Genomic DNA, 576,716 nt, shown 5'->3' with positions numbered 1-576,716 from the left:
CACTTCCTTCAGTTGGAGCGCATGCTAACCAGTAACCTGGAACACAGTCCCAGCTTCTTGGGTAGCGGCAGCGCGCGGTGTCACATGTTGGTTGCCAAGCAACCGATAACACTAGCTCGTATTCGAGCGTCTTAACAAATAGTGAGGCATTCATATAAGTTGGTTGTTAGGCAACACCAATAGTGACAACCGCCCAGTAGATCAATTATTGATGTGTCATCTCACATAAGACCATAAGAAAATTATATTATAAATGGTAACGGGGTGTAGAGGGGGAAAAAGGACTGGATACATCATATCAAACATCGTCATGCTACAGTGTAAAGCACATTATTATATCAAGATAGAGAAAAAACACATACAATAAACATGCATAGCAATACATTACTCAAAAGACATGTGTTCTATGTTACAAAGACTTTATAGTGTCGCCAAACTGACAAAAAAAAACTAAAAAAATGTAAACAATTAAAAATAATGAAATAGAAAATATGTTTGATGGTGCACCCCTAAGGTCAGTCCATATCAATCTAAGAACATTCCTAGATGTATCGCCTCATTCAGGCCATGAGGGTAAATAGTGTCCAGCTTATGTGTCCAAAGTGCCTTTTTCCGCAAAAGTAACTAGGCACGGTCACCCCCTCATTTGGGGGGGGGGGGGCAGCAATCAATGATCATACATTTCAGTGAGGATAAAGCATGATGTGCCTCATGAAAGTAATGGGCAACCGGTTTATCAGATGATCCAGTAGCTAGTGCAGTCCTGATCAAGTATCTGTGATTCGCCATCCTCTCACGGAATGGGCTTGCCCACATAATAAAACGAGCATGGGCACACCAAAATATAAATCACATGGTCAGATGTCCATGTACCCCGATGTTGTATAGGGATCTTGCGTCCTGTATGGGGATGATGGAAGAACTGTTCAACCATCATGATTTTTAAAGCTGAGTGAAGTGCGTGCGAAGTTTAATGTGCAAATAAAGAAAGAACAGTTTCAATCAGAACGGATAGGGCGAGATGTACCAAGCTATGGAAAGTGATAATTAGAGAGTGATAAACTACCAACTACTCAGCTCCTAAATATCATGTTACACGCTGTGTTTGAAAAATTATAATTAGGAGCTGATTAGTTGGCAGTTTATCTCTCTCCAATTTATAACTTTCCGGAGCTTAGTACATCTCCTACTGCGTGGTTGTGGCACACACTGGGACACTTAATTGCGTTGTCGAAGCCGGATAATTGGCTGAGACAGGATTGGTTTAAAATTAAATCTGCGTGACGCCATATTGCGAATGGCAATGAGACGCCATTTTGCAACTGCCCGTCCAGCGCCATTTTAGTGAATCTCGCCCACTATAAGTACATACAGCGATGCTATTATTTAGCGTTGTGCGATTCCCACGCAATAGAAAGAAGTTAATAGTCCTCACCACATAAATACAGACAGTCACTAAAACATATAAAATGATTAACCCTGCAAAACACGTACCATGGTGTACTCCACAAACACGTAGTCGCACAGCGCTAACTAGCGTCTTTTCCCAAAATCACAATACTTACACACTGCACACTTACACAAAAGGTTCCCTAGCATTAAAGTGTAATATTCAAGGTTTATTCAGTATTATTAATGTTGTGAAATAAATGTCATTTGATATCTAAGGTTTAGTACATGGTAAGCAGACCGTGTTTGGTGTTGTACTGATCCACTGTGCCTTTGCAGATTTCCGGTACCATCGGTGAGAAGATCGCAACATGTGTCTGCAAATGATGGACTATAGAGAGTTAAACATTAAAATGTACTCTGTAATGTTATCAGCTTAGATTTAGTATGCAACGGGAAAAATGACACAAAGGGCTGTTGGAGGCTGGTTTGTGTCCATTTGAATTGACCTATGAACTATACTGTAACACAAGAACCAGGAAGAACAACCAATGGAATCATGCCAAACTGTCCTATTATATTGCCTATCCCTGTAAGAGTATATATGTGGGCTCTCTATACTTGGATGCCAGTCTTCTTGCCTTGCTGATGACGGAGGTTTCTATATTGATGCCTGTATCTGGGTCTAGAGCGCATGCGTATGTAACAACTGTACCTTGGGTCTGTATGATTTATTTGCGCTAATTGTATTTAGATCACATCGTGTAACCATCTGTTTTTATATTGAATAATAACTTTTTGTGCTTTGGAACCACACTCAAAGTCTGAAAGCATTTATTTCTTGTGTGACTCATTATGCTAAATAGCGACAATTTTAGAAGGTATAGGTAGGTAGGAATCGATAGGTAGGAATCCATAGCGTCGCCAACTAAAAGTTGTCCGCCAGTTACCAGCAGTGAACATGGAGGTCAGGAGGTAGGAGTACTACCACACTCGCTGTTATTCATCTATCAAAACTAAAATATTTAGACAGAACTGTTCCTATTTATTGCAACCTTTGCTGCTACTTACAATATTCCTAGGCCCTTTAGCACAGGAGCAGAGTATTTTATCTTGCAGATAAACTCAGGCACGCCATTTTAATGTCGTGTTGAAACTTCCACTCAGGCTAAACTTCTCAAGAGAGAGATAAATAAAGTAGGCCTGGGGGACACACAGGATTGTCCAGCTGCGGAGAGTTTATTCCAGCTGGGGAACCACTTGGAACAAACACTATTTTATTTTTCACAAATGATTTATTTCTGTTATGGCAAAATATCAGGCAGGACAGTGGGGGGTAAAGTGCTGAACTGCAACAGTCTAACCATGGAAGTACTAACTGCTAATACCGCTGTGTCCCTTTAAAAATGTTAAAATTGTACTTATTAATGGGTCAATGTCTGGGCAGCTAAGTACGCAATGCAACGGAGAAGATGGAATAAAAGTCACTGATTAGGGACCATGTGTTTTATGTTAACCTTTTCTTCTAAAGTGCATTCTCTGTTCAGTTTGTATACTTATTATATTTAATAAAACCACAGTCGTGCTGTATTTAATTACTAATACGTAATACTTAAATCTAAAGAATCACCATCTTTTAACTGTTTCCCTTCCAGAATAGTTTAGTTCAACAATGTCTGGAAAGGTTCTGTGGCCTGGGAGTTGCAGTTTCCAAACAGCTGGCGAGCTCTGATCTACCAAGTCTAAAAAGTACTTCTGAAAATAAATGTTGATGTTATAGCTAAACCACCACTTAATAAGAACAAACTGATATTACCTTAAAGTAAGTTGAAAGAAGAGTTTAAAAAAATGCAAGACACATCTTACGATGAATATAAAAGCTATGGGCCTGATGCAGAACTGAAAATAAAGCGGGCGTACATTGCTCAAAATAAACATACACAGATGTGATTGCAACTGCATGTGTAGCATAGGATATAAAACAGTGGCTGCTCAGATAAACCTAATGGCCTTCAAAGGTGCTTGAGAAGGGAGGGGTTAAATCTAGACTAGAAAAAAAGAAAATCATTCTCCCCAGTACACTGCAAATTACCAGCAATAAGATTTGAATTCTACATGATAATAGAAATTCAGCGATCTTTATCTTTGCAAATATATGCAACAATGTTCTTTGTGCTGGGGGGAAATTTTTTTTTATTTTTTCTTGTGTAGCATATGAGCCTGTTTTTCTACTAATCACCATTATCAGTGAGTATTTGTACTTACCCTGTACTAAGTGCAAAAGTTAAGCCTCCAAAATGGCATATTGTACTGGATAGCGACAGTTCTGGGAAAACTGAACTTTGCCTACATGAGAAAGCTGCATCACACCCAAGGTCTGCCTCTTTGGTTATTAGTGTAGCTGCGATCAACATGTGTGACTCTGCACAGGTCATACTTTTGTGACCAATTCACCCCAGATATAGACTGCAAATGGGTTCATCTCTGCTCCTACATGTTTCTGCATGCTTTTTGATATGACAGACACGATTATTAAATAAACATTTGCTGAAGTAAAACAACCCAAAACCATCTGCACTGGCACTAACCTGTTTTCAAGATACTAACCGTTGTCCATAACTTTGTCAAGATCAGCACTCACTTGAGCCTCCAGGATGTGGGTCTGATTCAGAGTTAATAAAAAACAAATACCTGGTCTGATTACAGAAATTATTACACTCCCCAGTATCTCGCTCACTCACTAAAAATGTGTCTGCCACCATTCAAAGAGGATTCAGGAGCTACTCCGAATAGGAAGCCTTTAGTCCTGCCTACAACTACAATTAAGTCCCAGTTATTATTACTCAAATAATAAACATATAGTAAAGATATGTTGCATGGACTAGCCAAGTCTACAGGCAAAACAGATCACAGAGACCAAGCTTATCAAATAAAGTTTAATATGAGATACTCACAATGCTTAATGTGTATAAAAAAAATAATAAAATAGTCTTATGAAAATACTTTTCTCTAAACAAAAAGGAAAAATGTATGTAGTCTCACTTACATGAATCTGTTCACAAGGAGACGCAAGACGATGGAGCAATTCCCAATGCCATATTGGCTCCCAAGAATTATACAAAGTTTCAGATCTCTGCACCTCTGTCATAGGGCCCCCCTTCTAAAATATCTAAAACCTCATATTTTACCATTATCTGTCTCTTGGATTATTTGCAGGTAGTCCTGATGGGTTATACATAAATCTGCCAACCTTCCCCCTCACATGGCATCTTCACAGACAAATAATTGCCATTGCAGCTGGACATTACATCGCCGGTCACAATGCTGGTAATGAAAAGAAATACACTTAATAAACACAAAGGTTGCATAATATCTTGTGACAGGGCTGTCTTGACAGCAGTGTGGGCCCTGGGCAAAGCAATGCACTGGGGCCCCTACTCACCCATTCACGGGACAAAAAAATGTAAATGGTCAATAAAATTAAACATTTAGATTTAGTAATCCTTTCAACAAAATCAGTCAAGACATTTGATAGGCTGCAGCTTCCCAAATATGAAAAGTTGTGCAATCTTTCCAAAATGAATTATATATAAAACATAGGCACATGGAGCACTGGTGGTTGCTCCTGGTAACCAGAGGAGTGGAGTTGGAACTGAGAACTTGCAGTCAAATCAAGTACCTGCAACTTTTTTGTCCCCACAAGTAAATAAATATCCCACAGCAGCACTGGAGACTGGCTGCTGTGTATGAGCAGCTGTGTCTCTCACATAAGCCCCGAGGCTTATTGCTCAGCCACAGCACAGGCCTTACCTTTGCGGTGCGGGTGTGTGTGTGTGTGTGTGCACACCTGTGGCCTGGTCGGGAGTCTGAGTCGGGACAGAGGCAGTGGCAGAGGAGTCTCCTCTGAGGAGACAGAGACTGGGATGGGTCTCCGGGTCCAGAAGTCTACGCGGCAGAGGCTGGGCGGCCGCGGGTCATTCATTGTCTCATCAGATCTTTCCTGCTGCAGGAAAGATCTATCGGTATCGTCCACAATCTGGTGGCATATCATTCAGTGTGTATGCCTGAATTATATGTAGTTTGGATCTGCATGCACAGATCAGGGATATCTGTGATAGATGCATCAATACACAGATGTCCACACGGACCAGTGAGATCCATGCAGCAAGCACCTGTGATAAAAGACACAGATGAGGGACAAATTAGTGAGATTCGTCCATGCATCTGTGTTAAAAAATGTAAACAAAGTGAAAAAAAAATGGCTTGCCCCCCTTCCCCAAAGCATAACCAGCCCCGGGCTTTTCACAGCCGGTCCTGGTTGTGCTAAATACAAGGGACAAATGATGTAAGGGTCCCCTGTATTTTGCAGAACCAGCACCAGGTTTTTCCAAGCCAGTCCTGGTTGTCAAAATACAGAGGATAAAAGACGTAGCGGTCCCTTGTATTTAGCACAACCAGCACTGAGCTCAGCCGAGCCGGTCCTGGTTCTAGAAATACAGGGGACAAAAAGCGTAGGGGTCCCCTGTATTATCCATAACCAGCATCGGACCCTTTCTAACGGGGAAGTAATGCCAGTCAGGGGGACCCTTTCACTGGGTTCCCCGGCCAAAGTATTAGCTCTGACCGCTAGTCAGCCCAGGCCAGGAATCCCTGGGGAGTTGGGGACCCCCCCAATAAAGGAGTCCCACTCTCCAGGGCATCCCAGACCTGGGGTGATAGCCGGGACTATCCCCGGCACCCCTGGAGCGGTGGGTGCCGGGTTGATTATGTAAAAATGTGGTGCATTTGAAAGAAAAATATTGTCTTTTGCAGTAGAACTACAGGTCCGAGAAAGCCTCCCCCGCATGTTGGTACTTGCAGAACCACAAGTACCAGCATGCAGGGCATTACGGGCCTGCTGGTACCTGTAGTTCACCTGCAAAAAAATATTTAAAAAATGACAAGACACACCGTGAAAGTAAAAGTTCATTAAAACATACATGCACACACACATGCACACTCACTATCTCACATACTCACCTATGTATCCCTGAAGCCAATCACGTCCCCTTCTCCAAGTAGATAATCCACGAGTACTTGTAAAAAAAATTCCATACTCACCTCACCTCACCTCCTATGCGTGGATAAGTGCGGCAGAGTGCAGACAGACTGTTGGAGGCGGGAGGCGGAGCCAAATACAGGCCAGCTGACGCTTTAGAGTTGAGTGACAAGCAGACTGCAGGAGGCGGGGCTAAACATTGGCCAATTGGAGCCTGCAGACAGAGTGAGTGACAGAAGCAGGGGGCGGAGCCACACGCAAGCCAGACGGAGCCTGGAGAAAGTGACAGACTATCTGGTGGGGGCGGATCCAAACGCCGCTCTCATGGACAGAGGTGAGTACTCGTCACGGGGGGGTGGAGGAGCAGAACAGAGCAGAGCAGAGGACTACAGTGCGCCGACAGCCAGCTTTTAAAGATATCACTAATTTACTAACTGGCCGCGGCTGCAGAGGAGTGGGTTGGCGGGCCCCTAGAAGCTTCGGGCCCTTGGGCATCTGCCCAACAAGCCCAATGAAAGAGATGGCCCTGTCTTGTGACCTTTAACATAATCACGACAAGCACCATGTAATAAAATCTATCTTTTTTATTCCAAAGTAATAATATTCTTGTAATCCAAAGAAAAAATTCACTTCATGTAATCCAAAGAAAAATATGCCATAAATGTAATCCCAAATCCAAAGAGAAATGTTTTTATAATTTTTATTCCAAAGGATTTTTTATTTTTTAAAGTCAAATGTTCCATATTTGTAATCCAAAAGGAACATTTCCTTCTTTTTATCCAAAGGGATATACTCTATTTGCAATTTAGCGAGAAACATGTCCTCTTGAAATCCAAAGTTTAATATTTGTAATCCAAATGGGAAATATTTTAATCCACCGGTAAATCTTCTTCTGTTTATCAACTAGAAATAAAAATAATAAAATCATAATAACTTCTACACTTGGAGCCCTACTGCAGAATGAGATAAGAATTGAATGGGAGCATCAATAGCCAATCTCAGGCACTATCATACTTTAGCTACAATGTGATTGACTGGAGGTATGGGTGATTCCCAAAAACTCCCTGCTTTGGTTACACATCCAAGTCTGTATTGAAGTGGGGACAACACAAAAATAATGATATGTAGAGTAACTGATGTCAATGGACAATTAGTTTCAATGGGATATCTACATTGAACACACCACCCCATTGGAGCAGTAACATCACATGATCCTTTTTCTGGTGCAAGGCTCCAGCTCTTCCAAAGTCTCCTACTGTCAATGTGAGAGAGGCAGCTTGAATTGAATCAGACAGTACCTCTTTGAACCACTGGGAGTTACTGTATGTTCTAGTTAAGTGAAAATGGGGGATGAAAAGGGATTTGGAGCAGCTTTTATAATGACTTGTTGGGAGGATGAATGATAGGTGTGTAAGTATAAAGATTGTTTATGCAGTATTTTATAACTCCTAGTACAACAGCATTTACTGTAATACATGCAACTCTGTGCCACTCACAATTTATATTATTAAGTGTTTCAGGCTTCCTGATGAATGATCTTCTATTATTCTTGTTTTGGCCATAGGTCTTACTCAATATTTTATTAATAAAATGCTTCTTTTATGGTTTAATTTTAGTAGCAGATTGCACTAATTGTTATTAGGTGAAGCTATGCTAAGCACTTTGGGTTAGCTGTATATGAAATAGCCCATGGCTATTAGATTAATAAGGGGACACTTTATTAAATGTGGAGTTATTAATGTAATTTGGGGCTATTAATATATTGTAGAGGCTAATAATGCAATGCTTTTCTCTCTGTCTTAAACATGGGCACTAAGAATTTAATGGTGTGGACTGGAGGCCTATTCTTATAACTTTGGTGCTATTGACTAAATGTGGGGGTTGGTTGGAGAAACGGCCTAGGGTTTTCCCTTGTTACTTATTTTCCAGGAATATTATTTATACATTTTCCAAACAGACTACAACATTCCAGGATTTGGTCAAACAGCCACACAACATGATCTTTAGTACATTTATCCCCATTACTTTTAAAACAACAACACAAAAACTGAAATTATTGAGTTGTTTACACTAAGAAACTCAGAAATATAGATACAGAAAACAGTGAATATTATGCTCTAATAGTGTCTGGAATCTAAAATATTGAGATCTACTGATGTTATTCATAAACAAATTTGAACATTGACCTAAGTTTGCTTTGTTCACAAAATGGATTTTGTCAAAAACAAAGTATCTCGTCAAGAAAAACGCTCACTTTTTATTACAAACATAGTTTTACAACTGTGAAGTTGCAATTGCTTTGAACAGTTCCAAACACAGTTGAATCTGTCAGACCAGGCACAACTGAATTATAGCAAAACATAATCAGTGAGACATTTTAGCATGGTAAGTTTTAGAAGTGGTTTATATTAACAATTTTTTACACATAAATCAAAGCATGGATATTTTTCTTTCATGAACCTTTCAGTAGGAATGTATACTATCACTTTATAAATGTTTTATCTGGCAAGTATCCTTATCCTAGTTATCCCTAAGTCTCATTTAAATTCCAAAACATTGAGGAACGTTCTATAAATGTGGTGTAGTGGATAAATCAATTCTGTTTACAAAGGTGTTAAAGTTTTTATTTTTTAATATAAAGCGCAAGGTAAAGGAAGTTTTACTTGCCTTTGACAGAAGTCTTCTTTCAGCTGCCTTCAGCAGGGCTCTTTTGGTTGCCATAGAGGTGTGTACTGTATATAGCAAGTCAACACAAACTGCAGATGGGGCACCCTCAGTATCTTCATAATAATATGTTGTAGAGGTCCTGTACTACAGAGCCTTAAGGGGTCTATTTACTAAGCAGTGTTAGCAGACAGAGTGAAAAGTGATAAGAAAGTGATAAGGTGCCAGCCAATCAGCTCCCAACTGTCATTTTTCAAACACAGCCTGTGAGATGACAGTTGGGAGCTGATTGGCTGGCACCTTATCACTTCCTTATCACTTTTCACTCAGTCTCCTAACACTGCTTAGTAAATAGACCCCTAAGGCTCTTGTTGCACAATCAACTTTAAGAAGTTAAGGTTGAAAACATCTCTCTAATGTACTTTTTCTTTTTAACATTTGTAATACCTTTTAGAATAAGTACTGAGGACTGGAGGTAGTGAGTACAAATAATTAATAAATAATTTAAGACTACTTCAATGCTGTAACTGATGATATTTTAATGATCTTCCAGTTAAGACTCAAGTAAGCTGCAGATGGTGGTCTTGGCCATTTGTCTGTTGTTCAACTAGACAATTCTTCCTTGTTGTCTTCTCATTCCAATGATCAATGATTCATCAAACACCAACATTCTCTGTAACAATGAACTATTTATAAAACAATCACAGATATTACATACTTAAAAGAATGCATATAAGCGGGTCATAACACCTTACAATCAAAATGGAAAACAGAATAAATGTGACATAAGGTGTGGGCTGAGTGGTCACAAGCTGTTGTGAATATAACGCCATAATATAGGATAGTAGACTACTCTGAGAAACCAGTGTGGTTTATTTTGTCATCATTCATCATGTTGACATGACAGTACTGTTGAAATGCAGCATGTTGACATGCTCAGTATGACGACGTTGACCATATTGACATTCATCATGTTGACACTGATGACATGTCGACATGATTATAATGTTGACAACACGTCCCTGGTGGTACAAAGGTGACTTACCTGGTACGGTGGGTCCGGCAGCTCCAACGGTGTCTTCTGGGTCCGGTGGGGAAGTCAGGATAACATCCAGCGTAGCTTGCACTGCTTCTGGCAGTAAGTATGACTAACTCTAATCCCTAACCCTTAGCCCTAACTCTCCCCCTAGTGCCTAACCCTAACCCTCCTGTAGCCTAACCCTAACCCTCTGCTGCCTGTCCATGCAGCATGTCAACATTTCAGATATAAACTTTATGAACATGTTGACATTCTGTACATGTCAACATATTCAATGTCGACATTTCAACAATGTCAACATTATAACTGTTGAAATTGTGATGTCGACATTACAAATGTGGACATTGTAAATATTGACATTATGACTCCATCCCCTGAGAAACTAGGGAGAGACTAATAGAGCAAATTAAAGTTACAGATTATTCGAGGCCACCAGATAAATCCATGTAAACATGAGACGGTAACAGTGTAACAGCTCTTGGGACAATTGTAGTCGGTGATTGGGAGATTTCTCTGATCTTAGGTTGCATATGTATTGTTTTTGTGCAGTTATTAATTCTTAGGTTATATTGTAGTAATATTTTTATTATCAATTGTATCCATGTTTGTTGAAGTATGTAAGAGTATTGTACTAAAGTATCTTGAAGAAATATTTATAGAATCTGTAATGGGTGGGAAGCAAGACAACCGTAAATAGCTAATCCCACTGTCTAGCAGAAGTTGAAAAGTTAGAGGCTCATGTAAAGTTGGATGGAATTTGGTACTAAATTACACTTGTAAAATATGTTCCACCCCCCAAAAATGAACATTGTGAACAGCAACTCTGGGTTACTCCAGGACACAATAGTAGAATAGGAGCCCATTTAACTACAGGAGATGTTGCTTGTCACTGTTGGCATTGATTTAGATATATGTTAAAATTACACTACACCAGGGGCGTATCTATAATGGGTGCAGGGTGTGCGGGGCACACAGGCTCCTGGGTCCAGTGGGGCCCCGCACAGCACACCCTGCACCCATAGTATTACTTACCTCTCCGCATGGTCTGTGCGGGCGTCCGGCGCTGTAAAAACTACTGGAAAATGGCCGCTGCGACCGTTTTCCCATCATTTGCGCATTCGCAATACAGGGAAAATGGCCACCGTGGCCATTTTCCCGGTGACCTGCGCATACTTTATAGACTCTGGGCACACTCTAGTGCCCAGAGTCTATAACTCCGGCGCTGGCTGCGCACAGCTCAGTGCACTGCCGGCCACTGGACAGAGAGGAGGGGGCCCGTGTCGGAGACTGCACACGGGCCTCCTCCTCTTTAAAAACGCCTCTGCACTACACAATTCATACACAGTATAATCTGTCTATCTGGACAGTGTTATTAACAATTAATACATATATTTTCATGTGAATTGCAAATAACACGCACATTCAAAATGAAAATACTAGTTAAGTTCAAATTAATACAAAACATGCATTGCCTTCCCCTTTAAAAGGTCAATTTGTTGGAAATGATGTGTGTGCAGGTGTTGATATTATAGAGTTATGTCGGCACACACCAGCGGATGATTCAAACTACGAACAGTCCAGTGGTGTTGGTTTATTGATAGATAGGTACAGCAGTACTCACAGTTACATACACACTGGTAATGGAGCGAAGTTGAGCTCTATATAGCTCACCAGGCAGTGTATGCTGCAAAATAGTAGTGCAGGATGCTATAACAGGGTTAAATGCAGGTATTAACCAGGTTTCTCATAGAAGCTAAGTAGAAGAATACTGTATCCCACCATATCACTCTACACAGTACTCATTAAAGAGGGCTGTAGTCACATGTGCAGTAGCACATCAGGTTGGAGGTCAGACCTTTCTGCAGACTCTAGGTCCTAGTGCCCAGCATGTATGCACAGTGAGGAGGCTTTCTAACACAAATGGGTAGCTGTTTTCATGCTGCATAATGATTGCAAATATCATATCATATAATATTGCGAATAAATCGCTATGGATTACATATATTTTGCACCAGGCACATAAGTGTCTTTATTACAGTACCATGCTTGCATGCTGCCTTCATCCTCCATCCCACCTCTCCACTCCTAAGTATAAAGAGTTGTAATGGCAAAATGCTTCTTACTTGCCATAGGTAGGATGCGCATAAATCCAGAAAAGGAAAGCCAATTCAAGATGATGCACTAGTGCAATTATTTCTCAGTATAAAAAGTAACCTTTAATACATACAGTATGTACTATATAATGTTTATATGTCATCTACTGTTAATTAATTTCTTTGAAGGCTAGTTTGATTCAGTACTGTACTTTTTTGTTATAGGGACAAATGAGTAAGAATTTTTGGTGCACAATAGAAAAACACACAATTTGCAAATAAACAAGCACAAATTGCGCAATAATACATGAGCTAAAATTATGTAACTTGAATATATTTTTGTTCCTTTAGTATTAATAACATCAATAACATTAATTTCCAGTCAATTTAGACCACCTCACAGCACTTGAAATCACGAGGGAGGGACTTAAATGCAATCCAAAATATGTGAGATGGTTTTTAAATTCGAGTTCCGAATTACGAGAAGACCCGAGTAAGGACTCGGTTCTACTCGGAACCCTAGAGTATTTTCGAACTGGGACTCAATTCGACTCGATTTTCTCAGAAACCGAATTGCTCATCTCTACTAGTAATGGCCATAAATGAATGATAATAAAAAAATGAACCACAGTGGTGCTTTCCGCTTTAATTATCCATAAGTCCAAAAACAAATAGTCCTTAGTTTTTAAACAGATAGGAGGGATATAGGTGTATATGAGCCTCCTCACTTTTCCTTAAGAGTTCTGTACACCTTTCTAAGTCTATTCACTCCTTGGAAACTTTGTTTGTGGTTTCCTCAAAACAGAAGAAAATGACAGCACATAGTATAATATTGTCTAATGACAGAAAGGGGTGAACCAATGTATCTCACTCACATGTGAACAAACAAATTCAAGCACATCACAACCAAGGGGGAGAGATGTTGAATTTTCACCTCCCAGAATTATTTCTTTTTATGGATAGAAGTGTCCACTCCTATTTCTTGGCCCTTAACGTCATATGGGGATGGACTGTATTTTCCCTCATGAAAAAAAGACCAGGAAAATACATAGTGCAATATTGTCAAGTAAATAATCACAAAGATTTTATTACAGTATCTCACTCACATGTAAAACAGAAATATACCCCTTTTTGTCATTAGACAATATTATACTATGTGCTGTCATTTTCTTCTGTTTTGAGGAAACCACAAACAAAGTTTCCAAGGAGTGAATAGACTTAGAAAGGTGTACAGAACTCTTAAGGAAAAGTGAGGAGGCTCATATACACCTATATCCCTCCAGGGGCGTTTCTAGAGAGGAGGGGGCCCATGTGCAGTCTCCAACATGGGCCCCCTCCTCTCTGCCCAGCAGCCGGCAGCGCACTGAGCTGTGCACGGCCAGCGCCGGAGTTATAGACTCTTGGCACTAGAGTGCACCCAGTGCCTATAGACTATGCGCAGGTCACCGGGAAAATGGCCGCGATGGCCATTTTCCCTGTACTGCGCATGCGTAAATGCTGGGAAAATGGCCTCCGCGGCCATTTTCCAGTCGTTTTTTCAGCGCCGGACCCCCGCGCCGACATGGGACTCCAGAGAGGTAAGTAACCTTATGGGTGCAGGGTGTGCGGCCCCCTGGACCCAGGGGCCCGTGTGCCCCGCACACCTTGCACCCATTATAGATACGCCCCTGTATCCCTCCTATCTGTAGTAAGTAATAAGTAAGGACTATTTGTTTTTGGACTTATGGATATTTCAAGTTTAAAGCGCCACTGTGGTTCATTTTTTTTATTATTTGTATGTGTATTGGGAGGGGTTTTGAAGACTCCTCAATTGTTTCCACAGGCTGCTATCCACTGATTGCGCAAATTTCTAAATTATTACATCGTTACTTCATGAATGAATGATATAGACATCATAACTTTACCAAAAATTAACACATTTCAGCAAATTAATGAAAAAAAAATCAGCATTTCTGAATTTGTATTTTATGGCTGAAAGCAATCTATCATTCTGGAATAGCAAATTGCGTCTGTCTACATTGAAAGTTTTGCCTCGCCCCCACATACAAGTGTGCAAGAAAAATCCCAATGGTGTGGCAATGCCCAGCAGCACACCATGCTGAATTTAATTCCAACTCTGTGTGAAATACATATATATTTATTTCATTAATCTTTTATGTACAAAACAACATATGTATTTAGTTTTCCTTTGTGTTGCGTTACTGTGTTTTTATACTGGAAGTGAGTAGTTGTGTTCTGCTAGGGAGTATCATTCGATTATTTACCATCTTAATGAGGACCCCCTACCGTGATCTCCAGTATTTAACATTCTGTCCATTTCCATGTGTGCTCTAAGTGGGGATGACATCATGCTTTCCGGAGCCATTGTTCCGTCATCTCATCCAAGCTGTATTGGAGCCAAGCACGAAGGAAGAATGAAAGAAAAATACATTGAGTACAGACATAAAACATACTGTTTCATCATACCTTACACATGTATGGTTAAATAAAAAAATATTCTTGTTGAAGCATTAATGTGTTTATTCCTGTAATGGAACAATTTATAAATGCAGCCTGAGTGCATTGACAATATTTTTCTTTTATACTTTTAAATAAATAATATCATTGAATTTTTTTCTCTAACTTTAAACTCTTAGAGAATTTTAATGGATCCATTTAGACAGGATTAATTATGACTGCTGGGAATATCTTAACTTTACAAATTGTACTTATGATTAATTTCATTTAAAGATGATTATGTCACTTCTGAATAGCCCTCCTCCCTGCCCTTGGACATCTGCCTTTTACCTTATCGATGCAGATCACTGATGCATACACAATGCACTAGAGTCAATTGTCCCTAATATCCAGCAACTATCTCAGGAATTGAAATAATGTCCCTTTTTTATGTTGACGAGCTGCACATCTATTATGTGCGCTAAATACAATCCTAATTTTTTGTTCTTCCTCTGTTTGATGTATAAATAGTCGACAGACATCATTAAAATGCAATACATTTACATTGCTACCATAAGACCCTGTATGCATGTCATGTTATTGCAGTGCTTTGTATGCCCGACATAATGTATGCCTGAGGTTTAATGATATACCCGTCTCAAGGGTCTTTTCAGGATTATCAGTTTACTGGAAAATTCAAGATCAGGTGCTTGGAAGACTCAAGCTACAGAAAAATATTGATGCTGAGGATTGCAACATGTAGTGTCCATTGCTTCCAACTGAGCATGTTGTGCAGAAATAAAAAATGTAGACAGACATGAGAGATCTCATATTACAAGCAGGATCTACTTCTTGGGACTGTATTCTTGTATTCCAATCCACTGCGCATTCGCAAAGGAAATGGGGAAGTGACAAGTTGGGAGGAGATGGGGAAGCGACAGGTTGAAAGAAGGAGGAGGAAGTGATAGGTCAGGAGGAGGAGGAGATGTAAAGTGACAGGTCAGGAGGAGGAAATGGGGACGCTATAGGCGAGAAGGAAGAGAGATGGGGAAATGACTAGTTGAGAGGAGAAGGAGATGGGGAAGAGTCAGGTAGGGAGTAGGGGAAGCAACAGGTCAGGAGGAATTAGAGATGGGGAAGCAACAGTTCTCGAGAAGGAGGAGATGGAAGAGACAGGTTGGAAGAGATGGGGAAGGGACAGGACGAAAGGAGGGGGATATGAGGAAACAACTGGTCGGAAGGAGGAGATGGGGAAGTGAAAGGTTGAGAGGTGGAGATGGGAATGTGATAGTTCAGAAGGAGGAGGAGATGGAGAAGCCAATAGTCGGTAGGAGGAGATGGGAAAGCGATAGGTTGGGAGGAGGAGGAGGAGACAGACGACGATGGCTATCAATGGTAATACCCAGCAATTACTATCGCCAGCATGGGAGATTCATAGCTATGAAGAAGCCATATCTCCAAATACAGTACATATTGTTGTGGGATTTAGGGCTTCTCTGTATACACTTAAGGGTCTAGTCATGTAGCAGTGAAAGCCCTTTATCAGTGATAACAGAGCATTTCACTGCTTCACCATATTCATAGAAGGGTTTACTGTAGAAAAATCTCAGATTTGTCCACAGGTTCCTCTGATTAGTCTACACATCGCTTCCCCATACACTAGTATGGGGAGAGCGATTCATAGAAACATGAAAGGCTCTTCAGGAGCCTCATGATGAAAGAAGAGTAGGAAAGACAGCTGTCTTCCTGTCTTCTCCCTGTTTCCCGTCCCCAAACTGACTCCAGTCAATCAGCCTTACCCCTGAAGTGATGCGTCTTCTCCATACCCCCCTTTTGTCTATTATATATGTATGTGTGTATATATATATATTTATATATATATATATATATATATATATAGATCCACAGTATAGGCAGCACTCATGGAGATTCTTTGACCAGAGCAAGGACACGGGCACAATTCAATGTGTTTGAACACATTGAATTGCCTCCGTGTCTTTTCTCCGGTCAAAGAATCTCCATGAGTGCCGCCTATATTGTAGATCTATTGCTCAATTGTTGGGAAAGGCACCAGGAGTAGTTGTTCTGATAGAGGAGTGCCAGCCACCTCACTGGATATATATATATATATATTTATATATATATGGGTTGTGTATGTGATCGGGATGCCACTGGTCAGAATACCGAAAGTGGCATCCCGACAGTCAGAATCCCGACACCCATAAGCAAAGAAGGTAAGACTAACCCTTACACCTCCCTCTCCTAACCCTAACCTCCCCCCTTAGTGCCTAAACCCAACCTCTCCCTCCCCGCACCCTAAACCTAACACTCTCTCCCCGGTGCCTAAACCTAACCTCCCCCTAGTGCCTAAACCTAACCTCCCCCTCCCCCACCCTAAACCTAACGTTCTCCCCTAATGCCTAACCCTGAACCCACACCCTAACCCTCTGCCTAATGCCCAATACTTACCATCGGGATGCTGGCGGTTGGGATTCTGGTGCCTGGATCCTGACGCTGATGGGATTTCAGCACCGGCATTTCGTCCGTCGGTATCCCGCATGCCAGGATGCTAACTACATCCCTATATATCATTGGTAACGCTGGCGTCTGCTGCAGGATGGGGAATTAGTAGCAGTCAGGTAATGGTATACTGGTATAATGGTGTCCATCTCTACTTCTCCTACCCCAGCTGCTGCATTCACTTAGGGCTTTCTCCTTGGAAGTCGTTTCTCTACACCGGTGGCACTGGCTGGCGTATACACAGAGGCATTCAGTTTGCAGAGCCCACGATATGACAGAGTATCGTACATGACCATAGAATCGCGGAGGGGCCAGCTTTTCGGATCACTTCTCCGGACAGGTAACGATATGTGAATAACTACTATATATCGTATCAATATAATGCAATATATAGTCATAGTAAACGCTCGGCATACTGAAATCTACATGAATAAACCCCTTAAAAGACTTCTTAGTTGGTGCACTTGCAAGCATATACATACACCAACCAGCCATAGCAAGGTACCTGTAATAGATTGGTACCTAACTCTAACCGTAAGAGGAGAGAGAGAGTAAGATGTTCCCCAAGAGATACACACTGGAAACCAGGGCTGGACTGGGAGTAATAATAGGCCCTGCCGGTCTGCGAGTTCCTATTGGCTCGCGACTGGCGCATGATTAAAAATTACATCGGCGCTGTTCCTCAAGAGCTGCCGGGGCTGCATGCAAGGGAATCTGGCCCTCCTCGGTGACACTGGCCAGACCAGCCCATCTGGCTATTGGCCCTTCTAGCATTTGCCAGAACTGCTAGACGGGCAGTCCGGCCCTGCTGGAAACCAATATATTTATTTTAACTAACAATATTTTGTTGAAACTTTAGTTTGGCAGAATTTCACTTTGCTTCTATATTATTTACATAACAAAAAGTTTCATCAGCAAATAGCATTTATTTATGTTTGTCCTCCTAAATGAACGTCCCTTAAATGATTGTTCTTACTTTTTGCAGAGAACCTCTGTTCCCAGCAGAGCAAGAGTTGGCAGCTATCTTACCTTACTCATCAGAGGTAGAACATATTTATAGGCATCAAAAGTGCCACACGGCGATACCTTGGGAATTTTTGTTATGTTGCCATACCATTTAAATTAGATATCTATTAACAATGAGACAACCTTAGTTTCTTTCTGAAAGAATATAAACCCACTTCTCATTTCAGATGATGCACTGTGAAAGTATAACTTCTCACCTGTTCTCATATTCTGCCGCAGCTAATACTTAAAATCCCATTGCTATTGCCTCTTTTCCCCCCGAGTGCCATTACAGCCCCTCTGAGCATTACTGGCGTGAATTGTCTGGTTTTCATCTGTGACTGCTCTGTGCTGTAATGCATTTTGCGAAAGCTGTTTTATTGTGAGTCATCATCCTTGGAGTGCCTAAGAAGACCTGTTAGTTACCAGACCAGTCTCCCTAGCTAGGGAATAGCTGGAACTGAACAGAATTTATCCCTAGCATAGTCCTATAACTGTGATCCATATTTTGGACATTTAAAAGTCGTGTATACAACTTGGCATCACTCCATGATGTTTCCCATTAACACCTGTTTTTCCTGCTAACCACAAGTCAATGTTGCTGCCCATTTGGGTATTTAACAGTCCAGAGAGGATGGCTGTGTTTCTTTCTTCATTTTCATTCTGTTTTACAACTTTTAGTACAAGAACAGCTGTTGTCAGATGGTCCCACTGCAAAATATCCACATAAAATGTGGCAAATGATCACTGTAAACACTAGCAATAAAAACTTCACTACTGTAAGTAAAAATTAATTTTTGTTTATCAGAATGTTTTACCTATGATATCTAGTTTATGTTATCTGCATACAATAAATGTATCTTTCTTGCTCAGTTTTTTCTTCCTGGTATTTCATAATGTATTTATCATTTAGGATGTATAACTAATGCAGCTGAGGTCGAGGAGTGAGGTAAGCAGGAGCCTGTGAATGTGAACTGGGGGCACTGTGTGACATAATGTGAAAGTGGAGCATTACAGTGTGACATAATATGAACTAGGGCACTACAATGTGGCACAATATGAACCGTGGACAATGTGTGACATTGTCCCTTTCTGCTCCTCTGGATCAAATTACCTTGCTCATGTGGCATCCTGGCATGTCCTACTGTCCTCATGCCATGTCTCCTGGATATCCCTGTGGCTGTCATTCCCTGCATTGCCTCTCGTTCCAGTTAGACTGTGTAACTAGGCCCAACAGTATGGGTGCAGCCATCTTGACTCTGGTCATATGATCATTCATACACCAATCTGGTTGAAGCAATTCTCCACATTATCTGCAGCCTATCCTCTCCCAGGATATCCTATTTAAACCCTTCCAGTTCACCTGCACATTGCCAGATCAACAAGTCAAATTCCTGATATCCTTGTGATTTAGTACCTAGGTGTCAGCTCTGCTGTTACCTTCATCTCTCCAAGCTGTAATTATTCCTAGTTACGCCTGTGTTCCTACTAGCTAGGATTACATTCCACAGATCTGCTCTGGTGTCTGAATTATAGAGCTTCAGTGAGTCTACTAATTGTGCTGTCCATCTGAGGAGCTAGCTAATCACTCAGCCTGCTGCCTTCTAAATCTGCAGAAGCCTCCTAGCCTGGTTAATTCTGATGCCAGTTCTGAACTACTCTGCAGCATTACTGCTCCCAGCATTACCAGTCCCAGCCTGGTTAATCCTGCTCCCTGTGTTAATGTAAATTACAGCACTCCAGCTTCCAACTGTACTTGGCTCATCCTTCCAGCTCCATCTTCATCTGTCTGACACTGCTTCAGTGTAATCTGCATTCACCATCTGATTCTTATTTTAGTGATCCTGTGGTGCACAGCTCTCATATACCATTGTGCCTCATCTGCATACTATTTGAAGAAAGCCTGTTACTTTGTCTGCGTGTATTCCATCAGTCCGGAGCTCTCTGCACCAATCCACCTGCGGAATTTGGTTCCTGTACACAGATTACATTTTATATTCCTGCTAACTACCATCGCCTGTTATGTTCCAAGATCCATTTGCAGTGTGCTTCTACACTATTACACCTGTCCCCTACACTGCACACAGACTCTAGTTCTCTCCACCGCCTACAGAGAGCACATGCTATAGTGTGTGTCAGCCTGTCCCAGCCCGGTATCCACTGTGTCTACCAGTCCCAGTCCAGTCCAGTGTGCGTTAACCAGTCCCAGCCTAGCATAAATTGAGCCTACCAGTTCCAGAATGGTCTAGTGTGCATTAGCTGGTCCCAGCCTGGCATCCATTGTGTCTACCAGTCCCAGTCTGATCCAGTGTGTGTTAGCCGGTCCCAGCCTGGCTTCCGTTATGTCTACCACTCCCAGTCCAGTCCAGTGTGCATTATCCGGTCCCAGCCCAGGGTCCATTGAGCCTACCGGTCCCAGTCTGGTCCAGTGTGTTAGTTGGTCCCAGCCCAGCATCCATTATGTCTATTGGTACCAGTCCAGTCCAGTGAGTGTTAGCCAGTCCCAGCCCAGCATCCATTGAGCCTACCAGTCCCAATCTGGTCCAGTGTGCGTTAGCTGGTCCCAGGCCGGCATCCGAGCCTAGCCAGTCCCAGCCCGGCATCCATTACACCAGTGACTGGGAGCATTACAATGTGGCATAATGTGAATTGGGGCAAAGCCCTGTGGCAGAATATGAACTGGGAGCACTTTGTGGCAAAATGTAAACTGAGGGCACCTTATAGCATAATGTGAACTAGGGACAATGTTGCATAAAGTGAACTTGGAAAATGTGGCATAATGTGGATGGGGGCTCTGTATAACATAATGTGAACTGTAGGCACAACAATGTGGCATAATGTGAACTGGATACAATACAATGTGACATTATATGACCTGAAGGCACTGGGGAGTACTACTGCGTGGCATAAAATTAACAACTGCTGCAGAGAGGTGTCTTTCTAGAAGCATTGGGGGCCCCTTCAAAGTGTTGCTATAGGGCCCACAGTTATATGGTTATAACCGTAGTAATTCACTTGAATTTAAATAATGGATTTTATTTCAGTGATAAATCCTAACCAGCAGATTTAGCTGCTATGTTGTCTTTGGTAAATAATCATGTACAAAGTGTGAGGAATGCAACAGCTGTGATATTGAATCTTGGGAAAGACCTATAACAGCCAAGATATGTTTGGGGCTTTTTATTACTCATCTGATAGATACAAATTTTTATAAACAGTTAATAAAAAACCCAATCAATTAGTCCACTAATGGTCTCAAATTATTGAGGGTCACATCCTCGACAATAATACAAGTTAAACTGGAAATACTGTATGTTTACTGTGCTCTCCCTTCTGCAATTAAGACAGGGCAAAGCTGCGCTAAGTAGAACTGACTGACAGCTTTATTATCATATACATAAGTTACTAGAGTTGAGGTCTGTGCTTTTTTCCTTGGCTCATTTTAAGCCAGAAAACAACACATTACATTGCATTTGGGAAGTCCTGTGTTTACCTGGCTGCGAGTGAAGAACTGCTCTTAACAATTTAATGTATGACTAGGTTTTTGTACCAGTCTGTTCAGCCTTTATATAATATTCACCACATTTGTGACACCCCTGAAAGATTCCCCCATGGAATGCAGGGGTTAACACACACAGCAGGGGTTAACTCCTTGACAACCTTTCACATGACTAGCACAGGACTGCAGTGTACTTGAGGAAGGAGGAGGACTTTAGGACCCAGAGCTGGATGTAGGGAAACAGCACATGTATGCAGCCCGTGCCCTGACTGAAAAAGAGATCCCAGGAAGTCTGATGAGCAGTGGCGCAACTAGGGTACTTGGAGCCCAGGGCAAGTTAAAAATGCCCCCCCCCCCTATGTGCATCCGTACCAAAAAAAGGGGCGTGGTCACATGTCACAAGGGACGTGGTCACTGAAAAATGGGGCATGTCAACATGACACACACCCCTTTCTCATCACTCTGGGAACATTCCTTTCCATATACACATTAATGCAGTGTCCCATAAACAGTGCCCTCATTAGTGGTCCCCCTTTATGCAGGCCCTTTATACAGTACCCCCAGTAGTGGGCCCCCTTATGTAGGCCCCCATTAGTGCCCCTTATACAGTGCTCCCAGTAGTGGTCCCCCTTATGCAGGCCCCCAGTAGTGCCCCTTATACAGTGCCCCTAGTAGTGGTCCCCCTTATGAAGGCCCCCAGTAGTGATCCCCCCTATGCAGTACCCCTTATACAGTGCCCCCTGTAGTGGTCTTCCCTATTCAGTGCCCCCAGTAGTGATATAGTGCTATTAATGCCTATTACATAACACACACAGACACACACACACAAAACAGAAAATACTGACTTACCTGAATCCCCGCTCCTGCTGTGCCCGCTGCTGTCTGCTTAAGCTACTGTAGTTACAGTATTTAACTTGTGATTCTGTGAGGAAACCTGGAAAACCTGCACTGTTTGGGGTCCTAAGCACTGAGTTTGAGAACCTACAGCAGGAGTCTTCAACCTTTAAGGCAGTGTGGGCCACATTAAATATTCGATGAAGCTGAGGGCCACTAAGCTATACTGCGGTATTTAGACTCTGCCCCCTCCTCACACAATTATGACCCATAATGCCCCCTTCTACAATTTTAATTATGTCCCATAACTACCCCCCTCTGCAGTGCCCTAAGTAGTGCCCCTTATACAGTGCCCCCAGTAGTGGTCCCCCTTATGCAGGCCCCCTTATACAGTGCCCCCTGTAGTGGTCCCCCCTATGCAGTGCACCCAGTAGTAGTCTCCCCTATGCAGTGCCCCCAGTAGTAGTCCCCCCCTATGCAATGCCCCCAGTAGTGGTCTTCCCCTATGCAGTGCCCCCAGTAGTGGTCCCCCTATGCAGTGCCCCCAGTAGTGCCCCTTATATAGTGCCCCCAGTAGTCCCCCCCTATGCAGTGCCCCAGTAGTAGTCCCCCCTATGCAGTGCCCTTTATATAGTGCCTCCAGTAGTAGTCCCCACGTATGCAATGCCACAGTGGTAGTCCCCCCTATGCAGTGCCCTTTATATAGTGCCCCCAGTAGTAGGCCCCCCCTATGCAGTGCCCCCAGCAGTGGTCCCCCCTATGCAATGCCCCCAGTAGTGCCCTTTATACAGTGCCCCCCTATGCAGTGCCCCCAGTAGTGCCCCCAGTAGTAGTCCCCCCCTATGCAGTGCCCCCAATAGTGGTCCCCCCCGATGCAGAGCCCCCCCGTAGCAGTCCTCCCCCTCAGTAGTGGTTCCCACTGATGCAGTGCCCCCAGTAGTGATTCCCCCCCAGTAGTGCCCCAAGTAGTATCCCCCCCGATGCAGTGCCCCCAACAGTGCAGACAAAGACACATACGTAAAATAAAAATAAATAAAACACTTACCTGAATCCCCACTCCGGCTCCTGCTCCCACCGGTGTCCACTCCTCCGTCCTCCCGGGTCGGCCCAATTTGCATTATGGGAGATACGTCATGATGTCTCTCCCATCACCCACTGCGGGAGTCAGAAGATGGAGCTTGTGAGTGAGCTCCAGCCCGGCTCCTGCAGTGGGCGCAGCAGCCAGTGAGAGTCTGTCTGTCTCACATTGGCTGGCTGCTACAGCAAACACACTGCCGGCGGCAGCAATGTGCTTGTTTCTGTGTGTAGTGCAGACTGCACTCACTGCGGTACAGTAACCATCGGCAGTCCATGGGAAACGGCTCCGCGGGCCACGGGTTGAAGACCCCTGATGTACAGTATACTGTAGTCTTGTCACAGAGTGCCAAAAGCTGTAACAAAACTAATAATAAAGTATCACACCTTTATCGGAATACACAGTATGGTTTTTCAAAGGTTGCGTGCATGGCGGAAAAAAGGCACAGTATGTTGTTACAACTACAGTACAGTACACTACTGTTCACAACATTTCCTCTGCTGACAACATACTGTACGAACAGTATTGTATGTCAGTCTTTCATACTGTACTCGGGCCTCAGGACCCCTAGCATGAAATTAAATGTTACGTATTCTGAGGACAGAATACTGTATAAAATACTGTCATACAGTACTGTACACATTAATACTGTAGCTAACTTGCATTATAAATATTATAAATTGAATAACAGTAATGTAAACATACTGTACAGTATTACTGTACATCCAGTGTTTAATAACAGTAAAGCAAACTTTAATTGATGACAGATGTTATACTGTAGATTTAATACTTTAACAGTAATGTAAATATTACAGTACTGTGATGATTTTGAGAAACACTTTTCTATGCATTTTAACATTACTGTTATTCAATCTGTAAGACTTATTGTACAATATAAGTTTTTACACAGTAAGCACATTATACAGTATTACTCACCACAGTACGATACTCTACCTTTTGTCATGATTACTGAAGAGAGAAATTTTGATCCTTCTTCACATCACCACACCCTCAAGTCTCAAGTCGTGTTTGTTGCTTGATGATCTGTACTTGGTGGGTGTGTGACTATCCTCCATGCATGTTCCTTGGCATGCGCAGCACCCCATTCAATGTGTCCTTTATCCGGTTCAGTTCCTCTTTTCCAATCCTGTATCTTGCTCGACATCATGAGAGGATTTTTTCTTTTAAATTGTTAGGGATTGGTACTTTCTTTCGACTGCCATCAAAGTTCACACGCTTGGTCCAATTGCAGTAAAGGTCATAGGGCACATGTTCTTGAAAGTTTAATTGGGCATAACGATGCATCTCACCATTGCATGCTTTGTAAAAGTCATTGTCCATGTCAGTGCTGATTGCAGCCAATGGTATATCTGGCAAGGGTGTTCCAAATATAGTCTGTGGTGCTGGGGCGCTTAACATGACAGGTCTTCCTGGTGAAAGTACAGGTAAGCTTGCATTGTTGTTTCTCGTTGCTTCAGCTGACAGTTCGGGCAGGCGATACGATGCAATAGGTGTACTCTCCAAATGAGGCAGCTGGATGATGGAACTGGTGTAATGTCCAAGTGGTGTGATGCCACTTTAGTGTCCAAGTCTAGCAAATGGAATGATGGTGCAGTCTCCAAGTTGTAATCCTCAGGGTCATATTCATCAGGCGTGACCATTTCCAGATCATACTGTACTGCCTGGTCATGTTTGTTCCTGGTAGGCTGGGCAGCGGCCTCTTGCCAATAATTTGCCAGATGGCTTCTTTCATTGCTTCTGCAAGTGTGTCCTTCAGCCCTTCTTTTAAAGCAGGGGTGGGGAAGCTTTTTTCTGCCGAGGGCCATTTTAATATATATAACATTATTTGCGGGCCCGATGCAGGCCACGCGCCCTCCGCAAGACGTCACATGGGTGCAGGGCCACAATCGCCGACAGTGGTGTAACTAGGGCAGGCCGAGCAGGGTGCGTGCCCTGGGCGCCGTGGGACCGGCGGCACAGGGGGGCACCGCCGGCCACGGTCCACCCTAGTTAGCCACCGGTGTAGCGTCGACCGCAGTGAGTGCGGTCAGCGCTACACATTTACACAGGACTGGCGCTAGGCTTCCAGCGCCGGTCCTGTGCTGCACACCTGAGCCCGTTCCCTCCCCCTGAGTGCTTGCCCAATAGCGCCAGGAAGCGGGCTCAGGCTGTGCATAACACACGCATCGCCGCCAGCGCTGTCGGCGATGCGTGTGTTAAACAGCAGCCAATGAGAGTCAGATAGACTCTCATTGACTGCTGCAACACCTACTGCAAGAGCAAGACTTCCGTCCGGCTCCTGCAGTGGGTACTGGGACAGACGTCATGACATCATGACGTCTCTCCCATTATGCTGAGCGCGCCAGCCGGGAGGACTGGCGGGCGGCGGCGGCGGGAGAGGTGTCGCGGTCCGGAGCAGCAGCGTGGATTCAGGTAAGTATGTTCTTATATATTTAAAAAAAAAAAACTGTCAGCACTACTGGGGGCACAACGGGGGAGGGGGGTGGCTACTACTGGGGGGACCATTATTGGGAGGACCTCTACTGGGGGGGGCTATTACTGGGGGCACCATTATTGGGAGGACCTCTACTGGGGGGGCTATCACAGGGGACACTTAATCGGGAGGGGGAACCTCAACTGGGGACCACTACTTGGGAGGGGGAACTACTACTGAGGGCATTATAAAAGGGGCCTACTACTAGGGGCACTGCACTGGGGGGACCACAACTGGGGGCAATAACAGGAAGGACCATTACAGGGACCACTGGATAGGGGGCGTCACTACTGGGGGCCTGCATCAGGGGGACCACTACTGGGGGCACTGCATGGGAGGGGGGGACTACTGCTGGGGGCACTATATAAGGGGCTTACTGCTAGGGGCACTGCGGGGACCACTACAGGGGGCACTAGATCGGGGGGAATCACTACTGGGTGCCTGCATAAGGGGGACCACTACTGGGAAAACTGCATGGGGGGACTACTGCTGGGGGCACTATATAAAGGGCACTGCATAAGGGGATACCACTACTGAGTGCACTGCATTGTGGGGACTGCTACTGGGGGCACTGCATAAGGGGGAACACTACATAGGGCACTGCATTTGGGGGGACCACTACTGGGGGCACTGAGTAAGGGGAACTAATTGGGGACTGTATAAGAGGGACGACTACTGGGGATACTGTATAAGGGGCACTACTATGGGCCTGCATAAGAGGGACCACAACTGCATACTGGGGGTACTGTATAAGGGGTACTACCGGGGTTAAGGTGCATATGGATAGGAATGTTCAGAGTGAAAATAAAGGGGTGTGTCATGTTGACATATATCGGGCTGCTGGGGGGGGCTCCCTTTTCAAATTTGCCCTGGGCTCCAAATACCCTAGTTACGCCACTGATCGCCGGTGATTACAGCAATGCCCGGGAGCTGTAAGGGCAGCGGTGTGACCATCTGAAGCGTCCTAAGGATTCCCAGGGTGGCACTGCTGCATATATTCTGGCTGCAGTGTGCCATTCTAGGCACCCTACTAGCCAGATGAGGCTAGCAGAAAAAAGCTCAGAGGGCCAGACCAAATGATTCCGTGGGCCTTATACAGCCCCCGGGCCTGAGGTTCCCCCTCCCTGTTTTATAGTGTCTAGCACATTCAACTAGCAGGACACTACATGGCGTATGGAGCGGCTCCACTGGGCATGCACCGGAGATCCCATGTGCAACTCCTGGAGCTGGCAGCCACCACAGTGCCGACAGTGTCGCAAGTGTGCAGCTTAAAATGCACAGTCAGTTTGTAATACAGCAACCCCTTTTTCAAACAGAGCCCACTACTAGTTTCTAAGTCATGAATTTACTATAGTATCTAAGTGTGGGATGCACTGTGTGTGACTCTGACCGGCTCCACTGGGCATGCGCAGTACTATGAGACTCCATATGTCACAGCATAGTGCAACTGGCAGGGCACTACATGGTGTATGCAGTGCTGCACACCACTTTCTTGAGCACACAGTGCATGAGCAGTACAGTGGCATAAAGTAGCATAGAAATGCCAGGTGGTGGGAAGCTGTGGACAATGTATTGAGTTCAGTAGGGTTGGATAAGAATACTAAACTTCAATTGCCCGGTCTTTATGCAATGCTGGGAGTACGTCTTTTTGGTCAACACAGATACCTGTATATAAGATAGAACTCACACACCACCAAGTGATTTCTTTTTAATCCTGTAGTATTGTAGAACATTAAACACTAAGGGACAAGCACTGTGCAAGGCGCTCATCCAAACCTCTAGCCCACACACGCCATCCGTATCAACGGCCGCACTTGTTGTGTATGAGATGTGATGTCTGCGAATTACAGCAGGCAATGTGTACTATGTCAATAGCAGGCTCATCCATGCACACTCCACCCACCCGTTGCTGTTTTTAATAATAAAAAAATGTCTTCCTTTCAAAATATTATACTAGTACAAGTAAACACAGTACCCCACCATTAGAGAATAATTCATCCCGTCTCATTGAAAGCTGTGTGTGCGTCTCATTAATGTACAGTATCGCTTATACCGTCATAAGAACACGGCAATTACACTACTGTACAGTTATGTATGTGTACTGATTTGCGTCCCGTTCTAAGAGCTTATGTGATATTATTAAAAAGATTGGTTGTGCGAACATGCAATATGCAAATACACTGCTTGAATGTGATTGGCCAGGTCGTCAGTGATATCTATCCAATTTAACAGTATGGCATTCAGTAGTACAAATTTAATCAGTGGAGCACTTGCCACCCAGCGGTTAAGCGGTGTATTACATGCCGTGGCTTATCTTTCATTGTAGAATACCACGGTATGCCAAAGTACAGCCATCACGTAACGTTCCATGGAGCGACACAGAGGCCTGAATGGTGCGTTATGAGCAACAAACTAGCTGGGCCCATCTGTATGTTCTGCGTGCTGCAGAACAGCTGTATTTTCTGAACCCATTACATGTTCCATGAAAACGACTTATTTGATAATACTGAAATTTACATTATTTTTCAGTTTTTGCTGAACTAAACTTTATAAGTTTAACCTCTAGCAGGTTACCTATATATATTTGTACCATTTCAGGTTATTCACTGTTCTTGAATTGCTTACATTTCAATAAAACTGGAAAAATTAAGGTGTTCTAAAACATTTGACCAATAGTGTAAATGTTCCAGGAAAAGGTAATTTGACTTTTTGGTTACTTTGTGCATCTGTACAATATGGGTGTATCGTACTAAAAATATAATTGAGCCGTGCTTCACAAGCAAAAATCTTTCCAATGCATTCATTCTTAATTGAATCAGTATCTTTGTTCTGTCATCCACACCCCAATCTCTGTTTCTAATCTCTATCTAAAGGAAAATCACTCAACTGGGACCAAAAAAGTATATAATAAAATTAGGTTCATTGTGTGGTATAAGTGAGAGATCAGCTCTCTGGTGACTGAAGCAACAGCCCTGTCTCCTCAGCACATCAGGGTCTTATTATGTTTGTAAAACTTTTCTCAACTTAAGTTTCCATAGGGAAAATCTACCTCAGCTGTAGGCAAAATGAGGCTGCTATGTCAAAGTGCACTTAAATCTAGATGATCAGAATTAATTTAATTATTTTCTTAGCGTTTCTTACAGCATTTTTGTTGGAGATTATCATAGATCAAAATGTAAGCACTTTGCATAACATAGGGCCTGATTCAGCAGTTCACACAAGCGCACTGCTAATCGCAAATTCCCGATTATCGGAAATCTATGCATGCACAGGACCCATTCTGCAAGTGTGCAGAATGGGTCCTGCGTAGTCGCACACACAGACCCATCTATGCCTCTGTCTGATTGACAGGCAGAGGCATTTAAGGGGTGGTTCAGGGACGGCCGACCAGCCTGAGTAACCATCGCGTGCATCGATGGTGATCCTAGCCTGCAACCTCTGCTGGGATCGCAAATGCAGCAGGGGGTGTCATACACCTCCTGCTGCATTTGCATAATAGCAAGGACATAATTGCAAAGCTGCCTGCATGCATCTTTGCAATTGCGATCCTCACTGAATCACCCATATATTTAATTTAGTCCGTGCTTCATCATTCATTGCCATGTGTGATATATGTTCCCAATGGTGCACTCCACACAATGTTATGGTCATCCTTGCCTACTTTTGAAAAAGCATTTAGGGAGATTGTGAAAGCGACACCTATGAATGCGGCGGGAAGGGGGCGTGTATTGCTACATCTGAGGGACGTGTCATAAAATTGCCTTACAGCCAAATATAAATGAGCCCCAAAGCAATTAGTAAGATCTACTTGTTGATGTAAACTTTTCAGAGCTTGCTCATGTATTGTGTTATACAAGTAATTCCATATAATTGGCCACAAGAAAACTTACAGTACATGAAAATGCATGTAGCCATAGGGATCATTGTGCCTTATAATTAGAGATGTGCGCTGACCCTCGTGTTTTGGTTTTTTATCTGGATTCCCCCTGGTTTTGGATCTGGATTGGTTTTGCCAAAACCTCACCTCCGTGTTTTGTTTTCATGTTATGGATCTGGATTTTTTCTTAAACAATTATAAAAACAGCTAAAATCACATAAAATGGGCCTGTTTTTGTTCCTACAGTATAATCAACCTCAATAACATTTATTTCCAGTAATTTGCTTCATCTAGTTAAGTCCAAAAGGTTGCATCCAGCTAGCTGGCTGACTAAGCTAAGTGACACAGTTGGCGGCACTAACCTGTGGCAGTTCAGCTTCTAATTTCCAACACGTTATACAGTGTGGGTTGTATACACCAGTAATGCACTTACTGTGACAGCAGTGTCGGCAAAGCGGGGTTGCTGACGGTGTCCTCAGTACATGGAATGGCAATGCTGCGGTGCTGGCAGTGTCCTCAGTGAAGGGTACCGGTGAGGTCGGCAGAGTGGGGGTGCCAGCGGTGTCTTTAGTGCAGGTTTGCTGGCTGTGTCGGCAGTGCGGGGGTGCCAGCGGTGTCTTTAGTGCAGGTTTGCTGGCTGTGTCAGCAGTGCAGGGGTTGCTGGCGGTGTCCTCAGTACATGGAATGGCAGTGCTGCGGTGCTGGCAGTGTTCTCAGTGAAGGGTACCAGCGGGGGTGCCAGCGGTGTCCTCAGTGCAGGTTTGCTGACTGTGTTGGCAGTGCAGGGGTGTTCTCAATGTAGGGTGCCAGCGGTGTTGGCAGACTGGGGGTGCCAATGGTGTCCTCGGTGTGGCAGTGTGGGAGTCGCTGACGCTGTCCTCAGTACATGGGGCAGCAGTGCAGAGGTGCTGGCAGAGGTGGTGTCGGCAGCGGGAGATGCTGCCAGTGGGGGTGCCGGCGGTGTCAGGTGGCGGGGGATGGTGGGCGCCATCTTCTTTTTCTTCTGCATTTTCAATGGGCTTAACACTTATTGGCTGAGTCAGAAAGTGTGCTGACATAGCTATGTAATACAACAGGTGTATGGCTCTCTCAGACAATCAGCGTTAAGCCCGCTCAATACAAAACCTCGCGACCCGACAGTGGGGTCGAGAGGTTTTGCCTCAGGTGAGGGATCCAGGGCAGGCAGGGAGATCCGGATCGCCCCGGATCCCCGAAATTCGGGTGGGTTCGGATCTCTGAGATCCGAACCCGCTAATCTCTACTTATAATCAATGCACGTAAATGGCAGTGATGATACCATTTGAATGTATATAGCTCCTATTTTTCCTAAGTATATAACAGCTACATAATGAGGGTAGGGTGCAATCAGGGAGATTTATAGACTCTTTTGGGAGTCAGGGAGATTGTTACTATTTCAGGGCGTCTCCCTGACAACCGGGGAGAGTTGGCAAGTATGGTTATGGTTCTGTATGCTTCTTTATAAGCAGATACATCAACCTGTTCCAGAGTTCTGGGTGCAGAATAATTTAGAATTTTTTTTTCCATTTATCTTGGGCCTAATTAATTAAATTGTGTAAAACAAACCTTTTTCCATCAATATATTAATTGATCAGGTAAATTCTAAAAAATAGAGCCTACTTCAGGCCCAGACAAATATAATTCAGATGAAATGGGTCAGGTTTACTTCATTGTAAAATAATATCTATGGCCACACTTCTCAGACAGTTATTTATATAAAATATGGGGGGAAATGTATCAAACCTTGGAGAGAGATAAAGTACCAACCAAGCAGCTCCTAACTAATTTTTTAACACAGCCTGTAAAGTGACAGGAGCTGATCAGTTGGTTCTTTAACTCCATCCACTTTATCTCTCACTATGGCTTGATACATCTCCACCGTGATCTTTAAAAGAAGAGACGCAGTTGACATTTTGTTATACAGTTGCAATATATGTACATCAGTTTAATCTTCTTTACTGTTTAAGAGAAGTTGTACTGTGCAGTTGGAACGGGTATGATATACCGCCAGCCGCATGGCCGGCAGTTCGATTCCCGTCAGCGGCAGCCTGACATGAGCAGAGTTAGAAGCAGCGGAAGCCCGACAGCGCTGGAAATCCCGATCGTGGATAGGTAAGTATACACTAACCTAACCCCCTTAACCCTAACCCTCCTTAGGGGTGCCTAACCAAAACTTCCCCCCCAAGTGCCTAACCCTAATCCCCCCTCTAAGTGCCTAACCCTAACCACCCCCTTCCCCGCTGCCTAAACCCCCAGGGGGGTGCCTAACCCTAAGTCCCCCCCGGGGGTGCCTATCCCTAACCCTCCCTCCCCCTAGCCTAACCCTAACCCTCCCGGGGGGGTGCCTAACCCTAAGTCCCCCCCGGGAGCCCTAAACCTAACCCTCCCCCCCGCGGCTGTCCGCTCGCGGCGCCCGGCATCACTACGATCGTGATGCCGGGCGCCGGTCTCCCGGCGTCGGGGAAATGCGGGCGTCTACATCTAGACGCCCGGCATTTCACCCATGCCGGGATAAGACAGTCGGGAAGCCGGCTGCCGGTATTTAGGCTTCCCGATTGCTTCCCGTGCAGTTGTATGGACATCCAGAAAAGGAACACATATTGAGAATTACATCCAACATACAGAAGAAGAAACGCTGTACTGTGCAGTAGAGATTGTCATTTCACTAAATACTGTATGTGCCTCATCCTGCATTTTTGAGAAAAGTCGTGCATGTTTCACTGGCAGAATTTGGCTTTGTTTCCAGTCCATCCGCAACCACATGAAAGAAATGTTACTGTGTTAAACTCTTTCCCAGAAAACATGAATATGGTTTGTTGAACAGATGGACATGAGCATGTGGGGTACATATTTACTAATTTATGAAACATTTAATCCCAGTGTCTAGTAGAGAAGCCACCCTAAATAAAGTCTGGTCAGAAAGTGTGCTGACATAGCTACGTAATACAATAGGTGTATGGATAAGTGATTTTTATACTTATGGTTTTGTAGCACTCGGTGACATTGCTATGTTTAAGCCATACCTCAGGGTGACATTGGCTGACAGTTATCATGAGGACTAGAGTTAGGAGGCAGGAGGCGGAGACATGGACTGGCTACGTCATTGTTAGATTGGAGCTAGCTGGTGCTGTGCCAGCGCCCAACTAGTGGGAGTCCACATGTGTCTCTACTTTATAATGACTTGGGTAACCCTCATGTAGTGAGTGATGGCCATTTTGAGCATGGAAAGGAAGAGTGCAGTCCCAGGTTTTCCCAGTGCTGCCAGGCCACTAGGTATATTTGTAGAGGGGAGGGTTGCCCCATTATGATAAAGAAGAGGGGAATCCCATACCGGCAAGGGGTCCTCTGGAGAAGCCCCTTGTTGCTCAGAGGGGGAGTTGTCCTCATTTGTTGAGAGGGCAGAAAGCTTCTCAGTGCTGCAGACACTACATCAGAAGTGATTCAGTGGAGAAGAGTCCCCATACTGTAGAGTGAGAGAGAGGCCACTGTAGAGAGTATGAGGGGGAGTGCTGCAGTGCTACCACAGAGTGAGTGCCTGCTTGTAATGGGTAGGAGCCTCATAAAAAATGTAAATAGGATCCCGTTTTGATAGCCCCCTTAGAAGTGCTGTCACAGTGAGGGGCGTTGTTGCAAGATGACAGCATTGCTAGAGGGGATTCCTGGTGAAGTGTGGTATGAGTACTGCTATGTACTTATGAAAAAGCCCATCAGTAATAGAATCCCTTAGAGAATGTCAATGTAAACATAATGGAAGGGGTGTGGTATGAAAAGTCAACACTCAGAAGGTCAATACCAGAATGTTGATAGGTTCTAGATGTCAACGTTCAGATTGTCCACATGGACTTTAGGTCGACAAACAATTTGCCAAGATTCAAAAATGTTGAGATGTTTAAAATGTCGACATGTTCATAATGTAGTAATTTGACATGTTGACACCAGAATGTCGATATGCCATTTTTTGATTATTTTAGCCTAAACTTAACCCTATCCCTACCGTAAACATAAGCAAAAAACTGCATGTCGACATGTTAAATGTTGGCATTAAGAATATGTCGACATTTTAACCATATTGACATATTTGAATGTCAACATATTGGTTGTTGACCTAAAGTCCATGTTGCCATTCTGATCATCAACATTCAGAACCTGTCGACATTCTGACCTGATATTAAAACTGTGCTGGAGGTGTGATAAAATTCTCATTTGCAACCGTGAAGAGTATTGTGCAGGTGATGAAGGAGATTGTGTGACCTATTGCATTTAGCATATGCTGGAAGAAAGGAGTGAGGAGGCAAAATTGTATTTCCAACTGGTAGTATTGAGCAGAAGATGACTGAAAATTTGTTATGCTTATTGTGCTGCACAGTGTGTTACTGTTCTGCAACACAAAATGGCCTGGCACCTAATATTACACTGCGCAACAATGAAAATGTTAATGATGTGAAAATAGTTACTTCTAATTGATTTCCGCATGCAAAGAATGATTTAAAACTCTCAGTTAGCTCTGAGTTCCGAGATATAGCCCATTTATGACGATGTAGGGGTATTCTTAGTGAAGTGGGCAGAATGGAGAGAATCTTACCAGCAATCTGCGTTCCGCGCAGAGGGGGCGGGGCCTAATGACCCAATTAAATGACTCCGTTATTTGTCCCCTCCCCTATTGAAATATATGCGATTCACGGGATTACCCACACAAGATAACTGTGGTGCACTGAGTAACAAGCATAGTGAGCGATTCCACCAAGACATTTCAGCAATAGAACAAAGATATCAGGGTAGGTGACTCACTACTGTTGGACAGTGACAAGAGATGCCCCAGAAGAGGAGTACAAGCGACAAGCAAAGAGAAAGCACCCACATGAATAGGCCACTATATTACATAGTACTTTCCTATGCTGTATGTTTGTTTCGTATGCTGTATGTTTGTTTCGTTTTGTGTTCTTATTTGTGATTGATTGAATTAAAACAACTGTTATATATTTTCTATCAAGAAAATATCAGATTATTTTAAAATGGCTTTTCACTATGACTATATTACTAATGTACATACAGTATAGTGCAAATAGTGTAGCTCAAAAAATAGAGCTAGTAAAAACATTCTGAAATCATTTTAGGTTTTCTTGACCTCAAATTAGTAATGTATGACTATTTTTAGAAAGGAAACAAATTAAAAGTATGAATTTGTTGTACAGTGTTATTAACCCTGCAGGGCACCTGCTCTCCACATGTATCCACCTACCAGGTACTATGTGCTAAGCACCCAAGTATTTGGGGCACTTCTTGTCTTGGAAGCCATTATCCACAACATTTCCGGACCAGAGGAAGGTCATGGTAAGGGGGTGTGCCAAACTAAATCTGCCAAAAGTAAGTGTATCACACAGCACCAGACAGGGCTTACATTTGTAAAAACTTGTAGTAAAATAAAGGATGCAAAAAACGAGACATAATAAAGAATGAGCTCACTTTGCAACTTTAATTTACATATTAAATTGCTAGTTTATTCTTAAGATGGGCACACACTTGCCGATGTGTGTACCCAGTGATGCGACGCCCGACCGCACAATATATCGGGTGGGCGGTACACACTGCACAATGCGGTGACCACCCGCCCGATATGTCGGACAATGGCTCCATCCAATATGCCGGTGTCTGGGTTGTTCCACTGGCGCTACATGCAGGCCGATGGAATGACCCTGATGGAGATCCGAAGGAGTGCGCATGGTCGTGCATAGTGGGTACATGTACGATGTGGACTATATGTTGACCCGATCTATGGGATCAGGCAACATATTATCTAGTGTGTACCCGGCTTGTCTGTGTGGTTTGCCTGCTACAGTTTACAGTGTTCACATCACTAGCTTATATTTCGACTAGCGTTTGCTCGCAGCTTCACTCGCATGGATGTCTGTTATTGCTCAGCAGAACTAATTTTACAAAGACATTAGTGGCATCTAATATTGTGATGTATATTTTATATTGTAGACATTGATCACAAAATGTCTTTGTAAACAATATTTGCAGTTTTTCCTTGAGGGACTAACACAAAAAGATACTTGGGACTACTTACTCATGAGCAAGCCACATGAAGCTGCCCATGGGAGAAGCAGCTGGTCCCAAGATCTACACCTGCAGCCCTGAGCGTTTGTCACTGTGACTTGTTGATCACCATAGCAAAGCAGACGCTTACAGGACACTGCAGACGCTTGAATTGAAAAGGAAAATTGTTGGGAATAAGGGGAATACGTGGTATAAACACAGTCTCAGCTGTGCCAGATCCCGTTAGAATCTGTGCCTCAATTAGGTTTCTCTGTAGAGCAGTGACTTTAAGTCTGGTTCCATTGCATAATTTAGGTGGAGTCAAGTTCTGCAGAAGCATGATCGGAAAACAACAACTTTCAGTGCAATACTGTGCACTGGAAGTCCAGATACACTATCTTGTAGATCTCAAATCTGTTGCAACTTAACCTACAGTAACACTTAAAGGTTGCAAGTAACATGAGCAGCGACTCTATGATATGTAGTATTTGTCTTTGTGCGCCATCTACTGGTTTGACATGAATACTGGATCTTCATGAGTCAAGATAAGCTGCCTAATTAGTGCTTAATATATAGTTGGATTTTACTGTGAAATAGATCTTGAGATCTATATATATCTATGTATTTATATATGCATACAAATTTATATATGCATAGATATATAACTGTGTTCAGGGTGTGCAATATATGTATATATTGTATATATATATATATATATATATATATATATAGTCATTTTGGATTCGAGTAGCCTGTGCAAATTCCGATAAAAATCTTTGTGTCTCCATAGTTCATATACAGTGCTTTATTTTATATATTTATATACATCTAGCCATTTTTGGCTTGAGGAGTCTGCACACTGCTCACGCTGAGTGTCAAGCTCCTGGTTTTCCTTTAATGCTCCTCTCCCTGATGTCACATTAAGATAATGATCCATACCTCAGCTATTTTCTAGTGACTAAGCTATACAATACTGAAAACGCAATCCAAATTCAACCCCTATTTTTTGCGTGATGCCGGAACGAACAGACAGATAAACAAAAATTCTGAAATAATTTTTTTCGTGTCCATAGTTCATACACAGTCCCAAGGAGTAAATTTCTCCAAAAAAGAAGGTTAGGTACCCCCGGGAGTGGGTTAGGCACCACTGGGAGGGGTGTTAGGCACTAAGGGGGGAGAGTTATTTTTAGGCACCAATTGGGAAGGGTTAGGATTAGGCACTAATGAGGAGGGTTAGGGTGGTGGAGGGCTGGTTAGTGTTAGGATGCAGAAACAGAGTGTTATTGTTAGGGGGAGAAGGGAGGATAGTTGCCATACTTACCGCACCCTTGTCAGCATCCTGAGCATCGGGATGTCATTGTTGGTATATTGACAGCAGGCATCCTAACTGCTGGGATTTCATACCGATTCCTGTGTATATATGTGTGTGCTTGCAAAGTGTCATGTGCTCATAACCTGTGGAAGTGCCAATTGCCTATAGTACTCGCTGACCATCCAATCCTCACTGAGGTGTATTGAAGCCTATATAAGACCTGCGCTGTACAGGAGTGGCTGAGAATGAAAAGCCGATAAAGTTTCATCTAGACAGAACTTTTTTTACTACGCATGTGCAGATCGCCAGGAAAAGAGCCGCCACGCCATTGTTCCAGTGATTCGCACAGCACTGCTACTGCCGCCATGGGACTACAGAGAGGTAATTATTTACAGGACATGGGTGCAGGGTGTGCGGTATATGCCCTCCTTGACCCAGGGGCCCATGTGTACCACACACCCTGTACCAACTATAGATATACACTGGTACTACTTACCCTGAGGAATATTAATGGGTTGTGCATTGTAAGCTATACGCTTTGCTGGGACACTGGTATTTGTATTATTCCATCTACTGTCAGTGTCTTGATTATTAAAGAGATAGCCTTGGAGCAGATTTATTTCTGTATCACCACTTGGTGCAGCAATCATTGATTTCTAACAGGCCAGAGGGGTCCTGAACAAACTGGACTCTAGGACGATGTTTATTTCCCCTCTTTTCAGATCTATGCTTGCTCAGTAAAAGCGCTTCTGTAATTTGCCAACCATAAGGCAGCAGATAGAAGAGTGGCGGTTGCAGCCTGAATGGATATGGAAGAAAAGACTCTCTATATTTTTGGGAAGTATGATGGTGTTGTTTTAAAGACAAACTATAAAAAGTTAACCTTTTTGCTGCTTGATAAATTGGCACAGTTCTTTGGATAGAGATCTATGGGGATGTCTGTAAGATCTGTGATTTCTCCTGTGTTTAGCACGTATTAAATACTGAGAAGTGGTGAGTAAGCCAAAGCTGTTTTCTCTGGAATTTTTGCTTATCACGGCTTATTAAATAGACTCCTTAGACCTCATCTTTTTAGAGGTACTGATTAGAACTTTGCTACACTGGACTACTTTTCTGTAATATCAATTGTGCAATTGTTCCTTTAAGAAACTTGTATCACTACATGGAGGGGAGTTACATTAAAACTAAATAAACAAGACATAAACAGTGGACAAAACACTTTAATTCTTTTTCCATAGAAGAGTAGTTTCATCTGTTTTTGAGATATAGAAGGATGAGAGCAGACTACATTTCAGGCCTTTGTGGAAGTAAACACATCTGTATTTCAAAGTGAAAGAGTCTATTTAGTAGTGTCTTGGGAGACTATTATAGTGCCTACGTTCTCCAAAACTGTATTTGTCATCAGATGGGTATTTCACTTTATACATTATGTCAACTTTTACTACCTTACTTACTACTGCTTACATTTCCAGAAGGCTTTGAGGCTATGAAATGATATATGGTTGTTACATAATCATGTTTGTTACTGCAGCTTTGTTTTTTTTTTATATAAATACTCACGAAGTATATGAGAATGAGCTCTCTCCCATATCTGTTGAGATATCCTGGCAGATGGTAGATACTAAGTGGCTAGTATCTACCCTCAAACGGATCAAATGCATATGCACGTATGTAGACTTGCTGGAACCGGACACTGGCGCCTTCTTGCGACTGGAGAGGCGGGACCGGGGAGGGGAAGTGGCTCTCTACATAGTTTGAGTACAGAAAGGGCAAATACTGCAGTATCATTGTGCTGAACACATAGTGGTTCCATTTAACAATGAGCCATAACCCGTTTAGCACTAGTTACAAACACTAAAAGGGGTTATGACCGCAATCTGCAGTATTCTAAATTTATCGCTGTTTGTAAAGATATCAGTACTCCATCTACAGATGACATTAGCGATAAATGCATTATTGTCAGCAATGAGGACCCAGCAAATCCTTTCCGGCTTTAGCACATGCACAGAGGGCTGTCAAGCATGTGCATTTGTCAGTAACCCATTGTTGACAGTTAGGCCACTGGCAGCACAGCAGAGTGCACCGCAGAGGTAAGTTATAATAAACACTGGTGGCATATTCGTAAGTATCGCAGTGATACTAAACTAAATATATCGCCATCACATGTACTAGACATCAGTCTCTTTGGAGACCAGCGCTGAAGGCAGTATATTGAAGCAGCTGCACCTTTTCTGGTGACCTGGCCTAAATAAAGACTAAAAGGGCAGTAAATCAGAGACTTTCTCATCTTCTCACATCAGTTGATAGAATCTGCTTACTCCTAGCAAGTCTCCTGCTACTATTTGTATTGACCAATTGAAAGATATAATAGATGAGACCACACAAGCCCTCCTTTCCTACCTAGGAAGCTTATATTCTTTCTAAGACTCATACAGCTGAGATAATTTCACTCAAACTCTGAAACTAAAATCTGTTTGAATTGGGATGCTGTTATTCACTGTCACTTCATTATCACTTCCCACATCTCAATGCGATGAGCTGTTACAATTACTAATTTTACTAAGGCTCTTTTACATGTATCTCTAGTTGAAGCATTTCTTCTGTTTATCCACCCAGCAAGACAGCAAACACCTACAGTTCACAATTTCAAGTTAGAAGTGACCTTGCTGGGAAATAGGATTGACACCTTGAAATCCAAAGTGCATAACTTATAGTATGTCATTTGCATCCCAGGACCTTCTTTCTATAGGAAGGAGCGAGGCTCTGGGAAACGACGCCATCTGAAGGTGTCACTGGTTCCCACAAACTCCAAAAACTTTCAGTTTTTGGATTTTGTTGAATACTAGGTGGCCCATAATAATGAATGAGCCTGTTGCTAAAAACATGCGGAAACCGGTGTTTCCGCACGTGTAACAGACCCATAGCGGATAATGAATAGGCCCCTAAAAGATGGGTTGAGTAAGGAGAATTAAACCTGTGACTGTAACCCAACACTGGCATTGTGAGGTCAACATACTCTCTGTTCACATAGTGAGTATCGACCTTATAATCCAGATCTTGAAGAAATTATAGTAGAGTGAAGAACTTGAATAAAAAGCCATCTGTCACACTCCGGACCCTAAAAACCACCTTCTTACCTCTCCAGTGTCTGTCCAGGCTAGCGCTGAGGTCCATTCACGCTGTGCATCACTCCTGGCTGGTACTGAAGTCTGTCTGTGCTGCTCCTGCCCAGTGGAGTTGATGGTTAGGGCCTGTGCACGCGCAGCGCCCGCACTGCGCGTGCGCAAGCCCCAGAGTGAGTGACAAATGCACTTGCTCCGGGGCTTGCTACAAAAGGGGCAGCTGACAATGGTGATCGACAGCTCGCCCCGTTTGTAGGCGGGGTGGGGTGGTGGCCGGACAAACGGAGGCGTTCCTGAAGGAATGCCTGCCGTTTGTAGGCGGCCCTAGTGACATCACCAGTGATGTCAGTAGGAAGCTTCCTGCTCTGTTAGAGCAGGAAGCTACCTGCGGCTTGCGGTAGATGAGACTCTACCGCAAGGGTCTCGTCGCAAGCCCCGATGGTTGCGATGGTCTCGACCATCGTGACCATCACCTAGTCACTCGCTAAAGCTGTGGGTGGCAACCCACAGCTTAGCGAGCGGCCAAGAGGCCGCCTTTCAAAAGAAAAGAGGCCGCCCTCATTCAGAGCGAGCACTCGCTTTTTGCGAGTGGCTCTGAATGAGGTCCAGTGTCCTGTAAATGAGCATGGAGATGGCTCTCCGCAGCCGCTTGCTCACAGTGTGTCTCCCCAGCATGATAGTACACAAGCTACATGCCAAAGTTCCCTCTTAAACCACAGTATGGGCGTAGCCATGTTGGACTCCCAGGTGATCTGTATCTGAAAGGTCCCAGTCCACTGCCTTCCAGTTCCAAGTCTAATAATGTAGGGGTAAATTATCTAAGATTTGAGTTTGGTCGAGATTGCAATCTCGGGTGAGTTTAGACATTTTTTTCAACTTGCAAATTCACTAAAGATAAACTCGGGTGAGTTTGGGAGAGATTTCTGTCATTTCACTGGTAAAACTTGGGTGAGATCGCAAACTCGAATCAACTCACCACCGGCCAAACTCGGTAGTACTTATCATGAAAAAGATGCAACTTGGGAATTTACCAAGAATCGAGATTACAATCTCGGGTGACATTGTAGCAAACTGGCAGATAAATTGAAGTTTCAAACACTCCACCTCCTGAGCTGCGAGTTTGGCAGAAACATACACAGATCAGTGTGATTTGTGTATGTTTCTACCTCTATACCTAATCTAAAGTGTTTATTTATAAAAAAAATTATGTAGGGTCCCCCCCCAAAAAGCATGACCAGCGTCGGTCTGCTCAGCCAGTCCTGGTTCCTCAAATTATGGAGATAAAACCGTGTAGGGATCCCTCGCAATTTAGAAACCAACACCTGGCTGCAGGGCCAGTCCTGGTTTTAAAATAGGGGGAAAAAAATGCATAGGAGTCCCTATATATTTAAAACCAGCACCAGACCCAAACCTAGTGGGGTGTAATGCCACAGCCAGGGGACTCTATCATCAGGTCTCCCCAGCAAAAGCATTCACATCCCAAGCCAGACAGGCCAAGCCGGGGATCTCAGGGGGGTATGCAGTTGGGAAGCCGGCTGTCGGGATTAGGTCCGCCGGTCATATCCTGGCAAGGGTCTAAAGATAGGCGTCGATATGCTGACACCTGTCATTAGACATATGGCGGGAGCCTGACACCCGGCATCCTGATCGAAGGGACGCCGGGCGTGCATAGCCGCCGGGGGGGAGGGTTAGGGTTCCCAGGGGGGGGCACTTAGGTTTAGGTTAGGTTTAGGCTAGGGGAAGGGATGGTTAGCGTTAGGCACCCCCAGGGGGGACTTAGGGTTAGGCAACCCCCTGGAGGACTTAGGTTTAGGTGGCTGGGAAGGGGGGGTTAGGTTTAGGCACTTAGAGGGGGGATTAGGTTTAGGCACTGGGGGGAAGGTTAGGGTTAGGCTCCCCAAAGGGAGGGGTAGGGGGTAGAAATAGGTTAGTATATACTTACCTTTGACGATCAGGATTTCCTCCTCTGCTGGGATGCCGCTGCGGGATTCCAACCACCGGGCATGGGTCCGGCGGTAAATCATACCGATTCCCTCAGGGGAGGTGGGGACCCCCCAAGAGGGGGTCCCCCCTCTCCCAACCCCCCAGGTTTAGTCTGTAGCCCGGAGCTCTTGCCCGCACCCCTGGGCTGTGGGTACGGGGGTAATAATGGTGGAAATAGTTCAAAACTATTGTATTTTATAGTGGAACTACAAGTGCCAGCATGCCTGCCCTTTGGCACTTGTGGAACTACAAGTGCCAGCAGGCAGCCGGCACCTGTACCCCCACTGTAAAATAAATAGTTAAATAACCACAGTACACACACACTGTATGCAGTATAACTTTAATACACACACCATCATCCTGGCGCCGCTCTCCGTAGCATCCCCGTACTTGGCAAAATAACAAAACGATCCACGCCGGATAGGTTTAAGTATATGTTGTCACATATACTTACACTACGCGAAATGACAGATGATCACTATCATCAGTATTTCCCACGAACCGCTAGCCAATCAGCGGTGCTTTACATTGGCAGCGCCAGGATGATGGTGAGTATGGGATCTTTATTCCAAGTACTCCCAATGGATTCTACATGGAGAAGTGAACAGCTGGCAGCAGGTAAGTATGTGTGAGTGGGATATGTGTATGTATTAGTTATACTGTATACGGTGTGTGTGTACTGTGGTTATTTAACTATTTATTTGACAGTGGGGGTATGGGTGCCAGCCACCTGCTGGCACTTGTAGTTCCACAGGTGCCAAAGGGCAGGCATGCTGACACCTGTAGTTCCACTGTGAAATACAATAGTTTTGAAAACTATTTCCACCGTTATTACCCCCTTACCCACAGCCCAGGGAAGAGCCCCGGCCTTCAGGTTGAGTCTGGGGTGTCAGGAGCCATTTATTACAGGTACAACACAATCAGCCTTCACATATCTCACTGATATGTGCTGAATGCTTGTTTGGGAGAGTTAGGCAGAGAGAAAACACTGCAATCTCGGGTGAGTAATCTCATCTAAACTTGCAACTCGGGGCAGAAATCACGATCTGCTTTACCATCGGCCAACTCACTCTTAGCTAAACTCACTTCTTAGTAAACGTGACAACAGTAAACTCACCCGAGTTTCGGCGATGCAAATCGAGTTTAAAAACAAACAAACTTGACCAAGCTCGAGTCTTAGTAAATTTACCCCCAAGTCTACTATTCCATCTCACACTCCAGTCTGGTTTTACTACAGAGAGTGAGACTTGTTCAAATCTGCCTCCATCGGTTCCAACCGATACCTTCAATCATCAGTCCCAGCCGATACCTGCAATCATCAGACCCATCCAATATCTACAATCATCGATCCCATCCGATCTATCTCATCATTGGTCCCATCCGATATCTCCAACATTAGTCCCAAACTGATCCAGTTCTTCAATTATCATCATCGGTCTCAAACCGATCCAGTACTTTAATTCATCATCATTGGTCTCAAACCGAACCAATTCTTCAATTCATCAACATCGGTCTCAAACCGACCCAGTACTTCAATTCATCAACATCTGTCTCAAAAAGATCCAGCTCTTCAATTCAGCATCACCGGTCTCATACCGGCTCTAGTCAATAATCCAGCATCATTGGTCCCAATCCGATTCTACTCATCTCTCCAGTATCATCATCTGCAGTTCTCATTCCAACCTGCTTTTTAATAAAGACATTTACATTACTATCCTCGCCTTTGGGCCCATCATCCTCTACAGTTCATCTACCTCCTCACAGTAACACATGAGGAAGTCCTGGCTCAAGCCACCCAGCTTCATCCACGCATCCCAAGTCTACTCTTTAGCCTCCCACACCTGTTCTGGCAAATTCCATACCTCAGGCATGACAGTTTGAACTGGACCTATGGATCAGGCCAAGAATCAGGCACAAGCTTCTGGGTTTATACCTGATCTTGTTGTTCGCCTAGAACACCAAGAGGTATCACAGGGCCAGGTGGTTCAGTTCCTCCAAGAACTGACTAACTGGCTGGATAACATCCAATCCACTCTTAGAGGCTCAGGAGCTGCCACTTCATCCATTTCGATTTCTCCGGTTTCAGTTTCCTTAGTGGCACCTTGTCTACACATTCCTACTCCTGCAAAATTGGATGGGAACCCCAAGAATTGCAGGGGTTTCCTGAATCAATGCGAAATACAGTTTGTGCTCCAACCCAGCAATTTCCCTACAGACCATACCCGTGGGGCATATATCAGCTCCCTATTATCTGGATCTACCTTAGACAGGGCTTCCCCCTTATGGGAAAGATCGGATCCCATCCTAACATCTTACAAGGAATTTGTCACGGCATTCCGCCAAATCTTTCACAAGCCTGGGAGAGTGTGATCTGCATCTGCAGGCTTTCTACATCTGCGTCAGGGTTCAAATTCTGTAAGCCAGTATCTGGTGCAGTTTCAAATATTGGCATCAGAGCTCTCTCGGAATGACAGAGCATTCTATGCAGCCTTTTGTAATGGCTAATCAGACAAAATTAAAAATGTTCTGGTTACCCGTGTTTTTTGGGACAAGTTAAAGGACTTGATCTCTCTGTGCACCAAGGTGGACTTACGCTTTAAAGAATGAGCCATTGAGAGAGGGAGATTAGTTCATCCTAAACCCTGGGCGACAGTCTTGCCTCAGTCAGTTTCTCCTTTGAAAGAGAAACCAACGCAAAACAACAGTTCTCGCCTATCACAGGAAGAACGCCGAAGATGACAGTCCAATTGCATTCTCTCAGTTTCTCTTCAAGTGGTCAAGTGCTTTAAGCAAGTCTCTGCTGTTGGATTTAGGTGCAGCTGGCAACTTTGTCACATCTGAATTAGTCCAGCAATGGGTATTACCAACCAAGAGTCTGGTTCATCCGATCTACCTCACAACGGTTAATGGAAGCCCCATCCTAGGGGGTACAATTACCCTTCAGAATAAACCTCTGCGAGTCAAGATTGGTGTTCTGCACGCTGAACTTTTAAGTTTTCTCATCATACCCAGGGCCTTGTATTCCATAGTTCTGGGCTTGCCCTTACTCCACCTGCATAATCCTCAATTTGACTGGAGAACATCACAAATTATCGCCTGGGGATCTTCCTGCTTCTTACCTTCAAAATGTTCTTCCAGTATGCTCTGCAGTTCCGAATACTCCTCCTCCTTATCAAGAATTCACTGATGTCTTCAGTAAAGCTGGTGCTGATGTACTTCCTCCTCACCATGAATGGGATTATCCAATTGATTTAATCCCAGGGAAATCTCCTCCCGGAGGGAAAATATATCTGCTATCGCTCCCAGAAACAAAGGCTATGACTAATTATATCCAAGAGAATTTGGAAAAAAGGGTTGATCCACCCTCCCGCCTCTCACGCTGGTGCAGGCTTCTTTTTTGTAAAGAAAAAAAAAAAGGAGGTTTGCATCCCTGCATCGACTACAGGGGTCTGAATGACATCACCATTAAAAACCACTATCCTCTCCCTCTGATCACAGAACTTTTTAATTTAGTCAGTGGAGCCACCATCTTCACCAAATTGGACTTGCGAGGATCATATAATCTCATATAAATTCATGAAGGAGATGAGTGGAAGACCACATATAACAAATGTGATGGTTACTATGAGTACCTCGTTATGCCGATCGGTCTCAGCAATGCTCCCACAGTTTTACAGCACTATGTCAATGAGATCTTCCGCAATCTGTTGCACAAACATATTGTTGTCTATCTTGACAATATTATCATATTCACCAATGATCTGTAGGAACATCTGCCGTCAAGTAAAAGAGGTTCTGACATGTCTCCGTTCCAATCATTTTTACTGCAAATTGTGGAAGTGTGCCTTCGTAATCAAGTCTATCCCCTTTCTGGGATATATCATTTCAGGTACAGGTCTCAGAATGGTTCCAGAAAAGCTCCAAGCAAATCAGGAATGGCTGCTTCCTAATACTCTCAAGACTGTTCAGCGCTTCCATGGGTTTGCAAACTACCATCATAAATTCATAAAGAACTTTTCCACCATCATTGCACTTATTACCGCTCTCACCCTGAAAGGTGCCAATCCGTTCCGATGGTCAGAGGAAGCAAAGGAAGCCTTCCAAAAAATAATACAGAAGTTCAATTCAGCTCCTGTTCTTCATCAACCTGATGTCACACAGCTATTCATCTTGGAAGTAAATGCTTATTCTGTAGGAGTCGGAGCTGTGCTCTCTCAACATGCTCCAGATGGTGTTTTCCACCCCTGTGGATTTTTTTTCTAGGAAATTCACTCCAGCTGAGAGCAACTACTCCTTTGGGGATCTCTTTTGGGGATCTAGAACTTCTTGCGATTAAGTTAGCCTTGAAGGAGTGGCACTATCTTCTGAAAGGAGCTGTACATCCCATTTCCATTCTCACAGACCACAAAAACCTTTTTACCTTAGGACAACCCATTGTCTGAATCCGAGGCAAGCCAGATGGGCTCTCTTCTTCTCACGATTCAACTTCAAATTGTCTTTTTGTCCAGGAGTCCAGAACCAAAAGGCTGATGTCCTCTCTTGCTCCATGGACCAAGAAAATGTGACTACATCTGCTGAGAAGCATCTCATCAATCCAGTGGCTTTCTCTGCAGTCTGATTATAATACTCACCACCTGTTGGGAAAACTCTTGTCAAGCCAGCATTATGCAAGAAACTGCTACATTGGGCTCATGCTTCCCACTTCAGGTATACAAAAGACCTTCAGGTTCATTCCCAGGTCCTACTAGTGGCACTCTCTCAGTAAAGATGTCCAAGACTTCATTGCCTCTTGTACAAGTGTGCCCAGCATAAAGTGCCTCGACAGTCTCCAGATGGGCAGTTACTTCCTCTCTCTGTTCCACATCTGTCGATGCACTTCACTACCAACCTTATGGTTTCAAACAAGTCAATGCCATCTGGGTGGTAGTTGACTGATTCATCAAGATGGCTCACTTCATACCCCTCACTGGTCTTCCATCAGCTCCCAAGTTGGCTCAATTATTCATACAAGAAAACTTCAGACTTCATGGACTACCTCTGGAAATAATCTCTTACCAGGGAGTGCAGTTTGTCGACAAGATTTTGTGTTCCTTGCATTTCTCAAGCCCAATTTCTCCACTGCTTACCTCCGCCAGTCCAATGGCCAGACGGAAAGAGTCAACCAAGATCTGGAGTCATTTCTTCGTCTATACGTATCCTCCTCTCAGAACAACTGGGCTGAACTGCTTCCTTGGGTGGAATTTTGTAACTATAATCAGCCTCACAGGTTCCAGCTGCTGACTGCATCTTGCAGCACTTTCCAAGATTTGGAAAGTGATCCGCTCCTCCCTTGTGAAGGCTACTGAGTGGTACAAGAAGTTCACTGACAGGAAGAGGAGAGCAGTCCCCAGTCTCAAGCAAGGAGATCGAATTTGGCTATCTACACAAAATCTGCAATTAAGAGCTCCATCCTTTGCGTGTTTTCAACCCGGTTTCGTTCAAACTCAAGCTTTACCAAATTAATTCCATATTTCTTTATTCAAACCACTCATACTCAACCGGTTCCAAAGGCACCCAAAGTCCAGACTCATCGTAGAGTTGAATACAAAGTGGCAAAGATTCTACCCTAAGAATCCACTATGGACATCTTCAATACTTGATCGACTGGAGGCAACATCTCCACTTTATCTCTTTCCAAGGCTTGATACATCTCCCTCTCAGTCGGACGCAAAGTGGATGTTTTTGCATGAATGTAGAAGTGACTGATGTAATATGTTTATTATACTGCTTTTATACCTAAATTCCGGGTCGGACCTGGAGGTTGGAACAGGGTCCCAAACCGGATCAGACCCGGAATTTAGCCGGCATCAACCAGGATATTCCCAAGTCGGCGCCATTCACACCGGAGCCGGGTCTGCAGTGACCCGGCTCTTCTGGCGTGGAAGTGGACGCTTGGAGATGACATCATCTTCAAGCGCCACTGGCATGCAGCGCGCTCCAGGTCATCGTGACCCGGATCGCGCCGTTTACATTGCAGGGTTTCACGGGTCATTCCAGTGTTAAACCTTGCAAATTACCTGGGTTGGATTGTCAGGTCACTCGACCCGGGAATCCAACCCTGTCCCCTTTTACACCAAGGAGCTACCCGAGTTAACCCTACAATAACCCGGGTTTTAGCTCTGGTGAAAAAGGGGTATCACTCTTTAAATCTAAAAAAAATGTTGTGAAATATCTGAATATAGAGACCTACAGTAGCTCACTAGGGGAAGATATGTATTCAATATTCTGGATTCTCTACGGCAGGGGTGGGGAACCTTTTTTCGTCCGAGGACCATTTTGATATAAATAACATTATTTGCAGGCCCGCTGCAGGCCACGCCCCATCAGGGTGACATCATATGATGCAGGGCCACATTCACCGGTGATTACTGCAATGCCCGGTGCATCCTAAGGATGCTCCGGGGAGCTTTGAGGACAGCGGTGTGACTGTCTGAAGCGTCCTAAAGACACTCCAGGTGGCACTGCTGCATAGATTCTGGCTGCAAGGTGCCAATCTGGGCACCATGCAAGCCAGATGAGGCTAGCAGAAAAAAGCTCCGAGGGCCGAACCAAATGATTCTGCGGGCCTTATACGGCCCTCGGTTCCCCATCCCTGCTCTACGGATTTCTGGAGGTTTGGGTCAGAGACTTTTTCGCTGTACTAGAGTTTCCTCCCACCCTCCAAAAATATACTGGTAGGTTAATTGGCTCACCACAAAATTGTCCATACTCTGTGTGTGTGGTAGGGAATATAGATTGTAAGCTCCACTGGGGCAGGGACTGATGTGAATGGTGCTGCAGAATATGTGTGTGCTATATAAATAACTGGTAATAAATAAATAAATATATCCAAAAGGATTCTCTTTAATAATAATTCTGTTTCTCAGCAACCTTATCTATTTTTTATTGAGGGATGTTCGATCTCTTAATTAATTAAAAAGAGCCTAAATATTTTTATGAACCATATAAATATGCCTGGAAAGCCTATGATTTGTTAAACTATAATTAATATTTTAAATGTGCTCCTGAGTGTCTGGAGTTTTAGTATATATATATATATATATATATATATATATATATATATATATATATATTAGGGGTGTGCACCGGCCACTTTTCGTGTTTTGTGTTTTGGTTTTGGATCTGGATCTTTCTTCGTGTTTTGGATCTGGATTGGTTTTGCCAAAACCACCCTTCCGTGTTTTGGGTTCTGGGTTTTGGATCTGTATTTTTTTGAAAAAAAGCATAAAAACAGCTAAAATCACAGAATTTGTAGGTTTTTCTGCTCCTATGCTATTATTAACCTCAATAACCTTAATTTCCACTCATTTCCAGTCTATTCTGAACACCTCACACCTCACAATAGTGTTTTTATGTCCAAAAGGTTGCACCGAAGTAGCTGGATGACTATGCTAAGCGACACGAGTGGGCGGCACAAACACGTGACCCATCTAGGCGTGAAACTGCAGTGGCAGACAGGATGGCAGTTTGAAAAACTAGGCCCCAAACTGTACATAATGCAAAGAAAAAAAAGAGGTGCAAGATGGAATTGTCCTTGGGCCCTCCCACCCACCCTTATGTTGTATAAACAGGACATGCACACTTTAACAAACCAATCATTTCAGCGCCAGGGTCTGCCACACAACTGTGGCTGAAATGATTGGTTCGTTTGGGCCCCCACAAAACAAGCTGGCAATTAATCTGTCCCTGCACAAACTGGCTCTACGGAGGCAAGATGTCATCCTCATCCTCCTCATCCACCGATTCCTCACCCTCTTCAGTGTGTACATCCTCATCCTCACAGAGTATTAATTCGTCCCTGCTGGAACCACAGGTCCCTCTGTACGTTCTGGAGGCTGGTCTCCCTGGAAGAGTTGATAATTAATTTTATGAACATCATCTTCTCCACATTTTGTGGAAGCAACCTCCTACGCCTTTCGCTGACAAGGTTCCCGGCTGCACTAAACACTCTTTCGGAGTACACACTGGAGGGGGGGCAACTCAGGTAAAATAGAGCCAGTTTGTACAGGGACCTCCAAATTGCTTCTTTTTCCTGCCAGTACAGGTACGGACTGTCTGACATGCCTACTTGGATGCTGTCACCGATGTAATCCTTTAACAGACAGACGCACGCTTGTCGCTGCTGCTTTAAGGATGCAGGTGCGGCTACAGCCCACACATTTCACAAAGACCGAAAAAAAAAGAACAATATTTTAATTATTTGTGTAGCACACTTTGAGGGTGTCACCACCCTTTAACAGACAGACGCACGCTTGTCGTTGCTGCTTTAAGGATGCAGGTGCGGCTACAGCCCACACAATTCACAAAGACAGAAAAAAGAAGAAGAATATTTTTATTGTTTGTGTAGCACACTTTGAGGGTGGCACCACCCTTTAACAGACAGACGCACGCTTGTCGCTGCTGCTTTGAGGATGCAAGTGCGGCTACATCGCACACAAGTCACAAACACATTAAAAAAATTTTTTTATTTTTTGGAGCACTTTGAGAGTTACAACACCCTTTAACAGACAGACGCACGCTTGTCGCTGCTGCTTTGAGGATGCAAGTGCGGCTACAGCCCACACAATTCACAAAGACAGAAAAAAAACAACAATATTTTTATTGTTTGTGTAGCACACTTTGAGGGTGTCACCACCCTTTAACAGACAGACGCACGCTTGTCGCTGCTGCTTTAAGGATGCAGGTGCGACTACAGCCCACACATTTCACAAAGACAGAAAAAAAAAGAACAATATTTTAATTGTTTGTGTAGCACACTTTGAGGGTGTCACCACCCTTTAACAGACAGACGCACGCTTGTCGCTGCTGCTTTGAGGATGCTGGTGGAATCTAGACGGGATTTGGAACCGAGGACACACTACCTCCATCAATTGTCTAAATCCCACTGCACTAATGGCGGATACCGGACGCACGTCTAACACCAACATAGCAGTCAAGGCCTCAGTTATACGTTTTGCTTCAGGATGACTGCTGTCGTACTTCATCCTCATCGCTAGGGACTGTTGGAGGGTCAATTGTTTAGTAAAAGTAGTGATGTTCCTACTTCCTCTCTGGGATGATGAACAACTCCCAGCAGCAGCAACAGCACTAGGAGGAAGTGGTTCTTGATCTTTCCCTATTTTATTTTTATCGGAGAAAGTTTGGTCCTCCATTTATGTTATATTGATATATACGTGCGGCTAAAGCGCACACAAACACAGAAAATATTTTTTTATTTTTGCTGGAGAGTAGTGCACTTTGTGGGTTGCACCACCCTTTAAGAAATGAGCCAGCCGGCTCTTTACTTATGGGACACAGGCGCACGCTTGGCGCTGCTCCTTTGTTGATGCACGTGCACCCACAGTGCACACAAGTCACAAACACAGAAAATATATATTTTTTTGTTTTGGAGTGTACTTTGGGGGTTACAGAACCCTTTAACGGTCAAGCCAGCCGGCCCTTTACTTATGACACAGGCGCACGCTTGGCACTACTTTGTTGATGCACGTGCGGCTACTGCGCACACAATTCACAAACACAGAAAATAAATTTTTTTTTGGTTTGGACTGGAGTGTACTTTCGGGGGTTACAGCACCCTTAACGGTCAAGCCAGCCGGCCCTTTACTTATGACACAGGCGCACGCTTGGCACTACTTTGTTGATGCACGTGCGGCTACTGCGCACACAATTCACAAACACAGAAAATAATTTTTTTTTGGTTTGGACTGGAGTGTACTTTCGGGGGTTACAGCACCCTTTAACGGTCAAGCCAGCCGGCCCTTTACTTATGACACAGGCGCACGCTTGGCACTACTTTGTTGATGCACGTGCGGCTACTGCGCACACAATTCACAAACACAGAAAATAATTTTTTTTTTGGTTTGGACTGGAGTGTACTTTGGGGGTTACAGCACCCTTTAACGGTCAAGCCAGCCGGCCCTTTACTTATGACACAGGCGCACGCTTGGCACTACTTTGTTGATGCACGTGCGGCTACTGCGCACACAATTCACAAACACAGAAAATATATTATTTTTTTAGCACTTGGGGGGAGCACCCCTGATGGACAGAGCACCCCCTGGACAACACTACAGCACCCCTTTAGGACTGGGACACTGCACAGGACTTTGGAGTGGACACAGCCCCTATGGAGAACTGACTGCACAACACAGTCCAGCCAGCCCCTATGGACTTTGAAGTAGTGGACACAGCCCCTATTAACAACAGCAGCACAGCACAACACAGCCAGCCCCTATGGACTTTGAAGTAGTGGACAACAGCAGCACTACACTACACTACACTACACAGCCCTAACTCCCACCATCCCTCTTCACTGTCCACAGCCGAGTGAGAAAATGGCGCCGACGCGGGTACCTTATATAGGATCCAAAACCCGCGAGACTCGGAAGGCGGGATGATGACGTTTTGCCTCGATTTCAGATCCGAGTCAGGCGGGAAAAGTCGAGCCTGACTCGGATCGGACTCGGATCGGGGGGGCTCAGGGGGGGTTCGGATTTCAGAAATCCGAACCCGCTCACCCCTAATATATATATATATATATATATATATATATATATATTTGCAGCTGCATCTCATAAAATACATTTTCATTATTATCACTATGGGTGTGTGTAAATGAATGAATGAGAAAAAAGGATCTTTAGGGGCATAATAGTAATATGAAAAGCCGTATTACTTATTAATCCACTTATGTCATCCACAGTATATGATAAGCTTTAGCTGCACCTATTCCATAGGAGTTACTGCATTCAATTAAAGTAGTAATAAAATGTACTTTGGAGTATATTGTAAGACATGTACAAGAGTGGTTCAATAAGTAAGGTAACAAGACCTCTCACGTGTGTAATGTACTCTATTTCATTCTAATTTCCTGCCAGGCCAGAGCAGGTAGACCACTGCTTCCCCTCACGGCTATTAGACTGCGCCTCACATCAGTCATAATGTACCAACATCAGTTGTAAGATGGCGGAAACATGGTCAAACATTGAGGTGCGTAGTGTGATCAGTTTTCTGCATCTAAAGGGCACATCAGCAGCTGAAATTCATCACCAATTTGACAAGGTGTATGGTGATAACGTCATGTCATGGAAACAGGTTTGGTGCCTTTGATAATGGCAGGACAGAAGTTCAAGATGAGCAGCGATCTGGTTGGCCAGGCATGTCCACCACAGATGACAATTTTTGCCTCATTGAAGGTCTGATTCAGTAGAAGAGATGTATTCGAGTTAGTGATATTGCTGATGAACTGAACATTTCAGTGGGTACTGTGCACAACATTGTTCATGAGCAATTGGGGTACAGGAAAAAGTTTTCACGCTGGGTACTGAAGCAATTCACAGAAGATCAGCAATCCAATAGGATGGGATTGTATCTCGTGCTCTTGAAGTGGTACCATGAGGAGGTAGTCCAGTTTCTGCAGCGTATTTTTACAGGCGATGACATGTGGTGCATCATGTGACACCGGGGACGAAGCAAGAATTCATGACAGGGAAACACGCATTGACCACACCTTCAAAGAAATTCAAAACAACTCCATCAGCAAAGAAGGTCATGGAGACCATATTTTGGGACCACAATTGTGTGCTTCTTGCTGATTTCCTCACCAAGGGAGAAACTGTGAATGCTTTCTGCTACTGTGACACATTGAACTGGTTGCAAGGTCAATTAATTGAAAATGACGTGAGTTGCTGCGAGCAAGCGTCATATTGCAGCACAATAACGCCAGGCCACACTCAGTCAACCGCACGAGTGAGTTGTTGCAGCGTTACCATTGGGAGCTACTAGACCATTCTCCCTACTGCCCTGACCTGGCACCAAATGATTTCTATCTCTTTGGACCATTGTAGAAGCACCTGGGTGGAAGGAGATTCGCAAACCAATGGGGAAGTTCAGCAAGCCGTCATGTCCTGGCTTCAAGCGCTCGACACTGATTTCTTCTATGTTGGAATAAATGCCTAGGTGTACCGTTGGAACAAATCCTTAGACATGTATGTAGAGAAATTATCTGTACCAAGGACATACTGTACTATCGAATATATGTACGAGTTGAAAAAATTTACGCAATACGAGGTCTTGATACCTTATTTATTGAACCAATCTCATAATAGAATTATATATACTTGTAAATATACTTGTACCCTTGTATTCCTTTTGTTAATAAAGTTAAGATGAAATGTCTGTTCATCCTCAGAACAGCCCTGAGAACTGCTTCATCCAATAGCCCAAAAGCAAGTGAGAGATCTATTTCAGAGTCTAAACCATCTATGTGTGCAAGCACAGACGGAACAAAACATTGTGGGCACCATAGCAACATTTTGAAGGGCCTCTTTCCTGCTGAATTGGGAAGTCATTGCTGCTATATATTTTATTTAAGTGAACAAATAGATTTCACTATTTGTTTAACAAGTACATTCTAAACATGTTGAATTAAATAAACATAGCCCTTGCCTAGCTGAGGACTATAATCATCTTCTAATCTAATGACTAATAATACTGTATATCCTATAGATTCCTACCTATCTATACACTCTAAAATTGTTGCTATTTAGCATTATGAGTCACACAAGAAATAATTGCTTTCAGACTTTGGCCCTCATTCAGAGCCGTACGCTCTGAGCAGAGCGCACGCTCTGAATGAGGGCCGGGCTCCATTTTCATGGAGCGTCCTCCTGGACGCTCGTATAGCTGTGGGTCACCACCCACAGGCTATACGAGCGTGCTTTGTGATGGCCGCGATGGTCGAGACCATCGCGACCATCGAATTTGCGAGCCGGAGCCTGCGGTTGAGGTTTTCAACCGCAAGCTCCGGAGTGATTTTGGCTCTATCAGAGCCAAAATCACTCCCACTAACATCACTAGTGATGTCAGTGGGCCGGCTTCTGACGGGAGGCGTTCCCGTGGGAACGCCCCCGGCAGGGAGGCACGCCCCCGGCACGCCCACCAAAGGGGGCGTGCTGTCAATCAACATTGACAGCACGCCCCCTTTGATCGGACACAACGAGCGAAGGACTTTCCTTCGCTCGTCACGTCTGGCGCATGCGCACGACGGAGCTCCCTCCATCGTGCGCATGCTCAGTGCATAACATCGACCCACTCGCCAGCCGCTCGCGAGTGGGTCTGAATCAGGCCCTTTGATTGTGGTTCCAAAGCACAAAAAGTTATTATTCAGTATAAAAGCAGATGGTTACATGCTGTGATCTAAATACAATTAGCGCAAATAAATCATACAGTCACAAGGTACAGTCGTTACATATGTACGCGCTCTGGATCCAGATCCTGGCATCAAAGATGAAACCTCCGTCAACAGCAAAGCAAGAAGACTAGCATCTAGTTTCAGAGAGCCTGCATATATACTCTAGCAGAGATAGGCAATACAATAGAACAGGTTGGCATGATTCCATTGGTTCTTCTTTCTGGTTCTTCTGTTACAGTATAGTTCATAGGTCAATTCGTATGGTCACATTCCAGCCTCCAACAGCTCTTTGTGTCCATTTTCCCGCTGCATAACAAATAAGACTGGCTGCATTACAGGAAACATTTCAATCCCTAACTCTCTATGATCCATAACTTGCAGACACATGTTGCGATTTCTTCCCCGATGGAACCGGAAATCTGCAAAGACACAGTGGTTTAGAATGACACCAAACACAGTCTGCTTATTATGCACTAAACCTTAGATATCAAATAACATGTATTTCACAACATTACTGATAATGAATTAAACCTTAAATATTAACCTTAATGCTAGGGAACCTTTCTATGTAAGTGTGTAGAGTGTAAATATTGGGGTATTGGGAAAAGATGCTAGTTAGCGTTGTGCGACTACGTGTTTTGTGGAGTACACCGTCGTACGATCATATATGTTTTAGTAACTGTCTGTATTTATATAATGAGGACTTTTAATATCTTTCTATTGTGTGGGAATCGCACAACACTAAATAATAGCATCGCCGTATGTACTTATGTGTGAGATTCGCTAAAATGGCGCTGGATGCCAAGTCGCAAAATGGCGTCTTGTTGCCATTCGCATAATGGTGTCGTGCAGATTTAATTTTAAACAGATTCTGTCTCAGCCATTATCCGGCTTCGACAGTCCTTACAGATGGCCATTGCCATCACCGCACCAAGAATCTGCTCGATCTGGTATTATTTAGTGCTGTGAAGCTGCCACAACATGAACGAGTCATCATGTTTGCTTGGGGTCTGTGTCCTCATACAAACTCTTTATTTGTTAGTGTCTTGTTTCTGGCTATGAAATAATGAAAAAATAACTCAATTGAAGTTTTATAGTGTAAGTATATTGTTAAAAGATTATTTAATTTTTCCTACATTCAGTCCGCTGTTCGGCTTTTTGATGGGAACAGTCTGGTGAGGAAAGCAAATTTAGCAGGAAGCAGAATCTGTAATATGTATTGGATTATAGTATATTATATGGCTCTTTTAAAAGTGTTAAAGAACTACTGTATACATTAAAAGTAGTGATGTGCGCAGACTACCGTATTTTGGTTTTTGGATTTAAATTCATCAATGTGTTTTGGTTTTGGCAAAACCATCCTCAAATGTTTTGGTTCGGATTCGGTTTTGGTTCGGTTTTGGATTCCTTTAAAATCAATAAAAACAGCTAAAATCATGTAATTTGGACCTGTTTACATGCATTCCAAAATCCAGGTTAGTTTTTTAAATCTGAGTTCCGAACTTACAGCAGACCTGAGCCGGGACTCAAACCTCAAAGTGACTCTGAACTGGGACTTGATTCAACTTGGAACCCCTAATTTCGGGTGTGTTTGTTTTTTAGGAGAACTGAACTGCAAATCTCTAATTAAAAGAACATATTTAATGCCAAGAGTGTACATATTGCCCCCTTAATTATATAATGTGTTGCCCTCTGTTGGTCGGTGTGGTGGTATAGGCAGGGCCATTGAGACATAGGCCCTGATTCAGAGCCGGACGCTCTGAAAGAGCGCTCACTCTGACTCAAGGCGTTTTTTCTTGGAGCGGCCTCCTGAGACCCACCCACAGCTATAGCGAGCGGCCAGGTTGATGGTCGCGATGGTCAAGACCATCGGGCTTGCGATGAGACCCTTGTGGTAGGGTCTCGTTCATCGCAAGCCCCAGAGAGCTTTCGGCTCTGACAGAGCCGGAAGCTCTCCACTGACATCACTCGTGATGTCAGTTGGGCTGCCCCCAAACGGCAAGCGTTCCCTTGGGAACGCCTCCGTTTGAGCAGCCACCCCCCCGGCCCGCCTACCAAACGGGGCGAGCTGTCACTCAACATCGACAGCTCGCCCCCTTTGGTGCGAGACCCGGAGCGACGGATTGCCCGTCGCTAGCCGGGTCTCGCGCATGCGCACGACGGAGCAGTCGCTAGCCGGGTCTTGCGCATGTGCTGTAGGCCACTATCGACCCGGTTGCGAGCGCTTAGCACTTGCGACCAGGTCTGAATCAGGCCCATAATTCTTGCCCCAATGCTGATGTGGAAGCCTGGCAAATCTGCTGACCTCTTAGTGGAGAGGTACCTTTTGTGGACTGTAGCCTATAGGCTACAACGGCTAACGCCATCTAGCGGCTTGGTAAATGCGGCAATTAAGCAGCCCTCAAGGTTTCTTTGAAGGGGATCACAGCAGATATCACCATATATACATCCAGGGGAAACTTAATATTTACTTTCCAAAACTGGGTGTTTTCGGGGGATACCGACACCTGTCGGTAGGTATCCTAACCTTTCTCCTTTCCCTACCCCTCCCTCCCCAGTGCCTAAACCTAACCTCCCCCCCTGGTGCCTAAACCTAACCTCCCCAAACCCTAAACTTAATCCTCCCCGGAGTGCCTAACCCTCCCACTAACCCCACTACTTTCCTTCGGGATGCCAGCGCTGGGATTCTAAGCTTCGGCATCCCACTTGCCAGGATTATGACTGCATCCCGGTACACCTCAAGTACTAAGAGCACTTCACAGTATTTGTATGTCTACTTCCTTACAATTTGCTGCTTGACTAGAGGAAGTTCCTCCCAGACCATATCCCCAACGAGTCCTATGCCTCTTGGCCCTCATGCCCTGCCTTGTGTATTTCTCAAATATTTAGCTATTTGGTACTTTATATTATTATTAGCATTATTCTTTAAATAACCCCTATAATCATTTCCAAGTCCCTTTGCTTCTCATACTCACACTTTACCCAGAAGAGAAGTATCATTTAGTGTCCTTTACTATAGTGTAAATATTACACATTTTGCATATTGGAATTTGTTATTGTTTTCAATTGTTTACTTTTTGAAACTAAAATTAGAAGGGCTCATGATACATTGTGTTTTAATTATTTCAATGATGTGTGATGAATGGTACTGCTAATTAAAAAAAACAAGAGACTATATGGAAATAAGTGGAAGACACGTGAAGGGGACCTACCACTGTGCAAAACCAAAACAACCCCCCAAAAAATGTTTATATTAAAATGTGGACTCTTCCCAGAAGGTGAACTGAAGGACAAGCACAGAGCAAATAAAATATTAACTGCTATCTGAAAAAAACAGACTAATAAAAATGTGCATAATAAAAAATATTAGAATTATTACAAATTGTAGAGTATTTGTAAACCAAAACATTCACATCAGTTATGTAATTAGGAATGGACCAGAAGACTTCAATAATTAATTCAAAATGTCCAATATGTTTCAGAATAGCAATAATATGGTTAGGCAAGGATTAGTCCTAATTTAGACAGAATCCCCTGTTCGGTAGTGGCAGACGGGGGTAAATATGTTAATTACAGTATTTACACATACTCAAAGATAAAGGTAGCTTTCTTGTTTAAGCAACTGACAGCTTGCTGTATAACATGAGAGATCACACTGCACATGACCAGAATAGCGTGCACGTGTATATCTGCCCATACAAAAATTGCTAGATTCTGCCATTGGGGCTATTCCTGAACCTCTAGAAAAATCAATATGCAATAACTAATCCAAAATTGATAGTAAAAACACTTTACTATCATTAGCACACTTTATACAATAGGCATTTCAGGGGTACACATGTACTGGTATTGTTTTCACATTTTAAGGAAACCTGAGTACACTCAGTAGAGTAATTGTTTGTAATGGTCTTTACTTTAAAGACTCCATTCAACAATCTTGTATTGCTGTTTATATGCACAGTGCAAATGTTGTCTGAATCGGTTTATGATCTGTGATGTTATTGATGAAGGGTATTTGCAACAGATTGACAAGCAAAAAGTTGCTTTTGCCTCAGTCCTGTTTCTGTCTGGGGTGACCCTTGCCTCTCTGTAATGGTGATACTCTGCAAAAACCTGCACACAGCCAAATAATAAAGTATTTAAAGAAGAAGCATGCAATGAGGTTAGTGCCAAAGTCTGCAGAGCCACACCACTAGGATGGGCCCGCCTGTTCCAGGGCTATTATATCATTGTACTGTATTCTGAATCCGACACCAAATTCCTGAGTACCTCAGGTGTTCTAGTTGAAAACTGAAACCAGCACTAGTGACTGATAGATTGAAGTGAGTAGGTAGTTGAAGAGAGAAGTGAAAATGTAGCTGGGGTTAAGAGAGCAGTCACTACATTGTCTGTCTCTCTGCATGTGCATGTGCATAATGGCAGGCAATATATGGCAGTGGTTCCCAAACTTCCTTGAATCATGGCACCCTAGAGTATTGGCATTTATATTCATGGTACCCATAGGCCAAAAGTTTCTTATTGAGAAATTTATCAAATTATTAAATTCAGTAAATTGTGCTTACATTGCATACTTAGGTACAGGTATGGGGTGGTGGACAGGGTTGCGGTTCTGTTTGTCTGTATTTTTCTGTATTTTATGAATGGCAGCCACAAGCTCTAGTTTAGCCTTTCACATGGACCATGACTAATTCGATGTGGTTCTGGATCACCAACCCGTGGCACCCATGCAGATGCCCCGCAGCTCTGCAAGGTGCCAAGGCACCCAGTTTTGGAACCACTGATATATGGGAATCCTAGTGCAGAACCTTGTGAAGGGCAGAAGAATGCAGTTGTGAGCAGTAGAATAAAGTCAGAATTGCTGAGTTTGAGTTACATATACACCAAAGACTCTGGGGGAGAATTATTAAACCATCTAAAGAGTGGAGAAGTGGACAAATGGAGAAGTTGCCTATAGCAACCAATCAGCCTCTAGCTAATATTTATCAAATCCATACTTTAAAATGATAGGTCCAATTCTACACTCTTTAGAAGGTTTGATAAATTAGTATGGGATTCCAGTTATATAGGTCAACACCAAAGGGTACAAAATGTCGACAAAAGTTTTGGTACACAAGGCCAACATGGGAATGGTTGACACAAAAATGGTAGACAAATTGTTGTTTTGTTTTTAGGTTTACTGTTAGGGTTAGGCACTTACAAGAGGGTTTGGGTTAGGCACTAGGAGGGATGGTTTGGGTTTAGGACTTAACCTATGGTTAGGTTTAGGCACTAGAAGGGACCGTTAAGTTATGTTAACTATATTTTGACCCTGTCGACCTACATCCATGTCGACCTTTTGTACATGTCGACATTTTGTCCTGTGGAACTACTGGCTCGACTAGTTGGTGTCAACCAATACAGTGTCGATCTGTTTAGTGTCGATCTTTTTAACCACACGCATTAGTATTTTATTGAGTCCATTTTGTTTAGTATGTTTGGTGTGGTATACGTGGAATAACACTGGAAATGGTTTATAAGGACTGTGTATTGGGAAGTGGCGGATTTTACCCCCCAGTACAATCCGCCAACAGCAGTGACTGCCTAGCAGTGGTAATGGCTTCCTATTGGAGGCACTTCTTGTTAATCACATGCCGGGCAGGCAGTACAAGGGGAAGGTGTTTTATCCCCCAGGGCCTGCCAGTCCAGACTGTGATAGCATTGAGCACTTCCCATGGCAAGGATTCTCCTGCTATTGCACCAGCCCTGCCGGGCTTCTAAGTTCTGCAGCTGATGCAGTCTGTAGAAGCCGGCTGGCTTGTTCATTTGCGATTTACACACATTTATGCTGGTATTCAGCGGCAGAAGCAAAAGAGAAATTGGCAGTAAACAGGTCTGGACATCCCCACACAATACATTGTATACTCTGGAGAAAAACTATCCAGAGGTTTTAAACTATTTGGTAAATATAAAACCTTCCATAAATATTACTGTACAGCTTAGATATGTTTTTCACATCATGCATAACCTTCTGTCCTTTTTCCATGCAATTTACATCTTGCATGTTGACGTACGTAGATGGAAATCAATGATAAAATCTGTAATTTGGATCAGTCTGGAATTCTTGTCAAATCTGTTTTCGATCAACGTATATGCGAGTGATGTCACATCATGTTACAAGGGCTAAGGAGATAAATAAAAGAGCACTGTAGAGAGACACCTGGAGGATATTTACATCTTGTGATACTGGAAATGCCCACTGGAAAATACTCCAAAATAATCATTCATATTGCACAGCTCAATTTGAAGGGAAAAAGCCACAAATAAAGCCATGGGTTATCCATAGCTAATTTTCTGGTCATCTTTTGTAAAGTACTGTATGTGTATTTAGTCTATCCCATGAAAAGGATAATGGTTTTCTGAACATTTGCATTAATCAACTAATGGAAAACTAAAAAAAACCCAGTAGTGATAACATTTCTTTGTTAATAATAAATGAAATAACATCAACACCATAAAAAAAAAGAAAATGGTATTTGCTGCAGAGTGCTCCAGAGGGGGGGTGCTGTGTGCCTCTCAGCCAGGGGCAAATCTAGGGGTGGAGAGGACGTAATCACTGTGATCGCTCCTCCCTACACACACACACAGCCAGTGGAGACTGCTGCTCTTGATCAATGGCAGCAGCCTGCCTGGTCCCATTGCATCCCACAAAGCAGCGTGTCATGGGCTGGGGAGACACAGGGCCTGATTCAGTAAGGAACGCATGCTAACATATGCATGCACCCATCTGCTGCGAAAATATGCTGCAGACACCCAGCCCCATACTAAGCCGCCCATCTCCTTTACTCACAGCCTGATCAGCCTGCAAGATAGCATAGACATCGGTAACATCGAGAACCATCGGACCCATTATCATAATAGTGGTTGACCTGACCTGCCGCAGGATTTTGACGCTCCCTGTGTACAGCTTATGGTATGGCTGAGTATGCCGCTGCACTGCCTTAATTATGCACACCCCTATAACGACGATATAATGCCTGCGTTTGCCAGACCACCCTCCCGTCACCACCCACAATTGGCACTTCCTGCGTGTAGTCTGCGTACCATAATCCCATTGCACTGGCAAGCTCGCTCACACGCAGAGCGATGAATATGCAGAGCAAAAACATCGGCCAAGTGAGTGCGTTCCTTGCTGAATCAAGCCCACAGGCTGCTGCCGCTGACAGGTAAGGAAGAGAGGGCGCGCAGCGGACCCGCTGGGTCTCTTCATCAAACCCGAGCCTGAGTAATTAGTACCCACTTCCCCCCCTTTCTGCACCCCTGGCTATGGCGGTGGTGCGTGGTGAGGGGCTCCAAAGGAAATTCTTGCCTCGAGCTCCACCGGTCTATAAAAGGCCCTGCCTCTTCATTACTTCAATGCTACAATTTTTCTCATAAAATACAGCTCATTCTAGCCTCATTTATTTCTCAAATTTACCATGAGAATGAGCTTGGAAGCCTTTATTACATACACCACTATCGTAATGTATATTGGAATGTTTTAATACGTTGGTGCAATGGATCTAAAACACACTTTCCTATAGCAAATTGCCTGCCTGAAGTTGACCCATTAAAAGCCTTAGACTATGGGTGGGTACACATTAGACAGTATTTCGCACAATCCGACGGATCGGGACAACATATTGTCAAAATCGCCTAATGTGTACGCATTATGTCGGGCCATGCACGCTCCCGTTTGGTCATCAGTCGCATCGTCATGTCGGCTCTACATGCAACCCAATCTGACAATGTAACCGATGACCCCATGCAGCGGGAAGCAGATGTTGCCAACATCAGGGCCGTAACTAGGGTACTGCGACCAGTGCCATGGCACAGAGCACTGCAGGGGGCGCTGTTTGGACCTGTCAATTTTCCTGTTTATTATCATTCTCTGTTGTAGCTTCCTCTTCTTTTATTTTATTAACAGGTATTTATATAACGTCAGCATATTCTGTTTAGAGATGAGCGAACACAACCAAAACAATCAAAATTGGCTGGAAATAAATGTTATTGAAGTTAATAAAACTATAGGTACAATAGCAGGTCCAAGTTACATGATTTTAGTTGTTTTTACAAATTTTTTTAAATTAATCCAAAACCAAAACTGAACCAAAATACTTGAGGGTGGTTGTGCCAAAACCAATACACAATGATCATTTAAAACCAAAACACGGGGTCTGCGCACATCTCTAATGCTGTTGCACTTTACAATTGGAAGAACATGGCAATCTCTCTCATCTCCTCTTATTCCTCCTCCTCTCACTCTCTCTTCCATCTCCCTCGATTTCCTTTCTCTCTCCCTCCTGTTTTTGCCTATTTCTTCTCTCTCTCTATCACCCGTTTACCCCTATTCCTCTTGTCTCTTTTGTCTGCCCATATTCCTTAACTCTCTCTCCTGGCTCCCCCTATTCCTATACGCTCTCTCCTGGCTCCCCCATTTCTCCTACTTCTATCTCAGCTCACTATTTCCTCCTCCATCTCTGGGCTCCCATTACTCCTTCTCTCTCTCTCCCGGCTCCCCCTATTTCTCCTATACCTCTTCCGGCTCCCCCTAATTCTTCGCTCTCTCTCCCGACTCCCTCTAATTCTCCAATGTCTCTCCCGACTTACCCTATTCCTTTACTCTCTCTCCCGGCTCCCCCTATTCCTTTTCTCTCTCTCTTTCCTGGCTCCCCTATCCTTCTCTCTCTCTCTCTCCTGGTTTCCCCTATTTATCCTATGTCTCTACCGTGTTCCCCTTTCCTCCTCTCTCTCTCTCTCCCAGCTGCCCCTTTACCTCATCTCTCTCTCCCAGGTCCCACTATTCTCATATATCTCTCCTGGCTCCCCCCTTTCTCTCCCTCCCTCCCATCTCCAATTCCTTTCAGTATGTGCCTATTTCAATCCACCATCTCTACTTGTCCTCCTCAATAGATTATAAACACTATACAGTGCTCAATCACCCAAATACAGTATAACATACAAATATTATAAATAATATATATATTTATTAAATGAATATATTATATTTCTTATTTGTTTTATTTTTAGTGGTAACTTTATTTTTGGTGATCTACACAAAAATAAATTTACCATTAAAAGAGCTATAAACATGTTGCTTTAAATTTATGTATTGAATACTCTGTGTTCCAGACACTGTAGGTATATATTCAGTTTATTACTTTACTTTACATATATAGATTTATATACGTATTCAAACTAAATTTTATTTATTTACAAGCACTTTCAAATATTTCTAAAATAAAATTTATTCAACTAGGGGGGCAAAAAAATCTCTTCCCTGGCCCTTCCCCATGAGGTCATGGCCCTTTTTCGGGTGTGCATCTTATGTCACTATTTGAAAAATAAGGAGGGGGGGCGCCAATGCTCTTTCTGGCACAGGGCACCAAAAAGTCTAGTTACGGATCTGCTGCAAACATATGTATTACTGATCCATCTGGTCTAAACCAGATAGAATCCATAGATAGAAGATTATGTGCAGTACAGTATGAGATTGGTCGTCCTCCTGTTCTAGGATGCCATACTGAAGCAATAGTTTAAATAAATCAGCGTTCCTTGATTGAGATCTCCGTCCAGTAGTTTGCATTATAAAGTGCTGAGAAGGGTCTAAAATTAAAAATACACGCTCAAATGAATACTTGTGCAGCAACAAGTGCTATGCTTACTCATTCATATGTTCATTACCAAATATATATATATATATATATATATATATATATATATATAAAATATATAATAACACTAGACAGTGTGCACCACTTATACTAAAACTGTGAGCAATGAATAGTCCCAGACCACACTCAAAAGACCATAGGAACCTTCTATGAAAGGTGAGCTAGTATCTCCTGAATTTGAGCCACTACACTCATCTTCAAAGAATAAAGATATCCCACAGGTGAATCTCTGTTGAAAATGAATAGAAAAGGAGGTACACCATAGCGCATAAAAGTTGTATTCATAAAACATAAAATATCCAAACTCAGTAAGACAATGCTCGTACCAATTTTACGGGCTGACAGCGTGAAATGAGTGTCTAAGGAATGTGCAGTGGAGGTGGTTCACCTTACTGGTGCAGTATACATAAAACCATGTGGTAATCAGCCTACTGTTAAATGTACCGCTGTGGCTCTCCGCCTAATTGGCTCTCAGTGGTTATCCTAGCTACCTGGACTCTGGTGCTATGTGCAGTTACTCACCTGTTGGTAGTCTCGTTACCTGAACTCAGCCTGAGTGACCAATCACATAAGACCTCTCCCTTCATTAAGGATTCTAGTCTGTTCCTTCCTGCCGGTGATATTACTACTTCCTGCACCTAGTGGAGGATCAAATGGTCGCTGCATGTGGTGCATTTCCTTGCGCCTTCTCCTTTGTTCCTGTGTCCAGTATCCTGCTATTGAGCACCCTTGCTCATAGACTCTGTCCTCGGTGTCCTGTCCCTGCCAGTCCTACTCCTGTGTCCTGCTGGATTCTGCTTGTTCCCGTGTCCATTCCTGCTACGTGTTTGTGCATTACCAAGACTCTCCAGCTTACATTTTGTGTCCCCTCCGGTTTGTGTCTAGTCCAGTGTGTACCTGTGGCTTCATCCTGCCTGCTCAACTACATCAAGTACTGGTTCTGCTACAACCTCCAACCTGCATCTGCCTGCCAGTTCCACCATTTCAAGTACAGATTCTGCTACAAACTCCAACTTGCATTCAGTTTATCCATATCAAGAACTGGTTCTGTTACAAAATCCCACCTGCATCCTGAGTAGCTGGTCTGCCACAATCTAGTCCATTTCCAGTGTTGCAGGTTCCACACTATTCCCACCTGCATCCTGAGTAGCTGGCCTGCCACAGTCAAGGCCATATCCAACATTGTAAGTACAGCAATATTCCCACCTGCATCCCGAGTAGCTGGCCTGCCACAACCAAGTTCATATACAGCATTACAGGTACAACATTATTCCTACCTGCAACCTGAGTAGCTGGCCTGCCACAACCAAGCCCAGATGCAGCATTGCTGCTTTGACATTGTTCCAGCCTGCATCCTGTAAAGTTGGCCTGCTACAAGTCCAGATCCTAACTGATTTTGTGCATATCCACCTGTGCAAGTTGATTACTTCCAGTCCAGTCTAGTCCAGTCTCCAGCACACTCTTGCATCAGCTTTTAACCCCTACCTTGCTTGCTGCTTCACTCCAGGTAAATTATTTTCTGTGGATCCCTGCCTATTGCATGAGCCCCATCTGCGAGCTCTAGGGGTCTCATGCAAATAGTGCAGGTACATTCATAACACCTACACAATTTTAAAATTGGTATGAGCATTGTTTTACCGAGTTTGGATATTTTATAAATAAAACTTTTATGCGCGATATATATATATATATATAAACAGTCAGGTCCTTAAATATTGGGACATTGACAGAATTTTCATATTTTGTCCTCTATTCACCACCACAATGGCTTTGAAATGAAACAAACAAAATGTGATTTAACTGCAGACTTTCAGATTTAATTTGAGGGTAATTAAATCCAAATCAGGTGAACGGTGTAGGAATTACAACGGCTTCTATATGTGCCTCCCACTTTTTAAGGGGCCAAATGTAATGGGACAAACTAAACAATCCTAAATCTAACTTTCACTTTTTAATACTTTGTTGCTAATCCTTTGCAGACAATTACAGCCTGAAGTCTGGAACGCATAGACATCACCAGACGCTGGGTTACATCCCTGGTGATTCTCTGCCAGGCCTCTACTGCAAATGTCTTCAGTTCCTGCTTGTTCTTGGGCATTTTCCCTTCAGTTTTGTCTTCATCAAGTGAAATGCATGCTCAATCGGATTCAGGTCAGGGGATTGACTTGGCCATTGCATAACATTCCACTTTTTAGCCTTAAAAAACTCTTTGGTTGCTTTTGCAGTATGCTTTGGGTCATTGTCCATCTGCACTGTGAAGCGCTGTCCAATGAGTTCTGAAGCATTTGACTGAATATGAGCATATAATAGTGCCCGAAACACTTCAGAATTCATTCTGCTGCTTTTGTCAGCAGTCACATCATCAATAAATACAAGGGAACCAGTTCCATTGGCAGCCATACATGCCCACGCCATGACACTACCACCACCATGCTTCACTGATGAGGTGGTATGTTTTGGATCATGAGCAGTTCCTTTCCTTCTCTTCTCTTCCCATCACTCTGGTACAAGTTGATCTTTGTCTCATCTGTCAATAGGATGTTGTTCCAGAACTGTAATGTCTTTTTTAGATGTTGTTTGGCAAACTCTAATCTAGTCTTCTTGTTTTTGTAGCTCACCAATGGTTTGCATCTTGTGGTGAACCCTCTATATTCACTCTTGTGAAGTCTTCTCTTGATTGTTGACTTTGACACATATACATCTACCTCCTGGAGAGTGTTCTTGATTTGGCCAACTGTTGTGAAGGGGTTTTTCTTCACCAGGGAAATAATTCTTTTGTCATCCACCACAGTTGTTTTCCGTGGTCTTCCGGGTCTTTTGGTGTTGCTGAGCTCTCCGGTGCGTTCGTTCTTTTTAAGAATGTTCCAAACAGTTGATTTGGCCACACCTAATGTTTTTGCTATCTCTCTGATGGGTTTGTTTTGATTTTTCAGCCTAATGATGGCTTGCTTCACTGATAGTGACAGCTCTTTGGATCTCATATTGAGAGTTGACAGCAACTGATTCCAAATGCAAATGTCACACCTAGAATCAACGCCAGACCTTTTACCTGCTTAATTGATAATGAAATAACGAGGGAATAGCCCACACCTGTCCATGAAATAGCTTTTGAGTTGATAGTCCCATTACTTTTGGCCCCTTAAAAAGTGGGAGGCACATATTGAAACTGTTTTAATTCCTACACCGTTCACCTGATTTGGATGTAATTACCCTCAAATTAAATCTGAAAGTCTGCAGTTAAAGCACATCTTGTTTGTTTCATTTCAAAACCATTGTGGTGGTGAATAGAGGCCAAAATCTGAAAATTCTGTCAATGTCCCAATATTTATGGACCTGACTGTATATATATATTTATATGAGGCAGCGAGGACCTCTGTTACCTGATGCTTTCACTATCTCAGATAAGCCCATAATGAACTTTTTAAATGTAATTATGCAACTTTTTGTGTGTGTTAACTGTATGTCCTATTAAATTGTTAGTGATAATACACTATGAGAGTGTGTTTTTGCTTCCATATATAAATCAATGACTGTGGTATAAGAACCGGACTATCTATAATCCAAGAGGGTGACATAGAGATCCAGAGGATTATTTATCACACGTCTACATTCTTATAATTTACGGCACGCTTAATATTAATGGTGCGTGCCCAATTGATAAAAAGTATTTCACTATGAGGCGCTTGTTTTTCACCTTTTTGTTTTGCATATATATATATATATATATATATATATATATATATAGGTATGTTGTAATATCTGAAATCCCACCAACATGATGGGACACACTAGATCACATGACTGTGCAGTATTTTCCCAATGACCACTCACTTCCCAATGTAAAAGCACGCCTGAGCTACTTCCCACTGTCATCAAAACCTCATCACAAAACCACAGCTATATCACTCAACAAAAAATAGCCTCATTTACCACTGCTTCTGATCAGTTCAAAACCAACTGGGATAGGATTATAAATGAGTGTTCTTTTTCCCTAATGAAATTGATAATAGAGGAAAAAAAAAATAAAGACATCTAATAGAGACAAAAAAGAAGCAGCCAACCTAATACAATTCTCAGTTAATGACCAGAACATTCACCAAGAAGGCTTTCGGGGTTCAGAGAGGGAAAACATAAACACAAACGGAGGCTATGTCCCATCCTTCCGCGATGCAAGGATGGATAGAAATAGAACCTTCAATGTGGAAACCTAGTCCTTCAGAAAATCTAAATACTATCCTACTAAATCGAGGGAAGACACAATTAATACGTATACAGAAAGGAGAGACAATTGGGGAAGAAAGAAAGAATATGGAGAAGATTTTAACTCCTATATACCCCAAAGGAATATAGGTAGGACATTTGGGGTGACCTCGAGTGGAGGAAAGAAGGGGACTATACACGGAGAAGGGATCCCAATGCTTCACCATTTGGTGCATTGAATATGAGAAATCACCATGATTCTAAACCTTTTTTAGGAAAGGGCAAACATCCATACATACTGAGATAATTGGCTACGGTCCCAGGGTAAGAGGGGAGGGAAGCATAGACGGAATAAACAGATTAAGCGGACCAAAAAAAATTGAAAAAAAGATTTAATGAAAAATATTAGTGCAGTTCAGGATACAGAAGACAAAGATGGGGATTTGAAAAAGGTTAAAATGTTTAACATCAGTTCCCATTCTTTAACCCCATATGAAACATCAGTTCTAGAAAAAGGATTAAAATATGCCCCTTCGACAGGAGTAAATAAATTCTCCACATTAGTTGATGTCCACAAATTTATGAGAAAATTATCTTTAAAAAAAAATATTTCTAGAAAAGAAAAAGATGGAGAATCTTCCATGGCCAATATGTCCCCCACCCCTTTTAGACCAAGATCGGTATTTTCTCCTTCTCATGTGAAAGGAAATTTCTTGGACACTTTCAGTGCTTTAGTTCAAGAAGACATAAGGAAATTGAAAAATAGAAATACTAGATGCAATTTAACTTTTAAGGAAAGATTGGCTCTTAAAAACTTACAAGAGAATATGGAGTTAGTGATTAAACCCGCCGACAAAGGCAGTGGAGTGGTAGTAATAGACAAGGAATGGTATGAAAATGAAGTGTTGGAGTTATATGTAGAACAACTTATCATAAGCTGAGATCTGATCCCACTAAAAACATTTTAGAGAAGCTTATATGTTTTAGTGGATAAGTATAGCAATTTGGGAGTGATTGAGGATAAGGAACAGAAATTTCTGATTAATCCAGAACCTATGATACCTGTCATATATACACTCCCGAAAGTCCACAAAAACCCACTCCATCCACCAGGATGGCCAATTGTGTCGGGGCTGGAATCTGTTACGGCCAATTTGTCAGAACTTATCGATTTTTATTTGTAACCCTTGGTAAGCACTAATAAATCCCATCTTACGTATACTAGGGATTTATTGATTTTTTTACCAAAAGAAGGTTGGGATGATACTATCCTAATTGTCACAGTGGACTTAAAATCGCTTTACACTATAATTGACCATCAAGCAGGTATTAGGGCCATCACTAATTTTCTATCTTCCAGCACTTTAGAAGTTTCACTTCAGGAATTTGTAATTGCAGGGGTCAATTTCATTTTAAACAATAAGTATTTTAAGTTTAAAGATTGTCTTTATCTCCAGAAGGTTGGCACCGCTATGGGCACTAGGTTCGCTCCGAGTTACGCAAACATTTTCATGGGCCAATGGGAAGTGGATTGCGTTTGGACTAACAATCCCGTCGGAGGGAACCTGGTGTCCTGGTGGAGATATATAGATGACATTCTGTTTCTATGTACAGGACCTAGATCTGTTTTAGATGAATTTTGTCTTTTGTGTCTTTTTTAAATAATAATTTATTCAACATCTCAACATCTCAAAAACCAACTGATTCAGGAACTTCTATTCAGAATGACAGTTGCCACCATAGAAATTGGCTGAAGTCAATACCAAACAGCCAATTTAAGCAATTAAAATGCAACTGCATGGAAGAGGCCATATATCAGGTACAGGCCAAAGAGATGAAGGATAATTTTATTGCAAGTGGGTATGATGAAAGTACAATAGAAAAAGCATCATTAGAAGCTGATTAGATAAAGAGGTCGGACCTTCTTACTAATCACCCAAAACGTAGAAATGATGGTAATGATATTTACCAATGGGCCTTTGTAACGAGTTACCATAGTCAATACAAAGATATTGAGAATATTCTCATAAAACATTGGCCTTTATTTCAAAAGGATCCCATTATAGGGGCTTTATTGCCGGATCGCCCCAAATGTATATATAAAAAAGCTCCTAATTGGCAAATAAATTAAATTAAGAGTGCTTTGTCTTTAGAAAAACCAGTGTGTAATGTGACATTTAAGGGTTTTTATAGGTGTGGGAGTTGCATGATGTGAAAAATGTAAAAAATGTAGGTGTACAGTATACATAAAGGTCACAAAAAATTATTATTAGCAGTATCATCAGCAGCGCGTAAGAGTGTGTTACAAATGTGGATAAATAATCAACCTCCAAAGATGCCGTTATTTAGGGCAAAATTGTACTATATATTCCGGATGGAATAGGTGGAGGCATCAATACAAAAAGAAAAACAAGTAAAACAACTGTTTGATACATGGGAAAGTTTTATTGAAATAACATCTATGAATATAAAAATACAGATTAGAAAATGCTTCATGCCAACACAGTGGTATGAAAATCAGATGATAATAAGGGAAGACCCGATAGAGTTAGTTGAATAGACTCAAATTTGGGTAAAATGGAAAAGGCTCCCGTACATGCATATCTCTTAATAAGATTTAGGAAAAACTGTTTAATAATTGATATAATACTGTTAAAATACAATTGTTGCAAAAGATTGAACATTTTTTTAAAAACTTGAAAATTAATTGTATAAGTTTAATATGAATACATGTTTCTAATAAAGTATATATAAAATAAAAATATAGGTGAAACATCAAAAATAGAAGAACTCGAAATTAATGGGTATAAACATACCATTAATGAGTTCATCAATGCAACGTATGGTGTGATATATATGATAGAATGTACGTGCAATTTGGTGTATATAGGCAGAACATCTAGGCCTTTAAAAATATGCCTAAGTGAGCATATTAGAAATATGAAAAAAAGGCTTAGATTCACATGCTTTATCCCAACACTTTAAATTAATACATAACTGTTCTATTACTAATATCAAACGTTTTGCTGGTATTAAACTTGTTAAAGAAAACTGGAGAAGAAATGACCTAGCAAAAATATGAGACATGGTAAGAACTTACCCTTGTTATCTCTATTTCTACGAAGTCCATAGGGTTCCACAGGATACCTTGGGGTATAGGTGATGATGTCAGTCTTCAGGCACCACAGAGTTAAAGTTTTCAGCCTCCCAGGATGCATCTGGGTCCCTCTCCTATACCCCGCCCCCGGGCCAAGGCATCTCAGTTACGTCACAAGCCATAGGCCGGAGGAGGAGAAGAAAGAGAGAGAAGAAAAAAATCTGGACACTCACAAGAATCACATTCTCACCATAGGGAGACGGAAAAACCGGTGACCAGAATAAAGCCCATCTGCAGTACAGGTGCACCAGGGCGGGAGTCCTGTGGAACCCTATGGACTTCGTAGAAATAGAGATAACAAGGGTAAGTTCTTACCATATCTCATATTTTCTACTTCAGGGTCCATAGGGTATCCACAGGATACCTTGGGGATGTCCCAAAGCAGTATCCTTTAAGGGTGGGGACGCTCCTGTGCTGAGAGGAGAATCCGCCGCCCGAAGGAAGCATCCTGAGAGGCAAATATGTGAAAAGCGTAATACCTCACAAAGGTATTGACAGAAGACTACGTAGCAGCCTTGCTGATCTGAACTGCAGAGGCACCACGTCTAGCTGCAAACGAAGGACCCACAGACCTAGTGGAATGAGCTCTCACCAAGGAGGGAACTGGAAGACCTTCATGAAGATAAGCTTCTGAAATTGCCATACGAATCCAGCCTGCCAAAGTCTACTTTGAAGCAGGCCAACCCTTTTTACGGAAGCCATAGAGGACAAACAAGGCGTCCGACTTCCTAAAAGAAGAAGTGCGGTCAACATAAATTCTCAATGCCCGCACAACATCCCAAGTGGCGTCACCCACTGAAAGTCCAGGTGAATTGAAAGCCGGCACGACAATTTCTTCATTGATGTGAAAACTGGATACCACTTCGGGAAGGAATCCCGGACGAGTGCGAAGCACCGCCCTATTCCTATGAAAAATCAGAAAAGGGGGTCTACAAGAGAGAACCCCTAAATCCGAAATCCGTCTGGCCGAGGCAATGGCCAGAAGGAATATGGTTTCAGCTGTAAGCCATTTAAAGTCCACTGAGTCCAGTGGTTCAAACGGCGGTCCCTAGAGAACTCTCAGGACCACAGCCCAATTCCAAGGCGCCACTGGTGGAACAAAAGGTGGCTGAATGCGAAGAACACCTCGCATAAAGGTGTGCACATCAGAGAGCGCAGCAATCCTACGATGAAACCAGACTGACAGGGCAGACACCTGCACTTTCAGAGAAGCCAGGCGAAGCCCATGATCCAGTCCAGCCTGTAGGAAAGCCAACACCCTAGACAGGCGGAACTCCCTAAGGGAATACCCTCTAGGTCTACACCACCGGAAGAAAGTATGCCACACACGATGGTAGATTCTTGCCGAGGAAGGTTTACGAGCTCTTAGTATGGTTTGCACCACAGAGCTAGAAAAACCCTCTGGACCTTAGCATGACCGTTTCAACAGCCACACCGAGTCAGGTCCGGGTGAAGACAAGGACCCTATGACAGCAGATTCGGTCGTAATGGTAACCTCAGAGGAACGTCTACTGACAGACTCTGGAGGTCGGAGAACCAGTGCCGTCTGGGCCACTCGGAAGCTATCAACAGTAGCGTACCTCCTTCTTGATTTGAATTTCCGTAATACCCGCGGAAGAAGGGAAAACGGAGGGAAAAGGTAGGCAAACTGGAACGTCTACTAGACGGACAGGGCATACACCAGAGACGCCTTTTCATCTCCTGTTCGAGACCCGTACACTGGCAACTTGTTGTTGTGCCGGGACGCCATGAGGTCTATCTCTGGAAGACCCCACTTGTCCACCAGACTCCGAAAGACTTCCTGGTATAAAGACCACTCTCCCGGTTCCTCCTTGCTGGTTTAAATAGGCCACCGTGGTGGCGTTGTCCGACGGGACCTGCACAGGGTGACCCTGGAGAACCGGCTGTGCCCGCTGGAGAGCTCTTGACACCGCATGGAGCTCCAAAATGTTTATTGGAGGCTCCGCTACCGCCCGAGTCCACCTGCCCTGAAACAAGTGTGGACCCGTGACAGCTCCCCAGCACCGGAGACTGGCGTCCGTTGTTAACAGGACCCAGTTCGCCACCCAGAACGGGCGACCCTTGTTGAGGTGGGTCGTCTGCAAACACCAGGTTAGAAACAGGCGAACATCCGGAGTGAGCCCCATCGCCTGGGACTTGAGACACTGAGGCAATCCATTCCATCTGGACCGGATCAATAGCAGCAGCTGTTTGGAGTGAAATTGGGCGTACTCCACCATGTCGAATACCGACACCATTGAGCCCAATAACCTCTTTGCCAAGTGTATCGACACTCGACGATACTGCAGACAACTGCGCACCCTCAACTACAAAGCAAGGATCTTTTCCTCCATCACAAAGATCCACTGCTGCCTGGAGTCCAATAAGGCCCCGAGGTGCAGGATCCTCTGAGACGGGGTGAGAGTGGACCTCTACCAGTTTGTCAACCAGCCGTGACGTTGCAGTACCGCAATCATCAGATCCAGATGGTGTAAAAGAAGCTCTGGAGACCCCGCTATCAACAGGAGGTCATCCAGATAAGGCAACAGTCGGACTCCCTGCGTCCACAGGAGAGCCGCCATGACCTTGGTGAATACCCGTGGAGCAGTCACCAGGCCAAAAGGCAGTGCCCGGAACTGGAAATGTTCGTTGCAGATTGCCAATCTGAGGAACTGCTGATGGCGCAAAAGAATAGGGACATGCAGGTAAGCGTTCTGGATGTCCAATGACACCATGTAGTCCCCAGGTTCCAGTGCCAGAATAATGGACCGCAGGGTCTCCATCCGAAACAGAGGCACCCTCAAGGACTTGCTGAGGGCCTTTAGGTTTAGTATTGAACGGTAAGACCCATTGGGTTTCTGCACCAAAAATAGAATGGAATAGAAACCCATGCCCCTCTGGGAAATTGGAACATGCACTGCGACCAGCACCGGGCGAACTGAAGCAGGCGCCCCCCACTTTGGGGTCCCCCAAAAGGAGGCCTGGACCGTCAGGCCGCAGGTTTGTTATCTGACCTAGGAGCCGGACGTCTGGTACTCCAGACCTGTTTCTTGGGCTTGGACAATTTCTTGGCCCCAGCCTGCCGTGGAAAGGACTGTACTTTAGGCCTACGTTGGGCCCTGTGAGGCCAAAAGGACGACCCACCAGCACTAGAAGGAATCGTAGCAGACAGAAGACATGCAGATTTTGCTGCTGCCAACGTAACCTGTGACAAACAGAGGAGAGGTATGCTGGGGGACCCAGACCGCAATGCCACCACTCACAGGCTTCCAGCAGTGTTCACCATGCTTTAAAGATGGCCACCGAGGAGCAGAAGATGAAGGAGGCCGGCCTGGGGAGGACAGCTGACACACTGTGGCCAATCAGGCAGAGCAGAGAGGCTGTGTGCAGCAGGGGAGGCGCCGGCTGTGAGACAGGGAAAGCGCGCTCCCCTGGCATGCATTTAACCCCTGGGACGCCGCAGCGCATGCCGCTCAGCAGCGGCCCGCTGTCCCAGGGGGTAGTGGAAGCGCAGGTTGGTCGCCTGGCTCCACGCTGCAGCCAGTCCCCAGGGAGCCCCCTGCCTGGGGACTCAGGACCATGTGACCAGCGGGGACCCACCACGGGACCCCGCTGCTTACCTGCATCCCCTTGGATCCGGCCATGGTCTAAAACATCTGGGGACACCGCTAGCCGTGACCCCAGATGTCTACCAGCATCCCCGGATCAGTACCGGCGGGGTGTAGGGGAGACAGCATGGACGTCAGTACTGACTGTCCATGCTGTACTCCCAGATGTGCAGCCAGCGCTGCCTTTAAAAGAAACTTCAGGGGCTCTTCATAGCCCCCCTCTGCACAGTGCCTCCGACTCCGGCCAGGCACCGACGAAACTGAGATGCCTTGGCCCGGGGGCGGGGTATAGGAGAGGGACCCAGATGCATCCTGGGAGGCTGAAAACTTTAACTCTGTGGTGCCTGAAGACTGACGTCACCACCTATACCCCAAGGTATCCTGTGGATACCCTATGAACCCTGAAGTAGAAACAACTTGCAAAGAGATGAAATTAATTTATGATTTTAATACGTTGCAACCAGGAGGCATAAATTCTGATTTCGAGCTTAAATGGTTTATATAAATCTTATATATTGTATGTAACTTTAGTCTCTCTGTTTTGGTATATGATATCTTCTTGTTTTATAATGTTGTATTTTGTGATTCTGACACGTTTTTTATTATATTTATATAGCACATGCACTTTTGTGCTTTCATGATGAAAGGGGACTGATTCAGAAACTAAACAGAACCCATTCACCGATGTGTTCCCTGAGGTGCTTCATGAACGGAGAAGTGTCCGGACGATATACACGGAGTGACTTCCTTGTTGACATATCTCCATGGCACCGACAGACCATTCAGCAGATTATCAGGTCAGGTCACGTGAGTAGAGTCTTTCGGAGGACGCTCAGGACTTTGTTCACATGCCGCATGAAGAGACACTTCCGTACACACTGTTGTCATGGCACCAGCTGATCACATGATGCTACGTGATCGGACAGCCGGAGCTTCTTTGAGAGTTGCTTATAGGGATACAGCACTTGATTGGCTTATCTCTAACCAGGATGGGAGGGGACTTAACATTAGGTAACAGATTTCTGTGTATAGTTAGGTTGCATTTCTTTATGTGCTGATTGGCTGATAGCCGTATTTAAGGAGGGGAGGGATCTTTGAACATTAAACTAGCCTTGAAAAAGACCCTTGATAAGGGTTGAAACGTGTCGGCACAACTGTGGCTGTTCCCCCTGGTGGTCCAAAGGATTGGAGGATTATTTCCAGCAGACAGACGGTACTCATCTGGAGGAGCTTTTCCAGGACTCCCAAAGACTTGCACTTCATGCTTTCACAGAACTGTCAACATCCAGTTCTGAAAGCCCTGCTGGTAATTAGCCCTTTTATATCCATATGAATCCGGGGGAGAATTTGCCACTTTTTACTTTCTGGATATTGATTTTATGTTGTTGTCCTGTTGTGTTTTTTACTGATTAAAACAGTATTACACTATATGTATTTTTTCTTCCATGTGCTTTATTCATGATATCACCTATGGTGAGAACATCTGGAGGTGATTTGGCACAGTGAGAAGGAGAATATTCAAGGAACCTTCATCTTATATTGTCATTGGAGGAAAAGATGGACTATGACTTATTCATGATTGTTACTAGAGGAATGTAATTTTACCCATTATTTGAGTGACACGAGTTTTTGTTAGCGCTGGTGGTATTCACACCCACTTTCTTTTCATTGCCACTCCACAAGTGTAAACAATAACATCTCTAACAGACACTGCCTACAGAAAAGCAGCACATCACTGCCTTAAAGACAGAAATACAAATATCTGACAGAAAAATAATCAACTAAGGATACTGGATTTCAACCTCTATATGCACCTACCTATACCTTCTAAACCCTGCCTATAAACCTCTAAAATTGACGCTATTTGCGTACGCAGTCATACAGTAAAATAAAAACTTTAGACCTTGAACATGTGTTTCCAAAGCACAAAGTATTATTCAACTAAAGTACAGTTAGTTACACGCTGTGATCTAAGTACAATTTAGCGCAAAGAATTATACAGACCCAAGATACAGTTATACATTACGCACGCGCTCTGGACCAGATACCGGCATCAGCAAGAAACCTCCGTCAATCAGCAAGAAGACTCCAGACTGGGGTCACAACACACACATTTATACCCTCACAGAAACAGACAACACAATGGAGAAGTTTGTTGCTGATCCCATTGGTTCCCAGTGTGGGTGCATCTGTTACAGGGCATTTAACAGGTTGATTCAAATGGACACAGAACAGCCTCTAACAGCTTGTTGCCTCCTCTATTCTCCCTGCATGCAAATCTAGGCTGTTGGTTTCACAAAATACATTTTGGTGCTTTAAGTCTCTACGGTCCATAAGTTGCGAATGCATATTGCGATCTTCTCACCGATGGTACCGGAAAGCTGTTGCAGATCAGTACAATACCAAACACGGCTTACTTATCACATATTAAACCTTAGATACCAAAATAGTCTTTATTTCACAGCATTTGTAATAAATGTATAAAACTTGGATCTTAGGCCCTGATTCAGACCCACTCGCAATTGGGCGTACGTACGTTCGGCGTACGTAAAAAAATATTTTAATTCAAGCACTCGCTCGTATTTTCGTACGCAGCTAAAAATCCGCCCCAAACTCAGCCGACCCCTCCTCTAACTAACGAGCGTGCCACATAGCGAGCGTACATCCCCGAAATGGCTTGAAGGGAACGCACGCACAAGTACAAACCGGAAGTGGGCCTGTCAGATTCCGATTACCTGCTCGTTTTTTTCTGCCTACCTCCCTCAATCGTATCATGCCAATCAATGTATAAATTAGCTTAATTGTTTTTTTTTTTTTCAACACAATACAATAAACTTTAATCTTGTCCGTGTTTGTGTTTACTCGCAGAATACGTACGGCTGAAACCTTCGCTTTTATTGTTCCAAAGACATGTTAGCCCCAATTAAACAATTGTTCTATTTGTTTGTATCCCCACAAATTTTCTGTGGTTCATTTCTTTATTTAAATTTGCTTACGCATGTCACTGCATCAAGCCTATCATAACTCTCAAGAGATTTGTGGCCCTGTCGAACACATGACTCATACACTTACCAATATTTTTCTAAAAAAACACCATTGCCATCATGAGATCCGCCGCATTCACCAGGCGCGAACTGCTGGTGCTGGCGGAGGTGATGGACAGGCGGATCACCAGTCAGTCTCCACCCATCTCAAATAGCCGAAAGCGTTCCGCATATGCGGAGGTACGTCGCCGCCTGCGCTCCTTCGGCTCACGCCGACATATTGGCCAGCTGGAGCGCAGGTGGTCGGACCTGCACCGGCGTACGCCCCGCTTGCTGGCATGCTTTCGCATGCAGATCGTGGAAAGTAAGTTTTATGGACTGTGGTTTTCAAGTTTATCTTGTGGGCCCTAACTGCATGTGCATGTTTTCATGTCTGTCCTATTTAGTCATATCTGCATGTGCATGTTTTCCTGTCTGTCCTATTTAGTCATTGTAGTCATATCTGCATGTTTTCATGTCTGTCCTATTTAGTCATTGTACTCATATCTGCATGTGCATGTTTTCATGTCTGTCCTATTTAGTCATTGTAGTCATATCTGCATGTGCATGTTTTCCTGTCTGTCCTATTTAGACATTGTAGTCATATCTGCATGTGCATGTTTTCATGTCTGTCCTATTTAGTCATTGTAGTCATATCTGCATGTGCATGTTTTCCTGTCTGTCCTATTTAGTCATTGTAGTCATATCTGCATGTTTTCATGTCTGTCCTATTTAGTCATTGTACTCATATCTGCATGTGCATGTTTTCATGTCTGTCCTATTTAGTCATTGTACTCATATCTGCATGTGCATGTTTTCATGTCTGTCCTATTTAGTCATTGTAGTCATATCTGCATGTGCATGTTTTCCTGTCTGTCCTATTTAGACATTGTAGTCATATCTGCATGTGCATGTTTTCATGTCTGTCCTATTTAGTCATTGTAGTCATATCTGCATGTGCATGTTTTCCTGTCTGTCCTATTTAGTCATTGTAGTCATATCTGCATGTTTTCATGTCTGTCCTATTTAGTCATTGTAGTCATATCTGCATGTGCATGTTTTCATGTCTGTCCTATTTAGTCATTGTACATTTTTTATTTTTTTTTATTTTGGATTCCTGTTGAAACTAACCACAATATTTTTTTCATTTTTTAGGGGCACAGCAAAGACTACGGCGTCATCGCCAGACAAGACGCCGGTCCCGGCCCCTCTCTCCAACTCCCAATTCCTCAATTACCCCCTCCTCCCCAGACCCTGTGGCCGAGATTTCAGGTCTACTTCCCCTCCAGCCCAATTCCCCCTCTCCTCCATCCGTCCCTCCTCCAAATACCCCCTCCCAGGATTTTTCCAACACCCTGCCCCTAGGTTTGGGGAATGTAGCCACCTCCGAGGTGGTCCAGGGAGTGGCTTCTGGCTCTGGCGTTTTGCCGAACGGTATGTTTTTTAATTTTATTTTGGGCACCACAAACTGTTTGTATGTAATCATGTGTCGTCCATATTTTTGTTGGCTTTCTGTTGCCTTAGGGTATTTTTGGGGGTTGTCTTTACCTGTTCCTGCTGATTTCACCATACACATATCACACCTGTGTGCATTTTTTTAGGGCCCTTGTATTTTTGGCCTAGGACATTTTGGGTTGCTGGGTTTTATCCATGTAATGTTTTTTTTGCCCACAAGCTTTTAAGTTTTGGTTTGCTTGTTTTGTGTTTTTTTAGAATGTTGCTTCATTATAGATTTATTAATCCCCAAACTTTTGTCACCCACAGAGGAACAGAGGCGTCGGGCAGAAATCTGTCACTGTGTGGCCCGTATGCGGGAGCAGGTCACTGGACCATCTGTTGGTCCTCCTTAGGAATTAGTTTTTTTGTTTTTTTTTATAATTGTTTCCTAATAAATCAGTTTTAAGTCAAGCTCTGTCTCATGCGTTTTTAGTAAATCCAACATTCTTTACACTGACATAAGTAGACTCTTCAAGCAAGGATTGCCACAGAATCTCACTACAGATTGTGTGTTGTATTTTGAATGCAAACAGGCACAAGAAACCCCTCCCAGTACCAATGTCATTTTCCTTTTTTGGGGTGGACAACATGATAGTTTACAACATTTTTCAGGTTCCTATTTGGTGGCAAAACTGCTTAGGACAATCTTACGAAGGCAACTGATTGTACAGGATTCCTTGGTGTGTTGGTTAGTACCCCGAAAACATATTACATTTTAGCTCCACTTGCTTCATTACTGGGTTACCCCTTAGGTAAAATTAACGTTTGGGAGTTTGTTTACACTTGCTTCTAACATGCCCAAAAAGGAAACAAATTACACTCTCCAAATATTTATTCACAACAGAAATCAAAATACAAAGTGGTCACTCACAAACAAAACACACAGTGATAATCAGAAATACACCACATACCAAAAACAGGAAACAAACACACAACAAATCAAGAACTGGTTGACGAAGGTCCATGCCCACATGATTTCAAAAATATGGCGTTGCAATATGGGTGTCATAATATATTCCAGAAGTTTCCACATAAAGGTTTTTGAAGGGTAGCAGGAAGTAGTCATCGTGGGAGTGCCAAAGATTATGCAAACAAACAGAAGATGGTGCAACAATTAATATCAAAAAAGATGAACGCCAAAAAAACGTAACACATTGGGTATACACACTGTTGTTTGGTCAATAATTACCTAAAATATCGGGCCACCACATCATCGCGTATGGCCCCCCCACATACTGACCTCCGACCAACCTCGGGGGGGCCATTCTCAGGTAAGGCATCCTCTGGCTGCATTGGAACACCACTCCTTATGGCGATGTTGTGAAAGATCCCACACAGGACCACAATTTTCGAAACCATATCCGGCAAATACATGAGCTCGCCACCAGAGCGGTGGAGGCATCTGAATCGGCCTTTTAAAAGGCCGATACAGCGCTCCACCACTTGCCTGGTGGCTGTAAGTGCGGTATTAAACTCACTTTGTGGACCTGGTGTGGGAGCCACATAAGGAGTGAGCAGCCAGGGCATGCAAGGGTATCCACTGTCTCCTGTGAAAAAAGAATAGACAACATCAGGATCACTGTGTATCAAGCTTAACATTGTTATGTACTAAAGGTCTCCACTTACCCAGAAGCCACGCATCACCAGCTTGTAGGTTGTTTAATTTGTGCCATATCCCTGATTGCCGGATGACGAAGGAGTCATGTGCACTTCCTGGTAATTTTGCATTCAGGGACAGGATCTGGAGGGAGGCATCACATACCACCATTACATTCAGGGAGTGATAGTGTTTACGGTTGCGAAATATGGCTTCCAGCCGTGCTGGAGGCTGAAGTGGTATGTGAGTACCATCCACAACCCCTATGATGTGTGGGAAGCCAGCTATTTGGTAAAAATTGGCCTTGGCCACACTAAGGGCACCCATATCCAAAGGCATTTTAATAAAATGATGGAGGTGCTTGAAAAGTGCCTCCATCACTGCCCTCAGGATCCTTGAAAAGGAGGATTGGGAGATGCCCGCCACTATTCCCACCGTTGTTTGAAATGATCCTGAGGCACAGAAATGTAACACCGCCATAAATTGCGTAAGTGGTGGTATTGCTGTTGGACTGTCAATTTGCCGCTCAAGATCACTCTCAATTAATGAGAGAGTGTCTATGATGATTTTGGGAGGAAGATGGTAGCATCTTAAAACCTCATCATCGGGCATTCCAAAAAGGGTGACACGTGTTCGAAATATCTGGGGCCTTGCACGCCTACGATGCCTACGCCTGGGACGAGATTGAGGTTGGTCGGCTTCCGGGAGCATGGCCAGAACAATCCGCCCAAGATCAACCTGAAATGGCAAGATTTGAATGTAAGGCTTTGGACCCACCCCAAAAGAAAATTAAGAACAACTTAGCTTGATGATAGCATCCATTGCTGCTTACATGCCGGGGTATTGTCATGATACGTCCAAACTGAAAATAATCCCAATATTAATTTATAAAAGTTTAGTCTGTGCATTTATGTTTCTAAATTTTGTGCTAGACAAAACATAAAATAGGCGAAACACACATTTGGCCAAAGAGCAAAACGACATTGCACACAGTACATCAAAATGGGTTGAAATGTAAGCCAAAAATGCGAAAGGGCAACCACAAACAATTTACAGGATTAATAAGCATTTAAAAATGCGCTAATTATTTTGCCAATACAAGTCACTATACAAACTGAGAAAAATGCGCTAATTAGTTCGCAAATCCAAGTCAAAAAACAAACATAGAAAAATGCGCTAATTATTTCGCCAATACAAGTCACTATACAAACAGAGAAAAATGCGCTAATTAGTTCGCAAATACAAGATAAAAAATGGACTTACCAAGGGCAAATATATAAGATTCCAAATCAAAAGGTCTTTGGGTCCGAAATAAAAAAAAAGCTAAAAGAGATGAAATTATGGATCCAAAAATTAAAAACAAGAAGAAACACAATGAGACACCAATTGAACCAAAGTTAGACTTCACAAAACTTACCAAATGAAGAAACGAGGCCAAAAAAAAAAAAAAAAAAAGCGAACGGAAAATATAAACGCAAATCTAGCAAACAAAATAAACTCCAAACGCCAACTCCTTTATCCGCAAACAAGAAACTCCAACCAAGGTAACCTCCAACAATCCAAAAACGCCACCTCGACTCGAGACACGCCAAGCCATAAATAGTGTTTCGTTTCCAGCACAAATTAAGGAGGGATCATAGGAACGCACAATCAATGATGCGGCCGCAAAATAAGGACGCATGTATAAATACGTCACGAAAACACATTTAAATTCTGGTGTCTTTCTTGTTTGGACCTCAGACATGGCTACAGACCAGGGAAAGAATGGACAAGAGTCAGGCGGTAAGTCTTTCATGCATTTTGTCTCAATGATTAATTTGAAACATAAGATTGGGCAAGTTGTGATTTTGAGAAATCTGAATATTTACACAAATAGGTGAGGAGGATGACATGGAAGAGGCTGCTGGGCCCAGTATTCCGGCCAAAGCTGCCCAAAAAAAAAGGCAGCCACATTTCACAAGAAAGGAGATGGAGGTTTTGATTCAGAAGTGTGTGGACATCCTGCCACAGGCAGACAGGAATATGAGTACAAGCCAGAAGTGGAGAATGTGGGAAGAGGTAGCCGTTGCTGTCAATAGGGTGGGTGATTATGTCCGTCTAGCCCGGGATGTCAAACGGCGGTAAGTAAACACTTGCCCCCCCTAAAAACAAACCCCATTTTAAACAAAAGGAAAATGGTTTCCATTTTATCCCACAGATGGGGCGACTTCAAATATCGCCTAAAGCAAAAACTCGCGGACAGGGCTAGGCATGCAAGGGGGACAGGTGGGGGTCCCACCCCTATGTCATTGGAGTTGACGGATTTAGAAGAGCTGGCACAGGGGTGTGTGCAGCCTGTGGAGGTGTTTGGCGTGTCCAACATGGATACGGACATGCCTGACTTTGCGGCTCCTCATGTTGTCCCAGGTAAATCTTGTGATGTCACCACCTCTGAAATGTTATTGTGCCAATATGTAGATTCTAATGTGAGTCTTTTCTCATTTTTCCTAACAGAGACACAGGCGGATGAGTGCTCCAGAGGGGAGCCTTGGCCGCCGAATTTCTGCTGGCTCTGCAGGGGAGGAACCAGTACATCCGGCTGAGGACCCTGCAGAAGCCAGTCCAGGGCAATCCCTCTCGCAGGCAGTGGCCCTCCTCACAGAACTCAATTTCAAATCGGATTTCCATACGGAGATTCTGCAGAGGATGGACGCCAGTCTGCTACGGGTGGCTGAGGCCCTGGAGCAAAATGCTGCGGCCAATGTGACCATTGGTCAGGCCCTGGCGGAAAATACCAGGGCCAACATCCGCATCGCCAATGCCCTGGAGCAGCTCGTTCGCCAGCACATGGTGGAGCCGACCTCCCTTCCTGCCGGAACATCAGGATCCTCCACCTCTGGCACAACATCAGCCAATCCTCCAAATGTGCCTAGCCCTGTGCCTAGTCCAGAGGCCACAACATCTGCCTCTGGACAGGCAAGCCCAATGACATCCCGGACCCGGTCTGGCGCCCTCCCTCCCCCAGCCAAACAGGTGAAAAAATGATGAAAGCAATGGCGACTTTTCCCACACTCCTTCTGTGCTTGGCTCATATTCCTTTCTGGTCAAAACTTCCCTCTCCTTTCTTGTGAATTGTTTTTAATTTTGTGTTCTACATTTCCTAAATTTTTTATGTTGGCCCAATTATTGTAACTTTGGAAATGAACCCTGCAAAAAAACTTTGCCAAAAATTTTTATTTTTGTGATTTTTTGTTTGAGCAATAAAAAAATAATAAAAAACTGACATTGTATTCTCACATTATTGTCACAATGGATTACATTTAATCCTGGGCCAAAAGGCACAAACTGGCAAGAACCACATTTTACATGCCCCCCCAAAAAAGGGCTCTTTAAGGAACGTTTCAAATTTAACATAACAAGGCAAATTCAACAGGCCAAAAGAAAAAGGGACAAACCAAAAAAACATGATGACATTATTGTTACAATAGGCCCTAACCAACAAATTGAGCCCAAAAGAAACTACTACAAATGTACGTAAATTGATTGTGTAATCATCACATTAGCAGCTATGATTTCCACCTGCGTACGCTTTTGTGCTAACACAAAAAACTACTTTCAAAACACATACCAAGCCGGTTTTCAATCCACCACTAATTGCTGTTCAGACCACCCGCGATTAATCACAGCAACATCAAGGAGTGCCGGGATGGAGGAGAAGGCCATCGCCAATGTGGTCGAGTAATCCAGACCCTAAGCTGTGCGAGCATTTTGAAGGGAAAGAGGATCATCCAGTGACGTATGAGTCGGTCCGTACACATTTTACGCTCGCATCTGCTAATGTATGTACGCCCCAAAAACGCCTCGCCACGCCTGCTTTTTTCCATCTCCACCCCCGTCAACACCCAAAAACGCCCTGTTCTGTCAATCACATTTGACATGTCACTTCCTGTACGCTATTTGACGAACGAGACAAAAAAACCTCGCAATCTGCCGTACGCACATGCGCAGTGTTACACTGACGCATGCGCGCTTTCTCAACATCGGAACGCAACGAGCGTACTGCTGTTAACGAACGGCTCTGAATCAGGCCCTATGATCGTTGGTGGTGCTCCCAAAGCCCAATATGTACACACTAAGCAGTATAGAAGAAAAAAGTAGGGCTATGGTCTGGGGCACTCTTACTAACAAAAAAACTCGCAATCTGCCGTACGCACATGCGCAGTGTTACACCGACGCAGGCGCAGTTAGTCAACATCGGAACGCAACGAGCGTACTGCTGTTTGCGAGTGGCTCTGAATGAGGGCCTTATACTTTAAAGCTATGGAACCTTTTATGTGAGTGTGCATTATGTAAGTATTAGGGGTTTTGGAAAAGACGCTAGTTAGGTTTATCTGATTTGGGGCAGATGTGCACGCATGCAGCTAATAAACAGCGTTCGCATGCAGGATATTGTGCATTCGCTAATGTGCATCATGTTAGCAGCGCAACTGTGCGTAATGTGCGGTGTTTATGCATGAGATTCTATTTATGATGGATTTAATATATATTATCTAATTTCTTACTAACATTTTCAAACTGCATTGCAAATGTGTTATGGGCAGTGAGCTTCAAACAGGGTGGAGACCCCCAACCGTGTTGGTGCCAGCCTGTCTAAAAAAGAGCAGATTTAATTCAAGTGTCTGGGCCATATTACAATTGCCACAGCTACACCTGTCTATATACAGGGATTCCCAATTTATATGTAAAACACTCACAGTATTCTGGTGTATTGTTAGTTGTTTTCCTAGTATACTGTGCTTGTTATGGTATCAAGGTTGTCCCCAGAATGGGCTTTGTGTACATCATGGCATGATTTCTGGAAGGATTACTAAAAAGTGTTCTAATGCTAATAAGTAATTTTTTAAGCATGTTAAACACTGTCGGTATGTGTCTGGGGAAGATTGTTACTCTGTGGTTTTGACAAAATGGCGTTGTGTGATCTATTTCTAAGATGGAGTCTTGTCGCCATTCGTGAGATGGCGTCGCGCAGATTCCGATTGTAAACAGATTCTGTCTCAGCTGATTATACAGCTTTGACACAACTGTTTTATTTACTTACACTGTTTTCCAGTTAAATGTTTAATCATTAAGAATAATTTAAATGAAACAGCCTATTCTGAACTATTTTTCTTCCTATTCTGTATCTCAAGGTTTCGTAGTATGCATGTAGTGGAAGGCAGGTAAAGGAAGAAATGAATGATTAGTTAATTTTTTTTGATTGACTAACAAAATGCATGAGGGAGGAGGGGGGGGGACAGTATGGCCAGCAGGTCAGCCGCCTAATATTTGTGATGTGTCCTCTAACCCTTGTCAGGAATCCTTGTCTATTAACATTGCATTATTATTATTTTCTTTTTAAAAATGTGCAGTAATGTATTAGAGCAATAACCAATAAAAATGATTGTCTATGCAAAAATGACCGTCCCCAATCCCCCCCAAAAATACAGCCCAATATGAAAAGAAAAGTGGTATAAGATGGAATTGTCCTTGGGCCCTCCCACACACCCTTATGTTGTATATTTCAAAGGACATTCACAGTTTCAAAAAAACAAACACTTCAGTGACAGGGACTGCTACTTTTGTCGCAGAAGTGCTTGGTTTGTTTGGGCCCCCACAAAACAATTTTTTGGAAGGACTACCTCTGATCATTAATGAGCTGATACTGGACTGCTTATTATTTTACAAATTACTATAATTGTGTTAAATAAGTTTCATGTATTTGCTGCAAATTATGTAATAGGGAAGAAGTGACGTTCCTACCTGTACTAACTTTGGCCTCACAAATTTTATAGATGCCTAATTCCACACCCAAGAGGTGGCTTTTCTGGTCTTATGCCCAGGCATGACAATGGTTTTCTTTTTATCATGAGCCAGAACTGCTGCCACTGGTGACTGATTACACAAACAACATCCTCATTAGCGTTAGATAGTACACAAATATTCCCTTCATCCTCCTGTTGCACCTTCACACTAGCAACCTCAATTTCTATTATATCACCATCTTTACTTGTACTGCTCATCCCTAAAGAGGGCGCATAAATGGTGGAAGGAGGCTTTTCTATGAGTATAATGTCAGAAATGTCAGACTCAGTTTATTCTGCCTTAGTATTCTTCTTTTTTTTGGGCGCTGATTTGTTTGTTTTAAAGGTGACGCCTCTACTAGACTCAAAGTGAGATGGTGTTGCATCATCATCATATGAGGTTACAGAAAAAGATGCCTGACTGCGTTTGGCTGCAGCTTCCGCAATATGCATTCTTCTAGTGCAGGGGTGGGGAACATTTTTTCTGCCGAGGGTCATTTTGATATATATAACATTATTCGCGGGCCTGGTGCAGGCCACGTCCCCTCTGTGTGTGACGGCACACTAGGGCGGGGCCACAATCGGCGGTGATCACAGCAATGCCCGAAGCATCCTCAGGATGCTCAGAAGAGCTGCAAGGGCAGTGGTGTGACCATCTGAAGCATACTAAGGACAAGCCCTCGGGTGAACAAGCCCTCAGCCGGGCGAAATGCGTGTCCTCTCAGATATATACACTCTGCAGATATCCAGCCAGCATATGGGTTGGATCTCTCTGGACCTTGGATGCGGGAGTGGTATTGTATTTGCACTACTACACAGCAGGATCTCTGTTTCACAACATTTGATTTACTGCACAATGCTTGGTTTATGTGTGATCTTATAGCGCTGTCTGCTCACCATACTCCTATTTCAGCATGTGGACACATATAATAGAGATCCATTGTCTACTTTGATTATCATCTATATTATATATTTTTTTATACATATGCACCCTGTCTCTGTTATTGTCACACTGGCGATTTTGCCGATTAGGTGTGACTTACTTACTAAATACTGTTTTCCCAGTGAGCTATAGCAGCACTGGTTTTTCATGGTCTCTCTCACTTTTTAAGTGTAGAGATACTTATGTACCATTTGTTTTTAACTTTTTCACCTGAAACAATTATCTTGATTTATAAATTATTTTTTATCAGTGGATTTCATTTTACCATCCAGTTGATTGATTCACGCTTTATATAGGACTTTTGTGTCCAGTTCTGGATATAGATATTTCATTTTACCATCCAGTTGATTGATTCACGCTATATATAGGACTTTTGTGTCCAGATATGTGTGTGTGTGTGTGTATATATATATATATGCAGTGATTTTTACAGTGATTTCTGCTGACTAGCTATTAGTATTTAATTGGATTTTTTTGCCAACCTTACTTTATTCAGTGACAGGAAGTGCTTCAATTTTGATGGTGTTAGATTGCTGTGTCATGTGTGCTAGGTATACCAATCATTATTGTCAGATGTTGACTTATATTCTTACTTTGGTATATACAATAGTGCTCCTAGCTTGATAGATAATGTTAATACAATTTACTTTATGCTAATCTGTATAACCAATCTAATATGCCTTTTTTGTGTGGCTTTCAATGAATGTATAATACATATGCTCTGCCTCCTTATTGATTAAGGGGGCTTAAATAGCATAATTATTGTGTATTTAACTTTGCTAACACTTTTTGACATATTATGTAGACATGTGATACAAATAGTCTGCTTGTGCATTCTTTCTTTGATTTTGGTTATTTTGCAAACAAATGGACTATTGATACTAGTCCTACATATATATTGTTCTGACCTGGAATTGTGCAATTTTCCCAATATTACCTACAGCCATACATTACTTGATTGCCCAATCTCGTCTGATCTTGGAAGCTAAACTGTAATTGGCTTGATTAGTACTTGGAAGGTGACCTCCAGGGAATACCAGGTGTGTAGTAAAACATACATCTGGGACTGTTTTTTGCACAAGGCCAGACAATATTAATATTTACAGCTTAGTAAATTTGTATTACCAGTCCAATACATCCAGTTTTTGATTGTGTACATATTTACAATTCGCCTTCAGAATTTATTATGATTGTGAATTTTGACTTTGATGATGGAATTATACCATCTGATTTTGAATGAACTATATGGTACTTTATTTTATTGTTGCTAATAAAAGTTATGTCTTAAATCAATTTAATTATTTGTTAGTAAGAGTGCCCCAGACCATAGCCCTACTTTTTTCTTCTATACTGCTTAGTGTGTACATATTGGGCTTTGGGAGCACCACCAACGATCATAGGGCCTGATTCAGAGCCGTTCGTTAACAGCAGTACGCTCGTTGCGTTCCGATGTTGAGAAAGCGCGCATGCGTCAGTGTAACACTGCGCATGTGCGTACGGCAGATTGCGAGGTTTTTTTGTCTCGTTCGTCAAATAGCGTACAGGAAGTGACATGTCAAATGTGATTGACAGAACAGGGCGTTTTTGGGCGTTGACGGGGTGGAGATGGAAAAACGCAGGCGTGGCGAGGCGTTTTTGGGGCGTACATACATTATCAGATGCGAACGTCAAATGTGTTCGTACCAACTCATACGTCACTGGATGATCCTCTTTCCGTTCAAAATGCTCGCACAGCTTAGGGTCTGGATTACTCGACCACATTGGCGATGGCCTTCTCCTCCGTCCCGGCACTCCACGATGTTGCATCGATTAATCACGGCTTGTCAGAAAATCAATTAGTGTTGTATTGAAAACCGGCTTGGAATGTGTTTTGAAATCAGTTTTTAGGGTTAGCACAAAACCGTACGCAGGTGGAAATCATAGCTGCTAATGTCAGGATTACACAATCAATTAGCGTACATTTGTGGGGGGGTTTTTTTGGGTTGATATTTGGTTTTTGGCCTATTGTCATCATGTTTGTGTGTTTTTGGCCATTTTGCTTTTGGCTGGTGAATTTGCATCCTTATGTTAATTTAAAAACGTTCCTTAAAGAGCCCTTTTTTTTTCTCTGGTAAAATGTTGGTGGTGCGCGTTTTTGCCTTGTGGGCCAGGATTAAATGTAAACCATTTCTACAATAATGTCAGAATACAATGTCGTACATTTTTTTCAAATTTATTGGAAAATAAAAACAATTTCATGCACATTTTTTCCCCAAACATTTTTTGCAGTGTTCATTCCAAAAAATTTAATAATTGTGCAAACATAAAAGTTATGGAAACGTAAAGCTAAAAATTAAAAACAATTCACAAGAAAGGAGAGGGAAGTTTTGGCCAGAAAGGAATATGGGGCAAGCACAGAAGGAGTGTGGGAAAAGTAGCCAGTGCTGTCAACGTTTTTTCCCTCGTTTGGCAGGGGGAGGGAGGGCGCCAGACCGGGTCCGGGATGTCATCGGGCTGGCCTGTCCAGAGGCAGATGTTGTGGCCTCTGGACTAGGCACAGGGCTAGGCACATTTGGAGGATTGGCTGATGTTGTGCCAGAGGTGGAGGATCCTGATGTTCCGGCAGGAAGGGAGGTCGGCTCCACCATGTGCTGGCGAACGAGCTGCTCCAGGGCATTGGCGATGCGGATGTTGGCCCTGGTATTTTCCGCCAGGGCCTGACCAATGTTCACGTTGGCCGCAGCATTTTACTCCAGGGCCTCAGCCACCCGTACCAGACTGGCGTCCATCCTCTGCAGAATCTCCGTATGGAAATCCAATTTAAAATTGAGTTCTGTGAGGAGGGACACTGCCTGCGAGGGGGATTGCCCTGGACTGGCTTCTGCAGGGTCCTTAGCCGGATGTACTGGTTCCTCCCCTGCAGAGCCAGCAGAAATTCGGCGGCCAAGGCTCCCCTCTGGAGCAGACTCATCCGCCTGTGTCTCTGTTGGAAAAATGAGAAAAGAGTCACATTAGAATCTACATATTGGCACAATAACATTTCAGAGTTGGTGACATCACAATATTTACCTTGGACAACATGAGGAGCCGCAAAGTCTGGCATGTCCGTATCCATGTTGGACACGCCAAACACCTCCACAGCCTGCACACACCCCTGTGCCAGCTCTTCTAAATCATTCAACTCCAATGACACAGAGGTGGGACCCCCACCTGTCCCCCTTGCATGCCTAGCCCTGTCCGCCAGTTTTTGCTTCAGGCGATATTTGAAGTCGGCCCATCTGTGGGTGAAATTGGAACCATTATCCTTTTGTTTTAAATGGGTTTTGGTTTTAGGGGGGGTCAAGTTTTTACTTACCGCCGTTTGACATCCCGGGCTAGACGGACATAATCACCCACCCTATTGACAGCAACGGCTACCTCCTCCCACATTCTCCACTTCTGGCTTGCACTCATATTCCTGTCTGCCTGTGGCAGGATGTCCACACACTTCTGAACCAAAACCTCCATCTCCTTTCTTGTGTTTGTGGCTGCCTTTTCTTTTTGCCAGCTTTGCCGGAATACTGGGCCCAGCAGCCTCTTCCATGTCATCCTCTTCACCTATTTGTTTAAATGTTGAGAATTGTAAGCTTCACAACTTGCACTATATTATGTTTCAAATTAATCATTGTTTACAAATGCCTGAAATACTTACCGCCAGACTGTTGCCCATTGTTTCCCTGGTCTGTAGCCATGTCTTATCTCCAAACAAGAAATACACCAGAACTTTTTTGTTGCTCGTGACGTATTTATACATGCGTCCTTATTTTTCGGCCACATCATTGATTGTGCGTTACTATGATCCCTCCTTAATTTGTGCGGGAAACTAAACACTATTTATGGCTTGGGGCGTCTCGAGTCGAGGTGGCGTTTGTTGATTGTTGGAGGTTACGTTGGTCGGAGTTGATTGTTGGCGGGTTTTGGATTTGGCGTTGGTGGGAGTTGTTTTTGTTTGGTCTTTTTCATTATTTTTTTTCCGTTCGCTTTTTTTCTGGTGGTTTTTTTTTTGGCGTGTATTTATTTGGTAAGTTTTTGGCCGTTTAACTTTTGATCAATTTGTGTCTCCTTCTTTTCCTGAATTTTGGCTCGTTAATTTTTGCAAATTTCCCCTTTGTTAGGTTTTTTTTGGCTCTGCCCCAACGACCTTTTGATCCGGAGACTTATATATTATATATTGGTAAGTTTATTTTTTCACTTGGTTATTAAATGTTCATGTTTGTATTTACGCAACTTTGTTTGACCTTACACTTTTAACCTTTGGTTTTATTAGTCAGAAATGTTTCAAATAATTCGTGTTTTTCTATCTGCGTATTTTTGTACTTGTATTTGCGAACTAATTAGCGCATTTTTAACTGTTTCTATTGTGACTGGTATTTACGAACTAATTAGCGCATTTTTAACTATTTCTATTGTGACTGGTATTTGCGAACTAATTAGCGCATTTTTAACTGTTTCTATTGTGACTGGTATTTGCAAACTAATTAGCGCATTTTTAACTGTTTCTATAGTGACTGGTATTTGCGAACTAATTAGCGCATTTTTAACTGTTTCTATTGTGACTGGTATTTGCGAACTAATTAGCGCATTTTTAACTGTTTCTATTGTGACTGGTATTTGCAAACTAATTAGCGCATTTTTAACTGTTTCTATTGTGACTGGTATTTGCAAACTAATTAGCGCATTTTTAAATGCTTATTTAGACCCGTTAAATTGGTTGTGTTTTCCCTTTAGCATTTGTTGATTACATTTTGGCCCAATTTGAGGTAGTCTGCGCACTGTCGTTTTGCTATTTGGCCAAATGTGTGTTTCTCCCCTTTTATGTTTTGTCTTGCACCCAATTTAGATTCCTAAATGCCCACCCTAAATTGTTGCATCTTTATATTGTGATTATTTAGAGTTTGGCCCAATCATGACAATACCCCGGCATGTAAGCATCAATGGATTGTATCATCAAGCTAAGTAAAAATCTTTTTTTTGGGGGGGAAAAAAGCCTTACATTCAAATCTTACCATTTCAGGTTGATCTTGGTCGGATTGTTCTGGCCATGCTCCCGGAAGCCGACCAACCTCAATCTCGTCCCAGGCGTAGGCATCGTAGGCGGGCAAGTCCCCAGATATATCGAACACGTGTCGCCCTTTTTGGAATGCCCGATGATGAGGTGTTAAGACGCTACCGTCTTCCTCCCAAAATCATCATAGACACTCTCTCATTAATAGAGAGTGATCTTGAGCGGCAAATTGACAGTCCTACAGCAATACCACCACTTACGCAATTTATGGCGGTTACATTTCTGTGCCTCAGGATCGTTTCAAACAACGGTGGGAATAATGGCGGGCATCTCCCAATCCTCCTTTTGCCGGATCCTGAGGGCAGTGATGGAGGCACTTTTCAAGCACCTCCATAAAATGCCTTTGGATATGGGTGCCCTTAGTGTGGCCAAGGCCAATTTTTACCAAATAGCTGGCTTCCCACACATCATAGGGGTTGTGGATGGTACTCACATACCACTTCAGCCTCCAGCACGGCTGGAAGCCATATTTCGCAACCGTAAACACTATCACTCCCTGAATGTAATGGTGGTATGTGATGCCTCCCTCCAGATCCTGTCCCTGAATGCAAAATTACCCGGAAGTGCACATGACTCATTCGTCATCCGGCAATCAGGGATATGGCAAAAATTAAACAACCTACAAGCTGGTGATGCGTGGCTTCTGGGTAAGTGGAGACCTTTAGTACATAACAATGTTAAGCTTGATACACAGTGATCCTGATGTTGTCACTTATTTTTCACAGGAGACAGTGGCTACCCTTGCACGCCCTGGCTGCTCACTCCTTATTTGGCTCCCACACCAGGGCCACAAAGTAATTTTAATGCCACACTTACAGCCACCAGGCAAGTGGTGGAGCGCTGAATCGGCCTTTTAAAAGGCCGATTCAGATGCCTCCACCGCTCTGGTGGCGAGCTCATGTATTTGCCGGATATGGTTTCTAAAATTGTGGACCTGTGTGGGATATTTCACAACATCGCCATAAGGAGTGGTGTCCCAATGCAGCCAGAGGATGCCTTACCTGAGGATGGCCCCCCCGAGGTTGGTCGGAGGTCAGTATGTGGGGGGGCCATACGCGATGATGTGGTGGCCAGATATTTTAGGTAATTATTGGCAACACAACAGTGTTTAGACACATTGTGGTAAGGATTGTTTGAGAACATCTAATTATTTTGTGTTTTTTTCTCCATCTTGTTTGTTTTCATAATCTTTGGGATTCCAACGATGACTACTTCCTGCTACCCTAAAAAAACCTTCATGGGGACACTTTGGAAATATATTATGGAACCCATATTGCAACGCCACATTTGTGGAATCATGTTGGCATGGTCCTTCGTCAACCAGTTCTTGATTTTTTTATTTTATTTTAAAAGGTTGTTGTATGGGTTGTATTTATGATTATCACTGTGTGTATTGTTTGTGAGTGAACACTTTGTTATTTTAGTCATGTTGTGAATAAATGTTTTGAGAGTGTAATTTTGTACCTTTTTTTGACCATTACAAGCAAGTGTAACCAGGTTCACCCACGTTAAATTTGCCTAAGGGGTAAGCCTGTAATGACGCAAGTTGAGCTAAAATGTAAGATGTTTTCTGGGTCCAAACCAACACCCAAAGGAATCCTGTACAATCAGTTGGCTTCGTAATATCGGCCTAAGCAGGTTGCCCCCCAAATAGGAACCTGTAAAATGTAGTAATATATAATTTGTACAACACCAAAAAAGGCCAATCAGATTGTTACTGTTAGGTGTTTCTTGTGCCTGTTTTCCTACAAAATACAACACACAATCTTAGTGACAATAATTGCAAATCCTTGCTGGAAGAGTCTACTTATGTCAGTGTAAACAATCTCTGATTTGGAAACAAGGAATGAGACAGAGAGGGGTATTCAATTAGGTGCGAATGAGTGTCGAATGTGTTATTTTCGAAATTTTCGCCAGCGAATACACTTTCGCCAAATTCAATTTAACTTGCGAATATTGTGAAAATCTACAGTTCACCTAAAATACTAATCTATCCACTTTTGAATTGTGAAAGTCGAACGTTGCTATTCAATTACAAATATGCGTATATCATTCGCCAAAATAAAAGCGAATTTTGCCATGAATTCGCAAAAAACTGTCCGCACCTCTTGGGTGTGAGAGTTTTAAATCAAATGGTTTAAAATTACATATTTTTCAGGTAAAATAAGTGTGTAACAGCAAATATGCTTTCCCAAGCATTATTTGTTTTAAATGGTGTTGATTATATATTTTTAAAATGATCTATTGGCTTGTTACAATAATGGTTCAGTCCATTACAGTTGGTTCATTCCAAAGTTAGAAATTGACCAGGTATTTTTTAATCACTCTTTCCAGCATCAGCAGCAGCAGCAGCAGGTGGAGGAGCTGGAGAGAGAATATTATTACCTGTCAAGGAACTACGCACCTGAATCTGGAGAAGAAGGAAGACACCTGACACAGATAATAGTATCCTTATAATTTGATTGATTATTATCATATAGAAATTAACTTTTTTTAAAATGGAGCGCTTTCCGGCTCAAGTGTGGGAATTCATGTTTGCAGCATGTGTTCAAGCAAGTAGGCTGCAGTTTAGGGCGCAGATGAGTATTGCAGCCACTCCTGATGAATCAGCTGTGAATGTGGGTATTTCTGCAGGTGCATCTGAAAGTACTCCATCTTCCTCGGGTGTTGCGAGAATCCCAAGGCCACGTCTATATAGACAAAGACGGTTGTTGGATGGGATTCGAGAGGATGAGGTGATAAAATGTTATCGCCTCTCCTCTGCTGCCATTTACCAGCTGTATGATCTGCTGGAGAAGGATCTTGAACCGCGTGTTCCTATGAACAGAGCAGTTCCAGGCTTGGCAAAACTGCTAGCCACACTCCATTTTTTGGCATCGGGAACATTCCAACCGACTCTGGCGATAATTGCTGGCTTTTCACAAGCCACTTTTTCTCGCTGTTTGTCACAGGTCCTTCTGGCAATGCGGAAACATGTTTCTGAGTTTGTACATTTACCTCAGACCGAACATGAATGGAATGCTGTGAAGGCGGGTTTTTTTGCCGTGGGACGAATCCCCAATGTTTTGGGTGCAATAGATTGCACCCATATTGCTCTCATGGCCCCCCGCCAAATGGAAGAGATTTTTCGGAATCGAAAATCTTTCCATTCTCTAAATGTACAAATGATTTGTGATTCAAAAATGCGTTTCATGCAGGTGTTTGCTGGCATGCCAGGGGCTTCTCATGATTCCTTTATTTTGCAGCAATCTAGCCTATTTGAGATGTTTCAACAACAACAGATGCCTCATGGATGGCTGATTGGTAAGTAAATAATTTATTAAACTTTTAATATTTTTTATTATTCTTTTCAAAGTTAAAAATATATATATTTTTTATTTTAGGCGATCAAGGATATGGAAGTTTTCCCTGGCTGCTAACTCCACTGGCTAATCCTGACACCCCTGCAGAATACAGGTTTCAGGCAGCTCACATTAGGACTAGGGGAGTGATAGAACGCTCCTTTGGTCTGCTTAAAACCCGCTTTCGCTGTCTTGACAGGTCAGGGGGTGTGTTGCTGTATTCGCCAACAAAGGTTTGCAATATAATTATTGCTTGTACAATTTTACATAATATTTGTATTGCAAACCGTTTGGAGGCCGAGATTGATCCATTGATCAGTCTCGATTCTGACCTGTCTCCTACAGTGGTTGATGATGCTGGCCTTGGGCAAAGCACTCGCCGTGATCTGATAGCATCATTTTTTCAATGTAAGTTTTTAGAACAATTAATCGATGTTAAACCCATTTCCCAGATTTGTTTTTCATGTTTTTTTTATTTTCCTTTCAATAGAACATCAACCTTGAATCACCAATAGTTGAAGTTTTGGCCTCTACTGGAACAGTTTAAGTATTCCTATAGTGTAAACACCATTTTAGATAAGTGTTACATGTGTTACAAGTGTTTTGGTCAAGTTGGATCAGTTTTTCATTGTTATATGTTTGGTTTTTATAGTATTAGTTGTCTAGTTTTTATTTTTCAGTGTAAACATTAGTAATTGTTCCTGCATAAGCAAATCCCTTAACCTCCGGGATCTCCAATGGACAGCTGAGCAGCGGGGCGATGTGCTAGCCATCCCCAGAAAAGCATGTAAGTATCAACAAACCTCATTGCTGGTGTCATGTAAACTGTGTCTTTCCCTCCCCTCCTGAGTATAAACTTTTCCCTGGAGCAGAGCTGACTGCTTGAAAACCTGCTCATGCTAATCACCTTTCTTCTTCTCTCCCTCTTAGGGAAGTTGACCGGACCTTTTTTGGACACCCAGGATGCAGATCAGCCCCATCCTCCGGGATCTCCAATGGACAGCTGAGCAGCGGGGCGATGTGCTAGCCATCCCCAAAAAAGCATGTAAGTATCAACAAACCTCATTGCTGGTGTCATGTAAACTGTGTCTTTCCCTCCCCTCCTGAGTATAAACTTTTCCCTGGAGCAGAGCTGACTGCTTGAAAACCTGCTCATGCTAATCACCTTTCTTCTTCTCTCCCTCTTAGGGAAGTTGACCGGACCTTTTTTGGACACCCAGGATGCAGATCAGCCCCATCCTCTGGGATCTCCAATGGACAGCTGAGCAGCGGGGCCATGTGCTAGCCATCCCCATAAAAGTATTTAAGAATATTTTAAAAAATAAATTTTGAAATGTTTTAAAATAAAACCAATGTCAGAACATTTTCAATTTTTAATTTTTTCAAAAATCTGATTTAAACAGAAATCTTTTAATACCGGTAATGTTTTGTTACCAATAATTTGTTACATATTTATATAATCATTTTTTATTGGTTTAATTTTTTATTTTTAAACATGTAAAACTTTTTACGTTGTGTTTTCTTGCATTCAAAAAAAACAACTTTCCCATCTTCTTTTTAACTGGAACATTTGAAACCTATAAGACAATGGAAAAATTTATAATTTAAAAACAATTCATTTTGCCAAACTCACAAACACTAATTTTACTCCTATTAACATTATTTCACTGTTGAAGTAGTAAATGATTAGAATTAACTTGCATAAATGTTAAGAAAATTTCATATATACATGTTTGGCAAACAGCTGAACGAAAGTGGCGGAGTGGTCCTTAGCAATTATGCGTGAGCCAATAACAAATCCAGCCTCATAGGTCTCAGGCTGATACCCCACTAGGCTGTCATGTAAAAAAACTCCATTAGGCTGTGCCCCCTGGCTGAATTACTGTCCCTATGTAGTGGCCCCAGCCTGTCCCCTTATGCAGTGCCCCCAGGCTTTAATAGTGCTCATTAGACAGTGCCCCCAGCCCAACACTTACCTTTACTTGCTCGACACTCGCGATCCTACTGCCACTGCCTTGCTCTGACTGGATCTAACTAGGTCCAGCAAGCGTGCGTGGCAGGCTCCTGATGTCACGGTGACTTCCCTCGTGCAGTGCCTCACTGGGAACGCTTGCCTCTGCAATGATCAGAGGCTTCTTTAGCCTCTGGTCACTTCAGAGGCCAAGCTTCTACAGCGGTGGTCGGCGGGGGAAAGTGGCAGGTGGTAGGCTGTTTCTGCCGGGCGAGGCATCCGCAGAAAACAACCCGAGGAGAACACTGCCTCGCCAGGATTAGACGGTTGGGAAGGCGGCGTTTGGGATTCCCTCTGTCGGCTACCCTACTGCATCCCCATATGTTCTATGTCTCATATGTCCAATAATTAAGATAATCTGTTATTTAAATAAATATAAATGAAAACAGTAATTTCTTTTCTAAACATGGATTTTTAACTGTATAATTAACGCTAATAAATAGTTTTTTAATATATACCTTACATCCAAATTAGGCAAAAGGCATCGTAGCAGGTATTACTTCGGATTCAACAATCGATTCATTTTCCGGGAGAAGACGTCTCCGTGTTATGGAAGTTGACTCATCCAGCCCAGGAGTTTTCAACAATGAACCTGTTTGGATTTGATTTGGAAGATTGGTTAGGATTTGACCTGGGTTGAGAATATTCGGTGGACCAACAACATGGTCAAATCTGTTGGATGGAAATAATTCAGATAGATTTTGCGAAAAATAATCCTGCCTCATGACTGGTGTTCTCAATAATGAGCTTGAAAAATCCGGAACATAACTACTTATTGGTGTGTTTCGACGGACAATCTGCTCCTCCATTAAGAATTTAATTCCAGATGACATAACTAATAAAGCAGAAGACAGAACCTCTTGTTGTTCTGAAATTTTCTCAAAGGTCTTTGACATTTTTGAAAGTTCACTATTAATTGCACTTGCTACTTGTAGGGATTCTCTATGATGCTGATCTATTTGTGTATGTGAAGTATGGATTTCTTCATAATGTACTCGACTAATGCTTTTCAAAGCATCTTTAACCTGGATTAATGCTTCAGTTATAACTTGTAAATCACCCTCAACTCGGAGACGATGATCTTCTTGTTGATCATTCATAGACTTGGCAAAATCTGTGATTGCATCAAATGGAGTCTCAACCTGTGTTTTTTCACCCGATGCTTGTGGTCTATCTGCAGGGGTAGACCTTACCATTAGATTTCTAAAAGCTTTTGCCAGAATTTTAAAAGCAAGAATAGACCCTAGAAAAAGTAAACTATATTGAATGAAATATTATCTACATTTTCAAAATTTGCCTAACAAACAAAAATAACTAACTACCTGGAGTAACAGAAGCTGGTGAAAATGTCAAGGATCCCACTTCAATATCCGAATCTTTATAGAAATATAAATAAATTTTTTTATTGTAAAACACATTTATTAGCATAGTGCATTATTCAACATTCAACCTTCACATACCAGGTGAAATATCTCCAACATCTCCAACGTCAGGAATAATTGGAGTTATAGGTCTTTGTTCATCCCTCTGCATAATCATATTTTTTGAACCTGTTGAAATTAAAAAGTTTTTACATTAACAACATTTCAATGAACTAAAATTTTACCCAAAAACAAATTAGCAGAAAAAAAACATACTTTCTTGTGCTCTATTATTGGCTTCGCATATCTCCGTTTCAGTATTCTCCAGATCTATAATGTTTAAATTTTATTATGACAAATCTTATAATAGTATCAAATATATATTTAAAAAAAAAAAAAATTAATACACTTACATGGTGAAGAAATTGTAAAACGGTCAAAAAGATTTTCAGGGGAGTCAACTTCAATTTGCAATTCCTGACCTATGAAAATTTATATATTTGGTTCAAAATAACGTATACCTGACCTAAGCAAACCCATAAAAATTTTATACATACGTTGTCTTTTTGAATTATTTGATTCAGTGGAGGAATTTATATTTTCTCCAGATTGTATGACTTCAGGCGTTGAAATGGGTAAAGATGAAATAGCCGTTTGGGGCAAAGATCCATTTGTTAATGTCACTACAGGATTATCGTTTAAAACCCTTTTCAATCCTTTGTCAGATGAAATTTTTCCACCTGGAGTTCTTTCTTTTCGGGAGGCTTGAGAATTTGGTTTTTTACCTTTTTACAAATGAAAATAAAAAATATAATCTGTTTTTTGACAATACACATTTTAATTATACTGTCCAAAATACATACCTGCTATCACTCTTTTAGTACCTCCAGAAACAATCCCTGTAGATGTGGTGGCTGGTTGTGCATCATCTTGCATCTGGATCTGTGTTTGTTTACGTAATGTTTGGACAACTGGCCCACCAAAAAATAAATAAAACAACATTTACATACATATCTTTAAAAAATAAAGTGATATAAATATATATACACAAGCTTCAATACCTTCCAATGGAATGGATGATTGGTTTGTCGTATCAATACTTCCAAGTACTCCCTCAACCAGGACCGGAGAAAGATGTTTCCTTAATTTCTCTTCCCAAACATTAAAGATTAAATTTAATGGTGGCCCACCACCGGTTCCACGTTGGTGATTTGAAAGTTTGGCCATTTTTTTCTTTGCACTACGTTTGCAGTCATGAAATCGCTTTTTACAATGCTTTATCGTGCGTGGTTGCACAGCAATAGAACTAATTTGGTCTGCTATATTTTGCCATATTGCAGTTTTACGTCTTCCTGGGGTACTTTGTGCTCTTTTACCAAAGAGACTGTGGTATGATTCTAGTACCATCGTAACAAGTAAATCACTCTCTTTAAAACTGAACTGGATATTCCTAGGAAGAGACCCATCTTCTCCATCCGAACAATTGCCATCATCATCTTTGTCTTCTTGTATTTTGGTTTTCTTTTGTCTGGAACCTTTAAAAATAAATTTGAAATTAATACATTTTTATTTATTTAATTATATAAGAATATACATGTATATATATATATATATATATATATATATATATATATATATATATGTGTATAAATATATATCTATTTCGATCTATATATATATATATATATATTATATATATATATATATATATTTATCCAATGTTCAACACACACATCTGATACTTTGCTGCCACATCATTGGGGTGCACACCAGCTGTGTCTCCTGGGTCCAGGGTTCAAAAGCGAAGATACGTGTTTAGAAAAGATGGCACTTACCAGTAGAATTGCAGCTTATTTTATTACATTAGACAGACAGTAGGCTAATGTAGAGGCGGCGGCGTTTTGGTCCCCTAACAGACCTTTTTCAAGCAGTCAAGCCTTAAGTTTCAAAGTGATAACCAGAAACAGTTCCCCATGGAATGAACTGTATCTGGTTCTCACTCTGAAACTTGAGGCTTGCCTGCTTGAAAAAGGTCCATTAGGGGACCAAAACGTCAATGCCTGTACGTTAGCCTACTGTCTGTCTAATGGAATAAAATAACCTGCAATTCTACTGGTGAGTGCCATCTTTTGTATACACGTATAGATATATATATTAATATATTCCTCTTACAAAGTGCTATATTCAATGATGCCACAGGGCGACGTTTCGAGGTGTAACCCACTTTTTCAAGCTACCAGCATAGCCACAAAGACAGATCTGTCTTTGTGGCAATGCTGGTGGCTTGAAAAAGAGGGTTATATTGTACATAGCACAGTAGTGTGACTGAATTTAACTTATATGGCCGATGGGGGAAACTCCCCCAATCCTTAGTGGAGACCTAAACCATCATCCACCAATGACGGCTCCGCCACCAGCCCCTTGCCAGGCCGCATGATGCTACACCAGCCTGGCAGCTGCATATGTATATGGATATATATTTTTTATATGGATATATATTTATATGCCCATGATATATATATATATATATATATATATATATATATATTCAAAGAAAAATTTTATTTTTAATCCACATTTCAAAAACAGAAAGCAACACTATTTTTGGAATATTAGTTTAAAAAAAAAATCCATTGACAAAATCATTCATGTAGCTACATTTTTTGTTAACATACAATGGGAATAATATATATTTACCCAGCCCCAAAGGCACCTCGACCTCGTGCTAAATTTGAACCGTAAAAAATTCCCACACAAACTTATAAATCATTCTAGACAGTTCAATATTGCGTGAGGAAACTTCCTTTCAAAATCCTTTAGCATTCTTTAAGCTGTTTATATCGTTCCCCCATATGCAGTGCCCACAATAGTAGTCTGCATATGCATTGCCCCCAGTAGTAGTCCCCAGTAGTGGTCCCCACTATGCAGTGCCCACAGTAGGAGTCCCTCCTATGCATTGCCTCCTGCAGTAGTCCCCACAGTAGTGCACCCGTTTAGGTCTGGAGGCACTGCATAAGGGGCAAGACTTATAATGGGGCCAGTCTAGGGACACTGCATAATCGGGCCAGTGTGGGCGGACTGCATAGGGTCAAAACAAAACTACAGGAGGAAATGCAAAAAAGGGAAAACTACTGGGAGCACTGCATATGGGCATAACTACAGGGGACACTGCATAATCATGTCAGGTTTTAAAAAATTTTTTAATTTTGAAGGCCCCACCTGGCTACTTCTTCATACCACACGGCTGCCAAAATTTTCGGGGGAGAACACTGGTAATGAAGCACTAGGATCAACCGTCTGACCATATGTGGCCTTTCCAACGAGGCAGTTTCTGCCTGCTGCCACGCCCTGCCCTATTTTGAAAGGGCAGAAAGCACATTCCCATAGTGTGGCACCCCACTCCTTCATCCACAATGTCATACACACCATACAGCACGAGGATCAGCCATTTGACTTTATAAACAGTGCTACATTAGAATACAATAATAGGAAAAACCATTTCCTGTGCAGCATAATACAGGACTAGGATCAGCCCTATTACACCACTGAATATATCTATCTAGCTGCCACGCCCTGCCCTATTTTGAAAGGGCAGAAAGCACATTTCCATAGTGTGGCACCCCACTCCTTCATCCACAATGTCATACACACCATACAGCACGAGGATCAGCCATTTGACTTTATAAACAGTGCTACATTAGAATACAATAATAGGAAAAAACATTTCCTGTGCAGCATAATACAGGACTAGGATCAGCCCTATTACACCACTGAATATATCTATCTAGCTGCCACGCCCTGCCCTATTCTGAAAGGGCAGAAAGCACATTTCCATAGTGTGGCACCCCACTCCTTCATCCACACAATGTCATACACACCATACAGCACGAGGATCAGCCATTTGACTTTATAAACAGTGCTACATTAGAATACAATAATAGGAAAAAACATTTCCTGTGCAGCATAATACAGGACTAGGATCAGCCCTATTACACCACTGGTATATCTATCTAAGTAACTAACACACATCACACATGTGGCTCCCAGCAAAACAGACAGACAAGATAACCTAAAACAAAACAAAAATACACTTTTGGATTCCCATTGCAAAAATAAACAAACAAAATAAAGCAGGATGAACACAACCTTAAACATGCTAGAAACACAAGTAAGTCATATATTGCATTACACCAGCAATTAAAACCAGTAACAATCCACTCACCTGTACCTAGAAACTGCTGTTTCTTCCTCTTCTCTTGGTCCGGAGGAGGAGGATGGTAATCCTCATCTTCATCGGATGCCGGAGAGCTGGATTGCTGCTGAGTTGTCATCTCCTACTGCAGAGACTGACGCACCTCGAATTCGCTTAAATACTGGCGAAGAGAGCGCCAAATTCTCCCTGTGGAGAGAAATGATACAATTCCCGCCCTCGCCAAACGCTGTTGATTTCGCATTCGACATAGGCGAATTTATGGGAAATTGAATTAGGCGAATAAAAAAAAAAAATGTCGCATTTTTAGGAGGCGAACATGGCGAGTACAATAATTTGTCGAAGCGTACTTGCAATTCGCACCTAATTGAATACCCTCCAGAACGTTAAGTTTACATTTTTAATTTATAAAACTTTTTTACAAAAAAATCCTAAAACTAGTTCCGAAGGAGGACCGACATATGGTCAAGGACCACCAGCAGCCCGATGACGTGGGCACGCATCCGTCCAACACATGCGGCTAATTCCGCCATACGCCTCTGTTCCTCTGTGGGTTAGAAAAGTGTGGGGATTAATACATCAATAATGAAACCACATTAAAAAACAAGCCAAACCAAGCTAACCAAAAATGTCAATATTGTGACCCAAAGCAGAATTACACCGAAAATACCCAGCACCCAAAAATGGTCCCCCCAAAGATGAAAAGTCAAAAAATCAGATTCAGACAGGTGTGATATGTGTATGGTGAAATCAGCAGTAACAGGTAAAGACAAACCGAAAACTCCAACAAATTCTCCGAAACAACACAAAAAAAGGCACAGACACATGATTACATACAAACACTTTTTTCAAAAAACTAAACTAAAAAAAACCCATACCGTTCAAACTAACGGCCGCTCCAGAAGCCACTCCCTCGTCCTCCTCGGAGGTGCCTCCATTCCCCAACGAGGTTGGCGGGGAGATTTTGGATTCAGGGGAGGGGGTAGTTACAAGAGGGGTGGTTGGAGGAGAGGGGGAATTGGGATGGAGGGGGAGGAGCCCCGAAACATCCTCCACAGGGTCTGTGCAGGCTGGGGAGGAGGGGGAAATACGGGAATTTGGGGGTGTGGAGGTTTGGCTTGGGGTTGGGGAGAGTGGGCGAGAGCATGTCTTTGACGCCGATGACGCCGTAGTCTTCGCTCTGCCCCTAAAATATGTGAAACAAATTGTGCTTAGTTTCAACCAAAACCTAGTTAAACACTAATTTATGACAACACAAATATGTAAACATGGCCATGCAGATATGAGTACAATGACTAAATAGGACATACATGAAAACATGGCCATGCAGATATGAGTACAATGAATAAATAGGACATACATGAAAACATGGCCATGCAGATATGAGTACAATGAATAAATAGGACATACATGAAAACATGACCATGCAGATATGAGTACAATGACTAAATAGGACATACATGAAAACATGGCCATGCAGATATGAGTACAATGAATAAATAGGACATACATGAAAACATGGCCATGCAGATATGAGTACAATGAATAAATAGGACATACATGAAAACATGCACACGCAGTTAGGGCCACAAAGATAAACATGAAAACCACAGTCCCAAAAACTTACTTTCCGCGATCTGCATGCGAAAGCATGCCAGCAAGCGGGGCGTCCGCCGTTGCAGGTCGGACCACCTGCGCTCCAGCTGGCCGATCTGGCGGCGTGAGCCGAAGGAACGCAGGCGGCCACGTACCTCCGCATATGCGGAACGCTTTTCTCTATTTGTGATGGGTGTAGGCTGGCTGGTGATCCGCCCATCCATCACCTCGGTTAACACCAGCAGCTCGCGCCTGGTGAATGCCGAGGCTCTCATGATGGCAATGGTGTATTTGTTAAAAATCATTTTTAATAAAGACACGAAAATAAATTTGATTGGCTAATGTATTTGGGTAATTAACAGGACCAATTCTATTGGTTAGTGTATGAGTCATGTGTTCGACAGGGCCACAAATCTCTTGAGAGTTATGATAGGCTTGATGCAGTGACATGCGTAAGCAAATTTAAATAAAGAAATGAACCCAGGAAAATATGCGTGTTTAAAAACAAATAAAACAAATGTTTAATTGGCTCTAACATGTATTTTGACAAAGAAAAGCGAATGTTTAAGCCGTACGTATTCTGCGGGTAAACACAAACACGGACAAGACTAAAGTTTATTGCATTGTCCAAAAAAAAAAAAAGCCAATTAAGCTAATTGATATATTGATTGGCATGATACGATTGAGGGAGGTAGGCAGAATAAAGGAGCAGGTAATCGGAATCTGACAGTCCCACTTCCGGTTTGTACTTGTGCGTGCGTTCCCTTCAAGCCACTTTGGGGATGTACGCTCACTATTTGGCACGCTCGTTAGTTAGAGGAGGGCTCGGTAGAGTTTGGGGAGGATGTTTAGCTGCGTTCGAAAATACGAGCGAGTGCTTGAATTTACATATGTTTGTACGTACGCCGAACGTACGAACGGCCACTTGCGTCCGGGTCTGAATGAGGGCCATAGATCATAGATAATAATCTGTAATTGTGGGATGGTTGGTTCATAATTCAATTTATTATTCTTTAGTTCTGTGCAGAATCTTTCCCTTCCTTTGTGACACTACAGGCAGCACAACTGCATAGATTCTGGCTGCAGGGTGCCATTCTAGGCACCCTGCTAGCCAGATAAGGCTAGCAGAAAAAAGCTCAGAGGGCCAGACCAAACAATTCCGCAGGCCTTATACGGCACCCGGGCCTGAGGTTCCCCATCCCTGTTCTAGTGCATGAAACAGCAGTAGCACTAGTAGGACCACCACTCACAAAAAAGGCAGAGGCCTGAGACATTCCTTGCCACTGTGTGTGGTGTATTGTATGTTGATAATTTAACTTTTTTTGGGCAGTAAACATTGTTTTTATTATTAGAGGTGATGTTTTTTTAACTTCGTGAAATATTTAATTTCATGTGCCCTTTCCTAAACTTTGTGGGACCCTAGACCACCTTTAGTAGATGTTGAAGTACGATCATGACTGGCAGCAGCTGCAACACTAGTACTGGGTTGCTGCTCCTGTTCTTCTATTGACTGATCCATATTGACTCACAGAGCTATTAGTAACGGTGGCACCTACTGAACATAATTTTTTTTAAAAAGTGCCTGAACAACACACATTTTTATTTTTTTAAACACTGCAATGCACAGCGCTTTTAGTAATGGTGGCACCTAGTGAATGTTTTTTTTAAGTATAGTGTCTAAACCTGTTCTGAACACAATTTTTTTTATAATGATGGTTTGCTTAATACTGACCCAGTCACAGTGCTACAGCCCTTCACTGATGATGATGACACTGAGTGTGACACACAGTACCCCACAGCCCTTAATCACAGTCACACTGCAGCCCACAGCCCTTTGCTTATGACAGTGTAGTACAGACTGCAGAGTCTGAGACACACTGCATTGTATTTACTTGGCTGGGTCACGCAGTAACTGTGAACATAGGGCCTGATTCAGACCCGCTCACGAGCGCATAGCGCTTGCAAGCAGGTCGATGGCCTGGCAATGCTCACGCACGGCGTGCGTGAACCCGGTAGCGAGTGAAATTTCACTCGCTGCGGGACTCACTACAAGATGGGGCAGCTGTCGATTGTGATTGACAGCTCGCCCCGTTTTGTAGGCGTGCAGGGGGGGGTGGCTGGACAAACGGAGGCGTTCCTGAAGGAATGCCTGCCGTTTGTGGGTGGCCCTACTGACATCACCAGTGATGTCAGTAGGGAACTTCCTGCTCTATTAGAGCGGGAAGTTCACTGGGGCTTGCGGTGGACGAGACCCTACCACAAAGGTCTTGTCGCAAGCCCGATGGGCGCGATAATCACGACCATCGCCAGGCCGCCCACTAAAGCTGTGGGTGGTCACCCACAGCTTAGCGAGCGGCCTGGAGGCTGGAAATAAAATAAAAAGGCCCGCCCTGATTCGGAGCGAGCGCTCGCAAATTGCAAATTGTGAGCGCCTCTGAATCAGGGCCATAGTACATCTCTAATACCCTAGCACTAATACCCAAACAACCCTAACTCCCGTCCCTAAATCATCCCTAAACCCTAATAAGCTACCCCTAAGTATGCAGACTAGATGGGTCAAGTGGTTCTCATCTGCTGTCAAATTCTATGTTTCTGTGGGACAAACACTGAAATCAGACAGTGCTGCAGCCCACAGCCCTTTAATCACAGTTGCACTGCAGCCCACAGCTCTTCACTGATGAGACACTGACAGTGCAGTAGCCCACAGCTCTTAATCAAAGTCACAGTCGAACTGCAGCCCACAGCCCTTCACTAATGACAGACACATACATACAGCACTGCAGAACACACTCCGTCAGTGTAAATCAGGCATGTCAAGCTCAAAATACCAACCGGGCCGAATATTCAAGGTCTTAAAAGTGTGTGGGCCGCAACACATAAAAGTCTTATATGCAATTTTGAAAGATTTATTATTAATAAAAACCAATGCAGTGCCCCCTGTAGTAGTGCCCCTTATACAATGCCCTCTGAATTTGTGCCTATTATGCAATGCCCATAATGCAGTGCCCCTAGTAGTGCCCCTTATGCAGAGCCCCCAGTAATGTCCCTAATGAAGAACCCCAGTAATGCCCCTTATACAGAGTCCCCAGTGATGTCCCTAGTAGTGCCCCTTATCCAGAGCCCCCAGTAATGTCCCTAGTAGTGCCCCTGATGCAGAGCCCCAGTAATGCCCCTAATGCAAAGTCCTCAGTAATCCCCTTATGCAGAGCCCCCAGTAATGCCCCTTATGCAGAGCCCTTAGTAATATCCTTACCAGTGCTCCTTATGCAGAGCCCACAGTAATGTTCTTAGTAGTGCCCCTTATGCAGAACCCCCAGTAATGCCCCTTATGTTGTGCCCCCTTTAATGTCCCTTATGCTGTGCCTCCTCCCAGTATAGAACAGGCCCCACTCACCTGGGCAGTACTTACCTTTCTTCACGATGGCCGCTGGGCCCCGCTCCAGTCCGCGCCGTCTTCACTCCCACCATCCCACGTACATGCTGCCGTTGACTGAATCTAATTAGATTCAGAGCGGCAGGCACAGGCTCTTCTCGTCGCAGGAGACGTCATGAAGTCACCCGTGCGCTGCACCTCTGAAGCGATCAGACGCTTCTGACACCAGCGTTGCCAGCTTTAACTAAAGTAAACACTGCCCGATCGGTGCTGAGCTCCGATCGTAGCAGGGGTGTTGGCCACATATTATATATATGTGGGCCCACACTGTCGGGCCTCATAAAATGTTTATTTGGGCTGCATGTCTGGTGTAGATATTTACACAGTAGCCCACAGCCCTTAATCACAGAGTAACAGTCGATCTGCAGCCCCACTCACACACCCTAACCCTCCAGCGTCCTGTGTGAATTGCGCCCACGATCACGAGGGAGGGACTTTTATTGAATCCAAAACAAGCAAGATCCGATGCCGGGAGAGTGACATTTTGCCTCATTTTGGGATCCGAAGTTGGCGGCAAGACCCGAGCTGGGGCTTGGTTCGACTCGTAACACCTAAATTCGGGTGTGTTTGGACTCCAGGAATCCTAACCTGCACTCTAATAATGGTCATGTTTGGGTCCCTAGGACTTACATTTACATATGGGGCCTGATTCAGACCCACTCGCGAGCGGCTGTCCGCTCGCAAGTGGGTCGATGTTATGGACTGAGCATGCGCACGACGGAGGGAGCTCCGTCGTGCGCATGCGCCAGACGCGACGAGCGAAGGAAAGTCCTTCGCTCGTTGTGTCCGATCAAAGGGGGCGTGCTGTCAATGTTGATTGACAGCACGCCCCCTTTGGTGGGCGTGCCGGGGGCGTGACTCCCTGACGGGGGCGTTCCCACGGGAACGCCTCCCATCAAAAGCCGGCCCACTGACATCACTAGTGATGTCAGTGGGAGTGATTTTGGCTCTGATAGAGCCAAAATCACTCCGGAGCTTGCGGTTGAAAACCTCAACCGCAGGCTCCGGCTCGCAAATTCGATGGTCGCGATGGTCTCGACCATCGCGACCATCACAATGCACGCTCGTATAGCCTGTGGGTGGTGACCCACGCTATACGAGCGTCCAGGAGGACGCTCCATGAAAATGGAGCCCGGCCCTCATTCAGAGCGTGCGCTCTGCTCAGAGCGTACAGCTCTGAATGAGGGCCATTGTCCATTATGAGTATGCAGCATAACAAACATTATTTTTTAATGTAGGTGGTATATAATTTATAATCATAAACTGTTGAGTTTTATCAAGTGAGTTTTTTAATCGCGTGTTTATGCTTCAGCTCCACTTTGACACGCATATCTATGACATGTAGCTTGTATATTATTCTAAGGCAGAATTCAAGTATACTGTGTTACATGTATTTACATTCATACATATGTATATATTATTTTACAATTTAAGGACAATTTATCACAGTGTTTGAGACTTCTCAGCAATTACATAAACGTGGAAGATGTCACCACTGAATCGGAGCATCTATAGTTCTGTCTTTCATCTATTTCTAATCCTATCCCCTGCCCGCAGCAGGCTAACTTCACCTGTGGAATAACACAGATCATGTTTCAGCACTCTGGGGCCGTGCCCAGTACTCTCCGAGTTGCTGGGCTGCCCCCAGAGACTCTGCTTCCACTGTATAGTGGCACATGGCATCTACTCACCCGCTGCTCTGCGGTGTGTGCTCTCCCCAACTCCCCCCCCCCCCACACCACGGGACACGGCAGCCCGCGGGTAGGACTACAGGACAGTCCCACAAAGACGTGACTGTCCCGCCCAAAGCGGGACAGCTGGGAGGTCCTTCATTTGTCCTGTTATGTTGCCACATTAAATGTACTTATGTTACAAAATCTTTTACAGTTGGAATCTCCCTCACAAAACCCTGCTTCTGACCCTGTGTCTGTCTGTATGAACACAATAAACAGGCCCCTCCCAGCTGTGTTGCATTACTCTAGATGCCCAGAAGTTCATACACACCTGTAAGCAAAGGCCAGAGATTCGCTCTTGTCCTTCAGATGGTGTCTGGTCTTTGTCAGCAGGAGCTCCACAAACAAAAGGTCATTTTCCTTGGTTAAAATCCAATAAGAAATGTCATTTGTACAGATGTTTATAAAGTCCCTCCTGAGCCGCTGGCAAACGCCCGGCCTCTGAAATCGATCAGATACGTGAGGAGAACTTCAAACTCCTCTAGCTGTATGTTACGCAGCTTCTTTTCCAGTATTTTGTGAATCCTTCGCTCATACTCCTGCCTTACAAAAGGATGGACAAAAACTCTCTCCATCATACGCATGAGATTTGTTTTTGTGAATTAATGAAACCTACACCTCAGCCAAATAAAATGAGACATAGCTGCAAATAACATTATGCTAAATGGTCAGTACTGCTAGTGCTCATCTTAGAGACAGAGTCAGGGCAGGCCATTATGCATCTTTCATCTACAGGATGCTGGTGGTTGCCGTGGGACTTATCAACTGCAGACACCACTCTCGAGTGTGGCCCCCAGAGACAGCACTGACATGTCAGGTGATGTCACTGTGCAGAAAGCCCAGCTCCTGTGCCCTGCTGCCGGATTCCCTTCCTTCCCTCCCAGACATAGAAAAGCTCCACCTCCCAGATAAGATGAGGAGATGCAAGATGAAAACAAGAGATATGGTAAGAACTTACCTTTGTTATCTCTGTTTCTACGAAGTCCATAGGGTCCACAGGGTTGACCTTGAGGGTATAGCTGGATCTGGATCCACGGGCACCACGCAGTTAAAGCTTTGCTGCTCCCAGGATGCACTTGGGTCCGTCCTCCTCTATACCCCGCCCCCGAGCCACAGCACCTCAGGTGGTAAACAACCAAGGCCGGAGGAAGAGACTAAACAGAGAGAAGGAAGACTGGAACACACAAGAAACCATACTCACAGAAATGGGAGACGGAAAACCGGTGACCAGCCACACAGCCCATATGAAGCCAGGTGCGTCAGGGCGGGCGCCCTGTGGACCCTATGGACTTCGTAGAAACAGAGATAACAAAGGTAAGTTCTTACCCTATCTCTTGTTTTCTACTTCAGGGTCCATAGGGGGTCCACAGGGTTGACCTTGGGGATGTCCCAAAGCAGTTCAACTAAGGGCGGGGACGCTCCTGTGCTGAAAGGAGTACCCGGCGCCCGAAGGATGCATCCTGAGAGGCGAAGGTGTCAAACGCATAGAACCTCAAAAACGTTTGAATGGAAGACCAAGTGGCCGCCTTACACAGCTGAACAGCGGAGGCGCCACGTCTAGCAGCCCAAGAGTGACCCACAGAACGAGTGGAATGAGCCTTAACAGAGGCTGGCACAGGTAAACCCTCCTGTGCATAAGCCTCACAAATAACTGAACGAAGCCAACGGGCTAACGTCTGCTTGTTGGCAGGCCAACCCCTCTTGTGAAAACCGAAGAGGACAAACAAAGAATCCGACTTCCTAACCGAAGCAGTCCGGTCCACGTAGATTCTAAGTGCCCGGACTACATCTAAGGAAGCCTCACCAGCGGAAAGATCAGGTGACTGAAAAGCTGGCACGACAAGCTCCTGATTAATGTGGAACTTGGAAACCACTTTGGGCAAAAACTCAGGACGAGTGCGGAGCACCGCTCTGTCCTGGTGAAAAATCAGAAAAGGGGGGCGACAGGAAAGTGCCCCCAACTCTGACACCCTCCTGGCAGAAGCAACTGCCAGGAGAAAAACGGTCTTGAACGTCAGCCACTTGAGCTCCACCGACTCAAGAGGCTCAAACGGAGGACCCTGCAGGACCCGCAGAACCACCGCCAAGTCCCAAGGAGCCACAGGAGGCACAAAGGGAGGCTGGATCCTGAGAACACCTTGGAAAAAGGTGTGAACATCCGGCAGTATTGCAATCCGCCGTTGAAACCGCACGGACAAGGCGGACACATGAACCTTCAGAGAGGCCAGGCGTTAGCCGAGGTCCAATCCTGACTGAAGAAATTCCAAGATCCTAGAAACTCGGAACACCTGAGGATCATAATGTCTGGACTCACACCACTGAAAGTAAGTGTGCCACACCCTGTGATAAATCCATGCTGAAGCAGGCTTGCGTGCCCTGAGCATGGTACCAATAACCGAACTGGAGAAGCCCGAGACCTCAAGACGGCTGTCTCAAGAGCCACGCCGTCAAAGACAGTCGACCCAGATCCGGGTAAAGGCAGGGCCCTTGAGACAACAGGTCCCGACGCTGAGGAAGAAGGTACGGAGCGTCGATGGAGAGACACCTCAGATCGGAGTACCAAGGACGTCTGGGCCACGCCGGAGCCACCAGCACGAGCATGCCGCCCTCCTGCTTGAATTTCCGCAGAACCCGAGGAAGTAAGGATATCGGAGGAAACAGATATGCCAGGTGAAACGTCCATTTCACCGACAGCGCGTCTACCAGACTGGCGCCTGCGTCTATTGTCCTTGACCGTAAACGGGCAACTTGTGATTGTGACGGGAGGCCATCAAGTCCAGCTCCGGCAGCCCCCACCTGTCCACGAGTAGCTGAAACACCTCTGGGTGAAGCGACCATTCCCCGGGATGCACGTCGTGACGGCTGAGGAAGTCCGCCTCCCAATTGAGGACTCCGGGAATGAAGACTGCCGAGATCGCTGGAATGTGACACTCCGCCCAAGCAAGGATGTGAGACACCTCCGACATCGCTGCCCGACTGCGAGTTCCTCCTTGGTGGTTGATATACGCCACCGTGGTGGCGTTGTCGGACTGCACCTGAACCGCCCTTCTGTGAAGAGCGGGACCGGATGACTGCAGGGCCCGGTATACTGCCCGCAGTTCCAGAATGTTGATGGGAAGAAGAGCTTCTTCCGCAGACCAACGACCCTGAAGTGACAACGAGCCGGTCACTGCCCCCCAACCCCGAAGACTGGCATCCGTCGTGAGCAGGACCCAGTCCGGGATCCAAAAGGGGCGCCCCTCGACCAGATGAGCTGTTTGAAGCCACCAAGCCAAAGACTGCCGAACCTCCGGGGACAACACCAGCAACTGAGAGCGGATCCGGTGAGGTAACCCGTTCCATTCCGATAGAATCAGCCCCTGCAGGGGCCGGGAATGGAACTGGGCAAATTCCACCATGTCGAATGTTGACACCATGGAGCCCAGAACTCTCATAGCCGAATGGACCGACAGGCGGCAACTGCTCAGGCAACTGTGTATCCTCAGCTGCAGGGAGGAGACCTTCTCCGGGGTCAGGAAGATCCTTTGCTGACGAGAATCCAGCAGGGCTCCCAAATGAACCATCCGCTGAGATGGAATCAGGGAGGACTTTTTCCAATTTATCAGCCACCCGTGCGCTTGCAGGCAAGCGATCGCCAGGTGGAGATGTTGAAGCAGTACCTCCGGGGAGCTCGCCAGCAACAGGAGGTCGTCCAGATACGGCAGCAGCCGTACATTCTGGTTCCGAAGATGTGTGGCCATGACCGCCATAATTTTCGTGAACACCCTCGGTGCCGTGGAGAGACCAAAGGGTAGCGCCCGGAACTGATAATGGTGTTGAAGGATAGCGAACCTCAGATACCGCTGGTGCGAAGGTGCTATCGGAACATGGAGGTAGGCGTCCTGGATATCCAGAGACACCATGTAATCCCCCGGTTCCATCGCCAGAATGATGGAACGTAACGTTTCCATCCTGAACTTGGGAACTCTGAGGAATTTGTTCAGAGACTTCAAGTTGAGGATAGGGCGATGAGAACCATTGTGTTTCCGCACCAGAAACAGAGAAGAATAGTACCGTCCCTCGTTGTAATTGAGGAACGGGAACAATGACCCCTGCTGTCAGCAAGGACTCTATAGCTTCCTGAATCTGTAAGGACTTGGTCGTATACTGAGAAGGACTCGTGCAGAAAAACTGGTGGGGCGGTCTGTGCCGAAAAGACAAGGTGTACCCCTGGGAGACCACTTTTCGAACCCAGGCATCCGTGGTGGTATTGTGCCAGCACTGGGCAAATAGAAGAAGTCGGCCTCCCACTCTGGGGTCCCCCAGAGGGAGGCCCATCCCATCAGGCAGAAGGTTTATCTTCCTGCTTGGAAGAAGGGCGCCTGGCACTCCAGGCCTGTTTCTTGGGCTTAGAAGCGGTCTTGGTCGTCGACTGCCTCGGGAAGAACTGACCTTTGGCCTTGCCCTGAACCCGAAAGGACCGAAAAGCAGAGCTCGAACCTTGGTAGGTGCAGAAGCCGAAGGGAGGAAGGCTGATTTAGATTTAGCCAGAGTGTCCACAATTTTGTCCAAGTCTGGACCAAAAAGCAACTCCCCATTAAAAGGTAAGGCCTCCAGCCCCTTTTTGGAGTCAGCGTCAGCTCTCCAAGACCTCAGCCACAAGGACCGAAGCGCCGACACAGCTGCAGCCGACACCCAAGAGGTCAGCAGGCTTGCATCTAACGATACTTCCCCAATGTAGGAAGCCGCATCCCTCATTTGACCTATCAACGCTCTCTGGATCTCTGGAGCATCTTCCGGAAAGGTATCCTCCAAAGCATTGGCCCAGCTCTCGATGGCCTTAGCCATCCAAGAGATGGCCATGGACGGACGGGCCACCGCCCCCGAGAGAGAGTAGATAGACTTCAAGCAAGTCTCCACCTTCCTGTCCATGGGATCTTTCAGGGAGGAGATTGACGGCAAAGGCAGCGTAGCGCTTTTAATTAAGCGGGTAACGTGGAAATCCACCGCGGGAGGAGTTTCCCACTTCCTGCAATGAGCCTCCGGAAACGGATAGTTCGAAGCCAACCGCCAGGCCCCTGCCATATGATCCGTCAACTGATCGGACAGGGGAAAAACCGTCGAAGCTACTTTGGCCTTTTTAAAATTTGGGTACTTTGACCTGGGGGCCGTCACATCCTCCTCAATGTGAAGGATGGCCCGCACCGCCCTAACCAATGCCGGCACATTAATGGAAGACTTAGCCTCCACCTCCTGGGCCCCGGCATCCGAGTCAGAGTCTTCATGGATCTCCCCGTCATCCGAAGACACGTCCGTGTGCGTGAACGGAGCCGCCAGTGAAGCCGGAACGGAACGCTTGGACGCTCGAGGGGGCAAATCACTGTGCAACATAGATTGAAAAGCCGATGACGAAGCCGCCAGGCTCTGAACAGAGCTGGAGAGGACGTCCACCCAAGGCGGGGGTACTGCCTGAGGATAGCCCTGAAAAGGTACCATCGACTGCTGCGGCACCGTGGGGGATTGCACGTAGACCGGCAAACCCGCATAAGGACCCACAGTCTGAGACCCGGGAGGAGACTGTACCAGACGCGTCACACCCGGGGAACGGGGGATGGTAGGCTGGGGCAACGCCCTAGAAGGGGCCGCAGTCGGGACCGCAAGTCGGTCCGCGATCGACGCCAGCACTTGCGTAAACATCGCCCACGGAGGATCCTGCGCCACCGGGGGTTTAGACGGTCCAGGTACCAACTGGCACCGCCCACACAGACCGTCCTGAGACAAATCCGCCCCGTCAACTCCTGCCGAACAGCGTCGGCAGGAAACCAACACAGGAGCCACGGAGCGCTCATTCTCCTCATCAGACATGACACAAACTTTTTTTTTTTTTGCAATAAAAGTGTCTCACCGAAACGAGGTAAGGCGTGTAACACCCACGCACTCCCAAGTATGCAACACAAACAGCCCACAATCTGGTACTGAGTAGCACACCGCTGTATGTGACGGACCTCACAAATACGTAGATCTATATAAGTGAGGTACACAGAAAGAACACCCCTCCCCCACGCACCTGCGGGCCATAGGAGAAGGAAAGGGATAGGTAAAACACTGACAGTAAGTAGAAAAAGCACAGACAGCAGCACTAGCAATAGTCACATACCATGCAGGAAGATATACTCACTGCACCTTCAGCTACAATCAACCTCCCAGATTCAGTGTCTGGGAGGGCTATAGCGCTGCGAACACTGCCCTGATCAGGGGAGAGGTACGCAGGGGGACCGGTCCACTGGAAGCCTGCCTGGGAGCTCTGCGTTGCTGCCTGGGAAGATGGCCGCCGGAGAGCTCTGAGGAGGAGTGGCCGAGAGAGCACAGCCCAGCGACGCCAGCACGCTTGAGAGAAGGCGCGCTGGGCTGAGGGGAGGAGCCGCTCAAGCAGGGAAGGCTGCCTCCCCTGGTAGTATGGAACCCCAGGGACGCCGTTCCCTGCCGGCCTTACACCCTGGTGGTCCAGCGGACACGCGGGGTAATCCACAGAGGGGGGAGCCCGCCACCGCTACTAGCGCCACCGGTCTGTCCCCAGAGACTGGCGGCATAAAGACCGCATAACTTCCCTGCGCGCAGTGCTGACAGCGCTGCACGCGGCTTACCTGGCCCCTTGAGTCCGGCAGCAGTCTGTGGGAGTTCCCGGAGCCACGCTAGCACTGACTCCGGGGTCCCGCTGCGATCCCCGGATCAGTACCGGCGTCGCAGCGCCAGCGGGGCTTGTTGGAGCGGCAGCATGGACGTCCAGATGGACAGTCTTATGCTGCCACTCTGAAGATAGTAAAAAAATAAAATAATAAAATCTTCTTTAAAAAAATTTAAAATAAAGCTTAGGGGCTGCTTATGCAGCCCCACTGCTCCAGGGTGACCCGACTCCGGCCGGGCACCAGCTAAAACTGAGGTTCTGTGGCTCGGGGGCGGGGTATAGAGGACGGACCCAAGTGCATCCTGGGAGCAGCAAAGCTTTAACTGCGTGGTGCCCGTGGATCCAGATCCAGCTATACCCCCAAGGTCAACCCTGTGGACCCCCTATGGACCCTGAAGTAGAAAGGATCTATTTTCTGGTGGCAGTGTCATATTAATGGGGGTCATTGGCAGCCAGGGCTCAGATTTGGGGCAGCCATGACACTTTCTGGCACAAGCAGCCCACTCCATGCTCCTCCTCCTGATCTGCTCCTCCCCATGTAGCTACAGTGCTGCTCCTGGGGATCATCTTCCAGAGGTGAGCAGGTTAGGGGTCTACATGTCTGGGGGTGTCCTGCATAACTAAGAATCTACCTGTGTCTGTCCAGCACTAGTGAAACTACAAGTCCCAGCATTCCTTGTCAGTTGGATGTGCTGAGACTTCTAGTGCCACGGCATCAGTACTTATAATTGATTCCTCTTGTATCAGTAATACTGTAACTTCTCTTACAGTAGGACTATAATTACTTCTCAACATCCCAGCTTACTGTATATACCTTCTGACTGCTCTCTGTGTGTAATTGTCATAGTACCACTGTTATGGATGCCTAATATGATTATAGGACACCAATTATATTAGTTCTCTTAAGTGCCACATTTATGTTTTATTTTTGTCTTGGTAGTTTTGATTGGTATTTGTTATTTTTTGTTTCATTGTGATATCATTAATTGATAATTTAATGCCAATTGTAGTTCCACATACTGTATCTGATTCTGAAACGCACACAAACCGCACGCAATCTTATGTTCATATAGTTGAGTGTTTTTTTTTGCAACTGCGCATGCGTGAGCATTTCTGAAATCTACGGTGCATGCGTTACACAGGGTGTGAGCACATCGGTGCTGATGCAGTGGGATCAGACAGTATCAGAAATGGGGCAGAAAACAGATGGTCGTTCCTGGGCGGTGACTAGAAGTGCACACAAAAATTGTTTGTCTCATGTACGTGTAATTGGCGTGTTGACGACGTAACAGTGAAAGCAGTTGCGTTCACATACGTACAGCGAATCTATAGGAGGCCAGTCAGATGGATAACCTGTGCCTGCCATAGGGCTGGTGCAAGTATCAATGGTGGCGTCTAAAGAGACACAAGTGGTATTACTCGTGCAGAGATGCTAAATGCCGGCGTCTCAGTCCTCGCACATTCAGACGCACGCTTGTACACCAGGGAAGGGCTAACACGGGCATTTGCATATACTCACAACAGCGACTCTAGCAACAGACACAAGAGCGTTCGAAGCTGTGTCCATCTCTGAATCAGGCCCACATTTTCTGACCTCTCAACCTTTTACGATTATATTATATATTATATTATATACATTGGTTTTGCAACAAAATGTGGACTTGAGAATATTTTCCAGCAGAATTGCCTGCTTGTCCTATTTAATTTTCACACATTCTTATATGGTCCAATCCTGCATCTCTCAGTCCATTGTCTATTTTGGGCTCTATTCAATATCACTTAATTTCTCCAAAAGCAGGTGACTATGAACATTTTCATCTGCAATTGTAGAAATGAAGTTTTCGGGCCATTCATAACAGATATCTCCTGCTTACCTTAATGGTCCACTGTCCCCATACACTGGTATGGGGACAGAGGCCCTGATTCAGAGCCGGACGCTCTGACAGAGCGCTTGCTCTGAATCAGGGCCGTCCCTCCTCCTTTTTGGTGCGGCCTCCTGGCCGCTCGCATAGCTGTGGGTGACCACCCACAGCTATAGCGAGCGGCCAAAATGATGGTCGCGATGGTCAAGACACGAGGAGAGGCCATTTGTGGGTGGTAACAGGGGCAGGACACTAATAACGGGGGAGTGGAGGTGCGAAAGCATGCGTGCTTGAGTGTAGCAGTGTTTCAGAGGCGTGCATAATTATCAGCCAGCGTCATAGTACACGTCACATGCCTGTTTTTTACACTGAAGTCATCGCAGTGCTTGCGGTAAGGTAAGGCAACCACAAGCGCTGCGAGCCTTCAGATGGTCCTCGATGTACCAATGTTATAATACACTTCCAGGAGATGACGTGCGCTAGTCGGCATCTCTACATACGCTAATGGGTGTCTATAGACACAAAGTGATTGCTTGCCAACACAAAGTGGGCGTGCTTATGCCTTTCCGAGCGAGCTCCTGCCATGCCGTCACTTAGCCGAATTTGCATACACTGGGTGCGTGCAATCGCATCTAGCGAGCGGCTCTGAATGAGCTCCACAATCCACAAACAGGTTATCGTTCAACTTAATGTAGAATCAGACACAAAATAACTGAGAGTATAACAATTATGATGCTATGACTATGAATATTACTGTAAATATTTGCACTGGCAATGTGACACGTCTTACACACTGTTCAGATATAGTGTCATGTCTGGCCATCCAATGCTTAGAAAATAATTACACAGCGCACTATATAGCACTGTGGTAAAGCTCTCCTCACAGATGCTTTGAGAGGGAGGGTTGTTGGCTCTTTGACATTTTCATCATCTGAAATTAGCAGATCTTCTTCAGCATCGTTAGCGAGTCTGGCTGTCAATATTACTTTATATTCATTTATCTTTGAATAAGTACCTAACTAGTAATGATGGGGTTAATTGAGAGTTGTACACTGATTACATCTTCGGATGCACCAACCATATGAAAATATTGTAGTGCCCCAGGAGGCGTCTGTAGAAAAAAAAAGACTCTTCATGCCGGCTTCGCAGATTTTAGTGCCTCGTCCAAAAACGCAGCATCAGATCACCATCACGACCATCAGTCCAAGCTATGGTTTAGGGGGCACTGTGTCGAACGACACAGGACCCGTTCTGCACAACTATGAACTATGTCTAGGTCCAATTATCAATGTTTTATCTAATGGCACACATCCACTAGCAGATATTAATGGACGACTGAACGATAACGACATGGTTATCGTTCAGGTGTCCACTAATCGTGCATGAATCGGGCACTAAGATGTTGGAAACGACCAGCGACGCATGCTCCCGACATCAATCATCGCCGGAACATCCCGGTCAATCTGCCGATAACGACAAATTGACCATGTTCAGGGATGACGGATGGTGCCTACACTGAATGACATATCATTCAGTGTAGGCACTGCAGGGGATGGGGAACGACAGTACGATTACGATGTCGTAATCGTACTGTCTTCCCTGTGTCGCGTAGTTGATATGCACCTTAAAACTACTGGGATGCTGGCTATCTATAACTACAACAAAGAGCAACTATCAGTACTTACAGTGGTGCTTGAAAGTTTGTGAACCCTTCTATATTTCTGCTGAAATTAGGCTTAAAACTACCTCAGCTATTCACACCTAACAGTAACAGTCCTAACAGTAGATAAAGAGTACCAAATCAAACTATTGAGACAAAAAAATTAGACGTGCTCATTTTTTTTATTAAGGAAAATGATCCAATATTACATATATGTGAGTGTCAAAAGTATGTTTACAGGGCCGGATAAAGACTTGTGGAGGCCCCGGGCAACTGAGTTGTGGGGGCCCCATCAATAAAATTACCAGGGGGATTAGGGGAAGGGAGAGAGAGAGAGACAGGGAGGGAGAGAGAAAGAGAGGGAGGGACAGGGAGATAGAGAGAGAGTGAGATATATAGGGGTCTATTCAACATCATTTTTACAAAAGCAGAGGAAAATTTTAATTTTCACATGGAATTGTAGAAATTAAGTTATCGGGCCATCCATCAAGAAGGTAAAACAGGAGATATCACAGATATCTCCTGCTTACCTTCCTCTCGTGGAATGACCCTCTGTCCCCATACACTAGTATCACAGATATCTCCTGCTTACCTTCCTCTCGCGGAATGACCCTCTGTCCCCATACACTAGTATCACAGATATCTCCTGCTTACCTTCCTCTCGCGGAATGGCCCGCTGTCCCCATACGCTTCAGATGGCGATTGCTCCCGCTTGGGGCTCACAACACGCTCCTTCCCTATGAGAGGAGTCCGGGTTGTGAAGAGGACTCTGGGCCTGATTCAGAACCGCTCGCTCTAAATCAGGGCGTTTTTTTTTTTCTTCAGGCCGCTGGCTAAGCTGTGGGAGACCACCTACAGCTTTAGCGAGTGGCCTGGAGCCCGTTACGATTATCGTGGCCATCGGGCTTGAGAGGAGACCATGGTAGGGTATCGGCTCTTGCAAGCCTGAGTGGACTCCCTGCTCTAATAGAGCAGGAAGTCCACTACTGACCTCACGAGTGATGTCAGTAGGGCCGCCCACGAACGCCAGGCGTTCCTAAGGGAACGCCTGCATTTGTGCAGCTACCCCCGCCTCCCCGCGTACAAAACGGGGCGAGCTGTCACTCTCCATCGACAGCCGCCCCGTCTTGTAGCGAGACCAGCAGCAACTGAAGTTCAGTCGCTCGGTGGGTCTCGCGCATTCGCGCACACCGGAGGCAGCACATGCACGTTGGGGTACCATCGACCCGCTTGCGAGCGCTGTGCACTTGCGAGCGGGACTGAATCAGGCCCCCTGTCCATCTCCTTCCACCGGACTTTGGGGCTCTAGTGTGCATGCGTGACCCGTATGAATTGCTCTGGCGCTCGCGTAGAGTTAGAATGCTAATTATCGGGGTCCATTCGGACCCTGATAATTAACATCGTGAATAGACCCCTAAGAGAGGGATAAAGAGGGAAAGAGGGAGGGAGGAAGGGACAGGGAGGGAGAAGGGGGTAGAATAGGAGAGAGAGAGATCGAGATAGACAGAGAGTGAGATAAAGGAAGAGAGGTGGACAGGATTAGGGGACAGAGAGCAGTGGAGGTAGTGAGGAAGAGAGAGAGATTGAGAAGGAGTAAAGGAGTGTGTGTACGCTCTCTCAGTACCAAACTCTTACCTGTTGTAGTACCAGCAGTCCCCACTACTAGCTTTTCTAAAAGGGGCGGGCACTTCACGGAATTAGGCCCCGCCCCCTTCCCACCCGTGAATCGTGGCATTAGTTAAAAGGGGGCGGGGCTTTTACAGTCAGCCACGGTCATCAAGGGTGCTGCTGCACTGACTGTGGCTGCTATGTGCTGCCGGGAGGCGGGACGCGAGAGCCAGCCAGTGAACTTTTAGAGTGGCCAGGTTCCGCCCAAAGTGTGTGGCACTGTGGGGGCCCCTGGACGACCGCCCCGTTCGCCCCGCCTATAATCCGGCCCTGTATGTGTACCTTTGCCTTCAGTATCTGGTATGACCCCCTTGTGCAGCAATAACTGCTTCTAAACGTTTCCGGTAATTGTTGATTAGTCCTGAACATCAGCTTGGAGGAATTTTACCCCATTCCTCTGTACAAAACCACTTCAACTCTGTTATGTCGGTGGGTTTCCTCCCATGAACTGCTTGCTTCAGGTCCTTCCACAACATTTCAATTGGATTAAGGTCAGGACTTTGACTTGGCCATTCCAAAATGTTAAATTTATTCTTCTTTAACCATTCTTTGGTCGAATGAATTGTGTGCTTTGGGTCGTTGTCTTGCTGCATGACCCACGTTCTCTTGAGATGCAGCTCATGGACAGATGTCCTGACATTTTCATTTAGAATATTCTGGTATAATTCATTGTCCCATCAATGATGGAAAGTTGTCCTGGGCCAGATACAGCAAAACAGGCCCAAACTATGTTACCACCACCTCCGTGTGTCACAGATGGTATGAGTTTTTTATGCTGGAATGCAGTGTTCTCGTTTCTCCAAACATAACTCTTCTCAAAAAGTTCTATTTTGTCCACAAAACATTGTTCCAATACTCTCCTGGCTTGTCCAGGTGATCTTTAAAAAACTGCAGATGGAAAACAATGGTCTTATGGAGAGCAGCAGCTTTCTCCTTGCAATCCTGCCATGCACACCATTATTGTTTAGTGTAATCATCATGGTGGATGCATGAACATTAACATTAGCTAATGTGAGAAAGACAGTCAGTTGCTTACAGGTTACCTTGGGTTCCTTTGTGACCTTGGGAACTATTAGCTGCCTTGCTCTTGTCGTCATCTTTGTTGGTCGACCACTCCTGGGGAGGGTAATAATGGCCTGGAATTTCCTCCATTTGTACACAATCTGCCTGACTTGATTGGTGGAGTCCAAACTCTTTAGAGATGGTTTTGTAACCTTTTCCAGCCTGATGAGCATCAACAATTCTTCTTCTGAGGTCCTCAGAAATCTCCTTTGTTCGTGGCATGATACACTTCCACAAACATGTGTTGTGAACATCAGACTTTGATAGATCACTGTCCTTGTAAAAAGACAGGTGGTTGTCCACTCACACCTGATTGTCATCTCATAGATTGAAAATACCTGACTCTAATGTCACCTTCAAAATATCTGCTAAGCCTTAAGGTTCACATACTTTTTCCACTCACAGATATGGGATATTGGATCATTTTCCTCAAAAAAATAGCATGTCTAATTTTTTTTGTCTCATTTGTTTGATTTGGCTCTCTTTATCTACTTTTAGGACTTGTGTGAAAAGGTAGCTTTATGCCAAATTTCAGCAGAAATATAGAAATTTCTGAAGGGTTCACTTTCAAGCACCACTGTATATAATTAAGGATTTTGTATATTTCAATATTTTTATGACGTGGGTATATTTTTAAAGTTGAATACAGAAAATAAAATTAACCAAGACGGGTTAATAGAAAGTCAGTCTGATAAAAGTAATGGGTTAGAGCCGATTATTGACACCTTTTGAGCACCCATAAAATGAAGCCCTTTTGCAGGTAACAGGAAGCCACTCACAAACTAGGGATTACAGTACCCTTGAAATTAACGTACCCAGCCTATATTTACAACCTCATCCACCCACCTGCTCCTATTAGAAGATGCTACATTTATCACCCCTTAAGATGGTGCTATCTTGATGTGTCTTATGTACAGTATATCCATTGTGCAAATCTATGTGCATGACCTCACCAAGGGGCCTATTCATCAATACATAATTATCACTTGTGATAATTATGGTTTGAACTCGCAACGAGTTCAAACACAGTTTAGTAGGCATTCATCATGCCTCCTGCCCTAAATTATCACTTTCGAAAAACTGCTATTTCTACGAAGCAGTTTTTCGGAAGTGAGTGACTTTTCTCTTGTCCCTCTTCAGTTTTCATTGCCTATCTTCAAGCTGCGCATGCGAAGAGAGACTGAGACCCCCTCCCTCTGTCACCCCCCCATTCTTGTAAAGCTGCCGCCAGAGCCTCCCTGTGCCATGGGTTACGGCGATTCATCAAAGCCCCATGTCATGACTTTACGTATTTTGTGTGCTCTGGATAAAGGGTGTGTGTTATTATAATTCTATATTTCGAGAATGGCTGTTTGTGAGGAATGGGTACAGTATGTCAAAGATGGATTGCATAAGCTAATCAGGACTAAAGGGTCAAGTGACACCTGGCCTTTGAAGACAAAGCTTCCTGAATGTAACGTTTGCTCCCACACTTCAAGTCCAGTACAGTCACACTGGCTGCTAGAAGGGTCATTTGTAACACCTTATGCTAGCAGTCTTCCTATCATAAAATACCTTAAAGGTCCAGGGAGGTATATTAGTGTCAGGTCTTGTAGTTGTGCTAATTTGCATCTACACAGACCCTGGGAGAACAAAGGATAGTATTTTTGAGCCTGAAAAACTGGGGGCTGCTGGGGGAGAGCAGATCATGGAACTATAAGGCTCAGCAGCCCACACTGCTAGTTGTTCATTCTTCCAGGGAGTAGCTGAGAGCTAAGGAGTGCTCCCCATGTCGGTCTGTGGTGGTCTCCCTCCACACAGTATGGGGACTGTAGAAATTATCGATGCACAATTGTAACCAGGAGATACAGTATCTGTGATTACATGAATGATGAATAACCCTGACACTTAAACTATGCAAAATTAGGTGAAAATTGTATTTTTCACCTGCTTTTGTATAAATTAAGTGATGATGAATAGGGCCCCAGAGGAGATATGTTATGTATGAGTGCACTTTTAATGTTCAGAAATGTCCTTTAATGCAGTTTTAATTTTGACTTTAGTTTTGCTGTACCACATATGGATATATAATGACAAATGAAGTGTTTGTAAATCTACAGTAATATCCATTAAAATGTTCATAAGTCATATAAAATATTGGTATGACTTGGCCAGCCACAAGTCTCATGGAGTCAATGTGCTGTGCAGGGGGCAAATTAATTGTAGTTTGCTCAGTTTACAAACTTGTACCATCCAGAGCCTCATAGCTTTTATTTTCATTGATTCATTACAGATTTTGTTCTAATACGCTGCATATTGTTTATTCAATGATCTAGGGAATTGCAGAACATTTTATTGTTGCAGCTAACACATTGCAATTACATATGGTTACATTTTGTAGAGCTTCTTATATTTAGCAATCAAGAACAGTTTCCAAACTGAATTAATTTGTATGACATTTTTCTGAACATCTGCAGTGCAGTGTTCCAGGAATATGGCCGATTCTAGACAAACTAACTTAATTCACTAAAATTGGAACTCCCCTTCCCCCCACCTACTGTATATCACTTGAAAAGGAAACTCTGCGTTGGTCTACATATTTTTATATTTTAAAAAATGTATGGATATTCAAAATAGTGGCAACTTACACTAGACTGCCCTGTTCTTTGGCCACTTAGCGCTTTTTTTTTTAATATACAGACCCTTTTGTCCAACATATAACACAGAATCATAGAGCATCCAGTTGTCCAGATTCCCAAATGTCCAATATTTTATAAAGGGCTTGTAATAATTCCCACTAGATATTGCTTTTAACCTCATTAGGGAATTAACTAGCAGCTTTAAGCACAGTGACATGTACTAGCCTCATACACTCAGTATTGTGTTAAAATGTGTTTTGACTGCGGTTTTGCTATCTGCAGAGTTACTAAGGCCAAAACTGCTGCAAAACTGCAGTCAAAACACATTTTATAATACAATAGAACAGGGCTGTCATTTAAACTGCCTCAAAACCGCCACCAAACCCCCGGGGTTTAGAACAGAATAGAACCCGCCGTCAAACCGCCACCAAACCGCGGGGTTAAGAACCCGCCGCTTAGTAAATTTTGCACTTAGTGTCAGTGGGCCTGATTCGGAATTGTTTGTATAACACAGCCGCTGCGTCTTTGTTCGCAGAAGCTGTGTGATTATATGCTAATGCCTGCCGGCATCTGTGATCTGCTGCTGCGTTCATCAAGGATGCAGCCTTCGGAACACTTGAATGAACGTCGGCTATCTGAGTTACCCTTATGCTGGCCATACACTAGTGCAATTTAGGGCCGAGTAAACGATTTTTGACGTGTCGTATGATGAATTGTCTGACAATCGTGTAGTATTTAGGTAGGAATATGATCCGATGCGCGCTCCCACCGCTGTTCTATCGTATGTTATGATCAGACGTGCAGCTCATATACATCGTGATCGTATGCAGATCGTGCCGTGTTTTTGCGCATGCGATGCATCTTAGCCCGCCTTTCCCTCTATACCTTTATTCCTTCATGTCTACTGTGTTTTTATTGCTGAATGTGTGCTTGAGTGGACCATCACTGAGACCAGTCACAGGGCCTGATTCAGAGCCGCTCGTAAGCGGCCACTCGTTCGTTCTGACCGATGTTCGCACATCTGCGCATGCGTACGGTTTGTAATACGCATGCGCGAACCAGTCAGTGCGGCCGAAAATTGTTTGTTCGCTAAATAGCGAATGCCAGCTATTTTGAGTGACAGGAGGAGGCGTATGTGGGTGGTAACAGGAGAAGGTGCTTGAAAACGGGGAGTGGAATTCAGAACGCAGGCGTGCTTAAAGGTCAAAACGGGCGTTTTAAGGGAGTGCATAATTAATAAAGCAGCGTCATCGACCACGTCACTTGGTTGTTTTATAGTCAGAACTGCTCGCAATATAGTGGTAGGAAAAACCAACCACAAGAATAGCGAGCAGTTCATACACTGTTCTTTGTACTCGATTAATCTAATAAATAGCGAACATGACGTATGGTGTGAGCGGCCAGGGGGCGTCTTTTTCAAAATTACGACCGCAAGTTTTGCTCGCTTGTTCAGACTTATAGGCGTGAACAGACCGCAAAGAGCGAACGGTTCATTTGAATAGCCACCCCTTTTTCCAGAACGAACGACCGCAAATAGCGACCGGCTCTGAATCAGGCCCACAGACCACACATACATTGCAAAGTCTAAGTGCTATCAGATCTTCTCATTATATTGAGCAGGAGGACTGACTTTGGAGTCTGGAGCCAAACACAACACTATTGCTAGCAGTATGGATTTTATTTTGATCCCTTAAGCTGCATACACACACAACGATTTTTTGAACGATTATCGTTAGACGATATCGTTTAACGATAATCGTTTGAAAAAATTTAAGTTAATATGCAAAAATCATTTGTAGTTCAAAAAAAATCGTTCATTACACTTTAAAAAATCTGACAGATAATCTGACAGAAAATCGTTCCTAAAATCATTGGTAATAAAATCGTTGTGTGTGTATGCAGCTTGAGAAACAAAATCTAGAAACAGACCTTTAGTGCACAATTGCTCCATGTGCCATAAACTACTCCTATGTTAATCGCGGGTCGTTATAGGTTAATGCATGGTTTGGATATTCGATAACGATCAACGCATGCAGAACAATCAGATAACGATCGTTATCTGATCGTAATGCAGTCGACCCGTGTGTACGCACCTTTACTTTCATTTTATTAGTACATTAATGCCTGATGGATATCAGATTGCTTGTGCCAAATTATGAAAAAGTTACTTATTAACTGACATAGCCAGGCAGAAAGATATTTCTTTTACATGTCCTAAAAATGAAAATGGCATTGCTTTTAATAATGCATTTGGGTATTGTTATAGGGAACATTTATAAGTGGACACATCTGTGCTCCAAATGTACGCAAAAATAAAGAGTATCGGTACACATATGATCAGTCAGACACATCTCAGGATTCATCTAGCTCAAAAGCAGCAGCATTTGGCCAGATGCACCTCAGGTGTATACACTCAGGGCCTGATTCAGAGTTGTACTCCAATTCTGCCGTAGCTGTGCATGTGCGGAGTTGTTCTAATTCCACAGCCATAGAAACTTGTACTGAGACTCCCACTGGAGCCTTCGTAGCTGTCCGCAGACGCAGGTCAGGCAAACATCAACTCCTTGAGTGGGTCTATGGTCGTGTAGCATTGCCGCCGTACCTGAGACGGTGGAGCCATGTTCTCTGTGTAAAGGATTGCAGGCACTGAAGGAAACATGCCCCGAAAACGTCCAGAACATACCTTCATTTTAGCCGTCACTCCCCGTTACCTCCCACAAAACGTTCCTTTCCTGTCAATCACTTGCGATTAACATCCTCACTGCAACCGTAATCGCGGCTGGGATGCATATGCAGACCAACGATAATTTCTCATCTGTGTGAACATCGAAATAGCGTACAACTCTGAATTAGGCCCTCATATCCGTAACCCCAAGCCAGTAACCCTCATACAAAACACTGAACATCTGAAAGACTGGCAGAAAAATCATGAACTTCTAGTTAGTGTATCAGAAGCGGTTTGGTAGTGCTGCTGATTGTCATCATCATCATCATCATTGTATGTGCAGCACAAAATGCCATGTTTTCCACCACTGTGCCTAAATGGTCCACTGTACAACCATCAAAGTGCATGCCTGCTTCTCCTCCCTCTGGAAAATCCTACAGAGTACAGTCATGGCCAAAAGTATTGAGAATGACACAAGTATTGGTTTTCACAAAGTTTGCTGCTTCAGTGGTTTTAGACCTTTTTGTCAGATGTTACTATGGTATACAGAAGTAAAATGACAAGCATTTCATATGTGTCAAAGGCTTTTATTGACAATTACATTAAGTTATGCAACGAGTCAATATTTGCAGTGTTGACCCTTCTTTTTCAAGACCTCTGCAATTCGTCCTGGCATGCGGTCATCAAATTCTGGGCCACATACTGACTGATGGCCGCCCATTCTTGCCTAATCAATGCTTGGAGTTTGTCAGAATTTGTGGGTTATTGTTTGTCCACCCGCCTCTTGAGGATTGATCACAAGTTCTCAATGGGTCTGGGGAGTTTTCTGGCCATGGACCCAAAATTTTGATGTTTTGTTCCCCAAGCCACTTAGTTATCACTTTTGCCTTATGGCAAGGTGCTCCATCATGCTGGAAAAGGCATTGTTTGTCACTAAACTGTTCTTGCATGGTTGGGAGAAGTTGCTCTTGGAGGATGTTTTGGTACCATTCTTTATTCATGGCTGTGTTCTTAGGCAAAATTGTGAGTGGGCCCACTCCCTTGGCTGAGAAGCAACCCCATACATGAATGGTCTCAGGATGCTTTACTGTTGGCATGACACAACCCAAAATACAGCCCTATGTATCCAAAAATGTAAACTTCCATAGTTTAAATATAAATTTCTCAAGCTTAGCATAAAAAACTATTCTCCAAATACAAAATCTAAATTTCTAGGAAGTTTTGTGTAGTTGTTTTATTGTCCCTGGTTTAGAAAGTTTCCTATAACAAACCATGCTGGTTCACTTACCTGCTCTCCCAGAGGATGCTGGAGACTCCCAATTTTTCGGATAGTCCCCCGCATTCCCGGAAGAGTGGATGGAACCCCCACATCCTGCCTAATTCCTAGTGAAGTGGGCAGGATGGGGAGATAATACTGGGAATCATGTCTCTATAGGGAGAGGACAGGACTAAAATAACATAAATCACATAATTTGAGCTCCATCACCTCCCCACGGAGCCACAATTCACGGCATTTGACCGTGATGGGCCTAATGACGTAGCCCCCAAAGTAGTCATTTGCTTCTTCTCTCCAGGCTTCTCCTGGACAGAATTAAAAAGTAGGCAAATATGTGCTGATTCCAAGATTACAAATAGGTGTCTAAATTTGTATATGGTTCACAGCTTGGTCTGCAGGACCCCTGGTCCCGGTTATGGTAACTTATATACACCTACTGTAAATGCCCTCCTCTTTATATCTACTACATTTCTGTTGTACCTGTTCCTTCAGGAATAATATAGTTGCCAACTGTCTTTAAAATCCAGGGAAACACAGCTTTAGTATTTTAAATCCTGAAAATGTCCTTTTATTTTGGTCAAGCCCAAGCTATAGAAAATGTTATAGGAAAATTAGGTAATTATTATATGATGGCAATTGTCATGCATCTAGATGCTATTGCGTTCTTAGGTGCACTGAAAGCAGGAAAGTTTTCTAGTACAACCATGTTGGCAAATATCAAATAAATTGGAGGGTTTGCAAATTGTACTGATTCAAAAGACATTACCGCAAACAGTTTATAGTGAGACTGATAAATCCAGCTCAGCTAGACATTCTGACAAATTAAGTACATAATAATGAAAACTTTTCATGATCTTAGTATGTGTACTGACCAGGTAAATGGTTTCCAAGATCCAAGTTTGTCCTTTGACAAGATGCTGGATATCATTTTCTAATTTATAAATATATCTCGGTCGTTCTCATCCTACAAAAGGTTATGGAGAGAATAATATGTTATTTATTGAGGCAAGGAAAATGATGCAATCGAATGAACAGTACAGTACAGCCTGCTCTAAGGTAACAGAAGAGTTATGGACAAATGATGGGGTGATAGTAGACACTCTGCAAACTTCGATGTCCAAATGATGAATGCAGTGAGTGGGATAAGCAGGAATGATGCAGTTGGCTAAGCAACAGCCGTGTTTGTTGTTGGGGGTTAGCTGGGTTCAGGGGGAGGGATGATTCTATGTTTTAAATGCTCTATTTTATGGAAAGAGACAATCGTGCAGAACCTCACCTAAGCCCAGAGAGTCTGTTTTCACAGCAGCTAAGTATAGGAGAGGGAGAGAAAAACAACAAGGGATGCATAAATGGTGCATTGCATGAGATAAATATAAATACATCTTTTTTAGGTAAAAAATGCAAATGTGTGTACAGGGCAAAATAAATTGTGCTCTTCTTTTATATATATTATATATATCTTGCCTCTCTTATATATCTTCTTGTGGTGCTGGGCCCATAACCTGTTGATATGTCCTATTGGTATAAAACTTTGAAGGTTAACAATAGGCACCAGGAGAATTGTGAAATTGAGTTTAGGCCACAGAGTGATCCTTAACCAAGCTTACAGGTTCATTGAGAGACAGCGGTAACCACGGTAACATACACAGCAGTGTTGTGACTATGCGCGGTGATGATATCAGCAGTAATAGGTACTCACCCCCTTAGGGAGCTAAGTGGTGCACTGCGGAAGACAACACAGCGGCCATCTTGGGAAAGGTGCCTAGGCGGCTTCACTATAAAGAAATAGGAGACAGCACGGGAGCGCATTGTTCTCTAGCAATTCAGAGGTGCACGTAATGTCGATGCACGGAGCCAAAGTTTTCATTCTGCACACGTGTCTGAGTTACACTGCGCATGCATCCCGTTGATTACTGCTCTAAGACAGATTGAAATTGCACACAGAGAGATACAATTTTAGTGGACGTTTCAGGGAGGTAATGGGGTTCAATAGCCAGATGCGGGCGTGTCACGGTTAGCTACTGCATCCAAAGACGCATTTGCCTGACACATCCGGCCATGTTCAGACAATAAAATTGCACCTGCCATAAGGTAGTTGCGATCTTTGATGTTGCAGCTGATGGTGCAACAATGGTGCATCTTAATACATACAGCAACGGAATACCACTGCTGCCAATGAGCATCTCAGTAGGCTGCGAATCGCTCGCATCATTTGCTTAAAGACGTGGAGTTCATATAACTTGTTTGTTAAACAGCCCCTTTTGAGTGTGTGCTTACACAATGCAGTAGATAATTCACATATGTCAAGGTTTCTTTAAAATGGTTTTTCACTTCACCTGTCAGTGGTTTTAATGTTTTATAGCTGATCGGTGTATGTATCCTTAGGTAATTCAAACTTGCTTTTCTACTCAGTCATGTTCCCAGTTAGTGCTTTTTAAATGGGCACTGTTGTAGAACAGGTCTACAAATCCTATGTGTCACAATCCTCACAAGGATAATATGGATTCTAATAGTACTAGTAGGCTTGACGTGGACCCAGAGCAGAGGCATGGAGTCTAATGTATCGGTGGCCTTCACCAGGTACCCCGCAAGGGGGTTAGTGCTTTGCTGGACACGATATGCAGGTCACGGCCCTCTGATTGGGTTCTTAATAATACAGGGCTGGTGGACTCTGAAAGAGCGTGGCAGGCAGGCAGTCAACTGGTTTCAGTTGGGCGTACTGCAGAGTGGTCGTCCAGCATGGGTCAGAACCAAGTGAGCAATGCGATACCAGGGAACGGGCAGAAGAAAGTCAGGAGAAAGCCGAAGTCAGAACAAGATTGTCACAGAAGCAGTACCAAGGCAAGAAGTCATCAAATGGGCTAGATCACGATGCAGGTAAGTTACAGGAAGCACAGGCAGAATGGACGCTGGAGTACATGAGTGAGCCTAATACTTTGGCAGTGATACACGCTACCAGAGCTGTTTAAATATGCTGGGCCGTTTGAATTTGGTGGCAGCATGACGTTAGTGGTCATATGACCACAACTACAAACAGCGTGAACCGTCTGCCCGCACCTAAGCGCTGCAGGAACAGAGAGGCTGGCCCCAGCAGCACCAAGGGCCAGGATAGCAAAAGGAAGCGGACTACTGAGGCGGGTGCTAGACATCAGAAGACCAGCACACGTATATGTGTCAGAGCTACAGTTGTATGTGGGAGACCAGCGCTGCTGAACCCAGTAAGGAGAAGCCGGGCTCCAGCCCGCTGTGACACTATGCATAACACTGTACAAACAAAGGAAGTATATAACTCACATATATAGCAATCGTCTATTCATAAATCTTAAAATATCGGATGCGTTTTTTTATTGTTTTGGCAATTTCCTCAGACGTACAGTCTATTGCTACTGCCTTGTTCAGGAGTAAATGCAGGATTTCCAAAGGAGGGTTTCCAAATACTTGAATTGAACTTGTACCACCACAATAACGGTTTCATTATTGCCATCTGCAGATGGTAGTAACAGAATAATATATTTTAAAATATGCTTTAGTCTTATAAAGGGAGATATATTTAAATATATATTTTTTCAATAAATGTAATTTACATCTATCAGAAAGGTATAATTGGAGCATAGAGATGGGATTCTGGACAACTGAAAGCTCCAACAAGTAAGTACCTCGGGTACAAATGGGATGAGAGGGCATTAGACATACAATGGGGAATAAGAGAAACACATAAACATAAGGGGGAATATGAACAGAGAAGAGGAAACAGTGAGAATTGGAAAAAGATGTGTACATAAAACGTACATACACATATACAAATTGGAGAGTGGGAGTCACACATGGGGAAACAGAAGGAAAGAAATACGCATTGTGATGACTTGGGGTATTTAGCTCGGTAGATGGGTGTCAGTGGTGCAGTGTTTAGTGCTCGAATGAGGGCCCATGCAGTTTTCCAGGTAAAATAAATGAAAATGGTACTTAAATGTCAGCATAATCAGGAAACAAAAATAACAATGCATAGCCCAATCAGGGCAGCTAATTTACTTCTAGAACCCTTACTACGAGAACACAACTAATCTGTACATGCAAAGTCTTTCTCACATGAAATGTACAAATCTTGGTAGTTCCCCTCTGCCACATGCAGATCTGCACTGGCTTTCTGGCCCACTCACAATTTCAGTCTCAGCCCTGCTTCCTGCAGGGTGACACAGGTTCTGGCCTGGCTTAGCTGGCTGCCACAGCTCCACAAGGTTCATGTCAGAGGTTTTATGGATCTCCCTGCATCCTTCAGGTCTGACCCTGGCCACCCGGCCTGTTTCACTCTGACTGCAGTCCCCCTGGACTGTCTGACTGCTCCAGCCCCACACTGACTCAGCTGCTCACCAACACCCTCTCTGGTGATACTGCCACAACATATAAACCCAAGCCTACCTCCATTGAAAACAGGCAAAGAAAAATCATCTCTAGGCAGATGACACTCTCCTCTTCTGCTCAGAGCTCATTTTGGCTTAGCTAAAAGCAGACTCCTGCTGCTCACTGTTGCATTGCAACAGTGAGTGTGATCAAGAATCAGATTTATGCAGCAGGTGCTTAATTAATATCCTTTCTCCTTTTTGTTTTCAATGCTGCATGCAAAGGCGACCAGGAAACTGTTCACTACAGTAAAAATAAATGCGTTGCTCACATTGGCAGGGTTGGGGGTGGAATCTTAAGCTGGGTACACACTATATTATCCGTCGTATGATATATCGTTCCGCCGTAAATTGAAACATTGTATCCGTACAGTGTGCATGCCCGATCCGTCATTCGCGATGGTCGTTTTTTGCATAGTCTCTTGCTGTTCTGCACAGCAGATGATACGATGCAATGAACGACGCCCACCATGCTGCTACATGCAGCATGGAACGTTACATTGCAACGTCATAAACTGGATTGTGTAGTTGCTGGGTACACAATAATTGGCCACACATTGCCATCTCTCTGAAGTAGGTAGGGAGCATGGACCATAGTACTGATGGCCACAGGTGACATGTCAAGCACGGGATGTAGGGTATGAGGAAGGGTTTGCAGTTCCTGAAAGTTCCCCTGATGTTCCATAAATCAAATTCATCCTGAATTTGAAATATGCCCTTGTCCATGATGAAACTCCCATTTCAGTCCAAAATGATGTTAGATGTGATCATGTTGTGGTAGGCCCATGTGTGATTTAGCCCCAGATTCACAACATCGATGTTGATCGATTTAGATAAATTTGAATAAAATCAATTAAAATCGACCATTACTAAATGTATCCTTTGCCTCAGGTGGCACCATACTATGAGACAAGGTGGGAGATGTACTAAGCCTTGGAAAGTGATAAAGTGGAGAGAGATAAAGTACCAGCCAACCAGTTCCTAACAGCCATGTTACAGGCTGTGTTTGAAAAATGACAGTTAGGAGCTGATTGGTTGGCAGTTTTCACTCTCCACTTTATCACTCTCCAAGACTTAGTACACCTACCCCAAGATTCTCCTTTCGCCTCTTGACCACTAATATACAACCCTTCATCCTTGTTCCCTGGAACTCAATGGCAACATCTGAACCCAGGGACACTGGAAAATGAAAACTAAGGGCCTGATTCAGAGATGGACGCTAATTCGATCGCAGCTGCAATTTCACATGGGCACAGTTGCAAAATAATGGCAATAGTTCCAAAGCTTAACCAAGCATAGGGACGCCCACTGCTGCCTTCTCATTTGCGTCCTACGTCGCGGACCAGTATAAAAATCAGTAATATCGATGCACATCGACCAGCCATGCAGCCCTTGAGGCAAGTCTGACCTGTCTCAAATACAGCGGCTCTCCTGACACGGAGAGAGCTCTCATGCTAGGTAGGAGATCGGAATGGATAATTTATGCACGCCCATATAAAAGGAGTTTATACAGTAAGACACACCTGCATTTTTCTAACCACCCCACTGTTACCTCACCGAAACAGTGACTTCCTGTTACTCACTTTGCGAATGGACGCTCTGTGCGGGCGTAATCACGAAACACTGACACGCATGTGTAATGGCAAACAATCGATCTGCGTAAAAATCAGCATTGTGTACATCTCTGAATCAGGCCCTAAGACCTCTATTGTTAAGCAGAACAACAAGGGGGAAAGAAGCAGGGCTGCCATCAGGGGGGTACATATGTTTAAGGGGCTTATATAGTTTTGGGGGCCCACTAGTATTGGAATGTCTTTTTATTTAATCATTATACTGTTGTCATGCCAACAGTAAAGCATCCTGAGACCATACATGTGTGGGGTTGCTTCTCAGCCAAGGGAGTGGGCTCACTCACAATTTTTCCTAAGAACACAACCATGAATAAAGAATGGTACCAAAACATCCTCCAAGAGCAACTTATCCCAACTATCCAAGAACAGTTTGGTGACGAACAATGCCTTTTCCAGCATGATGGAGCACCTTGCCATAAGGCAAAAGTGATAACTGGCTCGGGGAACAAAACATCGACATTTTGGGTCCATGGCCAGGAAATCCCCAGACCTTAATCCCATTGAGAACTTGTGGTCAATCCTCAAGAGGCGGGTGGACAAACAAAAACCCACAAATTCTGACAAACTCCAAGCATTAATTAGGCAAGAATGGGCCGCCATCAGTCAGTATGTGGCCCAGAAGTTGATTCACAGAATGTCAGGGCGAATTGCAGAGGTCTTGAAAAAGAAGGGTCAACACTGCAAATATTGACTCTTTGCATAATCTTAATATAATTGTCAATAAAAGCATTTGACTCTTATGAAATGCTTGTAATTTTACTTTAGTATACCATAGTAACATCTGACAAAAAGGTCTAAAAACACTGACGCAGCAAACTTTGTCAATACCAATACTTGTATCATTCTCAAAACTTTTGGCCATGGCTGTAGAGTGATAGCAGATAGTAATAGCAGAGTGTACTGCCACAAATACGCGTAGCAGATTGTGCTTGGTGCAGTAGTTCTCCAGGTATGGGGGATTATGTAAAAGGTTGCACTTTGAAGCCATTGCGGGAACTCCTGTGAGTTATCCCATATTTTCAAAATGGCAATCATTGTAAAGGCAAAACCAGCTTGGTTTTGCCTTTAAATTGATTGCCGCTTTAAAAATATGGGAAGACTCGCAGGAGATCCCGCAGCGGCTGCAAGTCGCAACCTATAACATAATCCCCATGGAGTTAAAGCCAGGTACACTTGTATTGGCCAATATGCTGATGGTATAGTTTGTGTAACGCAGGTGTTGGTGCTGGTGGCGGTTAGTCCACACGTGATATGCTTAACTAGGCCTTGGATTTATTGTAATCTGGCAGAAGAGTAAGTAACATAAGCCACAGGGATATCACAAGTGTAACAGCGGTAGGCAATCTGTGTGGAGTATAGCAACCTGGAGTTTAGGGTAATGATGAGCGTAGGCCAGGCGAATGCACTGGAGGATAATAGCCCAAACTTCCTATGTGTATCAGTGGTGGGTTAGGGTACTTGCGGTTATTGTTACTGGCTGCACTGGCGTGTATTCTGTTGGGAGATTCTGGAGTCCGTCCTGTCTTTATGGACGCTGCGGAGTAAAGATGCATGGAGATGTTGTGTATGCACCATAGTGCATGTCAGAGGTTGGACTCCGTCTGACTGAGCTCAACTCCACCTACGGGATGCTGGAACGAGGCAGCACAGGTGCACACTCCTTCCAACAGATACACGCAGGGCACAGTTGCTATCCTTGCAGCACCTGTCTCCAGTTTGTGGGGTGCCTAGTGGGCAGCTGTTTGCAAAAGGGGCACCGGGTCTGACCCTCTTGCATCCAGGCTGATGATTTCACATGCACTAAGGGTGGGGACAATAGCATAAACGTATTCTGGTATGACATTGATATCCTGTCTAATTTGGCACAGTTAGGAGACACAGTATGTGTTAATATACAGTACTTATAAAAGAGGGATTGGTATTGCTTAGTTAAAACATTTCACCAGTAATTAAGCTCACACATCAATATACTCTATGTAGCAGTATATATCCTTATATGGTAAGCAGTTTAAGAATAAACTATGTTTACAGAAAAACAGAAGTCTGTGATTAGTTAAACACTGAGGCTTAGAATGAACCCTGGTCAGGTTCACAGAGACCCTTTAGCTGTGGCATTTTAGTGGTTTTCAAATCTTTATTTCAAAACCAAAGACCTAAGTATCTGGTTTCCCAATGCACTAATTGTAAGCACAATCTGTCATTAGTATGAGTTATGGAGGGCTGGGAAACACTGTTCTTTTGGATCATGGTTCTGCTAGAAAAAAAATATAGTATTTGTATATATGTATATTTGACCTCAGAATTTGTAGGGCTGGGAGTCAGTGAACTTCACTCAGGATATGACCATCAGAGGAAATCTACACACAATATATACATAATATATACTATTCCCTGACAGCTTTCTGTATCATGAAATTCCTTTTGAATTTGGACATCTCTGCAAGCTGCTACTGGTGTTTTCCAACATGATTCTTCACAATGGTACCATTTAAACCTACATATATTGTATGATATTTGAACATTATGTAAACTATATATAATTCTATGTTTGGGAAGCTCGGATTTGGTTAATTGTTCCATTGTGTATCTCATGATGTTTTCATATTCTGACACGGTATTCTTCAACTTTCTAACGATGTTCTATTACTAGGCCTGAGGTCACACAAAAATCTCCCCACTGTTACCTACCATCGCTCCTGACAGAAAGAAGTGGATGGCAAATAGCCAGATTCAGTTTTACTTCGTCCTGTTAATGTACTGTAGGTTCACTTATCTGTAACTGACAGGAGGAAGGACAACCTTGAGCTGCCCCAGGGGATTTTGTAACCTGCAATACCCCTGATGCCAGATGCACACCTGTTTATAATGATACTTTGCAGGTATATTCAATCCTAACTAGCTCTCTTAGAACAAACTACATAAAGGGGCTAATGTAATAGGAGAGAGCTTGTGCCGCTGCAGGATTTCTTGTGAGTGTTCCCATATTTTTAAAGCAGCAATCATTTTAAAGCCAAAACCAAGCACTTACCCTGACAGTTAGGTTTAGGCACTAGGAGGAGTTGTTAGGGTGAAGATTAGGGTTAGGAAAAAAAAAAAGTGTCAGCCATTGTTGTCGACCATTTCAATGTCGACCTTTTGTACCTGTCTATCTTCATCCATGTCGACCTTTTGTCCCTGTCTACTATTTGGGGTCTATTCTAGACATTGTCTATCTTTTGGAAAAAAAAAAACACAACTAACTGTGCTAGTGTGCCTATGTTGGGACAATGAGTAATCTTAATAATAGTTAATATATTTATTAAAATTAGTAGATGTATAAGAATAAAACACAATGAAAACAGCAAGAGTGCATTAATACATATAGTCGCACAGAGGGCCTGATTCAGAGCCGGACGCTCTGACCAGAGCGCTCGCTCTGAATCAGGGCCCTCCTACATGAAAATGGAGCGGCCTCTTGGACACTCGCATAGCTGTGGGTGATCACCCACAGCTATAGCGAGCGTCCATGATGATGGTCGCGATGGTCAAGACCATCGGGCTTGCGACGAGACCCTTGTGGTAGGGTCTCGTTGCCGCAAGCCCTGGAGTGATTTTGGCTCTATCAGAGCCAAAATCACTCCCACTGACATCACTACTGATGTCAGTGGGGCCGGCTTCAGACGGTAGGCATTCCCATGGGAACGCCTCAGTCTGGCAGCCACGCCCCCGGCATGCCCACCAAAGGGGGCGTGCTGTCAATCAACATTGACAGCACGCCCCCTTTGGTGTGAGACCCGGAGTGACGGCTACCCCGTCGCTAGCCGGGTCTCGCGAATGCGCACGATGGAGCTCCCTCTGTCGTGCGCATGCGCAGTAGGGCACCATCGACCCGCTTGCGAGCATCCTGCGCTTGCGAGCGGGTCTGAATCAGGCCCAGTGTCACAGCAGTTTCACACATATATAAATAGATCTCTCAGCGTCTGATACTAGGGTAGATTTATAAAGAATCACAGTCTCATAAGTTCAAATCATAAGGTACCATAACGTACATATGGAGCTGATCACTCTTAAATTGTTACCTACAGGTTTAATGCTGAGTATACACCCGTAGTAGACCAAAAAGACAGTCCTCTCTTAAATAAGTAAAGTGCCATTAGTGACTCTTTAGGGAAAAGCTGCCAGGTAGCTCCGTGTTCTAAATTCCAGAAGATTAGTAATAATCCACCCAATTTGGTGACTAACTGACTGCCGCTAAGAGCGCGGTCCTCCTCTGTCAACCCGGGCTTCGGGATATACCAGCAGCCGGGCGCTGAAGGCAGCAATCTGTCAGATTTGATCCACATGAGACTAGGAGCTTGATAGAGGGCAGTGTGTTACCGCAGTGTGTTTTCACTGCTGCGGCCACTCTATTACAGCCCTGCTAAGCTGGAATGTAGATACAGTTGTCACCTGCATAAACACGGGATAGCAGCAGAAGAGGTCGGCACAATAATTAGCACAAAGTGGCAGCAGATTCCCCTTGACTGGTTGCAGCAACGCGTTTTGGCTACCTCTGTGGCCTTTCAAGCTGTTGTCTATCTTTTTACTGTAGCTCTTTTATACCAAACCTGACACAAGCTCGCACCCTATTACATAAGCCCAAATAGAGTACGTGGTTAATAAAAGCTATTCCTTTGATGTAATCATTTTCATTGTTGGTCAAAGGTCTTATTTTTAGCTTGTGAGGATCAGAGCAAATCCATATATATATATATATATATATATATATATATATATATATATATATATATATATATTCTATGTAATATTACAGCACAACATTAAGTTTCATTTAAATAATTGGGAAGAAACGACATAGTTTGTGTTTTATTCTCTTTCTTTATTTTGTCTTTCTTTTATGGGAATATTAAAGTAAAGTTCATAAAAATGTAAATAAAAAATGCATTTTACCTCCAAATCTTTTTTCCTACCATATTCAGTACACCCTTAAGCCCTCTGCATGCGCAGTTCATTTTTCATCATCAGAATCATAAAACTACATCGCATTTCAGGACGATTTTATTGCTCTTATTCCCGCTGAAAATATACTTCATACATGATGAAAATTTTTATAAAAATTAGTCGAAATTTACTCGACGGAAAGCCTCAGGGATTGACTGCAGTTTTTGATACCTACCCCCCTGAAACTAGAACTATCCTCAAAATTGGATTTATGTTGACGTCCTGGATATACTGCATATATATCTTACTGTATATGTTCCCACAAATAATTCCATGCTTAAATTGCCAAACGTTCCCGATAGCAATTTTTTTCCCCACCCTACGCAGACTTTCATTCCAGTGGTAAGTGCCAAATTATGAAATGAGAATTCCAACTTCCACCAAAATATTTAGATGCTATGTATATTCATACTCTACAAATACTGAATACAGTATACCGTATAGCAGTGTTTCCTAAACTCTGCCCTCATGGCCCCTAACAGTCCAGGTTTTAAGGATATACATGCTTGTGCACAGATGATATAATCAATCTGACTGAGGCACTAATTAAGTCACCTGTACTTAAGCATGGAAATCCTTAAAACCTTGACTGTTAAGCCACATATCCACTAGCCGATAACGATATCGTCATCATTCATTATATTGGCCAGTGGATATGCCGTCACCGACCTGTGATGCGCGCTCCCGCTGGTCGCTGACAACGACGTACACCGCCCAAACCTGTCCAACCTGACGATATCTACAGGTTGTGCAGATTCACGGATGAGGGAGGGTGCCGGCACTGAACGATATCATGCATGATATCGTTCAGTGTGTGTGCTCAATATCGTTAAGGACATTGAGCACACCACTGCCGGGGACACACTACACGATATCGCTTATGGAGCGATATCGTGTAGTGGATATATGCTGAGGACAGAGTTTGGGAATCACTGGAATATAGCATTCTGTGTTTATCCTCCTCTGTAAAAGCCTACAAATCGCACTGCCTTGTAAACAGGAATTAGTGCATGTGCTTGTATAGATCTTAGTTACTAAATCTGGCCTTCAGGGAGATTCTAGGCACCTGCAATATGCATCTGCACTTGTCTATGATCATATTGATGCCATTGGAATAAACCTAATATACCTATGTACATAAAGCTTTATGTATCGGTCAGTGTGTGTGCTCAATATCGTTAAGGACACTGAGCACACCACTGCCCGGGACACACTACACGATATCGCTTATGGAGCGATATCGTGTAGTGGATATATGCTGAGGACAGAGTTTGGGAATCACTGGAATATAGCATTCTGTGTTTATCCTCCTCTGTAAAATCCTACAAATCGCACTGCCTTGTAAACAGGAATTAGTGCATGTGCTTGTATAGATCTTAGTTACTAAATCTGGCCTTCAGGGAGATTCTAGGCACCTGCAATATGCATCTGCACTTGTCTATGATCATATTGATGCCATTGGAATAAACCTAATATACCTATGTACATAAAGCTTTATGTAGTGAATCACATCTATGACACAAACCTTGAACAAATGCACTGTGTTAATGCCAATGTACTTGGACCCGTTTGTTTTTGTTTTTCTTGCTGTGGTGACAAATGTTATCATTTCTGGCTAAAAGCTTCCAACTAACTGGCCATTTACATTAGAAATAAGGCAGGTTCTCACGGTTCCTACAAATTCTTGGAAGTGTAGGCTCTAGAGAGATTGTTTCACAGAGCACATATGTCCTGGCACTGTTATTAATGAGATGTTTGATTGGGGAGTCTGCGAATCACACCAGAAACAATACATTCCCTTCTGTGTCCATAGGGAAAAATCCCGACAGAAAACAATTTTACTTTTTTCCCTTTAAGTGTATAATTTTCTGCTTATCAGAAAACAGCGCAATACAACATCTGTTGACAACTTACATTTTGTTTTTTAAAGTGAGATAGAATGCGTAGAAATATTATAATTTGAAGTGGAAAGAACCTCCTTGGCTAATTGTAGAATCGGTACATTTCTCTGATGGCCTGTAGACCACTACTCCTGGACATGGCTCCAAACCTGGATGCCTAGATAGAAGTTTGTGAGGCTCTGTAGAATAGCAGGCATATTGTGGAATTGTATATTATATATTACTTTTGGTTAGGGGTACATGACCGTGAAAGAAGGGAGGAAACCTTCTAGTCATGTTTTTCCCCTAGGTTTCCCGGAAGCCAGATGGCTGGGTAACAGCTTCACCTGTTATGGTGTCTACAAACTAGAACGATGTGTAGCCAGCAGATCCGACGGGGGATGGGACCCTGCATCAGCAAGTGAATACACACTGGCACGATGCAGGGGGGTAGGTTGCCATGCTGCATTCAGCAGCAAAACATTGTACAGGATATCTTCTGATTGACCGTGCAGCACAGCCAACCAGAAGATATCGCATGCAACTATGGGAGCGTACAAATTGGACATACACACTTAACGAGTTGCCCGATTTGTCGATCCGATTTGCCCGGAAACGACAAATCAGGTCGATATCGCTCTAGTGTGTACCTATCTTAAGAAACCGAATGCAATCAATGGATGAGCCATGTTTTTCTTGATAAAATGGAACCGCTACAGCCTAATGAAGTACAGCAACAGGTGTCTCTCTCCTGCATAAGCGCTTTGTCATCACTATCAGCCACAATTTGCAGATATGCTTTAATTTGGCTACTTTGCCCAGATTGACATATAAAAGGTTCTATTTGCAGAGATTGACCTACACTAGGCATACAGCAGTTGAACTATGTACAGCATAGTAACTGAATTGAAGATTTTAATTGCTAACCCAGACCATTTCTTAGGAGTGCTGCCTTCTGGAACAAGGCCTATGAAGAGGCTATATTAATCCAGACTATTTCCTTATGAGTAGGGGGCTTCTGGAAGGAACACCCCCCCATATAAGCTTATATGATGTTATTAATATATTTTTGCTTGTTGTGTGAGAACAGAATATCCTGTCAATGTCCCATATTATAACCACTGATCTCACCACAGTATTAATGCTTCTTTATTATCAGCTATTTATATAGCATATCATTTATTTATTAGCAACTATTTGTATAGCACACTCATTCTGCAGCATTTGGCAATTCACATCAGTCCCTGTCCCAGTGGAGCTTACAATCTATATTTCCTACCACATGCACACGAAGGTTCAATTGGGAGCCAATTAACCTACCAGTATAGTTTTGGATTGTGGGAGGATACGTGCACAAGCCCGACAAGAACATAAAAACGCCACACTGTTAGGGCCGTGGGGGGAAACAAACCCAAGACCTCAGTACAGTGAGGCAGTAACACTAACCATTACACCATGTGAGATGTGCACAGAACCCCATGTTTTGGTTTTGGCAAAACCGCCCTCAAATGATTTCAAATTGAATTTCTTAAAAAATTTACCAAAACAGCTAAAATCATGTAATTTTAGCCTGTTTTTCATCCTACAGTAGTATTAACATCAATAACAATTATTTCCAGTTGAAACAATAAGTTACCAGTGACGGGGAGGTGTGATATGTATAGTTGTAACTGTAGAAGTGGTTGTGTTGGTTGCATATGTTTAAAAGGCATGTGTTAAGAGAAGTGTACAACTGAACCTGTATCCACAAGTTAAGCTTGCAATACACGAGACGATTTTTAACACTATTTTGGCAGTTTCTACAGGTTGGCCAAACCAATCGTTTGAAATAGTTGTATTTTGAGTCTCCTGTGACCCCGATGCGCGTCCTCGCCGTCGTCTAGTTGGATCGCAAATCAGATGGTTTTGCAGAGAGATCTCAACTGATTTTGTACGATGTGATACACTTCTATGCATCTTATGATCTTAATGATCAATCATACACCATTTGACCACATCTTATGAAGAATTTCAAGGGAAGAATTTCAAGGGAAATCGTACAACTGATCTTACCAACTTTGAATTTCACCGTGTATGGGGGCCAATAGCATTTATGTTAACTGTTGCATTTTCATTAGAATTCTGATGTGAAAAGGAGCATTGGTACTGCATTCTAGAATGACAAAATTTAGCATTGGTTAGTGCAGAGGTTCCCAAACTCGGTCCACAAGGCACCATAAAAGTCCAGGTTTTAAGGATACCCATGTTAACCATGGTGACTTAATTAGTACCTCAGTCAATTTGCTTTAACCAACTGTGCTCAATCATGTATATCTCTAAAACCTGAACTGTTTGGGAACCTCTGTCAGTGCCAACAGCACCTAATCCATATAGCAGACTGGGATCCAAAGAGACACTTTCAAATGCAACTGTTACAACCTTCATTGCTACATCTGAATGTACACTGCTCAAAAAATTAAATGGAAGGCTAAAATAACACATCCTAGATCTGAATTAATGAAATATTCGTATTAAATAGTTTGTTCTTTACATAGTTGAATGTGCTGACACCAAAATCACACAAAAATTATGATTGGAAAACAAATTTATTAACCCATGGAGGTCTGGTTTTGGAGCCACACTCAAAATTAAAGTGTAAAAACACACTACAGGCTGCTCCAACTTTGATGTAATGTCCTTAAAACAAGTCAAACTGAGGCTCAGTAGAGTGTGTGGCCTCCACGTGCCTGTATGACCTCCCTACAACGCCTGGGAATGCTCCTGATGAGGTGGCGGATGGACTCCTGAGGGATCTCCTCCCAGACCTGGACTAAAGCATCTGCCAACTCCTGGACAGTCTGTGGTGCAATGTGGCGTTGGTGGATGGAGCGAGACATGACGTCCCAGATGTGCTCAATTGGATTCAGGTCTGGGGAACAGGCGGGCCAGTCCATAGCATCAATGCCTTCGTCTTGCAGGAACTGCTCACACACTCGAGCCACATGAGGTCTAGCATTGTCTTGCATTAGGAGGAACCCAGGGCCAACCGCACCAGCATATGGTCTCAAGGAGTCTGAGGATCTCATCTCAGTACCTAATGGCAGTCAGGCTACCTCTAGCAAGCACATGGAGGGCTGTGCGGCCCCCCCAAAGAAATGCCACCCCACACCATTACTGACCCACTGCCAAACCGGTCATGCTGGAGGATGTTGCAGGCAGCAGAACGTTCTCCTTGACGTCTCCAGACTGTCAGGTCTGTCACAGGTGCTCAGTGTGAACCTGCTTTCATCTGTGAAGAGCACAGGGCGCCAGTGGCGAATTTGCCAATCTTGGCGTTCTCTGGCAAATGCCAAACATCCTGCACGGTGTTGGGCTGTAAGCACAACCCCCACCTGTGGATGTCGGGCCCTCATACCACCCTCATGGAGTCTGTTTCTGACTGATTGAGCAGACACATGCACATTTGTGGCCTGCTGGAGGTCATTTTGCAGGGCTCTGGCAGAGCCCCTCCTGTTCCTCCTTTCACAAAGGCAGAGGTAGCGGTCCTGCTGCTGGGTTGTTGCCCTCCTACGGCCTCCTCCACGTCTCCTGATGTACTGGCCTGTCTCTTGGTAGCGCCTCCATGCTCTGAACACTACACTGACAGACACAGCAAACCTTCTTGCCACAGCTCCCATTGATGTGCCATCCTGGATGAGTTGCACTACCTGAGCCACTTGTGTGGGTTGTAGACTCAGTCTCATGCTACCACTAGAGTGAAAGCACTGCCAGCATTCAAAAAAAGTGACCAAAACATCAGCCAAAAAGCATAGGAACAGAGAAGTGGGGTCTGTGGTCACCACCTGCAGAACCACTCCTTTATTGGGGGTATCTTGCTAATTGCCTATAATTTCCACCTGTTGTCTATTCCATTTGCACAACAGCATGTGAAATTGATTGTCAATCAATGTTGCTTCCTAAGTGGACAGTTTGATTTCACAGAAGTGTGAATGACTTGGAGTTAAACAACACAATGTAAGTGTTCCCTGTATTTTTTTGAGCAGTGTATATTAATATAGGGGAGATTTATCTAACCTTCTAAAGAGGACAAGTGGAGATGCTACCCATAGCAACCAATCAAATTCAATCAATCATTTATCTAAGACACAGGTTCTCAAACTCAGTCCTCAGGACCCCAAACAGTGCATGTTTTCCAGGTCTCCTCACAGAATCCTAAGTGAAATAGCTCCATGTGGATCTTTTAAAATGTGTCAGGTAGTAATGGATATATATATGCACCTGCTGGGTGACCTGGAAAATGTGAACTGTGTGGGTCCTGAGGACAGTGTTTGAGATCTACTATATCCTACAAAATTATACTGAGAATCCAAACGCTGACTGGTGTTTTTTCTCACCTTCCAAACTCTGCTACCATCCCCCAGGAGCTGACAGCACTGGCTTTGGGAGAAGTGAGGCTGTGGTAGTGATGGCCATCATCAGGGTCTGATGACTCATGAACATGCGCAACACTCAGCCATCAGTGGTCTTCTGCCGATGGGAAGAAAAACATTGACCATTGATAGTCATCACTAAGCTAAGGCAAACAAGCAGCATCTTTTTTTTTTTTCCACTGTTTACTAGGAAAGATCTGCACTTCAACTCTAAGGACTCCTCTATACATCATACTTGCCTACTTTAAATCTGCTCTCCAGGAGAAACCTGGAAAGGAGATTCAGCTGACCACTTTGAGGACGGGTGCTCATTTAAGAGCCATCCCCTCCCTATGGACAGACTATTCCTGTTATTATCTCCCCCAACCTACCCACTTCATTAGGAAGTGGGCAGGATGCAGGAGATCCACCCATTCTTCTGGTGGACCAGCCGAAAAACCAGGATTCTCCTGCACCTTCCAGAGTAGGCAAGTATGCTTTACATTTCAGATGTGTACCCCAGAATAAAGACTATAGAATGCATAAAAAGACAATGCACTTGATGAAGCGATTCACAGCACCACACCCCCTGCAACTCCCACCTGGGTCTCCCTCCCTATGATCTCGCAGAAGGGACAATTGTATTCATTTGAGTGCAGGTTTGAATCAAATGCATCTGTGCTTTCCATATCTCCCAATTCTTGCAGGTCTGTTCCGATTAACAGGCCGCCAAGGGTGAAGAGTTTAAACCAAAAGTGTGCATTTCTGGGCAGGGCTTGGGATAAGGCACCTATTTTGTCCCATTTGGCATGTGTAAATATTGGGAGGTATGGTCTGTGTAATTTGTAAATAATGATGAAGCGCTACACGTAGGAGGGTGTATCATGGAGTGTGATACATTTCTTAGGTTTGTATCATACAGCACATCATCACACTTCACAATACACACTCCTAGGTGTAGCATTACAACATTATTTACAAATGACAGATCCTAATCAGGAGAGGGTCAGAAGCAGTTTCAACTGGGAGGAGTCCACCGTATACTACTTCTAAGTGCAGAACCCAAAACTCTTAGTAACTTACTAATGGTGTGTATATGTGGCAAATGTACCGTAACCACGTCTGAATGTGAACACAAACCCTTCATTTAATTATTCACCATTATTCCCAACTTAACTTCTACAAGGGTATGCAATAAGTTTCCAGATGCACAAAAAGTATTACAGTTACAAAGTGAACATTAATGATTTTAAAGTATTCACCAAAGGAGGCTATGCAAAGTTGCATGCGCTCAAGTCACTTGGTGAAGAAGCTGGACCAGTCCAAAGCAGCTATGTCTCCTTCCTGGGTGAAGGTCTCCACTGCAGCTTCCAGTGACTCAAAACAATTCCCATGCAACTTGTACTTGATTTGAGAAAATACAAAGAAGTCGCAGAGGGCCAGGTCTGCACTGTTTGGCGGATGACCAAGGTCCTGGATGCGTTCATGGGTCAGAAAATCCATCACGTTCCTGGGCTTGTGGGCAGGTGCATTGACGTGATTGAGAAGGGCACCATGAGCACAAGTTTTATTATGTCGCCTGGAAAGGCTTCCAGCACTTGCAGTAGACATTAGTTGACGGACCAGTGACGCTGCACTGCTGCACGAGTGGTACGGTAGCTACATGACCAGTCTTGGCTACAAACACAGCCACTATCTGTTGGCCATGCAATGTTCATGTCAGAACTTCTGTGGTGGCGCACCTCCAACTGGGGTCCACTGGGCCAACTGCTTAGTCTCAGGGTCGAAACTGTAGATTCAGGATTCACCATCACTGATCATCTCCCAGACAAAGTTTGAGCGACCGACATCAAACCTATCGAGTCAGCTGGGAGGGCACCAAGCATGCAGAAACTTTGCTCAGGCCAAACTTTTCGTGGATTATCGAGTGGATGGGTCCCGTGCAGATGCCTATCTCATTCTCTAACTGGGCCATGCTTACCCTGGTGCCCACCTCAACTATGGCCCGCACGGCAGCAATGTTGTCCTAGGTGATCCTTGGAGAGCTACCATTCTCACTCATGAAGAACTGCGTTAACTACTACAGACCCAGCCACCTGCTTGTTTGCCTGTTTCATATTGGAGTTAGCCGTGGGCAGCCGCCGGGAGCAGAGACTGCCGCTGCACGGTTTATACAGGCTGCCAACTGAAATTACAGCCGAGGACCTGACACTGCTGCTGGTAACCAGACGCCCGGCATAGTCAGCTTCAAGCCTATTGGAGCCCAGGCTACTTCCACACACTAGGATCCCAGCAGTGGATCAGGTGATATAGTCCACTGTTCGGGAGAGGGGGATCTAGTGTGATTTATGCTCCTAAATTCAATAAACTCCATATGCCTAAAGAGAACTGAAAAATATAAAATAAGAAATAAAGGGCAAAAGTACCCAAGACATTACTCTGGTAATTGACTTTTTCACAGGATACCCCCATTAATTCATAAGATTTCTTTGGACAACTACTTATGTGTTAGCCTTTGCACGCAGGATAAAGCTGCAACCTGCCAATTAGGCTGATAACTTAATATCAAATCTCCAACTGAGATAAGCAGCTAGATTTTTTTTCTGTGGAATATTTCATTATATTTAATTGATACTTTTTATATTTGCAACACTGCTGTTAAGATCCTGATCAGCTCAATTTTTAACAATGTGTCATCTAATTTAACCACCAGTAGAAAGCTCATTTGTACATTCATTTGTATGTTTATATAAATTGAAACCACTATTTCTATAATGTTAAAAATGATGCAACTACCAATATGTTCTATTCAGAATATTCTTATAGAACCTATATGTTAAAAATAAAAAATATATTATATATACACACGTTGTGGATACCTGACAGATATTTTCAGCACAGTAAAATAAGGCGCTTTTTTTCTTGTTGATAGCACACTCAGTAAGCCGCAGCACTCCTAGTCTTCCAGGGACAGTCTCCAGTGACAAAATTCTGCAAATCACTCAAATACAGGCGTTTGGAATGGTGCTTCCTCCCTGAAAGCAGCTCACAGTTGGTCAAAACTCTCCTGCTGCCACAGACCATTCTTGTAGTCGTAGAAGATCATGGCTCTCCAGTGGCCTCTGTTGAGTTGTGTAACGAGTTTCTTGAAAAGTTGTGAACAAGCTTTCTGTGTTGTGCAGTGCTACTTATATATGGTCCTGTGCCCTGAAATTTCACAATATCCTTAATCAGAGATACAGTTCACAACCAGACAGTCAGATTGGTGTTACTCTACCTATGCACCCCACATCCAGAAACTTGCAAACTAATAAGCTTAGATTTGTTTTTCAAACATCTAATATAATCTGGAACAAGGGTTATATCACATTTACTGACTTTTTGTTCCTCTCCTCTGGGAGAGTTTGTGGAGGGGTGATGCAGGAGGTTACTGTAGGGAACCCAACAATTTGCTTTATTAGGCCACACCCCCAACGGTATAATGCAGTCACAGGATCATGCAGAGAGGCCATGACAACAGGAATAGCAAAGAATCACGTCTTTGTGTCCCCTCCTCCTAATTTCACTAGGAAGTGGGCAGACTGTGGGCTATGACCTGCTCTGCCAGGAATCCATGAGGACACCCTGACATTTGGGAGTCTCCTGGGTAGTCTATGAGAGCAGGAAAGTATGGGATATATACAGATATGTCCTCCTACATCTATCCTCTATTCACCACATAGCATGACATGTCTGGCGTGAGAGAGCCGCCAGTTCCCATGTAACCTTGCTAGCGTCAGGCATCCTTTTTGGGGGCGGGACACGAAATGCATCTTCGGCCCGACTTCAATTAGCCGCAATAATTCCTCCTTTATCAGCGAAATGTACTTTTCGCCTACATCATGGTGTTTTTGGCGAATTCACTTTCCGTGGGCGCCCCCGCTTGTCACCCAAAGGACACGTAAACATGATCCGGTGAAACACAAACAGGCGAAAAGTGCTGTCATATGGGGAAATCAGCTTACGCGAAAGGTCTTTGCAATTGAACAGGGTGAAAAGTTTCTGACTGGCGAAATGACGTCACCCGCGATACTTTTCTGCGGATTCAGACTTATCGTGGCTAATTGAATACGGCCCTTAGTCGCAATACGACAGACGATTAATTTGATATGCGATACTTTTATACCTGTGTGCAACAGTCTGTAAACGAAACTTGGCATGGGAAAAAAAAAAAAGCTGTGGACAATCTATCGTTGCACTTTCGATATGTCTTTTTGTCTCTGAATCAGCATACAATTAGGGGCAAATTATTAGGAATACCACACAGCGCAGGGTTTTTCCTATACAACTGAAGAGAAAACGAGCTGCAGTGATTTCTATATAAATTACTGCGTCTTTTCTCTCGCAGGCCCAGAGCAAGTCTGATATTTTCCTTAAACTGTTCTTTTTGGGGCATTATTTTTTTTTTACCCCAAAATTCAAGTTATTTTTTTTGACGTGTCCAGATTTGTATTTTTTTGTAAACTTTTTTTTGACACCCATTCATTTTAGGGACCATTCTCAGGTGTGCAGGCTATTTTTTTGTAAGCCTGCACCCCTAAACCCCAATTCTGCACTTTTTTCGCCATGTATAACATGGTGAAAAGTTATCCCCGTTTTTTAACAGAGACTTTTCGCACCGGCGAAAAGTCTTTGAAATTGAATACGGGAATAATTTCAAATAGGCGAAAATGACATCATTGGCGACAAATTAATGCCGATAACTGCTTTTCGCAGTCAAATTGAATACTGCTCCTATATATAATTTTAAATTATCTTACACACCACAATATCACATTTACATACTATTAAAACCCCTACAGTTGCACAATAATATTTAACTTGCTCATTAAGCGCTTCCCACATAATATAAAAAGGTGGACCGTGTCTACATAGACCCCAGATGCTCCGAAACTCCTAAACCCCCCTGCCCCCCCCCAATGACTAATTAAGCAAAGACAATATTATATTAGTATAGATAATGAAACGAGGCACAAACTACTTGACACCAAGTACAAACATGTCACCAGATGCCTATTTTACTCAAGTAGGAGAGAAGTGACTTGCAGGAATCAGACCATATGTTTGAAATAATCAGAACATAAAATGTAGTGTCTGTAGTCCGATATTGTTACATGTGAAATCTAAAATGTATTCACCATTCAGTACCCATCTACACAAAATGTAAAAAAGACAGTTACTCTGTGTAATGAGCATAGTGCCAAACAATTGTGTTTCCCAAACTCCTCATTGCACAATAGTCATCTAGGTTTTAAGCTTATCCATATTTGGGCACAGGTGACTTAGATTATGAAATCAAAATGCAGCATTAATTATGTTTAAAGATTGATATCCTTAAACCTGGCTGTTAGGTTGCCTTGAGGACGGAATTTGGAACAGTGGTATAGGTTATATAAAGAATAGATTTATCCACTTGAAAACTGCTCATACACTTGAATAGATATTTTATATTAAAAAGAGCAAGACATGTAATATCCATTTGGGATAGACATTCTGTAACATGGGAGTGAAGATTACTCATTATTCAGTAGCAATTCGCATTGACCATGACTTCCAAGTTAATGACTATGGGCCTGATTCAGCAGTGCACGCAAGAGCACTGCTAATCGCAGAATCCAGATTATCAGGAATCTGCAAGCACGCAGCAATGAGCAAGTTAAAAATTATTGTGCAACTGCAGGGGTTTTAATAGTATGTGAATGTGATATTGTGTGTAAGATAGTTTAAAATTATATATAAGGGCAGTATTCAATTTGGCTGCGAAAAGCAGTTGTCGGCGTTAATTTATCGCCGATTACGTCATTTTCGCCTATTTTAAATTATCCCCGTATTCAATTTCAAAGACTTTTCGCCGGTGCGAAAAGTCTTTGTTAAAAAACGGGGATAACTTTTCACCATGTTATACATGGCGAAAAGAGTGCAGACTTAAAAAAAAAATAGCCTGCACCCCTGGGAATGGTCCCTAAAATGAATGGGTGTCAAAAAAAAGTTTAAAAAAAAAATACAAAATCGGGACACTCCAAAAAAACTTGAATTTTGGGGTAAAAAAAAAATATGGGGGACAAAATCCTAAAGTAGCTAAATAGATTAAACAGGGGTCCCCATGTATGCGGCAGGTGGTTTCTTCATTGTGGGTAGTAGCGGCAGTTGCATTTTTGAAGAATTTTTAAAAATAACTTTAGGGACTTAAAAATATGCTTGCACCCAGACTTCCGGTTCGATGGAGTGAGGAAGCATCCGATTCGGGCTCAGTCTCCGACCACCGGGATATACCTAATAACGGCAATTATTTGCCTCCATCAGCCACCCGCATCACTCCCTACCTCCCGCTGCACAGAATGGACCGCTATATCCTCACTGCCTCCCAGACGCCGCAGCAGCAGCAGAACCTCCAGCAGAAAAGACGCGCATCTGGCAACATGGCGCCGACCGCGGGTCCCGATCCTGCCTCTCCCAGCTCCAAAAAAACAATAGTGGAATCTGACATCTCAACAGCGCCCCAGGTAAGCCGCCCACTAGACTCCCCTGTCACATATGGGGATGTTGTGGAGGCTATACAATCGGCTATGGCCCCGCTGCTAACACAAGCTGTGCAGTATGCAGCTGCAGCGCTTAACAGAGTCACACAGGCAGAAAATCAGATGGGAGCAACAGTTCATGAGGTTGAGATATTGAAACAATCTGTACAGAAGCTCACCTCAGAAAATCACCAAATCCATAATAAATTAGATGACATGGAAAACCGTGCCCGTAGAAACAATATACGCCTTGTGGGGTTACCTGAATCCGTGAAAGGAGCCTCCCTGGCACACTTTGTGCGTAACATATTACCATCCTTATTGGGGATCACTCAAGAATGTAGTGACTTAGGGCCTGATTCAGACCCACTCGCGAGCGGCTGTACGCTCGCAAGTGGGTCGATGGTCTGCACTGAGCATGCGCACGACGGAGGGAGCTCCGTCGTGCGCATGCGCCAGACACGACGAGCGAAGGACTTTCCTTCGCTCGTTGTGTCCGATCAAAGGGGCGTGCTGTCAATGTTGATTGACAGCACGCCCCCTTTGGTGGGCGTGCCAGGGGCGTGCCTCCCTGACGGGGGCGTTCCCACGGGAACGCCTCCCGTCAGAAGCCGGCCCACTGACATCACCAGTGATGTCAGTGGGAGTGATTTTGGCTCTGATAGAGCCAAAATCACTCCGGAGCTTGCGGTTGAAAACCTCAACCGCAGGCTCCGGCTCGCAATTTCGATGGTCACGACCATCGCGGCCATCAAAATGCACGCTCGTATAGCCTGTGGGTGGTGACCCACAGCTATACGAGCGTCCAGGAGAACGCTCCATGAAAATGGAGCCCGGCCCTCATTCAGAGCGTGCGCTCTGCTCAGAGCGTACGGCTCTGAATGAGGGCCTTAGTCATTGAAAGAGTCCACATAGGGTGGGACCCCCTCCTTCTCCAAGCAAACCACGCCCTAGAGTCACCCTCTTCAAGTGCCTTAACTACTTGCATAAGGCAGCATTCTGGTCAGCTTCTCGCGTATCAAAACCTGACATGGGAAGGCCACAAATTATATGTCTTTCAAGACTATTCTGTGGAACTAACTAAGGCCAGGAAAGAGTTTGCCTACTTGCTCAAAGCTAATCTCAGAAGGCCGCAAATTCAGCTTATTGTAACCTGCTCGCCTTCGGATATATGATGGAGCTTCACATGTCGATTTTAATACCCCAGCTGAAACATCAGGGTATTTAGAGGAGTTATCCCAAGCTGCAGATGCCGATATTGGTGACTCTCCCTCAGGCTAAGGCTCATTATACCATTTAACGCACAAGGTTCTTATATAATACTGTCTATATTCTTAATACCAATCGCGGTATTGTGATATGTCTATCTTCCTCCTTAAACTACCTACTGTACGAATTTTTGCATTTTAGGTCTTCTAAGAGCAGATGTCTCAAAATTCTGTCTCTAATCATTTATAATATGTTGTGGCTAATTCATTTGTAAGATGACGTCTAAAGTTATAATTATGATTCCATAATTCCTGGTTAAGCACGGGTAGGTGCTATATGTTAAATATTATCCGTTAAAATCCTGGTGGTTGTGATGGAACCGAACCTTACACACACACACCCCGGCAATTTGTATCGCAGTTATTGCCTGTTAATTATTTCTATAAAGTCTTATCTTCCGGAAGTAAGGGGTACAACCCGTAAATCATTAATACCATATTCATTTTTATATAATGTTTTTGCTCCTTTTGTCTTGTCTCCCCTTCGACCTCCCTCTCTACCCTCCCCTCTTACCTTTCCCCTCTTCCCCTTATTGGCATATTATCTTTTTCTTGAAGGTTGATTGGCCTATGACATTACTAATTTCACTACTATACTATGACTGACCTAAAGATTGGTTCCTTAAATGTAGGGGACTTCAATTCTCCGGCAAAGCAAAAGGAAAATACTCCTTTATTTGAATAAACAAAATGTGGATATGGTCTGCCTACAGGAAACGCATTTAGTCCAAGAGGAAATCGCTAAGCTGAACATACTTAATTGGAAGGTTATAGGGTCCAGCTCTTTTAATTCCAAAGCCAGAGGAGTGGCTATTTTAATAAAACGCCACATCCCTGTAGAAATTATACAAACCCACACAGATCCACATGGTAGATTTGTGACTATACATATTCTAGGATACTCTATCTAGGATAGACTACATTTTCATGTCACAGGTACTGTTTCCTAATATCACAGACTCCCAAATAGAAGCTCTCTCGGTCTCTGACCATGCTTTGATAACGGCCACCCTGCATATCCCTGAGTCATCTGGGTCCTCAAAATCCTGGAAATTTCTATCCTACTTAGCAAAATCTATTAGATTCAGACAAAGGCTGGAAACCGTGTGGAATACAAAAATGACAATATCCTACACCTTGAGACCGACCCGCTTTTGTTCTGGATGACGGCAAAAGCTGTCATAAGAGGTGCAATAATCTCATATGTCGCAGATATAAAAGAATATGCCACGCAATATTTGAAATACCAGTCAGACCTCACAACATTCCAACAATATAAATCCAACCCCTCCCCTCAAACTAAACAATTTTATGTCTTGGCCAAAACTCACTTTGACGAATTCTTGGGGGGCATGGGGGAAAAAATATCTTTTTTCTGTAAATTACCGATACCATAAATTTGGTAACAAGACGGGGAAACTCCTCACTAACCTACTCAAAGGATCCCGTCTTCCCGCAGTGGTACAACCACTCAAATTATAAAGGCTCTCTCACAACATCTAACAAAGAAATAGTAGAAATACTACACTCCTTTTATACTAACCTCTACTCTTCCACCACCTCCAGTAATCAAACAACTTCCTCCGATGCTCCTATCCTTCCTGCTTTCTGGGACTCCCTGCCTTGTCCTCAAAGCACTACAGACATGTCACAAACCCTTATGGCTCCAATAACATTAGAGGAAATACAACACACTGTCCAACACCTCAAAAGCGACAGGCCCTGATGGGTACAGCGGAGATTTTTATAAAATATTGTTACCCCACATAGGCGATTCACTAACACTGGTACTAAACTCCTTGCTCAAAGCTGACACCTTACCTCCACATTTCAACTCTGCCACCCTAAAAGTTCTTCCAAAACCTGGAAAAGATCTCTCTCCCGGGCTCTTACCGCCCGATATCCCTTCTAAATCTGGATTATAAATTAACGAAAATTCTTGCGGAACGGGTTAAAGTTATTCTCCCACACATAATTCATGCAGACCAAACTGGCTTTATATGGGGAAGGCACTCGGAAATTAACTTCAGAAGAGTAATCTCAGCTATATACGCATCCACCTCGAATCAACATACACAATCGAATGCAATCCTTTCCCTAGATGCCGAAAAGGTGTTCGATCTAATCGAATGGGATCATGTGTTCAAGACACTTTCCATATTTGGATTCCCCGAACCTTTCATAAACATACTAAAAGTTCTATATTATAAACCCCAAACACAAATTATTTGTAATGGTTTTACATCCCCTTCTATTTTCATTCAGAAAGGGACAAGGCAGGGGTGTCCTCTCTCACCACTTTTATTCGCTGTAGCATTGGAGCCATTGGCGATAGCTCTTAGGGCTTCACCTTCCGTTACAGGTATCAATATCTCAAAATGTCACTCTGAAAGTATCCCTATTTTTAGACGACATGCTTCTCTTCGTCTAAAACCCTCTATCATCTATTCCAGAAATCCTAAAACTGATAGACTCCTTTAGTAAAATCGCAGGATACCATATTAATATTTCTAAATCTGAATTATTATACCTTAACCAACCTAACGACACGAATAGCCTTTGCCCCCCTCTATCCATATTCAAAATGGCTCCTAATAAACTCACTTACCTGGGGATCCAGATTACAGCCTCTCTCTCTAAGCTTTATGAAGAAAATTTCTCTCCCATGATTTCTAGGGTACTGGGGATGTTAAATAATTGGAAATTACTCCCTCTTTCACTCCTAGGCAGGGTGGCGGTACTCAAAAGCATTATCTTTCCAAAATTTTTTTACCAAATGAGGATGTTACCAATTTCCCTGAAAAAACCTGACGTTTTACGTCTACGCTCGGTCATAACTCCCAGAGGAAGGGGGGGATTGGGAGTCCCAGATTTTGCGTCCTATTCCATCTCCGTGCTAGCTAGATATGCGATAGACTGGATCTTAGGAAAGAATACATTCACTGATGTTCAATTAGATGAGGCTCTTTTTTATCCTCTGCCCCCAGGAGCCTTACTCCACTCAAAACCCTCGCAAATTCCCTCTAACATCCTTCAAAATATACTATTTCGTGACATTATACATGGATCTCTCTAAACAAGAAATGTAAACGAGACCCACTCTACTCCGCATATATTCCTCTATGGGGCAACCCTGCCTTCCCTCCCTCCCTGTCCAATAGTTACTTCTCACTCTGGAGAGAGAAAGGCCTAAGAAACTCATCTCAAGTATTTGACCCGGGAGGACAAATATATAAATTTTCAGACATTAGAGAGAAATACAACATACCTCAGTCACACTTCTATATGTATTTACAAGTGAGACATTACCTTTCATCGGTACAATATATTAAACGCAGATATTCCACAAATACTGACTTATTACAATCCACCATAAGCCTATGCGAAAAACTCACATGTCGCATTAAATTTATATACCTCTTTCTAGTTAACAGCTTCTCGAGTTCTGGTGGGGACAGAACGATCAAACAATGGCAGAAAGACCTTCCAATTCTATTGTCTTCAGACCAACTGTTTGATCACTATGACTCGACGATGAAAATCCTTAACTCCTTGTACCTACAAGAAGTACATTTGCGTACTATACAAAGAGCATATACCTCTCTGGCACAACGCTCCCATTTCTCTCCACACCTTACAGGAGAATGCCCTAAAATGTCAATGTACACTCGCATCTTTCTTTCACTGTTTCTGGACATGCCGGAAAATTAAACGTTTCTGGAACAAAGTGATAGCCTTTATTAATGAGTTATTATCCACTCGGTTTTCACCTGACCCTCTGGCCTGTCTATGTGTCGACCTCACCAATTGGAACATAACCCCCTCCACTACCCCCCATATTCCTATTATTACTATGATAGTGACGATATCGAAAAAGATCATATTGACACATTGGATTTCCAGATCTTCTCCCTCTCTCGCTGAAGTTAAGGTAAAACTTCTCCAAATTATGTATTTCGATAGGAAATCCACACAACCACATATAGAAAGAGGGCTGTGACATTTTATAAAAAATGGGGTCTCTATATTGATAAATTGGAACAATCTACTCAAACACATATATAAAAATTGAGACAACAGAGTGGTTTCTCCAACGACAGCTTTTGATAGCCCCCTAACATCCTCAACTATATCAACAATCCCTAGAGCATTTTATATGTGAATATTCTTCATTGTAAGATCACAATTATGGAAATTCTCAGGCCTCACGTCAAGCCATCTTTATTAATATAATGTTCATTCCCCTATCTTCTTTCCTACCCCTTTCTGTATTTGTCTATATGTTGCTTTACTAACCAGGATATCTTAATCAATGACTTCAGAATATTGTTACTCCTTTAACAATTTACTCCTTTTTCTTCATACATCGGAATGTAAGACGATACATGCCAACGAGGAGTCCAAATATTATCTGTCTTAGCTGACACCTTTTATCCCTCTGGGACACTATGTTTATTCGAAACAGACGCTTAGCAACAATAGGATATTATACAATGTTATTATTGTTGTGGCTTTTAAACAATATCTCAAGCAACTATGTAAACCCTATAGTAACTGTAACTTGCTATATGTTTCTCTTATTTGCTGTATGTCTTATATCTTTGAAAAACTTGAATTAAAAAAAAAAAAAAAAAGATTTAAAAAAAATATATATATATATATATGCTTGCACCCATTTACATGTACCCCAAATTTGATGAATAGTTTAAAAGAAAAAAAAATCAGAATCTTAGTGCTATTCCTCACTCCTTAAGCCGCATTTACGCACCTGCCGCGGCTATTACAAACCCAGACTTCCTTCAGCAGGCAAAAATGGGGGTACCCATAGTGATCTCAGGAACAATTTATAAAAATTCCCGCTTTTTTGCGATACTTACCTTTCCACCGCCTCCGGTTTCGCTGATTTCTAATTGAATACGGGGATAAAGTGGGCACGCACAGGATACTTTATCCCCGTCAAACCTCCGACGTGGAGTGAAAAGTCCAACACGGATCTTTCGCTCCAAATTGAATACCCCCCATAGTGATGCAACAACTAACAATAGAATCAAATGATAAAAATAAAATAAAAATTAAAACAATGTGCAAATGAAAATAAACAAAGGGTATTGAAAAAAATTATCCAAATGGGAAAAAAAATTATACATATTTTTTTGTGTTTACTTTTTTTTTTCCCATATATCAGCAAGGAAATAGTGCAGTATGTAATGTTTAAGCTTTTTCGGGTGAACTGGGTGACCGCTGCTGAGGTGCAATGCTGCGGGTTACTCTCCCCATCTTACCCAGATTCTTGTCAGACGTGGAGTAGCTTGCCTGGACCTCCCTCTGGACCTGTAGTTTTTGTATTCACTTGCCGGCGCTTTGCAGTTGATGGACGCTATTACTGTGGACGCTACTTCTGTGCAGAGGTTGCAGCTTGCTCCGGTCAGTTTTAATTAAGTCTCCGGCGGTCTCTCTGGCTTGTAGCTCTAAGAAAAAGCCTTCGGCAGGTGTGTGTTTGTGGAGCCACCTGTCTCTTTGAACCTTACAGGGGAGAGAGGGCAGTAGCTATGCAGATTGACAGGATTGCCAAAATGTGTGGTTTGCAAAAAGTGAGACATTTGACAACACCTGAGCTGCACGTGTTTAAAGTTACTGGTGGAGGTATGTAACATTTACTGCCATACAGTATGTAAAGAATATATTGTTAACATTGTGCTGTATTTTTTGAAATGTCAGTGTTGTGATTTTTCTTGTAATTTGGAATGTATTTTTTTTTTCCCCCTCTCACATGCCTGTGTGGGCATGTAGGAGTAGAGTTATGCTGGGTACACACTAGACAATAGGTTGTTCGATTCGGCGGATTAGACAACATATCGGGCACGTCGGCCAGTGTGTGTAGCCGCTATGTCACTGACTATGCGTGCTCCCGCGCATCATCAGCGACATAGCCAGTCAGACCAGCATGCAGGTCCAATGGGCAATACTGCCAGCAGGGGCTATTCTGCTGCATGAATCATGGATCCCTGCCTTTATTGGCAAGCGTGTATGCACTTGCAGATGCCGGCACCCATCGCTTGCGATATTGTGCTGCATACACATCGTTGTGTGTACCCAGCTGTAGTGTGTGGGTGAGATTAGCTGGGAAATCTGAAATATTTGTTGGTACTCTGCTAAACGGTGGAGAATGTAGCACCCCCGTGACAGTTGGCGGAGTGATACAGTACTGTATGTGATCAGTTGGTGAAGAGAGCGGCGGAGATACATCTCTGTGATTTGCCCTGTCAGAGAAAGAGGGGCAGAGTGAGACGCAGAGCTGTGGTGACTTCTACCAGAGGTGAACATCTCAGTCAGAGCCCCAGGAAGGGGGGAACTGTTCCTGTGTCCCCTGGCATCCTAAATTATTGTAGGCAGGAGGAGTAACACCCCATTATTTTGTGAGGGGGAAGTACCACACAAAGCCTGGCAAAGAGCCCATATACGAAGATGGGAGTCATTAATGAATCTAGGCATGAACACAGTTATAGATGAGCAAGGCTGTGCATACATACCAATCGGCCAGTAGGAACCTGTCGTGGACGGGTTCCTGTGGCCAGCATATGGGTCTGACAGTCGCCTGTGCACACAGGCAGATGTGCCTGCGCAATAAACGATCAGTGAATGACATGGTTCATACATGTACACACCGGTCGATGGTCAGGAAGATATACAATTCATCGTCTGTACAAACGATATATCGGGCAGTGTGTACCCAGCATAAAAGCTCCATTTTATGACTAAAGAGCTCGCATTACAAACCCCCCAGCAGCCATTAAAGAAAGGAGGTCACTGCAAAGGCAACAGGGCTAAAACAAATAGTAAGCTGGCAGCCCAGTGATAGAGGAAAGGAGGGGACGTAGCCCAAAGTGAGGGAGTGCTGAGGCTGCCCAATGTCTGAAGGGAAGTTCTGCGCAGCTGTTATGAAGGGAAGCAGAGGAGATAAAAAAAAAAAAAAAAAAGCCTGATGAGAATAGCTGCAGAGTGAGCAGCACATCAGGAGTCTAGGCCTAGCGCCTGTAATTGTGAAGATCATAGAGTTTGATAAATGAAGGTGTAGAATGTTAAACAGGCACTCACACAAGGAGATGTATACTTCTTCATTATCACAACCCAAGTACTGTGCAGGAAAGGAGATGACCCTTTTTTATTTTGCAACCAAGTAATATGCTGCAAGAATTGTTTAATAAAGAGAACATATTTTGTAATAGAGATAGTCTGACAGCCAAATATTGCATTTGCACTGCACAACGACCACATAACATTGCCTGTGGCCACACAGGGAAACAAAATGCTGCTGTACAGCCTGCATGAGCAGGGGAGCCCTTATGTCCCGTACACACAGAGCGATCAGACAACGATCAGATATCGTTGTCTGATCGTCCTGCATGTGCTGGATATTTGATATCAAACATCCAGCACATGCACCAACCACCAAACTACTCCTATAGTAAACAGGCTAACCTGGTCGATATCGACCAGCTTAGCCTGCATGCACTGGCAATGGTCAATATCGACCATCCATACCCACGCATCGATGGTCGTTGGAAGGGGCTAATAATAATAATAAAAATAAAAGACGATGTAAAAGATATCCTTTTTATCTGACAGTGTGCTCACACCTATAAGCTAGCCTGGGTAAGAAAAAGATCAGCAATATCTGGAGTAGTCGTGACAATAGTACCATCAGGTCGGACAAGCTCAGCAGCAGCCGCAGATGGACGGTCAGCGTCTACTAACTACCCATCCTACCTGCGTATATGTGTGATTAAAATAGATTACACATGTTCCTATCACATAAATGAACTGTCCACACAGATTGAGCTGCCATCCACTGAATCCTAGACATATCTAACTTCTCAGAATATGCTGAAGGAAGGAGGTACACGTGCGCTCCTAGGTGTAGTATGTGTGTGGATGGGGAATATGGAGTGGGGGGGTTGGGGGGTGACGTGTGTCAGTCTGTGACTACAGTGTAGGTTGGTAAAAGGTGTGCAAATGATGAGCCAGACACTGTAAATTGAATCCAACCTGTTTATTGGTGAGGCACAATGCTCCCCAGGTGGTTCCGTGAGTGAGGTTTGGGATGGATAGGTGGTTCCGTTTGATCCTGGTCAGGGAATTGGTGGACCCTTTTAGGGGGCTTCTTGCCGTGCGGCCCTTACTTCTGCACGTCCCCTTTGCTGGACCTATGGTCTCAGTCTTAGTGGACCAGGATGTGTGTGTGTTGCCAAGGAAGTCCCATACAGTGACGGCGTCCCGCACTGGTCGTGATGTTACCTACCGGTAGGTGTGCTGTCCCTGGTTGGTGCACAGTTGGTATGTTCTCCGGTGTAGGTCCGGTGGTTGATGGCACCCTGCGAGCCCGCAGGGTGTTGTACGGACGGGTGCCCGTCACTACTCCGAGGGTTGGGATAATGCGGCGGTCTGCGTTATAGTTCTGTCTCACCTGACCATGGGGTTGGTGATGATCACCAATGGTGTGGTGATGCAGCAATGGTGTGCGGGGGGTGTGTATTATCCAACGCGTTTCGGCCTGAAGCCTTCATCAAGGAGTTACTGATTTATGGACTGAGGAGTATTATATAGGAGGAGGGTGGGTGTGTGGGCGTTCCCAATTAGATGCGTAGCCTCTTGGAGGCTGAGGTGCTAATCCGGATGGGATGCAGGTGGGTAGGAGGGGGCAGTGTGAGTGATTGACACGTGTAGTGGCTAACCAGCGAGTTTATGTGACACATCTGCGGGCGGGGGGGGGGGTGTGTGGGCGCGGGGTTACCGCCACGTGGTAATGGCCAGGCTGCATGGAAGTGAGCGTTGCCGTCGGAGTGTCGGGTCTCCATCTGACGTCACTTGCCCACGTGAGTGCTGTGTCCTATTGTGTATGGGCCTGGTAGGTCATGTGGTCCGGGGGTGTGACGCGCCGCGTGACACGTGTGTACAGGTATCCCCCTACGTCGTAGCGTCACGTGGAGTGAAGAAGACATCTACAACCACACCGATCCCTCCAACCCCACTACCAGACCCCTTTTCACCTATAAGCTCAGTCACAAGCTCTAACATCTCATTTAGCATACATGAGATTGAGGAGGACACAGACAGCTCACAGTATGCCAACCTAGCCAGACTTTCACTAGAGCAAGGGTGGATCAACCCCATAAGAGGGAATTACACAAGCAACAACACGCAATCAGTAACACACCCAGTACCGACTCCTTCAACCACAGCAATACGACACAACATATCCAATTCCCCCCAACACTCCACCCCATGGGCAACACATTTTTTTAGACTTTAGAGACAGGCCACCTGACTTGCCAGAAAACCCAACTCCTACGAGGCAAAAAAGAAAACTCAACCAACGAGACGAGGATGTAGGGGAGGAGACAAACTGAAAACATACAAGTCCAAGCCAGAGGACACAGCACCAACCTCTACAGGCATTTTCAATCTCAGCAAACACAACCTATCCAAAGATGACACATCACTACTCACGAAAGGTCTCAAATATGCACCTCATACACAGTTGAAAAGATTCGAGGTATACCTGGATCTACAACGGTTTTGTTAGGAGACTCACCCTCAAAAAATACTATATCTCAACCGGCCATCAAGCAATGCAGAGAATCAGACAAATATAAACATTCCACACTCAAACCATCCTCCCAATTTTACCCCACCTCAAGGGACACCTGGTCCACACCTTTGAGACATTAGTCATGGAAGACAATAAAATAGCTACACCAAATAGGAAAACCATCAAAAACCTCACTCTGAATGAACAAAAGGCATTAAAACAACTACAAGAAAATAACAGTCTTGTCATTAAACCAGCAGATAAGGGAGGGGGGTTAGTCACCCTAAACAAAGCAGACTATACCACAGAGGCACAACGACTACTGTCAGACACACAAACATACGAGATGCTTACACAAGACCCAACCAAAACCTACAAAAACTACTCACCATCTTGCAATCAGGACTTTCAACAGGGATCTTAACCATAAAAGAATTTGACTTCATATACAACCCACACACCGTGATCCCAGTATTTTACTACCTCCCCAAAATACACAAAACCACCACCAACCCCCCTGACAGACCAATAGTGTCGGGCATCAACTCCATGACCGCAAACCTCTCCCGATACCTAGACCACTTCCTACAACCGTAAGTCAAAAAACAACAGTCATACATACAGGACACAACACAGATACTCCAAATTCTCGACAAGTTAGAGTGGAAGGACGATTACTGGCTCCTGACCAGCGACGTCACATCATTGTACACCGTCATCAACCACACACAAGGCCTGGACAGCATTCAATACTTCCTTAACCAAGACCCGACACTAGACCCATCACAAACCCAATTCATACTTCACGGAATAGACTTCATTTTACAACACAACTACTTCTGGTTTGACAACAACTTCTTCCGACAAGTGACAGGGACCGCCATGGGAACCAGATTCGCCCCCAGTTATGCCAATCTTTTCATGAGCAGATGGGAGGACTCTCCCATCTGGTCAGGGCACAACTGGGGGAAGAATCTGGTCCTATGGACGAGGTATATAGACGACGTATTTTGCATATGGCAAGGACCGCTCAACACCCTCACAGACTTCCTAGCCCACATAAACGACAATGACAGACATCTAAACTTCACAATACAGTAAAACAGACGTCAACTTTCTGGACCTGCATAGCTTCATCGACGAACACAAAATACACACCAAGACCTTTCATAAACCGGTAGAAGTTAATAGTTTCATTCTGTCAGAAAGTGGACATCACCCAAACTGGCTCCAAAACATACCCAACAGCCAATTCAAACGCATCAGACGAAACTGCACCAAACAGACTACTACAAACAAGGGAACCAAATGAAGGAGCAGTTCATAGCCAAAAATTACGATAGCAAAACACTCCAAGATACTCTACACAAAATAGGCAACGAGGGACGCTCACCCCTACTACAATATAAGTCTGACAAAACACAACACACGGACGACATACCTTTCATAACGCAACACAACACTAGTGCTACACAGAGAAAACAGGTAATTAGCAAACACTGGAATATACTACTTAAGGATGAAACACTGGCCACGGTACTCCCCACGCACTCGAAGGTACTTTATCGCAAAGTCCCAAGCATCAAAGACAAACTAGTTCGCAACCACATACCTCCAACCTCGATGACACAAATCACCATAGATCACGAACCCCTGAAGAAAGGCTTCTACCATTGCGGGACATGCACCAACTGCCGGAAACTAGGACACAGGAGCACTAAACCAACCACATTTTCTTCATCAAACACAGGAAACACCTATAATATCCGAGAACACATAACATGCAACACCAGTCACGTGATATACATGCTACAATGTCCATGCAACCGTCAACACATAGGGCGCACAATAAGACCCCTTAAAACAAGAATCAAAGAGCACATCAGAGGCATAAAAAACAAGACAGATACCCACAACGTCCCTCTACACTTCCAAGATAAACACGCCAGTAACACAAAAGGCATGACATTTGTAGGCATCAAAGCACTGAACAAGAATTGGAGTGGAGGTGACTTACTGAAGAGACTCAACAAAGAAGAACGCAAATGGATTTTCACCATGCAAACGTTCGCACCACATGGCCTGAACATTGATAATGAAATCAAATTTAGACTCATACCCGTAAGGACAGGCCCCATAGCCAGCAACACACCCATATCCTACCACTGACCTAAGACCACCCAATCACTCCACCCCACAAGAGATCCACTACTGTGACCCCCATCCCACATCTTTATACCTAATGCACTTAACACCACGACACTCCATTAGTGATGCGCCCCACATCCCACCATACCCATTTTATGTTCACCCAACACAACTACACCACTCCTCCACACAGATCAACTAGTCCGTTATGCTACACCTTAATATGTGACACAGGCACCCACATGACGACAGACCCCACCATGTAACAATCCCCACACCAACACACATAGGACACTACCAGCACTTAGCCCCCCCCACTACCTCCATCACAACAATATCACCCACCCCTCACAACCAACATTTACATTAAGTTAACACCGAACATCAGCACTAACACCTCCCCAACATCAGACCCCACCGCACACGCACCCATCATATCTGCACTTCAAATCGGGCTGCCAATCACACATGAGTACAGGATCGCCATCCCCCTATACCCACTGTAATCACGCAACCTACCTCACGGTCCTTATAAAGACGCACATAACCATTCAATCCCTAGTAAAGTTTATTCCCTTCAATGCTATTGTATCACACACAGGAAGTTCCCCCTTACATAGGTGCATATCGCGCATCACACCCCGCACCCAACGCCCGCTTCATTCCCATTCCCGATGTAGAGGGCATCCCCATGGTGACCAGTGTCGTCACCGGGAATCCCCTCCCTGATAGGTAGCACCACACCACGTGATGCTACGACGTAGGGGGATACCTGTACACACGCGACACGTCACACCCCCGGACCACATGACCTACCAGGCCCATACACAATAGGACACAGCACTCACTTGGGCAAGTGACGTCAGATGGAGACCCGACGCTCCCACGGCAACGCTCACTTCCATGCAGCCTGGCCATCACCACATGGCGGTAACCCCGCGCCCACACACACCCCCCGCCCGCAGATGAGTCACAAACTCACTGGTTAGCCACTAAATGTGTCAATCACTCACACTGCCCCCACCTACCCACCTGCATCCCATCCAGATTAGCACCTCCGGCTCCAAGAGGCTACGCTACTAATTGGGAACTCCCACACACCAACTCTCCTCCTATATAATACTCCTCAGTCCATAAATCAGTAACTCCTTGATGAAGGCTTTAGGCCGAAACGCGTTGGAGAATACACACCCCCCGCACACCATTGCTGCATCACCACACCATTGGTGATCATTACCAACCCCACGGTCATGTGGGACAGAACTATAACGCGGACTGCTGAATCATCCCAACCCTCGGAGCAGTGACGGGCGTCCGTCCAGACAACACCCTGCGGGCTCGCAGGGTGCCATCAACCACCGGACCTACACCGGAGAACATACCAACTGTGCACCAACCAGGGACAGCACACCTACCGGTAGGTAACATCACGACCAGTGCGGGACGCCGCCACTGTCACTGTATGGGACTTCCTTGGCAACACACACATCCTGGTCCACTAAGACTGAGACCATAGGTCCAGCAAAGGGGACGTGCAGAAGTAAGGGCCGTACGGCAAGAAGCCCCCTAAAAAGGTCCACCAATTCCCTGACCAGGATCAAACGGAACCACCTATCCATCCCCAACCCCACTCACGGAACCACCTGGGGAGCATTGTGCCTCACCAATAAACAGGTTGGATTCAATTTACAGTGTCTGGCTCATCATTTGCACACCTTTTACCAACCTACACTGCAGTCACAGACTGACACACGTGACCCCCCATAACCCCCCCTCCCCCAGTCGCTCCCCCTTTCCCCCCCCCCCACTCCATATTCTCCGTCCACACACATACTACACCTAGGAGCGCATGTGTACCTCCTTCCTTCAGCATATTCCAACAAGATCCGGTACTCCTGTTCCACGTGCAGCACCACTGTATCCCTAATTTTTTGCCCCTGGCCAACCCCCCCCCCTCCCCCGCACATCCATTATACTCACCCACTAGAAGCTGGAGCGCGGACCACTCTGTTTATTATATCTAACTTCTCCTTCAAGTAGATCAGTTCCAGCCTATGGGACTGACTCCAGTTCAGCCTCTTTCTATAAAATAGCTTCAGTTCAGTGACACTTAAGAGTACCCAACATGTATTACATAAAGGAATCCCACACAACTGCTGCAGAGGCAGAGCGATATTGTCCGCAAAATAAACATCCCACATAACCTCCGAGTCTGCTTTCATTTGACTAAGCCAGACAGAATGTAGCTTCCAGAATACTTGGCTCCTAGGGCTACCCATCTCAAAGGACAACATAAGGGGAGAATGGTCAGATTCCCTTAGGGCTTTATACATATTTTAGGAAGCAACCTGAGTGAGACTAAGGCCACAAAAATGATAAGTTGCAGAAAAACATGTGAACTGCTGTAAGCCCACCCTAGACTTCCTATAAAATTAGCAAAACCAGATGTTCCTCCACCCAACTGTGTAAGAGAGATTTTGTGTCATTTATCGAGAGAAGGGTCTACAAAACAAAATTATCGAAGTACTTGGGAGATACAGCCACAAATTCTACTGAACGCTTCAACACTTAATATGAAAAAGGGAGGGGGTATAAAGACAGCTAAAATATAAATAAAGGCGCATGGCGTGTATTTTACAGTCAAGAAACACAACTACTGAATTTAAAACAAATGAGAAACTAAGTAAAATTTAGACTCCCCTAGACTCTAGGGCCTAGAGCGACGATGGGTAGGAGGGCCTGATATGCCCAGCCCGCCAAAAAGAAAGGAGTCTACTACCTACTAAATGGGCCTCCATTAAGCAAATAATAGCTGCTTCAGTACCAAGGAACATTTAACTCCACGGACATTACCTTAGTCATATAAAACCATAACAAATGTGAATATCATCGCTTTCTCCGTTGAAGCCAGCACAAGAAAACGAGAAACCACCAAGTGTGGCAATAAGAATGAAAATAAAAAAGACAATAATAACTCCCAGACACCCCCCCCCCCCTTTACATCGGCATACCTATATCCAAAACACTAGAAACAGTATTGTAGGCTAAAATTACTAAACTGGTACCAAAAAGAGAGCAATAGATTTTAGCAATTACCATTGCAAAGGAGCCTCCCGGCAATAAGAAACATGCACAATAGACACATAATATAAGTAATGTTTAAAGTTCTCGTATCAAAACACAGGAAATAAACAATTATTTCTTCATATATTACTTAGTCGATATAAAATCCGTATCTCCAAAGGGCACAGAAGTGTAACGGCATTATACAAAGAGAAGTGCGCCCTTTCCACAGCAAATTGTAAGGAGAAAGAGTCCCTGCCATAAGGTTCATATAGCCACGTTTCCAAAAATGATTTATTAGAGGAACCCTCCTTGTCCTTTTGTAGAACAAAACGAACATTGTTCCGGCATATGCGCCCCTCCATGTACTGCAATTTATTTACAATATTGGGAATTTGTTGACTCAGAAGATGCATTCTCTTTCAGGAGACTATGCGAGTCCTCTAGGGTGGAAATGAGATTTTCCATCTAACCCACCGGCTCCCTGACCGACTGCACATGTTGCCGTTGCAGGGATGTCACATTATAACTTTTCAATTTTATCCGAAAGGAGTTTCTCACTACCCGCTATTGCCATTCATACTTGCGACAAAGTAACCAAAAGGTGGGACCCCTGTACTCGATCCCTGTGGGTTACCCGCAGCTTCTGGGTTGGGGGATTCCACTCTGATGGAGCCTGAAATGTAGACTGACGTGCAAACTTTTCAAGCTTGGCTGCTGTAGCAACATGCCCAGATTTCTCCATATTGGTAGCATTCAGTCCCACAAGGTGCCAGACAGCAGCTATGTTGTTATATTGTATGCAGGCAGGAACGGAGGAGGAAGGGAAAATGGCTGCTGGGTCCAACAGGCCATGCCCACTAGTCACCGGTCAGAGAAGATTTGTAGGGCGCTGTAAAGACGAAGGGCAGGATACCCCTGTATAGGCAGACCTGGATCCCACCACCACTAACCTGGTCTCAGTGTCTGGACGAGAAGACTGAGGCTGCACCCAGGACAGCGCACCAACACAGGTGCGCAGATCAGCAGGAGAGCAGGCCTCAGAACTAAGCGCGGTGGCGACCAGGGACCGAATCACCCCCGCAGGTGCAACCATTATGCTTAGAGGTCTGATGTGATCAATATACAGCAGATCTGCTGGGTCAGGATCTGTAAAAAGGATCTTGAGCCGGGGATCTCTCTGGAACCATGTCTCACTCCTTTGCCGCCGTAGCCACACCCCAAGCTAGCCAGGGTAGAAGACTGCGTCAGCAAGGAGATAAGCTGTCTAATCATGAACTGCATACTAGCTATACAGTGACAAGGGGTTACATGGTGATGCATCAGCCCCGATCATCTTCTGCCCACTGATCAGTAGTTCACTGCACACTGAAATTATAAACCTCTATCTCTAGGAATAGTGAGACGCTCGTGCAGTGCAAAAAGATTAAGATGTCCTGCTCTGTAGACTTCTTGTCAGAATGTTTATCAATAATTAAACTGGCTACTCACAGCGGTTTGAAATTTTAAGTTTTGACTTGCACTAGAAAAAGAATGCACATATCACAAAACCCAGGGGTATGTGCGTTAGCCCACTGTTACTATTTCCTGATGATGTTTTACCCTCAGAGTTCAGCCACCTTAGACACGGTTTCTGTGAACATTAGCAAGCTGAGCTTTTTTGGTCACTAAAGCACCAGCCAAAACGAGCCCGTATCCTTTTGCAGACACAATTATAGGAAATCAAGCCAATGCAGTGTTAGTACATGACCTTGACCATGTTGGGATCAAATTTGCTTAATTAATGTATGAGTCACCTATATGGAGCTCTTTTATTGCAGTAAATGTTTGTTCCTTGCATTGCCCAGACACTCATATTTAATCTACTTCTGGTTTAATAAGCTGTAAGTTTTTTAAAGCAGCCCTATTACACAAAGTTGCTACAATACACAGTGCTGGAGGCTCTCTGGTATATTAAATAAACGCAGCTCCCAAATTTTATATTTTGGTATGCAAAGCTGTGGTCATTCAGACAGCCAGTACGCAAGACAGAGCCCTTACAGATGGCTACTGTCAAAAAGACTCTCTGTAGCATACAACACAGAATATGTAGAAAACAGACTATATTTTGCCAAACATACAATGCTGAGTTACATTTGATACCAGATAACACAAGATACCAAGAAACATGTATGCAGTATGTAGAATTGTATAACATTATACTAAGTCCCACAGCCACTATAGGCTTTTTGATTTCAGTGTAGGGCAAGAAACACTGGTTCTCTTTCCTACACTGATTTGACTACCAGCTGGCAATAGAACAGGCTGAGAACTGATTAGGAAAGTAGTGGGAGGGATCTGTGTAACCACAAGGGGCCATCTTTTCGACTGCCATGCTAGCTGGGTGACTCAGTTTTGTCAAGCTTTGCTGCTTGGAGGGTGCAGTTAATAAAGCATCAATTTAAAAGTGTACATGCAAAAGTTTATTGGTAAGCTGTGGGTAAAATAATTTCTAGAAAAGTTCTCAAATGAATAGAATTAATTACATACTGCAGAAATACAAATAATCCAGTGGTAAAGCATAACGGAATAAGCTAGCGCTATAAGTAAATGTTAATAAATAACAACAGGAAGAAAAAGGAGGAAAGCGAGAGGGAAGAGGCTATTAAAGTTTTGCAAACCCCACAGGCTGCACGAGCAAGTGACCAAAGAAACAATACATCTGTAGGCACTGGCTGATGCTAATGCCTGCCAAATTTGGCCTCCGTTCCTTTAGATAAATAACATGTCAGTGCTGTGCTGAAATTACATAAACAGCAGAAATAACAAAGATTTGGGCCCCAGGGTTTTGCGGGTTTCGACATCTTATGCAATCAATACTTCAACATCTGCAAGCATTTTTCCTCCTGCAGCCTTTGCCAGAAAAAGTACATTACTTAGTAAATCTTGAAATAGATGAACAAGTTGAATAAGTTTGATTATACTGCAATAATCATTCTTTATCCACTGATAAAAAAAAAGCCATTTTCCACATTGTAACTTGTAGGTTTCCATATAAGGTGACAGCGTACGAAAAATATTTTGTTTTGTGGATTTTAATTTAAGTGTTTATACTCACAAATGCATAAAATGTTGACTGGCTGAGAAATTGTAAAGTCCATCTCACTGGCAAGACGGTGCAAAATATTTCTTACAGAGATCATCAAGTTTGCAACGTTCTCTTCATAGATCACTTTTCTGTCTGACACTTCGCTTTGTTTGTTAATGTCAAACAAAAGCACTAGACAAAACAGTGTTTTTACGGTTGATTAAAATTTACTATAAAAGGATGTTAAAAATAAAAACGGCCCTAAAAACTGGCTTTTAAATAATCGTCCAGGAGCTCAGGGTACACTATTGAAATCTCTAAAGAGGGGATGTAACAAAGCTTCCTCTGCGGTGATCCGTGTAGCTGGATCCATACCCAGCAGTCTGTCTAAGAGATGGTAAGCCTCATCTGGCACATTGTCCCAACCACCCATATCAGACTGTCCTGGGATGCACAATGCAGACTTCTTTTTATTTAGATCAGCAGGTGGAATAACACAAGTCTGTTTATTAAACCATCCGTCTTCATTTTCCAGGACTTTCATTTGTAATGCTGATCGTTGCTTTTGAGTTTCTGCATCACTACTGGATGTGGGGACTGTACACAGCCGCCTCAATCCTTCACATAAAGTCCTTAAATCCTTTGCAGGAAGATTTTTGCTACAAAGCACAGTTTTACCTATGGAAAGGACATTGCATGAAAAGTAAAGTGCTGAGCACACGATAATAGGGCATTCACAGCCAATCAAATGACAACCTCTAAAATCTAGAGACACTGCAACAGCTGGATAGATTGCACTATTCCTGTGCTAGTTACAAGGTGGGAAGACGGTGATGATATCACAAGAATAATTATCAATTGCGAGAATATATCTACATCAAGTTTTGTCACTTCTGTCCACAACCCATATTTGATAGCAAGACAAACAAGACAGGGTGTATAAAATAAATGGTCAGTAAAAATTCACATTATAAACATTACATTTCAGATCATGCTGCTTTACTAGTGAATGCAGGAAAATAAAACCCAAGGCCCAAATATAATTGCCTTCCAGTAACATCAAAGTTTCAGCTATATAGTCACTAGGTCTAAAAGCACCAGTTATTAAAATGGCAAAACCAACTTGGTTTTGCCTTTTAAAAAAATCTCTAGTCTGCCTACAAATCACAGGCAATTACATTTGGACCATAGGGGGGATGATCAAATCTTGAAGAAAGGTGGAGAAGTTGCTCATAGCAACCAATCGGCTTCTGTCATTTTTCTAGCACGGCCTGTAAAATGATAGGTAGAACCTGATGGGCTGGTACTTTATTGCCCTTCAAGATTTTATAAATCTCCCCCATAGTGTGGTAAATTAATCATCATTAAACTGTTAAACTGGAGCATCTGCATGACAAACATTCAAGGCTTGAATAAGTCTAAAACAAATAATTTTTTTTAAAAAAAGGACTATTGTTGATTTATCTTCTAATACAAATGATAATGCAGTCTGCAAATTAATGAAGGGCTACATAATACATTTATAATAAATCTGCAGACTGATCTATATAAAAAAAAAGTGTATACCAGAGGTTCCCAAACTCGGTCCTCAAGGCACCCCAGTCCAGGTTTTAAGTATATCCATGGTTGAGCACACATGGTTAAATCAAATTGACTGAGGTACTAATATTTAGGTCACCTGTGGTCAAGAATGGGTATCCTTAAAACCTGGACTGTTAGGGTGCCTTGAGGACAGCGTTTGGAAACCTCTGGTATATACTACGCTAGTTTATTTTAGCTTCGTCCAAAATTGCTTATTTAGTTCCTCCTGTTGACCGTATTTCACATTTGAAAGAGCTCGATTGCATAATTAAATTTTTTTTAATCAAATGTAAAGTAACAAAAACACATGCATACAAACATTTCTCGCCAGAAATTTTTTTCCAGCCGGGTGGCATCAAGAAGTAGCCGGGTGGGGGCCTTTGCAATTATGCGTGTCTGGAAAAGGGGTATCTCCCTTACTATTCCAGCCCAACAGGTCTCAGGCTGCTCCCCCACTGGCTCTCAGTCAAAAGTGCCCATTATGCAGTGCCCCCTGTATTTGTGCCCTTTTTGCAGTGCCCCCTGTATTTGTGCCCTTTTTGCAGTGCCCCCTGTATTTGTGCCCTTTTTGCAGTGCCCCCTGTATTTGTGCCCTTTTTACAGTGCCCCCTGTATTTGTGCCCTTTTTACAGTGCCCCCTGTATTTGTGCCCTTTTTACAGTGCCCCCTGTGGTTTTCCCCTTTATACAGTGCCCCCTGTAGTTTTGCTTTGCCCTTATGCAGTGCCCCCAGGCTGAAGTAGAGCCCCTATGCAATGCCTCCAGGCTGAAGTAGTGCCCCTATGCAATGCCTCCAGGCTGAAGTAGTGCCCCTATGCAATGCCTCCAGGCTGAAGTAGTGCCCCTATGCAATGCCTCCAGGCTGAAGTAGTGCCCCTATGCAATGCCTCCAGGCTGAAGTAGTGCCCCTATGCAATGCCTCCAGGCTGAAGTAGTGCCCCTATGCAATGCCTCCAGGCTGAAGTAGTGCCCCTATGCAATGCCTCCAGGCTGAAGTAGTGCCCCTATGCAATGCCTCCAGGCTGAAGTAGTGCCCCTATGCAATGTCTCCAGGCTGAAGTAGTGCCCCTATGCAATGTCTCCAGGCTGAAGTAGTGCCCCTATGCAATGCCTACAAGGTTGGCCCCTATTGCAGTGCCCCCAGGCTGGCCCATTATGCAGTGACCCCAGGCTTAATTAGTGCCCCTTATGCAGTGCCCCCAGGCTTAAATAGTGCCCTCTATGCAGTGCCCCCAGACTGGTCCCACCCCCAGCCCAGAACTTACCTTAACATACTCGGCGCTCGTGCTCCCACTCCCTCGCTCTGACTGGATCCAATAGATCCAGCAGGCATGCAGGGGAGGCTCCTCACGTTGCGGGTGACGTCATGTCACCCGCGCAGTGAGTCACTGGGAACGCTGCACTCTTAAGCGATCGGATGCTTCTTTAGCCTCCGGTCGCTTCAGAGGCCGGCGAGGGTGACCGGGAACGTGGCGGGGGAAAGTGTCGGGCGGTAGGCTGTTTCTGCACAGGCTTGGACTACAGGTTAAAGTCAGTCACTAGGGAGCCATCTCCAGATTAAAGAACCACTGGGGAACCATCTATCGTGGCCAAGCTAGGTATCTATGTGAATTTGAGATGTAGTACAAACAAGTATGTAGGTTAGACATCCACAACATCTTAACCAAATATTTCTAAAATGTTAACAATGGTTTGGAAGTTTATACTGTATAATAAATCAATAATACAAGCTCAGTTTGTTGGCAATGAGAACCAGAATTGTACACCTCTGCACCCTTTCTTAGCCGAAATACTGAAATGGGTAATTTTTCTTTAAAACAGGTCATCTCTAGTTACAGTGTTGTGTTTGCCGAATCCACATCTATATGCCTTCTGCTGCTCAGTAAAAAACTAGACCCAAACTGAATACAAAAGTTGCTAACATTTCTCACAAAACTCCTCCAGAACAGACTGTTTTACTTTAACTTGGAGATAGGCTTTGCAATCTAAAAACTATAAAAAATTTAAACAGGACAAATTCTGCGTCTTAATTTCATATTTTAATTGTGAAGCTCATCAGGTTTCGTGTCTGAGAATGCTCTATTTATGTATTACATTTCTACAATAGCCATGGCAAGGCAACTTTAAAGTATAAAGCGTTTTAATTATTTTGTAAATGACTACTTAATGAGACAAAACTTGTTTCATGTGTCCAATAAACTTTACATAAACCCTTGTACAAAATTTTAATTCTTTCCACATAGTAGAAGTACACTTTTTATATGAATATTTTGTACACAAGTATGTTCTTTAATGCTTCACTGATTAGGTCTATTTATAAGTTTTCCTAACGTGCCATTGATTATACATTGCAAATAGGTAACAATAGTATAACCATTACAAAAAACACCCTATACTAAAACAAAACAATTACATTTCGTTTAAAAGGCTAAGGGGGGAATTCAATTAGCTGCGATAACCCATTTTTGCGTGAAAAAGTTAATTATTTTTTTGTCCTATTTCAATTAGCCGCCCCGTTAACGTGCGCTAATTCTGCATTGGAGTTGAACCCCCCTGAGCTGGTGAAAACCTCTATTTTAAAAAGGTAAAAAGGTCCGGACTTGGTTCAGAACCATTGGGACAACCTCCCTAATTAGGCACTTAGAAGTTTTTAATTAGATTAAGTCAGTAAAGACATGTCATTTTTGGGGTGAATTTCTGCAAAGTGCAGAATAATGGGTTTCAAAGATGAGGAACAGGTATATGGGGGTGCTGTATGGATGGGGCAGGAGTTTTAAGCATAGGTGGCAGTTACAGGTGTTTAATACTTTAATAGCAGCTTAAAATGACCTAAAAATAAATTGACAGGCATTTTTACGCACCCCTTATTCTACTACAACATTTAATTTGCTGAAAAACACTTGCTTTCCGATTGTTATAAGCATTTTTCAACAACAGTGAAAACAGACATTTGACACTTTAAGAACCCCAAATAGTTTGCTTTGGGCCAATAACAGACTTCTAAACTGTCATCGTATATTAAAGGCCGATTTCCCCACTTTCACCTATACCTAACGTGTGTGGCACTAGCAAGAATTATTGCCCAAATGCCGAAAAACGACTTATCGGATTAAATTGGGTGTAAAACATGATCACGCATAAAGGCGGTAAGTGACATTAATGATAGATAGGTGCATTAGGTTAACACAAGTTAACTTGAGATTTTATTGCAGCTAATTGAATTCCCCCCATTCAATTTTTAACAAAATGTGGGTATATTGCACTCCGTTTCAGGTGTACTTACTGACATGTGTAAGAACATCTATAGTGACTGTTATAATATCCAGGGCCTTATTTCTCAACAAGTTTATCATTCACAACGAGTGATATGAGAATGGTGCTCCAGCCAATCAGCTCCCAACTGTCATGTGTTTGAAATGGACATTTGGGAACAGATTGGCTGGAGCACCTTTAAGTCACTTAACTGTATGCTTACCAAACTGTTTAGCTGCTTGAACAGTCTCTCCTGAACCACGAATAGTCATGATCTGAGCCAGAGCATTCATGTCTTCCGTAGCATTGAAAAAGTGGTATCTTCCGCTGAGAAGAGACAGGAACATAACACCTGCAGACCATATGTCAATAGCTGCAATTTAAAAAATAATTACAAAATCTTAAAATCAGTTTTTCATGATGGCATCCTAAAGGGCAGCAAAAATTGTTATGTATTAGCTCTTAGACCATTTGGATTTAAATTTCACCAAGCAGTGTAGTGTTCCTGCTAGGCTGTTTCACGCCCTGCCCGATTTGAAGTTGCCGAAATGCACCCTGCCCTTACGGCGATGCCCCGCTGAAACAGCCATCCTCAATAGCTGAAATCATCTCCACATTCAATGCAGGAGGTAGCACACATATCCATGTCAGTGCAGTGTTCTTTAGCTTCCATGGTATATGGGAGCAGAAGACCCACTAGAATTCTCATTAACACTACAACACCAGACACATCTTACCAGGGCTTGTGACATCACTAATTGGACCCTGGAGAACTGGCAACATGCGGTGTGGTCATATGAGTCAAGGTTCCAGTTGTTTCAGGCTGACGGTGGGGTTCGGGTGTGGCGCAGGCCCGCATGGACCCCAGTTGTCAACAATGCACAGTGCAGGCTGGTGGTGGTTCCACAATTGTGTGAGGTGTGTTCACGTGGCATGGGTTGGATCCGCTGGTCCACCTTAACACGTCATTGAGCAGTAATAGCTTGCATCCATTCATGGACTTCATTTACCCCTATAATGATGGAACATTCCCATAGAATAATGCACAGTGTCATCGGTCCCATGTTGTCCAGAATTGGTGCAAGGAAAGTTTCGATGAATGGTGTGGCCACCACATTCGCCCAACATGAACCCAATTGAGCATTTATGGGATGTGGTGGAGCTGTGGGAAGCCATCCAGACGGCATGTGTCAACATCTCTCCAGAGATCTTCCTTCCAATGCCACATCGAGTTGCTTCACTTTGTTGGGTTAAAAGGGGGTCCTACATGATACTAGGCATCTATCCTGTAACCTTTGGCACTTCATTGTATATAGAAACATTTACACAAAACACATTATTTAGAATAAAGCTATATGACCCTAACAGAGAGCAAGCAGTGTACAGAAGTTTGTTGGGAAATGTAGACTGTATATATATTATGTTCCACATTATTATAAGGCTGTGTACAATACAATGCAAACCTGGTTTGCTTTTCAGTGACTTGAGTTTATTTTGTAAACAAAAACTACATGGAATAAGAGTTTCACATTTACATTAAGTTTCCCAAATGGCAAATTCATTAATTTTAGACTTTGAAATTAAAAATATATAGGTTTCCCTTTTTCTTTGTAGATATGGCTGATATTACACATTTAAGTGATTATGCATTTTTCTGGTCTGCCTCACTGTGATAAATGCCAAAGGAATTCACATACCAGGCTGAACTAAGCCGGATGGCACAACAGCCAAGGTGAAATGGTTTCCTTTTTATTTAAAACAAGGTTAAAAATCAATCAGGTAATAAACAGGTACCAGTTGTTTGATGTGTGCTCTTCATTAACACCTCTGGGGCACGGTATCCAGGTGTGCCAGCTCTTGGTGCAATTTGTCTGTTCCTTCACATGTATAATGGAGAGAAGTGTTAAAATAAGGCATGGTATAAAGAGTCTGCATGTTTTGTAAAGACTTCTTAAATAAACCTAAAAATTGGGTAATATTGGCTGTCAACATTTAGAACATGTTGACATTCTCAAAGTTTACCTTAAAATTAAGTAGATTAATTCCTGCTGTGGTTTTCAGCCACTACAAATATTGGGCAAGGTGTATGAAGAGGTGATAAGTGTCCAATGTGCTATAACTAGCGCTATTTGACACAGAGTGAACAGCGGTATGAAAGCAGATAATGTAGAGGATATCACTGGTCTACATTATTTGCAAACATCTAAATGATTTTAACCGTTGCCATATTATAGGGTGGCGGAAAATCATTCAGATGTCTTTTAAAAATGACCACTTTTGTGGCTTATTCTTTCACATATCGGCAGGATTACCTGCCAATGTGTGTTCTAACCTGTGGCGGCATCCCTGGTGGGACCAGCTATGTGCACATGCACAGTAGGGCCAGCCGGGAGGTAAGATAGCGCTATGCATTTTGCACAGAACCACAAATGGGGGGGGGGGGTTGGAGTTCTCTTCCCCTCCCCCCTGGTATCAGTGTTATTGCTTCCTGTTCCATTACGGCTTCCTGCTTATCTGAACTTGTAGCCTGCTTGCACTATATTGTGTAATGAAACCCACTGAAACTGAAGTAAGGTTGTACTATGTTATCAAAATACATTACTTTGAAAGGCAGCTAAAGCAGACTTGATCTCTGGCATAGCAGTCACAGGTCGAGCTGCCAGCTTTCCTCACCATCCCATCAGTAGTGTTTTTTGTAGGAACAGTCTTTGCCAATTTTCTTATTGCATCCAGTGTCTTGGATGCCTTTATGTTCTGCAATGTAGTAGTTAGTTTTTAAAAACAAATGTGCATGTTATTCACTGACAATTGATAGATTTCAATAGACAATTTGAAAGCGTTATTCTTAAGTAGTATTAGATAAATGCTATAAAGCACATTTATGTTAGTAAATATGTATTCGTTCCAGTATGCCTGCAGTCACCACAGAAAAAAATACAAAAAGCAGACAGGCTGCGGTAGCAGGCCGAAAAAAAATGCCCAGCTACAATTGGAAACTTAAAAAAAAAAAAAAAAAAAGTCAGGTCAAGTATAGAGGGGAAGGAGCACAGTCTAATTCAAGAAGACTTAAAGTGCCAGGCTCCACTCACCACCATCTATACCCCAGTGTCGCTCAGTGGAAATAGGAGAAAAAATGTGGGGTGCCCACTTCCCACAGAGTACTAGTTTTAGTTAACCTGAGTAATATGACATAGCTATGTAAAAAGCTGTGTATTACAGAGCTGAATAACATATGCAATTACTGGAGTATTTACACTTACAAATGGTCAAAAGGCACCTACAAAATTCTGCAGAAGTGAGACTAGAAAGTGCGAAACAGGTTACATTAAAGCTATGAGAAAGACATGACCTCCAGCACCTCAGAGCTGCCAAAGAATCAAAGACCCTTTGTGAGATTAAAAGACAACTCATCTACCTGTGAAGATAACACTCATAAACGCACCCTATCCACCACTCTGTCTTCCCTGGGGAATCACACTTACCAAGGAACACACTAAATCCACCCCACTTACCTCAGCCCAACATAAGTTGCATTGTGCATTTTACTCCGCTGTGTTCCATTTATATGGGATGTCTTTTCTTGACAGAGCAACTAATAAATCCTACATTTATTGCAACTCTGCAGGTATCGTAATTGTATTTAGGAAAAAGTGAGGACATAAAATATATATCTTCTTACTTTTGTGGTGTTTACTTCCTGGGCGACAGGACTTTGAACATTAAAATTCTTCTCCCCAAACACAGTCCTTTGTAGGGAACTGCCAAGCCTTCCTTCCTAGAAAACCCATCCAAATAGAGCATAAATAAGAATTGTATCTGTTACAATTTACAAAAAGTGATAACAGCAAATCTAGAGAGTGAAATAAAAGCAGAACAGCTGCATGATCCTGGCTTATAGGCCCATTCCTTCCATGTGTAAGATCACAGTCTAGACAGAGCAATAACCATAAGCATCATAAACACACATTAGTACACAGTACTCTTATATCCAACATACTAAAGAATGCTTAACGGATACCAAAATTACGTAAATGCAAACTAGAATACCTAAGGACTTATTGACCTCTATCCAACAAAAAAATCCTATGATAAATCTAGGACAAAAATACTACCTACAACAAACACTTTCTCCACATATTCAATTTCTCCTTATCCCTATGCCCCCTCGTTTTCATTTCATCAGTCTGATCTCCCTCATGTACACATACTTCTCCATAGAACCCCAGAGAAGGTGCAAAATACGAATGGGAAAGGCTTAAATTCCCTCTGTGAAAAGCATAATTGGGATAAAGTGTGAACTCCCTATACTACTGGCAAATAAACTATTATAGATGGTACTTTACAGCATATTAAAGTTATCAGATAACCACAGCTCAGGATGCTGGAGGAACTATGGTCACATAGGAACCCATTATCAAATCTAGTGGTCCTGACAAAATAGTTTAATTGTACGAAATAGGGTATAACCTTCTTAACTCTATGTCAAAGTCACCAATCCACATAGATATCTAGATTTTCATACTCTGCTACTCAAACTTTAGAACCTGAATAAACATTAATTCAATAAACGGATATCCCAGCCTGCCAGTCAGTGTAAAATAATTCCTCCTGAAAAAAACATTCTGAAAGATTTGAAGCATCCTGTCCTACACCTAAAGAAATAAAAGGGGGAGTTTCTTTTCTTTAACGTTTTTAAACTAACCCCCCAAAAAAGTAAAGTATCAGCACAAGGCAATTTGCCGTAGGTAAATCACTAATGCTTTGGTATTCAGCATTAATGAAAGTACTGTAGTTAGAGACTGACAACCTTTTGATTTATCTGAAAATGTGGCCCCCGCTACCTAACAGACTGCTTTGAAGAGGACAGCAATAATACTTCTCTAGTAACTGGTGGTTTGTTTCCGGAAACTGTGTGAAGATTACTTTGTGAGCAACTCCCCTGTTTTTTAGCCTGAAGGACTTTAAGAAGCTCTATTTGTGTATCAGATGTTCCTTCTGCCAATCCAAAGTCTACTAAAGCATACCTACAAGAAAACACAAGGATGTAAGTGGCAAACAGATATTTTACATTCAACAGTATGATGGAAAATTAAATATGATCTCTATTGTTTATAGTACACTATAATTAAAGAGCAAACGTAATCCATAGGTATTTTTTTTTTTAACCAATCCAAAAAGGTATTAAAAGATCTATAATTTGCTTTTGCTATAATTTTTTTTGTGAATGTTGCCAGCCTGATATTTCTATCTATCTGGTCACCTACAGACTGCACAAGACTTTTTGATTGACACAAGTTGTTGATTATTATACAGGTTGAGTCTCCCATATCAAAATATTCTGAAATACGGAATATTCCGAAATACGGAATAATTTTGGCATAACTGAGATAATGAAACCTTTGATTTTTGATGGATCAAAGTACACAAACTTTGTCTAAGGCACAAAATTATTAAAAATATTGTATAAACTTACCTGCAGGCTGTGTGTATAAGTTGTATATGAAACAAATGAATTTCATGTATGTACACAAACTTTGCTTGAGCCACAAAAATATTGAAAATATAGTATAAAATTACCTGCAGGGTGTGTGTATAAGGTGTATATAACACATAAATGCATTCTGTGTGCATATTGGGGTCCCATTCCCAAGATATTTCAATATAATATGCAATTATTCCAAATTACGGAATATTCCATTATCCAAAATACCCCTGGTCCCAAGCATTTTGGATATAGGAGACTCAACCTGTAATCATATGCTCATAGAAAACATGGAATATGTGAAGGTTATTCCTCCCTAAAGACTGGGCACATGGGTTAGCTGAGACAGTTAATCATGGAATATGACATTTAATCACAACTAAAAGCTACAGTTCTTCACCTAATCAGATAACTAAAAGCAATGGAGGAGTTTGATACATGTAGACCAAGAAAACACAATGGGCTCTATTTACTACAATCCGCATATTGAATGCGGATTGTAGTGTGATATTACCGAGTGAATTCGCATTGCGAATTCAGGCAATATCATAGGGATTTACTATAAATCCCTTGCAGGGACAGAGCTTGCGATAAAGCTCTGTCCCTGCGGATCCCATCCGCACTCTAGTCGCGGTATTTTCGGAAAAAATACCGCGACTAAGAGCCCGCGCATGCGCCGACCGACCACCACTACTACCCCCCCACTGGCGCTAAGCCCCGCCCCCCGATCGCGGACCCCCCCTCCCTTCATTGCACTTACCTGCTTCCTCCTGGCCTCCGGTGATCTTCTCCGGGCTTCCCGATCAGGTGATCTCCCATACTGCACTGGGGCCTGATCACCTGATGACTGGGCCCCAGTGCACTGTGGGAGACCAGCTGACCGGAGAGGAGCCATCACCGGAGGCCTGATCACCGGTCCCTGGAGTCAGGTAAGTAAAAAAAAAAAAAAAAAAAAAAAAGTTTAATTTTTTTTTTTCTTTTTTTTACAGCAATCAGCTTGCGGTCTGCTTAGACCACATAGCTGATTACTGGTACCGGCTCCCGCCTCTGCTCTCCCCGTTAGAGCAGAGTGGGAGCCCGGTAACCGGGGGAGACCCTGGATAACGCCACCACCAGGTGGCGTTATTATCACAGGGCTTCCCCCGATATTTTTTTACAATTTATTTTTAGTAACTCTGGTCGGATCACATTTCCCATTACAATTATGGGAAATGCGATCTGCTTTACTAAAAATAAGTGATACTGGGGGTTGGAGTAGAATTTTACTAATTCTACTCCAATTGCCCTATAGTAACTACAGGTGAAACTAAAATAATGTGAAAAGGGTGTGAACACACCCTTTTTCACTTTATTTTAGTAAAAATAATGTTAATAAATAGAGCCCAATATACGCATTAACTTACTGATTCAGCCTCCTGTTGTACAAGAAGTTATTTGGTTTAACATCTCTGTGAATAATACCAAATTGGTGTATCCGTTTAAGAGATTTCAGAAGATTAAATAAATATTTCTTCACTTCTTGAAAGCTGAGTGTAGGTAAAATATTCTGCATAGAAAAAAAAAAAAAAGATAATTGAATGCTATAAATAATCTCAAAATGAGACTGTAGCTATACTAACAAATCTTAAATAAGGCAAAGGGCACACAGACAGACACACAAAAAGTTACAGATCAGCTCAATTGGTAACAATCAATTTTAAAAAGGACTTGAAAACCTTAATCTACTTCTGCTGTAACCATAACATCCTGTGTCCAGGCTATGACATTTCCATATGTAGTGCAAATGTAACAGCAATGTTACTGCATGCTTATGTCAATACTTTAACTCTTGCTCCAAAAAAAAAGGGATTTACACCACAGACCAGAGGTTCCCAAACTACCCATTACAGTCCAGGTTTTAAAGGATAACCATGCTTGAGCTTCATACCAGTCAATATGATTCACTAATTTGGACTCAAGCAGGGATATCCTTAAAAACTGGGATGTAAAGGTGGAGTAGGAGAAACTATGTCATACATTTCTAAAATGTACCATATATTGTGAGCTAGTTACGGGATTGAAGGGATTTTCTGACCATGAATGGAATGTCTTTTTTAGGTCTCACACTGACTGGTGTTAATTATAATCTAATGAAAAATGTACAAAAAAAAATAAGCAAAAACATTGACACTAGAAACAATTGTTTTTGTATTACACTCACAACCGGTTACTAGCATTACTGTAAAATTTCAGTTTATGTATGGAGCTACTGTAAGGAAGAGGCATTGTCAATCATCAATATTAAAGCTTCCATTGGAGATATCTCTGTGCAATTACCAGTGTCATGGTTAGAATTGAGAGTTGAAGCTGTAAACATTAAAGATGAACCAGCCATTGCAGAAGTATTAAGATAGGCAGCAACAAATATGACATTAAAGCAGATAGGAATTGGCCCTGCAAGTGAAGGCTCAGAGGTCCTATGTTATACATGTTGCTTTCACGGCTTTATAATATCACCTTAATCCATTTACAGTAATACTACCAACACTGATTGCTGTACCTGCTACTAACTATTAATTATTGTATTCAGGTACAAAAGCTTGGTGTATTCATTTCTCAAACTAGTTTTAGAATACAAAATTAGCAGTTTGCTAAATATAAATTAACTCTAAAGCAGGGTAAACACTATGGGGTATATTTACTAAAGTGCGGGTTTATAGAAGTGGTCGCCCATAGCAACCAATAAGATTGTAGCTATTATCTTCTAGAAGGTACTAGCTAAATAAGTAGAATCTGATTTGTTGCGATGGGCAACATCTCCACTTCTATAAACCCACACTTTATTAAATATACCCCTATGAGATCCGTTATACGATATATTGTTCCGATCCTATAATGCGTATTGCTCGCCGGTCATTCATCGCATTGTCCCATCTCCTGTGCTGCACAGCAGATGGGACAATGAGCGACACCATGCAGCATGGAGAGATACATTGCATGGTCTTATTTACCGGATCGTACGTGTATGGCCAGCGAGATGTATCGTTACATTGCGTTGTTTCGTCTGTGTACACACATCATATAGTGTCCCCAGCTTAAGTCTCAGATTAACACAGTGTACACACAGAATTGGAACAATGCAGCAGCTTTTAAAAGAGCAGGAGGTCTTCTTTACTACACTGCAACACTTCTTACCACAAGCGGGTTAGTTTGGGCAGCACGCCCACTTTGAAATTATGTGATTGGATTTCTGAGTACTAGGAAATTACTGAATTTTCACTCTAGCAGCTCAAACTATTATTTTGTTGTCAGGGGCGTATCTATAATGGGTACAGGGTCTGCGGCACACACGGGCCTCTGGGCCCAGGGGGGGCCCGCAGCCATATTAACTAATACCTACCTCTCAGAGGTCCCGCGTCGGGTGTCTCAGCCTTGCACAAAACGCTGGAATATAGCTGCCACTGCTATTTTTCCGGCATTTTGCGTACACGCAGTGAGGAAATCGCTGGGAAAATGGCGGCCGCACATTTTCCTAGCAACCTGCGCCCAGAGTCTACTGATGCTGAGGTCGCCGGTCAGCCATGTCAGTCTGCTGCTGGCCGCCAGGAAGAGAGGCGGCGACCCCGGACGGGGAATGCACACAGGCCCCCTCCCCTCTTAATACACCAGTTTGTTGTATTCAAATTTACTTTTAGCCTTTATGCAGCTATGTCCATTAAATGCACTTGTTCAAAATCAAGCTTAGTCAGTGCTTCTACCTTTGCGTTTCAGATACACAACACGACCTAGTCATTACTAGTCTAAATTTGCACTGCCATCAAATTTTTGACCTTTATATTACAAGGGAGGTAAGGCATCGGAATATGTTCCCTATTTAGATTAACATACACCTGTTAAAGGTCTATGATTAAAAGATTTGGTTGGTACAGTATGCTGATACGTTAAGTAGGAACAAAATTATGATTTAAAGATTTCAGTATACTGCTAATGCAGTGTTGGGAACGTTAATAGGCTTTTTACCCTGGAAGCAGAAACGGAATACAAAGATCAATGCAGTATTGATAGTAGGTAAACCAATTTGCATGCTTGAGTATCAAGTATTCAAACCATTCCAATTTCGGAAGAAACATCCTGCGATCGGGACCTCCATCACGATTTGCGATAGTCTATACAGACTATGAAAGGCTTCTTACCTGGATCTTAATCTGAGCCCTGCTTGGATTACAGGGTGCGGACTTTAAGCCAATTCAGTGTCTGATAAATGGTGCCATTTGAGCTATATTTTTATAGCCGTATAATTTGCTTCTATTGCAGTATTCTGTTTGTTACTGTGATGAGCATGGTGTCTGTCAAACTGATGAATGAAGATGGTTTCATATAAAAAGGTATGTTTTATATCACATATCAAGCATGTCCTGCAGTCCTTTACACAACTTGAACTAGGATGTTTAAGTCCTTTGCACATCATCTTTTCATACTCAACAGCAAGCTATAAAATATATATATGTAGAAAAAAAAGGGGGGGGGGGGGGTAGCACTCACCAGTCTTCTTAAAAACATCTCTTTATTATATCTCAGTAAAAATGTTACAACATTTCATAATCCTACGTTTCGGTCCTGTGCATGGACCTTTGTCAATATTATATATATATATATACATACACACTGATATCTTACCACAAAGCAGTCATGTTCCAAATAAGGCATAACAATAACCACATGGTCATTTTTCCTAAAGCAGTATTTTACTCCCATGACATTGTCTTCACCCCTGATGGGAAAACAACCATTTATAAATTAGTCAGAAGAACAAATACACATTTATAATTACAAAACACTAACAAATGCTTATTATTTCACACACTGCAGTTTTCTGGAACACACAAAGAGAACTAATATCATTGATGTCCAAGGCTGCCCATCCACTAGGCGATGCGGGGGACGATGGCACAATTACGATGCAGTCGTCTCCCGCAGGGTGAACTGCATACACTGAACGTTCAGTGTATGCAGATCAATCATCCCCGAACATAGGAAGGCGGTCGTCAGGTTGACAGTCATGTTCGGGCGATGATTGAGGTTAAAAACGACCAGCGGGCGCGCGCATCGCTGGTCGTTTTTACCCTTTTCTCTCCCGATTTGCGGACTATTACCAAACGATTGAGCGATAACGACCTTAGTTACCGCTCCATCGCTAGGTTTAACCGCCTAGTAGATGGGCAGAATAAGAGATGGGTACGGGAAGCAGACGCCGGCATCCCGACGGGGTTAGAATACAGACACTTGTCGGTCAGTATTCTAACTCTCCCCCTCTCCCTGCCCTAACCATCCCTGGTGCCCGACGCTAACCTCCCCCCCTAATGCCTAAACATAACCTCCCTGTACCATAAAAACCTCCCCACCCAGTGCCTAACTCCGCTACTTACCATTGGGATTCCGGCGGCCGGGATGCAGACGCCGGGATTCTGACAAGTGTCAGGGTTCCGGCACCGGCATTGTGAGAGCTGGAATCCGCGGTCAGGGTATTGACCGCATCCCATCTAAGGTGCTCTTTAGAACTGCACACTGGGCAAAATAGCACAGTAAATTAAATTCACAAAAGTGCATACATTTTTGAATGCTCGTGGCATTAAAGATGTGTGGTGTAGTTGGAGCATTAGGAATGAGCACTTACTTAAATGAATTATGTTCAGCATATATGCCTCTCTACAACAACCCATCACCATTTATGAGTTTAAAGCCTCACAAGGATGGGCTATAGTGAGAGAGAATATAACAGACTCAGAGAAAATAAACAGTGAGTACCAAAAATCCTGTTTTCTCCTCCTCTATCTGGGGGACACTGCTCACCATAGGGATGATTCAATGTCATTGTCAGGAGAGTGTCTGTTCAGCCAATACTGAACTGAAAATATGTATTCCAAAGTCAGCATCTTCTAATGCACAAGTGATAACATTAAGTGTCTACCCGAAACACCTGCTTGGCTAGCTGCCTATGAAGCACCAAGTGATATGGTGGAATGAGCAGATATCTAGGAATGAGTAGGCTGCCCAACAGTATAAGCCCGCTGAATAGTGACCTAATCCATCTGGTTTATTTATAGTTTCTTATATAGTGCAGCATATTCCGTTGCGCTTTACAATTGTAAACATTAATTGAACAAAACTGGGTAATAACAGACAGATATATAAGTAGGAAGGCCCTGCTCGCAAGCTTACAATCTATAGGGAAATAGGCATTGATACACAAGGATAGGTGCTATATATTGCGTTTTGGACCAGCCAGAATGCACAGTTTCTTGGTGGGCTGCGTGATCCAGTAACACCGGAATGTCGGCCAAATGTCATGAGGATGTGAGAGAATGTGTGAGGTTGTATGTGGACTGTGAAAGGGGATGTAATTAGATATGGAAGCTATGAAGGTTATGTGGGCGGTTCTGGAATCTGATAAGCTTGCCTGAAGAGGTGAGTTTTCAGGGAACGCTTGAAGGATTGGAGACTAGAGGAAAGTCTTATTGTGCATGGTAAGGCATTCCATAGAGTGGGTGCAGCCCGTAGAAAGTCCTGTAACCGTGAATGGGAGCAAGTAATGCGTGGGGATGAGACCCAGATCTTGTGCTGAGCGGAGAGGTCGGGTTGGGAGATAATTTGAGATGAGTGAAGGTTGGTGTGGTTTTGTTAATAGCTTTATGGGTAAGTAAAAGTATTTTGTATTGAATACGGTAGAAAACCGGTAACCAATGGAGGGACTGAGAGCGGGGCAGCAGACGAACGTTTAGCAAGGAAGATAAGCCTCGCAGCTGCATTCATAATGGATTGTAATGGCAATAGCCTGTTTTTAGGAAGACCAGTAAGGAGGCTATTGCAATAGTCAATGCGGGAAATAATAAGTGCATGGATTAGAGTTTTTGCAGTGTCTTGTGTGAGATAGTCAAATTTTGGATATGTTTTTTAGATGTATGTAACATGATTTTGAGACAGATTGAATGTGGGGAACAAAGGACAGTTCAGAGTCAAGGATGACACCAAGGCAGCGAGCTTGTGGGGCAGGGTGGATTGTCTAGTTATCAACAGTGAGAGAGATCAGGTTGGTAACTTATTGGCCGGTGGAAACATAATTAATTCTGTTTTAGAAATACAGGTTGAGTATCCCATATCCAAATATTCCGAAATACGGAATATTCCAAAATACGGAATATTTTTAGCATGACTGAGATAGTGAAAACTTTGAAATTTGAAGGTTCAATGCACACAAACTTTGTTTAAGGCACAAACTTATTAAAAATAAAGTATAAATTGACCTATAGGCTGTGTGTATAAGGTGTATATGACACAAATAAATTTCATGTATGTACACAAACATTGTTTAAGCCACAAAATTATTGAAAATATTGTATAAAATTACCTTCAGGCTGTGTGTATAAGGTGTATATAAATCATAAATGCATTCAGGCCCTCATTCAGAGCCGTACGCTCTGAGCAGAGCGCACGCTCTGAATGAGGGCCGGCCTCCATGAAAATGGAGCGTCCTCCTGGACGCTCGTATAGCTGTGGGTCACCACCCACAGGCTATACGAGCGTGCATTTTGATGGCCGCGATGGTCTTGACCATCGCGACCATCGAAACTGCGAGCCGGAGCCTGCGGTTGAGGTTTTCAACCGCAAGCTCCGGAGTGATTTTGGCTCTATCAGAGCCAAAATCACTCCCACTGACATCACTAGTGATGTCAGTGGGCCGGCTTCTGACGGGAGGCGTTCCCGTGGGAACGCCCCGTCAAGGAGGCACGCCCCCGGCACGCCTACCAAAGGGGGCGTGCTGTCAATCAACATCGACAGCACGCCCCCTTTGATCAGACACAACGAGCAAAGGACTTTCCTTCGCTCGTCGCGTCTGGCGCATGCGCACGACGGAGCTCCCTCCGTCGTGCGCATGCTCAGTCCAGAACATCGACCCACTTGCGAGCGGATAGCCGCTTGCGAGTGGGTCTGAATCAGGCCCTCTGTGTTTAGATTTGGGCCCTATACCTAAAACATTTTAATATGGTATGCAATTATTCCAAAATACGGAATATTCCGATATCCAAAATACCCCTGGTCCCAAGCATTTTGGATATGGGAGACTCAACCTGTATTAAGTTTCAGGTGGCGAGATGACATCCAAGATGAAATGGCAGAAAGACATTCAGTGACACGGACCAATACAGATGGTGATAAATCTGGGGAAGATAGGTAGATTTGAGAATCATCCGTATACAGATGGTACTGAAATCCAAAAGAACGGATTAGTTTGCTGTCAAAGTCAAATAATTGGATACGATCGCTTTACAATTATTGTCTGACGATATAGTAGTCTATAGTCGGATGACTTATTACTAGGACGCTACTTTGCGCCGGTGCAATCCAATGCGCACAAACGCAAATTCACAACACATACACTGACGCACACACACACACATATATATGTATATGACACACACACACACAGTGGGGCAAAAAAGTATTTGGACAGCCACCGATTGTGCAAGTTGTTGCACTTTAAAAGATGAGAGGTGGTCTGTAATTTCCATCATAGGTACACTTCAACTAGCGTTCCCGCTAGGCTGTTTTAGCGGGGCGCGGCGCCCTGCCCTCTTTCTGGAGGGCAAAAAGCACCCTGCCCTCCAGGAGGAGGGCAAAAAGCACCCTGCCCTCACAGCCTGCGGGAGCCGTTCTCACCCGCGGGACGCAGTGTCCCGCGGGTGGAGAAACATGCGGTGACCCGGTCACCGCCGGAGAATAGATGCCGGGCGTATGCGCCCGGCATCTATTCTCCCTGTCTGCAGGGCTTGGGGGCTGCCCGGCGTGTCCGTAAGTGCCGGGCACGCCCCCAAGAGTGACGAAAAGGGGACGCGTCTTATAGACACGCCCCCTTTTCCGATGACCACGCCCCCTTCTCGGTCGCACGCGCGCCCACAGGCATGCCCTCTCTAGCTCCGGCGCCCTGCCTCCCGCCGGAGCTAGAGGGAACACTATTCAACTGTGAGGGACAGAATCAGAACAAAAAAAATCCAGAAATCACATTGTATGATTTTTAAACAATTTGTATATTCTTTCTGAAAAAAAATATTTGGACAATCAAAAAGTTTAACTCAATACTTTGTAAAGTAACCTCAGGTGGCAATTACAGAGGTCAAACGTTTCCTGTAGTTCTTGACCAGGTTTGCACACACTGCAGCAGGTATTTTGGCCCACTCTTCAATGCAGATCTTCTCTAGATGTGTCATGTTTTGGGGCTATCGCCAGGCAACACAGACTTTCAACTCCCTCCACAGATTTTCTATTGGGTTGAGGTCTGGAGACTGGCTAGGCCAATCCAGGACATTGAAATGCTTCTTACGGAGCCACTCTTTAGTTGCCTGGGCGGTGTGTTTGAGGTCTTTGTCATGCTGGAAGACCCAGCCACGTTGCATCTTCAATGCTCTTACTGAGGGAAGGAGGTTTTTCCCCAAAATGTCACGATACATGTCCCCATTCATCCTCCCCGTAATACGGATCAGTCGTCCTGTCCCCTTTGCTGAAAAGCATCCCCAAAGCATGATGTTTCCACCCCTGTGCTTCACAGTGGGTATGGTGTTTTTGGTATGCCACTCATCATTCTTCTCCCTCCAAACACGGCGTGTGGAGTTTATACCAAAATGTTCTATTTTGATCTCATCTGACCACATGACATTCTCCCAATCCTCCTCTGGATCATCCAGATGGTCACGGGCAAACTTTAGATGGGCCTGGACATGTGCTGGCTTAAGCAGGTGAACCTTTCGGGCGCTGTAGGATTTGAATCCATGACGACGTAGTGTGTTACTAATAGTAACCTTTGTGACTGTGGTCCCAGCTCTCTTGAGGTCATTGACCAGGTCCCCCGTGTAGTTCTGGGCTGATCCCTCACAGTTCTCAAGATCATTGATACTCCACAAGGTGAGGTCTTGCATGGAGCCCCTGGTCGAGGGAGATTGTCAGTGATCTTTTATTTCTTTAATTTTTTTAATAATTGCTCCAACAGTTGAGCTGCTTGCCTACTGTCGAGTAGCTCATCCCAGCCTTGTGCAGGTCTACAATTTTGGCCCTGGGGTCCTTAGACAGCTCTGTGGTCTTGGCCACGGTGGAGAGGTTGCAGTCTGACTGTTTGAGGGTGTGGACAGGTATCTTTTATACAGTTAACCAGCTCAAACAGGTGCCATTAATACAGGTAACGAGTGGAGGATAGATGGGCTTCCTAAAGAAGTAGTAACAGGTCTGTAAAAGCCAGAATTCTTGCTGGTTGGTAGGTGTCCAAATATTTATTTTCCGCAAGAATATACAAATAGTTTAAAAATCATACAATGTGATTTCCGGAATTTTTTGTTCTGATCCTGTCTCTCACAGTTAAAGTGTACCTATGATGGAAATTATAGACCTCTCATCTTTTAAAGTGCAACAACTTGCACAATCGCTGGCTGTCCAAATACTTTTTTGCCCCACTGTGTGTGTGTGTCATATACATATATATGTGTGTGTGTGTGTGTGTGTGCGTCAGTGTATGTGTTGTGAATTTACGTTTGTCCGCATTGGATTGCACCGGCACAAAGTAGCGTCCTAGTAATAAGTCATCCGACTATAGACTACTATATCGTCAGACAATAATTGTAAAGCGATCGTATCCAATTATTTGACTTTGACAGCAAACTAATCCGTTCTTTTGGATTTCAGTACCATCTGTATACGGATGATTCTCAAATCTACCTATCTTCCCCAGATTTATCACCATCTGTATTGGTCCGTGTCACTGAATGTCTTTCTGCCATTTCATCTTGGATGTCATCTCGCCACCTGAAACTTAGTACAGGTTGAGTCTCCCATATCCAAAATGCTTGGGACCAGGGGTATTTTGGATATCGGAATATTGCGTATTTTGGAATAATTGCATACCATATTAAAATGTTTTAGGTATAGGGCCCAAATCTAAACACAGAGGGCCTGATTCAGACCCACTCGCGAGCGGCTATCCGCTCGCAAGTGGGTCGATGTTCTGGACTGAGCATGCGCACGACGGAGGGAGCTCCGTCGTGCGCATGCGCCAGACGCGACGAGCGAAGGAAAGTCCTTTGCTCGTTGTGTCTGATCAAAGGGGGCGTGCTGTCGATGTTGATTGACAGCACGCCCCCTTTGGTAGGCGTGCCTCCCTGACGGGGCGTTCCCAAGAGATATGGAAAGAACTTACCTTTATTATCTCTGTTTCTACGAAGTCCATAGGGTCCACAGGGTTGACCTTGGGGTATAGCTGGATCTGGATCCACGGGCACCACACAGTTAAAGCTTTGCTGCTCCCAGGATGCACTTGGGTCCGTCCTCCTCTATACCCCGCCCCCGGCCACAGGCACCTCAGTTGGTAAGCAGCTAAGGCCGGAGGAGGAGACTAAACAGAGAGAAGGAAGACTGGAACACACAAGAAACCATACTCACAGAAATGGGAGATGGAAAACCGGTGACCAGCCACACAGCCCATTTGAAGCCAGGTGCGTCAGGGCGGGCGCCATGTGGACCCTATGGACTTCGTAGAAACAGAGATAACAAAGGTAAGTTCTTACCATATCTCTTGTTTTCTACTTCAGGGTCCATAGGGGGTCCACAGGGTTGACCTTGGGGATGTCCCAAAGCAGTTCAACTAAGGGCGGGGACGCTCCTGTGCTGAAAGGAGTACCCGGCGCCCAAAGGATGCATCCTGAGAGGCGAAGGTGTCAAACGCATAAAACCTCAAAAACGTCTGAACTGAAGACCAAGTGGCCGCCTTACACAGCTGAACAGCGGAGGCGCCACGTCTAGCAGCCCAAGAGGGACCCACAGAACGAGTGGAATGAGCCTTAACAGAGGCTGGCACAGGTAAACCCTCCTGTGCATAAGCCTCACAAATAACTGAACGAAGCCAACGGGCTAACGTTTGCTTGTTGGCAGGCCAACCCCTCTTGTGAAAACCGAAGAGGACAAACAAAGAATCCGACTTCCTAACCGAAGCAGTCCGGTCCACATAGATTCTAAGTGCCCGGACCACATCCAAGGAAGCCTCACCAGCAGAAAGATCAGGTGACTGAAAAGCTGGCACAACAAGTTCCTGATTAATGTGGAACTTTGAAACCACTTTGGGCAAAAACTCAGGACGCGTGCGGAGCACTGCCCTGTCCTGGTGAAAAATCAGAAAAAGGAGGGTGACAGGAAAGCACCCCCAATTCTGAAACCCTCCTGGCAGAAGCAATTGCCAGGAGAAAAATGGTCTTAAACGTCAGCCACTTGAGCTCCACCGACTCAAGCGGCTCAAAAGGAGGACCCTGCAAGACCCGCAGTACCACCGCCAAGTCCCACGGAGCCACGAAGGGAGGCTGGATCCTGAGAACACCTTGGAAAAAGGTGTGAACATCTGGCAGTGTAGCAATCCGTCGCTGAAACCACACGGACAAAGCAGACACATGAACCTTCAGAGAGGCCAGGCGTTAGCCGAGGTCCAAACCTGACTGAAGAAACTCCAAGATTCTGGACACCCGGAACACCTGCGGATCATAGTTTCTGGATTCACACCACTGAAAATAAGTGCGCCACACCCTGTGGTAAATCCGCGCGGAAGCAGGCTTGCGTGCCCTAAGCATGGTACCAATGACCGAACTGGAGAAACCCCTAGACCTCAAGACGGCTGTCTCAAGAGCCACGCCGTCAAAGACAGCCGACCCAGATCCGGGTAAAGGCAGGGCCCTTGAGACAACAGGTCCCGACGCTGAGGAAGAAGGTACGGAGCGTCGATGGAGAGGCACCTCAGATCGGAGTACCAAGGACGTCTGGGCCACGCCGGAGCCGCCAGCACGAGCGTGCCGCCCTCCAGCTTGAATTTCCGCAGAACCAGAGGAAGCAGGGATATCGGAGGAAACAGATACGCCAGGTGAAACGTCCATTTCACCGACAGAGCGTCTACCAGACAGGCGCCTGCGTCTCTTGTCCTTGACCCGTAAACGGGCAACTTGTGATTGTGACGGGAGGCCATCAAGTCCAGCTCCGGCAGCCCCCACCTGTCCACGAGTAGCTGAAACACCTCTGGGTGAAGCGACCATTCCCCGGGATGCACGTCGTGACGGCTGAGGAAGTCCGCCTCCCAATTGAGGACTCTGGGAATGAAGACTGCCGAGATCGCTGGAACGTGACACTCCGCCCAAGCAAGAATGCGAGACACCTCCGACATTGCTGCCCGACTGCGAGTTCCCCCTTGATGGTTGATGTACGCCACCGTGGTGGCGTTGTCGGACTGCACCTGAACCGCCCTTCCGTGAAGAGCGGGGCCGGACGACTGCAGGGCCCTGTACACAGCCCGCAGTTCCAGGATGTTGATGGGGAGAAGTGCTTCTTCCGCGGACCAACGACCCTGAAGCGATAATGAGCCGGTCACTGCCCCCCAACCCCGAAGACTGGCATCCGTCGTGAGCAGGACCCAGTCCGGGATCCAAAAGGGGCGCCCCTCGACCAGATGCGCTGTCTGAAGCCACCAAGCCAAAGACTGCCGAACCTCCGGGGACAACACCAGCATCTGAGAGCGGATCCGGTGAGGTAACCCGTTCCATTCCGATAGAATCAGCCCCTGCAGGGGCCGGGAATGTAACTGGGCAAATTCCACCATGTCGAATGTCGACACCATGGACCCCAGAACTCTCATAGCTGAATGGACCGACAGGCGGCAACTGCTCAGGCAACTGTATCCGCAGCTGCAGGGAGGAGACCTTCTCCGGAGTCAGGAAAATCCGTTGCTGACGAGAATCCAGCAGGGCTCCCAAATGAACCATCCGCTGAGATGGAATCAGGGAGGACTTCTTCCAATTTATCAACCACCCGTGTGCTTGAAGACAAGCAATGGTCAGGTGGAGATGTCGAAGAAGCACCTCCGGAGTAGCTCGCCAGCAGCAGAAGATCGTCCAGGTACGGCAACAGACGTAGACCCTGACCCCGAAGGTGGGCAGCCATAACTGCCATCACCTTGGTGAACACCCTCGGAGCAGTGGAAAGGCAACGCCCGAAATTGGTAGTGATGGTTCAGGATAGCAAACCTCAGATACCGCTGATGTGCCGGTGCTATGGGCACATGGAGATAGGCGTCCTGGATATCGAGGGAGACCATATAATCCCCGAGTTCCATCGCCAGAACGATGGAACGTAACGTTTCCATCCTGAACCTGGGAACTCTGAGGTATCTGTTCAGAGACTTCAAATTCAGGATAGGGCGATGAGAACCATTGGGTTTCTGTACCAGAAACAGAGTAGAATAGTACCCCGTCCGGCGCTGAGACTGCGGAACGGGAACAATGACCCCTGCTTGTAGCAAGGATTCTATAGCTACCTGAATCTGACCAGCTTTGGTCTTGTCCAGAGAAGGACTCATACAGAAAAACTGGTGGGGCGGCCTGAACCGAAAAGACAGGGCGTACCCCTGAGAGACTACTTCTCGAACCCAGGCATCCGTGGTGGTATTGTGCCAACACTGGGCGAATTGGAGAAGTCGGCCTCCCACTCTGGGGTCCCCCAGAGAGAGGCCCGTCCCATCAGGCAGCAGGCTTATCCTCCTGCTTGGAAGAAGGGCGCCGAGCACTCCATGCTTGCTTCTTGGGCTTGGGTGCGGCCTTGGTCGCCGAATGTCTCGGGAAGGACTGGCCCTTGGCCTTACCCTGAACCCGAAAGGACCGAAAGGCAGAGCTCCTCACTTTAGCCGGCGCAGAGGCCGAAGGGAGGAAAGCCCACTATTGTCCAAATCCGGACCAAATAGTAAATCACCATTAAAAGGCAAGGCCTCCAGACCCTTTTTTGAATCTGCATCAGCCCTCCAGAACCTCAGCCACAGGGAGCGCCGAGCAGACACCGCTGCAGCCGACACCCTAGAAGTGAGCAGGCTGGCATCCAAAGACGCTTCCCCAATATAGGAAGCTGCATCCCGCATCTGTCCCACTAACGCTCTCTGGATATCCGGAGCCTCATCAGGAAAGGTATCCTCCAAGGCATTGGCCCATGCCTCAATGGCTTTAGCCACCCAGGAGATAGCCATGGACGGGCGAGCCACCGCCCCGGAAAGAGAATAAATGGATTTTAAACAAGTCTCCACCTTCCTGTCCGTGAGATCCTTCAAAGAGGAGATAGACGGCAATGGCAGCGTCGCGCTTTTGATCAAGCGCCGGCGGAGTCTCCCATTTCCTGCAATGAGCTTCAGGAAAAGGATAGTTCGCCGCCAACCTCTTCTGTGGATGGAACCTCTTACTGGGTAATTGCCAGGCCGCCGCCATATGATCCGATAATTGATCAGACAGGGGGAACACAGTTGAAGTCACCTTGGTCTTTTTAAAATTAGGAAACTTCGACCTAGGAGCCGGCGCATCATCCTCAACATGTAGGATAGCCCGCACCGCCCTAAGGCTGGAACATTAATGGAGGACTTAGCTTCCACCTCCTGCCCCATGGCATCAGAGTCCTCATGGATTTCTCCATCATCTGAGGACACTTCCGAGTCTGACAACTGCACAGCTAGTGAACTCACAACCGGATGTTTAGACGCCCTTGGTGGCACATCACCCTGCAACATGGACTGAAACGCCGAGGACGAAGCCGCCAGACTCTGTACGTAGCTGGAGAACATCCACCCAAGGCGGAGCCGTCGGAGCAAAACTCTGCAAAGGCACTACAGACTGACGCGTCACTGGGGAGGACTGCACATACACAGGCAGTCCCGAGTAAGGACCCACAGTCTGGGCCCCGGGGGGAGACCGCAACATTTGTGGAACACCCGGGGAATGGGGGATGGTGGGCTGCGGCAACGCCCTAGAAGGGACCGCTGATGGGACCGATAACCGGTCCGCAATAGACGCCAGCACCTGTGAAAACATCGCCCAAGGAGGGTCCTGTGATACAGGGGGGTTGGAGGGGCCCGGTACCAGCTGGCACCGCCCGCACAGACCATCCTGAGATAAGTCCTCCCCATCAACTCCAGCAGCACAGCGTCTGCAGGAAAATAGCACAGGAGCCACAGAGCGCTCAGTCTCCTCATCCGACATGATACCGTAAATCACAAGAAATACGTATCACCAGAGGAATTACGGTATTAAACACCCGCGCACTCACCAGTATGCAACACAACAGCCCAGATATGGTACTGTGTAGCACACAACAGTATGTGACTGACCCCACAAATACGTGTTTTATATAAGTGAGGGTCTCAGAAAAAAGCCCTTCCCCCACACACCTGCCGGGCCGTAGGAGAAGGAAAGGGATAGTTATAAGCTGACAGAAAGGAGATTAAGTCACAGACAGGCAGCACTAGCAATAGTCACATACAATGCAGAAAAGTTAGTACTCACTGCACCTTCCGCTACAATCAACCGCCCACATTCAGTGTCTGGGAGGGCTATAGCGCTGTGTACACTGTCCTTTAGCAGGGGAGAGGTACACAGGTGGACCGGTCCACTTGATACCGCCTGGGAGTCTGCGATGCCTGTTAGTAAAGATGGCCGCCGAAGACCACAGAGGAGTGGCCGTAAGATAAGAGCAGCTCAGCGAAGCCAGACTGCTAGTTGAAAGGCGCGCTGAGCTGAGGGGAGGAGCCGCTAGACAGGGAAGGCTGCCTCCCCTGGCTAGCAATTAACCCCCGGGTTGCCGGTCCCGCTACCAGCCTGTTACCCTGGTGGTCTAGCGGACACGCGGGGTATTCCTCAATAGAGGGGGAGCCCGCCGCCGCCGCTAGCGCCTCCGGTCTGTCCCCAGAGACCGGAGGCTCCTGACTGCATTGAAGTATCCGCGGGCCGCCGCGCTTACCTGATCCCCGTCGCATCCGGCAGCAGTCAAGGGAGTCCCCAGAGCCCGGCTAGTACAGGCTCTGGGGTCCCGCCGCGATCCCCAGAGCTGTACTGGCGTCGCGGCGCCAGCGGGGAGAAGGAGCGGCAGAGTGGACGTCCTAAAGGACAGTCTGATGCTGCCGCTCTAAAAGTGTAAAAAAAAAGTAGAAAAAAATTAAAAATTTCTCTTTTAAAATAAAGCTTAGGGGCTGCTCCTGCAGCCCCACTGCGACCGGGTGACCCGACTCCGGCCGGGCACCAACTAAAACTGAGGTGCCTGTGGCCGGGGGCGGGGTATAGAGGAGGACGGACCCAAGTGCATCCTGGGAGCAGCAAAGCTTTAACTGCGTGGTGCCCGTGGATCCAGATCCAGCTATACCCCAAGGTCAACCCTGTGGACCCCCTATGGACCCTGAAGTAGAAACTTTTTTGCCCCACTGTACATATATACACACAGACGCTCATATGCATATTCACATACTTACACATGGACACTCATCTGTATATATCCACGTACATAAACAGACGCACATTTGCTATTTTAATACAGACACACATATGAGAACGCATACATATAAAAGGGTTCCCACACATAGATAATAATCAGTTATTAAAAGGTATTTGTTAATTAATAATTATGATGTAATATGTACTTAAGAGATCTAAGGTTCAGAATACAGTGGACATGTCATGTTTGGTATCATACTAAATCCCTTTTTATTTGCAGACATCCGTTTCTATCGGCAAAGAGGTCGCATCATGCGTCCTCTAGGTATGGATGATAGGGAGTTATTGAATAGAATGTTATTACTTGCATTCAGTGTTGTAGCCAGTATTAACCAGTTCTTCGGCGGGAAGCTACACAATGTGACTGTTGGAAGACTGAACCATACCCCTGATGACACCGTATGAACTGACCAATGACCAGAAGCAAGAACCAATGAGAACCTGTCAATTTGTCCCTGTTAACTCTGAAACCTGTAAGGTATATAGGCTGTGTCCTGACCTCAGTGTACACACATCTTCTTGCGACCGCAGACTTCTGGATTGATGACTGTATACTGGGACTAGTGCGCACGCGTATGTATCGGACTGTACTATTTTCATTGCTTTTTATTCTAATTGTTAAAACTTACATCGTGTTATCCCTGTTACATAAATAACTTTTTGTGCTTTGGAACCACACGATTGGACTGGAAAGCAATTCTTTCTTAAGCGACTTGCAGAGCTAAATAGTGACTAAACGGCATTCATATTGCCAAGAGAGGTGGTATAGATTGAGAATAGCAGAGGACCTAAGACCAAGCCTTGTGTTACTCCAACTGATAGAGGTAGCGAAGAGGAGGCAGAATCAGAAAAACAAACAGTAAAAGAGCGAGCAGATAGGTAGGAAGAAAACCAAGAAAGAGCTGTGTCCTTAAGACCTAGGGACTGTAGTGTTTGTAAGAGAAGAGAGTGGTCAACAGTGTCAAAAGCAGCAGAGAGATCTAGAAGAATTAGGAGTGAGTAATGGCCTTTAGTCTTGGCCAGATCATTTACTACCTTAGTCGGTGCGGTCTCTGTGGAGTGTTGGGAACGAAAGTCAGACTGAAGTGGGTCCAATAAGTTGTGTGAGTTAAGAAGTGTGTGAGGTGGGCGTAGACAATTCTCTCAAGTAGCTTGGAGGGGCATGGGAGCTGGGAGATAGGACGGTAATTTGAGAGGTGGTTAGGGTCAGAATATGTTTTTTTTCAGAATGGGAGTAATCACTGCATGCTTGAACAGTGATGGAAAGTTGCCAATAGAGAGAGAGATTACAGATTTTAGTTAGGGTTGGGATGAGCACAGGAGACAGAGCTTTACTGATTTGTAAGGGTATAGGAGAGGTAATAGAGTAGGAGGATGAGCAGAGTGTAGATACTTCATCTTCATTTGTGAGATCAAATGGAGAATGTGCCAGAGGATTCAGGTAGGGAATTGAGCAGGTCACTAGCTAAGGAAGAGCATACCATTTCATATCTCATCAATCTTGTCCATAAATAGGAAGCAAGATCTTGCACACAGATAGTAGCAGGTGGTTTGGGTGAGGGAGGGTTAAGAAGCAGTTTAAATGTATTAAAAAGTCGCTTGGGGTTAGAGGCTTGAGCAGAGATTAGAGTTGGAAATATGTTTGTTTAGCAGCGTCCAGAGCAGTACGATAAGAGTTGTAGACAGTCTTATATGGGAGGAAGTCACATGTAGTATGAGACTTTTGCCACTGACGTTCAACTTTACGTGAGAGTTTTTGTAGATGCCTTGTTAAGTTAGAATGCCACGGTTGACATCTAACTCTAGGTGTGTGATGGGTAGCTGGGGCTACTTTATTGAGGGCTTTTTCTAGAATCTGGTTTAGGTGTGATGCAGCAGTCTCAGAAGAAGTGAATGTAGAAATTGGTGAGAGTCGTTGTAGAGAGGTAGATAGTTGTTGAAAGTTAATAGCATTAGTATTTCTTTGGGTTTTAGGTTAAAGTTTGGTTAATATCAATGACGTTGATGTAATGGAGGAGAGTGTGCAGGTGATAAAGTTGTGATCTGAGAGAGGGAAAAGAACATTAGTGAAATCAGAAACTGAGCATAGTCTGGTGAATACAAGATCAAGGCAGTGGGCCCTCCTGATGAGTAACGGAGTCAGTCCATTGGGAGAGGCCAAGAGAGGAGGTTAGAGAGCGTAGTTTGGAGGAATGAGGAGATTGTGGACTGTCAATGGGGATATTGAAATCACCCATAATGATGGTGGAGATGTCTAAGGATAGGAAGTGAGGGAGCCAGGCAGAAACATTTTCCAGAAATTGTTGAGGTGGCCCAGGTGGGCGATAGATAACAACAACTTGCAGAGAGAAAGGGGTGAAAGTCCTGATAGAATGTACTTCAAATGATGTAAATGTGAATGAAGGTACCTGTGGGAGAACTGTGTATGTAAAAGATTGGAGTATATGGGAAAGAATCCTGGACTGCACACCCTGAAAAAAATAAAAATAAATTGTGTATATATATATATATATATATATATATATATATATATATATATATATATATATATATAAAATGGGAGGTGCTACCTAATGAGACTAATTGCAGGCACAAAAACAGAAAATCTCAGGTGCACAACTCCAAATCATTGATAATATATACATGCAATAAAATTTTGCAATAAATAGAGGTTTTTAGCATAATCTTGGCCAAGGTTATGGGCCTACCCACCATATCCAGGTAACCTCTTTAGGGTAGGTCCCTAACATACTAGGATTCAAATCCAGAGCGCAGGACACCCCCAAACTGGCCCAGCTAAGCCGCCCCAGGGCACCGCCATAGTAAGAAAAGTGCAGTGTAAAAGAGATAGTTAAGAGCAGCCACAGCTGCATATAAAGAATGAAAATAAAAAAGTACATGTATAATAAACAAACAGTGAAGGGTTAAAATGTGTTATAAAAGAAAAATTTTATAATGCGGTGCCCTGAAACAGATCAACCAAAGCAATCAAGGGGGACCCACGCCCCAAAAATGAACCGAAGTTACACTACAGTATATAGCTTGTAGGACTTACCTAGAAGTGTGCCTAATACCAGTGAGCATATTCATTACCAGACTCACTACTCATCACCGCTACTCACATATTGTGAATAAACAATATAAAAGAACTGCTGTCATATTTAAATAAATAATACCTGGGCACGCTATAGTATTGAATCTATGGACATTATATAAAGGGGGGGGGGGGGGGTACCTAAAGTGTTAAATGATATCTCTATGTCAGAACATAACTATTGCCGAATGATTTTTTTAGCTGTGGCTAAACAGATATAGTTAAGCATTTGTGAAAGTTTACTAATATTTATGGAAAGATTGATTCACATACAGCGGCAATATACATATGTGAAGGCATACTGGACAGCATTATCAGCACTAGTGAGAAGGGTGCAATATGTGGCAAACTGACATTTAGCAAATGCAATCTGCGCATCAACGATATTTGTGAAATATCAGCTCTGCAGTGATTATTATACACTGGAGTTATTGTAGGTAATTGTAATAGCAACACTGTCAGGAATAATAAGTTACAAGAAAGTAGCCTCAATAAAGAGGGATCAAAATTGTATCATCTTATGAAATAACAAGAGATATGGTAAGAACTTACCTTTGTTATCTCTGTTCTACGAAGTCCATAGGGTCCACAGGGTGACCTTGGGGTATAGCTGGATCCTGGATCCTTGGGCACCACGGAGTTAAAGCTTTTAGCTGCTCCCAGGATGCACTTGGGTCCATCCTCCTCTATACCCCACCCCCGAGCCACAGGCACCTCAGCTGGTAAGCAGCCCAGGCCGGAGGAGGAGACGAAAGAGAAGGAAGACTGGAACACACAAGAACCATACTCACAGAAATGGGAGACGGAAAACCGGTGACCAGTCACAGAGCCCATATGAAGCCAGGTGCGTCAGGGCGGGTGCCCTGTGGACCCTATGGACTTCGTAGAAAGAGATAACAAAGGTAAGTTCTTACCATATCTCTTGTTTTCTACTTCAGGGTCCACAGGGTGACCTTGGGGATGTCCCAAAGCAGTCCAACTAAGGGCGGGGACGCTCCTGTGCTGATAGGAGAACCCGGGGCCCAAAGGATGCATCCTGAGAGGCAAAGGTGTCAAACGCATAGAACCTCAAAAAGGTCTGAATGGAAGACCAGGTGGCCGCCTTACACAGCTGAACAGCAGAGGCGTCACGGCTAGCTGCCCAAGAAGGCCCACAGACCCTTAAGGCTGGAATGAGCCTTAACAGAGGCTGGAACAGGTAAACCCTCCTGCATATAAGCCTCAATAATAACAGAACGAAGCCAACGGGCTAGAGTCTGTTTGTTGGCAGGCCAACCCCTCTTGTGAAAACCGAAGAGGACAAACAATGAATCAGACTTCCTCACAGAACTAGTCCTGTCCACATAAACCTGGATTGCACGGACAATGTCTAAAGAAGCCTCCCCAGCCGAAAGATCAGGCGACTGAAAGGCTGGTACAACAATTTCCTGATTAATGTGGAACCTGGAAACCACCTTAGGCAGGAAATCAGGAAGAGTGCGAAGCACCGCTCTGTCCTGATGAAAAACCAGAAAAGGGGAACGACAGGAAAGCGCCCCCAAATCCGAAACCCTCCTGGCAGAAGCAATTGCCAAGAGGAAAACGGTCTTAAAAGTTAGCCACTTGAGCTCCACCGACTGCAAGGGCTCAAAAGGAGGACCCTGTAAGGCCCGAAGAACCACCGCCAAATCCCACGGGGCCACAGGTGGCACAAAGGGAGGCTGGATTCTTAAAACACCCTGGAAAAAGGTGTGTACGTCCGGCATAGCAGCAATCCTGCGCTGGAACCACTCCGACAGAGCAGACACGTGCACCTTCAGTGAGGAAAGACATAATCCAAAGTCCAAACCCGACTGAAGGAAAGCCAGAATACGCGAAACCCGGAACACCTGGGGATCATATCTTCTGGCCTCGCACCACTGAAAGTAAGTGTGCCACACTCTGTGATAGATCCTCGTGGAAGCAGGCTTGCGCGCCCTCAGCATGGTGGTAATAACGGAGCTAGAAAAGCCCCGAGACCTCAGGACGGCTGTCTCAAGAGCCACGCTGTCAAAGATAGTCGACACAGATCCGGGTGAAGACAGGGCCCCTGAGACAACAGGTCCCGTCGTTGAGGTAGGAGATATGGAGCGTTGATGGACAGGCTCCGCAGATTGGAGTACCACGGCCTTCTGGGCCACCAGGATCAGTGTGCCTCCGTCCTGCTTGAACTTGCGCAGGACCCGAGGCAGCAGAGATATCGAAGGTAACAAGCCAGGCGAAACAGCCATTTCACCGACAGCGCATCTATCAGACTTGCGCCTGCGTCCCTTGCCCTTGACCCGTACACGGGCAGCTTGTGATTGTGACGGGACGCCATCAGGTCCAGCTCTGGCAGCCCCCACTTGTCCACGAGTAGTTGGAATACCTCTGGATGAAGCGACCATTCCCCGGCATGCACGTCGTAACGGCTGAGGAAGTCCGCCTCCCAATTGAGGACTACCGGGATAAAGACTGCCGAGAGAGCTGGAAGATAGCGCTCCGCCCAAGCCAGGACGCGGGACACCTCCGACATCGCAGCTCGACTGCGAGTCCCTCCCTGGTGATTGATGTACGCCACCGTGGTGGCGTTGTCCGACTGCACCTGAATGGCCCTTCCGTGAAGAGCGGTGCCGGACGACTGCAGGGCTCTGTACACTGCCCGCAGTTCCAGGATGTTGATGGGAAGAATTGCTTCCTCTGCCGACCAACAACCCTGAAGTGACAAAGAGCCTGTCACCGCCCCCCAACCCCGGAGACTGGCATCTGTCGTGAGAAGAACCCATTCCGGGATCCAAAAGGGGCGCCCCTCGAGGAGATGAGCAGTCTGTAGCCACCAGGCCAGGGACAGACGCACCTCCTAGGACAACACCAGCATCTGAGAGCGGATCCTGTGTGGCAATCCGTTCCATTCCGAAAGAATCAGCCTCTGCAGGGGCCTGGAATGGAACTGGGCAAACTCCACCATGTCGAAGGCCGACACCATGGACCCCAAAACTCTCATCGCTGAGTGCACCGACACTCTGCCACTGCTCAGACAACTGTGAATCCGCAGCTGTAAGGAGGAGACCTTCTCTGGAGTCAGAAAAATCTGTTGCTGACGAGAGTCCATCAGGGCCCCCAAATGAACCATCCGCTGTGATGGGATGAGGGAGGACTTCTTCCAGTTGATCAACCACCCGTGTGCCTGTAGACAAGCGACCGTCAGGTGGAGATGCTGGATCAGTACCTCCGAGGAGCTTGCCAGCAAGAGGAGGTCGTCTAGATACGGTAGCAACCGTATCCCCTGGCTCCGAAGGTGAGCCGCCATGACCGCCATCACCTTGGTAAATACCCTTGGTGCCGTGGAGAGGCCAAAGGGTAGAGCCCTGAATTGGTAGTGGTTGTGGAGAATAGCAAACCGCAGAAACCGTTGGTGCGATGTTGCTATAGGCACATAGAGGTAGGCATCCTGGATATCCAGGGAGACCATATAATCCCCCGGTTCCATCGCCAGAATGATGGAACGCAAAGTTTCCATCCTGAATTTGGGAACCCTGAGAAATCTGTTCAGGGACTTCAAATTGAGGATGGGGCGATGAGAGCCATTGGGTTTCTGCACCAGAAACAGCGTAGAGTAATACCCCAACCCACGTTGAGATTGTGGTACGGGTATAATGACCCCCGCCGTCAGCAAGGCCTCTATGGCTTCCTGAACCTGCAAGGCCTTGGTTTTGTCCTGAGAAGTACTCGTGCAAAAAAACTGGCGAGGCGGCCTGTGCCGAAAAGACAGGGCGTACCCCTGGAAGACCACTTCTCGCACCCAGGCATCCGTGGTGGTATTGTGCCAGCACTGGGCGAATTGAAGAAGTCAGCCTCCCACTCTGGGGTCCCCCAGAGAGAGGCCGATCCCATCATGCAGAAGGCTTATCTTCTTGCTTGGAAGAAGGGCACCTAGCACTCCAGGCTTGCTTCTTTGGCTTTGAGGCGGTCTTGGTTGCGGACTGCCTCGGGAAGGACTGACCCTTTGCCTTGCCCTGAACCCGAAAGGAGCGAAAGGCCGAGCTCCGGACCTTAGCAGGTGTCGTAGCTGAAGGGAGGAAGGCTGACTTGGACTTTGCCAGGGTATCTACTATTTTGTCCAGGTCCGGACCAAATAGTAACTCTCCATTAAAAGGTAAGGCCTCCAAGCCTTTCTTTGAATCAGCGTCTGCCCTCCAAGACCTCAACCACAAGGATCTGCGAGCAGACACTGCTGCCGCCGAAACCCTAGAGGTCAGCAGGCTAGCATCCAAAGATGCTTCTCCAATGTATTAAGCGGCATCTCTCATCTATCCTAACAACGCCCTCTGGACATCAGGAGCTTCATCCGGAAACGTATCCTCCAAGGCGTTGGCCCAACCCTCAATGGCCTTGGCCACCCAGGAGATGGCCATGGACGGCCGGGCTACAGCCCCTGAGAGAGAATAAATAGACTTTAGACAAGTCTCCACCTTCCTGTCCGTAGGATGCTTCAGCGAGGATATAGACTGCAACGGCAAAGTAGCACTCCTGATGAGACGTGTTACATGGGAATCAACCGTAGGCGGAGTTTCCCATTTCTTACAATGCACCTCCGGAAACGGATAATTGAACGCCAACCGCTTCTGTGGCAGGAATCGCTTACTGGGCATCTGCCAGGCCACCGCCATGTGATCCGTTAACTGATCAGACAAGGGGAACGCTGCAGAGGTAACCTTAGCTTTTTTAAAACTAGGATACCTCGACTTGGGAGCGGGTGCCTCATCCTCAATCAGAAGAATGGCCCGCAACGCCCTAACTAGAGCCCGCACATTATTGGAAGACTTCGTGTCTACCTCCTGGACTGAGGCATCTGAGGCTGAGTCATCCTGCACCTCACCATCATCTGAGGACCCCTCAGAGTCCGAAAAATGTGCAGCCTGCGCCATAACTGTGCGTTTAGATGCCCTGGAGGGCACGTCACTGCGCAACATCGACTGAAAAGCCGAAGATGCTGCCGCCAAATCTTGGACAGTGTGGGAAAGCGCATCCACCCAGGGTGGAGGAGCTGCCACAGGAGCCTGAAACGGCACCACAGCCTGTTGTGCCACAGGGGTGGACTGTATATGCATTGGCAACCCCGCATAGGGACCAACAGGCTGAGACCCCGGAGGAGTCTGCAATAATTGTGGGACACCAGGGGAATGGGGGATGGTAGGCTGGGGCAACGCCCTAGTAGGGACGGCAGTCGGGACCGACAGACGGTCCACGATGGACACCAGCACCAGGGAAAACATCGCCCATGGTGGCTCCTGCGACATAGGAGGTTTAGACGCACCAAGGATCGCCTGGCACCGTCGCACAGGCCGTCCTGCGACAAATCCTCCCTATCCACTCCTGCAGAACAGCGCCTGCAGGAGAACAATACCGGAGCCACGGAGTGCTCAATCTCCTCCTCAGACATGACAGACTATATAGTTAAATATACAGTTATGACATAGGAAGAAAAACTTGCGCACTCACCAGTGTGCTGGACAACAGCCCACAATATGGTACTGTGTAGCACACCACTGTATGTGACGGACCTCACAAATACGTGATTTATATAGGCGAGGTCTGTAGAAACGCCCCTCCCCTGCACAGCTGTAGGGCTTGTAGGAGAAGGAATGGGATAGGTATAGGCTTACAGTAAGTAGAAATTAGCACAGACAGGCAGCACTAGCAAAAGTCACATACCATGCAGGAAGATATACTCACTGCACCTTTCCACTACAATCAACCTGCCCAGATTCAGTGTCTGGGAGGGCTATAGTGCTGTGTACACTGTCCTTGTTGGGGGAGAGGTACACAGGGGGACCGGTCCGCGTGCTCCCTGAAGATCTGCGCTGCCACAGAGAAAATGGCTGGAGACCTCAGAGGAGGAGTGGCCGAGTATCTGCAGCTCAGCGACGCCAGATTACGTGCTGAAAGGCGCGCTGAGCTGAGGGGAGGAGCCGCTAGACAGGGAAGGCTTCCTCCCCTGGCTAGCATATTAACCCCCAAGGTTGCCGGCATCCCGCTTGCCGCATTATTCACCCTGGTGGTCTAGTGGTATGGCGGGGTATGCCTCCACTGGAGGGGGAGCCCGCCGCCACCGCTAGCGCCCCCGGTCTGTCCCCTAGAACCGGGGGCATGGGACTGCATTTAAGAGGAAGCGGTGCGCGGCTTACCTTGCTCTCCCCGGCGTTTCCGGCAGCAGTCCCGGGGGAAACCAGAGTCCGGCTAGTACAGACTCTGGCTTCCCCCGCCGCGATCCCCAGTTCAGTGCTGGCATCGCGGCGCCAGCAGGGAGAAGGAGCGGCAGCGTGGCGTCTGTACAGACAGCCCATCGCTGCCGCCCTCATCCCACCGCAGGGTGACCCGACTCCGGCCGGGCACCATCTTAAACTGAGGTGCCTGTGGCTCGGGGGCGGGGAATAGAGGTGGATGGACCCAAGTGCATCGTGGGAGCAGCTAAAAGCTTTAACTCCGTGGTGCCCGAGGATCCAGCTATACCCCAAGGTCACCCTGTGGACCCTGAAGTAGAAATGTATCCCTTTGGAAACGGATGTGGCTAACTAGAGAGTAACTTGTGAGGCTAAACGTATGACAGAATCAACTGGACACATGAATTATAAAAATTCTCTCTCCTTGTCAAAGTGAATTGGTACTTCCTAAATAAAATAATGGAACATTATAAATGTTGTATGTGGCACAAAATAATTGACAATTATAAGTAATCAGACACCGGCTAATAGTTTTTAAAACACATCTTCATATTTCTTGCACTTTTTATTTTTACGTTGATTTCGCTTGCTTCTCATGTGCATTGTATTAAGATTGGAAACAATTTCTTATATAATAACTTATTAAAGGTTACGTTTTATAATATATTTGCTACATTACCTGAGTGCACCCGTAAGACTTATTTTCCCTCTTCCCCATTTCCATTTGTTAGATCTTTATTTTATTAAAGACAGATGCATGGATCTCCCGTGCGTGCATCAGTTTTGTTTTTTTACAATTGACGCCGGTCAGATGCACGAAGCATCGCATGCACAAATACATGGCATGATCGGCATACAATCACGATAGATAATATGGGCTGCACATTTGATCATTCGATACGTTTTAAGAGCTGCGGGAGCGCGCATCGGATCGTATTCCAACCTAAATACTACACAATTTTGACACAATTCATCGCATGACACGTCGCAAACCGGACAATCGTCCCAGAAACCGCACTAGTGTAGGGCCAGCATTAGTCTCAATGTCAGCTAACCAGGACCTAAACCAAATTGTACATCTAGCTACTAAGGCTAAAATGCATGAATCAATGGAGGCTGCATCTAAAGAAACTTTTCCAAAATACTCCGAAGGTACGTCTATCTGCTCAGTTATCGCCAACAATTCTGCTTGTGGGCGACCTTTGTCAATGGTTTCTGCCAAACATTGTCCATTTTTCTATGGCTTTGACACCCATGCAACTGCCAAAATAAAGCTCAGTGCTGTATCTGAGGCTGCAAAACTAGACTTTAGAGTACCATCGCATGTCTTATCTGATGCATTCTTTAAAGCCATATTTTCCAGCACCAGAAGGTTTCTTAAATGTGCTACCGGAATACCCACTCTAGGAGAATACACCACCATTTGCCACGTCAACAGGCAAAATGGGGTAAAGAACAGAGACTAATGTCAGGTTTAAGACAGAGTTCATTCACCAATTCTGGCAAATGCGAATAGTTAAAGTGGCACTAACATTAAGTATAAACTCGGATGTGCTTCACACTTCTTGACTTTAAATTTTCATCTGTAACCAGGCAAGAAACTGCGGCTTATAAAAGCCGGTGCTTCGTAAATATAGCCCATTGACTCATTAGTCATGATGGAGACATTCATATGGACATCTCAATAGCCAATGACTTGTTAGCCAGAATGGAGCGTCATACTTTTATTTACCTCTCAACAGCCATGACTCGTACTAGCCAAGATGGAAAGCCATGAAATGATTATTGACTTCTCAATAGCCAGAGACTTATTTAACTTGGATGGAGTGTGATTTCTGTAGTCCTCTACTTCCCTGTCCTATAGGGGAGAAATGGATTTAATATGAAAGACATGCCTCTGGTCTGTAACAATGAACATGTGTTTTAGTCATTCTCCCTCTAGCAACCATCCTCTGGACTTCCAATCATTTGTCAGACCCACTACTGGCAGGGACTGGCCATACAGAAGCCAATCCTGGCTCCGCCTCCTGACCACTCAGCCATGCTCCCTCTCTGCTGGGCTATCTCACTTCATTGTAGCTGGCCAGCAAGACCTCCCCCCCCCCCCATGTGCTGCGTCCCACCAGCTAGGCTGTTCTGAGACAGCCAATTCTTCAGGGAGCATTGCTTATGTGGTCACGAATAACTGAGCTGCTTATGAAAACGGTTGGCTACTTCTGTGGTGGCTGGCTCCCCTTGCACACTCAGTAATGCGTATCGGAGGTGCAATGAATTCATTGAACCAGCGAGAAATCCGGAACTAGGTCACAAAGAACACCAGCTTGTTTCTAGGGGTGAATAGGAGTAAACTAACTTTTAACCCTTTACAGTTGACTTTCTGGCAGTTCCTTAAAGAAAAAAAAAAAAAAAAGGTATATTGTAACCTATTCTTAGCTGTTACTATGCTATTATACTTTTAGCACTTAATTAAAAACTAGTGAGTGGTTGTAGGGAGGGGCATATATTTAGAGCATCATTAACCTAAGACCTCATTCTTATCGTCCTTTCTACATCCCATGTTAAGGAGTGACCCCCAGATGAGGCGGAGAAATACTGTATTTACACCAACATGCAGGAGATGCACGAATCAGAAGATGCGTCCAGATCTGTGCCTGTATCATATGTGTCAGGCATTCATAAACCACCAGTTCATAAGCACCTTTTATATTTTCTTTCATATCAAACATCTATAAATGCTTCAGATAATACATTCACTCATACATGAGAAGAAATATTTGCTGAATCAAAAAAGTTATTTTTATTTTAACTACACACAAAATACATACTATAATATACGGATGATCATAAAAAAAAAAAAAAAAAAAACAGTTATCAGCTTCAGAGGTAAATTTACAATCAAGTCCAATTAGATGCATGTAGCTAGTATGGGGCGACTCATCTTACTGTACAGCTTTGACAGGTGTATCTGCTTTTCAGTACGTGTCTGTACGCTTGCAGTTATGCAACACACACACTTACTGTACTGGGCCTATGACAGACTGCACTTCCCCCCTGGTCCGCCTCCCCAGAAGCAAGCGTGTACATGCATCCAACTCTGCACATAGGCATACACGAATGAAATGGTGTTGAAAAATTCTGGGACACAGAACTAACGCAGTTCCTGCCCTCTTCTGCATCATGATAGCTATGTGGTCACATTATACTTACCCAGCTACAGCCAGACACTGAAGTTCTGCTGCAGTTCGGTTGGGGTGACTTGTAGGGATTACATGTTTCAAAGCAAATCTTCTGTCTTCCCCTGACTTTAACCTTGCAACCGCCAAATACACAGAACTAAAAGTGCCTGAATAAACAAAATGCATGATATGTGGCACATTCATATTACTTGCATAAGCAACAGCTTGTCAGTTGATACAAAAAAAAGGTTAGAAATTGGTATTTTGCAGATAAAATGAGAACAAAATTAGAATAGTTATGAAACAGGTAAGGAATAGTTATGAAAACAGGCAAGTGCAGTAAGTTGGGAGAGAGAGGAAACATTTTACAACCAAAAAGATAATTTAACAAGATGATGTGCTTACACAATTAAAGCTAAATTACCACATAGGGAAATAATATCCTAGGTGGCCCCTCCCCCCATATGTAGCCCAGGGGTTCTCATCGTACAGCAGTTTCTCACAGGGCTCTTCTGTTTCTCTAACTGCACCGGACGAAAGCCATTAATCACATTGCTCCCCAATTATTTATAGATGTGATCTTTATTTAATGGTTCTGTATAAGGGGAAAGGGCCACCTAAGCAAAAATATTTCCTACCGTAGGTGGTATCAGGGCTGTGGAGTTAGAGACAATTTTAGGTGTAGTCTGAGTTTGTACAAATGTATCATCTCCAGCTTCAAAAGAGAACTATAATATAAATACTAGTAAAGTGACCCGGTAAATTCCTCAGTGCCGTTGTCTCCATACTTAATGTTCCCAGTGCACAATACCCCTTTCCTCCTGATAGACTATGGCTTGTTCCATCCCACTAGCAGTGGGAGCAGCAAGGGCAGTGGTGTATCTATAATGGGTGTGCAGTGCACCATTACATATAAATTATGGATACATTTATTTAATGTGTCAGTATTAGGGATGTTAGGGACCCATCTGCTGAGGGTCACCTCGACGTGGTAGATGGACAAGCATTTTTGGCCAAACGTGCCAAGAACCTTATTTATACCCCATGTTACATGTAGAGTTTATTACAATTGCTTTGATTAAAAGTAGTCTTACTGCTTAGTGTGCGCCTGCATTTTCTTTTTTTTCTTCATTTAATAACCCAATCTAAAAACTTGAGAAAACAGGATTTTGGTACTTACCGATAAATCCCTTTCTCCGATTCCACAGGGGACACTGGAGTTCAAGACAGTGGGGTATAGACGGTGGTAGAGCAGAGCCTGGCACTTTAAATAATTTAGAAGTGTGACTGGCTCCTCCCCCTCTATGCCCCATCAGCCCCAGTTTAAGAACTGAGCCCGAGAGGAGACGGAGGACAACAGGAAAACGAGGAGAAGGAGAAGACCACAGAACGGAACAAGACCGACTGAAGGAGAACAAAGGAACCCACTGCAGGGAAAACATGCAGTCACACAACTATAGAAGGTACCAAACAAAACGGCAGGTACGCAGCGCAGGGCGGACGTCCAGTGTCCCCTGTGGAATCGGAGAAAGGGATTTATCGGTAAGTACCAAAATCCTGTTTTCTCCTTCATCCACTAGGGGACACTGGAGTTCAAGACAGTGGGGACGTTCCAAAGCCAACCGCCCGGGTGGGAAGCACGGAGAACTTGCCGACCCTTCAGCCAAACCGAAACAGGGACCGCACAGAACCGGAGGCCCAACGGAAAGGCAAGAGCTGATGATCAAGTGTCGTAGAGCCAGGAGACAATCAGAACTCCTTGCTGAACAGTCACAGAAATTGCACAACGTACAGCATAAATCGAATGGAATAAAGCGGCTAGCGAGAAAGCACCCTCAGGTGAGAAGCATCAGAACACTGTAAGCTCAGCTGAAAACAGACCAAGCCGGACTGTTGGGAGCAGAGAACCCCAGGTCGAAGCCATAGGAGAAGGGCAGTAACCAAAGAACAAAACTCAAGAAAACCGTACCAGATCCAGAAACAGGAAGCTGCCACAGTCGCAGACAGCAGAATCCCAGCACGCTGAACATAACTCATATAGATATAAGTATAACGATACCATTCTACAAATACAGAACTGATCCTGTCCACAGACTCCTAATAAAGAGTATACTGGGAGGCAAAAGTCAAGACCGAAGCAGCCCTAAACCAGTCTGGAGGTCCAACTACTACAAGGTTGTTAACCAGCGGAAGGGTTAGACCATAGAGATCTCCGACAATTGGCAGAGGCGGAGGCGGCTTCGAGAGGATTGAGACTACAATCCCTTTCAGAGGGTCAGACAGCAGAACAACCCATTCTTCAAACAGAGTGATAAAACAGCGACTGAAACCCTGCAGCTGAAAAGAAACCACAGCAACAAAACCCCAGACAGACAACTTCCAACATGATGGTAGTGCGTAGTCAGTACCAACTGCTGGTCCGAACATAGTATGAAAACAACCAGGATACCCTGGCAGTTAAACAGCACAGATGCAACAGCCACCCAGGGAGAGCTACCAATATAGGGAAGCATCCCATACAGTAAGGCTAGAGCACTAGGACAGCCATGAAGGCACCCGTCAATGTGATGAAATAGCAACAGATACTGAACCGGAAAAACCCACCAGGCCCCCTGTCACCCTTTAATGTAAAGATGTGCACTAGCCCATAGATGCTCTTCAGTCCAGAACCCCAACGGATTCTAGTAGAATAGTGTCACTAATCTCAATATTGGAACTGTGCACCCACACACCAGGAACGCTCTAAAAACTAGAGCCAACTGATTAAAAGAGCGGATGGCTGCTAGGACAGCAGCTAGGGTGCGGAATAGAGAACAACACTATGTAATGTCAGGTTGCCTGAAATAGGAGTCTCTTCCGAGGCATTAGTGGGGTAAGCCCGCTTACCTGTGGGCGACCAGAAACCCTCTGGACGCTATGTAGAATGTCACTGACCTTTTCCAACTCACAGCAACCTGCCCTGTCAGGGATAGAGAGTAGCTTCAGCGTTCTAAGACAAATGCTCTACAGCACGGACTTCAATCTGGAGATGTTGCAGTAGAAAATACTGTAGAAAACTAGCAAAACGTTAGTGGAGACAAGAAGGTTATACAACAGGACTCTATACCTGAGCTTGTTCCATTAGGGATGTTTATCCATATAAAGATTATACATCTACCCTAGCCTTACATTAACCCTTATAATGGTGAAGTGCGTATTACGGCCACCAATCTAATACAATCCAGGCCTGACCCTGCCTATATCAGCGGGTGGCCCTAGGCCTTCAAGCAATTTAACTAATTAAGCCCTGAGGATGGTAGAGAACCTGGATTCCTTATGTACTGATAGGAAATGTACCTAGGGTCCCTCTAGAGACCCATTTTATTGAGATATGCGACAAGACAATAACATGGAGTACCAGAATCGATACAGAGAAGGGTACCTGTACATAGAATGCATTAGTTATCCCAAGTAAAGAAGGAATATATCTGTAGTGATAACCCCAGTTAGGGCTAAAAAACAGTATTTCCCAATTATTAGGAAATATTCAAGGAATGGGAATATATCAGTATTTATACACACGTACCCACAGACATAACAGTTGCATGAGAAGGCAATCTCTTTGAAATGAAGAGTTAATGCCAACATAGTAAGTTTACTTGTCAGACTCCTGCACCAGGAGATCATCATGCTATAAATATAAAATAAATAAATATATATATCCTGCACTCTTAGAGTCATATCAGTTTGCTACCAAGTGCGCCACTGGAGTGTAGTTGTAGATCATAGGTCCCCCGAAAAGGAGCGCCATAGATATAGACTGATGGGAACAGAACTATAGCCTCAGGAGGATGCAAGTACATATCTGTATATACATGTATGGACATACAAGATGTATAGGGTCCATACTGGAAGCAATGCCATAGGGAATTGTAACTATCACTATGCAAGCCACAGAACATGACTTCAGTCCATAGCCACCATCTAATATATATATGGATATAGCTTACAGCAGTGGCTCCCAAACTCTGTCCCCATGACCCCACACACGTCACATCACCCAGCAGGACCACAGGTGTATCCATTACTCACTGACACATTTTTAAAGTGGAGCTAATCAATTTTCACCTGCGATTCCACGAGGAGCCCCGAAACCATGCACTGCCCGGGGTCCCGAGGACCGAGCCCAAGCACCAGCATCTGGTAATCCCAGGCGGCTTCCCATCCGTGGAAATATAGGTAACCTAATGATTGTGGAAGTATAGGCATACCATATATATATATATATATATATATATATATATATATATATATATATATATATATATATATATACACACACATAGATATATATATGCAATCACACGTACTGATACAGATATACACACACACATAAATCCTTAGGGAGAGTAGTGTAAAGCGGAGTTATTGCACCAACTACATTAGGAGAGCCCAGCCTCCAATTGCATCATCTTTCTTTTAAAATGTGCTAGGTATCAGACATAAAACGGATAACAGCAGATCCTACCCCTGCTTTTATGGTAAGGATAAGAAGCGATATATATATCCACCTATGCATACGCATACCTAAATACACGATTAGCAGGTGATGATATTGTAAAATGAGAACATGAGCAATAGTTAGAGCCCTGGAAGGAACTGAGACCCAGGACAAACTTCACTCCAGACATATGTTCTAAAGCAGGGCTTAGTATAAATACAAATATACACATACATGTGGCTTACCTCCACGCAGGGAGACTGCTCATGTGCCACGTGTGGCCGTCAGTCTGCTACGGCATAAGGGGCAGGATATTTTAGCAGCGTGCTGTCCCAGACTGGTATCGATTCTGGGACCCTTATGTTACTGGTGTACTCGCCTTATCAGGTGAGCTATTGCAGAAGAGTAACAATCCACATACTTATGGGAGTACTGCCCCAGAAAAGTGAGCTGTGCTATGCTTCAGTGAAAATTATGTGCATGTGGAGCGCACTGCACCACACGCTGATTACATGTAACATTTCACAAAATTGCGTGCTTCTCTAAACTGACAGAGCTCTCCCAACATATTAAAAGGGAGACCTGTCCCTTGGGGAATCTACAGCGCAAGACCCTCACCCTCAATCTAAGCAGGAGATAAGGACAGCAGCCGCTATTAACATAGTGCTAGAGAAGTGGGCGTCCCAGCCTCTAATGCTGGACCACAGGGATGGTCAGCACGATATGGGACTCCCGTTCCTGAGTAGGGATGATACGGGAGCATCGACCCAAGGCCCCGTCCCTTCAGCCAACAGTGGTTTTAAAACCAACCCAATAGGGAGTTCTCCTCACCCACGATACACTATTATTCTCGCGGCATTTGGATTAAGGCTTGGTTCTATATTGTCCGTAGACTACCTTCGAAAAAAGGTATAATATATATTAATATATATTTATATATATATATATATATAACTATAAACATAGCTTACACTGCGCTGGGGTAGAGGAAAATACTGCGCTTAATGTCCACGCTAGCCAGGAAGAGTCCCGGCTAAAGCAGCTGCCCCCTCAACAGATCTGCATAAAGCGGAGTTATAGTGCACCCGCTCAGCGCGAGGGTGGGGGAGGAGCAGCAATAGGCTAGACTCACCATCAGTGCAGCCGGTGTTAGGGCACTGAAGCAGGTAGTAGACACTGCCCTTAATAGGGAAGTGGGGCTCTCTTGCAGGTGGCTGGTACGCGCTGCATACATCTATCGGGAACAGAGGGGGGGGGGGGGGGGGGGGAGCGATCACGAGTGAAAACTCGGATCCTCACACCACCCGAGTACACCTCCTTCTAGGCAGGAGGAGAGCATTGGCTGATGTCCTGTTGTGGAGGGCACCGACGCATTTAAACAAGTTTCACGAGGTACTAGCGCCAGTTATCAAAGCACCTTTCAGCCACGCTGTTTACCGGCTAATATATAAGCAGGCCGTCTTAGTCCGACTGGCGCTGTACATACGGAGACAGCGCCAGTGCTTCCTATAAGTGACAGCGCAGCAAGCCGTCTGTCACTTTGTCCTATTCGTGGGCTGCAGAACACACATCTCCCCACTGTGGGGGGAGGGGCGGGAGACCCGGACTCAGCCGTCTCAGCTGCGGCGGGCCCAGTCCTTCAGTTCTCTCCCGATCGGGGGTGAGTCAGCGCTTGCAGCGCGACCCCTCTTAATAAAAGAGGGAGCAGAGACCACCTATATTGGAACTGACTGCCAACTATGCTCCGGCAGGATGTTCCAGTTTTTATTAATGGCGGGCTGCCTTGAATGCGCTTAGCGGCTGTATGTACTGGGTGCGCAACAGTGAGCCACTTACTTAGGGCTCAGGGATGCTGCTGCAGTGCAGAGCACCAAGAGGGAGAGCCCGTACCAATGGCGCCGCTGTCAGAACGCACCATTATTAGCTCCACCCCCGCTAGCTCCGGTGTTTTAGCAGCGCCGCTAACAGTGACAGCTAGTGGCATGTCACTGAGCCCAGCTCTAACGTCCACTGCTCCTGCTAATCAGGAGCAGTGGTTATACTTACAACTGCTGCGGCCGGGATGCTGGGCTGAGGGGGCGGCGAGGAACCCGGACACATGCCGGTGTCAGCAGTGGCGGGTCCTCGCTGGATCCGATGACTCCAAGTTGTGTGCCCCCTCCTCAGGGTCACCGGACACAGGCTGCAGTAGCCGTGTGGTGCCCTTCCCGGCGGCTCCCACGTAGCAGGCAGACTGCCACAGTAAGCAGCCTGTCTGTCCTCAGTGCTTGTTTAATATCTAAAAATAAAAATTATATAAGAAAGGCTGGAGACAGCCTGATGTGCTACCGGCTCTCTCGGGCACATTCTAAAAACTGGGGCTGATGGGGCATAGAGGGGGAAGAGCCAGTCACACTTCTAAATTATTTAAAGTGCCAGGCTCTGCTCTACCACCGTCTTGAACTCCAGTGTCCCCTAGTGGATGAAGGAGAAAACTACTTTAACATACTAGTAGCTGGTATATCTAGGGGGAATTTTACCAAAGTGCAGTTTATTAGTTATTTCATCAGCTCGGGTACAGTTTCACTGATTATTAAGTATTCATTAGAACATTATTTACTATTTCCCTGGAACCCACCAGGCAGGAGTAACAAGAAGGGGCCAGTTTATCTGGTAAACAAAGTAGTGATTTTGATTCGAAAACAGTTTCCCAAACTTCGCCATGACAGTCCAGGTTTCAAGGATATCCATACTGGAGTGCAAATGGTTAAAATAAATTGACTGAGGTACTAGTTAAGTCACCTGTGCTCAAGCATGGATATACTTAAAAGCTGGACTGTAATGGTGGAGTTTGGGAAACTATTAGACAATAGTCCCCCCCACCCCCCATAAAAGGATGAATTTCTCAGCTCAATTAATAAAGGTAGCAGCACAGCATAAAATATAACATTTCAAGTTATTATCAGGCGATGTGCCTGTTATATTAAAAACCCTTTTTGTATCGTGGCTAATTGAATACGGACCTTTATAGTGGCCCAAACTTTTAATGTACTTTTGGGCCCACACCATGTACATTTTTCCTCTTGTTATATTTACCTTCTCCAATCTTTCCCATGACGTGGAAGATATTAGAGATTTGGGGCACAGCTGCATAAAGTCTTCCAATTTCTCCTGTAAATAGAAGCAAATGCTGTTACTATTAGGAAATAAGATCAAAGGCATGAACACAGGTTATGTATTTAGTGGAAGCCTTCAGTGTAATTGTATCCAGGAGAGTTGAAAACATGCTTTATGTTTGTTTTTGAGAAGGAGGGGGATGGAAATCAACCCCTTCCTCAGGTGCATCCTTTATCACGCTGCTCAAATGATGGTTGATCCAGGAGGGGATCATATATCAGCCCTGCCCCAGATATACAATAGATATAGGAGTACTTTCCTATAGTGTGGGGTGGGAAAAAGGATTTGAACTTTATATACAAAAAAACACCATAGACAGGGCTCGACAAATCCCGGGGGCCAGGTCGCCATGGCTACCAGATTTTGCTGCCTGGCTACCAGATTTTGCAGTGAGGGAGAAAGCAGACCCTCATCAGCTCTGGCAGAGTTATAGTATTGTGGTGTTCATATCATGCACAGGAGTGCATGTGCTGAGTGTCGCCTGCGGTGACTGCTGTGCCTGTGTCCATGCTGGCCTGCTCTGATCCCTGTTGTCTGTCCCAGTCTACGCTGATCCTCCTGTACGTCCTGGCTGTCTACTGTCTCCTATCTCTGGCTGCATAGAGCTCTCCAGTAATAGGGTCTATGCGTGGCCAGGGACTGTGGAGCAGCTTCAGAGGGATAGTGGTGTGACCACGAGGGGAGGGTGTTTTTGTTGTACTTTTTGGCACCATTATTTTATGTGAAATGTGGTCAGTTATTACTGGCGGGTGGGGGTGGAGCAGGGGAGCTGTGCAGAGCAGTGAGGGGGCCATCATTTTACTGTATCTATTCAACTGCTACCATTTTGTGGACTAGTATACTGTGTATAACAGTTGCATAACACAGAGCTGTGCTCCTTACTCCTGTAATTTTTCTGGGGGGGCGGTGGTCTGGCTCCTACACTTCCATCCTGGCTCCTAGATTTTAGAAAAATTTGTCAAGCCCTGCCATTATTACTATTAATTTGGGTGATGACACAATTACACAAAGTAAACACACTAAAAGGCCATTAATAGGGCAACATCCGCCTGGATCTTCACCACCAGAAGGATGTGCTGGAGATTATTTATGCCCCATTACGAGGGATATTAATCATTGGGTTTTAGACCTGATAATTATAATTTATTTTCGAAACAATAAGAAATTATGTATGCCCTGAAAGTATTAAAACACACATTCAGGGACAAGGAATCAATAAGTAGCTGCAGGAACAGGACCCCGTGTGCGGATGACAGAGTTGCTCCTGGCTGCTATTTGCAGGATAGAAACAGTTTCTCCTGCACTGATCACTACATACTGTCTTACCCATGTAACAGTCAGAGCCCTCACACCAATAGAGGCCTAATTATCAATATATATTTGCGGGATATTACCAGAAAACATCCATTTTCAGGGGGCTAACCGCAAATATTGAGGATCCCCTGGATATCTGCAGCAGCCCCTCCATTTTCAAGTACAAGGAAGTCTCCATAGCTTTCTATGGAGACTACGGTGCTATAAGAGCCTGCCCCCAATAGCCAACACCATCTCTCCAGGATCAATTTCATGGGCGCTCTACCTGACATTTTTTACATGCCACCGAGCGCTATCCTGCTACTTGAGTCTGACGCCCAAGCCGCACTGAATTTAAGTTATTCTGTATGTAAAGTAAAGGTGCGTAGAAACGGTACAATATCTATGAACGATTATATATCATTAAAATCGTTAATTTTTATGCAGTGAACGACCAACGAGGCGCATTCCCGCATGACCGATATCTATGATCGTCCGTACATGCAGGCCAACTTGCACGATATTGTCAACTTTGCCTGTTTTGCGATGTGGCCAATGACTTCACTAAAAGATATCTTTCAAGTCGGTGGTACAGATCCTACCGTGTGTATGCACCTTAACAGAGATCCCGATCTCATATTTACGAGACATGTTTAGGCAGCGGGAACACTTGAGATTGCAAATGTACACTGTCTCTTAGTGTGCATTGCTAGACACAATTATACTGTATCTGTGTTCAGCATGCAAGTGGGCCAAATATGCAAGAGTCTTTAAAAATATCTGTGCCCAGCCATATTGCACTGCCCCCGCCCGGTTACTTCTTAATGCCACCAGGCTGGCAAAACTTTCTTGGGAGAACACTAGTAGCCTATGGGCTACTGTAATAGGGATTTTTTCGAAGGATCTTCCGGATCCATCTGTCTCTACCCAACTGATTCATGCGCTATCACGCTGCTTCCACATCTGCAGCAGGACAGGCTCTTATTGGCAAGAGATTATTGCTAAATTCTAGTGAAAATTGACATGTTAAAAATATATCACATCCGCATTAAAAATGCAGATTGCGTTAAATATACCCCTTAGGGTCCCATTTGTCATTACATTTTTGCAGCATGTTCCCCAAAAATACCAGGCTGATACCCGCAAATATTAAGTATCAATCCAATGTAAGAAGGGGCCACAGTAGACTATCCGATCTGGCAGGTGCTGGGACCAGCACATGCTCATAACGCCAGCTTATAGGAACTTCATCAGCTGCAGCCCCTTGAAGCCGTGTAGGGCTGCCTGAAAGGCAGAGCTCACTGCTAATGGCAGCCTGGACAGGCGGTCCCAAGGTAGAAAACACAGTTCCCTGGGGATGCCTGTTGTGTGTGACTGGCAGCTGCCGCTGCAAGTCCGCTTATAACAAACAGTATTGGGCTTGTTTTTTTACCAAGTTGCGTGTTGCTTATTTTTGGGCTTATTTTTTTAAGGTACAATATTTTTAATTATTTTGTGCCTTAAATAAAGATTCACTTTGAACTATCAAAAAGCAAAGGTGTCTATCTCAGTCATGCTTAAAAAATGCTGTATTTCGGAATTTTCCGTATTTCTGAATATTTGGATTTAGGAGATTCAACCTGTACCACTAATAAGGTAAGCACGTTACAAATTAATCTATGGGTGAAGCAGATATGTATCTGCGTCTCTATCTCTCCATATATGTAGTTATATAGTTTTGGCTAACTAGAAAATGACTTGTTTAAACAATCAATAGAAAATTATTTTCCCATGTGCCTTTTTATTCCCCCTTCTACCAGACAGTCCTAATGCCAATCTTATGAATAATAAGTGGCAATAACAGTGGTCCTGTCTGCAAGTGTAATCACATAGAAATTACAAATATACCGATTCTACAGTAGTTATTTTGTTTTGAGGTGTTTCTTAAACAGTTTTGTCCTGCACTTTACCACGCACAGAGGGCCTGATTCAGCAGTGCACTGTTAATAGCAGATTCCGGTTGTTTAGGACCCGTTCTGCACATGTGCAGGTTCTGTGATATCGCACTGAGTGAGGTGAGTGGGGGGAGGGAGTTTTGTCTGGGGAATAGAGGGCAGTAGCCAGCGGACAGGGTGACGTTGAAGGGGACAGGCAAGAGGGAGAAGTAAAATAGAGGACAGAAATGAGGAAGGTACATGGGGGCAAGTTAAAAATACTGAGGCTGTTAAAGAGGGGATAATGGAATTAGACAGTAACAGGAATGAAGGAGATAAAGAAGAGGGGTGAGAGGAATGGGGAGAAATAGAATCAGGTAAAAGAAAAGGTGTGTAACACACTAGACGATATTTTGCCCAATCATCCACATCAGCCAGTGTGTACCCACTATGTGCACTCCCGCGGATCGTCCATTGGGGTCGTTCAGTTTGTCTGCATGTAGAGCCGACGGAACAACCCAGATGCCGACGCAGGCATAGTGGATGGAGCCGGTGCCCGACATATTGGGTGTTCGATCATCCCACCACGCAGTACATATCAACTGCCAGATATATATCACGCGGGTGGGCGTCACATCGCTGGGTGTACACACATCGGCAAGTGTGTGCCCAGCTGAAGACTAGCAAGGAAATGATGTATGAAAAGAAGGAGGTAAAACTATTGAGGGTGGTGTAGAGGGAGAAAAGCAATATAGGCACACACTAAAATATTCAGGTTAGTGAAGAGGGGTGAATAAAGCAAGAATAAAATGAAGTTAGGCAGGTAGAGAGGGACAAAGACACCCCCATAAATTTTGAGCTTTTTAGGATTGGCTTGGGCTTGTTTTTTACTTATTTGTTGCTTGTTTTTCATTTCAGAGTTGGCAACACTGTGCAACCACTGAAGTTCCATATTTTATTGGGGGAGCTGCAGCCCTACAGCCCATAAGTATAATCCGCCACTGCTTCCTAGACCTGTGCTCGGTGCTACCTACAACACAATATTCTCCCGGTTATAGTACTGCCGGAATGAGGGAAAAGCTCCCTGCTGCTGTACTATACTCCCCAACAATATACATCCTAGCCCTGCAGGGCGCCGCCACCCCACGGGCACATCCTACTCACCTGCTGCGTCGGCGCCAACCATGGTCACCGACACCCGGTAACAGCACAGCGGCCAGTGAACGGCGCTTACAGCAGTCAGTCAGCCTGAGGCTACGGCAGAGCCGGTTCATACAGTCTGTAATAGAAACTCCCGCCATGAACAGAGGGGCGGGGAGCTTCGGGCAGACATGATGCTGATTGGACGACTCTTCGTAATCGAGTTCCTGTGGTCCAATAGCCGCGTCCCGATGGACAACTGACGACGTTGGGCGGGGTCACGGTTGCGAGTCATGTCAGAGACGGAGACAGACACAAAAAGTGGTGTTAGCGGGCGGCTCAGTGAGGGCAGGAAGCTGCTGCTGGTAATAATATAAGGTTGCTGGTGTGTGGGGATGAGAGTCATGAGGTAACACCGGCCGGTTGCCTCCCCACTCCCAGGCGCACACCGCTAGTTATGACTGGCATATGAAAAAATACATACACAATGCAGCTTCTGTTCTTTACCACGGGTATGGAAGTCTCTGTCTACTGATCACCGAGAGTTCTTCATGCTGAGTTGGGGTACAGTGGTACACCTGTTTGCATAGCATAAAATATACAAATTTGTAATGTGCATACTCCCCTTTGTAGGGGTGGCCAATCGGCGGTCCCCAATCGATCTTCTGGATTGATACAGGGGGGTAAATTTGATAGCAGCACTTAACGTGCCGCTATAACGCTTCCCTCTTCGCCTCTTTACCAAGGAGAAGCAGGAAGCACTACCGATGAGATGTAAGAACATCTCAGCGGCCGGAGAGGGGGAGCGTTAACTCCCCCCTCCGGCGCTACCCGCTAGAGACAGCAGCGGCTGATGCGCTGTGTCTCTGTCCCGGCTGGCTCCACTGATCATGCTGCAGTCCTGGAGCCGGCAGCCACCACAGCAGGGACAGCACTGTCCCTGCTGTGGGGATAGGCTGGCGCCAGGCTGTATCTGTCGTCGACAGCTACAGCCGGCCGAACAGTCATGCGGTATGACCGTTGTAGATAGCAGCGCCGACAGTGACTGGCGCATAGCGCCCCTGTCATTTACCGCCCAGACCCCCAATCATACATCGGGGAGAAGCAGTATCAGCGCACATAACGTGCGCTGATACCGTTTCTGGGCTTCGTACATCTACCCCATTATCTTCTAGAACAGTGTTGGCTAACCTTGACACTCCAGCTGTTATGGAACTACATAACCCAGCATGCACTGCTACAGTTTTGCTATTAGGGCATGCTAAAACTGGCAGGGCATGCTGGGATATATAGTTCCACAACAGCTGGAGTGTCAAGGTTAGCCAACACTGTTCTAGAAGGTACTAGATAAATGAGAAGTAGAATCTGGTTGGTTGCTATGGGCAACATCACTTCTTAAATAGAACTCCCATCTTAGTAAATTTACCCCAGGATCTCCGTGCCTGTATTTATAATAAATGAAAATAATATTGATTTTTCTCGCTATTGATATTTTGCGCATTCGCAGTCAGAGCAGCCATTAAAATCATGCGCAGTGGAGTGGTAAGTTTTTCGCTGCAACAGTATCGTGATTTTTGGATCAATTCTTTCAATACATTGGGCCTTGAGAATTGATACAAAATCGAGATTTATTTGGAGATAAACATCAATCTTTCAGTGGAAGTCAAACAACAACAAAAAAACGGAGATCAATCACATCTCTACCCCTTTGTCTGGTATGCAGATATTTGCACCTCATTGCGCTTGTGTGAGGCTGAGCAGGGGAGCGAAGGGGGATGCAAACTAGGGATGGCCATCATATACTCTTTTCACACTGCCAGCAATAACCCAGGATAATTTACATGAATGCGCAGCAACCCGTGATATTGCTAAGTGTGAAAGGGCCCAGTTGAAATAACCTGGGTCTAGCGACCCGGCATTTCAACCCGGGTAATGAGCAGGGTTGAACACAGGTTAATCCCGGCTGTGAGACCCGTTCACAGCATAGGATGAGCCGGCGCTTGTGGATGATCTCATCTCCAAGCACCGGCTCGGCAAGTGACAGCATCTACTCGGGAGTAAGGCCCTGATTCAGAGCCGGACGCTCTGACAGAGCGCTCGCTCTGAATCAGGGCTGTCCTTCCTAATTTTAGAGCGGCCTCCTGGCCGCTCGTGTAGCTGTGGGTGACCACCCACAGCTATAGCGAGCGGCCAAAAAGATGGTCGCGATGGTCAAGACCATCGCGACCATCGGGCTTGTGACGAGACCCTTGTGGTAGGGTCTCGTCTGCTGCAAGCCCTGGAGTGCTTTCGGCTCTATCAGAGCCAAGGGCACTCCCACTGACATCACTTGTGATGTCAGTGGGGCCGGCCCCAGATGGTAGGCATTCCCATGGGAACGCCTCCATCTGGCCAGCCACGCCCCCGGCACGCCCACCAAAGGGGGCGTGCTGTCACTCACCATCGACAGCACGCCCCCTTTGAAGTGAGACCCGGAGCTACGGCTTGGCCGGCTCCCTCATGCGCACTGGGCCAACATCGACCCGCTTGTGAGCGCTCAGAGCTCGTGAGCGGGTCTGAATTAGGCCCTAAGTCAGGTCGGGCTGCCAGTCTGAAAGGCGTCTCAGCCTGGTGGCACCCGGGATGGACACGTGTACAAAATCCCGGATGCGACCCGCCAAAGAGGTGGGAAAGGGGTAATGGGCTTAAACACCAATGGTGCCATCGCTGCTTAGCATTGATGGCATGAAACCATCAACAGGAATCCATCAATGGTTTTACCCATCTATGGATATCCCTGCTCTGTGGCATGCCAAGCAGCGGCCAACCGGGAGGTAGCTGTGCTTCATGGATCAGTGGGGGTCATTCAGACCCGCTCGTGAGAGCGGCAGTACGCTCGCAAGCGGGTCGATGTTCCCCACTGCGCATGCGCACAACGGAGGGAGCTCACCATCGCTCCGGGTCTCACACCAAAGGGGGCGTGCTGTCGATGTTGATTGACAGCACGCCCCCTTTGGTGGGCATGCCTGCCAGACGGAGGCGTTCCCATGGGAACGCCTACCGTCTGAGGCCGGCCCCATTGACATCACTAGTGATGTCAGTGGGAGTGATTTTGGCTCTGATAGAGCCAAAATCACTCCAGGGCTTGCGGCAGGTAGACCCTACCGCAGGGTCTCCATCGCAAGTCCGATGGTCGCGATGGTCAAGACCATCGCGACCATCTTTTTGGCCGCTCGCATATGCTGTGGGTGGTCACCCACAGCTATGCGAGCGGCCAGGAGGCCGCTCCATTTTCAGGGAGGAGGGCCCTGATTCAGAGCGAGCGCTCTGGTCAGAGCGTTCAGCTCTGAATCAGGCCCAGTGTACGCTGGACAGTGGACCAATCATGGGAGGGAGCTGGGATTTACTTTTTGCATCAGGTTGTGGAGCTAAGCTCTGGGGGCGATTCAAATGTTGCGTGGGTGGCGATAATGAGCGCCCAATTTTGAAATACAATTCTGGGTGCTCATTTATTGCCCTCTTCACACCCTATAAGACCGGGTTTAGACGTTTAAAATGGCTAAACTTGTATAAATTTCTGGTTAAGACGCCATAACTGCAGTTACCGTGCCCTAGCCACAGGCTTTTCACACATTTCTTCTCGCACCCTCCTGAGGGTGCAAGCAGAAATGTTGGTGCTGGCGGCTATCGTGCTTGGGCAGAGCAACAATTGAGTTCTGTTGGGCGCCTTAAAAAAATAGCTGCCGGCAAAACAATTGAATCACACCCTCTGAGTCCCGGCTTTAGGGGAGAAGAAAAAAACATAAAATTTCAGTGGCAAACTAGCAATGGTTGTTAACCATCGTTGGTCAATGACCATCTCTAATGAACACACAGTCTGAGCCCACGAAGGGGTATATTTATTTAATTGCGGGTTTTTAGAAGGAGTTGTTGCCCATAGCAACCAATCATATTCTAGCTATTATCTTCTAGATGGCGCTAGATAAATGACAAGTAGAGGTGGAAACAGTGCCAATGCCACACCAAGCAGCTGTTTTTAGTATGTGCTTTGCGTCCAACTCCGCATCAGCCTCCAAGGGGTAAGTATAATAACCTGTGACTTACAGGCATCGGCGAGTCTGCCCGAAGTTTTAAAGTGAAAATCATGTAAAAGACAAAACCAACCTGGTTTTGCCTTTTAAATGATTGATAATTTAAAACATTGTGCAGACTCGCCAATGCCTGCAAGTCACAGGCTATTACATTTACCTCCAAGAGTTAATTCCTAAATTCAAGATGCTCCAGTTTAGGAGAGAATGGGCTAGATAAATTTGATAAAGTTTATCAATGAGGTTCTTTGGGGCTGATTCAGCCTCAGATGCAGTCCTGATTCGGTTGCTATTGACCAATGTTTTTGGGACTGCGGATGCAACACAGCCACTACAGTGTTTGTTGCAGCCGCTACTTCTTTTTGTGCTGTAATGCTTTGGCCGATGGGCGTCCTATTGAGATGCCACCAGCAGCGGCTTAAAGGCAAATCATCGATCAGACAACGGCTGCACCATCGGACATTTGAGCAACCCTATGCTTGATCGGATTGTTCGTTGGTACATGGCCACGGGTGCCAGTGAAACTGCGTCTTCTGATGCAGTCCTTGACAATGGCACGCCTGCTGAAATGCCCGCCACAGAAAGCCACCCCCAGTCACTGCCCAGGAATACTTATCAGAATTGCATTTATTTTTCTGCAATTCCAATCTGCATTCCCTGGGGTAACTATTGGGATGCATGCGCAGCAGATTTAAAACATCAAGCACTTGCATCCAATGTTTTAAATGCGCGTATCAATCAGCCCCACTGATACTTGTCTTTAATATTCTCTAGTATGAACTAATGCTGAATTATAGAGTACAGTTATCCTAAGAAAGATCCCTTCTGTATTAACAAGAATGGGCCTAATTCTGAATTACATGCAAAAGCGAACACAGCAGTTTCTATTGGCACTCTCCCATGTGAGAGTTTATGCAATTGAATTACAAGCTAATTTCCTTGTGTACATTCATGTAGCTGAATGTGCAGGGACTGAGATGCCCACTTTAAGCACTCTGTAATACAGTCCTTATACGCCACCATCGGTCACACCATCAAAACTTGCACCAGCCCTATGGCAGGTGCAGTTTCTCTGTCTGACCATGACCTCCTATGCTTGCGTCTGTGAATACAGCCATTTGAATTGACACGCCTGCAACACTCCCATAGTACGCCCACTGAACGGCTCATTTATGCATGTACTAGTAGCCACATCCTGGGAACATCCATCAATTTTCTGCCTCATTTCTGATACCGTGTGTCCCAATGGCAACAGCACCTTTGTGCATACACTCTATGTAGCGCATGTGTCGTAAGGGTCTTCAGAAATGTTTGCGCAGTGGCAAAAATTGCTCAACTACATGAACATCGGCATGGCGTGCAGATTATGTGCGTCTCAGAATCATGTCCTAAAAACACAACGTCGATGTTGATCAATTTAGATCGAATTTTAATTGATTGACCGATTACATTTGACCTTTAGTAAATGTACCCTCCTAGAGTATCTGGAGAGCAAATTGCTTTTGCCCCTGTGAGGTACATAATTGTTGAGCCTTTGAAGAATGCTGTAAATCGGTCAGTATGGCACTTTCATCTTTAGCCTGTAAACATAATGGGGCTGAAACAGAATTGTTGGTAAAAAGGGCCTAAATTACTTTAAAATAAAAGAATGGAAAAATAGCGTATTTCCTCACATATGCAGAGCCAGACATGGGGTCAATCATATCGGCTGTATATGCGTTATTCGATTGCAACATACTTGCCTACCCTCCTGCAGGAGACCCCCAATTTTTCGGGTAAACACTCGCACCCCCGGAAGTGTAGGCACTTCCTAGTAAAGTGGGCAAAATGGGAATATTCCCGGTGATCAGGGGGTCTGGAGGTAGGGGGCAGGCTCTAATGACGCGATTCTATAAGAATCACGTCATTTGGCCCCACCCCTATAAAAATGCGAGGTTCGCAGAAAATTACCGCGATGGGGCAGGACTTAATGACGCGAACCGTCTGGCTCTGCCCCCAACACCTCCCACTTGCTTCTCCCCGGGAAAATAGAAAAGTCGGCAAGTATGAATTGTAGCCTGCGTAAGCCCGCAAGCTGCACTTAACACGGATTTCTGTTCACTTTCTCCTGAGACTAAAACAGAAATCCTCGTTAAATAAGGCTTTCTGCCCTTATCGCGGCTGCCTCGAACGTGTTAACCTTTAGCACCGGGTACTTATCCTGGAATCTATGGGTTAACGCGTGTAGGCCACAGATTTACCACTCGGGGAAAAGGGTTTCTAATTGCATAGCTCCAGGCGTAAAAGTCAGAAGCTATAACCTTTTCCTTGTGAGGTAAGATTATGAGGCTAATTGAATTTGTCCCACGCGGTATCATATCGAAGATAATTGAATTTGGCCCTTAGTATGATAATTAGTTACCATTATTTTCCATATATTTTAAGTGATTTTACATATAGGAAATTAAAGAGGCAGTAGACCATTTTTTTATTTTTTTTATTTTAACGAGCACAGTCAAGTGCGAGACAGAATTTAAGCAGGTTTTCATTTTGTCTTTTTTCTGTCGGCGCTTGTAGAAATTGCCTACTCCAAATCGACTTGCCTTTGGCAATCTTACTTTGTCTAGAACATCTGTTTTAAAATAAACAGGCTTTTAAATTTAAGGTGACACTGCTAATAGAAATATTTTTTCAGGCAATTGCGCCTTTGCTTTTTCTGGCCTCCTCTGACTTGCACACCAAAAACACATTAAATATACAACAACACATTAAATATACAGTACACAGACCCTTAACAGCTCCAAGACAGTTTAATTTTTGATTTCCCCCAAGTCCAACACCTGATCTACCATATGCTTTGAATCTTTGTGGCTTCAAAAGATTACATGCCGGTCCCCAAGCATGAATAGTTAAGAGCAGAGTGACAGATCATTTACACCAGAAGGTCTTGGTTTAGAATTTTGTTTTAAGGGCAAGCATAGAATGTACAGTGACTTTTTGAAGCTTCTGAATCCAACTTCATAGCAATAAGTGATGTAATAAAGTCCACAAAATAATTGTAAATCACAGTTATAATGTACTAATAATATGCAGTATTTATAATATATTATCCGTTTAATCTCAAAAAGTATTAGACGCTACAAATAAAAGCAAAACATGTTAAAATGTCTGTTTTACTATTTTCTATTAGCTTGATAAAAAAAATTAATGCTAAATTATTTTAATTGTTTTTACAGTAGTCACTTGAAATCACTTGCCAAACACAACTGAAGATAAATCTGTAGGGACCACATTCTGACCAGCAAAATACAATTTTCTGGCAAAGTACAGCAAATAACTTGCAATGTTTCACATTTAAAGGTAAGTTTTGTTTTAAATAAAGGCCTATTTTATTATAGTGCTTTTGGTAATCATCAGTCACACTAGGCTTATTTTTGACATCCCCTAGCTGTTAATTTCTATTTCCATACCAATTATATGGGGTTCTGAATTAATAGTTTACTATTAACTCAATGTACAGTATTCTAAACAAACTAGACCTTATAAAGTTCCTAAAAAATATCTGGATGCCCAATATAAAGTAGAGTGGGCCTGATTCAGAGATTGACGCATTGACGATATTTACGCAGTTAATAGATGCTACTGGGCATGCGCGAAAAGCCTCAAAAACACTTAGGCCCTGATTCAGACCCGCTTGCTGCCGGAAGCAGCTCGCAGGGTTTGATGGGCATGTTTTTTTTTTGTTTCTCTGGCCGCTCGCTAAGCTGTGGGAGACCTCCCACAGCTTGTGCGAGCGGCTAGGAGGCCGTCGCGATTATCGCAACCATCGGCCTTGCGACGAGACCCTGTGGTATGGTCTCGGCTAATAGAGTAGGAAGTCCACTACTGACATCAGTAATTTGTGCAGCCACCCCCCTCCCCGCCTACAGAATCGGGTGAGCTATCACTCACCATCGACAGCCGCCCTGTCTTGTAGCGAGCCCCGCAGCGACTGAAGTTCAGTCGCTCAGCGGGGCTCGCGCATGCGCAGTGGGCAAACATCGAGCCGCTTGCGAGCGCTATGTGCTCGCGAGCGGCTCTGAATCAGGCCCATAGTGCGCACGCGTGAACCACTGTGAGCGATGCCCTTTGCAACTGCTTATGGATCGATAACAATTTAGAAGTGGTTTGCGGTTGCTGGGCATTTCAGGGTGGAGACTGGGAGGTGACCTAAAGTGATCACAAAGGACCGTTCCATGGGCTTGTTATGGAGGTGTCACGGGCATGTTTGTGAATGCTGCTGTGTTCCCAGTTGCAAATCCAATGCTTCAGAGGCCATGTTTAGTTGAATTAGAGGAGAGTAGCTAGAGTAGACCCTAAGCTATCGCAAATGTCGATGGTGCGACTGATTTTGCGCCAATGTTGGTGTGTTTGCAGTCTCCATGCACAGACCATGCAGCCTGAAAATGGGCGTCTCACTACTTGTACACTCAATCGTGTTGTCCCACGCTAAAGGAAAACAGAGATCAGCAATTGAATATTCCAACAGCCGCTCTAAGGCTCCTTCTAAGGCACATTTTAAGTGTAACCAAGTGCTAAATCACTTACAACTGGAAAACAACAGCCCCATTCTGCTAACATTCACTAGTACTAGTATTTGGTCAATTTATCACATGGAATTCATCACAGCTACTTTGCATAACACCCCCATTAGCTTTACGAGAACCTGGACATCTTGGACTGACTATTTAGATGGAAAAAGGAATGAGCGCAAATGGATGATTTACATTAAATATAAATATTTTATGGTGCACAGTATATCTGAATGTTTTAAAAACAAGTAGCCTAAAACATCAAATAACAGTAACAATACATGAGGGACATATGCACCTGTGTATGTAGAAAAGTATAAAATTAATGTGACCACCCACAAAAAAACAATGTCAATTAAAGTGTGATGCCACCTTCGATGATAGACCTCTTATCGATATTCCACACACTGATGTGCAATTGATTTCTGATATATTATCCGGAACATCAAATGTAAATATTGAAACAATGTACCTTAGAGTGCAGGGTCTCACAATACAAATGGTAGAAACCTGGCTACTGAATTGTTGATCCGCAACAAAAAAACAACATGTGTCTGTGGTAACCTCAAAATCAGTGAACCGCCGAAAGCTGTACCGATGCCTTCAGATGACTGTCCCGGAAGTGTAAATGTTCCTATGCTCCTATGCTACATAGTTCCAAAGCCACACGCTGATATGTGCTGCTGGTGAAGTATCATCTAGAAGCTAACCACCTTAATACTATTTGCTTTATTCCTTACTACATTGTTACTCTAGCGCATGGTGAATCCCCATCCCTCCACTCGAAGAGAAAGTTAAATAGGCTATGTCAGGTTACGGCCTATGATCGGCCGTTACTCACCCCAGCGCCGACTTCACCTGACTTCTGACGAGTGACGCGATGAGGATTATGCCTTAGGTTCACTTGGACTCCCATGTGCGGCTCTGTGACTTGGTTACTGAGGTTGCCGTCATGGGCGCAGCTATGATAGTCTTCATCACCTGACTGACCCTTCGTCCAATAGCAGCAGGGATGCTATCAGCTGACGCTGTCCTCCAATGGACTGCTACCATAGGGTATATAACTGGCTCTGGACAGCAGGAACTTGTCAGTACAACGTTGTCACTACTGGTGTTTGCTTGCCGTCACTTCGTTCCAGGTTCATTGCTTCTTCCGCTCTCGAGTCATTTCCAGTCTCCTGTGCTAGCAGTGCATCTAGGTTCTCAGCCCGTGGACAGTGTCACTCTCCTGTACCAGCGGTGCATCTGAGTTCTTAGCCCGTGTACCATCACGGTGTACCTGTGCCAGCGGTGCGCCTAGTTCCAAGCCTGTGTACTCAGTACAACATCCGAGTGCAACTACAGCTGTGCGTCTGAGTTCCCAGCCCGTGTATTCAGTACAACATCCGAGTACAACTACAGTGTCACTCTCCTGTGCCAGCAGTGCGTCTGGGTCCTCTGCCCGCGTATTCAGTATAACATCCGAGTACAACTACAGTGTCACTCTCCTGTGCCAGCAGTGCATCTGGGTCCTTTGCCCGCGTATTCAGTACAACATCGGAGTACAACTACAGTGTCACTCTCCTGTGCCAGCGGTACGTCTGGGTCCTCTGCCCGCGTACTCAGGCCCTGATTCAGAGCCGCTCGCTCTGAATCAGGGCGTCTTTTATTTTTTTATGGAGCGGCCTCCTGGCCGCTCGCATTGCCGTGTTTTGCCACCCACAGCTAATGCGAGCAGCCAGGATGATGGTCGTGATGGTCAAGACCATCGCAACCATTGGGCTTGCGATGAGACCCTTGTGGTAAGGTCTCGTGGCCGCAAGCCCCAGACAGCTTTCGGCTCAAACAGAGCTGAAAACTCTCCCACTGACATCACTAATGATGTCAGTGGGGCCGCCCCCAAACGGTAGGCGTTCTCATGGGAACGCCTCCGTCTGGGCAGCCACCCCCCCGGCCCGCCCACCAAAGGGGGCCGTTGCACGCCCCTCTTGGTGCGACACTCGGAGTGACGGATTGCCCGTCGTAATCCGGGTCTTGCGCATGCGCACGACGGAGCCGGCTCCCTTGTGCGCATGCGCTCTGGGCCACCATCGACCCGGTTGCGAGCGCTCAGCGCTTGTGACCGGGTCTGAATCAGGCCCTCAGTACAAACATCCAAATACTGCCTAAGTGCCACCCTCCTGCGCTAGTGGTGCGTATGAATTCCTACCTATCTATACACCCTAAATGTCACTATTTAGCGTTATAAGTCGCACAAGAAATAATTGCTTTCCAGACTTTGATTGTGGTTCCAAAGCACAAAAGATATTATTCACCAAAAAGCAGATAATTAAACGCTGTGATCTAAATACAATTAGCGCAGATTTTACAATGACTAGGTACAGTCGAATACATACACATGCGCTCTGAATCCAGGTTTCCGGCATCAACTATGAAACCTCTGTCAACAGCAAAGAAAAGATGACTGACTAGCAGATTCAGGGTTCTTGCATATAAACCCATGCAGAGATAGGCAATACAATAGAACAAGTTGGCATAATCTCATTGGTTCTTCTTCCTGGTTCTCCTGTTATGATGCAGTTCATAGGTCAGTTTGTATTGTAATAGTTCAGCCTCCAACAGCTTCTTTGTGTCCATTTTCCCGCTGAAGAACAAGTCTAAACTGGCTAATTACATTACATGAACAGAGTACATTTCAATGCATATCTCTTTATGATCCATAATTCCCAGACGCATGTTGCGATTTCCTTGCCGATGGAACCGGAAATCTGCAAATAAACAGTGGTTCAGAATGGCACCAAACACGGTCTGTTTATCATGTACTAAACCTGAGATCATAAATACAGTCGCTTTATTACATAATTAATAATGAATATAACCTTGGAGATTAACCTTAATGCTGGGGAACCTTTCTATGTAAGGGCCTGATTCAGAGCTGAACGCTCTGACCAGAGCGCTCGCTCTGAATCAGGGCCCTCCTACCTTTTTTTGGAGCGTCCTCATGGACGCTTGCATAGCTATGGGTGACCACACACAGCATATGCGAGCGTCCATGATGATGGTCGCGATGGTCTTGACCATCGCGACCATCGTTTGCGACGGAGACCCTGTGGTAGGGTCTCGCTGCCGCAAGCCCTGGAGTGATTTTGGCTCTATCAGAGCCAAAATCATTCCCACTGACATCACTAGTGATGTCAGTGGGGCCGGCTTCAGACGGTAGGCTTTCCCATGGGAACGCCTCCGTCTGGCAGGCACGCCCACCAAAGGGGGCGTGCTGTCGATGTTGATTGACAGCACATCCTTTTGTGCGAGACCCTTTGGTGCGAGACGCGGAGCGACAGCTTGGCTTTCGCAGTCCGGGTCTCGCGCATGCGCACGACGGAGCTCCCTCCGTCGTGCGCATGCGCAGTGGGGCAACATCGACCCGTTTGTGAGCGTCCTTTGCTCGCGAATGGGTCTGAATGACCCCCTAAGTGTGCAATGTGTAAGTATAAGGATATTAAGAAAAGACGCTAGTTAGCGTTGTGCAACTACGTATTTGTGGAGTACACCGTGGTACGTGTTTTGAAGGGTTGTTCATATTATATGTTTTAGTAGATGTATGTATTTATATAATGAGGACTTTTAACATTGTTCTATTGCGTGGGAATCGCACAACGCTAAATAATAGCATCGCCGTATGTACTGATATTGTGGGATTCGCTAAAATGTCGTTGTGCGGCCATTCGCAAAATGGCGTCTTGTTGCCATTCGCAAAATGACGTCGTGCAGATTTTAATTTTAACAGATTCTGTCTCAGCCAATTATCCGGCTTCGACATGCGTCTAGGTCCTCAGAGGGCCTTATCCATTGCCTTTCAGTGTACTACTCCTGGAAGTTATTCTACGGTGCCAATACAGTACCAAAGAGGTACAGAATCCTTGCTAGTGCTTCTCCCAGAAGTACATCCTCCTGGGCCTCATCTTTACTTGACCAAAGGGTCGCGAACTGCTTGCTGGGTGCAGCTAAACCCATATCCTGCTTGGAGGGGTCACTGGTGAGCACCTCTCAGCAAGTTAGACTCCGCGCCTTTGGTCAGGTCTCGTCAAATCCTATACTTGTGGATGAGGAGGACATACATCCAGGCCCCTCGCGTCCGATTCCTTCCTCAACCCGTGACCTCAGCTTTCAGCTCCTCAGTAGGAGATTCTTGTGAGCCTAACGTGACAGGTTAATGAGACTATTAAGTTACTCTCTTCTAAATTTCAGTACTTGTCATTTCTGAGAATACATTTGTATGGTAACTACTGAATTCAGTACTTCAATCCGTGAGTATTCTGAGCAGGACATAGGCAAGTTCTGATGGAGAAGAAATGGAGATTCAGTGCAAAGTACTTCAGTTATCATAAAGTTGTCTTTGTCAGTATAAACTGCATAATACTACTGAATTTGTCAACAATCAGCATGGTTACTCTCATTCAGCAAAGATTCATTTGACCAAATACATAGCTATCGTTTACTTGCTTTTATCAGGTGTTCATGACTGCACAGTATCTCAGAGTGTAATAAAAGACAATTAGTTGTGCATCTATAGTCTTCAAATAGGACTTGGCTCTCTAATGGAATGTATAGCTGTCATCACATCACATAGATAGAAGTCCCTTAATGTAACATCGTGCGCATGCGCGAGACCCGGCTAGCGACGGACAATCCGTCGCTCCGGGTCTCGCACCAAAGGGGGCGAGCTGTCGATGTTGAGTGACAGCTCGCCCTCTTTGGTCGTCGGGCCGGTGGGGTGGCTGCCCAAACTGAGGCGCTCCCATGAGAACGCCTGCCGTTTGGGGGTGGCCCCACTGACATCACGAGTGATGTCAGTGGAGAGATTCCGGCTCTGTTAAAGCCAAAATCTCTCTGGGGCTTGCAGCCACGAGACCCTACCACAACGGTCTTGTCGCAAGCCCGATGGTCGCGATGATCTTGACCATCGCGACCATCATCATGGCCGCTCGCAATAGCTGTGGGTGGTCACCCACAGCTATGCCAGCGGCCAAGAGTCCGATCCAAAAAAAAAAAAAGCCCAGCCCTGATTCAGAGCGAGCGCTCTGTCAGAGCGAACGGCTCTGAATCAGGCCCTGAGTACACACACTGTTGATCCAAACACAGAGCTGGTACAGGAGAATGGCACTAGGAAATAGTACTCGAATGATTTACAGAGTAGACACACTCTGGATCCAGACGCAGAACTGGCACAGGAGAATGACACTTTAGGACAGTGGTGTCAAACTCGGGCCCTCCAGCTGCAGTGGAACTACACATCCCAGCATGCAGTGCCATGTTTTGCTATTAGGGCATGCTAAAACTGGGGACAGGGCATGCTGGGATATGTAGTCCCACAAAAGCTGAAGGGACCAAGTTTGACACCACTGCTTTAGGAGATTGTACTCGGATGACGTACTGAGTAGTAGTAGTAGAGTACACTAGAAATAAATCACTAGAAGGATGGAGCATGGGACCTGGAACGCTGCAACAGCAAGTATACTCTGGAAGAGAGACGTTGTACAGGCAACTTCTTGTTGTCTAGAGCCCAGCTAAATACCCTAAGGTAGCAGTCCATTGGAGGACAGTGTCAGCTGACAGCAACCAATGTTACCATTGGGTGAAGGGCTAATCAAGGTGGTGTAGACTGTCATGGCTGCGTCCATGACGGTAACCGCAGGAACCAAATCACGGAGCAACACATAGATATCCTAGTGGACCCCAGGTATAATCCTCAGCGCGTCACTCGCCTCTGCACCTAGCGTCTGACCACTCGAGAGGTCAGGGGAAGCTGGCACTGAGGTGAGTGACAAGAAATTTATAAATTTCACTGCGCTCTAATATTTATGCTGGGACACAGGCAATAGTATGTATTATATAAATAAGTGTTTTATTTCACCTTAAACATACATGTAATTCCAGTCCTGTAGATGAAAAATAAGTGGGCAAAGTACCTTTACATAGATTCAGGGGAACCGGAGAATGTTGAACTCACAATGAGATGTTGCAAATAAACGGGACTTCTGTCTCCGTTCTAGCCGTTGAATGTATAGCAGCGGTCAAGCTTGTCAGACCGCAAATGAGGCGGCTCCACATGTGGGCTGAACTTCGTATTGGTGTGTCAGACGAAGTAGCTGGAAAACTCACCGACGAGTGCCTCCCGTCTCCGGCTTGTTGAGACCTGGATCGGGGCGCAGTCACGACGGTTAGCCAATGGAGTGAGGAAATCCCTGTGTGCCGGCTCTACAGCAGAGCACGTCTCTGTCACCACAGCAGCCTCTTCAAGTGGAATCTCACGCCAAGAATAATTGCGGTCAGCCGGTGCATATGTAGGCAATTATGAAGATGGTAAAGGATGGTAAAAAATGTCCAGAAATTGATCCAAGAGAACAGCAACGCGTTTCGGCTACACTGTAGCCTTTTTCAAGCTAAAATGTTCTCCCATTATAAATTTGCTGTATAAATAACAGTAGGTTTTTAATCATTGGATAATTGCTTAATTAGTTTTAGCCAGTTTTTTAACTCCTTATGAACTGATCCCATATATAGCAAAGGGATCATATGGTAATTATAAATGCAATCGTACCATAAAAACAAAAAGAGCAAAACATCAAATGACACTAATAGCTAAATATTAATACTCATTAATACAACATTAGTATATGGGAATTACTTAATATATACACATAAACATAGCCTTATGTCCCAGCAAAAAAACATGACAAATATATCGGATAAAAGTTAAAATTAAATTTAATAAAAATATAATTATTATATAAATTAATAATAATATCAATACCAATAATAATAATAATAATAATAATAATCGTGAATAAAAATAATCAATATAGAAACATTAATAAATCCATATAAAATTAAATTATTAATCCCATAACGATAACTAAATCTTAGACCTTTTTAAGTCCATATATGGTTCATTAAATACAAGTAAATTAGATATAATATATTAATCTAACACATAAAGAGCCCGAATGAGCCATAATCAGTCTATCTGCGCATAAACATGCAAACATACACATATATATGCGAATGTATATATACACACAGATATACATACACATATACACATATATATACACATACATATATACATATATATATATATATATATATATATACACATATAAAGTATAATAAATCAGATAAAAAAAATATTAAAAAGATTAAAAAAAGGGGGGGGATGCATTGTGGGACATGGCCGCTCCATCGACCAGACAGTACGTATGGAATCGTCGACAGCCCACCCAGCAACCCAAAATAAACATCTCATAAAAATCTATTGCCTCATTAAGTCCACCTGGAGATAAGGATTGTAATCTAAAAATCCACTTAGATTCTGCTTCACATAACTTTTTGAACCTGTCGCCACCCTGTAATGTTTGTTTGATGATCTCTAGCCCCACAACTCTTAAACATTCTGGATTACTATGATGAAATTCAGAAAAATGTCTGGGAACACTATGTCCCTCCAGACACTTCAAGATATTTAATCTGTGCTCACGAAAACGCTCCTTTAGAGTACGTGTGGTACGACCAACGTACTGTAGGGGACAGTTACAGCTCAACACATATATAACATAGGAAGATTCGTAATTAGTAAAACTATTGATGTCAAAGGTATCCCCAGATGTCACCGATATTATTTGTTTACATTTATTTACAATATGTTTACAAGTAAGGCATCTCGTATGGTTACAAGTATAACAACCTTTAGGTTTTTGTAATAACCAACTATTAGTTGCCTCTGTTTTTATTGAATTATTCCTAAAAGTACTTGGGGCTAGAAAGCTCTTTAGATTTCTTGTCTTTTTAAATACTATAGTTGGTTTTAATGCAATGTTTTCTGAAAGAATCGGATCACAATGTAAGATTTTATAGTTCTTATTAAGAATAGTACTTATCCGTCTAGATTTATTAATAAGTTGAGAAATAAATAATAGAGATGTATCTATATTCTTTGTTTTTCTTTTCAGTTCATTATCTAATTTAGAAATATTGGTCTTTTTATCAGACTCACTATTCTGTCCTGGTTTTAAATTATGTATTCTTTCTGCATGGATTTTTGCATCTTCCAACAGACCCAAAGGGTAACCTCTATCTAAGAGGTTATCTCTGAGTCTATTGGCATGCAAATCAAAATCAGCATCCTGGGTACAGTTGCGTCTGATTCTACCCATTTGGCTTCTTGGGATATTTTGGACCAAGGGCGATAGTGTCCAGTCTATAATGCAAGAATGAACTACAATCTACCTTCTTAGTATACAGGGTAGAGACAATTTTACCATCAGCAACAGATAATGTGACATCAAGAAAATTAATTGATTCGTGACTAAAATGTGAAGTGAATTTTAAGTTCATATTGTTAGTGTTCAAAAAATCAGTGAAAAGAGTGGCTGACAAATTATCCCCATCCCAAATGAAAAATAAATCATCTATATAACGGCCATAGAACACCAGACTCGCCCCGGCTGGGCCACCCCAGATGTATAGATCTTCAAACACGCTCATATAGATGTTGGCGAAACTCGGAGCGAATCTGGTGCCCATGGCCATTCCGTGAATTTGTAAAAAGTGGGTGGAGTCAAAAATAAAATTATTGTGCGTTAAAATAAACCAAATACAATCTAGTAAAAAGTCATGCTGTTCCACAGAGGTACCTCCACCACTGTCTAATTTCTGCCTAACCGCAGACAAACCTGCCTCATGTGGAATGTTAGTATATAATGCCTGGACATCGAGGGTGAAAAATCCATATCCAGGACGCCAGGCAATATCTTTCAATTTTTCTAGAAGATCAAGGGTATCGCGAATATGGGACCTCTGTGAAACAATGTGACTCTGTAAAAAGTGATCAACATAAAAAGACAAATTAGAAGTAAGTGACCCAATACCAGAAATTATAGGACGCCCAGGTGGTGAAACTAAAGATTTATGTAGTTTATGTAAATAATAAAATACCGGTGTAATAGGGTGACATATAAATAAAAAGTGAAATTCATCTTTGCTGATGATCTCTTTCTCTCTTGCCCCTTCTAATAGAATCCTAAGTTCCCATTGGAACCTTACTGTAGGATCACTGTCCAAAGTTTGGTAAAAGGAAACATACCGCAACTGACCAAGAGCCTCTCCAATATAGTCTTGTTTATTCAGGATGACGACTCCACCGCCCTTATCGGCAGGTTTACTTATGATGGAGTCATCATCCTGAAGTGTTCTAAGAGCCATTCTTTCACCATAAAATAAATTTCTCTTCCCCAAGTCCAGATTGAGGTGAGTGACGACTGATCCTAGGCCACAACCTGACATTTACTCTAGAATTGGAGAGGGACCTCCACATTCAATTAGATCTGGAAGATTGGCATAAGATCTTTCAAAGTACCTTGTCATGCTCAGTCAGTTATTCAGTGATAGAGACTCCGTTTAAGGCCCGTATTCAATTTGAGCCGCGCCGCGTAAACTTAACGTGGCCCGGACTTAACGCCGACTTCGCCTGTTTTTCAGGCGTTAAAGTATTGCGCGCGTGCCCGCGTATCCCCGTTCTCAATTTTGAAAGTAGGCGAAAACGGGACCCGGCAATACTTGGATCGGCGGTAAAAAAACTAGAATTTTCAGGAAATAATCCTAGGACCCCCTAAAGATGTCCAGACATGGGCGATCACTATGGGTACCCCCGTTTTTGGCTGCAAAGGAAACTTGGGTTTTTAAATAGCTGCGGCAGGTGTTTTTCTTTCCCGACTTGATGCAGAAGAGCATTTAGCTTATTTTTTTCGTTTTTAAAAATGGTCCCATCAAATTTAGGGTACATGAAAATGGGTACTAGCATATTTTTAAGTCCAAAACGCATTTTTTTTAAATTCTACAAAAATGCACCTGCAAAGGCTATTTGAAACCCCGACCCCCTTCAGGAGTTAAAAATGGGGTACCCATAGTGATCCCCCATGTCTACACATGTTTAGGGGGGTCCCTAGAATATTTCCCGAAAAATTCCCATTTTGTTTAACCTGTAAAAAAAAGTAGTAAAAATTTACAAAAAAAATGACATAAGGTCCGCCCCCAAAAGCCAAACCAGCCTCAGGCTTGCCAGCCAGTGGTGGTTTCTAAAAATATGGGAAACAAAAAGTGTAGGGTTCCACCGTATTTTAGAAACCAACACCAGGCTGCAGGGACTAGTGCTGGTTTTAAATATAGGGGGCAAAAAAGACGTGGGATACCACCCAATATTTAAGACCAGCACCAGACCCAACCGACCGGGGTGTAATGCCACAGCCCGGAGACTCAATCACCGGGGCTCCAGGTCCAAAGCATTAGCACCCCAAGTCGGTCAGGGCAAGCCGGTGATCTCGGGGGAGTCGGGGACCCCCCAAAGAAGGGTCCCCCCCCCTCCCGAGCACACCAGGCTTACACTGAAGCCCGGGGCTCTTCCCCATACCCCTGGTTTGGTGGGTATGGAGGTAATGGGGGGGCCAAATAATGTAAAACTATTGTGTTTTACAGTGGAACTACAAGTGCCAGCATGCCTGCCATTTTGCACTTGTGGAACAACAAGTGCCAGCAGACTTGCGGCACCTGTAACTTCACTGTAAAATAAATAGTTAAAAAAAGACAAAACACACACACCGTGACAGTATAACTTTATTACACACACCTACCCATTCACACATACTTACCTATACCAGATGATTCTGTCCTCTTCTCCAGTAGAATATCCGAAAACATGGCACTGCAAAGAAGAATTCATACTCACCTATATCCTGGCGCTGGTCTCCGCAGCATCTCCGGGACTTGGCAAAAGAAATAAACAAGTTTACCCGATCCACGCACTAGCTATCAGTATGTGTGTTGCCACACATACTCATACCGGTAGCTCCTGAATGCCAGCTGCCGGAGCATGCACGGAGCTGGCAGTCCCGAGAGCCAATCAGCGGCCGAGCTGACTAGGGCGGCCGCTGATTGGCTCCGGCAACTGACAGCTCCCACGTGGGCGAGCCAGCCCACGTGGGAACTGTCAGTTGCTGGAGCCAATCAGCGGCCGCTCTACAGTCAGCGAGGCCGCTGATTGGCTGACAGGACTGCAATGCCCTGGTCAGTCCCGTCAGCTGGCATTTGGGAGGGATGTGTATGCGTTTCAACACACATACACAACCTGTGTCCGTGTGGTCAATAGCGTAGGTTTTTTGTTTTGCCAAGTCCCGGGGATGCTACGGAGACCAGCGCAAGGATATAGGTGAGTATGAATTCTTTTTTGCAGGGCCATTCATTATGGATAGTCCATCTGGTATAGGTAAGTATGTGTGAATGGGTAAATGTGTGAAATAAAGTTATACTAATGACGGTGTGTGTGTTTTGTTTTTTTTAACTATTTATTTTACAGTGAAGTTACAAGTGCCGCATGTCTGCTGGCACTTGTTGTTCCACAAGTGCAAAATGGCAGGCATGCTGGCACTTGTAGTTCCACTGTAAAGTACAATAGTCTTACAGTATTTGGCCCCCCCATTACCCCCATACCCACCGCTCCAGGGGTATGGGGAAGAGCCCCGGGCTTCAGCGTAAGCCTGTGGTGCTCGGGAGGGGGGGGACCCTTCCTTGGGGGGTTCCCGACTCCCTCGAGATCACTGGCTTGCGCTGACCGACTTGGGGTGCTAATGCTTTGGACCTGGAGCCCCGGTGATTGGGTCTCCGGGCTGTGGCATTACACCCCAGTCGGTTGGGTCTGGTGCTGGTCTTAAATATAGGGGGTACCCCATGCCTTTTTTGCCCCCTGTATTTAAAACCAGCACTAGTCCCTGCAGCCTGGTGTTGGTTTCTAAAATACGGTGGAACCTTATACATTTTGTTCCCCATATTTTTAGAAACCACCACTGGTTGCCAAGCCTGAGGCTGGTTTGGCTTTTGGAAGGGGGCCCTTGAATATGGGGCCCCATATTTTTTTTACTTTTATCCCGTTTTTTTACAGGTAGAAATATAACGGGAATTTTTGGAAAATATTCCAGGGGATACCGTAAAGATGTTTAGACATAGGGGATCACTATGGGTACCCCCATTATTATCTCTTGAAGGAAGTCAGGGTTTGTGATAGCCGTGGCAGGTGCATAAATGCGGCTTGGAAGAAAGTGCTGCAGAAGAGCATTTAGAAGATTTTTTGGGGAAAAATAACTTCCCATCAGGTTTGGGGTACTTGAAAATGGGGGTCAGCATATTTTAAAGTTGCTAAAGTGAGTTGAAAAAAAAGTGAAAAACCCACCTGCCGCAAGCAGCTGCAATGAAAGAAACACTTGGGGCATACTTGGAGACCCCCCCCAGAGTAAAGTTCGCTAGTTTTTAACTTTGTCACCCAATTTTTTTTTTTCACCCCCAAAATTAAAGTGATTTTTTTGGGGTGTCCAAAAGTGTTTTTAAATTTTTTTTTTACACAGTTTACCTTTGGGGGACTATCTGAAGGCTGCATGGGGGGTCCCGCAATGTTGCAATCCAAAACCCCAATTCTGCACTTTTTAACGCCTGCTATTCATAGGCGATACTTTTCCGCCTATTACATTGCGTTAACTTTCCGCCGTCTTTCAAATTGAATACGGAGGAAAACTAAAACAGGCGATAATGACGTCATCGGCGGTAAATTAACGCCAATCTAGACTTATCGCCTCGAATTGAATACAGCCCTAAGATTCTGGTATGACCTATGTTTTCTGTAATTCTGTATTTCCATGTTGTTTTTAGAAAGAAAATAGCCTCTTAAAAAAAAAATTCAAAACAGAATAGAGCTGACAGAATGAAGCTCCCCTCACTAGAGGTAGTGGCTTGTCCAGTGGAACTATGGGTATTCCACGTTTTTGTACAAAGCTGGATTCAGTTAGATAACTTGTAGCCACACTCTAGGAGGAAGAGGTGGAGGTAGCAAACAATACAGGGAAAGAACCAACATTGTCCAGTACACTCCACTTGAAATACTAGTACAGCCCACTTGCATGGGATGCTCAGTGGATGGAAGATTGTTGAAAACTATGAGCCAGATGAAACAGAGCAGATGTTCTTGCTGTGTGCTCTGTTAAATAAGGTGTCAAAATATCAAGTGTTAGGAGATCACAAGATGTCAACTCATCGTTTTTAGAGGCCCTGCAAGAAAGATACAACCATTGTCTCCTTCTTGCTATCACCCAATGCCTCATTGTTTTTATACCATTCCGAGGCAAGAATCCTGAATTGTACATCATATTGTCAAATTTTCATAGTGTCCTGGCTTATTAAGAAGTGAGTCTGACTCTCTGCCGCTAAACACAGATTGTTTGGGTACTACTTTGCAAACTTCCTTTTTCCTCTGTTTTGCTGCAGTCCAAGCCTGGATGGATAGAGTTTTGTTAGTGCAGATTAGTAACTTTTATCCCTAACCAATTGCAGGGTGGCACCTGGATCTTTATATTGCAGGAATAGGGTCATAGGAACTGGGGGAAGTTGCCCCCCCCATGATTTCTGTTGGGTGGGCAATAACTGTGGTTTTGCCCCCCATGGACTTCTACACAAAAGCCGCTGGGGATAAATGAAATGAAAATGGGGATAAAGTGATAATAGCTTTATTTGAACTCGCCAACTGTTGTCGTTTCAGTTTACCAAAATTAAGTTATCTTCATGCTTGTTCTGCTTAATTTTCTTCTTGCAAACGCTTTTTTTTCTTTCTTAGAAGCCCCACTCATTTTGCTATCACAATCTGCAGTAAGCATAAGCACATACTTTTGAAAAACCATTTCAGGCAGATAGTAAAAGCAACACCCATGAGCACTGCGGTAAAGTGGATATGTATTCAGTGGTGTATCAAGGGGGGGTTGGCCGGGGCTCGTGCCCTGTGTGCCATAGGAGCATCGGGTCGCTGCCGGCCGTGGTCCAGGTCTGTTAAAGTCAGTGTAGTGCGGACCGCAGTGAGTGCAGTCCGAACTACACAGTAACACACACGCCGGTGCTGGGTAGGGGTACTGTATCACTACTGTGGGCACTACATAGGGGGGACCACTACTGGGGTCACTGTATAAGCGGCACTGCATGGGGGGACCACTACTGGGGGCACTACTGGGGGCTTGTATAAGGCACTACTAGGGGCCCTGCAAAGGGAGGACCACTACTGGGGGTACTGCATAGGGGGAACCACTACTGGGTGCACTGCATAGTGGGGACCACTACTGAGGGCACTGTATAATGGGGACTGCATAAGGGGCGCTACTGCTGGCACTGCATAGGGGGGACCACTACTGGGGACACTGCATAGGGGGGACCACTACTGGGGACACTGCATAGGGGGAGCCACTACTGGGGGCACTGTATAAGGGGCACTACAGGGTGCAATGCATAGGGGACCACTACTGAGGACACTGCATAGGGGGGCACTGTATAAGGGGCACTGCATAAGGGGGACCACTGGGGGCACTGCATAGGGGGGACCACTACTGGGGGCACTGCATAGGGGGAGCATTACTGGGGGCACTGTATAAGGTGCACTGCATAGGGGGCACTGTATAAGGAGTACTCATACTGTGGGCTTAAACATACATATGTAATGGAAAGGAATATTCCCAGCGTGACGAGAAACGGTGATGTGTCATATTGACTCCCCCCATTTTTCAGTGACCACACCCCCATGCGATGTGACCACACCCACTTTTCGGCACTCACACATATTGTGAGGGGGGGGGGGCGGGTATCTCGATTTTTCATCTTGCCCTGGTCTCCAAATACCCTAGTTACGACACTGACTTCTACATCTAAGAGGCGTTCCAGAAAATTGACCATCAAAATGTAGACGATTCCCAAAGCAGTTAGTAGGATCTACTTGTTGATGAAAACACACAGATACTTTTCAGGGCTTGCTTATGTATTGTGTTTTACAAGTGGTTCCATATAATTGGCCACGAGAATCCTTGTATGAAATTGCATGTAGCCATAGGGATCATTGTGCCTTATAACCAATGCAGGGAATTGGCACTGATTATACCATCTGAATGTATATACAGTCAGGTACATAAATATTGGGACATTGACAGAATTTTCATATTTTGGCCTCTATTCACCACCACAATGGCTTTGAAATGAAACAAACAAGATGTGCTTTAACTGCAGACTTTCAGATTTAGTTTGAGGGTAATTACATCCAAATCAGGTGAACGGTGTAGGAATTACAACAGTTTCTATATGTGCCTCCCACTTTTTAAGGGGCCAAAAGTAATGGGACTATCAACTCAAAAGCTATTTCATGGACAGGTGTGGGCTATTCCCTCGTTATTTCATTATCAATTAAGCAGGTAAAAGGTTTGGAGTTGGTTCTAGGTGTGACATTTGCATTTGGAATCAGTTGCTGTCGACTCTCAATATGGGATCCAAAGAGCTGTCACTATCCGTGAAGCAAGCCATCATTAGGCTGAAAAATCAAAACAAACCCATCAGAGAGATAGCAAAAACATTAGGTGTGGCCAAATCAACTGTTTGGAACATTCTTAAAAAGAAAGAACGCACCGGAGAGCTCAGCAACACCAAAAGACCACGGAAAACAACTGTGGTGGATGACAGAAGAATTATTTCCCTGGTGAAGAAAAACCCCTTCACAACAGTTGGCCAAATCAAGAACACTCTCCAGGAGGTAGGTGTATATGTGTCATAGTCAACAATCAAGAGAAGACTTCACAAGAGTGAATATAGAGGGTTCACCACAAGATGTAAACCATTGGTGAGCCATAAAAACAGGAAGACCAGATTAGAGTTTGCCAAACAACATATAAAAAAGCCATTACAGTTCTGGAACAACATCCTATGGACAGATGAGACAAAGATCAACTTGTACCAGAGTGATGGGAAGAGAAGAGTATGGAGAAGGAAAGGAACTGCTCATGATCCAAAACATACCACCTCATCAGTGAAGCATGGTGGTGGTAGTGTCATGGCGTGGGCATGTATGGCTGCCAATGGAACTGGTTCCCTTGTATTTATTGATGATGTGACTGCTGACAAAAGCAGCAGAATGAATTCTGAAGTGTTTCGGGCAATATTATAAGCTCATATTCAATCAAATGCTTCTGAACTCATTGGACGGCGTTTCACAGTGCAGATGGACAATGACCCAAAGCATACTGCAAAAGCAACCAAAGAGTTTTTTAAGGCCAAAAAGTGGAATGTTATGCAATGGCCAAGTCAATCCCCTGACCTGAATCCAATTGAGCATGCATTTCACTTGATGAAGACAAAACTGAAGGGAAAATGCCCCAAGAACAAGCAGGAACTGAAGACATTTGCAGTAGAGGCCTGGCAGAGCATCACCAGGGATGAAACCCAGCGTCTGGTGATGTCTATGCATTCCAGACTTCAGGCTGTAATTGCCTGCAAAGGATTTGCAACAAAGTATTAAAAAGTGAAAGTTAGATTTAGGATTGTTTAGTTTGTCCCATTACTTTTGGACCCTTAAAAAGTGGGAGGCACATATAGAAACCGTTGTAATTCCTACACCGTTCACCAGATTTGGATGTAATTACCCTCAAATTAAATCTGAAAGTCTGCAGTTAAATCACATCTTGTTTGTTTCATTTCAAAGACAGTGTGGTGGTGAATAGAGGCCAAAATATGAAAATTCTGTCAATGTCCCAATATTTATGCACCTGACTGTATCTCTGATTTTTTTCCCCAAGTATATAACATCTACATAATGGGGGTAAGGTGCAATCAGGGAGATTGCTAGACTCTTCAGGGAGTTAGGGAGATTGCTATTATATCAGGGAGTCTCCCTGTTAATCAGGGAGAGTTGACAAGTATGATAAGCAGACACACGAGACCGTGAAGCTGCACTTCCCATTGACTGTTCTTGTAACTTGTACGATAATGGAACAGAGAGAGCGAATGATTGCGGCCTGCGGACAGTTTAAAACATTAGCTGCCGTCTCATTGTTGCCAGATCATAGAATATACCAGATATTATAGCACATACCATAACCAGTGAGGCAGTGACTATAAATTTAAAATTACTCCCAATCTGAGATTAGGCTGTCAATGAAATCTGAATAAAATCTAGGGTAATGACTTTGAAAAATTAAAATTTTTAAGATGAAAAATGTCATTTATATATCTTTCTATCAGCTATTGTACTAATTGGCAGTTAATATTAATAATAATATTTATTTAATAATGTATAAGTACATTTTTATAGTAATATAAATAATGAAAATGGGGTTGGGGGGTATTTTTGAACATGTTTAGCATGTTGTGGTTAACATGCGCTTATATTTTCAGTCAGGGAGGCCAGTGGCCGACACTGCCTTGACTTCAATTTGTTCAATTTGCATTGAATGCAAAAAAAATAGTGGAGACAGCGACCAGAACGCTGCACCTCAAAAGTACTTGCGCAAAAAAGTGGCATTGGCAGCAATATCACCATCATTTGCATCTGTTGTACTAGCTGTGTCTATTGGGAGTTTACAGATTCTGTGATGCCATCTCAGTGTTTACCTATGATGATATTATCAAAGGGTTGGGTATGAAAACCCGGCTGTCGAGATGCCGCTGTTCAGAATACTGACAGTGGCATCCTGACAGCCAGAATCCCGACACCTAACCCAAACTCTCCCCGGTGCCTAACCCTAACCCCCCCCCCCTCGTGCCTAAGCCTAACCTCCCCCTCCCCTCCCTGCATCCTAAACCTAAGACCCCCTACCCGGTGCCTAAACCTAACCTCCTCCTAGGGCCTAAACCTAACATCCCCCTTCCCGCACCCTAATTATAACACTCCCTACCCGGTGCCTAACCCTAACCCTCCCCCTAATGCCTAACCTTAACCTCGCTACCTAATGCTAACACCCCGATACTTACCTTCAGGATGCCGACGGTCGGGATATTGGTGCAGGGATCCCAACCTGTTGAGATTTCTGCGCCGTTATTTAGACCGTCGGCATCCCGCACGCCGGGATGCTGACTACATCCCTTATCAAATATATGATGATGAGAGGCAAAAAATGTAATCTGTAGCATCTATTTGGATTGTGGGATGAACTTTACCAAAAATATAGCAGCATCCAATTAACAATTTTCTTACAAATTTTGTTCAGTCAAAAAGTTGCATTCATGTAAGAAAAATTCTAAATTGTACAATGTAATATCTACAAAAAAAAATGTATTCGCCTTGATTTGCATTGGTTGGAAGTTGCTTTGTTAAAGACTTAATAATTAATGCAATTTTAAATTTTTATTATACTCTTTTTTTGTGTTCATAAATAGATATGTTATTTTATTTTTTTTAAAATGCTGAATACATATTTTATGATGTTGGAAGTGTGGAAGAGGATAACGATAGATGCTGAGAGATCACAGCTAATATGCTAATATACTAAGGGCCTAATTCAGAGTTGGGAATAGAGAGAGATCTCTCTCTCAACTGATCATCTTGGTGAAACCATGCTGCACTGCAGGTGGGGCAGATTTAAAATGTGCAGAGAGACTTAGGACCTCATTCAGAGTCGGTCGTTGCGGCCGCTCGGTCGTACGCCACTGATGTTCGCTAAACTGCGCATGCGTAAAATTCGCAATGCGCGTGCGCAAACTAGCTATTACGATCAGAAACTTCTCTATCCTTCAACTTGGCCAGGTCGTTAGTTTGAATGACAGGATGAGGCGTTTGTGGGTGGTAACAGGGGAAGGTGCTTGTGAACGGGGGAGTGGAGATCCGAACGCAGGCGTGCCTGACTATGCAAACAGCGTTTTATGGAAGTGCATAATAAACTAAGTAGTGTCATGGCACTTGTGACATGGGAGGTTTTTACACTGACTTGATCATAGTGCTTATGAGAGGGTATGGTCTACCTTAAGCTCTATGACCAGCTCCGATGGTCTCGATTAATCCTTATATGCCCGGAGATGACGTGTATTGCGAAAGAGAGGGGGGCGTAGTTTTAGTCTTACGACGGCATCCTCCCCTCGCTCGTCCAGCTAACGATCCCAACTTAACGACGCAACTTGCGAGCGCTTCATTTGCATATCCGGTCCCTTTTACCTTACGACCGAGCGGCCGCAATGACCGACTCTGAATGAGGTCCTTAGATTTGGGAGGGACGTGTCCAAACTGACATCTAAAGTGCAGTGTAATAATAAAGCTGTGCAGTATTTGTGAGCTACATGCAAAAGCAGCCAGTATTTACACTACATGCAAAAAATTTTATGTATTTACACCCCTTGCATTGCAACATGGTTTGCCCAGGTACACAGTTAAGTGCTATATCTCTCTCTATTCCCAACTCTGAATCAGGCCCTAAGTGTTTTTTACCCACCTTGCTAGATTTGTCTTCACATCTAAAAGTCAAACAGGTTACTAAAATATTAGGCTGGTTTAAAAATTATTTTAAATTCTAGCAAATCACCTCCTAGTGTAAATTGCTGTTCAGCACTTACTGTACAGTAGTAGACTATTTGAAGTTTTTGCAGTTCCTACGACATTCCACTAGATGGCCATCAGGGCTTATTTATTTTAAACCTAGCAAACTGTACAGCCATGGCCAAAAGTTTTGAGAATGACACAAATATTGGTTTTCACAAAGTTTGCTGCTTCATTGTTTGTAGACCTTTTTGCCAGATGTTTCTATGGTATACTGAAGTAAAATTATAAGCATTTCATAGGTGTCAAAGGCTTTTATTGACAATTGCATTAAGTTTATGCAAAGAGTCAATATTTGCAGTGTTGACCTTTTTCAAGACCTCTGCAATTCGCCCTGGCATGCCGTCAATCAAATTCTGGGCCACATACTGACTGATTGCCGCCCATTCTTGCCTAATTAATGCTTGGAGTTTGTCAGAATTTGTGTGTTTTTGTAGGTCCACCCGTCTCTTGAGGATTGACCACAAGTTCTCAATGGGATTAAGGTCTGGGGAATTTCCTGGCCATGGACCCAAAATTTCAATGTTTTGTTCCACGAGCAAGTTAGTTATCACTTTTGCCTTATGTTAATGTGCTCCATCATGCTGGAAAAAGCATTGTTCGTCACGAAACTGTTCTTGGATGGTTGGAAGAAGTTGCTCTTGGAGGATGTTTTGGTACCATTCTTTATTCATGGCTGTGTTCTTAGGCAAAATTGTGAGTGATCCCATTCCCTTGGCTGAGAAGCAACCCCCCACACATGAATGGTCTCAGGATGCTTTACTGTTGAATGGGCTACATAAAGAATATGTATATAAAGAATGGGCGGCCATCAGTCAGTTTGTGGCCCAGAAGTACATGCCAGGGCGAATTGCAGAGGTCTTGAAAAAGAAGGGTCAACACTGCAAATATTGACTCTTTGCATAAACTTAATGTAATTGTCAATAAATGCCTTTGACACTTATGAAAGGCTTGTAATGTTACTTCAGTATACCATAGATCATGCAAGATATCTTGAGGAAATCAGTGATTAAGTGTAGTTAATATTGACAATTATGTGATAGTTAATGAAATACGTGAGCCCGCTTTGTGTTGTGCACTTGATTCAGTGTAACCCGTCACGTCTTTATGCTCCAATTTTTCTTACCACTAGAATTTGCTTTCAGTAAATCGCAATTACTTTATGTAGCCAGAATTTTGTAAATATGCGCCCAAGAGAATAAATTAGGAATAAAAGGCAGGTGCTTTGAAGTAGGAGCTAAAATCAGTGGTGCATTTTACCTAGGATCTGCAGCCCCCCCAGTAACAATCCGCCACTGCTCACCATCCTCAGCAAGCTCCGACTACCCACTCTGGTGCCAGCTCCCCCTCCCTTTCTCGGGTCACAGGGTCCTCCCCTGGCCGGACTGCCACTCCAGAGTGTGATTAGCAGTATGAGGTTCCAGCAAGAAGCCCACTCTGTGGAAAATCGCTGCCCATAATGTGCTTCTAGTGGCTGCAGACTGTGCAGCCCTAGAAGCTGTTATACTGCAGTGACTCGGGAAGAGATGTATCAAATGTTTGAGAGAGATAACATGGATAATGATAGTACCAATCAATCAGAACCTGTCATTTTTCAAACACAGCCAGTAAAATAGCAGTTTGGAGCTGATTGGTTGGTACTTTTATCTCTCTCCACTTAACTAAGGTTTGATACATCTCCCCCTCAGTGATTCAGCTGAAGGATTTTGTGCGCATTTACATTTTTTTTCCTCCTCCGGGGCCCAACTAGACTTTTTGCTTATGCGCAATAGATGATTATGGTGTCCAGGTCGGCACTGACCTGAGCGGCAGCCCCCCAGACTGAAAATAGTAGGAACCGCCACTGGCTAAAATCCTGATGATCAGGATTGGTGATACTGCTCCGTCTGCACCAGTTCCTGAGGTAGAAGAGAAGGTCTGTTTTACAAAGATAAATGCAGGGACTGCTCGGAAGGCCTCTTTTTTTTCTGGTACCTCCCTTATTTAAGGCCGTGATGAATGCGACACTAGTTTTTTTTGTCTTTCATTAAATTGCTGGTAGTGATAAAAGAAATCTGTTACCTTCAGCCCTACTTTTTCAGGATTCATATTTAAACCTTTTCCAGAGATAATATTGTCATGGAAGGTTACATGGAATTGATGAAACAACATTTTTCTTTATTTGCATTAAGACTGTTGAGGTGTGAAGCTGGGTACACATTGTGCAGATCAATTTTACAGATCAGATCCAACCCCCAGAGTGTTTATCCGGTCAGTGTGCACCCTGTACACACAGAGCTATTTTTAGTTTAGTGTGTGCTTTTTTCAGTGGGATCGGGAGCTCAGGCATTGCAATTTTTAAGAAGAACATAACATGCAGACCTCTCAATCTGATAGTTGCAGGAGCATTTGAAGCCGTTTATTGGCTATACAATTAATGGTCTGATCATACAAATTTTGGCTGATCTGCCCCATAATTGTATAGTATGTACCCAGCTTAAGGGTTGTTGTAGGACAATTTTGTGGTTTGCTGGCAAGTCTCTAGAGCAGTACAGTATATAGTGTCAGAACATGATGACAAACTAATAAAATAAATTAACACCAAACACTAATATATAATAACAAAAAACTTGATTCTCACTGATGTTTGCAAAATAAACCCAAATTATTGCCCTATGTACCACATGTATTGTGCCGCAAGACATCAAACTGTAAGTATTATTCTGGAGGGTCAATTGAGCATCCAGATTGACCAACTAAAGGGACGCAAAATATTGAAGCATGGCCTCTGAGGGTCAATAAACAGGAATATAATTCTATTAGGTGAAAAATGTTTTTATTTTCCATATCACATCTGTCTCCATTGCAGCATGTTAGTACAGCAGATGGCCCCATAGAAAAGATCGATTGGCGCTCATCTTCCATCCTTGTTTTCTGCCATACTCTGTAAGGATTATCATAACAGGCCAATTGCCTAGTTTCAAATAACCATTAAAACTGAAACATTCCCAAGCAAGCATTTGACTAAAGTTTTACAATCATTCTTCGATGACTATTCTGCTGGATGGCCAATCTACATTATCTCTGATGACTCCGGCCCAAAGCGAATTCCTTAATGCCGACATCATGACTCACACAATTGTGTCCACACTCTCTAGTATGAAATTGATTTGAAGGACCCAACGATTTCACCTAAGAATATTACAATATTCTCCATGTTGAAATTGTTTCTACACTGTAATTATTTCAAACTATTCATAAACATAACGCCCCTACCCCTCTATTAATTCTGCTCATACCATACTGTTTCCCAAATTTGTTAAACATCCTGTGAACTCTAGGCCAAATTACGGCATTTTCCTTGCAGTTCTTTTTTTCCTTGTTGCTTACTCTATATCAGTTAGGGTTTGTAGCTGGTTGGCACTCATTAAAGGCAGACGAGCAGCACTGGCAGCAGTGGATGTGTCATCCTCTTCGATAGCTAATAACATGCTTTTCATCTTCGAATCCCATAAAGCGTTTGATTAGGTATTTTGTACTTATGTCTATGAAGTCCTCTTTCATCGATGCTTTGGCCCAAAGTTAATTAATCTGATATGATTTTTTTCTACACCTAATTATTCTAGTCCCAGACACCATATTGCAGGTATTGCAGAACTGGCAACAAATAAAAGGAATCCATGTGGGCCTGAGAGTACTAAAACTTACATGGACAATGTCATGGTCTACAACTTGAACCCCTGAGAAGCCTTGGCTTTACTGCTTTCTAAACTTGCTATTTTTGGCACCATCTTGGGGTTTGTAAATAATCTGGAGTAAATAATCTGGATAACTCCACTGCATTGTATTTGAAGCCTTTTGTGACTTGTCCATGATGGGTCAGACACCTGGGCCAGGATTTCCATTGCTTATTTAGGTATAATTGTGCCTAAAATATATAGTTTGAATGTCATCGACTCATCTCAAAGGTGGAATCTGAGTTGAGGAACAGGAGCCAACTGTCTCTCTCCTATATGGGTCACATCAGTGTTTAAAATGGTCTCTTTCTCTACATTTTTCTACCCCCTTCTCATTTTACCTGTTCTTCTTACACAAACCGACTTACAATGTATTGATTAATATTACGTATATATGTTTGCTTGATTTTTCTGCAACAAACTACACCTTGTGGAGGTGTAATGTCCCTATTGTGTCCCTACATAATCAACAAGTGCAGCTTCAACATTTGAGGGATTGGATTGGTAGCACCAAGATCTATACCAACATGGTACTGGATCAGGTTTTTCTCCCTGAAAAGTCTTTGCTAGCTTTACTCCATATACATGATAATGAAGTTGCATCCACCATCCATAATAATCCTTTTTTAATGATCCCCATAAATTCTGGCATCCTCTACATCATATGACTAAATTTAACCCTTTTGCAGGGATCGACAAATCCCGGGGGCCAAGTCGCCATGGCTACCAGATTTTGCTTCCTGGTTACTAGATTTTGCAGTGAGGGTGGAAGAAGATCCTCATATTCTCCGGCGGAGATTCGTTCCTATAGTATTGCGGTGTTCATATCATGCATAGAAGTGCATGTGCTGAGTGTCGCCTGCGGTGACTGCTGTACCTCTGTCCGTCCCAGCCTGCACTGACGACTCCTCTCCATCCTGGCCTGCTCCGATCCCTGCTGTGTGTCCCAGTCTATGCTAATGCTCCTGTACGGCCCGGATGTCTACTGTCTCCTATTTCCTGCTGCATAGAGCTCTCCGGTAGTAGATTCTATGCGTGGTCAGGGATTGCGGAGCGGCTTCAGAGGGATACTGGTGTGACCACGAGTGGAAGGGGGGTTTTGTTGTACTTTCTAGCACCATTATTTAATGTGAAATGTGGTCCATTATTACTGGAGGGTGGGGGGTGGAGCAGGGAAGCTGTGCAGAGCAATGAAGGGGCCTCCATGTTACTATATCCATTCAACTGCGATCATTTTGTGGACTAGCATAGTGTGTATAACAGTTGCATAACACAGAGAGCTGTGCTCCTTACTCACTCCTGTCATTTTCTTGGGAGGACGGTGGTCTGGCTCCTAGATTTTAGAAAAATTTGTAAAGCCCTGCCTTATGTCTCTCTGCGTCTGTCCTTGCTAGGCAATTCCTCATGGATACCTACAGTACCACTTCACATTATGGGCTGAGATGGGTGTTTGTACTATTAGGGACTGTTTTCTCAGAAAAATGTATGACCTTTCGCCAGTCATTGGAAAAATATAATGGTATTAATTCCCAAATTCCCATCATTTGTCCTTTCTCCAATCCCAACATTACATGACACCTTCTGCAACTGATTGGAACAATCTTCTAGATCGAATGCTTTTTATTACTGTTCCTTCCTGTCAGGATATTTCAGCGCATTACAACTTTTCGAAACAGTGACTTTGACTACTGTATGATGCTTCTACCTTGGGTATTGCTCTCTGGACTTCACACTTTCTGACACTTTGATCCGCTCACTAGGGATCTCTACTCTACTACTCCTGTGGCTACCTAGGTTAAATTGTTTTTGAATGTGTTGTGGCAAAAACACTGGAATGGTTGTCAAGGGGAGATTTGAGCCAGTTTGGCCACGATTTACTTTTATTTTCTGTTTATTTTGTGCTGGTCATAAAACTGGCTGCGGACACTTGTAACAAGGCCTTGGACTGGTGTACTTATAATTGGCTGCTCCAGGGCCGGATTAAGGTCTGTGGGGGCCCCCGGGCAACAAACTTGTGGGGGCCCCTATATACCACAGTTTTTGTCGTCACCCTAGGAACATTTTTATTTTCCTTTTTATTCACCTCAGTAGCAATGCCCCTCTTGCAATGCCCACTGTAGTAGTGCCCCTTATGCAATGTACCCAGTAGCAGTGCCCCTTATGCGGTGCCCCCAGTAATGGTCCCCCATATGCAGTGCCCACTGTAGTAGTCCACCCTATGCAGTGCCACCTGTAGTATTGCGCCTTATGCAGTGCCCCCAGTAGTGGTCCCCCTATGCAATGCCCCTTATATAATGCCCCCAGTAGTGGTCATATAGTGCCCCAGACCCAGTAGTGGTCCCCTCCTATGCTGTGCCCCTTATATAATGCCCCCAGTAGTGGTCCCCCTATACAGTCCCCCAGTAGTGTCCATTATATAGTGCCCCTAGACCCAGTAGTGGTCCCCCCATATGCAGTGCCCCTTATATAGTGCCCCCAGTAGTAGTCCCCCCAGTAGTAGTCCCCCTGTGCACTGACCCTAGTAGCGCCCCCCCAGTGCCCCCATGAAGCACCCCCCCCATGCAGTGCTCTCTGTAGCAGCCCCCCCATGCAGTGCCCCCTGTAACGGGCCCCCTATGCAGTACCCCTGTAACGGGCCCCCCTATGCAGTGCCCTCTGTAACGGGCCCCCCTATGCAGTGCCCTCTGTAACGCCGCCCCTATGCAGTGCCCCTTACACACACACACACACAAAAAAAAAAAAAGAATCACAACTTACCTGAATCCCCGCTCTTGACGCGACCACCGCAGTAAGCTCCGGGTCCCGGCTCTTCTCCTTCACTATAGGAGAGACGTCAGCGTCATGACGTCTCTCCCATCACACGCTGCGGGGGGAGCCAGAAGGCGAAGCTCATGAGTGAGCTCCAGCTGGCTCCCTCCGTTGTGCAGCAGCCAATGAGAGTCTGTCTGACTCTCATCAGCTGCTGTAACAAACACACAGCTGCCGCCGGCGGCTGTGTGTTTGTCACTGTGTAGTGTGGCCACGCTCCCTGCGGTCTGCACAACACTAGCGGAGGGGACACTAGCAGCAGGTGCAGACAGTGCACCGCTGCTAGTAGGGGCCCCTCCGTGTGTGTGGGGGCCCAGGGAACCGCCCCTGTCGCCACCCCTTAATCCGGCCCTGGGCTGCTCTATGACAATTGCAACGGTTTACCCCAGGAGACGACACCCTTACCCTGATCTTGCCACGGTGTACTATAGAGCATAATTATCCATGTGCAATTGTTACTGATTCCACTTTGCTGGCAACCACTTTTGTCCTAAATATTTATCCCCTCGAGCTGACCTAGAACATGGTTTATTGGATTGTCAATTTGTCGAGTGGCTCTGGGTTCAGGTCTGGACTTTGTTTTTTTTACTTTGTGTTTGCGCTTCAATAAATGAAACATATGTAAAAAAAAAAAAAAAAGTTGTAACTACACATCCCAGCACACCGAATTAGCCAGGGCATGATGCAGCACTAGTATTTAATTGTTTGCAATAGCTGTAAATCAGTACCTGCTGAGCTAATCACAAGAGACCAGCATGTAAATAGAGTTCTCTGAGCTTACTGAAAATGCATTCATTTATAATTTGATTATTTTTTTCTTTTTTCTTATATTTTTATATATGTACTCAATCCAACTATAACTTGAACTACATATATTTCCCTCTCTCTCAGTGGCAGAACTAGTCAGTGGTGGGCCCAGGTGCAACAATATGCTTTGGGCCCAGCCCACGCACATGCACACATCAAATCAGAGAGTTTTTGCACATGCCATAGGCATGTGTGCAAAAAGTGGGCGTGGCCTTAAGGGGAAGGGGGCACACACAGGGTATCAGTAGCAACATACAATGCAGAGAACATTGCAGTCAGCACCATTTAATACAATGACCATTGCAGTGACTTTCAAATAACGTAGAGAACATTGAAGTGACCACCATATAAAGCAGAGACCATCAGTGCCTGCCATATAATGCAGAAAGCATTGCAGTGACCCACATATAAGTTATACACCCCTCACACACACATAAAATTACCTCCCACACACTACATTAATTCACCACCCCCACCACTGACAGAATTAAAATGCATACCAATGCCCCTCCCCCCGATGAAAATGAATAAATCTCTCCCACTTGCATATATATACCACCCCCTAGATAACACTAAGGGGTCTATTTACTAAGCAGTGTTAGGAGACAGAGTGAAAAGTGATAAGGTGCCAGCCAATCAGCTCCCAACTGTCATCTCACAGGCCGTGTTTGAAAAATGACAGTTGGGAGCTGATTGGCTGGCACCTTATCACTTTCTTATCACTTTTCACTCCGTCTCCTAGCACTGCTTAGTAAATAGACCCCTAAAACATTTTCACACCTCCACTGGCACTTACCTGCCCAAAAGGAGGATCTGTGTGGTCCCTGTTGAGCTCCATGGCACAGGAAAGGAGAGACAGGTTTAGACTGGAGAGAAAGGGTCAGGGACTCTGGGTTAGGGGGCTGGGTCTGAGGCAGGGATAAGAGGGTGTAGAACAGGGGTGGCCAAAACTTTGATTGCAATCTACCGGTTGACTGTGGACACGTGACCGGTCAATCGCCGTGGATGTCCGTTGCTGCCTGCTCCATTTGCCAGTCGCCCTCTGAGATTTTGTTACCAGTGTGCACCCGGCAGCTCCTTGCTTCCCTGCAGCGGCAGTCGGAGGCTGGAGCTCACTCCTGAGCTCCGCCTTCCGGCTCTCACAGTGGGTTAAGGGAGAGATGTCATGATGTCTCTCCCATAGTGCTGAGTGGGAGGAACAGGAAGGACGGCAGGAGCGGGGCTTCAGGTAAGTAGTGTTTGTTGTGTGTGTGCCTGTATGTGTAAGGGGAACTATTACTGGGGGCACTGTCTAAGGTCCACTGCTACTGGGGGAATATTACTAGGAGCACTAATACTGTGGCACTGCATAATGGGCACTACTGGGGGCACTGCATAAGGGTCACTACTGAGGGCACTACTACAGGGGGCACTGCATAAAGGACACTGCTACAGGAGGCACTGCATATGGGGCACTACTACAGGGGGCATTACTACTGGGGGCACTGCTTAATGGGCATTAATACTGGGTCACTGCATAAGGAGCACTACTGGGGGCACTGCATAAGGGGCACTAATACTGGGGCACTGCAAAAGGTGCACTACTACTGGGTGCATTGCATAAGGGTCACTACTAATGGGGGCATTGCATAAGGAGCACTAATACAGGGGGCATTGCATAAATGGCTCTACTACAGTGGGCATTGCTTGAGGGGCACTACTACAGTGAACATTGTATAAGGGGAACTACTACTGTGGGCATAATATGTAAAAGGGGCACTACTGTTGGCATTGTGCATAAGGGGCACTACTGTGTGTCGTAATGTAAATAAGGAACACTACTATGTGGTGTAATGTGAATCAGGGGCACTGGACCTCATTCAGAGTCGGTCGTTGCGGCCGCACGGTCGTAAGATAAAAGGGGCCGGATATGCAAATGAAGCGCTCGCAAGTTGCGTCGTTAAGATGGGATCGTTAGCTGGACGAGCGAGGGGAGGATGCGGCCGAAAGACTAAAACTACGCCCCCCTCTTTCGCATTACACGTCATCTCCGTGCATATAAGGATTAATCGAGACCATCGGGAACCATCGGAACTGCTCGTAGAGCTTAAGGTTGACCATACCCTCTCTTAAGCACTACGATCTAGTCAGTGTAAAAACCTCCCATGTCACATGTGCCATGACACTACTTAGTTAATTATGCACTCCCATAAAACGCCGTTTGCATAGTCAGGCACGCCTGCGTTCGGATCTCCACTCCCCCGTTCACAAGCACCTTCCCCTGTTACCACTCACAAACGCCTCATCCTGTCACTCAAACTAACGACCTGGCTGTGTTCAAAGAGAGAGCAATTTCTGATCGTAATAGCTAGTTTGCGCACGCGCATTGCAAATTTCACACATGCGCAGTTTAGCGAACATCGGTGGCGTACGACCGAGCGGCCGCAACGACAGACTCTGAATGAGGTCCTATGTGCAGTGTAATGTGAATAAGATTGTGCTAATGTGTGACATGATTTGAATTGGGGATACTATGTGTGATTTCGGCTGGTATTAGCTAGTATACAGTATAGATAGATTCATTGAATAAGCGCCCATCTACTATTTATTAACTGAAAATACATTGCCTATTCAGATGAACAGAAAAAGCAGCAATTTCGCTCAGCAGAGTAAAATCTTGTCAAATCATTAGAATTTATAATAAATATATTTTTATTAGATTGGAGAGTTTAACCATTTTTTATGACAAACGTGTGATTTTAACTTCTGTACAAATTCGCCCATTGATAGATCTCCCCGTAATAGATTAAATCCTTATTGCTGATGAAACAGGCTAACGATGAAACCTTGAAAATGGGATTGTCAATAGAAGTATATGCCGCCACCAGACACTTCCTTTGGAAAAGTAATGATGGGTCTTCATTATACACTAGTGCTAAATATAAAAATATGTGACTAAGTAGTTATCACCATGCAGAAAACGAAGAGTAGCACTTTACAGTCTTGTATAAATACATCAAATTATACTTTTACGGCAGGCAGAAGGGATACATGGTAACATAAGCTTGCTTGTCTGCCTCATTCACTTGCATTTTCTTAGAACTTCACCGCTTATCACACTGCATTAAGCCATACCTGATAATGTACAAGCCCATGGCAATCTCCACACTTTTTTTCAAAAGAGAATGTGATGCTTTAGTTAAGTACTGTCAGTTATCTGTTAATTGTTGATTTCCATTTTGTCTACGTTTTAAAACATCGCTGCTCATTTTGTGCAGCGACATGGTAAGATGATATTTGTGCTTAAACAATACCATAGTCAAGAGCCAATTTATTGAAATATATTTCTGATATTTAACACATGCAAAAATAAATGTTTTATCACAGCAGCAAATGCAATCTCTGTAAAAATGTAATACTTTATGAAGTTAACACTTCTAAAAATTATTCACCGGGGCATCTGCTAGTCCCTCATGTAAATGGTATGTAAATAATCCTCAGGGTTTGGGTAAGTGGATATTCTGGGGCTGATACGAGTTAGGAGCAAATCAAAAAAAGTAAGTAACTTTGTATCTGGAACAAACAATGCTACTATGCAAGGGGTGCAAATACATACATTTTTTGCATGCAGGGTAAACACTGGCTGCTGTTGCATGTAGCCGGCAAATACTGGACAGCCTGATGTTTACACTGCATTTAGATCTCAGTTTGGACAAGGCCCCCCAAATCTAAATCTCTGCACCTCTTAAATCTGACCCACCTGCTTGCTCTCAAATTAGAATCATCCTCTCTGTGTCCAATTATGTATTTTTTGGTCTGTACATATTAAACATACTGTGCATTCAGTACATACAGTATACAATATAGAAAAATGTAAGCAAAAGTCATGGTGTAGAGAATGAGTTTGAAGCAGTGGTGTCACAAGGGGGGTGCAGGTCGCACCTAGGTGTCACCCGCTGAGGGGTGACACCAAAGTGCCGACTTCTCAGTGACAGGAGCCAAGTGCTGCACTGTAGCATTAGTGACACAGTAAGTGAGCCTGCACTGCACATAGAGTGGTCCCCGGGGGCAGTGCGCGCCTCCAGGACCCCCGGAGTGACTAAAACAGGAGTTTGGGTTGCGAGGCCACGCCCCCTACCAGCAAAGCCACGCAGCATTTTTTCTGCCATACATCGATATCTGCCAGGATTCCGCAATGGGTGTCACCTAGATGAGTGACGCCACTGGTTTGAAGTATCTCAGCATTTCTTCAACACAGCTTTTTTGCCAATGATTTTTCTATTGACTGCCAAAGTTTGAGCCATCATTGAATGGAATCTCTCCATAAATGTGAAAGCTTTCCAAAATGTTCTGGGTTTTACTATGCATTTAGCATGTTTCAGTGATGGTGGCTCCGATTATAACATTAAGAAAAAAGGCTGCTCAGTTGCCTGAGGCATTGAAGAAGGCTTATAAATCTTCAACACCTAGATTGTAAAGTAACTTACTCTTGCAGTATTGTATCCTGTCTATTGCCTGATATCAGTCGTGATTGTGACCCCGACTATCCTGTTTGTTGTCTGGACAGGATCAATGCCTGTTACCCTGACTATCCTGTTTGCCACTTGGGATGACTTATGCCTGTGACCTATTCATTGCTGCATTGCAATCTGTTCCATTCATCTCACTGCGCAATTTGCCGATTAGCTATATCCTTGCTTGCTATTCCGCTAACCTGTCAATAGCTTACTTCTGCTTTGCTTGACATTAATTTACTGGTAGTTCTGCATTTCCAATTTTTTCTGGTTTGTCAACTTCTATAAGTGGCTCAAACATTGCTAGTACTTCGCTACACTGCCAAAGCATTACTGGCAAAACGCTGTTAGTAAAACCAGCATTTACAGTAATTGACAATTACATTTACACTGCTGCTTACAGATGTGTCCTCATACATCTAGCCTTAATATGCCACGTAGCACGACTTGACTAGCAAGCAACAGCAGACTGTTCTAATTAATTTGTTATGCAACACTTGTATACCTGTGTGAATTTCAGTTTGTATATGAAGCTGCACAACGGAAATTGGAATAAAAAAAGCTACGGCCGCTACTTTGTAGCACTTCATGTACAAATTCAGAGACTCAGTCGCACACTGATATACAAGTATCACATTAATCATACACCTTTATCCTTTCCCCCTGGTCTCCTCCACTTCCTCTTTCCCTTATCTCCTCTCCGCTGTTTACCTTCCTCCCCATCTTCTCCCATTACTCCACTTTCATTCTCTTATACTCCACAGGGGTCCTACAACCTCACTGCTAATCCCTCTTCCCACTCCCCTCTCCATGTCACTTCACCCCACATCCATCCACACATCATTAATTTCCCTAACTGCCCACTGGCTCCCCTTCTAGCACTGGAGTCCTCACCATCGCTACACTCTATTCAGCTCGGTCCCCCAAATTACTCACACCTCCACGCTACAGCAACCCTGATAATCTCATTCAAATCTCTCCAAAAAACTCTGTCCCTCTATCTTGTGCCCTCTGGAATGCCAGGTCAGTCTGTAATAAACTGGTCCCAACCCATGACCTTTTCATCTCCAACTCCCTGAATCTCCTAGCCATTACTGAAACCTGAATTTTACCCTCTGACACCACTTCTCCTGCAGCTCTCTCCTCTGGGGGCCTCACCTTTTCCCACACACCACGACCTGTGGGTCGCCATGGTGGTGGTGTTGGGGTCCTTCTATCCCCTGGTTACTCATACCAACCCATTCCCTCTGAACCATCCCTTACATTCTCTTCATTTGAAGTCCATGCTATACGCCTCTTCCACCCAGTACACCTCCACGTAGCTGTCATTTACTGTCCCCCTGGCCCTCCCTCCAAGTTCCTTGACAACTTTGCTTCCTGGCTCCCTCACTTTCTCTCCTCAGACCTTCCCTCCATTATCCTAGGCGACATCAATATTCCAATTGATATCCCCACAGAATCCTCTGCCTCCAAATTCCTCACCCTCACATCTTCATTTGGTCTCTCCCAATTGACCTCCTCACCCTCCCATGTGAGTGGCCATGTGCTTGATCTGGTCTTCACTCACCGTTGTGATATTTCTGATCACTTCAATTCCCCATTTCCACTTTCTGACCATCACCTTCTCTCTTTTAACCTGTCCCTCTCTCCTTCCCCACCTCTACCTCCAAAAGCCACCATTACTAAGCGTAACATTGATGCTATCAACACAGTTTCCTTTTCTTCCCTGCTTGACTCACTTCTCTCCCCTATCCTCTCTCTCTCTCCTGCCCTGAACGAGCCACTTCCCTATACAACGCCTACCTTACTTCTGCTCTGGACTCTGTCGCTCTGGCGATCAATACTCACACTCGCAGATCTACTCCTCAACCCTGGCATTCCAAATGCACCAGATACCTGCAAAAGTATTCTTGAACTGCTGAGCGACAGTGGAGAAGATTACGCTCTAAACCAGATTTTCTACATTTCAAATTTATGCTCTCATCCTGTGACCTATTCATTGCTGCATTGCAATCTGTTCCATTCATCTCACTGCGCAATTTGCCGATTAGCTATATCCTTGCTTGCTATTCCGCTAACCTGTCAATAGCTTACTTCTGCTTTGCTTGACATTAATTTACTGGTAGCTGCGCTCTCCCTCTCTAAACAGTCATACTTCAAGAACTTCATCTCCTCTCAGTCCTCTAATCCCCAGCGTCTCTTTGCCACTTTCAACTCCCTCCTTTGCCCACCCCCTCCTCGTCTCCCCTCCTTGCTCACTGTCCTTGACTTTGCTACCTACTTTACATCTAAGATTGATTCCAAACGTCAGGACATCATATCCAACCAGTCCTCCCGCTCTCCACCTCCTCCTTTCCCAGATCTCCCCTCCCCATCAACTTTATACTGTATTTATTCTGAATACAGACAAAGATGCACATTTTATTCTGAGGATTTCATGCACCCGCATCTGCAACTAACTTGTATGACTGTAAATCAGGTCCTCTGTGTGTTGGTCCTGTTGTCCAGTGACATCCTGTATACAGGTACCCAGGTACCTACATTATTAGTATCCTATTGGGCATTATCTATCCCTGCTGTCTTGATACATTTAAGTGGTGCTCTCAGGTCAGTCTGTTATCTTTGCTAGTTTTCAATTGTACCAACCAAATCCTGTTACGTTAATACAACTAGAGATTAGCATAAATCTTACAGATAACGAAGTACCAACAAACATATTGAGTTCCACAGAAATGAGGGTTGATCCAGGCCACTTTGGAGGTCAGACCATCTACCTTCCAACTCAAAAGAATTTTCAGAGTGCCACCCCTTTACAAATATTAGAGACATGCAATCCCCCCTTCCTGAGCAGAATGGCATGAAGCAGGATATATCTCCTAACTGACCTTGCAGTTGAATGAAAGTCCTGACCAAGCATGTCTGTCAGGACTGCGACTATTTCAGTACATAAAGATAGACTACTTTTGCCAAAGTTCCATTGTGGTCGTTGAAGGAGCTATCCTTCTTGCTGGCATGCTTCTCATTCAGGGGATAGAGTGTTAAAGTGATCATCTGTTTCCCAGGTGTCGTCAGGTTGTGGGATTCCTAGATTGCTCATTATTTCAAACCTGATTCCATTTGGGTCACATGTTCTGAAACTTCCTATGGATCACAGACCTCTAGTATAAAGCCTGTTACTAACTGTGTCTCAGTGTCTGTGCAACGTTGCTTTCAGGTCTTTTCTTGGACTCCTGCCAGGTCCCTGCTGTGCCTGTGGATTGCTGTGGACTTTGTTATATTCCAGATGAACTTCTGATGCCAGTTATCTGCTGCACTACAGAGCCCAGCATTCCTATTGTCTAAGTATTGCTTTTTGCTCCATCATTGCGCTTTCATAATTTTGCTGCACTTTACCTGTTGTCTTTTCATTCCTGTGGATATTGAATTCATCCTTGTTACAGTTGGCAACTGCACCGTTACAGTGTCATCTCTGCATCACGGGGCTCAACCCCGCTCCGAACCCTAGCTACACCACAGGGCTCAACCCTGCTACAATCTTCTCTGCATCACGGGGCTCGACCCCGCTCCGTACCCTAGCCACACCACAGGGCTCAACCCTGCTACAATCTTCTCCACATCACGGGGCTCAACCCCTCTCTGAATCCTAGCTGCACCACAGGGCTCAACCCTGCTACAATCTTCTCCGCATCACCATCATCCTCCCAGTCCCAAAATCACTCCCCAAGACCAGCTCCCTCCCCTAGCCAAAATCCATCCCTTGCACCATCATCCTTTCAGTCCCAAAATCCCACCTAGGACCAGCTTCTTCATCTGAGTCCTCGGCAGGGTCCAATTGGGCAGCATCCTCACTGGGAGGACCTGAGGCTGAAAGGTACATGAAAAGCTAACATAATTTAACACACATGTACAAGTAAAGTTTGTATTTGCAGCACTTATGGTATGGTGAAGATACACACTTACCATTTCTATCTTAGGGCCTGGTTCAGAAAAGGATGGATTTGTACAGCCACACACAAGCAGCTGTGCAAATCCATCCATCTATGATGCAATTTCAGAAGGAGGTGTCACACACCTCATTGCTGCATCTGTGTCATCCCATCACTGCAAACAAGGTTGCATTCTGGGATAACCTTTGGAACAATCACAAACCTCTATCGGTGTTATTGTAAATTAATTTAATTCTGCGGAAGATAATTTTGCCACTAGCCAGGGTGATTGCTGCACACGCAAAAGGCCAGATCTGACTCCATTGATGCAGACCCTGGCCTCTTGCCTCAAGAAAAATAGATGTATCACAAATCAGTTTCCATAAATGTCGCACAGACAGGCCTCTACGAGGAAGCCTATCAATCATGCTGCAGGTTGGGTGGACTGCAAGGGAGACTGTAGGACCCATTTTGCACATGTGCTTTATGTAAGTTATAACGTATCCTGAGATGAATAATCACCTCTGAATCAGGTCCTTAATCTTTACTTAAGGCATCATTTTTTTTGTAAGTGCATCATGTATCTCCAAAACATTGTCAAGAAGTGCGGATATTTGAGGTGTTTGATAATGTTATTACAGCTTATCAGATACTAAAGGGTAGATTTACTATAGTTTGGGTTGTTAAGTTGAGATGTTTACCATAGCAACCAATCTGAATGTTGCTATTATCTTCTAGACTAGGGGTGGGCAATAAGCGGCCCCCCAGATGTTGTAAAACTACATATTCCAGAATGCCCTGCCACACTTGCCAGTGCTGACAATATAGAATGTTTTCCAAACAGCTCTGGTGTGTTTCCAGCATTAGACTGTGTTTTTTTTAAACTTGTGCATGATTTTTAAAAGTAATTGTTTGCATTTGTACATAGTGTCAGAAATATTGTTTTTTCTTTTAAACTCTTTAAAGATGCAAAAAGCGAGAGTGCTCAGGAGGGAGCTGGACCTCCTGAGCACATATGTACGCCTCATGGACGACTCCATCCAGAGAATGAGGAGGGCTCTATTTATTTTTTGTTTACTAAAAATTAATATGAATAAAAAAAGTTTTTATGTTGAAATCATGTGTTATGCAATTATTAAAAGTTAGCATAGTATGGTGGTCCAAATAGAAATGATACTACAGGTCTTTAAAAAAAAAGGTGTGTGTGTATATATATATATATATATATATATATCCTGAAGACAATTTTTCATAAATTGAAACGTTGATAACTATCACCGTGTTGCAGTCCATATATGGAACCTGAGTGCCGCACTATCATGGGTGTAGTGAGTACTTAAATGTGGTGGCATCGGGCCAAGATATTATTATCATTGAGAGTGCCGGATTATGGAAATCTATATATATATATATATAGAGAGAGAGAGAGATCTATATTTATATATATATATATTTCTAAATATCTCTTATACTGTATATAAATATCTATCGATCGATCTATCTATCTATCTATCTATCTATCTATCTATCTATCTATCTATCTATCTATCTATCTATCTATCTATCTATCTATGTGTGTTATACACATTTGCACACATCACATTGGTAGGGGGAATAAAAAGGCCATTTATACTAATCATTTAAGTAATAGCCTAGTTTAGTTAACTTGAATGTTCAAAGGCACAGTTAGCTGTAATTATGTGCGAGCAACAAACACTCATTACAATCAATACTGTACATCGAATGTGTGTAAAGGCTGGTTAAGATCACCTTAATATTACAGGACCTGTTGTTGCTTGCGTTCGCCTATGGTTGCGATTAAAAACTCTATTAAGACTACTTTGTGAGAAAAGGAAAGTGGGTGGCTTTATTTCCTGCTGGGTGGCTTTATATTTGACTGCATAGTGATTGCTTTCTGTTGCGTATTTTCGCATGCAACCTTGCGTGAGTACGTAATATTGCAATCCGTAGTGAATCAGGACCTAAGTTCGAAATCTAATTTTAGGCAATTAGGTTGTAGGGTCTGTATTTCAAAAATCCATCTTGATTCGTTTCCTTTTAGAACATTGACCACAGCACCTCCTCTCCAGTTGTTTTTAATCTTTTGTATCTTGTTGTAAATTTCTAGAAAGTGGTTTGATACGGGATAGAGTCAAACTGGGAGGCCGTCTGTCTAAATCTCGGTGTCGAAATACCGACGCAGGACTAAAGACAGGCGTCGAAATCCCGATGCCAAAATCTAGTCGGACGGCTTCCCGAACGAAGGTAAGCTGAGCAGTGTTAATGCTTAGCCACGGGGGGAAGGGTTAGGTTTAAGGACCCCCGATGACTTAGGGTTAGGCACCACCCCAGAAGGGTTAGGTTTAGGATGCAGAGAGGGGAGGTTAGGTTTAGGCACCCTTGGAGGGAGGTTAGGCACAACCCCGGAAGAGTTAGGTTTAAAATCGTATTATTTTTTGTTGATGATTCCCATTTCCAGGCCTTCATCTATTATGTTGTTCAGCTTTCTTGAAAAATCTTTTGTAGGGTACATTTTCAATAATTCATATGTGTTAGTATCTAATAAGAGTCTTTCGGCTTCTTTTTTGTAATCTTCTACTTTCATGATTACTACCCCTCCACCTTTGTCGGCAGGTTTTATGATTATGGATTTGTCCTTCTTAAGTTATGGACTAGTTAAGAAACAAACAAACTCCGCCCCCTCTAACCCCTGCCACCTCCACTTATCCTCAGTTTTTAGTTTAGTGCTACAGGAGTGAGGCACCTTTTTACTTTTGTCCATCTTTCTAGTTAAGTTTTATTTAAGATTACTTTTATTCTGTTTTCAGCACTTCGGTTCCTGCTTGCAGGAGACTCAGGGCCTGATTGATTACCGATTGCAACAGTGATTATTCGTGCAATCGGCCAATTGTTTCGATCTGCGCATGCATATTCATCGCAGTGCGTGTGCGTGGACTAGCCACTGCGATCGGGACTGTGATCGCAGAGACTACGCAGACCCATCGCAGACCCATCGCAGAGTGATTGATAGGAAGTGCCATTTGTTGGGGGGTGGTCGGGTTAACGCAGGCGTGCCAGTGCATTTGAATGCTGTTGCAGGGGCGTGCATAAATGATCCTCTGCGATGCCTTACGCAGCTTGAGTACCCATAGCGTGCAATGAAGTTAGCAATTTTTGAGTAAGGTCTGAGCAGATGGTTTTATGTTACAGATGGTTTTGCAGTCTTGATATGTGTGTAAGGTAAAGTGGGCATCATTATGTTGTGCTGCGACAGCATAACGATCGCAATGGATTAGCATACTATCACAGATGAAATGCATGCGTACTCGCTATTGCAATCGCAGTTGCGATCCGTAGTGAATCAGATCTTCAGTGTGCTATGGAGTGGGCATTAGATAGTACAACCCATTATTATTTTGAGAGACATGCAGCACAGCAGTGCAAACTTAGGCCGACGCAGGCACACTTGCAGGAGCCATTTACATCATTAAACAAGCGCTGGCCACGGGACCTGGAAGTTCCGGCATCGGGACCTGGAGGCGCGGCTTGCAATTACCGCAACCTAACCAACACATCAGAGATTGTAAGTATAAAGCCTGAAAAGGCATGAACGATGGTGAGTGACAGCACGCCCCCTTTGGTGGGCGTGCCGGGGGCGTGGCTGCCAGACGGAGGCGTTCCCATGGGAACGCCTACCGTCTGAAGCCGGCCCCACTGACATCACTCTAGGGCTTGCGGCAGCGAGACCCTACCGCAGGGTCTCCGTCGCAAGCCCGATGGTCGTGATGGTCTTGACCATCGAGACCATCATCATGGATGCTCGCATAAGCTGTGGGTGGTAACCCACAGCTATGCGAGCGTCCATGAGGACACTCCTAAAAAAGGTAAGAGGGCCCTGATTCAGAGCGAGCGCTCTGGTCAGAGTGTCCGGCTCTGAATCAGGCCCTTTGTTGTGTTATTTAAAATAAATGAGAGTTTTTTATCCTACATCAGGTGTACTCTTACCTAAATTATAACCATTGCCAGCCCTCTTACTTGCATGCATATACCGACGGGGGTGCAGAACAGCGGGAACCGGAGGACCAGCAAGAGTTGTTTGGTGAGTAGCATCTAACTTATCCAATATTCGCACAATAGTGGCCACATCCACCCTGATACTGCCCTAATTATTCCCAAGGTATTCATGAGTAGTCAGAAAGGACGCACTTGAGGAGTCCACAGAGGAGGAAAAACAACATCAAACCCATTAAGGACAGTTAAATAGTTTATGCCAACATCCTGCCAACATGTTTTGCCCACCAATTTGTAAGGGACACTCGTTTTGGACATTTTATTTGGACAGAATATTAGTCCTCATTACGTACGAACACCCTGCCTACAGTTATTGTCCACCAGACAATAACTTATTAAATCAGCTGCATGCCAACTTTGATGGCCCACCATATTAATTTAGCCTGAACTACACATATAATGTAAAGTAAAACATCTACATTGGCGTAAACAGTAGAATACATACCATAGAGTGTCTGTGGGGTCACTGAACCGGTTTTACCGGTCTATGGGCCTTCTTCACACCAGACGCGGGTCCGAGGAGGTGCTGTCTTGGTGAGTGCAGTCACAGGCTTTCTATTAGTGCTGGACCACGACTCTGTATTTGTCGTCGCGCCGGCGGTGGGCACGCTCATGGTGGTGCCGCACCCTTCTCCGGTCGCTTCCGCTGTCGAGACTCTGCGGTTGGGGGTATGTTCTGCAGCGGCGGGGAGCGAGCCTTTGGTCGCTTCAGGCGCCATTTTAGTCCCAATAATTAATTGGGCATGGCCTTGCCCCTTGCTACCTCATTGGCGGTTCATGCAGGCGAAATCTTCGAAGGGAGGTCAGCACTGTGGGGACACTTTGCGACTGTACAAGGCACTGTATAGTGAAAACTTTTTGTAATAAGCGTCCATTTTAGTAGTTAGGCAGCTACAGTAGTTGGTCTGAGTGCTTGTAATTGCGACAGACTTCTGTTATTTTTCTCACTGCTCCTCAGTTGACTGGCTAGGCAGCTGGTTATATTTGATATTTAATGCCTGCACTTCTCATGTAATTTGAGGTCTTAGGTAGGGGAGATTTAATTTACTTTGACAACATATCAGGAAAGTCAGAGAAGACTTCCAAACCTAAGCAATGTTCAGCTTTATATTTTGCATGTTTCAATTGTGGTAAAAAATGACCAAAGGGTTGCACAAAACCAGGGACTCTCTGCACAACGTGCATTACCCGTACTTTCGACCCGACAACAGGGTGTTCTACTGAAGCAAAGGTGATTCCGGAGTGGGCTCAATCCATAGCGGATACCATTGCAGAGCTCCCCTAATCCCAGGTAGGTGAGCCTGTTCCAAATTCACAGTCGGTCTCCCCGTCCCTTTCAGTTTCAGAGGAACCTGAATGGGCCTGTAATATGGCAAAATGCCTTTCTGAGATAGTTACATCTTTTAACAAAATAGTTACTACTAAGAAACGTCCGTTGCCGTCCTCTATTGCTTTTCCTGGGGACTCAGATGCTGCTGACTCATCTCCTGAGGAAGGGGAGTTAGATCCTGATAGGATGGATACCTTGGGTTGGGAGGAGGGTGTACCCAGGTTTCTTCAGGTGTTCGACATTTAATTGAATCGGTCGTCAGACCCTTCAGATACAGGATTCTGATACTCCAGAGCAGGGCAGTTTCTAGGGTCTGAGGCTCCCAGTGCGAGCATTCAAAATGCGCCCCCCCCCTCAAACCAGTAATATTGTGGAGTGGACGTGGCGTCATCGTGAGGGGGTGTGGTATCACAGTAAGGGAGCGTGATCTAGAAAGACCACAGAATGACAGCCACCGTGACTACTGAGTACAGGGGTGTCTAACCTGTCAGAGGCAAAGCGCTGAAAAATATATGTAGCTAAACAAAAGATAGACAGCATGCGCGCGCCGGAGGCGTGCGCTCAAAAAATGGGGTGTGGCCTAGCTGTCACAAGCCCACGCCGCATTTCTGTGTGCATGCCTTTGGTGTGACATTTGCAGAAGTATGACCTTGCATCACACCCAGTTTTAGTCGCGTTGGGAGCGAGCCCAGCCAGATCCACGTAAAATACACTGCAACAAACCACTTCCACATAAAATATATTGGAAAAGCCAGAGGCACATAAACTACGTTTTAAAACCACATCCACCTCAAATACATTATTAAATCCAGAACCACATAAAACACATTGAAAAACCATGATTCACATAATACACACTTCATTCCAGCCCCCTCCCTTGCCATTCCATCCCGACAGGTCTTAGGCTCCCCCCCACTGGCTCTCAGGCAAAAGTGCCCCCTGTAGTTGTCCCCATATGCAGTGTCCCCTGTATTTATGCCCCTTATGCAGTGCCCACAGTGGTAGTGTAACTTATGCAGAGCCCCCATTAATAGTGCCCCCTGTAGTCATGTCCCCTGTAGTCATGCCCCCATCAGTAATGCCCCCAATAGTAATGGTCCCTGTTGTAGTGCCCCAGTAGTAGTGTCCCCAGTTGTATTGCCCCCAATAGTAATGCCCCATGTAGTAGTGTCCCCTTTATAAATTCCCCAGTATTAATGCCCCTGTATTAGTGCCCCCAATAGTAATGCTCCCTTTGTAGTAGTGCCCCAAGTAGAAAAGCCCCAAGTAGTAGTGCCCCTGGCCCCTGAGTAATGCACCCAGTAGTGGTGCCTCCTAAGCAATAACCCCAGTAGAAGTGCCCCCCGAGTAATGTCCCCAGTAGTAGTGCCCGGGTGCCCCCAGTAGTGGTGTCTCCCCCAGTAGAAGTGCCCCCAGAGTAATGTCCCCAGTAGTAGTGCTCGGGTGCCCCCAGTAGTGGTGTCTCCCCCAGCAGAAGTGCCCCCAGAGTAATGTCCCCAGTAGTAGTGCCCGGGTGCCGCCAGTAGAAGTGCCCCCCTTATAATGTCCCTAGTAGTAGTGCCCGGTTGCCCCCAGTAGTAGTGTCTCCCCAGTAGAAGTGCCCCCCTTGTAATTACCCTAGTAGTAGTGCCCGGGTGCCCCCAGTAGTGGTGTCTCCCCCAGTAGAAGTGCCCCCAGAGTAATGTCCCTAGTAGCTGTGCCCAGGTGCCCCCAGTAGTGGTGGCTCCCCCAGCAGAAGTGCCCCCAGTAGTAGTGCCCGGGTGCCCTCAGTGGTAGTGCCTCCCCACAAGTATTGTCCAGGCTGCCTGCACACAAAAAAAACCAAAAAAACAGTAATACTTACCTTCAGCCCCGCTCTGGTGTCCGCTCCTCTCTTTGCACTATGGGAAAGACGTCATGACGTCCTCCCATAGTGCACATTGTGGGAGCCGAAGCCGGAAGCAGGAGCCTCCGTCTCCGTCTCCGGCTGCTCTGCCGGGCGCCCGCTGGTAACTGAATCTCAGCGGGCGCCCGGCAGTTAACATGCTGTTTCTGCAGCTGGGGTAGGAGGCAGCGCGCCCCGTGCGATTGCACGGGTCGCCTGCCCCTAGAAACGGCCCTGCTCCAGAGCCTGCTTCTACTTCTTTCTTCAAGCGTATAAAGAAGCTAGTGTCTGTCTTTCCACCATTTTCTCATTTTGAGGAGATTTTGAAGAAGGCTTGGCTTAAGCCTGACACAAAATTTCAGGCCCCCCGAAAGCTCAGGTATTTGTACCCCTTTGCAGATGGGTATACTACGCCTTGGAAGATCCCCCCTTGGGTGGATACCTCAATAGCTTGGTTGGCAAAATCCACAGTTATTCCTACCATTCACTCAGTTACATTAAAAGATCACATGGATAGGAAGACTGATGCTGTTCTGAAGTCCAATGTTTACCTTTGACCTGTCCTGGCCAGTGCCTGGGTTGTTAGTGCCGTTGAAACCTGGGTAGCCCAGATGCTTTCTAGTCTTCCATCTGATGATGCTAACTCTGATTTCTGTACCCTTCCAGAACAAGTACGAGAGGCCTGGTTTATGTTGGTGATGCTTTGTTGGACACAATTTCCATGCAAACCAGGGTTTCTGCATTGGCAATTTCAGCCAGGAGGTCGATCTGGCTTCACTCTTGGACTGCAGATCCTGTATCAAAGCATACCCTCGAAGCCGTTCATTTTGAAGGTGAATTTCTATTTGGTTCTGAATTTACGAGGATCATCTCACAGGCTACTGGAGGTAAGAGCCCGTATCTTCCGGAATCAGCTCCCAAGGCGAAAACCCCTTGTTTTAGTGTCTTTCGGCCTCAAGGAAGAGGATCCTTTCAGTCCTTTCATGTTATGTCCAGTTATCCCCACACGGGAGCCTTTCGAGTGCGAGGCTCCACAGGTACCCATCAGCCTGCCACTAAACTGACAGAGAAGCCTTCTGCATGATGGTCTGGGGGCCCGGCAATTCTTTCAGGTAGTTTAGGCCAGAGGGTACATTCTCGATTTGGATGACTGCATACCATACCAGTTTTTTTCCACACCTCAGCTTCAGGATCCAGCCAGACGCCACGCATTCCTGCAGGTGGTCCGTTCTCTTTCAGATTTGGCGGATATTGCTCCGGTTCCCATTCACCAACAAGGCAAGGGCTTCTCTTCCAACCTTTTTCTGCTGCTTAAACTAGACAGATCTTTTCATCCTATCCTGAATCTCAAGTTTCTAAATCCATATCTTTTTCTGGCCAAGTTCAAAATGGAGTCTTTGCACTCTGTCAGCGGCGCTATGAAGGCTGGCCAGTTCTTGGCGTCTATAGATGTCAACATCTCCTCTGTTTTGCAGTGGGGGATCAGCATTTCTAATTCCAGGCCCTACCTTTTGGACTTTCTATTGCTCCAAGAGTGTTCACGAAAGTCATGACCATATGGTCTCTTTACTATGGATTGCTAGTGTGACCATAGTTCCATATTTGGATGATCTCCTAAATGCTATATGTCAGGATGTGGCTTTGGATTGGTTGCTACTCACCTCCGCGCCAGCGTCCTTGAGCTCAAGTGTTCAGTCACTGGTAGTGGAGGTGAGTGGTGACTGAGTATTCTCCCCGGGGTCTGCTAGGACTTCCATGCATGTGTCCTGGTTCCTGGGATACCGGGGATTTGCGCGGCCATGTTGCTCCATATCACCTGACTAGTCTCTCCCAGTGGTAGTCCTGTGGTCACTCAGCTGGTCATCTGATCCAATGATCAGCTACCCAGGGGTATTTTAGTCTGACTCCAGAAACAGGGAATTGCTGTTCCACTTCGCTGTTCCAGTGACTGTGATACTCACCAGTGTTTCTCCATGTAATGTCCTCAGTGTGTTGCTTCAGCCTTCTCGCTGTCCTCCAGTGTTATTTATATCAGCTCCCTAGCTGACTTCCAGGGTGTAATTTCTGTTCTCTCACTGAACTCCAGTTCTTTACATTACAGCTCTTGTGTTGTTATTAGTGTTCTGTTCTGTTCCCCAGTTACTTCCCTGTGTTACTGTGGTGTCAGCTTTCATGCTAATTACTAGTTAGCTCTCAGCTGGATCTCAAGAAATTCATTTTATTATTATTATTACATTTTATTTATAGGGTGCCACAAGAGGTCCGCAGCGCCGTACATGCAGTAAAGGGTACACAGAACATTACATTACAATACAGTAACCAACTTATAAACAGAGCACAAGTAACAATTAGCAACACAATTCTCCATACACAATACAGCTGTGAAGGTGAAGGCTGTCATAGAAGTGCTAGAGAAGAAGGCTTTGAGACAGTGGGGAGGAGGACCCTGCTCCTAGGAGCTTACAATCTAGGGGAGACTGACAGATGACATGAGACAAGAGTGTGTAGAAGGGGACCTGAGTGCAGGAAGTAGGCGAGGTAGAGATGGCTGAGGCAGGAGGGACAGAGACTTGGTGACGTGGTTATGTGTTGGAAGGGTACGCTTTGATGAACACATGGGTTTTCAGTGCACGGTTGAAGCTCTGTAAGGTCGGGGAGAGCCTAATTGAGCGATGGAGCTCATTCCAGTGAAGGGGGGCTGCAAAAGCAAAATCTTTGATACGTGCATGAGATGAAGTAACCAGGGTGGAGGAGAGGTAACAGTTATTGGCAGACCGAAGTGAGCGAGAGGGAGTATGTAAGGAGATGAGGTTTGAGATGTAGGGAGCAGTAGAGTTAGAGAGGGCCTTATATGTGAAGGTGAGGAGTTTGAAGAGGATTCTGTAGGGGAATGGGAGCCAGTGAAGGTTTTGGCAGAGGGGAGCGGCAGAAGTGGAACGACGGGAGAGGAAGATAAGTCTAGCTGCCGCATTGAGAACAGACTGGAGGGGAGCAAGATGGCAACGTGGGAGGCCAGTAAGGAGAAGGTTGCAGTAGTCAAGCCGAGAAATGATTAGTGAATGAATAATCAGTTTGGTAGCATTCTGGGAGAGGAAAGACCTAATACGAGCGATGTTGCGTAGCTGGAGCCGACAGGATTGAGCCAGAGATTGAATGTGGGGTGTGAAGGAGAGGGTGGAGTCAAGGGTGAAAAACAAGCAGCGAAGTTGGGGGACAGGGAAGATGATTGTGTTATCAACAGTGATAACGAGATTGGTTGGAGTGGAGACTCTATTAGGGGGAAAGATGATGAGTTCAGTTTTGTCCATGTTGAGCTTCAGAGAGCGCTCGGACATCCAGGAAGAGATGGCGGAGAGGCAACTGGTTACCTGAGAGAGGACAGAAGGGGAGAGTTCAGGAGAGGAGAGGTATAGTTGTGTGTCATCGGCATAGAGGTGGTATTGGAGGCCAAAGGAGCTGATGAGTTCTCCTAGTTTAGAAGTGTACAGGGAGAAGAGCAGTGGGCCCAGGACAGAACCCTGTGGGACACCAACGGGAAGGGTGGAAAGGGGGGAGGTGGAGCCGGAGGAAGACACAGAGAAGGAGCGGTTGGTGAGGTAAGAAGTGAACCAGGCATGGACAGTGTTAGAGATGCCAAAGGTCTGAAGGGTGCGAAGGAGGAGAGTATGATCCACGGTGTCAAAGGCTGCAGAGAGGTCCAGGAGGATGAGCAGAGAGAAGTGGCCCCTGGATTTGGCTGCAAGTAGGTCATTGGTGACTTTGGCCAGGGCAGTTTCAGTGGAGTGACGTTGGCGAAAGCCAGATTGGAGAGGATCAAGGACGGAGTTGTCAATTAGATAGCTGGTGATGCGGCTGTAGACATCATTTCCCTGTGTTCACAGTGTAAGTCAGCAACTAGATCCTTAACAATTCTCAGTGCATCTCCTGTGTTCAAGTATTCAGCTCATACGCTGATCTCCTGTGTTCAAGTATTCAGTTCATATGCCGATCTCCTGTGTTCAAGTATTCAGTTCATATGCCGATCTTCTGTGTTCAAGTATTCAGTTCATACGCTGATCTCCTGTGTTCAAGTATTCAGTTCATTCACTGATCTCCTGTGCTCAAGTATTCAATTCATATGCCGATCTCCTGTGTTCAAGTATTCAGTTCATATGCTGATCTCCTGTGTTCAAGTATTTAGCTCACATGCTGATCTCCTGTGTTCAAGTCTTCAATTCATACTCCTGTCTCCTGTGTTCAAGTATTCACTCCTAGCTGATCCTTTGTGTCCTAGTTATTTGGTTTTTATGCTGGCCTCTAGTGTTATTTCATTTGTAGGGTTCCCAGTGCTACTTCATTCTTATGTAGTTCCGGTCTTCCTGCCACTCCCAGGTATCTGTCCAGAGGGCCGCGACCTGCTCACTTGGTGCAGTGAAACCCATATCCCAACTAGAGGGGCCACTGGTGAAGGTCTAGCCAAGTTTGGTTGCAATAGGGAGACCTAGTACTGTCATTCACCTGGTCGTTCCCTAGCCGCCCTAACTCCCTGGCTTTTTGTCTTCTCCTGAGGAACTTCTCATACGGTTCTTGACACTATCGAGAGGACCTTCTGCTCCAACCTCTGCAGGTCTGGCTTCTACCTTGCAGGCTGACGGCTGGATTGTCGATTTTCCAGAATCAAACTTTCTGCCCTCTTAACGGGTGGTGTTTCTAGGTTTCTTATTCGATACAGATTCTCAGCGAGTCACAAAAATTCAGGGAACTCCAGTCTGGAGTACAGTCTCTCCTTCAACAGCATCAGGTCTCACTTCGGCGGTGCATGCAACTCCCACAATGGATGGTGGCCGTCTTGGAGGCAGTCCTATTTTTCAGGTTTCATGCCAGACCACTTCAACACCAGAATCTTCTCTGTTGGTTCAAGACAGGTTCTCAACTGGACAGACAGTTTTTCAAAATGTCTCCTCAGACTTGTCATTCCCTCCAGTGGTGGTTCCACACCCCTACTCTGACAAAGGGCTCCTTTCAAATCTGGAATTCGATAATCATCACAGTTGTCAGTCTGACAGTATGGGGTGCTGTGCTTCTGGGTCAGCATTTTCAGGGACGTTGGCGTCCTCCGGAGTCTGTTCTTCCCATCAATATCCTCGAGTTGTGGGCAATCCGTTATGCTCTTCTACAGGCTCAGATCTCTTTACAGGGCCACCCGATCCGAATTCAGTTGGACAATGCCACAGTGGTGGCTTATGTCAACAAACAGGGCAGGACTCATAGCATGCAAGCCATGAGAGTCGTCACTCACAAGTTTAGTTTCCCTCTATCTCGGCCGTGCACATTCCTGTGGTGGACAACTGGGAGGCAGATTTTCTCAGTCGTCACACCATTTATCACTGAGAGTGGGAGTTAAACAAGGCGGTAGCGGACATGTGGGGGCTTCCTGACATAGAGCTCATGGCCTCTCGTCTGAAAAGTAAACTACCTTGGTACGTTGCGATGTCCAGAGACCCTCAAGTGGCATTAGTGGATGTAATGTCGGCTCCTTTGGTCTTCAATCTGGGTTATCTGATTCCGCCTCTGTCCATGTTACCCAGAGCGCTTCTCCGAGTCCGGCAGGAGGCCCTGCATGTCATCCAAATTGCTCCAGACTGGCCTCTTTGCCAGTTGTTCTCCTTTGGAGTATGTTGGCTGCAGATCCATTTCACCCTCCTCTTAGAGTAGACCTTCTTCAGCAAGGTCCTTGTCGACTCCCAAATTTGTGTCAGTTGGTTTTGACGGCATGGCTCTTGAAACCTAAATCGTAAGAGCTGGTAGGTTCTCTCAGCCGGTGGTTCGGACTATGGTTCAAGCTCGTAAGCTGGTTTCCTCCAGGATTAACTATTGTGTCTAGAAGGGTTACATCTCCTGGTGTGAATGTTGAGGTTTTTCGCATGCTGTTTTTAGTTTACCCCGTCTCTTGTCCTTTCCTCAGGATGGATTGTCTCAGGATTTTCGTCTGTTCCCCCTGAATGGACAGGTATCAGCTTTTTCTTTTATGCTTCAGCGGCATTTGGCCAATATTCTGGAGGTTCAAACCTTTTTGCAAGGGGTTGTTCATGTCCAACCCCCATATGTGTACTCCTATTCGTCCCTGGGATTTGAACTTGGTGTTGGAAGCTCTTCAAAAGGTTCATTTTGAACCTCTTAAATCTGTGGAACTTTTTTACCTCACTTTAAAGGTGGTGTCTCTGTTGGCAATCACTTTCGGCCAGATGGGTCTCTGAGTTGGCTGCTCTATCTTGTAAGCCACCTTTTAGTCATTTTCCATTTGGATCGAGTGATTTTGCGTACAAAATCGTCCATTCTTTCTAAGGTGGTGTCTAAATTTCAGCCCACTCAGGATATAGTTCTTCCGGCTTTCCCCCTGGATTCTTTTTCCACAGCTCCTTCCTCTCTGCAGTTGTTGGATATGGTCCGGGCTCTCCGAATATACTTAGATCGTACGTCTGCCATCCGGTGTACGGATTCTCTCTTGGTATTAATTGATGGCCCGAAGCGGGGTTGGTCTGCTTTCTGGGCCTCTACTATTGCTTGGTGGGTCACTTCAGCCATACGACAGGCTTACATGTCTTCTGATGTTCTTGTTCTGGATTCTCTTAGGGCCCACTCGACCCATGCAGTTGGGCCTCTTGGGCGGTACTCAATGGGGCCTCGGTGCAGAGCAGCGGCCTGGTCCTGTGTGCATACCTTCACTAAGTTCTACCGTTTCCATACCTTTGGTATGGGGGAAACCAGTTTTGGTGTAATGTTCTTCCTGCAGCCTTTCTGGGCATTTCTACCCCATGTTAGCTTTCTTTGGAAGGTCCCACATGTAATGGCTAACTGCAGTGTTCCCCAGATGGATGATAGAGAAAATTAAATTTTTGTACTCACCGTAATATCTCTTCCTTGAAGTCCATCTGGGGAACACTGCGATCCCTCCCTGATATGTTGTATGATATGGGGCCATTGCCCTTTCTAGTTTTGTTTTTCTGTTCCTAGTTATTGCTTCCTCTATGTGGCTTTGTTAAACATGCAACCTGAGGATTAGTGGAGGTGGGAGGAGTTAGATGGCATGGAGTTTGTTTCTTAACTACTTCAGTGCCAAACTCCTACACCAAGACCTCTAACCCACATGTAATGGCTAACTGCTGATGGACTTCGAGGAAGGGATTGTACGCTGAGTACAAAAATCCAATCTTTTTTCAGGAACTAAAGTAGTTTGAAGTCTGATATTTTAGGACTGTGCTGGTGTCCACTTGGGTAGTTAGCTACACTGATGTCATACTAAAATGCTAAAATAATGTTTTCCTTTGGAGATATAGGCAGATGAATTCCAGATTAAGCTTTGCACAACAGATTTTCTGACTACTTTGGCCTCTTACTGTGAAAAAAGTATAAGCATTTAAGTCTGAGGACTGTGTTTATTTAGATCAGCACCAAAAGTTGTACTTATACAACTTTTACTCTCCTAGATCCGCCACACCATTAACCTGAACATTGCTGATTGTGCACTGCGGAGTTGGTAACAGTTGCACCCACCCCCACTTTGAGAGCTATAGTTTTGCTACTATTGCATGTTGTGATCTAAAATGTTCGCAAAGTTAGTCTGACATATATGCCAGCCTTCATGTAAATGTTTATCGAAATTAGAGATGGTCAGGTGGGGTACCCCTGGACCACTTGACATGACATGACACACTCATTAAATCAATATACCTCACTGTCCCCCCCACAGTCATCCTGTATGACCCCTTCCTCCCAGATTTACCTTCTGTCCTTCGTGCTCTGCGTTGGATCTGCCTTACTTGCTTACAGGAGCTTTAGCAACACTGAACGCCCCAGGATGGCTTGCATAGGTCAGATGGTGCACACCCCCACTTTGAGAGCTATAGTTTTGCTACTATTGCATGTTGTGATCTAAAATGTTCGCAAAGTTAGTCTGACATATATGCCAGCCTTCATGTAAATGTTTATCGAAATTAGAGATGGTCAGGTGGGGTACCCCTGGACCACTTGACATGACATGACACACTCATTAAATCAATATACCTCACTGTCCCCCCCACAGTCATCCTGTATGACCCCTTCCTCCCAGATTTACCTTCTGTCCTTCGTGCTCTGCGTTGGATCTGCCTTACTTGCTTACAGGAGCTTTAGCAACACTGAACGCCCCAGGATGGCTTGCATAGGTCAGATGGTGCACACTGTCCCACAGATGAGATGGCCAATTGGAGGATCGGGGGGTTGGCCCACTCAAACTGAGTGCAGAAGTTAAAGAAGGAACAGATTTCACTTCAAGGCAACATAAGTGGCTGACTCCGTGGGAGGCCCCACCAGGAGTCAGCCAAGGATGTCCCACTGGGTGCCATCCAAAGTAGCCTCGTGTGCAACCCTGAGGCACGTATGCCAAGGTTTGCCAACCCCTAATATAGGTTAACCTCTCATACAAGTTCAGTTCTGATAACAATTAAAGGATTTTGTGAAAGATTTCCTAGAGTTATGGCTGCAAGAGCTGACCTTTGTGATGTTAGGAGACGGTGGATGGCATTTGGCAGGAGCCTTAGGCTGCTCAACTTACTAATGTTTAAAGAACTATGTTATCTAAGGTGTTGTCAGCATAGACCTCCAATGGAATAACTTCATCAGTACAGGGCAACAGTGAACAGAAACATATGATCCAGGATTGTGATAGCCATGGCCACTTAATTCAAAGTGAAAGGCAAAACAGGTTAGAAACTGCTGATCAGTTGACTGTGTTGGTAACTAACCTTCAAATGGTGAGCGATTAGGAGATTAGAAGGAGAGTAGACACTGAATTCAATTAATAAAATGTATGTAACAAATTGATGAGAACAAATATTTGTATACCTTATGGGTTGGTAATTTACTATTATGATCACAGAACAGCCTAAGCACAATCGTTCCACCCCTCCTTTATACACCATGAATAATTAAAACAATGCAAAACCGATAACTTGCCATTTATGTTTAACAGATACCAGAGTATTATAAAAATAAATATATATCAAGAACTCAATTTATAAGAACAAGGAAAGAAAGCAATTAAAAGTGGTCAGAAGATGCCTCCTATTGTATACATGCAAATTTTCACCCGGATGCAGATTTGTATGTATCCTTGCTAGCAGTCCATCCCTAACAATATTGCTGGTTTGATATCTATCATCGTCATCTGTGCACACTTGCATAAGACCTGTACTTGGTGTAAAAGACATGTATAAAAGCAGGCTTATTTATGCTTCTGGCCAACTCTAATAGCCTGCGGTTCTGTCTCGCATGCCCTGACTGGACAGTACCTACATGAGAATGCCCCTTTACAGCCCAGTTATGCCACTTCAGTCACAAGCAGAAATATTACTGACATGCTTACTCCTCTGCATTGCCCTACTTGGTACTGTAAAATGCACAGTGTGAAAACATACAAGGTCATTGCTAATTGCTAACATTTTATGTGACATACAATGTCAGATAAAATATCTATCAGACTGACAGACATTTTATCTGACATTAATAAATAAAAGAAGCATTTGTGTGTATCAGCAATACTATATCGAAGTAAGAACAGCACTAAGCTGCTGCATTTACATGCTGCAATCATGCTGATAATCAAAACATTATATGAAAAAATTAAGTGCGCTGCTAATGAGTTGCTGTATTGTTGAAATGTATTTTTATTAGCACAATACAGATAACAACATTAAATTTCAATTAAAATATCTTTTCACATAAACCGGCTTCAAAAACCAACATAGATAAGCAGCATATACCTGTGGCTACAGGGAATGTTAAATTGGTGGCATTCAATAGTATTAAACAATCTGCTTCCTATGGTATAATATTAACTTGGAGTAGGAACTAAGTGGCGCCTTTAGGTTCTATCACAAATCCAGATTGCATCCAAATCCTCAAAGATATCTAATTTCTCAGAATAAAAAAACTGATCATTGCAATTCCCAAAAGCAGATATAAAGGCAGTCAAACTTTACAACAGCTCAACAGTGTTGGTACTAATAGCAGCAATCAAATATGGCAATAGTGTTAATGCATATATAGTAAAGCCGCCCAGCATTAGTAGTATACAGACAAGCAATAGCATTGGTCATCAGTGTGTTCCTTCCTTACCACTGCCCAGACACACAAGCATCTTTTCCTTAGGTTCTGTGTCTTATCTCCAGTATAGAAATAGATCCTCACAGTATGCTGTAATTGATATACTTCACTTCCTTGGGTCCAATTACTCACTCTGAATGGAGTCCATAGAACCCGACTGTGGCAGTGAAGTTTGCAGCTGGCTGTGTTAAGCAGTCACAGCGAACTATCTGCTGCTGGTGCTCAGCTCTCAATGCCGGTCATGCAGCTGACCACAGCAAGTTCCAAGCAGTTTACTTGCCCAGCTATACTGGATACACTGCAGGGGCTGATTACACTTTCCAGACTCCTTTGAGGATTTGGATGCAATCTGGATTTGTGAATTGAAACTAAAGACTCCACTAAGTCCCTACTCCTATTTAATATTATACCATAAGAAGCAGATTATTGTTTAATACTATTGCATGCATCAATTTAATATTCCCTGTGGCCACAAGTATATGCTGCTAATCTATACATGTTGGTTTTTGAACCCGGTATATGTGAAAAGATATATTAATTACATTTTAATGTTTTTATCTTTATTTTATCTGACATGCCTGAACCTAGCAGATATATCTCGGCCATACGCTGTGTGATTTTTCGCATAATATGGCCCACGAAATCTGTTTTTCTCCACCGAGGACGAAACATTTCTCAATTCCTCCTCTTTGAAGGAAAAGGGGAAATGTCGGGCCAGATGCGACCAACCGATGATCATATCAGTCGCGCATGTTGGAAGATTTCATATGCCTGACTGACACATCATTGCTGATCGGTTGTAGTAATACGCTATGCAATTATGGTCCCGATTTGCCGATACTCAGCGGATCTGGCCAATAATTGCATAATGTAGTGGTACCAAGTAATTATCAGCACCGTGTTGCAGTGTATCTTCTCTAACTGGAGGGTTTATTTTCCAGGATGACAATGCTCCCATCCACAGATTACATCAAGTATTTTGAAGAGAGAGTGACACTGATTCTAATACGTACATATGTCATGGCCTTCTTAGTCACTAGATCTGAACCCTATCATGTTTATGGCATATTCTGGAATGATGAGATAGCATGTTTTATCAACCAGGCAACAGATAAGTGACTTTCTTGTGGAGGAATTGTGCTGCATCCCTTCTAAACAGTGCCAGAGATTGGAAGATTCAATGTCATGGCACATACAGACCATGGGGCTGATTCAGACCCGCTCGCAAGCGGTATGCGCTCACAAGTATGTCGATGGTGGGGCATTGCGCAAACCCCGGAGCGAGTGAGAAATTCACTCTCTCCGGGGCTCTATACAAACGGGGCGGCTGTCAATGTTGATCGACAGTTCGCCCCGTTTTGTAGGTGTGGTGGGGTGGTCGGACAAACGGAGGCATTCCTGAAGGAACACCTGCCGTTTGTGGGCGGCACCACTGACATCACGAGTGATGTCAGTAGTGAGCTTCCGGCTCTATAGAGCCGGAAGCTCACTGGGGCTTGCGGCAGACGAGACCCTACCACAAGGGTCTCATCGCAAGCGCTATGGTCGCGACCATCACCTGGCCGCTCGCAAAAGCTGTGGGTGGTCACCCACAGCTTAGCGAGCGGCCCTGAGGCCGGGTTTTTTAAAAACAAGTGGCCGCCCTGATTCAGAGCAAGCGCTCGCTTTTTGAGAGCGGCTCTGAATCAGGCTCCATATGCAGTAGCTCACACCCTATTAAAATACTTTATGTTGGTGAGTCAATTTTTAGATTTACTGTGTAACATAGTATGGTGTCATACAGTATTTTTGAGGAATAGTGTTGGTGGGAGAAATGGTAGTTATTAATTTTGAAAGTTTGAATTCAATCTATAGATGAAATTTGTTGTGCGCCATAAAACAGCATACAGCCAACACATGCAACTACACTACAATAGTTGTTGAAGTGATTTCTAGCACTGTTATGCAGTCAGCTCTACTGACAAATGTAGTATTAGTGCAATTTTTCTTTTGAAGTGTCTCATGCTTCAGCTATAGGAGAATTTAAAGGAGACGTGATACTTCTGATTCCTGAATCTAACCCTGGCAGTCTACTAGTGGTGGTGAGGAACAGTTTTAAACTTTGGTGGAGTCCTTATATAAAAACCCAAGGCACTGCTTGAAGTTTTTGTACACATGGATTTTGGAAACAAAAAATTTAACTTTTTTAATATTGTTTTACCAATCCCTATGGTTGTGTACAGTAACTGTAAACTATTTAATCCAGGCCTTATCTCCAATTTAGGACTCTACCAAGTATGGATATGAACAATGTATGCTGAGCAAAAAGATGGATGTGGACTACCCAAATAGAGAACATTTTTATCTTAAAGAGATTTGGTTTTAGAAAGGAGTATTGCAGAATTATATTTTATATTTTAACCTTAAAAATAAATAGTATACATTTTGATTGAATAGACTAAAATAATAGAAAAGTTATTCTTGGTCAAACTGACAGAACTCTGAAATATAAAAATTGGTCTGAGGTGAAAGTCCTCCAGTAATATGTGACTTTATACATAAACATACTCACACACACCTGATTATTTAATATTGTTGACGCTATATAATACTTACATTAATTCTTAAAAATAGTTCAGCAGCTTTCATAGTTATTGATGAAAGAGCTAATAAATATTTTTTATTATTATTTTAGATCAAAGATACCATAAAACATGGATGAATTTCAACTATCACTGGAAGGCTTATTTTTTGATGGACCATCTGCTAAAAAAGGGTGAGCAAGTGGCATAATGGCCTAATAAAATGTTAAATAAAAAGTTGTTGAAAGTGGAGTGTGCTACTGTGTAGACTTCATATTCTTCCACGGAGGTTTTTTTCCTTGTTCCAGGATGGCCGCTGACCAAATGCTGTGCATGTGCTGCACCGTTTTGTCTAGGTGTGTTAGAGCGCCACAGTAAGAGGCAGTAGTCTTCCTTTTAGCTCTGGTGAAACATGTGCTTACCTGCATCCAAAGAATTTACAGCATCCTGCAACGCTACCTGCAAGCTGCACACACTTACAAGCGGGGGAGCTGTATGACATCCTTATCTGATCCATGACAAGAGTGTGTATAATGGGGACTACGGTTGTGCATTGTTTTAACACCAATACACTTGGTTAAGTAACTGGGTTGTTCATAGTTGTATGGCATTCACTGGTGTGTACAGAAACTCTGCTATATCATCAAGCCTGTACACACATATTTCCAACAGGTTATGGGCCCAGGCACACAAGTTACAAGTACACAAGCCCCTACCTTCTAAAAAGCCCAGAGCAACACACATACACCATCTTGGGCATATTCACAGCACATATTACCATATAACACAGAGTGAAGACGGCACAGAGTGTTTCCGGTGCAGTGTGACAGCAGAGAAGCTGATTAGAGCACAGAGGCTGCACAAATTATGTCTGAAAGAAACTTGCATACAGGAGATACACCCATAATGGTGTTCATCAAGCTAAAAGGTAAAGTTTATTAGCAAATTACACAACAAGGAAGTTTGCTATGGCAATGCAATTAAAGCGTGAAAGACTGGATTGTGACAGTAGATCCCGGTGACAGTCCAAGTCCAGACAATGTAGAGAGAGCCATGGCTACCATAGGCTTAAGTGTGGTGCAACATGTGTCCATAATGCATGGAAGATGTCAGCAGATTACTTGTGGACAGCATTGCAGGTAGCATACCAACATGGAGGTCTCATGAGAAGGATACATTTAAGACATGTATTATACAATATCAAGTTATGGGAATGCAGCAGTATGAGTGATTAGATTGACAGAATGATGTCTGTTTCTCAGCAACTAACGTCTTATGGAGTGCAAGTACATGATAAAGAGATTAAGGGGCTGTAAGTAGATTCTGCACGTGAGCAAGACCCATTTTGCGAGGATGCCGAATGGTCCTGGGTATAGTGGTGAGTGGCAAGGCCAGGGACTGCATTGACCAGTGGCCCAGCTCTGTCCACCATCACGATCGATGGTCGCAATGGTCATCCCAGCCTGCGTCCTCCTTTGCAGTGCTGGGATCGCAAATGCAGCAGGGGGTGTCATACACCTCCTACTACATTTGCATATTAACAAGGACGGAATTGCAAAGCTGTCTGCGTGCAGCTTTGCAATTGTGATCCTTGCTGAATCACCCCTTAATGCCTTAGTTTGACTTCCTAGTTGTGTCATTGGAGGCAAACACAGCCAAGTTAACCACAGACATAGTCAGAGCACAATTACTACAGTACCAAGAACGAGTGCCCTGTGAGTCAAGTGCTGAGAGTACTGCATTACATACAAGAAGTGAAAACTTCAGAAAATTTAAATTCAAGTGCTACAATTGTAACAGAAGTAGCAAAGAAGATGCAGACAACAAGAGACTGTTACGGATCCTAAGGCTACTCCATGTAACCCTCCTAGAAATCAGGCTAACGAGGTCTTCCGCCACTAACAGCCACCCGCTGTTCCCTTAGAACTGGAAGCATTCACCGGTACTTAAGTGGCCGCCTGGTCTTAAAACTCTGCGTAGTAGTGGTTTACATGGATTACCTCAGGGAACCAGAGAATAGCGTCAGATCCTGGATACAAGTAAAAAGTCAGTGGAGCGGTCTTGGAGCCGACGGTGCGGCTCAGAGCCAGTACTAGAATTTGGAGAATTGATGGAGCTGCTTGAGAGGCAGTGATGTGGCTTTGAAAGCCGATGGTGCGGCTTTAAGCGCTCATGGTGCGGCTCTGAATGCCGATGGTGCGGCTTTGAGTGCTGATGATGTGGCTTTGAGCCGATGTTGTGGCTCAGAGCCGGTAGTAGAATTTGGTGAATTGATGTAGTAAATTGGGAGCCGATGATGTGGCTTTGAGAGACGGTTGCAGCTTGGAGGCTGACAGAGCAGCTGGAGAGCCAGTAGAGCAGCTAGGGAGCTGGTAGAAGCTTGGAAGCCGACGGAGTGGCTTGAGAGCCAATGGAGCGGCTATGGAGCCGGTAGCAGCTTGGAAGCTGACGGAGCGGCTAGGGTGCCGGTAGCAGCTTGGAGGCTGACGGAGCGGCTTGAGAGCCAGTGGAGCGGCTAGGGAGCCGGCAGCAGCTTGGAAGCTGGCGTGGCAGCTTGAGAGCCGGTGGAGCGGCTAGGTAGCCAGTAGCAGCTTGGAGGCTGATGGAGTGGCTTGAGAGATGGTGGAGCGGCTTGGAAGCCGGTAGCAGCTTGGAAGCTGACGGAACGGCTTGAGAGCCGGAGAAACAGGATTCACAACAGGCAAGATAACAATACCACTGACCATGCAGCAGAGCTGACGGAGCGGCTAGGGTGCCGGTAGCAGCTTGGAGGCTGACGGAGCAGCTTGAGAGCCAGTGGAGCGGCTAGGGAGCAGGCAGCAGCTTGGAAGCTGGTGGAGCGGCTTGAGAGCCGGTGGAGCAGCTAGGGAGCAGCTTGGAGGCTGACGGAGCGGCTTGAGAGCCAGTAGCAGCTTGGAGGTTGACGGAGCGGCTTGAGAGCTGGTGGAGCGGCTAGGTAGCCAGTAGCAGCTTGAAGGCTGATGGAGCAGCTTGAGAGACGGTAGAGCGGCTTGGAAGCCGGTAGCAGCTTGGAAGCTGACGGAACGGCTTGAGAGCCGGAGAAACAGGATTCACAACAGGCAAGATAACAATACCACTGACCATGCAGCAGAGCCGAGAGATCCACAAGGAACGCTATAGTCGGCAAGGCGGCAAAAGACCAGCGTGTACTAATAGGAAACGGATTCAATCACATTGCGTTGTGGTTCACACGTGACATCCTGCAGTGTCCGGATCGCCTAGAAACCAACGGAACGACTCCAGACGAAATACAGGAAGGTGAAGGTACATTGCTGGAGGGAAACAAGTCGTGACTGCGATTTGTAACAGAAACTTGTGGAATCAAACCGGTCACAGGCTCAAGACCCTGAGATCAGATAATGGTGAAGAATATCTAAACAGAGAGGTGGAATTATTCTTGAGAAAATGTGGACTAGAGCATCAATTGACCAATTGCTCAAGCTTTGAGTCACCTGCTAGTGTGTGCCTAATGACTCTGCAAATAACAACACCTGTACAAACACATCAACTCCAACAAATTTGACATTACCTGTGTTTGGCATGATTAAAGTGACAATTACTAACAAGCTTATAACTGCTTTTACAAAATGAGTTTTAACAACAAAAGCTGTATGCTAAAAAGTGCAGACTAAGCAAACCAACTAACATCATATGATTGAATAACATCTATTATTTACAGCTGAAATAACACATTTTCAAGCTGTACTAACACATTTCCAACAATATATGTGTCAGTATATATGTTTATATGTCTTGATACTATCATATGATTCTTTTGAGTGTTATCCACTGTTGATTATTTTTAATTGTTTTTTAATAGACATATTTGTGATTTAGCAGCAGACCACAAGCGCCATTATTCCTCTTATTTTTTTCTTTCTTTTTTTCTTACCAGTCCCTATAATTTAATGGGCAAAAGGTGTATGCTTTATATTTAATTTTAATTAATATTATGTAGCGCCATCCATATACACATTTTTTTCTATATGTTAATCTATATAACTCCATTGCTGTGGAGTACATCAATAATCAGGAAGGCACATTTAGCTCTCTGGCAATGAAGAAAAGCAACTGGATCATGATTTGGGCAGAAGAATGTTCCATCAATAACCGTATACATACTGTGGGTGGGAGACATTCTGCATCTCAGGGAGTGGTCTCTCAACCTGAAAGTTTTTTCAACAGAGAGTGGAAAGGTGAGGTCAACCAGACATCAGCATGATGGCATACAAGTAAAATTACAAGGTCCAGGAATCTGGAGGACTTTTAAAATAACGGTTCCTTTGGATTTTCATCAGGTTTACCTTTATCATCCTGTGTCAATGCTCACGTGTATCCTCAAAGAAAAAGAGAAAAGGTCTGGTTCTTGTTGGCCAAGATGCCATTGGTACACAGACATCCTCACTATGTTGGTAGGACCATTCTGGCATCTTGCTCAAGGACAGGACCTGTTAACCCAGGGACCGTTTTTCTATAAGGGAAAATCATGTCTAACTTTTGAAGCTGTTGGATCAATGATCCTAAACAGAAGGGGTATTTTAACTGAACTGGTAGAGAACATGCTGAAGATTCAAAAGCCCATGTAGTAGATTTATTATTGAGTCTGTAAAGTTTTGTGGTGTGAGAGGTGTTTTCTGACTACTGTACTACTTTTCGGCATGCCTGGCAGCTCTATTTCTACAGACAGCAGTTTAAAACTGTAATTAGTAACATTTCTTTTTATCTTTTTTTTCGTAAGAAGTTGACATTTATCCCCAAGATGCAGTCTTTTTTGCAGGGTGTAACACAATTCCGGTACCCTCTTGCTTCTTGGGATCTGAGTTTAGTTACAGTACTCTCCGTTTGAATCACTGAGTCAGTGATGGTGACGTTTCTTACATAGAAAATGTTTTTTTTTCTCCTTGCTATTTCCACAGACCAGGTGTTGTTGGAGCTCGAACCACTGTCTTGAATATCTCCCTTTTTAGTTTTCATGAGGATACCACTGTCTTGAATATCTCCCTTTTTAGTTTTCATGAGGATAAAGCTGTTATTTGGACTATACAGCTTTGTCAGCGGATGGTGGTCTCCAAATTCCACTTCAATCAGGGCATTGTGATTCCAGCAATAAGTAGGAGTTAGGCTACAGAGGAAGAAAGTACCCTTCATTTCCTAGTTGTTGTTGTTGTTGTTAGGGCATTACAGATCTATGTCAATAGATCATGCATTTTAGTAATAAATTCTCTCTTTTGGTCCTTTATGATGCTTTCAGAAGAGGTTAGCCTGCCACAAAGCAGAGAACAACTACATGGATTACTGTGGTGAGTCTGCAGTGGGTAAACCTGTTCCTTCCAATGTGAGGGCACATTTTTTCCAGATAAATCAGTGCTTTATGGGTGGCACAGTATGATTCCTTGGCAAAAGCTGTTGTGTTGGGCAGTCACATCATCCTCCCTGCATATTTTTACGAAGATCTACAGGTTTACTGATTTTGCAGCTGAGAAAGACAGTTTTGGTTGTTAAAGAAATGTACACACCAGAGAGGCAACTATTGGATGTCCCTATTGTTTCAGTGCTGTACAGTAGGATGAAAGAAAAAGCAGGATTTTTTTACTTACATTAAATCCTATTACACTATTCTTTGGTGAGGGATGGGGACACGACAGTGTGTGCCTGATTTGTTCTTGCTCTCTTTATTCTTGTTAAAAGTTTTGTTCATAGATGTTATTGTTCATTCCTCTCTCTTGGTTCCTTCCATCTGGTTCTATCCATTGAGATTTGGTTAGGTAAATAATTGAGTTGTTATGTATATGAGGGAGGGCCAGTCAGGACAGTATTAGTTTTTTCCAATTCTTATGTCTAAGTATAGAATTCATTCAAAATTTTGCACTGCACATTGGCTGTTTTGTGTGCTGTAAATTATTGTTTCTGTTTTTCATACTAATTTTCAAACTGCATTTATTTAGATATTTTTTAATTGATGTTAAAAAAATACATACAGCGCCAGATAATGAAGTCAGCCCTGGTGACGGTAGTAGACAAACAAGTGTGAAAATGAGTAGAGCATTTTCTCACTGTGAAGAGAAGTCAGATTAACTGGTGTGCTGTGTTTGCAACATTGATAATATAATATACTTCGAAAAAATGCAACAGTCTTTATTTCCATTAACAAAATGTTTTAAAAAGTTTATATTGCACCAATTGTATAGTTATTGCTGGTCTCAGTATGTTTGTTTGAGCATGCCTACCAAAATTACCGAAATGTAGTCAGCATCCTGGTGTGTGGGATGCCGACTGTCTAAATACTGACGTCGGAACCGCGACAGCGTCGAGATCCCGGCTGCAATATTCTGATCGCCGACATCCTGAAGGAAAGTATCGGGGGTTAGAGGTTAGTGTTAGGCACTAGAGGGAGGGTTAGGCACTAAGGGGGAAGTTTAGGGTACGGGGAGGGGGAGGTTAGATTTGGCATCGGGGAGGGAGGGTTAGGGTAGGAATTAGGGTTAGTGGTAGTCAGTACCAGATTCAGATCCACAAGGGCCTGGAGCTGAAATTTTTGATGGGCCTATTGTGTGCCTTAGCAGGAGGTGAGATCAGCTTGACGGGGTGGTGACTACTGATGTGGGGGTGAGACCATTGCTTTGGGGGTGTGGTTTGCTCACGCAAACGCACACATACACACACACACACACACACACACTTTATGTGAATAAAATAACCAATGGTGCCCTCAAGACAGTACACAAACATATACCTAAATACATAGATAAAGATAACGGTGGCACTCAATAAATCAGCAAATAAATTCCACCATTTCACGCACACAGGGACAGGAGAGAGCGGCTGCAGGGTGGGAGTTACACTAGGTTGACTGCCCGATCACTGTGGCCAGCAGAGATTGAGACACTGGAGGCAGATTGGAGCCAAAACTGCACTGCAGCTGCTTGGAGATGCTGGGCTGCTTGATCACTATGGCCCCAGTGAAAAGGATACTTTTGGGGGGGTTGCTATGGCTAGCACCAGGTGGGGAGTGTGTTTGAATTGCCCAATCACTGTGGCCATACTGATGAGGACACTGGGGACAGAGCTGCAGCTGCACTGCAGAGCAAGGGGGGTGGCATAGGGCTGCCTGATCACTGTTGCCAGCAGTGATCGGGAGAAATTGGAGGTGAAGCCGTGGGTGCAGAGGGACGTGGAGGTCCCTATGAGATTGGCGCTTGCTGGAAGATTAATTTACGCAAACCCACCAGTGGGTATTTCAGACTGGTCGCATCAAATGTCCACCATGTCAGGGAAAGTCCAACCTGGCATGGTCACATCTGATGCAACCATGCCAAGCAACTGGTTAAAAAAAAAAATCTATTTTTAAACCGTTAATAATAAAAAAGGAATAAAGAATTTTTTTATAATGGAGAAAAATCCATAATGGCTTGATAATTGAAAATTGTGGTTACCTGGCATTCCTAGGTTCAATTATGCAGTGTTTAACGTGGTTGCTCCTCCGTTTAGTCATGCCTCTTCTGTTCAGCAGCCAGTAGCCATTGGGTGAGGGGGTAGAGGCATGAACAATGGGTGCAGAGGCACAAATGGGGAGAGGCACACAGGAAAAAGGGGACAGTGGCATAGATAAGGAGGCAGAGATATGAAGGTGGGGGCAGAGGCACAGATATGGGAGGGGGGCAGAGGCACAGATTTTGGGAAGGAGTAGAGGAAAGATTATTAAAGATGGGAAAGTGCAGAAGCACATATAAGGAGGATGGCACAAATGGAGAGAGGCACACGGGGAAAAGGGGACAGTGGCATAGATAGGGAGGCAGAGATATGAAGGTGTTGGCAGATATGGGAGGGGGACAAAGGCGCAAATATTGGGAAGAGGCAGAGGCACAGATAGGGAGTGGTCAGACCACAAGAGTGGGGCAGAGGCATAGCTATTGGGAGATGGCTGAGGCACATAGGGGAGAGGTAAGATGGTAAAGAGCACAACAATATAGAGGGAGGGGGCAGAGGCATAGATATGGGAAAGGGGACAGAGGCAGGAATAGTAAGGAGGACAGTGTGACACTGTATAGAAGAGAAGGGCCAAGGGCGCCTCTGTGCATGGCTGTGATGCGTGCTCTCTGTCTCAATTACATTTACTATGTTGTTCCTTGCAGTGTCTGTCTGTGTCTGCATGCACACTATACCGGCCAATGGGAGCAAGAGAGGATGGCTGGGAGCAGGGCAACTGTAAAAGCAAGGCAGTGAATAAGAAGATTTCCTGATAGGTAGCCTGAGTGGGAACCTGCACGATCCTAACTTCCTCCTAATCTCATAGGTGCTGATCATCCATGTAGGGGGAAGGGGGATCGCGGCCGCGGGTAGGGGGGGGCTCATTCCGCCGTTGGCAGGTTGCTGTAGCAGGAGAAAAAAATTCCTGTCTACACAGCAGCACAGCAGATGCTGTGGGCCTATTTTAATGGGAGGGCTTGGAGCTGAAGCTCCACTCGCCCCATTGTTAACCCAATCCTGGTGTAGTATACTTACCTATGGGTGTTGGGATTCTGACTGTCGGGATGCCGCTGTCGGTATTCGAACTGGGGGCATCCAGACTGGATAGAACCCATACCCAACCCGGTTATGTAATTTCCTGTTCTATTTCTCTTTTGCAAGGTTTCTCAATTCTGCTCTGTCTGCTTTTGTACTCCTTAAGCCTGTTACTCATTGCTGGCTGCTTCTCCTCTGTGTCCTCATCTGCTCACTTCTTATCTGCCTGTTCATTGCATTGTTACTTTCATCTCTTTATTGTACTCCCACTAGCTGATTTCACTTTTTAGCTTCCACTTTCATATTGTTGCTTTCAAAGTTATCTAGACAGTTTATATTCAACCAAGAAAAGAGCTCCTGGTATTTATGAATGTGTTTTCTTACAATATATGGTAAATCCTCTGTTTACAAAAAAAATAGATTGGATGAGCAAGGAATGAAAAGATGGCTTCAAGCGCCAGCTCCTTGTGTGGATGATATTCCTCAGAGTCAAGATCTGCAAAAGGAGATAACATGCATGAAGTCAGCAGGTAAAAGTATTGCATGCAGAGAAGGTGCAGACACTTCACACTTAGGTTACATATATTTTTCTCTAAGGTAAACAAATATATATTATATTATTCATATTAATGCATTAACACTGTATTTTCATAAATGCACATTATTTAGGCAATCTATATTTTATTGCAGACCATAAGTGAATGACTCTGTTTAAGGTTAATGTGAATATCACAACAATTGTGCCGTCAAATTTTTGATCTTCAAGACGGATGACACATAAGTCTAAACAAAATTGTAGTATTTGAATGTTTCTATATTGGCTGTGGATGCTTGTGTATTGAAGTTAAATGCTTACAATTTACTGCATTCCTTTTTCAAACCGAAAAGCCGAGATTCAAAAGAGAAAAAAGTTTATTCCACCATTAAAGAAGGCAATTGCATTAGAAAGCAGCCCTCCAGGAACATATGCTTCCCAGCGTGGGACTAAGTTTAACACAACAGTGACACCAAACACAGGAAATACATGTGCAGAGAATGTGACAGTAACATATTCCTGGATTTCATGTGGTGACAATAAAGGTCAGAGCACAGATTGTCTTCCCACTGAACAGAATCTGACACAAAGTCAAGATATTGATGACAATTCAAGTGTGTTTCGAAAAAGGTAACTGCTTAATTCTAGTTGTTTTCAATTTACAGTATATACAATTTATTTTGTAATGTTAAAATTATGTGTTATGTGTCTACAATAAATAGAAAACATGTAAGTTACTACTAGCTATGAGTATAGTAAGTCAAATATATCTATAGTAAATTACTTAAAATATACAGCAAATATACAGTAAATTACTTAAAGTATACAGCAAATATATAGCAAGTCAGATACTGATATATACAAAGAAAAGCAAGCTAGAATCAATTGTCTAATAGTTGCCCAACTGGTGAATTGACTCACATTATATTCAGGAAAGTTTATCCAAGCACATGATCCCTGCTTTGCAAATGAGTACATTTTAATCTAGTAATAACTGATCCGTTCTCGAGAATCGTTGTTGACAACGCAGCTTCTAGGCAAACTGTCTCCCAGGGCAAGCAACCCCATCCAAAAAAAATTAAGGCTGCATACCTCCCAATGTCAGAGGTCTTGACAGCAGGACAGGGATATGACTGCAGCACACTGGCTGGTCTGGCCATGCCCTAGTGGGTTTTTTTTTTATAAAGAAAAATGCTATTTTGTATGCCTTACGCTGTTTACAAACCAGCTTCGTTAGCATGCGGCAGTGCAACACGTCAAACTCCCACTCCTCACATCAAAATGTCCTGATTAAGAGTCAGACCTCAAAAATCAGGACTGTCTTGCCACAAGACATTTGGTAGGTATGATGCCACAACAGAGACCCCTTTACAGAAAATGTGCAGAGCTAACTTTAGTAAGGAGTGTACTGACCTATTCAGTGAACTATGGGCCAGATTCAGAGTTTGACGGTATTGCACAGCCGCGGGGGACAAGTCACTAATTTTGAGTTAGTGACCTGTTCTCTCATGTGACTGTTTAGAGTGAGGACAGGGCTGCAGGTGACCGGGTCAGTCTCATAACCCCCCTCCCCCCGGCACACTATGGGGAGGGGGGTTATGATGAATGTTAAAATAGTTTTTTTGTCTGGGGTGAATTATAAATATATATAAAATGTATAACTATAAATAGTGATACATGGGGAGAGGGGGGTACTAAACTGGGGATGCCTTGTCCGTCGGGGTAAGGTTGGGGCCAGTGGTGTATCTATAATGGATGCAGTGTGTGCGGTGCACACGGGCTCCTGGGTCCAGGGGGGCCCGCACCGCACACCCTGCACCCATATTGTTTAAAACTTACCTCTCCGAGGTAAGTTTATACTCTAGTGCCCAGAGTCTACTAATGCTCCGGTGGCCGGCCAGCCACATCAGTCGGCTGCTGGCCGACGGGAAGAGAAAACCACCCCTGGTTGGGTGGCTTTGCCAGTGGACTTATTACCACTAGGGAGTGGGGGTTTATATTGCTGGCAATTTTTTTTACACTGAAGGTTATTTTGCATGGTGGGAAGTGAAATGTCAATGGGGGCCTATGGACACGGGTGGGGGAGGGTGCAAAACACCCCTAGGTATATGTTTTTAAAGTAAAATATCTAAATATTTTTAAAAAATATATTTTTAAACTTAATTAAAAAAACTACAATTTCTGTGCAGTTTTGAAAAAAATAAATTGTCAGTTAAGTGGTTAAGCCACTTAGAAATCTGGATTGTATGTCAACAGAAAGTAGCATCGGGGCTTTTCTACCTTTATCATTTGTCCATGCTTTCTGCTGTTGGACGACACCATCAGCATATAACTTTACCATGTAACAAAGAGATATGAGAAAAATTGTGTGCCCTCCCCAAAAATGAAAAAACAGCACAATTGCTGTAGCCTGGGCTGGTTACTACTAAAGCAGGGTGACAATGAACATGGGGTTACTCTACGGAATCAGTATGATTTACCACTGGCCGCATGACCGGCGGTTCTAATCCCCACAGCAGCATCCTGACAGAGGAGGAAATCCCGATTGTACTTAAGGTAAGTATAAACTAACCTAATTCTACCCCCTAACCCTAACCCTCCTTTAGGGGTGCCTAACCTCCCCCCCCAACTGCCTAACCCTAACCCCCCTCTAAGTGCCTAAACCTAACCTCCCCTTCCCCGCAGCCTAACCTAACCCTCCCCACCCCATAGTAACACATTTGACATTCCTCTCCCTCATCTGTGTAGTAACACATTCCCCTTACTCACCTGTGTAGTAACACATTTTCCTCCCATACCTGTGTAGTAACATAGGGCCTGATTCAGAGCCGGTCGTAAGCGTTCGCTCCGAGTGATGTTCGCACAACTGCGCATGCATATGGGTCGTAATGCGCATGCGCCAACCAGTCAGTGCGATTGGAAATCGAGCGCTCGCCAAATAGCGTGTGCCTGCTAATTTGAGTGACAGAATGAGGCGTTTGTGGGTGGTAACAGGGGAAGGTGCTTGAAAACGGGGAATGGAGATCCGAACGCAGGCGTGCCAAACGGTCAAAACGGGCGTTTTAGGGGGTGTGCATAATTGACAAAGCAGTGTCATCGACCACGTCACTTGGTTGTCTCTTAGCCTGAACTGTTCGCATGATTGCGGTAGGATAAACCTACCACAAGCACTGCGAGCAGTTCAGATGCCTCTCGATGTACTCGATTAATCAAATAAATAGCGGAGATTACGTAAGATACGAGCGGCCAGGGGGCGTCTTTACAAAATAGCGAGCGCATGTTTCGTTCGCTCGCTCAGACATAGAGGCGTCAACAGACCGCAAAGAGCGAGCGCTCAATTTAAATAGCCGGCCCCTTTTTCTGACCGAGCGAGCGCAAATAGCGTCCGGCTCTGAATCAGGCCCATAGTCCCCTCCCTCACCTCTATAGTAACACATTCCTCTCTCACTGTAGTTGTAACTGTAGTTGTAACACCTATTCATCTCTCACCTCTGTAGTAACACATTCCCTTCCCTCACTATTCAACTAAGGGAGCCACAGCAACTGACAGTGATGTTTGGCAGCAATTGGGGTGACAGTTGGTGTTTGAATATTGAACTGTGTTGCAGCCACGATGAGACAGTCAAGCAGGACATTGCACAGGGGGAGGAAACATTTTATCCCTTTTCACCAACTTAGGAGTCGAATTTAAAAAAATACCTGCTCAGTGGATGCCTATGTCATGGAAGGAATGTCCTCCCCGATTTTCATGTTTCTAGGCCAGGGATATGGGCTGGGCATGAGTCAGTCAGTCAGGATATTTGATATAGATTAAAGTGAGGAAAAGAATCACATCTCAAATTACCTTTTGCTTGGTATAAAAAAATACTTTTAAGGTGAAACATAGAAGCATAGAATTAGACGGCAGATAAGAAACACTTGGCCCATCTAGTCTGCCCCATTTCATGTATCCTTTAGGCAACTTCAACCCTATTTACTCCTTACGTCTCTCAAGGATATTCTTATGCCTATCCCAAGCGTGTTTAAATTATTCCACTGTTTTAGCTCCAACCACATCTGATGGGAGGCTATTCTACTTATCCACTACCCTTTCTGTGAAGTAATTTTTCCTAAAATTTCCTCTGAGCCTACCTCCCTCCAGTTTCAGTGCATGTCCTGGTGTTCTTGTGCATCTCTTCCTTTGAAGAATGCTTCCCTCCGGTCCCTTGTTAAAACCCTTCATATATTTGAACGTTTCTATCATGTACCCCCTATCCAATCTCTGTTCCAAACTATACATATTAAGATCTTTTAGTCTTTCTAGGTAAGTTCTGTGCTGTAAGCCATGCACCATTTTGGTTGCCCTTCTTTGTACCGTCGCAAATGTGTCTATATCCTTCTGGAGATATGGCCTCCAGAACTGAACACAGTATTCTAGATGAGGCCATACCAATGACCTATACAGTGGCATTTTCACTTATTTTTTCCTGCTACTGATTCCTCTCCCTATGCAACCAAGCATCTGACTTGCCTTCCTCATTGCTTTGGTGCATTGCTTGCCTGCCTTCAAGTTATCTGAAATGGTGACTCCTAAATCCCTTTCCTCCTCTGTATTTTCTATTATAGTGTCCTTGATACTATATTTAGCCTTTAGGTTATTGGGACCGAAGTGCATGATTTTGCATTTTTTGACATTAAACTGTAGTTGCCATGTTCTTGCCCATTACTCTAGTCTACCCAGATCCTCAATCATTTGTTTTACCCCTCCTGGTGTGTCTACCCTGTTGCATACTTTTGTGTCATCTGCAAAAATGCATACTTTCCCTTTACTATTATTTGCAATATCACCAACATAAATATTAAAGAGCATTGGCCCAAGTTCTGATCCCTGGGGTACTCCACTGGTTACCTTTCCCTCACGTGAATACACTCCATTTACTACAACTCTCTGTTTCCTATCCTGCAACCAAAATCTTATCCATTCAACAGTCATAGAATCCAATCCCAAGCTTTTAGTTTGTTTATCATTCTGCGATGCAGGACCGTGTCAAAAGCCTTACTAAAGTCTAGATAAGCTACATCTACGACCCCCCTTGATCTATTACTTTGGTCACCCAGTCCAAAAAGTCAATAAGATTTGTTTGGCATGATCTTCCCTGAGTAAATCCATGCTGTTTGGGATCCTGTAAATTGTTGTATTTGAGATATTCCACCAGTCTTTCTTTTAATAGTGTTTCCATAATTTTTCCCACTACTGATGTAAGGCTTACTGGTCTGTAGTTACTTGCTTCTTCTTTGCCTCCACTTTTGTACAGTGGTATTACATTTGCTCTTTTCCAGTCCTCTGGAATCACTCCTGATACTAGCGACTGGTTGAATAATTCTGTTAATGGTGTTACCAGGACCCCTTTAAGCTCTTTTAGTATCCTTGGATGTGTCCCATCTGGCCCCATTGATTTATCCACTTTCAGTTTAGAGAGTTCTGCTAGGACCCTCTCTTCTGTAAATTAAATTCTGTGTACTTCATATTCATGAATGCCTCTGCAACTTTACTGTGGCCCCTTCCCCTCTTTTTCTGTAGTGAAAACTGATCAAAAATAATTATTTAGATGATCTGCTATTTCTTTGTCTCCCTCGATCATGTACTCACTCTCTGTCTTAAGTCTTATTATTCCTCCATTTGACTTCCTCCTTTCACATATATACTTAAAAAAAAGTTTTGCTACTTTATCTACTGACTGGGCCATTTTCTCCTCAGCTTCTGCCTCTGCACGCCTTATCACCTTCTTAGCCTCCTTCCTTCTGGCAAGATACGCCTCTTTGTCGTTATTATTTTGAGTCTGCTTATATTTCCTAGAAGCCATCTTTTTTAATTTCACACTAGTTGATACCTGTTTTGTAAACCACACTGGTTTCCTTTTCCTGGTGCTTTTCCTAACCCTTTTAATACAAAGGTCTGTAGCCTTCAGTATTGCATTTTTTATTTTTACCCAGCTCTCCTGCACTCCTTCCAAGTTCCTTCAATCTGCCTCTGACTCAGTAACACATCTTTCCATCTCTGCAAAGTCATTACAATAAGACTTCCCTCTAGTCTTCAATCCTTCAAACGTTCCCTGAAAACTCACCTCTTCAGACAAGCTTATCAGATTCCAGAACTGACCACATAACCTTCATAGCTTCCATGTCTTATTACATCCCCTCTCACAGTCCACACATAACCTCACATATTGTCTTTCTTTCACATCCTCCTGACATTTGGTCGACACTCCTGTGTGACTGGATCATACAGCTCACCAAGAATCTCTGCATTCTGGCCGGACCAATTTGCAATATATAGCACCTATCCTTGTTCATCAATGCCTATTTCCCTATAGATTGTAACCTTGCAAGCAGGGCCCTCTTACCTCTATGTCTGTCTGTTATTACCCTGATTTGTTCTATAAATGTTTCCAATTGTAAAGCGCAAAGGAATATGCTGCGCTATATAAGAAACTGTTAATAAATAATAAATTACAGGTGTGTAATGATTTGTTAACCTAACTACTTTATTAGTTTATAGTAATTTAATGAAGCATTGTAAAATTCTCATTGTTTCATTGACTTTTTTTTTTACAGCTTATTTAAGCAATATGATGATTCATTCAGATTTGAAGACAGACAAATGTTAACAGAGAATACAGTCTATCCCAATGCTCTGAAATCCACTGAGGAATCACAGACCGACTATAGCAGGCCCTTCTCCCAGCATTTATCATCCAGCATTATTGATAATGGAGATTCTGTGCTCAATACAGGCTTAGATGAAGAAACTATTTTTCACCCCCCATCTTTAAATTTGCAGAGTGGAAAAGGTGATTGTCATTTAATATTTATTTAGTGTACTTAAGGAAAGCAAATTAAAGCGCACTGAAACAAAGATATTGTATGACTGAGGCTATTTTTCACAGAGTTGGGTATTAAATAAATATCAAGCTTGGAATGACATGGTGTTGCACTGGGGTGTAACTTGCAATCATCAGTCCCCATAGAAAAATGTTTTGGATGGGATCAGATGATGCATATCTACTTACCACAAAGGTGGTCCCAGTATGCTCTCCTGAGCATGCGTTTGGGATGTGGCATGCCTTATTGTAACAGAGAAGGTGAAAGCACAAACAGGTTTCTACTACATATGCACCAAACCCCAGGCATTCATAGACGAGTTACTCCTGACACGCAAAATAAAATGCTTGAGTTTAATGATTGGTAACATTAAAGTAGTTTATTTTCCCCTCCCTTCTGCTTTTCGTGTCCTCTTTTCTTTTTTTGCTTTATTTTTCTCTCTGTACTTTGGAATCCTTATAGAGTCATAAGATACTTATGTGTTCAGGGGCTATTTCTGCAAATGGGGCGGACACCTCTAAATTTAATGTGGACTTTTATTTGACTAATATCTGATTCAAGGGTCAGTTATTTGAAATTATTGTATTATATTATGTTTATGATACACTGGTCCCTCTGTATATCTGTGTTCATAGCTAAATTTTGATAATAAATGATGGTTTTAATAATGTCTCAAGAAGTGTGTAGCATTAATGCATGTATTAACAAGGCTGATGAAGGAATATGAATATACTACAGATGCCATTTAATATACATTTATTTTAAAAAAATGCCTCTTAGGTTCCCTGTTTCTATTGTTATATGTAAACTAATGAAATCCTGCTACTACTTAAGTTTGAAAAGATTTGACTTTCATGCACAAAATACTAATGTGGAATTGAGTAAATGAGTAAATGACTATATATTCCTCTTGATAAAAAGCATTCTTATAGTTAAATGAAGCCATGTATGGATTTATAAGATCTTTTATTTTGGTATCTATGAATACTAAGGGGTAAATTTACTAAAGGTCGATTTGCAGTATGATTTGAGGAGTGATTTAGCACTTCTCAAATCGCATGCAGTGAAAACCTTTTTTTCACTGCATTTACTATTAGTCGATTTGTTTTGCGTTTCGCAAAACAAATTCGATTTGAGTTGGTTTTGAAGAGTGATTTGCTGTTTGATTTGGCAAGTTCATGTCCTAATCGAACGGCAAATCACCCTTCAAATCACTCTTCAAATCCCAGACACAACGAACTGCTTCATGCTTTCACTTTCAGCATGAGCAGTTCGTTGTCACACAGATACATGCAGACATCAGTGAGATGCCTGTATGTATCTGGCTGGAAAAAGCAATTAAAGAGTTAAATTAATAAAAAAATTAACGTGAGGTCACCCCCGAAAACACAACCAGCCCCGGACTTTGCCAACCCTGCTCTGGTTGACTAAGTACAGGGAAAAAATGACGTAGGTCTCCCTGTGCTTAGTACAACCAGCACAAGGCTATGGGAAGCAGAGCTGGTTCTGGATTTACAGGGAAAAATTTGCATAGGGTCTCCCTGTAAGATCCAGAACCAGCCCTGGATCCTTTCTAACGGGGGAATGATGCCACAGCCAGGGGAGCCCTATCACCGGGCCCCCCCTCCGCAGCATCAGCCCAGACCGTTAGTCACCCCAGGCCAGGGATCCCTGGGGAGTTGGAGACTAATTTACAGATGTGTCCACATACATCTAGCCTCCTTGCACGTTAAACAGCCCTTCTAGTTGCGCCATGCTTTGGCGTGACTCGGTAGCGCTGAGCGTTTTTTTCATGCGACTTTGTGATGCGAATAGGAAGCTTATGCTGATTAAAATGATATGCGGCATGCCTCTATTCTGTGTGCGGATACGGGTGTATCTGCATGCAAAATGCTACGTTACAATGTCACAGCCAATGACACTGTAACGTAGTATTACACATGCAGATATAGCCGTATTGTCACACAGAATATAGGTATGCCGCATATCATTTTAATCAGCATAAGTTTGCGCGTCCAATTTGTATCGCTTTGCGAATAAGACACATAAGACACATTTTAAGGGGAAAACTTGCACAAAAAAGATGCTCAGCGCTACCGAGTCACATGGCGCTCACGCTTTATGTGTAACGTGACTTGTAGCGCACAGAGGATATAGATGTATGTGGAACATCTGTATGCACACCCATGAAACAGCGTTAAAACCGTCAGACATCAGCTGCTGAATCAGGCCCAGCGTTTGGTGTTGACGGCCTAAACATAATTTTGTTAACCTCCAATTAGGAGGTTCATTTGTTTTATGTAAACCGTTTTACATGATGTATGCTACAGCTCAGTGGGAGTGTAACATCTTCACAGTGCAGACTGTAAGCTGCTAATTAGTGGCATTTTGAAAGAACATCAATGAGTTCCATTTATACTGTTTAATTGCAGCTTTTTAAACTAGATTTATTGATTTTAAAGTGTAGACTGTTTCTGCTTACAACCAACTACCAGTACTTGTAACATCGATTGGAGTGAGGATTTATTCTTCTAAATATGGGTATTGGGTGTAGAGTCCCCATATGATATTTAGTAATTTGGTCTGGTGTAATTTCATATATTGTTGGGAAACTATGATGAAGGAATTCAAGTTTTGTTGTGGCATAATATAATAGTTGAAAAACTTGTTTACTTTTATTTGTGAAGCCAGTTCATGAGATTGTTGTTTAATGCTAAACTGGTATTTAAATTTAGTGCCACTAAGTGCAATATTCTTTTTGGGATGTAGTTTGGAAGCCGACGGTCTAAATGCCGACCAACGGCTTCCAGACTTTCTAATCCCGGCGTGATGCTAATGACAGGTGTCGAAAACCCGACGCCTGTCATTAACCAGACTCCGGAAGACCGACGCCCGGCATACCGAACGAAGGTAAGCCGGGCGCGGGCAGCCGTGGGGGGGAGGGTTAGGTTTAGGGCTCCCGGGGGGACATAGGGTTAGGCACCCCCCCGGGAGGGTTAGGTTTAGGCTAGGGGAAGGGGGGGTTAGGTGTAGGCACTTAGAGGGGGGATTAGGGTTAGGCACTTGGGGGGAGGTTAGGGTTAGGCACCACTAAGGGAGGGTTAGGGGGGGGAATTAGGTTAGAGATACTTACCTTAGGGATGATAAGGATTTTCATGCTTGCCGGGCTGCCGCTGTCAGGATTTGAACCACCGGCGATGCGTTTGGCGGTAATACCTACTACACCCTTCTTTTTGGCTTCATTTTTTAATGTAATTGTGCTCCGTAATTACTGCAGCAGAGTGTTATGAAACTCCTGCACTATTACATAAGACCCCTAGAGTCCCCCTATGGAGGGTTTTGTGCCTATAACAACCACCCGCTGTTCCCTTAGTGTTAGATGCATTCACCGGTACTTAGGCAACCGCCAGGTCTTATACCTCCGAACAGTGGAAGCTTATGCAACAGACAGGAGATCACTGGGTAATAACTGGAGTAGTAGTGTATAAGCAACAGTAATATGGCAAGGACACAGTTAACTGAAGTACTGACACTAGTTCTGACCAGTACACTGGAACAGGTAGTAGCAGGGGTATAAATGCAGACAGAGGATATGGACATCATGTAGAGTAACGCAATCCTTGAAGTGCAGCACAGTATTTAACCACAGGTGGTAAGTAATGGTACACTTAGTAACAGTACCAGTAACAAGTAAAGGTACACTCAGATCTGCACCACAGTACTCAATGCAGTAGCAATGGTTAAACACAGTCACTATTATTATTATTTTTGCAGCAGCAGCAGCATAGCACAGCAATCCCAATTTAGAAAAGCAGTGATATTTAAAACAGTGATTCCAGCAAGGCACAGGTGGATTGCTCAGCAGATAATGATTGCACAGGTCACACAACAGTATACTAAGGAGTATATGTCAACAGGGTAAATGCACAGTAGTGAAACACAGTAGCTGAGTAAATTCTTCAGGAGACAGCTAGGATAGCAGGGAATCAGTATGAAATACAGATGGATGGGATGCCGGCACTGACAGCGGCATCCCGATGGTTCAAATCCCGACAGGGAAACTGTAAGTAATGTTCCCCTGCTGTATTTACCCCCTAACCCTCCTTTCCTGGACCCTTATACTATCTCACCTTACCCCGCACCCTAATCCTACCGGTAAGTGCCTACACATAACCCCCTAACCCCCCCGATGGTGCCTGAACCTAACCCCCCTGCTCAGAGCCTAACTCTAATCTCCCCCCTCCTGCAGCCTAACTCTAAGTCCCCCTAGACTGCCTAAACCTAACTGTCCCCCCCCCCCGCGGCTGATACTTACCTTTCCCCAGTGTCCTTACGATGTTGCCCAAGTGCGCATGCGCGAGACCCGAATAACGACGGCCAAGCCGCCGTTATGGGTCTCGCACCAAAGGGGGCGTGCTGTCGATGGTGATTGACAGCACACCCCCTTTGGTGGCCGTGCCGGGGGCGTGGCTGCCCAGACGGAGGCGCTCCCATGGGAACGCCTACCACCTGGGGCCGGCCCCACTGACATCGCCAAAAGCACTCCAGGGCTTGCGGCAGCGAGACCCTACCGCAAGAGTCTCGTCGCAAGCCCGATGGTCACGATGGCCTTGACCATCGCGACCATCATTTTGGCCGCTCGCTATAGCTGTGGGTGGTCACAGCTATGCGAGCGGCCAGGAGGCCGCTCCGAAAAGGAGGAGGGACGGCCCTGATTCAGGGCCTGATTCAGAGCCGGACGCTCTGAATGAGCACCCGCTCTGAATCAGGGCGTTTTTTTTTTTTTTTTGGAGCGTCCTCCTGGACGTTCGCATAGCTGTGGGTTACCACCCACAGCTTATGCGAGCGTCCATGATGATGGTCGCGATGGTCAAGACCATCGCGACCATCGGGCTTGCGACGAGACCCTGCGGTAGGGTCTCGGTCACCGCAAGCCCTGGAGTGATTTTGGCTCTGTCAGAGCCAAAATCACTCTCACTGACATCACTCAGTGGGGCCGGACGCTGGAGTGATTTTGGCTCTATCAGAGCCAAAATCACTCCCACTGACATCACTCAGTGGGGCCGGACCCAGACGGTAGGCTTTCCCATGGGAACGCCTCCGTCTGGCAGCCATGCCCCTGGCACGCCCACCAAGGGGGGCGTGCTGTCACTCAACATCGACAGCACGCCCCCTTTGGTGCGAGACCCGGAGCGACAGCTTGGCTGTCGCTATCTGGGTCTCGCGCATGCGCATGACGGAGCTCCCTCCGCACTAGGGCACCATCGACCCGCTTGCGAGCGCTCAGCGCTCGCGAGTGTGTCTGAATCAGGCCCTCAGAGCGAGCGCTCTGTCAGAGCGTCCGGCTCTGAATCAGGGCCAGTGTCCCAGCTGCCTAGCAACAGCTGGTACTGAAATCAAAGGCATAATGCAGCATCTCACTCGCCTAATACGACCGGGACCTGCAACCAAGATGATCCACTGCCACAGATCATAACACAGAGTGACACATTTAATGAGTTATAGATTCATATGTTATCATTTAAATCAGTGCCATGTTCTTCAACTTGTTTTTCCTTTTGTTATTATTGAACGACATAATAATAATAATAATAATATAAGAAGTGTTATATACACAAGAAGTAACAGCCATTTTGGGGGATATTTGCATATTTCAAGAATCTTCAGAATGTATGGATGGGCAAATTTCAAGCATCCCTAAAATGTATTTGTGGGGAGGGGCAATGTTTTCAATTGCAAAAGCAGCCCCCATAGGTACAGTAATTTCAAAATTTACCAAGCTTGGTCGCTGTAGCTAATGCCATCTTCAGACAAACTGCTATTGGAGCCCATGTCCCGGCAAGAGAAATATGGTCAATTCATTTTACACGATAATTTCTTATCACAGCCACATTGAGAATGCGGATTGTGATAAATAGGCTTGTAAATAACATTTGAGTTAATGTATCCTCATGTTGTTAGATGAAGATCATCTTTTATATATTACTGTGCAGGTGTAACCTCTAATGCTCAGTGTAGGAACATCAATCATCTGCTAACATGTTGTCGTCAGGTTGACCAGCATGTTTGCACGATGATAGATGGTCTAAAACGACCAGCGGGCACGCGTTTCGCTAGTCATTTTAGATATTTTCGTGAACGATCTTCAAACGATTAATGAACGAACGATAACGACGTAGTTATCGTTCAATCGCTCAATTTAATCGCCTAGTGGATGGGCACCTTAAGATTACATTATTGGAGACAGGAATTTAAAAACAGAAGTCCTGTAAATAGTTCAATTCCATAATATACTATGTGCTTGATGTTTTTTTGGCTGTCCTATGTGTTTACTATAAATATAAGAAGAATGTAATGCTGCAATCTGTGTCTGTCAAAGGGAAGGGTGGAAGGTGGTATACTGTCCATGGAAATATATAACTTTGCTTTAGAAGATAAAGTTAAGGAAGAAACAGAAATTAAGATAAATGGTTTCATTATACAGTTCTACTTCTAGTTCCTTAGTGAACACACTGATGTAATCTGCTATATAACTAGAAGGTAAATGACTGAGAATGTTATAATATTAATAATCATGCATTTTTTTATCAGCTGAAACTGAACGTGGGATCCTAAGGTCTGTCTCTGAAATTCGTATCCTTTTTTAATATTTATTTACTTGTATTTCTGTAATCTGCGCATCTGTGATCGCCGTTATGCAGGTACAGTTGCCTGCCGGGACACGTCTTCCGGTAAGAGCTGTCCCGGCGAAGACAAGACTTCGGGGTTTATGACCGGGAAGTCCTATTGCGCATGCACAATCTGTGAGGGGTTTGATGGGGGACGGAGTGTGATCCTTCGGATATCGTGCTGCACAGGCGATGTGGGGGAGTCTATGGGTAGGTTTGGGGAAGTTATGGGGAGGGATTAGTAGGTGCACTGATTCGAGGGTGCGGTGAGTTTCAACTTCTTCCAGTAGATATTTCTTTTATTATTTGTGAAATTTAATCACAGTTGGATTTTTTCAGTTTCCTTAACACAAAAGCTAAACAATTTAGGAATGTATTCAAAGAATTTCCCTATTTTAATTACATACAATCAAAAGCCTTGGATGATGTACGTATTACATTCTTTCTTATAAAGTTAATAGTTAAAAAAATAATTTTATGCACTTTATATCTAGTCATCTTCCATCTTCTGATTTTTACAGTTGTAGTCCCTTGCATTGACCTACAGTAGCAGACATCAAATGCATTTGTATAAAAGAAAAGCATACTTATGTGTGTAAGTTGAGTCCAACATGTTTCAGGATATGTACAACCCAAAACCATTTACTTATGACTCACAAGAGCATAGAGATACAGATTGACAGTAATCGTAGTAATTACTAAAGTCAAATGACCCTATTTGAACACAATATAATAATGTAACACCTAAGAGGGGTATCTGGGGATGCATCCACATCTAATTATGTTACACTTATGTGAAAAGTCTTACTGTACTTGCCCACCTCTTCCCAAACCAGTGCAGACTCTTTTGATTTAAGGAGTCATAAGTCGAAGATACCAATAGAACAATAGAAATAAACCGGGCACTAATGATAAAGTTTATTTATTGCAGCCGTCAACACCCGTGAGCCCATAGAGAGACTAAAAATCGCCACTATACTGTATAACAGAAAACAGAGATGGTGTTGTGCTAATTAGAGTCATTAAGACTATTTTATAAAACACAGTGGCATATAAGGACTGTTAGTATCCTCATATCGGCAAAGTGCGCTCAGACATCATATAAGTGCTATTTAAATTAAGTGTGACACTATATAGGGCCTGATTCACTATGGATCGCTATTCTGCTTATGTGCACGCAACACAGTTGCTAATATCAACGGTGACATGTAAATTTTTGCATTCGTATTGCGATTGCAGCCTAACATAAAGACACCCACTTCCCCTTAGTCACATCCGTATACTTTGACAACATAGAGAAACAATCGCTAACATCGAGAAACATCGGACAGTTAGGGAAGCCCAGACATTACTCAGGAATTGCTTACTTCTGCGCACGCTATGAGACCTCAGGTGGCATCTGGTATCGCAGTGGCTAATTTGTGCATGCCCCTGCAATAGCGTTGAAACGCACTGGCACGTCTGCGCTCGCCCGACCACCCATCTCCCCCATCACCACCCACAAACGGCACTTCCTGTCAATCACTCTGCCATGGGTCTGCGTAACCTCTGCAGTTTCGAACACGGCATCTGGAATGCTAACTGCGATGCATGCGCAGTGCAAATTAATTGACTGATTGCGTGCGTATAATCAACTGCGTTCCTTGCTGAATCAGGCACATAGAGTGTTCAGCTTTTTATATGTGTAAATTTGTTATGATTCATTTTACAATAACAAGATTTTTTTATTAATTTTCTATATGGCGTCTTGATCATTATTTCTGTCATGTCAAGTATATGTAAGGTATATATACTCTAATTAGCGCACCACCTCTAGTTTTTTGTCATGAGTCGAAGATAAGCAAATAACTTTACATGGACATAAGTATACTTTTATACATCATTTCCAATGTGGGCTAAAGGCACACGTATCCCTTATTTTGCCTCATATCTGGATAATGCCTTTATATAGTAAGTTAAGAACGAACATTTTTATTTACACAGTATTTTTATTTAATCAGTTATTTAAATTCTCCATCTAGCTTCTGTATTCAGATAAAAATTTTGTGATGTGTGCTCCAACGGGGTCCGGGAAGACAGTGATTTTTGAAATAGCAATTGTTCGATTACTAATGGAAGCGCCAGCTCCTTGGATACATGTTAAGATAGTATACAGTAAGTACAGCACAAATAAATCATGTTTTATATATTATATTTCTACCAAAGCCTCCTAACAGCCTAATGTATAATATAGCATACATAGAGTAACAGTATGTTTATATCCATGATAATTATAAACACTACTATGAATTGCCAAAACAACCTGTTCCTCAGGTAAGAGCAGTCTAGAGGTATCACCTACGTGGGGGCATGTTTCTGTATTTCTGCTGGTGTTACCACCCAGCTTGCCATAATGGAAGCTGAAATAAAGTCAATGTAGTAGCCTTAGCCCACATTAACTAAAAGCAGTACTGGGAGGCTGACGGGTTCTGAGCACCTAAACAAATGCTAGGCTGACCATAGTGCCCATGCTCGCTGTAATAGAGATTGGTGTGTCCTTATACGCCACCATCGGTCACACCATCAAAACTTGCACCAGCTCTATGATAGGTGCAGTTTCTCTGTCTGACCATGGCCTCTACGCTTGCGGCTGAGCATCTGTAAATGCAGCTGCTGTGCATTGGCAAGCTCACAACACTCCCATAACACGCTCCCTGAACGGGTCATTGTTCTGGGCATTAGTAGCCAACTCCCAGTCACCGCCCATTTCATTTCCGCAACCTTTCTCATATTGTCTAATGAATCGCAACAGCAGCTTTGTGCATACACTCTGTGTAACGCATGCGCCATAGGGGTTTTCAGAAATGTCTGCGCTTGTGCAGTTGCAAATAATCCATCATCTACATGAACATTGGCATTGTGTGTGGATTGTGGGCCTTATTCAGAGCCGGACGCTCTGACCAGAGCGCTCGCTCTGAATCAGGGCCCTCCTCCATGAAAATGGAGCGGACTCCTGGCCGCTCGTATAGCTGTGGGTGGCCACCCACAGCATATGCGAGCGGCCAAAAAGATGGTCGCGATGGTCTTGACCATCGCGACCATCGGACTTGCGATGGAGACCCTGCGGTAGGGTCTCCCTGCCACAAGCCCTGGAGTGATTTTGGCTCTATCAGAGCCAAAATCACTCCCATTGACATCACTAGTGATGTCAGTGGGGCCGTCTTCAGACGGTAGGCGTTCCCATGGGAACGCCTCCATCTGGCAGGCACGCCCCCGGCACGCCCACCAAAGGGGGCGTGCTGTCAATCAACATCGACAGCACGCCCCCTTTGGTGCGAGACCCGGAGCGATGTAAAGCCCGTCGCACCCCGGGTCTCGCGCATGCGCACGACGGAGCTCCCTCCGTCGTGCGCATGCGCAGTGGGGAACATCGACCCGCTTGCGAGCGTACTGCTGCTCGCGAGCGGGTCTGAATGACCCCCTGTGTGCGGCTCTTAATCAGGCTCACTAATCCTCCTAGCATCAGAGACATACAGTATTGCCAGTACACAAGCAGTATGTAGACCCTGGAAGGCAGGCATAGCGATGTCGGCAAGCTACTTTAAGCATTTTACGCATGCTGGCAGTACAACTGTAAACATTATGGTAATTCATCATGTATACAGTTGTACTGCTGTCAGGTGTAAAATGCTGTAAGTGTATGTACTTGCCGACATTGGAAGCTACTGTAATTGATTGCTATGGGCAACATCTCCACTTGTCTCCTCTTTGCACCTCTTGAAACATCAGCCCCACTGTGTCACCCGAGAACTACACCCTAAAAACAACCGTTCATTTCTGATCACATGGGTAGCAGGTGCACGCAACACACCTGTACACAATGCAACACCTGCTCACTGCTGTAAGCATGGCGCACCTCCCGACATTCCAAGTAGTCTGTTAACTATTGGGCAAATGTAAAATAGAAATATTTAGTGTTTGACTTTTTAGGAAGATTACACATACATGTATTTATATACCTGTTTGTTATTATGTAACTGCTGTTAATTATTAGTTCTTAAATGTTAATGAATACCCAATTACATCTCACAAATTGATATGTGTTCATGTAATTTTAGTGGCACCCATTAAAGCCTTATGTGGCCAAAGATTTGATGATTGGAAAGAAAAATTTGAACCCATTGGACTGATTTGTAAGGAGCTGACAGGAGATACAGGGGTGGATGACTTGTTTGAAATTCAGTATGCTCACATTATCATGACAACTCCTGTGAGTATACAGCAGATGTTTATCAGCAACAGCCATTTGGTGTTTTCTCCAGTATATAGGGACTGATTTCGAGTTGTACGCCATTGCTACTGTTTCTGTGTATGCAGCGAATGTATGAAAATATGCAAATGTCGCAGACATTGAGGAATATGTTGAGACGCCCACTTCTGGCTTTGCAAATCACAAATATGCATCATCGGTTGCAGATAATTCAGTTATCTGTCTTCTGAGTAACCCTATGGTTGCACAAAATGGCCGCAGGGACTGAGACACAAGAGAGATATTTCTTGCGTACGGGATCGCATACGCAGGCTGGGACACTCCCCTGAAATGGTCGCAGCATGCATGTGTTATATACTGCCACAACCCATTACCTACCCCAAACACTCCCTGACTGTCAATCACACTGCAAATAAATAGTGAGCTAATACATTAATGTGCATAGGTGTCGAGAGGGGGGAGGGAACAGGTACTAAATACCTGTGCTTGTTGGAGGGGCCCAGCAGGGGCCTGGGTCCACCACCACCACCCTGTCCCCTCTTGCCCAGCAGATGCAGAAGCTACTCTCCCCAGCCCAGCACACTGTGTGCTGCGCTGCGGTGGTTCACAGGAGCCTGCTGCTGCTGAGCTCAGCAGCAGTATCATCTGGGAGTGATCGCACTGATTGCATTTTCCCCCCTGGATCTGCCCCTGGCTGAGCGGTGCAAGGTGCACCCTGGTGGCGCATGATGCGCCACAATTATTTTATATTTTTTATAGGGGGCGTGGCCATGCCCATGTGATTAAGCCACGTCCCAACTGCAGAGGGATCCGGAACTGCTCTCTACAGCCCTGGTAATGTACCTTGAAGCAGAGCAGTGCAACTTAGACGCATACGCAGTTTACTGATTGTTTCTCAACTGCATAAGTATCGGCATTGCGTATAACTCTGAATCAGGCCTACAGCATGCAGCTGTGCGTCAGATTACATTTTTGGGGAGATGTGAAGATATTTGATAAAAGTGTGCAAGGATATACGCAGGTCATAGCATTTATTATGTAATGTTTTAAATGAAGACCAGCTCTATACCAACAATATTATATAAACTATAGGATTATATTGCTTGCCTAGTAGACAGGAGTGGGTGTAGTTATCATATAGCCGGTTAGTTTGCTGCGCTTTATGTATATGTAACAGGTCAAAATGTAATAAAATAGAAAAACATTTAAAAATACAGCAGCCACCATTTATTGATCTTAAAAAGTCATACAGCAGGTTTGAAGTCCTTTGCAGCAATCGCAATAGAGGGAGGACACAATAGGATTCACCTATGCATTTACGTTCAGTCTGAACCATAACAGCTAATCAGTAATTCGCATGTTAACTGTGTATAGCAAGTAAGATAATAAAAGCAAGTGTCTGATACATTAGTATGATATAGGGCAAATAAATGTTATGCTAGTAAGTGAGCCCTCCTAAGAGTATCCCAGTACAGCATATTGTCAGAAAGCACAATATAACTGTGTGAAATAGCTGTTGCTTTTGAAGTACAATCTGTCTTCAATTTTATAATTTTATTATTCATGTGCATCTTCCTATATCTTACTAGCCTTGCATATATTTATTTATTTATTTATTTATACTATTTATCTGAATATAAAGCATGTACATTATTATTTATGTTATTCAGGAAAAATGGGATAACATGACTAGGAAATGGAGAGACAATACCTTGGTTCAACTTGTACGTCTTTTTCTTATAGATGAGGTAATTATTTAATAAAATGATGACAGTTACTTTGTACTGTATAAGAAAACATCACACAGACGGTAGCATGCAATGGGGATGCTGTTCAGGAAGAGAGTGTTTTTGTGTTCCTAGGCGTAGTGGTTAGTCCCTTGGCGTGTATGTAAATGAGTGTGTAAAATGAATATCGGCATGGTGACTGGTAAAATTAAATAGGTGCAATGTTTATAAAAAGTAATATATTGAAGTGACAGTATGAAATATTAAAAAAAAATAGTAAAATACAAATGGTACCTATAGTAAAAACATGTTGTGAAAACACAGATAAAATAGGCTACAATGTCTAAAACCGAGAAGAGGGACTATTAAAATCAATGCATAAAAATATCAATCAAGCAGGCATTCTCATAAATTAGTAATGGCAGTGCCGATGTGAACCGACTTCTCGAGTCCTTAAATATGGAAAAGTCTTTAAAGCTGAGAAGTTTACATCTTTGATGGAAATTTTTAATCAGCATAGAACCACTTCCATAATAAGTATATCCTTATGCCTGATGCAGGTAATTATCATACAGAATTTTGTCTGGTTGTGCAGAAAGAGAGTGCATGCATTGATTACCTACAGTATGCTTTTTAAATCTGTTCTGAGTGCCGTTAAACGCATTCTGTTAGAAGTGTGTTCCAACTTCATATATATAGACACACACACATATATATATATATATATATATATATTTAAATATATTTTAAAGGGGCATGCCATGCATGTGGTCCATGTAGCCTCATAAAAGATTCCAAACTGGCGGCTATCAGAAATAATTGACACACAGCAGTATTTGATCCAACGTTTCAATGCTCTATTCACGCATTTTCGTCAGGGTGCAAGTGATACATGAGCAATGACAACTTGCCTAAATACTTGTGAGACTGTCCATGCCTCCGCCCGCTGCTGTCGCCTCAAATTAATGACATCATGAGGATGCGCCGCACGGGGACTCGGAGAGACCACACCACGTGATTACATAAGCCTATCAAAATGGAACACAGGATTACTATGGTAACAACCAGAAACAAAAACAAAAAAAACGGCATGAAGCAATGGCTGCATCTACATAAGAGGACACGAGTGTCACTGAAAATAGAATACAAGCAGTCATACTGCCATGTGGGGGGGAGGGAATTGATTCTGCACAAGACCCTTTTTTTCAATAAATTGTCTCATATAGCAACATATGTAGAACCAACATCCAAGATTTTTTTGGTTTAGATATATAATATCATTGTGTTGGTGGTGCACCCTAAGATCAGAGGGTTCCTCCCCAGAAGCGGGAGGGAAAGAAGAAATATTTTTGGGGGCACGTCATATTGCCATACAAACAGAATTAATACATACAGTAAATGAAGCAATGACATAGTAAAGACAATAAATGAATAAAGACAATTAAATAATATATGAAAAAAACTGTATGCCATACTGTAAAAAAAAGGGGGATTACAGAGGCTCAAAGATGGTTTACAAAAAACATGACAGGCCCAAATTTTCATTCAGCCCCCTGGGGGCCAAGGTATCCATTTGGAAAATCCATTGAGACTCTGCTTTTAATAACATTTAGGAATGATCTCCTCCTCGTACAGGAATTGGAATATGTTCAGTAATCCGATATGTTAAGCTGCCCACACACATAGGGATATTTTACCCGATCTGGCCGATTCCAACGCATTGGAGGAACGACAGATTGTGTAAAATATGATGAAATTGTGTGTCCCCACTCATGATGCGATGCGTGTCCCCGCTGGTCGCACATCGCATCTTCAGATCTGCTGTGCAGATCTGACAATCTAGGATACAATACACAGTGAAAAGTCTGCATGCAGGAGAGATCGTATGAAGATTGGACACCAAATGGTGTGCATATCGTGTGGAGATCGTGTGCAGAGCTGCCGGGGAGAGTTTCAAGGGAAATCGTACACATCGGCTGATCGTGTGCACATCGGTATGTGTGTGGGCACCTTAAGAGTTGCCAAACTGTGTTTGGCTTCCCGGAAATGACGGGTGACTGGTTGGTCGCTAGATCCTGATGACAGAGCCAATTTGATGGATGACCGATGTGCTGCCATGCGTTCTTTAAAAGCCCTCTCAGTTTTGCCAACATAGTGACGACTAAAGGGGCAACTAATAAGGTACACTACAAATTTTGTAGCGCAAGTCACTTGTTGGCGGATCTTTTCCCAGAATAAGGGTGAAAAAATTAGTCACTGGTAACCATATAGGTACAGGTAGCACAATTGACGCTCTTAAAACATGCAGGGCTTTGGAATCCAAAAAAATGTCCACTCATGTTATGAGATCTATCTAAGGAAACATCATTTTTCACTAAAAAGTCCTTGAGGTTACGACCTCTTTGATAAGATTTCATGATTTTTTTTATTTTGCAGCGATTGAAGTTTAGGGTCCGTGTTTATAATTGACCAATGAGACTTAGAAATTTTATTAATGTCAGAACTGACATTGTTGTAGATGTTAACCCAAATTAACTTACTGGAATCTTTAGGTTTTGAATGTCCCTTTAGCAAATACTGTCTAGAAAGACCAAGCACTTATGTTTACGTTTGACGCATAATAGATGTTGTAAGTCATAACTACGGGTGCAGAACTTCTCAACCATCTTGGCCAAAGCCTCTTTGACCTTAGATGGATCGCTGGTGATCCTACGTACTCGCAGCATTTGTGTGTAGGGTAGACCATATGTTAATGGGGTAGGAAACACAAAAGACTGTCCTTTCCCCAGGCAGTGTCTCCCTCTCTCTCTCTCTCTCTCTCTCTATATATATATATATATATATATATATATATGTATATATAATATTCCATAGACAAAAAACCTTACGGTTTCACATGTGCCATTCAGGTTTCTTAGACATGATCTGAAATTTCACAAAACCTATTGAATTTCTGACACTCAAACTACAAAAAGCAATGAAATTACGATCATTAAGGCTGACGCCTTAATGGACCTGTTCCTTACGTAATACAGATATGGTATGCCATCACACTCTATGGTTAACTGCAGCTTAAGCACTCTCACAGAATGTTGGAACCCAGTGGGATTATTGTGGTGAGTGAATGGGAAGATTGTGGGCACTGAATGAGTTGTGTGTGCCACATAACTGCTCAGACCTCAGTTGCATAGACTGCATGTGTGTATTCCAATGAGCACACAAATCTGTAAATTAGCAGCTCCACCATTTTGTAACTGACAGCAATCTCACTCTGTGAGAGTTCTGAATCTACAGTTAGCCACATGGTGTCATGGCATACCATATTACGCAAGGAACACGTCCATTAAGGCGTCAGCCTTAATGATCGTAATTTCATTGCTTTTTGAAGTTTGAGTGGTAGACAGTAGGTTTTGTGAAATTTCAGATCATGTCTAAGAAGCCTTAATGGGACATGTGAAACCGTAAGTTTTTTTTATTATGGAATTTCATTGCTTTTTTTAAACTTACTATCAGGGTTTGGAGGAGCAAACCGGGCCACCTGCATGGGAGAAGGGCAACAAAATGGTACACTAGCGCAGGTGGAGGAAAGCCAGGTGGAGGAAAGCCGGGAACACAGGAGGTGTTTTGGGGATGCAAAGGGCGAGACGGCTATGGAAGCGGGCTGCAGGAGTGCGGGGCAGCGGCATGCGGGCCAGTGGCAGCAGTGCACAGGGGCATCAGCGGGCGACAGAGGTGCTCACTGGCGCTGGGCATGCATCAGAGAAAATAAGACACAGATGCATGGATAAATCAGTGAGATCCATCTATGCATCTGTGGTAGGATTAGAATTTGTGTGAAATAAAAAAAGGGACATCACCCCCCCCCCCCCAAAGACAACCAGCCCTGGGCTTTTCACCGCTCGTCTTGGTTGTGAAAATATGGAGGACAAACGACGGAGGGGTCCCCCGTAGAAAGCACAACCAGCACCAGGCAAATCAGAACCAGTCCTGGTTGCCAAAATACGGGGGACAAATTACGTAGGGGTCCCCCGTATTCAGCGCAACCAGCACTGGGCTCTGAGCCGGTCCTGGTTATAGAAATACAGGGGGAAAAAGTAGTAGGGTTCCCCTGTATTTTCCATGACCAGCACCGGACATTTTCTAGCAGGGGAGCCCAGCCAGGGCATCAACCCTGACCTAGGCCGGGGATTCCTGGGGAGCTGGGGACCCCCCAATAAAGGGGTCACCCTCTCATAGGCACCCCAGGCCTAGGCTGATAGCCTGGGGCTATCCCCGGCACCCCTGGGGCAGTGGGTGCCGGGTTGATAGTGTAATGTGGTGTAAAAAAATAGAAGTATAATATTGTCTTTTGCAGTAGAACTACTGGTCCCAGCAAGCCTCACCAGCATTGGACCGAAGAGGACTAGTCTACGCATAGGAGACGGTGAGTATGTTTTTTTTCAGGTACCCTATGGATAATCTACTGGAGAAGGGGGCAGATGGCTACAGGGATACATAGGTGAGTATGTATGCATGAGTGTGTACATGTGTGAGTGCATGTATGTTTAAAAACTTTTACTTTGTACAGTGTGTGTGTCCTGTGTTTATTTAAATACTTATTTTGCTGCAGAACTACAGGTACCAGTGGGCCCCTAAATCCCCGCATGCTGGTACTTGTGGTTCTCCAGGTACCAGCATGCGGCGGAGGCTTGCTGGGACCTGTAGTTACACAGCAAAAGACAATATTCAACTTCTATTTTTTAAACCACACTATACTATCAACCCGTCACCCACCGCCCCGTGTCAAATTTCAGCTCGGTACCTCCTATAGCTTTTGAGGTGTATCCCCTCAAACACCATGCCCCCCCCCCCTCTGGAAATCTCTATGGAGATTTCTGTTTTTTTCAATACAGCATTAATATAAGGGCACGACTGTGCCCTTATAATATATTATTAATAGTATTAAGTGAATAATGATGGTCCTTGTAATGTGATTGGCTTATTTGCCTTTTAAAATGAGTGGTGTGTCGTCACCTGGCCAGCCCTCTGACGAAGTAAGATACGAAATGCGTTAGGGCGTGGCCAAGGTGATCCATCATCTTCCTTCCAGTGTTTGGCTCCAACCCCGGTGGACAGCGTGATCTTAGATGCTGCACCTGCTGTTACCAGCGGCGCACACGGTGGACCTGTGTTCTTCCTAATGCGAGTGGTGAGCAGAGTTGCCAGTGGATAATTTATATTGAATCATGTGGTAACCAGCCCACACCGTTGTATATTTGGTACGAGCACAACTGTTACCAAGTGTTCCTTTTTAATGCTTTTATTATATTAAAACATGTATGCACTATGGAGCTCTCCTTGTCCTATTCTCTATTGTAGTGATAGATAGGATAGATAGATAGATAGATAGATAGATAGATAGATAGATAGATAGATAGACAGATAGAATATTAAATCCTTTCCTGGCCCATCTTGACCTACATCATGTACCAATATTGGTATAACAATAAAATACATGTTGCTGTCCAAAAGCCCATATTGTAAACTTTTACCTGTTTTATACTGTTCTGTGATAAAAGGCATAATGTACCAAACTTAATGTTTTGCTGGGTCACATATACTTTGTGTTATGATCCTGGGTGTTATTAAACGGTTTTGCAATATACTTTATTTTTATTATTTATTTAATGGCACCACAGAATTCAGCAGCACCATACTGTCGGAAAATACAACATAGAGGACTAACAGGCAAAATACAAAACAGCACAATATTGTATAGTTATGATATATACCAAACAAGTGTTGTACGGTATATGCAAGAGGCATGGTACAAGGATATACAGGAGGATGAGCTTGGAGCAAACAAGAATTTAACAATAGATAGAGGGCAGTGGCATAACTATAAATTTTGCTGCCCCCTGCCAAAAAAGTTTCTGGAACCCCCCCCCCTCCTGCCCCCACATCAGCACCAAAAAAACAAAACCAAAGAAGACGTTTTTCTGCGTGCGCCTCCGGAATGCACACTCACGAAAAAGGTGTGTGGTTTTGTGATACAGTAATGCCACTTATAACACATTGTGCCACACCGTAATGCCCCTATGACACATGCCACACCGTAATGCCCCTTACAACACATTCAGCCACATCGTAATGCCCCTTATAACACATGCCACATCGTAGTGCCCCTTACAACACATTATGCCACACAGTAATGCCCTTTATAACACATTATGCCACATTAATACCCCTTATAGCATTGTGCCACACAGTAATGCCCCGTACACATTATGCCACACAGTAATGCCCATTATAACACATTATGTCACACAGTAATCAATCCCTTCCTAAGGGCAAGGAGACATTGGTGATTTTTGTACCCTTTTTGCTAAGAGGGTACAAAAGAGGCCCGCGACCTGCCTGTCCTCACAGCTTGCCGCCCGCAGCCCTCACCTCTCCCTGATTTGATTGGCGCACTGGTGACAGACCTGGTCCTAGCAGCCAGCAGCCACTCACGCCGCCTGCCCTAGCAGCAGTCTGCGCGTGACCTCACCTCACTGATTCGGCACCACCGTGGGGGCTGCAGGGACTATTGTTAACGCCACTTAGAGAGAGCACTTCTCTTGAGAGCTTGCAATGTAGTGGGGATTTGCAAGGTAAATACAAAAGGATTGGCAATACAAAGCGATAATGTTGACAGCTTCAGACAAGAGTGTAATTAGATGGGAGACTAAAAGTATGATATTAACAGGTGGGTATTTCAACACTGATTAAAAAAATTAAGACTTGTGGAGGGCTTGATTAGGTGGGGAAATGTATTCCATAAGGGGGGGGGGGCTCATTGGATACGTTTTGGCGTCGGGAGTGGGATTTGATTATCAACCAAGAGTTGATGTGCCTGGAGTGAATGCGGAGTGATGTAGGGGAGGAATGAGTGGATGATTAATTGGATTCTGTAGTCAATGGGGAACCACTGTAGAGATTGGCAGGGCAGGAGAAGTAGTAGAGTGGGGAGATGGGTGAGAGGGAGTCCAGACTGGATGATGTGCAATAGTTGAGGTAGCACATAAGGAAAGAGTAAATTAGAGTCTTCATAGCATCAGGGGTGTGAAAGGGTTTTACCCTGGCACTATTTCAAAAGTGGAATCGACAGGCTTTGGATAGAGACTAAATGTATATAGTGAAAGGGTGGAATCAAGGGTGACATCTGGGCAGCAGACAAGAGGAGCAGAGGAGAGTGTAGTGTTGTTTACAGTGAGAGAGATGTGGGAAGGCCTGAAGAGTACATAAGATGCTGAACTTGGTTGTGGACAGGTTAAGCTTAAGTTATCATTGTGACATCCATATGAAGATATCAAAAAGACAGCTGGGTACATGATGAAGGGGAGAAGTTAGGTGTTGAGAGGTAGATGTGGGTGTCTGTCATCAGTGTTGTAGTGGTATAGTGCTGCCTTGTCTTTCTGCAGGTGCGGGATTGTGGGAGAAGGAGATTTGCAGGGAAAGTGGTGTCAGAGGAGTGTAGGCCCATGTTTTATCTGTTTTACAGTATCCTTGTCCAATATGATGTGCTGCAATTGGTAACAGTCTGGTATAAGTAACATTTTAGATATTTAGTGCACATGAATTTACACACAAGTCATGCTCTGGGGCATGGTGTACATGACTATAGGGGGTGCAGGACTTTAACACATATGCAAAGTCTAGCAAGGGAGTATCAACAGAATTGCTTGCTTTCAAATTTGTGCGTGAGCGTACATACACCTGTTTTCAGATAGATATTTTGCAACAAGGATACGACTGTTGCAAGTGCACACTGATATTGGTGATGGGTATCAAACCAAGAGTACGTATGGGTTCGGTCCAGCCACAGAGATGCGTACAACTCTGCATAAGGGAATATTTACTAATTTAGTTCCATGCAAGCAATGCCAATTGTTAGAGGTAAATCCAGCTAAAGGCTGCAGATTTGCAGAGCCGTAACTAGACTTTTTGGTGCCCTGTGCCAGAAAGAGCATTGGCGCCCCCCCTCCCATTTTTTAAATAGGGACATAAGATAGTGTACCTGAAAAAGGGCCATGGCCTCATGGGGAGGAGATAGGGGAGGGATGCTGGGGATAAAAGAGGAGGAAGCTACATGTGAGAATGATAATAACCAGGAAAATTGACAGGCCCAAGCAGCGCCCCCTGACCTGTGGTGCCTTGTGCCATGGCACTGGTCGCACTACACTAGTTACGGCCCTGCATATTTGTACCTGGATAAACCATGGTGCAATGTGAGGGTCGAAGAATAGAAATGTGTTTTCATGCCGAGAGAATATTGCCTCTTTTGCCTTCAATACATACATACTGGACAGAATTGAGGGCCTGATTCAGAGCTGAAAGCTCTGACCAGAGCGCTCGCTCTGAATCAGGGCCCTCCTACCTTTTTCTGGAGCGTCCTCATGGACGCTCGCATTGCTGTGGGTTACCATCCACAGCTATAGCGAGTGTCCATGATGATGGTCGCGATGGTCTTGACCATTGCGACCATCGGGCTTGCGACGGAGACCCTGCGGTAGGGTCTCGCTGCCGCAAGCCCTGGAGTGATTTTGGCTCTATCAGAGCCAAAATCACTCCCACTGACATCACTAGTGATGTCAGTGGGGCCGGCTAGAGACGGTAGGCGTTCCCATGGGAACGCCTCCGTCTGGCAGGCACGCCCCCGGCACCCCCACCAAAGGGGGCGTGCTGTCAATCAACATCGACAGCACGCCCCCTTTGGTGCGAGACCCGGAGCGATGGTGAGCCCGTCGCTTGCCGGGTCTCGTGCATGCGCACGACGGAGCTCCCTCCGTCGTGCGCATGCGCAGTGGGGAACATCGACCCGCTTGCGAGCGTCCTGCCGCTCGCGAGCGGGTCTGAATGACCCCCTGAGTGAGAATGCATCCTCTAGCAGAACATAGTTTTTTCCAAGGTTCAAAAATGCACCTTCTAGCTGGATTTATCTCTAACTGTATAACAAATAGGCTCTTTTGTTACATATCTTTATGCCATTTTGTGTTACTTTTTTTTATAACGGACTTAACTTTCACAAAAAACAGCTTATCACTCATGTTGACATTGCCTGTGAAAAGTACTGTAAATTATTTTCCTGAAAACTGAAACAAAAAAATTCTCTCTATGTTTTTCAGAGCTGTATAAATATTTGCCTCTAAATATCAAAGTATTTTAGTATAGTTCTCCTTTACATATTGTACCTGGTAGTTATACATATTTGCCTCGTTTATAGGTGCACACAGTGAAAGATGAAAGCCGAGGAGCAACTCTTGAAGTTGTTGTCAGCAGAATGAAAACAATACAGGTTTCGCTTTCTCGTGCCAACAAAACTACAGAAGTGCATCTGCCTATGCGATTTGTGGCAGTTTCAGCAACAATTCCCAATGCTGATGATGTATGTCTTTGTGTCAATAAAATATTGAATACTGTCATGTCATTGCCTTCTATTGCACAGTAAATCTATAGTATTGTACATTGCGCATTACCTCTCTCTTCTCTCTGAGTTGGATTCATCTGCTTCCCAATTTTCGTCAGGCTGTCAAAGCCTACGGACTGAGAAACGCTAGTTAAGCTATCCATCCGTTCATATGCATATTTGTTGAATTTCATGCGTCCTGGTTGCACCAACTACTTTTTTTTTTGCTCCGTGCTGCAATTGTGACCATTAATATCTTACCTTCCACTGGCCCCATGCTGGGTGAAAAAGATCGGTCTTAAACTGAGTCCAAACACCTAAAGCAAGCACATAAGTCGGGCTACACGCCCACAACACTCCCATGACACGTCTATCAGACACAACTGTTCCGTGCGTCTTAATGCTCGCAGCCCTGAAACTCCAATTTGAGGTTTGTCTCCATTTGCCTGAAATCCAACACAGACGTAACTACTTGCTACTATGAACGCATCATGTGACTCATACGCACCACATGCTTTCAGATTGAAACGCATGTGCAGTTGGCTCGAAATTGGGAGATGCGTCCATTTCTTAAGATGCGACTCTATGTGTCTGGTGAATGGGCGTCTTACTATTCTTTTCATTAAAAGAATATTTAACAAGACGTTCAGTTGCAGCGTGTAGCATAACCCTTTCACTATAACATTTAAGATACAGAGAAATCTAAATATGCACAGAAGTACATAGCAACACAAAACAAAAAAAATACTCTTATGCCCAGATGGGTATGTTTTTTAATAAAAATAAATGTAAAAATAGATTTCTTTCCATTTTAGATTGCAGAATGGCTCTCAAATGAAAAGCATCCTGCCATATGTATGAAGATGGACGAGTATCATCGACCAGTGAAACTCCGCAAAATAGTTCTGGGATTCCCTAATGGCAATAATCAAACAGAATTTAAATTTGACTTGTCCCTTAATTATAAAATAGCAGGTGTTATACAGACCTACTCAGATCAGAAGCCGACTCTTGTGGTAAATAGAATCTTCCTAGCATTTATTTTAGATTTTCTATTTATTGATTCTTTGACATATCTCCTGTCTGTTTATTCATAGTTCTGTGCCACGAGGAAAGGAGTACAACAAGCAGCTGCTATTCTCGCAAAGGATGCAAAGTTTATCATGAGTGTTGAACATAAGCAGAGGTTTGCTCTAATTTATGTATTAACAATAAAGCCTTTAAAGGTGTTTTTGGAGAATTTAAAAATATATGTTGTGGATCCAATGCACATGTTAGGGCATGGGTAGACAGCCTGGGGCACTCCAGCTGCTGTGGAGCTACATATCCACACTCTACTATGCTCTACTATAGTTTTAGCATGCCCTAACAGCAAACCTGTGGCAGGACATGCTGGGATGTATAGTTCCACAGCAGCTGGAGTGCCACAGTTTGCCAACTCCTGCCTTAGAGTAACACATTTACTTTAAAGAAATAGTACGGATGGGCTGAGCTAAATGAGTGTGTAGGTGTTTCAAACTCACAGGAAATGAGTGTATGCATTCAAGAAAATACACAAGTGTGAGCACACAATCAATTTTGCATGTTGAGTGCAGCGAAGTAAGTGCTTGGGTCCTGCAAAGCTTATCACTATCTCCTCTTTGTTATAATGTAAATCCTGTCTTTTTTCCAACACAATACAATTTTTTGGATTGCAAATTGATTCTGTGCTGTCTCTTGGTTGTTTTTTTGGTGTGTTTCATTTAAATTAAGACACTGCAAAGTTATATTTTTCTTTTTTTGTATATTTACCTGAAGAGCTCACTAAGATTAGAAGAATACAAAGTTCTAACTTATTTATTTTCAGTCTTATGTGAAGCTGATGGGTACACACGAAGGCTCAAATGTTCCAGCACTGCAATACTTTTTTCAAATACTTATTTCAAAACTTGACTATTTTAATAACACTTACAGTATTTAAAATTACAATACATAATCCAAATCAAATGATATATACCACACCCATATCTAAAGCAAATATGGGATACTTTGGCTCTCCAGCTGGTGTGGATCTACATGTCTCAGAGCATCCTGCCATATAGGGTACAGCTAGGCATGCTGGGAGTTTTAGTTCTAAAACAAATACATAGCCATAGGTTGTCTACATCTGCTGTGAGTATTGGCAGGGTTAAACAATAGGAATTTGAGTAAATAACAATTAAATAAAAATAAGTTCTGCATTTTAAATGAAATCTCAATCTGTTCTTATCATGTAGACTTTACAAATTAATATTTACTAAAGTGGAGTATTTAAAATTCATTGCATTACAATCAAATTATGTAACCATTATGGGGCTGATTCAGAGTCACTCACAAGCCGGCCAATCCACTGCTTGGAAAGTAGCCGTCATCACTATCAGTGCACAATTGTTCCAGCCCTCTCCTTGGTGCAAGAGCTCCATCAGACAGAACTCCATACCTGAACAGAAAGGAAAAAGAGGTAGTATATAGGTACACCAGTCAGATAGCTTATGATAAATTTCTAAAACATTACATTTATTAAATATACATTAGAATATGTAGCCCCCCTAGAGATTCATAGACGGCGAAGTAATAAATAGTATGGATAGAACTCCATACTGCCCAACTTTTAAGACTAACCACTTGAGACATTTTGCACTCCGCAGGCACGCGCCGAAAAGAGGACGGGGCTTCATGTAAAAGGGCGGAGCCACAATGAAACGGCTGATGTCACTATGGGGGCGTGCCCAGCACTCCCTGAGATTCTGGGCAGTCCCCAGGAACTCTCTATACTAGTGAATAGATACCGTTCGCACGGCATCTATTCTACCTCTTCTTGCCCACTCCTCTGCTATGCAGAGCAGAGATTTGTGCTCCCCCCAAACTTCCCTCCCGCCGCGGGACACTGTGGCCCGCAGGTGGGACAGCGGGACAGTCCCAGAAAAACTGGACTGTCCCGCTAAATGCGGGACCGTAGGGAGGTATGGAACTCTGGGCCTGATTCAGAGGCGCTCGCAAAAAGCGAGCTCTCGCTCTGAATCAGGGCGGACGTTTTTGTTTTTTTTTTGACCGGCCTCCTGGCCGCTCGCAAAGCTGTGGGTGACCATCGGGCTTGCGACGAGACCCTTGTGGTAGGGTCTCATCCGTCGCAAGCCCCAGTGAGCTTCCGGCTGTAATAGAGCAGGAAGCTCACCACTGACATCACTCATGATGTCAGTGGGGCCGCCCCTAAACGGCAGACGTTCCTTCGGGAACGCCTCCGTTTGGCCAGCCACCCCCCTGGACCCGCCTACCAAATGGGGCGAGCTGTCGATCAACATCGACAGCCACCCCTTTTGGATGCGAGCGCCGGAGCGAGTGATTTCTCGCTCGCTCCGGGGCTCACTCGCCGCATGCGCGCACTGGCCGGCCATCGACCCGCTTGCGAGCGCATAGCGCTTGCGAGCGGGTCTGAATCAGGCCCACAGTGTATACCCACCTCTGAATGGCCCATAATCCCATCTACAGTATATGCCCACAGAACACTTATCCTAGGTGATTGACCTGCTGCTGCCCACTTGCTCCTACTCAGCCGCGAGTGGAAATGCAGCAAAGATGTGTACAACTCCTAATCCCCCGTAGTTGCTCAAAGTTGCATATGCTCAGCTACAGAGCATGTACAGTACGAAATGGACAATGTACTCATCTGTGACTGAATCAGCCTCTATATGTTAAGTATTGTAGTACTTCATTGTTTACTGAGAAAGGTGTCACACATGGCGTGAGTAGCTGCACAGGCTCAGCAGCAAAATGCATTTTTTTTTTAAATGATGGTAACCATATGTGTACTGTGGGCCTGATTTAGCAGAGAATGGATTTGCAAAGCAGCATACAAGTGGCTTTGCAATTCCGTCCTGCAAAAATACAAATGCAGCAGGAGGTGTCTGACACCTTGCTGCATCTGCAATCCCAGGTCGCAATCTGGGATCACCATCGCAACCATCTATCATTTTTGTAGCAAACATTGAGCCTGATTTACCAGCGGACGCTAATGCAATTGCAGCTGCAATTCTGCACAGAAAGCAACTGCGAAAATATGATAATGCTTTCAAAGCTTACCCATACATAGGGACGCTCACTGCTGCCTTCTCATATCTGTCCGACAATGTGCAACAGCGTAAACATCAGTACCATCAAAATACATCGGGCAGTCACGCAGCATATAAGTCAAGTCTGATCAGCCGCAAACACTGCAGCTCTCTAACGGTCAGACACGCCTGTGTTTTTCTAATCACCCCCTGCTACTGCCCCTACATGCTAAATACCTGTCACACTTTGCAAATAGTTCCTCTGTACGATCGTAATCACAGTGCAATTACTGTGCGTGCGCAGTGCACCATTCACCCATGCGCAATTGCAAACAATCGCTGGATCTGCGAAAATGTCGACATTGATTCTGCTGCTGAATCAGGACCATTGATTCCTATAACTTGAAAAACGACACATGTTTCTTGTTCCACCAGGCTTCAGAAATCTGCTAATGGTATAAAAGATGCAAAGCTTCGAGGTACGTTTCATTTCTTTATCTTTTTAGTTGTAAACTTACAGAAATGGGCTACCTGTGGCTCTACAGCTGTTGTAGAACTAAATGTCCCATTTTTCCCCATCTAGAGGTCAATGGACAACAGGGAATTTTGGGATTCATAGTTCTACTACGGCTACAGATTTCCCACTTTTGCTATAGAAAGGTTTAATGTTATACTTACTTGTCTAATGCTTCCATTGCAGATCTCCTTCTTTATGGTGTTGGATTTCACCATGCTGGTGTGGACGTGTCTGATAGGAAAATAGTTGAAGGAGCTTTTACAGTGGGAGACCTGCCAGTACTTTGTAAGGGTACAATATATACTGTAACACCAATTATTTATTCAAGTACTAAAAAAAAAAAACTTTTTTTTTATAAAGGCGCCACTTATCCAAGATAATAAATAAATAAATTATATGAAACATCCAATGTGAAACATCCAATGACTAACAATACAAAATATACAAATATGTAATATACTGTAAAAAAGTGTAATTAATTACAAAATAACATAATCACATAGATGTCAATGACAATAAATAGCAATGCCATTAGAAAAACTATAGGAAAATAAAATGTCAATACACTACTCTATTTACTTTGTTCCACTATATTTGGAATTGCTGCCCAAATGAAGTCCAAAATAGGGCTACTAGAGTCCTAAAATAGCAAGTGCATGCACATGATGTTTCCAACATTTAAGGTGCATACACACACAACGATTTAGTAAATGAACGATTTTAGTAAACTATTTTCGTTAATTTTTTCAAGGGAAAAATGAACGAAAATCGTTTACTAAAATCGTTCATTTACTATATGTAATGAACGATTTTTTTGAACTACAAACTATTTTTGCATATTCCCTTACTGAAAATCATTGAGTTGGTCAGTCTGACTGAACTACAAACTACAAAAGTGAACGCGCATGAACGATAATCATTTTAACTCAGACAGTGAACGATTTTTTCAATGATTGAACGATAAACGATATCGTTATCGATAATCGATCAAAAAATCGTTGTGTGTGTATGCACCTTTACAGTAAAGAGTCCCGGTTCTAGTAGAATATCCGCCATAAATGTACATTGTCTCTTGGTGAGGAACTGTGTGGAGTTAATCTCCAAGCAATTTCAATAGGTAAAAGGCCGTTTATGCAGGTTGGTATTCCAGTGTGACTTCACTTATGATGAACAGAGAGGCCACCACAGCTGTTGCAGACGATGCAGGTGATAGTCAATCGGTGTTAGGGTGCACAGAGACAGAGATTTAGCTGGTGGTAAACATCATGGTTTAATATCAATTGAATGCATTTTAGTTTTTCATTGTAGTTAATCGTTTTTCTGTTATGACCTTTAAATAAAAATTATATATATATAATTTGATTGTTTCATCCCTGTATAGTTACCACCAGTACTTTGGCTATGGGTGTAAACCTCCCAGCTCATTTGGTCGTCATAAAATCAACCATGCATTATGCTGCAGGAATGTTCCAGGAATATAGCGAGACAGACATTCTGCAGATGATTGGAAGAGCTGGTAGACCTCAGGTAAAAAAGTTAAAAAAGTTTTGTATATGCACTAACTAGTATATAAAAAATATACCCTTATCAACTACTTGTAGTTCAAGATTTGATTGTGTTCACTATATCATTAAGACTTGCTAGGGCCAATTATTGTAATGTGAGCCAGTGTGACTTTTGAACTCTAAAAAATGTGTGTTGGCTAACACTAGCTCTCATTAGCCATTTATCCATGAAAGGTTTGTGAGGGACTGCTCAACTAAATATTAATTAAATTGGTAATGTGTTATTTACACAATAAGCACCACTAATGATAATATGGGACTCTGGGCCTGATTCAGAGCCGCTCGCTCTGACAGAGCGCTCGCTCTGAATCAGGATTGGGCTCTTTGTTTTTGGAACGGCCTCCTGGCCGCTCGCATAGCTGTGGTGCCCACCCACAGCTATAGTGAGTGGCCATGATGATGGTTGCGATGGTCAAGACCATCGCGACCATTGGGCTTGCGACGAGACTCTTGTGGTAGGGTCTCGTGGCCGCAAGCCCCAGTGAGCTTTCGGCTCTAACAGAGCTGGAAGCTCTCCACTGACATCACTTGTGATGTCAGTGGGGCCGCCCCCAAATGGCAGGCGTTCTCATGGGAACGCCTCCGTTTGGGCAGCCACCCCCCCTGGCCCGCCCACCAAAGGGGGCGAGCTGTCACTCAGCATCGACAGCTTGCTCCCTTTGGTGCGAGATCTGGAGCGACGGAGTGCCCGTCGCTATCCGGGTCTCGCGCATTCACGCACGACGGAGCAGGCTCAGCGCTCGCGACCGGGTCTGAATCAGGCCCTGTGTCAGAGTTGGAAGCAGATGCGGCTGTGTCTTTATGCTAATACAGTGACCGATTCAGAGCCTACTGTCAGCAGTGCCATTCTGCCTCGTTACATATTTAGCAGGTGCAATTTCAATGTCTGAACATTGCATACTGTGTCAGTGCTACTGTGTCTTGAGATGCAGTCACGTCTGGCTATCCACCACCATGTTACACTCTATGGTAAGGAGTCCCGGGTTATCCACCCTATGGGATGGAGTCCCGGACCCGCCCCTGTCTGTCTCCGGGACTTCGTGCGCCTGCGTGAACCCTAGTTCTAATTTTCACTATGAAGGTAGCAGTGAAAGATTTGTGAAGACAGCTGATTTTCGGATCAGCTGTCTCCGCGCCGGAGCAATGATGAATTGCTCTGGTGCTCGCGACGAGTATGAATGTGGCCCTCTATAATTAACATAATGAATATGGCCCTATGTGAGGAAAAACTGATCGTTTAGCACTTTAGAGAGAAGGTGGGCCAGTTATCAACTATCCTGCTTAGATGAGAGAATCTGCCAGTTTACATGTTTCAAATGTATCGTGTATGAAATGCTGCCGGGTGAAATGCTGACGTTGGAAGCCCGAAGCCGCCGAAGCCCGACGGGGCAGGTAAGTAGGCCAACTCTACCCTTCTCCTCCCCCCTAACACTAAAACTCCCGGGGTGGGGCCTAATCCTAAATCCCCCCAGGGGTACCTAAACCTAAATCCCCCTCCCCACGCCCTAAACCTAACCCTCCCCGGGGGCTGCTTACCCCTAACCTCCCTCCTGGTGGTGCCTAACCCCCCTTCCCGTAGCCTAATCCTTACCCTCCCCTGGGGATGCCTAACCCTAAGTCTCCCCCCCGGGGTTGCCTAAACCTAACCCTCCCCCCCCCCCGCGGCTAAGTGCTAACATTCCCCGCTTACCTTCATTTGGGAAGCCCTCTGTTGAGACTCCGACATCAGGCTAATAATAGCCTTCGGGATTTCGACACCTATCTTTAGTACCAAGTCGGGATTTAGATGCCAGGCTTTTGTCAGACTGCTTCCCGAGCGTCGGCATTCTGACTGCATCCCGTTTTATATATACCATGTAAATACATTGCTAAATAATTTTGTTATTCTATTAAGAGAGTCTGAAAGATAGACTACAGTAAGTTTTAAATAATTATTTGCCTCCAGTTTGATACTACAGCCACAGCAGTTATCATGACAAGGTTAAGTACTAGAATGAAGTATGTACAGATGCTAGATGGTGCGGATACTATCGAAAGCAGGTTAGTGCTTATCCTTCATACTAAATGCTGAGAATAAAACAGATTATTACTGCTCAGCATTCTTACAATCAGAGAGTGTGTTTTTTTATAATCATACTTTGATTAGTGTAATAGAAAGGAATGCTTATAGTTTGTGCACCAGAAGTTGATATTTTTAAAATGTTCAAATGCTTGGTGTAGGTAGGGTGTGAAAAGTTTGATCTATAGATTGATTCCTATAAAGTTTCTCTAATACAGTCAGTCTGTAGAACAATTTCTTACCAATAATTGTAAGCCAAAAATGAACCTGGTAACTTAAATCATTCTTGGCACTGTGTGGCTGTGATCAATCTTCCCTGCTGTTTGTAATCACTATATGCAAGTTTTGCCAGGATCAAAGATTGTGCATTGATTATGCTGTCTGCCACAGCCTGAATGTAGCTAGTGGAATGTATCAAATGTCGAGCTGCTCATGAGCCTGCCAGAATGTGACAGTGTGTGTCTGGAGCCAGCCCCTCAGCCCCTGAATGGTGTAATTTAAGAGTGTCCCTGTTTTATGGGATTGTGTGACAGTGGGTGGTCCTGACAAAGTTCAAACCTAGGCAAATACCTAATCCTGGTCACCACCATGCCAAATTTGGTGGAGCTAGGTACAAAACTATGGCCATGCACAACAGCAGACACATACACACACACACACACACACACACACACACACTTTCTCGCTTATTATATAGATATGGAGCCAGAGGTAATTCAGATTACCTATTTGTCATTTCCATTTGGACTGCTACAGGACATAAAATTTTCATTGATCTTTAAAGTGGTAAATGGTGGGTTCTAGAGTTGTAGGTATTTCATTACATTTTCTATTGAAAATGCAACTTTCACATTTGTAATTAATATTACCAAGACTCTATTCTCTCTTGTGTATATTATACTATATTTTAGGAACAGAGTACAGCAACTTTTGCATACTAACACTATCAAGCCACATCTCTACCTCATTGTGGGCAGATTTGTAGTTTGAAGCATGATTGAAGCAGATAAACTGCTGTTTTGAGTTGGATGTATCTTGAGATATACGCTACTCGACATACACGTAATTCTAATTCCTTTGCAACAGAATTTTAATGTGTAAATTAGCAGTGCAAAATGTGTCAAACTCTAAAGGGACCACCGTGTGTAAAGTAAGGTTGAACTATGCTAGTGTTCCAGAACTACTGTAGGAACAGTTCCAAGACTGGGAGCCAGAGTAGAGGTGATCAGTTCTTTTTTATCCGTGCTCCAGAGATAGGGATGGCCAACAATCATCAATGGTTCATAACCACTGATGGTTTGCTGCCAATGGCAGATGGTTTTACCATTGATGTGTGGAGGTACGATGCCATACATTGGTAACAGAGGTTTGATGGTAGTGGTGTGCATATGAGTGGCGGCCAATCATCAATGGTTTTCTACTTATAGTTAAAATCGATTGCTTGTGCTTCGATGGGCAGCCATATACAGTGCCAGAGTTAAGCTGTAACTGGCATATGGGATGGGAACTGAAATTGGAGTAGACCTGGGCTCTGTAGCTTAGAGCTTAGCTGCTGTGGATGCATTGCTTTCTGCTAGCTGAACATTTTGAAATTAAATGTAAAAAATACTAATATTTATATCCACTTAAAAAAAAACAATTAAACAATTCCATCAAATATACTATATTTACTGAAAATGGACTCTTAAGCAAAAGAAGCAATTATGACATTTATTAATAGATTCCGAGCTGGATCTTGTGAACAGAGGGTCCTCAAACTGGCAAACCTGGAACACTGCCAACACTAGTGTAAAGTGCTGTATATCTTGTCTTTCTTCAGCCTGCACAGACATCTTGTGGAACATTTGAATGCAGAAATAGCCCTGCATACCATCACAGATGTTAACATTGCTCTGGAGTGGATAAGATCAACTTTTCTGTATATCAGAGCACTGAAGAATCCATCTCATTATGGTATGTTTTCACATATGTGACATTTAATTATACAGAGATTAGTCAAAATGAGCAATAGTTAAATATACTTCCAACAAAAATAAAGCAACATGTTCACCTTTTTGTATATATAATGTACTTTAATTCATATCTTGTCTTAAATGTAGAACACTCAACACCTTTTTTTGTACATCTATTTAATAGCTATTATCTGTTAGAGCTGCCTGGATTTGCAATGCAACAATGGTGGCAAACTCCAATTTGTCCTATAGCTACTGACATATTTGTACTCTACAAATATCCATCTCATAACACAGATACGCTATTAATAGCAGATCTAAGACCTGATTCAGGGGTGGACGCTAATGCATTCACGGTTGCAAAGTTTTGCGGAGTTGAAGCGGCGGTAATATGCAAATGCTAGTTTCAGCCTTCCCCAAGTGTACTCATGTGCGCTAGACAGTCTAAACCACTTTCAATGCACGTGGACGGGATGCTGGTGCACGCCAGGATCCCGACAGGGTTAGGATACTGACACTTGTCGATCAGTATCCAAACCTTCCCCCTCTCCTTGCCCTAACCCTCCCTCCCCGATGCCTAAACCTATCCTCCCCCTAATGCCTAAACCTAACCTCCACCTCTCTGCACCCTAAACCTAACCCTCCCCCCCTAAGTGCCTAACCCTAAGCCTCCCCCTAGTGCCTAACCCCAGTATTTACCGGGGATGCCAGCGGTCGGGATTCCAGCGCCGGGATTCTGACAGGTGTCAGGATTCTGGCGCTTAGAATGCCAACTGTCGGTATTTTGAACGGATCCCCCACGTGGACAGTGCAAAGCCGCCGGTGGACTCAAACACTCCATCGGCACACCATTGCAATCACCATCAACACTTACAATGCCCTATGGCTAATGCAGTGTCTCCTTCTGAACTTTCTCTAAACATGGCCTCTGTGGCTGCGGCTCTGCGTTTGAGAACGTAGCCGCATTCACTGACTTGCCCATGACACTCCAACAACACACCCATGAGACAACCTTTTTATGGCATTCACTTCAGGCAGCCTCCAAGTCTCATCCTAGGAATGCCCATGGCTCTCCACCGCCAGCTGAAATGAGAGTGTTCCTGTACGCAACAGCGGTCTCTGCGAACACTCAGTGGTACAAATGTGTTGTAGCGGTTTCCATGACTTTTTGCACATGCACAGTACTAAATAATCGCTCACCTGCACAACATCTACACTGTGTGTATCTTTGAATCAGGCCCCTAGGGAGACCATGGGGTAGATGTAATATCCTGCACCCTGCAGGCATTGGCAACTTCCTGGCGAGTCTGGCTGATGTTTTAAATTAGCAATAATTCTTCTTTTAACTTGCCACCATTATTTATGTATAAGCCCTGGAAAAAAAAGTGCAATAATCTTACATGACAGAGGGGAATGATTATATGATTATATATTTTGTTACTTATGTAGTTTTTTTTTTTCATTTGTTACTAAATCATAATTAGAATTAATTATTTAAAATCTGTTAATGATATAGTCACAAAAGTTGATGTAATAAAATGTTGTCTACATAGCTTGCTTATTATTAATTTACTGTGTCTGTACAGACACAATATACATTGAAGTAATATATACAAAATGATTAGCATATATCCATAAATCCAATTATTATTAATATACTAACATGATTATGAACAGCTTACATAGCTACAAGCTACTTACATACTAGTTTATATTTCTAATAAATTAAATCCATTTTATAAGAAGGACAAAACTATCTTCTAAAGAGGTTTGTTAGGCTCTCAAAAATAACACTCATATAAAAAAATAGACTGGGGCATCTTCAATGTATGTGATTAAAAGCTATATCAGTATTAGGGGTGTGCACCGGCCACTTTTTGTGTTTTGGTTTTGGATCTGGATCTTTCTTCGTGTTTTGGATCTGGATTGGTTTTGCCAAAACCACCCTTCCGTGTTTTGGGTTCTGGGTTTTGTGTTTTGGATCTGTATTTTTTTGAAAAAAAGCATAAAAACAGCTAAAATCACAGAATTTGTAGGTTTTTCTGCTCCTATGCTATTATTAACCTCAATAACCTTAATTTCCACTCATTTCCAGTCTATTCTGAACACCTCCCACCTCACAATAGTGTTTTTATGTCCAAAAGGTTGCACCGAGGTAGCTGGATGACTATGCTAAGCGACACGAGTTGGCGGCACAAACACGTGACCCATCTAGGAGTGACACTGCAGTGGCAGACAGGATGGCAGTTAGAAAAACTAGGCCCCAAACTGTACATAATGCAAAGAAAAAAAAGAGGTGCAAGATGGAATTGTCCTTGGGCCCTCCCACCCACCCTTATGTTGTATAAACAGGACATGCACACTTTAACAAATCAATCATTTCAGCGCCAGGGTCTGCCACACAACTGTGGCTGAAATGATTGGTTCGTTTGGGCCCCCACAAAACAAGCTGGCAATTAATGTGTCCCTGCACAAACTGGCTCTACGGAGGCAAGATGTCATCCTCATCCTCCTCATCCACCGATTCCTCACCCTCTTCAGTGTGTACATCCTCATCCTCACAAAGTATTAACTCGTCCCCACTTGAATCCACCACCACAGGTCTCTCTGTACCTTCTGGAGGCTGGTCTCCCTGGAAGAGCTGATAATTCATTTTGATGAACATCATCTTCTCCACATTCTGTGGAAGCAACCTCCTACGCCTTTCGCTGACAAGGTTCCCGGCTGCACTAAACACTCTTTCGGAGTACACACTGGAGGGGGGGCAACTCAGGTAAAATAGAGCCAGTTTGTACAGGGGCCTCCAAATTGCCTCTTTTTCCTGCCAGTACAGGTATGGACTGTCTGACATGCCTACTTGGATGCTGTCACCGATGTAATCCTCCACCATTCTGTCAATGGTGACAGTATCATATGCAGTGACAGTAGACATGTCAGAAATTGTTGCCAGGTCCTTCAGTCCGGACCAGATGTCCAAACTTGGTCCTGCCTTCCCTGCATCACCGCCAGCGGGTTGCTTAGGATACCTAAGTTTTTTCCTGGCAGCCCCAGTTGCGGGAGAAAATGAAGAAGGAGCCGTTGACGTGTCACGTTCCGCTTCAGCTGACAGTGTGTTCACCAGCAGGTCTTTGCACCTCTGCAGGCTTGTGTCGGCCGGAAAGAGAGACACCACATAGGCTTTAAACCTAGGATCGAGCACGGTGGCCAAAATGTAGTGGTCTGATTTCAACAGATTGACCACCCTGGAATCCTGGCAAAACCGAATGAAGGGCTTCATCCACAAGTCCCACATGCCGAGCGGAATCGCTCCGTCTTAGCTCCTCCTTCACTTTCTCCAGCTGCTTCTGCAAAAGCCTGATGAGGGGAATGACCTGACTCAAGATGGCAGTGTCTGAACTGACTTCACGTGTGGCAAGTTCGAAGGGCTGGAGAACCTTGCACAACACGGAAATCATTCTCCACTGCGCTTGAGTCAGGTGCATACCCCCTCCTTTGCCTATGTCATAGGTGGATGTATAGGCTTGTATGGCCTTTTGCTGCTCCTCCATCCTCTGAAGCATATAGAGGATTGAGTTCCACCGCGTCACAACCTCTTGCTTCAGGTGATGGCGGGGCAGGTTCAAGAGTGTTTGCTGGCGCTCCAGTCTTCGGCACGCAGTCGCTGAATGGCGAAAGTGGCCAGAAATTTTTCGGGCCACCCAAAGCGTCTCCTGCACGCCCCTGTCGCTTTTCAGAAAATTCTGCACCACCAAGTTTATTGTGTGAGCAAAACATGGGACGTGCTGGAATTTGCCCAGATGTAATGCCCGCACAATATTGGTGGCATTGTCAGATATCACAAATCCCCAGGAGAGTCTAAGTGGGGTAAGCCACTGGGCGATGATTTCCCTCAGTTTCTCTAAGAGGTTGTCGGCAGTGTGCCTCTTACTGAAACCGGTGATACACAGCGTAGCCTGCCTTGTAACGAGCTGGCGTTTCTGAGATGCTGCTACTGGTGACGCTGCTGCTGTTGCTGCGTAAGGTGATACATCTACCCAGTGGGCTGTCACAGTCATATAGTCCTTAGTCTGCCCTGTTCCACTTGTCCACATGTCCGTGGTTAAGTGGACATTGTGTACAACGGCATTTTTCAGGACACTGAGGACACTTTTTCTGCCGTTTCTGTACAGTCTCGGTATCGCCTGCCTAGTGAAGTGGAATCTAGACGGGATTTGGAACCGGGGACACACTACCTCCATCAATTGTCTAAATCCCACTGCACTAATGGCGGATACCGGACGCACGTCTAACACCAACATAGCAGTCAAGGCCTCAGTTATACGTTTTGCTTCAGGATGACTGCTGTCGTACTTCATCCTCCTCGCTAAGGACTGTTGGAGGGTCAATTGTTTAGTAAAAGTAGTGGTGTTCCTACTTCCTCTCTGGGATGATGAACGACTCCCAGCAGCAGCAACAGCAGCAGCGGCAGCAGTAGGCTTAGCAATGCAGGATCCTCCGGAGGAATCCCGGATAGGAGAGTCAGTCATGCCAGTGACATGGCCTGCAGGACTACTTCCGATCCTGACTAAGGAGGAAATTGACGAGGAGGGAGTTGACGGTGTGGTTTGCAGGCGCTTGGATACAACAGGACAACGGGATTTAGGTGTCCCTGGACTGCTTACGGTCTTAGCCAAAGTTTCTGAACTTGACAGTAACTTTTTATGAACGCGCTGCAGGTGCCGTATAAGGGAGGATGTTCCTAGGTGGTTGACGTCCCTACCCCTACTTATTTCACCTTTACATATGGTACATATGGCAAGACAGTTGTTGTCCGGATTTGGATAGAAATATTGCCAGACCAAAGAGGTGGAATGTTTGGTCTTCTGCCCAGGCATGACCGTGATGGGCTTTTTCATCCCACGGACAACAACTGTCTCCCCCGGAGCCTGATTTAAACAAACCACATCACCATCAGAATCCTCCTCGCCAACTTCCTCCTCAGCGCCAGCTACACCAGTATCCTCATCCTGTTGTACTTCAACAGTGACATCTTCAATTTGCATATCAGCAAGTGGACTGTGGGTGCTCCTTTCAGCACTTGCAGGGGGCGTGCAAATGGTGGAAAGAGCCACCTCTTCCCGTCCAGTGCTGGGAAGGTCAGGCATCGCAACCACCACCACACTTGGACTTTCCTTGGGGATTTGTGATATCTTCTTAGAAAGCACAGTTCTTCGCCGTGCTTTTGCCAGCTTAACTCTTTTGATTTTTTTAGTGGGAGGAGGGCTTCCATCGTCATGTGAAGCTGAACCACTAGTCATGAACATACTAGGGATTGACCTTAGCCGTTCCTTGCCACTCCGTGTCGTAAATGGCATATTGGCAAGTTTACGTTTCTCTTCAGCTGATTTAAATGTCTTTTTCAAGGTCATTTTCCTGAACTTTGCCATTTGGGATTGTATGTGCCCTCTACTATGACATTGGGCATCGGCCTTGGCAGACGACGTTGATGGCATGTTTAATGTCTATGTCATGACTAGTGGCAGCAGCTTCAGCACTAGGAGGAAGTGGTCCTTGATCTTTCTCTATTTTATTTTTATCGGAGAAAGTTTGGTCCTCCATTTATGTTATATCAATTTGATATATACGTGCGGCTAAACACAGAAAATTATTTTTTTTTTGGTTTGGACTGGAATGTACTTTCGGGGGTTACAGCACCCTTAACGGTCAAGCCAGCCGGCCCTTTACTTATGACACAGGGGCACGCTTGGCACTAGTTTGTTGATGCACGTGCGGCTACTGCGCACACAATTCACAAACACAGAAAATAATTTTTTTTTTGGTTTGGACTGGAGTGTACTTTCGGGGGTTACAGCACCCTTAACGGTCAAGCCAGCCGGCCCTTTACTTATGACACAGGCGCACGCTTGGCACTACTTTGTTGATGCACGTGCGGCTACTGCGCACACAATTCACAAACACAGAAAATAATTTTTTTTTTGGTTTGGACTGGAGTGTACTTTCGGGGGTTACAGCACCCTTAACGGTCAAGCCAGCCGGCCCTTTACTTATGACACAGGCGCACGCTTGGCACTACTTTGTTGATGCACGTGTGGCTACTGCGCACACAATTCACAAACACAGAAAATAATTTTTTTTTTGGTTTGGACTGGAGTGTACTTTGGGGGTTACAGCACCCTTTAACGGTCAAGCCAGCCGGCCCTTTACTTATGACACAGGCGCACGCTTGTCACTACTTTGTTGATGCACGTGCGGCTACTGCGCACACAATTCACAAACACAGAAAATATATTATTTTTTTAGCACTAGGGGGGAGCACCCCTGATGGACAGTGCACCCCCTGGACAACACTACAGCACCCCTTTAGGACTGGGACACTGCACAGGACTTTGGAGTGGACACAGCCCCTATGGAGAACTGACTGCACAACACAGTCCAGCCAGCCCCTATGGACTTTGAAGTAGTGGACACAGCCCCTATTAACAACAGCAGCACAGCACAACACAGCCAGCCCCTATGGACTTTGAAGTAGTGGACAACAGCAGCACTACACTACACTACACTACACAGCCCTAACTCCCACCCTCCCTCTTCACTGTCCACAGCCGAGTGAGAAAATGGCGCCGACGCGGGTACCTTATATAGGATCCAAAACCCGCGAGACTCGGAAGGCGGGATGATGACGTTTTGCCTCGATTTCAGATCCGAGTCAGGCGGGAAAAGTCGAGCCTGACTCGGATCGGACTCGGATCGGGGGGGCTCGGGGGGGTTCGGATTTCAGAAATCCGAACCCGCTCACCCCTAATCAGTATATACAAAATCATTAGTAAATATCCATTAAAAATGGATAAAACTACAGATGCTGTAAATAATGAATTGGCTGGATTTTAAGAACGGTGGAAGGGGTCAACATGACCCCTACCTTCATTGTCTCCTGAATCATGTTTCCAACTTTACTTTTTTTTCCTTCAAATATTGTGACTTTTCCTTATTTGTTTTCTTTTTTTCGATGATGTACTTGTAATCTACAAAATGTTTATACTGTATGTTCAAGAAAATTTCATGTGGTATACCTACTGTAGAACAGCGGGAAGGGGGTCATGTTGAAATCCATAAGAAATGCATTAAAGACTTTGACTTAAAGAAGAATTTTAGTTTACATTAGTTTCTGGAATTTATATATTCAAAGATTTGACTTGATAGTGTGATACTTTTAGATTGCCGAGTTGTATGCAAAAAGCGGTGCATGTTGGGTCTTGTCATGTGCAGCTTTAAACTTGTCTGAGTTTGCTCTCATTGTATTCACTTTATAATTTAGACAGAGTTCTTTGCCTATGACGGACGTTTTCAATCATGTCACATCAGCTTGGCCTTTCTAGTGACAAGATCTTGTGTGTGCTAGGGAATTTGGATGTTGAACCATAAAGTGACAAATCCAATTCAGATAATGATTTTCTACCAGAGACAAGTGAGGATGAAGATGGTAATTTGAGTGAGGAGTTGTCAGGGGATGAGAATGCAAGAGCTGGACGACCTCAGTCCTCGCCTCTACCATCTCAGTAGGCTCTGCAAATGCCTCAACAGTGTAGATGGTAGCCAGAGACAGAACCTAGTGGGAGATCACCAACTCGTCTAGAAGAAGGGCTGCTGTGAATGTCCTGTAGGAGCGAGGAGGTACCACTATGTACGCCTGCCACTGAGTGCAAACCTCCATCATCAGTGCTTTCCATCTGCTTTTTGATGACTCATTGCTTTGTCTTATGAAGAGGCACACAGAATCAAATGCTTGGAGGGACTAAAGAGCAACGACCATGTCACTTGAGGAGTTGGAGACAATGATCGCAATCATGTGCGCCCTGGGTGTTTGTACAAAAGGTATCTGTGGATGATCTTTGGTCACTTTCTTGATGGACAAAATTCATCAAAGACACAATTTTAAGGGATAGATTTCAGTAGCTTCTCAGATTTATCCATTTCGACGAGAAATCAACCCGAGCTGAACACCTGCCAGCTGACAAGTTTACTCTTGTCTCTGAAATTTGGGAGAATTTTCTGGCAAACTGTCTTCATTATTACCACCCATGTGAAAATATAACTATTAATATACCCAAGGTTTACCCAATTTATGCCAAACAAGCCCGATAAGTACGGACTCAAATTCAGGATCGCTGCAGACTTAAAATTTGTGTGCAATGCTTTCCCATACCTTGGTAAGGAGGAAGCCCCTCCAGACAAGCAGCCACTAGAAGAGTGTGTCGTTCTCCACCACATGGAGCCATTTCTAAGCCAAGGGAGAAACGTGATGACAGACAACTTCTTCACATCTGTTCAACTTTCCAAAAAGCTCCAAGAGAAGAAAACGTAGTTGGTGTAAACAATAAACAAAATTAATCTGAAATCCCTGATGATGTGAAGAATCCCAGTGCAGAATCCCCATCCCAAATAAAAAATAGATCATCTATGTAATGGCCATAGAGGACCAGATGGTCGCCGAGCCCTCTGCCCCAAATGAGTTCATATTTGACTCAACTCATATAGAGGTTTGCATAGCTCAGTGCGCATCTGGTCCCCATTGCTGTTCCCATAGTCTGAAGATAGAAAGTATTCGAATAAATAAAGTAATAGTGAGTAAGAATGAAAAAAATAAAATCTATAATAAACAGTTTGTGTCTCTCATCGAGGTCTCCATGATGTTTTAGAATGTCATGTATAACATCAACTCCCGTAGAGTGTGGAATGTTAGTATATAAGCTTTGAACATCAAGGGTGAGGAAGTCATATGAAGACTTCCACTCAACCCCTTGAATAAGCAGCAAGAAGTGGGTGGTATCTTGTATATGGGACCCCAATTGAGAGACACGTGGTTGTAAATGACTGTCTATATAGGCAGAAAGGGAAGAATAAGAGAGTTAAGATCAGAGATAATGGGACGCGCCGTGGGTGAAGTGAGGGACTTGTGGATTTTGGGGAGGTGATAGTAGATCGCAGTAGTGGGAAAGGATGGCAGGAGGAATCTGAAATCTCCTTGGAAATGACCCCTTCCTCTAAGGCACCATTTAGCAGTATCTCCAATTCAGAAAGAAATGGGATTTTGGGATCTTGCTGCAAGACAGAATAAATCTTAGAGTCTTCCAATTGTCTAAGAGCTTCTCTGAAGTAACCGCCACTATTTTGTAGAACCAGACCCCCTCCTTTGTCTGCCTCCTTAATTATGATGGAGGTACACTATCCTTCATTAAGTTCTTTAGGGCCTTTTGTTCCTTTTTATTTAGATTGTTTGTACTAATTTTAGTTTTGGAAGTACATAGAGTTCTGAAATTATGAAAGGTAGTTCTATAAAAGGTCTCAATACTGCTACTTTTGAAACTAATAGGAAAGAAATCAGATTTCTTTTTAAATTCATTTTTATTAACGTTGAATAATTTTTGTGTCCCCCCCATTTCTGTTTCTAAACCATTCTCCTGTTGTAATTCCTCTAGGATGTGTAATGTAGAATCATCCATAGAGTCTAATAGAATGGGGAAGGAAAGTTCACTATCTTTTTATCTTTTTGGGATGTTTTTTTAGCAAAAACCCTTTTTCTGCATAAGGAATGAATAAATCTGTCAACATACAAATCGAAAATATGTGGTTTGGTGGTCGGTGAAAATTTGAGACCTTTACTTAAAAGGGAAATCTCATCAGTGGATAGTGTTATAGAGAACAGATTAAAGATGTCTCTAGTAACCAATTTCTTCTGGATAGATCTTATTTTCTTAAGTTTCTCCTTTTTCCCTACCTCTTCTTCCTCTACAATTATATCTCGGCTTCTTTTGGGTGTGTGTATTTGTTTCTCTGCCCTCCACTGAAAATCTTTTAGTCTGTTTGTTCTTCCTAAAAAAAACCTCAGAAGAGTTCTTATTGTCTGCCAATATAGGATGATTTTTCTGACTAATCTTTGGTCATGCCCCCAGCCTTCTGCTTTCCTTATTGGAGGAAACCAGATGTTGGTGGTCGGCCATATTTCTATTGGAAATAGATCCTATGTCGTGGCGTGGTTGATGATCAGAGAGGACTCTCTGTCTCGTCCACTGATGCCCCAAGCTAGGAGACGATTTGATATGGTCATTTTGAAAGCTATGAGATTTATATGCTCCTTTAGGAGGATTCAGTAACCAATGTTGTTTTTTTAGCCTATATGATCTCACCTGTCCACAGGTATAATCCTCCAAATCTCTTTTACATTTTTTACATTTCATCTCAGTAATTGATTGTTCAAACTTTTTCAAACTATGGTTTTAATTTTATAGGAGTTACTATGGTTACCGCATCGATCTCCGGCGGATGACATGTGTGTGTCACTTCCGGCGGTAAATATGATCCGGTGAGCGACGGAGTGGATGCGCATGAAAGTGATGTCATTGCGTTCCACCGCGCTGCAATACCGGAAGTAGGTCCGAGGCGAGAGTCACGCCTATAGGAGATCTGATGTGTTGGATACTATACCCGCGTCTGTTAACAGACGTGGGTATGTCATTTCCGGTTGTGGATGCACAGCTGGATGTAATCTACAGATTGTTTCTCGGCTGGTTCGTCCCACTGAAGATGATAGAAGTGTTTATGGCCCAATCGGTCCTTTGATATAGGGCGGGAACCCCGCCTCTAACGGGAGATGATTGGTGATCACTGGTATAAATATGTTAGAATCATGCACCTTGTCTTATGTCTTGACAAAGGCTCGAAAAGAGAGCTGAAACGCGTTGACAGATTGAGAAGGTGTATGATTTTTTGTAATCCGTAGGTATGTCATTTTTCCATCTTTTGTCTGCTGGATTTTATCATCTATCCCAGTGAACCATATAGACTACCTCTGGTTACTTATATATAGATATATTTTTAATTTTTGGTATTTTTACTTTTTCATGCTTTTATATATATTGCCACAATCGATTTTTTTATTGTACCATTGGAATATCTATGTGAATAAATTTCTTATCGGAACTTGATATTTCTGGAAGCATTAATCGATTTATGATGAAGTTTTGATAACAAAGGGAAAAAGAAAGATACCTTGATGTGCAGTTGAGACTCCATGAGAATTGTGAGTTCGGTACGCACTGAGCTATCATAAAAGATACCTTTATGTGATTTCTCCCGATTTCTTTTGATGTGAGTGAATGGTACGCGGTATTTCCTTTTACCACATATGTCACGATGGTGAACGTTTAAAGATACCTTTATGGGAGACACTCATATATATTCTATGTGAGTTGGGTATGCACTATCTGATGTACACTTGAATATTATAAGGAACAATTTCTGATTGTTTGTGAAAGTACCCCTCAATGACCCCCCATTCATCTCTCCTTACATATACACTATATGGAGAGAATCTACGGTGGTGACCCTTGAGGAGGAATTGTATACAAAGAACTTCAAGCAATATAAGGATTGTCCCAGTTCATCATGCATATTTAAGTATTTCTTTATCATTAGCGCCTGTTGGTATCTCCTCTGTTACTTTCTTAACTATATATGTATTTATGGATGTGGTGATTTCCATTTAACTTGGGAGATTATTATAGGCTGCTGTTGCGCATTTACAGTGCAACCCACCACGATTTTCTATTTTACACTTTGAAATTCTGATTGGTCAGGAAAAATTGACGGTTAAAGATTCTGAGCCCCTTAGTAATCATCTTTTTATCCAAATATTTCTGGAGATTAGTACTATCCAACCAGTTTTTTATTTCTAATTTAAGTAATTCTTCCAATTTATACAGATCATTCTTTATGGTAATTTCTACAGGGACTGGTTCATTGTGTCCCAGTGATTCCCAATTAGAGTTATAGGTTTGCCTCCTATTATGCCTATCTTGAAAATTGGAAAAATAGCTCATAGCTGCTGCCCAGTAAGACTATGGGGTAAATTTACTAAAGTGAGAGTTTTTAGAAGCGAGTTTTAAAAGTGATGTTGCTCATAGCAACCAATCAGATTCTAGCTATTATCTTCTATCTTCTAGAAGGTACTAGTTAATTATTAAGTAGAATCTGATTGGTTGCTATGGGCAACATCACTTTTAAAACTCACTTCTGAAAATTCTCACTTTAGTAAATTTACCCCTGTGTGTGGTGGAGAGAATTACTATAAAAGTAAATAAGGCGCTGCTAAAAAGCTGTTACTCCAAGCTGCTGTAAATTAGGAGTTAGTCAGTCTCCTGGATATAGAAATTAAAGCAATGGTCAAAACAGCGCTAGAAACAATACTAATGGAAAAAAAAATCAATAAAAGACATTTAATATCAAGTCAAAAACACACAAAATTGAGTACATTAAAAAATATATAAAAACAGCTGACAGGTGCAAAACTAGCAATAATAAACATACTATATATATATATATATATATATATATATAAAATGCTCTTGTTTTGCGCTATAATGTAAAAAGTTTTTATGCACCTCAAGTGGAACCCCTGTTAGTGGGAACCCAACAAATTTAAACACACAAAAATATACTTAGAGGGCGCAAAAGCATGTACTTTTTGATATATCAAACAATCCCAAATATTCAATAATTTGCACCAAGTGCTGGCATAATATCCTTTTATATATGTACATTTTTGTAGCTGATATGGTTATGTGAAGATTGGACTCCTGGGTACTAAATATTTTGTACAGTTCAGATACATCAGTAGGGTCCAGTGGGTGAAAATTGTCCAGCAAATTATATTGTTATTACCGGCTTTAGGCAGCGATGGTGAGGATCCTAATTAGCAATGGTTCCACTCTGCAGGACTGCGCTGTATGCTACTTCCAGTCTGCACCTACCAGCCTTAGTTCAAGCACTGATCCCAGTCAGGCTCAGCTACAGTTACCGGTCTCACTATGGTTCAAGCCTGCGGTCCAACTCCAGCAGTTGCTGCTATCTCTGGTCCCACTCTGGTTCAAGCCTGCAGTCCCTCTCCCGCTGGCTGCTGCTATCTCTGGTCCCACCTTCTGGTTCAAGCCTGCAGTTCCATTCCAGCTGTAATTCCGGCTGGCTGCTACTCTCACCGGTCCAAGTTTGCGCTTTCACTCCGCCTGGCTACTACTCTCATCGGATCCACTCCGGTCCAAGCCTCTGGTTCCACTTTGGCTACTCTGCCTCCTGTCCCATGTTGGTTCAAGTCTCCAGTTCCATTCTGGCTCGTCTGCTGTTACCTCCTGTCCCATTCTGGTACAAGTGCCCAGTTCCATATCTGCAACCTTATGTCCTAATTTGATTCATCTATCGTCCAAGTCTGTGAGTTATTCTCTGATTCCAGCCTGCTTGTATTCTGTCCTCTCCTGGGCATTAAAAAGGCTTTCCTATTGCTTCCAGTGCAAAGTCTTCTGCCACATCTACTAGCAAGTCCCCTGACTACATCTCTCCTGTTCATTGAAGGTTCATGCAGACTTTATCCTCACTGTATTTTAGTTCACTTCTGTCGAGCATTATCTTTTTATACTCAACATTGCAGCTCCTGTTCTACTTTGAAACTCACTACTCACTATACCATCGTTACCTCTATCGATGCTGGTTGTTGTTTTGTGGGTCCTCTCCTAGAGTGTTGGGGTTCATGCTGAGATTCTGCTATAGCATTCATTATGGTTGTTCAGGACTGGGTGCTGGACCAGGGCTCCTCCTTGAGGAATTGGCTCCAGTAACCCAGCTTTGATAATTGGTCTGCAGATTCCAAATGGACTACCGGTAACCTGAAGTACATGCTGCTCTGTCCCGTGCGTCTCAAACACTGGTTCAGGCCCCTTATACCTGCATTTAATGGGGGTTGAGTTCCAATCAATTGGTTCCAGGGCCAGACTGGGAGCCTTGCAGGTTTCACTGACCTCTCTGTAGACACCAGGCAAGGCCGCCATCAGGAGGGACTGCTGGTACTGGAGTCCCGGGCACGCACACTCGGATGGCCCACCCGGCACCGCTACTACCGGCCGCTATTACCCCCCTGACAGGCAGACACTGATAGCCCCACCCCACCCACAATAGAGTGAGTAAAGTGACTCGTCATGAGTCACTTCTCACTCAGTCGTCCTCCCGATCTGCCTCCTTCCTTACCTACACTGCATTGGCTGGCGTGCCCTCAAAGGTTTCCTATGATCACCGAAGCCAGCACGCCGCTGAATTAGAGAGAGGAGCCGCAGCGGCCGAGTGGTGTCGTGTGAGGAGTCTGAGGAGCCACCCAAAGCAGACAGAAGAAGGAAGGAGTGAGTGAGGTAACATAAACGTGTCACTGACTCACTATGTGTCCTTTCTCTCTGAGTTCCGGGCCATTGATTCCGTATTCAGACAGTGGATAGAGCATGAAGGGATTGGGAGAACAGACTGTCTCCTGCTCCATGGATTTCTCCTCATGCTGCCTGGCAGGCTCCAGCTATTTTTAATATGTCTCAATTTGCCAACATTTTTTTTATTGTGTATGAATAAGGTAGCGGGGGAAGGGGGGTTGTAGGGAGAGGGGCAGGGGAAACTGAGGGGGGGGAGTGGGCTGGGGGCCCCTGCCTATTTTGTCAGACCCGGGCCCCACAATTTCTTATGGCAGCCTTGACACCAGGCATTTACTCACCCATGAGTAGACCTCTGATCCTACCACATGATTTCTGCTACAATCCGTCAGCCAAGTCCACGGGTCCTGACTCAGATCTAAAAACCCTGTGGCATTTGGTGAATGAACTATACAGAGGAAAAGTGCAAGAAAAAGGACAGCGGTAAGATGAAGAGCTTGCAGGACCAAGGTCATCTGAAAAGTAAAAGAAGTGTCAAATCGGTCTTCACAATAGCAACAAGACCAGTGATTCCTGCTAGTGCCACAAAACCATGTGAGAAAAATGTGTGCGAAAAGTACAAAGCACATGTACAAACTGTGTTTACGAGGTTCAGATAAGAGGAAAATAATAACATTCTGAACAAACATATTTTACTAAAATTAGAAGCATGGCACAGTGCTAGACTGAGAAGCAATTTTTTTTAAATCAAATTGGCAATCTAAAAGTATCACACTATCAAGTCAAATATTTGAATATAATATATAGATTCAAGAAAATATAGATTCAAGAAAATATTGTAAACTAAAATAAAGTTCTTATGCAAGTCGAATTTGGAAGTTTTCAATGACTCTCTTATGGTGGTCAAAATTACCCCTTCCCGCTGTACTAGGAATATCAGATTTTCCGAGGTTCTAGTGTTAAGGTCCCAAACCTTGTGTGCCTATGTACTCCAATGAAATAAATTCAGTCATGTGTATATGTAATGCATTTTATTATATTTAAACCAAACAATTAGTATGTTTTATCACTGCCTTTTATTGCATGTAGTTTCCTAGGTTCACCTGGAAACTAGTTATACAAGCTTTATTATTTTTCAGGTTTCCCAGAAGGATTGGATAAAATGGGAATTGAAGCTAAATTACAAGGTAATCTAGTGGTCTTACATTTTTCTCCCCCTTTTTATAATCATACTTTCACAACCCTAAATAAGGCAGGCAATATTTTGTTTAATTTAGATGCTATCTAAAACATTTTGCCTCTTTCATGAGCCAGGAAAATGTTGTATCGATAAAAATCAATAAAGTTTAGATGGAGAAAGAGATGACACAGATTCAGCAATAGTTCAAAAATATAAAAAAAAAAATAAAAAAAATGTTTTAATGATAAAGGGAGCACTAGCTGTGATGGTAATATTTCAGCTCTCCAACGGAAAGAAGATAAACACAGCGCAGATAGGGTAAGTTAGGGAAAGTGACAGTACCATACTATAGTGCGAAACATAAAGGACTATACTACGCCATCTCCCACTCCCTCCACTTATTCTCCAAAAAGAGCTGAAACATTACCATCAAGGCTAGTGCTTCCTTTATCATTAAAACATTTTTTTATATATATATTTTTTTCCTTTTATGTTTATGCTACACATAGCGCTTGTTCTTATTATGCTTATTGTGAATAATTTTTTTACAAGCTGCTTCATAACACATACAACTAGTGCGGATATACCTTTTAAACTATATGGGTACACACCAGAGCGACTTGTCCACTAACCCAGGAATCCAATTGGTAAGCCAATGCACACTTACCAATCTGCCACTCTATATGTCTGCGTTGACATCACAAATTGGCATACATTTAAATTTGGCCGCCCAATTAAGATGTCAGTGTTATCTTCTGTACACATGTACTTATGCACTATGCAGTATTTAGTTTGAACGACATATCGCATAGTGTGTACCCAGCATAACACTCTCAGTAACTTATCTACAGTGATTTGCAAAAGGCACCATAGCGCAGTGTTGCTGAATGAAATGTGATAATTGGTGAGTTTTATTGTTTCCAGAAGGATCACAGAGGGCCTGATTCAGAGCCGGACACTCTGACCAGAGCGCTCGCTCTGAATCAGGGCCCTCCTACCTAAAAATGGAGCTGCCTCCTGGCCGCTCGCATAGCTGTGGGTGACCACCCACAGCTTATGTGAGCGGCCAAAATGATGGTGGCGATGGTCAAGACCATCGCGACCATCGGGCTTGCGACGAGACCCTGCGGTAAGGTCTCGCTGCCGCAAGCCCAGGAGTGCTTTTGGCTCTATTAGAGCCAAAAGCACCCCCACTGACATCACTAGTGATGTCAGTGGGGCCGGACCCAGACGGTAGGCGTTCCCATGGGAACACCTCCGTCTGGGCATCAGCGCCCCCGGCATGCCCATCAAAGGGGGCGTGCTGTCACTCACCATCGACAGCACGCCCCCTTTGGTGCGAGACCCATAGCGACAGCTTGGTTGTCGCTATGCGGGTCTCGCGGATGCGCACGACGGAGCTCCCTCCGTCGTGCGCATGCGTATTAGGGCACCATTGACCCGCTTGCGAGCGCTCATCGCTCGCGAGCGTGTCTGAATTAGGCCCAGAGTGTGAAGCCAACTTTAGCTATATAGTTAACTTCAATAAATTTACTGGAAGCAAATGCTTGAATATCAAAATAAGTCAGATTCACTGTGTTCATAGCTGGAATGTTCAGTACGCAGGGCTGGCACTAACCCTGGAAGCTGCATACTGTAGACATCACACCACTCCTGCCTAGGAGCCACTTTTGAATGTACAACATGTATTACAGGTCGAGTCTCCCATATACAAATATTCTAAAATACAGATTTTTTTTAGCATGACTGAGATAGTGAAACCTTTGCTTTTTGATAGTTTAATGTACGCAAGCTTTGTTTAAGGCACAATATTATTAAGAATATTGTATAAAATTACATTCAGGCCCTGTGTATAAGGTTTATATAAAACACAAATGCATTCTGTGGTTTGATTTGGGTCCCATTCCCAAGATATTTCATTATGGTATGCAAATATTTCAAACTACAGAAAAAACTCCTACATAAGCATTTTCACAGGTATAAAGGTCATATTTGGAAATATACATAAATATTAATAGACAGTAGGGTGCACTGTTGCCTCAATTATGAATGTTGGAAATCTCAACAACAACTATTTATGGTGTGTGTTTTCAGATTAACTGAAGGTAACACAATGTTTACTCAGGTTTAAGTATGTCTGGTAACAGTTATCTTTGCTTCTCTCTGCCAAAAATACCTTATGCAATGTCTGACCATTATCTAATGATACATTTATAAAATCACTGCACACAACATGGCTTTCAACAGCTATTTTCTGCACTCCCATTACAATCCACCCTTGGTTTTATGATTTAGAAGGCATTCATTCATTTATCTCCTTTTTACCACTAAGGTAATACACATTATCAGGTAATATATAACAAATCCCTGTGTGTATTATGTTGAGTGTAAAACCCACTTGTGTTAACATTCCATTACCATTACATTATTTAACCATTATTTGGCTTTTACATATTGAGTCCTTGATGGTATCTGAAATTGTCCTGTGTGAGATCACACCAGATTCCAGTTGTTGTAAAAGTCTCATGTAAAGTCAAAATCTCCCGACCCTGCACTGTGGGAGATCCCATGCAATTTAACAGTCCCCCTGTTCTCATTGGCTACTTGGTAATACAGTCTCTGATATAGTAGACAAGAAAGCTCTGGTATCACAAGCCTGGGATAATCATAAGGTATATAATTTTTCTTGATAATACATCCTGAAAGAAGAAGTAACAGGGTGAGCCTCAATATCTAATAGAACATAATACATCGGTCCTACCTATAAATATAACTTTCTACTTAAATGTTTCAGTGTATTTGCTGAATGGCAAAATCTACACCTTAACCCCTTAAACAGACTCCTAAATAAACAGAATAAACATTTTCTTTAATCAGCTGCTACTGTAATAAAAAGATATACAGTCAGGTGCATAAATATTGGGACATTGACAGAATTTTCATATTTTGGCCTCTAATCACCACCACAATGGCTTTGAAATGAAACAAACAAGATGTGCTTTAACTGCAGACTTTCAGATTTAATTTGAGGGTAATTACATCCAAATGAGGTGAACGGTGTAGGAATTACAACGGTTTCTATATGTGCCTCCCACTTTTTAAGGGGCCAAAAGTAATGAGACAAACTAAACAATCCTAAATCTAACTTTCACTTTTTAATACTTTGTTGCAAATCCTTTGCAGGCAATTACAGTTTGAAGTCTGGTATGCATAGACATCACCAGACGCTGGGTTTCATCCCTGGTGATGCTCTGCCAGGCCTCTACTGCAAATGTCTTCAGTTCCTGCTTGTTCTTGGGGCATTTTCCCTTCAGTTTTGTCTTCATCAAGTGAAATGCATGCTCAATCGGATTCAGGTCAGGGAATTGACTTGGCCATTGCATGACATTCCACTTTTTAGCCTTAAAAAACTCTTTGGTTGCTTTTGCAGTATGCTTCGGGTCATTGTCCATCTGCACTGTGAATCGCCGTCCAATGAGTTCTGAAGCATTTGACTGAATATGAGCATATAATATTGCCCGAAACACTTCAATAAATACAGTCACATCATCAATAAATACAAGGGAACCAGTTCCATTGGCAGCCATACATGCCCACACCATGACACTACCACCACCATGCTTCACTGATTAGGTGGTATGTTTTGGATCATGAGCAGTTCCTTTCCTTCTCCATACTCTTCTCTTCCCATCACTCTGGTACAAGTTGATCTTTGTTTCATCTGTCCATAGGATGTTGTTCCAGAACTGTAATGGCTTTATTATATGTTGTTTGGCAAACTCTAATCTGGTCTTCCTGTTTTTGTGGCTCACCGATGGTTTACATCTTGTGGTGAACCCTCTATATTCACCCTTGTGAAGTCTTCTCTTGATTGTTGACTTTGACACATATACACCTACCTCCTGGAGAGTGTTCTTGATTTGGCCAACTATTGTGAAGGGGTTTTTCTTCACCAGGGAAATAATTATTCTGTCATCTACCACAGTTATTTTCCGTGGTCTTCCGGGTCTTTTGGTGTTGCTGAGCTCTCCGGTGCATTCTTTCTTTTTAAGAATGTTCCAAACAGTTGATTTGGCCACACCTAATGTTTTTGCTATTTCTCTGATGGGTTTGTTTTGATTTTTCAGCCTAATGATGGCTTGCTTCACTGATAGTGACAGCTCTTTGGATCTCATATTGAGAGTCGACAGCAACTGATTCCAAATGCAAATGTCACACCTAGAATCAGCTCCAGACCTTTTACCTGCTTAATTGATAATGAAATAACGAGGGAATAGCCCACACCTGTCCATGAAATAGCTTTTGAGTTGATAGTCCCATTACTTTTGGCCCCTTAAAAAGTGGGAGACTCATATAGAAACCGTTGTAATTCCTACACCGTTCACCTCATTTGGATGTAATTACCCTCAAATTAAATCTGAAAGTCTGCAGTTAAAGCACATCTTGTTTGTTTCATTTCAAAGCCATTGTGGTGGTGATTAGAGGCCAAAATATGAAAATTCTGTCAATGTCCCAATATGACTGTACATCCTATTGTAATATCTAATCTATATATAACATTGAACTTTTCAGTTCCCTAAACAAAACATTAACTCATTCATACTGGCAGTTTTGTGGATAGTAAGAAATGCAAATGACCATCCAGTGTACTCCATGCTGTGTTTGTTTAAAGTTTCTCAAATTTCTCAAAGATCTTTGTCTTTGTCAAACATGACAGTTTTCTGCATTGTCTCTGTCCATCGTTTGAAATAAGGCTTGCTGGAATGAACCATCAGCTTCTTTATAGCAAGTCTTTGCACAAATCAGTGCTGTGTCTGTGATGAATTGTATACCATTCAGACTATGGACGTGTGTATTAGTATGTACAGGGGGCGAGCAACAAGCACCAAAGAGTAGGTGTCCACCGCAGTGCAGCAGAATTTGACTCCCCACGTCTAGTGGGCAAAGGGCCAATGAAAGCTATCTGCCACACCTGTCCTGCTCATTTTTCTCTGTATATAAAGCCCCTGTCTTTGGTTAGCTTTTCCTTGAAATTCACCTGCTGACCTCTTCCATTTCTCCATGTTGTTTCTTGCCATCAATTAGTCATGGGAATTCCTTCTCTCTGGGCCTAGGCATGCAGGCCTTCTGCTGCTCTGTGGTCCCACTGCACATGAGCCCACTCTCCCAGATTGTACAGTTCTCTTTGCTCTTCAGGTGTAAGCGCCACTGTTCTGCCGTGAACCAGTACATCCGCAGCTTCATTGCCATCTAGTCCAATGTGGGTATTGACATGGCCCATGGACACAGGCCTACGTTTGCACAGGGCAGTGCCACCCCAGATTACTTTGCCATGGAATTCCAAGTTCTTCTTCCATGTCGGCATCCAAGTGGTTAAGTCTTGCAACATGGCCCAGCTGTCTGTGCAGAGAACTATAGGACTTTGTGTTTCTTTCAGAACCATCAGCACAGCTCGCAGTTCTGCATTTTGGTTTGATCCCGCTTCACTGCTCTCATACAACAGTTCTTGTGTTACTGGCTGGAATGCTGCTGCTGTCCAGCATTGTCCTTGCATTTTCAGTGTGGCGGATCCATCAGTGAACCAGAAGTTGCAGCTGGTCTTTTATTAATTTGGCATATGACTCTAGCACCTTAACTGGTCTCCCACCTATTTGCAGTAGGGGTAGCTCCTTTTCTTCACTTGTCTATCCAACAGTCTGAAAAGATGGCTGCATCACTACAGAAAGAGTCCATAAAAGTTCTGTATTGGTGCAAGCAGCGCTATACTCCAGTCCTGGTATCGTTGGCAACAATGGTTTAAACTTGAAAAGGCCAGCAGAAGGCTGTGATATAACTGGTACAACGTTCTTATAAGTACCATCGTCCATGTATCAAAGTCTGATTTTGCATCCCTCTGTTATGCACAATCCATTCCTCTCCTTTGAACTCCTCAACAATCAACATGTCAGCTCTGGTAATTACTGTTGGTGACTGTGCATCTTTCAGCTGATTTAGAACCATTAACTGATAGGGTTTTATCAGGGCATACACTGGGGTCTGATGTTTCTTACTACTCACAATCAGCTTTTCTGCAATACAGCCTTGAGGGCTGAGGTGCAACTTGAAACAGGACTTGAAGGCAATTGTATGACTTGAGACAGGACGGTGCAGCCTTGAGGGCTGAAGTACAGCTTGAAACACTGTGTTTACATCAAAAAAAAATTTCTTTTGCTCTCTGTTATCAAACCACATTTCCCCAATAAGTTGTTATGATGTGGGTGCAAGACTGTTGTGCATTGCCATATGTGATGTCTCACTGGTTATCAATATCAGTGTGTTTCCCACCACTATTGTCTCATCTATAGCTGATAACCCATAAATGTAATTTGCAGAGCATGCTTTTTCATCATTGTGAAACTTCACAGTAACTCTTTGGGAATTACTATCCTCGTGGGGGCAGTCTACTGTCTCAGGGGTATGGACTTTGACTGCAATCCTGCCTATCTCCCACCACCTTGCTCTTGGTAACTCCCATTCCTCACTGGGCATCATAACCACTCCACCATCATCACTTAGCCCAACCTTTTCTAATGGGCACTCAGGCACTTCCTGATTCACCCACACACAGCAAACTGGGCAGTACGTGGTAATTTAGGTGTACCATTATTCATCTCACAAACCAATGTCATGTTGTCAGAAACCTCATTTTCTACTACATATTGCACACATTTATTACTATTCAATTCAGAATCATACTCTTGTTCTAACAATGTGTGACTCAAGATCTTCTGTAATATCAATACTTCTTTCTATTACAGCTGTGTTTTTAAAGTGCTCTGTTTCTCGCTCACTGCCAGCTGCTGCTAAGTAATGAACCTCCTCACTGCCCCTTCCTTGTGAATTCACAAGACAATGTGGATTTAGGTTTCCTCTCCCTGTCTGTGAGACAGGTTTGCTTATCACTGCTGCAATCTTCTGCATAGATTCTACACTCCATTCCCCCTTCACAGCATCAATGGAGGGCATCCCTTTAGACATCAACATTTCATTGTTCTGTCTCAACTTACAATCAACATATTGTTTGTTCACATTTCTCTGAAAACCAGCCAGTTGAGTTTCCAATTTCTATTTTACAATATTACAATATTCCTTAAACGTAAAAATGCATTTTTCCTTTTTTGTTTCAGTAACACAAAGACAGTAAACAGACAACATACACATAAACTGTGACATATACACTCTGTGACTGATCAGATCACAACTCCCTCATTAAAAGGAGACAGAAGAACGTTCCTTCAGGACAACACAGAACCATGAAGGCAATCTACAATTGAAACCATCGACTACACATTCTAAGTAGATTTATGACTATTAACCCTTTGTATCCCACTTCTAACACCATTAATATTCTTGGTGGAACAAGATAAGATTCTTGGATACAAAGACGGTAATCAAGCCACACCAACAAATATCAGTTAAAAAGACATTTATTACAAAGTAAAAGAAAAAGTAAATTATGAACACTTAACTTGCTTATCAGATCATCTACAAAGGAAAATAAATGGTTTCATTCCCAGGAGCCCCTCCAACACCTTGAAACTGGAATCTCATACATCGAGAGAATGTGATATAGGCTGATTCTATACTGACAAATTATATAGGAGAAAAACTACTACATAAGCATTTTAACAGGTATAAAGGTCATATTTGGAAATATACATAAATATTAATAGACAGTAGGGGGCACTGTTGCCTCAATTATGAATGTTGGAAATCTCAACAACAACTATTTATGGTGTGTGTTTTCAGATTAACTGAAGGTAACTTAATGTTTACTCAGGATTAAATATGTCTGGTAACAGTGATCTTTGCTTCTCTCTGTCAAAACACTGAGTCATTATGCAATGTCTGACCACCTCCTAATGTCTGACCATTATCTAATGCCTGATACATTTATAAAATCACTGCACACAACATGGCTTTCAACAGCCATTTTCTGCACTCCCATTACAAGCTTACATTTTCCAGACCACCTAGCAGGTGTGCAAGTGTATTAGCAGCTGTGTTATGATTCCCACATGATGATTGGATCACTACGGGGACTAGTTGAGTGATGCTGCAGAGAGATGGTACAGACAGCGACAGGTCACTATGGTCTGAGGAGTGTTTCGGGACTATTTAGCAGCTGGGTCACCAGACAAATTGAGACTGGACAGTGACTATAGCTGCTGGGCAGGAGTACCAGGACTATAGTATACAGGATACAAGACAAGACGGGCAAGGTTTGATTACAGACAAGACTAGACTGACAAGGACAAAACAGGCAAGACTGGATTGACAAGGCAGGCAAATTGGCCTAGAGGGCTGAGGTGTGGCTTGAGACAGGACTATGCAGACTTGAGCGCAGAGGTGCGACTTGAGACAGGATGGTGCAGCCTTCAGGGCTGAGGTGCGACTTGAGACAGGACTTGAAAGCATTGGTATGACTTAAGACAGGACGGTGCAGCCTTGAGGGCTGAGGTGCGACTTGACACAGGACGGTGCAGCCTTGAGGGCTGAGATACAACTTGAAACAGGACTTGAAGACAGAGATGTGACTTGAGACAGGATGGTACAGCCTCGAGGGCAGAGGTGTGACTTGAGACAGGATGATGCAGACTTAAGGTCTGTGGCATGACTGAAACCAGGTGATGCAGCCTTGCGGCAGAGGTGCGTCTGAAACTGGATGATGCGGGCTTGAGGCCCGTGGTATGACTGGAATCAGGTGATGCAGCCTTGCGGCCGAGGTGCATCTAAAACTGGATGATGTGGGCTAGAAGCCTGCAGCGTGACTCTAACCAGGTGATGCGGCTTTGCGGCTGAGGTGCGTCCGGAACAATACAGCAAACAGGAATTTGACATGGCAGGAATTTTGACTGGAAGCAGCAAGGATGAGAACACTGCAGACAGACTCCGGTTGACACAAACAGACATAGCTAGGCAGGACTGAGGTAAGACTTGACTCCGGTGGACACAAAAAGACACAGCTTAGCAGGACTGAGGTATGAAGCTGCCACAGGCAAGGTATGATGCACAGGTTCTGCAGAACAAACAGACATGTACCAGACACTGGGGAAATTACTCCATAAACAGGAACTGTGATACAAGGCAAGACCGGCTAAGACTCAGTCTTCTGAGTACAGACAAACATACTCTCAGGATGACAGACAGTATAACCGGCATGGAGTGCAGGGCTGGCTGTAACTTTTGAGATGCAGGATCCAATCGGAGCCATTCCCTGCAGAGAGCATTTTCTAATCACAGGCTAGTGTGCACCTGGTCTGCACACAGACAGATGATGATTAGTAAGCACATGAGACAAAACACAGACAGACAGGAATGACAGACTATGAGCTAAACACAGACAAGACAGGATTTCCAGCTATCTGCAACAGCCAAAACAAGGACAGGACATGATGCAGTGTCCCAGTCACAACTATGGCTGGGACCTGCCATCAAGATGATTCACTACCCGCGGATCCTAACAAGCTGTTAAATTTTGAAGATCGATAGGTGACCTAGAAATCAGGAACTATTTGGTATTCCAGGGACCAAGCTTGATAACCACTGATCGACACTTTTGGCTCCAATGTCTCTCTAAATGCATATAAATAGGGGGGCCTGACCTGGTGGGTAATGGAGTAGGACATCTGTCCTGCGCACTCCAGCTTTTACAATCCTGTTCATTGATCCTGCAGCCTGTTTAGACTCCATAACTGGCCAGCCTTATTGCTAATGCCTGGAAGCCTGTCTGTGGGTGCAGCCTTTGGACGATCTTCCCGATTGCTGCGGTGTGACTGGGTGAGTTCTCAGCTGAATGCCGCTGCCTTGCCTCTGCTTTCCTCCAGCTGCTGTAGGGGTGAATGTGCCAGTATCTCCTACTTGCCACCATTTTATAAGCCAGAATCTTCTACTAGCCGCCATCTTGACTTCAGGGGTCTATGGAGCTTATCCTTAAAGCCATCTTGGAATCAGGGAACCGGGTGGCAGCACGTTATCCTGCTAGTAAGTTTATTCTCTGTGTCCCCACATTTGATGTGTCTATATTTTGTTTATATAATTAGACATTAGCCCTGTATACCATTTGTGGAAGTCTATACGCTGGCTCCTTCCTCCTGGGCTGGGACTACCATTCCATTATGGTTAATGGGTATAATTGCCCTAATTTTTTATAGTTTAGTTTGGGTAGGGGGGTTTAAGGGATCCGGGTATGCCATAAATTGGGAGAGGTAGCCATACAGGGTGGGGGGTGGCTGTTTGCAGTAGTCCATTCTTCTGGGTCATTGTTAGATGCGTGTTTTCAAATGTATTTATTTAATTTCTATCTTCATTATGTTGGTCTGTTATTTTGACACTTTTCAAATATCAAATTGTAGTTTTGATTTTTTTATCTAAGGCTGGAGTTTTCTTTTCCTTAGCTAGTTCATACCCTTTCCTCTATTGTTTCTTAGTATTTCCGAGGAGGTGGGGTCTGGATGGCGACTTCAGACCCCCATCCAGTTAATATTCTGTTATATGGGTTTGGGTATCCGAATTCTTGAAATATATTACTGCTTGATGCCCTGCCTCAAAATAGGTTACGATTACTCTGGTCTCATTTATATGCATGCTTTATTTCACATTGTATGTATTTAAGTGTCTTCCTGTTTATCCCAGTCTTCATTTATACCAATCTCCCATACTGTACTGTTTTGTATATTGCCTTATATATATATATATATATATATATATATATATATAGGCACACATTTGATCTGTCCTGTGCTTACTATGTTGTTTTGGGTGTATAATTCAAAATTTTAAAAATAAAACACGATTTAAAAAAAAATGTATAAAAATAGAATAATTCATAATTTTGTTATGAAAATAGAAATAAAATGTTATTACTTATGATTTGCGACCAACCATATGGCCTGCTAGGCTACTGGTCATCATCATGCTGTCAAGATTATGGGCTTATTTTTATGTGTGGGCCTGGGGCTGTAGTCCCATCCACCCCATTATTAATCTGGCCCGGGTTCTAGTGGTTCTGTATACCGAATATAGGGCCTGATTTAGAGTTGTACGCTAATGCAAACACATTTGAGCATTTTGCCGCTTACCAATTGCTAAAATATGCTAATGCACCAGCCGGCAGAATTTGGATTGAGACGCCCATCAGAGCCATTGCAGCTGCCCGCAACTGTGTACACAAACGCAGCATTGGACGCAGATCCTGAAAACATCAACTCCTTGAGCGAGTCTATGGTCACTCAGAATGGCCGCGGTAACTGAGACACTGTAGCTTTGTTCTCTGTATGCGTGATCGCAGACGCTGGCTAGTACACACCCAGGAAATGGCTCGGCAGGCACTCACTTTGGCCGGAACTCCCTGTAACCTCCCACAAAACGGTCTCTTCCTGTCAATCAATTGCGAGTTAATCCTCACAGCGATCGCAATTCATTTGCTGCGCGTATACATTGAGGCTGTGACGCATGTGCAGACCACTGCTAATCGCTCAACTGCGTGAAAATCACCATAGCGTTCAACTCTAAATCATGCCCATAGAGTAAGTAGTGGAGAGGCATCACATATTTGCAGACCAGATAAGCAGTGAGATATTCTAAAGACGAACAGCAAAACTGTACAGCAGAAATAAGATATGCCCTAAGTCCAGTGCCTGAGTGAGAGATACAAATGCCAGAGTCACAGAGAGAGAGAGAGAGAGGCTGTCACAGTAATGCTGTAATCCAACAGCATTGATCTTGTGACAGAGGACCTTATTCAGATGATCGGGAATCTGCACAGGCACATGACCCGTTCTGCGCATGTGCAGAACGTGTCTGCGATCCCGCATAGGGAGAGTGGCAATAGACTGTCAGTTATTGACAGTCTACTGCCGTTTGTGGGTGGGGAGGGGGCGGCGATGCCCTCCATTTCCCGAAATGGAGGCATGTCACCGCTGTTGGGGGGGAGAGAAGAAGCCAGGATCTACGTCGGCTGACGGAGATTTCCTGGCTTCTTCCTCTCATCTGCGGCTGTGTCACCCCATGGGTCACCATAGCCGGCCGATGTTCCGCAGAGTGTCCGATGCTGTGTTGGACAACGCAGCTCGGATACGTAATGCAGCAGGAGACGTGATGGTAAGGTAAGGTGGGCATCCTTATGTTGTGCTGCGACGGCATAGCGATCGCAGACTGTAGCATATCTTCACAGTGAGACTGCGTGCATAATCGCTATTGTGATCCGTAATGAATCAGGCCCATTGTCACTTAGGCCACTGTTGTATTTAGAGATGATGACCAAGCACAACAACACGTAACTGCAGTCAGTTGTAAACATGGCAGAGGCTGCTTGTGTACCATGGGCCTGTTCCACTACTTTGTGGATTGAAAGAAAAATTATCACTTTGTTTTCAAAACATATGTAATATATGCATATACGTAACAAATAATGATCACTGTAAAAAATACATACACCCATTAGCATTAAAACCACTGACAGGTTAAGTGAATAACATTGATAAAATGGCACCTGTCAAATGTGGGATATATTATGCAGTAATTGAACAGTCAGTTCTTGAAGTTGATGTGTTGGAAGCAGAAAAATATGGGAAAGCGTAAGGATCTGAGCAAATATTACAAGGGACAAATTGTGATGGGTAGACGACTGGGTCAGAGCATCTCCATACTGCAGTATTTGTGGGGTGTTCCCGATATGCAGTGGTTAGTACCTACCAATAGTTGTCCAAGGACAGTCCAGGGACAGGGTCATGAGCCCCAATGCTCATTAATGAAGGCTAGCCCATCTGGTCCGATCAACAGAAATGCTATTTCAGCACAAATTACTGAAAAAGTTAATGCTGACCAGTCAGAGGGCCTGATTCAGACCCGCTCGCTTGCAAGCGGCCGCTCGTTGCAGAATATGTTTGCTAATGTGCGCATGCGTGTAGTTCGATGTGCGCGTGCGCAAACTAGTACGAGCGATCGGAATGTGCTCGCTTGCCCTGCAAAGACAGCCCAGTGGACTGAGTGACAGGAGAGGCCTTTTGTGGGTGGTAACTAGGGCAGGCCAGTAGTAATGGGGGAGTGGAATTGCGGACGCAGGCGTGCCTGAGTGTTTTCACGCCATTTCTGGGATGTGCATAATTAACAGGCAGCGTTATAGTACACGTCACTTGGTAGATTTTTACACTGAAGTGCTCGCAGTGCTTGCGGTAGGGTACAGTCAACCGCAAGCACTGCGGTCTTATCTGATGGTTCCCGATGTACCGATGGTGGTATATACTTCCTGGAGATGACGTACGCTAGTGGGCAGCTAAAGACAGGCTGGTGGGCGTCTATAAACACAAAGTGATCTCTCGCCAAGACATAGTGGGCGTGCTTATGCCTTGCCGTGCGAGCGGCTGCCTTGACGTCACTTAGCTGAATTGCCATATGCTGGGAGCAAGCAGCCGTATCTAGCAAGTGGGTCTGAATCAGGCCCTGAGTGCCCATGCTGACCTCTGTCCACCACATAACCGCACCTACAATGGGCATGTGAGCATCAGAACTTGATCATGGAGCAAACAAGGTGGTCTGGTCTGATGAGTCACATTCTCTTTTATATATATATATATATTTATGTGGACCCGGGTGCATGTGCATCATTTACCTGGGGAAGAAATGGCACCAGGATGCAGTATGGGAAGAAGGCAAGCCAGCGGAGGCAGTGTGATGCTCTGGGCAATGCTCTGCTGGGAAACCTTGGGTCCTGCCATTTATGTGGATGTTACTTTAACATGTACCACCTACCTAAATATTGTTGCAGACCAAATGCACATCTTCATGGCAACAGTAATGGCAGTGGCCTCTTTCAGCAGGATAATTTGCACAGCCAGACTGCAAAATTTGTTCAGGAATGGTTTGAGGAACATGACAAAAATTCAAGGTGTTGACTTGGCCTGCAAATGCCCCAGATCTCAATCCAATCGAGAATCTGTGGGATGTGCTGGAAAAACATGTCAGAGCCATAGATTCTTCACCTCACAACTTGTAGGACTTAACGGATCTGCTGCTATCATCTTGGTGTCTGATACCACAGGACACCTTCAGAGGTCTTGTGAAGTCCATGCCTCAGTGGGTCAGAGCTGTTTTGACAGCACAAAGTTGATCTACACAATATTAGGCAGGTGGATTTAATGTTATGGCTGATGGGTATATATTTAAATTAATGTTTAAAGGTTATTATTTCACATTAAGTTTTACAGTGGTATCATACCTAATTTTTATAAAGGTTTATGAAACTCATTTGAAATAAAATTGTGCTAGTTTGTTTTCCAGATTACTAACATATTATTTTTATATTTGTAACAGAGCTTTGCCTAAAAAATCTCAATGATTTATCGTCTGTTAGATTGATTAGAATGGATGAGGAAGTAAATTTTAAACCTACAGGTAATATTTAAAATGAGTAAATCACAGTATTGTATTAATCAAAATGTACAAATGAAAATTATTCAGGTTTAGTTTGAAAATGTGCATTTGGTGTAATGCTGCTTACTTTCTTATGTTAATTGTGGCTCAGGCTGACTGCTTTGGCAGTTTCACGACATCTTAACCAACAAATTGAATAGTCAAAAAATTTGATAAGCAGCTCCCATTTAATAAATAAGTATAGGTCAGAACCTTGGCTTGACATGATACAGACCATAGCTAAGCGCAATAAACATGATACAGACCATAGCTAAGCGCAGGTACCATCCCACAATAAGATAACCGCGAACCAGAGTAAGCGCAGCTTTACCATACATTCATACTTAAATAATATGGAAGGCAGCAATCACTGATTGTATTTATAAGATGGAATTTGGTAGTGGCACTATAATACGTAAATACAAAATGGATGCAAAAATGTTATATATCTGTGGGCTGTGATTCTGGCTGGATTTAACATTGAAGATGTATTCCTATTAAAGGAGGAGGTTATGAGAGTGCTCTTTAGCTGTACAGTTGGCCTGATTCTGAGTCACATGAAAGACCGAATGCTGCTGCACCCAAGGGTGGATTTAGGGGTCAGGCTGCCTCTAGACACAATATTATTGGTTTCCCCACCACCAGCACTACCATGTCACTGCAGACTTTGTCCCCCTTTATGGGAGGGCCAGTCCCTATGCCTCCTGACAGCCAAGGCAGTCACGGTCTTACCTTCTGCACCGCAATTTATCGCTTGACTCTCCCTCCCCACTGGTTGCAAAAAATAGGTAATAATTACCAACATAAAAAAAGGAATCAGCGGTTGACCGGTGCGCTGATGCAAGTTGTGCTATTAGGTAATTGTCTCTCATTCCTAGTGGGAAATTCACCACTGGCCGCATCTATGGATTATTAGTAAATTGACCATGCTTTGCATGCACATCTTAGTAAATAATTCATATCTCAGGCGTTTCTATCCCGACACTGAGTAGGCAGCTGTGCGTATGCATAATTGACGGCAAATTCAGACGGATCTCCTGCATCTAGTATGGGATAGGTAGTGCCGATTATAATGATTACAGATGTTCTTGCTGACAGAGCAATGTGGGGGCGGCACATTTGCAGAGATGTGTACGACTCAGAATGTGGTTGATATTCGCATTACCATTTTGTTTGCATTCTGTTTGCTGCCGGTGCCTGTAGTTGCACTCGCATTGCGTGAGAATCAGACACGTTTTTTTTCATGTGAACAGCTAAATTTAAGGAGGTGTACATGATTACGTTTAGCTGAGAAGAAGCCATATTCTGCTCTGTGACAAGGCTAAGAATGCTAAAGAATGTTCCTTATGAAAGGTGTGCGGCCAGTGGATGGAGTATGGTTTAAAGCAGGGGGGGGGGGCAATAAATGGCCCTCCAGCTGCTGTTGAACTACACATCCCAGCATGCCCTGCAGTTTTAGAATGGCCAAATAGCAAAGCTGTGGCAGGGTATGCTAGGATGTGTAGTTCTTCAGCTGGATGGACACTTTTTGGCCACCCCTGGTTTAAAGCATAGAAGGCTGTGCGTTTACAGATTCCAGTGGTGTAAACCCAGACCTAGCACTGGTATAACTACTAGGGTATAAGGGATGCTTTTGCAATATTCCCAACATCCAACTGATATGTAGCTGCCTCACACTTGCAACACTGTGACCTGGTTATTGGCACCATAGGCTGTTCTTTACTTTATACAACATGTTAGAATTTTCTGTGGTAAATTTTGCTGTTCATTGCAACTATAAATGCAAGCTGAGGATAAAGTATGTGCCTGAAAATCGTAGTTATTCTGCTTTACAATAATAGTGTGCTTTGGCTCATAAAATATGTGTAACATAATTTGCAAGGGCTTACACTCAGTGCCTTCTGGTTTATTACAGTATAATATTTATAAGGGTTGAAATGAAGTACAACGTCCACCCCCAAATGGACTACGCAAACAAACATGGGTCTTAAAATGTGTATGTCTTGTTATGTATGTTAACAGTACATTTCCAATAGTAGATTTATGTTTTTTAGCATGTTATTTTCAAGTTGTACTTAATTTATTTTTATGTCTTGTCCTAGAAAGTGGTAAACTGATGGCATCATACTATATTGCCTTTGATACGGCCAAACTGTTCTACAGTATTCATGGGACAGAGTCTCTGGCTGAATTGGTGAGGTTATTTGAGCTCTTTATATGTTGAAAATGAAGTTTTCTATTTGTAAAAGTAGTGGTCACAGCAGTTTCAGTCCTTACCGGAATGTTATTTACAGGTCACAATGATATCTACGTGTAATGAATTCTCAGATGTACAACTCCGAGCTAGTGAGAAGAAATTACTGAATACGTTGAATAAGGATAAAAGCAGAGTAACCATTCGGTAAGACTATAAATTAAAAGCATCTCTATGCTCTATATCCATATCCAATTCTAGGATTTTGTACCTACTTGAAGACATATTGTAGAACAAAATATGCAATGATAAGAAACCAAAAATCAACTCTTATCCATTTTTGTTCTCCCCACCAATAAATGTAAAGACAGACATTTATTTCTCTTATTATCATGTAATAATATAGCATCACTAATCACGCAGCACTGTTCATTTATTTTTCTCATTATCATTTATTAATATAGCACCACTGATCATGTAGCATTGTGCAGAAAACAATAGTTATTCACATCAGTCCCTGCCTCATTGGAGCATGTAGTCTAAATTCCCTAGCACACGATTATACTTAACGAGAACTTACAGTTGCATTGGGCAGCTCCTATATATCAGCTCACAAGTCTGCAAGACCTCACTCAAACTCAGTGGGAACTTACAGTTGCATTGGGCAGCTCCTATATATCAGCTCACAAGTCTGCAAGACCTCACTCATACTCAGTGGGAGATTATAAAAGGAGTATTTTGGGTGGTAGCTAGGTCCCAGACTTTCCCATTTAAACTCATTGGTGCAATAATGACAGTAACCAAGGATAAAGGGCCTGATTTAGAATTAAACATAAAACAGCTACTTTTGTGTACACACAAAAAAATGTCTGCACAGTTACATTTCTGTAGCTTTATTTATAGTTTCAGCTATCTTAGGATCAGTGCAACTTTAAGTCTAAGATATATATACCTCTGGTGCAAAAATGCGCTCAGCATTAACTTGGAACCTTTCACCGGGCTTATAGGACATGCACGTTTTATAAAAACGTGTACATTAAAAATTTGTGTAAGCCAAAATCAGCTAACTTGCGTGAGAGAAGTAACATTTGGGGAGCAGGGCCGTCTACCCTCTTGTGCTTCCCCTTACTTTATGTTCATCTACTTCTTACTCACCACTAGGACACCTAACACCTGGTGGCTATGCTTTGTTGCTTAATTGGGTGTTAATGCCACCTATGTATCAATGTATATTATCCATGTCCTTGTCCTTGATTGTATTGTATATTACTGTAAGTCACTTTTTGGTTATGTACCGTGTGTAAGGCGCTGTGGAACACTTGTGGCGCCATATAAATAAACGATAATAATAATAATTTATCGGCCCATTACGATAGCTGCATTCTGCTTGCACCTCAATAGGCTGCAAGCAGAAATCAGCACTGAGTGTCACTCAAGATCGCGGGTAATTTAATTTGGCCCTTAAAAAGAGGACAATACCTGCGCTTACTTTGTGTATGACCTTCATGGACTTCAACATGAATAAAGAGCAGAAGTGCTCTAACTGTAACTAAGTAAAAATAACACAGCATAAAATTTATGGGGATAATAGTTGACTTCAGAATAATAGTTAACTTTTTTCTATTATATATTTACTTATCATCAACTGATGAGTATTGACAACCTCATTACTGAAACTGGTGGTAATGCTCACAGAAAAAGCTTAATGTAGGACCAACAAATCCATGATAAAGTTCTAAATTTAAACCTCTATATACCCACACCCATAGAACATTGGTATTCTTAAATGCCCTTGGAGTTGGGAGCGGATTTGCTTGAGCACCATTTATCATACGCAACGAGTTTTAAAATGCGTTGCACGTAATAAAACTCATTGATAAATGGCTGCCTAAGTTGGCAACTACCATTAACATAGCTCAGGAAGTCTGTCTCATGACGGGTGATCCCATAGACCAATAGGAAGCTGCAATATCTCAACATGCAGCTACGATTGGTCAAGCATCAATTGATTTTTATGTAACTTGTGAGTTCTCTCACAATAACGCTAATGGGCTGGATTTAGATAACCTCCAAAAAACATACAAATCTGTTAATTAGCAGAACTTTGCTTATGCAATCTATAGTGAGCCTGTTCCATAAATTAAATCTATAATTTGTTGGCAACATTCCCCCCTTAATGCACAGCCCTATTTGACATGATAGCACTTTAGAAATATACTGGTAGGTATACATCCGGAAAGTATTCACAGCGCGTCACTTTTTCCACATTTTGTTATGTTACAGCCTTATTCCAAAATGGAATAAATTCATTTTTCTCCTCAAAATTCTACACACAATACCCCATAACGACAACGTGTAAAAAGTTTTTTTGAGATTTTTGCAGATTGGATTAAAAAAAACTCCCTAAGAAATCGCATGTACATAAGTATTCACAGCCTTTGCTAAATACTATGTTGATGCACTTTTGGCAGCAATTACAGCCTCAAGTATTTTTGAATATGATGCCACAAGCTTGGCACACCTATCTTTGGGCAGTTTTGGCCCATTCCTCTTTGCGGCACCTCTCAAGCTCCATCAGGTTGGATGGGAAGCGTCGATGCACAGCCATTTACAGATCTCTCCAGAGATGTTCAATTGAATTCAAGTCTGGGCTCTGGCTGTGCCACTCAAGAACATTCACAGAGTTGATCTGCAGCCACTCCTTTGATATCTTGGCTGTGTGCTTAGGGTCGTTGTCCTGCTGAAAGATTAACCGTCGCCCATGTCTGAGGTCAAGAGCGCTCTGGAGCAGAATTTCATGCAGGATGCTGCATTCATCTTTCCCTCTATTCTGACTAGTCTCCCGGTTCCTGCCACTGAAAAACATCCCCACAGCATGATGCTGCCACCACCATGCTTCACTGTAGGGATGGTATTGGCCTGGTGATGAGTGGTGCCTGGTTTCCTAAAACAGAATGCCTGGCATTCACGCCAAAGAGTTCAATCTTTGTCTCTCATGGTCTGAGAGTCCTTCAGGTGCATTTTGGCAAACTCCAGATGGGCTGCCATGTGCTTTTAACTAAGGAGTGGCTTCCGTCTGGCCACTCTACCATACAGGCCTGATTGGTGGATTGCTGCAGAGATGGATGTACTTCTGGAAGGTTCTCCTCTCTCCACAGAGGAATGCTCTATCTCTGACAGAGTAACCATCGGGTTCTTGGTTACCTCCCTGACTAGGGCCCTTCTCCCCCGATCGCTCAGTTTAGACGGACAGCCAACTCTAGGAAGAGTCCTGGTGGTTCCAAACTTCTTCCATTTATGGATGATGGAGACCACTGTGCTCATTGGACCTTCAAAGCAGCAGATATTTTTCTGTACCCTTCCCCAGATATCTGCCTCGAGACAATTCTGTCTCGGAGGTCTACAGACAATTCCTTGGACTTCATGCTTAGTTTGTGCTCTGGCATGCACTGTCAAGTGTGGGACCTTTCAAAATCATGTCCAATCAACTGAATTTACCACAGGTGGACTCCAATTAAGCTGTAGGAACATCTCAAGGATGATCAGTGAAAACAGGATGCACCTGAGCTCAATTTTGAGCTTCATGGCAAAGGCTGTGAATACTTATGTACATGTGATTTCTTAGTGTTTTTTTTTTATTTGCAAAAATCTCACAAAAACTTTTTACAAGTTGTCATTATAGGGTATTGTGTGTAGAATTTTGAGGACAAAAATTTACTTATTCCATTTTGAAATAAGGCTGTAACATAACAAAATGTGGAAAAAGTGACGTGCTGTGAATACTTTCCGGATGCACTGTAGATAGATAGATAGATAGATAGATAGATAGATGTTTGATGTTTCCAGTACAGTGTGCATGTGTGATCTGGCAAAACTGGGTCATGCGTGCGTAAAAGCACCAGGACTGGTGATCAATGAGGAGGGGTGTCTGGGTGCTGCTGAGGTGTTGGTGGTGAAAGCACCACTGTCTCTTGCGCATTCGAGTGAGTGGTATGAACTTACAGTCCTGTCAACAGCTGGCTGCAAATGACTACGGCTATTAGAAGTCAGAGAGTGTTATTGTAACCTGTATAAAATCACTTGGCCCAATGAATTTTATATGTTCACTGGAAATTCCCCATGACTCCTAATATACTTATAATTTACAGCAAGTGATACATTATCCCATACAGTATATACAGCACTTATTAACATACAAAGTTATGAAATAGCAACATACTTAAATCAGTCAAAATGAGTGCTATTATAAAAGAAAGGGACGAATCAGATGATATTGGAGCCAATAAAGGTTTATAAGACAGCAGAATTTGAGTATGCCTATTCCCACCATTTATAAGTTTCTGGCTGTATGTATAAGATCTACTGGATTTCAGGAAATAATAGGAGTTTACCAGTCAAGAAAAACTAGTTATCTCTGGTAGCAGAACCCCATGCACTGTGTGGACCATGCATGCTCCCTCTGCTCTGCATGAATTTTCATCACCTCTACTACTGAGGATAGTGGTGGTGATTAAGTACAGAAACAGGTAATACAGGATTAGTTCCATGAGACCTTTATATCCCGGAGTCTCTCCAGGACTACATAGTGCAACTTATTGTACCTGCACCCTCCTGTGCACAGCGGTGATGAATTTCTCATTATTATTCAGTGCCGGTGTGAATGAACGGGGGCGGAGCTTCGGGCAACCCAGCGGTGGGCGGGACTTAAGCCAGGGGTGGGGAATGGGCAATTCAATGCTTCCGGCAGCCAAATGGTGAAAAGACGGGCCGGACTTAGGGTGTCATTCAGACCCACTCGCGAGCGGCAGTACGCTCGCAAGTGGGTCGATGTTCCCCACTGCGCATGCGCACGATGGAGGGAGCTCCGTCGTGCGCATGCGCAAGACCTGGCGAGCGACGGGCTTTCCATCGCTTGGGTTCTCGCACCAAAGGGGGCGTGCTGTCGATGTTGATTGACAGCACGCCCCCTTTGGTGGGCGTGCCGGAGGCGTGCCTGCCAGACGGAGGCGTTCCCATGGGAACGCCTACCGTCTGAAGCCGGCCCCACTGACATCACTAGTGATGTCAGTGGGAGTGATTTTGGCTCTGATAGAGCCAAAATCACTCCAGGGCTTGTGGCTGGGAAACCCGACCGCAGGGTTTCCCTCGCAAGTCCGATGGTCGCGATGGTCAAGACCATCGCGACCATCTTTTTGCACACTCGTATATGCTGTGGGTGGTGACCCACAGCTATACGAGCATCCAGGAGGACGTTCCATTTTAATGGAGGAGGGCCCTGATTCAGAGCGAGCGCTCTGGTCAGAGCGTCCGGCTCTGAATCAGGCCCTTAGTTTTGAATGCTGTTGGTGGGTGACAGGATTTTTTTTTTCTGTCTATACTACTGTATACCGTATATATGCACTCAGAGTACAGCAGCGGCCCTAGTGCTGCACAATTGTATCGGCCCGGGGGGGAAGATGGCACCCTGCCCTTGCTGGTTAGCAAACCAAGGCTGCTAACATCAGTAGGGACAATCAGCCAAAAGGTATATGAAAAGGGGTGACCTATTAATCCGTTCACTGACCCCTCAGTTGCAGTTCTTTCCCGCCCAATGCTAAAGAAAAATGCCGACATCCAAAAATAGGGTGGGAGGGGTAAATGCTGAAAAGGAAATTACCTGAGTAAACCCACCCCTAATGCTGGGTAGACACTGGCAGATACAGATGGGTCCACATACAGTACATCTAGCCTCCTGGCGCGTTAAACAGCCCTTCTAGTCACGACATGCTGTTGCGTGACTCAGTAGCGCCAAGCGTCTTTTTGTGAGTCTTTTTACAATCAAATGCATCTTATTCACACAAATATGTGAATAGATAGCGCAAACAGCTTCTGCTGATTAATATTATATGCAGCGTGCCTGTGTTCTCTGCGCATCTGCAGGTGTATCTGCATGCTAAACACTACGTTACAGTGTTACAGCTGCTGACACTGTAACGTAGCGTTTCGCATACAGATACACCCGCACTCATTCAGAGAACATAGGCATGCTGATATCAGTTTAATCAGCAGAATCTGCTTGTGCATCGTTGTGCGAATAAGACGCATTTGAAGGTAAAAAGATGCACGTAAAGACGCTCGGCGCTACCGAGTCACACTGAGCTCCCGCGTTGTGTGGCTCAACTTGTAGCGCATGTAGGATAGATGTTTGTGGGCACATCTGTATATTGGCCGATCCATTGATCACCCAATATATCTTGTGTGAGTTGGCCAGGGTGTACCAGCAATACGTCTGTGAATGACGTCGTTCACAGACATATCGCGTTGGCTGTGCTGCACAGCCGATGCCCAATATATCTGCAGATACATTGGGGCATCGTGGTGTGTGTACGGGAGGTCAGCCACCCGCCCGTAAACTTGCAGTAGTGGCCTTGGGAAGGGGTGCGCACCATGCACCCCGGCCAGCGGGACCCGTGGCCAGAAGACAGATGATGGTTGTTCAGTGTATTCACTCAATCTGCAGATATATATGTAAGGTGTGTATCCAGCTTTAGCCTACCATTAGCAAGCTACCAAAACTTATTAACCCCCCACTAAACATGCAGCTGTACGTTAAACTGTTCTATAGCCTTGGGGTGTAAGGTCCATCCTGCACATGAGGGTGCCCTCTGTTTTCATCCTAAGTAGGGATGTGCGCTGACCCCCGTGCTTTGGTTTTGGATTTGTATCTCCTTCGTGTTTTGGATCTGAATTTGGTTTGGCAAAACTGCCCTTGCGTGTTTTGGTTTTGGATCTGTATTTTTTTTCTAAAAAATCATAAAAACAGCTAAAATCACATACAGTAATTTGGGCCTGTTTTTGTTCCTACAGTATTATTAACCTCAATAACATTAATTTCCACTCATTTTCAGTCAATTTTGACCACCTCACAGCTCATAATATTGATTTAATCAGGTTTAGGCCAAAAAGGTTGCATCCAACTAGCTGGCTTACTAAGCTAAGCGACAGCAGTGGGCTGCACTAACATGTGGCAGTTTAGCTTCCAACATGGCACAGAGTGGTACTGCATTGGTAGACAGGATGGCAGTTTAATAAACTATGCGACCCCATAGGAAGTTTAAAAACCAAGAATGTTTTCATTAATCAAGAACTAGGTCAGAGGCCCGAGGGAGTTGAAATATGTTTAAGCACTAAAGTCACGGAAAGGACGGAAGGATTGATTCATTTTTAATTCATTTATTTTAATGTTTTGATTTTTTTTTGTAAATTATGAGAGAAGATCAGTTCGTGAAATACATTTTTGATCTGGAGGAGGTTTTTCATACAACTAATAGAAATGCGGTGGCCTTGTGGAGGTGCTGCTAGTACACACTGTAAACAGATGTTTACTTTGTGATCAGGGAGGTAGTTAGGGATAATGGGACCAAGACTTGATGTTTACATCAGAGGAAAGCAGCCTGTAGCTGTCCAGCTGAACTAGAACTCCCAGCATCTGTGATCTTTGCCGGGCCTACTGGAAGTTATTTGTCAACAACAGGTGGTGTGCCTCAGTTTACCTCAGCCTGCTTTATGCACTGTATGTAATTTCTGGTAATATTTAGCATTCAGTAACCGCATGTAGAGGTTTTTAGCAGCTGTGGCTGTTCAACTTCCAACATGGCACATCAGGAAACAAATGTTTTTATTATTCAAAAGGCCTGAGGGAGTTGGAGTATGTTAGAAAAAATTAATTAGTGACCTCCAAAATGCTATTGTAAACACTGTCTACTTTACCACAGATATGTGGAAAAGCGGAACAAAGCAAACGCAAGATTACATGACTGTAACAACTCACTGGGTCGGTGTATCGCCTTCAGCGGCACCAGCAGCATCTAAGAAACAGCAGCTCATTCAGAGGAAGGCTACTCTGTGTATCACCGGTTTCACTAAGAGGCATACCACTGACAACCTTTTAGAAAAACTCAGGGACGTCATTGCAAAATGGCTTTCCCCGCTTGGACTCTCCACAGGATTCATAATTTCTGACAATGCCACCAATATTGTGAGATCATTACAGCTGGGTGAATTCCAACATGTACTATATTTTTGTCACGCAATCAACTTGGTGGTGCAAATTTTTTTAAAAATTATAGGGCTGTGCAGAAGATGCTCTCTCTGGCCCGAAAAATTTCTGGACATTTTCGCCATTTAGCAGGCGCATGTAGAAGTTTGCAGCATCTGCAAGAAATGTTGAATTTGCCCTGCCATCAGCTGAAGCAAGAGGTAGTTTACAAGGTGGAACTCCACTCGTTATATGCTTCAGCGGATGGAGGAGCAGCAAAAAGCCATCCAAAGATACACAGCGAACTATGACATAGGAAGAGGAGGGGCAATGCACCTTAATTCAAGCTCAGTGAAAAATACTATCCGTGTTGTGCAAAGTGCTGAAACCCTTCGAAGTAGTCACCTGTGAAGTGAGTTCAGATACTGCCAGATTGAGTCAGGTAATTCCTCTAATTAGACTGTTGGAAAAGCAACTTGAGAAACTGAAGGAGCTAAAACAAAGTGATTCTGCAAATTACGTTGGACTTGTAGATCAAGTCCTTTATTCGCTTCACCAGGAACCAAGGGTTGTCAGGACCTTACAATCTGATCAGTACATTTTGGCGACTGTGCTCGATCCTATGTTTAAGTCTTCTCAACAGACACAGATCTGAAGAGATGCAAAGACCTGTAGGTAAGCAAGTTGTCAGCTCAAGTGGCACATGATGCAGTGATGGCTCCTCCTTCAGTTTCTCCAGCAAGTGCAGCTGCCAAGGAAAAACTAAACTTTCCCAAAAGATCCACTGGTGATGCAGGTGAGTCAACACAACCAAGTTTTGACATCTGGTCACATCTAAAAGAATTGCCTGCAATTAAATTAAATGAGACCTCTACCGTGACTCCATCTGATATGGTCAACATTCAAAGAATGGTTGAAGACTAATTTTAATTATAGCGTCCAAATAGGCATGTCAGACAGTCCGTTTGAATACTGACAGGAAAAAAAGGCAATTTGGAGGCCCTTGCACAAACTAGCTTTGCTTTACTAGAGCTGCCCACCCTCCAATGTGTACTCCGAAAGAGTTTTCAACACAGCCGGGAACCTTGTCAGCGATCAGGGTAGGAGGCTACTTCCTCAAAAAGATGATGTCCATCAAAATTAGCTACAAATTCCACGAGGTAGACCTCGTCCAATTACGTCCAAAAATTACAGAGGCACCTGTGATTGTGGATTCCAGCGGGGACGAATTAATATCGTGTGAAGGATGATGATGTAGACACTGATGAGGGTGAGGAATCAGATGATGATGGCGACAATATCTTGCCTCTGTAAAGCCGGTTTGTGCATGTAGAGATCATTGCCAGCAATGTCAGCTGCCCATTGGTAGCTTGTCTTCTTGGGGCCCAAACAAACCAATCGCTTCATGATTGAGGATATTGTTGATGAAGGTGTTGGTGATAAAGATGCCAGGTGCTTGGATCTAGCAGAGAGAAGGGAGCTAGCTGACGCTGGACGGATGGATGCGCTGCAAATGACGTAACAAAGAGGAGGTTCCTAGATGGTTAAGGTTCCTACCTTTACTTATGCTTTACAAAGGTTACAGATGACTTGACAATTGTTGTCTGGACTTGGGTAGAAATAATTCCACACATAAGAAGAGGTGGATTTTTTTGTCTTACGCCCAGACATATTATCATGGGAAACAACTGTTTATCCCACTGGTGCATGATTTACACAAACAACATCCTCATCAACAACATCCTCATCGTCAACATCCTTATTAGCATCAGCTACACAAATATCCTCCTCATTCTGGTGCACTTCCACAGAAGCATCCTCGATTTCTATGTCAGGGTGTTCACTTGTGCTTAAATCATCATAAGAGGCAGAACCACCAGTCATAAATAAAGGCCAATGTCTTTGCCTTTCCTTGCCACTTCATGTGGTGAAAGGCATATTGCCAATTGTATGTCTTTCTGCAGCTAACTTTACCTTTGATGTTTTTTTCTTTACCACTGTAAAAGATTGGTTCTTTGATTTTAGATGCCCTGACTTAAGCCCTATATGCCCTTGGGCATCGGCTTTAGTAGATGATGTAGACGGATTAGTATTGTCATGACTGGTGGCACTGGCAGCAGCTCCAGCACTAGTATGTGGTTCCTGCTCTCCTCTCAACTGCTCATTCTCCATATCAACAAACACTAATGAAGAGGGGTACATCACACATGTCAATTTGTACCAATTTTAAATATTACACTGAGTAATCAATGAACTACAGTATCACAATATTTTTTTTACTAAGAAAATAATAACACATTGCGCTACCACTTACAGTGTCACAATATTTTTTATGAGTAATACACTGCACTAACACAGTGTCATAAGATTTTTTATGAGTAAAACACTGCGCTACCTCTTACAGTGTCACAACATTTTTTATGAGAAAAACACTGCACTAACACTTAGTGTCACAACATTTTTTATGAATTAGAAAAGAATAACACACTGCGCTACCACTTAGTGTCACACTATTTTTTATGAATAGGAAAAGAATAACACACCTTGCTACTACTTACAGTGTCACAATAATTTTTATGAGTAAAACACAGCGCTACCACTTACTATATCACAAGATTATGAATAAGAAAAGAATAACACACTGCGCTTCCACTTACAATGTCACAAGTTTTTTATGAGTAAAACACTGCGCTACCACTTAGTGTAACAAGATTTTTTATGCGTAAAACACTGCGCTACCACTAACAGAGCCACAAGATTTTTTTATGAATAAGAAAACAATAATACACTGCGCTACCACTTACAGTGTCACAATATTTTTTATGAGTAATACACTGCACTAACACAGTGTCATAAGATTTTTTATGAGTAAAACACTGCGCTACCTCTTACAGTGTCACAACATTTTTTATGAGAAAAACACTGCACTAACACTTAGTGTCACAACATTTTTTATGAATTAGAAAAGAATAACACACTGCGCTACCACTTAGTGTCACACTATTTTTTATGAATAGGAAAAGAATAACACACCTTGCTACTACTTACAGTGTCACAATAATTTTTATGAGTAAAACACAGCGCTACCACTTACTATATCACAAGATTATGAATAAGAAAAGAATAACACACTGCGCTTCCACTTACAATGTCACAATTTTTTTATGAGTAAAACACTGCGCTACCACTTAGTGTAACAAGATTTTTTATGCGTAAAACACTGCGCTACCACTAACAGAGCCACAAGATTTTTTTATGAATAAGAAAACAATAATACACTGCGCTACCACTTACAGTGTCACAAGATTTTTTATGAGTAAAACACTGCGCTACCACTTACAGTGTCACAATATTTTTTATGAATAAGAATAACACACTAGTGTCACAATAAGTGGATGATAAACTGCGGTCTGGCAGGCAATGTCACCGAGCAATAATAGCACACACACAAAATACTGAAAAAAAAATATTATTTTTTTTTGTGGAATGCTAATATTATTTAATTTCTATTTTTTTTTTACACTGGGGAAGAGCACCCCTGGACGAGGCAGCAGCCCTTGATGAACAACACAGCACCCTTTTATGGACAACAAAGCACACCTGTGGAGTGCAGAAGGACCACCTGCAGAGTCACAAATACGTGGATGATAAAGTGCGGTCTGGCCGGCAGTGTCACCAAACAATAATAGCGTAGCTAGCACACACAAAACAAAAAAAAGAGATTTTTTCTTTTTTGTGGAATGATAATTACAGGTTGAGTTTCCCATATCCAAATATTCCGAAATACGAATTTTTTTGGCATGACTCAGATAATGAAACCTTTGATTTTTAATGGCTCAATGTACACAAACTTTGTCTAAGGCACAAATTATTAAAAATATTGTACAAAATTACCTTCAGGCTGTGTGTATAAGGTGTATATGAAACATAAATGAATTTCATTTCTGTACACAAACTTTGTTTGAGCCATAAAATTATTGAAAATATTGTATAGAATTACCTGTAGGCTGTGTGTATAAGGTGTATATAACACACAAATGCATTCTGTGTGTATATTTGGGTCCTATTCCCAACATATTTCATTATGGTATTCAATTATTCCAAAATACGGAATATTCCGTTATCCAAAATACCCCTGGTCCCAAGCATTTTGGATATGGGAGACTCAACCTGTATTAATTTTAATTAACTTTTTATTTTTTTTACACTGAGGAAGAGCACCCCTGGATTGACAGAGCACTCTTGGACAACACCGCACCCCTTTATGTACTGCAGCCCTAACCCCTTGATGGACAGGACAACACAGCAGCACCCCGTTATCTACTACAGCCCCCCTTTTTATACTGCAGCCCCAGGCCCTTTATGGACAACACAACTGCAGCCATCCCAGCCCCTTGATTAACAGGACAACAGTGACACAGCAGCGCCTCCCCTTTATGTACTGCAGCCCCAGCCTGACAACACTGCACCCTTGAGCAGACAGAGCACATCTGTTCTCTGGACCTGATTCAGAGCCGGACGCTATTTGCGTATGGTCGTTCCAAAAAAGGGGCCGGCTATTTAAATTGAGCGCTCGCTCTTTGCAGTTTGTTCACGCCTCTATGTCTGAGGGAGCGACCAAAAAATGCGCTCGCTATTTTGTAAAGACGCCCCTTTGCCGTTCGCAACACACGTCATCTCCGGTATTTATTAGATTAATCGTGTACACCGAAAGGCATCTAAACTGCTCGCAGTGCTTGTGGTAGGTTTTTCTTACCGATATCACTGCGAGCAGTTCAGGTTAAAAGACAACCAAGTGACGTGGTCGATGACGCTCCTTTACTAATTATGCACTCCCATTAAACACCCTTTTGACCGTTTGGCACTCCTGCGTTCGGAATCTCCACTCTCCCGTTTTCAAGCACCTTCCCCTGTTACCACCCACAAACGGTACATTCTGTCAATCAAATTAGCAGCCGCTCGCTGTTTTGCGAGCGCACGATTTCCGACCGTAATGACTGGTTTGCGCATGCGCATTACGACCCATATGCATGCACAGTTGTGCGAACATTGCTCAGAGCGAACGAGCGGCCGCTTACGAGCGGCTCTGAATCAGGCCCTCTGTACACTATCCACAGCCGGAGTGAAAATTACGCCGATCACCGGAACCTTTATAGAATCCAAAACCTGCGAGAATCCGACAGCAGGATGATGACGTTTTCCCTCATTTTGGATTCCGAGTTAAGCGGGAAACCCGAGCAAGACTCGGATCCCCTATGTTCGGGTGGGTTCGGTTCTCGGAGAACCAGACCCGCTCATCTCTAATCCTAATATGTAATAGTATTTGATTTTGACTTCTCACCATATTACATTACTTTGCTTATTACAGTCACTGCTGCTAGGTTTATTGGCAATATATCTAATAAATAACTGTCACTTTATTTACATTCTTCTCTCTGTCCATTCCCTGTGGTTGTGTCACTTGCACTTTTATTACTTCTCTTGTCACCATAGCTCACTAACACCACTTTTTTCACCTTGTCATTCTACACATATATACTGTACTTGTGGACCAATTGTTTTATATTAGAAAATTTCCTTGCTCAATAAATGATAAAAAAATATATATTCATTGAATTTATTTTTGTCAAAACAATACATATTTTTTATATAATCTGTAAAATCCATTGCACATAATGAGTTACACATAAAAGCCCCTTTTTATGCAAAATTTAGTTACAGACCATTTAATCTGAGGTTTACCTATATTGGTTGATTAATCATTACTATCTTCTTAGTAGTTTTTGGGATTTTCTTTTATATTTATTGACATTATAATAAAAAGTATATTGGTCTGGGAAAAAAAATTATGGGCTATGCTATTGTTAACATGATGTAGCTATGCTTGAAACATATATTTGTATATATTTTATAGTACACAGAAATGTATTTGTCTGTTGACTTAAGTATATAATATTTGTATGTAAGTTATACAGACTAATTACGCCACACCAGTTGCTACGGATCATGTGACACCGCTCACTGTGGGTTAATGTGCTAGGGCCCTGGACTTTCCTGGCTCAACCGTGTGTAAGTTTTTCATATACCCAAGAGCAAAGTATTTCTCTTAATGCTTCTGGGATATATGAGAGCCTCACACACTGCTGTGTCTCTGAGTCACTTACAGAACTTGACAGGGCCCTGTGGCATCATGGAGAAGTTACATGATCAGCAAGGGCTACAGAGTAGATTTATTGTAGCTTGAGGTGGGACGTGAATATGTAAATGTTTCTTTGTTATTTTTTTTTTTATTACTAATCTAACTGTACTATAAGAAAGGCATAGCCAGATAGATGGCACCGCCGACGGTCCAGTAAGTCTGTTATGGGTGCAGGGTGTGAGGCCTCTCTTGACTCAAATGCCTGGGTGCACCACACACTCTGCACCCATTATAGATACCCATTGCCCCTACACTAATTTATTACAGGTATTTTAAGTTATCTTTTATATCCACTTATTGGCCATGAAACTCTTCAGTGCAGCCACCTACTTGGGGGATGAGGTTTTCTGTTTTCTGTTTCTACACCACCATACCATCAAACTGACAGTTGTTGGGCCAATCACAGTTCTTGAAAAGGGTGTGGATTAGATAAAAATAAGTCAGGTTTTTGTGGTTATGGGCAGGATGTAGGCAACTAAGCAGCTGGGTTTATTTTGTTTTAATTCTTCATGTCACTGTTGGCAGCTATCCACTACGAGAGTTAAGTGAGAGGTGGTTCATCAGTGAGGACTGAGGCCCTGATTCAGAGCCGGACGCTCTGACAGAGCACTCGCTCTGAATCACGGCGCCTTTTTTTTTGTTTATGGAGCGGCCTCCTGGCCACTCGCATTGCTGTGGGTTGCCTCCCACAGCTAATGCGAGCAGCCAGGATGATGGTCGCGATGGTCAAGACCATCGCGACCATCGGGCTTGCGACGAGACCCTTGTGGTAGGGTCTCGTGGCCGCAAGCCCCAGAGAGCTTTCGGCTCAAACAGAGCCGAAAGCTCTCCCACTGACATCACTTGTGATGTCAGTGGGGCCGCCCCCAAACAGTAGGCGTTCTCATGGGAACGCCTCCGTCTGGGCAGCCACCCCCCAGCCCGCCCACCAAAGGGGGCGTGCTGTCACTCAACATCGACAGCACGCCCCCTTTGGTGCGAGACCCGGAGCGACGGATTGCCCGTCGCTATCCGGGTCTCGCGCATGTGCACGATGGAGCCGGCTTCGTCGTGCGCATGCGCTGTGGGCCACCATCGACCCGGTTGCGAGCGCTCAGTGCTTGCGACCGGGTCTGAATCAGGCCCAGAGAGAGGGATAATGCTCCTATAATTTATAGTAGGGTGTTGTACATTATCATTATAATGTCAGCATTACACTGATTAACAAGATTTCTTATGTAGGTTTCCAATGGAAGGGAAGATCAAATCCAGAGAAATGAAAGTGAACTGGTAAGCAAAGCATATTTTATTTACCACTGTGATTCTAGTTATTGAATTATGGTTCCCAATTTGCAAAAAGTGGGCATAATATTTTAGCAGAAAAACATATAGAATTTTTTACTGCGCTATGCACTGTTGGATTCTCAAATTGAAAACTCTATATACGGTTTGCTGTCTGTTTAATTAAACAGGAGGCTTTAAATAAAATAAATCTGATGTTTTAATACAATGAAATCCACAAATAAACACTAATACTTGCAATCAAATGTACATAAATAGAATCAATCATATAAAAAATGTCAATAATATATAGAAATGCAGAGATCATATATCTCTCTAACTTCGATGCATTGATGAGAGAGTGTGACTTGATACTATATCACTGAGGTTTCTACAGCACCCAGGCACCTGAGATTGTTTCACAGCACATTACCACCTGCCGCACGCTATTTTGGAGGATCTCTGCAAGGTGACAGATGCCGATTCATCCTGTGAGCTTACCGCCAGCCGACACACAGCTACTGCTCCACTAGCAGCATTGGTCTCCGGCTGCACGGCAGTTGGCTCCATCCAGCCGCGGTATCACAGCGTCCAGACGGGCTGAGCTGGGACGGACATCAGTGTTATCACAGATTTACAGGGGTGAGATACTCCAGTTGTCTATATTCACCTATACATTCTCCAGCGTGACTGCATTTCACACTGGGACGCCAGTAGTGATTGCAATTCAAGCAGTGGAATTGAGCTGCCTCACCATTGGAAACAAATTTGTTACATTTATAGCCACATTGGTGCAGGAGTGAAACATTAGAACGCTGTTCTGTAGAAACCTCAGTGATATAGTATCAAGTCACACTCTCTCATCAATGCATCGAAGTTAGAGAGATATATGATCTCTGCATTTCTATATATTATTGACATTTTTTTATATGATTGATTCTATTTATGTACATTTGATTGCAAGTATTAGTGTTTATTTGTGGATTTCATTGTATTAAAACATCAGATTTATTTTATTTAAAGCCTCCTGTTTAATTAAACAGACAGCAAACCGTATATATAGAGTTTTCAATTTGAGAATCCAACAGTGCATAGCGCAGTAAAAAATTGTATATGTTTTTCTGTTTTTGTGGAGACCTTTGTCTCTAGGTTTCTGACCAAACCTTTATTACTTGCAGCTGGCACTGATTACAATTAAACAATCTTTGTATTGAGCGCCGGGATATTTGCAGCTTTGACTGCAAATAGTTTTTTCCATAATATTTTAGCAAACAAAAGCTATTTTCTAGATTATTTTAACAGGAAAATGGGAAATAAAAAAGTCCAAAATGTTATGATGTTATGATGATAACTTACATTTACTATACATAATTTTTTTCTTATCCTTTGTTTTCCTGCAGTCTAATACAGGCCCAATTTGGATGTATCCTGGTTCAAGATTTTTCTCTGACACAAGATATGGCAAAGATTTTCAGACATGGCACACGAGTGACCAAATGTATATGTTTTATATTCTTATCAGATCATATATAAATCCATTTGTGTTAACTAATCTATGCATTTGTAGGTCTAGCTGAGTTCCTGGCATTGCAAGAAAAAAAATTCCTTGCATTTCTCAATGCATCAATTCTGGCCAAGTGCTTCAGATGCAAATTATGGGAAAATTCATCACATGTGTCCAAGCAATTGGATAAAATTGGTATGTAGCATTGATAAAAGAGTATTCTATTAGGGGAAAACAGTTAAGTAAAATATCTCTGTGAGTGCTACATGATGGGGCAGTGTCAACCTAAAACTTTATTTCCTCTTCTTTGATGTCATGTACCTAATTGTTTTATAGTTGTACCCGTTTTTACAGTTGAATGGCAAGACGGTGCTTTTTGGATGAGCAGTTATTTGCTAAGGATAATTACCTAATGTGGGCACAAACTGTAGTATCGTTTTGTATGGGACCCTCATATACACTCCTGGACTATCAAACTGGTACTCTGGCCAGATGGCATATTTGTGAACTTTTTAGGATTCAACTTCTCTAGTTATTATTGGCATCAAGGTAGATAGGAAGAGCACTTGTCACCACTTGGGTGGGCTACCTTAACTAAAGCAGCAGTCTGTCTCCCATGTTACAACCATCCCAGTTCCCTGAAATCAAGAGAGCCCAGGCAGGTTGACGTAGATATTGGTGCGTAATCTAGAGTTGCTCTATGGACCCTTTTTCTCTCGATATATGTAACCTATTGATGTGAAATACTTTTCATCTTGTGAGACCAAAATTATGCCCTAAAAAAATCAAGGGGGGCTGGGGGGGATTGTGTATTGTAGATCTTAGCACATCCAGCGGTTTTCTGGTTGGCCAGAGACCACCACCTGCACTGACCAAAGAGAAAGCATCCACTTCACGAAACACCAGTGTATGTGTGGTTTTCCACCCCCCCTACCCACTGTCCTGAGTGAAGAACTAAATTTTCTTTTCCTCTGAAGAGAGAAGTGCCTAGTATGGCTATTCTCTCTGCACTACAAGTACAATGTCTGAATGGAAGGAATGGAGCTGCAGACACAACATTACTGGCCACCCCACCTCCACCAGGTCACTGCCAACTCTGCCCCCCTTTGTGTTAGGGCCAGTCCCGATGCTTCCTGACAGCCAAGGCAGTCCCAACCTTACCCCCTACCTCCCGTACCACAACCCACCACCAGTGATCCTCCCACTCCTCCATCTCACCAGTTGCAAAATAAAAAAGATGTCTTAATAACAAAATAAAAATAAATAATCAGAGCCCTACTGAGGCTCTGATGCAAGTGTTGCTGTTAGACATGACATGCCTAGTAGGAAATCCACCACTGGCTGCATCTATTGATTTTTAGCAAATGGTGCATGTGTTGTGGGCTTCATACACATCTTTATAAATGTAAGCACGATTCAGAGTAGTACAGATCTCAGCTGTTTCTCTACAGACACTGCGTATACACAATTGTCTCCAAATTCAGACAAATTTCATGCATCTAGTGCCTGATTCAGCTTTGGGAATAGAGTAAGATATAGCAAGTAACTGTGAACCAGTACAAACCATGTTGCAATGCAAGGGGCGCAAATACATACATTTTATTTTGCATGTGGGGTACATACTGGCTGCTCTTGCTTGTAGCCCACAAATACTGCACATCTTTATTTTTACACGGCAATTTAGATGTCAGTTTGGACACACTCCTCCCAAATCTAAATCTCTCTGCACATTTTAAATCTGCCTCACCTGCAGTGCAGCATGGTTTCACCAAGATGATCAGTTACGTGCTATATCTTACTTATTCCCAAAGCTGAATCAGGACCCCTAGTATGCAATAGGTAACTGCCTATTATAGTGATTACAGATGACAAGTTATGGTAAGGCACAATATGAATGCAAGGTATTATCCAAATGCTTGCTATACAGATTAGTTGTTATACACTCAATAAATAGATCTAACATCTGTTTGGACAGTGCATGTACTGCAATGAGTTTGTACTGCAATGAGTTTGTACTGCGATAAGTTTGTGTAAACATTTTGCAAACAATGAAAACTTCCAATTACCCACAGGTGTCACACTGGCCAATGCAATGGTAAATGCTGGGCTCACATCATTTAGAAAGATAGAAGATATGAATGCCAGAGAACTGGAACTGGTATGTCAATTTCATTATTTTAAAGTATAATTTACTACTATGACCTGTGGATGGATCTTGTGGGTTTTAGCAAACTATGCATGAATCCGAACCTGCTTATGCAACTTAGAGCAATTGCGGGTGATTTAGAGTCGTATAGAACTTGTTGGATCTCCGCTTAAGGCACGTGGTCGTTAACATGTATGGTAGGTGTGTCGTGGGCATGTAGGTAGAATTGTGGGCTATACATGGTTGAACTTATACTGAGATCCATTCAACTTTAGATGGATCTCTTGCAAAAATGATTGGGCTGGTGCAAATATGTACTGATGATAATGACAGCTACTGTGACAGGCAGGGTAATGGGGGTGCTGCAGTCACACAGGCGAAAAACCTTCCGAGCATGGAAAGCAGCCAAAATTACATGCATATCTGAATCAGGCTAATCTGTTTAATCTGTTCCTAGATATATAGTTTGTATTTTTCTTCAGTTATTGATTTACTGAGAGACACTTTCTCATTGGTATGGCAATGAGGTAAACTGGCCATAAGGAGCTCAGGTTCCTGAATTTCCCCTGCAAATAGCACTCCAGCTGCATGTTACTTCATTTTATTATCTCTGGAATGCTCCTGCGGAAATTTGCCAGACTCTTTTCAAATCTGAGGTAATATTTGGTGGGCATGTACTTGAGATTGTACTGTGCGTGCTATAGAGACATAACCAAACCGTAAAAAAGGTCCAATTCACTTTGTGTAGTAACAACTTTGGACAATTTTGAGGCACAAGAAGAACCCTATATTGTTCTGGCAGAATAAAATGAATACAAAAAATTAGTTTATGTAGATCATATACTGTGCCCATTTTTTTTTTAATTTAGTATAGGATGAGGCCGGTAATAACGGCTCCCACAAAGACTTGTCTGCAGTGAAACCTTTTTAGTACCCTCTCCCCATAGTGGTCATGGACTAAGGTCAAAGGCGGAAGAGCAGAACACTTCCAGGGAATTCTGTGCTATAAGCACATGATGTGTATACATAATTATCATCATAATTGATTGGATTAGCTGCAGCTCCAGCTCCATCTTTCCTCCTGATACTGACAGCTGCAATCCAATAACTGTAGCAGTCCATGGATTGTAGTGCTACATGTGGGAAGCTATATGGAAAAAGTTGATGTTGTCTTGAAATAGAAAACCCTTACCTACTGTATAACTATTTTCTTTATACACTCTCTAGAAAATTGTACATAACACCTCCTTGAAGTTGTTGCCATCTTCAGAGGAGTGAGGGGTGACCTTAATTAGTTCTGTGTATATGGCAGCCCTACTCTTCTGTGTCAATAACACAACATCAGCAGATTTGAACACATCAACACTGAGTTCAAACCCAATGATGTTAGGTTTTTCATGTGTCAGAGAGTTCTGTTCTGTTGCTAGAGCAGGGTTACGGTCTATTGAAAATAACATTTAAAGCCCACTTGGCATTCCCTTTTGCCAGCACTTGTTGTGTTAGACTATATTTGCTGAATATTTACCATGTGTACATGTGTATGTCAAAGGGAGTATTATATAGTCACTGGGTTGCACAGAGGCATGAAGCAAATTGGTGGCACCCCATAAAGGTACTGGAAATGCTTCACGTGGATGCCTATTTTTCTTCTACAAGTTCCCTTAAACCAGTGTTTCCCAAAACATTGCCCACTCCCAATCCAGACATTATGGATATTCCCGCTTCAGCACAAGTGGGTAAATCAAACACATAATACCACCTGTGCTCATGCATAGATATTCTTAGTACCTGTACTGTAAGTGGGCCATGAGCATTGGAAAACACTGCCTTGGAATAACTAGAGCCGACCACTACAGCATGGTAGCTGTTATGTGCCATACTGGAGGACAGTCCTTCCATAAGATTGGTACCCAATCTGGCAGGAAATTGTTTTCTAAAGTCTTTCTATTTAGATACACATGTAAAATGTTGCAGATACAAGTGTGTGAACTCTTTTTCTTTGTCCATTATGTTTGTCTATTTGTATTGAGCCTCATTTAACGTAATGGTTATCTGCCTTTGATTTGAAGATGGCTGAATATGCATTCTTTTACATCCAATAAGTTCATACACACCCCTTAACCACAAACAGTATTTCTGACATCCAAGCTTCCGTCACCCAATAAACCCTAATTCAACATGCCACACAATGACTGCATAACCACCCCAACAAATTAACCTGCAGCAATCTACAAAGACATGGAAAATATACTCATCATACCTCCACATACAGCTGAAAATCTTTCCTCCATTGGTCAGTGAAAAGTCTCTGACTCATCCAGCTCAGACAGCGACCAATACACAGTAACATCACAAGCCTTTCACCTCATGCCTTGCAGAACAAACTGCTAAACATGGCCCCATAAGAAACAGACTTAGTTTGGTGGTCCACCAAGAGGATCATTATCTCCATTTTCTCTGTTGGAGCGAAGGCACCCAGCTCCTTCCCCAGGGACCACTGGGTCTCTCACGGGAGATCATGTGACCTCATTAGGGAACAACATTTACACATCATCATAAAGATTCATAATTTAATGCTATATATATATATTTTATATATATATATATATATATATATAAAATATAAATATATATATATATATATATATATATATATATATATATATATACCTTGATAAAAGAGTCGGTCGGGCTCTGAAACGTTGGTGTTAAATATATGAGATATTTCTTCAAATTCCGGAGTGCCGCCTTTGTCTTTCTTATAATGGACGTGTGATGTTTTATTTAAGCCTAGTAAAACGTCCAGACAGACCCATTGTTGCGGGTATAAATTCGGTCACAGCTCATATATCAGAGTATGTAGAAATCTTTAAATATTTAAAAATTAATATGTTAAAAATTAAGAGTCATATGTAAAGGATACCACTGCCATATTACAAAAACTAGAAGGTTTGATTTCCAATGGGCCACTAGATGTGCAATCACTCTATACATCAGTAGTACATGAAAAACTAATAGAATCATGTATAGAGTTCATGCTATTAGATCCAGACTTAGTTCAAGAACATAGGAATTTTATTTGTCAGTTGATGGATTTTATACAGAAGCATAAGTATTTTAACTTTTTAGAGGAATTCTACCTATAAATATGCGGTACCACTGTGTGGACAGTACTTGCACCCAGTTTTGCAAATTTGCATATGCGCAGCTGGGAAATGAAGAACATATATAACAACAATACTTTTGTTGAGAATATGGGGCCTGATTCTGACCCGTTCGCGAGCACATAGCGCTCGCAAGCGAGTCGATAGTGGCACAATGCGCACGTGCGAGCCCTGGAGCGAGTGAAATCTTCACTCGCTCCGGAGCTCGCAGCCAAACGGGGCAGCTGTTGATGTTGATCGACAGCTCGCCCCATTTTGTAGGTGGGTAGGGGGGGTGGCTGAACAAACGGAGGCATTCCCGAAGGAACGCCTGACGTTTGTGGGCGGTCCTACTGACATCACTTGTGATGTCAATAGTGGACTTCCGGCTCTATTAGAGCTGGAAGTCCACTTGGCATTGTGAGTGCTGAGACCCTACCACAAGGGTCTCCTCGCAATGCCGATGGTCGCGATAATCACTACCATCGCTATGCCGCTCGCACAAGCTGTGGGTGGTCACCCACAGCTGTGCGAGCGGCCTGGAGGCCAGGATGTAAAAAAATAGGGACACCCTGATTCAGAGCGAGCGCACGCAAATAGCGTGCGCTTCTGAATCACGCCCATAGTCCTCTATTAAAGCTATATAGACGACATCTTAATCATTTGGAGAGGCGAGGAGGGGGTTTTATACAGATTTTATTCAATTTATAGGAAATAATACATACAACCTGGCATTTACATATAAACTCCATAATAAGGAAATAGAATATCAGGATCTGGTATTAATAGCAAAAGTAAACATGATAGAAACTAAGAATTATATCAAAAAGGTAGATAGAAATAGCTACCTACATTATAAGAGTGGCCATCTGAAAAGTTAGAAAACGAACATTCCATACTCTCAGTTCTGTAGGATAAAAAGAAATTGTAGCAGTCAAGATACATGTAAAGAACAATTGGATATCTATGCCTCCAGGTTTTTAGATAGCGCTTATCTCCAATCTCATTAACCAGGCAAAAGAAAGAACCAACTCCACACATAGACCAGATCTTCTGGATTACAAGAATAAACATTGACATACTTAGAAAGAAAATCTGAGTTTTGTTACTTCATTTAATGAGAGAGATAGAAAGATTTAAAAAAAACTCATTAAATAAACACTGGAAAGTCCTACAGATGGATCCAATCCTTAACTAAATATTATCCCCAAAACCAGAGATTGAATTCAGAAAAGCCAGGAACCTCAAAGAAATCTTAGCCCCCAGTATGCTGAATACTGTTCCCAGTAACAATAACACAGGGTGGCTGGTTAAAAGGTATTGAGCATGTCACATTGAGAAATAGGGGTGGTGACAGAGATAACAAACTGGCTAAACGTGAAATGTATTGGATTTAAACATGCTAGACACTTTAGCTCCGAATGGTATGAATGAGGGTTACGAAATTGCTCCTTTTTTTGTGATGTAATCATCTTATTCCTCTTATGTATTTTTAACCATTTTTATGAATACTTTGGGTTCATTTACTGTATTTGTCTGTGGTGTTCATAGTTTTTCACAAATATTGTTATATAATTATTTTTAACATAGCTATCCCCTTTTTATTTTGTTAATAATAGGGTCTTGCATTTTGAAATTATTTATTTATTTGTTCAATATTTATTGATGCACTTTAATATATTGAAAATGTATGCATTTTGTGTACTGAATGGCATTGACAGTGAGCTATAACAAAATGGCGCTGTCTCTTGTGGTCTAATGTGGAATATATAACAAAAAAAAGGGCCGCCGCACCTTCATGTTAATGGGTTCATGCCATTCCTGTTACTAGAGGCAAAACGTTCCTCTAATGAGCTATGGCCTTTAGGTATAACTACTGTACATCGCCTGGTATCTTATTATTGCAACGTTCATCTTCCCCACGCAGACGCGGACAGAGACCCTGTATGGTAAGCAGCGGCAATTGTTGTTGTTACCGCATTGCTTACCCCCGTGCATGCACGGCCAGCGGCATTCTGTTAGTGCAGTGATGCCATTGCAAACCTTGTGCATGCGTGGTGCACAGCTCGTGACGCCGATAGAATGGCGGGAGCGCGCCGGTGCATGCTTTGATGATGTCATTAATTTGGCATTGGTGTAAATAACTCCCTACCCCCTGCTTCTGTGACTTTATTACTACATATGCCTAGAGTGCCGCACCTCCTTGGTATATACAGTATATATATAGTTTATATATCTATTTTATCAATATTATATACTTGTATCAATATTATATACTTTTTCAGATTGTGAACAGACACCCTCCATTTGGAAATCAAATAAAAGAATCTGTGTCATATATTCCAAAATATGAACTTGGCTTTGAGCAGGTGTGCCATTAAAACACTTAAATGTTTTCTGTGATATAAGTAGTATTGTATATTAAATTAACTTTTACAAATTAATTAAAGAAGTAAACTAATGTCTTTCCTCCTTCTTTTCCTTCTTATTCTGTTGCCTGAGGCCTCATCTGAAATAGCGTCCTTCACATTTATTATGCAGTCTACAATAAAAGTATAAATACGAGTAGTTTAAGACAAATTCTTTAGGGCAGAGTTAATTCTCTACAATATACTACACATCACTGTATATTACAGTAGCCAAATCTTGCTAATTTTGTATATACAATACTGTGCAAAAGTTATAGGCAGGTTTGGAAAAAATGCTTTCAAAAATAGGAGTGTTAAAGGTTTCTTTTTATCAATTAACAAAATGCAAAGTGAATTAACAGAAGAGAAATCTAAATCAAATCAATATTTGGTGTGACCACCCTTTGCCTTCAAACAACAGGAACCGGTGTCTGAATAATTCTGAATAAGTATTTGGAGGTGTGTAGGTAAAGCTGGCAGGCCTGGGGAGACCTCCTGGCGTGTGAACAGATGTCTCCCTGTCCGGGAATCAAACCAGATCTTGGCAGAGAGATGCCGGATCATATCTACTAGACCACCAGGGACTTTGGTGTTGGTGACAGGATGATTTATGTAGCAGTGAAGAGTGTAGCGGTATATTAACCAGGCTGATACTGGGTTATTACTTGATGAAATAAATAGCACTCTTCTTACTTGGTGACGGTAATCCAGGATGTTTGAGTGTCAAAACTTGGCAGACTCAAACTGGGATACTTACCTTCCTTTAATTTAGACGGAGAAACGCGTTAAGGATTTTTATATAGCTGCCTTATCTTCCACTGGATCTGCAAGACTGTGAACTTATAATCCTGCACTCTGTCTACACCCCCCAAGTGAATAGGAGTCAAGTTACCGGAGCAAGTAGCGTTCCTGCTATCACCGCTGCCCGGAGACTACCAACTTCAGTTAGATTGAGTCAATTAAGGAGCGTGACTCTTTACCCGCTATCAGGCAACCACAGCTTACACAAGGTAAAGACTGGACCAGCAATACCCCAGTCAGTTACTGGGAGGAAGCTGGGGATCTACACCGGGACATCTATATTCCTTTACTGCTGATGATATAGCCAATTTAATGGGACTTCAATCCTCTAGACAATTATAAGCTCCTTTATATATCCACTTGGACATGGGTGATTACCTCTAAGATTTTCATATATGATTGACATTTTCATTAACCCTAAACATCTGTCGATATGTATCTTATTCACAGTGGAATTAATGTAATTTAAACCTTTTTATTTCTCTTGATATTTTAATTAGCCAAGTGCTAGTTTATTGGTTTTATAGTTATTAATAAACAACCTTTGAATTTATATGTGCTCTTGTTAATTGTGCCCCCTTTGATATATCATTTTGACATATCTTGTTTGTTTAGCTGTTCCAATTGTAACTTCAGATACAATACTGGGAGGCTGCTTTATTTAATACAGATAGTCTGTATCATTCTTGATTGCGCCTAGTATAATTTGTTTCAAACTGGGTTGTTGCTGTAGTCCAGGATCTGGGAGCACTCGGATGATGATAGGACATGATACAGACTGAACACCGGAATGGATGGTAGCTGTAGATAATCAGGAATGGAACCAGGGAAGCAGGAATGGATTGGTATTACCTGTGCAGTCAGAGGTAAACTTTGCACTGGTGTTAAGCTGGACCAACAAACGCCCCCACCTGGAATTTAACTGCTGAGGTACACAGAGTGATGGAGCCATGTGGAATCAAACAGCCAACCACAGCTGACAGTGTTTAACAGATGATGATGTATAAACTCTGTATGTATTCTCACAGGAACGTGGAGGCGTAAGTCCACTTAGTGCATAGAGAAATGAGATCTACCAGCTTCGAAGGATGGTCAAGGGTTGCTAACTCGACTTTGATTTTTTTCAGAAAGTCCATGCCAGAATGTTGCTTACAAGGGCTTCCTCATTCCACCGTAATTCAGATGCAATAGTCTGGAATTGTACCACATACTGACCCATAGTTTTATTGCCCTGGCATAGCCGTAGTATGTCCATAGATGCTGATGTAGATCTTCCAGGGTCGTCAAATAGCCTATGGAAAGTGGCAATAAAGTCATTATAGGAAGATAGTAGTGGGACAGATCTCTCCTATAATGGGTATACCCAATACAGGGCTGGACCAGATGGCAGATACAATATAGGCAACTTTAGCTTTGTCTGATGGAAAGTTGGTAGGTTGCAGAGTAAAATTAACATCACATTGGTTCAGGAACCCATGGCATAACTTGAGACTCCCTTCAAGATGGGTGGAAAGGTGAAGTCTGGATGCAGGAGCAATAGATGATGCAGGATGGGTAGAGACGACAGGTAGTTTTGAATTTTATCCTGACGGGTGGAGATTTCCTGTAAGCATTGTGGCAGCTGGTGACTTGTTACCTCCAGACTCTCCAGACATCCTGCAATATTGCTTAGTAGCTCTGCTACTAGACGAATACCTTCGGCCATATCCATTTGGCCAGTACAAACTCCTGCTTGTGTTTGTTTATGGAACCGGTGTTAGGAAAAGTCTGAATAAGTAGTTGGAGGTATGTAGGTAAAGCTAGCAGGCCTGAGGAGACCTCCTGGCAACAGATGCCTCCCTGACCGGGAATCGAACTCGGGTCTTGCAGAGAGATGCCGGATCGGTGTTGGTGACAGGAATTATGTATGTAGTAGTGAAGAGTGTAGCAGTTTATTAACCAAGCTGATACTGGATTATTACTTGATGAAACAAATAGCACTATTCTTACTTGGTAACTAATCCAGGACGCTTGAGTGTCAAAACTTGGCAGGCGTATTAACCAGGCTCAAACTGGGTTGTCCCTGTAATCCAGGATCTGGGAGCACTCAGATGATGATAGGACTGGATACAGACCGAACACCAGAATGGATGGTAGCTGTAGATAATCAGGAACTAGGGAAGCAGGAAAAGATTGGTATTACCTGTGCAGTCAGAGGTAAGCTTTGCACAGGTGTAGAGCTGGATTAGCATACAGGAGCAGGCTGAAATTACCTGTGCAGCTACAGATAAAGTATGCACAGATGTAGAGCAACATTAGGAGTTTGTGAAGCAAATGGAATCAAAACTGCACCAGCAGGATAACATACAAATGCAACAGGAGCACAGTTATAGCTTCACTCAGTAGGGCTGAGCTAGACATTGTACTGCCGATGTCTGGGAACCAGAAGCTAGAATAAATACCTCAGGGTCAGCCAGGATTGGCTGAGGAGTGGCAGGTGATACCGGCTGGCTTAGGATGGCCAATAATTGGCTGGATCGCGGTCAGGTGATCTGAACAGCAGTACTCCATGTTTGGTTGGCTGGACCTGGCCTAGTAGGCCGAAAACATTGAAGCCTGTGTCCCTTGGGAACAATAGTGGACGCATGTACCATGTTCAGAGAGCAAGTCAGCAGGCGACAGAAGCGTTAAGTGACCCAGTGGAAGGGGTAACAAACCCTTGTTGTGGAGTGGCCTCAGGACATATCTTTGGTTTCTGGAAATGTTGCATGAAAACTAGAAACAAGACGAGGTGCATTAACATCGTTGGCACTGACCCAGGATCTCTCCTTCAAGGCCGTATCCTGTCCAATGGATCAGATATTGGAGTTTCCCATAATGACATAGAGAATCGACAATGTTCTCAACTTCAAACTCTCGCTGAGTCTTAACTGGAGGAGCCTTGGGAAGCGAAGTCTGGAACCTGTTGAGACAAGAGGTTTGAGGAGAAACACATGAAAGGAATTGGGAATTTAAGTGATGAGGGAAGTTGTAAATGATAAGCTGTCACAGATGTAGAGATTTGAGGCTGTGTTCCCTGGCTGGGTCCTGGATCAGGATTGGTAGACTCAACTGCAAGTTGGAAACTACTAGGTTGAATGTAATTTCTGCACATAGGTTTGGGTACTGGGTTGGTCCGGAGAGGAACTGGACTCCAAGGGTATATATTGGAGGTCGGCTGGATACCGGGTAGGACCAGTGGGTAACTGGACTCCAGGTAATGGAGGATGGCTGGATACCGGGTAGGACCAGTGGGTAACTGGACTCCAGGTAATGGAGGACGGCTGGATACCGGGTAGGACCAGTTGGTAACTGGACTCCAGGTAATGGAGAACAGCTGGAAACCGGTTAGGACCGGTGGGTAACTGGACTCCAGGTAATTGAGGACAGCTGGAAACCTGGTTAGGACCGGTGGGTAACTGGACTCCAGGTAATGGAGGACGGCTGGTAACCGGTTAAGACTGGTAGATAACTGGACTCCAGGTAATGGAGAACGGCTGAAAACACTCAGTGGAGGCTAACTGGAGAATCAGCAAACACTTGAGAAGCACAGTAAGAAGCTCAGACCGCTAGGCTATGAGTCCTGTTGCACTGGCAATCTGTTACTGCAGCAGGAATCCCTTTATAGAGGCTGCAGGAAGCTGATTGGCTGAGAAGATTGTAGGAGCAGTTTCATTGGAGGAGGTGTCACATGGGCAAATCCAAGATGGCTGCGCCCATCTTCCCCGGAGAGCGGCTGGTGGACTTAGTGGAATGCCGGCCCCATCACAGCAGGGAGCGTGCAGGCAATGGTGTACAGAGGTGAGATCAGTGGGACCCGACTGAGCCGCCGCAAGACGGTGTTGGAGCCAGTGAGCACAGCGAGTCAGCGCTCGCAGAGGTAAGTGCTGGGGTCTGGTTCTGAGGTCTCTTAGGCGGGCTGTGACAGTACCCCCTTTTCCATGAGTGGCCACTGGACCCTTCCTTGGTTTATGAGGAAACTACATATGAAACGCCTTGACTAGGCGAGGAGCATGAACCTTAGAAGAGTTTATCCAAATTCTTTCCTCCGGACCATATCCTTTCCAATCAATGAGGTATTGGAGATGATTATAATGACATCGGGAGCCTAGTATTTTTTCAACTTCGAATTCTTCTCCTCGTTGAGTTTGTACACTGGAAGCTTTGGGAAGAACCCTCTGGAATCTGTTTAGGATCAGTGGCTTCAGAAGAGAAATATGAAAGGAATTGGGAATACGAAGAAATGGTGGTAACTTCAACTTTTAGACCACTGGATTTAGAACTCTGATTATCAGAAATGGACCAATGTAACGTGGAGCCAGTTTCATTGAAGGAACTCGGAGTCTGAGATTTCGAGTGGAGAGCCAGACCATGTCTCCTGATTGAAAACTTGGGACAGCACGTCTTTTGCGATCAGCGAATCCCTTGTACCAGGCCGAGGCTTTGGTCATGGCGGAACAAACTCTTTTCCAAATGTTAACGAACTGTTGAAGAGATACCCTGGCAGCTTGCACATCTGGAATTGGGAGTAGAGGGAACTCTGGAACTCGGGGATGATGACCAAACACTGTGAAAAAAGGAGTTGATTTTGTAGAAGTATGAGAGTGATTGTTATGGGCGAATTCAGCCCATGGCAGAAGCTCCATCCAGTCATCTTGAGAAAAAGTGATGAAGGTTCGAAGGAACAGTTCCAGGTCTTGGTTGACCCTTTCGGTCTGCCCATTGATTTGGGGATGTTATGCGGTGGAAAACTTTAGTTTCACCCGGAGGGCCGAACAGAGAGACCTCCAAAACTTTGCCACGAACTGCACCCCTCTGTCAGAGATGATTTCTTGGGGTAGACCATGTAATCTGAATATCTCTCTTATGAAGAATTGAGCAAGTAACAGTGCAGAGGGTAGTCCAGTGAGGGGTACAAAATGGGTCATCTTAGAGAATCTGTCCACTATAACCCAAATTGTATTGTGACCCCGAGATGGGAGGAGGTCAGTGATGAAGTCCATTGACAAGTGTGTCCATGGTTACAAGTGAATGGCTAGTGGTTGGAGTTGCCCAGATGGGGCCTGTCGGGGCACTTTGTGTTGAGCACACTTGACACATGAAGAAACATAGGACCTCACATCCGCTTTCATTAGGGCCACCAATAAGAACGCTGGACGAACTCAAGAGTCTTGTCCGTTCCTAAGTGTCCAGAGAAATAAGAAGCATGAGCCCACTATAGTAGCTTCTTGCAGAGATTAGGAGTAACAAAAGTTTTCCCAACAGGAGGCATTGTGGACAAATTAGTAGTAGAGAAAGAAGTTGGGTCCGGGATCGGATGAGACTGTTCCATGGGTTGATCAGAACTGCTTTCCATAGAGCGGGAGAGAGCGTCGGCTTTGCAATTCTGTGTTCCAGGATGAAAGGATAGCTTAAAGTTGAACCTGGAAAAGAACATCGCCCATCTGGCTTGCCGGGGATTCGAACAATTAGCAGACTTTAGATCTAATAAATTCTTGTGGTCTGTGTAAATGGTGATTGGATATTGAGTACCTTCCAACAGATATCGCCATTCTTCGAGTGCCAATTTTATGGCGACCAATTCCTGATCACCAATTGAGTAGCTCCTCTCTGCTGGCAGGAATTTTCGTGAATAAAGCCCACAGGGATGAAGCCTCTCATCTTCAAATCATTGGCATAGAACAGCTCCAACACCCTCTGAAGAGGCATCCACTTCCAGGATGAATGGTCCTGTCAAATCCGGCTGTTTCAAGACAGGGGCAGAGATGAATGCCTGTTTAAGACGTTGGAAGGTGGAAGTGGCTTCTGCGGACCATTTGGTTGGATCTGCTCCTTTGCAGGTAAGGGCTGTGATAGGTTCTACCAAGGTGGAAACTCCTTTCACAAATTTGTGGTAATAGTTGGCAAAACCTAAGAACCGCTGTATAGGCTTCAGAGATGATGGAGGGGACCAATCCAGAATGGCCTGCAACTTCGAGGAATCCATTTGAAGGCCTGATCCTGAGATTATGTAGCCTAGGAAAGGTACATTGGAGACTTTGAACAGACATTTCTCCAGTTTACAGAAAAGTTGATTGGAGCGCAACCTCAGAAGGACTTCCTTTACCTGAACTCGATGACTCTCCAGATCTTGAGAGAAAATCAAGATGTTATCCAGGTAGACAACCACACAGTTGTAGAGGAGATCCCGGAAAATTTCATTTACAAAGAATTGGAACATGTCCCGAGCATTACAAAGACCAAAGGGCATGACCAGGTATTCGTAATGCCCATCTCTGGTGTTGAAGGCAGTTTTCCATTCATCTCCAGCACATATACGAATCAAGTTATAAGCCCCTCTTAAATCAAGCTTGGTAAAAATAATGGCTCCTTTGACTCTGTCAAATAGTTCGGTTTTAAGAGGAAGTGGGTAACAGTTCTTAATTGTAATGTCATTGAGTCCTCGGTAATTGATACATGGCCGGAGGCCTCCTTCTTTCTTTTTTTACGAAGAAAAATCCAGCTCCAGCTGGAGACGCGGAGGGTCGAATGAAGCCTTTACTTAAATTTTCCTGTATGTACTCCGACATGACTTGAGTCTCGGGTAAGGATAACGGATATGTTCGACCCCTGGGGGGAATTTTCCCTGGAATCAGATCTATGGGACAATCCCAAACCCGATGGGGAGGCAATGTATCTGCATTCTGTTTGCAAAAGACATCTTGGAAATCGAGGTAGGGTGTGGGCAAACCCTCAGAAGCTTGTGGGACCGAAGATCAAACAGGTACTACCCGATGGAGGCAAATCTTAAAACAATCGGAATTCCAGGACGTTATCTGCATGGTTGACCAGTCGATTAATGGAGAATGTTTTTGTAGCCAGGGTAGGCCAAGGACTGGAGAATGAGAGGCTTTGGGAATCACTAGGAAGAACAGTTCCTCGGAGTGGAGCACTCCAATGGTAAGTTTAAGTGGCATAGTGCGATGAATGATGGTTCAACTTAATCTCTCCCTGAATCTCCTAGCCATTACTGAAACCTGGATTTTACCCTCTGACACCACTTCTCCTGCCGCTCTGTCCTCTGGGGGCCTCATCTTTTCACATACCCCATGACCAGGGGGTCACCATGGTGGTGGTGTTGGGTCCTTCTATCCCCTGGTTACTCATACCAACCCATTCCCTCTGAACCATCCCTTATATTCTCTACATTTGAAGTCCATGCTGTGCGCCTCTTCCACCCAGTACACCTCCAAGTAGCTGCCATTTGCAGTCCCCTTGGCCTGCCCTCCAAGTTCCTTGACAACTTTGCTTCCTGGCTTCCTCATTTTCTCTCCTCAGACCTTCCCTCCATTATCCTAGGTGACTTCAATATTCCAATTGATATCCCCACAGAATCCTCTGTCTCCAAACTCCTCACCCTCACATCTTCCAATGGACCTCCTCACCCTCCCATGTGAGTGGCCATATGCTTGATCTGGTCTTCACTCACCGATGTGATATTTCTGATCACTCCAATTCCCCTTTCCCACTCTCTGACCATCACCTTCTCTCTTTTAACCTGTCCCTCTCTCCTTCCCCTCCTCTACCTCCAAATGCCACCATCTCTCTCTCCTGCCCTGATCAAGCCACTTCCCTATACAACGCCTCCCTTACTTCTGCTCTGGACTCTGTTGCTCCGGCGATCACTACTCACACTCGCAGATCTACTCCCCAACCCTGGCATTCCAAATGCACCAGATACCTGCAAAAGTGTTCATGAACTGCCGAGCGACAGTGGAGAAGATCACGCTCTAAGGCAGATTTTCTCCATTTCAAATTTCTGCTCTCATCCTATAGTGCTGCTCTCTCCCTCTCTAAACAGTCATATTTCAAGATCCTCATCTCCTCTCAGTCCACTAATCCCCAGCGTCTCTTCAACACTTTCAACTCCCTCCTTCGCCCACCCCCTCCTCGTCTCCTCTCCTTGCTCTCTGCCCTTGACTTTGCTACCTACTTTACATCTAAAATTGATTCCATACGTCAGGACATCATATCCAACCAGTCCCCCAGCTCTCCATCTCCTCCTTTCCCAGATCACCCCTCCCCATCAACTTTACCAACTCTAACATCCTTCTCCTCTGTATCTGGAGAGGAAGTCATGGCCGTCATCCAGTCCTCCTCCCTTCCACCTCCCCCCTTGATCCTATCCCTTCCCGCCTCCTCCGCTTCCTCTCTCTCTCTGCCTGCTCCCATCTTGCCCACCTTATTAACCTCTCCCTCTCATCAGGCACTGTTCCTTCTGCATTCAAGCATGCCCTTGTCTCCCCCATTCTTAAAAAACCTACCCTTGATTCTTTCTAACTACCGACCCATCTCTCTCCTTCCTTTTGCCTCCAAACTCCTTGAGCGGATTGTCTACAAACGCCTTACCACTTTTCTTTCCTCCCACTCCCTCATTGACCCTTTTCAGTCCGGCTTCCATTCTCTCCACTCCACTGAAACTGCCCTCACGAAAGTCAGCAACGACCTCCTTGCTGCCAAATCCAAAGGCCACTACTCTCTTCTCATTCTCCTTGATCTCTCTACTGCTTTTGATACTGTGAACCACTCTCTCGTGCTGCATATCCTTCACCCCCTTGGTCTACGTGACACTGCCCTCTCCTGGCTGTCGTCCTACCTCTCTGACCGATCTTTCTTAGTTTCCTCTCATGACTGCTCTTCCCCCCCAAAGCCTCTTACAGTAGGTGTTCCCCAAGGTTATGTTCTTGGACCTCTCCTATTCTCCCGCTTTACTTCCTCTCTAGGTGAACTCATCAGCTCTTTTGACCTCCATTATCATCTCTATGCTGATGATACTCAAATCTACCTTTCCTCCCCTGATCTCTCTTCTGACTCGTATCTCCAACTGTGTCTCTGCTATCTCTTCCTGGATGTCCCAGCGATTTCTTAAACTTAATATGTCTAAGACAGAGCTGATCATCTTTCCACCCTCCCACATAACCTCACTTCCCACTATTTCTTTATCAATTGATGGAATAACTATCTCATCTAGTCCCAAGGTGCGCTGTCTTGGAGTTATCCTGGACTCATCCCTCTCCTTCAAACCACATATCCAGAACCTTTCACAGTCCTGTCATTTCCATCTCAAAAATATTTCTAAGAACAGACCCTATCTCACCCAGGATGCTACTAAAACCCTCATACACTCACTGGTCATCTCCAGATTGGACTACTGTAACATCCTCCTATCTGTCCTCCCCAAATCCCTTCTCTCTCCTCTCCAGTCTATCCTTAATGCTGCTGCACGGCTTATCCTTCTCTCCAAATGCTCTACATCTGCCTCCCCTCTCCTACAAGCCCCCCACTGGCTCCCCTTCCCTTTTAGAACCCAATTTAAGGTTCTCACGCTCACTTACAAAGCCCTCACCCAATCTTCTCCCATATACAACTCTGATCTCATCTCCCTTCACTCTCCTCTCCCCTCTCTTCGTTCAATGAATGCACGTTGCCTTTCATGCCAGCTGATTACTTCCTCCCACTCCTGCCTCCAAGATTTTGCCTGCACTGTTCCCCACCTCTGGAACTTTCTCCCACTCCCCATCAGACTCTCCACCTCTTTGCAATCCTTCAAACGGGCTCTTAAGACCCACTACTTCATCAAAGCCTTCCAGCTATCATTCTAACTCCCTGCTACATGCTCCTTCCTCCCCATCTACCCCATCTGTGTCACCCCTGTTTGTCTTCCCCTCCCTTTTAGAATGTAAGCTCTCACGAGCAGGGCCCTCTACCCTCTTGTGCTTCTCCCTACCCTTCATCTACTTCTCACTCACCACTAGGGCACCTAACACTTGGTTGCTTATGCTTTGTTGCTTATCTGGGTGTTATGGTCGCTAATGTAGCAATATATATTATCCATGTCCCGGTCCTGTAGTGTATTGTTCTGTAAGTCGCTTGTGTACAACTTGTTTATGTAGTTTGTAAGGCGCTGCGGAACATTTGTGGCGCCATATAAATAAATGATAATAATAATAATAAAATGCGACTACCAGCGATGGCAGTTAAAGTGATGGCTCAAGGTAGTGCTTCAATGGAGATTCGATGTTTAGGGGCAAAATCCGTAGTCACAAAACTTCCTGCGGCTCCGGAATCCAGCAGAGCTAGTACAGCTTTGGAACCTTGAGAAAGCTTCAACTGAGCATGGATTATGGAATCAGATTTCCTAGGTGAGACAATGGCAACTCCTAACTTAACCTCTCTGTCATAAGTTAGGAAGAGGCATTTCCCGGACGAATGGGGCAAGATCTAACTAGATGTTGGGACAAACCACAATACATGCAAAGATTCTCTTTCTGTCTCTTCAGCCGTTCCTCGGCCGATAAGCGAGAGTGGTTGACCTGCATGGGTTCTTCATCCACGGGAGGAGAATGCAATCGAGGGACCGACATGTTCTTCCACGATCTAATCTGCCTCTCTCCAGTGCACACTCCCTGTGACGTAGGTCCATCTTGTTGCAGAGAGAGATCAGATCATCCAACTTGGGCGGAAGGTCACGGGAGGCCAGATCATCTTTGATTCTCTCAGAGAGACCACTCCAGAAGGCAGCGATGAGGGCATCTTCATTTAAATTAAGCTCTGAAGCCAAGGTTCGGAACTGAATGACATATTGGCCGACAGTCTTGCTGCCCTGACGAACACGTAGACTATCTGTTGAGGTGGGGGTGGTTCTTCCTGGTTCATCGAAATCCTGCAAAATGTGGAGACGAACTCAGGATAGTTAGAAAGTAAAGGATCCGATTTCTCCCAGAAGCGTGAGGCGCAAGCGAGTGCTTGTCCAGAGGGCAGAGAGATTATGTAGGCTACTCGGGTTCTGCCAGTCGGGAAATTGGCAGGTTGAAGTTCGAAATTAATCTCGCACTGATTTAGGAACCCTCTGCAAAGTTTGGGGTTACCATCAAACTTGCTCGGAGGTGCGAGTTGAAGACGGGCAGTAGGTTGTGCCGGAGGGGGAATTGGCACAGAAGCAGAAGCAGCAGTCTGAGCATTAACTGGGGCAGGATGTGACAGGAGAGCCTGAATGCTGTCCAAACATGATGACATGTCCTGAATAAACTGAATCAGTTGAATCTGAGAGGTATCTTGCCTTTCCAGACGAGACAGAACATCTTGGGATGAATCTACTCCAGATCCCTGACCACTTGCCGAGTCCATCTGGCCAGTTTAAACTCACAGACGTAGAGATTTGAGGCTGTGTTCCCGGGCTGGGTCCTGGATCAGGATTGGTAGACTCAACTGCACATTGGAAACTACTAGGTTGAATGTAATTTCTGCGCATAGGTTTGGGTACTGGGTTGGTCCGGAGAGGAACTGGACTCCAAGGCTATATATTGGAGGTTCGGCTGGATACCGAGTAGGACCAGTGGGTAACTGGACTCCAGGTAATGGAGGATGGCTGGAAACCGGGTAGGACCGGTGGGTAACTGGACTCCAGGTAATGGAGGACGGCTGGATACTGGGTAGGACCGGTGGGTAACTGGACTCCAGGTAATGGAGGATGGCTGGATACTGGGTAGGATCGGTGGGTTACTGGACTCCAGGTAATTGAGGACAGCTGGAAACCGGTTAGAACCGGTGGGTAACTGGACTCCAGGTAATGGAGGACGTCTGGTAACCGGTTAGGACCGGTGGGTAACTGGACTCCAGGTAATGGAGAATGGCTGGAAACACTCTGTGGTAGCTAACTGGAGAATCAGCAAACACTTGAGAAGCACAGTAAGAAGCTCAGACCACTAGGCTATGAGTTCTGTTGCACTGGCAATCGGTTACTGCAGCGGAATCCCTTTATAGAGACTGCAGGAAGCTGATTGGCCGAGAACATTGTAGGATCAGTTTCATTGGAGGAGACGTCAAATGGGCAAATCCAAAATGGCTGCGCCCATCTTCCCTGGAGAGTGGCTGACGGACTTCGTGGAATGCCAGCCCCGTCACAGCAGGGAGCGTGCAGGCACCGGTGTGCAGAGGTGAGATCAGCAGGATCCGACCGAGCTGCCGCAGAACTGAGTGGGAGCCGGTGAGCACAGCGAGTCAGCGCTCGCAGAGGTAAGTGCCGGGGTCTGGTTCTGAGGTCTCTTAGGCGGGTTGTGACATAAGCCACTGGATTAATGATCTTGATAATGGAAAATGGACAGATGAAACGAGGTGCATACTTCATAGATGGTACCCGGAGTCAGCAAGGTCTCTCCCAGGCAAAGATTTCACAGCAGACTGGTGTTTCAAGATGTGCTGTTCAAACTCTTTTGAAGAAGCACAAAGAAATGGGCAATGTTGCGTACTGTAGGCGCAGTGGTCGGCCAAGGAAACTGAGTGCATTGGGTGAAAGACACATCATGCTTACTTCCCTTCAAAATAGGAAGATGTCCAGCAGTGCCATCAACTCAGAACTAGCAGAAACCAGTGGACCAGGTACACCCATATACTGTTCGGAGAAGTTTGGCCAGAAGTAGTCTTCATGGAATAATTGTGGCCAAAAAGCCATACCTTCGACATGGAAACAAGGCCAAGCAACTCAACTAAGCATGAAAACATAGGAACTGAGGTGCAGAAAAATGGCAGCAGGTGGTCTGGACTGATTAGTCAAAATTTTAAATATTTGGCTTTAACAGAAGGCACTTTGTTCGCCGAAGGGCCGGAGAGCGGTACAATAATGACTAATCAAGCACCAGTGAAGCATGGTGGAGGTTCCTTGCAAGTTTGGGGTTGCATTTCAGTAAATGGAGTTGGGGATTTGGTCAGGTTTAATGGTGTCCTTAATGTTGAGGCAGATACTTATTCATCATGCTATACCATCAGGGAGGCGTCTGATTGGCTCCAAACCTATTCTGCAGCAGGACAACAACCCCAAACATACAGCCAATGTCATTAAGAACTATCTTTAGTATAAAGAAGAACAAGGAGTCCTGGATGAGATGATATGGCCCCCACAGAGCCATGATATCAACATCATCGAGTCTTTCTGGGTTTACATGAAGAGACAGAAGGATTTGAGCAAGCCTACATCCACAGAAGATATGTGGTTAGTTCTCCAAGATGTTTGGAACAACCTCCCTGAGTTCCTCCAAAAACTGTGTGCAAGTGTACCTAGTTTAATTGATGCTGTTTTGAAGGGTGGTTACACCAAGTATTGATTTGATTTAGATTTCTCTTCTGTTCATTCACTTTGCATTTTGTTCATTAATAAAAATAAACTATTAACTATTATTGAAAGCATTCTTATTTTGCAGTATTTTTTCCACACCTGCCTAAAACTTTTGCACAGTACTATACCTCTATGGCTATAAGGATAAATTAGCGCTGTCACTGGTCACAAAGTGCCTTCCCCATCCATTCTATAAGGTACATCTCAGCTATGAAGAATAGAACCTCCTCTACTGGTTCTAACACGCTAATCTGGGAACAGATCCCTAATGGGTGCAGATCCCATTATTGTGTTGTTATGACAGTTCTTTTTTGGAAGGAAAATAAACATACCTCATAGGGATATTTATTTGCAGCTTAAATGTTACTAAATAAACAACAACAAGGTCAAATCTATTTTCTTATCATTATTATTATTCCTAACAGATGCCTCATGACCATCCTCTTCCCCCAAGTAATTTATTACTGAAAATGTTTTCACATTTTTACAAATGTATTTTATTTATGTATTACAAGTAGGGGTGAGCGGGTTTGGTTTTACTCGGATTTACTCGGATCTTTAAATGGCATTTTATTGGCTATCGCCTATCATGTGTTTTGGATAGCCAATATAATAAATCCGAATTTGCGGTAAAGTGGCGATAAGAACCGAGTAAATCCGAGTAAAACCGAGCCTGCACATCCCTAATTACAAGGGCTTATATATTTAGTACATACAAAAGATATTCTGTACAGAAACATTTCCCTCAATTTTTGATTTTGTTCTGACCCATCAATGCAAATATATTATGGAGGAGGAACTCTTCCTTGACATTACCATGTAATGACTTTTTAAGCTACATTTTTCATCTGAAATTCTCTCAGAAATGTTTCCTATAGATTCTTACCAAAATTTCCAAAGACCAAAGAGGGACAATTGTTTATTTGTTTATGTTTTCTTTTTTACTAATCGCTAGTGGTACAAACTGGGTGTGTATAGTCTTCAAAAATATTGTTGATTAATAAACGCCTTTAGTAAATCAACCACCATGGCCAAACCATTGATTAAGAAATAAACTTTCTAAAGTCAACCACTTGCAAACAGTAAATGTAGCCATTTTATGAGAATTAAAATATATAACAATTACTATGATGCTATATGTAAATAAAAAAACACACTTTTGGGGGGCAATAACACATATTTTCCCAATAATATATGTTTCAGTTTGCTTACATATACATTAAGCATATTTGCTCTTTAAGTTCTTTAGAAAGATCAGTGATTACTATACATTTACTTCCTTTGTCAGACAGCAAGATATAGTCCTACAGTAGCAGAAATTGTTGTCACCATATTGTTAAAAAACTTTGAGCAGCTGCAGAAGAGAAGAACAGCACCTGATTTTCATCATGTAACTCTCATTATCGGAGACGCTGATAACCAAGTTGCCTTTAATCAGAAAATCATGTGAGTGATGACTAGTTGATTTGGAACTAATGTTGAGTGAGTCACCAGTACATTAGACATTCAAACGTGTTCTTGTGTCACATAAATTACACTATAATACATTTCAAAATGTCAGGTTAAAATCAAAGTTGTCAGGATAAAACTGAAAGTAGAGAGAACAATGGTTTTTGTTTGTCATTGTATAAATGTCATTGTCTTTTTCTGCCACATCAAAGAGAAACAAAGGAGTTTTCATTTTCCATGTCACTGGTGCTTTCTAAAGAACAATGGTTATAACATACCATTACCAAAACAAGAGGACGTGGGGCATGGTCGCAGCACACTGGAAGTATGCTCATGCTTCAGATGGGCATAAGCATAACCCCGGTAGCCATTTTTAAAGAAAAATCTTATTATATATGCTGCACACTGTGGAGGACACGTGCATAAACTCCCCGCAAATGAGGACAAACATTCTGATCGTGGAACTATTATCAAAAATCGAGAGGGGAGGTTGGGAAGAATGCTTACAGGGCTTTGTGTTTAATTTTAGGCTAGTTTGAAGTGAATTTTTTTACATGTAAGAGTGCCTCTGAAATGTCAAATCACCTTAAATCCCATTCACAAAGCATCTGTCTGTTGTCAGTCCTAAGGTAATTTAGGAGAATGCTAAAAATGTGGGTCAGCAGAGCTAAAGTTTAAATGAGATTCAAGATTTAGAGAATGCATATTTTGAGGGCTAGCAGTCTAGGGGGCTACCTCAGCTTTTTTCCCCTGACTTGGTTTTTATACTCTGATGTGATTGTCACGCCCGGCTCCAAGGAATCCCCTGCTGAGGGACTGACAGCTGAGGTCCCGGGTTGAGGGAGGAATTGGAGGCGAGGGGCCTGAATGTAAGTTCTCCTCATCCACAAGTATCGGATGTTGACAAGACCTGACCAAAGGCGCGGAGTCTAACCTGCCGGAAAGTGTTCACCAATGACCCCTCCAAGTGGGATATGGGTTTAGCTGCTCCCGGCAAGCAGGTTTCGGCCCTTTGGTCAGGTATCAGATACGAGTTGGAAATGGAGAGAGGTACACCGCTATGGCCCAGAGGAAATATTTTGGAGAAGTACTAATATGTATTCTATACCTATCGGTACAGAGTTGGAATAATGGGGATTGCTTCCAGAAGTGGTACAAGAATGACAAGTGGGAAGGTCCACTGAGGAGTAGGATACTCTGCTGGCACTGGAGGAGGGTGGTGGTTGCGCTGACTGGGAGGGCACTGACTGCACAGAGTGTGGATACTGGTGCACCATTGGTACAGAAGGTGATTCAGTGGTTGTACTCGGTTGGTGTGTACAGAGTAAACAGTGTGCAAATCCAGATGCATTGGAGGATGGTTCGGTAATTGTACTCAGTTGTGTGTACTGTGTACTCAACATGCAAATCCAGATGCACTTTAGGGGGTGGTTCAGTAGTTGTTCTCAGTGGTGTGTCCCGAATACACAACTTGCGAATCCAGATGCATGAATACACAACTTGCGAATCCAGACGCATCGGAGGGTGGTATTGAGATGATATCTGGAAATAACTCGAGAGCGAGGAACAGGAACCTGGAACGGAATTACAACAAGCATACACCAGTAGTGACGACATTGCACAGGCAACTTCCTGGTTTTCCAGAGCCCAGTTATATACCCTAAGGTAGCAATTAATTGGAGATCAGCGTCAGCTGACTGAGACTACGCTACCATTGGTTAAAGGAACAGTCAGGTAAGAAAGATTAACATGGCGACACCCATGATGGCAACCTCAGAAACCAAGACACAGAGCCACAGATGGAAGTCCAAGAGCACCTAAGGCAAAATCTTATCATATCCTTTCCAGTCAATGAGATATTGAAGGCAATTTGATCGATGTCGAGAGTCAAGGATTTTCTCAATTTCAAACTCGACCCCCTGTTGAGTCTGAAATTGAGGCGTTTTGGGTGGACAACGTTGAAATTGATTAAGAATCAGAGGATGTAACAATGAGATATGGAAGGTAATGGAGATTTTCAACTGAGGCGGGAGCTCCAATTTATAAACCACTGGATTAATCACTTTAAGAATACGATAAGGTCCAGTGAATCTTTTTCCATACTTCCGTAAATGAATTCACAAGATCAGTTACAGCAGGAACTTCCATAGGAGGTAACTCTTGGAAATCGGGTACTCGTGGATATTTACCATATACTGCAAAAAACGGAGTGGTATTTGAAGAAGAATGGTATCTGAAGTTATGGGAGAATTCTGCCCAAGGTAGGAAATCGAGCCAGTCATCTTGCGAAGAGGATACGAAGAGTCTGATAAAGGTCTCCAGTTCCTGATTCACCCTCTCGGTTTGGCCATTAGTTTGGGGGTGATAGGCGGATAAGAATTTCAATTTGACTCTGCAAGAGGCACAAAGAGCCTTCCAGAACTTAGACACATATTGTACCCCTCGATTAGACACCCTGAAGACATCACGGATGAATATTTTGGCTAACTGTGGTGCCGAAGGAAGACCGACTAAGGGGACAAAGTGAGCCATCTTCGAAAATCGGTCAACGATCACCCAAATAGTATTATGCCCTTTGGACGGTGGCAATTCGAAGATATAATCCATGGAGAGATGAGTCCAAGGAGCATCAGAAATGGGTAGAGGACGTAATGGCCCAATAATCTTATTGCGGGTGACTTTATGTTGGGCACACTTGGCGCAAGATATAATGAAGTCTCGGACATTTTTTTTCATGGTAGGCCACCAGTAGGATTGCTGCAGGAACTTGAAGATTTTAAGAAAGCCCAAATGTCCAGAAAAAAGAAAAGCATGGGCCCATGTTAGCAAATTTTTTCGCAGCAGTGGTGCGACAAAGATTCTACCCGGCAGGGGAGACTGGAGTTGGGTGGATGTAAAGACGAGAGGATCCAGGATTGAGCAAATTTGTGGTTGGTCCTCTTCCTCTTGTGGATATAGGAAAGATCGGGAAAGACCGTCAGTTTTTTTATTCAGGGCACCAGGGCGAAATTGAAGTTTGAAGTTGAATCTTGAGAAGAAGAGGGGCCAATGAGCTTGTCTAGCATTTAATCGATGGGCAGACTGGAGGTAGACCAGGTTCTTATGATCTGTGATGATAGTAATGGGGAACCTTGCACCTTCCAAAAGGTGTCTCCACACCTCCAGTGCCAAACGTATAGCCAACAACTTCTGGTCACCGATGGAATAGTTTTTTCAGCCAGAGAAAACTTTTGAGAAAAGAACCCACAGGGATGCATTTTCCCATCTTCAGCAGTCTGAGACAGTACAGCCCCTACTCCCACCGAAGAGGCATCCACTTCTAAGATGAAGGTGTTTTCCAGTTGTGGTTGGTGAAGGATCGAAGCAGTGGAGAATGTTTTTAGATGTTGAAAGGCTCCACTGCTGTAGATGGCCAACGAGAAGGATTGGCTCCCTTTTTAATGAGGGAATCTAAGGCGTAGAAGTTCAAAATAAACCTGCAATAATAATTTGAGTATCCCAGGAATTGCAGAGTGACTTTTAAAGAGTTTGGTTGGGGCCAGTCCCGGTGGCACACAGTTTGTCCGGATCCATCTGCAGAGAATTCCCAGAAATCATGTGCCACAAGAAAGGCATGGAGGATCGTTCAAAGAGGCATTTGGAGATCTTCCCATATAGACAGTGAGCTCGAAAGTAAGTAAGAACCTCTCTGACATGAAATCGGTGGGACTGCAGGTCCTTGGAAAAAATTAGGATGTCATCCAGATAGACCACGATGAACTTGTAAAGGATGTCCCTGAAGATCTCATTAACGTACCCCTGAAATACCGCTGGTGCATCACATAATCCAAATGGCATGAACAAATATTCAAAATGACCATCCCGGGTGTTGAACGCAGTCTTCCACTCATCGCCAGCCTTAATGCGAATTGAATTGTAGGCACCTCGAAGGTCTAATTTGGTGAAAAGGTGGAGCCCACAACCCTTATTGAAAAGTTCCAAGATGAGTGGAAGAGGGTATTGGTTCTTGATAGTGATCAAGTTGAGACCACAGTAGTCTATACAGAGTCTGAAAAAGAACCCAGCTCCAGCAGGAAAGGAGAATGTTCTGATGAAGCCCTTAGCCAGGTTTTCTTTGATGTAATCAGACATAGCCACAGTCTCTGGAACAGATAAAGGGTAAATGCGGCCCCGGGGAGGCATTTTCTCAGGAATGAAATCAATGCCACAATCCCAGGAGTGATGGGGAGGTAGCTGGTCTGCAGCCTGTTCATTAAAAACATCAGAAAAATCTTGATAGGGTACAGGTAAACAAGAGTCTGAGAGGATCAGAAAGAAGAGGCTTGTTTGAAACTTGATGGATATGCACCGGAAGCACATGGGTCAGACATAGTAGCCCAGTTTAGCATGAGATTGTGTCTTTTAAGCCATTGCAGACCTAAGACCAGCTCGTAGGAGGTTTTTGGAAGAACTAGAAGTTCCAATTCTTCATGGTGAAGACATCCTATTTGAAAAGAGACCGGGAGAGTAATTGAAGAGATATCAATCTTGTTTGGTAAGGGATTGACCGGTTTACCCAAGGTTACGGCCAGAGACTTGGAAATTAAATTTCCAGCAGCACCTGAATCAACCGAGGCTTTCACCTCTTATGTCCTCGACTTGTCAGATATGATCACTGATAAAAGACTATCCATCAAATGGGATGGCTTGACTACCACCCCCAACTGGACGCCCCCAGGACCAGTTAGAGTCTTGCGTTTCCCGCAAGAAGAGGACAAGTTTTGAGAAAATGGTCTGGGGCTGCACAGTAGAGACAGAGCTTGTACTGAAACAGACGGGTACGCTCAGCCACAGTTAACTGAGACTTGATGGCCTGCATGGGCTCTTCTTTACTTGTAGCAGGAGAAGGCAGACGTGCCTCTGGAAAAAAATGGTCCCGAAAACTGTGCTCTCGCCCTCTACTTGCCAACCGTTCTCTATGGCGTAAATCAATCTTTATAGACAAGGAAATCACTTCCATGCAAGACTCAGGAAGATCCCAAGAAGCTAATTCATCTTTCATTCTTTCCGGAAGACCATGAAGAAAGGCAGCCTTGAGGGCCTCCTCATTCCATTTTAGTTCAGAGGAAATCGTTTGGAATTGGACCACGTACTGACCTACAGTTCGGGTACCTTGTCAGACTCGAAGGAGATCAGAGGAGGCAGAGGCAGTGCGACCCGGCTCGTCAAAGATTGTTTGGAAAGCAGAAATAACATTTTTGTAGTTGGACACCAGAGGATCTGCCCGTTCCCATAATGGGGAGACCCAATCCAATGCGGTTCCCGTCAAGAGAGAGATAATGTATGCCACCTTAGACCTCGACGTAGGAAAGTTTTGTGGCAGGCATTCAAATTGAGTTTCGCACTGGTTAACGAAACCTTGACAACGTTTAGCATTACCATTGAAGCGCTCAGGAGATGCCAGCTGAAGACGAAGTTTTGGGCCTCCAGAAACCGGAGGACGCCAAGAGTGGCCAAGGTCACCTGTATGGACATTAACTGCCCCAAAAGCTCTTGGAGGTATTGACCCACCTGATGTTGCGCAGCCTCCTGATCGTCCATGTGAGAGGCAAGGTCTTACAGAGCCCCTGCACCCTGGGACCCAGTAGCTTCCATTGGGCCTGTGCAAACTGTCACGCCCGGCTCCGAGGAATCCCCTACTGAGGGACTGAAAGCTGAGGTTCTGGGTTGAGGGAGAAATCGGAGGCGAGGGGACTGAATGTAAGTTCTCTTCATCAACAAGTATCAGATGTTGACGAGACCTGGCCAAAGGCGCAGAGTCTAACCTGCCAGAAGGTGTTCACCGGTGACCTCTGCAAGCGGGATATGGGTTTAGCTGCTCCCGGGCAAGCAGGTCGCGGCCCTTTGATCAGGTGTTCGATATGAGTGGGAAATGGAGAGAGATACACCGCTATGGCCCAGAGGAAATATTTTGGAGAAGTACTAATACGTATTCTATACCTGTAGGTACAGAGTTGGCACAATGGGGATTGCTTCCAGAAGTGGTACAAGAACAACAAGAGGGAAGGTCCACTGAGGAGTAGGATACTCTGCTGGCACTGGAGGAGGGTGGTGGTTACGCTGACTGGGAGGGCGCTGACTGCACGGAGTGTGGCTATTGGTGCACCGTTGGTACAGAAGGTGATTCAGTGGTTGTACTTGGTTGGTGTGTACAGAGTACACAATGTGCAAAACCAAATGCACCGGAGAGTGGTTCCGAAGTTGTACCCAGTTGTGTGTACACAACGTGCGAATCCAGACACCAGTAGTGATGACGTTGCACAGACAACTCCCTGGTGTCCAGAGCCCAGATATACCCTAAGGTGGCAGTTCATTGGAGATCAGCATCAGCTGACCGAGACTACGCTACCATTGGTTGAAGTAACAGTCAGGTGAGAAAGACTAACATGGTGACGCCCATGATGGCAACCTCGGAAACCAAGACATGGAGCCACACAGGAAGTCCAAGAGCACCTAAGGCAAAATCCTCAGCGCGTTCCCTCGCCGCCGCACCTGACGTCTGACCGCACGAGAAGTCAGGGGACAGTGATGATAATAGGATGTTGACCTCTTCTGTCAAATGCATGTCTTTTGTACCATCCAGGTGCAATTTATACATGAGGGTACATATATAATTGAAATTCTAAAAATATAAGTATAGTATAAGGTAAAATTTTGAAGTCCTGTTGAACGATCAAGTCTTTAGGTTTTACAATGCATTCATCAGGTGTCAGAATATGAAACTGCATTAGCGTCAGGAACTTTTCACAAGCAGGATTGTTATAAATAGCCCTTTAATGAAGGAGATGGAGGGGTTTATTATTGTTCTATTTCTAACCAGTAATATGGAACTGGCATATGCCGTGTTACCCCAGCCCCACCACAGCTCGCTATACTTACCTTAAGCTGGGACCGGTGCTGCAGGGCTCTCCTTTTCTGGTCTTTCATGTGTCCGTCACTGCTATATGCTCCACTAAAGTAGAATCAAAACTTTGCTTGGAAAAGTTTGTCATTGTCTTGTATTTCTTTTCAGTTCTCAAAGATTTCTTTGAGTCAAATTTATTGGCATAGTAGAGAGGTTATTCCTGGAGACCTGCCATTTTATTTCTGTGAATGTCATTATCATTGACTTTAGCCAGAACTTCATTGAGCATAGTAACACTATCTCCAATATTTCACATAATTGCAATTCTGATTTTGTAGGATTTGTTTAGTAACACAAATACACCCAAAGCTATAAAAAGTTTAAAGTAATAAAAATTGATAAAAAAAATAACATATAACCACCATTTGCATTGCACTTAGGGCCTGATTCAGACCCACTCGCGAGCGGCTGTCCGCTCGCAAGTGGGTCGATGTTATGGACTGAGCATGCGCACGACGGAGGGAGCTCCGTCGTGCGCATGCGCCAGACGCGACGAGCGAAGGAAAGTCCTTCGCTCGTTGTGTCCGATCAAAGGGGGCGTGCTGTCAATGTTGATTGACAGCACGCCCCCTTTGGTGGGCGTGCCAGGGGCGTGCCTCCCTGACGGGGGCGTTCCCATGGGAACGCCTCCCGTCAAAAGCCGGCCCACTGACATCACTAGTGATGTCAGTGGGAGTGATTTTGGCTCTAATAGAGCCAAAATCACTCCGGAGCTTGCGGTTGAAAACCTCAACCGCAGGCTCCGGCTCGCAAATTCGATGGTCGCGATGGTCTCGACCATCGCGACCATCACAATGCACACTCGTATAGCCTGACCCACAGCTATACGAGCGTCCAGGAGGACGCTCCATGAAAATGGAGCCCGGCCCTCATTCAGAGCGTGCGCTCTGCTCAGAGCGTACGGCTCTGAATGAGGGCCTTAATCTGTATTATTGGAGCAGGGAAGGAATGTGCTATACACTAGAACACTGTTGAGCAAGCGGGTTAACTAAGACTAGTATTTAATGCTGGGCTAATAAATACAAAATGTTTCTCTGAATAAATTTATGTTTGTAATGATATATATAATTTGATACATGTTTACTTTTTCAGGGATTCTGTTCTTTTAAAATCAGGAACTTGGGCAAGAAAAATTGAAATTAAAAGAGCTCCTACATCAGAAGAGCTTAGTGTAAATTTGATAAGTTCTGAGTATGGTAAGACATTATTTTACAGGTGTAAGTGCATATTTTTAAAAAAGATGTTTGTCTACATCTGTATAATGCATATGCTATCTTTAATTTGTATTTTTACGGATTGCAGTCTACCAAATCTCTGATGTAATTCAAGTGAAGTTACCACATGCTGTATCTGGGTAACTGTTTCCTCTAGATGTCATGGGAATGTACCATTCCAAACTAAGATGTTAGGGTTGGTCCCTCTGCATTGCTAATTGACCTTACAAGCTAATACTCCTTTTAATTGTCGACACTGGGGATTAATTTTCTTTGGATGCGTAAAAATCTAATATGCTTGTGCCAATAATCATAGTTGCCAGCTGTCCCTCATATGCAGGGACATTTCCAGGATTTAGAGATTTGTCACCAGATATATTCATCATTGCAAATGTCTCTATTTTTCCACCTCTAATTTGCAATTATTACCACTTTGTCTTGTTTGTGTTTTATAAAGTGAAAATAAAAAGTCTACACACCCTTACTGAAATGTATGATGTAAAGTCAGAAATCAGGTCAGATCATCATCATATCAAACCTTTTTCCATCTTTAATTTTACCTACAACCAAAACAATGGAAGTGAAAAACAAATAGACAATTTTTAAGAAAAAATTGTGAAATAAAAAACATACAATACCCTGGTTGCATAAGTGTGCATACCCCATTTGTAATGAGGCTATAGCTGTGTTTAGAGATAACCAATCACATTCAATATCATGTTCAAATGTAATGATATTTGGCAAAAGACATGTTGCCCTGTGTCAGAAAGCTGAAGAAGTGGATTTTAATCTTCCAACATGATCACGATACAAAGCATATATCCAAGTCAACCAATGAATGGCTTCAGAAAGGAAGATCAGATCCTTGGAATGCCCCAGTCATAGACCAGGCTTCAATCTAATTGAGAAGCTGTGGAATTACCTAAAGAGGGCTGAGCACAGGAGATCCCTGTTAGGAACAGCAGGCAGACTGTGGTCACTATACCTGCTCACGTACAGCACAGTTACTAGGTGACAGGGCTGAGCTTCCTAGATGTAATGTGGTTACCTGATATTTATACATTGCTCCTCCTCTGGGGGATAGTTCTATGCTACATTCTGTGATCTTTGCCTTATATGGCAGCTGCCGTGGGACATCTGATTATAGCGTTTCACACCAGTTATGTTTGTCTTAGACCTCTGTTGTGCTCCTTTTGCTGTGACCTCTGTTTGTGTACCCCCCTCTATTATCTGATTGCAATCTGGACTGACCTCTGACTGTGTACCACAAGTCTGCTATATTGTTTGCTGCTTGGACTGATCATTGTTTGTGTACCCCAACTCTGCTGCTGCTTCCTGGGTGGATTTTGCCTGCTGGTTACCATTCTGAAAGTACCCTCTGTATCCTTTGCTAGTGCCTTGAATGGTGCCATCAGGTTAGCTAATAATTTATTTTAGTTACTTCTACTCAGAAACAGCACTTAGATAGGTTAGTACTACTTTATATCAAGATTAAATCCTTATTATACTGTGTGTTGATGTACTGATTAATATATAGCACTGTATGGGAATGAGAGTTCATAGGTGAAGGTTTTGTCAAGTTTTGGTAGTTTTGTGACAACCCACTCCCAATTGATGGACTTTTAACTTTGCAAGGAACTGTGGGGAAAAATTGCTGTCCAGGTGTACAAAGTATTAAAGATCAATGAACAACATACCAGCGATTCTAGACAGGTGCCACCACTTTAAACACAATAAGCCCAAGTTTCATCAGCTTCTGAGTTACTGAAATGATGCAATACTTACAGTACTGCAAAACAAATTTCAGCATTCTCGATGGCAGCAGCAATAAGACATAAGGAGCTAGGCCCACATGCATCAGCAAAGTATTGGGTCAATTCCCTGATCCCCAGCCGCCGGGGTTGGGGCATCGGCGAAATCCAACATGTTGGATTTCAATAATTTACTGATCACAATCAAAATATGATAGTGATCAGCAAATCAGGGATTTTTAAAATGAAGATTTTCACCGATTCCCTGACGGATATCGATGGCCGTCGATTTGCATTTCCCACCGGCAGATCAGCGGTTCTAGTCTGATTGGTGAAACGGTCAGCAGATGTATGGGGTCCTTTACTCACAACTAAGCTTTGCAGGAGCAACATTTGGATACCAGCTTCATGTTTAGAGCCACAAGATATTATTACCATTTTATCGACTTCTGCTTTCCCCTCCAACTACTCTTCTCTTTTGACCCTGATTTACAGTCTGCATAATGCTACAGTATTTTCATATTTAACCAATGAACTCATACTCACCCCTTATTGTCCTGAGACAAGTTCCTTAGTCAAGAATAAATGTTCCTGCCTGCTACCTCTGCCATGGAGCCTCCTCATAGTAACTGCATATCTGCCCTCTAAGAAACCTAGTGGTATATTTACTAAAGTGAGAGTTTTTAGAAATGGAAATGTTGCCCATAGCAACCAATCACATTCTACTTAACATTTCACTAGCACTTTCTAGAAGATAATAGCTAGAATATGATTGGTCGCTATGGGCAACATCTCCACTTCTAAAAACTCTCACCTTATAGAACATACCCCCTAGAGAGACAGACTTGTGATATTTTGTTGTAGTGGAGAACAGCACCTTCCACTGAAGCAGCATTTTACAGCAACACACCGAGTGGAGATTTCTGCCAAATACCAGGTATTGTTGACTGAACGTAATCTGTGGATGGCCAGATTGGCTCATACCTTGAATTCTGTTTATATGAAAACACAACTGTTCTAAATTTACATCCATAATTTATACAGCCTCCTTCACCATGGAGCACATGAAGGTAGGATATGTACTCTTTTTGGACCACACCTCTCAAAAATAAGTATTGTCTGCTGGGTTCTTGCCCATCTTAAAACTGATTTGACTCTCCAAGTTGCACTGTCCAAGCAGCTGCACAACTACCCATATTGAGCAAGGTGACTGCCCTATTGCCCTGTGTGCCATCAACTTCTGAACTCTAATAACAGGTAGAGTGGAGCAATGAAGTGCTACTCTCAGCCATCCAGCAGACTCTTTTAGAGGAGATAAGGTGTACTGAACTTGCTACTAGTACCTGACCTTGCTTTGCCTTACTCTTGCTATGTAATAAATCAGTGTTCCAGACCTCAAACTGGATTAATACTAAGCATCTGCCTGCTCCTGTTGATTCAGACCTTGGAATAAGATTTGACCACAAATTAGCCTAGCCCTTGTCTGCCAAAGTCCTGTGTGAAAAGGTACCAAATCCCGTAGTATTCTGATCATGAACCAGTAATCTACTTTGTAGCACGTACTATACAGGTGACTCTCTGGCCTAGTACAAACCAGTGCTTGATGTGTATATCTATATAATAATTCTCTATGGTCTACCATCTCCAACATGCCTGCGTCCAGCTCCCACTGCTAGGGATACGGGACACACCCTAACCTAGCACTGGAGGAGAAGGACAAAGACCAGAGCCACCAGGAACACTGTAAGAGTCAAAATATTTTTGCAAAGAAACAAAATAAGTAGAAGTTAAAGACAAATATGCCTTTATTGGGGCACTCTTAGAATATAAATTGTAAATTAATTTGTGTATGATAGATGGATAATGTAATAAAACTTAACGTTTAATAAGGAACCTAAAATAAATTCTCTCTTAAGTATTTTAATGAAAGCAAGGGTAAATAGTATTGAACAGAACGACACATATATGAATATAGCTCCCAATATATTGGGAAATGAGGATAACCAAAGAGATCCAAAATGCAGGTGAGCAATATATACGTGGCTATTACAATCAATAATCATTAAATTATGAAATAAGCATGACTGGCAAATTGCTAACCAACATAATATAAATATGACATTTACGACATATGCAAAATATAGCAACATATATTGTAGGAAGGATTAATAATAAATCCAAGTGGCGAAAATATAATAAATACAGTGGATCTCACACTCCAGTTAATCAAATAAAAAATCTCAGAAATGAACAAAAATGCTGAATTGCAATCATCTGGAAAAATAGTAGAAATAATTTAATAATATATTGCAACTCCAGAGGCAAAAATAGAAACGTAGAAGAATAGGCAAATGTTAATATGCACAATAAATCTGAAAAATTTAAATGAATCTAGAATAACATATAAAGTGACATGTGTAAGTTCATGTTATGAGCTTTGAATTGTAACTTAATACACCAACATATAGGCTTAAACTGTAAATCAAAATTAAATACAGAAAAAAATCAATAATAACAGGCTCTATAAAGTGACGTGCAAGTTTTATATTAGCTGTGCATTGCGTCTAAGCTTTAACTGCAACTCAATGCACAGATGGTATATAGATAATAATCACTTATATAGATATATAGTTATACATAGAATGGGCGCTGCTTCAAGGTATATTGAATAAATGCAAATAAAGGTATGAATACCAAATGAAGGAAGCAAGTCTGGGATATAGAGAATGCACCCGCACTTCTACTGTCGCCCGTCAATCAAACGGGGGATGAGAGAGTGCAAGTGCACTATTATCCCAGAAGAAACAACAGCCAGCGCTTCTGCTGTCTTAGAAGTGGCCGAGTCTCACACTTGTTACCATATGGGCATTGCAGGAGGAGTCATCAGCCAGGGGCTCAGATGAGAGAGCACCCTGAGAATAAGAAAAGTACCTGATATGGGTAACAGACTGTGTAATCAGAGCTGCTGTTTGATGGTAAGTGTGGAGTGGAGATCCCGCTGCCGTCTGCAGCATAGAGGAGAGAGGATGCGCGTTTCGCCGACGGAGCTTGGTCACCTGATCATAGACCTTTATGTTGGTTTTTCTTTTATTTCATTAACTATATTGGATTATAGATTTAATCATATCATATATTGCTTATTTTGTAAACCTGTGCGGACTCTACCCCCCTTTCTTTTCTGTACCACCAGGAACACTGCAAGTATGGAGGCAGTGTGAAGAGGTGGGGTGGAACAGGGGTCAGAAAAGAATGGGGAGGCAGGGGGACATAGTCGAGGGTGGAGCAGAACAGAAGAGGAGGGTTGAGCAGCAAACAGAGAGATGGGAGGGATGAACAAAGAGGAGGGTTGAGCAGCAAACAGATGGGAGGGGTGAACGAGCGGGCAGGCAGTGAGGTGACTCTGCATATGACAGGTCCCTTTTGTCAGGTCTGGGATCGGTCGTTAGTCACCACAGCACCGGCTTCCCCTGATCTCCCGAGCGGTCAGATGTCAGGTGCAGCGGCTAGTAACGTGCTGAAGATTACTCCTAGGGTCCACTAGGACTTTCTTGGGTTGCGCTGTGACTTGATTCTTGCGGTTGCTGTCATGTACGCAGCCATGACAGTCCATATCACCTGACTACCTTTGTCCTGTGGTAGCATTGTTAGCTGCCAGCTGACATAGGCCTCCAATGGACTGCTACCTTAGTGTATTTAGCTGGGCTCCATGCAACAGGAAGTTGCCTGAACAACTTTGGTACTTCAGTGGTGGTTCGCTGTGGTTTCATTCCAGGCTCCATATTGGTCCGTGGTGAGTTTATTCGCAGTATCCTCCAGTGTGTCTTCTAGTGTTACCCACGTCCCGAGTTCCGAGTGTGTCACATCTCCTCTCGAGTTTAGTTTTTCTTTGTTCCAGTCTCACCTGCCTGTGGCTATCAGATACACCACCCTATACCAGAGACCAGCGCTTTTGACTAGAGCTCTATCTGCGTCTGGATCCCCAGTGCACTTATCACATCTATTTGCATCTGGATCCCCAGTGCACCTATAACTTATATCTGCGTCTGGAGTGCACTTGATCGCTACCTGCGTCTGTGACTCTCCCTGAGTATCAGAGCTATTATACTATCCCAGCACCTCTACTGTGTCTTCCTGTGTTTATGTTTCTTTCCCGCGAGTACAGGATACCTGACCAAAGGGCCGCAACTTGCTTGCCGGGTGCAGCTAAGCCCAAATCTCAATTGGGGCGGTCACTGTCGAACACCTCCCGGTAATTTAGACTCCATGCCTTTGGTCAACATCCGGTGCTAGTGGATGAGGAAGACATATACAGTCCCCCCGTCTCCTGCTATCTCCATTTACCAGGGCCCTAGTTCCAAGTCCTCCGGCTGAGGATCCCGAGTACGTAAGCGTGACACCTTTACTGGTCTATTTAGTAATCGGCTATGGTATGTCATGCAGTGCCCCACACCTCCACTGCCCATCAACGGCTCTCAATGCTGTGATGGAGATAGGACCAGGATAAGAGAACTCTGTACTGCCACAGGTAAGCTCATTACCCGCTACCATATCTCCACATAGGGCCTTTGCTACCAGGGTCCTCCCTGAACTCTGGGTAGTACTGTGACACGATCAATGCTTTCTTTCTTATTCATTCCAGATAAATAAGAAATATACAAACCATTTTGCCACTAGGAATGCAGAAGATAATTTCAGCTATGCCTATCATTGGTTAAAATGCCATCATCCCTAATGATAGAATTTTAATACTTTTCAATCTAATTCGCTTGAATAATGTGAATTTTCAAAATATAGAAACATATTACAAATATATAGATTTTTTTAATTTGTAAATACAGGTAAAGTAAATGAATGAGTTGATTTTCCCTTATTGAAAACATTGGATGAAATAAAAGAATTAGTGCCATCTAATGATAGAAACATGAACTGCAGGCAATCATCCCAGATCACCTTTTTCTGTGCTGAAACGTTCAGTACATCAGTCCAGTACCATAATCCAATTCATGTATAATACATATTAATATGTCAATTTATCCAAAAAGTTAATTTTAAAAAATCCAATAAACTAATAATGCTAAATACTGATATGGTTTCATGATTAAGAATGCAACTAATAGAGGCTACAATAAATATATTTGTTAATGATTCTGCAAATAAGAAATTAATTAAAAGTTAACTTGTTACAAATTCTTATTCAAAAATGTAAGTCCACAGTAAAAATAACCTTCAGAAACTAATGGTAAATGGAGATAAATATATTGCATAGGTAAATAAATTAGACAGTCCCACACTTCATAGTAATACTTAAAAGGTATCTAGTAACTCCACAGTACAGTTAGAGTTCACAGATGTACAGCGTACTGCTGCTCTGATATGCAGACTAGTAGTGAAAGGATATCCCCCCCAACTAACCAGTGATAAGAAAAATACAGTCCTGATCGAGGAAGTGGTGCGAGCCCTCAAATCGGTAGTGTCTCCTGAAATTGGGACGATTTGGAGGTATGGTAATCATACCATGATTTGCCAACAGTGACCATGTCCACATTCATCGGATGATATGTTGACATTCATCTCTGGTAGCCCAGTGGTCATTTACCTTCCAATTGTAGTGGCAGCTCCAGCATCTTCTTTCGAGTCTCGGCGGCCATGTGACAGTCGCTTCCGGCGCAGACCTGTGTTGCTCCAGCGTTCCGGTAAGTATTTCTTCCCTGATCCCTAACTTCAAACCCTATCCTACCCCATAGTGCCTAACCCTAACTCCCCCTCCCTGCAGCCTAAGCCTCCTAGCGCCGCCTAACCCTCACAGTTGGCATCCTCAACATGTTGACATTTCACATTCCAAGGATATCGACATGTTGTATGTTGACAGTTTGAATAATGTCGACGTTCTCATGCCAACATTGTGGTGTCAACATTATGAATGCCAACATGGTTACTGTCGACCTTCTGACTACCGGTTATATAGATTCCTAAAATGTTATGTAAAATATATTATAGACACATAAGATTGTGGGCCGGTGGGCGTGTTACCAGCGGAAGGTAAATAACTTTAACTTAGTGTTAGGGCTGGGGCTGGAAGAGCCACTGTGGGCTGGGGCTAAAAGCACCACTGGGAGCTAGGGCTGAAAGTGACACTGGGGCTGGAATGAATGTAATAATGATTTACTAATAGAGGCATAGGGAGGGGATTGGGGGTGATAATTTGTGCTATAATGTGTAAAGGGCATTACTGGGTGGCAAAATGTGTTGGGGCATTAATGTGGCATATTGTGTATAAGGCCACTACTAATGTGTGGCATATTGTGTATAAGGGCACTACTAATGTGTGGAATAATGTGTAAGGGGCATTATGTTGTGGCATAATACGTGAGGGGCAATACTGTGGCATAATGTGCACGGACATTACTGTGTGGCATAATGTGTAAGGGGCACTACTGTGTGGCATAATGTGTATAAAGGGATCTACTGTGTGGCATAATGTGTAAGGGGCTCTGCTATATGTCATAATGTGTATAAGGGGCTCTACTGTGTGGCGTAATGTGAATAAGGAACACTACTGTGCGGTGTAATATAAATAAGGTTGCACTACATAATTTGAATTGGGGATACTATTGTGGGGCAACGTCCCTTCTCTTTTTTGGGCACGTGCTGTCCCTATTTAAAAAAATGCTTTTTCTGGCACAAGGCACCAAAATGTCTAGATACGGGTCTGGCTCTCCAACAGTTCAGGTTTTAGAGATATCCATGGTTGAGCACAGGTGGTTAAATCAAATTGACTGAGCTACTAATTAAGCCACCTGTGCACAACCATGGATCTCTCTAAAACCTGAACTGTTGGGGAGCCTTCAGGACCGTATTTGGGATCCTCTGGTATATGCTCTAGAAGTAGGGTTGCTACTCATCCAGGATTGCTCTGGACAGTCCGGAAATCAGCTCCATTTTCTAGAGATTTCTTCAGTGATGTTGGAAACGTAAGCTTAGTCTATGGGTGCAAAGTGAGCAGTGTGCCCATAAAGCCAGGGGCTTTTGCGCAACTCACACCCTCCACCCATTATAGATACGTGCTTGTGGCAAATTGTGCTTTAATTTACTTATTCTGTACTAAAATAAGTGTTGTATCTTTATCTTATTCAAAGTTGGCCTTGATATACATCAAAACTTCAGTGTTTTCTATTTGGGGCACCAGAGAGTTGGAGCAGGTGTGGGAGATGAATACAAATCTGAAAATTTAATTTCAAGCAAAAATACTGCAAAGCTTAACTTTGGTTAGTATATCTAATATTCATTTGTCTATGCATTGCAGTTTTCCAAGACCATCTGCATTCTCACATAGTGGCTGATGCTGACTTGTGCAAACCACTCAAATTAGTCCTGCGCATGCTAACAAATGAATGTGTTCTCCGAGGTCCATATTCAGATTCAGATGTATCTTCCACTTGTGACTCCTTCAGGGGAGTAAAGGGGCAAGTAAGCGTAAGGTTGTACAATAAAAGTGTGTTAAAGTGTGGCCGAGTCATAGCTGGACACAGCCATATACACGCCTGTCAGGAGCCCTATCTATTGCTTTAGCATGGACCTTGCTAATGTAAAAAAAAGTTTCTTAATGAATAATAATAATAATAAAAGCATACAGTGGCACCTCCAAAAGTGCTCCCAGCACTCATAGCCTGGGGTTTTAGGCAATTTCAGGGTGACAAACAGTGGCTGAAAAAGCTGTTACAAGCACTAAGCTATGATATACCCCTCTTGCATTCCCTGTCCATCTAGTAATGTATTAACTGGTATTTATACTGACTGTCCTGGAGTATCCTGATGCAGAGCCGGCCCTAGCCAATTTGGTGCCCTAGGCAAAATATTGACTGGTGCCCCCTAGCAGATAATCCCACCAGCAATCTAAGTGTTTATACGCTGATGTAGTTATATTGGCAGCAGAAGGGATGTTGGCCGTCGCTATACACACACATATATAAATTGTACACATATACAAAATATAAATCCTATAATTATATATATACTGTATATATATATATATATATATACACATATCCACATATATATATATATATATGTATATATATATATTTATATATATATATATATATATATATATATATATATGTAAAATGCAGCCGGCACTCCTAATCCCAGAGCCATAAACGGATAAACAACTTGGGTGCAATGATCCTGGTGGTCCCAGAAGACCCCTCACACATAGTAACAGTAATGGATAGCACTCCAAGGACTTCATGAAAAAATGACAATAGCACAGCGGCTAGATGATGCCAACGTTTCAGACGTTTACTACATCTTTTTTCAAGGATCCTTGAAAAAAAATTTAGTAAACATCTGAAACGTTGACATCATCTAGCCGCTGTGCTAGTGTCATTTTTTCATGAAGTCCTTGGAGTGCTTTACATTACTGTTTATATATATATATCAACACACACATATATATCTGAAAGTGGAATTGGGAAAAAGCATGCGCCTAATAGTGTAGTATTTAAAAAACAGTGATGTACGTGCTCAAAATAAAATGTGCGTACCAAATAATAAATCTTTAAAGCTTATCTGTGATGTCTTTACTGGGGTTCCATATGGTGGGGTGTGATCAGGCCCAGATCAGGTGTCTGTCAACCTCGTGTTGGGTACCTTACTTCCTGGTACCCAACACGAGGTTGACAGACACCTGATCTGCCGGCTCTCTATACAGCTTGAGAAGCTGATAGAGGAGTCCTTACATTACAATACAGCTGTATCCTCTCAAACCCTGGGAGAGATCATACCTGAGACCTGTGAGGCCATCACTGAAGTTCTGCTGGAGCAATAAATAAGGGCTAAAACCTTATCCAACATTGCGCAGACCATGAGGGTGTCCATGGGATCCTAGAGGAATATCAGAGTATTACATGCAGATGTCCAAGTATCCGTCTGGTACGCAATATATACTTAATTATATGTGCTATATTTAAACAAAAATACTACACTATATTTGTGTTCTATCCGGCTCTGGTTGAGCCTTTCCTATTAAGGTTTTCCTGATTTGTTGGAGGACCATACACACCCCACCATATGGAACCCCAGTAAAGACATCACAGATAAGCTTTAAAGATTTATTATTTGGTACGCACATTTTATTTTGAGCACGTACATCACTGTTTTTTAAATACTACACTATTAGGCGCATGCTTTTTCCCAATTCCACTTTCAGATCCTATCTATCCTGATCGCCGCTCAGGAACCTGGGAAGACTGCCGCCACCTCCACCAGAGGGACTAAAAGTGTCTTATGTGCCAACATCATACGGACTGTACTTTGTTTTAAAACACACCTATAGCACAAGCAGTGCAACACATTTATAAAGACTATAACCAGTGCGCCGGTCTATACACTCTTTACACACACATATATATGTATATATATATATACACACACACACATATATATACTATACAAACATATATATATCTATATATATGTATATATTCCAATATTTATGCACCTGACTGTATATATATATATATATATATATACAGTCAGGTGCATAAATATTGGGACATTGACAGAATTTTCATATTTTGGCCTCTATTCACCAGCACAATGGCTTTGAAATGAAACAAACAAGATGTGCTTTAACTGCAGACTTTCAGATTTAATTTGAGGGTAATTACATCCAAATCAGGTGAACGGTGTAGGAATTACAACGGTTTCTATATGTGCCTCCCACCTTTTAAGGGGCCAAAAGTAATGGGACTATCAACTCAAAAGCTATTTCATGGACAGGTGTGGGCTATTCCCTCGTTATTTCATTATCAATTAAGCAGGTAAAAGGTCTGGAGTTGATTCTAGGTGTGACATTTGCATTTGGAATCAGTTGTTGTCGACTCTCAATATGAGATCCAAAGAGCTGTCACTTTCAGTGAAGCAAGTCATCATTAGGCTGAAAAATCTAAACAAACCCATCAGATAGATAGCAAAAACATTAGGTGTGGCCAAATCAACTGTTTGGAACATTCTTAAAAGAAAGAACGCATCGGAGAGCTCAGCAACACCAAAAGACCCGGAAGACCACGGAAAACAACTGTGGTGGATGACAGAAGAATTATTTCCCTTGTGAAAAAAAACCCCTTCACAACCGTTGGCCAAATCAAGAACACTCTCCAGGAGGTAGGTGTGTATGTGTCAAAGTCAACAATCAAGAGAAGACTTCACAAGAGTGAATATAGAGGGTTCACCACAAGATGTAAACCATTGGTGAGCCTCAAAAACAGGGAGACCAGATTAGAGTTTGCCAAACAACATCTAAAAAAGCCATTACAGTTTTGGAACAACATCCTATGAACAGATGAGACAAAGATCAACTTGTACCAGAGTGATGGGAAGAGAAGAGTATGGAGAAGGAAAGCAACTGCTCATGATCCAAAACATACCACCTCATCAGTGAAGCATGGTGGTGGTAGTGTCATGGCGTGGGCGTGTATGGCTGCCAATGGAACTGGTTCCCTTGTATTTAGTGATGATGTGACTGCTGACAAAAGTAGCAGAATAAATTCTGAAGTGTTTCGGGCAATATTATATGCTCATATTCAGTCAAATGCTTCAGAACTTATTGGACGGCGCTTCACAGTGCAGATGGACAATGACCCGAAGCATACTGCAAAAGCAATCAAAGAGTTTTTTAAGGCTAAAAAGTGGAATGTTATGCAATGGCCAAGTCAATCCCCTGACCTGAATCCGATTGAGCATGCATTTCACTTGATGAAGATAAAACTGAAGAGAAAATGCCCCAAGAACAAGCAGGAACTGAAGACATTTGCAGTAGAGGCCTGGCAGAGCATCACCAGGGGTGAAACCCAGCGTCTGGTGATGTCTGTGCGTTCCAGACTTCAATACAAAGTATTAAAAAGTGAAAGTTAGATTTAGGATTGTTTAGTTTGTCCCATTACTTTTGGCCCCTTAAAAAGTGGGAGGCACATATAGAAACCGTTGTAATTCCTACACCGTTCACCTGATTTGGATGTAATTACCCTCAAATTAAATCTGAAAGTCTGCAGTTAAAGCACATCTTGTTTGTTTCATTTCAAAGCCATTGTGGTGGTGAATAGAGGCCAAAATATGAAAATTCTGTCAATGTCCCAATATTTATGCACCTGACTATATATACAGACACATAGGACACAGTGCCTTCTGATTAAAATTTAATTAATAGAAGAACTATACTGCCTTTTCCTACCTGACAGACTCTGCAGGTTCCTCCATGTTGGGGCCTGGCTGTGGCTGTGTCCTTCCTCCCTCCCGCCTCCTCCTTCCCTGCAGCCTGCGCACCAGCCAGTCACTGAGGCGCAGGCTGTAGCTTCACAAACTATTGGACAGCTGAGCCGTCGCTCAGCTGCCCAGCACTTCCCTGCAGCGCTGGCGGCTCCTGTCACAGCTGTCAGGGTGGTGCGCGTGCGCATCGCTGCAGATCGGATCAGTAATAGAGATCCGATCTGTGGCGGGGGGGGCCCGGGGGGTACTTACCACCAGCACTCCTCCTTTAATCCGGCCCTGGGGGGGCCGCGTTGCAGAGGGGGGAGCGCCAGACCCCTGGAATGCCTCTAGGGCATTCCAGTTGCCCTAGGCATTTGCTTAGAATGCCTAGGGCCGGCTCTGTCCCGATGTGTATGTTACATTCATAAATGTCTTTCCAGTGGCTGCACTCCATTATGCAGGCACAAAATCCAGCGGGAAATCAATATCTTAGCTGAGCCCCACCGAATCAAAACCACCTTAGCAACCAGGCCTAAAAGAAGGAGCTCGGCTACCTAGATGTTGTGCTACAGTATAGTCTAGATTTTACTAGATGTTACAACTGCTGTCATACTGATCTAGATTGTGCTACCATATTGGATTTGCCAAGCCCTTACAAATTATGCTACAGTTTACTTAAGTTATTCATTTACATTTAACCAAAACCATAAGGATGAAGATTAGTATTAATTAGAGATGTGCAGGCTCAGTTCGGTTCAGATTTTCCAAAATTTAGAATTTTTCCCATCAAAAATTGTCATCTTTCTTGGACAAACATCATCTTTCATGGACAAACATCATCTTTCATGGACAAACGTCATCTTTCATGGACAAATATCATCTTTCATGGACAAACGTCATCTTTCATGGACAAATATCATCTTTCATAGACAAACGTCATCTTTCATGGACAAATATCATCTTTCATGGACTTTTGTCCACGAAAGATGATGTTTGTCCTTGAAAGATTACGTTTTGCCTCTTTCTGAGGCTCAATTTTTAGCGCGAAAAATCACAACGTAGCAGGAAAATCCGAACCGATCTGAGCCTGCACATCTCTAATATTAATGTAATTAATATTCCACCCCACCAGAAATATGTAACTTGTGTGTCTTTTAATAAATATAGGCTGCCTCGACTTGCAGACAATAATAAAAACTGGGATGAGAGAATGTAATCATCACTGCAAAAATAAGGAAAACTGTGGACATGAGTGCTGTGAGTTTCTACATCTTACTGTAAAGTAAAATGACTTGAAGAGCAAGTAAAGCTAGTGGAGGTTATTTACAAAGTACATAATGGGGTTCCGCTACATAGATGAAGCCTTGTCTTTGCTTTGTGCCTTGATTTGCATCTACTGTACAATTTTGCAGGGCACATATGATATCCAGAAATACATACAGATATTTGAAATTTTAACTACCTCTTAAAGTCAGAGATCAAGTCTCATTGTATACTATTTCACTTCTACTGTACATTTTTATGTCCATTATTGTGCCCTGTGTAAAGAAAGTCTTTCCAACACAGTGACACATGTAATAAAGGCAGTACAGTTGTCAACTCACTCCCTTAATTTAAATACTAATGCTTGCCATACACGCTACAATTATCGGGGCGAGCCGCCTGATATCGGTGGATCGCCCCGTTAATTGTAGCGTGTGGGGGGGCGACCGAGGATTAAATATTGCTTGGTCGGGCATGCCGGATTGTCCAGCTTGCCCGTCTGATGCGATATTTCCCGGTAAACTGTCGGCCGCATCGGGCAGTGTATGCCCAGCCGCGGCTGACAGACAGACATTTCCTGTGTTCCTTCCTAAGGAAGGAACAGGGAAATGTCTCCTCCCCGGGGGCGGATGTCGGGCTGATACACTGTGAGAGAAATCTCACAGTGTATGCCGGCGACATCTGCGGCTGGCAGGCTGCCAGATAAAATGTCTGTCGGTTTGACAGACATTTTATCTGGCCGTGTATGCCCAGCATTACTGACATTTATTATCTGCTCCCCGGGAGATGCCCGGAGAGCAGACACAGCAAGACACTAAAGGTCGACATGGAAGAATATTTTTTCTATGTCTATCTTTTTTACCATAACCACTGATAATATAGGTGCACCAGTACAAAACTGCGGTACACATCTAGTGCCCTACATAAACGAGGTCCAGAATATTAAGCTATAAAATAGAGGAAGTGCCCTTGTTAGATGGACATTTCCTGTTTAAATTGTTTAAATTCTTTACCAGGAATTAGTCTTTTCCTTTTTGTTTTTCGGTAGTATTTTGTGAGTTTTTCCTTTTTTAATTTATAGACCATTTTGTAAGTTTTAATATAATATTTTGAAATGCATAATATAATCTCTTTTAGCATGGAAACTTATCAAATATGTATTTGCACTTTTGTTGCGCTGAACAGGACTATATTCATTGCTTAAAATGGATCCCTGTAAGGTCCACCTCCATTTTTTTTTCACATATGAGTAGTAGTTCTCAACTCCAGTCCTTAAGTACTCCCAACAGGTCATGTTTTCAGGATTTCTGCCTGCGGAAACATGGGATAATTACTGACCCAGCAAAATAGATCAACTCACCTGTGCATTATTAAAGAAATTGAGAAAACATGACCTGTTGGGGATACTTCAGGACTGTAGCTGAGAACCTGTGACATAGAGGAACATGTGAGTAATATGCATTTATACAAATACATTTCATATACTTAACCTGGCTCATAGTGCTGGGGACATGGTGGCCAGTCCGACCAAAGCCCTATATGTGTGGAGTTTGTATGTTCTCCTCGTAGTTACATTGTTTTCCTGTCGGTGCTCTGATTTACTCCCACAATCCGGAAACATTATAATGCCAAGCCTTGATTTACCTAGAAGCTAAATAATGAAATAGCCACACATTTCCGTTGTTTGTTTAGTGACAATAAAAATGTTGGTGAGAAGTGTGTACCTTGCTTTAAGATACAATTGGTGATGCAATGTGTTTTGTTTTTTTACCTTCTTAGATATGGTAATTACAGACTGAGACAGACCTGCATTTACACAATAAAATGTATTCTGTTTATTTACAAATAACAGGTAAAACTGGAGTTTCTCATAAGGCTGACAATAAAACTAATTCAAACTTCTCTTCATATCTAAGTGATCTAAGGAGTCGAAATTCAGTTTCATCAGCTCCACCAGTAAAGAGACTAAAGGTAACATGATCAAAAAGGCAGGATGAGGAAATTCAAAGAACATGTCATTACATAAAATGGCTTTTGCGACATCAGCACATGGATTACTTAATGAATGTTACATTAGCCGGGATAGTTAAACTAACGTCATGCAGAGAGAGCAGCTAGCATGCTATGCAGAAGAGCAGATCCCCACTGAGGCATCCACAACAGCATAAGATGGGAATCTGATGTTTATGAGGCAGAGACAGCTCACGTTATATCTCTGCGTTCAGTGTCTTTCAGCAGAGCAGTAATTGTTTCCTTTAATTCATGTCTGGAACTCAATTTCAGCAAATGATAAAAGGATAGTAAACTAGTACAAAAGCTATACCCATATTACCATAATTAAGAACATAAGGCAAACCTGCATTTAATAATGCTTTTACAAGATTAAAGATAGGTTGACATATTTGCAACAGGGCCTAGACTTTTTTTTTTTTTTAAATAGTCCTTTTGTACAGAGGGGTTAATGAGAGCTTGGGACTGCATTATTAAATATAACAGTTTATTTCTTTTTTTTAAACTTTTACTTGGAGTCATTGATCAGCAACATTAGTGCAGCAATAGGTCGGAAGGCACAATGTACAGCAGACAAACCATAAGTAACATATTTGAAGGGCCATGAAATCAAACGTATCTTGAGGAGAGGAGGTGATAAATATGGGCTGAATAATAATAGAGTAGAACAAGATAATAAATGTATATCACTGTACACGTGAAGTTACTATAAAAGAATATAATTAACCAAATTTGTCATTAAGAAAAGGTGCGATGGCCAAGTAAAAAAAAACCCTTAAAGACGTAAAGAATGAGTTAGCAGGTAATGCCAACAGCTACACGAAGCAAACGTAGGCCAGTATGGGGGAACAACACAAAGAAAATGCATAGGCTAATCGGTGGATCCCAGAAATAAAATTATGTTTAAGGGGTCCGTTCATCATCACTTAATTTCTACAAAAGCAGGTGAAAATTTAAAGTTTCACCCACTTTTGTGTAAATTAAGTGTCAGGGCCTTTTATTATAAAGGTACCTTTCAGCCCCAATGTGGCCCGCTGTCCCCATATAGTAGTATAGGGACTAAATTTATAAAACTCAGAAAATTATATATTTTCAGAGTTTGACTGTTGAAACTTACGACATCATTAGATAGCGTTTGTTCCCGGACTGCAGCTCCTTCCTATGGGAAGGAGTCTCGGGTTGCGTAGAGGGATATCCTTCCGCCCCGTCCGGCTCCTTCAGCCTGAAGTTGCACATGCATGAACAGATGTCCACGCATGCGCAGTAGCATTGCCGAGTCAGACTCAGCAGTGCTAATTTTCATTGCTGCAGGAAGCAGCAATAAACAACGTCGCGGAGACAGCTGATTTTCTGATCAGCCATCTCTGCACCAGAGCAAAGATAAATTGCTCTTGTGGCTTTGTATCCACCGCTGCTGATTGCCCCGATATTTAGCATAATGAATGGACCCCTAATTCATCTATTTCTAAATAGAAACATTAAACCTTAAAAAATCCTTAGTAGCTGAAATGCATCATATATTTTGTGGGCTATTTTCTATGAAAGTCTAAATGTTCAGTAACCAGTAGCAACGATTTATCAATTAGCTTTGATGGATTTAGATCAAGTTGGACATAAAAATGCAACATGGTACACTAATGGACAATACCTGAAAAAGTGATAACATGCATAAAGACCTTACGAAGAAAATGTAATTATTACATTAAAGCTGTATTTACCTTGCACAAAGCGAGGGGGGAACCGAAACTTAGAAGTGTATTTAGTAAGATCCCACCAAAACAAAGAATTTCCAGTTCCAGATTCTAGTAAAAAAAACCATATATTTTGCTTTGTTTAAAAAAAAAAAGCAAAATATAGAAAAAAATATTTAGAAATGTTAACAATAAAGCATATTTTCCTGTGCTCAATCATGAAAGACTCTATCCTGAGATGGCATTAGCCAGGGCCGTAACTAGGGTAGTGCGACCAGTGCCATGGCACAGGGCACCGCAGGGCAGTGGGTGCTGTTTGGGCCTGTCAATTTTCCTCTTTATTATCATTCTGATTTGTAGCTTCCTCTTCTTTTATCCCCAGCATCTCCTGTCCTCCCCTATCTCTTCCCTGGCCCTTCCCCATTAATCCATGGCCCTTGTTCAGGTTCATTATCTTATGTCTCTAATTAAAAAATAGGGGGGAGGCACCAATGCTCTCTCTCGCACAGGGCACCAAAAAGTCTAGTTACAGCTCTGGCGTTAGCTATCGGTCCTCCAGTCTTTCCCATGTTTTCATAAGGAAGAATTGCAAAATGTCTTCAGTGAATAGCTACCACCAGGAGAAGAGCTTTGAATAATAAACAAAAGCTTGAAATCCTGTGAAAACGTCCCTTGTTCACAGGATTTAGAGATTTTAGTCTGATAAATTGACCCCTAGGTCAAGTGTAACCAATACACTTACCAATATGTTCAGCTGGGATCCGGTCAATACCCATTCAACATGCCCAATATACAGTGTAATGTATAGCAAGAAAACACATCTACCATATTCCCTTCTATAGAGATTTTTAACTTCTATAATATTAAAGAAAATCGTGTCCAAGCTGAATGCACTGAGGTCATGAGTTCAATTATCTGTGTGGAGTTTGTATGTTGTCCACGTGTTCGCATGGATGTTCTCTAGGTGCCCCAGTTTCATCCCACACTCTAACAACATACTTGTAGATTAATTGGCTTCCAACAAAAAATTAACCCTAGTGTGTATGTGTGTGCACATGTGGTAGGGTATATAGATTGTAAGCTCCATTGTGGCAGGGAGTGATGTGAATGACTAAATATTCTCTGTAAAGCGCTGCTGAATATGTGTGCTATATAAATAGCTATTATTAGAAATAATAAAATATTTTCTCTATGGTCAAATATCATTACACCAACTAATCTCAATTATATTTCTGCTTGTATTTCCCACTATTCCATAGTTTGCATGGCTTTGTCTTATTTTATACAATAAAACATTATATTCCCTAGATGCAGATGCAAAGTGAGGCAGAAAGTATGAGTCTACAGAAGTTTGTCTTCAAGCCTAAAGCTCCTATGATAGACTTTTCTCGGTAATATATTACAAGTTATAGTCTCATATATAGATATGGTTAGCTTTCTATAGTCTCACAGGCATGCCTAATGTCCTGGGAGCTATAGACTGCACAGACATTGGGCTGAGCTCCTCTGCCATCTTTGCATTCAATATACGCTTGATGTCAGAAAAGCTCTTGCCACACTGGGGCCTGCTTTTGAGACAGCATAAACAGCCTCCACTGCTCCATAGCTGCTTCTTATGCCTAGATGAAGTGCATGAAGCCTGCCTCCCAAAAAGGGCCTCTTAATTTGGAACTACTGTGTCCACCAGGACCACATTTTTCTCATAACAAAATCGGACATTACATCCAGACATGGGTTTGGCTGTCTCCCTCTCCTCTTCTGAGTTAGACCAACTCCTTCTCCACCCCCTGCACTGGTTCTTCTACCTCGCCCTCACTATCCTCTTCTCTGCTTCTTCTCCTCTCCCCCTGCATATAAATGAACAATATATAACACAAAATAGATAGACAAGAGAAACACAGAAAAGAAAACCTACACTAACACTGGACTCTTCACAAGCACACCAAAGGCGGGGATCAGGTCAAAATCCTGAAAAACGGGATGCCGGTGTTCAGAATGCCGGCACCAGGATCATGACACCTACGGTAAGTACTTGGGTTAGGGTTAGGTACTAGGGGGAAGGTTAGGGTTAGGCACTAAGGGGTGAGGGTTAGGTTTAGGGTGTGGGGAGGGGGAGGTTAGGTTTAGGCACTAGGGGGGAGGTTAGGTTTAGGCACCGGGGAGGGAGGGTTTTGGAGAGTGGGAGGGTTAGGATACTGACCAAGAATTGTCGGTATCCTAACCCTGTCAGGATGCCAGCTTCAGGATTCTGACCGCCGGGATTCTGTTCCCAACCCCAAAGTCGTACAGCAGACAAAAAATGAGCTAAAATTTTTACCAAGACAAGACTATACACAAAAAGTCAAGGCAACTTTCAAAAATCTCTATATAACTTACCAAACTGCTCTCAAAACTCAACTACTAACACCAACTACTTCCAACCACTTCACTAGACCCTCACAATGTGCTTAGGTGGTTTGGGGCATTTGTATAAAGGGTTTGTAATGTAGAAAAAGCATATGGTATGCTTGGGCTAATAGATAAGCACTAGGAACTGTTCATCATTTTTTAGTCTGTTTACAGTAATTTTTTCTTTGCTATTTGCCGTTGGTTTCCATTAGAAATGACATGACCGATGGACTTAACATATGTAAAAACCGTCCGACATCGCTGTTTTCAATTGACATTGAAAACCAACAGATAGTAAATACACTTTTTTTAGACTCAAACATGCGGATGATACCCGTCGGAGTCCGTTGATTTTAAAACCAATGCAAAACTGACGGTTAATAAATTTATGTTCAAGATTATTCAGAAGAATAACGGACTGATTCTGTGTTGCACAAAGCTATGTATGCAGCTGCATTCTGTATGCGGGCATTTTGTAAATAGAGGAAATTAAATAGAGTCATGGAACCAATAGCATATGTGGACACCATTACTAACAACGAGGGACAAAGAACCATGCTTGTCATTGTGAATGTGCAAGCTCCATTGTTTGAAGTCAGGCACTTTAGTATGCCTGGTGTTTCACAAGCTGCCACTCACACAGTGTGTGCATGCTGGGCACTAGAGGAAGCTTAATGCAAGATAATGATTTCAGATCCTGTCAGTGAAATGGTCTGAGTGAAAGGACAACCGAAGCGCTGATCATCAATGTCTTCACATACTGAAAGCAGGGGTGCCAAAAAAAAAAGCCTGGGTACTAATTACCCAGGCTTGTTGGAGGGACAAGGCGGGGGCTCGGGCCCGACCGCCATCCCTCCTCCCTCTTACCTATCAGCAGTTCAGCATATGCTGCTGTATGATGGGCTACAGTGGGAGAGCAGCAGCAGCAGTCTCCCCTGCCTGTGGGGGGGGAGCAATCACACTGATTGTGCCCCCCCCTTCTTGGATTTGCACTGGGATGGATTTGCGCTGGGCTGAGGGGCTCACAGCACCCCCATCCCCGGTGCAGCAAAAATACTTTATTTTTTTCCCCTAGGGAGAGTGACAACGCGCCCCCTTCCTCTGGGCCAGCTCTCTATGCCACTGATTGCAAATACCTATAGATCACTGCATTAAGAACCATATGGAGTGCAGGAGGGAAGAGTCATATTATGAAACTAAAATATATCAAAAACAGGGAAGGATAAACAATATATATCTATATATATATATATATATATATATAAAACATAACATAAAAATACTGACGCCTTCCAAATGCTAGCTGGGGTGCTCAGCTTGGGGTGTGGTACCCCTACACATACATATACAAGAAATAAGTGGCACTCCCAGTCCAGATAATCAGAGAAAAACCAGTGCTTTACTGTGCAACGTTTTAGGGTCAGCCCCCCGTCGTCAGGTGTGCCATGACGACGGGGAGCTGACCCTGAAACGTTTCACTGTAAAGCACTGGTTTTACTCTGATTGTCTGGACTGGGAGTGCCACTTATTTCTTATATTTATATATATAATATGCCAAAAGTCATGGGATAGATTCCTAGTAGCGTGTAGGACCCCCTGTAGCCCGGCGAATTGCAGCAACTCAACGTGGCATCGATTCTATCTAGAAAGATGTTGACCCATGCCATCTGGATAGCTTCCCACAGCTCTCTGATTTTGAAGGTGCAGGATCTTGGGTGGGAATGGACTTCTCCAACGTGGTGGCCACACCATTCATTTGAACTATCCAGAATGCTGGACAAATTGGGATCGATGACACAGTGTATTTTTCTGCTGGATGGACTGCAAATGGTTATCAAGCAATGCAACGTAGCAGTTACCAGTCAATGACATGTTCAGACACCACAGTGGACCCAACCCATGTCACGTGAACACACCCCACAACATTATGGAACCACCACCAGCCTGCATGGTGCCTTGTTGACAACTGGGGTCCATGGCCTCAAGGGGTCTGCGCCACATCAAAACCCTACCATCAGCCTGAAATAACTGGAACTGTGACTTATTGGACCACGCCACATGTTGCCAGTCCTCCAGGGTCCAATTAGTGACATAGCAAGCCCAGATGAATCGCTGTATCCAGTGTCGTAGTGTTAACAGGGTACCCTTCTGCTCCCATATCCCATGGAAGCTAAAGAACGCTGTACTGACCTGCTGGATATGCGTCTGGTACCTGAATGTGTATGTGATTTTACACAGACAATTCTGGCCAGACGCAGCTGGCCACGATCATTAAGCACCCGTGGTTGGCCACTGCACTGTCCATGGTGGATGGTAATGCCTTCCATGAGGTATTCCCAGTACACATGTGACATCGTAGATTGAGGAATGTTGAATGTCACAACTTCAGAAATGGAATGTTTCCTTCCATTGGGCCCTACTATCATGCCCCGTTCGATCTCCGATAATTCACACCGCCTTGCCATAGCTGCCTAGCTGGTGATGTCAGATTATAACTGATGCAGGTCTGACGTCACAGTACGATGATACCACCTACCATTACCTTTACATACTACTATCCTATAGCTTTTGGCACTTCAGTGTATATTAGGAAAAAGAGAACTGTTTTGTGCCTTGTGCACTGTAGTTTTGATGGCAACATTTAATACTAATTGCTGGCGTGGCCCCGGGTTGGACTGGCCCCCCGGAGAGCTGGGTAAATCCCCAGTGGGCCCCCGTGCTTAAAAGTTCCATCCACTGTCACGGAGGGCCGTAGTCTAAATAGCCGCTAATGACTGTAGAATACAGTTACAGTGACCAGCGGATGCTGACATAGTTCTGTGCCATAGCAGACATCAAGGTTGAGGTAGGGGGGAGTGGAGCCTAAGTGCACTGCCTGCCGTCACTCATATCAGATGTGGGCCAGCTGTCAGATCCTGTGACCTGACGGGCTTGCAGTAATTGACATCAGCAGGGGTCTGGAGCATGAGGACTCTACACTGGTCCCTCTGGCATGGACATCAGATAGACAGGAGGAGGTAGAGCCAGAAGTGACAAGAAGGCAAATGCTGCATCTAGGTTCATCCAGACTGAATTTGTTAGGACATGTGTAGTCTAATTTACCTACAACTGGTAAGCCTGGCAGTGGTTACTGGGCAGCTAACTACTTCTCTGCACTACCGCTCTAACCCCTCCATGCTCACCACTACCTACCTGCACTACTCCCAACCCCTCCTTACCAAACACTATCTCTCTGCACTACCTCCCTGACACATTAATATTTACCACTACCTTTTACACCACCTCACTGACATTTTCATACACACTACCTCTCTGCATTACCCCTGATCGCTCCATATCACACACTACCGTAGTGTGTGATATGGATCGATCAGGGGGTAATGCTCTATCCCCATGAACCCTTCTACCAAACACTAGCTCTCTGCACTACCTACCTGACCCCTGCATACTCACCACCACTCTGCACTACCCCCTTACCCTTCCATCCCAACTAGCTTCCTGTAGTCTGTGCTATACCACTGACCCCTCCATAATAACACTAGCTCTCTGAGTAGATCACTGACCCCTCTCCCTATATACTGTATATATATATATATATATATATATATAGTCATAGCCTCTGCATTTAGTCTCCCTTGAGTTCAACTATGCAGCATCTAGACCCACCTTTGCAGTACATTGTGTTCTCTGGAAGTGTTGTATTAGTTTATGTGTCAGTGCTCTGTGGCTACTAGGCATCCAGAAACCCATGATTGTTCAGCAAAAATGTTTTATTGCATAAATACACCATAAGCTACTGGACACATAGATAATCATTATGGAAATGTGCTAGCATTTCGTTCTCTTTTATTAGTGATGTCATATTTAAAAAAAAAATTATAATATGTACTCCCCTCTGTTCCCTATGAAGGTCTACACATCTGACAGCTCCTGGGCAAGCAGATTTGCGACAAGAACCTTTTCATAGTACGAGAAATTATACAGAACAACCACAAGATGGCGCACGTAGGTTGGAGATATGATACAGTATACTGTACATCTGTATTGAGCTATTGGATGAGCAAATTATGTTGTCATGAACAATAATAAATGTCACTGAATTTATTCCTATTATATCCACTTAATTTTATTATCAGATAACTAGTTATTTTTCATACTGCACAATTCTTCCAATAAGAAATTACAGATGAGCATATATATCTGTCCAGTACTATAGTGTAGATTAACATATAATTTAATGTGTCAGATCAGTTAAAACAACAATTATTATTATTAACATTTATCTATATAGTGCCAGTATACTCTGCATTGTTTTACAATTGATAACAAATACAGTAATAAAATTAACTAACTGTCAAAGAGGTAAGACTACCCTGCTCACACACTTACAATCTATTAGAAAAGAGTTTGATTATACTTGCTAACTTTTGCTTCAAAAGATTCTGGTGGGCAGGTCAAAGTGGCAAGTGCAATGGGCATAGTGATGTAATATGCATTAATATAGCCACCGTCACAGCAAATGTTATCATCAAGCCCCTGCCTACTTCATTTGGAAGGTGGGTAGGATTTTCACTAGGAAGGTGGGTAGGATCTAGGGGGGTCTCATGCTCTCTCAGGAGGTAGGGTGAGCTCCCCAAAAATTCAGGATTCTCCCAGACATTAGGGATGGCCATTAACCATCAATGCTATGATCCCCTGGTTATGTGCCATTGATGGCAGTCACACAGCAATAATTTTGCGTTGGAGCCCAGGGATTAGCCCTGTCCCCTGTTGCACCGCTAAGCTCTGCCCCCATACCTGATATGTGCCACAGCAGAGATGACCATATATGGTGCGAACTTTCGATGGCTCTCCGTCGTTGGCTTCATGCCATTGATGTTAAGCACCAATTGGACCATTGATGGTGACAGCAGATGGTTCACCATTGTTGCTTAACTAGTTTGTTCGAGAACGTTGTAGAGGCAGTAATGTATCTATAATGGGTGCAAGGTATTCATTGAATTTACTTTGTGGCTGATTGTGCCATTCTTGCAGTCCTTCCAATTTTTTCTGGAGAAATTGCGCATAAGGCACAGTGCCAGGGTCTTCAGTGCGTGCGCCAGAACATTCTCCAGCGTGATTTCTACAAAGAGGGAGGAGCCCATGGCAATTGCACGTGTGCCCCTCCTGTGTTATAATGTTCCTGTGTAGATGAGTGGTAATCAAGTACCTAAGGTGATTAAAAAGTGGTTCATAAATCTTAAGAGGTGTGTTTTCAGGGAATACTTGAAGATTTTGGTAGCGGGAGGAGAACATCCAAGTAAAACAGGGCCTGTCTAAGTACAGTATCTTAGGTCTGTTTCCCAAATTCAATCTATCTCCAAATCATGTTACATGCATGACAAGACATGACAAGAAGCATGTCCAGAATGTGCATGTATCTCGCACATGACACTGCAAAAATTTGAATTCATGCAATTATAATCTCCTGCATTGACTGTTGTAATTCCCTTCTTACTAGTTTTCACTTACCCATACACAATGGCTAGACACATTTTTCTAGCAATAATAAAGATACTTCTACACACATGCAAAGTTGTCCTGAAAAAGCTCCAAGTACAGAGCGAAACTAGTCGATAGAAAGGTTAATAATACCCAAAGGCTACTCCTGGAAGTCCTGATATACCTGTCCTGCCGCAGCGTATTGTCAGCCTGTAGCATTGAACTGAGAGAATACCACCACCTAAAACTAAAAGGCAAGTGACTAAGAAAGGAAAGACCCGGTGATAATTGGTGCTTTATACACCACAGCGGCCGCTGGGAATACACGCGCTATGGCCTCTCCTGAAGTCGGAGGAAAGACACCAAGCAGCAGAGTGCTGCTGTCTTCACCTACGAGCCTGCACTGGAGGACCAGTGTGGTGTGTATGTAAAGAGTCAACACACCGCATTAAGAACTTTGTGATCTGAACCCATGTATACAGGCTGATTAAGGACACAAAGTAACTATCTCAAATTGCTGGTGAGCACTTTATATATTATATCTATCTCTCAAACACGCAGGAGAATGTAATAGGCCTCACTGATTAGTGAGATGACAGACTTGAACTTTTATGGGTAACTATTTACAAATACTACAAAATTAAATATTGCAGCCAAAAGTGATATTATTTCAAGCTATTTTCATGTAGATTTTTTTTTTATTATAATACATTTGCATACTTGCTATATGATATGTGTGTTTTAGATATGTTAAGTGTCTGTGTCTATTAAATATGTATGTTTATTGAGAGAAGCCTTGTTAAATTGAATTTGAGTCAAGTGATACGAAATACAGTATACTATTTTATATATAAAATCCACGTATAAGCGCAATCCATTTTTTTTAGTTTTTTTTAGTTGCAGTTAAATGGAGCCAGCTGGTACTGGCTAATTGGATTAGCAGCATATAGTGTGAAAATAATAATCTCTTTTAACAAACATAAAAGCGCAAGGCTAAATAGCTGTCAGGTAACTGACATGCTATAGATATACACATGCAAAGTGCATCGTTTAGGGTTGGACGTATTCCCACCACTGATACATAGTTCAACGTAAGTCAGTTTTCTTACACGTTTCTTGCTTGTTTTTGCACTATGCATGCTCCAGAGATGAGTGTGTGCAACTGCGGGCAATGCATTGTCATAAACAACTCATTCACATCTTCAGCTGTGAGTGAAGAGGTTTAGCTAGGTGGTAACCGGGCATTTACACCTCTTCTCATTTTAGCGATATTGTCAATGGCAGTGTGGACAATGCAGTCATAAAGTGCCGTCTAGCGCCATCTTACCAGGTCTGCCAGCAGTTGAATGCCCTTTGGATGCCCACTGGTCTCTCTGGCAGGTCCTAATGCCCTTGTTCTGCTTTTCTTTTTGGTTTGCTGGTGTCCAAGGGGTGAGCTTTCGGCTCCCACTGATTTAAAAATGAAGGTGCCGGGTAATGTCACCCTCGTGCAAGTTCAAGTCAAACCCAGCCTATATAAAGCTCAGTCTGAGCACTGATCAATGCCAGTGTATTGGATTGTGAATCCCTAGCTCCAGCATTAACGCTATTGTGTTTGATTTTTTATGTACCTGACTTTGCTTATCCCTGACTACAATGCTGTGTCTGTGATCCAGATTCCTGCTAGTTACTTAATTTATGAACCTCTGCCTGTTACCCTGACCTCTTGCCTGATCATCGTTCAGAACCATTGCCTGCCCCCAGCCGCAAAGTTCATACCTCCTTGCGGGGTTCTTGGTGAAGACTAGGGAGTCCATCAGAATCCGTGCCTGAACACTGCTAGCATCAATCCTTGACTGGCTAAAAAAATCCTAATATCCAGCTTGAGACCACGACATATGCAGAGCAGTGTATACGTGTAATTACGCCTGTGTTCAGAAGGTTCTTTTGCACGACGGATAGGGGTGATACAATTGATAATGATGATGGCTATGAATCCAAGCCTACAGATTTGCGCAGCCTGGTCACAGAAATGCAATTCTGCATATGGGCAAATATCCGCATTTAGGGCCTGATTCATTACGGGTCGCAAATGCAGACCCGTAATGGATTACGCATGCAGACCCACTGCGAAAATAGATTGCAATGCCATAGCAGCCTAAAATAAGGACGCCCACTTTACCATACACACATCCATAATACTTTGCAAGTCTGCAAAACCATCGGTAACATCGAGTACCATCGGAGCCTCATGCACACTTGCACAAGGTCTGACCTTACTCAGAAATTGCTAACCTCATCGCATGCAGTGAAAGCCCAAGCTGCGTATGGCATCGCAGTGGTTAATTTTACACGCCTCTTTAACAGCATTCAAACACACTGGCACGCCTGTGTTTCGCCAATCGCAGTGAAATCAGCCATCTGCGTGTGTAATCGTAGTTGCAATCCGTAATTAATCAGGCCCTTAGTTCCATGTACACAATGCAGGAGCAGTCACAGCTGGCTTGCGATCAACTCTGCATAAGCCCCAAAATATTTATAGAAAAAGACATATAATTAAAATTTATGCTGAGTCAGCCATATCTCAAATGGTGCCCAACTCTCATATGCCTGCCAGAAATATGCTGGTATTTGTGGCAGGCATATGAGAGGCATAAAAGTGCATATAGTTGTGCCTGTCATTGTGTGTAAAAAGGTGGCTTGTCGATGTTGCCGTGCGTCTTGGTAGCGCCACTTCACTTAAAATGTGTCTTATTCGCAAAACGATGCGAATAGGATGCTGATTAAAATTATATTCCTATATTCCTTGTGCAACTGTGGTTATATCTGCATACAAAATGCTACGTTACAGTGTCGGCGGCTGTGATACTGTGACGTAGCATTACACATGCAGATATAACCGCAGTTGCACACAGAATATAGGCATGCCGCATATCACTTAATCAGCATAAGCTGTTTGTATGTACTTTTCACATTGTTTTGCCAATATGATGCATTTTATTTTTAAAGGAGAATTTGCACGAAAAGACTCTCTGCGCTACCGACACGTGCCATGGCATGACTAGAAGGGCTGTTTAACGCGCAAGAATGACAAATCTGTGTATTTACTATTATTAATAAATGCAAAAGTCACATTTTAAATATAAAACCTCCACGTTGTTTGCCCCTTTAAAACATAATAGAGATCTGTTACAAGTGCGCAGGGATAATGATGACTGGCTATTTGAATAAGCTTATGTATGGGAGTGGTGCAGTTACAACTCTATACGGTCATATATATGTATTTAGTTCCATACATACAGTGCATGTGTAATTGCAGCTACTTACTGTACATGCCACTCTGAATAGGCCCATTGGTGAAGCACCTTTTTACCGATCAGAGCACTCTTCATATTGGAAAGCACACGTGTGTATAACCATGTGATAAGCCTTTAGAACCAGAACCATATGTTTTACCTATAACTCCCACCTTTCTCAAAAAGTCAGGTATGCTTTATGGTACTTAGATGCTATGATGACTTCAACTTGGGTAGTAATAGCTTTCCAATAGTTAGTTTAATTCTAAAGAGTATATGTATCCCACATCTGGTCCAACAAATACACACTACAAATGAAACCACAGGCAAAGTTCAACAGTTTAATCCTAATATTTTAATAAAAAAAATACCAAGTGAAATAATAGAGATAATAAATGTTTAACAAAAAAACACAAACTTCTCTAATATCAAGGGCAGAGGTAAAATAAATAGTCAGGAACACTCTCTCCAAGTCAGAGATAAGCTGAAGTTAAAAAACGAGTAAATTTACTATGCGTCATTGGGCCTGATTCAGAGGTGCACGCTATCGCAGCTGCAACTTCTTCTTTTGCCACATCGGAGGTTGCACCAGCCCTATGGAGGCACACAATCTCTGTGTAAAAATGGTGCTGGTGTCAGTGCAACTGCGGCAAAAGCTGTAGACGTTGACTGCGACATGCCCACTTTTGGCTAGCCATCCCCCTGTTACCACTCAGAAACACCCACTGAATTTGCCTGTCTCTGCGGTAAATTGACTAAGTTGAAACACTCACAGCATCACTGAAACACAGGATACTTTTGCCAGCTGAAACAATCAAATTTACCAAGAATCGTGATTTTCTGCATTGTGCTTTTCGATGGTGTACATACAGTATGTGATCATGTTTATCCCCGATTTCCCAGTTACTCACGCGAACATGCAGCCTGCATCTATCAGTGAGATACATGCAGGCTGCATGTGTGTATAAAAAAGTAAAAAAAATGGCATGTCCAGCCAGTCCTGGTTCTAAAAATACGGGTGACAAAACGTGTAGGGTTCCCCCATATTTTATGAATCAGCACTGTGCTCTCTGAGCCAGTCCTGGTTTTAAAAATACGGGGAAAGAATGGCGTGGGGGGTCCCCATATATTTAAAGCCACACCGGACTCAAACTAGCCAGGGTGTAATGCCACAGCCAGGGGACCCTTTCACCGGGTCACCTGGGCTAAAGCATTAACACCCCAAGCTAGTCAGCCCAGGTCGGGAAAACTACATAGTTTTTTTTAAATTTAACCCTTTTTTGGCTAATAACAGGAAGAAGCATACACAGATCACACCGATCTTTGGGCCTGATTCAGTAGGGATCGCAAGTGCTAAGATGCACGTGGTCGGGCATCTCAGTGCGCATGCACGAATTAGCCACTGCGATTGGGAAGGAGATTGCAGTGTGTACGCAGACCCATCGCAGAGTGATTGACAGGAAGTACCGTTTGTGGGTGGTGACGAGGGGTGGTCGAGCAAATGCAGGCGTGTCAGTGCGTTTGAATGCCATTACAGGGGCGTGCATAATTAAGCCCCTGTGACAGCATACACAGCCTGACCTCTAGATACCAACAGGAAGTTTAGCAGTTTGTGAGTGAGGTCTGACTTGCCTTAATTGTGCGTGTGGCTCTGATGGTACTTGATGGTACTGATGTTTTCGCAGACATGCTAGGTGTTATGGATGTGAGTAAAGGGAAGTGGGCGTCTTTATGTTGTGCTGTGGTGGTATTGCGATTGCACTCATTTGCATAATTTTGCAGTAGAACTGCATCAGCGATCCTTGCTGAATCAGGCCCTGTGTATGTTTCTTCCAAACACGCAGCTCAGGAGTCTATTTGAAACTTCTATTTTGGACTGACGGCCTGATTCAGCTTTGGGAATAGGATGAGAATCAGCACTTAACTGTGTACCTAGACAAACCATGTTGCAATGCAAGGGGTGTAAATATATTAAAAGAAATTGCATGTGGGGTAAATACTGGCTGCTTTTGTATGTAGCCCACAAATACAGCACAGCTTTATTATGACACTGCACTATTTGGACACACTCCTCCCAAATCTAAATCTCTCTGCACATTTTAAATCTGCCCCACTTGCAGTGCAGCATGGTTTCACCAAGATGATCAGTTAAGTGCTAAATCTCACTCTATTCCCAAAGCTGAATCAGGCCCTGAGTTTGCTAAATTTACACCCGCGATTATAATCACGATTCTTGGTAAATTCCCGATTTGTATTCCTGGCTAAGAAAAGTACTGTGAGTTTAGCCGATGGTGTATTTATCTCTATTTGTGTTTTCACCCGTGTTTTAAAGAGAGTTTCTTGATTTCTCACTCGAGTTTGCCTTTAGTAAATTTCCGAGTTCTAAAAAATGGCCAAACACACCCGTGATTGCAATCTCGACCAGACACGGAGCTTAGTAAAGTTACCCTCTTCGTTCAAAATTTTTCTGCAGCTTTTGGTGGCAATCATCGGGATGCATGCGCACTGCAACCAGAACACATGCACAGACTGAAAACATCGGCCATATATATAATCATGCTCTGTCTGTACGAGCAAGAATGCTAACTAGGCACAGTTGTACACGCACTGCATCTATTAATATTCTATGTTTAGGAAACAACTTTAATAGAGTTTTACAAAATTAACTATTATAAGGTCCAATAGATCGTGAGATTTATTATCATTTTAATACAAATTATTGTTCAAGTGGTTTATTTAAGTTTGGTCCAAAAACTGTATAAATATATGTTTTGTAATTACAGTATGTGTTGACTAATTTGCTTCTATGTTATATTTTCTGTGCATGTTACATTTTGTAGGATGCTCATATTCTGGGGAAAAAAAACAGCGAAGTGGAAGTATAATACAGTCTCACAGTAATTGGAAAGATGCCGACAGAAACATCTCATGGTCACTGGAACCAGTAAATGTGTCATTTGATTTAGGAAATGATGTTTGGGATGATTTTGATGACGACAACCTGCTGGATGCCAGCAACTTTCTAACTAAAACAGAGACACATATTTCAGGTAAAGCCATATAACCACAGATAAACTAATGTTTTATATTAGGCTAAGACTACAAGCGATTTTTAGTTAAGTGATATAATAGCACAATAACAGATATATAATAACAAATTGCAATTGTGAGATTGAATACAAAAAAATCCACATGCTCTTACTTATCCTTTTGGTCTTTTTTTCAATGACACTTTTTAAATGCTTTTTAGTACACTTTAAAGAGAACATTATACTAGGTTCTGAACTAAACTATTCAATTGTGAGATTGTATACAAAAGCCACATGCTTTTAATTATCCTTTATTTTTCAGTTACACTTTTTACAGTTATTTAGTACACTTTAAAAAGAACAATACTAGGTTTTATACTATTGTTGTCTTTGCTTATTACTTAGTGTTTTGTGTACTAAGTAGGAAATAAAGGAAAAAAAATGGGTTTTTAGGTTGTGCTGCGACGGCATAGCGATCTCACTGGATTAGCATACTATAACAGTGAGACTGCGTGTGTAATCTCTATTGCAATCGCAGTTGCGATCCGTAATGAATCAGGCCCAAAGACAATTATATTGACATTAGACAAACTTGCAGAGCTGGACAAAGGTGGCTTTCCATTGGAGGAAACAAAAGTTATGGATGCACAATATATAATCTTATGTAATTGTTTTCTAACTGTTATTTGAATCTATATTTTTAAATGCTAAAATATTTTAGGTAAAAAATGAGTGTAAATGTATTTCTGAACTTCCATCAAATAAGTGAAACCCTGAATCACTAGCAGTGACAATGGGCCTGATTTAGAGTTTTACGCTATTGCCACTGCAGCTGTAATATGCAAACGTCGCAGCCACTGGGATATGTACAGTATTGAGATGCCCATCGGTGTCTTTGCAAAGCCAAGCATCTGGGTACAAGGATGCAGTATAGGTCGCAGATCATTTCATGTTAGCAGTCATGAGTAACTCTATGGTTGCACAGAATGGCCGCAGGAAATGAGGCACCGTAGCCAAGTCTACTGCCTATGGAATTGCAGACTCCATATGTGACCTTCCCCCGCCCGAAAGGGTCGCGTCACACCTTAGTTTTTAGACAGCACTCCCCGTTACACCCCCCAAACGCTCCCAGACTGTCAATCACACAGCAAGTAAATACTCGCTGCAATCAACTACGGTAATGTACCTTGACACGTGTACAGTGCGACTCAGACGCATGTGCGAATGACCGATAAACGCTCAACATCTCTGAATCAAGCCCCATGTACACTTTTCCACAAAGAATGCTTTACATTCTGCGTTACATTAAAGGGCCATCACCTCAGAGTGCTCATGATGCAGTGACAGGTTTCCCTCTAAGTGTAAGTGGGAATGATTACAGTCCCGGATATACAACCCTTTAGCTTGCATACAATGGTGGTCACATACTGTATTTCAAACTTTTTCACTGTAAGAAAGGCCTTGTTACTATTAACAATGTGTTACTTACTAAGAATCACCTTAATGAAACTGTTAAAAAATACAGTATATAATTATGTCATTGATGCCTAATTAGAAGGGCTAATATGACATCAGCATATTTCCAGCACAGCAGAGAAAAAACTTTTCCAATTATATATTTGATGTCTAATCCTGTACATACATTTAGTTCCCAACTAAATTATTTTGTCTAGATTGTATTTATTTATTTATTATTTAATTGGTTATTTATTTATTTTATTTATATTTTTGTAAATTAATTTGTTCTAAACAGATATTTCGGGTATCTGTAATAGACTGCAGACTTCAAGCATTGGTGAGTCCTGTCCAAGACTACCCGTCGTTCCTGATGTTTTAAAATAGCAGTCATTTAAAAGGCAAAATCAACCTGGTTTTGCCTTTTAAATGACTGCTACTTTAATAAAGTCTGCTGCCTATTACAAACATCCATGTTTGATTGTGCCCATTATACTGGGGTAAAATACTACACAAAATAACGATACCTTATTTTGCACCAGTTTTATTTATTTTAATAGTACTATATAATCTAATGATGATGAATCTTATTATCCAGTAATTGAGCGCTTACAATCTGAAGAGGAACATAAACAAGACATAAGGGGCCTCATTCAGAGTGAGACGCAATTGGCACCTAAGCGCAAATGTAAAATACGCACAGGAAAAAATAGAATATTGCTGCCTATGCAGCGTTGCCTGCAAACATGAAATACCTGCGACCAGCTTATAGATAGCAAATGCACCTCCCTCTCACTGCAAATAGGAGCAGATGCACCAGGAGTATGACAGAAGGTGTGGCTTCACTTTGAGAACAATATCACATAGAGCCTATTAAAAGCAAATCAAGCAAGACACAAATATAACATTTTAACTTTTTTTCAAGTCCAGTCCATGTAACAGCAGCCTTCCCTCTCTCAAATAGAGTAGGAAACATGCTTTATTTATTTTTAAGTAAGTGTTCAGTACACTTCAATCCTGCTATTAAATCGAAGCAGTTATACTGTATTTGCATAATTGGGTGATTCTTAGACACATTCTGCAAATCAGGTAGAGCCAGTACCAATTATCAGCAGCAGCAGCTGCAACTTGCACCAGGGATCGAGACAATGCAAGTTATCCCCCTCCAAAAAAGTGGACTTGTGGGAAAGAGGGGAAAAGAGACAGAGGGCCTGATTCATTACTGATCGCAACTGAGATTATGCACACAATCAGCCAATTGTTGCGTTCTGTGTACGCATATGCATCTCAGTGTGCGTGCGCGAACCGGCCAGTGTGATCGAGACTGCGATTGCAGTGACTACGCAGACCCATCGCAGAGTGATTGACAGGAAGTGCTGTTTGTGGGTTGTGACGGGGGGGCGGCAAAACGCAGGCTTGCCAGGGCGTTGAACATCGTTACAGGATTGTGCATAAATTATCCACTGTGATGCCGTACGCAGCCTGAGTACTCATAGCGTGCAATGAAGTTAGCAATTTCTGAGTAAGGGCAGAGCTGGAACAACTGTGCTTGAGGCTGTGATGGTACTCAATATTACCGATGGTTTTGCAGTCTTTCTAAAGATAACGTATATGTATAAGGTTAAGTGGGCGTCCTTATATTGTGCTGCAGCGGCATAGCGATCGCATTGGATTAGCATATGATCGCAGTGAGACTGCGTGCGTAATCGCTATTGCAATCGCAGTTGCGATACATAAAGAATAAGACCAAGAGACAGTAAAAAAGGATAAGAGACAGACAGGAGGGAGGGTAGAGGAGGGGACGGGGACAGAGAGGAGGGGAGGGGATAGACTAGATAAGATGAGGGGATAGAAAGATAAATAGGAATAGGCAGAAATAGAAGACATTAAATAGTCAGAAGAAAAAAAGCCTAGCTACAGCTACATGCAGATTTATACATGTCACGCACTTGTGACCAGGTACAGGACTGGTCCAAAATACAAATTATTACATAAATTAGTATTTTCACTTTACTGGTAAAGCAATTTATTCTTACCATGAGTTAAGAAAAACAGTGCTGTGTTATGATATTCAAATAATAACAAAATAGGACTAGATAGAAATATATTATGCTGCAGTTTATTATACAGTACAGTTGCTCATTCCATGTAATTGACTGCTCCATCAGCAGTCTATTTGAGAAGCAATGAGATTTGGATTATATATTAAAAAAACAATGGATCCGCTATAATAAGTTTGGAGGAAAGATCTGATGTTTAAATAACGAGGGAATATCTGTCAATCAATTAGAACTAGAATAACAAATGTATCCAACTGAGTTATACCCAGGGCCGGTGCAAGGTTTCAGGGCGCCCTAGGTAAAGGTTCACAATGCCGCCCCTGTTTTCCCCCAAACCCTCCGCCCAGCTCACAGACACATACACAGCGCCCTAATAATAGTCACATGACCTGAATTAAAGGGATGATTTCCCCTACCGTGCCCCCAGTAGTAAGGGCCCCTGTAGGGCCCCTGTAGTGCCCCCAGTTGTAATGCCCTTTTAGTGCCCCCAGTAGTAATGCCTTTGTAGTGCCCCCCAGTAGTAATGCTCCCTGCAGTGCCCCTAGAAGTAATGCTTCCTGCAGTGCCCCCAGTAGTTATGCTCCCTGCAGTGCCCCCAGTAGTAATGCCCCTTGAAGTGCCCCCAGTAGTAAGGGCCCTGTAGTGCCCCCAGTTGTAGTGCTCCAAATAGCACCTCCATATGATGTCCCCAGTAGTAAGTAAGGCCCCTGTAGTAAACCCCCCCCCCGCGCATAGACACACACACACACAAAAAAATAAAAATACTTACCTTAAACCCCGCTCCAGTGCCTGCTGCTGTCCGTCCCCGGCGCCCGCTCCTCTGAGCTATGGGAGTGACGTCATGGCGCCCGCCAAATGGAGGGTGCAGGGAGTGCGATCACTGGGTCGGCGGGCCCCTTAAGTGTCCTGGCCCCATAGCAACCGCACCCCCTGCACCCTCCGTAATTAGGTGGACTCAGAAGCATCCTCTAGTGGCCGGCACACCTAGGTAGCTGCCTAAGCTTGCATAGTGGTAGCGCCGTCCCTGGTTATACCCCTTTTACACTGAGCTAAAAATCCCGGGTTGATGCGCATCAACACAGTATTTTAGTCAATGTAAATGGATCCACCCGGGTCCAGGGACCCAGGGATCCAACTCAGGTATTTTGCAGGGTTGGCCACGGGTCGTTCCTTTGCCACCCTGCAGTGTAATCAACGAGATCCTGGTCACCGAGTGGCCGGCTTCAGTGGAGGTTGGAGATGACACCATCTCCAAGCATCCACTTCAACGCCGGAAGAGGCAGGTCATCGCAGACATGGCTCCGGTGCGAACTGCGCCGATTCGGGAATATCCTGGGTCGGCGCCGGAGAAGTTCCAGGTCTGATCCGGATTGGAACCCTGTTCCAACCTCCTGGTCAGACCCGGAACTTTGGTATATTAGCGGTATAAGATACATACTAATAAATAAATGAAGTCTTTCACACAGGATAACTCCATGAAGTTAATTAACCTTAATATGAGAACAATATAACAAACGATAGATTAGCAAATATTCAGTGTAGAAATACAAAAATAAAATAATCTCTGAAAAAATGTAAAATCCAATAAAGGTTATCTGTATAAAATACATTTTCTAGAGGACAGAATGTTGCTGTGTTGTAAACTGCATAACAGCCATAACATATTAGACCAGGCTTAGCTAATCTATGGCTCTCCGGCTGTTGTGAAGCTACAAGTCCCAGCTTGCCCTCCCACCAATCAGCTGGAACTTGTAGTTTCACAACAGCTGGTGATCCACAGCTTGGCCAAGCCTGTATTAGGCTAACGGAGGGTTATGTAAGACATATAGATGATAGTACAACAAATCTTACAAATAAAAGGGCTGATTAAGAGTTGGAATCAAAACTCTTTGTTTGCAAATCTGCTCAATTTGGTACAGCCTCATATACCTTGGCAATAAGCATATCAGCAAGTACCAACAATTTATTTGCAATTGAGGAATAAGTGATTTCTCTTAACACATAAATTAGTAGAGGTCACCGGAATGAGTGAAATCAGAAATTGCAATAACGTACCCATAACACATTAGTATTATGAGCGTATAAATAAATGGATCACAATTAACATACTGTAACATTTCGCCAACAACACCCTGTGGAAACAAAACAGTGGTCAAATGGGCAGGTGGAGGGCCTCATTCAGATATGTACATAAACTTGATGGTATACGTACATATCCAATGTTTGTTGGTCTGCATATGCACAGGACCCGTTCTGCGCACGTGCAGAATGAGTCCTGCATGTTAGCACGTAGTGCCCACAAGAAGCAGCATGACTGACATTCTGCGGCTGTTTGGGGGCGTCGATGGGCTACATTCCCGTCACCCACGTATCCTGCAGCCTGGCTTAAGCAGACTGGCTAAAGCAGTGACCATCGTGATCCGAAGCAGCGTCTACGGGCGCTGCACTTGGATTGCAGATGCATGCAGGAGGTGTCTATTTCCTACAGACACTTCTTGTTGCATTTGCATTTTAGTTGGATGGTATTGCACAGCCTCTTCCCTGCGGATGCGCAATACCAACAAAATCTGAATCAGGCCAAGAGTCTGATACACCTTGTACACAGTAACAGACAGGTGATAGTAAGTAAAATAAAAGTGGTGCTGAAGAGGCATATGAGATTACTGCACAACAGGAGGAGTTTGTCACCTCAATAAATATTCACTGCTCTCAACAAAATTTAATACTGTAGCAACTAATACCCCTTTTACACCAGAGCTAAAACTCAGGTTATTGCAGGGTTAACCCGGGTAGCTCCTTGGTGTAAAAGGGGACAGGGTTGGATTCCCGGGTGGAGTGAGCCGGCAATCTAACCCAGATAACTTGCAAGGTTTAACAAGGGAATGACCCGTGAAACCCTGCAGTGTAAATGGCGCGATCCGGGTCATGATGACCTGGAGCGCGCCGCATGCCGGCCGATTGGCCGGTTTTAGTGGCGCTTGGAGATGACGTCATCTCCAAGCGTCCACTTCCATGCTGGAAGAGCCGGGTCACTGCATACCCGGCTCCGGTGTGAATAGCGCTGACTCAGAAATATCCTGGGTCAGGGCCGGCTAATTTCCGGGTCTGATCCAGATTTGAACCCTGTTCCAAACTCCGGGTCAGGCCCAGAATTTAGGTATAAAAGCGGTATTAATGTCCCAACCACAAAGCTGTCTGTCAAATAGAACATCTTTGGAGTGGGATAAAATATACTCTTTGGAAATAAAACACCAGCTAATTAGTAACAGCTATTGGACCAGAGTGTTCCACACATTTGATATTATATTGAGCTCATACTCTGACACATTTAGGCTGTTCTGGGGCCGGAAAAGCAGCTCACTATAAGGTATATGTTAAATACATGGCTCGTCTACGATACAAAAATGGCATTTGCCTTATGTTTCATTTCTGACACCCTTAAGATTGTAACCAGTAGCTTGCTGGGTGCTTCCACCTGTGTCCTTGTTTATTACTATATTATTATTATCTTTCAAATTGTTCTCCCTCATTATGCAGCACTGAGTAGTATGTGCTATATAAATGAAGTATAATAATAAAATAGCAATACAAACTCTTTCTTTAAATAGATAAAGGAAAAGAGCAATTATTCCAACTGTTCATCATCAATGCAAGTTATGGTTTTTGTAGAATGCGGTAACTACAGATTACATAATTTGTTCTGCCAAGGTAAATTAAATATCAACCATTGAAATATGCATTTACATGAATTTCATTACTTTTCCAAAGGTTCCAAAACTGTGTCATTTAATAAGACTCATTCAAAAGCAACATTTTCATCATCCACAGAACAGAAAGAGAACAATTTAAATTCCATTCATCCAATCAAGTGAGTACTTTGATGTTATGTTTAAATCAAAGCTCCAGCGCTAATATTTGGTTGGTGCATACAGTACATCTTACTTTTTATGCCTGTTTACTGTAACTATGGGCCTTATTCAGAGTTGTACTCAAACCCGATGGTTTGCGTACAACTCTGATGTTTAATGATCGGCGCATGTACAGGATCTGCACTGCGCTTGTGCCGATCATTGGCTGGGGTGGTGGATGCAACCCCCCCTAAGTTGTAGCATGATTGACATGCTGCGACCGTTTGGGGCAGGTAAGGGGCGACACTGCTTGCATCTCCAGAAGATGGGGCGCATCGGCCTACGCATAGTTTCCGTGTTCATCTTAATTTCAGTAAACATTTAGTAGAGCGAGTTCCAGTGGCACTTACAGAATGATAAAGTATCAACAAATATTTCCAAAATCAAGGAGCCAATATGCCGCTGTACAGTGGGCTATATTTCCCATGCCAGCTGTTCTACAATGGTGCTATATCTGGTCTGGTATACAAAGTTAAACTACGTCTTATATAATGAGCTGAGCCATGCCTGGTGTGAAAGGCACAATGTTGAGCCATATCTACTGCCACATATTCAAACTTGAGCCATATCTTGTGCCAAGCATAACATCCAAAAAGATATTTTGCACGTTTCTAATTTGCAGGACCATATTAGGTGCCAAATATAATGTGCAGAACCATATTTGCTGCCTACGGTAGTCTAAAATGCAAAGTTGTCAAGTCTAATACACAGACAGGTCATAGAACTGGCTGTTTGAAAAAAAGGGGAAACATGATCAACTGCATCATGGAAAGTGTCTAACAGGTGGCAGATATTGTGTTTCTTACATGCTGAACCATCTAAACTCATTTTCATATATAAAGAGTCCCCATAGCTATAACTGCAAAGTGCAAGAATATTCTCAAACACCACTTCCAGCCGTTTCTCAGGCTGCTGCCTGCTTCATCAGGAAGTTCTACATTTCATTGCTGGCCGATCAACTTTAGGATTAGCTAAACAACAGAATCGATGACTCGAAAACAAAAGGTGAAACTTCCAATGCAAACAGATGGGTTTTATAATGCATGTATGCCATGTGACTCAGTATGCACTTGTTCTCCGAATAAACCTCTCTCCATTGTCAATTTATATGCCATCACCCGGAACTTTAAGTTCGGCTTCTGTGTTCTGAGCAGTTATCAGCTTATGTGAAACCCTGGTAAGGAATGCAGATACTAGGACTGGGAGACTGAAGGCATGTCAGATGGACATAGTCACTGGATGCAATACAATGGGAAAAGCAATATAAAGGCACTTGATAGGGGCTGAGCTGCCATACAGTTTGTATGCCCTTGTTCAGAAAAAGGGGGTGGCTATTCAAATGAACCGTTTGCTCTTTGCGGTCTGTTGCCGCATCTATGTCTGAACGAGCGAACAAAACATGCGGTCGTTTTTTTGTTAAAAACGCCCCCTGGTTGCTCGCATCATACGTCATGTCCGCTATTTATTAGATTAATCAAGTACATCGACCAGCGTATGAACTGCTCGCTATTCTTGTGGTTGGTTTTTCCTACCACAAATTTGCGAGCAGTTCTGACTATAAAATAACCCAGTGACGTGGTCAGAGACGCTGTTGTATTAATTATGCACACCCATAAAACGCCCGTTTTGACCTTTAAGCACGCCTGCGTTCTGATCTCCACTCCCCGTTTTCAAGCACCTTCCCCTGTTACCACCCACATATGCCTCCTCCTGTCACTCATATTAGCAGGCACTCGCTATTTAGCGAACAAACAATTTTCGGCCGCACTGACTGGTTCGCGCATGCGTATTACGATCCATACGCATGCGCAGTTGGGCAAACATCGCTCGGAACGAACGAGCGGCCGCTTACGAGCGGCTCTGAATCAGGCCCTCAGGCATCATCCCAGTATATTTCATATATGTTCAGTTGGGTTCATATTAGTGACTAAGGCCTGATTCAGAGACGGTTGCAAATGCCACCACCGCTGCTGCAAGTTTGCAGGGCATGTGTGAAAATATGCAACACCTGCGACATCTCAGATATGCAGCTTGCGTACAACAACTCATCCATCGGTCACACATCGGTCGATCATCAAACTTCTGAGTGATCCTATGGTGACCCTATTGCCAGAGCCTTTGCAGCTGGGTATGGGATCGCAGTCGCAGGCTGAGAAAATAGTCGCGATACTGTACCTCTCCATTGCCACCCACAAACGGTCACAGCCTCTCAATCACTAATAAATCCTTACTGTGAACGCCGTCACTGGACCATGGCAGCACATGCGCAGTGTGACTTTTACACAGACAGAGGTGACAAAAATTATGGTCATTTTGCGAAAACATTGGCACTGCAACTGTCTCTGCATCAGGCCCTAAGAAAAGCCATGTGTGTGCATCACTATCAAGCTCCTTAAACCAGTGAACGGCCATACATGCTCTGTGGATGGGGAGGCAATATCATCTGGAAGATATTCCTTCCATCAGGAAAGAAATGCCACAACATGGGATTAACAAAATGACTCACAATCATTAAATAGCGATTAGCATTAACCTTACCTTATAAGGGAATGATTGCTGCCAAACTATTCCAGGAAAATGAGCCCTACAACATTATGGAACCATAAGAACCCTTCACTGTTGGAAACCAGTAATCAGGGCTGTAAGTCTCTAGATTTGCATTACACTTGCACTAGTCATTTTAAGAATATAGTGAAGGGTATGCAGTCGGGAAGCCGGCGGACGTAATCCCGACAGCCGGCTTCCCGACTGCTTTATCCCAGCGAGGGTTAAATGACAGGCGTCTAAATCTACACGCCTGCCATTTTACCGATGCCGGGAGACCGGCGCCTAGCTTCCCGATCGAAGTGATGCCGGGCGCCACTGCGGACAGCCACGGGGGGGGGGTTAGGTTTAGGGCTCCCGGGGGGGGGGGGACTTAGGGTTAGGCACCCACCCAGGAGGTTAGGGTTAGGCTAGGGGAAGGAACGGTTTGGGTTAGGCACCCCCGGGGGGGATTTAGGGTTAGGCACCCCCCCTGGGGGACTTAGGTCTAGGCGGCGGGGAAGGGGGGGGTTAGGTTTAGGCAATTAGAGGGGGGATTAGGGTTAGGCACTTGCGGGAAGGTTAGGGTTAGGCACCCCTAAGGAGGGTTAGGGGGGGGAGGTCAGGTTAGTTAATACTTTTCAGCCATGTGGGCCAGCCGCTGTTGGGACTTGCGTCCGACGGTAATTCATACCGATCCCTAGTGATGAATGATTCTTCTAACCATATTACCAGCATCCACTACTTAGAAGTCCATTGTCTGTGCTCTTTGTCCCACTGAAATCGCAAACATTATCTAGGAAAGGGTGTATTTAGACATTTGCGGAACTTGTAGCAAACTTTTGTAAGGGTCCCCTTGTATCACCTAATAGTTGAAAACTGATAAACTCACATGGGACACTGGCATGGAAGGTGTAACAGCTCGCCTTCTGGGCTATGGTTGTTATATCCTTATTTTCATGTGTGTTGAGCAGTATATACCCTGCACCCTGAATATAATATCCTGCTCTGTGGTGTTTTTATTGGACCATGTTAGATTTAAAGGTGGTGATGTTTGTGTATACTGCCTCAAGTGTGGATGTTCCCAGTCGCCCCCTGTGATAACTTTATTTATATACTATAAACCAGTAATGCAGTATTCTGTATTATTTATCCTGTTTTGCATTTCTACTGTATTTGGTTCACTGTACTGATACAAACATTAGGTAGCACGTTCAAGTCTGCATTCACTACATATTGAAATCTATAATTTTGTCATTGTAGATATTCTCATTTAAGAACCAATTCTGACATTAATATTCATAAATACGTACGTTCCTTGGATACAGAAACATTAAATTATAGACAACAGGGAAACAAAATTGTAAGTTCAACCTTTATTGTTTATTTCCAACACAAACTACATCCAGGCAAATTGTTTTGCTTGAGACATTTCTCCTATGCATTGAATACACTAATTTTCACAAGCTTATGGTGCAGGACGCTGCTGATAAAGTGGAACAATATTTGGGGAAGACTGAATGTAGCCGTCCGTACTCTACACTGAATTCCTCTTACAAAGCTAGTAACCCTGCTGACTTTTTTGTCAGCAATAGTACAGGCCATGGAAGGTAAGAGCATTTTTAATAAATATTAATAGAATTGTTAAGCATGTACTCTTTTTATTTTTAAAATAACTTTTTCATAGGATATCAATAACTCAAAAAATAGAAAGAATACATAAAGTCTGTCATCTTGCATTTGAATGATGAATAATGTATTACGGAAAAATCTGATAATGGTTTTATATATTTTAGAAGGACATGCAGGGGCGCCAAGGGGGGGGGGGGGAGTGGGGTACAGATTACCCGGGCCCGGTCTTCTTGAGGGGCCCGGCGCCGCCCGCAACCTCCCTCACAGCAGCCCAGCACACAGCATGTGCTGAGCTGCAGTGGGAGACTGTTCGTAGCTGCTGGGCAACAGCCACAGCAGTCTGCTATGGCTGTGGGGGGGAGCAATCACACTGATCGCACCCCCCCTGGCTTTGAGCAGGGATGAGGGGGCTCAGAGCACCCTCCCACCAGCTTGCAAACTAGTTTTTTTGGGGGGGGAAGGGGGCGTGGCCAGACCTCCCGCGATTAGGCCTCGCCTCCTGTTACCTGGGCCCGCCGCGCTTCTTGGCGGGCCTGAGGACATGATAATAGCAGTAGTAGATGTATCAGCATGAAAATTAATATTTGTGTGGGTGCTAGCCTGCAGTGCATCACATAATAAAAGGATGGGAGAGGTCAGGCTTTATGAGGAACCAGGGCTAAATAAGGGTAGAAGATTATGTCCATGTTTATTGACAGGAATGTTATCCATGTAGTTTAAGAATAATGTATATAACAAAATGTATTAATTTCCCGTCATTTCATTTCAGACAGGTGCCAGAGTATAGGCTCCATACCATACTCTAGCGTTCTAAGTACTTACGTGTTATCCTGATCTTGACTTTGGCTTGTTTGTGACTCCTTGTACTGCTCCTGATATCTGGTTATGACCTTGGCTACTCCCTGTGACCCATTTACGTCTGCTCCCTGGTACTGTCTCGTCTGGTTTTGACCCAGCCTGTCGACTACATTTATTCTTCTGCACCTCATCCAGTGTTCACCAGTACCTGTATAGGGGACCTAACCTGATGGCCGTGACCTGTGTGTCAGACGCAGCCAAGTCCATACCTTCGCCACAGAGAGAGAGCATGAGAAAAGGAACAGTCTTGTCGCTTCACTTTTAAGCTGGCCCCACGATTCACGGCATCTACTGAGTCTCCAGTAGAACCCGTGCAGATTGGGAAATCTCGCCTTCATGCCGCAGAAAGAGAAGGTGGTTCAAAAATAAACTTTGTACTGTGGCGAATCAGGCCACCTTCTCTCTGGCTGTCCAAAGCGTCTGGGAAACTAGAAGGCCTAAATGATCGAGGTGTTGTCAGTTTAGGTGCATTGAAATACACTCCAAAAAAAACAAGTTACTTCCCAGTTTTCCATCGATGTAACCCTGGTCATGGGAAATTCCTTTGAAGAAATCAAAGACTTCTTAGATCCGGGTGCCGATGGCAATTTCATCACAGCTAAAAAGGTCCAAGTGTTAGGTATTGCTAGCATGCCGCTGCAAAAACCCCTTGGCATAATTGGCATGGATGGAAATAAACTTCACATGGCTACCATTCACTCATGGAGAACAGAAATCACCATGCATATAGGACCTCTTCATCGGCAAACAATAACATTCTATATCCTCCCGTCAGCTGAAAGTCCTGTTATCTTGGGTCTTCCTTGGCTTCGCAAGCATGCACCTGTTCTGGACTGGAGAGAGCCTCAAATCCTGTCATGCGGTTCTCAATGCAGAGGGTCTTGTTTATTATCTGTCAAAACCACCTCACCGCATCATTCAAACCTCAGTTGTCTCTTCGGAAGGTCAGCTTCCGGCACCATACCAGTCCTTCAGAGATGTATTCAGCAAAAAGGCTGCGGAGATACTTCCTGCCCATCGGGAGTGGGATTGCGCTTTAGATTTATTGCATGGAAAGGTCCCACCTCGTGGAAGAATTTTTTCCCCTCTCACTTCCCGAAAATCAGGCAGTTACTGAATACATTACAGAGAACCTGGAATGTGGATTTATCAGGGAGTCTAAATCACCTGCTGAAGCTGGTCTCTTTTTTGTTAAAAAGAAGGATGGGGGTTTGAGACCATGCATTGATTACCAGGGCCTGAATGCAATTACCATCAATGATTGGTTCCCTCTACATCTGATTTCAGAACACTTTGATCGGATTAAGGGGGCAAAGATTTTCACTAAGCTAGATCTTCGCGGGGCCTACAATTTAATCAGAATCTGATCTGGAGATGAGTGGAAGACGGCCTTTAAAACTCGAGGTGGCCACTACGAATACTTGGTTATTAAGCAACACCCAAGCTGTTTTCAAAAATACATGAATCATATTTTCCAGGATTTGTTGTATAAATACTTAGTGGTAGTTTGGATGATATCCTAACATTCTCTGAAGATATAGCAAGTCATCGCCAACATGTATGTGAGGTGCTTTCATGACTCCGAGCTAATAAGCTTTTCTGCAAACTTGAGAAATGCTCTTTTGAACAAAATGAACTGACATTTCTGGGGTACATCAATTCGGGTTCCTGTCTTCTAATGGACCCAGAGAAGCTTGCCGCTATTGTCAACTGGTCCCGCCCAGTTGGATTGAAAGCAATACAACGCTTCCTGGGTTTTTGCAACTTCTACTGCCAATTCATCAGGAACTACTCTTCCATCACTGCTCTCATCACTGCTCTTACCAGAAAGGGTCAGGATACTTGTGAGTGGTCAACTGAGGCACAGGAAGTCTTCGTCCATTTAAAACAGCACTTCCTTTCAGCACCCATCCTGAGACAACCTAATTGTGACCAACCATTTTTTCTGGAGGTGGGCACTTCCACAGTTGGGGTTGGGGCAGTCCTGTCACAGAGAGACAAAGGAAATAAGTGGTACTCCTGTGGGTTCTTCTCCCGAAAGTTATCTACATCAGAGAGGAATTATGCTGTTGGTGATAAAGAACTACTTGCCATCAAACTGGCTCTACAAGAATTGTGATACTTGTTAGAAGGAGCTAAATTTCCCCTAAAAGTCTACACCGATCATAAGACTTTGACGTACCTCAGAACAGCTCACTGTCTAAATTATCGTCAGTCCAGATGGCCATTATTCTTCGATCGATTTAATCTAGTGATTACTTACTGGCCTGGTAATAAGAACATCAAGGCCAATGCCCTTTCTCGAAAGCATTTAGTTCTGCTGAAATGGAAGAAGTAAAGGAGGATAAGGCCATTCTAAACCCTGCCTGTTTCTTAGCAGCCACCAAGAGGGTCAAGACTCCTTGACTGGGGAAAACATTCATAGCCTCAGAACTCCGAGCTAAACTACTTCAGTGGGCGCATTCATCCCGTTTCAGTGGGCATGCAGGCGTCAAAAAAACCTTTGAACTGTTCCTCAGGTGGTACTGGTGGCCGACGATCTGTCAGACTGTAAAGGACTTCGTGGCAGCCTGTCATATTTGTGCTCAGCACAAGATTCCACCGCACTCTCCATCGGCTTCCCTATTGCCACTACCAGTGCCTGATTGAACTTGGATTCACATTTCCATGGACTTTGTGACTGATCTGCCTTCATGCCAAGGGTTCAACACAATTCTGGTGGTGGTGGATAGGTTCTCCAAGGCCGCTCACGTTATTCCTTTGAAAGGTCTACCTTCAGCACCAAAGTTGGCAGAGATTTGAGAAATCTTTAGGTTACACAGGTTTCCTAAGACATTGTTTCCGGCAGAGGGGTACAGTTTACCTCTAAGTTCTGGAGAACATTATACAGGCACTTTGGCATCAACCTGAGCTTTTCTTCGGCCTATCATCCCCAGAGAAATGGCCAGACTGAACGAGTAAGCCAAGAATTGGAAAAATTCATTAGGATGTATGTTTCATCCAATCAAGATGACTGGGTCTCTCTGCTACCTTGGGCTGAATTTGCCCACAATAACCTGTCGGGACATTCCCCATTCTTTGTTCAGTATGGTCTGCATCCAGTGTTACCCGAGTTACCAGGCCTTCAGCCAGTATCACTTCCAGCCGTACCTGGTACAGTGAATCGATTCTTTAGGATCTGGACGATGGTAAAAAGGAATTTGTGTAAACCTTCTTCAAGGTACAAGCTGTTTGCAGATAGGAGAAGTAGGAGGGGTCCGATGCTGGCACCTGGTGATAATGTCTGCCTGTAAACCAACATTCCGACAATGAAATTCGCTCCCAGATTCATTGGTCCTTTTCAGATTTTACAAGTAATCAACCCAGTAGCATATCATTTGAAACTTACAAACACTCTGAGAATACCCAATGTGTTTCACGTTTCCCTTCTCAAGCCCTTGGTACTTAATCGTTTCTCAGCTTCTTGCAGCCCTCCTCCTGCGAATCCGGTAGACCATCAGGAGGAATATGAAGTGCAGGCAGTGGGCGGGGATTCCCTGGCGCCTGCTGCTGTGATGTCCGCTACAGGTCACCTTCACGCTGGCTGGAAGTGCGGGCGGCCGCGGCTCTCCTAAGAGCGCGCGAGCGCCGACCTGCAGAGAGATTTAAAGTGACAGGTGCGCCGGATGTGAAGTCACGTTTGGCACGAGAATTGAACTTACTCTATTAAAGGAAGTCTCTGGCACCAGACAGGTGCCAGAGTATAGGCTCCATACCATACTCCAGCATTCCAAGTACTTACCTGTTATTCTGATCTTGACCTTGGCTTATTTGTGACTCCGAATTCGTCTGACCCCTTGTACTGCTCCTGATATCTGGTTCTGACCTCGGCTACTCCCTGTGACCCGTTTACATCTGCTCCCTGGTACTGCCTCGTCTGTTTGGTTTTGACCCGGCTTGTCGACTACATTTATTCTTCTGCACCTCATCCAGTGTTCACCAGTATCTGTATAGGGGAACCTAACCTGAGGGCCGCGACCTGTGTGTCGGACGCAGCCAAGTCCATACCTTCTTGCGATGGTCTCTGGTGAATACTGCCGGCACATTAGACTCCACGCCTCAGGCATAAGTCTAGCCAATTCCCTAAATACGGGCCGCATCCATAATCCGTCCGAGAGTTGTGACAGCGCAATATTGCATACACACTGGACAATGTGGATGATTTGTTGTTCCGATTCGCCCCAAAATGACAAATCATCGAATATATCGTCTAGTGTGTACCCATCTTAAGTGTGAATTGTGAAATGGCCAATATATTTCACAATTTGGTTTTTACAAGAAAACACCTCTGGATGGGAGACATGACATCATATTATTATTAACCTTCATTTCTGTTGTGCCTACAATTACATACTATTCAGCTATATATATAAAGATATTTAATCAAACAAATCAGTCCTCCAAATTCAATGCCACATGAACATACATTACAATTAATTTTGTCCAGTTAACTTGCCAATATAATTTTGGACTGTGCGTGGAAATCAAAACAAACATGGGGAGAACATACAAGCTTCACACTGGTAATGACCTCATCAGAATAGAACCTTTGACCCCAGTACCATGAGGCAGCAGTGATAGCTGCAGTGCCAATATGTTGCATAATCACATTGTGGTTTTCCCACAAACATTTTCATTTATTATAACAAGGAAAAGTCTCTGTCTACCCAGGCCAGACCCAACCAATCAGGCTCAGAAACTGGGACTACTAAGGAATTAATTTTATGTAAATGTTTTCTTTTTCTTTTCATTACTACAGGATTTATTAAGTGTGCAGATCACTTTATATTGCAGGTGGAGTCATCAGTCCATTCATTCTCAGTGACAGTTATTGTACAACATAGCTTGGTTTATTCTCTCCAGTGACTGCATTTTTTACTTTTAACATCACTGTAAAATAAACTGTCCGAGATGTGCAATAACAGTGCATAGTGCTGTTTAGTAGTTTATGTCTTTGTTAAGATGTAATATTTGTATCACTGCTTTGAATAAAGGTTTTTTAGTTAGTATTGCTACCACTAAAGCTGGGTACACATCAGTAGCATCACAAAGGGGGTGCGTTCTGCACCCAGGTGTCACCAAGGTGCAGACTCCCCCTCACTCACAGGAGCCGGGTGCTGCACTGTAGCATCCAGCCGGCACTCCACACAGGGACCTCCTGCACCCCCCATTCCCACGCAAGTAATAGGCACAGGGGTTTGGGCTGCGAGGCCATGCCCCTTCTCACATGGCCACACCCCTTTTTTGGTGGTGCGATCACAGCGTCCCTCCCCGCTTCGGGGGACACCGTGGTGAGGGACACCACTGGTACACACTTAAGGTCTGTCATCCGATATATCGTTCTGACGTAGATCGGGACAATTTATTGTATTCATCGTACCGTGTGCATGTCCAGTCCATTGTTCGCTGCCGTTGTTCATCGTTTCGCCCCACCAGCTGTTCTGCATGACCACACAATGTATTAGTCCAATCTTTGCTGCAAAGACATCACCTGATCTGCCTTTTCCATTTCCACCCACACTCCTCGGCTTCTCTTCCCCATGTAGTTTGCAAATACACAATTCGTGAGCAGAGTCTTGTGGTGCAAGTGAGTTCAATTCTTTAAATTTTAGTTATGTTTGCCAGTGATCTATACGATGATTGCATAGTGTGTACAGCAGGATACAAACCCCTATCACGATATATTGTGTCGTCATTCGGAACATTGCATAGTGTGTACACTCTATATTGTGTGTTCTGGTATTAGTGAAATTAGAATGACTGTCACATCATTTGTTACATAGTTCAAGTGTGTACCCAGCTTTAGGGATGTGGGGTGCCAAGGGTCCATTTAGATTTAACAAAAAACAGAATATTCTCTCTTGGACGCAAAAAAAAATAGAAAGTGAAAAGTGTCCCAGTAAAAATTTCTTTAAATTGTCCAAATGGACACGTTCCGTTGCACAATATTTCCCTTAATAAGAGAGACTGCTCCAATGTGAGATGGTTTTTCATGGTCTCATATTTTTATTGATATAACCTATTGGGGGTATATCAATAAAAATGCCCTATTGGGACGTGAGTGGAAAGGACGCATCCAAAGACTGGTAGAACCCTCTTTTGTCCATTGAAAGACATAATATTGACACTCCTTTCTATCTCCATCAATAGTTTATTTCCATATCTGTATGGAGCAACCCGCAAAACGTGATATCACTGGTGGAATCTGAAATTTCATATATATATTTTTTTAATGTACGAACTTTTCTGCTCATTTACAACCGAACTTTGTATCAATAAAATTACAAAACCTTGAAAAACCATCTCATGTTGAAACAGTCTCTGTTATTAAAGAGAATATTGTACAACTAAAGGGCCCCATACATCTGCCGGACGTTTCAATGATTCCCCAATCCGACTGGAACCGCCAATCTGCCAATCAGTGGCAATCATTCATCACCGTTCCGTCAGGGAATCAGTGAAATTCTTCAAGTTAAAAAATCCCAATTTGCTGAATACGATCATATTTTGATCGTGAGCTGCAAATCAGTGAAATCCAACATGTTGGAGTTCACCGATGTCCAACTCCAGCATCTGAGGATTGTGGAACTGGCCCAATACATCGCAGATGGGGGGAGCAGGTCTATTTGGATAATTTAACATTTATACTGGGATACATTTGGATTCCTAGTTTATTTGTGCCCAAGAGAGCATCTTCTGTTTCTATATTATATCTTTGTCATTGATAAAATGCTTTTTATGGGAAACAATAACAGTAGGATGTGGTCAATATACCGACCGCAGGAATTATGGCACTCAGAATGCCAGCACCGGAATCCCAACACTTGTCAGAATCCCGGCATCGGCATCCCAACTGCCGGAATCCTGAAGGGAAGTAGCGGGGTTGGGGGAATGGTTAGCATTAGGGTTAGGCACTAAGGGGAGGGTTAGGGTTAGGCACTAAGGGGGAGTGTTAGATTTAGGGTGCGTGGAGGGGAGGTTAGGGTTAGGCACCAGGGAGGCAGAGTTAGGATAGGGAGAGGGGGAGGGTTAGAATATTGACCGACAAGTTTCGGTATCTTAACCCTGTCAGGATGCCGGCGTCAGGATTCTGACCGCCAGGATCTCGAGCGCCGGCATCCCATACCCATCCCAATAAGGGCAGTGACACATGCTGACTACAAAAGGTACTGCACTGTATTAAACAGATATACATGTACATTTTTTATTGTGACATATTTATCTTTCTTTCCATTTGAGTGTATTCAATTTATGGTTTATTTTTCAGTGCCAACCAGGATGAAGATACTCAGGCATTTATTGGAATATTCGATGGGATATTTTAAAAATACCTGAGATTTTAAACCCAGTCATATGGAGAAATTCATGTTCAGATTCCACTTTATAATTTTTTCCAGTTCTTTTCAGAATTCAATTTAACAGACATTAGTGTCCGTTGCATTTTACTACTCATACTATCTAAACATCATTGTATTTTACTGTTTATATGTTGTTTTGTACATATCACCATATTTCACACTATGCTACCTTTTATTCTCTTCTACACTTCAGAAGCCTTAATCCCTGTTAATAATCTGTTGATTATTTGTTAGGTGGGGACATCCATACAGCTCTTTAGAAACCTCTTCTCTAATGAAACCTATGTAGTAAATAATGACATTTTATATTTTAGGATCTCTCTTAAAGTATCACATATCACAAAATTGTACACTTTGTGTAAATGTCACATTCAGGTTTAAAAACTCAATGACAGATTAATTACATACATTAGGAAACTAGTTGGTTCCCCCTACCCTACATCAAAGAAAGTCCCTAAAGCAATCAGCTTTTTCCTTTCTAAACTGACTACACATTACTATCAGGTTTAGGAAGGAAAACGTTGTTTGTGATTGGTGAAGGGATAACTTTTAATGTAAAAAAGGGTGGTATACTGTTTGATCAGAGCATGACTGATAGCTCTTCCTTGGACCTGTGGCAGTGCTATGGATTCTCAGCATGCTAATGAGGTTGTTGAAAGCAGCGTTTGGAAAATGTAAGCAGTTATTCCTGAAAAAGGGTGGTGATACATAGTATATACATGGGGTGGGGAGCTAACAATTGACCACACCCCTTAAAAGAACCAAGGCCCAAAACTTTTCATAACGGCCCTGTATATACACACAGGATTCCATAATATTGTGAAAGCATATTGCAATTTTTTTTAATATATAATATAACACATTTAACAAAAGTGGAAGTTGCATATCCATATATGCAGTATGTTACCTACTGAGTGCTCTTTTCAAATACTTGCCTGATACTGTTATAAAATAAAAACAGGCAGTTTACTGTTATTCATCTGTAATGTGAGCAGAATATAGTAACTATTGTTATAAATATTCTAGTATAATCTATCTTTATACACAAAGCTGCAACTGTCATTGTGAATTCTATACATCTATATACAGTACATTGCTGTTATTCAAATCAATTAATCTAAGCAATTTGCCATCATTTTTGATATTGTCTTACATTCCAGATACATGTACTTTCTAATGTGTCATTTCAGTTTTATCTCTTATTAGCAAAATTCATTCATTAAAAATCGAATTTATAAGCATATTTCTTTTGTTGTTAGTATTAGCATAGAAACACATTGTTCAGCTTTTCAGCTGTATCTAAATAAATAGAGGTATCTCACCGCATGTATGCAACAGACAACCACAATAAAGTAACTTTAAAGTGTTAATGTGTTCATCTATTTCACTTTAAATGACGATTGGTGGGCTTATTAATACTCTGTCGGAATGCACGCTATAAATAAATCCAAGTGTGTAATTTACTTGAAAAAACCCTTCGGAATAATGGAAAAGTACCCCTGAAAAATATTGTAATTTGTGATGTTTAAGCTCTTGTTACAAAACCGCAATAAGTTCTGAATTATGATACAATTTTCTACAATGGATTTCAATGTTAATAACATGTTCAACGGTTTGTTTTAAGCATGCATTTTAAACACACAACATTTGTAATCATAAACAGCTGAAGAGTCTTTTCTCCAAAACAATAGCATTTTATTCTGATATTAGATTCTTGTTTTTAAGGAACATTTTGTAAAAATTGTATATGCTATCATACTTGATACTCAAGCATGTTATTATTCTTGCATTTCATTCTATTGCTGCCTACCTTGCATAAAACCTGCTTGTTTAGGTTTGCACAATTGTACCTTTTTAACTAGCAATACATACAGATGTGTCCACATACATCTAGCCTCTTTGCACGTTAAACAGTCGCGCAATGCCGTGGCGTGACTTGGTAGCACCGATCATCTTTTCGTGCAACTTTTTCCCTTAAAGTGCGTCTTATTCCCAAAGCAATGCTAATAAGACACAAACACGGCTTTATGTTGATTAAAGTGCTATGCGGCATGCCTATATTCCGTGTGCGACTGTGGCTTCATCTGCATGCGAAATGCTACGTTACAGTGTCAAAGCCGTTGACACTGGTTAAGCAATTTTCCATACATGTGTGTATATATATATATATATCAATGGATTACAAAATTATACAAATAAAACTATATACACATACATATAAACACACAATCCTATATATATATATATATATATATATATATATATAAATCCACTCTCCAGCACTCACTGGGTCGAAAAATTACTGACACGGGTGCCATCCATAATGAGCCCCAACACAGGAATCACTAAAATATATAAGTCCATAGGCGGCACTTCGTAGAATAAAAATATACAGATCACATAGCTATAAAAAGCAACATTTCAGCGCCCTTATTGGCGCTTTTGTACTAAGCTTGATAAAAGCGCCAATAATGTCGCTGAAATGTCGCTTTATATAGCTATGTGATCTGTGTATTTTTATTCAACGGAGTGCCGCCTATGGACCATATGGGGTGCCCTTGGTATGTGACCACATCATCTACATAAAAAAATCATACAGACTCGGCACTCACTTATACCCCTTTCACATCGCAATAGTAAACCGGTATATTGCCGGGTCGGACCCAGGTCGAGGTGCAGTGTGAACGCGACAACAGAAAAATTGCCGGGTCCGGCGACTCTGCATTTCAACCCTGCAATCGACCAGAGTTGAACTCGGGAACAAGCCAGATTGATGTGCAGTGTGAACGGGCCCAACCCAGGTTATCCAACCCTGGACTCAGCAAACAACCCTGATTGGATGTTCCTGGGTCTCACTTGATGTCAGCAGCCAGACACACAGGCAGCACACTGCAGACAACAGCAGAGGCAGCATTCCAGCAGTCTGAAGGGGGTTAATACCACTACTGTCATTACAGTGATGGCTAATTGGAGTAATGAAGAAGTGAACTGTACACTATGCTGCCAGAAGCTGCATCATGCTCTCACTGGCTGAATCAAACAGCAATAAAGCACAAACACCCAGGGCTACACAGTGGTAATCCATCAGCCATGATTCCTGCAATGCTGTGAGCAGTCCCCCGCCCCTCCCGTGTGTTCCCTTTTATGATCTTATCTTTGTGAACCTGAAAAAGTAAATTTTTAATGACATCCGTAGGGTTTTACAGGGCTGACCTGGGTTCAGTGTGAACGGGGCCAACCCTGCAATAACCCATTTCGAAGTTGCAGTGTGAAAGGGGTCTGACCCAGGTCGCAGCCACATCCGACCTGGCTTCAAAATCCCGAGTCGGAGACGGGTTTGGTATTACTTTTCAAACTGTAATTCCTTTGAATACAGGGAATGTTAGTTCCAAAATATTGCAATAATTTGTCAAGCTGACCAACCACTTCACAGTCATTCCCATCTGGCCAGTCCCCACACTGAGGACCTCATTAAGAGTCGGTCGTTGCGGCCACTCGGTCGGATGCCACCGATGTTCGCTAAACTGCGCATGCGTAAAATTCGCAATGCGCGTGCGCAAACTAGCTATTACGATCAGAAATTGCTCTCTCCTTAAACACAGCCAGGTGGTTAGTTTGAGTGACAGGATGAGGCGTTTGTGGGTGGTAACAGGGGAAGGTGCTTGTGAACGGGGGAGTGGAGATCCGAACGCAGGTGTGCCTGACTATGCAAACAGCGTTTTATGGGAGTGCATAATTAACTAAGTAGTGTCATGGCACATGTGACATGGGAGGTTTTTACACTGACTTGATCGTAGTGCTTAAGAGAGGGTGTAAGGGCATGAGATATGTGTTACAAATGTACTGGCAGCATCTCAGTCCTTGCAGAGATCAATTTACTTTTTAGTCCTTTTGTGTTCCCCTTCCCGTCTCCTAGTGTATGTGTGATCATTCTCAGGACACACATTTTCATTAGCATGTATATTATGTACTGTAATAATGTAAGTAATTGTAATGTTTAATACTGGATAAGCCTTGATGTTAGCCTGGTCCATATGTCTGTCTTATTCGTAACCACTAGAGCAAGGTGACACCTCCCAAAACAAAAGACCCTCTAAGTTAATTCCCACCTCCCCAGGGGATGCTCAGGATTTACTCCTTCCATTTGCCTGTTTTGTGCTTCACATGAACCTGGTAGACTGAACGGAACCATCCCAGCAGGTGTTCGTCAGGGAAGTAATACCCGGAGGTGGTAGGAGAAAGTGACAGCATAAGGGACTCACACCAATCAGGAAACGGTGCAATTAAGCTGGGAGGTCACAATATCGTGGGAAATTGGAAGATTTCAAAACAAGTCACCAAAGGCAACTCCACATGTTAGTCGCTGACTTTGGCTAATAGGTCTCGCTCTGCCAAGGTACTAGTGGAACGCATCACCAGTTCTCTGTGGATTTATACTTTGGAAATTCTGCAAGGACCTATACGCTATTCATTGCTGTGTGTTCTGTGATTAGCTTCTACTGTATGGGATCCTGGAAACAATTGTTTGGACCCAGGGACTATCACTGCTGTGTGATCTCTGATAGTTTCTACGTGTGGGGTCCTGGAAACGATTGAGTGGACTTATGCGCTATTCACTGCAAGTGTGATCAGTGATAGTTTCTACTGTGGGGACTGAGGGTCTCTAGCTATTTCGTGGAATTGTTCTGGGACATTATACTCTACTGGGACTGCCTCTGTCTGGACTGCTACCTGTTTATTGCCTGTTCACTGTATTTACCGCTTGTCCTGACATATTATCTGTTGCTGTGTGCTGTGGAAAAATAAACCATCACGTTGGTTTCATCTGCTCGGTGTCTGGGTGATTGAGAGAACCCCGTATCCTCACAGAGGGTATGGTCAACCTTATGCTCTACGAGCAGCTCCGATGGTCTCGATTAATCCTTATTTGCCCGGAGATGACGTGTAATGCGAACGAGAAGGGGCGTATTTTTAGTCTTACGGCCGCATCCTCCCCTCGCTCGTCCAGCTAACGATCCCATCTTAACGACGCAACTTGCGAGCGCTTCATTTGCATATCCGGCCCCTTTTACCTTACGACCGAGCGGCCGCAGCGACCGACTCTGAATGAGGTTCTGACTCTCAAATATATGATCATTGCTCTGCCACATTTGGCTCAAGCCAGCACACAAATTTTAAACACGAGTATGGTTCCTGGCTTAAAGAGTGAGTGTCGAGTTTGTATGATATTTTATATAACTATATATATATATATATATATATATATATATATATATATATATATATATATATGTGTAAAAATATCTTTATTTTCATTTAATTAATTGGGGGTTCGACTATTAAGAGTATAAATCCAATAAGATTCTCTTGCGAGTTGGAGATCTCTATCGCTACCTCTATTGTTGTTTTGGAACATATTCTAGGAATCTAAATGTTAGTGAATCTGATTTGGAATCATGCTCTTTAGCAAAATGTTTTTGTAGGCTATGCGTGGTCAATTTGTGTTTTATTTCTTGCAAATGTATACGCAATTTCAATTAATACATGTTACTAAACTTTCCAATTTATATTCTGTTATCTAGTCCCACAAATTTCCGTGGATTTTTGTCCATAAAATTATATCCAGTACTATATTTACAGGAATTACATCCTTTTTCAGGGCCGTAGCTAGGGTAGTGCGGCCGGTGCCATCGCACAGGGCACCACAGGTCAGGGGGCGCTGTTTGGGCCTGTCAAATTTCTGTTTATTATCATTCTTGCTTGTAGCTTCCTCTTATTTCATCCCCAGCATCTCCTGGCCTCTCCTATCTCTTCCCTGGCCCTTCCCCATGAAGCCATGGCCCTTTTTTGGGAGCATTATGTCCCCTTGAAAAATGAGGGGGGCGCCAATGCTCTTTCTGGCACAGGGCACTAAAAAGTCTAGTTACGGCTCTGTCCTTTTTCGTAATCATAAAATTGTTGATATTGTTTTTCTTGTTGATTCAATTATTTTTATGGTAATTCTGGTACTAGAATGAGATCTTTTAATAGGGATGCAGTCAGGATACCGGCGGGCGCTATATCTACCTGACAATATCCCAACACTTACATCCCAGCATGGGACTAAAGATAGGCGTCAAAATCCCGACGCCTATCATTAGCCCCACTATGGAATCCCGACATATCGAACGAAGGTATACCGGGTGTTTTAGCGTCTAGCCACAGGGGAGGGAGGGTTAGGTTTAGGGACCCCCAGGGGGACTTAGGTTTAGGCACCCCCCTGAAGGGGTAGGGGAAGGGGGGGCTAGGCTTAGGCACCACCAGAGGATGTTAGGGTTAGGAGCCCCCCCGGGAGGTTTAGGGTGCGGGGAGGGGAGGTTAGGTTTAGGCACTAACGGGGGGAGGTTAGGGTTAGGCACTAGGGGGGAGGTTAGGGTTAGGCACCCCTAAGGGAGGGTTAGGGGGGGAGAGGGGAGGGTTAGGGTGCTTACCTTCAGCTGTCGGGATTTCGACACGCGGGTTGCCACTGTCGGTACTTGATCCGGCGGCTAAACAGCCACCGTCATTACATAACGATTCCCTTTTAATAATATGTTCCAATGATGTTCACAATATTTTTTTATTTACGTATAATCCGAATTATATTTGGTTACAAAAGAGTGTTTTGTTTCTGTATCATGACTGTTCATTTTTTGTATTTGTTAAACTATTATCTCTTTCAAAGTGTATATGATTGCTTTCAAACCTTTATGAGGAATTGAAGAATACAACGCTCATGCTTCTATAGTTACCCATCTATTATTTGTATTCCATGTCATGTTTTTAATTTCTCTTAGTATGTCTGTGGAATATTTTGTATAAGATTTCAAGCTTTTGACATATGGTTGTAATTGATTATCAATATACTGTAGTGAGATAAATTAACTGACAAGTAGTCTACACCCGATATTATGGGCCTATCTGGACATACAGTACATTTTTGGTATCCGTAGATGTTTATAATACATAAATACAAACTCGTTTTGAAAAATAATCTGAACTTGATCTACTCCCAGCATTATTACCGCAAATTACACTGGGATCTGCAGCACAGCTAGTGAGAGGAACCCTATCACTAATGGCTGCATCTTTTATTTAAGGATTATCAGGTCTCGGGACATTTAGTTTTGTGCATGCCGGTTAAGCTATTGACTTATTTTTTCTTTTATGTTAGTCAGGCAATGGATGTTCAATAGTTTTGTGCTTTTCGGTTAGGCTAATTGCTTGATTTACCTTGTCTTTTTGTATGCCAGTCAGGCAATGTTTAATTCTGAAAACTTCTTTATCTATATTTTCTATGTTTTCTAAAGTTTTTTCCTTGCTTCAAAATAAAAAAATATTTATGCTTTTAGTCATAATATAAATAAGTAACATATGCTACCACTGTTGTAGATATGTACGTAATCAGTTTGGAGTACTAGCATTTTAAGCATTCAAATTTTTTAGGACCTGTTTAAATAACTTAATTAAGTTTTTTACTTTATGCATTTGTCTATTGGTTATCTTTAGATTCATCCTCTCCCTTTGCCCACCTACCCCTCCCTTCTAAGGTCATATACTCAAGGTTGTGCGCCAAGGTTTTAATCCTTATATTCTGAACCAAATAGAATGCATGATGCCAACTTTAGGATGCAAGAGGTCCAAAAGACTCAAAAAACTCACGATTTAAACTCTCATCCAGATTTTTTCCCATTTTGATGATAAAACTCGACCAATGTGAGAGTTTACTGGTAAACTCTCACATTTTCTAAGCTCTCATCCTATTACATTTGGCCAAAACCGGTGAAAAGTTTTTACCATCTCAACACAGGTGAAAAAATGTGCAAAATCCCTATTTTTGGCTAAAATTGTGGGGACTTAGCCAAAATATTTTTTTTAAATAGCTCAATTCCCCCTAAGAATGACATGTCATTTTTGAAGTGAAAATGTAAAAGTGTTGGAAAATTGATGGGCTGTATGGATGGAATCTGTGTTTTTAAGATTGCAGGTGGCTGCAACAGGTGTATTTTTAACATTTCTTAGAAGTGCACTTTATAGTCACAAAAATATACTAGCTCCCATTTTAATGTACCCCCAATTTAACTACAGCAATTATTTTCTGCAAAAAATATTGCTTTTTATCAATTTTCCACACTTATGAAAATATGCATATAACAACCATTTCACACAATTTAAGAAACCAAAATACTTTTATTAGGGCTATTAATACACTTCTACATTGATTTCCTATGTCAGTTAGGCTTTTATGGGCTACAGACTGATTTCCCCAAAATGTGCTGTACTTTTCACTATATTCGCCTTTGCGCAATTATCGCACATATGCGATTTTTTTAGTCTTTTGTAATTGAATAGGGCGAAAAACATGAGTGCACATTGCGAAAAGACGCAAAAATATAACAGCAAAACTGGCAAAGAGTGTGAAAAATTTTCAGGCGTTAAGTTTTTGTGTTATCACGGCTAATTGAATCCGGCGCTTAATGACCTATACTCGGCACCATTCATTCCTTTTTCTTCCAGACAACACCCCCTATTTGATTACTATCCCATTTATCTGTATTCTAGGCATCAGTAGTGTTACAACCAATCAGGGTAGCACATCGGTTCCTCAGCCTAATATCTGTTTTGTGCTCCATCCTGTTCTGTCATGCCATAGGAAGAACTAAATGAGGAGAAGCATCATACATTCACCTAGCTTCATTCACTCCAATTCCAGCCAGACCTGCTCAGTGGTGCCAGTCCTGAGCCAAAAACAAGTCCAAAAGTAATGCAGTTAGGGAATTAAATAATAATATATTGTCATTAGGGTCTCAAATGATAGCACGCTTACCTTAAACCCATATGACTACACCTGCAAGCAGCATACCTCAAACTAGTTCTGCTCCATCAACTCCGCCCAGGCATGGTCTCCGCATTTGAGGTGGTTCACCAACCTTCATTCACTCCAGTTCCAACCAGACTTGCCCAGTGGTCCCAATCCAGAGCCCAGAGCAAATCCAGAATCTGACACTGTAGAATACAAGTCCAACAGTAATACATTTAGGGAATGAAATAATAATATATTGTCATTAAGGTCTCAAATGATAGCACACTCACCTGAAACCCAAATGACTACATCTGCAAGCAGCACACCACTCTGCTCCATCATCTCCACCCAGGCACTTGAGGTTTGTAATACACAGAGAAACTCTGAAGAAGACCGCCCAACATCATAAAAATAGTTAATTGAGTCATTAGTAATCTACAGTAATTAACACATACTTATCTACAATTCTTCATGTAAATTGGAAGTTAGATATTTGTACTTCACTTTTTCCCATTATCATTGAAAATTACTAAATTGTCTAGTTTTGTGGACTACATTTTAATACGTAATAAGCATTTGTAAAAATGGCAATTATTTTTATACATGACATATACAAATTAATGTACTTCTATTTAAAGGGTAAAGTCATGTGTTAACAAATAACACATAAGCAAAATAGTGTGAGGTACGGTTGCTCAGAATTTGAATGTAAAAAATACAACATTATGGTAACATCAATTTAATTGCCATGCCCAATACATTTGCAACATAACAACGCCTATTTCATATAAAGGTAAATTCCATTTCAGCACACATGCTATAATATTATGCAGGATTAGTGTGTACAATATAATTATGCATACCTTTACCAATTGCATCTTTTTGTAATGAAATGTATAGTCACATGACAATAATGTAAACAGTTGATGGGTTTTTATAACCAAAAACTTTAGGCAGTTATACTGCATGGTGGAGTATACTTACAGGTGAAATAATTGTTAATTAGTGTCTGCCTCACCTTCCTCCCACTTTCTGTGCTCTGAGAGTTACTTGCTGTTTATTCCATAATCTGGAGAAGGAGGTTGTAATGTCAGACAGCAGCGGAGCACAATATCTGAGACCTTCGATGGACTATATAATAATACACCATCATATTTATCCAGATACCTGAATCTAGTTTCTAAAAGTCTAAAAGTATGCTCTATTATACTTATGCTCAGCAGGAGTCTGCAGAAACAACAAGAGTCAGAATCCAGGAGTAACAGTCATAGCCAGAATCACCTTGAATTAAATAGAGAATGGATAAACAATTATTAACCTATATTATTAACCTATATATGTTTATGTTTTAAAGAAATGTATAAAAAAAAGGTCTATATACCCATTAGCCATCCCTCTGGCATTTGTTCTGCCTCAAACTTAGCACGATAGGATGTCTGCTTGAGGATAAAGGCATGACAGCTACCGTACTCATCATTTTTTGTTTTGCATCACACATCACCTGCACATTCATTAAATAAGCATGGTGCCTATTGATGTAAATGTTGGCCCTAGTCCTAGGTGGCCTCAACCCAATGTATGTGTCTATAACTCCCAGGACATTAGGCATCACAGCAAGACTAGAATTACCCTTAGCTTCTGCCAGTGTGACTCCTGGCTGGGGAAGCAGATAGAGGTGTAGGAATGGATCTTCAGGGCTCCCATGACCTGGGTGAATGGTGGGAGAAAGTTAGCTGTGTTATGCCCAACACTCTAGAGGTAACTGACTGGAAGGAACAAGTGGCAAAAAATGCAGAGCAATCAGCAGCTTGTGCAGGCATAATATGAGCCATGACCTTGCAGTGCCTTGACGAGGTTCACTAAATTGTTATGATTGAGGCAGAACACCTGTATGACCTCACCACCGGACACAGCATTGAGGTTCAACTGCCCACAGAAGAAACCTAGGCCTATGTAAGCTCTGCAGTATCTCATGCTGATATTCCTATGCTTCTGCCTCCTGGACCCTTCCTCTCAGCTGGTGGAGTGTTGCATATCTAATGTAATTGGAAAGCAGTGCAAAGCCTGTTTCAGACATATTTCCAACAACCACATTGTTGTACCTGCTTCTGTCCCTTTTTACAGACATCATGATGAAGCTTTGATGATTAGAATCTTTTATGACATACAAACATGCCTTTCAGTTGCCAGTCTATTGTTTTATTTTTTTAATAATATATTAAAATACTGTATATATATTTTATCATTTTTCCATTGATTTTTGGGCAGTTATTATCGAATTTGAAACCTGGTGCTTAGTAAATGCAGGATACTTCTAATGGCTAAACATTGTTTGATGGTTCGATGGTCTATTGGCATCTAAAGTCTGTATTTTCTGCGAAATTCCCATTAGATTTATCTTTCGTAATTCAGTGGATTGCAAACCCCATGGAAATCCATCGATAAACCCCAAACCAATGCTTAGTAAATATAACCCTAGTGTAGTGTACATTCCATGCTGGTTATAGGCAAATGATCTATTCAAAGGCATTAAGTGATCTGCAGTCTCCAGCCACAGTTCTTATTTTGCTACTGGACAATCAATGTCAACCTGCACAAGTGAGTGCATAAATTAAAAATAGGGCAAAAAGCCCAATTAAATCTAAGATCTATTTTTAGGACTAATTCTATCACACATTTTAATGTAAGCATACAACATGTTTAATGAAATTTCAAATATAAATATGTTTGTAATAGTATTTCAGCAGTGTCTTAATACACTATACTACATCATTACTAATATATAGGCTTTTATCAAAAGCAGACACATTCCAACTATACAAATACTGTTAACAAATACAATATGGATAATTAAAATGAATTATGAACATCAGTAAAATACTAGTAATAAAAAAACTAAATAGAAAACTATTACAGACTAAAAGATCCAAGCTGGGAATTAAACACTAAACTCCCAGATGGCAAGCAGATAGCTATTACATAACCACAATATATCAACTCAATAATAATATGATTAAAAGACCTTCATAATAGTACAGTAAAAAACTGTAGATAAAACTGTAATCTCTCACATGACAAACAAATTTGTCAGGAACTGCTGATCAAACATCAGAGCATAACTGTACATTAGGCCTTCAGTACCAGCAATGATGCGCTGACTAAGAAGTATATCTGGGGATATGTCAAAGTTTCATTAGGTCACATACAGGTGGCAGACTGTGAGTGGTGGCAGGGAATGGGGTGATTCTGGCCAGCCTTTCTCTTTCCTTTCTCCTTTTACAGCTAGGGTGATGTATCAAGCCTTGGAGAGAGATAACATGGAGAGAGGTAAAGTACCAACCAATCAGCTTCTATCTGTCACTTTACAGGCTGCTATCTCTCCACTTTAGCTCTCTCTGAGGCTTGATACATCTTTCTCGACAGGAGATAACGGGACAAACTAGAGTTATACCAAGATTATGCGAATATACTAATGTGCTTACTTGTAGTAGGGGGTGGTGTGTATGCAATAACCTGGTCAAGACTAGAACAAAATATATACTTATCTATTCCTCACCATGGATTGCTGTGTGTGGTCACTTGAGGGTAGATGTATCAAGGCTTAGAGAGAGATAAAATGGAGCAGATGCCCAAAGCAACCCATCAGCATCTTACTGTCATTTCAAAGACTGTGCTAGATAAATGACAGAAGCTGATTGGTTGTTTATAGGGGATACAATCGGGAATCCGGCTGACATTATACCGACAGCCGGCTTCCCGACTGTCATATCCTGGTGAGGGTGAAATGACCGGTGTCTAGATGTAGACACCGCTCATTTTACCGATGCCGGGCGCCGCGAGCGGACAGCCGTGGGGGGGAGGGTTAGGTTTAGGGTTCCCTGGGGGGAATTAAGGTTAGGAACCCCCTGGGAGGTTACGGTTAGGCTAGGGGGAGGGAGGGCTAGGGGACTTAGGTTTAGGCAGCGGGGAAGGGGGGGTTAGGTTTAGGCACTTAGAGGGGGGATTAGGGTTTGGTACTTGAGGGGGAGGTTAGGGATAGGCACCCCTAAGGGAGGGTTAGGGGGGTAGGTTAGGTTAGTTAGTACTTACCTGGGGACGATCAGGATTTCCAGCGCTGTCGGGCTGCCGCTGCCGGGATCTGTTCCTCTGTCGGCCTGACGCTGCCGGGATTCGGCCGCCGGCCGGCCGGCGGTATTACATACCGATTCCGTTTATAGCAACCTCCACATTATATCACTCCATGATTTGATACATCTTCCCTTTGATGTCTTGCTGATGGACTTCTCTGGTGAAATAGAGCCATAGCTGAGGTTCTGGTAGGGCCAAAGCAAGTTTCTAGGCACCCTAGGTAAAGCTACACAATATTGCCCCTGTTATAACCAATACCCTATGCCAAACCCCTCACCTACACACTTGATTTCTTAAGAAATTAGAATTATTTTTGGATTTATTAACAACATAAAATATAAAATAATAACTATAGCCAAAGCAATAACATTAACACTGTTTACAAGAAATGTTCTTGAAGAAGTGCACATGAGAAATTAGATTCTCTCTATGAAGCATGTTGTTCCCCCAGTGCACGTCTACAATGCCCCACGTCCAAGGAGTGTCTGTCTTGCAATCATATCAGGCTATTGTTATCTGGAAAATGGGCATGAAAACTAGGCAGCCAGAAGGGGAATAGTTGTGTGCAGGGGTGTATCTAACCATTGGCCAGGATGGCACTCGCCAGGGGCGCCGGCCGAGGGGGGAGGCGCTGTCTGGAGGTGCCACCTGTGGCCAAGGGGAAGTCAGGACGGGACTGCCAGGATTGGAGTCCTGGGCCCGCCCCTCATTCCTATGCAACGCAGATGTCCAGAGCCAGACAGCCACTGGTGCTTGCACTTGCCAGCGTCTGCCTGGTTTAAATTAATTAAGTTTTTTTTTTCTTTGAGACAAGATGCGCGTGACGTCATGACGTCTCGTGCGCCTCATCACTGCACTGAGGAGGAGCTGGCCACCGCAGCTGCATGTAAGTGTCTCTGGTCTGCGGGGGACAGGGGGCTGGGGAAGGGGACTGGCTGGTCAGACAGAAAGGGGGGGAAGGCTGGCCTCAGTAATGCTACAGGCATACTCCAGTGTGGTCCTGTGCCCGGCTCTTTGTGCAGTGTACTCCACTCTGCTCCATTTCTCCTTGTTGGCCCCATCTTGGATCCTCTGTGCTCAGCATGCTGCAATACTGAGCCTGATTGTTGACTTGATGTATGGGGAGCCTGTCCCTGGGACTGGTCACCTCCTGGTCAGACAGAAGGGGGGGAGGTTGGATTTGTAGACATAAGGGGGTGCTGGCTGAATTGGAAGGAAGGTCCTTGGGGAATCTGACTGGGAGAAACATGGAAAGGTTACTTTTTCGTTTTTATTATTATTATCTTTATCATTTTTTGTTTGTTTTTATTAAATAAGTGCTAAGTGTAATTTTTCTGAAAATGGGGGGAAGGGGGGGCGCCTGTCCATTACTTTGCCAGGGGTGCTCTGACCAATAGATACACCCCTGGTTGTGTGCACTGCATGTGTACAGGCTGCACTAAGCCTAATAGTATTTCAAATTGGTTAAGAGTTGGAGTGGAATGGGGGGTTCCTGAGTGCTCACCTTACTAGTTCCTTTATCAGTTAGTAATATATTATACTATTATAGTACATTATACACTGTACAAATACAGGGCCATAGAGAGGCAGCCCGAGCCCCATTACTATTGAGAGGACGTGGCCTTGTGTGGCCATGCCCTCTTAGAAAAAATAAGAAACTTGGCACTGCGCACTGGGAAGGGGGCGCTGTGAGTTACTCAGCCGGGCACAAATCCGGGGGCGGTGGGGGGCGTAATCAGTGATCACTTTCGCCCACAGGCAGAGGAGAGGAAACTGCTGCTGCTACTCAGCGGCAGCAATGAGCATTCTCCCTGGTCTCCCATTGCATCCTAGCAAACGTCAGCGTGTGCTGGACTGCTGACAGGTAAGAGGGAGGGGGCGGCATCGGACTTGGGCCCCTGTTGGGCCTCTCCAACAAGCCCGGGCCTGGGTACTTAGTATCCGGCACCTGCCCCTCTCGCCGCCGCTTTACACATACAATTGGGTGGATCTAGAAAAATATTACAGGATTATACAATAATCCCCTGACTGCCCCTTCTTCCTCCTCTAATTCTCTTTGACTTGACAATTTTGCAGCAGCACTTACTGACTTTCTCTTAGGCTCTGCACCTGGACTTCTATTTCCTCCTCTTCATCTGTGCTTCTACATCTATGACAAGTGTTGCGTGGCCATGCTCCTTTTGGCTCCTCCTCATAGTCTGAGTCACGATATCATCCTGTTAACAGTAAAGCAAATTTACAGTCAATCAGGAGCATCATAAAGTTTTATGGTTGGTTAGGCCAAGATATAATTTTGTTTTGGCACCCGAAAATCACAGACTGCCACACTCTACAAAGAGCATTTTATGATCGCTACAAAATACAGAGAGAGTACTAATTATTGCCATACAATACAGAAAACATTTTTGTGACCACCATACAAAACAGATAGCATTTTATTACACCGCCTCATAATTCATAAAATATTTTTGAGATTGCCATACAACACAGAGAGCATAATAATAAGTCTCTTACAATGTAGAGAGCATTTTTGTGGCTGCTATATAATACAGAGCATTTTTGAGATTGAAATGCAATACAGAGAACATTTTTGTGACCACCGTACAATGGGCCTACAATGCCCGCCGGCATCTCAGATCCACCACTTACGTACATAAGTCGAAACATTGATCACACATTGGGCCTGATTCATAGAGGGACACAGTGTCGATGACTGATGCTTGATGATCCTCCTTCTGGCTCCCGGTGGTCAGCTGCATGCAGGCGGCCGCAGCTCCCATAGGGACGCGCATGCCACTCTATTCAATTTAAAGGGCCATGTACATGAATTTGGTGATGTCACTGAAGGTGCCAAATTAAAGCCCTGTATATTTAAGGAAGACCCTGGGAGCACTCCTATACCAGAATATAGGCTCCCAAACCTTACTCCAGAATTCCTGTGTATACTTCATTGCTTGTTCCTGACCTTGGTTTTATCCATGACCCTATTTCATCTGATCCCTGGTACTGCACTTGGTAAACTGGTTTTGACCTTGACTATCCTCCGTGATCTGCATACGTCTGTTCCCATACAACTAAACACCATTTCACTTTGCCAAACTCTCTATTGCCAAGCAATCCTACTTCACTTCCTTCATATCTGCTCTGGTAACCCACACCTCACTGCTTTGCTACCATCACCTCCACATCTGCTTTCCCCTGCCATCCTCCCCTACTTCCCTTACAGCATTAGACTGTCATCTTATTTGAAGGTAAGATCCATCATGATATTTCCTCTTATCGCATCTTTTTCCCACACCATCCCTTTGCCTCACTCACCACCCCACTCTCAATTCCTTCTATCCTGTCATTGGAGTTGAGGGTCTTGCACTCCTCTTTCACCTCTACCCATTTGCTTGATCGGTTTGCATCTCAAGTTCTCCTATCCCTTCATTTGCCTCATTTTCTGTTCTTTTTCCCCCTCCCCCAAACTTCAAATATGCTCTTGTGACCCTACCTCTTTCTCCAGCTATTGCCCAATCTCTCTCTCCAACATTTTGTCTTTAAACTACTTCATCAACTTCTGTCCAATTATCTAATCCACTTTCTCTATGCTCACTCTGCACCTTACCTTTCTGTTGCTTTTGATACAGTTAACCACTATTCTACTCAAAATCCTTCACACCTTTGTGACGCTGTCCTCTCCTGTTCTCCTCCTACCATTCAGAGAGCTCTTTCAGTGCCTCTACTTCTGCAACATCCTCCCCTCCACACCCCCTTCCTCTTTTGGTTTCACAAGGCTGTTCCCGGGGTCACTTGCTTTTCTCTTGCTCTCTATTCATCTTCTCTTGCGAAACTAATATGCTCATTCAGACTCCAAAATTATTTCTATTTTCATGACATAAAAATCTGGCTATCCTCCAGACCTCTCTCATTCTTTCTAATCCTCATTTCCGACTACATCTCTGTCATCTCCACCTGGATATGTCAGCACTACCTAAAAGTTAACATGGACAAAATGAGCTCATCTCTCTCCTCTTGGGAGCCAATACCTCTCCTCTTGTATCCCTCACAATTAACATCTTATTGGCATTTGTTACCTAAGTCTGCAGCCTTGGCAACACCCTCGGCTACTCTTTTAGCGTCAGCCCTCAAATAGAGTCACTCATCCTATCATGTAGCCTCCATCTTTGTAATATTGTGAAAATATGCCCTTTCCTGGCACAGTATATAGCCAAAACCCTAATCCACTCCCTCATCATCTGCCGCTTTGATTGCTGTAAGCTCCTGTGATCTGGCCTTCCCCCACTAGTGGCTCTACCCCTAGAATTCATCCTAAATACTGCGCCAATATTTTTCATCCTCTCTTGCTGCACCACCTTTGTTACACCACTCTTTCCATACATATTTGATCTTACATACATACATACATCCCTGCTCATCCTGATCTTACTCTGAACTACACCTGCCAGGCAACCACCTCACAATCCCCTGCATCTCCCCACCTGTGAAACTCCCTAATTCACATGATCAGAATCACTCCTTCAAGCAGTCCCTGAAAATCTGCCTCTTTACCAGTGCCCAGGTCTCATCTACCTGATACATTTTCCAGCACTCTTCACATTTCTCGATATTTCACCAACTCCTCCAATCTTCTTCTCCCCTCCCACTAGACTGTAAACTCCCACAAGCTCTGAACATCATTGTCTACCCTTTACATACTGCCAGCTGCTGCAATTGTCATCATTAGTATCTAGACTTGCACTAGCCCCATGCTGTAATAGAACCCTCAGAAACTCATATATATGACTCCGAATCATATGAAACTTTTGATACATACCCATGACACTCCCACAAGTTAGGGTGGTTTAGTTCAATTGCATTGTCACTGCCCAGTTCCCTCCACGAAAGGCCCTACTTCGCGGAAACACAGTACAGGCCAAGCTCTGTCTGACCCGGAATAGGATGGGCATATGCAAAAACACATAAACTCGCTAAGTTATTGGTCTGATTCAGAATTAGACCCACAGTCTGTAGGACATAATACTTTGAAAGCTGTACATCATACTTTTGTGGATAATTAACAAGATAATCATATGATATTCAGTAAGCCTCCAATATTCCAGTGGATGTAAGCCATATATTTCCCTAACAAGTCAGAAACCTATCAGCACTACTTTCTGGAATGTGATGAAGGAGGAGTTGGGCCTATCCCTATGTGGAGGAAAATAATTAAAATCACTAATTGATAGTTGAGGTGAGGTTGAAGGAAGAAAACACTACTGTATGTCAATAATTGTCCATGAACCTTTGGACAAGCCTGGTTAATGGAGACAGGGCTAACTACCAGTCTCCCTGCATCTTCTCTGACTAGATAAAGGGGGGAATTCAATTAGTTCCAATAATTTATTGAGAGTGATAAAAGGTGGTAGCCTCCAGCTTTAATGCCTGAGGCTATTGATTTACAGCCCTTTTTTCTTGCCAGACAAATTATCTGTTATCGGGTTTTAACACATAGAATCTGGGAAAGGTTCCCGGACCTATGTGTTAACCCACTATTTCCACCCGATAACAGGTATAGACTTGAAAATACGTGTTAAGTGCTGCGGGATGACTTCAGGGCCATTTGGATACTGGGCCCTGGGGGGTCAATTAGCCAGCAGTAACTTACCGCAGCTAATTTTATCCCCCCCCCATAGACTCAGTCTTATACCATTGTATTTTTAAAGTGCTACTAGTTTCTTATTCTGGTTTATTAATGTATGTTGTAAACTATGGGCAGGCCATAAAATTAACATAATTAAACTAAGGGCTCCTAAAGGATTTTCACCTGCCTCTCTAGGTTGGACATATCCCATTTGATCCCAATGGATTTAGATAGGTTGTAGCCCTCTGAGTATGCTAAACTTCATGTATTTATTTATTATTCATTACCAGTTATTTATATAACACACACATATTACGCGGCTCTTTACAGAGAATATTTGGCCATCACATCAGTCCTTGCCCCAGTGGAGCTTACAATCTATATTCCCTATCACATGCGCACACACATACACACTAGGGTTAATTTGTGTAGGGAGCCAATTAACCTACCAGTATATTTTGGAGTGTGGGAGGAAACCCACGCAAGCACAGGGTGAATATACAAACTCCGCACAGGTAGGACCGCGGTGGGGATCGAACCAATGACCTCAGTACTGTGAGGCAGTAATGCTAACCATTACACCGTCTGTGCTGCCCATGTATAAATGTGTCCATATTTAGGAGGGAATTATTAGCTTAATACAAGGCAGGGCTTTTACCTCTCTGTCCCTCTTGGGTTAGCCATACATTGCCCTCTTCCCACCATCTCACAATGTTTCCATGCAGTGAGAGGAGAATTGTCAGCACAAGGCTACACAAGTACATTCAACATATTTTAAAAACAAAATATCAGTCTTTATTTCACCAAGATTATATAGTGAGCAATTGTATTTTTTTTTATTAACTAAAACTGAAATGAAAATATTAAAATAAAAATAATAAATTATACCAAATATGATGAATTATCCCAAGTAATGTGGTCATTGTTTTTTTATCTCTTCAATTAAATTTTTGTTTTCCTGGTGGTAATTTTTGGTTCTAATTTTTTAATGTTTTTGCTTTTTTAAGTATGTCTTTACAGTCTTGGCAATTGTTGGATTTCTTTCCTTTTTCTGCTTCCCGATTTTTCCTTTCCTTTCATTGGTGTCTGCCTCATGGTGTTCGGTGAGCTTTTGACCCTGAAAGAAATCATGAGAAAATATACAGTAAGTGCAGAATAGCACAAACATGGAATTTTCTAGACAGTTATGGAAACTCTGAAAAAACAGTTATGGTTTCATCATGATTAATATAAGACACTGTTCTAATATCAGTTAAAATAAAATAGAAACATTTGTTTTTTTGTACAGTATTAGTGATTTGGTAAAGGTTGGTTTTGGGTTTTTCCGTCTTTTTCTGTCGGTTTTGCAAACCGACCATTTAGTAAAGTCAAAACCAAATCCCAACTTTGGAACACTATATAAAAACAGACCAACAATTGATTTTTTGTTTGCATAGATGATCAAAAAGCGCTGGCAAAACAATGGCAAAAATTTATCAGTATGACCTGTGCAGGCTTCTTTGGTATAAAAAACTATGAAAAAGTTAAAATAGACAAATTGTGTGGGGTCCCTCCCTAACCATAACCAGCCTCGGACCTTTCAGTCTGGGCTGGTATAGGAAAATAGGGGGAAAAAACTGCATGGGGTTCCCCCTTTTTTTCCTATAACCAGCACCAGACTGAAACAGTTGGGGGGGATAATGCCATAGCAGGGGGACACACAGTGCAGGCCCCCCCTACCATTACATTAACTAGCCCAAACTGGTCAGCCCAGGGCTGGAATTCATCAGAAAGTGGGAACCCCAAAAATAACAACAAGTGCCATCATGCCCTGACATTAAGGGCCTGCTAGCACATGTAGTCCACCTTTAAAAAAAATATTAAAATAACTACAGTACACTGGTTATGGTTTTGGAGGGTGAGAACCCTACACAATATTTTTAAAATTTTAACTCTTTCAAAGTTTTTTCACACCTAAGAAGCCTGCACAGATCATACTGATCTATGCAGTGCTTCTATTTGGATGGGTTTGCTATAGTTTTTTAATTTATATTTGCCATTGGTTTTGAACTGAAAGATCAAAACCGACGTCATTTAGACCTGCAAAAACTAACTGACATAGATGTTGGGTTTCAGTTGAAGCTGAAAAACATTATAAATAGTAATTTTTTTTCACAGCAACACGACAGCGTCCATCATTATATATTTGCTTGTGTTTATTAAGAAAATTCACATTTGTATTAATTATACAATACAGAGCTATTAAGTCTCCACAGTTTCTTATAGGAGTCCACCCTGGTGATCAGTAAGAAGAAAATTGATCACATTTGTGATCACTTAACTGCTGGGTTTGGACCCTGGATGGGCAACTGCTCATGTTTGGCTATCTAGCTGCACATAGGCAATATGCAAATCTCGCAATTGGCATTTGAAGCATCTCTAGCCCACCAGGGAGTGATCACAAGATTCCTCATAGGCATGGCTGCCCCACTGAAGGAAATAGGCTTACACCATCTGAAAACTATGCGGATGGCTCCTGGAAGGGCAGGCTAAACAATATTCTGCTTTCTATATTGGTACATTAAATTTATACTTAACCATGTGAAAACAGCAGTCTTCGTATATTGTAGGAGACTAGACCCTTATGGCTTACTCAGGTCTTGTCTGTCTACTATTCCCTGTCTCACACTGGTCTGTCTGCCATTTTTCTTATCAGCATGTTCACTATTGCCCTGCTTCATCTCTGTCTACCCCTTGTTTCTCCAATGTACCCATGCAGCGCCCTTGCCTCATGTGTGCTCCCAATGTTGCCCATGTCTTGATCACTTTCTGTAACCGAGCATCATATACAAATCTTCCTCTCCCTTTGTCTCCAATTCCCCTTTTCATGTCTGTTCTCTTATCTCTATTTTCTACCCTCAGACCCAGAACTATAGAAAGACCACAAAATCTCAGGCCACAGTCCTAAAACCGATGCTCTTAGTTTCTTCTGATACTGCCAAGGGTCAAATTTCTCTCCCATCCCTGAACTGCGGTGCATCTTTTGTGCTTGGTCCGCTGATGTTCTGCTGCCTGTACTCATTTACCCCTTGCAACTTTGGGAACTTTTTATGGGTCATCTTGATAGGAACATGCCTGGGACAAACCATTCAAATTGGGGACTGTCCCTGGGAAAGAGAGAAGATTAGTCAGCCTGGATGGCTAGTATTCTGACTCAATAACCAGGCTGTAAGTGTAAGGTCCCTGAGATAATTCCTCTGTGTATATCTGTATTGAACCAATACTTACACCAAGAGACTTTGTCAGACAGTGTCAACTCAACTAGTAAGCACGTATGAAGAATCCAGATGAGGGTTTATTTCAAGCTGATATTCTTGTAATTATGCATAACATAGTAGATGTAAAGATGATAATTTGCCAGAACTCAACAAATGCAGCTGCTAGCTAAAATGGCAGACACACACACTGTACTACAGACAAGAAGAAATGAGGGCTGATCACATCAGACCCTAGCTACAGAAAACCAGGAAGGTCATATTTAACAAGATGCAAAGCCTTGCAATAATAACATGACAATAAATAACAGCATATGAAACATATATATCGTGGGATATGACAGCTAGCTGTTATAGTTACATCTTAGAAAATAATCCACAGTGACTCTGTGTAAGTGAATGTATAAAATATACTTTAAAATACCATGAAGCTTCACAATCCTTATGACTACTTGACAACGGCTAAAACAAAGATACACAAAAATGCATTTCAGATATGAAATGGGATCATCAGTGCCATTTTCCTGTATCTATGTATCTAAAAATCAAATGTCCAGACTCACTGACTGACTGACTCATCAACACCCAGCCCAAACTCCTGGACCTGGTAACATGAAAATTGTGGGAGTATATTCCTTCCATTATGTAGGATATTTTGAAATTCGACTCCTAAGGGGATGAAAAGGGCTAAAATGTTTCCTCCCCTTGTGCAATGTCCTGCCTGACTGTCTCATTTTGGCTGTAGCACAGTTCAAACACCAGTTGTCATCCCAAGTGCTGCCAAACATTACTGCCAGTGGGGGTGGCTCCCCTATTTTAATAGTGAGGGAAGGAAATGTGTTACTACACAGATGAGGGAGGGAGAAAGTGTTTCTACATAGGTGAGGGAGGGGAATGTTAAATGTGTTACTATGGGGTGAGGGAAGGGAATGTGTTACAACATGGGCAAGGGAGGGGGATATGTTACTACAGGGGTGAGCAGGGGTAATGTGTTACTACAGAGGTAAGGAAGGGGAATATGTTACTAGAGGGGTGAGCGAGGGTAATGTGTTACTACAGAGGTGAGAGAGGAGAATGTGTTACTCCAGAGGTGACAGAGGGGAATAAGTTACTACAGGTCTGAGTGAGGGTAATGTGTTACTAAAGGTGTGAGGGAGGAATTGTATTTCTACACAGGTGAGGGAGGGGAATGTCAACTGTGTTACAACGTGGATGAGGGTGGGAAAGGTGTTACTACAGAGGTGAGGAAGCAGAATGTGTTAGTACACAGGTGAGGGAAGATAATGTCTTACTATAGCAGTGATGCATTATTATAGAGGTGAAGGATTAATGTGTTATTGGAGTGGTGAGATGGAAATGGAAACAGTAAATATCTAAGGTCTACCCGGGTGAAACCGGACACATCAGATAGTTGGTTATAAAGCCCAATGGCTACATGTATTTTCAAATAAGAATTCTCATAGCCACTTAAATGGAACCATCTCTGAGTAAAACACAATACATGGACTATCTCTGTAGGTAAAACTGTACTGAAACTAAACACTATTAAGCACATCTATGTATGTGTCTATGTATGTATTAGGAAGAATATAACATTTTAACAGAAGGAAGAGTATGGTATGGAATATGTGAATAATTGTGTAAAAGTACAAGGAGACTCATGAGACAGCATTTTTCTCTGTTTTTTCCAAACAGGATATAAAACTGGCACAGCACAAAAACAACAAAAACCATGTGGTTACCTGAGGTACAAAGTTGGCATAAACACATGGCAGTGAAAGGATTAAAATAATTAGGAACAATGGGAAAGAGGAAGAAAGCTTGGGATAATACATAGAATTTGCTAACAGCTCAACTCCACTTACCAGGGGAGTACCCACAAATAGTAAGTATCCCCCAGGTGTATCTACAGGGGACTGCAGCAGATATCATGCACCTGTTGAGGGCTTATAAATTAATTTGAGCAACTTCCATTCTGTGTATTATTGATTGTGGGTATCAAGGTCAGGTGAAAATAGTGGATGATGATGATCAGCACTAGCAAATCACTGGTGATTTCAGGAGCAATAATGACTAACTGTAATCATTAAGGTAGAAGGAGACTATGATTTCTGGTTCCCCCTCAGAAGAATTCATTATTAACAGTCACAGGAAAATCAAAATCAATACATATTCTGATGATCATTTCCTACGTGCCATATTTATGCAAGAGCTGTATTAAGGCTTTAGGAGGCTAAGGGTAGTTAAGTCTGGAGGCCCTAAAAGAGCAACATTTGGGACATGGGGATCGTGTGCATGCTTTTGTCGTGCACATGAAATTGAGGCATGTGCACATGTCAGACTCCTGTATTGCACCATACCAGGGGCATGCAGAGTGCTTCCCCAACTACTGGGCTGCCCTCAGTTTTTTTTGCACAGGACAGCTGGTGGAGTGTGCATAAATACAGAGTCACACACATATACAAATACACACATACAGTCACACATATATACACATACATAGACACAGATAATATAGTGCTGCCCCCCTCCCTTTCACCCTACTGGCTACATAGTCCTAATCACTCTGGTGCATTGTCTGCAGCAGCTCCTCCCCTCCTCTCACACATGCTGCTGGCACTGACAGAATAGTGCCTTGTAGCTGTACCCCCTGCTCAAACTTCCCTCCCCTCTCCTTTTCAATTTCTCCAGCTTGTAGTGCAGTCCTGCTTTGTGGCTTTAATCAATGGCTGGGATGCCCCATGTGAGGATTGTAGAGGCTGGGCATGTGACCCCTTCTTAAACCGCCTCTGAGTTTTGCTTTCAGTATTACATCCATAGAATGGAACTTGTTAAAGGGACAACAATGCACCAAACTCCATTATATGTGTGGGAGAATGGACATGCTTAGAGCCTTTGCTCAGTTATGTGAGTTTCCTTCCTGTTTGCACTTGCCTTAGTTACTCTATTAATATATGTAATTATTCTTCCACATCTAAATAAGGTAATCAGTAGAACCCGAGCTGTACAATGTCATAAAAAAAAAATCAAATATGGGGTGCTTTTATTTTCATCTAATTGTCCACTGTAACATCTTATTTTGCCCCCATGAATTCTTACAGAAGGCCCATATTAATTAGCATTGATGTAAGAGCCTTACATTGGCATGTTCTCAGTAAGTTCACAATTCTGTTTCCATTGTATAACCTGTCACTTCTCCACCCTACCAAACAAAGGCACAACAAAAGCTACACAATGGAAAGGATATGCTTGAGAAAAGATAAATTATGCTTTGTTTTGTTATTTAAACAAAACTTTCAGACAATATCCATCTATCAAACTAACAACAAAACCATGTGTCTGGCAAAGAGAAAAAAAGAGATATATTTTCTCTCCCTCTACCATATTGATGACAAATTCAGTTTATGGAATTTTATTACTAAGTGCAAATAATTCCCATAGTTGTAACAAACAAGAAACAGGTGCAGCGCCAAGCCTCATTTGCATATAAATGAAATCATTTCGGTGCAAGACAAAATATTAGAAAATATACATTTTTATGCCAAACTCCTGATAGACTCACAAATATTAAGGTTATACATTGCAATTTTGAAAAGCATGTTGCATATCAATGACAAAGCCATATAACGAAAATCCAATTATATTTAGACTGTTTCAGTGTAATCCACTGAAAGAAGATACAATTTAATAAAAACAAGTTGAAATACAACTGCTAAATAATTGCATTCTCCGAGGTCAACAAGGTATATCAAAGTTGACAGAGATATTTTTTTAAGACATTTAAAATTTAAATGGCAAAATGTGGCTGATGGAAATATTTTAAAAATACAATATTATTATTTGTGTTTGAAAAGTGATGGATCAAAGCTATGTATTATATCATTAGCAAAATCATCCTACAATATGGGACAGGAGATTGGCACTTTGCCTCATGAGATTAATGTACATAACGATACAGAAATCATTTTTCAATGAGAGCTAAGAGTCACGGTCTCAAAAACATAATTTGCTCATATCACTTGGTTACTTTCCATTGGTGATACTGCAGCACTGCAGTTGCTACAACAAAGTAACACTTGTTTAAATCAATGCAAATGGAAAATCATATATAAGAGTTAATAAAAAGTGATAACCTTCAAATGTCACACAATGTATTTATACAAGGGTCAGATTAATACCAATATATGTTTGCAGATGTTGTTGAAAAAGGCCAAAGTGTGCATACACATTTATATTTCATTATCCAGACTCTCTTCAGAAAATTGCAGGCAATGTCTGTTGTGGATTAGCATGGGACAGTGGCACTCAAGCTGGCCACATTTGACTGTCAGAAGAACTTGCTGCTACCAGGAGCACTTTTAAATGGGGAGATGTATCAAAGCTTGGAGAGAGATAAAGTACCAACCAATTATCTCCTAACTGTCACTTTACGGGCTGTGTTTGAAAAGTGACAGTTAGGAGCTGATTGGTTGGTACTTTATCTCTCTCCACTTTATATCTCTCCAAGTTTTGATACATCTTCCCATTTGGATCATAATCTGCAATAGAAAAACTTTCTGATGACAATAGATAATGTTACAAGTCGCCAGCGCGCCTTGTTACTTACTCGCGGTCCGGATAGCTCTCCTTCTGGTCGCCAGTCACTCTCCCGGAATCCTGTTCAATGTACTCACCATACTGGGACAGCATCTCCAGTTACTAGGGGATTGGAACGCTGGTCTACTGCTCGCGATACTGGATGACGCCTCCTTCTCACCTGTAGATTCCATTAATCACCTGCCTTGCATCCATTGGTTCAGCACCTTTCTTAAGCATCTTGGTTCATCGCCGCAGCAGCGATGAACCAACAATTCTGGCTATAGAGTGTTTGTGCGTGTCCTTCTGGTTCCTGCCAGTAGTGGTCCTGCTCGTCTGTGCCTGTTGTGCAGAGTTCAAGAACTCTAATCCCACACTCTCACTCCTTCATCTAGAGTGTTCATTTTGCCTTCTGCCTCACCACTCGTTGTAGTCAGCTCTACCATCTCAGCCTGTTACCATCTCAGCTCTCGAAGCTGCATCTCGGCTGTCTAGCCGCACCTCGGCCCACAAGGTTGCACCTCAGTCTGCAACCATCTCGGCTCTCAAAGCCGCATCCCAGCTGTCTAGCCGCACCTCGCCCCACTAGGCCGCATCTCAGTCTGTTACCAGCTAGACTCTCAAAGCCACATCCCAGCTACCAGCCGCACCTCGGCCCACAAGGCCGCACCACAGTCTTTTACCATCCTGGCTCTCAAAGCTGCATCCTGGCTGTCTAGCCGCACCTCAGCCTACTAGGATGCAACTCAGTCTGTTACCATCTCGGCTCTCAAAGCTGAATCCCTGCTGTCCAGCCGCACCTCGGCCCACAGGGCCGCATTTTAGTCTGTTACCACCTTGGCTCTCAAAGTCGTATCTCCATAAGTTGCATAACATCTAGTGGCCCTAGGTTAACCATGCCAACCTCTACTATCTCGCGTTAAGTCCAGGTTGCAATCTAAGTACCGGTGAACGTGTCCAGTTCTATGGGAACAGTGGGTGACTGTTATTGGTGAATACTGTACGTAGTCTGAGGTCTTGCACGTTGAGTCCTAGGTGACCGTAACAGATAACAACACATCAGAGAGGATAGCTAGCACTATTGATAGTAGTGAAGTTGGCTGACTCTGTTTAATTGATTTCCATAATTTAATTAATGTTTTTGATTGCAGATTGGCTGTTGCGGTATGCATATTTGCTGTCATTGGGAGCAGATCCTGTCAATCTCAGGCCCCATCCTCTACTCTCCGAGGCTACCCACAGTATTTCACCACCCATGATTTAACATTATTATTCACACCCCCTCTAGTCTATTTCAGTGTTTTTTTGTTGTCTCCCTCGTATGGTTGCTCTTGATCACTTTAAGCATTTTGGTTTGCTTTATAGTAATTGTTATTTTAATAGATGCTGCACTTACTATACAGAAATAGTTGGTCAGCAAATATGGTAAAAATTACTTTTCCTTTATCCCCAATTGCCATTTAGAAAAATCAGCACATAATAAAACAGTGGGATCCATTGAGAAATGGCAGTGAAATACAGAGTTTATATAGTTAAATTACTTTTCCCCAAAACTTTTCAATCTTGGGGCATTGCCAGAAGTTATGATAAAAAGTCGCATTAGGGTGCTTACATTTCAGACAATCTCTTCTGAAACCATATATCGTCTACGGGCTTGAGAAATGTAGATACGGTGAATGGTTTGTATATGTACATCCTGTAGCCAGGAGCAACGTAGATATCTTAACACAGAATCATAATGGAGCAAGAGACAGTCAGTAGATTCAATAGAGGGAATATCACGTTTCCATGACGCCACAGTTTGTTTCCATATCAGAGAAGGTGTCTTTCTCAGCAATTCTGAACATAAGAATTTTGTTTTGTATGGATGTAATACAATAAATGCTAACGAGTGAATAAAGTCTGGGGGTTCCAACCTCTGTAATTGTTTTAGTACTGATTTAGCATAATGGGTTGCTTGCAAATACATAAAAAACTGTCTATGTGGGATTTGATAATTGTCATGCAATGTGTTAAATGAATGAACAACACTCCCCGGATCAAACGCATCTCTGATTTTAGAGATACCCCTATCTCTCCAGTGTAGAAAAAATAGGGTTCTCAAGACCAGGAGGAAAAAGTGGGTTACCCCAAAAAGAAATAAATTTAGAGGCTGTATAAGGCCTAGACAGTTTAGAGCAAATGGATTTCCATGCCAGATATGTCATAGAACAGAATATTGTTATAAATATGACTGGTTATGAGTCTCTTGGGCATATGGAGCAAAGCTGCTGCAGAATAAGGGGCAAATAATGCTGATTCAGAAGGAACATGGGTGTATACTTCCCTAGATAGCAGCCAGTCACTAGTATATCTAAAAAAAATTGCTTTAGAAAATAAATTAATGTTAGGCAAACCCAGTCCGCCCTTTTCCCTGGGCAACTGCAATTTAGAGGCAGCTATTCTTGGACGATTACCCTTCCACAAGAATTACGTTAAAATTTTAGTACAAAGTTTAATATGTGAGAGTGAGATGGAAATGGGGAGCATTTGGATGGGATAGGAAAGTTTGGGGAAAACCCCACTTTTAATCAGAGCTAGGAAACCTAACCGAAACAAAGATAAAAGTTTCCAGGTCTCCAGCAATGTTGTCATCTGAGTTAATACTGGGGTGAAATACAGGTTATAAAGAGAGGACAACATTAAAGGAATTGTTATACCAAGGTATTTAAAACTAGAGGTGGTAATACGAAAATGACCGTAAGCTGGGTCTTTCAAATCCTCATTAGTAACACCACCCAGAGGTAGCAGTTCAGACTTATGCAAGTTGAACTTATAACCTGTAAAAGAACCGAAATTGGACAACAATGATATAATGGCAGGTATAGAATTTGTCGGGCAAACACCAACATATCGTCTGCAAAGAGCGAGAGTTTAAGATCAGTCTGCCCAATAAATATACAAGTAAAAGCAGCCAAAGAATGGAGGGCTACAGCCAGCGGCTCTAATGCCACAGCAAATAATAGAGGGGACATGGGGCATACCTGGTGTGTACCCTGGCAAACCTGAAATGGAGAGATAAATAACCATTGCTGGAAACCTGGGTGGATGGGGAGGTATATAACGCCTGGAGGAGGGAGACAAAATCAGGAGGAAAACCAAATTTAAGCAAGGTCGTGTAGAGGTGATCCCAAGTGACCAGGTCGAAAGCCTTCTCAGCATCCATAGAAATAATGACCTGAGGAGAAGGGACAGGAGAAAAGGGTGATGCCTGAATTACCGAGATCACCTTTCTTATATTAACTGTGGAGTGTCTACCCCAAATAAACCCAGTTCGATCTGGAGCAATAATAGGAGGTAGTATTAATTTTAGTCGATCTGAAATTTCTTCATAAATAATTTATAGTTCACATCTAAAAGTGAGATGGGGCGGTATGAGGCAGGCAATTCAGGGTCACAACCTGGCTTTGGTAACACCTTAATCACCGCTGAATTAAAATATTGAGGAATATTATAATCAGATAGAATAGAATTAAAAAAGGATGTTAATGGAGGACAAATATCTTTACTAAGTATTTTGAAAAACTCCCCAGAGTATCCATCTGGACCTGGAGCCTTCAAATGTTTCAATTTTTTGACCGCAGCAGCCTCTTCCTCAGGTGTTATGGGCACCAGCAAAGAGGTAACAGCAACAGAGGAAATAGAGGACAAAACAATATAATCCCAAAAAGCTGTTTTATGACTCCAATCTATAGAAGGGGTAGAATACAGGTCAGCATAAAACATTTTTAATAAATTAGCAATGTCTTGACCCTTATGGCTACCATCAGGGGAGCGAAGTACTGAAATAGAGGCGGGAGCAGTATAACTGCGTAATAGATTAGACAGGAGCCTACCCGCCTTGTTTCCCTGCTTGTAAAATTGACATTGCTTACGAAAGGTATGGCGGGAGGCAAGCTGATCTAAGACACCTTCAAAATGGGCTTTGGCTTTCTGATATTTCTCATGAGTACTAGGGGAAGGACGAGATTTAAATTCCTGAAAGGAGGACGTGACATCTGATTGAACCTGTACATATAATTGAGCACAGTCTCTATTATGTTTAGAGACATATGCAATGATATCACCTCTCAGGACAGATTTAGTGGTCTGCCAGAATAAGGAGGGAGAGGATTTGTGTACCTCATTAATCTGGAGATATTCCTGCCAACGGGATTCCAGCATCTTTCTAAATGTAACTGAATTTGCCAAATAAGATGGGAACCGCCAAGGCCAATATGAACCGCTATCAATCTTTGGAACTAAAGAAATCCATATTAAGGCATGATCTGATAAGCTAATGGTTTCAATGCCAGACTCCTCAACTCCGGAAAGCAGCTTTTCTGACATTAAAATGTAATCGATACGTGATAAAGTGGCATGGGCTGCGGACAAGCATGTGAATTCTCTATCAGTTGGATGGAAAGCTCTCCAGACATCCACCAACTGAAGTTCTGAATTCAATTGTGGAATACCAATAGGAGGTGGGCATTTAGGGCGAGTGGGGGGGATTGTCGATCCATAAAAGCAGAGGCCAAAATATTAAATTCTCCTCACACAATCAAAGAGGAATCTATAAAGGGACTAAGCTTGGCCAATATCAATTGCAAAAAGCGTTTGGAGTACACATTAGTTGCATATAAGTTACAAAGGGTGAACCTATCACCTGAAATGGTGACATCAGAGATAACACATCTTCCCAAGGGATCTACCAGAGAGGAATGTAATTGGGGTGCTAATTGTTTTCTGACCAACGTAGCTACTCCACATTTTTTGGAAGAATAATTAGTATAGGACAGAACAGAATATTCCATAATATTTCATTTTAAAACTTCAGCCTCCAGTAAGTGTGTTTCCTGGAGCATTACAACATCCACCCCTAGCTTCTGTATATAGGCGAAACATTTTTTTTTTATGGGAGAATTAATCCCACCTATGTCCCTTGAGAATATTTTTAAAGGAGCCGTATCAGGGCAGAACTAATATCAATGTACACATACACATTATATATAATCAGTATATGAATTAGCAGTGTAGTTATCGCAAAGCAAGTAAGAATCACCACATAGATAATGTCAGCACAGATAAATCCCAATATACATGCAATCAGTGGAAAATGGACATCTCGAATAAACATTGTGTCAAATAAGAAGAATAAAGGCAATCCGGTGCACTCTGGAATCAAAAGAAAAACAATAAAATTAAATAAAAACAATAAGACAGAAACAGAAAGGTGAAAAATACCAGTTTTGGCACTTAGTAAAATTAGGGCGAGGACAAAAGTCTCCCACAGACCTGCATGACAAGAAATAAACTTCCAGGCATTCATAGCAACAGATAATTGAGGTGAGTGCACAACCAGTGTAGCACCACACCCAAAGTATAATGGAGAGAGGGGCTCCGGAGAGCCGCAGGATATAATGACCATCCCATATATTTAAACAGAATAATAGAGTACTCAGCATGTAAAAAATATACCTATGTAAGATGGGAAGGGTGAGATAATTATGATAACCGAACCTATGCCACCATCAAAAAGGATAGCAGAAACATACTTGCAATTAAGAAACAATGCAAACTAAAACAGCATGTAAAGTGCAACAGCAAATTGTTGAGATATACAATATCAGCTCCTGAAGTAGGAGAGCATTATGCTTCCAGGAAATTTGAGGTAAAAAATATTATAAACATATATCACACTCAGTCCTGTGAGACAACAAGAGAGGGAGAGGTAGGGATCAACCCAGCCTGGGCTTTTTCTTGAAGATAAGCATCTGCGTCTTCCGGTGTAGAAAAGTCCACAAAAGAATCTGCAGTGAATATGCGAAGACGGGCAGGGAACAATAATGCAAAACGACGGTTGCTTTTAACCAGTCCGGCTTATACCACGGAGAAAGCACACCTTGCTCTTGTCACTTCTGCGGAGTAATCCTGGAAAAGGAACAACTTGTGTCCCTCCCAAGTTATTGAGCGTTGACGTCTAGACGCTTGCCACAGAGTTTCTCAGTGAAGAAAGTTAAGGCAACGGAATATGGTCACCCTAGGGCATGCATCAGTGTTAGAGCGAGGGGGCCAAGCCGGTGTGCTCTTTCCACTATCATACCTTCACATGGGTCGTCCACCTTATTCATAACCTGCATATGTTGCTTATAAAGCAAATCGTATTGCTGCTTTAAATTAGAGACATCATGGAAAGTATCACCCAGTCTGTTCTCAGTAACTAGCACCCTGTGTTTAAGCTGGACAATGTTGGAGTTTGCCTCTTGTAAAGCTTGCCTGAAGGAGTCAGCCTGCTCTTGCATCATGGGAGCCATGGTCTCCTTAATGGCTTTAACAATGTCCGCATAAGACACCAGAAGACCTGGTTGTATATCCTCAGGAGGCGCATCAAAGGGTGAGGAAGGGGCAGAGGAGGGCACAGGAGAGTGATGAGGCTGTGAAGAGACAGGTAAGGGTGCTGTCGTGGGAGCCGTGGAAGTCGCAGCCGCCATTTTGGATTTGCGCTTGTCTGCTTCAGAGCATTAGCGCTGGCTTTTATCCGGCATTAGAGGGGAAAAATACCTCTCCATAAACGGAGGAGGTAATCCCCTTTGTAGCGGTGGCTTCGGTCGGACTGTGTGAGTCTGCCAAAGGGCTAAAAACGTAAGTGCTGCTGAGGCTATGGAGGAGCTGGCTCAGCCTGCAACCATCTCCAATGGGTGTGGAGCCGGAAGTCTGTGATGTAATTTTTACCAGTTCCTGTGGCCAGCATATGTGTTGGTTGTTTGGTCATGTGTACACAGAAGCAGATGTGAATAATATACAGTATCTACACAATATATCACACCTGCCATGCAGCATGGCCAATGCAATATATCTGTGAAAGTTGTCGTTTACAGATATATTATGTCCACACACTTGCAGATAGTCGAGACTATACAATATATTGATCGTCGGCTGTATGAACGATATATCATCCAGTGTGTACCCACTGCCCAGCATAACGTATTGCATCAATTGCTATTTGTATCTATTGTTTCCACATGTATGTATATATATATATATATATATATAGACAGATTGCATGAAAAAGAAATGTGATTGTCCAAGATACTTAGAAGTGGTAACATTGTCGGGCCTGTGATGGTTTTTACAGATTAGGCAATCCTTGGTTATGCTTAATTACATCCTATGGCAGTACACAAAATTGATACTCCAAATTATGTTTTGATACAAGTATGTTATCTTTCTTGAAAAATACTCCAGTGGGAGACGAAATGCGTTGAGCAGAAAAAACTCTAGGAATCTGTTTTCATTTACTGGTACGCATTCTTGCTGCAAACTTAATTGTTTCGGACCTCTGCAAACTGCTGTCTGCTGGCATTTTCAAGAAGCACACAGCATTATCAATTGTATGTCAACCACCATCAGAGGATTCCATATGATTGCTAGGAGAATCAGCTAAACAGCTTTATGCTGCTGCTCTGTACACTGGGTAAATACTGTATACCTGAAGCGGATTTTGCTACTCCACACTCTATACAGTGAAATGCATATGATATTGTTCCTGATCAATCATTGTCAGTGAGCTTTAGCTCTATTTTTGTATTCTGTGTTACTGAGTCTTTTTGTCTCTCAAGTTTAGCACCAGTATAGTTTTTAATAGATACTTAAATGTGCCATGTTTTAATGTTTATGTTGTTTTTTTTACACTGCTTTTTTATCATTAAACATGAAGATGAAGCCATTATTTGTGGCGTATATTTTTCTGTGAAGTCACTTTCCCATTGATTGATTTAGGATTGTTGATAGCGCTGATCATATTGAGTCTATATGTTTTTGTGAAGAGTGGTTATACTTATGGAAACAGCTGCTCATGTTATCTTAGTAGAAATACACTAATAATAATATTATTTTTATATTTTTTAACTAGCTGATGTACCTGGTTTCACACGGGTAGACCTTAGATATGTTTATGTCCTTCATCCCATCTTAAATTATATGTTTAGTTCATTTTATGTCTCTGGGATAATTTCATTTTAACTTCCCTATTTGAATATTGGATTGTGCTGCAGTCCCACCTCTGGAGCTGCCACTTATCCCAGACAATGAGCTTGACAGTCCCGCAGCACTTGAGCCATGTTGCTTTCTTACCCAATCACCTCAGTCGAGAGGAAACATTTTACCCCTTTTCACCACAATAGGAGTCGAATTTCGAAAAATCCCTGCTTAGTGGGTGCTTATGTCATGGAAGGAATATAAATCCCCGAATTTCATGTTTCTAGGTCCAGGAATATACTGCCACATTTCATGTTTCTAGGTCAAGGGGTTTGAGCTGAGCATTGATGAGTCAGTCAGTCAGGGCATTGCACAGGGGGAGGAAACATTTGACCCCTTTTCACCCCTTTAGGAGTCGAATTTCTAAAAATCCCTGCTTTGTCGGTGCCTACGTCATGGAAGGAATATACACTCCGAATTTCATGTGTCTAGGTCCAGGGGTTTGGGCTGGGCGTTGATCAGTCAGTGAGTCAGGCAGTCAGGACATTTTGGGTTTTTATATATAGAATAGATTAGTGCTTGAGTTTAAAGATATTTTTTCCCCTAGAATAGATTTTCTTGTGATATTCTTACTGATCTTGTACCCTAATTTATGTCCCAACTGTTACTACAGTTTCTGGTAACATATTGGGTCAATAGGGCTGCATACATACATCTGCGAGTTCAGGGTGAGATCGGGCCGGGAGAGGGGTGAGTTGTGATGCTTTTGCTGGCTTTTTAATGTTTGCAACTGCAACTTGCCCCCATCGCGACTAATTGGATTGACCCCTTAGCCTCAGAATAATCGGTTATACAAGCCATTTAATGGACGAATAAACATGAGGTAACATGTGCTTGTTGAGCCTAGAGGGAATGATTGGCTAATGTTTTTGTGCTTCTGTTTGCAAATCGGTTGGTTCTACAAGAGTGAAATGTTTTTTTCCCCATTCAAAATATTGTGTGAGGGATTAGTAGTTAGCTTTTGACTTATTTAGACAACATTAGCAAGAGAACTATCCGCACTTTGAAATTCCTATAGTAACTTTTGTGTGTATAAAAAGTTAGTGTATATAATAGGATTATTTCGGTAGCACTGAAGGCTCATGGCAAACATAAGTCCATGCAATATCGGCAAGCTATAGTGTGGACCCTCCAGATTTATTCAAAAGTACTGTGTGACCACTGATTCTGACCTGAGAATAACAAACTATAGGTGGCCTGAGCAGAAAACTACATAGTAGCTTGTACACTGTAGACAAAAGTGATTGGATACCCCCAGGCAAGCGAAATGGTGTGCTCCTGCAGCAGACTCGTCTTTGTGAAGATAAAAAATGAGAAGTATAGAGATATTCTTGATAACTCTGTGCTCCAAACATTGTGGCAATTCTACAGAAACAACAAATGTTTTTATAAGGATGACAATGCCACCTGTCATGTTTCCAGGGCGACACTAGACTGGTATACAGAAAATTCGGGAACCTGGAGGGACTGGCCAGCTCAGAGTCCAGACCTTAACCCCATTGAGAAACTCTGCAACAAATTGGAGTGATGGGTGCATTCTAGGCCAACTCAACCTTCATCAGTGTCACAGTTGGTCACTATGGCAAAACATATCATCTGCTGTTGTCCAGGAACTTGTGGACAGTTTGCCAAGAAGGGTGTCTGCAGTAATCACTGCACGTGGTGGACCTACAAAGTACTGACATCAATAAAAACACATTGATCTATTTGCTGTCACTTTTGACTACATAGTGTATATAATCAAAACAGAAAAAAGCTGCGCTGACCACTTTCTATATATAATAGGCTAAGATTGTGCAACAAATAAATAAAAAACCTTTTACATTTATTCTGAAAAGAATCCAACATGCAGATCACATATATAATCATAGAGGAAACGATTTTAACCCCAGACGCAGACAGTAATCAGACTACAATTTGTGCCAAATTAAATTAGTGTTTATTACTAATTACTCCATCATAAAGGCATTTTTGGGGCACAATACTTAAACAATTACTCACGAGATGGTTTTGTAGATTTGGCATACAATACAAGAAAATTACAAATTTCTCACAATCACAAACAATAGTATTAAACTGGTATTGATGGTTACTTAAGATTATTATTGCTTAAACCACTATTACAGTTCAAATAGTATCAGGTGTAACAGATAAGCTTGCTTTTTCTGATTAATTAAAACATATTGGGCCTGATTCAGACCCACTCGCGAGCGGCTGTCCGCTCGCAAGTGGGTCGATGTTATGGACTGAGCATGCGCACGACGGAGGGAGCTCCGTCGTGCGCATGCGCCAGACGCGACGAGCGAAGGAAAGTCCTTCGCTCGTTGTGTCCGATCAAAGGGGGCGTGCTGTCAATGTTGATTGACAGCACGCCCCCTTTGGTGGGCGTGCCGGGGGCGTGCCTCCCTGACGGGGGCGTTCCTAAGGGAACGCCTCCCGTCAGAAGCCGGCCCACTGACATCACTAGTGATGTCAGTGGGAGCGATTTTGGCTCTGATAGAGCCAAAATCACTCCGGAGCTTGCGGTTGAAAACCTCAACCGCAGGCTCCGGCTCGCAAATTCGATGGTCGCGATGGTCTCGACCCTCGCGACCATCACAATGCACGCTCGTATAGCCTGTGGGTGGTGACCCACAGCTATACGAGTGTCCAGGAGGACGCTCCATGAAAATGGAGCCCGGCCCTCATTCAGAGCGTGCGCTCTGCTCAGAGCGTACGGCTCTGAATGAGGGCCATAGACTACAAATTATTTACTAAAAATTCCTATTCAGTTATCTAAATGTCAGTCTTGCAGACCTAATGACACATTATATTTCTACCAACAAATTACTTCAGTCATTTCACACTGTGTATCTAGAGATAGTTATGTGCCTCACACAACTGATTACAGCTCTTATTATCTATCTATCTATCTATCTATCTATCTATCTATCTATCTATCTATCTATCTATCTATCATGTAACTGTAATATAAATAATATGGCTAGTCTGGGAGGGCTTGAACGTTGGCTTGTATGGGTTGCATTTGGGTCTTAGGGCGCACATTCACTTGCCGATTTCTATGAGCGATTGAACGAAAACTATATCGTTATTGTTTAATCGCTCATTACTGGGGCACATTAATGTTGGAAACGACCAGCGATGTGTGCTCCCGCTGGTCGTTTCCGACATAAAACATCGCCTGAACATGCTGGTCAACCTGACGATAACGTCAGCATGTTAAGGGATGATTGATGTGTCTACACTGAAAGACTGAATGTTCACTGTAGGCAAAGCACCAGACTGTGAAACGACTGCACGATTACAATGTCATAATCGTGCAGTCGTTTCAAAGTCTGCTAGTGGATGTGCCCCATTAGTGTGCACAAGTTGGGGTCCTAACACTGTATTGCAGCGGTGATTGATACCAACATAACAACAATAGTATGTCTCACTAAATGACGGCTTGTGCACATAAAGATCAGAAGTACTGGTTTTATCTCATCCAGAGCAGATCTCAGCTGCAGTTTGGTTTCCCTTCCTGAAGGTGGATACAGCTTACACTAGAGGACTTTAGTTTGTCTGTCTCACCACAGGTCACAGCAATGCTTTAGTCTCCTACAGCCTGTCTCTCTAGAGCTGATGGCAGAATTGCTCTGGAAACTTAGCAAGCTCCGTAGCAGCTGAAGACTATTTGCTGCCTTTGTTTAGCTTTAGTTATACATGAAGGGAAGTTACATCTTTCAAGCTGGTCTTTAAAGTGTTTACACAAGTCCCAGGGGCTCACAATCATCACCCAGGTCCTCACTGTCGTCAGGTTTCTCCTCTCCACAACCGGACTGCTGAACAGCAGGTAAATGGCTACTTTGCTCTGCAGGCAGGTCAGTCCCCTCCCTGAGCAGCGTGTCCATGCATCTCTAGTGCAGGGCCGTTACTAGAGTGGCGCGACATATGCCACGGCACAGGTAACTGCAGGGCAGGGGGGCACTGCTCGGGCCTGTCAATTTTCTGTTTATAATCATTCTCACTTGTAGTTTACTTTTCTTTTATCCCTGGCATCTTCTAGCTGTCCCTATCTCCTCCCTGGCCAACTCCCCTTCCTTCTGGCCACCTCCCCAAGCACCTTCAGTCACATCCTAGTTTATTTAACACACACATTTGAAATTACTGTCATACCCGGGATTCAAACCCATCATCTCTCACATGGCAGTTAGACACCTTACAAATGGAGCTATTTGTCACAAAATTTCTGATGGCAACCCATGAGGCCACACCCCTTTTTCAGGCACTTGTCTTTTGTCCCATTTTGAAAAATGGGGGGTGGGACGCCAATGTTCTTTCTGGCCCAGGGCACCAAAACATTTAGTTACGGCTCTAGTGAATGACTGCCCTTGCCATGCGGCATATACATATCTCTGCTAACAAGCAGTTTCTCTCTCACTCTTCTTTTCCAGAGCTCCTCTCTCCATCGGCCAACAACAATCACCACTGCCTTCTTTTTCCCAGGCTCATTCTAGCTCCTCTTTGCCAATTTCACAGAGTTTCTGTAAAGTTTCCACTCCCTTTTTTTCCCCAGGCTTTTGTAGATTCCTCTTTGCTGTGTTGAAGGGGGATCTTAATATGCTTGAATCTGTTCTAGCAGAGTGTAGATGGACAGCTGTAAAGAGTTGCAATTAACAATTAGGAAAATAACTTGTGGCTGTGTTGAAGGGGGATCTTTATATATAGAAGTAGGCAATGTTATGGCTGATGATTTGAAGGGAAAACTCATTGTCCAATGTAGGTGATCACACAAATCTGTGCGTGACGAGACAGTTATATATTTATAATGAGATGAATAGAACAAGGGATATCTGGAGTTACAAGTGGATAGATAGGTAGATAAAATATAGGTAAAATCAGCAAAAGGGATGTGGATGCCCCATATAGATATTAATAATATAATGATAATAAGTAATCAGAATAGATTTAAATTGGAAGGATGAGCATGTAATAAATGCACTTTTCCTTGAAGCAGTCCATGGGCCCTTGGCTTAGTATGGAGAATCAGGTAGAATGAAGTGCGCAATTAAGGATATGGAAATTGATGGTAGGATTGAACTTCTGGGAACATGCTCTAACGAGTCCTTACAGGTATGTCGTGTTACCCGGTGATAACTGATCTAACTTCATTATCGAAGTTGAGGCCCTGAGGTGTTATAGTTTTGAGATCAATCATCCACCTTGATTCTTCTTTGTTTATTTTTCTACTATAATCTCCACCTCTCCAGTTCTTATTGACTTGTGAATAGTTATAAATTCCAATTTACTGGGATTTTGGTTGTGGGAGTGTTTGAAGTGGTTGGAGAGGCTGTGTGTCTGTAATCCTTTACGTATGTTTCTGATATGTTCAGAAAGGCATTTTTTTAATTTCCTAATTCTACCGACATACTGGTGGCCACAGGGACACGTTATCAAATATATCACTCCTTCGCTATTACATGTTATATTGTCACGGATTGTGTATTCTTTATTGGTTTTGGTGGAAGTGAATGTCTTATGTTTTTTGTAGTTATCATGTTCAGTTTACAGGCTTGGCAGGATCCGTAGTGGGAGAAGCCTGGTGTGATTTTTTGGCCTGTCAATGTTGTTTGTATTGCTCGTTTCCTTTTATATGGTTGTGTAACAACATTGTCTGAGGTTCAGTGCTTTTTTATAGATGATATTTGGTTTCTCTGGGAGTATGTAAATTCAACGTTGACCATGTTGAAATACATCATATCAACACTGATGAAATATCAACGCTTACCTGCTAATGTGTCTCTGGTGTTTAGGTAGTGATGATGACTTCCGGCATGCAGCAGTAAGTAACGCTCCTAACCCTAATCCTATCCCTATCCCTTAACCCTCCCCCTAGTGCCTAACACTAACCCTCCCTTCCTGCAGCCTAACCCTCCCTGTAGTGCCCAACACTAACCCTCCCTTCCTGCAGCCTAACCCTCCCTGTAGTGCCTAACACTAACCCTCCCTTCCTGCAGCCTAACCCTCCCTGTAGTGCCTAACACTAACCCTCCCCTCCTGCAGCCTAACCCTCCCTGTAGTGCCTAACACTAACCCTCCCCTCCTGCAGCCTAACCCTCCCTGTAGTGCCTAACACTAACCCTCCCCTCCTGCAGCCTAACCCTCCCTGTAGTGCCTAACACTAACCCTCCCCTCCTGCAGCCTAACCCTCCCTGTAGTGCCTAACACTAACCCTCCCCTCCTGCAGCCTTGCCCTCCCTGTAGTTGGGATGCCTCCTGTCAAAATACTGACAACGCATCCCGATGGTTAGTATCACGACAGGGGTCGGATAAGTATACTTACCCTCCTCCCTTTTCCCCCTAACCCTTCCTTTTTGTAGCCTAATCCTAACCCTTCCCACCCCGCACCCTAACCCTCCCCGTTAGTGCCTAAACCTAAGTCTCCCCCCTTCATGCCTAAGCCTAACCCCCCCTTTAGTGCCTAACCCTAACCCCCCAGTTGGGCCTGACCCTAACCCCCCCTAAGGGAACCTAACCCTAACCCCCCCAAAAAAACTAACACTAACCCTGCTATGCTACCTTAACCTAACACTCCCTGACATTAAGATTGTCAACATTGTGATTGCATCCCACATACTGCAGTGTTTGGAAACATATTCAGGAATTGCATTACCACAATGTATTAATCTTCTTGAGCTGGGACAGATCCTGTGATAACCTGCTATCCCGGCAAGGGAGGTCTTTGTTGTCTGATATCCAATGCATCCATTCATCTCAGAATTTGTGCATTTGCAAATCAAGTTTGGTCGTGCACACAAACTGTAATCATATGGTATTACAGCTATCTCCCAAACCTGACTGTAAACTGGTTGGATAAGGACACAGAAGCAATACACCATTATCGTAAGTAAGTGGACATTGGGCCTGATTTAGAGTTATACGCTATTATGCAGCTGCTGCGACTTTGTATGTATTTGCAATATCTCCATAAACCATGTGGAAAATGCCAATCACACAATATATTTTATTGGATTGATAAACATGCTGTTGTTTTTACTCTTGTGATTTCTGTTGAGATGACAGAATAGTTTTGGATCTTGGATTACCCAGATTTGTGGTGATGTATTGTAAAACCCAAACTGTAATGTTAGAAAATTACATTTTAGATTTCATATTTATTTATACACTAATAACATATATCCAATTAAAATAATACATTGCTCTAGATTCTAATCCTCTTAGGTAAAAGTCTTTTTAGTATCCTGAGCTAGTAAAGAGATTTAGGAATGTCAGTCAATAGCTCTGTCATATGCAAATTACACGGATTTCCCTGAGGAAAAGATGCACCATTACATACAGGAAATAAAAAATATGCACTTAACAGAATACATTATGTTTTATTACATAATTCCCTATTGCATCTGGAACATATCGTATTTACAAAGGAAGAAAGTAATTTATAATCCCTGCAGCACAAACACTGAGGTTATGCCTGCTTTCCTGTTGGTGGAGACATGTAGGGAATTGTATGAACAGTAAGTGGCTACAGGTAATTCACATATGAAAATAGCTATGTGTATGCTAAATCAATTTGACCAAGGTGAGGTTTTGATGCCTATCTCATATTTCTGTGTACTGCAATGCACAGAAAGTAAATGATTTTTAAAGTAAAAATCAGACACAGTGAGTTCAATTCCAGACCTAGGCACTCTGTGTGGAGTTTGTATGTTCTTCCAGTGTTTGCGTGGGTTTCCTCCCCCCACATCAAAAACATACTGGTAGATTTACTGGCTTCTGAAAAAAAAAACCCTATTGTATATGTGTGTCCATGCCATAGGGAATATAGATTGCAAGCTCCTCTGAGACAGGGACTGATGTGAATGACTAATTATTCTCTGTAAAGCAGAGAGTAATGTGTGTGCGCTACAATGACTAAATTACTGTAATAACAAATTACTTAAACAAATGCAATGTTCACTCTTAACTCACAGTTTTCTTCTTTTTTTGTTTTTTTAGTAATATAGAGAATGTTGATGTAATGATTCTGATTTAGAGGAGGTCCATCTGCCAGAAGGTATTTAGGTCACATTTGACCCGCAAAACCTTTACTGTCAAAGGACCAGTTCTAACACAGAAAATGTCTTACATGAAGGAACATGGGACACGCCATCTCATCTTTGGGGTAAATTTACTAAACTTTGGGTTTGCAGTCAGTTTGAAACCGACTGGTATCAACGTTGGTTGTAGTCTTAAAAACCATAATTTATTTAGGATTACTTTTGACTGTCATTTAGAATAGGACAACGATACTCATCGAACCTCAATCTCCTATACTACATCAAATCTGACCTCAAACCCTCCATAAATCTGCTGCAGATGATCTGTGGTCACTATGATCTGTGCAGGCTTTGTTTGCTTAAAATGTTTACAAATGGTTAAAATCAGGATAAAAAAAATGTGTTTACCCCCCTGCTTCAAATCCATAAACAGCCCAGGGCCTCTGTGCCAAACTGGTATTGGAAAATAGGGGGATCCCCCCTATTTTCCAATAACCAGCACTAGTCTGAACTAGCCGGGGGGCTAACGCTATTGCAGGGGTACACGCAGCTTGGGGTCCCCTGGCCATAACGGCAACCAGCAGCAAACTGGTCAGTACACAATATAGCCAGCTACATAGACGCACTGACAATTCGCCACACATACCCAATGTCCCCTAAATACACAAAGCCCAAGCACATACTGTAAACAGAGCCATCAAGCTCATCCCACACATGTTACAATAGATTCCCATTCATTAATCAGAGCATGACCTAAATCGCATCCTCCCACAGAGATATAATCCACCAGTCACAAAAACCCAAGACACATGTAGGAAAATATTTATTTATGTACTATTTCTATGGGTTATATATTTTTCTTGTGTTGTATTCTTGTTTTGCTTTTATTTTTTGCATAGAGGTTTTAAATGTGGAGGGTAACATGGCAATTTTCCATTAGTAGACTAGATGAACTTCAAATCACCATGTGAAACACTAAAAAAAACAAATATGAGATTTGGCCAACCTTTCATATACTTCACCATAAATTTATTTTGCACATTTTAAGATTGCCTCCATTGCAGAAGCACAACATAGTACAGGTTGAGTCTCCCATATCCAAATATTCCGAAATACGGAATATTCCGAATTACGGAATAATTTTGGCATGACTGAGATAATAAAACCTTTGATTTTTGATGGTTCAATGTACACAAACTTTGTCTAAGGCACAAATTATTAAAAATATGGTATAAAATTACCTTCAGGCTGTGTGTATAGGGTGTAAATGAAACATAAATTTATTTCATATATGTACACAAACTTTGCTTGAGCCACAAAATTATTGAAAATATTGTATAAAATGAGCTGCAGGCTGTGTATAAGGTGTATATAACACATATATGCATTCTGTGTGTATATTGGGGTCCCATTCCCAAAATATTTCATTATGATATGCAATTATTCCAAAATACGGAATATTCCGTTATCCAAAATACCCCTGTCCCAAGCATTTTGGATATGGGAGACTCAACCTGTAGTATATTTTAGATGGATTAGCACAAACTATAAATGATGCCATTAATATTGATTGGCATAACTGTGAGTAAATTCCCCTAATCCAGCCCTACCAATATTACCGTATGTAATGATCTGTAAAAATTAAGGAGACCATATAGATGAAAAATAATTATCTTTATTATTGGATTTAGCTCCCTTAAATCACTTGCATGGATGACATCTGGACTATGATCTTTACTAACCTTACTGTTATTTAGAAGTATCTGTAATTTTATCCTGTTTTAGACATTTTTAATGGTTTGCTTGTCTTATTATGACATAGCATATTGTATCAAATTAGTTCTTGCTCTGTAAACGCAGCTCAAAATACATTTAACTATTTATCACCGATCATTGTAATCCCCAGTTTATTATATAATGGACCAATTCTACTTTTTTGGTATTTAAATACATTCATAACTATGGGAATTATCCTTTATATTTGGTAAAATAATTTATTTTCATATTTTCGCATAAAAATTGGTGCACATTAAATATGTACAGTATTGCACATTCATAGAGCTGCATGAATAAAATGCCCCATGCACTGAAGGGCAAACCCTAATCTATAACCTATAGTTAGTGTCATGTATTTTATTTAATATATATAATTATAAACATGTATTATATTAGTATTTAATGGAATAATCTGTAGTGCATCCATCGGAATCCATTAACCTCCTACACCTAAAACAGCTAATCTTGGTTGCATGCTATGTTCTCAAATCAAACTGTACTTATCACATTAAACACTACTATTTCATGTTTCCAAATCCTTTAATAAAGAACCAAGTTGTTTACAATCCCCCTTTCTGTATGTAGAAGCTCAGCTTTTGAGGGCTGCAAACAGCTTTTCAAGTCTTTCTAATTAAATGTCTATAAATACCATTTGGACAGTTGTTATCCAAAACCCCAGACCTCAAAAAACCAATCCTGCACATCTCTGAAAACAAAGATACATAACTCCAGAACCTTCAGTTCTTATTTTAATTAACATGGCATTAATGTGGAAAAGGTTACGTTGTCCTTATATATTCAGTGTGAATATGCCCTTCATCCTTAATAAGACCCCTGAAGACTAATAACTGGAGAAGAACTCACCCTTTGAGAACATTGCCAGCAACTTTGCTGGCTGAAGTCATTTTGAGGAAATACTGTTTAGTTAAATATTACAATTGTACGTGCATATGAAGAAGTATAAAATGAAAAACATGACACTGTGAATAAAACACAAACACCTCATTTATGAAGTGTACAACAATCAGATGTATTCCACCATAAAAATGATTTATCAAGGGTTATGAGGCTATTCAAATATTGTGAATGTTTATGCAGGGGACAGCATTTTCTGTCAGCTATAGAATGAGGTTCTTAATTAGTTTGTCTTGTCTCTATAAAATGTTCCCTTAGTACATGTGTAAATATACTCTGCTAGGTGATACATGCAATTGAAAAAATCTTTTGTTTAATATGAACAAGTATCCCATAAAATATAATGAATCTCTTTGTCTTTAAGACACAGTGCCCTACATTCTTGATAAACATCTTATACCTCGTTTGTAGGTATATTTTTGTAACTGTAAAGAAAATATATTGGGTTGTGAACAATTGTACGCTGTTGGAATAACACTGCATGTTTAAATCTGTCTGTGCAAATGATAATAGTAAACAGGAAGCGTCATTAATTATAGTAAGACAGGATCAGTCAATTAGTCATTACCCTACCAAAAGATATATTAAGAATCTGATGATGTAGATGATGTACACCTTGTTTAGTACAATCCTTTTTTATCTATGTTGCTATTGTATTCCTAGACCCAACGAATGGCTTTATTCTTAACAGAGCATAACTTTAACTTTGCTGAATTGGTCCATGTAACATGAGACATGTTATTTTGTTCAATGAAATGCGTGACCTGGTCCAGCTGCACAAACAGATCTACTCTGGTCCATTGTAAAATTCACCTCTTGTAGTAGTCATCTCTAGAATTCACCTCTTGTAGTAGTCATCTGAAGAATCACCTCTTGTAGTAGTCATTGCTAGAATTCCCTTCTTGTAGTAGTCACCGCTAGAATTCCCTTCTTGTAGTAGTCATCTCGGGAATTCCCCTCTTGTAGTAATTGCTAGAATTCCCCTCTTGTAGTAGACATTTCTAGAATTCCCCTCTTGTAGTAGTCATTGCTAGAATTCCCCTCTTGTAGTAGTCAACTCTAGAATTCCCCTCTTTTAGTAGTCATATCTAGAATTCACCTCTTGCAGTAGTCATATCTAGAATTCACCTCTTGCAGTAGTCATTGTTAGAATTCCCCTCTTTTAGTAGTCATCTCTAGAACTCACTTCTTGTAGTAATCATCACTAGAATTCCCCTCTTGTAGTAGTCACCTCTAGAATTCCCCTCTTTTAGTAGTCATCTCTAGAATTCCCCTTTTGCAGTAGTCATTGTTAGAATTCCCTTCTAGTAGTAGTCATTGCTAGAATTCCCCTCTTGTAGTAGTCATCTCTAGAATTCCCCTCTTTTAGTAGTCATCTCTAGAATTCCCCTTTTGCAGTAGTCATTGTTAGAATTCCCTTCTAGTAGTAATCATCACTAGAATTCCCCTCTTGTAGTAGTCACCTCTAGAATTCCCCTCTTTTAGTAGTCATCTCTAGAATTCACCTCTTGCAGTAGTCATTGTTAAAATTCCCTTCTTGTAGTAGTCATTGCTAGAATTCCCTTCTTATAGTAGTCATTGCTAGAATTCCCCTCTTGTAGTAGTCATTGCTAGAATTCACCTCTTGTAATAGTCATTGCTTGAATTCACCTCTTGTAATAGTCATTGCTTGAATTCACCTCTTGTAGTAATCTGCTAGAATTCACCTCTTATCGTAGTCATATCTAAAATTCCACTCTTGTAGTAGTCATCTCTAGAATTCCCCTCTTGTAGTGTCATATCTAGAATTCCCCTCTTGTAGTGTCATATCTAGAATTACCCTTTTGTAGTGTCATATCTAGAAGACTCCTCTTGTAGTGTCATATCTAGAATACTCCTCTTGTAGTGTCATATCTAGAATTCCCCTCTTGTAGTGTCATATCTAGAATTCCCCTCGTGTAGTAGTCATTGGTAGAATTCACTTTTTGTAGTAGTCATATGCCGGAGCCCAGGACTGGATCCGACGGTGCCACTTAGGGCAAGATGAATGCTAATGCTGCTGCAGCTGCGAATTTGTATGCAGCAGCTGTGCAAAATTATGTAAGTGTTGCAGCTTCCAGGATTTGTATTTAGATGCCCACAGGAGGCCTTGCAAATTCAAGTGACTGAGTACAAAGACGCAGCATTGGTCTAAGATCAGTTGATTATCACACTTCTGAGTAACCCTATAGTAGCAGAGAATTGCGGCAGAAATGAGACGTAGGAGTAATTTTTACTAGTTATGGGATCGCAGCCGCAGTCAGAGACATGCACCAAAAGCTACATGCCTGCTTTGAGTCGCCTCCCCTCTCCCTGCCTCTTGCAGTGTTATTTTAACAGCGTACAATTTCCAATCACTTTGTGAATAAATCTTTAGAGGCAAATCCTGGTTACCTACAACAGCCATGTGCTATCCTTTCAGCTTACACAGACCCTTCATAAGTGACAGGGTAATTCCTGGTCACTCTCTATAGAAAAGCTGATTGACTGAGAGCAGCAGCTCCCACATTCTTAACCAATTAGCGCACCCTCATTTATTTCTTTAGAGATTGACCATGAATTAAAGACCGTGGATGCTACATGGACCAAAGAAGACTGCATTTTGTAGGTAATAAATTGCAAAACGAGGAATGTGTCGTGTTTGTTTAATAAATGAATACAACATATGGTGTGTGTACTGTCTTTGTTTTTATATTTTATTTACAGGTGGACTACAGGTATTCTTTTTACAGGAGGACTACAGGTGCCAATGGATACTTAATGTCCAGCTTTCTGGTACTTGTGGTTCAACAAATGTCATCATTTACGGACAGGTTTGCTGGGACTTGTAGGTCACCTGTGAAAAACAATATTAATGACAATTATCCTTGCATCTGCCAGCACCAGGAGGCTGGGTGTCCTTGGAAAGGGTGGACCCCAGTTTTTTGTCTCACTGAAGCCTTACTCCATGGCTTTATTGATCAGACCAAACTTAATCTACTTATCTGAGCTCTGAGTTGAAGAACTGTTGGCAGATATATTATTTCCTACTTCAAAGAACCGTGTATCAAAGCTGAGCATACAAAAAATGGGTGGTCACACAGTGCTCTTTAACTTCTTTCTCTCCTGACTATTCCATAGTGCAAAAGCTTTTATAATCCTCCAGCCCTAAAGGCCAGAGCAATTGTGTAAAATATGCATTTTTTTGTGTGAAAACATCTAATCATTGACCACTAAGGGCCATATTCAATTTGATGGCGAAAAGTCAGAGGTCGGACTTTTCGCCAACATCGCAGGTTTTTCAGGGATAAAGTATCGGGCGCGTGCCGGAATTCAATTAGGAACCCGGCGAAAACAGGACCCGGCGGAAAGGTAAGTATCGAAAAATCCAAGGAATTTTCGGGAAATGTTCCTGTCACCCCCTAGAGATGTCCAGATATGGGGGATCACTATGGGTACCACAAGTTTTTGCCTGCTGAAGGAAGTCGGGGTTTTTAAATAGCTGCGGCAGATACATAAATGCGCCTGTGAAGAAGGGGTGAAGAATAGCACTTAGCTTTTTTTTTGCAAAAAATAACCTACTTCCATCAAATTTGGGGTACATGAAAATGGGTGCAAGCATATTTTTAAGTCACTAAAGTGAATTTAGAAAATTCTTCAAAAATGCACCTGCCGCTACTACCCGCATTCTTGAAAACACCTGCCGCATACATGGGGACCCCCCTGAATGACTTTTGCTAGTTTAAAACTTTGTTCCCCTATTGGGGTGTCCTGAGGATTTTTTTTTACACAGATTACTTTTAGGGGACTTTAAAAACCCTGCAGGCTATTTTTTTTTATTCTGCACCCCTAAACCCCAATTCTGCACTTTTTTTTGCCACTTTTTTCCACCGTTTTTTAACAAAGACTTTTTGCACCGGCGAAAAGTCTTTGAAATTGAATACGGGGATAATTGAAACAGGTGAAAATGACGTCACCCGTTTTCACCTCAAATTCAATACGGCCCTAAGGGCCATATTCAATTAGGTGCGAAAAGTCCGGGCTTTTCGCATGCTGGACTTTTCACACCACATCGGAGGTTTGACAGGGGCAAAAGTATCCGGCGCGTGCCCGCTTATCCCCGTATTCAATTCAGAAGCTGCGGAATCGGGACCTGGTGGAAAGGTAAGTGGCAAAAAGTCCTGTCAATTTTCGGGAATTCATCCTGGCACCCCTCTAAAGATGTCCTGACATGGGGGATCACTATTGGTACCCCTGATTTTGCCTGCTGAAGGTAATCAGAGTTTTTAATAGCCGTGGCAGGTGCATAAATGCGCCTGTGAAGAAGTGGTGAAGAATAGCATTTCCTTTTTTTGGGGGGGGGGGAGAAATAACTATTCCCATCAAATTTAGGGTACATGAAAATGGGTGTAAGCATACTTTTGAGTCCCTAAAGTAAATTTTTACAATTCTTCAAAAATGCACCTGCCGCTACTACCCGCATTCTAGAAAACACCTGCCGCATACTTGGGAACCTCCCCTGAATTAATTTTGCTAAAACTTTGTTCCCCTAAAAAAAATGTCACCCCCAAAATTAAAGTAAATTTTTTGGGGTGTCCTGAGGATTTTTTTTTTTTTACACAGATTACTTTTAGGGGACATTAAAAAGGCTGCAGGCTATTTTTTTTATTCTGCACCCCTAAACCGCAATTCTGCACTTTTTTTCACCATGTATTACATGGTGAAAACTTATCCCCGTTATTTAAGACAGACTTTTCGCACTGGCGAAAAGTCTTTGAAATTGAATATGGGGATAATTGAAACAGGTGAAAATGAAGTTTTCACCTCAAATTGAATACGGCCCTTGGATGAAGTCAGATAGACGGTAACTGGTGGCGTATTGTCATTCATATTCAATGCCACAAAACATTATTAATTCAATCCAGGTGGTGAACCCTATTTGCATTCCCCATATGAAAGATTTCATACTGAGATACATTGCCACTTTGTACTGACTATATGATTACACAGTTACTTTTGGAGACTCTTCAACTGACAGTTTATCATCAGACCCTTCTACCAATACGGCCATCATGTTCTCCAATATATACTCTACTTCACCTCATTGCTTAACTTATTATGCTCACTATACTGAGCTTGCTTAACTTTTCCTAAGCTTTCTTTCACATATTTTCATGGGATGCAGTCAGAAACCTGACAGTCAGACTGTTGATGGTCACAATACCGACAGTGGCATCCCGACTGTCAAAATATTCACAGATCGCGAGATTGTGGGATTAGGGTTAGGGGTAGGGTTAGGCACTAGTGGAAGAGTTAGGGTTAGGCTGCGGGAGGGCAGGGTTAGAGTTAGGCTGAGAGACGGGAGGGTTAGGGTTAGACTACTGGACGGGAAGGTTAGGGATAGGCTGGTGGAGGGGTGGATTAGGGGGAGGGTTAGGGTTAGGCTGCGGGAGTGGAGGGTTAGGGTTAGTCTGAGAGACAGGAGAGTTAGGGTTAGACTACAGGATGGGAGGGTTAGGGATAGGCTGGGGGAGGGGTGGGTCATGGGGAGGGTTAGGGTAAGGGTTATAATACTTACAGGAACGTGTCTGTATTCTGGCTGTCGGCATCCTGACCATCGAGATCCCGTACCCAACCCATTTCGATTGCTTCAGCTGCTCAGAAAGATTCTCAGCAACTTGTGTATGTATAAACTTGACTCTTGGATTCTTTTCCACATTACCTTCAAAATATCTTTTAATAATAAAGCCACGGCCAGAGCTCTTATTTCTTTATCCTAAATCATTGCTTTAGTTTGATCACTTGGGCATATTTGGTAGAGAGATTTTTCCCATCATAAAGGGTCTGATTCAAAGGTGCACGCAAAGCCGATGTTTGCGGATCTGAGCAATGGTATTTATACTGTGCATGCCTGGGCATGCGCCAAGGTAGATTGGCAACGGAGGTCGCAGTGAGGACCTGAACGCAGTGTGATTGACAGTCCGTGAGTGTTTGGGGGAGGTTACGGGGGTGGCGAGACAAACGCATGTGCATCAAGGCCATTTTAGGGGGGTGTTTGAGCCTGTAAATGCTAATTCGTACGCAGTGACAAAGGCTCCGGCGGATAACTTGTGACAGACATTCTGAGCGTCCATGATGGTGCAACCGATGTGGGATTGATGGTGCATCATTGATATGGCACTAGTGGGCATCTCAATACAAATTCCTGCAGCTGTGACATTTGTATATTTTCACTGATCCGCTCTGTATGAAATCGCAGTCACAGCGGGATTTCCGTGCCCCTCTGAATCAGGACCAGAGTGACTATTCCATTATGACCCGGGCAGTTTTTACTTGTGTGTATTTTTTTGTAATGTAGTGCGATGTTGCCAAAGTTCTCAGTAGCTGGAGTTAAGACCCCTCACTTCTTGTTTTTCACCACAGCTTAGTTGACGTGCGATTGTGTAGGGATATAGACGTGTGCAAACGTCAAAAAGGTAAATATGACCCAACCTTACAGTCGATGTTACAGTTTGAGCCAAATTAGTGTAGTGTTTATTGTTTATGTTTTTTGTTATTTATAGGTTTTTCTTCAAAATGGATCGCGAGGAACGTGAACGGCAATTTAATCTTTTTTAGAGGAATCTGATTCAGAACAAAGTGACCATTCGACAGAAAGTGAGGTAAATGAAGATCATGTTAGTATACACAGCCAGCAGCGTGACACAGAGCCGTAGGCTTCTGACAGCGATTATTATTATTATTTATTTCCTAAAGATCTCCTATTCACTTACACCAAAATGTAACATTTATGTCAAAAAGTTAACTTGTATCTAGTTTAATTACAGTGAGACTAAGGATGTCTATTCTTGTTAATTCATTTCATAGTTTTTCATAATAATAAAATCAAGTTCCGAAGATGACTTCTAAGGTCTTTTATTTCACATAAATAACTTTTTAATGAGTCTTTTAACTAAAATATACCGATGGATTTACAAATCTTTGCAAAAAAAATTAGAAATGTGGGGTTAAATATTTCAGGGTAATTTTGACCCACCTGCCTGCCGGTGTAACAATTTTCTACCGTGCTGACGCCGGGTTAAAGCCGAGTGACTGCCACTTAGGGCCTGATTCAGGGATGGGCAATATTCCAAAGAAGGTTTATCTGACGGTTGCTGCCATGTAAGTGGAATTGCGAGCTATGCATAGTTGAGTGTATTAGACATCTGTCTGATTTTGGACTGATGGACAGATGTCTTGCATGAGGTATAGGGCTGGAACAAACGTGCACTGCATATACTCTATTCTCCTTATGCTTGATTAGCCCATTAGTGCTAGGCTTATATTCAGGATATTATATATCTTTATATCATTAACAATAAATCCATCAATAGTCATTATCAATGTTTGATGCATGTCCTTTAGAGTCGCCAGGTGCTCCACTATTCTCTCACATGGGGCCTATTCATCATCGATAAATGGCCCGGTAACCATGCGGAAACACTAGTTTCTGCAAATTTAAGTTACCGGCCCATTCATCAGCAGGTGTCTGATAGAACCCCCTGGAATTCAGCAAACTGCAAAAACTAAAAGTTTTTGGAGTTTGCTGCCGAGAACAAGCACCACCTTCAGACGGCGCTTGTTCTCGGATCCGCCTCCTCACTACCTCCCCGGCGGCTTTGCACATCTGTGACCCAAGGTCACACATGCGTAGCCGGGATGACGGGGAGCAGGTAAGTAACGCAGCTACAGAATCTTTTTGGAGCAGCTGTCCCCTCACCGGAGCAATGATGAATTGCTCTGGTGTCAGGCTTCCCCCGCTGCGAGTAGGATACTAAAGTATCCCTCACAGCGAGTTCAAAACTTCATCATCGGAGGCCATACGACCTTCAATGAATAGACCCCATGGTCTCAATCTCCATGTCACTGCACTAGGGGTTTGTTGAGTCAGGACGAGGACCCTAGGCCTAGCTGTATGGGCTGGAGTGTGAATGAAGCTGGGTGGTGTAGTAATGCTGTTCCTCATGCAGGTTACTAACAGCAGAAGCCTGATGCTGGAGAATGGTATTGAGAGCAGATGCAGACTAGCAGGTTCGCCTGCGGCTGTAGCAGAATGTAGTGTTCTCATAGGCAGATTGCAATGAACCAGAACTGGGCCCCGGAAGCACAATTGAGGCAGACTGCAATTAAATAAGCTGTGATCAGATTTTCAGGATTGCACTGATATGATTGCTGAGAAGCAGGTTTTCTGGATAGTGCTGAACTGAATGCTAATAAGCAATGCTGGAGCAGGTCTTCTGGATAGCACCGGATCAGAAAAATGTAAAGCAAAGCTGGAGCATGTTTTCTGGATAGCAGTGGAGCAGTTACTGAACCCGGATCCAGGTTACTATGGTCCCCATTTACAAATGAACAAAAATACCAGCGTCAATTTTCGCTTAGTATCACTGTGATACAAATGAAAATGCCACTAGTATTTACTAATACTTACCCCTCCGACGAGGTCCCGTGAAGCCCAGCAAAGGCCTCATCCTCGGCGAGGGCCTCCGCTGGGCTGCCAGCAACGGGGCTCTGGTGTTATTCGCATGCGCGACAGTCCGTCTGCACATGTACATCACAGGGGGTCCCGGCAGTGCCTGGAAGGCACCGCCAGCAATGGGGACTGCATCGCTCTCGCCATCTAAAAGATGGCGAGAGCAATGCTGTGAAAACAGTGGTAATCTTAGATTACCGCTGTTTATTAAATGCAGAAAGGTGGCATAACCCCTTTAGTGACCACCGGAGGGGTTATGCTTCGTTAGTAAATGTAGCCCTAATACCGTTGTTCTGGCAATGAGTAGTTAGCAGTTTCTGGTTAAATAGGGAACTGATAGGCTGGGTGACTCATGTGACCGGAGTTACTGGAGACGGGTTTGTCAGAGCAGATCATAATGTGATACCCCGAAATTAGGGGGTCATAATTGTTAAACAGTCTGTGCCAAGTAAAGTGAAGTCATGAATGTTCCCCAAAAATGTAAATAAATGTATTTTATTAAAGAAGATTGTTCTCAGATAAAGTAGCCAATGGGTACATGTGTGCCTGTGCTGCCCCTATAGAAGGAAGAAGATGGTGCCATCCATATAGAAAGGCCCTGCAGTATTAGGGGAAGCACGATTAGGGGAAGACCCTACCAAGGAGAGGTACCCCCGTTAGTCGCCCTGGTGATAGGTTGATAAGTCAGTGCACAAGGACAGGTGGAGCGTTAGCATGGTTCGAGGGAGAGAGCAGGGAAAAAGTCCAGGATGTGGGAAGACTGGCAGTTGGTCCCAGGAGCCACAGCCGCAAACTGTTCCCCACCCTGTTGCGCTGTAGGGGACCTGAGGGAGAGACGGACAGCAGTTCCCTGAGGGATAGTGGATCAAGGATGCTCCCATGCGCTGCTTACCTGAGAGAGAGCCAGAGGCGCTGGAGAGACTGAGTTGCGGTCCGGAGACATAGTGGTGGCTGGAGGGATTGGACAGCAGGAAGCAGAAGCCTGTCAGAGAGGAAGCCTGTCAGAGAGGAAGCCTGTCAGAGCGGAGACGCGGCTGAGGTGGAGTCTGTGAGGTCGGCACATAGACGGAGGCGGGTCTGTCCTGGGCCCTTCGGAGGCAGTGTCAGGCACTGTGGGAGCCGAGAGGAGACTAAGTAAGTAACGGTGGTAAGAGACTCATACACACCACCCTCTGCAGCTAAACACTAGGAGAAACCAACCGTTAGGCAGCCGCAGCAGTCCCACCAAATCAGTGCACAGCAGAAATCTCCCGCGGCAGTAGCACAGAGAGTCACCTTTAATTAACCACAAATTACAGCACCAAGTAATCAGTCATCCTACCGACCCACAGAGCAGAGGACTTATCTTATTAAGCTAGTCAGCAGGGGAGTCAGTGTAAAGGAAGCAGCAGGACTCGTGCAGATTGAACAAATAAAACCCTTGTCAGACTTCATGGAAAGCTTCAGTGGTGTTCACACTCATAACTATAAGACAGCCAGCCGACTGTGTGGCTGGGTAGATCGCAACAAACTTGCAACTTAAGTAACAGTAACAAAATGCCCTGGATTATTGCCAAATTGTTGATACAGTAATCTAGTTTTAGAGGCTATCAGTAAGGATTAATAAAGAGAGACAATTGTAACAGGAGCAAGTTCAGCTTGCGCAGCTTAATCTACTGTAGGTAGAGAAATCCTTGTTAAAGACAGTTTAAAGTCGGTGTTAGCATTCAACAACCCGGGCAATGCAGTGTACACCAACAGGACCATTGGGATACATTGGTTCATCAACTATTAGTTTTCTGGCCAGAAAATAGTTAGCATACAGGATAATTAATTAGAGATTGTTATTGCTTGTCAAGACTGTTTGATATATACGCTGAGGGTATTGGTTATAAGCGTTTAAGATAAACTGTTGTTTGGAAAATATTGCATGTACTAGCCTTTTGGAATTAGCAGGAAGAGAGGAATATTCATTGATTGCCAGGAGGCTGTGTTCCCGTATAATAAAACTTGATAAGTTGTTTTGTTACTGTGAATGGTAATAGTAATTGAACTTGTAATTCTCATTGTAAAATTGACCTGAGACACTTCCTTTATTGTAATGAAATACCAAGTACAATCATCCGAAGTCCAGTCTGCTTACCTCTTTACCTCTCTGTAAGTAAGAAAAGAACCCAGGGACCCCACTCTTATGATATATGTACCCAGTTTACAATATTGCAAGTTGTAGATGAGTGCCTACAGGTCTCAGGGATGGCACAGACAGCCATCGGGGACACAGATGGCAGTAAGGTAACACTGCTGGACCCGATCTCGATATGGGACAACCTAACTGTCACAAAATGCCCTCAAATGTCACTTCGACCTCCCATTTGCCACAAAAAGCCCCCAACTGCCAGTATGCCCTACCAATTACTACAAATTACCTTCAAATGCTACTCGGGCCACAAAATGTCCTCAAATGCTACTTGGGTTTTTGATTTACCTCAAAATGCCCTCACATGCTACACAGGAGGCCTCCCAATTCCTACAAAATGCTCCAACTAACCTCCAAAATTATACTCTCATATCTCACAGGCCCTCCAAAACTCCCAATGTCACATAAACGCCCCGTTTACTCCACTGCCGCTGAGATCTCGCTCTAAATAATCATAGTGGTGGACATCTTCTGTTAGGGGTATCCTAGGTAACATGCTGGACTTTGCTGATCCCGCAAGAAATCCCTGATCATCGCAGTCCGCTGATCAGCGAATTGGATCAGGATGGGGAAATCAGGTAATCGGCATATAGATGTATGGCCCACCTTAGATTAAGCAGCCACTGGTGGAAACTCACCGGGCTACCGGCGGCCATCACTGGTTTTTTTTTTTTTTGCAAGTAAATTTTATTAAAGTTTCAAATAACAAAAATATATAGAAAGCAGTACAGCCACATACGATAAATATCCAGTATAAATCAACATAGAAAATATTGCAATAAGCAAAGGGATACTTGTAAAAAATACAATATATCAATGTACACATAGCATATTAAAGAGATAGAAATTAAATATAAACACAACTAATAGTAAAAAGGAAAAAGAATAACAAAGGAAAAAGAAAAAAAGAAAAAAAAATGACAGAGAAAATAGGGAAGGAAAATAGCGGGAAAAAATTGTCACCGGGCCAATGCTAAATAATAGCCTACTGTAGAATAAAACTATATAAAAATATTAGAATCTATAATGGACATGTGAGATATTTATATTGGTCCGACTCACTAAATTCCAACCAGTTAAACCAAATTGCTGAATAGGTTTGAAACTTATCAGGAAAGGACATAATAATATCATCCATTGTCCTGTACAATTTTATCCTCAAAAAACCAGTCCATAAGAGTCAGAGGAGAGGTACACCTCCATCACACGGGAATCACCGCTTTAGCCGCACTGTTAAGATATTTCAAAAGTTACTTTTTATGAAGATAAAGGTCTAGGACAGTGTTGCTCAAACACGGTCCTCAGGACCCTACACAGATCACGTTTCCAGGTCACCCAGCAGGTGCACAGGTGTAGTCATTACTCACTGACACATTTTAAAAGATCCACAGGTGAAGCTAATTATTTCACTTGTGATTCTGTGAGGAGACCTGGAAAGCATGCACTGTTTGGGGTCCTGAGGACTGAGTTTGAGAACCTGTGGTCTAGGGAGTAGATTCAAAAGCCAGAATATAGGTCCATCTGGGACATCGGGGCCCACTACTTCACATGCGACCGAAATCACCCCATCCCAGAACATCCCCAAGACCGGACAGGACCACCATATGTGAAGGGGAGTTCCCCTGTCTATACCACACCTTCAACATCTCGCGGACACACCAGGATACATCTTAGACAAAATACCTTCAATTTACCTGTGTAATATGTAACCTGTACTTGTGTGAAACCTTTTTATATGGTACAAAAGTTAAGAGGTATCAGGATCATTTATAGCAAAATGTATGGAGTTAGCTCAATGTTTGGACTTTGTACTTTCCTATGTGGCCCATCACTATAGGTGGGAGGGAGTCAGCCATATCCTCTCATTTAGCCAAAACTCAGTATAATAAAGTGTCAGGACTGTTCCATTGAGTCTATTTGCATATGGTTTGGGATTAATTCATTGAGTCACTATTCTAGTTAGGATCAGGTTTGTAGAGAGCCAGCCCGGGCCCCTTTACTATCGGGAGTGTGGCCTAATTGAGGGATGCATGGCCACGTCCTCTTAGACAAAAAAACAAACAAACCCTATTTGCAGTGCAGCTTCGAGCTGGGGAGAGGGTGCCATGAGCCCTTTAGGCCAACGGTCAGTGTGATCGCTCCCTCCACAGGCAGCAGAGAGGAGACTGCTGCTGCTACTCAGCTGCAGCAGTCTCCCTGGTCTCCCACTGCAGCCCAGCACACAACAGCGTGCGCTGGGCTGCTGACAAGTAAGATGGACCCTGGTCCCCACCGGGCCCCTCCAACAAGCCCAGGCCCTGGTAATTATTACCCTCTCTACCGCCTCTTGGTGCCCTGGTTAGTATATGTCCCTATGAGCCTCTCTTTAATAACCTATTGTGTACTGCTAGCCTCTAATAAAAAATAGTTATGTTTAGCAGTTATTTTATGAGCCTATAATTGTATATTAATTATATTTTTAACTGTAATATTATTAAAGAAGAACTCCGCACACAATGGGTGGGAGCCTGGTGGGCATTCTTCCCTTATTGTACTTTTGTTGCTGAAAGCAAATGCCCATTTCTGAGGCTAACAACAGCTGGATGAGAGTGGGTGTGTCTATGCAAATAAGTGAAAGTTGCTGCTTGGAGACTGGAGAGGGTGTATATATTACAAGCTCCGCCCCCCCATATTACATGAGGAGCTGCTGCTGAAAGAAGCCCAGTAAGTTATCTCTGTAATGGCTTTCTGATGAGGAGAAAGGATTGGTGTTGTATGTGTGTATAGCCTATGTTACTCTGTGGATCTCGAGGAACATTTCAATGAAAACCCAATCAAATTCAGTTCCGTAGGTCTTGAGTTTATCACGATCATACATACAAACGAATGATTATATACTTATAGAGAGCGAGATGCCACAAAAACCAATGAGTGTATGGGTTGAAGAGCTGAAATGTCAGCTTTTTAACAACTTCAAAGGAGAAAATATGGACTAGGGAAGGGAAAGGAAATTTACTATTATGCACGATATTCCACTGTGTCTAGGGTATGAAATAGATTTGTTGGTACCGGGTTGCTGCAGCAATTACAGTCCCTCTTTGGTTGTAAACAACGCACTGACCCTTTGCAAATTGGACTCTGTACCCACTTCTCTCAAGAACACTTATAGCAATTAGATTAGTTCCTAGGTTAGGTACAAATAATACATCTTAAAGTCTGTAACAATTGCTTTACCTTTAACTGTCAAGTAATTATGATGACTTTTGTGGCATTTAGGAACTTGCCTCCTATCCATCTGACTTTTATTGACTCACACGGTTTTAGTGATTTGAACCAACTTTCATTACAGCTGAAATGCCGGAATCCATATGACATACCGGCAGACGGGATGCCAGCGGTCAAAAGACCGACAGTGGCATCCCGATGGTGAACACCCCGACAGGGGCCGGTAAGTAGCCTAACCCTCCCCCTCTCCCCCCCCTAACACCAACCCTCCTCTGGTGCTGCCTAACCCTAACCTACCCCCCAGTGGTGCCTAACCCTAACCTCCCCCTGGTGGTGCTTAACCCTAACCCTCCCTATCCCGCATAACCCTAACAGGCAGATCCCTAAACCTAACCCCCCATCCCCGGCCTAGCACTAACCCTAAACCTGCATACTTACCTTTGGGATTCCGGCAATAGGTCTGCGTAGTCACTGAGTTCGCAGTCTCGATTGCAGTGGCTGGTACGTGCGCGCACACTACAATGCCTACGCATGCGCAGAACGCAGCAATCGGCTGTTTGCGTGCGTAATTGCAGTTGCGATCCTTGCTGAATCAGGCCCATTGTTTCATACAGTTGAATAAGGACTGTCTGTAGTCACACAGATCCTCTTATTCATAGGCAAAACTAGATATTTGGTAATGAGTGGTCCCAGTTCCATCCCCTCACCAGAACTTTATGTTACATTGGAAGTTTACCAGTGTGTTTTGTGACCATTATTTGGGCAGCAGAGAATTCTAGCCTTATCCCTATTATCAGGTCATCCTTTCTGACTCCTGGTTGAGGTGAATAGCTAAGTGCCTGGGTTAGGCCTAGGCCCTCATGTAGAGGCATAACTAGGGTCTTCAGAGCCCAGGGAAAGTACAAGATTGGCGCCCCTCCACCCACCATATAGTATAATATATTTTTCTTCCCCTGCGGTGAGCGCCGGGGAAGGAAGAATCACTCTTCACCCGGTGCAGGCGGAAGCTCTCAGGTCAAGATAGAGAATGGGAAAAAGACTGCCTGGGAGGGGCTGTGTGCTTCCACTGCAGCTCCCCCTACAGGCAGCCCAGCCAGCACCAGCATGCACACTTGCCTGCTCATTAAAGTCAGTCTGGAAGCAATGGTGGTGGGGGGGAGGGCACCAGGGCACGATGCCCGGGCCAGCAGCACCCCCCTCTGCGGAGCCTGCCACGGCGCCCAGGTCACATGCCCCGCTCGACCCTCCACTGCCCCCATGTCTTTTAGGATAATAATATAGTGTGTCGGGTCCTGAACATGCACAGGTGCTCCTCCATCAGAAATGTACATACATATATGAATCACACCTTAAGTTTAAGTAATCTTAGTAGATTGTTTTCAACGGAATTGGTAAGTAATGCCGGCGGCTGTTTAGCCACCGGATCAAATATCGTCAGCGGCAGCCCGACGGAACGAAATCCCAAATGCAGCAGGTAAGTACCCTAACCCTCTCCTTTCCTTACCCTAACCCTTCCTTAGTGGTGCCTAACCCTAACTTCCACCCCTAGTGCCTAACCCTAACCACCCCCTGTTAGTGCCTAACCCTAACCTCTCCTAGTGGTGCCTAACCCTAACCCCCCCTTTAATACCCTAGCTCTTCTGGGGGGTGCCTAAGCCTAAGTCCACCCTGGGGTCCCTAAACCTAATGCCCCCCCGCGGCTAAATGCTAACACACCCGGCTTACCTTTGTTCGGTATGCCGGGTGTTGGGATTTTACAGTGGGGCTAATGATAGGCATCAGGATTTCGACGCCTATCTTTAGTCCAATGTTGGGATTATGTCAGTGTCGGGATATCGCCGGGAGAGATAGCGCCCACCAGTATCCTGACTACATCCTGTTTTCACCAATACAGACACCAACCATCTTTGCATTCATTTTTGTCCTTTAAAAATGTAACAATTATCTGCCAAATAAAATGGATGTTGTAGGTAATGACTTTCCTGATATGAAGTGAAGACTAATTTCTGTATTGCAGTAGGTCCCAAACCTTTTGAACCAAGGCGCCTTAGAGTATCGGCATTTTTTTCCACAGCACCCCTAGACTTATTGAGAAGCTCAGCAAAAATTAAGTAAATTGTGCTTAAATGTCATCCTGGGTTGCACTTCTTTGTCTACATATTTTATGATTGGCAACCACTAAAACTGATTTTGCCTATCACATTGATCACATTTCTCTTCTATTTGGTACTAGATCACCAACCCGTGGCAGCCCTGGAAACACTCTGCGGCACCCCAGGGTGCCACAGCACCCAGCTTAGGAACCACTGTTGCAGGGCCGGTGCTACCATTAGGCAACCTTAGGCAGCCGCCTAGGGGCGACAACCACTGGAGGGCACCACTGAGTCCACAAAAGTAAATATGAATGGCATAATTCATGGTTGAGTGGCATATTATGAATTTGCAGCAGTGTTATGAGGTGCTGTATATTAGGATTTTGGCGCTCTGCTGTGTGTAATATTCTATATAGTATATTATAAACTTGGGACACTGCTGTGTGGCATGTTATTTAACTGGGGAGATTGATGCGAGGCATATTATAAATTGGAGGGAGCAGGGGTGGTTGGAGAAATGTTGCCTAGGGCACCCGGAAACCTGGCACAAGCCCTGCACTGTTGTATTGTGTTTGCTAGGAATTCACTTTAGTTTCCAGCTACAGTAGCAGCACTGCACATAGACTGCAGCAAGACATAACCTAACAGTTTAGAGACCAAATAATACCCCAGCCAAGGGAAATTATAGTGGCCCCATGTAAGACCAATTCAACTGTAGGTTAGGCCCAACAAAAATGTTAGTGAGACTAGCAAACTATTACCCTAGCAACATTACAATTGTCGAGCATCCCAGTGACTAAGTACATCAATCTATGGCTTTAAACTACATATGTGATCAAACGCTGGTAATGTATAACAGTAAATATAAAACAGTAAGATATTTCTCCATTAGGCATGCATCCAAAAATGATTAATCCTAATAGCCCTCTATGCCAAATATATCCCAGCCTGCATGCTCATAAGTACCCATTACAAGAGTTTATAACAGGGATGGGGAACCTCAGGCCCGGGGGCTGTATAAGGCACCTGGAATTGTTTGCTCTGGCCCTCGGAGAAGTTTTCTGCTAGCCTCATCTGGCTAGCAGGGTGCCTAGAATGGCACCCTGCAGCCAGAATCTATTCAGTAGTGCCATCTGGGGCATCCTTAGGATGCTTCAGATGGTCACACCGCTGCCCTTACAGCTCCCCCGAGCATCCTGCTGTAATCACCGGCGATTGTGGCCCCACTCCGTGACATCACATGGAGGGGGCATGGTCTGCACTGGGCCCGCGAATGATGTTATATATATCAAAATGGCAGGGACACTGAGGGGGAGTTACAGGGAGGGTGAGGACGAGGACACTGAGGGGGATTTACAGGAAGGGTCAGGGCAGGGACACTGAGGGAGAGTTACAGGGAGGGTGAGGTCCGAAATACTGAGTGGGAGTTATAGGGATGATGAGGTTAGGGACGCTGAGGGGGAAGTTACAGGGAGAGTGAGGGCAGAAACGCTGAGGGGGATTTACAGGGAGGGTGAGGTCAGGGATGCTGAGGGGGAGGTACAGGGAGGGAGAGGTTAGGGACGCTGAGGGGAGTTACAAGGAGGGAGAAGGCTGGGACACTGAGGGGAGGGGGTTATAGGGATGGTGATAGCAGGGACATTGAGGGGGAGATAGAGTGATTATAAATATATATATATATATATATATAGATATATATATATATTATATATATATTATATATATGCACTCTCTGTACAGTAGGGTAAATAACAACAGTTTCTAAAGGGGTGGAAAATAAAGTGCACACATTTACTTGTTTGGCAGTCCCCCCTCTCCTCTCCAGGGTGCAATATAAACACCCTGTCACTAAGCAAGCTAATCGCCTGCAGAGTAAACAAAAAACCAGCACTCATGTTTAGATGAATCCACAGGTTTATTCACAAGGCATGTAAACAGACATACCACATAGCTATCAGTGGCCCAACGATCGTTTCAACTGTACTTCAGTTTTCCTCAGGGGCTAACACATACTGAGCCCTGGAGCTCTTAATATACCCAAAAAGGGCGCCAAAATCAGTAAAGCACAAATCATGCTGTGTTGCCTTGGCCACGCCCCTTGGCATTGATTAGCTACAAGCAAGGCTGGACTGGCCATCTGGCAGTTCTGGCATATGCCATAAGGGCCGATGCCAAGATGGGCCGGTCCGCCTGCTGAGATGCCCGGACATCAGCCGAGCATATCTGCCTGAAACACATAGAAGAATCCCTCTCAAAATGGCCGCCAGAGGGAGAGGTGGGCTCTAGTGTCTGCAAAGCAGCACATGCCCAGCTGGAGGCGGAGCTATTACTGCCCATCACAGGAGCATCCACCCCCAGGGGGTCACAAGCGCTCCAATACCCCCCCACCCGCGATCACAACAGCCCCTCCCCATATGTAGTGTTCACGCTAGGTCTGGCGCCAGACCTAGAGAAAGGACACTTGTGCGCGCGCGCCCCCGAATGGAGGTGTAGCTAAGAAAAAAGGGGGCGTGTATTTATGACGCGTCCCCTTTTCATCACTCTTGGGAGCGTGCCCACTGTGAATGGATGACGGGCGCATGCACCCGGCATCCATTCGCCGGCGATGACCGCTGCACCTCCGCAGGCCCGCAGGTGGGGACAGAACCGACAGGCTAGGCTGTTTCAGCGATGCGCCTATTTCTAAAGGGCATAAAGCACCCTGCCCTCAGGCATAAAGCACCCCGCGCCAGAGGGCAGGGTGCTTTGTATGCGGTGCGGGAACGCTATGTATGTATATTTGTTTATATATTTGTATACATGTGTGTATATATATATATATATATATATATATATACACACACACACAGTATATATATATATACAGTATATATATATACATAAGTGTGTATTTATGATATATATATATATATATATATATATATATACCCACACACGTGTGTGTGTGTGTGTGTGTGTGTGTGTGTGTGTGTGTGTGCATATATATTTCATCTTGGTTTCTTTTAAGTTATATGAATTTATCCGCTATTTGGTGCTTGATATTGGTATTAGATACATTTAGGCTATATGGGGAAAATTCAATTCAGTGCGATGTAGAATAGCTGCGGGAGAGAGCTCTTGCAGCTATTCAATACAACGCGTCGTTTGGGCGGGCAAAGGATTTCTTCTCCCACCCCCCTGGGGATGCGAGGAGAAATCCGACAAAAGTGCCAGGCACGCAGCTGTTTGCCGGCTTAGCGCTGCGCTAACAGCCGTGCGCCCGGCACTTTAGTCAGAGAATGCCGGTTACCGCGTCTTAACACCCAAGTTAAGTCGCAAGAACCGGCATTCTCTGACTTACCTGCTTCCCGACAAGGCAAATAGCACATTGAATTGAATAGCTGCGGGAGTTCCCTCCTAGGGACTTCGGGCCTGATTCAGACCCGCTCGCGAGCGCTGAGTGCTCGTAAGCGGGTCGATGGTGCCCTAGTGCGCATGCGCACGATGGAGGGAGCTCCGTCGTGTGCATGCGTGAGAGACCCGCATAGCGACGGCCAAAGGGGGCGTGCTGTCGATGGCGAGTGACAGAACGCCCCCTTTGGTGGGCGTGCTGGGGGCATTGCTGCCCAGACAGAGGCGTTCCCATGGGAACGCCTACCGTCTGGGTCCGGCCCCACTGACATCACAAGTGATGTCAGTGGGAGTGCTTTTGGCTCTGATAGAGCCAAAAGCACTCCTGGGCTTGTGGCAATGAGACCCTACCTCAGGGTCTCGTCGCAAGCCCGATAGTCACGATGGTCTTGACCATCGCGACCATCTTTTTGGCCGCTCGCATAAGCTGTGGGTGGTCACCCACAGCTATGCGAGTGGCCAGGAGGCCGCTCCAATAAGAGATAGGAGGGCCCTGATTCAGAGCGGGCGATCTTGTCAGAGCGTCCGGCTCTGAATCAGGCCCTTCATCAAGTATATATATATAATATATATATATATATATATATATATATATATTTATTTATATTCACACACACACAGTATATAGATATATTTTTTTTTAAAAGACAGCTAAAGATGTAGTTGTATTTACCTTACACATTCTAAATATGCCTATAGGTTTATAATAAAATAATTGCCAAGGTCATTACTTTTAAAAATAAAAGTTGTACTCACTTTTCTTGATGCGTCTGCATTTTATATACCATTTGCACTGTGCGAGGTGATAGGGGATCCGTCGTCTGATATATCGGGTGGTCCGCACACACTGTGCGATTGGGTGGCCGACCGCCCCATATGCAGGCTCCGTCCTTCCTCACTCGCATAGCCATGCATGGGATCGCACATGGCATCCCCTGATCTTTCGGTCCTGCAGAAAGATCAGGGGGTGCGATGCACGACCCCACGGGAGCGCGCTCAGCCCGACATCAGGGCCATACATTGTGCAATATAGCAGGCAAATCGCACCAATCAGTCGGATCACCTGCTTTATCGCCCCGTGTATGGGTTGCCTTTACTTTCAGATTTTAAGGACTGCTGGGTGTGTAGCTGGGCCCTCAGCTGGAGAAGAGGTAATCACACTTTAGTTAAGGGTCCACTGAAGGCTGAACAATAATAGACTTTTTTTTTATTACACCCATCCTTATTAGAATTGCTTTGCTGAAAGTGGAAAATCTGCCTTAGTCCTGTGGAAAAGTTTGATTTGGTTATGATCACCGGCGTACCTACCGTAGGTTGCAGGGGTGCGGCTGCTATGGGGCCTGGGCTGACTCCTGCACCTAAGGTGCCAGGCCAGCCCAGCCATGGTCAGCAGTGTGCTGCGTAGCGCGATTGGCTGCTTGTCGTTATACCACGCCCTCACAGTGCAGGGGGAAAGGTGAAGCTTGCTGTCCACGATGGCGGCGCTGAGGGTCCTCATAGCCGTGATGAGGGTGCACATAACCGAGTAGGTGAGGACTGGCATAGCCTCTCCATAGGCAGGTTTGGTGGTGTGTGTAGTGGGTTCCCAGCACATCATGTGCAGTATAGTGGGGGCATAGTTGCCTACCTTTAATACTCTCTTCCCGGGAGAAGCCCGGGTAAGAGAAGCATCAGGTGGCCGATGGGGGCGGGGCTTGATGATTCATGTCATTAAGCACCGCCCCCTCATTGCCGCAATTGGGTACAATTTACATAGGGGCGGGGCCAAATGCTCTGATTCATGCAGAATCACGGCTTAAGCCCCGCCCCTTCACGGAGACCCGCGATCACCGTGGGTATTCTCCTCATTCTGCCCACTTCACTAGGAAGTGGGCAGAATGCGGGAGAAATGCCTACCCTTTCCGGGGGTGCGGGGGGTTACCCGAAAAATCGGGAGCCTCCAGCGAAAACCGGGGAGGGTAGGCATGTATGAGTGGGGGTGATTCAGACCCGGACGTTAAGCCGCGATCGCTCGCATCCAAAAGGGATCGGGTATGCAAACTCTGCGATTGCACTGTCTGGTGTAAGGACGCCCTCTATGTCTTAGAGAGCGACGGAAGAGTGAGCACACGCCAGTATAAAGACACCCACTTTTCTTTCTTACCACACGTCATGTCCAGGAAGTGTATGATTAATCAACAACATCGAGAGCCATCAGAGCTGCAGGTAGACCCTACCCCGCCGCAAGCACTGCGATCACTGCAGGCTGAAATACAACCAGGTGACGTGTACAATGACGCTTCGATGCTAATTATGCACACCCATAAAACGCAGTTTTTACGCCCAGACTCGCCTGCATTCGCAGCACCATTCCCCTGGTCACAAGCACCTTCCCCTGTTACCACCCACAAATAGCACTGTCACTGAAAGTGGCGCTCAGTCTTTGTGCTACGAGCGCACAATTCCCGATCGCAGTGACTGGTTCGCACGCGCACACTGCGATGCATGCGCAGATGGGTGACAATCGCCCATAGCGCGCGTCCGCGGCTTAGCGTCCAGGTCTGAATCAGGCCCAGTGTCCTCTATGTGCAGGTTCCCAGCACAGCATTTGCAGCCATGCAGTGTTCTATTCCCTCTGAAACTGTGCTGCAGAGGGTGACCTACCTGTTACTTGTGTAAAGGCCATACAATTAATTTAATCTTTTAATTTCCTTCATAATATGGTCTCTTTTTTGGTAACGGTTTGTCTTTCCTTTTGTTTATGTTAATAAATATTATTAAATATTAAAGGACTGCCAAATCTTGTTCCAGTATAATTGGTTGGTCTATGTAACGCATGGAGTGTGGGCCTCATTCAGAGGCGGCCGTTAGATGCAAGCGGTCGCTCTGAATCAGGGCGGCCGCTTGCATCCTGAACGACCGCCTCCTTGTCGATCGTTAAGCTGTGGGTTACCACGCACAGCTCTAACGACTGACATGGGTGATGGTTGCGATGGTCAAGACCATCGCGACCATCGGGGCTTACGACCAGATCCTAGGGTAGGGTCTGGGCACTCGTAAGCCCCAGGGAGCATCCTGCTCTGTTTGAGCAGGAAGTTCCCCACTGACATCAGCAATGATGTCAGTGGGGCCACCCCCAAACGGCAAGCGTTCCAACTGGAACGCCTCCGTTTGGCCGGGCACGCCCCCGGCCCGCCCAGCAAACGGGGCAAGCTGTCACTCAACATTGACAGCTCACCCCGTGTGCTACGAGACCCCTAACGATGGAGTGTCCCTCGTTAGCAGGGTCTCGTGCATGCACACGACGGAGCCGGCTCCGTCGTGCGCATGCGCTGTGGGGCAACATCGAGTAGCGCTCACGACCGACACTGAATAAGCTCCAGTGTCTCTGGTATGGAACTGTGGGGGAGATGTATTGTAGCCTCTTTACCAAAGCGAAGCAGGAAGCCCTAACAATGAGATCTATTACCATCTCATCAGCCGGAGCGGGAGATTTATAACTCCCCTTTCGCGATCCCCGCAAGAGACCACAGTGCATCAGCATAGTACTGATGCATTGTGTCTCAGCCCCTGCCGGCTCCACTGAGCATGCATGGGATCCCGCAAACATCGCGAGATCCCGCATGCAGCCCTGGAGCCGGCAGCCCCCGTAGCAAGGACAACGCTGTCCCTGCTGTGGGGATAGGACATCGCTAGGCTGCAGCTGTCGATAGCATTAGCTGCAGCGGGCGAAGCGGTCAGGCGAACTGACCGTTCATACATGGCCCTGCCTATCAGTGCTGCTTGCAGATAGCAGCACCGATAATGACAGGGGCGCATGGCCGACCAATCGATATTCTACCATCGGTCGCCCACACACACAGTTCAATTATCAGGGCGATCTGCTGATATCGGGCGGATCGTCCCGATAATTGTATAGTGTATGCCTAGCATAACACATCGCAGGGACTAGAGTTGAAGCTAGAAAACTTTAATGGTCATGAGACAGGGTGGCAAACTGTCAAGGTAACAAAAGTTGTGATGGGTTGGAACTGGGGGCCCGCTCGCTAGGCTGCGTTCGCACGCAGCCTTCCGGTTTGCAATGTGCGCATGCATATGCATTGCAGTGCTCGAACCAGTCCATGCAATCGCGAAGCGATCGCCCCTTGTACATAGACGCCTCGCTAGCCTGAGTGACAGGATGAGCCATTTGTGGGTGGTGACAGGGGTTGGCCGAGGGAAATGGGAGAGTGGTAGTACGAACGCAGGCATGCCTGAGCGTCTTAATGCCGTTTCATAGGCGTGCATAATCAAGATGCAGCGTCATAGTACACGTCACATGGCTGTATTTTACACAGAAGCACTCGCAGTGCTTGCGGTAGGGTATGGTCAGCCACAAGTGCTGCGTATGGGTCCGATGGTTCTCGATGTTACCGATTGTTGCATACACTTCCTGGCGATGACGTGCATTGCTAAGGGAAAGTGGGCATCTTAAGACAGGTTGGTGGGCGTCTACATACACACCGCGATCGCACGTCAAGACATAGTGGGCATGCTAATACCTTCCTGTGCGATCGCGGGATTTGCATACTTTGGCAGCATGCGAACGCATCTAGCGAGCATGTCTGAATCGGGCTCTGGGACCCAGGAGTATGGGTACAAAGTACTTAAGCTTCTTTAGGGCATGGGAGTACAGGAGAGGTGTAACCAACGTCTCCAATATGCAGCAACCACACACAACTCAACTCACACCTCACACTATAATCATGCTGTAAATGAGAGGGAGTTGCCATGCCCTACCATGTAGTCATGCATCCCACCATACCTGGGCCTGCCCAGTGTCTTGGCAGCCCTGCTGGGACCACCCATTACCAAATGTCTAGTTTTGCCTATGTGTGTAATGGCCATTATAGGGGCATATTCAATTAGCCGCGGGATTTCACCCACGGCTAATTGGCAGGCTAAAGTCCCGCAACACGGGGTTTAGCTATTCAATTAAAATAGCTATATCCCCACGTCATTACACCGGGACTCTCGCGCGAGAACACACTTATTCCGAGAGAACTGCGGAATCAGTGTGTTTTACCCGCTTGCACGAGGCCGAATAGGGTGGCCTCACGCTGATTTTACCTCGCACCTACATGAGGTGCGAGGTAAAGTCATACCGCTAATTGAATCCCGCCAGCGTGAACAATTAGCCGCGGGGTTTAAACCCCGCGGCTAATTGAATAGGCCCCATAGTGTATGGCATAATGTTTAAGGGTCATTACGGTGTGTGGCATAATGTGCAAAGGACACTACTGTGCAGTGTAATGTGACTAAGGGGCAATACTGTGTGGCATCATTTGAATTGAGGGTACTATTGTGTGGTCACGCTCTTTTCCCAGCGAGACTACACTCTGTATATTTTAAAGCGCGCCTACGGCACGCTCTTCCCCTCTTGAGGTGTGGAAGGGGGGCACTAATGCTCTTTATGTACACAGGGCACCAAAATGTGTAGTTATGGCTCTGCTTTGGTGTGCACAGGTGTGACCTCCTCTGTGTTCAGCACCCCTGCCCTAAAAATTCCTACAGTGAACATTGGCCCTCATTCAGAGCCGGACGCTCTGAGCAGAGCGCTCGCTCTGAATGAGGGCCGTCCTCCATAAAAATGGAGCGTCCTCCTGGACGCTCGTATAGCTGTGGGTCACCACCCACAGCACATACGAGCGTGCAGGATGATGGTCGCGATGGTCTTGACCATCGCGACCATCGCCAGTGTGACCAGCAGCCTGTGGTCGGGTTTTTCGACCACAAGCCCTGGAGTGATTTTGGCTCTATCAGAGCCAAAATCACTCCCACTGACATCACTAGTGATGTCAGTGGGGCCGGCTTCAGACGGTAGGCGTTCCCTTGGGAACGCCCCCGTCTGGGAGGCACGCCCCCGGCACGCCCACCAAAGGGGGCGTGCTGTCAATCAACATCGACAGCACGCCCCCTTTGATCAGACACAACGAGTGAAGGAAAGTCCTTCGCTCGTCGCGTCTCGCGCATGCGCACGACGGAGCTCCCTCCGTCGTGCGCATGCTCAGTGCACACCATCGACCCACTTGCGAGCGGACAGCCGCTCGCAAGTGGGTCTGAATCAGGCCCATTATCTAATCCTCTACAACAGCTAAATCAGGGCTTGGTCCATTGGGAAAATTACTTCCCTTTTCTTTCAGTGTGACCTACACCAATGTAGCTTCAGCTTTACCTAACAGAATCAAATTCCAAATGTCTGACTATGGCACATTTTTGAATCCCCTGCAGTATGAGCTGTGATGTGTGTATTTTAATAGAGAGAATAATGTACACTTGTATTTTGCTCTAATATTAATTATATTTGTAAGAGCAAGTGGGCGGAGTCAGGAATAGTAAAGGGAGGAGTCTATGCCAGGAGCCAGATGCTGATGCCAAGGTGGGCCTGTGTGTTCTTTAAATGCCAGGGCCTATTTGTAGTCCCAGTCCGGCCCTGGCTACAAGGCATCAAGTGGGTGGACGAGCTTTAAAAGGTAAATAAACAGCCTCTGTTTGTTAGACATACATGGCTGTCAGTATGAGTACTGTAGCCTGCGCTGTGGACTGGGCAGATCATGATAACATATAACAAAACAAACACATACTAATATATGACTATGGAACAATTAGTGAATCATCGCTGATAGTCTCTAGACAGCATCAATTTGGAGAAACCGGCCAGCTGGTATCATAGCGCTGGCAACTCCATAATTCCATCATATAGCATTGATCTGTAACTGCATATAATCACTTACAAAGCCATATAGACATGAAACATGACAATGTTAGTGCATAAAGTATGTGTGCATTAGAAAATATGACAAGGCTCTTTGGAGCCATACACTATAGCACCATGCCATATGCATAAGAATGTACGGCACCCGGCTCTGATTATAACAGCACTGGAAATGTATGGCAACAGATCGCTGTGGTCAGCTTATATCAAACATTGGTGTATAGACCTGCTGGTCTCTCTGCAATACAGCACCAATAACACCACTATTCAATTGCCAACACATTTAAATGAATATACAGTCAATAGTATAGTCCAGGCCATTTCAAAGGCCACTCCTGTACTGCCATATGTACCAGGATAATGAATGCAACAAGCACATGTATACTAAGAAATGCACACAAAAAAGTGAAAACACCATAACACCATGCCATATGCACATATGTGCACAGCACACGGTAAAATAAACTGGTCACACTTAGGCATTATGCGACATATAGCAATGTCCCCAAGGCAACTCGCATGATACCAGTACTGTATGCATATCGTATCATGTATTGCTACCACCCATGGATAACAAAGTCACATGTAAGGCTAGTGATAAAAAAAAATAATCCAAACAGAGAATATGTCTAAAGAAAACAGCTCATTTTGAAGTCCTCATTGAGCCCATTAGGTGAGAGACTGCAAAATCGATGAATCCATTGTAGTTCCCTTTGTAGCAGAATTTTCTCTCTATCGCCACCCCTTTGGAGCGGTGGAATGTGGTCAATAATGTGACATTTAAGCTGTCTAACACAATGTCCTTTGTTTTTAAAATGTCTAGCAACCGGTAAGTTTGACAAATCCTGTCTCTGATCTGCAGTGGATACAGATTTCTTGATAGAAGACCGGTGTTGACTAAGGCCCTGATTCAGAGCCAGACGCTCTGACCAGAGCGCTCGCTCTGAATCAGGGCCCACCTCCATAATTATGGAGCGTCCTCCTGGACGCTCGTATAGCTGTGGGTTACCACCCACAGCCTATACGAGCGTGCAGGTTGATGGTCGCGATGGTCTGACTCTTGACCATCACGACCATCGCCACTGCGAGCCGTAGCCTGCGGTTGAGTTTTTCAACCGCAAGGCCCGGAGTGATTTTGGCTAGTGATGTCAGTGGGCCGGCTTCTGACGGTAGGTGTTCCCTTGGGAACGCCCCCGTCTGGAAGGCACGCCCCCGGCACGCCCACCAAAGGGGGCATGCTGTCAATCAACATCGACAGCACGCCCCCTTTGATCAGACACAACGAGCGAAGGAAAGTCCTTCGCTCGTCGCGTCTCGCACATGCGCACGACGGAGCTCCCTCCGTCGTGCGCATGCGCAGTGCACACCATCGACCCACTTGCGAGCGGTCAGCCGCTCGCGAGGGGGTCTGAATCAGGCCCTAAGTCTTTCTTTGAGCATTCTGTTAGTTTTCCCAACATATGTGAAACCGAAAGATTGCATAAGAAAAGAGGTGTGTTAAACCTCTAGGATGGGGGCCGGCATGTTTAGAGTTAGCCTATCGTTAGCAGGGGCGGGTTTTCAATAGAGACATTATATAAGGGGCTAGAAGTGAGGGACAAAGCCTCTTTGCTCCAGATTGTGGTCAGTGGCCCTCATTCAGAGCCACTCGCTATTTGCGGTCGTTCGTTCTAAAACAAGGGGTGGCTATTCAAATGAACCGTTCGCTGTTTGCGGTCTGTCCACGCCTCTATGTCTGAACGAGCGAACAAAACTTTCGTTCGTTTTTTTGAAAAATACACCCCCTGGCCGCTCGCATCCTACGTCATGTCCGCTATTTATTAGATTAATCGAGTACATCGACAAGAGTATGAACTGCTCGCTATTCTTGGGGTTGGTGTTTGCTACCACAATTTTGCGAGCAGTTCTGACTATAAAATAACCCAGTGACGTGGTCAAAAGACGCTGCTGTTTTAAATATGCACACCCATAAAACGCCCGTTTTGACCTTTAAGCACACCTGCGTTCTGATTTCCACTTCCCATTTTCAAGCACCTTCCCCTGTTAGCACCCACATACGCCTCTTTCTGTCACTCAAAATAGCAGGCATTCGCTATTTTGCGAGCACACGAATTTCGGCCGCACTGACTGGTTAGCGCATGCGTATAACGATCCGTATGCATGCGCAGTTGGGCTAACATCGCTCGGAACGAACGAGCGGCCGCTTACGAGCGGCTCTGAATCAGGCCCAGTGTCAGAGTTGGTTAGTAATAGTCTGTACCTTACATTGGTCTGTTAATTCTTTTCTTTCTTATTATCATCACTAGATTCTCTTCCCTTCTTATCCCTGCCCTATTTTCTCCATTTCACACTTTGCTTTCCCTCACTTTCCTGGCTCTATATAAAATAAAGAGCAGCACATTATAGTCCCTTTACCTGGCCCTGTCCACTCTCTCTTTGGTCATCTACCATGCCCCGTCCCCGCCGCTCTGCGCCCCCCCCTGCCCGCTTCCTCCAGACTGACTTGAATACTGGCTCACGCCAGCGGCGTGGGGCGGCCCCTGCTGCGGACGCGGCGGGTGCTTCTCCAGGCACCGCTACGGATCGGGGCCTGCGCAGGCGTGGAGGAGCAGCCTCCGCTGCGTACGCGGCGGATCCTGTTTCCGGCGCCAATTATGCTGGGCGTCGCGGGGTGGCCCCTGCCGTGTGTGCAGCGGGTGGTGCCTCCGGCGACGCTGTTATGCAGGCGCGGGGTTCAGGCCGGCGCCCGGCTCTGCTGACCCCGGCCGGAGCTCCCTCGATCACTGCGGCTGGTAGCGGGCGGGAGCGCGCCGTGACACCTACACGAGGGCGCACTCTCCTGTTCGGCGGCCAGGTCACAGCCTCCGCTAAAAGGCGTAGGTCCCAGCGGGGGCATAGAGCCCCATCTAGGAGCAGCCAGTTTAGTGTCCCCATGGTCCTTCCCGTTTCCCGCTCACAGCGGGGCACCCGCCATGTTAGTGAGCGGGGGGCGGGGCTTAGCCATTCCACATCCAGTCTGTCCACTGCTCAGGTTCCCAGGGCTGGGGCTCAGAATTCTAGTGCCAGTAATAGGGTGCAATCCCCCGCATCTGTGAGTGTTGCCACCCCTCCCCCTTTTGCTGCGCAGCCAGATCCCTCAGCCATCGCATCTGCTCTGTCAACCCTGGCGGCTGTGCTTGCCCTATTTGCCGGCAGGCTCGTTGCCTACTCAAACCGTCGCGCCTGCTAACGTCAATCCTGCAGGGGCGTAGGGGGGGTCAGAGGTAGAGCAGCTGGCACAAGCATTGAGAGCCATTGCCCCTAGCTTGGCCCAGCATAGCGTAGTCACTAGTGCGCCCTCAGTTCCGATCACTCAAGACGCGAGGCGTGGCAATATGGATGCTAGGTTGTCTGCCGCAGAGGTGGTAGCCGGTGTTTTTCCTTCTTTTTCAGATGACGTGGTCGAAGAAGGAGAGCTTGTTGACGAGGATGTCGGGGAGGGGCCATCCGGATTTTCCTCTGATACCATGACATCGGAGGGTTCAGGTGGGTCTTTCTCAGACTCTAGTTCCTTGACGTCTTCTTTTGCTTCCTCTATATCTAACGCGGACAGCGCGGGCAGAGCGCGCAAGAGAGCAGCTAAATATGCAAAATTGGAGGTAAAGCGTCGCTCAAGGCGTAAGCATAGCACCCATAAGCGCAAGCCAATAGAGAAGGGTTTAGAAGGTTCTGCAGGGGTACATTGTGACAACACCACTGTATTGCGAGGTTTAAGAGCGACTAGCCGCAGTAAGATCCGCAAAGGTGACTGTGGATATTTTTGCACTTATGGAAAAAGCTAAGAAGGCGTTTAAGGCGGCTAGGGCAAAGGGCGGTATAGGTTTGGAAGCTTTCAAATCTTACAATAATTGGTTGGCCGGTTTTTGCATTTTTTTGGCTTGTTATTTGGAGACGCGCCCAGAGGAGCACCTGAACGTCATTAGGTACCTCCATTTAGTTCATAGCATGCAGTTGTCCGTCAGGGGCATGGCTTGGCGAGCGTAAGACGGGTGATGGATCTAGGCTGGAAGGACGTAGAGGTGTGGCTCGAGGTCACGCAGCCTTTGCGTCTTGCGTTTGAAGCGTACAACGCAAATAAATCAGCTAGTTCAGGTCGTCAGGGCCAGCAGCAGGCGACCGGCAGAAAATGCTTCGCTTTTAATAATTCCACTTGTACGCAGGCTCAAAAATGTCGTTTTCGTCACCTCTGCTTGCGATGTAGTGGCAGCCACCCAGTTGCCAAGTGCTTCAAGGCGGGTGCTCAACAACAGCCTGCTCAGCCGCCAAAAGGCGCTGGTTCTAAGTAAAGCTTCATCCCCCGTCTGCGTCGCCGCAATGGCAAAATGGTTGAGTTGGTACCCTGTTCTCCGGGACGCGGAATTTTTGTTAAAAGGTTTCAGCTTTGGTTTCCAGTTACCTATTTGCAGAGAGGTTGACACAGGCTCGCCTAAGAATTTGAAATCTGCGTTCGAGTTGCCTCACATTCTTAGGGTGAAAGTGGCTAGCGAGGTTAACTTAGGACGCATGGCTGGGCCTTTTGCAGAACCTCCCATAAGGGATCTTGTGATTTCCCCGGTGGGAGTGGTCCCCAAGAAGATTCCAGGAAGGTACAGGCTTATTCAACATCTGTCTTATCCATCAGGCTCGTCAGTAAATGATGCCATACCAGTTGAGGTTTCCTCGGTGGTGTACCAGTCGTTTGACGATGCTTTGAACGTAGTTCGGTTTTATGGTCCAGGCACGCTGATGGCTAAGATAGATGTTGAATCGGCTTTTCGTCTGCTTCTCTTACACCCAGAGTCATTCCGGTTTATGGGCTTTCGCTTGGACGGCGAATATTACATAGACAAGTGCTTGCCTATGGGATGTTCGGTGTCATGCGCATATTTGGAGCGATTTAGCACCTTCTTGCACTGGTGCGTGGAATTTTCTTGCGGCGGTCATGGGATAGCCCACTATCTCGATGACTTCTTGTGTGTCGGCCCTTCTGGTTCAGATAGATGTAGTTATTTGTTGTTTTCTTTGCAAGCGCTGTTTTTTCATTTTGGAGACCCAGTTGCTGCAGACAAAACTGAGGGCCCTGCCTCTTGCTTGTCATTCCTGGGTATCGAGATCGATACCTCGGCGGGCGCCTGTCGCCTTCCCCTCGATAAGGTTCACAAATTGCGTAATGCCATAGAAGAGTGCACGGCTTCCAATAAAATTACCCTGCGGCAGGCGCAATCTCTCCTGGGCCTGTTGAACTTTGCCTGTAGGGTCATTCCTATGGGCAGAGTTTTTTCGTGCAAGCTAGAAAGGGCCACGGCTGGAGTCACTAAGCCTGCTAATGTCAATCCTGCAGGGGCGCAGGGGGGGTCAGAGGTAGAGCAGCTGGTGCAAGCATTGAGAGCCATTGCCCCTAGCTTGGCACAGCATAGCGTAGTCACTAGTGCGCCCTCAGTTCCGATCACTCAAGACGCGAGGCGTGGCAATATGGATGCTAGGTTGTCTGCCGCAGAGGTGGCAGCCGGTGTTTTTCCTTCTTTTTCAGATGACGTGGTTGAAGAAGGAGAGCTTGTTGACGAGGATGTCGGGGAGGGGCCATCCGGATTTTCCTCTGATACCATGACATCGGAGGGTTCAGGTGGGTCTTTCTCAGACTCTAGTTCCTTGACGTCTTCTTTTGCTTCCTCTATATCTAACGCGGACAGCGCGGGCAGAGCGCGCAAGAGAGCAGCTAAATATGCAAAATTGGAGGTAAAGCGTCGCTCAAGGCGTAAGCATAGCACCCATAAGCGCAAGCCAATAGAGAAGGGTTTAGAAGGTTCTGCAGGGGTACATTGTGACAACACCACTGTATTGCGAGGTTTAAGAGCGACTTGCCGCAGTAAGATCCGCAAAGGTGACTGTGGATATTTTTGCACTTACGGAAAAAGCTAAGAAGGCGTTTAAGGCGGCTAGGGCAAAGGGCGGTATAGGTTTGGAAGCTTTCAAATCTTACAATAATTGGTTGGCCGGTTTTTGCATTTTTTTGGCTTGTTATTTGGAGACGCGCCCAGAGGAGCACCTGAACGTCATTAGGTACCACCATTTAGTTCATAGCATGCAGTTGTCTGCCAGGGGCTTGGCTTGGCGAGCGTACGACGAAGAATTCCGTCGCAAGCAGGACGGCAGACGGGTGATGGATCTAGGCTGGAAGGACGTAGAGGTGTGGCTCGAGGTCACGCAGCCTTTGCGTCTTGCGTTTGAAGCGTACAACGCAAATAAATCAGCTAGTTCAGGTCGTCAGGGCCAGCAGCAGGCGACCGGCAGAAAATGCTTCGCTTTTAATAATTCCACTTGTACGCAGGCTCAAAAATGTCGTTTTCGTCACCTCTGCTTGCGATGTAGTGGCAGCCACCCAGTTGCCAAGTGCTTCAAGGCGGGTGCTCAACAACAGCCTGCTCAGCCGCCAAAAGGCGCTGGTTCTAAGTAAAGCTTCATCCCCCGTCTGCGTCGCAGCAATGGCAAAATGGTTGAGTTGGTACCCTGTTCTCCGGGACGCGGAATTTTTGTTAAAAGGTTTCAGCTTTGGTTTCCAGTCACCTATTTGCAGAGAGGTTGACACAGGCTCGCCTAAGAATTTGAAATCTGCGTTCGAGTTGCCTCACATTCTTAGGGAGAAAGTGGCTAGCGAGGTTAACTTAGAACGCATGGCTGGGCCTTTTGCAGAACCTCCCATAAGGGATCTTGTGATTTCCCCGGTGGGAGTGGTCCCCAAGAAGATTCCAGGAAGGTACAGGCTTATTCAACATCTGTCTTATCCATCAGGCTCGTCAGTAAATGATGCCATACCAGTTGAGGTTTCCTCGGTGGTGTACCAGTCGTTTGACGATGCTTTGAACGTAGTTCGGTTTTATGGTCCAGGCGCGCTGATGGCTAAGATAGATGTTGAATCGGCTTTTCGTCTGCTTCCCTTACACCCAGAGTCATTCCGTTTTATGGGCTTTCGCTTGGACGGCGAATATTACATAGACAAGTGCTTGCCTATGGGATGTTCGGTGTCATGCGCATATTTGGAGCGATTTAGCACCTTCTTGCACTGGTGCGTGGAATTTTCTTGCGGCGGTCATGGGATAGCCCACTATCTCGATGACTTCTTGTGTGTCGGTCCTTCTGGTTCAGATAGATGTAGTTATTTGTTGTTTTCTTTGCAAGCGCTGTTTTTTCATTTTGGAGTCCCAGTTGCTGCGGACAAAACTGAGGGCCCTGCCTCTTGCTTGTCATTCCTGGGTATCGAGATCGATACCTCAGCGGGTGCCTGTCACCTTCCCCTCGATAAGGTTCACAAATTGCGTAATGCCATAGAAGAGTGCACGGCTTCCAATAAAATTACCCTGCGGTAGGCGCAATCTCTCCTGGGCCTGTTGAACTTTGCCTGTAGGGTCATTCCTATGGGCAGAGTTTTTTCGTGCAAGCTAGAAAGGGCCACGGCTGGAGTCACTAAGCCGAGACATTTACTCCGTTTGTCCTCAGAGATTAAGCGGGACCTCTCTGTCTGGGTCTCGTTTCTGCAGGATTTTAATGGTGTCCGGCTGTGGTTGCCTCCACCCGCGGACAATTTGCAGCTGCAGCTGTTCACCGATGCAGTAGGCGCCACAGGATTCGGTTGCTACCTCGATGGTTCCTGGTGCGTTGGTCATTGGCCAGAGGAATTGGAAGGAAGGGGTTTGACCAGGGACTTGCTCCTTCTCGAACTCTTTCCCATAATGGTTTCCTTAGAAATCTGGAGTGAACGCTTGCGCAATCGCAGCATCCTGATCAGGTGTGACAACCTGGGCGTGGTGCATGCAATTAATCGTCAACGCGCGTCTTCCCTGCTGGTTTTGTGTTTGCTTGCGCAGCTGGTGCTGACATGTTTGCGGTTTAACATCATGTTTAAAGCAAGACACGTGCCGGGGGTCGAGAATGGGATAGCTGATGCGTTATCACGTTTTCAGTGGGCTAGATTCCGATCTTTGGCCCCTGGTGCTGACGTTGATGCTGTGCTTTGCCCCTCTTATGTTTGGCAGGTGATCGAGCCGGCATGGAGGGCTTAGCAGAGCAGTCTCTAGCCCCCTCCACTTTGCGAGCTTATCGTCAGGCTTGGCATGAATGGGAAGACTATTCCCGTAGCAGCAGGCAGGCAGGTAAGGGTCAGCATCGTACGATGCTTTCCTTTATTTGGAGTCTCCGTTTGGGGGGTAGATCCAGGGCTTCTGTGGCGTGCTCCTTGGCAGGCATTGCATTTTATGTTAAATTAAAGTGACGACCTGACTTTACTAAAAGCTTTCTGATTGCGAAGGCTTTAAAGGGTTGTGCGCGGGTCTCTCGGCCAGTTGCTGACCGTAGGAAACCTGTGGACGCCCATTTGCTTCCGGCAGTACTGGGGGCAGTCCCCGAAGTGGCGTTTACCGAGTACGAGGTGATCCTGAACCAACTGGCGTTTTCGGTGGCTTTTCACGGTGCATTGCGCGTATCGGAGTTGGTGGCATCTTCCAAACGGGTTGATGCCACCATGCTCTGCTCGGATATCTCGGTCACTCATCGGGCTTTGCTTTGTAGGATACGACGGTCAAAGACTGACCAGGCTGGTAGGGGTAGGTGGTTCTCGTTGAGTCCGTCTAAGGACGAACGGATCTGCCCTGTGGTGTTAGCGATGCGTTACGCATTGTTACGCCCGGATGTACCTGGTTCATGGCTTATGCACTTGGACAGGACTCCGCTTACCAAATACCAGTTTGGTTGGTTTCTGAAGCGGTGTGTATCGGGTTTAGGCCTCTCACCTCAGGATTTTGGTACGCACTCCTTTAGGATCGGCGCCGCAACTTCGGCAGCTGCTGCTGGTTTCTCACCGTCGGAAATTAAGTCCCTGGGTCGTTGGAAATCGGATAGTTATAAAAGTTACATCCGACCTACTCATTAAGATTGTTTGGAACCATAGGGCAATGTAATATTTGCAATGTTATGTTTTATTGCTTGCCTGGTTTTCTTGTTTTTGTCTCAAGTTCCGTTTCGTCTTGTCTCGTCTGTTACCCCTGTCTACCCTACTCGGGATTAGCTACTCGCCATTGCTGGCAATGGGAGTCTTGAGGGATTTTACAATTTTTGCCTGATCTGACGGATTAAATTCGGCTATTTTCAAAACATTTAATTAGGTCATAGTCCATCCCTCAGCAGGTTTTTATTTTACCTCTTGCCGAGTTCACATGTTTTTTCCCAATTTCCCCCCACCCATTCTTCCCCTTTGTGTCTTTTTGTTTGTCCTAGCCACTTTAAATAGTAAAGTTGGCGACAATAGAAACTTTTTCTTTTTGGCAGATACTCACTTATTGTTCTTTCAGATCCCACTAATACACCATAAAATTTTATTGTTTTATTACAACTACTAATTTTGTATTTACTGCTTTTCTCCATTTTTAGGTTTGCTCTTTGACACGCAGGACATTTGGGTTATAGGCCATTCTTATATTTTCTGGGCCGCTTTCAGATCATGCTCCACTTTGTGAACATTCTGCTAGGATTCGTTGGATAGGTTTCAGGGGTATGAGATGGCATTCCTTTTGTCCTAGATTGTTAGAGTACGCAAAATTTTTTTGGCAGGCCACGAATTTTGGTGACCCATTTAGGAGGCAACGACCTAGGACAGAGGTCCTCTTTAGCATTGCGACTTGATATAATTAACGATTTGGCGAGGGTGCTATCGGCCTGGCCCTCGTGTACATTACTTTGGTCTTGCATTGTGCCTCGACAGGTCTGGCGTGGGGTTAGGAGTTTTCCCGCTATAGATGAGGCTAGGAAGAAGCTTAACTTTGCAGTAGCCAAATTTGTGATGGCCAATGATGGCCGTGTCATTTACCATAAGGGCATTCAATTTCGTTTTAGTCATTTATATAGGGCTGACGGAGTTCATTTGACAGAAGAAGGTGTGTCATTGTTTCTTGTGGATCTTTTTAGGATGTTGGCGTTATTGGGGTAGTCCTTGGTATGGTGGTGGTGCGGCGGTACTATTAAGCAGAACCTTGCTGTGGTGGGAAAGAACGGCAGTTCACCAGTCCGGGTGCAATTATGAGTTAAGGGCGTTCCCTTCGTTGACTGGTAGTTGGCTGTACCAACCTAACGGGGGGCAGTATCACCACCTAAACGGGTGGGTAGTCAAGTTAGAGGGTGAGCGTTACCTTTTGTGTTTGACATGGTTTACATGGTTATGTGTATGCACTCTGGGCGATCTACGCCTGCTATGTCTTTTGTTGTTTGTGTGTGGGCATAGCAGATCTGGCTGATTTCTGGCCGTCCTTTCTTTGCCACCATACATCCTTAATTAATTAAAGAATTAATAAATAATATTAATTTCTCCAATAAATCGCCATCAAGTTATCTGCCAAATTCACGTCTCAGTGTCTTTATTTTATGTTAGTATGATAAGTGGTTTGCACACATGACAACACCTCATCCGATAGAAGGTTTAGTGAAACCGAAAGATCGCATAAGAAAAGAGGTGTGTTAAACCTCTAGGATGGGGGCCGGCATGTATGCAAATGACTGTTTAGAGTTAGCCTATTGTTAGCAGGGGCGGGTTTTCAATAGAGACATTATATAAGGGGCTAGAAGTGAGGGACAAAGCCTCTTTGTTCCAGATTGCCCACCCTCCCTTCCCTTTGCAATTATTGGCAGGTTGTTGTAGTTAATTATGTAGTGGCGGAAAGAACGGCAGTTCACCAGTCCGGGTGCAATTATGAGTTAAGGGCGTTCCCTTCGTTGACTGGTAGTTGGCTGTACCAACCTAACGGGGGGCAGTATCACCACCTAAACGGGTGGGTAGTCAAGTTAGAGGGTGAGCGTTACCTTTTGTGTTTGACATGGTTTACATGGTTATGTGTATGCACTCTGGGCGATCTACGCCTGCTATGTCTTTTGTTGTTTGTGTGTGGGCATAGCAGATCTGGCTCATTTCTGGCCGTCCTTTCTTTGCCACCATACATCCTTAATTAATTAAAGAATTAATAAATAATATTAATTTCTCCAATAAATCGCCATCAAGTTATCTGCCAAATCCACGTCTCAGTGTCTTTATTTTATGTTAGTATGATAAGTGGTTTGCACACATGACAACAGCTCATCCGATAGAAGGTTTAACAAGGTCACATGAACAAGTGAGAGCATAAACAACATAATTGCTGTTGCAGTCCAAATGATGCCTAATATTATACTTGCTCCCGTCCTGAGGATTGGTGAAGCAACTGCCCATTGCCAAAAAGGGACAGTTGGTGCTGCCTGTACATTTAAAGGTTCCTGGTTTTCTGCTTAACCAATGGGCTTGTTGTTTTTTTATATTTGGAAGAATCCGTCTGGACTAACAAATCTTTCAAATTGGGGCCACGTCTAGAGGCAAACCGTGGTACCCTACTAATTTGTGTAGACAAAGTAGGGTCACTGGTCAATAAAGTACCTTCTTCCATATAAAGCTGGAGGCAGTAGTGTACGTGCTGCAAAAGTTGAACACATTCAACCCTTTATCAGGGTAATTTTCTTTTTTTTTCTTTTGTCACCTCTCCAGGGTGCAGGAAGGATATGCAGCTGAATCATTGGGTCACCCCCTGCTCCTATAATAACGCGTGGCACTGCTGCTCCTCCTCGGCACTTAAAATCTTGACACACAGCAGGCAGACCGGTACACAGACTGCATGCGTGTGATATCATCACTTCACATTGTGCGAGTACTCAGTGAAGGGCTAACTGTTTCACGCTGGGGGAGGCAGAGCTCAGCTTCTGAGGTGTCCACTCCGAATCCTTACCAGGGCCAGGCACTGGGCAGTGGGCAGGCAACAAGCCTGGCGGCGGCACTGGGGGGAGAGGGGAATGGAAAAAAAAATTCTGCAAGGCAAGCTAATGGGTGGTCCGGTGCACACCCGGACCACTCCTTAGTTTTGCCTATGCTCTTATTATACGCAACTGCGACTTGTTGATCTTGGTATCGGCTTGTTCCACACCAAGGGTATCTAGATTTTTGCAAGCCATTGTGTACAGTGACAGCCTGGTTTCAGATCCTACTTGTGCTGGTTGTCTATGACTGGAGTAATGTTTAAGCAATGTCTGGAGCACTGGCTGGGCCCATAACTAATTAGCAGAGTATTGCTCAAGGTATTTGCTTGAGGCTGCTGGACCATAGGCCTGATTCAGCAAGGATCGCTATTGCGATTACACACATAAAAGGGCGATTGCTGCGTTCTGCGCATGCGTATGCATCACAGTGCGCGTGCAAACACTCCACTGCGATTGGGACTGAGACCGCAGCGACTACGCAGACGTATAAGGGCTGTTTTACCTTCTTTCTTTTTGTGCACACAGGCCATTGCCAGCTCGTCTAATCCCAATATATCTGAAGCAAATTATTCTATTTTTAATATAATAACTAATATCAGGTTATACGCAACATAAATATATGAACTTCACAAAGTGTTAACCAGAATTATATACCTTTTAAATCATTTGGATAACTTCCTTTCATAAAGATAACAATGCACACAAAATGTTATAACTAAAATGGTTTTATATTCATCAAATCAATCTTCATAAAATCAATGCTTGTTAAAATACAATATAGACGATACAAAGATGAGAGAGAGAGAGAGAGAGAGAGAGAGAGAGAGAGAGAGACAGAGAGAGAGAGAGAGAGAGAATGGCTGTTGTGTGAGATTATTAGGGGTATTCAATTTGGGTGCGATAACATCGTTTTTTGCGTTAATATCGCACTTTCAATTAAAGGCTAAAACGGGGGTACCCATAGTGTTCCCCCATGTTTTTACAACTTTAGGGGGGTCTTACAATTATTTTAAGGAAAAATTCGTAACTTTACGCAAATCCAACTTCGGAGTTTCCCGTTTTCGTTAATTTGATATTGAATACGGGGATAAGCGGGAGCGTGCACCATACCTTTACGCAGAATAAAACTCCGATATGAAACGTTAACTTCGCCAGGGAAGTTAACCTTTCATATTGAATACCCCTCTATGTGTGGGGGTTGTTGGGGCTCATATCCTATTGTTCAAACCGCATTGTCTCTGAACACAAACTCCATTTTGAATGTCATAAAAACCCTCATTGAAATCTCCCATAATGCCATAGTTAATTAAATATGCAAGCTGAATATCATATGCCAACACATCAGGCAAACACTGCATCATGTAATATTCCAACATGTACAACACAAGCTGATTCCAATATACAACAATACCATCCTACAACAGACCTCATCCAGTATCCACTAGACCGTGGGGAGGGGGAAGGGCCGAAGCACATGCTCTTCCTTTGTTTGCAAGCCTCATGATCCCTAGGCAAACTCCACTTTGAAAGTAAGAAAACTTGCATAATGTTGTAACTTCTGTAAATTATATCCATTAATGATCATAATTATAATATCTATAACAACCTATTTGTACTATACAACACCAAAACTGGGTAGAATTATAACTATGATCACAAGACTACCGAATTACGGGTTCCTTCATCACCAGCTGATATCAAACAATTATATATCTACAGATTGCAATATTTTACCCAATTTCCATCCTAATCTTAACTACACAATGATACAGTCAGCCCACAAGAATACAACACACATTAAACCTATCTTTCTCAGACTATGCTATTGTTCATGCACATGGGAAGGAAGGGGGAGAGAGGATACCTATAAACTTAATATATATTACAGCCAGCCATATATGTAAAACTGAACCCAAATCACTGCAAACTTTTACATATTGTCTACTACAGATTAACACAAACTAAGGCATAACCAAAGCATTACAGTTTGATAACCTGGCCGTTAACAAAGATTCCACTGTGAACCACAATATTAATCACTACATAAATCACTACAAACTATACTAACTATTTAATACCTAAGCCATATCCCTTAAAAACACATGATTTCTACATCTTGCCAGTAAGCCATGTGTGGTAGGAGAGACAGTATACTTAGCCTCCAGGTAGATAAACAGCCAGTTTCTCCATGTCTCCAAGAGATGGAGGTTGCGTCTTCCTAGTCTGGTTGCCACAGTCAGAGTGACCATGTCCTTCAGTTAGTATAATTGAGATCTGGGGTCTCTTTGAGAACCCAACTCTGCCTTGAACACACCTGATAGGTATGTTCAAAAAGGGGGTGTTTCAATCCTGTCCCAACAGTGAGTCAGCTGTGTTTTGATTTTCCCAGCCTCCCACCTGCAAGGTGTCGTACCGAAACAAAGGCATCCCAAACCTTATTGAGTTATCTAGAGCCTCAGGCAGGAAACTGTGGCTCTTAGCTAGGGTAAACAAATGCTAATTAGATTGTATTGTGAACTGGTTTCTGTTACCTCTAAGCTCTGGGAAAATTATCACATTTCATTTATATATGGTTCTGGGATTACATGATGAGTATTAATTTATATTGATTTTAATAATCATTCTACATTATAGTGATATTTTAAGATACACACTGTAACACAGACTCATTGCAGAGTGATTGACAGGAAGTACCATTTGGGGGTGGTGATGAGGGGGTGGTCTGCGAAATGCAGGCATGGCAGTGCGTTTGAACGCCGTTGCAGGGGTGTGCATAAATTAGCCAGTGCGATGCCATACACTGCTTGGTCTTTAACTGCGTGCGTGGTTAGCAAATTCTGAGTAAGGTCAGACCTTGTGCAAGTGTGCATGAGGCTGCGATTGTGTTACCGATGGTTTCGCAAACTTGCTAAGTATTACGGATATGTAGAAAAAGGAGGGGTTTTAACCCCCTATTGTTCCTCAGCACACTGAATAATACTTGCAACAATATATGAAGACTGTGTGGCCTATTCATCATAACTAAACTTTCCCTGGAGGTAATTAGGTTTAGAACTCGCATGGAGTTCTACCTAATTACCGGAGGAATTCATCATTCCTCCTCCCTATAACTATCTATTCCGAAAAGCTGTCATTTTTGCGATGACAGCTTTTCGGGAAATAAATAGTTATCTCTCACTACACTAACTTATCGCATCTGTAGGCTGTTTACATCTGTAAAACCAGCGCATGCGCAGCACTGCCTACACATGCGGTAAGTTTGTGTCCCCCCCCTCCGCTCACCTGCCCCCCCTCCCCCACCCGCTCACCTCCACCCGTTCATCACTTACCTGTTCGCGCAGCAGCCTCTGGCTCCGTCTGCTATTCTGTCATGTGGTCTCCCAGCCTCACACAGTACTGTTTAGAAATAAAATATATATATTTTTTTCTAAACTTTATTGTGTTCTGCTGGTAGAACACATGACAGCATAGCAGACGGATCCAGAGGACGCACCAGAGCGCTGGAGGGAGACGCCAGGGGACCTGAACATGCTGACACAGGTAAGTGTTACCTGCTATTCGCCACCTCACAGTGGCGAATAGTAACTACATCAAATTCCGAAAATACATAATTTTCGGAATTTGATGAATACCATAATTTCTATATCCCCATACTAATGTATGGGGAGTGTGGAAATTAACGCAGGGGGACTTAGCAAGGAGATATCAGTGTTATCTCCTGTGCTAAGTATCTTCATGAATACTAAAATAACGTTATTTAAGGAAAATGTCCTTAAAAATGTTACTTTAGTGTTGATGAATAGGCCCCTATGGTCATAGAAATTCAGAGATATTGGTTGCATGCATTTGCAAATACATTTTTATTTTGTTTGTTTATTACGGATATGTGTAATGTGAGGGGGCGTCCTTATGTTAGGCTGCGTATGGCATTGCGATTGCAGACATTAGCATATCTTCGCAGTGAGACTGCATGCGTAATCGCTAATGTGTTTGCAATAGCGATCCTTACTGAATCAGACCCCATGTCCGCAGTCCATAACCTATTAGTAGAATGCAGCAGAATGTGTCTGTGGAGGGCACTGGGCAGGGCCGAATTAAGGGGGGGTGACAGGGGCTGTCGTCCCTGGGCCCCCGTACATAGAAGGATCCCCACACAGGGTCGATGTGACCCTGCCCAGAACAGGTGTCCAGCGGCACCTGCTGCATGCAGCACAGACTCAGAGCGGCTCCCGAGTCCCCTCATCAGCATCATGTGACACATGTCCGTGACGCTGAGAAGGGAACCCAGGAGCAACTCTGCCGGCCAGACACATAAGGTAAGAGAGGCACCGTATGGGGCTGGAGGGGTGTGCGGGACCGGACAGTCACAGGCGCTTTGTGGCTGTGGGGGATGGGGGTGGAGAGGTAGGGTAGGCACAGGCGCCATGTGGCTTGGAGGGGGCCCCCACAACGTTGTTGCCCTGGGGCCCCCACAAAGCTTAATCCGGCCCTAGCACTGGGTGTTAAATGTATTTATCCAGTCGGAAGACAATACACTTAGCCAAAGTGTTGTAGGATGTTAAGTGTGTTGTGCAGTAGATTGGTGCTGGTGGCAGTAAGTCAAAACATAGTAGAGCATAACAAGGTCTAAAATGTATTTAACCAGGTAGAGCAACAGGTAGCATAGAGACAGGAATATAACAGGTATATTCACTATATGGTGCAGCTTAGAGCACAAGGGTATTGCTGGGTATTGCAGTATGCTGGACAATAAGATGACATACACCCTGATGTTTAGTGGTGCTATAACTCCTTATGTAGGCAATGGTGGTACATAGTACTTGCAGCATACACTGGGAATAAGAGACACTTCCCGCTGGGCTGGCTTAGATATGTGTGGGGATGCAGCGTGACCATTTTAAGTGCTTTTGGGCTGTTCCTTGGGTTGACGAGAGGTGGACAGTGATTAGATTCTCTCACTCTCTCTCTCTCTCTCTCTCTCTCCATTCCTTATCTCCCTCTCTCCCTCCTCCCCCTTCCATTTTTCCCTCTCTCTCTTCCCCCCCTTTCTTTAAATCTCTCTCCCCCCTCTCTCTTTCCCCCCCTTCCTCTCTCTCTCTCTCTCTTCCCCCCCTGCCAGGGATGGTGGGGCCCAAAATAAATGTGTGTGCCGGGCCCCATAATTTCTGTTGCCGGCCCTGGTAAGCAATGTGGCATAATGTAAACTGGGGGAAGTATAATGTGCAATAATATGTACTGGGGACACTGTGTGGCATAATATGTACTGGGGACACTGTGTGGTATAATTTGTACTGGCAGCACTACGATGTGGCATATTGTAATATGGTGGCACTACAATAAATGCATTAGGGGCACTGTAGGTGTAATGTGAACTAGGACACTACTATTGTAATAATGTTGTTACTAGGCACTACAATGGGGTGATGGGATAAAAATTTAATAATAAATGATCTGGCATAAAATAAAATAGGGCACTACTATGGCAGGGTTGTCTTAACAGCAGTGTGGGCCCTGGGCAAAGCAATGCACTGGGGCCCTTACCCATTCATTCACGGAAAAAAATGTAAATGGTCAATAAAATGAAACCCTCCTGCATGCCCATCAGACCTCCCACACATGCAGAGAAACTCTGTCTGAAGCCGGCGGATGAAGTGAACCAGGGGGTGGAGGATGGGGTGGGGGAGGTTAGATCAGAATACAGTGCAGCAGTGGCTGGCTTATAAAAATATCATAAATTTACCAACTGGCTGCAGCTTCAGGAGGGTGGGTTGGTGGGCCCCTACAAGCTTTGGGCCCCTACAAGCTTTGGGCCCTTGGGCAACTGCCCAACAAGCCCAATGGAAGAAATGGCCCTGTACTATGGGGCATAAAATTAACTAGGCACTACTATGAACCATAAAATTAACTTTCACATTACTATGCAGAGGTGTCACCAGGTCTGGTGACACCAGGTGCGCACTCTGGGTACCCAGAAGGTTGTGTGGCCTAAATAAAGGGTGCGTGGTTCTGTGTGGGACCCCGATAACATCACTCCCGGGGCAGCCTAGCATCACCAGAGATGCTGGGCTGGCCCTGGAGACTGGGAAGTCTGCACTGTCAGGTCCTCTTCTATGACAGGAGCCGGGGGCAGCATTTTGGTGTCACCCACTCCAAGGGTGACACCTGGGTATGGCCCGTTCCCCCCCTCATATCTCATGATGCCACTGTTACTATGGGGCATAAAGTGAACAACTGATGTGGAAAGAGGTGTCTCTTTTGGAGCATTGGGATGGGGGGCACCTTCAAAATGTTGCTATGGGGCCCTCATAGTTTTGGCTATGCCCCTGTACACATGCCGATGTCATGATGTACACAGAGCAATGACATCTCAGCTTTCAACCCATACTGTACATGAGGCTCCTCCATGCTGGTCACGGCACTGAAAATGGCATTTAGTAGACTAAGGGATTAATTTACTAAGCTGCAGTTTATTGTGTGGTGTGACAATCACTATAAATTACATGAGGGTTTAAGATTTAAACCACAATATTTACTATTCTGCAGATTGGAGGCCGAAAGGGCCCTAAGGGCTCCATTTATTATTAAGTTTTAAGTGTAATGATATTTAACGTTTTCGCTCATTGCGTTTTTTTACTTTTATTTGATAATGATGCTGTCGCACGCTAGTAAAAATAAAATCTGCAGCGCTGTTTTACTTACACAAGCAGCGCTGGCGAATTAAATTGTAGTTTTTTGCTGAAATCGGCGCATGCGCCGTGTATTTTCCTGGCTAGCCACTGGTTCCCTTCTAGAATCCCTGCCCAGCAGTGGCAGCAACATTCCTTCCAAGCCCAGCATGGAAGGAATGCTGGGAATGGAGGCTGCTGCTACTACTGCCTCACAGGGAAGGAACTCCTGGGTTGCTGAGAGGGAGGAAGGGGTGCTGCTGCTCCATGTGATAGGAAAGAGGAGAGAGACTGCTAGCTGATGCGCGGAAGGGGGGACTGTCTGCTGCTGATGTGGGTGGTAGGAAGGGGGAAAGAGACTGCCGGCTGATGCGGGGGGTGGGGAAGGGCCGATAATGGCTGCTGCGGGTGGTAGGAAGGGGGGGAGGAGACTGCTGGCTGATGCGGGGGGTGGGGAAGGGCGGCCAGTGGCTGCTGCGGGTGGTAGGAAGGGGGGGGAGGAGACTGCCGGCTGATGCGGGAGGGGGGGCACTGCTGCTGCTGCTGTGGGTGGTAGGAAGAAGGGTGAGAGGAGACTGCCGGCTGATGCAGAAGGGTGGAAGTTGCTTCCATGCACTGTGGGGGGTGGTGTTGGGGCTCTGGCTGGTGCAGGAGGAAGAGAGGAAGGGGTTCTGCTGGGACCTAGCGCTCATCAGTGCTACATTACAGTTGCTGCACCCTGTAGAGCAGTGTTGTCAAACTCAGGCCCTTCAGTTGCAGTGGAACTACACATCCCAGCATGCACTGCCAGAGTTTTGCTATTAGGGTAAGCTAAAACTGTGGCAGGGCATGCTGGGATATGTAGTCCCACAGCAACTGTAGGGCCCGAGTTTGACACCACTGCTGTAGAGTTTCAATTATACCAACGAGCGGTACGTTCAAAATACTGCTCCTTAATAAATACACACAGCAGTCATTTTCAATGGATATATGAAGGGAAATAGCGCTGCTATAACACAGCAGGCTACACAGTGCACACATCAATAATAAATACCAGGAGCTTTTATTTTACATACACAATGAGTTTACACACATAAAACTCGTTAATAAATGGAGCCCTAAGTACTGAGGTTTGCAATCCCCTATAGCGCATAATGCACCAGCCAAACTGCATTATAATATTAGATATGAAATGCATAAATGTATCCCAGCCAATCATTTAGCCAGTGGTGGTATTGCTATGCGAATGCCTATCAGAGAATCAAATGACTATCAACCATATGGTCGTAAAAACTGGAAAACGGACAAAAATATTAATTCAAAATGTTTAACTTGGTTTAATTTAACAAAATAGCCTTAATTACCATTTTAGTTTGTTTTCCAGTGTTTGTGAGCAAATGGTCAATTGTCATTTGCTCCCATACATTACCAGATTTTCATTCCAACCAGCCAGATTGGACAGGTATCTGACAGATAATTATATAGTGTATGCCCAGCATAAGTAATGTGAATTGATGACCTGATATAACATAGCTGATATGCTAATGATTAAAGCTCTATCAGCTGGAGAGCTCAGTACACCCAATCAGAAGTTACCAGCTGGTGCTGCCTGTTGTCACCATCATTGTGTATGGTTGCACCAGCACTTCAGCCACAGCAAGAGATACATCTCCAGGCAGGTGTATCTGCCTTCAGGTCTGCTTTAGTCATAATTATCAGAACACGCCCCCTTTCCTTCCCTTCCCATGACACTTCTCCAGGGCCGAGAAATCACAAGTGTAAAGCAGAGTACACACTATGGCCCTCATTCAGACCCGGACGCAAGTGGGCGTTCGTACGTTCGGCGTACGTACAGAAATATGTTAATTCAAGCGCTCGCTCGTAATTTTGAACGCATCTAAACATCCTCCTCAAACTCTACCGACCCCTCCTCTAACTAACGAGCGTGCCAAATAGCGAGCGTACATCCCCAATGTGGCTTGCAGGGAACGCACGCACAAGTCCAACCCGGAAGTGGGCCTGTCAGATTCCGATGACCTGCTCCTTTATTCTGCCTACCTCCCTCAATCGTATCATGCCAATCAATATATCAATTATCTTAATTGCTCGTCAATTTTTTTTTTTTGCAATGCAGTAAACTTTACTCTTGTCCGTGTTTGTGTTTACCCGCAGAATACGTACGGCTTAAACATTCGCTTTTATTTGTCAAAATACATGTTTGAGCCAATTATCCATTTGTTTTCTTTGTTTTTAACCACGCATATTTTACTGGGTTCATTTCTTTATTTAAATTAGCTTACGCATGTCACTGCATCAAGCCTATCATAACTCGCAATAGATTTGTGGCCCTGTCGAACACATGACTCATACACTAACCAATAGAATTTGTCCTGTTAATTACCCAAATACATTAGCCAATCAAATTTTCTTCTGGGTCTTTATTAAAATTGTTTTTTATAAAATACACCATTGCCATCTTAAGAGCCTCGACATTCACCAGGCGCGAGCATTTGGTACTAACGGAGGTGATGGACCGGTGGATCACCAGCCAGCCTCCCCCCATCAGCAACCGCCAGAAGTGATCCGCCTATGCGGAGGTTCGCCACCACCTGCGCTCCTTCGGCTCACGTCGACAGATCGGGCAGCTCGAGCGCAGGTGGTCGGATCTGCGCCACCGCACGCCAAGCTTGCTAGCCTGTTTTAGGCAGCAAGATAGCTGTTTTTTTGACTGTGGTTTTCATGTTTATCTTTGTGGCCCTAACTGCATGTGCATGTTTTCATGTATGGCCTATTTATTATTTGTACTCATATCTGCATGTGCATGTTTTCATGTATGGCCTATTTATTCTTTGTACTCATATCTGCATGGGCATGTTTTCATGTATGGCCTATTTATTCTTTGTACTCATATCTGCATGGGCATGTTTTCATGTATGGCCTATTTATTCTTTGTACTCATATCTGCATGGGCATGTTTTCATGTATGGCCTATTTATTCTTTGTACTCATATCTGCATGGGCATGCTTTCATGTATGGCCTATTTATTCTTTGTACTCATATCTGCATGTGCATGTTTTCATGTATGGCCTATTTTTTCTTTGTACTCATATCTGCATGTGCATGTTTTCATGTATGGCCTATTTATTCTTTGTACTCATATCTGCATGGGCATGTTTTCATGTATGGCCTATTTATTCTTTGTACTCATATCTGCATGGGCATGTTTACATATTTGTGGTGTAAAAAATTAGCGTTTCACAAGGTCATGTTCTAAAATAACCACAATTTGTTTTCCATCTTTTAGGGGCAGAGCGAAGACTACGGCGTCATCGCCGTCAAAGACGGCGCTCTCGGCCCCTCTCCCCAACCCCCAGCCAAACATCCTCACCCCAAAATTCCCTAAATTCCCCCTCCTCCCCAGCCTGCACAGACCCTGTGGCACATGCGTCGGGGCTCCTTCCCCTCCATCCCAATTCCCCCTCCCCTCCAACCACCCCTATCGTAACTACCCCCTCCCCTGAATCCCAAATCACCCCTCCCACCTCGTTGGGGAATGTTGCCACCTCCGAGGAGGACGAGGGAGTTGGTTCGGGGCCAGGCGTCATTTTGAACGGTATGTTTCCCTTTTATCCTTTTTTGTGTTATTAAATGTTTGGATCTAATCCTGTGTCTGTGCCTTTTCCTTTTTTTGGTTTGTCAGAATTTGGGGTAGATCTCTGTTTGTCTTTATCTTTTACTGCTGATTTCCCCATACACATATCCCATCTGTCAAAATTTTTTGTTTTTTTGTGCAATTTTTTGGGTGTCCATTTTTGTGTCCTTTGGTTTTTTGGGTTAAACGTGCTTTTGGTCACAATATTGACATTTTTGGATACCTTTGTTTGGCTTGTTTTTTCAGTGGGTTTCATTAATTATGTATTAAGCCCCACACTTTTCTAACCCACAGAGGACCAGAGGCGTCTGGCGGACCTAGCCGGGTGCGTCCAAAGGATGCGGGGCCACGTCATCGGGCTGCTGGTGGTCCTTGACCGTATGTCTGGGATCCTGCGTTCCTAATTTATTTTTGTTATTTTAAAATATTTGTATTAATAAAAAATTTAAACTTAGCGTTCTGTCTCATTCCTTGTCTCCAAATCTTATATTGTTTACACTGACATAAGTAGACTCTTCCAGCAAGTATTTGCAATTAATGTCACTAAGATTGTGTGTTGTAGTTTTTTAGGAAACAGGCACATGAAACAGCTAACAGTAACAATCTGCTTGGGCTTTTTTGGTGTGTGACAAGTTATATATTACTACATTTGACATGTTCCAATTTGGGAGGCAACCTGCTTAGGCCGAGATTACAAAGCCTACTGATTGTACAGAATACCTTTTGGTGTTGGTTTTGACCCAGAAAGCATATTTAAATTTAGATCAAATTGCGACATTACAGGATTAACCCTTAAGCAAATTTAACGTGGGTGAACCTGGTTACACTTGCTTGCAATGGTCAATAAAATTTGCAAAATTACACTCTCAAAACATTTATTCACAACATAACTAAAAAACCAAAGTGTTGGCTCACAAACAATAACAAAACAGTAATAACAAAAATAAAAACCCATCAAACACCATATGAAAAGAGAAAAGAAAAATCAAGAACTGGTTGACGAATGAGCATGCCAACATGATTCCACAAATGTTGCGTTTCAATATTGGTTCCAGAATATATATCCAATGTGTCCCCATGAAGGTTTGTTTTGGGTAGCAGGAAGTAGTCATCGTTTGAGTCCCAAAGATTATGAAATCAAACAGAAGATGGGAAACAAAAAACAAATTAATTAGATGGTCTCCAAAAATCCTTACCACATTGTGTCAAAGAACTTCTTTGGTGCCAATAATTACCTAAAATATCTGGCCACCACATCATCGCATATGGCCCCCCCACATACTGACCTCCGACCAACCTCGGGGGGGCCATCGTCAGGCAAGGCATCCTCTGGCTGCATTGGGACACCACTCCTTATGGCGATGTTGTGAAATATCCCACACAGAACCACAATTTTCGAAACCATATCCGGCAAATACATGAGCTCGCCACCAGAGCGGTGGAGGCATATGAATCGGCCTTTTAAAAGGCCGATACAGCGCTCCACCACTTGCCTGGTGGCTGTAAGTGCAGAATTAAAATTACTTTGTGGCCCTGGTGTGGGAGCCAAATAAGGAGTGAGCAGCCAGGGCATGCAAGGGTAGCCACTGTCTCCTGTGAAAAAGAAGTGACAACATCAGGATCACTGTGTATCAAGCTTAACATTGTTATGTACTAAAGGTCTCCACTTACCCAGAAGCCACACATCACCAGCTTGTAGGTTGTTTAATTTGTGCCATATCCCTGATTGCCGGATGACGAATGAGTCATGTGCACTTCCGGGTAATTTTGCATTCAGGGACAGGATCTGGAGGGAGGCATCACATACCACCATTACCTTCAGGGAGCGATAGTGTTTGCGGTTGCGAAATATGGCCTCCAGCTGTGCTGGAGGCTGAAGTGGTATGTGAGAACCATCCACAACCCCTATGATGTGTAGGAAGCCAGCTATTTGGTAAAAATTGCCTTGGCCACACTAAGGGCACCCATATCCAAAGGCATTTGAATAAAATAATGGAGGTGCTTGAAAAGTGCCTCCATCACTGCCCTCAGGATCCGGGAAAAGGAGGATTGGGAGATTCCCGCCACTATTCCCACTGTTGTTTGAAACGATCCTGAGGCACAGAAATGTAACACCGCCATAAATTGCGTAAGTGGTGGTATTGCTGTAGGACTGTCAATTTGCCGCTCAAGATCACTCTCTATTAATGAGAGAGTGTCTATGATGATTTGGGGCGGAAGACGGTAGCATCTTAACACCTCATCATCGGGCATTCCAAAAAGGGTGACACGTGTTTGATATATCTGGGGCCTTGCACGCCTACGATGCCTATGCCTGGGACGAGATTGAGGTTGGTCGGCTTCCGGGAGCATGGCCAGAACAATCCAACCAAGATCAACCTGAAATGGCAAGAATTGAATGTAAGGTTTTTTTGGCCAAAAATAGTTGAAAAATTACTTAGCTTGACGATACAATCCAATGATGCTTACATGCCGGGGTATTGTCATGATGTTCCCAACCTATAAATAATAACAAATAAACAATGCAACAATTTATGGTGGGCATTTAGGAATCTAAATTGGGTGCAAGACAAAACATAAAAGGGGAGAAACACACATTTGGGCAAAGAGCAAAACGACAGTGCGCAGACTACCTCAATTTGGGCCCAAATTTATAAAAAAATTGCTAAAGGGAAATCACAACCAATTTCATGGAACAAAATAAGCAGATAAAAAAACACTAATTAGTTCGCAAATACAAGACAAAAAATACGCAGATAAAGATGCGCTAATTAGTTCGCAAATACAAGACAAAAAATAAGCAGATAAAAAAGCACTAATTAGTTCTCAAATACAAGTAAAAAAATAAGCAGATAAAAATGCGCTAATTAGTTCGCAAATACAAGACAAAAAATAAGCAGATAAAAAAGCGCAAATTAGTTCGCAAATACAAGACAAAAAATAAGCAGATAAAAAAGCGCAAATTAGTTCATACATTTCGGAATCACAAAACCAAAGGTTAAAAGTGTAAGGTCAAACAAAGTTGCGTAAAAAAAACATGAACATTTAATAAACAAGTGAAAAAATAAACTTACCAATAGAGGATATATAAGTCACCGGATAAAAAGGTCGTTGGGGCAGAGCCAAAAGAAACCTAACAAAGGAGATTTTTTTAAAAATTAACGACCCAAAATTTACAAAAAGAAGTAGACACAAAGTGAACAAAAGTAAGGCGGGCAAAAACTTACCAAAAAATAACACGACAAAGAAAACAACCACACCAAAAAAAGCGAACGGAAATAAAAACTCCAAAAAGACAAACCAAAAACAACTCCAAACAACGCCAAATACAAATCCCGCCAACAATCCACTCCGACCAACGTAACCTCCAACAACCAACACCTGCCACCTCGACTCGAGACGCCCCAAGCCATAAATAGTGTTTTTTTTCCCGCACAAATTAAGGAGGGATCATAGGAACACACAATCAATGATGCGGACGAAAAATAAGGACGCATGTATAAATACGTCACGACCCAAAAAAAACGTTCTGGTTTATTTCTTGTTTGGAGGTAAGAAATGGCTACAGACCAGGGAAACAATGGCCAAGAGTCTGCCGGTAAGTATTTCATGCATTTCCAAACAAGGATTATTTTGAAACATAATATAGTGCAAGTTTGCAAGCTTAAATTTCTCAACGTTTAAACAAATAGGTGAGGAGGATGACATGGAAGAGGCTGCTGGGCCCAGTATTCCGGCCAAAGCAGGGAAAAATAAAAGGCATCCACAATTCACAAGAAAGGAGATGGAGGTTTTGGTTCAGAAGTGTGTGGACATCCTGCCACAGGCAGACAGGAATATGGGTGCAAGCCAGAAGTGGAGAATGTGGGAGGAGGTAGCCAGTGCTGTCAATAGGGTGGGTGATTATGTCCGTCTAGCCCGGGATGTCAAACGGCGGTAAGTAAAAACTTGACCCCCTAAAACCAAAACCAAAAAAAAAAACGGAATAATGGTTCCTTTTTCACCCACAGATGGCAAGACTTCAAATATCGCCTGAAACAAAAAATGGCGGACAGGGCTAGGCATGCAAGGGGGACAGGTGGGGGTCCCACCCCTGTGTCATTGGAGTTGAATGATTTAGAAGAGCTGGCACAGGGGTGTGTGCAGGCTGTGGAGGTGTTTGGCGTGTCCAACATGGATACGGACATGCCAGACTTTGCGGCTCCTCATGTTGTCCCAGGTAAATATTGTGATGTAACCAACTCTGAAATGTTATTGTGCCAATATGTAGATTCTAATGTGACTCTTTTCTAATTTTTCAAACAGAGACACAGGCGGATGAGTCTGCTCCAGAGGGGAGCCTTGGCCGCAGAATTTCTGCTGGCTCTGCAGGGGAGGAACCAGTACATCTGGCTGAGGACCCTGCAGAAGCCAGTCCAGGGCAATCCCCCTCGCAGGCAGTGTCCCTCCTCACAGAACTCAATTTTAAATCGGATTTCCATACGGAGATTTTGCAGAGGATGGACGCCAGTCTGGTACGGGTGGCTGAGGCCCTGGAGCAAAATGCTGCGGCCAACGTGACCATTGGTCAGGCCCTGGCAAAAAATACCAGGGCCAACATCCGCATCGCCAATGCCCTGGAGCAGCTCGTTCGCCAGCACATGGTGGAGCCGACCTCCCTTCCTGCCGGAACATCAGAATCCTACACCTCTGGCACAACATCAGCCAATCCTCCAAATGTGCCTAGCCCTGTGCCTAGTCCAGAGGCCACAACATGATGACATCCCGGACCCGGTCTGGCGCCCACCCTCCCCCAGCCAAACGGGGGAAAAAACGTTGACAGCACTGGCTACTTTTCCCACACTCCTTCTGTGCTTGCCCCATATTCCTTTCTGGACAAAACTTCCCTCTCCTTTCTTGTGAATTGTTTTTAATTTTTTGATTTAAGTTTCCATACCTTTTATGTTTGCACAAATTATAATTTTTATTGGAATAACACTGCCAAAAATGTTTGGGCCAAAAATGTGCCAGAAAATGTTTTTAGTTTCCAATAACATTTGAAAAAATGTTCGACATTGTATTCTGACATTATTTTAGAAATGGTTTACAGTTAATCCTGGCCCACAAGGCAAAAACGAGCTCTCCCAAAAAATTAAAACGAAAAAAAAAAAAGGGCACTTTAAGGAACACTTTAAAATTTACATAAGGATGCAAATTCTCCAGACAAAAGCAAAATGGAAAAATACACACAAACATGATGACATTATTGTTACAATAGCACAAAAACCAAATACAAACCAAAAAAAAACATACCTACAAATGTACGCTAATTGATTGTGTAATCCTGAAATTAGCAGCTATGATTTCCACCTGTGTACGGTTTTGTGCTAACCAAAAAAACTGTTTGCAAAACACATTACAAGCTGGTTTTCAATTCAAAACTGATTGATTTTCTGACAAGCCGTGATTAATCGATGAAACATCGTGGAGTGACGGGACGGAGAAGGCCATCGCCAATGTGGTCGAGTAATCCAGACCCCAAGCTGTGCGAGCAGTTTGAACGGAAAGAGGATCATCCAGTGACGTATGACTTGGTACGAACACATTTGACGTTCGCATCAGATAATGTATGTACGCCCAAAAAACGCCTCGCCACGCCTGCGTTTTTCCATCTCCACCCCCGTCAACGCCCAAAAACGCCCTGTTCTGTCAATCACATTTGACATGTCACTTCCTGTACGCACTTTGACGAACGAGACAAAAAAAACTCGCAATATGCCGTATGCACATGCGCAGTGTAACACCGACGCATGCGCGGTTTCTCAACATCGGAACGCAACGAGCGTACTGCTGTTAACGAGCGGCTCTGAATGAGGGCCTATGTTTGTTTCATTATTTCACAGGTCGCTCTTCGCATCCGTCCATTTAATAGGACAGAGGCCAAGAGCAGCGCCCGATGCATTGTACACCAGCTCGGGCAACAGGTAAGAAAATGCTAACAAACTAATTCAGTTGTTTAAACTAAACTAATATTAACATTAAACACAATTAATTATAAAATTGTTTCTTAGATTTATTTGTTTACATTTTTCTTTATAGCACATTTATTTGATTTTTTACATTAAATATGTATATATATATATATATATATATATATATATCTGACTGTGTTTTTAAATATGATAAAAAGAAAATGTTTTGCCCATATACCCATAAGCAAATCAGAGTAATGACCTGCTGCACAGATAGTGCCAGGTGTTACCTCTCTGTGCCTGCTGCAAAACACCATTGCAGGTCTCATAAGCTGCTCCTCCCTCTTAGTAACCAGCTGAATATGTTTGTCAGACAGGGGTGTGACCCCTCAGACCAGTAGGAAGTGGTGAGGTCTCTGCTTGTGGCTCCCTATTGGTCTGCGTGGTCACACTCCCCTAGGCTGCACCAGCTATTGCTACAGTATATCCTCTGAAGATAGAGTGAGGAGATGTGTCTATTGGTGCGTACACACTGGGCGATTAAAGTGGACGACTGAATGATAACGATATCGTTATCGTTCAGTCAGTCGTCCACTTTATCGCCCATTTTTAACACAAAAACGATGAACGATAACGACGACGCGCGTTCCCGCGGGTCGTTCGTCATCATCCTTCGTCGGGTTAACATGCCGGCCAACCTGACGATGTCGTCAGGTTGCTGCATGTTATGGAATGGGGGAGAGAGCCCGGCGCTGAACAATATCATTAATGATATCGTTCAGCGGGTGTGCTCAATGTCATGAACGACATTGAGCACACCCTGCCGGGGACACACTAGATGATATCGCTCAGGGAGCATATCGTCTAGTGTGTACGCACTGTGGGCCAAATGTAATAGGATGAGAGTTTAGAAAAGTGAGAGTTTCTGACACTTTTTAAACTTTGCTAATGTAATAGAGTCCAAAAACAAAGTAACAGAGCGAACTTGCATGTTTTTTTAGATTTAAAAAACACTCACGATTTAAAATCTCATTCAGATGTTTTCCCATTTTGAAGATAAAACTCAACCAATGTGAGAGATTACTGCTAAACTCTCACATTTTCTAAACTCTCACCCTATTACATTTGGCCCTATATGTTTATACTGCAGAGAGGCCAGATAACATCTTCTATCTCACCCTATCTGCCCAATCCAGGGCTCTCGGTTCAGTAGGGAAAAAAGATGTCATGCACATATTTTATGGACAGTAACATATAGCAATTCCCTCCAATAAGGAGGTTATGAGAATTGTAGTTTCACATTAGATAGCAAACCTCTTAAAACACAATCCAATAAGTTATTATTATAATATGTCTCACTTAGTTACAGTTGGAAGGACCCCCAGGCTTATGAGTTAGGCCCTTAAGACACAGAATGGTCTAAGAACCAGTGACTAGAAGAGCTTATATAGATATCAGCAAATTGTTCCTGGAAACTATGCTGAAATACTGACAAATATGACACTATACTCACAGATCATGTTCCCATGTGTGACATCGCTTTTATCCATTAATATAAACTGGACTTAAGACATACTTGCCGACATTCAGCTCCTTCCTTCCGGGAGGGAGCTGAATGTCTGCGCACAGTGGGGGGGCATGGCCGGGTAATGATGCAGTTTTGGGGGTGGAGCTGGGGGCGGGACCACACAATTGCTTCATTGTGGCTCCTCCCCCTCTTCACAATGTTGAAAATATTGGCATTGTGAAGCAGGGGGCGGAGCCACGATGACACAATTTAGCGCGAATCGCGTCATCGGGCCCTCTGCTGCGGGGGGTTCTAGTAGTAGTCGGGGGGCAGGCGGCAGCTGGGAGGCTTGCCTGCCTCTCTGGGGGGTCGTGAGCGGCACCCGATATTCGGGAGGCTCCCAACCAAATCAGGAGGGTAGGCAAGTCTGACTTAAGATCTTCTGCTCCAGCCGCCAAGGTGCTTATATAGTCTGGTAACATATAGTGAACATATGTCTTCTCTTTACTTACAGTCAGTACTACTGCAGGACCCTGGCGAGGATCCTGATGATGTCCTGCGTTGCTGCAGGACAAGGGAGAGGACGTTCACCTTTAATGAGGTGTTTGATCAAGCAGCTACCCAGGTGATTGTACTCCTGAACTATTTACAAATAGTAATAAAAGTTAATAGTATATATCATATATATATGTGTACAGACAGTGTAATGGTTAGCGTTACTGCCTCACAGCCCTGAGGTCATGGGTTCGATTCCCATTACGGCCCTAACTGTGTGGCGTTTATATATTCTCCCTGTGGTTATGTGGGTTTCCTCCAGGTACTGCGGTTTCCTCCCACAGTCCAAAAATATACTGGCAGGTTAATTTGCTCCCCACAAAATTGACCATAGTGTGTATGTTTGTGAGCATGTGGTAGGGAATATAGAGTGTAAGCTCTATGGGGCAGGGACAGATGTGAATGGTAAAGCGCTGGTAAAGCGCTGCGGAATATATGTGCGCTATATAAATAAATGGTAATAAATAAATAATACAGTACTCAGGGACATCTTATGAGAGGAGGGTTCCTGTGTGCTGTCTGTGAATGGGTCCCCCTCAAACCATTGTACATGAGGTGTAGTCTCTGGTACTGTGCCACAGCTTATTGTGCAGACATACTGTATATCTCTGGGAAAATGGCACCACAATTTTGAGGCAGCTGCATGGTAAGTACATACAATGGGTGTATGGAGTGCGGTGTTGGCCCCCTGGATTCGGGTGCCCATGTGCACCACACACCCTACACCCATTATACATATGGCAGCGCTGCTCATGCTGCAGCTTGTAAGGGAGTACAATAGCGCATGAGAACAATTTATCATCATATGTGACTATAGCATCAGCTATTAATGCTTGTACGGCTGTCATTTCTCCTTATTTAATATAGGTCATATTTTTACATCATTTTCATGATTGCTTATGTAGCATCAATAAATGTGTCTCATTTCAGGAGCATGTCTATCAGTCCACAATGAAGAACCTAGTGGATGATATCATCTAGGGGTACAATGCTGCTATATTTGCGTATGGCCCAACAGGTAATATTAATGTTATTAATACATAAGTCTAATTGTTTATATTGTATGTGTAAAAGTAGTGAGCTGGTGAAATGAGTGGTGGTAAAACCTGTGACCATCTGTACTATTAGTAACTGTGAGCTAGTAGTTTCCTTATGGGCTGTGCAATTACCCAGGTGGTTCCAGAAAGTGAGACATTGGGTAAATGGCACAAACCGGGTCTGAGCACTGAATCCTCAGTATAGTGATGACAGATATAAGATAATAGATGAACATTTGAACTGAAAACATCCAATAAAGGGCACAAGTCATAGTTCTTAAGGATAACTCTTTTATTTGGGGCATGGTAATAGCATGAGAATGGTGACAAGTGTGGTAGTTAGAAGGTAAATCTCCTTTACCAAAAGATTGTTATAGATTTGGTCTATAGTCAGTGACGTAACTATAAATTTTGCTCCCCCCTGCTAAAAAAGTTTCAGATGCCCCCCCCCATGGCTTTTTGTCAAAAATAATTACAGGGACATTTATACGCAATATGGCTCCCAATGCAAAAGTTAAAAATGTGCCCCCACCCCCCCTAGACAGTTTACAATATTTTTTCTCCTTATAGTAATGCCCCTTACATTTTATTCCACACACCGTAATGCCCCTTACATATTATTCCACACCCCCTGTGCCTTAACTACCTGCTTCTCTCACCCACCCCCTGCACCTCACACTACCTGCTTCCCTCTCCCACCCCCTGTGCCTCACACTACTTGCTTTCCCCCACCCTCTGTGCCTCACACAACTTGCTTCCCCCCACCCCCTGCTCCTCACACTACCTGCTTCCCCCCACCCCCTGCGCTTTACACTACCTTCTTCCCTATCCTACTCCCTACACCTCACAGTGCTCACACTACTTTGTCCCAGTTACAGTACCTCTCAGTCCCCCTTTGCTGAGAGACCGGCTGCATCTCCTCCTTCCCATCCCCAACGCTCTCCGTTGGTGGCTCGGCATCAAACAGGGCACTTCTTTGATCAGCGCTGCCTGAGACTGGCTGCTTCTCCTCCCCCTCTCAAGGCAAGCAGTGGGCTCTCCGCGGCGGCTCAGCACCCAGCAGGAACACATACACACATCTTCAGTGCTGGGATAGTGAATAAGGCAGACTACAGTGGCAGCTTAAACTATGAGCTGGCTTCTGAAGATGGTTCCCATGCGGTGTCCTCATGAGCACACGCCAGAGCTGCCTCAACGTTCCTCTCCCCGAGCGTGCATGCACACACACAGTGACAGCAGGGAGGTGGAGCTGAGGAAACTGACTGGAGGGAGGTGATGCTGAGGACAGCGTCGCAAGGAGGCGGAGTAGCGGACAGTTTGCCGGTAGGGAGGCTGCGCTACGGAATCCAGTCTGTCCCTGCCTGTCTGTACCTCTCTGTCTCCTCATCACAGTACAGCGGGGAGCCAGTGGGTGTCTAACAGTAACAGATGCTAGAGGTCCAGTAGGACCTCTAGTGTATGTCTCCTATGCCGCGGCCATTTTTGGAGGGCCCGTTTTCAGCAGAATTTCATGCGGACAGCTAGTCCGCATGGAATCTGCAGCCCACAAGCCTCCGCGCTCCCACGCCACTGCAGGGTCTCTGGGGGCTGTAGTTACGCCATTGTCTATAGTCTAACAATATATTACACTATAGCTGTACTGGTAAAATTGTATTGGATTACATAACTATGCCACAATGTTGTTGTGTTTAATAAAAGCTTCCAAAAGTGCATATATTAGATTTTTATATAGCATCTTAAATGATGTTTCCAGTTACCGGTTACATTGTCAGCTTGTGCTAGGCTGTGGTTACCACTGCTCCTAACTCTCACTGACCAGGGAATAGTTGCACCCATCACCAAATGTGGAGGCAGCGTTTTATGGGCAGAACAAATATACAATAGTGCACAGTCTACCCATTCACTAACAAGTGGTGACATCCCTGAGAGAGTGACCTTATGAGTAGCATCCTGATTAATATTGGCTGTCACATGATGTCTGTCACTGTTCATTAGTGACATGACACATTGTATAATTGCATATCTGCCATTCTTTCTTGTAACGTAAGTGAGTGTATGCTGAACACCTTTATATGTATCACATGCACCGGGAAGACCTTTACTATGATGGGTAATGGCCATGATCCCTGAGTGATATTTGGCACTCTGAAAGATCTATATAAGACCATCGAGGTGCAGATAGGGCAGAATAAATTCTTAGTTTCAGTATCCTATGCTGAGGTAAATATGTGAGGAATATGTGCTTAGCTTATATTCCATGTGTCTTATTTAGAGGTGGATGGAGCTCTGGGGGTTTGCATAAGATATGCATTTACATAGTGCACAGGCAGAGGCGAGCATACATAGGCCAAGTAAATTGCAGCACAATTAGACATGATATAAAGCCAGACTTTGGGCTATGTGTCTATTGCTGCTGGAGGGCCGGATGCAGCTACACAGAGTGATGATAACTGTTAGCAACGCTGTCCTCTGATTGGCTGATTGTGTATCTACCCCATCAGCTGATAGTAGTAGATTTATTAGAATCTCGGCTATGTTATATGGAGTCACGGCAATATATTCACATTACTTAATTGATACCACTAGGACTACTGCAGGACACAATCATCTCATTTCAGTTTTGAATGAGGTAACAGCAGTTGTTTGTATTATTATTATTATCCTTTATTTTTATGGAGCCACAACGCCTAACAAAGTACATAAATAATTGAGTAGACAAGAAAATAGTGACTTACAGTACAAGACAATGCTGGACAAATACATAAATATTGCTACAACAGTGTCATAACACTGACATAAGTAGCATGGTTGCAGAAGTCAAGAGTTAGGTGCTGTAAATAATAGTAAGGGAAGGAAAAGCACATGGGGAAGAGGGCCCTGCTCGTGGAAGCTTATATTCTCAATGGTAGGGGCAGACAGACAGGGGTGACACAGATGGGGTAGACAGTGAGCATGGGACAGATTGTTAGGATAAGAGCTGTAAGGCTTTGATGAAGATGTGCATCTTGAGAGCCCGTTTGAAGTTTTGTAGAGAGGTGAAGAGTCTGACAGGGAGAGGTAGATCATTCCAGAGGTAAGGAGCAACATGTGCAAAATCTTGGAGGCAGTCATGGGAAGATGTAATCAGTTGGCAGGAGAAGCAGCATTCATTAGTAGAGCAAAGAGGACAGAGTGGAGTATGAAGGAAAATTAGGTCAGAGATGTAACTTGGAGAGGAATAGGTGATGACTTTGTAAGTGAGTGTGAGGAGCTTGAATTGGGTTCTGAAAGGGAAGGGCTTGTAGGAGATGGAAGGCAGATGTAATACATTTGGAGAGAAAGATGAGCCGGGCAGCAGCTTTGAGGACAGATTGGTGAGGAGAGAGACAGTAGTAGGGGAGGCCAGATAGGAGGATGTTACAGTAGTCCAATCTGGAGATGACCAGTGAGTGGATGAGGATCTTAGTAGCATCCAGGGTGAGATTGGGTCTGATCCTGGAGAATTTTTGAGATGGAAATGGCAGGACTGCGAAAGGTACTGGATGTGTGGTTTGAATATGAGGGAAGAGTCAAG

The 576,716-nt window shown here is 43.8% G+C and overlaps 2 protein-coding genes, 1 long non-coding RNA gene and 1 pseudogene across 4 annotated transcripts; 2 read left to right on the top strand and 2 right to left on the bottom strand.

The window, feature by feature from the left end:
• The first annotated feature begins 98,283 nt into the window (after positions 1-98,283).
• LOC148508215 (uncharacterized) lies at positions 98,284-100,234 on the top strand. The gene is made up of 4 exons (XR_015869615.1): positions 98,284-98,409; positions 98,553-98,667; positions 98,811-98,921; positions 100,108-100,234. It is a non-coding gene; the product is annotated as an uncharacterized LOC148508215 (long non-coding RNA).
• Positions 100,235-100,252: 18 nt separating this feature from the next.
• On the bottom strand, positions 100,253-105,416 carry LOC148508214 (uncharacterized). Its single transcript, XM_088444867.1, has 10 exons — positions 105,217-105,416; positions 102,056-102,529; positions 101,858-101,965; positions 101,552-101,779; positions 101,408-101,476; positions 101,271-101,324; positions 101,094-101,183; positions 100,956-101,009; positions 100,406-100,876; positions 100,253-100,305 (listed from the first exon to the last, which is right to left on the bottom strand). Exons 1-10 carry the CDS (start codon positions 105,323-105,325, stop codon positions 100,253-100,255), a joined length of 1,710 nt encoding a protein of 569 aa, XP_088300993.1. The 5' UTR covers positions 105,326-105,416.
• A 68,256-nt stretch (positions 105,417-173,672) lies between these two features.
• Positions 173,673-226,720, bottom strand: LOC148508213 (cell division cycle 7-related protein kinase-like; annotated as a pseudogene). Its single transcript, XR_015869614.1, has 11 exons — positions 226,566-226,720; positions 222,115-222,189; positions 214,591-214,726; positions 189,380-189,473; positions 186,127-186,269; positions 184,049-184,265; positions 182,921-183,016; positions 181,844-181,995; positions 181,036-181,118; positions 179,465-179,614; positions 173,673-175,087 (listed from the first exon to the last, which is right to left on the bottom strand). The product of XR_015869614.1 is annotated as a cell division cycle 7-related protein kinase-like (transcript).
• Positions 226,721-233,879: 7,159 nt separating this feature from the next.
• On the top strand, positions 233,880-470,654 carry HFM1 (helicase for meiosis 1). The gene is made up of 40 exons (XM_088444870.1): positions 233,880-233,947; positions 290,369-290,449; positions 299,199-299,308; positions 299,667-299,943; positions 305,908-306,143; positions 312,766-312,807; positions 313,199-313,269; positions 314,864-314,996; positions 316,940-317,091; positions 318,762-318,839; positions 328,063-328,224; positions 329,061-329,261; positions 329,343-329,431; positions 332,748-332,791; positions 333,013-333,114; positions 334,211-334,356; positions 336,340-336,434; positions 338,273-338,406; positions 353,782-353,829; positions 368,175-368,255; positions 370,376-370,467; positions 370,568-370,674; positions 385,905-385,952; positions 387,344-387,441; positions 387,511-387,642; positions 389,520-389,605; positions 395,022-395,105; positions 410,402-410,559; positions 418,598-418,701; positions 427,607-427,735; positions 432,885-432,974; positions 434,833-434,951; positions 437,990-438,072; positions 442,980-443,074; positions 445,468-445,470; positions 450,666-450,875; positions 458,138-458,237; positions 462,064-462,163; positions 462,280-462,410; positions 470,597-470,654. Exons 2-40 carry the CDS (start codon positions 290,388-290,390, stop codon positions 470,652-470,654), a joined length of 4,290 nt encoding a protein of 1,429 aa, XP_088300996.1. The 5' UTR covers positions 233,880-233,947; positions 290,369-290,387.
• The last annotated feature ends 106,062 nt before the right edge of the window (positions 470,655-576,716 follow it).

The sequence above is a fragment of the Taudactylus pleione genome, unplaced genomic scaffold, assembly GCF_031769625.1.
Source record: "Taudactylus pleione unplaced genomic scaffold, aTauple2 ptg000373l, whole genome shotgun sequence".
NCBI classification, from domain to species: domain Eukaryota; kingdom Metazoa; phylum Chordata; class Amphibia; order Anura; family Myobatrachidae; genus Taudactylus; species Taudactylus pleione.
Note: the sequence above shows the minus strand (reverse complement) of the source record. Positions and strands in the feature narration are given on the sequence as shown.

What these genes read in the sequence shown, in the direction of transcription:
- LOC148508214 (XM_088444867.1), bottom strand. Translation starts at nt 105,325, where the DNA reads ATGACAACTCAGCAGCAATCCAGCTCTCCGGCATCCGATGAAGATGAG. An exon ending in TACTAAAAGAGTGATAGCAG is followed by an intron (nt 101,780 to 101,857) that starts GTATGTATTTTG and finishes ATTTGTAAAAAG; the next exon opens with GTAAAAAACCAAATTCTCAA. An exon ending in ACCAGCTTCTGTTACTCCAG is followed by an intron (nt 100,877 to 100,955) that starts GTAGTTAGTTAT and finishes TACTTTTTCTAG; the next exon opens with GGTCTATTCTTGCTTTTAAA.
- HFM1 (XM_088444870.1), top strand. Translation starts at nt 290,388, where the DNA reads ATGGATGAATTTCAACTATCACTGGAAGGCTTATTTTTTGATGGACCA. An exon ending in AACATGCATGAAGTCAGCAG is followed by an intron (nt 299,309 to 299,666) that starts GTAAAAGTATTG and finishes CAAACCGAAAAG; the next exon opens with CCGAGATTCAAAAGAGAAAA. An exon ending in CAGAGTCTCTGGCTGAATTG is followed by an intron (nt 370,468 to 370,567) that starts GTGAGGTTATTT and finishes TGTTATTTACAG; the next exon opens with GTCACAATGATATCTACGTG.